Source organism: Poecile atricapillus, chromosome Z, assembly GCF_030490865.1.
Source record: "Poecile atricapillus isolate bPoeAtr1 chromosome Z, bPoeAtr1.hap1, whole genome shotgun sequence".
Lineage (NCBI taxonomy): Eukaryota > Metazoa > Chordata > Aves > Passeriformes > Paridae > Poecile > Poecile atricapillus.
Genome location: NC_081289.1, coordinates 92,231,737 through 92,770,261, shown reverse-complemented (window position 1 = coordinate 92,770,261; position 538,525 = coordinate 92,231,737). Strand labels below are relative to the sequence as shown.

The following is a 538,525-nucleotide window of genomic DNA, read 5'->3' as shown; positions in this document are numbered from 1 at the left end:
TTTGACTCTACATGCTGCCTAAATTGTTGATTATCATAGTATTAGGATGGTCTGTGCTGATGTCCAGCAGCAGTGAGGTACCCTTGACTTAGCAGGGCACGTGGGCAACATTTGCTTGTCTGGTTAGGGAATAACCAGAGGACTGTGTGTGCTTGTTGTGATAGCCTCAGTATTATCACGAGGGAGGCCAGGGCCCAGCTGGATTTAAATTTGGCCAAGGACATCAAGGACAACAAGAAGGATGTCTGTAAATACATCAGTAACAAAAGGAAAAGGATGAATAATATGGGCCACTAAATGAAGGGGGACCCTGGTAACAGAGGACATAGAGAACACAGAGTTACTGAACACTGCCTTTGCATTGACAAGAACAGCCCTCAGGGATCTCTGACCCAGGAGGCTGGGGTAAAGGAATGCTGGAAGGGAGACTTTACCTTGGTCAGGGAGGAAAAGGTGTTAGAGAACACCTAGACATCCACAAATCTGTGCACCCTGATGGAATGCATCTGCAAGTGCTAAGAGACTTGGTGGACACCATAGCTGAGGCTGCTCATGATCGCCTTTGAAAGGTCATGGAGAGGTGCCTGCAGATTGAAAAACAAATGTCACCCCAGTGTTCAAAAGGAAAGAAAGAGAGCCCAGGAAATTACTGGCTGGTTAGCCACACCCTAATCCCTGGACAGGTGAGGAAGTGCCTCATTCTGGAGGCTACCTCTATCCACAGAAGAAGGTGATCAGGGTAATCAGCATGGATTCACTGAAGATAAATAATGCTTGACCAACCTGATTTGCCTTTTACAATTTAATAACTATGTGGATGGATGAGGGGAGAGCAGCAATCTTGTCTACCTCAGCTTCAGTGAGGCTTTTGACGCTGTTTCTCACAGGGAAACTCAGGAAGAGTGGACTGAATGGGAGGACAGGCAGGTGGATTGAGAACTGGCTAAACAGCAGATCTCAGAGTCATCATCAGTGGCACAGACTCTGGTTGGAGGCCTGTCCCCAGTGGTGTCCCCCAGGGTTCAATAGTGGGCCCAGTCTTGTTTAACTTACCCATCAATGACTTGGGTGAAGGGGCAGAGGCCTGCTCAGCAATTTCACTGACAACACAAAGCTGGGAGGAGGGGCCCATACCCCAGAGGGCTCTGCAGCCCTTCAGAAGGACCTCAACAGCCTGGAGAGATGGGAAGAGAGGAACCTTCTGAAATTCAGCAAGGGCAAAAGCAGGGTCCTGCACCTGGGGAGGAGCAGCCCCAGGCACCAGCACAGGCTGGGGGTGACCGGCTGGGAAGCAGCTCTGCAGAGGAGGAGCTGGGATCCTGCTGGACAGCAAGCCCTCCATGAGCCAGCAGTGCCCTGGTGGCCAAGGCCAGTGACATCCTGGGCTGCATTAAGAGGAGCAGTGCCAGCAGGTTAAGGGGAGGTGATCCTGCCCCTCTACTCAGCCCTGGTGAGGCCTCATTGGTAATGCTGTGTCCAGTTCTGGGCTCCTCAGTGCAAAAGAGACATGGAGCTCTGGAGCAGATCCAGTAGAGGGCAACAAAGATTATTGAGGCACTGGGCATCTCTCTAAACACGTACAGGAACAGATTCCCCAGAGAGGATTCACCTTCACTGGATATATTCAAGAACCATCTGGACACAATCATGTGCTGTGTGCTTTAGGATGACCCGGCTGAACAGGGATCTTGAAACAGAAGATACACTATGGTTCCTTCTGACCTTACCCATGCTCTGATTCTGTGATTCTGTGATTATAGGAATAGTTTTGTTCTGCTTTGTGATATCTGTAGTAACTCCAGCAGTGCTGATGGCAGACTGTCTGGTAAGTCCTGGTGTAGCAGCCCTACACAGACTACTTGTCGAAAAAGTTAAACACATATGGACAGAATATTATCCCCAAGTAATATCATAGTACAAAAATAAACTTACTAGTTTTGAAGGGCATTTAATACAACCTATTATTCAGTCTTTATTTGTGGACAGATAAAGGAATTGAGTGACCACAGTTTATCTAATTACTACTTGTATTAAGGCTGTGAAAAGTTAAGTGTCTGGAAGGGAGAGTTTGGATTTAAACTGCTTTTTTTAGGCAAGTAGGTGTCCTAATCTCTGTATTTTAGATGAGAGAGGACAACTCAGTTATTTGCGATTTTAACTGAGGGTATCACAGCTGCTTTGGCAGCAAGTTGCAAGCTCACAGCAATGGTTTGCAGCTTCCCTGGTGCTAAGACACAGCAGTGTGGCTGGGGCTAGTGCTGCCAAGTTTTACCATCCTGCCCTAAATGAAGAACTGTGGTCTCCAACCGTGGCTCTTGTTACTGAGCACCTCTTACCATGAAATCAAGGACTGCTGGCAAAACACTGTCCTGCTTCTGTCCAGCACAGGCTGTATGATGGTGATTGGGTGCAGTGGCTACAGTGAGGCACTGCAGGTGGGTGGCTGCACTCCTGACTACATCGTACTCTGATATAAAAGCTAAGCTTTTGCCCCATAGTGAGGCTGTGATTTTCTTAAGATGGGGATAGCTGACTCCAAAATGGGGCTCACTTTTCTCTTTTCTTTTTCCTTCCTTTTTTTCCTGCCACCCACCTTTCTTCAATTTGATGTTAGACCTTGTCAGTGAATGATTTCAACTCAGTTCCCCAGCAGAAAACACAGGAAAAAAAGAGGGAAGTCAAATAATGTTCTGCCAACGTACTGAGCTGAATCTACTAAAAAATTGAGGTGCAGACCCAGTTGGGGAGACAGAAGATGGTGTTTGTCCACCAGCATCAGAGTCATTAGCCTGGCTCAGCTACTGTATCCCATTAGAAACCCATCAAAAGGATAATGCAGATTGAGACCCTTCTGGATCATTTGCAGGTGTATTGGATGCCTTCAGAACTACCTACTGGCTTTTGGGAGATCTGCTCACTGCTACCAAGAGCAAAATTTGGCCTTGAACTTAAGAGGCTGAGTGCCAAAGCACAGGCCTACACACTGCAAGGGGTCTGCACCAATGCTAATGTTGACTTTCCCACGTGGCCTTCTCGGGACACCACAGTAAGAGTCAAACATGGGGATTATATGTGGATGTCACTGGACTGGTCTGGATGCAGCCATGCACAATACCTGCATTTGGATCTGTTCACATGATTGCACATGTAGATGGGCAGAGCTGTGGGCACTTTGTATAGTGTAAGCTCTGGTTTTTTAGTCATCCATCCATGTGTTTATCATATTGTGGTTTTGCACAATGTTACATGTCTTCATGCAGTTAGTTGGAATTGAAGTCTGTGATGCCTGGGTGTTGCAAACTGCCTGTTTTATTTTCAAAAATGTATTTATGCAACAAAATGTATTTTTAAGCGCAGGAGAATGAAATAGTGTCATGAACTACACTGTAAACTAAATTCCAAGGGATATCTAAAATAACAGCACATACCTTGTTCACTTGCATAATGCAATAAGTCTGTGATCGCAGCATCAGGGCTACTGACATAGAGGATAATCTAACAATGGAATCTGTGTCCATGTTGCATGTTCTTCATGAAGAGTATCAACACTGCCAAGCTGCTTTTAGAAGCTGCTGTGGACTGATACTCAGTCTCTACAGCATTGTTGCCCTCTTAGAAAGCTGTGTAGGGAACGACACACAAGCAGTGTTGTTCTGTTGAGTGTTTGTGTCTTAGATGTTTGTGACCGAATCTTGTTCTGCTGTTTGTGCAAGTGATGTGGGGTGGTAAGATGGGGATCAGAAAGAGCAGGTGCTGTCTAGAGCCCAGGCTGTACTGAGACAGCCTTAAAGGAAACTGAGATTCCTATTGCACTAGGTTTCCTTCTGTTGAGCTCATATTTTACCCTTTCTTGTCATCATGTCTGTGTACATCCCATAAGTGCATTGACTGACCTGACTAGCACATGTGGTGCATGGGCTGATCATTCTGTCTGACAATTAGCTGCAAATGATTGTGATTGACTGATCTCACCCAACCCCAACAGTTCCACTCCTCTCACCATTCCTCATCCTCAAATATTCCTCCTCCCTGGTGTCTGTACGGTGGGGCAGGGGGACTGCTTTGTGCAGGGCTGCTCTTGGCTGGGAGCCTTGCCCATCAAGTGACCTTGTGCTTTGGGGATAACGCACTCAGGGCGGACCACCTCGCATGGGATATGTGGGGTTGTGGGATACTGTGTGTGAGCACTCTGGAGGCTCACATCTCTCATGACGGAAGCACTCTACTTCCCTCTTCTGCTTTTTGTGAGAGGCTTTCAAGTCATGAAATTAGATTAAATTTACTCTTGTGTAGAGGACCTGGCCCACGTCTGTGTGCTGTGTGGCCCTCTACTGATAGCATGGACTGACAAGTAGGACTGAGATGACTGGTCCTCAACAGTCTGCAACTTCTGGGCTCCCTCTGTCATGGAGAGAAGTTCATCTCATGGTGTGGATGACAGGACATTAGGACTCATCCAGCTCCCTGAACTTCCAAAGTGTGAACATGTTTTTAAAAAGTGAACCTACAGGATGTAGAGTTGTCATTTTATTCGCCTGAAATGAGCCAGTTCATCCCTCTGGGTTAAGGTAGAGAAGGACTTCTTACTATGAAACATGGCAGGAAATGGGCCTGCTCTTCTTAATGAGGGTTCTTTGCTAAATGACACCATGAAGAGATGGCTTCTTTGCTGTTCTTGTTCTTAAGGGACAGGATGTATTTCCTCTTATTTCTCTGCTTTCCTATGTGTGCTGAATCTGCACTCAGTGCTGAGGAACAGTGGAGAGAGACCGTCCATCATAAAGTATGGCTATATTCCTAGCCAGAAACTTGGAACTTTGAAATTATGCTTTCTGGTGATGGTCCCTAAGCACTGAGCCATGTTTTGGTGGTTGGGGACACTGTAATAGTTGGTGTCTTCCAGCTGTCTATTTGCTCTGTGCAGAGCCGGCATGAAGGTTGCAGCATGATTCTGCAGAAACAGCCCAAGGGCAGCTTTTCAAGGACACCCTGCCATCTGCAGGCCAAGAAGGGAGAAGGCCTTAAGCACAAGTAAATGATGATACTTTCCAAAGGACAGCATATGAAAAACACATGAGGCTGTGCTTGATCTCTTCAAGGGTATTGGAAAGCTAAGGGCTGCCAGGGACATCAGTGCTCCACCTCTTTCACAGGAGCTTATCTACAGCCGGTGAGGGAGCGGCCTTTCTGAGGACAAGTCGGCATTCTCTGAGCCCCCAGTGAGTTGCATGGTTGCACTGCTTCCAGCTGCACTCCTGCAAACCAGGTTCCAGCCTGTTCCTCCCCACTGCATTGTGGTTGATGCCTTGCAAAGCCCTATTGCCATTGTTCTCCGGCACCTTGACTCTTCCTGGAAGCAGCAGAGAGACATTTACAGTGGCAAAATCCTGCAAAGCTGTGAAGCCCTACAGCCCAGAGTCACCTCTGAGCTTCTTGAAAAGTTTGACAATATCCTCTCAAGGGGAACATATTTGAAGCAGTGGCAATATCTAAAGCTTTAATTCCTAATCTGATGTGGGAAACGATGAGTTTGCCACAAAATTTTCTTGTTACATGAACTAATGGATCTCTGTCTCAAGAAATTAATTTATTTCCGGTTTTCTCACTCAATTGGTTAATGTTAGTTGGTAATGCATACAAAATTCCACTTTGTTATACAAATGCCACTAAATGAGTTGTCTGTGCATTAAAAAATGGACTTAATGTTTCAAAGATATTAGGATTCTTTTGGCTAATCTTTTATTCTTGTGCTCAGCATTCATTGGACAGCATTTATCACTATCTGAAGAAACCAGTACCATTTCAGATTTCAATCTGATCTTTTGTAATTAAAAGAGGTTTATTTCACAGCACTTAAGGTACTGGTAAGGTAGGTGCTATCTTTGAAATTCAGTGGGGTAGTTTCAGTAGGAATGAGAAGAGGTGTTTAGCTTTTTTAAATGAAGCTGTAGGAATCCATTAGTGAGTTCTTTTTGGTTACTACTGTTTGATAGAGTCTGTAAATGTTAAGAAAATAACATAACAGTCAAGGGAAGGTAAAAACATCAAGAAAATACAAAATGTTTAGGAAAAATAGAAGACTAAATGCTTAAAATTAATTAGTTAATTAAACAGATATTATCTTTGCCATTTCAGCTGCCTTTTTTTTTAAATGAACAAATAAAACTCTCTTGATATTCCCCATGCCTAGAATTTGATCTGCTTTCTGAAAGTTGTAATCTTGCTGAGACTACCCTTGTTATCATTGTAGCATGTTCTCAGCTGGTCTACATTATATGTAGCTTTATGGTCTGTTCCACATTGCTCCTGCTGGGATTCCTCTTTCTCTTCTACTATCACATTTAATTCACTTACTATATGTAAATTTCCAGCCTGAAAACAAACCCATGCAGGAGACACTGCCTCACTATCTTCAGTTGTGGTTATAGAAGGCAAGGATCGATACTAAATGGCTTCAAATTGAGTTTGATAACTTTTGTGTATGGAGACGGATATCCTAGTGTCTCTGAGGCTAAAGGTGGACTGAACAATGTCAGTCGCTTTGTGGACACCTTTGTTTTCTGCCTGGTGATTATGATTCAGATCTTAGAAGCTTTGACTTCTTCAGGAGCTTTTTCAGTGAGCAGCTTGAAAGACTGGGTTCCTCTGCACAAGGCTGGGTGCATGGATGTGAAATGCAGGTGCAGAAGTACCCAAGGCATTCAGAGATGTGCAGACAGAAGGTGAAATGAAATGTCTTAATGAAATCTGAAAGCTCTCAGGGGAGGAAATGGTGAGAACCTGATTTTGCACCTATATATGGCAGTACCTCCAAGCAAAGGTGGTGCTCGTGCAAGAGAGAATTTGGTGCCACTTCTGCAGAGTGCTATGAGAAGTGCATGCCCCATGCCTCTGCTTCCACCAGGCTCAGGCTGTCCTGCACTTCACCCCAAGCACATGACTAGCCCCACTGGAAATGAGTCTGAGGTGTGCAGGAGAGGACGTCACTTGGCCACAGATGCATTGTCGGTGCTTGTTTTTGTCCATGTGGGCCATCCATCTCAGGGTTCATCTTGAGACCTGTCTGGGCAGACCTCAATACTGGAAGAAAAAGAAGTGGCAGAATATCCAAGTGCAATGAAAGGCAGTGGAAAAGCCTGGTAAACACAATGGAAGTTTTTGTCCTTTTTTCTAAAGAAGGCAAACGTAATCCTTATCCTTTAATATCCTACTTTGTTTTATACCAGAATTAGAAAATCTTTTCCATTGGTTTTAATTATTTGCAGGCTTTAACTCTGCCTTTGAAAAGCATTTTTGCTATGACAACCCTTGGTCTCATGGTGAGCAGTGCTAGGAGAAACAGCTAACGCAAGGATTTTGTCTTTCCCTGCGTGCAGTGTTTAATCTTTCTAATCTCCTAATGTGAATGTATTTTTTGCCATTTTGTAAATTGATAAGAATAGCACAGTTTCTTCCAAAACAGCAGTTGGCAAACATTGCTTCAGTAAAACTAAATTTCTGCCTAACTGTGAATTCTTCATAGTGACCAATTCATTCTTAGTTAAACCTCTAAAAGGCTAACACTCACTCACTGAGTTTAACGACTTTTTTTTAATAACAGTTTGTAAAAACTAGGTTTTTAAAAAATATTTTATTAAAAAGATTAGTCTTGCATAATAATAAAAATAACATTAATAATAATAGTAGTAGTAGTAATATTGATTCTATGTATTGTGTGATTCAGTGATGTTGCTCTTAAAATTCTGCATGTTTTCTAGATGTTCTGACATTTGTATGTTTATGTGGTAGTTGTAAAGATCCTAACCATTGCTGCTATTATCACCACCATTTTAGGTAAGCGAAAATTGTATTATGAAGCTGTGCCAGTTAGCAGGATTTTTGTGTGTTATGCTAAAACTGCATTCTGCTGATCATTTCTTGGTTTATGCCAGTATTTAGTGCCTTCTGTAGAAGGAATCAATATGTTGTGGTAGATGGGATGTGCCAAATTTCTAATATCTTGTCTGCACAGATGATCACTTACCAGCTTGAAGCCTAAAAAAAAAGTAAAAGGAAAAAATAATATTTAACTCCTCATTTTTCTTTAAAGTGTCTTCTCATTGATTTTAATTTGGAAAAACCCTCAAAAGAGCTGAAAAGAAGCCATCTTCTCCTGCCACACCCCCTGCAGCAGCAGTCTACCAGCTGTGAGTGGTATGAGGGAATGTGTAGCACCCAAATGTTCCTGTTGGTAATGGATCTAATGAATAGCTAGGCCTGCTCAAGTAATTTTGTAGGCATGCTAAAACACCACTTAATTAAAGCAGTCCTCTGATTACCATATGAAACTGTTAGCTCTCATAGCAGTTGTGAGCTGGCTCTTGTAAACAAGTGTCAGCTTGGTCAAGTGGTGGATTCCAGTCTCTGCTCTGCCTCTATGGAAGCCCTACATTGCTGCCAAATGAGACTTGGATGAAAGTCAAGCCCAAGATTTTTTGTCTCTTTCTTTCCAACTGCTCCCATAGCAGACAAGCCCTGTTTATCAAAATTTTGACCTTGCATTTTCAGTTCCTTTTCTACCCTCTGCCTAAAATCTGGCTGTATTGCAAATGCACACGAAGCATATGCATTCATTTTGATCTTCGTAAGATTTTGACAGGCTGAAATTCTATCGTACTGTACTCATATTGTAACAAAGAGGCAAGAGGGAAATGTGAGATACTCACCTCTGGTGGATTTCCCAGCCACCAGGCATGGTTCACTGTACCTAGGCTGGTCTTTAAGATAGTATTTTGAATGGAAAAAAGAAGAGATGGCCATCAGTTTTCCATCTCTGTTGAGACACGAAAGCCATCTTGAAAAGTCTTTTCAAATCAAAATAACAACTTCTGAGAAAAACTGTGTGGTTGGGGAAAATAAGAGTATATTGAATTCATCCTTAGAAGTATTGTTCTGAATTCTTCTCTGTCTCCAAGAGGAAAATTGACAACCTTTGTGACGTAAAACACTTCCAAAAGATAAAGTTTATGCCAAAAATTTCAATGTACTTGTTCGTTTTAGCAATACCCTGGACATTTACAAAAAACAATATTAAAGGAAGCATACAGAATACACTGAAAATCATCCTGTGTAGTAGGTTGCATGCAGGTCTTCCAAAACCGGATGAATTTAAAAACCCCAGCTGAAGATTAAAACCTTCCACAAGTGATAGAATGCTGAGAAGCCTTTTGCAGCACCTCAATTTCTATCAGTTGGAGGGAAGAGGGCTCTCTTCAGAAATGTTAGGTCCTACAATTATCCTTTAAAAACTGCAAACTTCTTCAGACTTGTTTTACCAGACAAGGAGCCATCTGGGACCAGTTACATTGTGGTTCTGTATTGTTTTGGTTGTCTAGTAGCCATTTACACATAAACATGTGCTTCCACTAGTATGAGTGGAGAGCTTTCAGTCCACAGAACTCCTGCCTGTGTGGCCCTAATACTAAACATTCAAAGCATGGTCTTAAATCCTACATTTCTTCTATTTATGGATAGATCAGAGTCTCAGTGATCTCACCATTGCACTAATTGTCTTACCAATTTGTCTTTCTAACTTCCATGTGTTGGCCTAATTTGCCCAAAAAACAGCCAGATTCCTGCAACACAGCAGCTGTTTTTCCCCCATCTTCTTTTCCATTGTGAAGCTAGGTGTATCTGCATTATCTCCAGTTTAGATTTGGGTCAGAAAAGCCATCCACATCCTTTATTCCCACAGAGCATACTGGAAATGCAGTAAGGGTGCAGACCTGATTTAGCCTGCTGCCTGTGGCATGTCAGTCTCTAGTTGCATTTGTTTGCTTTTCACCATAGTTCATCAGTTTTCAAGATGCAAACTAGACGATATTAATGGTGTGCTGGTTTAGATACCACCTTGCAATCACAGTGATTCCTTCAGTGTACATATTGTCAGTCTTGTAATTGCATTTTGTCTGATGTGTATTATATTGCAGGACCAGCTTTCCTTTTTCCTTTTAAATATAGCTTGTTCTATGCTGCTGAAAGGATCCAGGAAAGAATTACCCATCCAAACCCCAGTGGAATTTGGGACCTAGCTTTTTTTAGACCCCCTTGCAAGCCCCAGCTGTAATCAGCTATTTAAGGCAGAGATTTTAGTGTAAGGAGTGCTACATATCTTCTACTCCAAATGCAGTTGCCTGTACAGAGGGCAACTTCTTACACAGATCTCTTGCTCCTGCATTTGGGAGATTATATAAACAGCAGTTTATTAGGGAGAAGTAATATTTTTATGCATTTTAATGCATTAAGCTCTACAAATCTAGAAATCTGGGGGAAAGGAGGAGATTACTAGATCATTTTCTGAAAATGTGAACAATATTGTCAACTAGTCCATTTTCAGTTAACTGTTTGACTCCATTGTCCTCAAATTACCCTATTTCTGTACTTGTACAGCAACATTTGAAAAACAAGCAAAAAGGCTTTGTGGCTGTAAATGGAGAAGGATTTCATAACCTACTTTGAGCCTCAGATCCCCAATGGGGTTTCCAGGTCTGGTAATTTTTTTACTAATCAGCTGGATAAGTTTTGATCCATAGGAATGTCACATTGCCATGTCTGCAGCATATTTTTAAGGAGCAAACTTCATACAGGGTAACTTCAGACTTCACTGGTGAAGACCAATACGGTCAATAAAGGTTTCTGTCAGTTGTGTCAGTTGAGAACTGTTTTTTTTTTGTTGTGATATATTTTTCTTCTTCAAGACATTCCACTATTTTTTAATGGGGATAGACTAAACAAATGTGTGTTATACTGTTGTCTGCCACATTGTCTTCTTGAAAAATGTTCTTTATTTGAGTACAGAAGTGCCCTGAACAAGAAGAAAGTAAAGAGACCAAGAGCGTTTTTTTAAAGTGGTATTTCTGAGTTTTTCCTCTGGCTTAGTTGTCAGATAATTAGGCTTTTGAAAAGAATGGATTCAATTTGTACTAATTGGAGTATGACATTTACTGTTACTGGTCTGTAAATTCCAGAGATATTCCGATCTTTATTGCACTTCACCTCCACTTTTATTCTCTTATGATAATCTTTAAGAAGTCTGTTTCTGCTGCATTAGAGATTGGTTTCAGTGTCTGTACAATGTTTGCTACTATTGTAGTGTGACTTTGTATTTTTGATTTTTAAAATTTGTATTGGTACAGCCTTAACTTACAGAAATAAAGACCATTTAAAATAAATCAAAATAGTCATTGATGTCTGTGATAAGTGCATGCTTTATTCACAGTATTTTGTCTGTAATTAGGTGTAGCAACCAAGTCTCATGTATTTAATAAATTGTTTTCTGTAAAGTTGACTCTTTTCTTTAATTGAGTGAAAACCATTTATGTGGCATTTCAAAGCATCTTGTATAAAAGTAGCATAAACTGTGTCTCATGTTTTTCAGGTATGAGTATCTGCATAGCTGGTGAGTTCCCATGAACCTGTGCTGCATTTCGATTAGCAGAGTGCAAATTGGCTGACCAAGAAATAGTTGCTGTCATACCCTCCTAACTTCTGGGGTTGTGTTCAGGAAAACATTTAAACAATTGCTTAAGTAAGTCCTTCCCTATTCAGGAATGTACTTAAAAGGAAGCTTGACTTAAACCATATGCTTATTTAATCTCAGTATAGTAGGACTGAAAGCCTACATTCTTATAGCCATTTTGGAGAGCCTTTTGGAAGTAATTTTCCTGAACCTTAATTCCAAGGCACAATTAGCACTGAAGTTATTTATATTGCATTCAGAATTTCAGCAGTAAGGTCAGCTCTCCATATTGTTTTGTTTTAAAGTTCATCTAGAATAAAGTATGAATCCAAAAATATGCATGTTTTAGGACAGGCTTGTCAGATACAAAGTTTTTCTGTTCAAGAGGTTTTAAAATGAAAACCCAAAAACTAAAGCTAATAAAGCCCTTATATTGTGAAAGTGAAACATCCCAATTGGAGAAGGTCAGAGTTTCTCGAGTTCTGCCAAAGAAACATGAGAAAAAGGAAAAAACCAAATTCCCCTGAAAAGTGGCTTCTAGGGAACTGCTATGTGTGCTGTTTTTAGGACATCAGTGCAGGATAGTAAGAGATGAATGACACCATGAGGTGTAGAGGAGCATGCTTTTACCAGGTATTCTGGGAATGCTTTTCCATCACCTGGCAAATTCTGCTAAAAAAAATTCCCTTCTTGGTGCTAGCAGCTGGACTGTGCTCAGCACAGAAACATGTAAAAAGTTTCCTGTCAAAGATCTTGCTGATGTTCCAGTGGTAAGTAGAAGGAAGAAAGGAAGGCCTCTGGATGGAGAGACAGAGAAGTGAAGTATGGACAGGTGATAGCCTGGGGCTACCAGGTGCTTTCACTGTTACACATACACAGTAAACCTGTTGGATTAAACTTTATAGCTTGGATTAAACTGTCTTCACAGAGGTTGAAGTTAATGAGCTTCTGTTGGTCTGAAAGTGAGAATGCAGTGGGTGGTTAATGGTTAAGGTGTTCAATGCAGATTCAGGTAAGCAAATTGGCAAAATTGTGGTAACTCAGCTGCTTTCACTTTTCCCTTTGTACACTGATTAACCTGGATTGCCGCTTTAAGAACTGCTATGCTCCCACAGCCAGTGGAATGGCTGGATAACCAGCAGCAGTGTGCACATGCTGGGTGCAGTCTTGCACTATGCAGGCCTTCAGTGCAGCAGGGGATGCAGCACTGAGGAATTTGTCTCAGGCAATGGAGTGCTTCCCCAGGGTGGTCTCACAAAAGTGATAGAAACTTTTGCACTCAGTTGTGGCGAAATATATCCGAACACTATGCTTATGGCGTTGGTGAAGGGTATCATGACTACAGTTGATGCAGAAGTTCTTGAGGGACACTATGACATGTTGCCTCTTTAGATAAACTTAAAAGGTGGCAAGGTGGGGTCTGTAATTTGCTGCTTTGCAGTAAGCACCAAAGAGAAATGTAAAAAGGCAGCTGTTCCTGAAAGGACCCACAACATTTATTGTTATCTCAACCCATATCTGGCTTTGTCCCTCTCTCAATGGAATAGAAGTGGGGGGAATGGGATCTGCTTATTTGGAGTTTAATTCCAAGCTATTTTTAAGCCACCACACCATGCAAAATAGTAAATGAGAAAGGACTGGAGAATAAACATGATTCAAATGTGTACCTAGGGAAAGACAGGCAGGAACATTGAGCACTGAGGAGATAGGATGCCATGGAACCATCAACTGTTGTACAAGATGATGCCATTCATCTGATGTTGGAAGGAGATTTCTATGTGTCTGGACCTTGGTGAGGGATACTCAGAAATGTCCGTGCAGGCTCAGGGTGGCCAGAAGTTCTTTTGTGTAAAGAGTGGCATGACAAAATGATTGAGCAGACAAACATTGCCCGTGCTACAAAACCAGAGAGCTATATCCTCCTCTGCAATGTCATCTGCTGTGGGGATCACCTCTTCACAGCATCAGTCTCATGGCACTGGAGCCCCTCCTGGAGACAGGTCTGTTAACACAGTTTAAAAAGTGGTTATGAAACTATTCAACAAACCAGAAATTGGTCAGACCGCATTGGTGCTACATCAGGCCCCTGATGCTTGCAGGCCAGCAGGAAGTGTGTCCTGGCTCACCCAATGAGAGCTGGGTGGCCTCTAAACAGCATCTAAAATCCTTGTTCTTTTTGGACAACACTGGGGTCTGCCAGGAGCCTGTGGTGTATGTCAGTCTTTGCTGCATGTGCTAGCACAAAAATTAGTAAAAGACTAGTTTCGATTAACTAGTTTAGATTTAACTAGACTAGTTAAAGATGAGTAGAACCTGTGGATTTTAGGAACTTCCAGCTACTGAAGATATCTTTATCTTCTTTATTTAGGGAGATTAGTAGGTTTGCCTCCATAGAGGGAGAATGAATACAGACGCTGGCTTTTTCTGTAGTGCCACTGAGAAGGTGACTGCTGATTTGCATTATGAACAGCAACAGACTCTGCATGAGGAACTGCCTTTGCTCTAGGAGAAGCATGCAGAGATGGAAAGAGGCATCAGAGCTGAGATCTAGCCAGTTTTGATGGCACCTTATTAGCTCATCTGGCAACTCTCTTCTTCTTCCCTCACCAAACACATGCACAGTGCAACTCCTGGCATCAGCATAGAGCAGAGCATTAGGTGTCCAGACATCTACCATGTGCATTTCAACTTAAATGGTCTGGCATAGAGCACCCACCAGCCATCAGATAATAGCACAGTTGTCTGCATAGATGTAGGGTGTGTGCGTGTTTTGGCAAGAAAATATAACTGTTTTAGTCCTGCATCATCTCAGTGACAGAAGTTTGGCAAGAGCACTTGCGCCTGCACAGACGGCAGTGTTGTCTGATTTTGCAGGGTTTCTGCCATGAGTGTGGCATCAGCTGAACCAAAAACAAGAGATAACTTTTCCAAAGGAACCTGCCTTAATGAAGGTAATGAAGCTCAAATGCTGTGTGTTCACATGGTTGGCCTGCATCCCCTGAAGTGTTGTTAGAAAAATAAACCCTCCAGGAGATCTAGGAAGAGGAAAGCAAAAGGCATTTTAGGGGTGAGGGAGCAGGGTTCATATTCAGGTGCAAGATCTCTTCCTTTATCAGTTACTTGTGTACCTACAGTAGCACCGAGTTTGCTCCAAGTCTTGTGGGACTTGATCTAAAACCATTTAGTGCTGATAGGATTATAACACAGAGAACCAGTGATTGCATGGTTCTTCTGGCTACAGGACACATGTTCCTGGCTGGTTAATGCTTTTCCAAATACTGTCTGCCAGGTCCCAGTAAGAACTCCTGTGAACACTCAGTAAGGGTGTAATTTTGTTAGCATGTCCTGGTGTTGCCCCAACACTACCCCAAGTACTCCCCAAGGTTTTCAGACATAATTTCAAATGGGGCATCATCTGGCTCCTGACAGGCAATCTGGGCAAAGAGCTTTGTGGTGTGGTATGCAGACACTGAAGTTGGTGATGAAGGCAGGATGGGAATGCCCTTATCTTTAAACAGGGGCCATGAGCTGGTGTGGTATTTAACCAAGATCCCAGTCTTTCCAGGACTCTTCTACACTGTCCAAGAATGAAAGGGATAAACTGTTTTCTTTGGGACCAGAAAAAGGCAGCTTAGGCAAAAAAAACAGCCAACCAACCAATCAAAAACCAAAAAAAAACCCCACAAAAAACAATAAACAAACCACCAACCAACCAACATGCAAAAAAGCAAACAAAAAACCTCCAAAAAACAAAACCAAAACCAAACCAAACAAAACCAAAGGAAAAAAAAAAAAAAAAAACCCTAACCAAAACCAACAGCAACAAAAAACCACCCCCAAAACCCCTTAAGCAATGGTGCTATTTTTTCTGGATTAATTGAAAGCAGGATAATTTTTATTCCAGCCTTCTGGTGATAGAACACCCTTACAGATGGTAGCTGATACATGCTTGCCATCATAAAACAGTAATTTTATTTCAGTTTTATTTTGTTAGGCTAAGACTCCTTTTCTGCAAACATGAGAGCTGCACACTGCTTGCAGCAGCCATTGCTTTCTGATCTCACTACACATCCAAGCCCTACAGCAATACATGTTGTTTTTTGTTGTTTATGAGGATATGGTTGTTACAAATGAAGAGGGGAGTTTTAAACCAGTCTCTGTCTTTTCCCAGGCCTTTGGCAGTAGAAAGTACTTTTGCTGAGGTAAAAGCACCCCAAAGCCCACTCTCTTTGCAAGTTGCTAATAATGGCTGATTAGGTCTATTACAAAATTAATTATTTCTTTGATAGACACAAATTTAACAGACATAAGACTTTAGCAGATTTACCTACTACACAGGATAAGCAAAGAAACACTACTAGTAGATAATACAGCACGAGAGTGAGGTACCTCTATTACAGCTAGTGAAGAAATAGTATAGATTAGGATTCAGTGCATCTTGCCATCAGGTTTCTGGTGGGGCATACATAGGATCCTTCCTCTCAGTTTCTGGAAGAGTATCCATGGAGATGCATCCAAACTTTGTGGGAGAAGCCCTACACATTTCCAGGGAGTGTGTAGGAGGTTTCTGTTTCTGTGGAAATTTGTGTAGCTTTTATATTGTACAGCACTGTCTTTCAGTCAGTGATATTAAATTTTTATCTCTCTTGTTGTTTATCAGCTCTCCAGACCAAGATGTTTATTTTCAGCTGGGGGGTCTCAGCCCTCTTGGTGCCAGACCAAACCCCTGCCAGGCATTTGTCCCAGCCTGGGTTATCTCATCCATATGCACCAGCTGAGGTGTTGGGGCGGGACATCCAGATACAAAGGTGTGTAGTGGGAAGGAAAGGAAACGCTGATACAGACTTTAATGTTTATGACTGTGCATGTGCTGTGAAGCATTCCTGAATGGCCACCCATGTACCCTGTTCTCACTGTTTCTGTTCAGGACTGAATGGCACTAGTAAGAAGCTGTCACTGTGACCTATCAAGTATCAGAGCTCATCTCAAACCAGACACACCACTTTTGAAAATCTGGAATATGGAAAAAGTGGGAACTAGGACTTAATTTCCTAGCACATGATAAACTTTGCCTTGGGAAGCCAGAAGCAATCTAAGTCTCTCTCTCCTGTTGCAGTAACTTGCCTGAGTGATACTGTGATTCAAGCAACAACCACCATAATTTTCACACCAAGGACTGTCAGAAGTTGATTAAGTGGAATTAATTGCAGTGTGAGAATATCAGTGAGGCTCGATCTGTTATATCTTTCAGGACAACTGATATTGTATGTTTATGTCCTGGGTTGATTATGATGTTAAATTGTATCCCCATTCATCCACCTAACCCAGACACAGGTTTTGTATTCTTAAAATTTCGTCTAAGATTAAAAGTGAGTGGAGAAGAAGCACCGAGTCTGTTATCAGAGACTGTACTTGCTCCCCCCCCGGCATCCCGGAACCAGGTTTTGCCTACAGCACAGACAGACAACATGACATAGATCGCCTTGGCTTTCCAACTAGCCGGAGCAGAGAGGTCTTCCTGGACTGTTTTCTTTCCCTTTTCTGAAAAGAATTGAACCTGCTCTGAACTGAGGACTCCAGGGAGCACCGGGAGCTTGCACCCATGGACTACCGGGAGCCCAGCCTGGGCAGCGGCATTTTCCAGCGCCAGAGGGACTGATAACAGAGCGAACACCCACAGGAAAGAGACCCAATGAAGTTTGTCATCTCTCCTGAACGGCGAGAGGTTTTGTAATTAGATACTGTTCATTCTTGTGCTGAGTAGTGCTTTGCCTGTAAAATAAACAGGTTTTTTTCCACTTCTCTCAGAGAAATCTTTTCCCGAACCTGTTGGGGGGTGGGAGAAAAGGGCCACGTGGGTTTGCTTCCCGGGGGGAGCCCCACTGGAGGTTTTCTCCCAAATTTGCCCTAAACCAAGACAGTTTAGGATCTTGATTTTAGCAGGCTGTTTCCCAAAATACTCTGGGTACTCTCAGAAGTAGTCCTTGGATGAGATACTGTGAGCCAGTCACAACTCATGAGATGGCAAGCAGTTTGCAGGAAAATGTGGAGCTCAATGTAACTGATCCATGGACTGGGCAGAGGGACAAAATTCTATGGAGAATGGGTGGGGGACAAACAGTACCTGAACACTGTGAGAGGGTTGTAGCCAGACCCAAGGGCACAAGAGAGCAAACCTTTGTCAAGAGACTGCTGGTGAAAGCAGCTCATCATTTCCATGACTAGTCTGGCCTCTCTTAGCAGAATTGTCCACCTAATAACTCACCATGCATAGCTCATCAAGTGGCTGCCAGGCTGCACACAGACAGAGGAGGAACATTTGCCATGAGCCAAGGTCTTAAACACAGCTTAGTTTAGAAAAATGCTTGCAGCCTACCTTTCAGATGGAAAGACATCCTGGTTTTGTCCACTGACTAGTTGCAGTGTGCAGAAGAGGAGGCAGGTCCCTGCAGTTCATGAGACTTCTGTCCTCTGATGGACTTGCATAGCAATGTGCATTTATCACAGGTGCCCTCTCTGTAGGTTTTTTTCCAGAAGTCTTTTTTGGAGTCTTCAGGGGGAGACCCTGAGCTCTCAGGGATGTGCACATCACAGACTGAGGACTCCTATTACAGAAGAGCTCAGAGGATTAGACAATGTGCTTGCATTGTTAGCCTGTGTAGGGCTCATCTGTTTCTCTTTCCAGCTTGGTTTTCTTGCAGTGGGTCCTTCAGCTGGGTTTATACAGCTTCTTTACCTTTTATATACTATATTAACAGAAAAGTCTGCAACAGTATAAACTCTTTTTAACATCACATCTTCCCAGTGTGCAGCATTACACCACTGGTGCTGGAGTAACAGTCAGCAGTGGCCAAAAAAATCAAAGAAGGAGAAATTCAGCATCTCCCTCCCATTGACCTTGAATGTACCACCTTTCCCCTTTTCCTGCCACACTGAGATAGCCACTGTGGGGATCACAGTGCATGGACATGCAGAGCAACTTCTCACTGCTAAATTCACTGGGCTGCAAATTTCCATTAATTTCAGCCCTATAAAAAGTAGACTTTAAAGTATAGTAGATATAATAAAATTATAGTGGTATCATAAAAATGCATTACTTTTTCAAAAAGGATAGTAAATGTCTGAACATCTATATTCTCCTTCAATCCTCTGCTTTTAGTTCCTGCCTATAGTACTGAAGCTCTCTCTTTATGAAATGCACCCTGCCTGTCTTCATTTAACTCATGGTATTCATCACGATGCACTTCATCACTGAAGCAACAGAGTCTTGTTTTGTTTTGCCTAACAGGGAGAAGAAAGTGTGAATGAGTGGAAAATGCTACTTGTCCGTCTTGCACAGACACCTGGTGGTGGAAACCTGTACTGGCAGCAGCACAGTGTCATCCAGTAGAGGCATAGAGAGTTTTTCCCTGGTGCCAGGGTCAATTTAAAATGGAAAAACCTTTGTCTTTGCCATCCTCCCATGGTTTCTACAGCAAGGCAAAAGACACTGTGTTACTTCCTCTCTGTTACTGCTCTGTGTGGCAATACATTTTTAGCTTTTCAGCAACACTAGAGTAACTTCATGTTGGTGCTTCTGAGTTTTCAGCACATAATCTCATGAGAAATCATTAGGGAAAATAATCCCTCTTAAATTCTTCATATTTTGTGAAAAACACATAAGTTCCTACTACTCAGCAATGGTGACAGGGTGTCACTAGGACAAGTTTTGTTTTTTTTATCCCCTTTCTTTTTTTGTTTTCTAGCATATTCAACTAAGCTCAATAATTAATAATTAATAATTTAATTCTGATGATGACTTCAAGTACTTGTGTATCAGTGCTGTGAGCCCAAACACCACCAAGGCTATCCCTGTGCACTCAGTGTGTGGAGATACTGGTGCGTGACCAAAGGACTCAGAGATTACATGGACATCACTAAGGTCAGGAAACTTAGCAGAATACTGGGTTTTTTCAGTGCTGGGAGCCAGCCTTTCTGGTGAAATGAAGCAATTGTAAAGTTTAAAAGAGAAGGATTTTCAGCCTTCTTTATGCCCTTGTGTTGTTGGGGATTTTACAAGTTTCTCTCAATAAAACTGTAACCTTTTATAATTTATACCCTGTTTCCTTCATGGTTGAGCCAGTAGCTTTGAAACCCAGGGCAATGCTAAAGGTTTCCTTGTACATAACGCTTGTGCACAACCTTAGTCTCATTCTCCATGTGACAAAATTTCCTGCTGTTACCCTAAGGTATGGTTTCTGCTTCTAGAGATAGCCAGTGTAATCTCGAGCATTTGAGAACTTTTCTCCAAAAATGAGCTCCCAGAAACATCAAAAACATCACCCCAAAAATAAGGACTTTGACTAGGATCCAAAGTATAAAAACCCTGCTCACATTTTTACAACTGAATTTCTCTGTTAGGTTTATCTAAGGTATTGGCAGGAAAAAGCAGCCAAACTGGTAGTCTGATTGCAATACTGACATCTCATGGCTAAAAGAAGTTGCTACTGCTTTTCCCTTTCCTCCTCCTACTCCTTCTTCACCTGAAAAGTATCATTTCCATAAGTACCACATTGCTGTAGAAGTACAGAGTATTACGCCCAAGTGGTAGGTTACACACATTTGCACACAGTCACTCTTCAGTGCAACTGGAACCTTCATTCACTTCAAAAAAAGCCAGGAATTTGGCTCCTTTCTTCTGAATCTGGATTTCTACAGCTGGTGCAAAAGTGGCAAGTGAAATGCATCTCATTTGTTTGAACACCCCTTACACCACAGTGGTTCATTGCAACCTCTTCCCAAAACTCTAAGGCTGCCAAGAAACAGATTTCTGGGGAAGCACAGAAGGTGTTGCAGGGTTCTTCAGAGAGCACAGAGAAGCCCTTAGCATGTTTTCCCCACATGTGATCCATTTCCTTTCCAAAAGTACCTTGACATATCTCTCCTCTTCCTCTTACTTCAGATCCCAGCAGTGAAGGTGAGTCCCCTGGAGGACTTCTACATCACCATGAAGAGAACAGATGGGTCTGACTCCGTAGCCACATCATTCTGCACTATCCAACAAGGATTGGACCAGACCCTCAAGGATGGCAGTGGCTGCTTTCTCCACCACCTTCAGCAACACCTTCAGCTCTTCCATGAGAAAGCTGAATAATAAGCCTAAGATCTTGAGTAAGGCTGGCATTCTGGCTCTCACAATGTCTCCTTCTTCCTTGTTGATGAGGAAGAGGTGTGGAGGACAGGATGCCTGGGAGGTGACAGCCCCATAGCCCTGCTCTCCACTGGCGGAAATACTGCAGCCAATATCTGAACATGCAAACCTTGCAGGAGCAGGCAGGGATGGAGTTTGATGACATTGAATTGCTCAGAGGCTCCCAGAACAGGTAATTTTTTGCCAGAATGGTAGCAGGAAGCCGGAAAACAGGCAGAATACACTGTTCTAGCCAGATATCCTATGAGCACAAGCTCTGCCCATAGTGCCTTCTCTACAAGTATATGTGCATACCAGGGCCAAGTCACCCCTCTACCTGGTGGTCTGGAAGTGGGTCAGAGGCTTGAGGAATGGCTGGCATGAGGAGCCATGGGTGGGGATCTGGTCCCTCAGAGCTGTCATCCCCAGGCTGGTGAAGAAACCTGGAGCACTGTGAAAGTTTTTCCATCTTAGCACCTAAGACAGAGCAACTCTGCCCTCTGTCTGCACTCAGCATCCAGCATCCAAAGAAATCTCTCTGATGATGTAAGTTGAACTACTTTCAAACAAGTGAAAAAAGTGGAATGACAGGACAGGGCAGAGGAAGGTGGAATATGCTGTGGCCTCATTTTGGAGATGAATGTAAGTTTCTTATGAAGAGCAGGGGAGCAGTGGTCTCCTTCGTCACTGCCGGGTCTTGAAGGAAAGAGCTGCAGGAGAGCTTTTTCCTCACTAACGTATATGATGGATTTTCCTCCCTAGGAAGCATAGCTAGGAGAAAGGAGACTGAGTTTTGGGGACCTAGAACCCATGAAGCTTAAGTGCTTATGCTTTCAGAGCCACTGTACAAAAATTACTTTCCTGTGAATCATGTTTTTTAATGGTTCACAACTTTGTACGCTTGTTCGGTGTATTGCAAATACATTATTTTTCAATACCTGATCATTTACACTAGATCTGTAGGCACTGCTATAAACTAGTACTGGTTTACCAATTAATGAACAAACAGATGAAATTGATTAACAAATTAGTAGCAGGCAAAAAATAGCATCTCCAAAGGACAGCATTTTCAGTCAGTCATGGATAAATGATGAGCACTCAAATCAAAAACCAGCAGCTTGGGGCTGATGAGGTTTTGAGACATTTTGGAAAATGCTTTTATATCAGAAGTCAAATGCTCGGTCTGACACCTGAGCTTCTATAGCTATGGCTTGGTCCACTTTCTCTTGAGAGGAAAACTTCATTTCAGCTGGAGGTATGATGAGCTTTTAAGTCACAAAGATAACCTGGAAGACTTAGCACAGAGCGAGGAGCAATATTTGATGATGTGCAACTGGCTTCTGTTCTGATGGAAAGGTATGGCTGGGTTTTTTCATCTACTGTACTGCAGCACTGTGGAAGGATTTGGTGAGGTTTACCATGCCCACTATACAGACTAGATTGCTCTAGTTCTGTATTTCACCTCTCCCCTGCCATGTCAGAATAAGCAGAACAATATGGCAAAATTTTTGATCATCATCTGACTACTAATGAGATGAAAATATTTCAACAGATATACTTGCAACTGGAATCCGTAAGTCAACTGGAATCACTAAGATCATTGCTCCTTCATCTGAGTTTTGAATTATTTTCAGTTCCAAATCCAGTCCTAATGTAAAGAATTAATGACACAATTCCCACCCCTTATGTGAATTATCAACATTATGAGATGCAGGAAAGCTAACACTTGCTGGTAAATAATGCATTATATGTCAGACCAGTAAGAGCCCTAGCTGTGATTCAGTGTTTTGCTTTGTTCTTCAAGAAAATGGTCTTGCTTTCTGAAAAGCTGTCATATTTATAGGGACCTGCAAGGTGTATTTTGTTACTCACTGTAAATATTACTTATGGGGATATTTCTGAAATGAATTTGATTGTCAAAGAGAAGCCTGTAATTTTCACTATACTGTATGCATTAGGAAATCCCACAGGTAGATCTCCTGCCACTTGAAACCAATATTCTAGAAAAGAGTTGACAGAAAAGAAAAACATAGATAAGAGTCAGGGAGGGGGAAGGAGACCCAGCATTGGCTTTCATTGCTGTATCAAAAGCATGCAAGAAATCTACAGTGACATATCTACATGAATCTACAATGGTGTATTTATATGGAATGCACAATGCATACTGAACACACATTGGGAGGCAGTGAATTCCTGTCTGATGGAGATTTATGTCCTCTAAGTGAGGGGAAAAGTCCTGTATGAATTCTATCTGGGTGTGAACACTGAGAGAAGATTAAGCCTCCTCCAGTTTGGCATTATGCTTGTCCTGATCATGCACAAAAATATTCATTAGCACAGAATAGGCATTTTCCTGACACATCTTTCTCAACCTCCCTCTTTGGAACTGATCCTCTGTAGACAGGCACTGAATTCATTGGTTTGGACAAAACCAGTCTTATTATCTTGAGGGCCAGGGCCTGTGTGAAATTGTGGGTCCGCTTGGGTTCCAAGTATTTTTCCACCATTTATCCCAAGGGAAGGAACTCCAATCAGACTGAGAGCATTGCCTTTGCAAGCATGAATCCAGGCACTTTCCTGTGCTATGGAGGTCAGGTTCACATTCCAGGCCTGGACAGAGCAGCACAAAAACTGCTCCTGTGCAGTGAACCTCTGGGGTTTCTGGTTGCCTTCTCAGATAGCCTGAGAAGCACCAGCAGAGAGCAAGACTATTTTGAAGTCCCAAGGCATCCCTTGGAAAGTGAGAACTAGAGCCTCACTCAGCTCATCTAGTACGTAAAGGTGACTTTTGCACTTCCCAGCACAGAGCTGGAGTGTGAGGCTCTTTCAGAGGAGCAGAGGCTAAGAACTGACCACAGCTATCCTTGGATTGAGCTGCTCCCACATGAACAGCACAAACCCATGTTCCAAGACAGCACTTTCATCTCATCTTTTAGCCCCATGGCCCACAAAAGAAACCTTTTTTCCAGTCACCACTCATCTGCTTTACCCCTTTTCTCTAACTCTTACTGTCCAGTGGCAAAAATAAGTTTCTGGGAGGACTGTGCCAATTAATTGCCTTCCACTGGATCAGAGCCTGAGGATGTGGCAAACTAACCACATGCAGGATGCAGCTGGTCTCTGGGTTAGAGCAGGGGAGCCTTCCTTACATCCCCTTGCCTTACCCTGTCCCCTTACAGAGCTCTGGACTGGGATATTTTGGTGTGTGCTTTACACAACAACAATAGGTGCTGTTGTTGCTTACCTGGTCTTCATCCTCAGGCAGCATCCCTCACTTATGTCATCAGGCTTCTGTTCAGGCTGGAATCAGCCAGCATTTCGTCTGACTCAGCTTGTTAGACTCTTAACAATCTATGTCACTCTTCAATAATAATAGAACTGTTTAAATGCTGCAAAATTTTAAATGCTCCCCAATTTCCTCATCAATGAATCTGAGTACTTTAGGGTGATACTGAGCTATCCAATAGTCATGACCTTTCTCAGCTGAACGTACTCTGAGGGTTCCCAAAAGTAACTTTCTGGTCCTAGTCTTGTTTGCATCTGTCAAAAAATGCAATTATGTCTTGTTTAGTACTGAAATAGAGCTTCATTAAAGCACACTTGCTGTGGCATAACCAAGTAGCTGAGGCAAGGGATATTGCAAAGAAAGAGCACTAACGGGAGGGAAGGAAGAAATGGAACTGGAGTAGCAACACAGTGTAACTGCGAGAGATCAATGTGTCAAGAGGAAAAAACGGAGAAAGTCTTAAGAAAATGCTGACAAGACTTAAAAAGGACAAAAAGGTTATAATAAACAGGCCAGCTAGAATCACACATCATACTAGTGTGGAAAGGCTAAAAAGTAATAAAGAAACAAGAATCACCATGCTTCCTGTCTGCTTTAGGGCTCTGTTGCTGTACTGAGTTGTTTTCACCCATGCTTAGGGAAACAATTTGCTGACTTAAGACATGGAGGGTATGACTGAGGTGGGATTTTGGATAAGGAATAATTTATTAGGTTTTAGACTTTCCACTCTCGGTTGAATATCACCAGCTAGCCTTAACATATGTCTGCACTGCCAGAAAGCTGTGGTGAGTGCTGCTAGACTCACACTTCCTTCTTATTTACTGCAGGGATCAGGAATCATAGAGACATCTCTGAAACTCTGCCTCTGAGTTTATCAGTGGAATAAGGTACAAAGGAACATGGGGGATATTTCTATAAATGGAAACATTTCTTTTGTGTTTACTCTAGCAATGCTTAGCTGAAAGGAAGATCACTACTAAAAGCTGAACCAGCAGTTATTTGTGCCTGTAAATGACTTCCTGTGCTTAGGAGCTTGTCTTACGTAAGGATGCTGCTGTGTCAGGTGATGAGCAAACCTATCAAAAGAACGATAGACTATCCAAACTGACAGGTTAAGTAGGCATGTTTGCTGACACAGCAAACTGACCAGCTCAAGGTATGAAATTGAAAGTGATTAGGCCTGAATCTGACAAAACCAATCTGTGTGTGAGTGGGAGACTGGGACATATACACAGGCCCAGCTCAGAGGGAAAAGGTCAGCCTTTGCAAACCTCAAAATCCAGGGAAGCAGGCTATGCTTAGAATGGAGCAGCTTCAAACCAACCCTAATATGTGCAATGTAAGTGCATAATGAAGGTGGCACGTGAGCTTGTGATTTGTACTTTCTAGGTAGATTTTGAACAACTTTCGGACCTTACCTACAAAATCTTCATGAAAGAAGAAGCATCCACTGACACCCAAGTATCCAGATAAGAAACCTTAATGAGAACAGGCTGAGAACTATGTCACCACCTTTCATAATTCAATGCTGGAATGAACCTGGAAGAGTGGAATTGCTGAGGAAAGTAATTTCCTCACCAGTAGTTTAACATATTTTTTCTTAATGTCTCACTGAAATAATCAAGCTTTCTCTATTTAATACATTAAACTTTCTCTCTAAAAAACGTATATTCAGGGAAGGAATGTAAAACTCATTTCCCAAAAACATGTATCATTTGGTTCCTTCTATGAAGAACAAGAACTAGGAAACAGAAGAGTGTTGTTCTTATTGTAAAATGCCTGAGGCGAGCTCTGTACTTCCAATAAATGCAGAAACTGAGCAAGCTATTAACCTAACAGCATGTGAAAACTACTTCACTGACTAGCTGTCAAAGTTACCATTCACTACAGAAAGCTCTGTATTTTAGCCCTCCAAAAGTGTTTCAGAACGCACTGATTACCAGGCTTTCCAGATACAAGGGTGTTACTGGCAGGTGCTATAGAATTTTCCCTGTGTGTTAGCAGAACATAAGTCAGGAACACAGAGCTCTGGATGGGTGCAATTTTCCAGCTGGGTGTCAGACAATCCCTCCCACATTCTCCACCTTCTCCTTCAGAGGTGGCTGTGCATACAGACCACTCAGCAGACCAGCTGCCTTCTATTAACTTTTCCTTTAGGATTCATGTGTCTTTTTGGTTACCTTATGTTCCCCAAAACACAGGAATCAGCTTCAGTTTCAGCAGGACTGTCTGTCCTTCAAAAAGGCCTGCTATTTAAGCTGATTTGTCAGGAGGAATTGTCACTGCTGTAAATTTCACCAACAGGAATCATCCAGTTGCTTTCTCAGCTGTTCTCCTGATTTTGAATGAATTAGCTACCATAATGCTTAAGAGGATACACTATGTGAGATAGTCACTGCCTGCTCCTGTCTGTGACTGCATACCACACTGTTTTAGGCCCATTCTCTACTTCAGCCCTTGTGCTCTGCCCCTACAACACTGCAGATTCTCTGAGAAGCTGTGCACTCTTAAGATGCCGTTGTCTGCATTTCCTTCCATCAGTTCACGTCCCCTGTAAACTGGCTGATAATTGACATATTCCTCTTCTATAAAGAGGATGGGAAAGGCCCAGTCTCTTCATTAATTTCTCCAAGGCTTGGGTTGGAGCACTAACTTCACTGCTATGCAGGAAGACAGTAAGTGACCTCTAGTCTTACAAAGGTGATTTTGTAAGAGCCTAGAGCCATCCAAAGTGTGTACCTCAGACAGGGATCCTTGTCCATGAACAGTGCTACCCAGATTTGTCCACAGGACAGAAAATTACAGCTGGCTTGTGCACTGCTGAAAGCACATGAAAGCAAAAGCAGCCTTTACCAATTCTGACCTCCTGATTGAGCACATCAAAGCAATTAGGAATATTTAGGCAAGCCACACCAGGGTGTGTAATTTCTTTCTATTACTGCATTTCATGGAGTATTTTGTGTTCTGATATAAAGTCCAATAAAACATCAGGTACTATTGATCAGTTTCCTATCAGTGCTTCTAGAAGCTCAGCAGAATGAAAATACTAAGGAAAAAGTGAGAGTAAAAGCACACATGGTAGGCAATCACACATGATTTTACAGGCCAAGCTTCCTAACTTAAACCAGAGCATTTTCCAGAGCATATAGTGGTGGAGAAATGGTGGGTGACTTTAGAAAACAAAGATGTGAGGAGAATTGTCTAGTGGAAGAAAAAGATGACAGAGCTAAGAAACAATTTGTGGTTCAGTTCTTTTAGTGCTTCAGTACATCTCTGACCCCTTTACTTCATCTGTTCTTGAGAGATTACAACTCTGCCATCACTTAGAAAATGTGATCTCATGGCGTGTTAGCCGAATCTATGAGCTACTTACACCCCACCATTCAGCTCTAACAGACTCTACACCAACTTCTGGAGAGTGGAAGGGCCAATGTCTACTGTAGCAAATGAAATAAAATTACTTGAGTCACATGTGTTGAGGTACACAGGTCAGCAGTACATTACAAGGCTTCAGTTTTCATGTCAACAACTTAGTGGTTACTGCCAGAAGCAAGACATCCCGGGCACTTCCTGGTTCACATGTATCCTAACTAATAATGATTTGAATTTGAACATGCGATTCCAAGAGGGGAAAGGGCTTTGCTGAAGTTACTGTATAGGGATGGACTAATGTGTCCAATACTGAATAACAGTAGGAAAGAAAGAGTGGCAAGACAAACTGATGCATCTGACAGTAATTGCTCGAGTCTGTCATTTCTAAGATAGGTGCTTCCATATATGTAACTTGTGTATTTGACAGTTAATCCTATCTACATGTATGATCAAGACCCTCACAACTCCAAGGAATAATGTGAGGCATTATAACTTAAAAGTATCACAACAGCTGTGTTCATTCCCCCTCCTCCCCATTCAAATACATTCATTCTTGAGCTCAGGCCCTGAATTTCCAAAAGCAATACCCAAGGTGAAAACAACACAGCCAACAAGTGTTAACTCCTTCAGAGGAGCAACTGTAACTTTCCAGTGGAGAAGGATGATTATTGTTGCATTGCCTGGATCACCTGCAGACTGTAAAACTGAACTGACATATTCTGTAGCTCAAATTCTTAGCATAGAGCTCCTTTAATGTTAAATTCAACTGAAATATAAAAATCCATGCTTTCTGCTGCATTTGCTTTAACACCTTTGCCTTTATATGTTTCCAGGTTGGACAGATTCATAGCTGCCTCCTGTACACTGAAATTTGCACATCTTTTTCTTCACAGCATCTAAGACATGCAGCTCCCACTGCAGAATAATGAATAGTCAGGACAATTTCATATGGTAATTTCATATGCACTTTTGGTATTTAAAAAGCTACACAGAGCCAACCACTGAAAATAGAAGTGACTTCTTTCTCCACTGCCCACAAAAACCGCCATCATTCCTGTGACTCATCACATCAGAACCCAGAAAAAAAAGCACATGGTATGAATAGTTCTTGTTAAAATTGCACATCTTTAAGCTCTATCAGGCTGGGTCCAGAAGATCCTCCTTCCTGAAAATGTTTCAGTATGCTCCAGTTTCTGCAAAGGCCTGTACTCAGCTGAGGTATACGAAAAGCAGTGGCATTTTCCTCATACCTTCACCCACCTCTTGGCAATTGTTCTATATTCATGATTACTGCAAATATTAACAGTGAAATTTGAAGAGATATTCAGTAGTGCTTTTTGGGTTCAATCCCATGCATACAGAAACAGAATACCCTAGATGCCCCAAAGGAAATGCCAACTACAATCCTGGAAACTTCATGGGACAGCTAAGTTTCTGCAAAGGACAGAGCTGCTTCAATTGGGCATCAGTTTAACAGATACCTTCTGATTTACCATTCTCATGTAAGTTTTTCTGTTCTTTTCTGTTTTCTAGAACTTGTCTCCATAGGCAAAGCAATCAATGTAGCAGCATAACTGTATAAGCAAAGCTATGGAGATATACAATAGTCTATGTAAGTGTATGTAAGGACTATTTTTCACTCTTACGTTACTTTATCCTGGTAGCACAATCACAGTTCCAAAATAATTCACCTTAAGATCAACAGGTCTTCTTTCAGCAAGACGATGGAATTGTTTACCACAGTGATTAAAACACCAAAGCAAAAAGTGAACAAAAATAAGACAGTGAGTCTTGGAAAAGGCATGACTAGAAAAATTTGACCTTTTAAATGGAATTGTCTTTGCAGACAGCACTTTCCAACTGAAATGTCCAGAGAACTTTTGACTTTTTGTCTGTAAAAAGACTATTAGAAAAGTTTGCTTTTTTCCTCACTTTAATACATTTTCATATTTCACAAAACAAGGTAAGAGGCAGGCGCACTGTAACTAAGGACTTGATACCAGAAGATGCTACAATGGCAAACAGTACACTAGAAATGTTCCTGCATAGGAGAGGGTGGGGAGGAAGACTGGCTGATGCATTAGACAAATTCGTGTCTGTTTTGATGGACAGAAATAATTTTCATTATTCATTACAAAAATCATACCTGTACATAATAAACACAAATGCTGACAGATTGTGCATCTCTTGGTGACTCTGGTTTGGACATTTATTTAAAGGAAGCACTGAAACACGGAAGAGCAAACCCCGTGTACTTCAACTCCAAGGAAAGTCTTGCATTTGACTTTGACCTGACAGAGGAACAGAAATATAGGATAAAAATTTTTCAACACTACTTCCCCATCACTAGAGCTCATGTGCCTGTATGGCATTTGCAAAAACCCAGAAAAAAGTAGGTTTTAAGACACATAAAGAAATTAAAAGGTCAGACAGCTCCTGCTATGGATAAATCAGATCTTGAATTTCTGAGACAAACAACATTCCTCATTCTGCCTCAAGTCGAGGTAACACAGGAAGAATAAGATTCCCAAATGCAGAGTCTTGAGTTATGAAGTATCCTGAGGAGTGTGCATGTGCATGCTGGAAAGAGAAAAGCATTTGTTAAAGCGTTACTCCTTACAGCACTGACATGATTTAAGACTTCATGGGTTCTGCAGCATTAATTACTTCTTTCTCCCAGTATGCTCTTTAATTCTGATAGTCAAATTCAAACCCAGCATTTTAGATCAGCCACATCAGAACAGGGCCCATCACGACAATTACGGGACATTCTCTCCTGCTCTTTTTGGCCAACCCCATGGAGGTGGGGCAAATCAACTCCTGATTGCTCTTCTTTGCCTAGACCCCATGTTTCCACTTCCACTCCCTTCCTTAATCAGCCTGCAAGTCTGTGTTGATGACAGTTGCTACATGGAGTGCCACCAGACACACTCCCAAACATGGGATGCCAGGATTCTGCTCATGGGATGTAGATATACTTGTTCACCTGAGGGAGGCAGCTGCTGTATGGCTCTGGAACTCCATTGTGATATCCTATATACCCTTTCCCAGTTCAAAGGCTGGACTCCAGCAAGTAAAGATGTTCTGCATATTCCCTCCATCCACCACTGGGGAAGAGCCCTGCTGGATCTCAAATTTAGCCTGAGCCTGCCATGAGCCCTTGGAATGATCAAGGCTAACTGGCACAGTGAGCAGCACCAGCACGGCCAGCAAGCCAAGGAGAGCTATATGAGCTCAGTCTGAGATACAAACAGGAGAGAGCTCAACAGAGACACAAAGAGATGGCTGTGGGGCTGGGTGGAGCTCTCCATGCCCAAGGACATGTTTCATCATAACAAAAGAGACTTCACTTATGACAAATACAGAAATGTGAGATACCTAATCTCTAAAAGGGGCTTTTCAATATCTCTAGGAGCAGGACTGCTCTCTGAAGGGATGCACATCTAAAACAGAGCCAGACTGAACTCTGACTGTATCAGCTCACCTGCAGTGCAGCCTTCTGCTGTGCTGCAATGTGCTGTTGCTCAGCATGATCACGGAAATCCTTATTCAGAGGTGATCTTGCAAGTGCAATGCTGCAATAAAGAACAAGATGGTATGAAACAGACCACAGCCAAAACGTGTTCTTGCCATTCTAGCCGTGGATACCATGACTTCCTGAGCTCTCCATTTCACTCATGGCTTGACAATTATCAGTTACTGTTTGGAATTATTATTTGTAAAGATAAGAGAAAAAAGGGTGGATGGAGTGACCACAGATGTATCATTTGAGCCATCATAAACAATTCCTGCCAAACTTAACCTGAAGCGTATTGTGGATTTTGCCCATGGGTTAAGTCCCACTGAAGTCAATGAAACCACTGGGGTGCAGTGTTAGACAATGCAAGGAACTTCTAAAGCAGCTTTGTGCTTTCACCACTACTCAGTCATTGAGTGACTGTTCTAAACAACTGTGATAAAGAGAAGCACTAACAAGAGCTCTGCAGAATATTCATGATAATGCAGAATGTTCAATATAAGAACAGGCTTTCGGTGGGGGAAAGCAATTCACTACTTATAATAAAGGAGCTTCCTACTGATTCCTAACTGAAATAATGACCCCTTGATGACAGCTTGGAAGTACCTAAAACTGATTTAGCTTATCTATCTCAGTGCAGCACAAGGTTTAAAATTAAAATTTATTTGTTTTTTCTTGTCTTTTATACCTTAGGATATGTCTACCTTCTTAAACCAAAAAGAAGACATAAAAAGCACCCCAACTCTATATAAGTAACATGGACATCAGGTGAGGGTTGTCATTAGAACTTTATCACAAGACAATTCTCAACTACCTCTGTAACTGTCACTGGAGGCTGCTGCTGAAAACCCTGCTCTTACCAATCACAGAGACAAGATTACAAATGGCAAGGATTCCAAACAGTTTAGTCAACTGAATTTTACCAGCAGTTTCAATGTCAACAACTGATTTGGTAAATCAGTTTTTAAGAAGCACCCATGTTCATGAAAAGATTTGCAGCCAAATCTACGCCGAAATGCATAACAAAATCTAAACAATTCAGAAAAATTTTTGCTTACAGCAAGTATTAAGATAAGTTTCACTGCTGGAGAAGAGTACTGCTCAGTTTATTTAAAACACAGTATTTTCAGTGATTTTGGAGGTACTTAATTTGCATTTAATCTGTACCCTCTAATTTTTCAATAAGATTTCTATAGATAAACTTAAGACTCCACCATAAGCTGACATTTTTCAAAAGAGGTCTTCTGTTCTTGGATACAGGATTTTCACATGCCAAGGTCAGAAAGCAATTAACTCATTCACCCTTGCGCCATCCCTGCCACTGTTGTGCTTCAGGGACATCAAGCTCTTCCGGTCAAGTTTGCACAATTTTTATGGTCTCAATTCTGACAACGCTGTGGTCTGAGACCTCTGGTACAACATCAAAAAACTGTCAGCTTCTCAAAAATCACACATCAGCCCACCATGCCAAAGCAGAGAGTCTGACTGCTGCATTGTAGGTTCCCCTCATGTCCACCTTCAAAACCAGAAAATTCTAATTCTGCTCAATAGAACAAAGATTATATTTCCTTACAGAAAAAAGGGAGTAAACAAGCACTCTCTGAAGCCCTGTCAGACTTAAAACGAAGCATGGAAACACTGTTGGCAGGAGTCAGGAGCTGTACATATTCTGATTTTCTTTCCAACAATTTTGCTCAAATAACAACCATATACAGTTATAAATAATAGCTTCTTACCTCACACAGAAGTCTACATCAGGCAATTTCAAGTATTCTGCATGTTTTTGACATTATGAAGGAATTAAAAGTGCAATCTCTTCGAAAAAAAGACACGGGCAGCACTCAGACTGTAGTCAGAATATCTGGCTCTTGTACAGGTGTTGCGGGTTACACTGTGTCTAGAATGTGGCACTGCACTCACTTCACACTAACCACGAAGTTTAAGGACCTCAATTTCTTCACATAAATTGTGTGATTTTCTAGTTACTGATCTATGACAAAAATCTGATCTTCTTTTCTTGTATGGGAGAAATCCCAGTAACAGCCCTTCAACTCAGATTAAATCATTACACTTTATGGTGTAGAATCATCCCTACAACACAGCATCTTTTACAAGATTATCTGCTCTAACATAAACTGGCCCCGTCTTGCACATAGGGAGTTTCAAGAATAATTCACTCCTGCTGTAATTGTTCTTCTCTAAGCACAGAGAATCCTGAACCCAATGGCCTGCTACTTCCAGTCCCCAGAGCGTTTCAGCTTAATAATGAAATATTTTTTAGTGTCTGCTTTCTGATTTTTCTTCATGGTAGATTTTTATACACCTGAGTAAGCAGATCTGCTTCTCTCATTCTCAAATTTAAATTATATAGGCTAAAATTCATGCTATGTAAACAATTTTAAATACTAGTACGTTCCTAAAGGGCAATGTCCCTCTACCTTGTTATGGATGGTCAGAAAACACTTCTGTTAAGTATTTATATAAAAGTTTACAGATCACTAGCTGTTTGGTTTTTTCCCTTGATGTAATCCGTGATGTCCAAACAGGTCTAAGAACATAAAATACCTGGCTCCAGGGTGATTTGTGGAAGACTGGTTTTGCATAAGTAACTTTCTCTTCTCCTTGTCTAGTTCTGCCAGGATTGCAACCCTATTTTTATTCTGGAAACCTGGTGAGAATGACAGAAAAATATTAGAGATATTTATTTGACTTCTATGGCCCAACTCTAATTCCCTGTGGAATTAGAAGTCCCTGTAGAAAATTATTCTACAATGAATACACTGATTTTCAAAGCTTTGTACCCATTTGAAAAGACTTATTAAATAGGTTTCATTTTTCAGCATGCAATAGCTTCCATAAGCTACCATGCATATTGACACATTTTAAATTTGAGGCTTTTAACTCAAGTTAGATCCTATCCCTTCCCAAGCCAGCTCTGGAGCTACAATCAAGGTTTACAATCAAATAGCTACCTTCCAAGAAAAAGAAGTAAACTTACCAGGTTCTAAATTTAAAATGTAGTCACTGAATGTTCAACTCAACAATAGAATAATATATGCACAGGCCTTAATTTCTCATGTTAGTGAACTCAAACTGTAACACAAGCATTATATGTATAACAGGTAAGAATGAACAAATGACTAAGCTTGCACACGGGTTTATACAAACATCTTTCATCAAATCTATGAAGAAAAGTTTAAATATACTGTGTGCTATACACACTACCCTTATTCTGAGTATAATCAAATGCTGGAATAGAGAAGTAAAATTAAACTAATAAACTGTCTGTACACAATATAAGAATACAGCCTTCATTTGCTTTCATCATTCTTCTAAAGAGGCCTTGAATACTAGAGAAGGGGTCCAGAAGTGCGGTGACTTGAGAGAATTTCAGAAATTCAAAAATGCCCAAAATAGTTGCCATCTATGTCTTTTTCAAAGTTGCCTTCTAAATGCAAACATGACAAAACTCCTGTACCTACACAGGACTCACATAATAAAGGATCACACTGCAGCCATCAAACAAACCAGATGCACAAGTCCCTGCTGCTGCCGGAACAGCACAGCTGAGGGCAACAGCTCCGGAGCTGACTCCTACATGCCTCTCTGCCACCAAGAATACTCCTCATGTCAGAAATACACCTTTTTTGAATCTCTGATTTGCTGCTGTTCTATAAATAACAAGCTATGAAAACATAATAATAATAAAAGAAAGATACATAAAAGTCAAGTTCTCCTTTTTTTTCTCCACACAGAAAGTCCAAGATTCCCACTGGGAATTGCTGTGTGCTGTGCCCCTGCCCTGAGAACCATCCTCATGACAGCACGATCCCACAAGCTATTAGGAAGGCCACACATGGTAACTCTTAGGGAGAATATTAGCATGTCAAGGTAAAATGATTTATTTTCAGTAGCTGCACTCAAAGTTCATCCTCTTTGACAGACCTTGGGCTGAGGCTCAATTACATAATCCAGTATACCTTTCATCTGAGTGGCTTAATGAAGGAGACAATTACCAGGGCGAAACCTTCAACTCTAAATAACAATTTGCATCTATACTGCCTTGCTATCAAACTCACACTTTTGTCTTCTACCATGCCTAAAATGCATACCCATAAACTTCAGTGTCTCAAGAGTTCTGGAAAGGAGCACAGTCTTTTGATTATATTGTACTATGGTTTTATGTAAGATCACCCACAATAATTTCGACATTTGTTAATAAGACTTTCAGCTACATTTAATTAACTGGTATTTTTCTGCCCACTAACCTCTTCCTATGTGGCATTAGCTCCACTTAAACTCTGTTAGATCTTTGAAGAGTATTGATTCAGGCCTTTGATCTTTCTCTGCTCTTTGTGTATTGTACACCATCTCTTTTTGTTTTTGAAGATCTTGCACTTGCAAAGAATCTGAAACCTTAGAACGGAGCTAATGTACAAAGGCTGAAAAATCTTGCCAACAAGCTAGGATCTAATATTTCTGAGCTGCAGCTAGCCCAGACTTTACTTTCTTGTAGATTCTGGAGACAATGTGTGGATAGGACGACTGAATCACCTCTCAGAGGGTCTGATCTAAGGCAACCATGTCTGCATGCTCATTCTACACAGTTTTAATCCAAAAACCTTTATACCTGACATTTTACTCAGCACCCTTCTAATACTACTTGCTTATCCTGAACTGCATAAATTTAAATGAATGCTTGGATTTCAGAAGATATTATAAAGGAAAGAAAAAGGAGACCACTTTTTAATGTAAGTTTGTGATCTAAAAATATAAATATTAAATATGCTTAAATTTATCATGAAGCAGATGGTATGATTCAGAAAAGCCTGAGACATTTTAAATGCTGTTTTTAAACTGTGATCAGAAACTGTAGAAGATTCTGTCTTCTATTTTGAGTCTTGTTACAGTATCTTGTGGAAGAAACTCTAAAGGTATTCAGAAGAAACCCAACTATTTTTTCTTCTCTTATGCCTCTACTGAGAGTTTTGTGGTGTGTTTTTTGTTTTGATTGTTTGTTGGCCAGGTTTTTTTGAAGCAGTACTTTCCACTAGAACTTAGACAGTGCCCATCAGCAACCTGTAGTGCTGAAGAAGTCAGTTGTTTATGAGAATTTGTTATTGGTAAGGAGAAAAAAGCCTGTTTAAGACAATGGCAGAGCACATTCAACATTACATGTTAGTACTCCTCAGCTGAGCAACGTGAAGTTCCTGTAGGTAAACTTCTTAAACATGCAAAGTAAAGCCTGTTCATTTAAAGGCTAACAATGGAAGGGGTGGAACATGAGAAATCCATCTTAGAGAGAAGTTCTCCCATCCTTCCAAAGTAATCAACCATATCTGGCAATACATAAGGAAGACTTTCATTTAGATTCTTCCCTATCAAGGAACCCTAAATGCTTTCATAAAGACCAACTTGAAACCACAACAAAAGCTTCCTGCTTCAATTATAAATAAGATTAATTTTTCATCTGCAGATTTGGCTGTTCTGCTTTCTAGTACTAAAAATGCAGACATGCAAAAATCAAAAGTCGTCCTTAGTACAGACCAGATTCTCATCTATGAAAGTGTATGCAGATTTTCAAACACAGGAACTTCCTAATTGAACTTTAAATTTAGACTTCCCTTCACTGGGCTGAGTTGCACTAATTTTTGAGTTCAAACAGTTCAAATATTGCAGTTTATTAATATTTTTCTCTGCTTTGCTGACGTAAATCCTGACACAAAATGACCCGTTCAAGGCAGTTAAATAGATTAACGGCAGTGTCAGATGTCAAACTGAGCACCTAGAACCCCAGATTACTCTCTAACGCAGCAGATTCAGGACATTTAAAATTTAAACCTTACTGACACCTCTATTTCTGACATCAAGCATTTTATCTGCGCAGGACCAGAAAGATTACTTGCTCCTATTTTCTGCACATGAAAGGCAGAAATCCAAAGAAAGCTGAAACCTTGCTGCTGAAACTGGCAGCTTTAAGAACACACAGCAAGCCTCTCTCTTTAACCTAATCTCAACATCTCACCTACAACCCTATCTAACCATTACCTATGCTATTTAGTTCTTCTAACTAACTCTGCATGGCAAGCAACAGCATTAGCTTTATCTATTTTTAATTTTTTGCTTTTCATTGATTATATTTTCCTTGATCTGCTTCCTTGATCCTTCCGTGAGTTGTTGCTTCATATTCACAGCACATTTAAGTCTTTTTCCAAGATGCACTATTTACCATTTGTCTGTAGTAGTGTAACAGCACTGAACAGTCCTCCATTACTTTGTGTACATGATACACTTTCATACTCAGAAAATGTTTTCAAAGCTGTATGTCAGCTCAAAGCTCTGAACTTTGAAAGGCACTGCATTTTGTCCTGCCTGCTCAATTCAGAAAGGATTTAAAGCACTTTCTTTACTGAAGCGTATGTTTCTATAAATGGCAGCATTCATGAAGTAAGGCAGCACCCTTTTAAAAAGTAGAATCTAAACACCTTATTAAACACAAGCCACTCGTGGAAAAAAAATGGAGTAATTCTGTTTTGGGTTCTCTTTTGCTTATGATGACTGGCATCTCAAAACAGCATCTAATAGTCTGCTGCACGCCAATACTCTCAGTAACAATTTACATCTGGATATGCTTTCATACACTTTGTGTTACAATGAAACAAAAGGTGTAGTGGTTATTCAGTAAATTAGGTTGAATTACTAAAAAATACACTAGTATTTTGTCTGTGCCTCCAGAAAACAGCTACGTACATAGCTAAATATAAGTAATTGACAGCTTTATGGCTGCAAAGTTCTCTATGCTTACACAAAGATCAGACTCAGATGGGGAAGAGCAAAGTACATAGATGATGATGTAATTCAATGCAGGGCAGCACAATCTTCCTTTTCAGACTTGGTGAATGTAAGAGCCAACTCTAGCTGCTTAGACTGAATGCCTCCACATACATTTAGGACAAAAACATAAACAACTTTCAGGATATAAAGAGACTCTAGAACTGTTACAGCCTGAAACTTAGAATTTTGTTCATATTTCAAAAGCTGCTTCTTCCACCATACGAGAGCTCTTATCTTCTGAAAGGTTCAGCCCTGTCTGAAACAGAATCTGTATTTTTCCCACCTTTGAGGACCAAAAGGAGAATTCTGTCCTAAGTTGCATTTCTCTCATGTCAGAGAGCTTCCTCTAGGAGGACTCACAGAGTGATTAATTCAGTTATACACAACATATGCCCTGGCCTTGCTGCACACAAGCAGAGGCATTATACAAGAGCAGCCTGATGAGTGCATGTTGCCCAAGTACTGTGAAGTACTTTGGTAGAAGCAGTGTATTCCTGAGCATCTGGAAGTATTTGCTGTAATTAAGAAGCTGACTTCCACCCCTCAAAGTGTCTCACTGTGGTCAATGAGCTCATATGGTGGGCAATGCACAGCATGCAGGGAAGGCTTCCACTGCTTTAAAATGCCACAGTCAGTCTCGTGCTACCAGTTCTGTCTGATACTAATGGACTGAAATAAGGCTTTTCATTCAATTCTTGTTTTTCTGCACTCATATGCAACTCACCACCAAGAGAGCTTTTCTAAGAGGCCAATTAATAAAAGTCTGGTTCACAAAATCTTAACTTTTATAGTCCAAGTCTGTAATCAATGGAAAACTCAAATTTACACCTAAGAAAATACCTGATACCAATCAAAAGAAAAGCAGTACTTCAGCGCAAAACATTCCCATCACAGTCTACCTGTGTAGAAGGCTAATGTTTAATTCATCCTTAGAGCTCTGCCTGAGTAAGTGGTACCACTCATAACTCTTCCCATGAGCATTTCAGTAAGCTTCTATTCCTTTTGTCCAAGTGAAGAGAACTGATTGCTTGAACAGTAATACATATGCCACAAGGCAAGCTAAAAATGCAGTGTTTGTCACAGTCCTTTTCACTACTGGACTGCATCTAGACGAGATAGAAGCCCCGAAATGTTGTTTATATGAGCCTGTTCCTTTCTAATTTTTAGTACTATTTATAGGCTTATTTGGTAATTAAATTTTATAGTGTTTCTTGTCTGCTTTTTGCAAAAAAATTTCATATGATAACTATATGGTTCCTTTAATTAGTTTGTAAAGGATATCTCAAATATAGAAGATTCCAAGACTCTACGAAATTATAAGACTATGGAGTCAGGAGGGAAGGTATTCCGGCACTAAAATCCCACTTCTCAGTAAATCAACATATTTAAGAAAAAGCAGCTTTTAACTCTCTATGACAACATTCTATTCCTTGCAATGATGCTGATTTGATATTCACAGAAAAAAACCCCAATATTTATCATGTATTATGTACCAAAAACTTTCTCAGAGTCAAAATCTGCAAGATTTTGACAACAGACAGCTCTGCAATCTGCAGTACTCCTCTCTCAACACCTCGCAAAGTAAGCATTCCAGAAACTACCTCCTTTTCGTCAAGTAGCAAGTAAAATCTGTGTTTTGGACCCACACCAGTCATATGACACCACCTGAAGTATCATCCAGCAACACCCAGGTTTGCAGAACTGCTTGAGGTAAGGACACAAATGCACATCTGCAGAAAGCGTCCACTTTCTGGGAAACTGAACCCAGAATTAATTTCTTATAACCAAGTAAGGGGAGAACCATCCCTGAGATGCTTTTTCCCCAGCTCTTCCATATAAGAAATGCCTTTGAGTTCCCCTAAGGTTTCCAGAAAACACCTCTAGAGGGCGATTTAAGATCCTTCTTCAAATTTACTGGGTGACATCCCCAGACCCTCAGCCCCCTCTAAAGCACATGCATTGCCTGGATAGATGGACCATTACTAAGATTTTTATTATTTTAATGCTGCAATTGAGACGCTTCTTGGTATAAAGGAACAGTTCATCACAATTACCACTATGTTTTTAATTGGCTTTTTCTCCTAGGCCTGGTCACTTGCTGCCTGGGACAGATACGACTGTCTGGGTCTTGCTGTTCCCAGCATGGAATGTATTTGACTTCTGGCTGTCCTCTGATGTTGAATGCAATAGCTGCAAGTCATGTTCAATGTCAAGTGTTGTAAGTGTCTGAAATAAGTTCCAGGAAATGATCACTGTACCACAGACATGGTAGGTACTTCCTAATGCTTAGCACAACATTATGCTCAGTAATTCAGAGCTTCCCAGCCATCAATAATCTTTTTCAGCCATTAAATGTGTGTGTACCTTGTCCCAGAAGAACTGCTGCCATTCTGCTGCTTTAAGCCCCACCTCTCTTCCCTTTCTTCATCTTAAAATAAAATTAATAATCTTTCTTCAGTCATAAAAATAAACTTACAATTACACTGACTTCACTGATATTTTGCACAGTCTTTTCCCTTGAATACTTAGATTAAAACCTACCTTGTCCTGAAGGATTTGCTGCCATCCTTCAATGTTTAGCCCTTGTTTTATTCAACTGGAGTTCAAATCTTTTAACCTCCACAAATATCTGCAAAACAGGCACAATATAAGATAAAATAATACTCCTTTAAAAGAAGAGCTTGGAATTCAATCTGTTAGAGACTTTACAAACAGTTCAAAAGCACAAGCTGAACACGGCATGTGTGTTGCTTAAAATGTATTATACAGTTTATATTGTTCTGCCTGAAACTTTTGGCTTGAAATATCAAGGGTTGTGCTCAATCCTTTTTTCAGATTCTAGTAATTTCTGTTAGTAGAAGTAGCAGTAATTTCTTATAATTTCTATTCTAGTAAAAATAATGTATATAATTAGTCATACACCCATTTTCCCAGCTGAACTACCAGACAAAGTATGTCAGACTACACTTAAGAATCACATTAAACCTCTGCAGTCATTAAAAGCTGAAGCCTTGGAAGAACCCAGTTTAGGCTCTAACTCAAGAAAAACGGATTGTCTGACAAGAGGCAATTTAAATCCCAGATACAAAGCCAGCCAAAGTTGTCTGCAGAGGTGACAAAACAAAAGAGGAGGCCTGCTCCTCGGTCATACGTCACCTCGGACCACCATCAACATCTGTTTCCATCAAGGTGCCAGGCTTTAAGTGCGGTGGTGAAGAGCTCTGGCTCAGCCAGGCGGAACTGAGGGATGGGAACGCTGAATCCTGCAGGAAACGTGAAGCATTAGTCGGTCACACTTCCACAGGAGACCGGGTCATTGCTAAGCCCTGAACCTGTGGGTCCCTGAGCAGCACCGCTGCGGTGAATTAATAACTCAATGACAGTATTAATTAAGCGCAGTGACAGCGGTCGGGACGGGTCTCTCCAAGAGCCGTGGATGGTGTGACCCACTCCCGCCGCTGCCCTCCTCCCCCCTGCACGGCTCGAGAATGGGCTCTCCCGCTCGCTTTTTCCCTCCCGCCCACTATGGACGGATGGCCGACCCGGCTCTCCCAGACCCGGCGGCGATGCTCCGCCTCAGCCCGGCCGGCCTGGCTCGAGCCCCTGCAGTCCCGCCCGCCACCCACCTGCCCGAGGGCGCGGGGCTCCGGCTCCTTCTTCCGCGCTCGCCCTTCCCGCAGCGCGGCCACGCCGCCTCCGCCCCCTGCTCGTGACGCTCGCACAGCGCGACGGCGCTCGCGCCTCCCCTCACACCGCCCGCTCCCTTCCCTCTTCCCGCGCCCTCCCCTCACACCGCCCGCTCCCTTCCCTCTTCCCGCTCCCTCCCTTCTCCCCGCGCCCTCCCCTCACACCGCCCGCTCCCTTCCCTCTTCCCGCGCCCTCCCCTCACACCGCCCGCTCCCTTCTCTCTTCCCGTGCTCTCCCCTCGCATTTCCCGGGCCCGGAAGGGTCGGGGTTGTGCGTGTGGAGGCGCAGGCAGGCTGCGCGGAGTGTTGCGTTCAGCAGTAAGGCAGCGTTTGCCTGTGTGCTCCTGCCGTGAGCATCTGCCTGGGGACGGGAGCAAGCACGAGGGTTTCACTCTGGGGCCACTGTGGGGACTCCAGGCAGCATCGCGGTTAAATAGTAAAAAAACGCACAAGTGGAAGGGAAAGGGAAACAGAATCAGGCTGAAAAGACCTCCGAGATCATGGAGTCCAGCCTGTGACCCAACACCACCCTGTTAACCAGACCATGGCATTAAGTGCCGCATCCACTCATTGCTTAAGACCTCCATGGACACAGACTCCACAGCCTTCCCGTGCTGGGCACCTCATTCCAAAGTCTAATCACTTTTTCAGGGAAGAACCTCCCCTGGCACAACTTGTTCTTGTCCTGCCCCTTCTTCTTTTTATTTATTTTTTTTTTCATTTTTTTCCTTTAAATCACTGCTCTGTAGATTGCGTTTGAACACAGCAGCAATATTTGGAATTAATTCCAGAGAGGTTTGTTCATTGAACTACTACATAGTTTGCTTTGGGAACGTCAAATAACAACTGTATAGATGAGGGTATCAGATTAAGTGATCTGGTCTGACTAAGAATAAACCTTCGTCTTAAAGAAGCAGTCTGAGACTTTTTATGCTGTTGTGGTTAAAATACTTATTTGAATCAAGCTGGATTGAGCAGCAGCTGTAGCTTTGATTGTACCTAAATAAAATCAATTATTAAGGACTGCTATAAATAAATGATTTAAATACTGCATACGCATGGGGCCAACACTGACCTCTTTGTAGCCAAAAATCAGTCACAATGTCTACCTCAGTTTTATATGCAGGGTTTTTTTAAGGCACTAAATAATTTTCATGAAATAAAGGCCTTTTTCTTCTTTAACTGTATGTAAGGATAAGAACAGGAAATCAATTTTTTTATTACTTAGTTGAAGATGCCTATGTAGACATGCTTTTACTGCAGGATATTAGAATTTTTAATATTAAGGTTTTGGTGGTGTATGTAACAGGCACTTCTGAGCAAATGACCCCGTACAGCAAGGGTGATAAAGGGATCTGGTAGTCAAACCTTCTGTATGCTGCAGGTTATTTGATTTCATTTGCTTTCTCTTACATAAAATGCTAGAAGTCCATAACCTCCTCACTCTTCAGGCCTAAACTGTTGATTTAGTTACAGTGGAATTGTTTATATTGGTAAGAACACACATAAGGTGTATATGGTGCTAAATGTCACACTAATTCATTAGCTTGGACAACCACACATATGAAGAAATATTGAAGGCAATTAACAACTTCTTAAAATTTGCTGCAGCCACCTTTACTGGATCATGAAGAAATAACTTATATTTTTGAGAGCGTATAGATCTTGTATAGATCTTGTCAACATCTATAATAATGGATTAATTTGTCTTAAAATAGTGTGCCTTAGTATTATACACATGGATTCTATGAGATAGACAGTATTCTAACCAAGTATGCTGTCTGTTCTTCCATTTGTTCTTTGAGTATTTTTCAAAGACTCACAAAGTATTTGACATTTGTTAAACTGAACAAATTTGTGTCTGGAAACTTGTAATGTCCAGATGTAGAATTTAGTTACCTGGATTGTTTTCCTGGTAAAGGCAGTGTGTGTGTGTGTGTGTATGTGAGAGAGAGAGTGTATATTTGTGTAGGGGGGTGTGTTTGCCTGTACCCAAACCAGCAGACAATCTCAGGGAGTTTTCTCTTTGCTTTCAAGCCTTGTTGATTAATACTGTGGGAAGCAAACACTGCTGCCATTCCCACATACTTGTATTATTGTCAACTGTTCTCTTTGCATTAACAGCTGACTGAGCACCTGCCCTCCTATTTCTGTTTTTTATTGTTTTTTGTTTTGTTTCATTTTGTTATTTCTCATTCTGCCTTTAGAAATGCCATATGTGCTAATTTTTTCCCCCTTTTAATTATCCTTTGGATGATTTGCAAACCATTTTATCTAGACACCTTGCTTGCAGTTGTTAACTGCTGAGAAGCAGGGTGAGTGAAGAGCAGCCCAGTGTCCAAACTAATGATGCTACCTGGTACAATTCTTTGTGATGTCATTCCAATCATTAAGTGATTCTAAAAAGCTGCAGTTTTTAAAAGAGGCAGACAGGCATAGCTGTTGTGCTCCTCTTTACACAGTTAACCCTGGTAAGACAAATTAATTAGTGGACATTGGTCCTTGTTTGGGGATCAAGAAAGGAAGATAGAGAAGGAAGAAACAGAAGGGCAAGGAGGAAGAGTCATCAGCAAGGAAACTCAGGTGAAGAAAAGTTGGGACTGATTAATTCTTCATTTCTGTACAACTGTGGTGAATGTTGATCATAGTAGTAACTTTGGGCATCTCCAGAAAAACATGGTCATGCCTCAAATCAAATGATCCCTTGGCTTTGGGAGGAGTTGCATGTCAATATAACATGTTATAACATGTATAAACAGGAAGAAGTGTAACCCTTTAAAGAAATGGTGTCTAATCTCTGATGTGTCAGAATACTCTTTCCTGAAAATCCTTCTTGTTTAGCATAAGCAAATTAAAAAATGTAAAATAAAGCATTTATAGAATGTCATTTGGAAACCCATTACAAAATCTTCAGTTTAAAAGGAGGCTCTTCTTGAACACTGCATCACAAATCTTGCCATGCTTTTCCTTCAGGCAATAAAATCCTGCTTTTTAGGCTGGCTGTTGTCATCATCTTGGAGTAGAAGGAGCCGTGTATCCCATTATATAAACAAAAGCTGTGTTAAATTGCATGTAATTCTGAATTAATATAAACTGCAACATGGAAATGTGGTGGGACAACTCACATAGCTGGAGTGCTGGCTGCTCTGGATGGCTACAAGCTTTTCAGAAGAGATAGGAAAGGGAGGTGGAGAGGTATATAAAGGGAGGCCCTTTATATTAGAGACGCTTTCAATGCCATGGGTATTGAAACGAATGACAATGAAGTTGAATGCCTATGGGTAAGAATTAAGGGGAAGGCCAACACGGCTGACATCCTCCTGGAAGTCTGTTATCCACCCAGCCAGGAAGAAGAGGTGGACAACTTATTCTATAAGTGGCTGGAGAATGTTTAAGATCCCCAGCCCTTGTTCTTCTAGATGAATTTGACCTGCCAGACATCTGCTGAGAACTTAATACAGCAGAAAAGAGGCAGTCCAGGAAGTTCTTAGAGTGTGTGGAGGACAACTTTTTGTCACAGCTGGTGAGCCTGCCAAGGGAGGGAGTATGTTAGACCTGTTGTTTGCAAATAGAGATGAGCTGGTGGGAGATGTGGTGGTTGGAGGCAACTTGGGGCACAGTGATCATGAAATGATAGAATTGTCAATATTTGGTGAAATCAGGAGGAACACCAATAAGACTTTTACACTGGACTTCCAGAGGGCAGATTTTGGCCTATTTGAGGGACTTATTCAGATAGTTCCTTGGGAAGCAGCCCTTAAAAACAAAGGAGGCCAGGAAAGGTGGGCATGCTTCAAAAAAAGATCTTGAGGGCACAGGAAGAGACTGTCCCTGTGTGCCGAAAGATGAGTTGATGAGGCAAACGTCCAGCCTGGATGGGTAGCGAGGTTTTGAAGGAACTTAAGAATAAAAAGAGGATGTATCATCTTTGGAAGGAGGGTCAGATCTCTCAGGAAGTATTTAAAGGTGTTGCTAGGGCATGTAGGAAAAAAATTAGGGAGGCCAAAGCTCAGTTTGAACGTAATTTAGAAACTTATGTGAAGGATAATAAAAATATTTTTACAAATATATTAATGGCAAAAGGAAGGTTAAGACCAACCTTTATTCTCTACTGGATGTGGGAGGGAACCTAGTAACTGCAGATGGGGAGACAGCAGAGGTGCTTAATACCTTCTTTGCCTCAGTCTTTAGTGGGAAGGTGGCTTGTCCTCAGGACAGCTGTCCTCCTGGGTTGGTAGATGGTGTCAGGGAGCAGAACAGTCCCCCTGTTATGTTGCAGTCTGCAACCTCAGGATCTCATCCAGAGAAGCTGCAGGATTCTGGGGGCCAGCATGGAATGCCAACAAGACGGGCTCCCGGTTCATGAAACAATTTATTCAGCATGGGAACAAACTCAGATCCAGAACAGAGAGCTCCAAATAGAGCCCAAGCAGGGGTTTTTGAGGGACAGAACTCTTGAGGGTCTCCACCCTTGAGGGTGGAGTTCAGGGTCAGGGACCGCTAGAAACACAGCAAGGGAGAAACCCCCCAGGGACTCAAACCCAATCAGAACTCCTGGGCCGCCCTTCACAAGGGGTTTGGGGTGGGACAATGCTTGTCTAAAAGTACCTCTTTGTCTGCCTGAGGCATGTCACAACACTGTTATCCCAGAGGAGGCAGTCAGAGAACTGCTGAGACACTTGGATATTCATAAATCTATGGGTGCAGATGAGATCCATCCCAGGGTGATGAGGGAGCTGGCAGATGAGCTTGTGAAGCTGCTTTCCATCATTTACCAACAGTCCTGGCTCACTGGTGAGGTTCCAGATGACTGGAAGCTGGCCAATGTGATGCGTATTCACAAAAAGGGTAGTAAGGGGATCCTGGTAATTATAGTGAGTCTGGCCTCTGTACCCAGTAACGTAATGGAGCAGTTTATACTGAGTGCCATCACACAGCACTTAGAGGATGGCCGGGGTATCAGACCCAGCCAGCATGGGTTTAGGAGGGGTAGGTTGTGTTTGACCAACCTGATCTCCTTTTATGACCAGGTGACCTGCCTGGTAGATGCAGGAAAGGCCATGAATATTGTCTGTTTGGACTTCAGCGAGGCTTTGACACTGCACAGTGCACTCCCACAGCACACTCCTGGAAAAGCCGGCAGCCCACGGCTTGGACAGGAGCAGTCTGTGCTGGGTTAGGAACTGGCTGGATGGCCGGGCCCAGAGAGTGGTGGTGAATGGTGCTGCATCCAGCTGGGGCTGGGCACCAGTGGTGCTCTTCAAGGGTCTGTGCTTGGGCCAGTTCTGTTCAATATTTTTATTGATGACATGGATGAGAGAGTTAAGTCCTTCATTAGTAAATTTGCAGACAACACTAAGCTGGGAGTGTGTGTCAATCTATTGGAAGGTAGGCGGGCTCTGCAGAGAAACCTGGAATGGTTGGATGGCTGAGCAGAGTCCAGTAAGATGAAGTTTAATGAGTCCAAGTGCTGAATCCTGCATTTTGGCCACAATAACCCCCTGCAACACTACAGGCTGGGGATGTTGTGGCTGGACAGTGCCCAGGCAGAAAGGGACCTGGGAGTGCTGGTGACAGCTGACTGAACATGAGCTAGCGGTGTGCCCTGGTAGCCAAGAAGGTCAATAGCACCCTGGTCTTTATCAGGAATAGTGTGGCCAGTAGGAGTAGAGAGGTCATTCTTCCCCTGTACTGGGCACTGGTGAGGCCACACCTGGAGTGCTGTGTCCAGTTCTGGCCCCTCAGTTCAGGAAGGATATTGAGATGCTTGAGCACGTCCAGAGGAGGCAACGAGGCTGGTGAGGGGCCTGGAACACAAACCCTGTGAGGAACAACTGAGGGAGCTGGAGTTGTTTAGCCTGGAGAAAAGGAGACTCAGAGGTCTCTCTACAACTCCCTGAAAGGTGTTTGTAGTCATGTGGGGGTTGGTCTCTTTCTCCAGGGAGCAACTGACAGAATGAGAGGACACAGTCTTAAGCAGTGCCAAGGGAAATATAGGTTGGATATTAGGAAAAAGTTTTTCACAGAATGATTGATAAAGTATTGGAATGGTCTGCCCGGGGAGGTGGTGGAGTCACCACCCCTGGGTATGTTTAAAAAAAGACTGGACATGGCACTCAGTCCCATGGTTTAATTGAGGGTATGGTTAGGGTATAGGTTGGACTTCATGATTTGAAGGCCACCCAAACTAGTGATTCTGTGATTCTATGATTCTGTGATTTCAGAATGACCATGGGCAGTTCTAGTCACTACCGACTGAGGTAGAATAGTGATTTACATGTTGTGTTATTTTCCCCCTAAGTCAAAATAGTATGCGCATGATATCTCCTAAGGTTTGAACCAAGATCTTCCAGACTGCTGTTTTTATTTCCATATGGCAGTGCTACTGATACATATCCATCCTAAACACTCCCTTTCTCTATTTATTGTGTATGTCACAAAAAACCCACACAAACAAATAAAATGCATCTTGAAGAGTCTTTAAACATTTTAGATTGATTGGGATTTCCATATCCAATTGTATAAAGATACTATATCTATAGTTACAGTCTTTCTCCTTGATTGGATTTTCTGATTTTTCATTTAAAAGCCATTTAGCAAAGACTTCTGCTTTGTATCACAAGTGTCCTTTGTTCCCACAATCCTGTTTATGGCACCCTCATAAAGCTTGACTGCTTTGAAGGCTTTTGATGCAGCAAAAGCTTATGTATTAATTTACAAGCCTGCCCTCTCCAATCTCTGCAGTAAAAGACATGAGCTCTAATAGCATATGTAAGGAAGGACCCTTTTTGAAAAGACAGCTGGATGTTTGGGTTTTTTTACATCTTCTAGAATGGTCTTGTTCTATAGTAGTTTCATGTGTGCCTATGTGCAGGCAGACACAAGTTATCCTTGCCACGGTAAAGCACAGTGGGGAAAAGACAAAGCAATTGAGGGGAGAGAGGCTGTTGACAGTAGGAAAAAAAAATTTACTGCCCTTGACCTAGTCAAACCAGCTAAGCCTGCCAGTATATCTGTGGCCTCAAGCCTGCCTTATTGTTTGTACTGTCTGGAGAATCCTAGAATTTAATCTTTAAATAGAATACTTGATGAAAAGCAGGTGGGCTTTACATGTCTGGTCTAGTAAATAAATACAACATGAACTTAGCCTCCTGATAGTCATTTTAAACCCTGTTGCTATTTTATGTCTCATCTGGACAAGAAGATAAAGATGCATTACAAAAAGAATGTTAAGAGACAACTGAGAGCCCTCAGGCCCACACTGAGCATTTAAAAAGCCATCTGCCATCTGCCAAAAAACATTCTGGGTGGTATTACTGGCTAACTGGCACTGCAAATCAGAACAGCAGTGCTAGATAGGTGCTATCCTTAAATCTGTAAACAGGTTTTCCTGCACATCATCTGTGGGTCATTCCTCTCCCTGTTCATCCTGGTAAACAAGCCTAAGAGGTAGCCTAGAGGACTTTTCAGTGATACAGACAGAACTATTTTTTTCAGGAAAAAACATGTGAAACTGGTGACATCTTTCTTGAATTGGTGAGATTCTTGATCCCCAAACTGAACATTTGTCTTCTTGTCCAGTTAATATTACACCTCTGTGTTTCATCATGCATCTGAGCTGAAATGATATAGACATAATAGTTATGATTTTGCTAGGAGAGCATGCCAGTTTCTTCAAGTTAACTTGGGTTAAGATGTGGACATTGGATAACAGTCTCTTATCAGCCTGCCACTGATTTTGGTTTTCACTGTGTATTTTATTCTGCTTGCATGTTTCATGTGCAGAATAGTTTTAGCTTGGTCGATGTTTAACAAAAGGAAAATTATCAATAAAACATCAAGGAAAATAATATGGTGGTAAAATTAAACCATCACAGTGAAGAAGGATATACAACCATGGTTTTAATCAGTCATAATTTCCTAGCAGAATTAAGACATTTATTTCACTGCTGGTATTAGCAAAACAGACACTTTCCTTCCTCAGTTTTTGGCAGTACCTCTTGTGCCTGCTATTGGAGCCAGATAACCACATGCTGACACATTTAGAGGTTCCTACTTGTGTGTAGAAAAAAATTACTACAAGAAGTCAGCATGTATACATACATGCAATACATGGCATGTATTTTTTTTCTTTCCTTTCCTTTTCTGTTTCATTTCTTCCACAACAGAATTGGAGTTCTTTACAACCCCTGGTCATATTGTGTGGCTAGCTCTAATCAAAGTACAAGAATTTGCTCCTATCTCTAATTTCAGATTCAATGTTCCATCTTCTTTTTGAAGGTCCTGTTCTTGAAATCAACTACATAATAGAATCATCTTCCATGTTAAAAAAAAATAGAAATGGGTTTCCCTTATAGCTAAAGAAGAAGCTAAAAGCTCACCTTAGTGTGTAATATGAACTTACAGAGAATACAGCGAAGACCAGACAGTTGTACAGATTTTTAAGATTACACATTTAAGGTAAGTTTAATCTATTTATGTTTTTTGAACTCTTCTAATAGAACATAGAATGGTTTGGGTTGGAAGTGACCTTAAAAATCATCCAGTTTCAAACCCCTCTGTCATAGGCAGGAAACCTTCCATTAGACCAGGTCACTCAGACCGCCATCCAACTTGGTCTTCTCGTTTCTCAGTATCACAGACTGTATTTTCTACCTAAGATATGTATCGACTGTTAAACCTAGATTTCTCTCTGTATAAATCTGTGCAGATTTGGTACTCACCAAAGTCAGAGGACAAGAGACATCTGTCATTAGTCATTAAGACAGTTAGGGTTAGACTGCTTACCCTGTCCACTTTTTGGCTTTTTTTTTAAAGCATTTTTAAAAATTGCATTTAAGTGTTGACTTAGTGTCAACATCTTGACTTTCCAGCATGCTACGCTGTTGGACTTCTGAAATTCAACATAATTTTCGTAGCCAGAATTTAGGAATATCACCATAATAATCAGCAAGTTTGTAAATTTCCTGGGTAACAGCTCTTCCACTAATGTCTTCTGAATTTTTCTAACCAGATTTCAGCTTACTTGTATTCACAGGTGCACAAATATTCCTGCATTTTGTATATACTGATCCAGTTAGTTATATAAAAATGCTTCTAAGTATTCTATGCCAGCTGAAATGAGTATGGATGACATAGGAGAAACAGGCAATACAGATAATTGTAATTAATAAAAAAGAGGCATATATTGCCCAATTACAGGAAACTAGACAAGTGAATCTCTGGAGCTTGGAACTTCATCCTTGTATGCAGGATAATCAGGATAATTGAGAGGTCACCTTACATAACCTCAGAAACCAGACATAATGACTACTGTAGCAGCACTGAATCATTCAGGCCAGAAGGGATGTAGGGAGACCTCTGGTCCAATCTCTTGCTTAAAGGAGGGTCAGATGTGAGATCGCACCAGATCATCTTGAGAATCTCCAAGGGTGGACTGCACAACCTCTCTTTGCAACCTGCTCTGCCTCTTGACTTATCTTCAGGGGGAAAAAATGTTTCTAACATCCATCAGGAATTTCCTGTTTCAGTTGACGTCTTTTGTCTGTTGACCTCCTGCTGTGGTCTGCTGTGGTAAGCCCACTTCCATCTTTTCCACCCCTTCTCTCTGGGATACTGGAGGTTGCAATTAACTGCCCTTGAAGCTATCTGCTCCAGGCTCAAAAAGCCTTACCCTGCACCTGCTGCTTGCAGATGGTCACCAACCATCTCAGTGCTCCCCTCTAAACTTTGTCCAGTTTGACAGCATCTTGTATAAAAGTCCCACAATTGAACACAGGAATTCTGATAAGGTCTAACAATAAGCCAAAGTTTAACAAGTAGAAGGTAATTTGTACTTGCACAGAACTAGGATTCTGTGGAACTAGGATTCTTGGATAACCCAGGTTTCCAAGTCTAAGAAGGTGTTGGTGTCCCTGACAGGCTTCCTTTGGAAAAGGACTGAGCTGGAAACACAGCTGGGTGAGGATGCGTAAGGGAAAAGAGAGGAAGAGCTCTCATTAAGTCATAAACCTCTGAGATACAGACTGTCACAAAACGGAAGGCAACCAATTCCTGAGCAGTGTGGCAGATACACGAACCTGCCTGCTGCTTTATCACAATAGTTTCCACTTAAGATTTGGATAGTCTAAAAGAAAGTTGGGATGCATGTATTTAAGCTGACTAATGTGTATTACTTCCTTTTCCTGACAGATAAATAGGCTGTTGTTTCTGAAGTGTAATGAAGAAGGACTATTTCATAGCCACTTTCTCACTAGGGCCTGGGACTTGCTTTGGACTTTGGATCTCTGCTGGAGTTCAAACATTATGTAAGATTTATATTAAGGATTTATCTTTTCCCCCATATTTTTTTCCCTGTGATACACAGCATTTATTTTTGTAATGACAATCCACAGTGTTGTGCTCTCATGCTTGTCCTGCTGTGTGGCACCTGGCAGTGACACCTGTACAACTTGGTACCTTAGCTTTAGGTATTAGTGCTGCCCATTTGATTTCAATAGTCTTTACTCCCCAGGAAAATTTAAACACAAGTGGAATGTTTACAGAATCCGAATCTTATCTGGTCACATACCGACCTGTAGCTGGAAGGGACTGTGATAGTCTTATAGTCATACATCACTTTCCCCAGTGTCATGTTATTCTATCATGTCTAATTATATTTGAGCAAATTATTTGGAAAAAAAAGTAATTTATCTGCCAGATTTAGCTGCTTTACCTGCTCAGGAAGCATCTTAGACCAGACTATGATTTTTCTCCTATTTATTGGTTATTCTGACGTCATGAACACTTTTTTCACGGTGTTAAATGTGGATAGATCACTGAATTTTTGTAAGGGATCCATGCTGTTAGACAGATTTGCATGGATCACTTCTAGAAGTTCTGATATATCATTCAGCTCATTTCAACACGATGAAACATTCCATGCAAGATCTCTAAACGTGAGATCTCTGCGGCAAAAGTAGGCATATAGCATCAGTGAAAGGATGTTTCTATGCAGGCCTTGCGTGCAAGACATCTCCCAGTGTATCTGCCTGCGGTGCACTCCTACCGTGAGGGAGTCCCGGAGGCCGGGCCTTGTCCCTCCTGAGCCCGGCTGGGATCGGTCCTGCACCGCAACCTGCCCGTTTACAAATTCCCCTTCCAACGTGAGCGTAGTTTGAGGTCGGCGAGCCTGAAAAAATCGAGGAGCTGGACTGCTTTTCTGGCACTTAACCCGCCGTTCGGCAGCGTGCGCCCACACCGCCGCAGTCCGGACTCACTGTCGGGGCCGCTCGGTGGCGGGGTGCCTCCCCGGGCTCGGCCCGGCCCGCCCGGGGCTCCGCCAGCTCCGCTGCTTCCCCCGGTCCACCCGGGGCCCCTCGAGTGCTGATGCTTGCCCCGGGCGCCTCTGGCTGCCGTGGGGGGTATCTCTGTCGCCGCCGCCGGGCCGGGCCGGGCGGGGCGGGGCGGCAGGTGGCGCGGATGTCGCTTTGGAAAGGGGCGGGCGGTGGCGCAGGCGGATGCTGCGCTCGCTCCTCCTCCTCCGTCGTCGCCGCAGCCGCCGCCTCCTGCGCCTCCTCGTATCGCGGCGGTGGCGGGCAGGCTCCGGCCGCGGCCCCGCAGCTTCTCGCCGAGGCGGCGCGGCCTCTGCTCCCTCCCTCCTTGCCTCGGTCGCTGCCCGGCCCCGGCGCGATGTCGGGCGGCGCGGCGAGCGCCCCAAAGCCCCTCCCGTCCTCCGGGCCCAAGTCGCTGCGGGAGATGCCTCATCCCCTGGCCACGTCCAGCAGCGAGGAGATGGGGCCGGCGCTCACCCCCAGCCCCGACCTGCTCCTGCCCCGCAGCATCGCCGACAAGGTATGGCCCGGGGGGAGGGGACGCGGCATTTGAGGGGACCTCTGGTGTTGAAGGAGAGCGGGGAGAAAGACTGTGTGTGTGTGTGTTTCCCTGACACATCCCTTTTCCCGGCTTCGTCTCTCCGTGGGGAGGTGAAGCCCTAGGCGCTGCTGACATCCATTGCAAGAGCCCAGATAGGCTCTGTGGAGGAGAAGGCATCGTGTCCCTTTCTGCGAGGGACACTGGTAGCCGCGCTGTCACAGAAGGGTTGTGAGAAGCAGTATTTTATTTACTGTATCTGCTGTGGCTCATACCGTCTACAGATAGGCGTGAATTTTTCAGGCATTGCTGCAGCTCCTCTCCTGTCTCCTTGTAGCCCTCATGGGGAAGCCTTGGAGTTGGCATTGTGTCCCCTTAACATCAGCTTGTCCTTTCCAGGCTGAACTCCTGCTCACTTCTTCCCAGCAGTAATACAGACAGGGCGCTCTGCAGGCGTATCTGTGTCAGTTTTCCCTTCCCTAGCTCTGGCATATGTTCACAGGACACTAGTGAACTCTGTGAAGTGCCTTCCCCATGGTGATAATTCAGTAGTGGCAGTACTGCACTGCGATCCATTAGCTACGCTTGCAAGGACTTGGTATCTCTGCAGATAAGTCTTCCAGAAATTTTTAAGGTAGGATTTCCTGGGAAGAAGAACTGCAAGGGAGGATGTGGACTCAAAAGCAGTTCTGGCAGAGCTGGTTTGTACATACAAGGTGTTACTGAGCTCCTGGTGGCAAGAAGAACTTCTTCTATGGCTATTGTCCTGGGGAATATGGAGCTGCTTCTGGGTAGGATGGATCCCCTAAGCTCCAAAAGCCTTGAGGTTGTCAGCAGTGTCTGGCCCAATACACTCCCATGCTACAGGAGACTGAGTCAAGGTAGCTTGGCCTCTTCCATATTTCACCATTTGTTGTGTGCAACTGTGATGTAGGGATTCAGCACTTCTTCCTGCCCATGTAAGGAGTCCTGTTCTGAACATTTGCCCACTGTTGCTCTAATGAGAATCAAGGCTTACCTGCTCTTCAGGAGTTTAGGCTTTCATCTAACAAATTAGTCAGTTGATCACCTGCTGAGAAAAGTATATGTAACTAAGTCAGGGGTAGAAATTGTGGATGTTTTTGTCCGATAGATGGTTTAATCATGTAACTAGGTAGTTGTCTGGCAAACCTTTAGCAACAGAAATTGGCATCTGCCTTCACAAATCTTGCAGCTGAGGAGCTGCAGCTGTTAGCACGGTTTGTCCATGCTGCTGTATAGCTGGTGAGAGGCATTGTTCTGAGGAGTATCTCATACCCTATAATGTCTTCACTCAATTGTATTGGAGAACTTCGTTGCTTTTGGAGTGCAAGCAAGCTTCTCTCTGCTTTACTGCTTTGAGATTTTGAGAAGTGTATCAGTATTCCTGACAGCCTGGTAACAGAAATAACTGTAGCTTCGGGCTGTGGTCAGCTAAGTAGAAAAGTTCTTGCCCAGTTTTTCCATAAGCAATAGAAATTAAATCCACCTTCCTGTACCCTTTATGTAGTACCATTCTGTTCTAGGCACTTTGCAGTGTAGAAGTACTCTAAAAGGCAGAGCAAAAGTGGCTGTGGTAAGTGATGTTTAGACTTGAGAGCAGTTCTGTGCTTGACCTGGAAATGGCACTAGGCTATGATCCTTGCAGAATAAAAGGATATCCAGTAGGAAGAGAATGTAATTTTTTTTTCCCTTCTAGCTGAATTAGCAGAAAAGGGAATATGTCTTACCCTCTTGATGGAAGGAGATCAACAGCTCTGCTGTGTATGGGATGTCCCTTCTTCAGCATAATATTTCACACACTGGCAAGAAGAGAAATGTGGTAACCTCTTTCCTACCTCAGAAAAAGAATTCAATAAACAAGTATTCCTAGCTTTAAGGCAATGCTTGCACTGAGTAGTCTACAGAGGGAGTATGGTAAGTGGAGATAAACAGGAAAAACCACTCTTTGGGTGGTTTGTATGTCTCAGTGTCAGAATGATGGAATGGTTTGGGTTGGAAGGGAGCTCAAAGATGGAGCTCAAAAGCTTCATGCTGTGGACAGGGACATCTCTCACTAGACCAGATTGCTCAGAGCTCTGTCTGTTCTGGCCTTGAACACTTCCAGTGTTAATCTTAAAAATCTTATTCTTTGACTGTAGATTATTGATCTTTCAAGATACTGGCTCACTAATCAACTAGTAGTGCTGAGTAACTTCAGTAGCTGAGTAACAGAGGGAGGTCAGCATTCAAGTCTGAGTTAGGCTTAAAGCTCTGCATTTGTTATTTATTGATTCTTGAGTAGGAGCTGTTCTAATCTCCTCTCTGGCCTTTTGGGAGAGTCTGGTGGAGATTGGTTCTGCAGAAATTTTGGTCCAAGTCTCATGCTTCAAAGTGTCTTTGCGTCAGATTCTATAAGGACAGCTGTCCATAGGCAGACTAGGATATCCCTTTGGGAAGAGGGCTAGTGACAATAGCTAGTCCATCACCATGAAGTGGGTAATTTGCTTTTTCTGGGTTCCTTGTGTTTTCTCTGAGCAAATACTTCCTGAAATCTGCTGCAAGCTACAAGTACCTAGAACTGAAATCCTCTGAGTGGAGAAAGTTCAGAAGTAAAAGGGAGGTTTTCTGCTCATAAAGTGCTTCAATTTTTATTTCCACTGATGTATAACATAGAAGTGGCTAAACCTCTGCCATCACTGCTTTGTATTCTTTAAAGCATGCTTTTCTTACCTTTTTTTTTAATCCATTGAGTAAGAACACCACTTTATCCTGGGTCAGAGAAACCTGGGGGACAGGAACACCTGCCTGTGTGTCTCCTTTTGGATTTTAATTCAACTATGGGAATAAAGTAGTACTTCAAATTCTGTGTAACTTTAAAGTCTCATGAACCTTAGGTTGCTTTTCAAGAACAGTGGTTGATGCTACTAGAGCAGTAGGTCATTGGAAAGGGAATGAAAATATTTCATGCTGTTTACTGAGGCCATCTAAGTCTAGTCTCGAGTTTTCTAAATCTTAGGAGAGTGTTGCAGAACTTCTGTTATCTAAAGTAGTGGACAATTGTTTTAGGAACCAGGATACCTTGATTTTTGACAGCATCTTATCTTTTAGATGTAAAGGACATTTTAGGTAAGTACTTGGCTTTCACAGTCATGCTGCAGGAAACATGAAACACTTGTGTTGTAGATTCTTGTTTCTAAAGCATTTGTATATTGGCCGTAGGTTTCTGTAAAGATCTTTCTGTTCCCCTGAAGTCTAATTTTGTAAAAAATTGTCTTGATGCCTGACCACCATGAGTGTTTTTGACTTTATTCTCCCTTCACCCTTGCTAGCTTTCAGATGAGGAGACAACTAAAGCTGAACCTGAGTGCTACCATGTTTGTCATGTTTTGAGTTTTTTTCCTTTTATTTGGTTGAGCTATTTTTAACATCAGGTGAGAGGAGTAACATGCAGAAGAAAGAAATTCCCTAAGTTGCATGGCAGGGTTAGTTGTAGAGTTAGTTGTAAAACTGAGGCATTGCTGGTTTAGCTTTTGGGACCCATACAAGCTAGTTGAGATCTTGTTTTCAGAGCAGATCCACTGCTGAGGAGGGTAAGACAAATGGGGAAGTGTCCAGATTTCTCTCTGCCTTTTCTTTTTAAAATAGAAGGAAGTTCTGCTGGCACATGACTCCTTGACTCCGGTGCACCAGTTTATCACTTTAGATAGCAAATCTGCTTTGTGCACCAGGACGAATGCCTTGACAATGAGGAGAAAAGACAGCATTAATTGGTTACTGAGTTTATAGCGGAGGTGAGAAGAAGATGATATTTTGCTGTGTGAAGACTTGGATTCAGCCCTCCTAAGGCTGTGCAGATTTAGTAGGCTGCTGCTAAGATTTGGAAGTGCTAGGCTGTGCAGAGTTAGAAAGGAAGTGTTCTGTATGGCTTAGTTCCGCTGTCATCTAGCTGTGGTCCCTCTAGACTTGTATCATCTAAGAGTGTCTTCCCAGCATGGTGATGTTGGCTATTCTTGCTATGGTCTGCCTTGAGACAGGCAGCTATCTGAAAAGAGTATTTTACTGTGATTGATTCACATCACTGGTTTCTTGGTGAGGACTCCAAAAGCTTTAATATCCCACCTGTCCTAGGACTCAGACTCCCTTACCCTTTCTCAGACATTTCTGACTTCTCTTATTGTACTTGTGGCCAGCTACTTGTAACTTTCTCAGCTTTTCTTGGAAACTCTGCATACTTTGTGTTTGCCTCTGTTAACTCTATACAGCTGATGGGAGGTTCAAGGTTATTTTACAGGTAGTATAGCAAACAGATACCAGAGCAGAATATCAGGATATCATACCTGTGGAATACCAGGCTTGCAATGATTGCCTGTCTTGAATTTGCTAGTTCATGGAGATGGACTTTAAAACTCCTACTGCAAACTTCTGGTTACTAACTGAAAACTATTGTTTGCATGCTCCTCTGCTTCCAAGTTACCACCCTGATGAATTCACAGACTTCTTATTAGCACCTGATCAAATATAAATACTTGGTGTTTGCTGGAGTGCTGTTACATAGCACTTACTCTGAAAGGAAGCCTGGCACTTCTCCAACTCCAAAAAATACACTGAGATTCTGAAGTTCTACTTCCAGCCTCCTTGGTTGCTATTTTATAATTATTGCTCTTAACTTTATCCTCCCACAGATGAAACCAGTTTGCAGTATAAGCTGAAAACTTAAAATAGATGTGCCTGAGCTTCTACAAACTTCTTTCTTCTCTGACTAGATGAGAACTTAGACCGGCACCATATATTGTTCTTAAAGGAAGCTGTGAGTAAAAATCTCACTTGTGGGAGAAACTGAAGACTGCAGAAAGTCAAACTGATGTTGGTGAACTTGGGAAACAATGCCAGTATGGATGAGTTGATCTCTGTTCCTACCTACGGGATGCAAAAATGACAGTCACGGGGAAGTTGAAGCTAGAAGGCACTTCTGCATATTGTCTTGTCCAACCTGTTGGCTCAGATAGACAAGGCTGCCCAGGATGCTGTGAAGTTGTTTTTTGAACAGCTCTCTGGGCATCCTGTTTCTGCATCCAGTGACCCATAAAATAAAACATCTTTCTCATGTTTAAGTGAAACTTCCAGTATTTAAATTTTCACTAAAAAGAGTCTGTCACTTCCTTCTGTACACCCTTCAATCAAATATTTATCCTCATTGATAAGATTCCCTGAGTATTATTATCTTAAAGCTGTTTGCCTTCTTTGCCTTGAGGCATGTTGTTGGCTCTTGGTCAACTTTTCCATCAGTCTGTAGGTTTTTTTTTCTTTCCCTATGCCAAACTGCTTTTCAATCAATCGGCCTCCAGCACACACTGCTGCATGGGCTTGCTCTTGGCAGGTGCAGGGCTTTGCATCCTCATATTGAATTTTTTGAGGTATCCCACAGCCCATTTCTCTAGCCTGTTGAGGTCTTCCTGAATAACAGCATCTGATCAAGCATTCTGTACAGTTGTGTACACTCAGTACACTTCCTGAGGATGTACCCTGTTCCATCATTTAGGTCCTTAATGAAGGTGTTAAAACAGCAGTGGCCCTAATACATTCTGCTGATGTACACCATTGTGGGATCACAATGCTTTGAACTCGGCAGTTCAGCCAGTTTTCAGTCTGTTTTGCTATCCATTTTGTTCCACATCAGATTGCCTAGGATTGTGTTATGAGAGATTTTTTTGAAAGGCCTCTTTAAAGTTGAAATTAATTGTGTTAAAGCTCCTCTCTTGCCAGTGATATCTTCATAGCAGGTAGGCATTGAGTTGATTAAGCATGAATTCCATTAAGTCCTTGCTGACTTCCCATCACCATGTGCTTTGTGTGTTTAGAAGTGGCTTCTGATATTTGCTTGACCCTTTTCCAGGGATTGAAGTGAAGCTGACTGTTCTGCATTTCCCTGTATCCTTTTTGAAGACAGGAGTGAACCATGCTTCTTAGGCTAGAAAGCTTCTAAGTGCAGGCAGTTGTCTGCCACATGCTTCCTAAGTAGGCCATCAGCTCTCAGAGGCTGGGCTTGGTTGTCATCTTGCTTAAAGAAACTACTGTCTCTTCTGTTGCCTTTTGTGTGTGCATGTCAGACAGTTCTTTTCTAGTCTTCTTATTAAAAGATCTTACTTAAACCTAGCATGGCTTTCAGCATGTCATCAGCGTTCTATCCACAGTCAAGTTGCTGGCTGAATTCAGTTTCCTGTTTTTCATTATAATGGTAACTAGAGTTACTTTCTGTAGCTATTTTATCTCTCAAACTTGTAATACCACAGTAAACTACTGGAAAGGTGTGCTTGTCTTTTTTTTCCTCATAGCCACTCTGAGGTTTGATGGTATAGAAGCAAACTATAAGCACGCTGGTGCTTCACTACAAATTGCCTTCACTTGTAGAAATGGAAAATGGTACTTTCCTGGTATCTAACACCATAGATGCTCTAGTACTCTTGTGAAACTCAGCAGTCTCTGTGAAACAGAACTACAGTGAGTTTATTGAATTGGCAGTTCACTTCTATTTTGAGCAAGATGAAGGATAGCTAGCAAGTTGGAACAAACACTTGCATCAGCATAACTATCTTAGTACCATTACTTTTTCAATCTCTCCTGGTAAAGCTAAACATAGTTTCCACTGTATAACAGTATTATTACTTTGTGGTTCTTACTTCAACTTAATGGAGGGAGGCGTGTATACTTTGAGGTTGAATTCAGTGTTGCACAGCTTTCTTCATCTTTTCAACAAGATTGTTTCATACATAATGAGACAGGGAATTAAAAAAAGATATTCAGAGTGTACATCGGTTCTTCAGACAGTTTTCAGAAGGATGAGTCTTGGCAGTAACTTGTCAGCCATGGTGGAAAAAGTTATGCTTGATGGTCAGAAGGAACCCTCAGGGCTGCCTGTGCTGGAGTGACTTAAGCTTACCCAAGTAGCTGAATGCTTTCTGAGCTCATTCATGGATAGAAAGGCATAAACACTTCGATAACGAAGTTCTCTTATTATAGTTGTATGGGGACCTCCTCCTACTATCAGTTACTCAGGCAGCATGTCCCTGTAATTAAAGTTGGGAGGGGCAGAGAATAAAAGAATGAAGGTTTGCTATTGACGTGCCTATCTGTGAGACCTCAATTCCTGGACTAATGTGCAAACTGTTGTCCTGATGTCTTCTAGCACTGTGGTGTACTCTTGTATCTTAAACAGATGGTCTGGCTGTCACATGAGCCAGTCTGCTCCTGCTCTGAGTTGAGAGACTGGTCTCTGTAAAGTAGGTCAGGAGACAAGGCAGGCAGCTCTTTTGGTGCTGAATTTAGTGCCACTGCAAGAAAATCTACTTGCCACACCTGAAATGCATATTTGAGATTGTAATTTGCATGTACTTTCAGTCTGTGGAAGACTTTTAATAAGTCAGTTAAAAATGGCATTTTATCTTGTGTATTTCTCAGAAATAACTTTGCTGAGGCTTGTTCTCTGCTGACCATGAGCAAGATCTTAAATGCTGAGTTGTACTGACTCTGAGCTGTGACTGAGTTGACTGCCTGAGCCTGGGTGCCAGTGGAGCTGACTTCCAGGTTCTTGTGGCTGGGAAAAACTGCTTGCATCACTAGGATTTAATCATGAAAAAAGATCTGAACTCCACCATGGCATTTATAACACTGCAGTAAAATCTGTGTAAAATTACTCTTAGTGAATTATTGAAAAACAAGGAGGAACCATTTCTTTTGAGTTACCACGGGCAATAACTGACAGCAAGGTAGCTAGTAGCACTATTGCAATTATCAATTGAAGGCAGAAAAAAAAATCTAGCAAGCTGCAATTATTTTAATGAGTTAGCATTTCCAGTGCTAGTCCAGCTTAAATGGCCTTCAAAAAGGGCAAGAAGGGTAGACCCAGAGGGAACTACTGACTACTCAGCCTCACCTCAATTCCTGGAAAGGTGATGCAATAATGAATTCTGGTCGCCATCTTTATTCACAGAGAGGACAAGAAGGTGATCAGGAGTAGTCAGCATGGATTCACTAAAGGTAAATACTTGACCAACCTGATTACCTGCTGTGAAGAAACAGCTACCTGTTGGATGGATGAGGGGAGAACAGTGGATGTTGTCTTCAGCAAGGCTTCCAGCGCTGCCTCTTAAAATGTGCTTATAGGCAAGCTCGGGGGGAGTGGACTGGATGAGTGGACATGGAGGTGGACTGAGAACTGGCTAAACAGCAAATCCCAGAGATCATAATCAGTGGCACAGGCTCTAGTTGGAGGCCTGTCCCCAGTGGTGTCCCCCAGGGTTCAATAGTGGGCCCAGTCTTGTTTAATTTACCCATCAACGACTTGGGTGAAGGGGCAGAGGCCTGCTCAGCAATTTCACTGACAACACAAAGCTGGGAGGAGTGGCCCATACCCCAGAGGGCTCTGCAGCCCTTCAGAAGGACCTCAACAGCCTGGAGAGATGGGCAGAGAGGAACCTTCTGAAATTCAGCAAGGGCAAAAGCAGGGTCCTGCACCTGAGGAGGAGCAGCCCCAGGCACCAGCACAGGCTGGGGGTGACCGGCTGGGAAGCAGCTCTGCAGAGGAGGAGCTGGGATCCTGCTGGACAGCAAGCCCTCCATGAGCCAGCAGTGCCCTGGTGGCCAAGGCCAGTGACATCCTGGGCTGCATTAAGAGGAGCAGTGCCAGCAGGTTAAGGGGAGGTGATCCTGCCCCTCTACTCAGCCCTGGTGAGGCCTCATCTGGAATGCTGTCTAATCCTGCAGTCCTCAGTACAAGAAAGACAGAACTCCTGAAGCAGGTCCAGAAGAGGGCAACAAAGAGGATTAACGGGCTGGAGCATCTCTTAGTCAGGAAAGGCTGATGGATATGGGGCTTTTCAACCTTGAGAAGAGAGCTGAGAGGATCTCATCAATGTTTATGAGTATCTGAAGGGAGGATGTCAAGAGGATGAACCAGCCTCCTCCCAGTGGTGCCAAACAATAGGACAAAGACCAATGAGAAGACTGATGCACAAGTTCCAGCTGAATATGAGGATGAACTTTACTGTGCGAGAGATGGAACATTTAACAGGCTGTTCAGAGAGGTTGTGTAGTCTCACTCATGAGAGATATTCAAGAGCTGTCTGGGTGCAATCCTGTGCAGCATGCTCTAAGTTGAGCAGGGAGGTTGGGTCAGATGACCCAATGTGATCCCTTCCAATGTTATCTATTCTGTGATTTCTGTGTTTTGACAGACAAGTTTATGGGACAGATTCTACTTTATAAATTGGGTGGGTCAAGGCATGGGAAGAGATGTTGCCTTCATCTGTAGGTGATGTTAAAATACTAAAATTGTTGATTCTCCACCAGATATTTCACGGAAATCAAGAGGTATCTATCAGAGTAAGCACTTAGGTGATATTCATCAGTGGAACTAGCTGAAATGGTTCAGAAAATTGAGACAATAATCCAAATTTCATACAATAGGCAGGGAAAGAATTTAGCCAAGAGCTGTGATCAGAGTGGTCCTGAAAGCATAACTCCTGTTAAAGAGCATCATTGTCTTACAGCACATTCAAAGCTTCTACACTGCTGCTTTTGTGAAGCGATACGCAGTAGGTAAGATACTATTTTGGAAGTGACTTAAAGATGGGTTTCTGCTTTGTCATTTTAGGTATCTTGGTTGAAGAGAACTATTACACACGTGTGGGAGCACAGACCTGGCAAAAAAGTGTAGTACTTTGCAGGAAAATGTAGAGAATGGAAAATATAAACTTGCTTCTAGATCATGCCTCAAATTACGGAGAACAGACCCTACTGTGAGAGTAACAACCTTGTTTCCTGTTTTAGAGTGATCAATGACTATAGACCGGTGCACTGGTGATTAGTGATTAGTGATGAGAGGCTTACAGCACTAAAGGACATGCTTTTGTCATGATTATCAACCTGTGCTTTGACTTCACACTGAATTAAGGTTGGGAAAAGCTCCCCTACCTTAAAGTTTCTCTGTATAGTTTGCCTCACTTTTCCAGTAACCTTGACTGATTCTGTGTGTTCCTTGACAAGGAATGCGTTGCAGACAGGTGTTGCTTTGGGGCAGGGGAGGCTCCTCTCCGTGACTGGTGCAGATGGTGTTAGCAGCAGGCACTTTCACCTAACTCTATGGCAAAAGCATTGATTTTCTGGGAATGGTAGGTGACAGGCTACCTGGACGATAGAAACTCCTGATTTTCTGGGTAGAACTGTTGCTTTTGCTTTAGGTTTTTAGGTGCTAGTATAAGGCAAATTGAGTGAAAATTTTGAATACTGACAAGATGAAGTTGTGGGTTTTGGATTTTGCCCAGGAAATCCATGGACATTATTAATCAATGCTGTTTATTGCAAGTGATCATCTTGACCTTTTTGTAATTTGTATGCTGACTTCCAGTTTGCTGACCAGCCTGCTCCTGGATCAGTACATTTCACTTGAAGCCATGTATGTAACTTTTATATTTTGATAAGCCTACAAGATTAATTAAAAGGTGTTTCTCGAGATAGATTAGTCTGTAGGTGTCAAGTTGTCGTGGTTTGACACTGGCCCAATGCCAGGCACCCACAAAAGCTGTTAGCTCATCTTCCCTTTCCACAGCTGGGTAGTGGAGAGAAAGAAAAATTAATGAAGGGTTCCTGAGTTAAGGACTGGGAGGAAACACTTTAAGGGCAAAACAGGCTCAACTTAAGTTGCAAAGTAAATTTATGACTAAGAATCAGAAGAGGAGAGAGAATAAGAAGTAAAATAAGCCCTTAAACCTGTTTTTCCTCCCCAGCTGCTCCTTCCTTCCCACCAACAGTACAGGGAGACAGGGAATTGAGGTTTTGATCAGTTCATCAATGACATTTTCTTCCCCTGCTCAGGGAGAGGAATCCTTCCCCTGTGAGACTGTGGGGTTGCTCCCATGGGAGAGAGTTCTCCGTGAACTTCTTCAGTGTGGCTCCACTCTCACGAGCAGCAGCCATACTGCAGCTGTTGCAAACATGAGACCCTTCCATGGGCATTCAGTTCTCCCAAAGCTGCTGTGGCATGGGTCACTTTTTCCACAGTCCTCCAAGGACAGGCAGCTCCAGCCTGGAACAATGGCCCTCTCTCCACAGATCTTCCGCTGGATCACAGCCTCCTCCAGGCATCCACGTGTTCCAACATGGGCACCTCTCCCGTGGGCTGCAGGTGGATCTCTGCATCCCCTGTGGATCCCCATGAGCTGCAGGGCACAGCTGCTTCTCCATGGTCTCGCCATGGCCTGCAGAGGAATCTCTGCTCCAGTGCCTGGAGCACCTCCTCCCCCTCCTCTGCCCCTGACCTTGGTGTCTCCATGTTGTTTTCCTCACATGTTCTCCTCCTCTTCTCCGACTAGAAAAACTGTGAGCCCTTCGTTTTGATTTTCTCCTTAAATATGTTATCACAGATGCATTACCAACCTCTCTAGTTTTGGCCAGCAGCATGTCTGTCTTCAGAGCCATCAGGGACTGGCTCTGCTGGACACTGTGGAAGCTACAAGCAGTTTCTCACAGAAACCACTTCTGTGGCCCCCCTGCTGCCAGAAACCACACCATGTAAAACCAATATACAAGTCCATCAGTCTCTATAGATAGTTTTCTTCCTGTAAGGAAATACTGTGTGACTGCTTTTCCTCACTTTTTCTCCTCAAGGCAGGGACTGAAGCAGTCATGCTGTGTGGGTTTTGATTTAGGGTTGTTGTTTTTTTTTTTTCTCTTCCAACTGATAAGCACTTTGTTTATTTTATCCCTTTGAGAGCAAATGCCTTTCTGCTGGAAAATGTCTTGTATATCAGCAAATGTGATAGAGGAATATCACTTAAATTGCATCTGCATAAACCAACTCTTAGAGGTTCTCCAAGAGTACGCTCCTCCAGCTTTTCCAAGGCATGAGATGTAAACATCAATCCTCCCCTCTAAGTACCTTTGCCTCTGGCCTCTGTTACTTTGTACAGTGATACCTTGTCAGTCTTACTTGCTCTCACTAAATCTTTGCTGGTCTATGTCAGGAAAGCTAATGCAACTCATCTGAAACAAGAGAGTATGAGGGAACCCAGTAGTGTATGCGTATTTTTTCTTGTTTAAATGAAATATTTACCAGGATACTACAGTGCTTTCCAGCCCTCTTATCTCTTCCCCTCCTATTTCTTCTCTGTTTCTCCTCAATCCTTTGCATCTGTTCACATTAAAAACAGCATATCACTGTTTGCTCTCAAAAGCCAAACTAACAATTTGGTGACACTGGCTACCTAGATAACATATGTAACTAAAGCTGCTTCTAGGGAGTGAACAGAAAACCCCAAACTTCTGCATAGTATGTCTGCAGAGCTTTGAAACAAAACTGTATGTCTCTAGGAGAAGGCAGTTTAGTTTGGACAAGCTTAATAAACTGTTCCATCTGTAATCAGATATAAATCTAGTTTCTTGGATTGGGAATGATTCCTAGTCATGGGCAAGATTCAAGTTTTCCTGCTCATGGTCTGAATTCCTGGCTGCTGCTTTGCTGTTTAGAAGGTCAGCGCTGAGCTTCTGAAAATGAAGCTTTAAACAGAACACAGGGCGTGTTAGCCTTGTTTGTTGACAAGATGCTCTTTAACATGTTGAAATGGTTTGTGGTGTTTTTGTGCACACAACTGCAGAATACATATAACAAACAATATTACTGAACAAAATCTTTGCATACAGATGTAGAACTTAACAGACCTAGAGGTCATAGATTACATTCTTTACTAAATGTTTCTAGGGACATTAGCTTCTGCCATTTGCGGAGGCCTTTGAGCTCTGAAGATAGATTGAAATTGGTGCCTGTTGCCTACTACTGAGAACCGTAGAAAGAGGAAAGGACCTCTAGCTCTTGTAAAGAAGCATCCAAGTCTGCCCAAATCTTAAACTCTCTTGCTTTCCATCAGGTCATAAGCACTTTTGTACTACTTTCTACAGCTTAAACACAACTGAACTAATCATGCTTTACAGTTGCCAGCCTGGCAGTTCGTTTAGGAAGACAGATGCAGCCTTCTGCAAAGACTCAAGTGCTCTAAAAACAGAAGTGAGAGTTAACCTTGTATCTGGAACTTCTTATTTCAAGAGAATAGCTCATCCTGTGGATGCGTTAAAATACCTCTGACATTTACCACAGCAAGGAAGCTATGACAATCCTGTACTTACTCCTTGCACTTTCTTTCCTGTCCAAAGGATTTGGGGGCATACATGTCAGCTTCATGGCAATTAATAAGTTCAAAGTGTGTATTATACCTTTACATTTTACCTAAGTAATGTCTGCTGCAAATAACAACTCATTTTATCTTCCAGATGCCTGTCCTCCAAAGGCATTTGACCTTTCATGCACATAGCAGCACAGTAACGTGGCTTATCACTAGTATTGAAAGTCTTGTCTTAACTGTTTTAAAACATCTATGAGATACTACTGACATTCCTGATTTTCAGAGTTTAACCTGAACCACCGTTTAGGTTTAGAGTGGTATTTGCACAGTTCCACTTGCAGACTAGGGAAAGAAACCAGTTTCTTGCAGGCTGTGAGAAGACAGACTTACAGACAGACTGTATGAACAGATAGTCTGATGTGGTACTTGGCACTTTATTTTGACAGTTGCCTTTGCCCTGGTGCACAGGAATGCTGAAACTAAGCCATATTGTTGTTAAGTCCCTAAAGACTTTAGCAACAGAGGTAGGAGATAGCTTCTAGCTCTTGCTGAAAATACTGATTGCCAGAATGTTTCTGTGCCCACATTCTTGTTCTGTTTAGCTTAACTGTGATGACTTACAGGAAAGCAAACCAAGAAGAAAAATAATCCATCCTATGAAATTTGGCTGTTAACCTCAGAAACGAGGTGAGAATCCTGTTATCTACATGAGAAGGCTTGGAAAATGCTTGTGTCAACCACATGGTGCCTCTATGAAGCTTATTTCACTGTTTCTCTGTCCATCTGAAATGCAAAGAAGCACTATTCAAGTATGGTACCTGTATAAGCAATAGTGCTCCCAGGCCTTGAGTGGTGCCAAACTGCAGGCCAACAGCTATTTGCATAGCTGTTGCATCTTAAATTCTTATTTTTTTCAGGGATGCTGAGGAGTATGTCTCTAGGCAACTCTGACCTACAGAGCAGAAATAGTAGTTCGAATCATGAACACCAGTGCAAAGTCACCAGATTCATGGCATGCCAGCATGTTGTTACTTGAATGCCTATTTAAAATATTCTGAGAGTGAATTGATGTAGTCTTTATCTAGTGGATTTTTGGTTAGATGGGAAAAATATAAGTTGTACTGCCAAAACTTTAGGGATGAAGTATGGCCCTGTTAAACTGGGGGCTTTCTGCCTGACCCTGTAGAGTCCACAGATTTGGTTTGTAATACTTCTGATGGCTAAGAAGTTAAAAGTTGGCTTGGGTCGGCAACCCAGCATTGTTCCTCCTCTACTGACACATTTTAAGGTAAGAGCAAGAGGATTTCCTTCTGATTTGTACTTACTCTGTATTACTCTTAAAATGGCCTCAACGTTATATTGGAAAACTCTCTTTGTTGACACCCAATATAAAAATGATTTTATTTATTACACTCTTTGTTGGCATTTGCAAAAGCGAGACTTCGGATGAGGAGTGGTTTTGCAACTTCATCAACGTTAGAGTCTGATTTTAGATGATTATTTTAATGGAAACCACTGACCTCTTTGGAAAGTATCATCTTGTTCCTTGTGAGCACATCCACATAAACTGTACATCCTTTCCCATTACTGGGGAAGGATATCAGGAGCTGGCACATGTAACCACTTACCTTTTCCAGGAGGGTATGTCTAGACTAGAAGTTGTTTATCACAGTTCTTCAGTTCTTGTCAAACAACAACTTAACGCTGTCTTATTTATGGATTGGTGTAGGAACATGGTTCTTCTTCCTGGAAATTAATAGGAGTTTTGGCATTTAACTGTGGGGACTTTTTTTTTTTTTTTTTAAACCCAGTTGAGCATGACTGCCTTGTTCTTTCCATCTCTTCTGTGTCCACAGCATTCTCTCTTCTCTAGTGCCCACTTTGGTGCCTTAAATTAACTGCTCAAAAGTAAGTACAAGAGGCTGGGACATGTGAAGAAACCTCAGACATGTGAAGAAACAGAAGTGACCTGTAATAAACAAAATCTGATGCTGCTGCCTGATAGAGAATGAACATACATAAAGGGGAAGTAAATGCATTTTCTTCCCTTATTCTGTATCTAGCTGGTTTTGGATAATAGACTTGTGTAGACTGAAATTTCACTAAACAGATGGTTACCGGTTTCTTCTAATAGAATACTGTGCACAGATGAGCTAATCTAGGTGTGCTGGAGGATGCAGAAGTGCTTTTTCTTTCTACGTGAAGCTGACCTGTGCAAAAAATGCCTGCATTCAAAACTTGCTGGGATGAGACAAGGAGTGTTATGAACTGGTCTGTGAAAGCTAAGTTCATGTAAGCTTTTGTAGTGCCCTCGGGAATGTTTGTGTCTAAACCACTTCAGTTTTCCTGCCACTGGCTGCCATTCTCCTCTAACTTACTGTCATGCACTGAAGGTATGGAGATAAGAGTGTTCCAAAACCCAGCTATAATTTTGTGGAATTGTCTGCTTAGCATGACTCTGTCTGTCATTGTGTCTTTGTGAAATGAATAGCAAAAAGCAATGGAACACCTTGAAATCGGAGAAGAAAACAGCACTCTGAATTTTGGAAGTGAAGCAATGGGGTTCTAGGAGCAATATAGGCCTGGCTCTCAAGTCCCTAAATCAGGCAGGGGTATTTAGGCTCTTGCCTCTAAACAGCAACATTTTTAAATGTTTCTTTCTGTTACACAATACTTTTTGAATGGAAACAGTGGGCACATGGCAACACATCGGTTCAAGGTAACCCTTTCCAGAGGTGAGTTTATGTTGCACTGTATTAGGAATGGCAAAGTACGACACAGACTCTCTTAGCTGGGTTGCCCAAGAGAGCAAGTTTTATTACTTCAGATCTTCATTTTTAGACATGTCTGAGAAGGTCCAAGAGGTAAAACTCTCATTGGTCATTAAACTAACACATCACCATCATTGGACAATTGGAACACCACCCCTTGACTATTTCTTGCAAGTAAACAACAAGGATCTAAACAACACCTGCAAAGGTTGTTGTCCTTCTCCAAGGACTGTTTGGATTCCTCTTTATGATTTCCCAGGCCAGAATGAGACTTAGTTTTGCGCAGGCACTGTGCTCCTGGCCTGCTTTCAGCATCCATAAGTTTATGCATGCTTGGAAGACTTGGCTGAGCCATGCCTTCTCATGGATTGCTGCTTTGAGAGCAAAGCTGTCCGGTTAAGCTGTACACTTGCTCAGGCAGGATAGGTGAAAACTAGCATTTAGTTTCTGGAAACTAGTCTTAACTATCTGCCTGTAACTCAGCAGAAGACTACATGGTCTTCACAATAAAGCAATACCTAAGGAAGTTTAGACCCTCAGGGGCTGAGTCCTGGACACTGGCTTACTTCTCCATGGGGGGAGGTTGCCATCCAGCAACTGAATACCAAGCTCCTGAAGTTTCTACTCTATGTTGATCCAAAGTGCTCTGTAAAATGAGTTGTGGAAAATATCTGGGAGAAGATGACAGCAGTTGGAAACTTCCCAACTAATTTTGAATCTCATATGCAGACTTCTAGTTTAAAGAATTCAGTTGAATTTTATGTTTGTGTGAAGTGAACTTCTTGATAGATTTCATGTCTGTTTCTGGGCAGGCTGACTAATCAAGCTGTTTGGAAAGCAAAGTAATGCGAAACAGCCTTACCAGATAGCAGCCTGCATGGTTGTCAAGGTGCATTTCCAACACAGACAGTTCTTACTTGCCTGGCGCTGTAGGATACAAAACATGTGCTGCTAAAATCATCTGACTTCTGTACCCATAAATTCAGGTGTCTTGAGGAATTCTAGGAACTTCATAGGAATGCATGAAGACCCTGCCCTTGTGGTTGTTTTAAAACACACACACACACACACACACATATATGTATGTGTATACAAGAACCAGTAGCTCATGAACCTGAATGTCATACTGCATCTACTATAGGTTGTGATCCAGGCCTTGCTACACCTTCACCTGACCTACTTCAACAGATGGCAAAACTGTGAGACTGTCTTGAGGCAGTGGGTGGCAGAGACAAAGGATCGTTACTCTTCACTTTAGAAAAAGCTTTGAAACTTGAGAAAATATTTATGGATGCTTGTTAAGAAGTGAAGAATGTCTTGACAAAACATGTCCTTCACACCACCTTGCCTGGGTAACCAGAAGCAACTTTCCCTTCTCTCTGCTGTAGGACTGCTCATCTTTATGGCAGACTGGCTACTGTGAGTGACAGGTATTTTAATGAAAGGATTTGTAAGCAGTAGGTACCTGCTGTGACTTGGATTGTGCTGGTCTCTAATAATGCAGAGATGTACGGAAAACAGGGATGGGCAGCTGCTTGGTGCACTAAAGACGAAATTGGTGCATGAGCCCCTGGCACTGAAGTCAGGCACAGCTCACCAGCTTGCTTATATAAAGTGGATAATACTAGCTAGTATTTCAGATGCTTGTGAACAGGGAATTATACCAGAAGGTAGAAACACAGATGGCTACACACCTGCTTTCCCACTAGGCTCTGCAGGACATACTCCTCTTTCTGTGGTAAAAGAAGACTAAAGGATGCAGAGTCTTGTTTCCTGAAGAGGAAAAAAAAAAAAATAAAAAAAAAAATCCCTCTAAGTCCCTTGGAAGAGAGGTGAGGCAATTAACACAAGAGGGAGGTGTTCTGCTGGTATGCTGGTAGAATTACAATCTGAGGCGTCTTGCTGTCATACTTCAAAGTCTGCCTCTTTCTAGCAATGGCATAAGACCTCAGCAAACTGATCCTGCCTACTGTTAAATGAGGGTTCAGCAGCCATATGCCTTATTTCTAGTGCACTTAGCTAGGAGGTTCCACCCATTCAGGAGGAGAAATAGTTAGCTTCTAACTCAGCTTTCATCTACTGAAAAATACCAGGGTATGATGCCAGCTGTCTCTGCCAGGGGAGGATCCTGCAGATGAGGCAGTATAGAACAGTAACAGATCATCTCTCCTTTTCCCACCACCACAGCTAGCAGCTCTCCTGACGTGAACCAGTGCTGGTACAGAAGCTTTACCTGATGTAGGTCTGGAGTGTTTCATCCAGGATAGAACTATCATAGCCTTTCACACCCAAGACATTCCACAGGACCCACAACTGCAAGAACACTCTCAAGTGCAGTGAAACAGATTCAAGCCTTCACAGACTTTTCTCCTGCTTAAAATATGCGAGACATACTCATATGATATTGTTAATTCCAAGAGAATTGGTGAGGAAAGTGCTAACTTCGTGCAACTGGCTGCAAGCTCTGTCTTTAGTTCTTTCTCTAGATTCTCGTATTTTAAGCAAATTCCATCATATTCTTTAAACTCTCTTTTGGAAGAGTTTTCTTAAAAGCTTTTGAGATCTCCTGTGGAATCAGGCTTAAGCTCTTTCTGCAAAGTACTTGTCATACTGGAAGCTTAGAACATGTCTGGTTGCAGTTGTGGCACAACTTGTTGTACATTAATGCTTATTGCACATGGACAGTGATGAGCTGTCTTTTCCTTTGGGCACAGAAGCACATTTGTCTCCAGCTACTGTGGTATCCCAAGGTTTGCTTTGCTTTTTACTCTGCTCAGCCAAATTCTGTTGTCTAGCTGAACTGCAGGTTTTCTGAAGCTGTCTCCTGTTGTTAACCTTATCCTGTCTACTGCTTATTCTGTTTGTGTAATTTCAACAGAACTTCTTATCTACTGAGTAATTGTGCCATTGCTTACTCATGTTGTATGTGTTCCTCCTATCTGAGTCCGAGCCAGATGCCTATGTAGTTTGAGGTATCTACCTTATGTCTGAGCTGTGTCTTGCTCCCCCTGCTTTTTTGCCCTCATGAAAGCATTTGAGTGCCTGCCTTCCCATCTTGCTCACCTGCCAGTTAAATCTATTTGTTGGCAGCCTCTTCTGTACATTAGCTGAGAGAATGTGTCTAACCTCTCTGTTAGTAGACAGTAGTTTAGATCACCCCTTTCCCAAAATGTTTGGGTTAAACGATTATTTTCTCTACTTCATAAGACAGCCCTCAAGGTGAAGAACAATGCTGCCATGGTTCTGCAGTACTGCAACAGACAGATGGCTCTCTGTGAAATCCCAGTACTCCCATGATGGGTTTGTGAGAATGATTGCTAGGAATTTAGCTGCGTTTTTAGCCATTATCAAAGGCTTTGTAAGTAACTTTACCTTGAAGCTCCTGCCTGTGGTTCTGTACCTTTGGCTGAAGGAGCACTGATGAACAGAGGGGGTCTCACCCACACATGATTGCTTTGCTAAGATGGTATGTTTTGATGGTATGATGGTAGCCACTTAGAGTTGTGTGAAGTTAGATCCAAGAAGTAATTGTATAACTAAAACACTTGTTTAAGTTAATGTGGTGCTTAGCTGTAGTGATGTTTCTCTGTTCAACAGCAAGGGAAATCACTCTGGATAAATCTGTCCCTATGCTACTGTTAAAAAGATGCAAACAAAACCAGCTCCTGTCTTCTCTGAAATGAAGAGCCATGGGTCCTTAGGAATTTCTATGTACAACTTGTCACACGCTGTCAGCTCTCTCTGCTACAAAACCAGATCAGAAAACATGTCAACTTGCTGTGATATTTATGCAAGTGCAATAAGTACTGTTACGGAGTAGTTGGTTTGTATTCAAGTGTGAGATTTGAAGGTGTGTGGATGTCCCAAGTTAGCTATAAAGTTGTTTTGCTGTTTTTCTTTTTTCCCCTGCTGCCAAGTCAGTTTCAAGGAATTGCAGACTTCCTAAATTTTTGTGTTTTTCTTCCTAAATGGACACTTGCTGGATCTTTTAGTCTCTGTCTTCTCTAGGCACTGGATGACACTCTTAAGCTTGGAAGAATAGGAATGAAGACCTCTAAGGAAAAAGTAGTGTTTTCATTTGCTCTAGGACTCCAACAGGGAGGTGTGCCTAGACACTTGTGCAGGAGAGTGTGATCTGTGATTGTTCTGTAGTGCAGTGATGGCAATTCAGAGTCTAAATGCTGCCAACTTGTGTGGAAGTTAATGGACTGGATGGGAGGCCCCTGATGAAAGTTATGCTCCTTCCTCTGCTGCAAGAATCTCCAGAGGTGAAAGTTGACTGCATTCGAGACAACTGAACTGTTGTCACTTCGCCTGAAACCTGTCTTAAATGTAGGTCTCTTGATATGCCTAGCTGTTTTGTTTTTAGTCGGGGTTGACTCAGTCTCACCAGGAACTGCTGGTTCAGCAACACTCTGCTTCCTTATGAATAGAAAGCAGGTGGTGCTGTCCTTAGGGGAGGTATGGTGATAACGTGCTTTCTCCTGAGCTTAATGCTTGAACTTTAGGGTGTTGCCCAGGTTTCCTGGCCAAGGTTGATCCTTGGAGGTCCTGAAACAAGTAACCCATATAATGTATCAGAGAAGCTTGTCTGTGATGTCTTTGAAAATAGTATGTTTTACCTTGAATCTGTTAAGCTTCTTAAAAACTTCATTTTTTTCTTCTTCCTCTCCAATACAGGATCTCAGTCTGCCCAATGGCACACCCGTGGACACTTCTAGCCCAGCCTCCTCCTCATCTCTCCTCAACAGACTGCAGCTGGATGATGACTTGGATGTGGAAACTAGAGACCTCTTTGTTACTGTGGATGATCCCAAAAAACACGTGTGCACAATGGAGACATATATCACATACAGGGTTACAACAAAGGTACAAAGCAATATTGTCTTTCCTAGTGCTTCCTTATTTGTGGAATAACTTTGGGTCATGTTCTGGATATTCACATCTTGCACTGTGTTTTCCTATCTTAAGGACAAGAACTCAGTGTCTTTTGGTACCTTGTGAATGTGTTGAAGATGTGACTTCTCCTAGCAGAACTGTTACTTCAGTGTCTGAAATTGTGGAAAAAGCTTTTAACATGTCAACTTAGATTTTATTTTTATTTTTTTTATCTCAGATTCCTAAATAGAACTGTTTGTAAACTTGCAAGGCCAGTTTCTTTCATTAACTTCACAGTTTGTTCATTTAAGTAATTTGACACTCATTTGGTTTGAGTTTCCTTAAGGGGAATGTGCCTTGTTACTGGTTCACTGTTGATCATCTCACTTTTTGTCTCTACCCCTTTCTGAAATGCTTTAAGCCTAATTCTGGAAGTGTTTACTACATTTTACCACTAAAATCATAGTCTTGTTTCTCAGCTGTAAACCAGCTTTCATGGAGTTGCTGGTTCAGATAATTCTACAACTGCTAATAAAATAAAGTAGCCTAAGAATACTGCTGCGAACCAAGAGGTTGGAGATCTTTTCAGCACCACTTGTAGTTCAATCATGAATGTAATCTACATATATATTAATATGAATAATGGTCTGAAAAGTCCATCACATTCACAACTGAAATGTTGATTCTTAACTAATTCATTCTCATTATAATGAGCTCCTAGATGATGTTTGGGCACTTGTAGTTACCTAAGGCAAAAAGTGTTCACGAACTTTACTAGTAATATACTTGATACACTTGTCCAGAAAGATTAACATTCCTCCAGCCCACTTAGATGGCAGTATGTACTGGAGGAAATATTTTTCTTGGAGATAAGGAACCTTTACAGGCCACAGATAATTTTTTTCCAGATGTCTGCTTCAAAGTTTCACTTTCAGACTGCACAGGAGAAAATGGAGTTTCTCTAAAATAGTAACTGTCTTTTGCTGCACATTTAACACAGTTCTGTCATTCATTTTTACTCTAAGAGTCCTAATCTTGTATGAAACACTATTCTTTTTTACTTGGAGCAGCTTAGCCTTCAGCTATTACTTGATCAGAAGGAATAGGAGCTATAAAATAAAATGCAGCTTTCCACAGGGAAATGGCTAAAATTGGCTAATGTTGTTCCTGTCTTGAATTAAGACTCAATTATTCCATCAATATAAAATACTTACATATTGTGGCACCCTAATAATGTTCCTATGCTTGGAAATCCTTATGTTCAGGGATTCCTTTTCATTTTAAAGCAGAGCTCTGAAATATGGCCAAGATCTTTGCCATATTTAGATCAGAAGTATTACCCAATGGTGTCTCTTTTTTTCATTTAAAAAAATAATTTTATACTTCTGATTTTGATGTCAACCTTCCTGTCCGTTAATACTTGCTGTATTTTGGATCTCATTGTAGCACAAAAATCTTCTGTATTATACCATTGCAATGTGATTATGAAACTGTGTAAATTATTCTTCTGAATCACCATGAAATATAAATCTCTTTAGTTTTATTATTCTTGGAAACTTTTGGTTAGTCTCTAGGTTCAGAACCTCTAGGACTATCTACTGTTTTTCAAGACTAACAGTATTAATGGTCCAACTCATTCTTGCCCTGCAAACAAGGTGTCTTTGATGCCAAGCTAATTCCAATTAGCTGTTGTAGCTGCAAGCAGTAATTAAATGAGGCAGAAGAGCTGCACAGGATTAATTCATAGAGTGAGATGAAGAGCCTTCTCAACACCTCCCCTACGGCCTTGCAGGAAAGAAGTTTGAGACCTCTCAGGGGTCTCTCTGGTGCCTCTGAATGAGGGAGGCAGGGATAGCTGTATTTTTTTTCCTTCTCTACTGGAGAATGCTTCTGGAACCTCAGAGGTTTGGATAAACACAGGTCATAGTATGAGTTATTCTGAGGACTGAAAAGCAGCATCACTAGGGCAAGAGGGGAGTTGCTAATGCTGTAATGTGTGGTTGTGGCTGTGGCAAGATTCCAGTCTAGGGAAGAGTGTAGACTGACCGCAGTCTCATTTGTGTTGTACGGGTTTAAAAAAAAAAACCCGAAAGAATAAAACAGGTTTTGGAATATGCCCTGGACTTTTCATCTTCTCATGCCTTTGTCAGCAGGTGGTGGTGACTGAGGAAGGGTCAAAACTTTGGCTTGCAAAGGAAAAGTCAAGAGTTTACTTGATCCTGCTTGTGCACCTGTTATCACAGCTCCCTAGTAAGAGCCAGGTAGCATTCCCTAGCCTGTCTTGTGGATGAACACATTTAAAGAATGTAGTGGTAATCCTCTAGCTAACAAGACAGTGATTCAGTACTGACTTTCTTGATTCTCTCATAAACTCTGTTTATCTTGCAAATGCAGTTACTAGTGCATGTTAGTGAGCACAGGGGACCTAGTGAAACCATAAGTTGGGTAAAACTTGTGCTGAAACTTAATGGGTCTTGATTGTGATGATTGAAGTGTCCTTCAGTGTCCTTCAGATGGATGGATGTGCATTTTACGGAGATTTTACTAAGCAGAATTCTTTTTTAAGAAGAAAGGGGAAAGTAAAGCTTGGCCTTATCTTATGTAGTCATCTCTCCTGAGAAAACATAAATTAGTGTATTTCTAACTTCATTTTCACTGTCCTTTCTAGGATGGCAAGGCCTTCTTCTGTGCCTTTTCCCATGAAAGTCTGAACAGCTGTGTGCCATTCCTCAGAGGCATGCGGTTGCTCTGCAGGTTTGAAGGGAGAGTCTTTCAAACCAGTCAGTACTGAAGTAGAGATCTTGGTTCCACTTTCCTGTCCTCCTCATGCTTCCAGTCCATTCATCAGGTAGATTACTTGAGCACATGAAACTTCTTGATTCCCTGGGAGGAGCAGGTAAAAGTGGTATGAAGTATTTTCCAAATAGGCTAAATGGTTGAGGCAGAAAGAAGTGCTGGAGTGCTAAGAGCACCAGCCTTCTTCCCTTCCCCCTCTCTGTCATTCTCTTCTTTTCCTAATTGAAAATGTTGCCTCAAACTTCAATAATAACATGGAGGGGAATCTGCAGTCAAGTCTAGTGAGTTAGAGAGTAGAACTAGGTACAAAAATTCTTTCATATAGTCATCACAGGCTAGCTTCAGGTTGGGCAGCTAACTCCTTCCAAGGAAGACAAGAATATTATGCAGGTCCAAGACTTGGTGATTGCCTTAAGACTGCCTCTAGTCAAAACTGTTCCAGCAACTGAGGTAAAAGTGTCTGTAACTCTGCCCGCTTTCCAGCAAGTAAAACTGAGCCCAGAGTGTCGCAATGCTGACTTAGTGGAACTGTGCTGGAATTTTCATAAGTTCTGGAAATGTCTTGCCCAGTATTTCTTGGGAGGTTGAGATCTGCCATGAAGTTTCTCAGCTTCTTTCGGAAGAGACACATGTCCTTGCAAGATGAGATTTATGAATATTACTGTGAAAGCAGGAGGAATTTAACTACGCAAAAATGCAAACAAATGTTTCACTTGTTGTCTGTTATGGAAGTTTCCCTGTTCAACCATCCAGGAGTCACTCAGGCAGTCACTCTTTCACCACTTGAGCTGGGACCAAGGACCTTTCCCAGCTATGCCCCCTCACTCACACAGTCACACCAGGTTTCCATCCCCAGGTTTCCTATAGCAGAGTCTCAGTCTCCTGATCCTTAAAATAATTTCATCACAGTAACAAACCAACAGCTCGAGCTGGTCTCTCTCAGGAGGGACCTGAAACAAAGGAACCCCTGGACTTGTATCCCCTCACCAGTCTAGGCACGGGAGGGTCTGGGACCATCGGCTCCTGCCGTGTCTCAGTATCCGCTCCCCTGGCTGGGCCACGGGTCCCCGGGCCCCTGTTGTGCCAAGGGTCGGCTCTCCACGGCTTCTTTGCCTGAGCTCCACCAGCCAGAGCTCAGCCTGCAGCTCCCACTGCAGCTGCACCCCGAGCTGCCTCCGTGACCATGCTCCTCAACACTGTACTTGGACAGTGGCAAGATCCGCCTTCCTCTTATGTGCAAGCTGGGAAAAATAACTTGTACTAAACTGATTGACATTTTGATCTGAGATCCAAATTCTTTCAGCATTAGTGAGGTTTCGTTAAAACCTTGAAGGATCTTTATCTGCTGCCCAAATAGTCTTTGAAAAACTTACTTGCTGTCTGGATTTGATAGCCTGTACAGTAAACACTGAAATGTTGCAGCTGTATTTTCATCTCAGAGGGAAAAAAGTGATATATGGAAAACTTTGCAATTCTGCTTGTCAGATAAAGGCAGCAAGAGCAGTTTGCTAGAGGTAAATGATAGCTAATGTGTGGTTGGTGTACTGGGATTTAATCCTGTTTTCCTACTCCTAGACAGTCCTATGCAGTTTTCCTTAACTATTAATTAGCTTCTCAGTGTTCACAGATGGGAGACTTTACCTGCATTCTCATGCTACAGGATAAGACAGTGTAGTGTGTAGCCATTCTGATTACTCTCATTCACTCACTGTCTGATCTCTTAAAATCCCTTTGTGCAGTGACTGCCAGTTCACAGATGCTCTGCCTTCTACAGAGTTTTTACTGCCTTGCCTCACCATTTTTTTTTTTCTTTTTAATTTCTGGAATAATGCCACTCAGTCTCTTACTTGAAACAAATGAAAATTATTCAAATTAAGTCTCAAGAAGTCACATTTATAGTGTGGCACTCTTAGATGTAAAATAAGCTGGTGTTACTCTGACATGTGTGTAGCTGAGTAAAACACAGATCTACAGTGGGTATCAAGGTCTTGTACCTCATCTGCAAACACAACTGCTCCAATTCATGAGGATTCATTATGTTAGTCCATGGACCAGACTCTATATTGCATACCATGGCTAGCAGGTCAAAGAAGGGAGGAGCTGATCCTGATTTCTTTTTCTGTCTTTCCCTTCCTTTACAAGAAGTCAAACCATGTAATAGGTGATAACACATCAGCTTGCTGCTTACAGTATCCTAGACCTACTGTGCTGTTGATATTGTGTTGAGGCTCCTGACCTCACCCTAGAAAGAGATTTCATATGTTAGAACTTTTACAGGATCCTCAGTGGTGACTGGTGGGAGTTAAATGCAGCAAATGGAACAGTTAGTCATCCAGAGAGCAAGTGAAGAGGGTGGATTGCATTTAAAGGCTGCTGCTGGCGGGGACTAGCAAAGCAACCAGGTGCTGGACTCAATGTCAGTTCAAAGCCAGGGTTGCCAGTGTATTCCCTAGAATGTGCTGGGTTTGATGCCTGGCTGCCTGCATGTAGTGTGCTGGCACTGCAAGCCACTCATTGCAAGATGGACCTAATGCTGCAAGTAGCTTAAATGTAGCTGCCTGTGCTTCTCCATGGGACGTAACTACAAGGGCAGTCTGCCTTCTAATCAGGGCTGCTGCAATGCCAGGCTCTTCAGTGGACACTCCTAGTTGGTACACAGTTTCACAAGTGTTTTAGGCAGTTGCAGTATGAGCTGTGCAAGCAGCCCCATACAGTCAGCCTTCCAGGTTATGGACTGTTCAAAGACTGGATAAAACACTTGCCAGCAGTTTTTCTGTATACTTACTTTTTTTTCCCATCAAACTTGTAATGACCTTACCCTAAAGAAGGAAAGTTTAAAATATTTAATCTACTAATACGTCTAATCGGGCATACACATAAACAGACTTGTTTCTTCATTTTGGAAGTCAACAAAAATAGTCCGTCAAACCTTGCACTGGCTTATGTTCTCATCTTTTGACCTTGGAATGTGATAAGCCCATCAATCACAGAATACAGGACAGTGCTGAAACACTTTTTCACCTGTGGATAGTGCATGTCACAGAATAAACAAGTCAGTAAACACCTTTACTTTTAATTCTCGATGGTTAAAATGGTGTTGTCCTCGCAATGAATATCTCATGCAGTCTTTGTAATCTTGTAACTGCCAAGAGAGTGATATGGTGCGCAGTGCTTCTGCTTTAGACTTCTACCATGATGAGAGCAGAACATGTAATGAACTAAAAATAGATCTTAACACATCAGCTCCAATCAATAATTTTTCATATTGCTGCTTTTCCACTGCTTGAAAGGCCAGATGATCTTTCTCTCATGCTGGCTGCACAATTTTGGGGATTAAGACCCCCCTGCAAGGCTTGTCTGTCTTCACCCTTGCCAGGGATGGCTGTACTCCATTTGCTGCTAAGCTCTGAAGTGGGAGGCGTTGGTGCACACTAAGTATATCTTGTTCTTTTCCAGACCACACGAGCAGAGTTTGATTTGCCAGAGTATTCTGTCCGTCGGCGGTACCAAGACTTCGACTGGTTGAGAAACAAGCTGGAAGAGTCTCAGCCAACGCATCTTATTCCCGTAGGTAGTAAGCATGAATCTGCTTTAAAGGACAGTTGTGCATCTGTCTTCCAAGGGTAATATTTGGATGATATGTGTCTATATTTAAAAAAAAATACTTCATTCTCTTCGAGTATTTATAGTTAAATATGGTACTTCATTGTCTTACAGTGGAGTGGAAAGAGCTTCCCATTCCTGACTAGTTAGGAAGCTTAGAATTTTCTTGAGTGGCACGCCTGAGAGGTGAGCTTTGTCACCTCAGAGGCGAGCCTCCTGCAGTGCAATATGTTTGCTGACTACCGTAGCTGTGACATAAATAGAATACATTTCATTTGTTTGCTCAGTTATTACATCTGTATTTCAGAGCATCTGGGTATGGATGCTAACTCTGAAGCAGGCAGCATAGTGCCTGTGGAATAGCAGGCCACATAACTTTCTCAGTCTTGCCTGAGAAAGTGGCCTGGGAAATCATAAAGAGGAATTAAAACAATCCTCAGAGATAGAAGACAGCCTTGCAGGTGCTGTTTGTCAGTTTCTTGTTTTCTTGCAAAAGAAGGTCGAGGGGTGGTGAACCCCACTGACCAATGATGGTGATGTGTTAGTTTACTAACCAATAAGAATTTTCTTTTCTGTACTTTAACGTATGGATCTATAAAAAAACCTGAGGTAATAAACCGAAAGAAATTCTCCAGTTCGACTCCACAAGAGAGTCTGTGTCGTTCTTCTTGCCATTCCGAATAGAGCGACAGCTGGGGATTATGAAAAGCCATGGAAACTTCAGGTTCTAGTTTCGGTTTTCAAGATGGCCTTTTGAGCTGGTTTTACAGAGTAATTTAAAACTATTTGTACTAACACTTAATAGCACTGACATGTAATGGCACACACTTGGAAGTCTCAGCCTCTGGCTTCGTAGCTATTGCATGCCTTCAGTAGGTAGAAGTTTACCTAATAAGATTAGCTAAACTACTGCACCCCTTGTTGCTGAAACTGGTGATCTGACCACCTTATTTGATGTGAGTAGGTTAGTACTACCTTATATGTTTTTCGTGTGAATAGGTAGAAAATCTGTGAGATGACCACCTTCAGCCCTTTTGAACAAAGCCATTTAAAAAGCCTGCAGGAATTGAATTGCCAGGAAATAGCAACACTACTAGCATACTTTAGCTTGCCTGTCTGGGATGGGTGGTGGAGTGGAAGTTTCTCCTCCCTCCCTCCCTCCCTCCCTCCCTCCCTCCCTCCCTCCCTCCCTCCCTCCCTCCCTCCCTCCCTCCCTCCCTCCCTCCCTCCCTCCCTCCCTCCCTCCCTCCCTCCCTCCCTCCCTCCCTCCCTCCCTCCCTCCCTCCCCCCCTCCCCCCCTCCCCCCCTCCCCCCCTCCCTCCGACCCTCCCTCTGCAAGGAGTAGGCTGTGTGGGAAGTATTGTTAGATTGCTCTGTAGTTGAGCGCTTTTTAAATCCTTAATTATGCTGGGACTTGCCTCAAGTGGAATAATAGCCGAGAGTCTCAGAGATAAGAAGTACTTCACGAAATCATGTGACACCACTAACTGGCAGCAAATATGTTTAGTGAACAGCAGGGAAAAGAAAGACAGTGAGTTTGAGAGTAGAAGGTGGAGGCATGTGTTAAGTGCCCATACTGTTTTCTCACACCCCATTCTCTGAACAGCTGGAACAATCCCAGTTAAGTTTCTGCAGATTCTTGGGTACACTAACAAGCCTGCCTGTTCTACTGTTCTGCCTGAAGCCTGCAAGGCTGTAAATAATAGTCAAGTAGCAGAAGGTGAGTCACAGGCAGGGAATCAAGCTGCTTTGCTCTGACCAGGAATTAGTTGCACACAGAACAACAAACGTAGCGTGAGTAGCTGTAATACTGAACATGGAACAGGCTGCAGAACAAGCCAGTATCTTCGATGCCTTTCTTCTAGAAATTCTGGAGATAAAAGGATGTGCTGCCCTATTTTATCTGTTTATGAACAAGTCAGCAATCCTGTTAATCTTCATGCAGGTTATAATGGGGAGACTGCTGAATGTTTAATGTATTTATTGTCTAGAAATGGATGAGGTATAGAAGCTAATGGCAGTTTCAGATGCACTGACTCAAGTGTATTCTGAAAAGATATTTCAAGATAATCTAAGACTATCTGTATTTGTAATTATAGATGCTGCAATCCCTGAAAGCCTTCCATTACGACAAATTATCAAAAGGGAGTTGTTTTCCTAATCTCAATATGGTGATTCTGCCTAAAATCTTCCTGTAGCAAATGATGTGTCTTCTCAGTGCAGTGTGTCATGACAGCCTACACTTAGGACCCAAAACTAAACTCAGTGTGCCTTCCTTCCTCTTCATTTCTTCAGTTACTGATAGTTACTTCTATTTAAAAAATCTGAAACATTGTAATACTTTCTTTCAAAAAACAGTAAAACTGATCTCAGCTGTCTCTAGACTAGACAGGTAAACCTAACACAGCCAAGGTTCTTGTCCTTGGATGGTCATGTTTGGATACTTGAAGCCATTTCTGGTGGCAGTGAACACTGCTCACATATCTCAGTGGGAAAAGTAAATTGTTAAGATGGAAGACTATAAGATAGATAATTAACAGACAGTTAAAGCAAGATATCAGTTGCTAGCTGTGTGTATTGATTACTTCAGATGGACCTCCAGAGGCCTAAAATGGAAAGAAATGTACCTACTGCTGTAGTTGAAACCAAGTTAAATAGCAGAAGTCTTTGTAATAGAGGTGCATTCTTCAAATGCTCAAACTGGAGCGATTACTCAGTGCCAGTGTGCATGTGTTTGTTTGAACTAGGGTTCTTTAGACTAGTCTTCCTTTCCCTCTTTTTTTTTTCTTTAAACTTTTTTCTTTTCCTTCTGCATATGGTGCTGAGGTAGTGACTTTCTAGGGCCCCAGCTAAAGTTTACAAAGCAAAGGAAAACAGGTAGTATCTTCCTCCCTGAAGACTAATGCACAAGTCATTATACTTCTGAAGTAGTCTAATGATAGTGTACCTTACTCTGGTTTAACTAGAATGACTGACTGATTTGAATGCTAAGCATAATAAGGTAAGTCTTAAATTGTAAGAACCAAATGCAGTGGTTAAAATGTTGCTGTGTTGCTAAGTCATGCTGGCTGTGCTTTTCTGGGAGATAGAGTCTTCATGTACAACCCACATCAGCTTGGGCATGGTGGGAAAGCAATATGTATAGATTTTTTTCTTTAATTATTTTTGACATAGATTTTAGATGACAGACTCTTTGCAGAGGAGAATCCTGATTCATGAATTGTGTGAAAATGGTTGTCATTGCTAGCTTAACTGTAAGAAGATTGTCTGGATGGACTGGTTCACAAGGATGAAATGCAAAGCACAATTTTAAAACTGGTATTAATCTTCAAGTCCCTGCTGTCTGGACAGAAAAAAAAAGCAGATCTAGTGGTAAAGCTGAAACTAACCATGCTTCAGCTTAAAAAGTTATCTTCCATCCAAAGTGGTACTTCAGAGTTGTAATCCAAGTTTAACGGGGGGACTGTATAACTAGCAAGTCTGGAGACATTCTGGCCTTACATGTAGTGGTGAACTGAAGAGATTAACTGATGGACTCAAAATAAGAAGATGTAAAAGTGGATGTATCATCAGGCCTTTGTTACTTACAGAAACATACTCAGGAAAGTCAGCTGTGATAGATAACCAGGTGTGCTCATACTTCAGAAAAGATCCAGACATTTGCTGTGTCAAGTCCCTGGTTTGTTTTTGCTCGGTGTTCTCACTAAGGCTTGTCAGCCTTTTACAGGAGGGCCCTGTTCAAAAGCTCTAAATTGTTCAGAGAGAGTGTGTGGGGAGTGAGTTGAATTGTCAATTTTTCTGAGTTTCCTGAGACTGGGCAGCTTTGCTTCAATGCTGGTGGGTCGTGTGTGGGTGTGTGTGTGCATGCGCTTCTGTTATAAATAGCATGCACCTCTTCTGGCGTCTCTTTAGAGCTGGATCTTGAGCATGGATAGCAGTAGGGAGAACAATCTAAGCTATGCTACATGTTCTTAGTGTGGGTAATGTCTGATTTCCCTGTTGTGACTCTCAGCTGAAGCCACTCAGTAGAATGGCTAGCTTTAAGCCAGACCAGCTGAAGAATAATTCTGAGCACAGCTTGCATCCCATCTGATGCATGGTTCCTGTTAGCAAACGCAATGTTTCAGTTCCTGTTAAGGCTGGAATTTGATTGCTTTGTTTGTTCCAAGTAACAGAAACAAGTTTTTGGTCTTTTGAATCTTGTATTGTTTGCTTATCTCTGATAGCCTCTTCCTGAAAAATTTGTGGTGAAGGGTGTTGTTGATCGCTTTTCCGAAGAGTTTGTGGAGACAAGGAGGAAAGCATTAGACAAGTTCTTGAAGAGAATTACTGATCACCCAGTGCTGTCTTTTAATGAGCACTTCAATGTCTTTCTCACAGCTAAGGTAAGCCAGTAACTTTCAAATGTAATTGTTGACATGTGCAGTCCCTTCTGAAATGAGGGTAAAAAGGCATTAACAAAACTACATGTTCAGATCAGAGCTTTATCTGAAATACCAGAGGGTTGTTGGGCACTCTGACTATTGTGTGTGACATACCCTTGTGTGTGACAACAGTAGGGGTTCCCTGTACTTGAAGGGAAGAGGAATCCTCTCTACAGATGGATAAACTGAATTATCCAGACCTGCTTATTTTGTAGCCTAGAACATACTCATATTATACAAGAGGGAATAAAAATTCAGAAGACCGTAGACTTTAAAATCCTCTTTTGGGTAGGAAGGAAGGGAGAGAGGAAGAGAAAAGCTTTTGTGTCTCCCTTGCACAAAAGCTGGCGAATTTCTTGACTTTTTGTATTGCCTGTGCTTTTTATACTGCTTGCACTTGATACCCTCAAAACTAAGCATGGAGGCCTCATTCTTATTTGTTCTCAGCAAACAGTTTCATGCTTGTCTTTTTCATGACTCATGCAGGAATGGTGCAATTTTCTTTGGCTTTCTTTAGAACTGCATTTCAAATAAGGCTAGGAGGACCTGCAGCTATGCTTGGGTTTTACCAGATAGGTGAGAAGCGCTGTAAAAGCATGCCTTTCCAAAGTCACATTGCTCAAGCTTAAATGTGATGTTTAAGCTCCCTTCAGGTTCATGCTCTGCTTGCTGTTAATAATCCATCTCCAGTGTTCTTTTATTTCCCCTCTGTCGTGAATTAACCACTGAAACAAGACAGAAATGCAGAATTTGTTTAGCACACTAAATGTCATACAGCTTTGTTCCTCTTTTATCTGTCCAAGCATGATGCAGCTTTCTTAGCTGCTTTATTTGTGTTTTCCCACCCCTGTGAAATGAATGTCAAGGGCTTCATCCTCTGCTTTTGGAGGAGTTTGCCTTGAGATTACAGAGCATCCTGGGAGGTGAGGGGAAAGGACAGACACCTGTTCTGCTGACCGTCTCTAATATTTGAACTTGGTCTAATGGAGCAGTGAGGTGTCAGTTCAGTGTGCTAGGACATGTGGAAAACAAAAGTAGAACTGCATTTAAATGCAAACATAATTGAAAATTTTAGTAGCTTTTAAGGTGTCATATTTTCTTAATCAGACTTACATTTGACTTATGTTAAGTACTTGGAAGGAATACCACAGTACATGTTTTGAAGATGACTGCTATTTTTTGGTTTGTTTTTTTTTTAAGAACACTTAAGCTTTTAACCTAGTCTTTAATAATATGTCTGAATTCTTGGTCTCTGCAGGCCTGCTTGGTTTGAACACATCTCTTCCTCAGGCTCTATAGGATAACTAAGCTATAGCTCCTGAGCCTGTTTTGAGATGTTGAATACTGACCTCTGCTGGAAGAAGTAAAATGAAAAATTGCCAGCGTTTTGGCTAGCTGAAACCGTGGTGTACTGTTCTGATGTACTGTTAAGGTGAAATCCCATGAAAATTGTAGGCAAGCAGTCTTGTTAGCATAGTTTATCTGAAAGTTGGTTTATGCAAATGTGTAAAGGAGTGTGAAGGAAGTTTACACTTTCTGTGGAGGCAACATGGATGTGTCTGACCCAGCCTGAGCTACAGTCTCTCTTGCAGAGAAGTTCTGCTGGTCTCCCCGTGCTGCTTTTTTTCTGCATGCAGTCTTCACCTGGCTCCTGTATGACCACAGAGCTGGAGTGAGGAGGCTGCTTACCAAATAGGTGTGCAATATGTAGCTCTGTAGTAGGTTATCAGAGCCAGCTGGTGCACCTGGTTAATACTGGTATTGTAGCTGTGACTTGGAAGTATGTGTAGATGAATGATGTGGAGGTAGGACCAGAGCCATTAACAAGCCTGCTTCCCTGGTGAGAGTACAGGGACGTGGGGAAGTACGGCCACATGCAAACTGGGACTACTTAGTGTTTTCTCATATACTTCTTGCTATTCTCCTGGATAGTTTATCTCCATGAAGCCTTGAAGCTATGCTCAGCTGTTCAGCTTGTTGAAAGCAAGCCTTTGTTCAAGGCTGCATATTGCATGTAATCTTGTTTTCACAAGATTTGATCTTGACTAGAAAGTATCCTTCATTGTATTAATATTTAAACATAAAAGTGAGTATTCCTAAACGTATTCTTCTTTGTTTTGGTTGGGTTTTTGGTCTGTTTGTTTGTTTGTTTTCATTTCCTAGGATCTCAATGCCTACAAAAAGCAGGGAATGGCTTTGCTGTCAAAGATGGGGGAATCTGTCAAATACGTTACAGGAGGCTACAAATTAAGAAGTCGGCCACTGGAGTTTGCAGCTATTGGGGATTATCTAGACACATTCTCTTTAAAGCTTGGTACCATCGACAGAATAGCACAACGAATCATCAAGGAACAGTTGGGTAAGGACGCAAGGTGTTCCATCATAGTACTTCAGTCTGAATGCTCTGTGTCTTATTCTGGTTGATAGCATTATCAATACAATTTGTGTTGATGATTCTGGACTGTAATATGTCACACACAGGGCAAAATCTAATGCAAAATCTAATGTTGCAGATTTAAAAAGGCCCAAAGCCTAGTGCAGTATCTGATATTAGCTCAACTTTTCAAACATTTTTTTGAAGTTGAACTTTTTATACCAGCCTACTGTCTTACTGGCGTAATTTTTTTAAAGACTTTTGGAAGGTGGAAGAACCTGTAGATTCTACCTGGAGGAGTACAGATGGAACTCTGTCTTAGTAGAGTTAAGTTTTATGAATGTTTAAAAAACTGACCTTGGCTACTGCTAAGATGCAGGAGTCTTTGTATTGGAAGTCTGTAGGAATGGTAAGTTAAAAAAGAAGCAACTTGAACCTGTCACCTGTGCAGCCAAAGGGCTCTGTCTATTAAGAAGCTAATGCAACACAAGTCTTGACTCCCTGTGGGGATTAATGTTATTCAAAATCGATGCATAATTTCTCCTATTTTGTGTTTGCACATCTTTATGCATTGCTTTTACTCTGTTCATCTATTTTTCCATCTGCTTCTTGTAGAATACTTGGTGGAACTACGAGAATATGGACCTGTTTATTCGACCTGGGGAGGGCTGGAGGTGGAGCTATCAGAGCCACTGGAAGGAGTGTCTGCCTGTATTGGGAATTGCTGCACAGCTCTTGAAGAACTCAGTGAGGACATGACAGAAGACTTCTTGCCTGTACTTAGGGAATATATATTGTATGCTGAGTCAATGAAGGTAAAGAGAGCCCTGTGGCAGAAAGTACTGTTGTTTTTGTTTAGAATTAGAGAGTTTTAACACTGAGAAATGATCGTAGTGGGAAAAGTGGAGAAGTAAATAATACATTAAGTAGGAGGATATTTTCATACCATAACAAAGCTAGGTATGCTCAATAGGAGGGTACTTCATGGGGAGCATGATCTGTCTGCTCTGCTCTTTAGACAAGCTAGGGTCAGTATTGTAGGGCATACACAATGTGTTGCAGAGTTGTCCCTTCATTGGTGTGGCAGGTGGTACTCTATAGGAGACATCCTGTGGCTGCCTAGAATTTTTCTTTGAATTGAAGCCAGTTGTGCTTCCGCTCATCACTGCAGAGTCACTGCCTGGTCCAGCTGGAACTACAGCATTAGCAGTTTCTGTCACTTGTATGTAGCAGAGTTGGGTGCCTTGTTTTAGAACCATGTGTCCAGTTGCTGCTTCTGTCATCCCCATACCCTAGGCAGGATATGTCTGTTGTTAAGTTCTGTATACCAAGTAACTGCTCAAAGATGGTATTCTGTAACTTGTAATTTTTCTAAGAACTTGATGTTCTACTGTTTACACAGATGTAATAAAAGCAACTTTAATGTGGTTTTTATTCTCTTGAAGTTAAGGAGCATTGGTAATCAATCACATCTAAAGGGAAGGGGGAAAAGAACTACTGAGTAGACTTCACTAAAAATGTTATCGTGGAGTTCAGTTTATCTGTCAGGGCTTTTCACCACGTGCCCATGGTACAGTATGTGTGCCATATATTTCTATATCTCTAGATATATATATAGAGTTTTATATATATATATATATATATATATATATATATCAGTCCTGCTACAGAGTACTAACAGACAAGTTCCTTCTGAAGACTTTCACTTGGAGCAACTGTTACAAGGCTATGATATGCACTCCTTTACAGATCTAATAGCCTGCTGTAAACTTACAGTCTTAACATGGGTAGTCCTTCTCAATCTTAATCTCATGCTATGCTTCTCAAACTGAGAATTTAAACATTTACTTGTAGATGTCCTTTCCCAGCTTCAGGAATTGTACATCTGTGTAGTTAAAGTACTCTCAGATGTCTTTGCACTAATTCTCTGTGTATATTCTTTGCTTTTGTCACCATGGATTTCACCCCAGTATGAATGAGGTGTATTTTCTTTATGGGTCTATTAACAGTAAAGTATTGCTTGAACACAGTGAGCTGTAGGAAGCCTTGTCTCAGGATGTTGGGACTGTAGGAAGTGGAGGTGGATGGAGTGTGCTTACAAATAAACAGAGCGTGAAACTAGTGATTAAATACTTCAACTCAGAACATCTGGTTTTTGATGCTAAAAATGCCTACCAAAAATGGCATCTGAAAGGGCAAGCTGAATTGTGAGAGGTGCTCTTCACAAATATAGTAATGGAAATTTTTTTAAGCTAAAAAGCGAGGGTTTCTTTAGCTGAAGAGGTACTTTAGGCAGATAATCACCACTCACCACAGTCAGAGCAGCCTTACAGACTTGTACCTAGTCTTCCTTTTGGCCTTTTAGAGCCCTTTTAGAATGGCACTGTCTCCAAGCCAACAGTTACGTAACTGTCTACAGTACTTCTTCAGCTAAAGAAACCCTTGCTTTTTAGCTTGAACCTTTTAGACTGTTGACTTGACTTTGTAGTGCTCTAAAAGATTATGCTGTTTTAGTGTCTGGCTTGGGCATCTTTTTAGCTTTACTCAGTCTAAAAATTTAAAAATCAAGAACAAAAACTTTTGTTAGCCAAGACAGTTTGTATTTTCCTTCTCTCTCAGACATCAAAACTGAACTCTCTCAGGTTCTACAAAGTGCCGTTTTCTTCTGCTAGAAAGCATCAGCCTGTTTCTGTTTCTGAAGTGAGCAGCTACTGAGCTGTCCTTGCAGAATCCATAACACCAAGTAAGTAACTAAGGTTAGTAAGGAGTGCACACTTGGAGTGCAGGAGACTTTCTGTTGAAAGAGGCATCCTGTTCACTAGCAGAGGATTCCTCTTCATCAGCTTCTGTGAGGACTACTTGTGAGATGAAGGTCTGTTTTGGTCATTCAGAACACATTTTTTGCACAGGGTACTTGATGGAATGTAACTCCTCAGCTACTAAGAGTTCAATGCAACCTTGATTAGCTTTCTTTGTTGCACACTGTACCTCTGGTGTAGGTAGGGGAACATGATCTATAGAGCAGTCTATAGCTGGCTGAATGTCTCTCAAGTAAGAACTTCCAGATTATCGTCACTGTTCAGAGATGAAGGGGCCTTGATGTCTTCACGAGCATGGTTGTACCTGAGGGGAAGAGCCTGAGGGAGCTGCACATACAGAGTCAAAGCACAGTAGTTCTGGTTGAACAGAATATTAGCTGATTTGAGGGAAGCCTAGCTTCTGGATTTGTTTGAAAGATTTGCAGAACAGGGCAGAAGCTGGTGTTGTGACCTTGAGTTAAAATGTGCTCTGGAAGTGTCTAGAATAGACCCTTGCCAAATTACTCGCTTTGCTCAGCACTTGTTACGCCACAACTGTGTTCAGTTTTTATCCTTGCTGCACACAAAAAGATGTGAATAAGCTAAAGAGGGTCTAGAAGAGGACAAGAGGACCACAAAAATGGTCAAGGGACTGAGAAGCCTGCTATATGAGGAAAGGCTGAGAGAGCTTGGTATGTTCAACCTTGAGGAAGAAGGCTTAGGGAAAGTCCTTTCACCATCTGCCAGTATTTAAGGATTGACTACAAATATAATGAAAGTTCCCTTTTCACAAGGAGACCCATGGGAAAACAGGGAAAATCAGTGCAAGTTAGTCTTGGGGACATTTTCTTTGAACACAAGAGGAGAATTTTCACAAGGAGAATGATCAACCTTTGGAATAATGTCCCCAGGGAAATGGTGGATTCCCCAACACTGGACACATTTAAAATCCAGCTGGACAAGGTGCTGATCCATCTTGTCTAGACCATGCTTTTGTCAAGAAGGGTAGGATGAGATAATTCTTGAGGTCTCTTCCAGCCTGGTATTCTATGGTTTCTATTACATGGCGAGGTGATGTTCATGGTAGCATCAAGGCCCTTGTCAGCAAACACATGGTACCACATTTATTGATGTACTCTGGTGTTGCCCTGGGAGGCATGTGCAGAGGACAGTAACTCCTATACATGATTCAGTGCAAGTATTAGGATGTTATATGACTTCTGTTTGCCCAACATTGCTAGAAAGATTTATCATATGATGTGATCCCCAGGGGTGTTCTTGGACATAACTTTTAACACATGTTTAAAGCAAGCACCACATAGGTAACTGTGTCTTTAAGGGCATGAACTAAAGATCCTCTTGAGATGATTAGTCACAGTAGGAAGCTATTTGGTGTGCAAACAGGATTGAAATCGAAATTTTGAGATAGGAGGCAGATGGCAAATTCCTGAAGCTCTGTATGGACCAAGGTGGAATGTTTCAACTAAATACAAAATTATGAAGGACCTGCTGAAACTAGGCTAAGTCTTTCATGTTCAGACACCACTGATTTAGTTCTGACCTGAAATAACTGAAGTGTGTTGGTTGAGGTTTTTTTCAGTTTTGAGTTTGGCTTTTTTAAACTTTTTTTTTCTCTCCAAGTGAAGCTTTAACTAGTATTACATGGTCTGTGATAATTTTGAGGATACTTGATGCAGAGCTTTTCATAATTTGAGCATTGAGGCATTGATCTAGAACAGAGGAGGTTGCCTGGAGGTGCCAGAGGAAAATAATGGGACAAGTGAAAGGGAAGCAGGATTTTTTAATCACCTGCATGTCAGCGATTACTGGATACTTAAAACTGTATTCACAAGCTTATTGTTAATGGTCCACAGTAGGTGGACTTGAGCCCTTAAGGGGAATTAAGACATCCAGTTTGCCAATAACTGTTAACCATTGGCTACTCCTGATACAGATTCAGCTTCCTGCCCTAACGCCAGGCTTTTAAAGACAAAATGCAATTGCTTGAGGCAGTTATTTGTCACAGAAGAAATTTCAGTTGACTCAGGTTCAAGAGGCAATACAAAATAGAAGTACCTATTAAATCTCTCAGGCTTTTGTTGCATTGGTAACCTCAAGCACTTAAAGGCCATCCCACATAGTTGTGTAGATTCCAAAAAGAAGGGGCAGTGTTTTGGTTTTTCATGCAAACATGACCAGTGACATGTTTCTGCATCCCTTTTGAAACAAAAGGGAGAGTTAAGCTGTTGAAGGTGAGTTCTTCAGGTTTGACCTTGTTTTATTGCCTTATCTAATAGTAGCTTTGTAGATGGGGTGCCATTCCCATTTATTGTGGGTTGAAGTTTATAAGACTGTTGATGGCAAAATCTCTGCTCTAGAGCAACTGTACTGATGACCTTCTTATGGCTTAAGAAGGAGGAGGGGGATGATGATGATGATACAGGATTTTTATGTCCTTAATTGCTCTTAATTAGATCTAGGCTGGCTGTTAGAGCTCTGAAGAGCTATTCTTTTGAAACCATCTTTCTCTAGGCAGCAGTGCACGTGACTAGTCCTATGTTACTAGGCTTGTCTGGACCTGTTAAAATGACTAGTTTCCACTTTGCGTCCTAATGGGACAATTCCTTCTAGGTGGCAGAAGGGAAGACTAAAAGCCAAGTTAGCTGCAAGAGAATTTCAAATTTACAGTGAGTGTTGTCTGACTTCCCTCTGAGCATTTTTAATAATAACTTTTCATCAATAGAGTAATTAAAAAATACTAGTTGTTTCTTTGTGAAACCTGAAGTAATAAGTTGCCCGCTCTTGCTGTCACAAAACTTTATTTTTTAGTAAGTCATTCTCAGACTAATTCCTGTTGTTGTTTTTAAACTGCAAGACTGTAGTGTAACCTTAGTGAAATTCTGTGTGGATATAGTACAAGCTAAGGGGGCATATTTGGCTCTCTAGCTTGAAAACACTCTTGTCAAGAAAATGTTTACTGCTTGAGGAGCTCTCCCAGGCAGTCCAGTGCTTTTCATTATTCAAATTGTCCTTTTTCTATTTTTTTTTAAATAAAAACAATAAAGAACCACCCTCCCCCCCCAAGACTGATCTAAAATAAAGGCTTCCTTTTTTTGCAAGTGAAAAGGGAGCTGTAATACCTTCTGTGGTGGTCTTCCTGTCTCTTAGCCAATGCTGTTGTCTGTCTGCTGCTTGAGGATATCAGAAACTTGACATTATTAGTCCTCGTAAGATTTGATGGTTTTGTTTATATCATTTTCATGGTAGTAATAGGTCAACTGATGAATTAAATTTACTTAGTCAGGGTTATATTGACGGTTTCATGACAGCTTCTATCTGGCATGCCTCAAGCTTGTCCAAATGTTGAATTTTATCTGTCCCTGCCAGCTGATGGGGAGCAAGTGCTGTTCTTTATTAAAAGCTGACTCCATAAATGTTGTAAAATAGGACAAAGTAAATCTGGAAGTCTGACTTTGGACTTATTTGGCACTGAAGATGTAGCACTTCATTTGAGTTCCTTGTGGGCTGGGGGAAGGAACAAGCAAATAATTTCACAGCTCTCTTTTCTCTTGCCCATAGAATGTGTTGAAGAAGAGAGACCAAGTTCAAGCGGAGTATGAAGCAAAACTGGAAGCAGTAGCCTTGAAAAGAGAAGACCGTCCAAAGGTTAGCACTTGAAATTACTCTACAAGAACAGTTTGCACTTACATTACTTCCTCCAAAGAATGGAGAAGCAGAATTTCTTTTTCTTGCTGTTTTTCTGGATCTGGTATAAGCAGTTTCTGGCAGAACAGAAATTTGTTGTTGGCAAGCTTGTGTGAAATAAAGACCTAATTATGAATATATAACTTATCTAGCAACTTCTGTACTACTGATCTCTCACATGGCCATAGCAGGTGAACAGAGTCAGTGTGACTCTGTAACACTTCAAAACCAGCCAGCAGTCAGTTGGACTGTTCAGTGACAGCTAACAAAGCAGTGGTAGAACAGTCCCTGGTGACTCAGCAGTATGCCAGTTAGCTGAGTTAGGGTCCTATCCCTAGCACTGTGGAGCTGTATTGTTGCAGAACACTGGTTTTGGCTGCGGAAAACTCCTTATTTTGCCCTTTCTGCTAGGGAGCTCTACCTGTCTGATGCTGAACAGAGATGGCACATGTCACTGGATGACAGGTTTTTGGCTTGGCACCATGCAGAAGCAAAGCTGTGAACTGATGTACTTTTGCTGCCATCCACTTGCATGAAGCAGAGTGCAAGAGCCTTTTCTTAAATCACTCCAGCTATAACTGATCATAGCAACAGGGTTTGTTCCCTTCCTCTGCTTGGAATTTTTGGTTTCCCCTATATTTGTGTTAATAATTAATGGATGACTTTTCAGTGTTATGACTGCTGTACAATAAGGTTCACGCTACAGTAGGTTCACATAATATTTTGAATCTAAGAAGCTGAAGAGGACAAGAACATAGAAATGCAAAAGTGTTCTTCTGATCTTTTGTCTATAGAGCTACAAACAGTGGTGTACTAGGTGTTTATCAGAAAAGCTCTTTTATTTGGGTCTACTGCCTGCCCCTCTGCTGGCTGGTATGCACTCTGCTTCCTCAATGTAGCTTTATATAAACAGGTTCTAACAGTTGAATCTAGGATGGAGGGAATTAAGTCTAACATATCCAGCAAGCCAGTTTTTAGGCATTTTAGCCACCAGATTTTACCAAGATATTGATACAGTGGAAATAATGAATTTTGCTAATCTTGCACCTGTTAAAAGGCCTTTGGATCTTATATCTCAGTGGGATTGTTGCGTAAAGTGTAGCATTTAAATCTTGAAAATTTTTTGAGTACTTCAGTCTCCTCTCCAGAGTTATCAGCATATTTTTTGGCAACTCCTCGTACCTGTTTGTAACATAAGTAGTTTGTGTCATTTACAAGATGAAGTTGAACAAACTGTGTAGAACTTCTTGCATGTTCACGAAATACTGTCTCTGGGGTTTTCAGAACCTTTCCAGACGGAGGATGTATCAGTACCTGTAAGAGCTGATAGCTCAGAGCTGTGTCTAGCAGCGTATCTTACATTCAGCAAGGTCTCCTGGCTATGACATGCTAGAAACTAAAAGCAGGCAGAGGATCATATTGGGGAATGGCATTTGCCTTCCTTGTGGCATGTTTGCTGATTCGGTAGAAATGATGTAAAAAGATCCTAAATGAAACCTTAAGACAACAAAGGCCTTTGTTTAGATCTTGAGAGGAAAGCCTATCACTACTTGATAATCTCTCCCTGGAGGGCATTCTGGGCCTCCTGTGCACATACACAGCTTGGCATCACAGAGCTCACCAGGCCATTAGATTGCTCTGGCAGTGAGATCAACCTAGAGCTCAGTGGCCTATGAATGCAGAAGGCTTGTAGTGCTGCTGTGACTGTCAGCAGGTACTGCTCACAATGCTGAAGCTTACACCAAAAATCACAGTTGGGTGTTGTTTACCAGTAGCATTGTGGTGTTCATGTGGAATCTGCAGCCTTTCAGTTTCTAAAAAGTGCAGTGGTGAAGTGCCTCTCACCCATTTCTAATCCACACTGGAGTTGATTTTGCAGTAATCTAACCAGCACACTGAAGGATGCGTGTGGTTTCGTTTTGGTGAGATGAAGTTTGCCTCTGATGATCTGTTTTATTCTGTCTACCTCAAGGCTTTGAAGTTTGGTGATCTATGGGAACAGTAAGTGTGTCAGTGCAGAACTTGAAGTGGGGAAAAAAGCCTTTTAATAGATAACTGTTTTCCAAGAACTAGGAAGGTAGAAATATCTTTTGTGGAGATAAGTTGTCTAATTTATGCTGGATTTGTTCTGCTTTAGGACCATTTGTTACTTTGTAATGATGATGTAGGGGAGTTTTGAAGTGGACATGCTATCTGTAATTGGCCACACTAAATTACAGATGTTAGGTGAGCTTAGCTTTTTAAGAGAAAGAATCAGCATGAAGAGGATTAGATATACAAGCAGAACTTCTTATCATATATGTACAATTTCATGCTCAGTTCTTGCCTGTGTATACATCTCTCATCAGTTGAGACTGACTGACTAAAATAGTCCTGGGCCCTTTAGGAGTGTGTTGGAGATTGAACCAGTTGTCACTTTGATTTTGTGGCTGGAGGGGTTATTGAGCTATTAAGTAGCTGAGAACAGATCAGTAAAAAAGTAGTAACTTCCTCCGAAATCCAATCTGCTTTCCTCCTGGTTCTTAGTTGTTAGCTAGTATTTAGTGTCTCCATTGATAAAAACAGATAAAAGCATCAGCTTTGAGGCTTCAACTTAGGCCCAAATTCGATGATAAACATTTATTATCTCTTTGCATTGAGTTTGCACTGATATAAAGTGCTTAAGAGCTGTTAATTAACTTAAAATTTTGTATTAACTACTGAGTTGCAAATTATGTTCTAGGAAGCTGCAGTTTATGAGGTAAGGCATTTCCACTCCCAAATAGGACTGCCGCATATGCAGACATTACTTTCATGATGCCTCTGAAGACTTAGTTTGAGTTAGCTGTTGTTGTTGTTCCTTAATGAGGGCACACATGACCCCTCTACTGATCACTGGATTGTCCTGTAGCTCTAAACTCAGGCCCTCTCAGTCTGACCAGCCAGAGAACTTGCTGTGAGAAAGAACAGATTTTTGTATAGCTTCATTGTGGTTTCACAGCCTGGGGGAAGAAGCAGGAAGCTAGTGAGTGCCTAGAAACTAAGGTAATTTGATTGTGAAATCTTATGTGGTGTTGCTTCCAGACTTCATGAATATCTCTCTTGGTAGCCTAACCTTTCCCATTAAGATAGAATACTTGTGATGCAAGGCATACATGCCTTGAGGGGAGCATCCCCTAAACCTTCCAGTCACTGGCTCCATTGTTCATATCTGCAGCCTACGAGGGAACTTCATCTGGAGTTGTAGCAGAGTGAATTCTTTAGGTCTAAGTATAGTGCTCAGACATGGCAGGGAGGAAAAGTATTTACTGAACCTCCAAGCTGCCTGTAGTGTAAATTCAGTTGTGTGAATTAAGGGGAACTCAAATCCCATGAGTATGAAGAGCTCCTGCATCTCAAACAGGTTGATGTATTGAAGAATAGATGTAAGACCTTCTCTGAGTAATAAAGTGATCAGCCCTAATCCACATCCTGGAGGGGAAACACAGTTGATGTGTTTCTGCCTAAATTGAGTACCTTGGTAAACTGCAAGATAGTAGCCTACCTCTAACTTCATGTAGGTCTCCATGAAAAGCTTCTTATATAGTCTGTTTATCCTCTTCCTTCTCTCACACCCTCAGGGAGTTTACTGAAAGTATCAAGTATGAGAGAAGCCACCATAAAGTTCTTCAAATGTTCTTCATTCTGTATTTTGCCATTGTGCAAGTCACAGCTTCCAAAGCAAAAGTTCACTTCTCACTTTGGTACCAGGATTCAGGAGTTTCCTCTTCTGAACTCACGGGCTTAGTCTGCATGTCCTTACAGAATTCCTCTTCATGTGGACCATGCAGCAATGAGAAGGGAAAAAATGGTGTTCAGCTTTCCTGCTTGAGGAAACACTTGTAAATTATTCCTGTATTTGCCTGGTGGTATACATTGTATTAGTTAAAACATAAGAGAAGAACACGAACTCAGTTGGTCCAAAGTGTATGTACCTTGGGCCAGTGACTACTGTCAAAAAACCATTTAAATCTCTACCTCAGCTTGCAGTCGGCTGTCCTTTAAGATGTCTTTTGTTGCTTTGGCATGCTTTTGTCTGTTGTTGAGCCTAAAAGTCCATGAGATCATCTCATGTGGATGATCACATGTGCTTTGCAGTTAAATTTTGTTCAGGAAGCCTGTAAGATTAAAAGTGGAAGCTAGAAACTAAGGACTTAAGAAATTTTATTCTGAAGCTGTCAATACTGAGGTGTCTTATCCAGCTTTGTTGATAAACCCAAGTGTTTGCTGTTATACACACACTGGTGTAAATTGGGACATTCCTACTGCAGCTGTGGGAAGCAGGAAAGTTTGTTGTGGAGCCAGACTGCTCAGTTTGAGCACTAGAAACTAAGCCTTGGTACCAGCTTACACCAAATGGTTTTCCTGTGCCTGTGTATCAGTCATGGAGGTGGACAAGCACAAGCACTCACCAACTCAAACACCAAAGAAAAAATTAAGCAATCTCATATCCTCTCTAGTTCAGAACCATAGCTTTTTCTTGCAGCCATAACTTGAGTTGATTCAGGATAAGTACTGGCTTGTGAATTTACCCTTTCTTCTGTAGTTTTGCTCAGTAAGGTTTGAGGTAGTTCAGCAATCTAGCACTCATAGTGACAGCTTTTATCTTAATTCCTTTTGCTGCAGGTACCCACAGATGTTGAGAAATGTCAAGACCGAGTAGAATGTTTCAATGCTGACCTGAAAGCAGATATGGAGAGATGGCAGAACAACAAAAGACAAGATTTTAGGCAGCTACTCATGGGGATGGCAGATAAAAACATCCAATACTACGAGAAGGTATGTGTTACTGTTGAAGCACAGGCAGGAATAAGAGTAGTTTATTTTCCTCTGAAGTGGTGATAATTCTTCAGGAAATCTTCACACAGTCTTGAAGACAAGAATATTAGACATCTGAAGCTGCTCTTTGTCAGAGTTGGAAGTTGTGGTCAAGTAAACTCTGACTAGTGGTCTTTTGCAAGTCAGCACTCTAATAGCATTTTATCATGCGTGCTTTTCTGTTTTGCACTTGAGCTGAGCAGTAGCAGTAGTGATGAAAAAAACCTCAGAATTTCACATTCTAGTAATTACCAGAGTAATCTCTTGATTTTGCCTTTTATGAACAAAACTACATGAGTTAATAAATGTCCACACATTCATGTATAGATTACATCTGCTATGTGTAAATTATTCTAGTTCCTGTCCCTTTGTGCGTTGTTCTATCCCTTGTATACCAGTCCTGAAAATACCTAGCCTCTGCCCTTTTTCAGTTGGTGCATTTGTACCTGATGTTTGGTGTTAGATTTTTTTATTTTTAATTAAAAGGACCTTGACATTTCACTGCATATGCTTCCCATATAATTTTCCTTTGTGTGAGAGCAGTGCAGCCCAGTGCAGTGGTTGATGCCATAGGATCACAGAATGGTTTGGAAGGTACTTTGGAGGCCATGTAAGTTTCAACCTCTTCCAGAGGCAGGGATGCCTTCCACTAGAGCAAGGTTGTTCAGAGCCCCATCCAGCATGAACCTAAAACACTTCCAGAGATGGAGCATCCACAGCTTCTCTGGGAAAGCTGTCCCAGTGTTTTCTTATCCTAAAAGTAAAAAATTCCTCCTAATTGTCTAATCTAAACCTGCCCTCTTCCAGTTTAAAGCAATTGTCCCTTGTCCTATCACCACAAGCCCTTGTAAAAAGTCCTCCTCCAGCTGTCTCATAAGCCCCCTTTATGTATATTAAATATTTATGAAATACTAAACGCTACTAAAACTATAAGGTTTATGCATTGCCTAGTAAACTATTCTTCATTTGTCTTCATAATACTACTACTACTACTAGTAGTAGTTCATCTACTTTACAAGTGTCTTCCTCAGCTAGTTTACCTTTCCATGTAATATTAGTAAGCCGTACCTTTTCCCCTTCCGGCGTCTGTCTTGTCATAGTTCATAACTGCTCACACAAAACTTCCTTCACCCTGGTCTAAGGCTGCTGTAGAGGGGGATATTAGAGACTCCACTGAACATCCACCAGTGCCTCTGCAATTGACAGTTAGATCTCTACATTAGTTTTGCTTTTAGCAAGGAAGCTTTTTGAGTAAGAAAGTGTCCAGTCACTTCAGGGTACTCAACTAGAAGTCCTCTATTCATCTGCAGTACAATCAGCAAGGTTAGAAGGAAGATGTCTGTCAGCAATGACTTGTGGATATCAGAGCTGCTGATGAGTTACCCATTTCCAGGATTTAATAATTTGGATTCCACAGTCTGTATTTGCCCAGCTGCACTTCTGGGCTCTATGTGGTTGAAAGGCAGTTACAGCACACAGTACACGGACTGTTGTAAGTGTATGTGTCTGGGAAAATGACTCTAAAGCCTGGAGTGGCTTTTGAGTAACCCAGAACCTACACTCCACTTACAGTTTACTCTCCCAGGTACTACCAGTTCATCATGTAGAGTTGAGTGCCAGAGCCATACTGGAATACAATGTGTCTCAGAATCAACTTCCCTAAATGCATGTTTTCTTTCAAATAAGTTTTTACTCTGCAATAGCTACCATTGTGTCCAAATTAGCCTTTACCCCCAGTCACACCACAAAGATGTAAATTTCTACTCAAAACAGTTTGTCTGCCTAGCTGAAAGCTGTGGTATTCTTCAGTCTAGAAAAATTGTAAGTTAGTGTCTGGAGATCCTGATGATTAATGGCTTGGGCCAGCTGATGACTTTGGAAAACTTGAATTTGTTGAATTTGTTGAGAAGGTGCAGCTATTCCAACACTTCCTTGCTTTTTGACATTTTGTTTTTTTTCCCCCTTCCGTAATAATCTATAAAGACCCACATAACTTTTCTTTAACTTGCACGCTGTTGGTCTGGATGGGTTGGTCAGAAATTACAGGAACCGATATAAAATCAATTTTGTAAATCTTTCTTTCTTTCTTCAGTGCCTTACGGCGTGGGAGTCAATTATACCACTATTGCAAGACAAGCCAGAGACCAAATAAGAACTACCTTCGTGGACAGTCTAGCACTTCTATGCTCACTACCACTAGTCATACTGGAACTATATGGAGACTCTTTTTGTTAAGTTGACTGAAATGACAGCTGCACTTAGTTTTTCAGAGTATCTGTTCCAGCCTATTTGAATTTTTTTTTCTCATTTTTTGTGTTTAAAATGGGTTATGTTTCATCTTTTTGAGTTACCTTGAATGGTTCCTTCTTTATCCTATGGAGTGATTGGGGTTCATAGTGACAGTGCATGGGGATCTTGATAAAATTTACCTCTCTAGTCTGGAAGGAACTGATGAGTGGAACACTAAAAAGATGAAAATAAAACTCTACTGCAAGGTGCCAAATGACATCTTTATTACCATTCTGTTTTGTTTGCCTCAAACCCCCAATAATTATTTCTGTGATACAGTACTCCAGTACTCCCTAACCAATCCTTTTTTTTTTTTTTTTAATGGACAAGGGAAGGCTGGGAAAGAATATTTTGTGGTTTGCTAACACCCGTGTGCTCCCTCTGGAAGAAATGGTCTCTGTAGACTTTTCTGTCCGGGAGTTGGGCTGTTTCTAGGCAGACCATACCGACACCAGCTGCAGATAGCTGGTGATGCAAGCATGAACTGTGGTTTTTGTGAGTGTGGCATGCTGTTGGTTCATACTGAGTATCTTTGTTTACCTTGGTGATTATGAAGTAATGTCAGTTGACTGAAGTGTTCTTGTGACTGACTTGGGGATCAAAACCAGCCTAGCTGTGGGAATGAGTTGGACTGCAGCTTTTTGAAGGTTGTGGGAGTGGGGGAGGAAGCATGAGTTTTTAATTTTTCCAGTTAGCTCTGGAAGGTGTGTGGTGGAGATCTCTTACACCATACTTTATATATGGGTTTTACTAGAGCCACTTCAGGCACCTAAAGATGCTTGCTGTAGTAAAAGTAGAACTCTGCTTTCTCTCCCCATGCTTTCTTTGGAGAAGCCAAAGGGTGTCAAATGATTCCTTCCACCAAGCAGAGCAAGAGTGTGTGAAACTTGCCTTAAATGGGTTGGTGGGGGATAGATGGGTACCCTATTAGGTACACATAGACTTCATACCTGTCTCTGCTGAACCACATGGCAAGTCTTTTAGGACTACTTTTGTTACAGATCTATTTTCTGAGTAGTTTTGGTTGGCCTTTAGAATTGCAGCTGCTTCTGCAAGTCTCTTTTTTGTCCTTGCTCTTGCAGTCCAATCTGAAGTAAATGCCTACTTGGTATTAATGGCCTCAGGAATGCTGATGTGTTTAACCGTCCCTAGTGAGGGGGAAATTTGAGCTCATGAGTGTAATACTGGGATTTAGGGCAATAAATAACTCTGCTTACTGCTAAATTTGAGTGATTACTTGTTCTCTGGCAACATTCTTGCAAAGAATGTGAGCAGTGATTGATTCAGTTCAACTTCTCTGTTCTCCTGTAACAACCTACCAGGCACTAGTCTGATTTGGAATTTATTCCTCCATAATCACCAACTGAACATGCAGCCAGCCTTCTCAGACTGGTGGCTTTATGGAACTCTAAAGATGAGTTATTGCAGCACTGTGGTAGCTGTCAGCCTAATGAGAGGGTGCTCTCTGCATGAAAAAGTATAATACATTTTAAGAAATTTTTCTTTTTGGCTCAGCCTTCATTGACAGCTCTGTGGTACTAAATGAACTGTGTTTCTTGTTTTAAGGTCAGTTTGTCAATACGCACCTTTTGGTGTAAGTGAGAACTCTGGTTTAAGTTACTGCCAGGTTCAGAATCACAAACTCCTCTTGTTCAGGGGAAGTACTTAAGGGGATCATCTTGGAGCAATCTAGAATAAGCACTTGCATACCATCTAACAGTCTGTCCTTCTGTCTTCCCCGTTTTCCACAAAGAAAGATCAACATGCTTTTTGATTTAGTTCACGTAGAGTAAATGGAATTTTTTAATTGACTCTACAACATCACTGGGACTGAAGCAAAATATGTTTTGAACTAATATTTAGTCAGTCTTCCCACCATCTTATTAAAATAAACAGCACAAGATGAGTAGAAAGAATGGTGTTATTTTCCTACAGGTGGTTTCATCTGATGCATTACAACACTAAGGGACTCTTCCTGCTTTGCTTTATGTCAGACTGAAGTGGGTGTTGCTTCTGGGGTATTCAGCAGTTAACATCACAGCTGTTCATGAGAAGCATGATGGACAGTGGAGAGTACCAAGTGAAGTTCAAATCAACATGTAACTATTGAGGCTGGAGCTGCTGAAGATCAGGATAACATACGTGATCTGGACCAAAACATCTTAAGCTCTTACAAGGGAAGTAAAATGTGATATTCAAAGGAGAAGTCTTCTGCAAGAATTGCTGCAGTGTGCATAGGTGGGTTTCAGTTCCTGCAGGCTGTGGAGTGGTCTGTTCTTATGTTGTAAATCACAAGGTGGTTGAGGGAGAGGCTGCGGGTGAGGTGTGGGGAGGATCCTGACTGTGATGTTTGGGGCAGCCATGCCAGTCAGGAAAACTACAAAAGTTGCAGGAAATTCCTGTAAGATGTGCAGAGTGACACTTGTATCACATAACTGGTGTTAGAGGGAGATTGAGTCCTGAACTGAGAGTGAAACTCTTAACATGTTATCCTGTAATCCATATAGAAGTCTTTACTTTGGATGGTCCACACTTCCCTGAGAGAAATAGAAGATACTGGTAAATTGTAACCAGGAGAGGTGCAGGAGCATCATCTTTGAATAACTTGTTGCGTGTTATGTCACTTAAGATGACTCTGTGCATATGCACCAAAATGACACCAAAAGTAGTCAGCAACCTTTTTTATAAGTCTGTTTAACATGTGGTTCTTTCAGCAGTCCTTAAATTAGCCCAGTTTTCCTCATAATGCATAGCCAGGGCAAGGCCCTCTCCGCAGATGCATAATTCACTGCTGCACAGTTACTTCCGTGTAGTTTCTGTGGTGTTTGTTTCTTCTCTTAAGTGGCACCAGCACAAGATCTTGTTTCTGTGTTCAGTAAAGGACCATGCATTGTTCATGTATACCTTATCAGGTTCTAAATCTTGCAATAAACGTAGATATTAAAACATCATGGCTTTTTCAGGTATACATTGAAAAATGAAAAGGTAAGCCCTGAAGACACAAACAGTTTTGGTGTGAGTTGTATTAAAGAATAAAGTATGACTCTTCACTGAAATCTGCTTGGATTTTTGCTGCACTAGAACTTGTGCAAAGGATAAAATAGTGGAATAACTGATAGAAACAAAGTAAGAGTGGCAGAAAACAAAGCAGTTCTCTGGAGGTACTGTGCGGTAGCCTTGAAGCAGTGGCTCTGCATAGCCTGTTCATGACACATACTGCTTCAGGTGTCAGTCCTGCAGATTCAGGGGTACCAAGGAATTCTTTCCCAGATCAGCAGGGACTATTCATTATTTTAACAGGAGCCATGCTTTTGTTAAAACAGGCACAATTTAACTGGATATTCTTATGATTATTGTTGCTGATTGTTGAAAATCCTTGTCCTGATCACCACTGAACAAAATTGTATAGACTAAATTAGCTCATTAGATGTTCTGCCGTCCTAAATTCTGAAGGTAGAACATTTTTTCCTTGGCTGTATTAACCAAATGTGGTTAATATGAGGACTTTTTTTTTTTTTAAGACGGGCAAGTTGCTATTTCTTGTTGTATTTTTTTATTTTTTCCTCTTTTGAAGTAAAACTGGGGATCACAGGAATAAACTTGCCTTCTGGCAGACTGAATGTGGCATTTAAAACTTTCTGAGAGTGCTGTTGAAGCAATTTACAAACTAAAATGGCAGTGCTTAATTCTGTGCTTAGCCCTTGAAAGTCTTGCTGAAGTATCTGACCTGTAGAAACACTTAGTAATTAACTGGACAGGTTTTAAGGTTGCATGCCTAAAGCACAGTAAATTTGCTGAAAATAATGAACTTACCAAAGAGGTATAAGTAGATCACCCTTATGTAAATGGCATGCTAAAACAATAAAGACTAGTCACTGTCGTAGACTACTTTGAAGGTCTTGATATTCTGTGCTTTGAAGTTAAACTATTTCCTTAACCCTGGTGCTGGGATATGTATCCGTACCTTCAAATTAAGCTGTAGCATTGTGGCCAGTGCAACATTCCCACTGCACAAGGAGACAGATTGCTGAGGGCCAGTCTTACAATAAGAGCCAAAGGGCTTTTGTCTACAGTACACAAAAACAAAGAAGCACCATCCTTGTTCTCGCTTTTCTGTGCCTGCATCCCACTTTCCCTCCATAAGGTCTGGAGAGTTTGGCCATGCAGATGAAGGCAAGCTGTCTGTGAGCTTCACACACTGTGTTGAAGGTGTCAGTGATGGGGACCAAAATGGTGCCGGTTCCTTGTCCAGACTCTTCTGCTTTCATTCTATAAACCCACTCACCAGAACTAGAGTCACTCTTCATACCATTAAAATATAAAATGAAAGCTGTGAAAAGACACCTCTGTGTGAATTAGCTAGTAAACGATGTAAAAATGGGAAGGAGGCTTTTGCTTCCTGTACTTAGTCAAATCTGGCATCTATGCTCTTGTTCTGACTCGCAGGCTAGGAAATGTTGTCTTGCCTTCTGGTGCTGGCATGTTTCTATACCCTTTCATATATCTCTTTAAATATACTTTGTGCATTGTTTACTATGGAGCTAGTATTGATGGAGAAAAATGCTTTGAGGTAAAACTGTTTGTAATTCTCTATTAGTGTGTAAATTTTTCTTAAATGCACCATTTGTTTACCTCAATTAATTTAATGGAATGGACCAATAAATGTATAAAAGATTACTCCTTTACTTAGAATAAAGTTTCATTTTTTTGCAGTCTTCACTGGTGAAATTATGTGTGTGCTTATTTTGCTAAGCAGCTTACTATCTTACTGCAGAAATATCTTCCCCTAAAATCTTCTTCCACAGTTGATCTAGCTAGAAATTATCTGACCTGTTTCTGCATTACTTCTGGTACTGGAAGTGAAGGAGCTGAGGAAAGATTGGGCAGGGGGGGCAGGGAAACGACAGGGTGGCAGCAACTTCCTCAGAGCAAGGGACTGTGCAATGATGAAACAACTTCTGCTTGCTATACCTCTGGCTCAAACTGAAGCTGCCTGATTTACCTCCAGATTATTTCAGTTATTTAAGGGCTTTTAACTTCCCATTACTTAGTCCAGGACCTTGGAAGCCGCTTAGTCCTTCTTAGTTCAATTAGCATTTAAGCAGACACATCCATGTGAGACATGCCAGACTTTTAACTCATGTTTGGATTAATGTGACATCATCTCACACTACTTGCTGTGTTGTATGAGATTCCCTTCCAACCCAGATTAAAGCTGAGGTAGCGTGGTAACTATTACGTAGTATCAGTGTCCCTATACCTCCATAAATCCTGTAGGAGCTGTGTGCTGCACTTACCTGTTCATAACCCGTTACAGGAGTAGCACATCGTGGTGGTGTGAGCTGAAACACCAGCATTAGCTCTTAGTCCTTGCATGAGCTCTGTTAAGGACTGTCCAGGGACAGTGGGACAATCTCCCGGAAATCAGGGTCACGAACATCTGTTCAGGGGTGTTTTATTGTAGGGATTACTAAAGTTCTGTTAATCTTACATATTTTTGCTGTGGTATTTCTCTATTTAATGGTCTTCTATGTAACATTAATTGGCTGGGCTGATAGCATCTATAGGAGGTGGAGAGCTGGCGTATCCTGCTGATGGCCCTGTGCACATGGCATGTGGCTTGCAGCCCTGTTTCCTCAGCCAAAGTCACACAACTGCCATAAGATTTCTAAACTAACAGACAAGAAGGAACTAATGGAAAACTGATCCTCTGCTTTACACTTCCACCCTGAATGATGTGTCTAGAAATGCCATTTTCATTTATAGCCTATATTCTTGTCCCTCTTTGGTATTGCTAACCAGCCTAGCAGAATGCTCTAAGGACTGCTGGTGTGCAATAGCCAATGTACATGTGCTGCAGGATGGGGTGCGTGCTGCAGAAATAACAAGGCAAACATCTCTTCCTGGGCAAGCCAAGTGGCCAAGAGGTTGTGGCATGCTGTGAAATGGAAAAACAAATACTATGTGTCCTGTTGTGTTGGTAACCGTAGGGACTAATGATAACAATGAGAAGATGCCTCTGTTACTCAGTCAGAATCTCAAGGGAGCCAGTGGTTGACCGTTGTTTGATGGCCACAAAGCTGTAAAGAACAATAAAACATGCAGATAATAAGAATTAGCTAATTAACTTCTCAAACTGCAGTTTGCCCTTCCCACATCTATGTCCTAGACTTTGCTGGGGTGTCTGGAGCTGGCTGAGTGCTAGTGGGATTCCTCTCAATGATCTACCGGCCTTTCTTGTGTACTTGCAGTGACATTGGCACCATTTGTCATCCTTCACTTTATTAACCCATGTTTGTACTGATAATGGTACTTCTGTTTCGAACCTGTATTAAAAAGCATTTGAGTAGCTAGCAGCGACCCCTGTTAAAGAGAGGGTTGCACATAAGAAAGAAGTCTTTTGTGTCTGGGAGATCTGAGGAGGAAAGCAGAGCCAGGGGAATGGTAAGTAGGAAGTAGCCTTCCCCACACTAGTAGTCCTGAAGACAATGGTTGTCAAGTGCATTCAGAGGCCCAGAAAGCCTTTGGATAAAACGGGGATGATGGTAGAGCTTTCCTCAGTGTTGCTTTTTCTTCCTTCCCAAGTGTTTCCACTGAAGTCAGTATATATAGTGCTTTTAGACTTTGTACTACTATATTTTGTTTAAACTACAGCAGAGCTAGGCAAGAATTTTGCCTGGAATCAGGCTTTAGCCTATCCAGTACATGCCTTATATCTGAATGAAAATTTTGTTATATGGATTAAATACTGACAGTATCACAGTTTACTTCATACAGAAAATCTTTCTAGTAATGTAAGAAGCTGGAGATTCTTGGGGAGGCTGTAGTGGACAAAGTGAGATATAGAGGGAGATCCTTCAAAAATTCTGTAGAAGTAGATAAAGGGGTTGTTCCAGCTTTCTCTCTTCAAATTAAGCTGGTTTTGAGCTTAAAAGTTGTTGCTGACATTGTTCCTCTCAGTCCCTCCCTGATGGTACAGTGGATCAGAAAAATAACCTTTTCCTTCACTGTGGTAATGGTTTATCTTTGAAACACTTGAGAGAGATTCAGATTATTCTTTTCTGTCACAATGGGTAAGTAATATATAATGGAATTTAAAAAAAAAAAAACACACTTTGTGTAGGGTTATTCCTTCATTCTTACTGCTATTTTCACAGTATCAAACACATTTGTTGAATGCTTTATCCTGGGATTATTAGCTTTTAAACTGCCAAATAGTCTTCCTATAGCAATTCATATTACATTAAACAAAAATAAGATTAAAAAAAATACTGGCTAGACATTGCTACTTTCATTCTTTGCATCTCCTTGATATTTGTCAACTAATTTCTACAAGTTTCTTTTTTTTTTTCCCTTTTTTTTTTATTCAGTTGGTGGGGGGAGTTTTTTTCTTTTAAAAATCTTTTCTATCTGAATGATACACTTTAGACCTAGAATCAGGAAGCACAGAGAAAAGACAATGTGTCCTTTTGAGCCAAATCTTTCCTATTTCTTACCTTAAAGGGATGAGACTCAGGCAGCCAACTAGAAAGGACAAAATGAAGCAGAAGCCGCTGTACCAGTCCAGTGTGTTTTGGTAGATCTTGTTGTAGACTGTAGATGTCACTACTCCCGTGGTGACTAAAGACAGCTGCAGCAGGACAAACACCTTACCTGTAAGACAAGAACACAGTTTGTTACTGGAGATTAACGAACCAGCTATGGTACCACCCTGACAAGTCCAGGATCACAATTATGTAGCCATTGCTCCACTAACACCAGATGGCATGAGCTTGTACCTGCTTCTGTTCTAGAATGGAATTCTGTTCTAGACCACAATTAAATTATTTTTCCTTCTTTTAGGCTTCGGATGAAATATTCAACTGGAAAACTGTCTACTTAAACATACATATATAAGTCTACATATAAAAGTAGCTGCTTGTAAGAGCAGCAATAAACTGGTCAGTAAGTGTTTTGTTTTCTTAGAGATAGAAAAATAGTCTAGAGCTGACATCTTCAGGACAGAAGAAATTTTAGTCAGGGTCTGCTTGTGGCCTAGGCCAGAAAAGTGGTTCACAGGGTTGAAATTACACTAATGCCTGAAATAGGGATGTGTGTGTAATTTGTATGATATTTCATGTGGAAGAAAGGCAGAAACTGAATTCTAGTTGAAACCACTCTTTACTGAAGGGTTTCTGTCATTATAAATGGGTGAAAGAGAAGTAATGTGGCCCTGCTGGGACTTGCAGACTGGGGGCAAGGTCAGGACTGTGTGCTGAGCTTGCTGCCCTGGTAGCTTTCTGCAGCCACTCAGCAGCAGCAGCCACCAGCTAAGGAGATGAGACAGCAGAAAGCAAGTGCTGCTCTGCTGCACAGTCCTACTTGAGGCCTGGGCTGATGCTGTCATAATGCACAGCCCATATGGCTCAAGGTGGAGGTTAAAACATTTGATTTATAGTGATTAATTTGGGGTGTGAGCTGTGCTGTTTGTGGCAGGTAGAAGATTTTCTTGTGGTGGATGTTGAGGGAGCACAAGCAGTAGGAATGAGCTGGTGACAGAGCAGTGTCATGTTCATATGGCAGAAAGGAAAAGGATGTGAAGGATGCAGAGGAAACATGCTTGGAGGAGGTCTGAGGAGTTGTGGGCTGGTGGTACTGTTTGAACGAATGACCAGTCCTGTATCTTGTGTCTGTATCTAGCTCATTGGACCAAAAATGGTCTCAATATGTTGCTGTAAAATGCATTTTACTAATTTTTAACATATTTTAATGAAAAATAAAAAAACCCATATTTTAATGATAAAAAAATGTCCAGCTGCTGTTCCAAGAAGGATCTTTTTTTATGCAAAACTTACTCTTTGTAGTTAAATCATGCCTGACAGGAACAAACAGCCAAACACCTGAAGAAATGTTTAGAGAGCATAACTGAAAAAAAAAGATGAAAATAATCCGTCCTTCCAAAACTGGAAGTAAAAGAAGCCAGATATAAATGGTGTGAATATCACAGTGCTTCAACTCAATGTCTTGCAGTACTGTGTTTTTGAGCAGCACCTCAGCTATTTTCCCCACCTTTGAACTATATACTGATTGTAATCTTTTGAAGTATGTGCTGAAAATTCTGTGGATAAATGATGATGCAACCAAGGACAAGAAGATTCGATGTGAGAATCTTGTCCAACAAGTTTCTCTGCTTCTCCCTTCCTGTTTGTGGTATCATCTGTTCTGGTATAATTACACAAAGCACAGATTGCAGCAATAATTTACCTTTCTCTTGGTACTCCAGGCTGAATAAAGGAATTTCAGCAGGTTTTGGTTGGTAAGGTAACCAAAATACTCACCGTAGGATGATCCCTCAACATGCTTGGACAACATGGACCTGATGGTTGGTAAGGGGATGAGGGCAAAGAGCATCACTGCCCGTGCTGTAATGCAATGAATTTTGAGTTATCACCAGTACCTGCTCTTTGTGACCCAACACAACCACTGCTTTTGAAGATTACATGCCTCTGGCTTGTCCAGGCACCTTGCTTCACATTTTCTTATTCCTTGAGTGCTAAAAAGATGTGGTTCCTTACTTCATCCAAGGCAGATTAGCCACCTATTGCTCCCATTAGCAGAGGTGTTTTGCCCAAGCTAGACACAGTCTCTTGTTCTCAGCCAGACATCCCAGTGTAGATGGGATCCTCGCTCTCCTTTGAGAGACTGAGGATGAACATTTAAGTCTTAACATGCAGAGAGAGCCACTTGTGCTACACAGCCTTGACTGGAACAGTACCTTTATAACACTACATCTGTCTTGTATCTTGGTGCTTCTGGCTTGCAGTATTCTAGCCTGTCACTACTGTGAAAATTTATAGGGAGCTGGGATTTCCTTCCTGTCAGCAGAACCAGCTTCAGTGAAGATTTGGTCCACATCTAGTGTACCAAGGTGTCTCTGCAGTGCAGGGAATAAGCATCCTACACACTGCATAGCAGCATGTCTTCAGGATGAAGATGAGCTGACTTATTAAGCAATGTTTGAGTTTTTTAATGTTGTTTTTTTTATCTTTTATTCCCCAGCTTGATTGGCTAAACAAACAAAAGCTCTTAAAATTTTCACTCAGTGTTTGGCTTAGTACACAAATACAATATCCTATCATATTTCCCTTTAGAACAACTTTGCTTAATTTTCAATTTCCCATTCCCTATAGGGACAGACAAAAAAATCACTTCAGGACATTTATCTCCAGGGTCTTTCTCAACTTTAAGAAGCAAAACCTTAAAACCATGCAATAGATGATACTCTGTGAGATACCTCTGCCACAATGAATGCAGTTCTTGGATTTTGCTTTTTTGTCATAGATTACGTCCCAAAAGTAAACTTGCCTGTCCTTTATCATGGGATGCTGCCCCACCTATTGTTATGTGTCCCTTAGTAATTTATGTACAGTGTGAGATTTATAAACTATATTATTGTGATATTTACAGCTCCAATGTTTCATTAAGTTTCCCATCAGCTGTAAGTGCTTTCATATGACAAAAATAAATCACATCTTAAGATGTTACATAATAGGAAGCCTTTGGCATTTTGCTTCTTTTGTAGCCTTGAGCCTTACCTCAGAAGGAGCAAGTGCTTCCTGTGGCTGCAGTGATCTGGACCTACTAGTACAGGGAGTCAGCAACAATTCCCAGTCCCCCAGAGTGTGAAAATTGTTCTGCTAAGATATGGTCCATGACCAGCTGATGAATTACAAGTCACTGGGCCTTAAACTAACCCTTGGCAGGAGCGTATGACTCCTCAGGATATTGTAGAGTGCTGAGTCTTAAGAGTACTAAGGGAGATGTGGGGAAAGGAATAATAAGAATGCTTTCTTCCAAATTGCCCATGTGATGATCTGCCTAACTCCCTCCTTGCAGACTTGTTATGAAGCAAAGCAAAAAGCTCTTCCAGTGATCTTGAAACACCCCTTTCTCAGCGTGTATTTGCTCATGTGAGTGGCTGTTCAACTCACCAATGTAGAACAGGAACGTCCACTGCACGAAGGCCATGATGAGAATGCCAGCGCTGAATGATGCTACTCCAATCATGATCATGGTAATGTCCCTCAGGTATCTGGAGAACACGAGTACCCCTAGGAAACTGGTAATGAAGATCACGTACCCAGCAGCATTGCCATGGCCGATCTCCACAGCATTCCAACTTAATGGTTCCCTGAGCAAGAACAGTGGGAGTACATTCATTGCACCAACCACAGCAAGGTCATAGAGGATTGCTGCCACAAACAGCAGGATGATGATCAGTTTTGAGGGTGATACTGGAGTGGAGATGCTGTCCTCTGAAGGTTGGGAACTGCCTGCAATTGCTGCTTCTGGTAGCTGATCACCCACCTCCCCTGCACTCTTGGCTTTGGCTGGGCAGGAACCTGCTGGCTTGGGGACTGTGAGGACAAAAATGCTGTAGAGGAGACAGAAGCCATAGCAAGCAATGCTGCAGCACACCAGCACGGTGCCTTCTCGATAGCGGTCATTGAAGCCAACAAAGAGGTAGCCAGATGCCATGCTTCCCAAAAAGCCAGCGAGGCCGTACACCAGTTCAATAATGATGAGCCGCAGAGACCTCTTGCTTTCAGAGGACCCCAGGGATCCCAGAGCCATGATGCCTGCCCAAAGTGTGGTGAAGCCTCCTGTCAGCCCATTGAAGGCAGCAGCCCCATACATCACCTCCACAGGCCAGCCCAGCAGAATCAGGAGGAGCAGGAGAGTTTTGGAGCCCAAATAACCAAGAAGAGGGAAGCAGATGGGGATCTTCCTATGTATCCTGTCCCCCAGCTTGGACAAGCCATAGGCTGACACCAGCGGGCTCAGGCCCAGAACTAGGTTGTAGATGATATAAAAATTAGATACAGCCTTCTGCTGAGCATCTTCCAGGACGTGGGAGGGAGCAGTGCTGTTGGTCTGGTTGTAGTAGTTCTTCACTACCAGCAACAGTGCTGTGTCGTAGAAGGCACTGGCCACTTGGGAACCCGCAACCACTGGCTCAATCCATGTCCTCATTGCCATTATTCCCACCACGCTGCCAGTCACCACCTCTTCTTGGAGAGAGCTGCTTTCAGAAGCTCATGAGGAAACAGTACGTGGGGAAACAGCTCTTCAGATGCTCTGCTCTGGAGGCATGTTTGGAAACAAGCAGCGAAAGGAAAAGCAAAAGGTCTGCCAGGCTGCACAGGACCAGAGAGTTGTGCAAGAAATGATCAGGCTGGCAAGATATTCGCAGCTCACCTTGCTATGTGAATGCACACCTGCACATCCCTGCACTGCTCTGAGCTCTGGCCCACATATGGGAGGCTTTTGTACAGCCGGAGAACGCCCTGCACTTGTTGACTGCCGCTGCTCCTCTTCCTGGTGTAGTTTCAACAGAGGTCAGATGACCTGGGGAATTTCTCTCTCACAGAGTAGGAAGTGAAAATGCTCTGATCAAGTAATTGCTGTAATTTGGGGTGGTGGTTTGTTTTTTGTTTGTTGACTTTTTGGGTGTTTTTTTTTCTCCTTTTGGTATCCTTCATGTGTCAGAGAACTCTCAGAGTGGTTGTGGGGACAGGGAATAGCTATGTGCCTTTTTATCAGGTAATTTGTGAATTCCCCTTTACTGCCAGCTCATTTTTTTTTGCTACATAAATATGTCAGTCTTTTTTGCATTTACCCACTTGTGTCTTCCCTGTTCCTACATCATGCCCCTTATGTCATTGTTGTTTCAATAATGAAGTCAAGAAATTACACCAAAAAGAAATTAAAAAGGCAAATGTCTGTATTTGGTAACCTGTCTCCAGTGGCTGCCATTCTGCTTGCTGCATCCTTTGGCTCTACAATGTGGGAATTTGCGAGAGGGTGAGGGAAGTCCCGATTTACCCAAAGGCACCAGTAATGTGTCCCAGTAATCAGGCAGCTCAGCTGCCAGCTGAGGTGGGTGAGAGTCCACCTCTGGAGAAGAGTTTTCCAGCCCTAGCTCCTCAAGGAGATGGCTGTGCATTTCTGCTGGTGCTTACTTCCACAGACCCTCAAGCCTTGCAGCTTGAAGTCAACTTCCAATTTTGCTGCTGCCTGAAGAGCAGGTAAAGCGACCCACTCAAGCAGGGCCCCGTGGGCATGGCAGTGCTGCCAGCCAGAGGCACAAGGAGCCCTTGGACCAGGATATAGTGCAAGCAGGCTGCCAGCTCCAAGGACAATGCTTGCAGTCCCAGCTGCAGGAAGTACTTGGAGGATATTTGGCAGTCTCAAAAATGCTAACTTAAATCATAATGATCTCATTCTGTACTGGTTTAATGAATCATGACAGGCAGAAAAACAATCTGTTCTAGGAAGATTTATGGTCATTATTTTTAAAAATAAATTAATGATGAATTTGAAAAAACAATGTTAAAACCTCCATCTGTTAGACTCTTTGTTGACTCAGGTGACATTTACTCAATGCCACGGCTCAAGAGTTTCTTTTTTTCACTCTCTTTGGTTGTGCAATGATTTTTGGCTTATATTTCGATTACAGGAAGAAAGATACAGGATCTAACAGGGATAGGAGTGGGGAATTGCCCACTAGAATGATTTGCTCTAGAGAATTCCACCCTCATCAGAGGATTTTGTTTTTGTTAAAAAGACTCTTAGCCAGATCTAAATTATGTGTGTTATTCCAACAGTTGCCTTTTTTCTTTTCCCCAGATTAGCTGAGAAAGGTCTCTAGTTTCTTCAGTTTTTCTTTAGAAGTGGGACAGGTTTTTTTTCAGCAAACCCTGAAATATTTCCAGAGGACTGAAATTCTGGACAGCCTTACTGAAAACCCCAAAGCATCAGCCTGTGACCAGTTTAAGCAACAAATGCAACCAAAGGAATTGTCTCATTTTACTTCGCCAAGGGAGCCTTGTGTCTCCTCCCAAGAATTACAGGGAGAGATAAATGACTTGTCCCATTCAACTACAGTTTGGGACATGGGGTCTGGTGCAAAGGTATCAAATTGGAGTGTAGAGGTGAGTTACAGTCACTGTGCTCGAGACACTGCAAATCTGCTCAACTCCTACATGAGGTATGTTTTTCCTCCACACGTTGTTGCATATCCAGACTACTTGGCTTATTGAGCCAACACTGTTCAGGCCTAGATAGATAATGAACTGTGATAAATGTTACTAGTGATCTCATGAATTACATCTATATTTCCAGGATATTCTGTGTGTTCACTCACATTAAATGTACTTTTTAGAGCTAGATCTCATGGAAGGATATATTTCCATGTCAGTAATTGCAAAACTGTAAGTGCTAAAGTATGAGTTTAGCTCAGGCTCCAAAATATTTACTACTGCAAAACAATTTTCACAAATCCCATATTTGATGCCACGTAGTCTTCAAAATTACTATTATCTAGTAATTTTTTAGAGGCCCCTGTTCTTATACTATTAATATTTATAGGGACATTTGCATCTGCTTTAAAATATGTTCATGTAGCATAAGTATAGTTGAGCCTTAAGAGAGTGGCCCTTGACATTTAAGAAAACTGTAACTACAGAATCAGAGATTATATTAACAACAAAAATACAATGATGTAGCCTGCTGGAAAAGGAGCACAGTGTTTTAGGGCATTTCTCTCTAGTGTGGTCTTGTCTGGAGGCCCAATAGAGGCCCACTAGAGGCAGGGTCAGCACATGTTTCACCAACTCTTCAACATTTGTCAACTTGGCCAAACCAGAGGTATTTTGTGTTTCTCTGTGGTGATGTTTTACATTCAAATGCAGTATTGCTGTTTGTTGGTTTTTTTCCCCAAACAATTTATGCCAGTTCCATCACTTTTTCTTTCTGAACAGAGTTGCCATAGGGATTTCAGTATGCTGGGGGATCTGGGCTAGGCAAGTACCAGCATTCTGGAACTTGGTCTTCAGCATTCCTTGTCTGAAAAGGTCCTTTTGACATCCAGGACTGCAGTGTGGGCAAGTAAGCCCTCTTCATCTCTCTCCCCTAAGCCTGCTAATGGGATCTGTGATTTACAATCCCTGTCTGGCAAGGCATTTTGCCTCCAAGATGGTAAATGAGCTCTAACTCCTCCTCCTACTACTTGGTGTGTGCAGATTATCCTCTCCACTGTGGCTTTGTGGCAGTGGTAAAGTGAGGAAACATGACTAGGAACAGTAAAGTGCCTGGGTCTGATCCTGGATGGAGCTGCAGCCCCATTACAGCCCCAGAGGGAGGGAGAGCTGTTTGAAAACACTGGGGAGAAGCAGCTGTTTTAGTGATGGCTGGTTTTCCTTTGGAAAATTCTTCATCATGGCACTCCGTGGTTTGTGGGATTGGGTGCCCCTGTGGCTGTCATCTAATTCTATATAGACCCTGTCCTCACAAGGTGTGTGATTCTGCTTGCAGGATGGGGGAGATGGAGGGAGAATGGGAGCTGTGTGGAAAGGCAGGGGCACAGAGATGCAGCATTCTAGTCCAAGGTAGCTGTCTTGTTGGTTCCAGAGCCACTGACAGTGGAAGCTAATGCCTGGACAATGTGAAAAAAAACCATCTAGCAGCCTTGTTTTGTGGCTCTGAGAAACAACATCAAGGTTGTTTGAGACCTCAGGCTGCCAGTGTCTATGGCACAACAGCTGGTAGGTGTACTATCCCTATAATAAAATACAGGACCATGCCTTTTCACGTGCACCTGGAGGTGCCTCAGACACCAAAATCTCTGGATCAGCAGTCTGGCATTTGGGAGCTGCAGCACCATGAAACATGTTGGGATCACCTATGGAGACATCTGCTCCCCTCTGCTTCTCCTGGGAGGAAAAGGAAGCACAGGCCACAGGCAGTGGGAGCACACAGGCACCTTTTCCCCCATGCCTTGAGGCCTCACCCACTGCTCCACATGAGCAGTCCAGGTAATGATTTTGTGCAGGCTGCAAAAATGCTGAGGGGGGATTTGCTCCATGGAGAGACCTCATGGGGTCCACAGACATGAAGCATGGAGGAGAGGAGCCACCCCCAACAAGGGTAGGGAGGTCTGCCAGTCCTCCTTTGGAAAAGGCTGGCACTCTGCACCACTTCACCACCGCTTTCAGAACAACATGGGGGAGCAGCAAGGCGCTGCGATCACTGTCGCAGTTTTCCACTGTGTGGCAACACTGTCCAGTTTTCCTTCAGGACGGTGACTGGCTGACAAAGCAGCACCAGTTACCTGTGTTCCCTTGCTTTTGCCACCAGTCATCATGGTTTTCTCTATTTTTCTCCATTCAGAATTTTCTGCTTACCTTGCTGTTGGGCGTATCACCTGCTGAAAATAAAACCACACCATTCTTTGACAGATGCTTTTTGCTCAGTTGGCTTTTCTCCCTTTAGCTTGAGGAATCTGGGCAATTAATAGTCCTGACAGCTAATTGTATGCCTTAAGATTAATCCCCTCTATGGAAGCAGGAAAAAAAATGCTTCTTGCAGTACCTGGTGTCTGCCTGATCAGCTGGACCACAGAACAAATCCTTCTGTCGCTCTTAGACAAGCCCCAGATAATCCTCACACTAAACAAATTTTTTCTGTGTGTGTGCGCATCCTCCTTTTCATTTATATTCATGTCTTTTTTTAAAATTGTTGCCAAGGTATACGTGTGTTTGGAACAGAGGCACTGCAAATTTTCAGAGTGTGCAGGCAGCAATGGCCTTGAGAAAATGGATGAAATAAGCTGTCCCACTACTACAGCTTAAGCAATCCTATCTTGCATAATAGTGGATACTCTGAAAAAATGAAATAGCTATAGCAAAAACATGATTATTTAAAAATTTCACTGCTGAATGAACTACAATCATTAATGTTTAAAAACTTGGTTCAAAGCCCCAGACTTCTCTCCCCTTCCTAAGTGCCCTCCAAAACTATTTTGAAATAATTTTGCTGGTCTGCTTCATATTTTTGGTTTTCGTCTAGGTCTGGAAAACTTTTTGGCAATGGTGAATTGGTTCCAAAAACCTACGAAAACATTTAAATAATAATATTAAAAAAAAAAATAAAGAAATTAATAAAAGCTCTCTAGAAACATAAATTTGACTTGAGAATTATACGTTTGGAGAGGATCTGGGTAGTAAATGCCAACATGAATTAGAGGAAGATAACACACAGAGCATATTGGAGAGAGTCGTATGGCAGAATAAAGGAGGAGAAAGACAGTAAATCACCTGTCTTTAGAAGTGAGGGGAAGAAAGAAGAAGAGGCAAGCAAAGGCAAGAAGAGCACTGATTTGTCTGGTTTGATAGGACCTTTGCTAAATAACTCAGCCCTAGCCAGGTACAATTAGAGGGAAGTATATCTCTCCATAAGCCTCAGACTCTTACAAGAGGAAGAAGAGTAGGTGGCAGAGGACATCAGGGCAGTGGAGAGAAAAGGGATGAATCCACTTTTCTTGGCTGAGGGGTGGAGACCATCAAAAGCATCATAAATGCATAAAGATACAGGCTCTGAATTTCTGCTCTGTGCAATGCATAGTGCTTTTTCTGGAGAGGAGGGAAGATACATATTTCTTTAAATCTTCTGGAGACTCCCTTACCTTAATTAATGGTGATCATTAATTTTCACCTGACAGATCTCAAGCTAGCTCCTTGCCTGGCTAAATTTCTGTTTTTCAGGCAGGTAAAGTCTGAAGCCATGGGCCGCAGTAAGCCCTCAGTGATATCCCAGACATTCAGAGCAGGCAGGTGATAATTCACTCCTCACAACCTCTCTATTTACTCTGCTGGGCTGGGTCCTGAGTACAGAAATTAGCTATGGTTTCAGTCATTTAGATTTTTTAATTTTCTGCACTGTTTTAAGCAGAACATCCTTTCAAACACATTCAGTCACTTGTTAAAAAGAAAAAGCAAAAACCAAGAAATAGCATACACAACCCCAAAGCAGCAGATGCTGTGGCACATTCCAATGACATTTCTATGCCTTAGCACCATTTTTTCCATACAGCAGCTCCTCATATGGGGTGTGTTTACTCAACCTTGGCACTCAGAAATGAAAAACATAGGAAACTCAATAGCAAGCTCTCCTTGATTATAGAGCACCATCTGATCCTCTGTGGGCCCCTCACAGGCCCCTCAGCACAGGTGGCAGTGAATGCAGAGCCCACACACAGGTGGTTTTGAGCTACAAGGTTGCATGACAATGCCTATCACTATCTCACTTCAAACAGTCTACAATGCCAGCTGAGGATTTCCAGACAACCTGTCCAACAAGGCACAGCAAATAATAGGGATAATCCTGTTTATAACGTGTGGTAGCCACACCTGGATAATTATCCAGCTTGTTTTGAGTTGGCAGGCTGGAGAGGTCCCTGAGACAGAAGGGAAAGGCACAAGCATCCTCCATGAGGGTGGCAGGGAGGCTATGGGGAAGATGTCCCTGCTCGTTTTGCTTCAGAGCACCAGTGAAAAATGGCATCAATGGTGTCATCGCCAGACAAGAGAGCAGAATTGTGCCTGGGTGGGCAAGCTACAGCCCAGGTGCTGGAGAAGCCTTACCTGGAAAACAGTAAGGGCTGTTGAGGCTCTGCAACCCATGCAGAGGTCTCACCTGCACTCGAAATACAGGGAAGATATGTTGGGAGTTCCTCAGGCCCACAACTCTGTCCCAAAGTGCTCCCAGAGATAGCTCCAGACTCTCAAGAAAGCTAGACAGTGCATACAACTTTGGAGAATGTTAGCTAGCACCCTCCCAGGCAGCTAATGAATGAATGGCCTTGGTAGATCTTGTGTGTTCTTAGGGCTTCAGTACATGTATAAAAGATATTGAAAATTTAATGGACTTAAATACTGAAACTCTTCTCCTTTCTTTGCAGGATTGTGTTGTATCTGCAGGAAATTTTGTAGCTGAAGAGGGGTATTGTAAAGGGCATTAGGGAAGCAAGAATGTCCAGGCAGCTTTCCAGCAATATTTCTGCTGCTTTTTTACAGGCTGCATTTCTTCAGTGTCTAACAGAAGCACAGATAAATTTAAATATACATATATACATAAATGTAAATTTTAAACTGTGTGGCAAGACAGCAGCTGTCTTGCTGTTACTGGTGTTTGCTATTTCCTCAGTGCTTCATTTCAGCACTGTGGAGTATTCAAGGCTTCTCTGAGCTAGAACTTTTCTTTTATGCCCCATTGTGTAGATGCTGAAATGGTCATACTAGCTGAGAGCAGCACTGCTTCTTTCCACTACAACCTCTGCATTTCTGGGCACTTTCTGGGCTTCAAAGCTCCTGCTTAACTGCATGTGGGCAATGAGGAGACACTTTATCCATTTCAACATGGCTTTGTACCTCGGCCACCAGCTTAGAACCAGCACTGCCCTTGCAGGGAAGACTGCCAGCTACACTCACCTCCTGACAGACTGATAACACCAGTCACTGCAGGACCTGAGACACTCCTGTTTGCTGAAGACCAACAGGACACAGCTGAGAGTCACATCATGTGCATGCTCTTCCCTCCAGAGGTCTGTGCTGTTCTTGCTCCACTGTAGATGTGCTTGCTTTGCTGCCGCAGGGCCAGGACCTTGTGTGGGTGATATGGGATCATGCCTCTCACTGCCACATGTGATGTACTTCCACACCACCACTTTCCAAGGGTAAATAGCTGTCACCTTCAGGGATTTTATAGAGGTCACCTCCAAGATGACCGTGGGAACTATTAGCAGCTAGCAAATAACATCTGGCCATGAACTTTAAGGCACCCTCTGCAAGGACATGTAACTGGAGCAGCCTAGGGCAAAGCAGGAATATGCCTGGAGAATAAACTGAGCTCCTGACATTTTAAAACCACACTGATCTAAAATTTCTATACAGGAAGGGAATAAGAGATTAAGCAAGATTGGGAAAATTGAGCCCACCAGGGGACTGAAATGCTGTTTTGATCCTTTAGTGTTTGAGCATCTTTATAATAAATTCCTCGCAATCACCCAGCAAAGCTTAGACAGACTGTATAGACATATCTTTTGATTTATAAACTCTGAGTCCTCATGTCAATAAATGATAAGGCTCATGAACAGCGATATCATTCAGCTATTCCCTGATTCTTTTCTGCTGAAGACTGACCCAGCAAACAGTGGCCAAGAAGGAGAGCTGAGCTGAATCTTGTCCTGTACCAGCACAGTCCAGACCTGGCAGCAGGTGAAACTTATGCTGTAACTTGCAAGAGGTTTTTTTCTGGTTTACGGAGAGCTTGGGTAAATATGCTTTTTGCTGTATACTTTCTACCCCTGCTGAAAACATTATTTGATCATGCTTTCAGCTGGCTTCTGAAATGGCTCCCTCCGTGAAAATTTCCCATCAGCAAGATTTTCCCCTATTTACCTGTTTTCCACTGTTTACACCACTCTGCTCTGACCCACATTGCTAATCCTCACTTTCTTTATACATCAAATCCCACAGCTTGAAATTAACTTTTTCTTTGAAAACTACCCTTTTCTTTGAAAACATATTAGCTCAGTCTGCCTTCTGTTCAGCAGTTGTTTTCCTCAACATGGCATTAAAGAAAAGCAAAAATCATGCCCTTTCAGCACGAGTAATGCAACCAAGACAAGATTTTTGTTTCACATGGCTCTCCCCCAACACACTTTCCAGTTGGTCCCACTAACAAGTCCACATCATTTTGTAGTACAATGGCCCAAGCTCAGTCCATGAGCTTCCCAGCTGAGTTTTCGTGTAGCCCTCAAAGAGCAAGGCCCTTACAGGTATACAGGTATCCAAGTGCTTTTGTATGTTTGGATTTAGTCCATTTAAAGTTTATCTCGTGGTTCTCAGTTTATCCGTCTTCCATGGGATGGATAATGGGATGACTTGGCAATGAAGTGTAAATCCAGTGAAATGCCTGAGGAGAGGGAACCAGCCAGGGAGGGAGGGAGGGAGTCTGGAAGCTGACAGGGCCTCCCAGTGGTGGTCAGTCAGGAGGCTCAGTGTAGGCAAGGTGAAATACATCTGTGCCCGTAGAAACTGCCTTGTCTTGGTGCCCAAAACCAGCCCTGCTTTGGGTGTCAATAGCATCATGTGGAAACCAGAAGGGAACGGCAGAAGGCAAGGAATTGGCAGAGAACAGGAAAGGGTAATACTGTGAAAGTCTGGATCCACCTTGGGCTGGTGCTGTACCCCAAACCCATGCTCGTACAAGCAAACAAGCCTTAGAGAGTGAGCAAGTGCCCTATTTTAGCATCTTCCTTCTTTCACTCCAATTAAATAGGGCTGAATACCTGCCACCTCCACACAGTGTGAGGGTTTCAAAGCTGTCCAGCAAGTCAGCTCCCATTGCGCATCTGGAAACTCCACCTCTCTCCATGGAGATAATGGTTCCCAAACACCTCTTTACTCCTTTCTAATGACTGCAACACTTCTGAACTATGCAACATTGCTGCTTGCAACACTTTGGAAGCTCTGTGTGAGTCCTGTGAAGAGCTGTGCAACCAAGTTTGTGTTGTTTTTGCTAGTATTTTCCTGGTAACTTGTGTTTCAGTTGCAGCTTGAGGACTTGATGCTTATTTTAACATAAGGCCAAGAGTGTTCAGATTTCTCAGATATCGCAAGAGGAAGAAGTACTTGTGGGGATCATTTGTAGATAAGCATCCTGGCTCACTCTGAATCACAGTGATACCCCAATGAGGACAGCATTGCCCTGGTCTGTCTGCTGTGGCTCTGTGTGAAATCCTCCCCATTTTGAGGAGCAGTTTCCAGCCTTCTGTTCCCTCCCTGTGCTCTGTATCCACCTTCTCAGCCAGCAAGAGTCCCCAGAATAAGAGTTCAGTGCAGTAAGGCCCCTTGCCAAGTGTTCTGCATTTCCAGCCATGGTCCTGCACCAAGCTGCCTGCCAAGGCAACACAGAGCCTGCAGTTGTTCCCAGCAGTGGCTTCCCGGCAGGGCTGGCGTGCCCTGGGAGCTCCTGTAGGAAGGGGCATGACCAAGGCACTGGGTATGCATGCTAAGCACATCAGCTTTTTCTGGGACCCAATCCCAGAACTGTCTCCCCATGGGAGGCTTGTGAGATGTGCCATGGATCTTTTCCTGATCCTCTGCTGGCTGCAGGAGGGTTTCCTGCATTAGTGGCAAGGGTGCTGCTGCAGGGAACAGGCCCTGGGACTGGGGCATCACACTCACCACGTCCCTCCCATGGACGGGCTGCTCCTGGGATTGAGCTTGCAGGAGCCATCCTTGGAAATGAAGCTCTCTCCACGGTCAGTGCAATCCCCCCTGCAGATGTCACTGCTGCCACACAAATCCCCACCATGCAGTGCTCCCCATGCCCTTTGCAGTAACAGAGAATGTGGCAAGGGAGCTTTGCACATTTTTCTTCCATCATCAATTTTTCTTGCCACTGCTCCCCCACCCAAGATTGGAACAAGACCTGAATAATTTCCAGCTTTTGGTGGCATACCATTCTCAATTCACTGCAGAGCTGACACATGCCTGGAATAGAGCAGGAGCTCTCACACTGCTTGCCATGTTTAGTGCTTAAACTTCTCCTAAAGACCCCATTGATAAAGCAGTGGGTTATGCTGCCAATTAATCAGTGCTCAGCCAGAGCTAGCAGCAAACCATGAGGTCTAGATGGCATTCTGGGTATTCTTCTGCTGTTGCTAAGGCTGTTTGCTGTTCAGTATTTTGTTTGTTTGTTTTCCCCCTATGCTATTGCTGAAGGGGCAGGATAGCCCTTGGCTCAGTCTTGAGCCATGTGAAACACCAGGATACTTTCAGCCTTTAGCCTGGGAAGCAATGGAGGGCTGGACACAGGTTGCCAGCAGTTTCCTGCACTGTCCCCCCCAGTCAATTCAGCAACTAGAACATAATTAGAAGTCCTTAGTTTTGAAGTTCATGCATGTATTTGTAGTTCTGGCCCTACCTAGCCTTGTTCCTCCACCCTGTTACAGCTTGTGGTACTCTGACTTGGTTTCCTTACACTACAGATCCCTGTTTGTAAGGTTTTTTAGTCTCCTGTGCCCATTCACAACTGAAAGCACTGCACTGAATGCTCTCTCTCCTTTTAAAGCAGTTTCATCAAACCTGTCTCTGCAGAGGAAATCATTTGCCTTTCTGTTGGCTTTCCCACTGTGCTAGGGCCTCTTAAAGCCACCTGAAACTAAACGAAGTGTAGTACCTCTATCTTCATGGGGCTATGCCAGAAATTATTGATAAAATGCTCTTTTATAGTCCTTACTTCATTGTAAAAAAACACTCTAAAGTTTGGTACATGCCATTTCATCTATGCAATGGGGTGACAGGGACTTTAAATGTCCTGAGCGTGTTATGAAACAGATAACAACAGCTGATAACAGTAGAACTGCAAAATTCCTGACCTGCTGCCACCCACTGGTGCCATTGAATTACTTTAGCAATGTCTGAATCCTCCCTTGCAAAAGGAGAATTTTCACTTTTAATTCACATAAAATCCAAAGAAGATGCCTAGGAATTCCTTTCCCTACTGTGTGCCACTAAGCCAAATACACCATCCTTCTTGGCACACAGCAAGGCAAGGCAGAGGAAGACAGAAAGCCTCTCCTGTGTTGAGAAGGCAGCAACACCTTTTTTTTTTTGCAAAGACAGAGGGACTAGAGTAGACGGATGAACTTTCAAGCTTGTTCTCTATCCCATTTCTTGACTTCCATTTACTAACTGGAATGTAAATCCACAACTGATTTTCTTCATAGGCATTTCTGATACTATCCGCACAAGGAGAGGAGGGTTGGAGTTATGGAGACCATGGATGGGAGGCAGCACTTGTCCCTAGCCAACTCCCACCAAAATCACCAGTGTCCTCTGCTGCTTCCCACAGAGGGTTAAATACCTGGCTATTTCCAGCACAGGGAGGGACAGAGGCTGGCATGAACCTGGCTGGATCCCAACAAGTCCCCATGGTCCTTCTGAGGCTCACATGGTGCTCTGGCACCTCCCAGCTCCTGCAGGGAAAAGCTGGCAGCAGCTTCCTTGCATGGGTGAGGGATGGGATCTCCCCTGGTCTGGCTGACCGTGAAGGGGGAGTGAGGGGCAATGGCAAGCAGCTGGTTGCTGGAGCCAGGCATGTGATAAATGGACAACTGGCTGAAAGGGTGTGCTCTGCCATGCAGGACAGTGGGGTTCCTGCAGAGGCGAAGGAAGCAAGGAAAAGAGTGGTCATGAGATTCATCATAAAGCAGATATAGCTTCTGCAAGCTTCCACAAGCATGACAGTGGAAAAGAAATATGCAAGGATGTTCTTGCTCCTGCAGCTGCCACCACCAAGTGGAGAGAGATCTCTCCCACCTCTAGACAGAGACAAGTCAAGAGCCACGGGAAGAGACCAACTGCCATGGGAGGTGGGACACAGGCCACTCTCCTCCAGCCACAGGCAGCTTTCAGGGACACACTTTCCTGCAACATGAAGAAACAGGCAGTTTTATAGAAACACAACACAGGTTTCTATTTTAATGAGAAAATAATTATATACTTGCATTGTAGGCCTCACAGTCACTATAAAACAGAAGCAGGATAACATTTAAGTGGTTAACATACAGAAAGCCAGGTATTGTTGAAACTGGTTGACAAGTCATGACAAAGATGCTGCCTTTTGGTTGCCAAACATGTCAATACTACTCTATTTTCCCTCCGAAATGTCAGTACAGAGCAAGATGAAGCCCAAATTGGCAGCTTTAAAAACAAACTGTTCAGAAAACCTGCACTGTAATCCCAAACCAATTTATAATCACAAATGCTAATGCTTAACTATTTCTCAATACACAGTTTCATTAAAACCAGTCTTTGCCACGGGAAAGGATCTGAGCGTTTCTTTTGTGGAGACAAAGTTAACTCTGCAATAGTGCTCTTTTGTTGCATTTGATATAGTCATATATAGATAGATATGTATTACTGCCATATACTTATAAACACCTAAGCTTGGTAGCATGCAAATGAAATAACAGAGGCAAGGAAACTGCATCTCACTCTTGTTACCACAGCATTGAATGTGCTGCTGACTGTAAATGTCCATAATTTCTGGAAGAGAAAAACTGTGCTGGGTGAAAAGTCTGTCTATCCTGGACTGAAATACTTTTGTTGCAGGGGCTGAAAGCAAATGCTTCTATCACACAGAACAATGCATGAAAAGATGCCTTATGATGGGTGATTATTGTCACTGGCTTCGAGTGAGAAAGCTGGAGGGAGAAACAGGCCTACAGACTAAAGAAAATAAAGATGCAAGCTCCTGGGAAGGCAGTCCAGGGTTGACCCAGCTTTCAGGAACAAATACTGGGGGAAAACTCTGATGAGTGCCATTTATTGCAAGACCACCACACCACAGAGGCCATCTCCCATTCTCAGAAACCTCCTTTTTCCTTGTCTCAAGTTCTCCCCAAAGGCAATGAATCTTCTTGACATGGGTGCGTGGAGCTCACATCTGCAGCTATGTGACATACGGTCTCACTAGTGCTGCACTGGTGCTGGTGCTTTTCCTACAGTTGTATGGTAACAACCCACCTCGAGACATGAATCACACTTGATTACCATGCCTGAGAAACAGGTCCCCTTCATTAGATATGTAATTCCTTCACAAGCATGGAGCCTCCCCATGGCGCCTCTCCTTGAGATAAGCTTGCTGCCCTCATCACAGTGAACTCTCGGTTCAGCATGTTTTCTTCAGTAGCACTTACGGAGAAAATGGAAAGAGCTAAGCCAATGGCTAGGTACAAATGTACTTACTAATTTTCCCTGAAAATAAGCCTCAAAATTGTAAGTGTCCATGGACAGAAATCACATGCTGGAGGAACTGAAGGGTGTGGTGGTGAATAATTTGGTTGCAAGCTCTGTGTTTGTTTAAGAAAAGCACCAGAAGTATGTTCACAGTATCGGTACTCATTTTAAATGAGCTCACTGTTTCAGGATAAAACAGCACAGCAGGTCGTGAAGGAAAGGCTTAGGGAGGACACAGTATCCTGGCTGATGATTTTTTTAAAAGATGTAAAAATAATAACTGATTATAAAAAACAAATATTATTTTTTAGAGAAAAAAATATTTGGTGTCTTTTTTCCCCATCACCTCCCAAATGTTTTGGTTTCTAGTCCAGAAATTATGGCTCCCAGTTGTAAAATATTCCTACTGTATTGCTTGGTGATAAGAAAGAGTAAACCCACAGCCTCTATACTACATACAAATACAAAGCACAAGAATAAATACCACATTTCTTTTCCTAATTGTCAGCTTACAAAACTGGTCAATACTTTGCAATTGTGACTCATGCAAATACCATGTGGGGTCAAATTTTCATATCACAAATACTGCATTAACTCAGTGCCTTATTTTTATATCCCCTTTCGGAAAAAAAAAAAAAATAGCACTCACCCCTATAGCTGGTAAACAGCTGTGGAGAAAATAATCAGTACACACACTGCATACACTTCCTGGTATGCCAGCATCATGCACTCACCCACACACCCACACACCCACCCACACCCACCCACACACCCACACACATACACACTAATCCTTCACTGCTGATCCCAAGCCTAAGCAATAACTAAAGGCTCTATGGTTTGCTTGTAGCGCTGAAAACACTGGCTGAATGGCTAAATTAATATTTTCTTCCCTTGCCTGCTCTTCCTTGCTCATTCCTTCCAACTCATTATGCCCTTTAGCTTTTTTGTTGCCTGGAAACGTGAAGACTTCCACAAAGCACTCTACTTCAAAGGCTTTCAAAGTTGTATAAATATAGTTGAAGACATAACTATCTTTCTTCTTTATTTCATACCTCTTTCTAGGCCAGAGTCTGGCTTAGTTCATTTATTGCCTCATTTAAAAATTAAATGTCCTTTATTTGTATCCCTTCCCACTACCTTTCTACTTCAAATTATCCATCTCCAAAGATTTTACATATATGCCATTCTTTCCCACCCCACCATCAAAAAATAGTTGTCATCCGCTAAATACAGATTTTCTACTTAGAAACTTTGTTGCGTAAATATGCTCTGAGAACCTGGAGTTCAGGTGATATTGCAAGCATATAGGATCCTAAAGCTAAGGTAATCCATTTGGCTTAGCTCTCATCCCCATCTATTCCACTCCTAAATTGTGATGGCTTGTGTTTGCAACACAAGGACTGTTTGACTGAGTTTGCTGGATTGTACATTTGCAGTAACTGCCTCCCTGTTTGTTGGGTTTTTCTTGTTTTAAACAAATAAATTACTAGAAAGGGGAGCAGAACCCACCCCCCCCCGCCCCCCAAAAAAAAACCAAACAAACAACCCAATCCCAAACCCAACCCTTCAGTCTCCTCAAAGAAATAGAACAGAGGGCAGTATCTTTGTGTCCTGTGGCTGGATAAGAGTATGCCGAATTAACGCCGACAGTCTTTGTGCAGTGGCTGTGGGAGGCGAAGGAACTTCAGGAGGTTCTGACAGGAGCTGCTGGGTGGACTGTGGTCCTGGGGGCAGGCAGGGCTGGCAATTCAGTCAGTGAGAAATGCAAGTGTGAGCCCTGGCCGCAGACTCCTCCATGAATGACTTCCTGCCACATGCCTGCAGCCTGTCTGGTCCGTGGGCACAGTCACCCTCTTGTGCCCACCCCCAAGGGCTCCCACCCCCTGCACCCTCTCCATTGCATTATTTCAGAGGGGAGATGGAGGGAAGAAGAAGGGGCTGTTTTCTAGGTGTGTTTTTTCCTGTAGTTTTAGGATTGCCAGGAGCTGGATCATTTCTGTGTCTATGTGCATCGAGTTTGTCATGTATTTAATAAATATTGGACTAAAATGCTGCTGCTTTCATGGTGGGTTTTTGTGTTCGCTTTTTTTTTTTTTTTCTTCCTCTTTCTTCCTTTCTCTTTTTTTTTGGTTCCGGCATGCCTGGTTGCTGTCTTCACACTGCAGCGTGGTTATTCGTCCTCCTCTCGGTTGGCATAAATGCCAGCTTCCCAGCGCAACGCCAGAGCGCTCTTCCTGCGGTTCACCCTGGTTGCCTCGAGGACCTGGTCAGGAGAGAAAAGGAAAGCACAGGCTGTCACTCAGCTGGCCCTGCTCTCAAGGTGTCCCACACTGTGTGCCCAGGCAGGCAGGGACCAGCCGGGTGGGCAGGGACCAGCCAGGCCAGCCCTCCCCACAGGGCTGCAGTGCCACAGCCTGTGCAGAGAAGGAAGACATGCCATGAAGCACTTGATGATGTGAAAGTGGGGGGATGGCACACAGGAGCAAAGCCACACCACAGGAGGACAGAAGTGGTAGGAGTTATCTGACAGTGTCCAGCTCTCTGCAGGGGAGCCCCAGCTGACCTCTAGCAGGCCAGCTGCAATTGCCCCATCCCAGGGTCCTGGCTTCCTCCCCAGGGTCAAGTTTAGTTAAGTTTTAAACTAAAACTGCACACCTTCAGTACCAGGAGCCAGCAACCAGCCTGCAGCTTTGTCCAGAGGCTGCTCTGGAGCTGCACATGAAGCCCAGTAAGCAGACAGCTGCCTATATCAGTACATCACCCTCTCAGGCAGGACCAGGCAGCACCTGCCTCCAGACCCTGCCCCTTCTGGTGGTCGTTGGGTGGCAGCACAACTGTGATCAAAAGTGCTCCTGGAGTGAAAAAATCACTCACATGCAAAAGGAGATTTACACAAGGAAGGCCTACAAAGCCTGGCACAAGATGGGCCCGATACATTTTTATGTATTTCATACACACACATCATGCACACAAGTATATACACACAGTGTGTACATATTCACATACATAAACAATTAACTAAAAATATAAGAAACAGATTTAACATGTGTTTTGAGAAAGTCAAAAGGAAAACGAGACAACACCAAAAGGCATTATTGTGATGTGTCAGAGGTACTCCTCAGCAAATAATGCATGGCTGTGGGTGTTTTCCACACAGCAGTGAGATATAAAGGGGTATGGAGCCTTCTTACACAAGCACATGACAATGTTATTCCCTGACCAACACTGAATAACAGCTCCATTATGAAACTACAGAGCTGGAAATGTCAACTTCCCCCAGTGCATTTTAACCATCCCTCCCAAAGAAGCAAACTTTTGAAGTTTTTTACATCAGTTAAAAAAAATCCCACAACAAATACATGACTCTTCACTGAAGCAATGCTGGCCATGCCTCGTCCCTAATGCTTCCTGCAAGCTGCTCTGTGCACTCCCTGACTGCAGAAGAGCAGATGACCTTTTGAGACAGGATAATGGTATTTAACTCTTCTGTGAAGAAAATCACAAGTAGTAAGGACTGAAGCCTTGACCACAATAAAACTTAAGACTAAAGAAATTCTTCTTCCAGCTTGTGACAAGCTGTGGCTGGAAGAGTACACAGGTGCTAGGCTCCTGTACAGGCAGTATCAGAAAATCTGCTCTGAACTGCCAGCTGAAATTACAGGCCACCGTAACTTTGCTTATGGGAATGAGAATGCACTACTGCAGTTACGCTAATTGTAACCTCTAGACCTTCACTCAGAAGCTGAAGACAGGATGGACTTTTGCCAGCATTAGTATTTCTTTGCCTTCTTAGTTTCTTTTGACTATGACTATGAACAGGCCAAAGAACTGAAGACAAAATCTGGCCAACAGAGATGAATTATAACAAAAACTCCATCTCATGCTCAGCACTGACCATGGCTACAAAGTTAGTCCAGGTCCACTAGAGGGATTTTGTTCTGAAATTTTGCCCAAAATCATGCCCCCTCTTTTTGCAGAACAACCACCAAAAGGAGGGACCAGGGCTAAGTGTTTCTTTTTATCCTAGCAGAAGGCAAATGTGCTGATAAACCTAGCAACTTATTAATAAACAAACAAACAAACAAACAAACAAATAAATAAATAACCGCCCCAAAAAAATCAGTAGGAAAAAACTGGTCTGAGACATCAGCCTGTAAGCTGTGTACTGGAGTTACTCACCCTGCAGAATGCCTGAACCCAGAAAAGAAATGCCTGACACCCCAAATTGAGCAACAGAAGCAAAAGTGGAAGTGGGTATCAGTGCATCATTCAGCATAAATTTCAAATTAAAACTGCCACTGTATTTTTAAATAAGGTGTGTGGAATTTGGCCTGCAAAGATATGTCAGTTGAAAATAAAATGGATTTTACATAGTTTAGAACAGTTTGAAATCTCCAGCTTCTTTACTGGACATCACAGTACTGTGAGGGTCTCTGGTGATGGACCGGAACAGTCAGGACACTTAAACTTTGAAGATTCCTGCTTTGGATCAGTCAGCTTGTATTTGTCTTAAAAGATGGCAATAGGGTTTCTTCCCTTTATCCCTGGTCTGCACATCTACCCCAAGTTTGTCTGATTCTACAAATGCTGCTGGCTCTCCAAGCAAAACTGTATCCAGATTCGTATCAGAGGTACCATGAGGACATTGAATGTAGTCTTCAACCTTGCAGGAAAGCAAGTCTGGGGCTCAGTATTAACACTAAATGGTATAGCATATAAACCTTTTGAATAGTTATTCCAGAATAATTCTTCTAATCTACTGAAAAGAGCATCTGACCTAAAACAACCCTTGTTTTCACAAGGCTGTGACAGTTTTAGACCCGCTAGAGGAAACAGTGGCATAATTATAGCATGCAACTGGAATGACTGAGTGGGGAATTGGGACTCCTCAATGGAACACTGAATTCATGACCCAGGAAGCTGCTTGCCTAAAAATAGCCAACTGACTCCATTTCAAAATATATTTGGCCTGTCTCGGGGCTGTCTCTAGACCCACAATGAGTGCAGCACTCCCAGGCTCTCCACAGCAAGTCAAGAATGCTACCACAATGCCTCCCAAACACCCTCCTTGACGATGCCCTGCAACAGCTGAGTGGGAGCAGGCAGGGCCAGGCTTGCTGCTCAGGGTGTCCTAAGGCAGCCAGGGCCATAACTGCATGCATCCGGAAGATCATGAAGCAGACGCTTCACTTAAGCTTAGGCTTCTTCAGCCTATGAACTATGTCCTAATGAAAAGGCATCAGGGAAAAAAGCAATGTTACATAAAATGTCTTATTTGGCAGAGGTGATTTAAATACCAGCTGTAGAAGAAGAACTTGGAGAGCAGAAGTAGGTTTGAGGGAAAAACAAAAGATATGTAGGGCTGTAAAAACTGCTCTTTATCTCTCTGCAGAAGATTTTTTCTGATCTTGTGGTTGCAGCTTGAGGTCTCGCTAAGAATTGCAGAGGGTTCTTTCCTTGAATATTTAATTTATTTTTGAGGGTTTTAGGGGGGAAAAAATTGAAACAGCTGCCAGCTGGTGTATTCAACAGGTGTATGAATAATTTTTCTATCCATCTTAAAGATGGAGACTAGCCCATACTGAGTTTCCCTCCATCAGATTTAACAAATCCAGCACATAGCTTACAGCTTTAATAACTGCTGTCTTACTGACAACAATAGGAAGCAATATATATTTATATACACGCTTTAGCAGAAATAATATTTATCACAACCACTGAAGTAGTGGTGTTTTTTGAGTAGTCAGAAAACTGACTGCTATATAGTTAAAGACAATTTTTGTTGAGCAGTAGTGGGAAATCTGATGTGGATGTGAAACAGGTTTTCTGAGGTTTAATATTTAACTGATTCTTCCCGTCTGAATCTGGAAGAACTAAAAGTAAAAAAGAAAACAGAAAATGCAAAGGTCTACATGTCTAAAATCTGTGAGTGCTATGTGGTAAAGTTGCTTCAGAAAACATTCCTGGAGCACAGCGTGCATAAAGAGATGGAAGCACAAATGCAGGGAACTGGCTGCCTGTTCCTGCAGATGTGAGCATTCCTGCTCAGGAATGGTAAACTAAATGCTCTAAATAAAACTGGAACTACCGAGAGAACATCTATTTCTCCAGCATGGAGGTATTTTCTTTACTGTTACTATTTAATGCTGTTTACTGAATACCAGACTGCTAGTAAACACAGTGAGGAGCTGGGTATCAGAGATTAAAATGTGTTTCCTTGAAACAAGACAATGGCAGTATTAAATTGCTGCTTCTCACTATTAAAACATGAACTGTGTGCCCTAAGCCATCAAATCTAGTATGTTCATCTTCTCTTCTGTAACACAAAAATTTTCAGCAGTAGCCTTTAATGTTGCATAAAAGTCACCTTACTGCAGTTATCTGCTACAACATGATTGGTATTAAGGAAATTCAAGCTAATGATCTGTACATTTGAATATATGTATAGCTGTAAGGTCAGAAACAGAAGGTTTGGAGGATAAAAATGTCCTATTTAGGGGACAGGGACATAGGTCTCTTTAAAAAGCAGTGGGATGTGCTTTTAGTACAGGCTGCAGGAATTTGGGGGTGATGCAAGACATCACCCTAATGAAGCAGGATGCAGTTGCTGTGGTAGCTGAACTTCAGCAGTTACTGTGCCTTGCTGGGGAGCTGCTTTCTGCTTTCCAGAGGGAGCTGTCAGGATGACTGCATGGAAGCCCTTGCTCCCAATTCAGTGCAAGCACAACTGGGACAGCTACAGTGCTGCCAATGGTGATTAAATCTGAGCCACCTGCCTGCACCAGAGTGCATTTTGGAAGGCTCTGGTGAATCGGAGACACAGCTTAGCTGTGGGGTGAGTGGAGAGCAGGGGCATATAGTGCCTTGAGTCTTCTTGTTCTTTCTGAAACAATCTGCCTGGTTTTAGCTGAAGATTTCCAGTGAGAATCACATGGTTTCCTCAGTCCGAGGTTGGATGCTGGGGAATAATAGCCAGAGAACATCCCTTCACCTGAATGAGGAATTGCTGTGTCCTACAGTCTTTTTTATTTCTAGCCCCCTTACCATTCATACACATTCTTTCACAGCTCCTTACTTTTAGTATCATTACCATTACACAAGGTGGACACAAAACTCTTCCTAGCAGAAGACCATGGTCTGGACCTGTAAAATCTACACCTGACCCTTTGCTTCTAACACAACATCAAACACTCTGATCGCTACTTGCTGTTCACAAATCCTGACTTGGATTATTGTGCAGATACTATGAAGGAGAAAAGGCACAACCTCTATTTAAAACCAGGACTCTGAAAGCACACTGCTCTGACACTGATTTAACTACCTATAAATACACAAAGATCAATCACTGGCTTGTATCAGTGTGATAAAAACCACTCTAAATTATTTAATGAATAGGAAATGGCATAGACTTTTCTTTGCTTTACTCTCCAGGCCAGAAAATGTTCATGTACTTGTCTTGAGATAGCTGATATAGTCAAGTATATTATGGAATAGGAAAAAAATGCTGGTGTGGGACAAATGAATTTCAGTCACTACCACAATCTGCAGAGAAAATTACAGGTATTTGAAATATACATGTTACTGAGCACCTCATTCTTAACAAAGATTGTGAAAGTGTAGTTAGTATCAACTACCTGCTCTTAAAATTACAGCCTTTGGCAAAGTCCAGCTTTGTGGGGATAAGGACTGTGCCAATTACTACTTTGCTAAAATACCAAATGTCACTGTAAATACCCTCTATTGGATAGATCTGGATTTATTCCACCCTGAGACAAACACTGATGCTAAGTTGTGGAACTGTGATCAGTCATCACATCACAACAGACAGGGATAAGGAAAGGTTCACAAAATGGAACAGACTGAGGCCATGCACTTGTATCTGACTCTTCCACATACGAAAGAGCGGTGTGCAGGTTTTTTTACAAAATACTAGAGATTTTGATAGCCTTAAATACATTGTAATCACAGACAAAGGAAAGCCACAGAAATTTCATGCAGCATCTGAAGATGCTTGGATCCCAGGTTTAGCTTTGCCAGCGAAATGGTAAGAGGAATTATGGGGAAGTTCTCATTTCTCACCTCAGGAATGCTCCAGTCCCAGCCAACAGCTCCCATCCCTTTAATTACAACCCCTCCCATGGCAGAAATTGTAACTAGAATCCAAGGGTTAGAAAACCAGCCACACAAATATTTTCTGATGAGAGATATAAGGGAATATCACACACACACACACATTTTTTGTATGAAATGGCACTGACACACATTATGGAAATACCAACTGCAGCAACATGCACTTGGAATCACCATGCAAGAAGAAGCAAAAATAAACAAGCACTTGAAAAGTACCTCGGAAGTAACCTTGCTAGACAGTAATTTACAGGTGTACTGGTAGAAAGGGAAAAGACCAGCATTAGTACATTGAACAAGCATGTTATAACTAGGAAACAAGAAAAAATTACAGAAATTCCAAGAACTGGCACATTCCATAGTATAAAACTTCAAGCAACTTAGTGTCATAAAAAAATAAAAAGGAAGTACTAGCCAGTTTGGTGGCAGTATTTTAATGATGTTGCTTGGCCAGTCTCAGTCTTGTTTACCATCAGTGCTTGACCCATTTCCTTGCTGCTGCTTTTTCTCTTTCACTCATCTGCTGAAACCTGTGCTGCAACACATCCTCTGGAAGAAACTGCTCCCTTTCCTGAGCAGCTAAGTTCTTCCAAGATGCGCTTCACTTGCCCTCTCTTTCTGAAAGGCATAACCCACGGGCCTTGATCCGAGAGGCCACGTTATAGCCACTAAAGCCACTGAAGCCAGACATGAAACAGAAGGTGGTGATGCCTGAAGGAGAGACTAGAGGGTGAATGTCCTACTGAAACCACTCTCCTGTATTTTTTTGTGTCCTTTTTTCAGGGGAAAAGTGGATCTCTATACATCAGTACTGCTGCTGTCCTCAGCATGAGAGGAAGTTCCTGCGGACATGAAATCTTCCAACAAATCTTTCCATCTAGGAGACCATGGCTGCTGTGCCAGGCACCCTGACTGCTCCCAGTACTTGAGGAAGTCTCTGGTTCCCCTCACTCACAAAGAGCAACGCTGAGCCACACTGAGCTCTCAGGATATGATACTCCAAGTAGCAGCTGTCTAGTTGTCAGTTTTGCTCCTTCTCCCACTGTATTTAATGTATTTAAAAATAGTGCATTGATTTGCTATTTTGCTTCTTTAGTTACAGAAATCCTTTTTCCTGAGAACACTGTTCAAATGCTCTCTGCTGACAAATGAAAGCTATTTGTTTTTTAAATAATAGTTGCTTAGTCTGGACTGTAAAAATATTCACTCAAACTGACAGCAGTACAAGTGCAGCATTTCTTATTAAAATTATCTTTCCCTTGTCAATAGCAGAGTTGTTTACCAAAGGAGAGCGGAAAAAGCCAGGGGAAAGAAACAAAACACTCCTGCTGATCTCGGGAAGTTCTCCCTGGGCTCTGCAGGACACAGACCTCTAATAGGATTTTGGGTGGGCAGCAGCAAAAACATCTTGTTTGGCTTCATGCAGTGGGCTTACAGAAGAGGAGAATGACAACAAATCCCAGCACTGTGTGCACTGGGACTCTGCAAATTCACTGAAGCCTTGAAAATTCATGACAGAGAAGGATCTATCCCACGGGTTGTCTGAGTGGCACCAATGCTCTGGCAGGGCATCTTTGCGCGGTCAGGGACTGGGCAGTAGTGGAGAGCTGAGATGGCACCCAGAGCACACTTCAGACACTGCCCAGACCACTGACCAGCACTGACATCACTTCAAACTGTAACAGAGACCAGGCAACTGTGGTCAGTTGCTTTGCAGAGCACATCTGCAGCTCTGCAAACACTTGAGGAACTCTGCTCAGGTAAATGAGCAGGAGCTAAGATTTCAGCCAAAAGCCACCACTTCATGGGCAGGGCAGGTCACCTTCACTCTTCACAGGGGCAGAGGAAGAGCACAGGGTGAGTACAAGCTGAGTGCCACCCCACTAGCAAAGCAGCTGAAGTTTCCAGCCACCAGGGTGATGGTCTCGGTATGGAACTCCAGTGTTGGTTTGCACAGTGGGTGTTTTATACCCAACTTTTTCTAATGTTCCTCTCAGCTTCTGCAAAGGTCATGGGAGTTGCCCTGCAAGCCTCTGAGCATCTTCAGGGAGAGATGTTCTGGGGAGATGCCAGGAAACAGCACTCACCAGAGCAGGTGGGGCCACCCAATTTCACTGGGTGCTTTGTGGAGGGAGAGGAAACCAGAATGGCCCCTTCCTATGATGTAGCCCCAAGACACCTCTGCCAGAATGAGACATGCTCCTGTGCACAAGCTGGCTTTCTGTCTGCTGTAGAAGTCTGATGGACAATGGAACCTTGTTTTTCAGTGGCCTCAGTAGAATAAGGGACCAGAAAGTTTCTGGTGTGCACTGGAAATGAAATCCATCTGCATTTTTAGTTAGTGCAAAAAAGTGCAACAGTCCATAGTCCCTCCATAGTCCATTCCTTCTGATTTTTTGTACCTTTTGCTACTGTGCAATATTCACAAGTAGTGATTAAAAGCTGCCAGTGCAGTATTCATATTACAAACCTTCACTTATATCTATACCCCTAATGAGAGCCTGCCTTTAATGAGCATTACTAGAAAGCAGTTTGTTGGAGAGTCCTTGGCAGCAGGGTCATTGCTCAGACATCTTCGGGAAATGTCTGGAGGACTTTGGCTGCTTCAGCAAACCTTGTGCCCATTTAAGGAGTCTGACATTTAATTTGTATCTGACTATCTTCTGCATATTGCACAGTAATAATGACTCTAAATAAGAAAAAGTTCATGCTCTCTTAGGAAAAAGATTTTCCTGAATTTTCCAGTTACAAAATCTCTGGGTCTTCATATTAGTGTCTTTAATAAAGAACACCTTAATTCAGATAAACTACTACTGCTTATGTGGAAGAAAGACAACAAATCCAACAACAACACGCTGGCTGTTGAAGGGTCCAAGTTAACTTTTGAGACACTCCCAGTCTAGTTCCACAACGTGTGGTTTCTAGGGAAGTTACCAACTTAAAGTGAAGACTGAGCACACTTGGACTGTACTTTGGGGGGGTCTACAAAAACAGGTGTGTTTACCTGTATTCACAGGTGTGAATACATGCTTGATCCACAAATTTCAAAGTGTCACCGAAATAACACATTGGAGGGTCTTGGTGATGTGTGAATTAACAGAATCTACCAATTGGAGGGCAGCTACCCACTGTTCTTATTATTAGTTAGCATAATTAACTAAAATGAAATGTAATATGAGTGTGCAGTTGCACACTCCTCACTCATCTGCCTCCTTCCATTTTGAACACCTGTCCCTTATGATGTGTTAACATCCTTACCCACTTGCAAGGTCATCTGAGCAGATTCTGGTAAAATAATCTTTTCCAGTGTCTGCTGGTTGTTGCAAGTTATGGTCTCTAGCAGAGAGCAAAATGGGAAAAGGAGAACTGCACTTACCGCACTGTCGTCCATCCTTTCTCGTCTCTTGGTTTTGTGTGTTTCATAATCCTCCATGAGGGTCTGCATCAGGTTCTTGGGTCGCTGGGCTCCTGCAGACTCCTCGGGTGGAGGGTCCACCTGTGAGGCAGGGCCTTCTGTGGTGGGGGATGGAGGAGGCTTGATCTTCTCTATCTTCCCTGCAATGACATGAAAAAGAATGACCCTTTCTAAGCTGAAGAATCACAAATTGTTTACCGAAGATGACAGCTGGAGAATCATTTTCAGCAGGTTTTGAACGAGGAAGGAGTTTGGAATGAAGTCTGTGAAACAATCTGTTATATCAGGATGGTCATGGACTTTAAAAAAACTCTCCCTCTTCCTGTAATCCACTACACCAAAACACTACAAAATTTTTTTACAAAATCACAGTTTACAAAATTACCTGCTTGAAATACCCGTTTCCTCCTACAGGATACATTTATGCGATTTGGAAATGTTAGTAAGATTCTGGAAAACCACAAAATTATTTTCTTCTTGCTTAGCCAATGCAACACACAGAGACCATGCATGAGACATCCAAAGAAGGTGTCTTAAACCCAGCTGCCTTCTCTTTTTCCAGTGCTTTTTTTCTGCTTTGTAAGCAAGAAAGGCTTTGGGGATCAATCCCCAGTGCTGGTCTTCCTTGCAGCAGCTTCCTGCAGGTTGCACAGAGTGCTCCTGGTCTCCTGTCCTATAAACTCTTGGTTCAGATAGGGCCTTTGAGATTCCTCCTGGTTGAAGGAAAGCCAGAGAGAACTGATTTTTCTCTCTGGCTGACCCCATTGCACCCAATGTAAGGTCACTGTTTTGAGCACAGTGACCACAAAGGCACACCAGAACAAGACACTGCTACTATAAGCTGCAGGAGAGCTCACAGGTGGACAACCCATGCTTCTTTGGGAAGGGCAGTTTGCCTTTCTCATCACCAGGCACTGACTTGGGGTGAATCACCCACCATGTCCTGCTGGGGAGAATGTGGACGACAGTGGCAGCTCATGGGAATGATATGTGGGGGCTCTCAGCTGTGATAGGAGAAAGAAATGCTGAATCAAAACCACATTTCCACGGGACCATCACCAACTCTTTGAAATAAGACACTTCAATGCATGTAAAAAGAATAATACCATAAAAGGAGAAAAATACCCACTGCAAACCCCTTATGTATAAGTGAAATAACCAGAAGGATCATGCTGATTTTCAGGAAACTTGTTACTGAAACAAATGAAAACCCTAGCTGATCCTTCAAAAAGCAAAAAGCATCATGACAGTTGCAGCCACTAGAGAGCAGCCTTGAAATCTCCAGTAAGAATCAACAGGATTTATTCTTGAAAGAAGTGAGCCAACACTGCTGAAGTATTTTTACAAGAACTCCCCTTGCCAGGCTTTTTAAATTTCTGATCAATGTTGAAAAACCCAGCATGATTAATTTTTCATTACAGGCTTAATTTAACCTGGGCAGTGAGGTGATGTGGCTGGGAATCCACCCTCTTTGTACCACCCTACCAGAGCCTGGAGGGGGAGTTTCTATGGGCCTGGGTTCTTCTCCAGGTTGCATCAGGACTCGCTCAAACAAGCAGAAGTTGTGCTGCCAAAGCAGAAGCTAACAGTGCGTCCTGAGCTGCCCAGCTGCACCCATGTGTGACAGCTTAGACTGCAGGAGAGACTTGAAACTACTGTCACCCTGCCAGTTAGGCCCAGTGGGTAAAAAAGTGTGCTGAAAATGAAGGCCTGATTAAGGGTCAGATATCTTGCTGTATTGCTTCGTTCTTACACTAGCAATTGCCTTGGATGGATGGATGCAATGAAGGAAGAATGAGGCTTTTCAGATCCCTGCCCAACTTGTACCTTCTCCAGGGATACAGACACACCACAGGATGCTCAAATCTATGGACAAAACTAACGGCTGAAAAGAGATCCTTCCACTCCTCTTTGCCTGGAAAACAATGCAAATAGGTTTTGGGGGTTTCCATTAAAGAAAGGGGCTATCTTCAGGCACAACTGTTCACCCTGGATGGGAGGCCCTTCAATTTTTATAATCACAGAAGCAAAAACCATTCATGTTGGAAAAGACCTTCAAAATAATTGACTCCAAGCTTTGTATTGCATGTGTGTATATATATATAAGTATACAATATATGTAACATGTATTATACATACGTGTATTTATATGAACTCACATCTACATATACATCTTTACTTTTTACTTAGAAATGTTGTTGAAATTTTTTAAAGCTATTTGCATAGCAGAGAAAAAATTCAAAATAAGACATTTCAGCAGGACAGGTTGTTTTAGGAAACCAGTCTGTGCTGGAGTCAGGGGATTGCTGAAGTACATCAAAGAAAAGATCCCTCCAGTAATACAGAGCCTCATTACCACACCAGGTGGACTCCTTTGCTCTTCTTGAGCACCAGGTGAGCAATGCAAATATGCAAAATCACAAACAAACAAACAGTAAATAAAGAACCTCTAAAAGATTCTCACTTCACAGACATCTTCCAGTAGGAGGGAGTAAGAAAGCAAAGGGCAAATGAGCTGGGTTAGTATGTTGTTAAGGCACTCCTGGAAATTTTCTGGGGATGACTGATGAGCACTCCAGAGGAATCCTTGGAGAAAATTATTAACTTTCTTTTTTTCATACCAGTGACTGTAAAGGGGTAAGGAAACAGCATCTTCTGTAAACATTTCTGCTCTATCCTTTCTCAAAATTCTAATTTTAAAAGGAAGTTCATGCATATGTATTATATCCAATCCTCATTCTGTACCTGTAAAAAATGTACATAAAAAGGCATTAAAAATTTTGCAATGACCGCAAAACATCTTGCCTCCAAGTTTCTGCTTTTCTTACCACCATACAAAAAGTATCCTCATGCTATGGCTGAACCTGAGAAGCTTCCTAAACATAGGTCTTTATTGGAGAAAAATTGAAGTGGAAAATGGTTTCAAGGCTGAAGCAGTTCCTCTGACAGAGTCTTTGGCTCCACAGCTGCCACTCAGGGTAAGAAAGCAGAGAGAAGAAAGAAAAGGCCAGCACACACACATCCCTCACAGCTGGGATACATGGTGACTACCCTTATAGCAATACTCTGGTAATTTTTGGTCTATCTTGAGGTTCCTCATGCAAGAAAGCCAACTTTTTTTGGAAAAATTCAAAGGTTCTTCATCTTTACCTTTCCAGGATTGCCCCACAGGTCTTCTCCAGTGTATACATTTCACTGAAATTATGCTGTGTCTCAATTCAGTGGTCTGAGATGATTTAAAAGGTTGCCTTGAAGCATCAACAAACAATTTTAAAGGACAACTGTTAGCAGTACATATGTTTATTACTAAGAGACCTTTTGCATTGTTCTGGGTGACTGGCAGACAAATTGAGTGTTACCATCAGTTTTATGAAAGTTGCATGTCATGGTGAGTAAAGCCATCTGAAGTAATTAGCAGTTACTGGGCACATACACCATATGAATTGTGTTAATCTGCCACACTTCAGTTAAATTACAGTGCAGTTCACTGCAGCCTCTTTCTGTGGTTTGTCTTTCTGTTACCTAGCTAAGTGTCCACCTGGTTCAAAGAAGTGAAGGGGAGCAGCAGTAATAAATAATCAGGAAACATCAGGAGTCCTATTAAAGCTACTTTGTCCAGACGTCCACCTAAAATCAGCCTGATTGTTAAGCCATTGCTAATTAAGTTTATTATTATACCTTCTCAAAAGACTGAGTATGCACTTCCACACTTAAGGATTAGAAACAGGTTTTTCAAATTTATACTTGACTCCTTAATCCCTTTCTCCTGAGTTATCCTGATGTTAGTGCCAATTCTTTATTTGAAAAAGGCAATTTGCTGACAGAAATACCTCCGTTTCTTCTTTATTATTATTATTATTATCATCATCAGTAGTAGAATTACTTTTCTTTGTAAAACTAGATATACATACTGCAGTACCAGACATATTCTACAGCATATTCCTTACTGGGCCAACCAGAAGCAGCTTTTCCTTTCTGCTCTGAATGTCACCTCTGTCTACCCGAACAGCTTGATGTTTGTGCCTCTGCTAAATTATATTTATCCTTTTTTCACAAATATTGAAAAGATTCTGTAACTAATAAAAGGGAAGTTTCTGCAATCTTGCAAGGGATTACATGGTATTCCTCCACCCTATTTCTAAGGATGCCTGCAGGCGTTAACAGCAATACAGCTGGCTAAAGGGACAGCAGAGAAGAGATGAACTGATGATTACACACCTTCCAATGCTAAGGGTCCTGAGCTGATGTTCTGCAGATGAGAGCTATGCTGAGCACATCTGCTGTTCAGAAAGCACCAAAAGTAGAAGAACTAAGAACTTTGGCAGTGTTCTTAGAGTTTTGTTTTTTTTTTTATCAATGATATTCTGAAACACTGCCACATATTCATTTTTTCCTAGAAATTATTTCTTTGCCTTGTCACCGGCTGCAAATTGCAGTAGCTTGAGTCATTGGCTAAGAGATCCCTATTCTCTTTCTTGAACATATGGCAGTTGGGCATCTAAAGGAAACTGTCTGGAATGATTCATTATAAACAGAAGTTTATAATTTTCTCTAGAATGTAGTTTATGACAAGCATTTTTACAGACACAAAGTAAATGCCTTGTTGTGTAGAGAAACTACACTGTTTTCCCAGAAGTGTGTACACTGTTTTCCCAGAAGCTCTGTTAAAACAAGCATTAGTGTCAGCAGCCCATCCGACATCACTTCTAAGTAAAATACTATCATTATCTGCCCCATTTTGAGCACTTTCAGCTACAGATGATACTGTTTTTGAACATAGTCGTGAGCACACCTTTACGAAACAAAGTCCTCCTAACTGACGTCTGTGGTGCCCTGTATTCACATCTTGTCAGACATTTCTCAGAACACCTCAGATTAGAGAGGATCCTTAAGAAAAATGCTGTACTGGAGGAGTTATAATAACACCACTTCAAAGAAAAGATTGGTATTTGCTACATTTTTTTCAAGGAATACATGTTAAGACCATCCTCTTTGCAGAAGAAACAAAACTAAGTATTCACTATTTATGTGCTTCATAAAACTCCAAATTCACAATCATATTGAGTAATGGGCTAAATCTACATCTTATTCAAGCTTACAAAGACTTTCAAAAGAAAATGAATACCACTAGCTCATATTTGCACCAGTAGAAATAAAGACAAGTACTTAAAGAAATTTAAGTACTCTTGGTAAAATGAATACTTTTTCATGATGATCACTGTTGTTAAATCTTACAGGCACTTGCAAAGCATATGTATATGCTTAATAAAAATCACTACACAGAAATAAGCCTGGTGTGTGTTTCTGGGGATTTTTAAGATGTATTTTTTTCTGTATTATATTTAGAAGGCATCAGTGCTTGACATTATTTCTTGAGAAGGTGAAGAGGGAGAAAGATATCCTGTAACTGCTGTGAATGTCAGCAGAAGAACCCAGAAACTGATCAGTCAAGAGGACTTCTGCTGAATCTGTGGAACATTTTGTTTGTGATGCCTGTTATAATTCAGTAGTGAGTAATATCAGCTAAAATACATGGCAACTCATAGCTCTAGATAACATTTTACAAGACAAAGCTCATCAAGACCAAGACCTCAAAACAGAAAGCAAAGCACCCAGAAAAAGAAGTCTGATTCATATCCCAAAATCTGCACATCTCCTTCCCAAATGACGTGCAAGAGAACAGGAAGCCTATTAAGGGAGGCCTTGGATGTTTGTCTTTCAAATAGCCACACAGCTGTAGAAACTGCAGCTGTACTTCCTTGAGATGATCCTAAATTTCAGTGGGTGGTCTGAGCACTACAGTGGACATATCATGCTACAGTGTGGCAGTGAGTGAATACAGAACAGCATTTAGTAAAGATTATCAGCATCTCTGCACTGTATTTGTGAAAAAACATAACTTTTTGCAGGTGTGCACATGGCCAGAAAATTAAGCTGCCCCATGCAGTTTCCAAGCAGATGAAGTCACCTGCCCTCCCACCCCCTGCAAAACAATATTTTCATTAAAAAAAATGACATAAAATCTAAACCATACCTGACCCGTCAGTCCCATTTCATTTCGCCTCTGACACGTTGGGCTCTTACCTGGTGCAGTTTTGTAAGACACGGTTCTGGTGGGCATGGGTGGTGCGCTCTTTGTAACAGGGCTTGGTGCCATTTGCAGACCCTGCCGCTGCCTCTTCAGCTCCTCTTCTCGTTCCTGGGCAGCTCTGATCTCCTCTTCTATCATCGACAAAGTCCGCTGTTTCCTTGACCGTAACTTGAAAGGGCCCACGGTCACTTCAGGCTCCTGTGTGGCCAGGATAGAGGCGGTGCTCCGAAGCTCTGCTGCCTCTGAGTACTTGCTGAAATAGCTGACCTCATGCCTGTTTTCCTCCACAAGGAATGGCTGGCTGGCTGAGTACATGGGTGACTGCTGCAAACTCTTCCCTTCCCTGAGTCCTGAGTCTTCCTCTTTTGAAGTCTTTGGTATGGTGTCCCTTTTTTCTTGAACTGGTGAAGACACCTGGGGTGGCTCAAACATTGGGTTCTGATGCTCCTTGGAGACTGAAGCTGGCCTGGTGCTGGCTGGCTGCTCTTTGGCTGAGACCTCTTTCTCTGCTGGGATTTCATCATCCTTCGGGTTTCCTTTATCCACCTGCTCAGCTATGGCTTGTTGGATGGCGTTTTGAACCAGCAGGCCAGCGTGGTACTCCAGCTGGTCATCCATCAGCATGGAGTCTGCCAAGGCAGATGAGGGTGAATCACAGCCTGGGTCACTGAAAGACTTGGAGATGCCTTCAGCCCTGCACTCTGCTGGAGTTTCGGCCTGTGGGGTCTGCGGCAGAGAGAAATCCGCTAGAGAACTTTCCTGCAGGGCGCTCATGGTCTCATTGGAGGCACCGCTGTCACTTATGTTATCCATGCTGAAGTCATTGGAAAGGGTCTCCAAGACAGTGGTATCCTGAGACCTGACAGACAGGTCATCCAAACCAGAGTCAAGCTCCTCTGGAGGTGAAGAGGCGCTGCCTGACTTTGGGAAGTGATCTAGAATTCCCTGTCCATCATCCTTCACCATTGTGAAGACTGCCTTTGCACTCATGAATTCTCCATCCTCTGCCCACAGTTTTGAGGTTGGTCCAGCTCTGGGGCTATCACTGCAAGGTAACTCTCTTGCTGTGTCAGCCGTGGTAGTGTGAGTGCTTTTGTCATCTTCTGAGCTACAGGAGACTTTCTGTGCTTTGACAGCTGTGGCACTGGTACCCTCAAGCTGTCCAGTTTGTCCACACACTGAAACGGGTCTCGTCACAGAGGACACTGGCCTGTCCATATATGGAGAATTGAGGCTTTTGTAGAAGGGTTTGATGGAGAACATTTTGGGTGTTCCTGAACGCCTTGGTGGGGCCTGACCCTGAGATGGACCTGAATGCTCCATCAGCTGGAACTGCTTCCTGGCAGCCGAGAAGTCAATTTGCTCTGTGACAATATCTTCTTTCTTGATATTGACTGGCTCTGGGGATACAAATGAGCAGCTGACCTGTTTGGGGGATGTTGGTGCTGCACCTTGCTGCTGCTGCTGTTGCTGCCTCTCCTTGCGCTCCTTGTACTTCTTGTGAGACTCCAGATGCTCCTCATCCAGTTGATCCTCCAGGGGCTTCTCCTGAGGAGGGTTCCACCATTTGGCAGCAATACTGGGGTTTTTCTTGACCGCCTGGCTTTTTATGAGTTCCCTTCTTTCTTTTTCAAGTTCCATCATTTCTTCCGATGGTCTCACTTTGCGGACTCTGTATTTTTCCTTCTCTTCCTCATCTTCAAAGAGCTTTGAGGGCTTTTTGTCTTCATGGAAGGCTCGCAGTTCAAACTTTGCCTCTTTCTTAAGGGTTGTAAGAGTTGTTTCTCCATCCTTAGAGGATCTTCTAGAACTGTTTGAAGAAGTAGGACTTCCTGGCACCTTCAGACTCTCCCTAGTGTCTTCTTTCAGTCCACCCAAGAAATGGCCATTAGATTCCAGGTTCTCATCTGTTATACTAGCTTCACATGTCTCAACCTCCAAGGATGCCTGCTTGTCTACTACGTTTTCTTCCCTTTCACTGGATACTGACTCTTTATTGACATTAGCAGATGCTCCTGAACCATCCATAATGGAGACTGCACTTGGTTCAGGGGAGGATGTCCCATTAAATGTACTGTCTGCAGCAGAATCGCAACAATTTGCCTCCAGCACTTCATCTAGGTATCTGATCTCTTTAGCAACTTCACTGTCCAGAGATTCATGCCTGTCCCTAAGTCCATTTCTGCTGGAGGCAGGGGAAAAGAAGTGGGTTGGATTGTCTATTGGATGTGGTGAAGCCACTGTGGTGATGCTTTTATGTTCAGAAACTGGAACTTCAATTTCCATTTTCTCTTCCTTTGTAGCAAGCACAGTAGCTGGCTCCAAGAAATTGGCACAGTTTTGGTCTCTGTTTTTTCTTAACCTGATGTCATCCTCAGGGATTCTGGAAGATTTCTAAAATAAAAGAGAGCAAAATTATGAAGTCTTAAAAAATGAACACCTAATTTTTTTGCAGAGGAAACACTATTTGGAAAACAAATCCTAGCACTTCCTGAAGTTGAGATTAAAGCATTCTCTCAGAGTGTGGGAAAGCAAGGCAAGCCATTAACACAAAAAATAGGAAGTTACCTTACCGTATGCTGGAAAAGGTACTAAAACAAAAACAAACTCTCATTTAAGAATCTCACACTCACCATCCTCTCCCTTTGCCATTAGTTCATGCCTGTGTCTTGCTCTGTGACTAGGAATAAGCTTTGAATTTCTAAGTTAACAGTACCTTGGCAGTTTAGATTACTCAAAGATTTGCATATGCAATATACAACACTTATCATCTTGGTACTCTAAAAATGCTTTCCACACCTAAAGGAAATCACATAATGTTTCTACTGATGAAAAGTATTACTGCCTGTGCTTTGCAGAAACAGATGAAATGTGCCCAAAGAGTTGGTGATTCACATCAAGTTAGGACAAATGATGTGGCAATGGCAGGGAATGTTCAGTTCTCAGTGGCTCAATCCTGGTCATCAAACACAGAGTAGAATTACACGGTGCTGGAAAGACATGGGGTCTTTTTCCATCCCACATGGAAACCCACACACAATAACACTTGGGAGACAGGAAGCATCTGCAACTCCCATAGCATGAAGAGCACCACAAGAAGCACGAGAAGGACCACAGCCATGGTATCCTCCCTCCCACTTCTTTGATCTGTAGTGCAGATGTACTGGATTGATGTTTCTCCCTGATGTGTTGCCTCTGGTCACAAGGAGATTATTGAAATACGTACTATATATGCTTATATATCGGCAGATTTTACTGATCAAGCAGCCTAATGAACTTCCTGAGAGTGAAGTCTGAAGGAACTTAATCCTGATTAAGTTGGTAAATACATCAATTAACTTCTCAATAATTCTATACTGTTAAAAGGCAAAAACAATCCAAAACACCAAAGACAAAGCAAACATGGTTCTTCAAAAAAACATTTGCTAACTTTCTAAATCATGAAAACCAGGAGTGATACATTATTCACTTTGACTCATCTTTTAAAACACAAAGGTAGTACCTGAGGTCTCTGTCTTGCTTTCCATATGTGATTCTATGTGTGAGGCACATCAGAAAGCAAATACCATTGATCAAACCCCATGAACTCAGTAGCTAACAACAAGAGCACCTTTGTCTGGTAGTCACTTCTTGCTGTCCCTTATCCAGCATGCTATTAATACACACTGCAGCAGAAGGTGATCAACAGGGAGCACAACAGCACTTACTACTGACCTGAACAATCACATTGTTTCTGGATTTATATAGGCAGTCAAATGCATTTGACACACCTTAAGGGATTACAGCCAGTCACCCAGAAGAGCTCTTTCTAAAAACACTCTGAAGAGCTTTCTGTCTAATTATGCACTCATCCACAGTTGAAGACAAAGCTGGACTCAGCCATTAATATTTTCTTTCTAATTGTGCTTTAACACTAGAAAAAAATCTTTAAAAATAAACAACCTGCTTTTGTCTAAATATTTTACTTGACAAACTTCACTGGTTTTACTTGCTTCACTTCTTCATTTTCTGTTGACTTTAGAAATATTCCAGCTGAAGTTTATAGCAGTTCTTTTCTAAAAGCATATTGTATTTTTCATCATTTAAATACCTAAATGTGGCCAGTTTCTTCTTTAGTCCTGTTAATGATATATTCAGGAAATCAGATGCTCTGCAAACAAATACAGAGTAAGTATAAAAAGTGCTTACTTTTTCAAGTAGGCGCAGATGGAATGAAAGAATCATAGATAAAGGCTTCTTTTAACCTGAAAGGGCAAGAATTGCCCTTGATTTGCTGGCAGAGCTCCAGGTACATAACAAGTACTCAGGTGACAAGATTTAAGACTGCAATACCTTTTTGATATTTGGGGTTACATCTTCCCTTCTTGACTTGCTGGTGCAAAAAGGAGTATGGTGGCACCTAAAGCACTCTGTGCAAAGTGCAGGACTGAAAGCTGTCCCTTTCCACAGAAGGTATGGGTATGCAATTATCCTGCTAATATTTGCTTCTAATCTGACAGATCAAAGCCACTACTTTGGTAGCTAACTACGTTCTCTGTAGCTACAAAAGCATATCTTGAATGGACACAGAAAATCAGTTAATGAAGATGTGTTCTCCTGCCACTGAAACACATCTCCCTGCAGAGCCAAAACAGAACTGAAGGGCCTCTGGCTCCTGTGCTTTTCATACCTGCACACCATGGAGCTGGAAATACACTCGATTGTCCCAGGGACTGCATTCACTAAAGCATGTCTATTTCCACTGATGCCTTGAGAAGGCTGACCTAGAACAGAGGCTAGACAGAGTTAAGAATAAAGTAGGTGTTAATTGAAAGGCCTTAAAGGATTGGGCAGTACAAGAGCATGGCCAGGGCTACACCCAAGATGGATCTAAAAATGGTCACAAAATGGACAACCAGTCATGAGGTCTCGCATTTTTGTAAGTTTTGGTCCATCTGCATATTTGGGTTATTTGTCCAATTATAGCTTCAGATTATGAAATTCCATCCTTCTTCAGTCCACTGTTGTTTATGCTTTTGGGCCATAAACCTGTAACGATTGTCCTTGATCTCAAGCTGGAAAGGAATTGTTTTGTCTACCTACTCTGTGAAGAGAGCTCACTAACACTTAACATGAAGCTCAGAATAACACACCTAGGCAGCTCAGAATCTGAAAAATATGAAAGCTAAAACTTAAGGCATCACCACCACTGCTCTAATGTGTGAAGCACTCCAGTTCACATCATATTTGGATATTCAAGTTCAGTAAGAGAACTACAGGTGCAGTTTTACGCCCAAATCTCTTAGCAAGTAAGAGCCCATCCTCTCACCATAGCTGCAATCCATAAGGCACATGCATGTAACAGTCCAATCAGGGCATGCATTTTTGACAGCATGTAATTCTGGAAGTGCATGTGTCTATGCAATTAGTGTGGGACATATAATTATGCACCAAAACAGACAAATATGCGGTAAAACCTATGAGGAAACACTGCTTCTTATTGGAGGAGCTTTCAGCGCTAGGGATTAGCAATTGAGCATGAAGGACTCCCAGCACAGCAGAGAAGCCAGTGAGGATTGCTTGGAGGAGCAAAAAAACACATTTAAAAGAGTCACTGATTTTTTTTCCTCAAAACATTGTGGCAGAATCTGGGGACAACTTTGTGAGGTCGTGGCAATGAAGATCACTGTGAGGAGCAGAAATCAATCTACGGATCAATTACTTGAAGAAGATACTGAGATAGCTAAGCACAGAAGTAGATGGCAAAAGAAAGCTTTTCAAGACAGTCCAGGCCACAGCACCTGCCCAGGATAACTGGCTGGGTGTGGGAAAACGGCACATGTTGGGGTGAGCCACCATGGGTGGGAGGAGGTTTGGAGGAGGGGGTCAGTGGGATACACACAGGCCCCATGCCTCACCTGTTTCGTGGAATGAGGCAAGCTTTCCAGGGGGCTGCTTTTGCTCCTCCTTGTCAAGCCTGCACCAGCAGCTTTGTGTTTGCCCCCTACAGGGAGAAGGCTTTTCAATGCCTGCACCATATTACAAAGAACTGTGAATGGGAGAAGGGCTGCATTCAAACCTAATTGTAGTCAGCCACACGGTATTCACAATGATGCCCTTAAACTACTCACACAGACCCAGATTTTCCAGAAGTTGCTGTTACATTTACACAGTCTCTGAATGTGCATTCATTTCTAAGTCAAGATGCAACAGGGCAATTAGTGTCACTTCTACAATGCTGCTGCACTTTAGTAAACTACAGTTATTAGCAGCTTAGAAAATTATTAGCATATTTTCTCTTTGGCTGAATTCTTTATCTACAAAAGTGTAAGTGTTTGGGCAATCAGCTCTTTTTGAAGGAAAAAAAAAAGTGGGTGTATTACTAGCAAGGCCCAACAAACATGCTGCCAGTGCCTTCCTTTGTTTGATGCAACAAAAAATGCCTATGGAAACAAGTGGGAGGCAATACTTCTGAGTCAGATCAACATTCTTCTGAAGCATCAGCTGCAGTGGTGGAAAGGGAGAGGAAAGGATTAAATAATTAAGAAGCTTCATAGTTTACGAAAATCTGAAAGTTTCCTCATTGTGGGCTTCTACAATCACTCCAGCCAAGTTTCAAAACAGATTTTGATGCTGTTGGGTCTCCTGGCTTGATTAGCATTGTCAATCTTCCGCTTCTTCAGCTTCCATATTCTTTTGCAGACGTCCTGTACATCATTTGCTCCTCGTTCCCCTGCTTCAGCACTGAACCAGTATTTTGTTCAACCCTCTCCACTCTTCTCTTCAATCTGACTATTGGGCCCACCATACATGAAGCAGTTTTAGTAGTAAAACCTCATCTGCAGAAGGTTTCCTGGCTAATCCATACCTCCTTGCTGATATCAGTCATCTTCTCCCTCTTTACCTACTGTCTTGGCCTGCCTTCCTGATTGCCTTATTTGCAATTATGAAGGAAGCAAATGATGGATTTGTTAGGAGACTGACTCTGGCAAACCTTCAAGAGAGCAGCTGCTTTCATTCACCTCAGCCTTTTGAAGAACAGTCACCACCTGCCTAACAGATGGAGCCAATCCCAAACACTCTAAAGGCACAAAAGTCAACTGAACCTCTGTAGTTCCAGACAGACACCTTGTCCAGAGACTAGCCAGCAGAAGAATTGCTCCATGCTTGCTAGTGAGAATAAGTCTTTGCAGAACTCATTTTCTTTAGAAGGATGGTAGGACCTGAAGTGTTGCAGTTCTTAACGAACCAGTAAAGCTACAGTTGTAAAAGGTGATAGCATCCATCCCTCACAGATCATGTTCCCTGCCAAACAGCAGGTACTCAGACAGGTGCCACCATCCCACCCATCCCAGGTGGGAATAACAGCCCAAACCACTGTGGCAGCTCCTGTCTCACAATGGGTCCTGAACTCCCTCCCTCCCTCACTGGCAGGGCCTCATGGGACAGCTGCCACCCCATCCATATCCAAAAATGTGGTGAACCCCCCTTGACGCTAGAGGAAGAAGAATGTGACAGTGGGAGCCTTTGCACAATGCAGTGTGAAGAAATGGGCCAATCATCTGTGTTTTGGAAACTTCATACCTGGGTGTGCTAAGAAAAAGCAGTAGCAGGAAAAAAAATGTTCAAAAATATCCTAGAAATAGGGGGGTAAAGGGATGAAGATGACGATGTGGAACTCAAGGAAAGAAAGGGTTTCTACTCACACTACCTACAGAAACTATACATTTTGTTTACAAGACCCAAACCAAAACACAAAAAAACCCCCAAATCCAAACCCAAAGTACTTGCTCCCATGCGAAAAGGTCTCCCCTCTTCATACAGTATCTTATATTGACATCTAAAGGTTTTAAAACTACTAAGGGAAGTGTTGTTCAAAAAATTTACAAGTCTTCCCTTAATGGAATAAAATTCAAGTTTCAGGAAAAAAAAAAATCCTCAAATCCTGTTGCCAGATTTTGAATTTAAGACATGTCAGGCACATGCCGACACCACCTTGAATAGTTCCATTCACAGTCCTACTTGCACACAAAAAGCAAAACCTGGCCTGTTCCTCTCACAGTGCATTATACAGTGTCTTCAATACAAACCTGAAGCAATATCTGGTTACTAAAATGTGTTAGTGTTGAGTGTCACAATGACATTCTCTGCAAGCAGCTCTCTACACTCTTCAGTAACTTTTCTGAGGTAGCTAGAAAGTACAATCTTTTCTTTGTGAAATGCTGGTTTGTCTCCTAAACATTTCAGAAATCAAAAGAGTATATTCAAATGCAACAAGAATCAATGCAACTTCATACTACCACCCCCTAAGAAGCAGTGAGGGGCTCATTTGGAATACAGACAGTAATAAGAGATGTGGGGATACAGTGCCAAAGACTGCTTACTCAGGGAGCTTGCTGTGTAACTTTTTTTACTTGGTTTTCCTATTTCCTTTTTTCATGTTTTAGCAAAGAAGTTGTGATTGCATTAATTCAGAAAACATGTGAAAGGCTTTGCAATATTCTTTTCATTCCATCTGAACCACAGGCTTCAGCTTCCCCATGTGACACACTATAAAGCTCTTTCATCAAATCAAACTACAATCTTCTTTTGCTGCTGTAATAAATTAAAGAGGGATAAAAATGGCCTAAGAATTTTGACTACTTTAATGATAAACATATATTGTGTGACAGGATATTTTAATGATGAAGACACACTCACTTGGTACTGTATTTTTCCATATGTGCCTCTGTAGCTCCAGTGTTTTTTGTGCCCTCAATAACAAATAGGTGACTTTTTTCCTGGGTAAGTCAGGATCCAAATTTGTAATAAGCCTTACTATTTCCTACTAATTCCAGAGTACATAAATTAATGAAGTATTCTACTGGTAGGAAACCAGCTGAACTTGTATGCCAGTTATTTTCTCTTGCTTCCTAAAAACACAGATCTGGTCCCTCCATGAAAAATTTGCAACCCTAATAACTACATTTCAACTAGTGCTACAGCAGCAAGAAAAACAAGTGTCTTCCTTCTTTAATGCTTGTGCAGCTGTTGTAAAAAAGCAACAATAAAATGCTGAGTTCTTTTTACAAAATACTTTAATTCCTGCAAAGAACTGCAATTGCACAAATCACCTGTATGGACAAAGTGATTTATACAGAAATTAATATTTAGGACAAAAGACTGCTAACTGCTGAGTGAAAAGAAGCATCACCTCTGATACAGAAAAAACAATGCAGAATTTTAAGGGTATGATGGTTACACAGCTGGTAGTATGGAAAGCAACATACATTCAAGTGGAGACACTACTCTGGTTAGCTTTGCTATGAAAGCTCTGTTCAGTTTTACGTAATCAAGATGCAAATCTGAAATTACAGGAAACTGATTAAACTCTCATTAAGAAAGCACAGCACTGTTTGGTACTGCATACTCCACACTCACACCCCATTTTCAATCAGTTGCACACAGGGAGAAGCAGGAGCTTGAAGAACTCAAGCGATCAGTAAATTGGTGATGATTTCAGGCACCAGAACCTGCAGTCAAAAGGCCATTCTCCTGTTCTCTGCACTGTTGGTGTCTTCTTGTAATGTAGGTCAGCCTGAAAGTGCAACTGAATTAGAGCAGTAAATCCGTGCAAAAGAACACATTTCATCCAGAAAAATGTGTTTTTATCATCACTCTCATCAGTTCAAATCCCACTTCTGGTGCTCCTTTCACTTGTAAAATTATTTCTACCTCAAATTAAAACGCACCAGTAAGTGTATTATTTCTCATGCTGCTTCACTCAGCTCCTCAGGACAGAAAAGACAGCACACCCTGTGTGCAGGCATGGGAAACAATGTCACCAAGGGACAGCACTGGACTCAAGGTCAATACAAACCATGTTAGCATGTTAATCAAATGCACCGCCACAGATGGTTAGTCCTTTTTAACTTCGTTACACATTTTCCCTAAGGCTTATTTTTCTCATGGCTTTTCTCTAAAATCTGCTTTTGCTGAAACAAGATTGAATTACAACAGCTGGGATACTTGATTTGAAGAGGTTGTGGTGCTAAGTCACTTAAATTGGTAAATATGATCTTGTGAAGCAGCCTCCAATGCTAACTAAGGAAGCACAATGGTCTGGTGAAGAAATAAAGAGCATCCCATCCAACTAACATATAAGGAACATGGCACAGTTAGAAAACTGTCCATGCCTGGCAGGCAATTCAATGCATGATAAAATCCTTAAGGAAAGGAAGGAGAATTTCTTCTTCACAACTGAAGGCCACAGATGATTGCACTTAGGGAGTCCACTTGGGTAGGCTCCCCACTCAGCTGGTGCTGGTGAAGCCAAGCTAAGGCCTAGGCTGTTTAGTAGCACTCTCTCACACTCAGCCTCTGGTTTGATGTTAAATTAAGGAGGAGGAATCCTTTCCATTCAGTATTAGTATCAGTACCTAATACTGATGCTGAGTTGAGCAGAACATGGCTTCTGAATGTATGCAAGAAAAATCAGTTTCATGAAATGCTGCAGTTGAAATCTGCCCTACACATATCGATGATGGAACAATTGCACTGATAAAGCATGATCTAATCCCAGCAGGGAGAGGAAAGGACGCTAAACTAAGCCTTGCTCTTAATACTCTCTAACCCATCTAGATAATGTCAGCACAAGGAAAGAGTGACCTTTACGGTTGCTTGCATGAAAAAGAATAGAGACAAGGGGAAAATTCCTTTGTCTTTTCATCAGGGGCACAGGGTTCCTGTTCCATCTAAAGAATGAATCTACAACTCTCCTATGTAAATGAGAGATCTCGATAAAAATACTGGCATGTTAATCGTTTTGGTGAATAAGAAAGGGACCTCCTGAGGAAGGAATCTGGGTTAGGCAGCGGCAGGAGGAAGGCACTAAATGGAGACAAAAGCCTTGCTCTCTGAACAGATATTATGGTAGCTAGGAAAATCTGCTTTAATAGATGTGAAGAACAAAGATAAACCTGCCTTAAACAAACAAATAGGCTTTCCGAGATGTATTAGTACTAAAGTCTGCTGAGGATACAGTCTTTCAGCAGCTGGTACAATTCAGTAAATATTTCATAAATGGCAGCCTAACCTGCATTTTCTGAGAAAAGATACATGATCTCTCTGCTGGAGTTCTTTGACCACTTACAGTCAAGGGCATTAGAGTAGGAATTGAATGCTTTAACTGAAACAACTGCTTACAAACCTTTGCCAATAAAGACTAAGATTTTTCACTTTCAATTCTCTGTTTCACAAATGTTAACTGTTGGAGGTCATACTGCTTTTAACTATTTCCTAAAGCCTAATTAATACTTGCTGCACTTCTGAAAGGCATGGCTGTTCAATACCTATTGGAGTTTGACAGGAATACTGCTACAGAGGCTGTGCTGGACTAAAGAAACAAATTATGCTCAGAAATGTAAGGCCAAACATCTGTTTCTCTGACAGCTGAAGAAATTTAAGAATTATTGTTGATGTTTTGTCTTTATCAGTAGGACTTGTTACAGCTGCTCTCATCCATTAGATTAAGGCTCATCACAGCAAAATCTCCTTAAATGAAGGAATGCCTACATAACTGTGCTTGTGTGCAGTGTGTCTCACCCAGTGGTTGCTTGCTCTGCCAGCAGCACAAAGAACAGGGTAACATTTATTCACTGCAAGCAGTGAGTCTTGGGAAGGTTACAGTCTGAGGGCTCAACCAGCCAGCTGGCTTAAGTACTCTACTCTACTACGTAGAGTACTTCTACTCTGGGAAGAAGATTGCTTTCTTCCCAGTTTTTCAAGGAAACGGAATTATTGTAAAGCTAGAGACCTCTAAAACTCTCTACTGGGGAGAGCATGTAGTGGCTTAAAAAGGTCCCTATTTAGAATTAGCTCTACCCAAAATATATGTTAGGGTGCTACCTTCAGACTCTGGCAAAAGCCCATCACTGGAACATTATAAATAGAAAACTGAAAGGACAAGAAAAAAGAGGATATCTAGCCTAGTACTAGCTCAAAATCACATTCTGTATGTGAAGAGGGGGGAAATATGATGGTGGTCCAAGGATATAACCAAAGTCTCTGCCATTAGCTGTGTTACACACACAAGTGGGAAGATAAGCCACTGCCAACATGAGTGGCACATCACCTTCACTGCCTAAGTCACACTCTACATTGTGTCACCATGCCCAGCATCCATCAGGGAACTATCACACAAAAATGCTTTCACTACCAGTCCCTTTCCACAGAAACAGACCAGGGAGAAAACAGCATTTAGAGATTTTAGCTGAAGATTTTATACAAGAGACAAAACCTTGTAACTCTAGTGGAGTGCAATTCACAGCGTTCTCCCTCTAAGGGCATGCATATAATTTAATTTTCTGGATAGCACATGTAGAAAAACCCCTCTTCAAAGATACACATCAACAAAATGAAACTCACTATCATTAAATGATGAAGCCAATGTAGCCAGGATGTTTGACTTTGACACACCATTTCAATAAATATCGGGCAAATAAGTAATATTTAACAGAAAGTCAGACTACAGAATCTACAAAACAGTTCTGCTAGTGAAAGGCCAAATGTGTACAGTCTGTAAGAGGGAGGATGTTGCTAAATTCTCCACATGCCATTGCTGTCCCTAGGCTATAAATATGACATACCATGTGAGTTTGGGGTTGCAAACAGTTAGCAACTTCATCTGTGCTTTGCTCATATCAAAAACTATGCATTTCAGTCATCTCACTACCTCCTGCAGGAAAATATTTCATTGAAAGTTAGACTTGAATAGGATTTTTTTTAAATTCCATATTTGGGAGAAGGCAGCTGAGAAATCCCTGGGACATCTTTTCAGCACCTACCACTTCCCATCCCTCTTCCCCTACTCCCCCCACCTCTTCCAAGCAAAAACTCATTTCTCCTTCTTTTCCTGCTGAAAAGGCACTGATTGAAATGACCTACAGCACATCTGGACTGCATTAGGGTGTTATTTGATTAAGGCATTCATTGCTTGCTCTTTTGGCACGTGGAGAATCAAGATAATGGTGGAGGAAAATGGTATTAACTGAACTGGCTATTCCTGCTCAAACTGCTCTGCTTTAAAATTCCTTCAGATTGCCCAGTCCTGCAGTTGAGAGCTCCTTTTTACCTAATTACAGAAAATGGAAATAAACAGTGGCTTCATTTAATTCATTTAATGTTGGCAAGATCACTAAAGCAAACTAAACTGTTACATTAAGAGTTGCTGTATTTCTGAGACAATTTGCTATTTGATAGGAAATGCCTGCTTGGAGCTGTTTTAAACAGTCATGAAAAGGCTCAGCATTAAACAGCAAGCAGCACCTCGCATTTCTGTAGAAACACAAGTTTGACACATTCCAGATCAAATTACTTTAGAGAGGGGGGGAAAAACCAGACCTTCTCAGAAGAGTACTGTTTACTAGTATATCACACAAGCAATAGCTTGGTTTTCAGTATCTGAACTGACGGCTTGATGCTTCAGCTATAGAGTCTGTGTACCTAAAAGCCAAAACACAGACTAGCAGGAGAGAGCAAGTAATCTTAGCCTTCCAGATACTTTCCCCCAAAATACACTTCCTCATTTCTCAGGAGCTAAAGAATGTGCTATCCTGGTGCAGACACGAAGGTATCAGCTAAGTGCCACAGCACACAGCAAATGCCATAAAACCCAGGAATGCTGTTGTTACTAAATGTGACTGCTCACAGAACTACGCTTAATTTCCTCCAATGTTAAACAACTAAAAGATGAAGCTGAACAGACACCCTGAAACTGTCTCTATGAACTGAAATTTGCTTTAGTGTCAAGAAGCGTAACACACTCAACTAGTGGGAAACATACCCCTTCAGAGCAACCAAAAACTCAACCAGAAGACTTTGCAAGTGCTGTCTGAAGAATATAGACACTGAATGTCCTGGGTGGTTCTCGCAGTTATCACATGCACAGGATATACAGAAGTTTATTTTCTCTGTAGAATCAATATCCTTTTGTATTACATCTAGTAGAAAGTTGTGAAGTTCACTTGCTTGCAATGAACAAACTATCTACAGTGCAAAGAATTCCACAAATAACACCTGGAAAAATGGTATTTTAAATACTCCTCCCAATATAGAAAGATAAAGACTAAATGTGGTAGATAATGTGCAGTAGGTCAGAAACCTCAGCTTGCTCTTTGTTTCTGTAAACTCTGAAGCAAACCCCAAACATGTTGTTTTCCATAAAGGCCTCAACTTTTTTTGGCACATTAAATCAAATTCTTTCCCCAGTTCATTACAGTACCATGATGTCACGGGCTAAGGGAGACCTGGTTTAAAAAAAAACAAACAAGGAGCCCATACCCTCAGTCCATTCACACAAAAAGTCCCTTCTACAAGCAAAACGCCAGCTCAGACCACTTAGAAAGAGCACGACTTCACTTAACCTGTAAGAGAGCCACCTCCTTAGAGATACTTTCAAAAGCACCATATTGGAAACAGACCTGTTTTCAGCTACCATAAGCAGAAGTTTACTGTTGTAGCTTTTTTATGGTTAGGTTTGCTTGAGCTATTTATTTTTTTTTCATGAGTTTTTTGGGTTTTGGTTTTTTTTGTTGGTTGGTCATTGGTTGGTCTTGTTTTGTTTTGTTTTCCTTTTTCTATTCTTTTTTTCTTTGCATTTTGTTTGGATGTATTGGTTGGGTTTTTTTGGTGGGAAGTGGGAGGCTGGAAGGGGGCTGGCAGGGAGAGCCACAACCCAACAACACAGCATGTGACTGGCTTTGTACTAAGAAATAGCTATTACAAGAAGGGCTGCTGTGAAAGACACAAGCTCCAAGCAGTAATTAGCAGTAATTTCTACTTATCAGGAAACAAAAAAAGGCTTGTCTATATTCTTTCCACAGGAGATGCTAATGTTTACTGAAGTGCTTAGGCCACCTCTGGTTTCAGAAGACTCAGGTCAGGGTAGGAGTGCACAGGTTGTATGGAAAGTACCAGCCATATGGAAAACTGGATACAAGGAGTGTAAAAAAATCCCCAAAACACAAACAAACAAAGAAAACCCCAACAACAACCTACCCATGAAAACAAACAAACAAACAAACAAACAAACAAACAAAACCCCACAGAAATTTAGGAGGGTGATGGAGAAAAGAGGCAGCATGTTTTCTACAGCACCGAACCTGTTCATTACTGTTGCCTGTGGGTTAGTGACATTTGAGTACCCTTGGATTAAGTTTCCTGGAGGCTTGAAAGTTTAAGGTAAAAACATGAGCTGTACTGACCAGACATCCCCTGCAAAGGCCCTCTGGACTGGACTTTGGGTTAAAATGGCTTGGAATTTAGTGTCACACATGATGTGACACTAATGTAGTGAATGACATAGCTCAAGCAAATTTTATTCACCTGTGGAATTACATAATATTGACTTGCTTTCTTACTACTTCTAGGGCATCAGCAAAGGCAAGGCACAGACATTCTTTACCAGCAATGATGAAAGTGACATTTTTGACACGAGAACCCTTGAAGGCAGTGGTAGCTCACTTCATCAGATGCTCACCTTGCCTGAGCCACATTAAAAGAGGCAAGTCAAGACTCTACATTGCTAAAATGGGTAGGTAATAAACTCTTTGTCACCTGTTGAATGAATCTATGAAAAGAGAATGTAAATAAGGTTCTCACAAGGAAAAAAAAAATAAATAAAAAAATAAAAAAAAAAATAAAGGCACTCAACATCCCTGTCCTAAGCTAAGAGTGGCTTTGGTGAGCCTAAAGTGACAGAAAATACTGTGTGCCTTTATATAACACTTCCCATACTGTCTGCACCGTAGAGGGGTAGATATTTTAATACACATTTACAGCTTTCACAATGCTAGCTATTTTATTCCCTTGGATTATCCCAGAATTTTACACTATGAAGAGGGATAAGTGTCCCATGGAGAAATAAAGTACTCTATTTAAATAAAGTGCAAACAGACTTAAAATGCAGTTTCGGTGGCTGATTATTGATTCAATACGAAGTTTAGGTAATCTTGCCTCATCTGTGGTCACTGAAGGAGCAGAAGGTCACAAGATATTTATTCCCTGTACTCTCCCTAACACCCCACATACCTGGGAGGTCACTGGAGGACAGAGCTGTAACTGGAGCACTACCCAGGTGCGCAGGAGATGGAGCTCAAGACCCTTGTTTGATACAGACTCTTGGGAATTGTCCATTGGACATGCAAATGCTCAGTTTTCACTGAACCCTAAAGGATGTAAATTTTTTTTTTTTTTAATTACCTGTTTCTTATACTATTTATGGAAAATACATTGGTATGTTGCAAGAATGAATGGGCTAATGGTAATGATGTGTTTTCAGTATACCAGTGTAGCTTAGTAGCAAAGGCAGCAGACACACCCTGCTAAGCCCTTTTCTGCTATACCTGGCCTCAGATAAACCAAACACCTTTTTTCTCTCAGAGGAATTCAGCCTCACCACTGCCATCAAATGAAAGCAAGTTAGGGCTTTTCTTACTTTTTTGTTTGGTTTTTTTTTTTCCCCTTAAAGCATCAATCCCACCCAAAAGAACCCAAAGTTTATTTTGAATTTTTTTTTTTTTAAAAAAAAGCAGTGTTCTTGGTTGAAATGAACAGAAACTGGAAACAGCTGAATGATCAAGAAATAAAAAATTAACAAATCTAACTCAAAGTGGCCCAAGAATACTTAAAAATGCATCCTTTTAACTTCAGAATGATTCCTTTTAACTTCCTGAAGTCAAAGATTCTTGACATATCTGAATTTTTAACCAACTCTTCTGCATGACTATAAGCAGTATGCCTCTGGGTCCCTAACATCATGCCATACCAAAATAAAGTAAGTCTACAGAGACTGAAATGTTTTTCTCTCATAAAGAGAGTGTATTAGTATCAGAGATCCACTGAAAAATCAGCAAATATTGTCTTCTAGAGACATCAAGGGCAAGATTACAAAAGACAGAGTGCAGGCCCCAGTATCTGAGAAAAAAAAGGACCCTTACAAAGTGTTTTATCTGCTTCAGACCCTAGTCTTCCAAATTTGCAGCACAAATGCACATTGTATCCAAAGATTCTGGGTTTCATATCTAAATCTGTGTGTATGAAATGTTAGTGTAAGCAGGCAACTCCTATTTCTCTTCTGCAGATCCAAGGATCCTCAGGCCAGCAGCACATGTAATATTAGTGCTGACTGGCCACAAGACTGCTCCATCCATGCCAAGAGGCCACCTGCAAAGGCAGATGAGGTGTGTAAAGCAAGAGCTCAACCAGTCAAAGAAAATGAGGTAGGTGGAACCAGTTTCTCTGCCAGGGCCTTCACTTTGGGAGACCTTAACCTGAAACAGCCCTCCTCTGTGAACCTTCACAATACATGATGAGGCACTGCATGTAGGGCACAGCCGATCCTTTGTTTCTGGGAGAGGCCATCCCAGATTTCAGCTGCAATTTTCAACTTAGGGTTTTAGTTCAACACAAATTACTTAAAAATGTGGCAGGAACAGTGATCTGCAGTGTTTTATCTCCTGATCAAATAGCAACAAAGTTACAGCATTCACAATCCCTTTCAGCGATCTCAGGGCACAGATGCTTCCCTATCAGCCCAATCACCTTCCCTCTCTGGAGTTAACTGCATGACCTGAACCAGAGGGTCAGTGCTACAACCTTGTAAACGGCTAATTCTGCTCTTTTCAACATATGGGAAAAGGAAAAAAAGAAAAAGAAAAAAAAAAGGGGGGAGTGGAGGGAAAGGAAAAAAAGAACTGTTCCTCTTTATGGAAAGTATACACAAGCTTAACATAAACCAAACAAATCCTCTTGTGCATCCCTTTCCTGTTCAGGGAGTAAATAACCCTACCTGACTTTCTGAGTCTGTTGGACTAGCACAGCATCGTTCCATGACTGTTAAATACAAGATGTGCAATTGCAGAAGAAAAAACAAAAGAAAAGTACTAGAACTCTTCCATTACGTCCTTCTGCATCGTCTTTTTGTGAGATGTACCTCATTGGAGGAAGTGTTTTTCCTCTCTTCCGTGTGACAGCGAAGCTGCCTGCATGAGAGGAAAGGTCTAACAGGCCCGGAGCCAGCATTTCTGCATATTATTTTTAAACTATAATCTCCACAGACACCTCTATCTGGGACAGTAAAATGAAGAGTGCCCCAGAAGGCAAGCTGCTTGAAGCACAACTGGTGCTTAAGTATACATCTGCTAGGGTTTACTAAACATTTTTAGGATCTCCTTCCCATTTTTAATACCTCCTCTAGAAATCTACCTCTACCAAACCAGTGGAGGATTAAATATGAGTGGTGAACATCAGAGGGCATCCTGTGCAAGGAACCAGAGTAAAACAGCAAAGATACAGGGCATGTGGTAAGGCTTTTAATGCCACCCTGTCACTCACTGGTTGGGTGTTTTTAAGTTAATTGCTCCATTCCCCAGACTTCTCTCCAGGTAAAACATTTCTGACCTCACTGCATGGTTCCAGCAGGATGAAGAGATGCAGGGAGCACATCTCATGAGAGGGGGGCAGTCTTCTGAGCAGGTGCCCGACAAGCTGTGATGCTAGTCCGATCATGCTTGCTCACAAGCTAACTTTCAATTTTTGGCAGAGATAGCTCATAGCAGCGAAGGAAGGCAGTTTGACAGAATTCCTTTTTGCAAGAAATACTTTTTGAAAATAAATAGTTTTCTTGGGTATTTCCTCATGTTTAAGGGGCTATTTGAAAACAAGCAATTACAAAGAATTTAATCTGGTGAGCAATCTTAATTGTTCTTCCTCCTCCTTCCAAGGAAATCACACACTTCAGACCCAAAGGACAGTTTTATTTATTTCATGAGTACAAATTGGCTCTGTCAGTTTAATTTCCCTTGGTGCTATAACCAAGCCTCCTGTTCTTACAAAGAAGAACAGTATGAGACAGCCATTATGAGACAGAAATAAAACCAGTTTCTGTGATAGGCAGTATGGACAACATGCTCACAGCTAAAACCTTTCCAGAGAGTACCCCCCACCTGAAACTTGCATTTCAGACGAAGTCTTGACTGCTGCTGTAGCAGCAGGAGAATAACTGCTCAGCATGAATTACCCAAGGATTGCCACCAAAATAAATTCCAGTGGGAAATTGTCACATTAAACCTTGATGGGGGAACCAGAGGGCTCTTACATTTCACTAGTGCTTTGCATTTTGCAGTGAGGAGGTGCAATGCAGTTGCTTTTTTGCTGCCCACTTTCACAGGGAAAGGGGTCCAGTGCCAAGCTCTGCTGCTGCTGATTGTAAGTGCATCAGTCAGTGTCTTCTTATGACAGAAAAGACTACAGCTTCTTTGGGGAAAAAATGCCTCCAGCGTGTACTTGTGCTTACACGAATGTCTACTTGCACTGGCTGCTGGGTTAGGTAACCTAAGCAGGAAACCTTTAACCCTGGTGGAAACAAAGAGTTTGTGTTCAGCCCAACCCAAAGAATACCTAGATGACCTCTCTTGATGCCATTTGGATTGAAATTCATTTCCAATGCTAAAACTGGTCTTCATTCATATTTCCATGCTGAACAGGTAAAACTTCTTAGATGTTGTGTTCACACTTGACTGCTCTGGAAACTGGGGCTTCGGGGGCATTCTCCATTCAGAAAAAAATGGCACATGGAATGTTTACTACCCTCAGCACAGAAAATATAAAATACCTTGTCAAAACTACCAGGGACAGAAGTATAAATGCCAATCAGCTGAGAATGCTACATGTCATGAAAAGATGAGGGCTGGAAAAGTCAGAAAAGTCATACAGCATCCCACTTACTTCTTTTCCTCAGATATTGACAGTTAATATTTAAGGAGCTGTTCATCTTCTTACCTGCTCTTGCATGCAAACAAGGAATCTGAAAGGAAACATCACTTAGGTTTGCTGCAAGCAATTTAGAGAGGGAAGGACTTCTAATCTCTTCTCCACTTTTTCAGTACCTCTCAAAAGCACTGTCTCACCCACATGCTTTTGTTTTGGTACTAAGATGGGTGAAAATTCCACAACCTGTGACATCACACGTGACTACTGCCAACACCCAGCGTTACCTGTGGCCATCTACTACAGCCACTTCTCAGTAAACTCTTCACCTCCACTCTTCTGAGGTTTAGAAGTCTAAAGCTTACTTAAGCATCTCTCTCTGGAGGGGTATGCAGGTAGATGAGTGCCTCCTTAGGTCTTCAAGGTGAGATAATCCAAGCTGGCCTGACCTACACTCACAGGAGGAGTGCTCCGTGCTCCATGCTCAGGCACTAAAGGGGTAACTGAGCAGTCCTCTATCAGCTGCCTGATAGGAATGTCCTGTGCAGGCTCTTGCCTCTCCCTAAACATAAGGCAATTTGAAGAAGCTTCCCCTGGAATGAGTTTAAATGTTTCAGCACTTCAGATGACCTGTCATCCTACATGCTGAGGCTATTTCTCAAGCAAACACAAAAGACAAGGAAAAATACTCAAAAACAACCACTCCAGTTAAAACAAGCAATTTATTGTGGTAGCAAGGAACCTGTACACAGTGTTTGTTTTGATTTGTTTAGATAAGGTGGCTGGAAACAAAGATCCTCAGGAATTTTGAAAAAGCTGATGGAAAAATGTTTGTTTTAAAACATAACAAAGTGTTTAGGTAACTCCCAGACTCCCATTCTTGCAAGCTGGAGTTATGCTTGTTAATTTCTATTAATTCAGCCAAAATCTGAAGCTTTTTAACTCTGGTGCTATCTTGCAAAGTTACATGTCCTGCACTGGCAAAATAGGGAAGCATAATTTCTTTAGTGGAGTCAAACTTTTTCCCATATAATGTTCTTCCAGAGGCAGAATTGCTGTAGCTTTGAATACATACAGTACTTTAACTAAACACATAGATAAAAAAATAGAGAGATCTCAAAAGTCTCGGAAAAAAAATAAAATACACTTGTTTGCAACAACAGCATCCACTGCTATTTGCCATCTACCTAAATGAGACCAGTAAGAAGCACAGGACAGCTTATCAACATAAATTGATTATGACCAGTCTATTACAAACCAAGATTAACACTACAAAATGTCCAACATCCCCAAACTTAGTAAAGATGTGTGTATTTCAAGTTGCATTTAATGTTTCTTTTGCTGTAATTACTCCATTGTTACTTCTACACTTAATATTGGCAAATATGTATTGGCAAAAACACACCCAATTTGTTCTCTAACTATTCATTTGCTTCATTAGTAGGGTGGCTGTTTTTTCCTTAACAGGGTAGCTCTCTTTATGCCACAACAACAGTAGCAGCAATAAAACTACTTTATGTCAGGGAAAAGACTCTCCAGACTCTTTTTCTCTGATTTCTTCCCTCTCACCCCGAACCCTGAACCTCCTGCCCTTCACCACCATCTAGCACCAGCAGGGTGTTCAGAGGGAATCTTGCATAGCACCACGACAGCGCTGACTGGCCAACTGATGTTAAGGTTCTCCCGTGACAGGCAGCAGCTTCTGAGGCTAAACTTCACTAGAGCTCTGCATTTTCCTTGAAGAACTGCTGAACACTGCTTAGGAGGTGCAGGCAGGCCATTTCTGGTCTAAAAACACAGCTTAAGCTCATTTCATAAAAACCTTCAAAAAATTCATATTCTTGCTTTCCTATGACTCCAGAAAGATGTGGGGAAAAACAAACAAGAGGAAGATGTCTACTGGTCACACCTTAAGTCTTAGGCACAGATCTACACACAGATACATACATACAGAATGACGCCATCCAGCAGGACTCCACACAAACAGAGATAAGAACTGTGATGCTTAATCAAATGAGCAACAACACTTCAGTAAATGTTAAGGCATCTTTAACTACAAAAGAAACACAAGCATGCATTCCCTGATTACAGTGATTTTCTAGCATTTAGAGGCAATTACTTCAATTTTTCTAGTAGTGTCTTACCAATAAGCTTGTTTCAAGGCACTGGCTTATCTTCCAAGTCATTATGAATTTCCTCTAATGCTCCCTGCTATAAAACTAAGCTTCTCTGAATTGATGTCAGTGTGCAAAGAAGTGTAGATACAATTGCAGCACAATATCCTACATAAAACTGAGCTCATTCTTCAAGTAAATAATTGAAGAATTAATAATAATTAATTTCTCTCTAAGCACATGAAATGCAATACAACAACATGAATTTCCCTGAAATTCAGGATCCCTCTGAAATTTCACTGCTTTCTGAGACACAAGATTCAACTATAAAGCTAAACATGAGAGAACAGGAATGAGCTTGCTGACAGTAAATGCACCGAAACAAGCACCATGTCCCACTGTAAGCATACTCCTCCTGATGCAATAATATTTTCTTGTTTAAAAAATGCTGGGTTGGAAACATCTGAACTGTCTTTCACATTTTGGAGGGGGAGGTGAAGAAGAATGCTGAAGGAGATTTGCCATAGTGAGGCAGAAAACCCTCATAAATACAAGACATTCCCAAGGAGAACAACTTGTCCTAAGACAAGGCAGATGCTCAAGTTCACAAAAATGGAGGAAAAGGTAAGGCACTCTGAAAGTCAACACATATGCATACAGGTTTGCACGTACTTAATCCTGAAGTCTCTCTGAGACTGTCAAACTCATGGGCCCTTTAAAGGAAATATCAATTTGAATAAAAGATACTGAAACCTTTTTAAAGAGAGGGCTACAGATCTTTCACTTGTGTGATAACTGATTAATTCACAGAATATGTGGAAGATGATGTCTTAATGAAACTATTTTCATTTTTTAAAAACTATCCTCCTGCAGATTTATTTCTCCTCATTTAAGAACTGATGGTGAAGAGCTCTCTGTAAATTTGTATTATTGTGTGAAGTAGAGAGCTTTTAGGACTGTTGCTGATAGCCTACTGGGCAGTGTTTCTGTATTTGTCATTTTTCTGTCATTAGAGTTTCAACATATGGATTAGGCCCTGTACACAGACAGTGCAAAAGGTTAAGTATAGACAGACCTTAAATCTTACTATACAAATACTGCACTTTTGGATGAAAGTTTACTAATCTCAGACTTATCTGGGGCAATTGTTTATCTCCTTTTTATTCTTTTTTACAGGATTGACTTTCCTTCACACTACGACTTGCCTACAGCTTTTGCCACGACAAAAGGACATTGCAGCGGTTGTAAATATACTGTGAACACACACTGTGAACACACAATGAAGCTCATTACCTATGCTTGCAAGACATAGCAAATGCAGTTGTGGCAGTCTGCACTGCTTGAGGCAGCAGATGAGAAGACACAGTGTCCCCTGGCTGCTGGAGCCTACCTTCCAAGTGCTCTGCCCCATCTGTGTGGGACATGAGCACTGGCTGCACTGCTGTAAGCTCCATCTTCAAACCAGATTAATGAAGAGGCTCATCACTTGCCAACTGTGCGGCGGACCCTGATACAGTGACACGAGGCCTCCGATCATTTCTGTCACTTTAAGAGGAACTTCCTCTTGGCCAGCCTTGAGTATCACAGATGCTCCATGAGGGACATCTGCCAGAGGCCTTTGCTTCATCACTGCTGAGAGAAAAACAGCAGCTGATGCCTCTTGGAGACTGGAGAACTTGGAATCATGATTACCTATGATAACTCGTGTGTCTGAAATTTCTCTTTTCTGAGGTTTTTTTTCCCCAGAATGTTTTCTCTTCCTTCTATTGATCATTGTTTTTTTTCAAGCTTTCTTTTGAGTGCGCCAGCTGTTCCTCTCCTTCCTCTGGCTTCTTTTATCCACTACCTAATTGCATCTTGATAAAAAAGGTCATGCTAAGCACATCAAGGAACATTCCTTCTATGTAGCATCTTGTAATAGCAACATCCTGTGGTTTGAGCCCATTCACTCTGCTTCTGCCCAAGCTGACTTCCACTGAGGTTCTGTGTATGCATCCCACTCAGAATATAATGCTGCAACACAGCTCATCAACTGCCCAGCAGTCCTCCTGCCTGGCTTTTTCCAGAGGTTTACAGATCAGTCTCTCACTCTAGCCAAACATCAGCACTGAAACATTTGTTTTTAATTCCCTCCTCCTATTACAATAATAGCAACAACAAAATCAACCTATAATGATTTCCTGAGCTCAAATCAACTGCTCAGCAAATTAGGGCTCTAACAATGGCAAGAATGCAGGGTTTTGGAAAGTAATTTTAAGTGTTGTTCCAGACTGTGTCCCCTGTCTACAGCTGTCTGCAGGAGCAGTGAGAGGCCCTCTGCTGCAGCATAAACTCAGGAATTGCAGTAATCAAATCTGCATGAGTTTGTCCCTTCCTCCTTCTGGCATATAAATTATCTATATCTATATCTATATCTATATCTATATCTATATCTATATCTATATCTATATCTATATCTATCTATCTATCTCTGCATATCTAAAGGGAACAGACAGAAAGCAGTTCCCACTGTGGTAACTCTGTGGGCCAGAGTAGGACTTTATGCTGAGCTTTACCTCTTGCATCGATGCATATAACAACACATGCTACCTCATGGCAAATTCTAAGTCAAGGAACGGCTGCCCAGCTCCAAGTGTCTTTCCAGCCTATACTACTGTAGGAAAAATTGCACAGAGGCAGCTGAGGAAACATGGGATGGTACTGCAATTTCATATATTAAAGTATGCAGTCTCAAAGGTGCAGGCAAGAAGAAATCCATAAAGCCATTCCATCTTTCTTTTACAGGGATCATGGGCAGAAGAACACGTTGCATATTTCTAGTCCCACCAAACAAATACCTCTAACCACACTGTATGCCCCTAGGTGTTTCACAACATCCCAGGAAATTATCTTAATTTCACAGGGCATATTAAATCAGTATTTTAGAAAATACTTTCTGTAGCTTATAACCTTCCTAGCCCCTTTTACAAAACTGTGGACATTCAGCCATCAAGGCAGACATCAAACTAGGACAACCGAAAACTTGTTAAAAATAACAAGCATTAAGCAGCATGTCAAATATTTGACTCATGGCAAGACTTGCAAGTTAGATGGCAGGGCATTAATGCCTTAGTATGACACTGTACCCAAGATGCTGTAAAGGCTCTGAGATTTTACCCAGGACTTGCTGATGAATGGTTCTGTTGACACCTCCTCTCCCTCCAGTGTAGCTGTCCTTTCATGCAATATATAGCATAAACTGGCCCAATATGTGACACAAAACTGTAACATGGTTCAGGAGGAAAGGCAGAGCAGCTTCAAACTCTGGGAGGAAGAGCTGGATTACCACTCTGTGAACTACTCGTGGAGCATTACCAACTGATAGGTAGCCACCAAAGGGGAAAACCATGCGACTCCTCCTGTTCTAAGACTGTAACTCTAGCATGAAATTCTGGAAAATGCGTCCATTTTGAAACCTCCTCCCTCACAGACAGCCTTTCTTCACACAACCATAGGGAGGGCAAGGGTGGTTGTCAGTAAAAAAGTGTGGAGCTTGTGAGAAATTTCTTATGACAGTTGTCCTCTGTCCACCGAACTAAACACTCACCCTGCAATCAGTCCTTTTTTGGGTTTTGTATTCATCCTTCTCCCTTTCACAGCTGAACAGATACCCTTAGAGAAAGAAGGGTGACAGTGTAACCATGGAGTACCCCAACGACACCATCTGCCCTTCCAGGATCACAGCATTAAGACCATATGTCAGCTTCACTTTTATTTCTAACTGTTGCTTCTTTGAATGACTGGGCAATAAACAGGTCTTTAGCTTGCTGGAAACAGTTAACATCAAGATTTATCTTGCATAATTAATACATGCTGTAAAAGGACTGGAACTATAATTACTTATAGGCTGAATGCCTAAGGTTTAGAGTATAAACTGTTTGGTGTTTGCCTAGCTCTGGTCTGAGCAGGATTCTCTGGTCATACAGCAGATCTGGGACAAACCTTGGCTATTTACTTTCTTGGGAGCAGCCAAAGGCCCTAGGAAGTGACTGGGGGAGCGGCAGCTCTCAGATGAAGCATTCACTGTGGCTTCCCACTAAAAACTCCACCTCGTTGATGCAGGCTCCTTAAAAAACGCTTAAGCACCTGTCTGACTTTATTGCCCCCAATTGGCTTCTCTGGTTTTAATACAGGAGAGCTTAGAAACTCAGGATGCTGGGAAAAATCTCAAGCTGATTTTCACACAACAAAAGCATTTTAACAATCCCTGCGTGCCCCCTACCCGCTCCCTGCCCCGACTGACATGTTCATTTGGTGGTCTCCCTTTCTGACTGACAGCTTAATTAGAACTTGGTGCTCAAAAAAGAACTTCTTCGAGGAGGATAAAAATGTATTTTACGTTTATTTTTACGTACTTTGTAACTCACAAAGTGACAGACGGAGTTTTGTGAGGTGAATATCATTTATCAAAACTGACACATTCAAAATGAGACAGGGACCTAAATTAGTTATTGTAACTAGAGAAAGAAATACAACAGCTAGTTTCAAAGCTGAATTTGTATTCCTTATGAGGACCTAAAGCTGGCAGTACTCATCATGTGGGAACTCTGACCTATAAATAATCTTAGCTTGGAACAAATGAACATTTTTGCATAATGCAGTACAGTTTTCTGGCAGAACAAAAAATAACACCAGGCCAAACCCCCGTCTCGTTTTTAAGGAAAAAAACCCAAGCCAGTAAAGCCAACCTCCAAAAAAGGAAATGTCTAATCTACAAGTGCAAGTATCCAAGCATGTCTCCAACCCTTCTCATTCCGTTTAATAAGAGAGGAAACCAGGCCACCAGAAGTTTACAGACTAATGCAATTACAGTGTGGCTCAATAAGCACTGATTTGTCTGTTCTCTGTGACATGCAAGATAAAGTTATGCTAACAGGTCAGCCTTTCCTTTCACAAAGCTGAATACTCACAAATCAATCACAATGGATGTTTTTCAGGAGGGAAATAGTAATCAGTTGCTTGCAAATATATGAATGACCACTTCTCTTAGCTATTTTTAAGATCCATTAACTAAATAATTGGATTTACCTATAAATAACAAATGTATTTTCATCAGATAGCATTTAACATTTCTTACATCACAGGTGAAAAAAAAAATCCTCTTAGCAGTATTAAAAGGCAAATAAAATTAAACTCATAATCACAGCACCACTTCAGAGTCACCATGAACTTTGAAAATTCTGTGAATACAAGGACACAAGTGTACCACTAAAAAGTCACTCCCTGCAAAAAAAGCCACTTGAAGAAAAACTAAGTTGTTTTGCTGTTTGTAAGTGGGATGAACGTGGGAATCGGCCTCTCTTCTGGAATGGTGAGCAGCAATTTGCACATGGACAACAGCAGAGACCAGCTCCAAATGTAATGAAAGCAGAGCTTATTTGTTTTTAGGGACCACAAACACTACCAGGCCTTTAAAAGAAAAATGCTGGAATCCTGATGCTTAAAGTGAAAGTCCCAGAACTGGTTCCTGACACCTGTTTCTAGGACAGATCTAGATGTTACTGATGAGTATACATTCAGATCTGAATGCTAAAATTCAAGTATTCAGCAAATGGTAAATTTGGGGTTGTCAGTGTCCCACAAAGAGAAAAAATAAAATATACACTAGAAGGCAAATCCAATCACTAACTTAACATCCAGTGCTTAAGAATCTCAGATTCTGAAAAGAAAGGAGTAAAGTACTACTTAATTTTCATCACAGCCTCTATAGGAAAGTTACCAAGACTACTTCAAGAGTTTGCTGATCGCTGAATCTAAAACACCCATGCCACAGTCCAAGCCTGATATTTCTCCTAAGGACTATCATTATTCACATTGTTGACTACAAGAGAAAATACCTAGTTTGCAAAAGGATAATTCAACCTGACTCAGACAGGACCTGAGTGGGACTTCTGTGTTCTATGAGAGCATAGAAAAGCTCTTGTTTTTCTACCCAGAAATGCCCTTCAGAACATGCTGGTATTCTACTCAGTGGAAGCCCTCATGCTTTGCTACACTTTCTAACTCTGTACTCTTTACAGACATGCAGTATTTTGTATTATGTCAGCTGATAATTTCAGGAAACACATGTGGACAGAGCATAGCTGAGTAAGTCAGCTAAGTATAAATTACCCTAAGGAAATAAATGAGTTCTATTAAGGAATTGTGAACATCTCAGCAACTAAGTAACAACATGGCTAATGTGTTTATCAGTGCGTTAGCACCGACATCTCTTCTAAAGAGCTAATGTCTCAAAAGGGATAAAGAAAGATCAAAGACCATAGCATTCTGAGATGATTCGACAACCAGCTATGACAGAAGCACTGCCCAAACCTGCAGCACAATTAAGGGCATGTCTTCAAAGCAGAGCTCACCCAGAGTCACACCTTGTGTTGCATCCCCCATCACTCCTCTGGTTTGCACACAGGCACCTCATTACTGGGTTTGAGAGAAGCATCTTTCTGGCCTAGTAACACAGGCTGCAGTCCACATGGACCCTGGGTTCATCTTGGAATTCCTGCAGGTGGCTGCAAATGGTCCTCATCCAACCCTGAGTCTGCATGTGTCTGATGTCAACACACGTGGCAGTTTTGTAGTGGAAATGGTAATATACATACAGCTCTTAAATATGCTGAAACTGTGAAAAGGACTCTTAACCAAGGCACTTCACCTTGACCATTCCATCAGGAAATCTGATTAATGCTCAGAAGTTCTCAGCACAGCTCAGAAGGGGACCTCAATGTACTAGATAATATCCTAGTTTTAAAACAGCAAAAATAACCTGGTCACAGCCTCCAACAAAGAGGTGGACACATGAAGGTAGGCTGCAATATCAGGTGACAACAAGATGAAAGCAGTATGAATGAAAAGTGGAGGTCATGCACATGCCATCAACCTTAGTCTTCTCAGCCACAGGTGTGCCTTGTCACAAAGGCAAGACTTGAAGGAAAGGAGCAGCAAGGTTTTTTAGATAGTTAGACAGACTATAATTAAAACCATAAGCCAGAACTTCTTCCAACCTCACAGGTTATGCAAGATAAAAAACAAACAAAAAAACCTCCTGATCACTCTGTAATCTTTAGACAAAGCCTATCCCTCAGAGAAGGAAAGAGCGCAAGACATTTGTGATTGAACTTGGGAGTGTTCAGGGAGACCATGAGTGAAATAATGGCCATTTTCTAACAGGAATATCTTAGCAATGATTATAATTAATGAACAGAAAAATTTATTAAGGGCTATGATTAATGCTCCCTTGTAGAACATGTGGAATCAAAACAGGATGTTTTTCTAAAAGATAAGCTGTAATCAAAAAAAAAAAAAAATTTGGTGGAAATCTACTAGTCTATGTCACAATGCTAGTCATAATGGGATCACAGATGATGCTTTAAACCTTATAACCCATGAATATAGTGAGTCATGAAAATCAACAGTACTGTTCCTTCCTCCAGTGAAGTGTCTGGTGATATGATGCCTAGATGTGGGTGGTTTATGATTAATGACATATTTTACTGTGACTTTGCTCAAGAACTTTTTTCCCTAATGATTGCCATGGCTTGGACAAGTTCTTTTTCCAGGAATTATGACTCAAAAATTGACTTCAGCAAAAGCTCAACATTTTTGTTGTTATCCATGTATGCTTTCCCAGCACAAAACGAGTGAAGATATTCTAATGGAAACTGAAGACAAGCTTTAATTATTTAAAATTTATACCAAAATGGCCCAGAATAAATTTATGAGCACATAATCAGAATTTTTAATTTACTGCCAGAAAGCAGCAATGCAGGTACACAGCAGCTCAAATTTAACTTGAGAAGGGGCCCTGAAAGTCTTTCTCACTGAATGAGGCCAGTGAATATGGTGGACAGCTCAAAACACATTAAGCCTCTGCTTACAGGTCAGGCAGTCTGGTGGTATCATCACTCCTTTACCCAGTTTATCTCATTTTTTTTCTTCAGCAATCTCCAGTCTCTTGGTCATATGAAAACCAAAGGGCACTGAGAGCAGACCTGTATTCCACTGGGTCAGTATTAAAAGGCTGAAAACTAAGAAGGGAAAAAGAAGAGAACTGGAAACACTTTTGAAAAGTAGAAGGGCATCACGCAGGAACAGAAACAACAACCTAGAAGTGGTTTAAGTGTAGTGTGCAGCAGTGTGACCAGCAACAACAGAGATGAAATGACCCAGGTTACTATAATAATGTGCACCAACCGGTATTGCTGCCACTTGATGGAATTAAAGCTCTCTAATCGTACAGCCATAAAAATAAGCCATTTGCTCAGATGTCATTATTAAAGTCCCAGGAAGCCAAGAATTTACAGCACAAAAATGTGGCTATGTGCCCCTTTTTATTTTCCTCATGTTTTTAAGTTCTTAGCAGTGAGTCTGACTTTTTTCCCAGTTTTTCTCTGATACCAGAAAAAGCTAGAATATTTTCCTTTCTTTTGAAAATTCTCTTAAAATTCTTTGATATTGTTATATAGTTACCCTTTAAAAATTATTCTATGATCCTTCAGTCATGTGAACTTTGATGAACAAAATGCTCATTTTCCAACACTCAAAACAAAAAAAAATGGCAGTATAGAGAGAACAGATCCACTTCTGTGCAAGCAAGTTTCATCCAGCCATGGTGGGCATTTGTGGCTTATTCTTCTGTTTACCTCATAGGACAGTGAGGTTCTTTGCTAGGACCTGTTATGATGAGAGGAGGACAGGCAGTATGTGATCCAGGTCTATGCAACTGGAGTCATCTGCTGCTGCTTCTTCATTATGTTAAGAGCAAGTCAGCTCCTTGCAGGATGTTTTTGTATTTACTTGCTATCAAGACGAATAACCAGTCTGAAAGCACCACTTCAGCTGTAAGACGAGAGGATTGTTTTTCACTGTGCAGTGCTATTTATCTGCCTGGGAACACAGGTTCTTATAAGGGCTGGGGAGTTATGTTAGATACCATGCTCAAGCTTCTCCTGCCTGAAAAATGTCAGGAAATTGTATCAGCTCTTTAATTTGAAGAGAAGCAGGCATGAGTTGATTCATCTGAATTACTGGAGACATACTGAGAACACTTTTGGTTAAGTATGAAAATGTGCTGGCTTTCAATATCATTGTTAATATGCGGTAGTTGGAATCTGGGAACCACCAGCTAGAAAAGTATTATTTGCATGTAAGAATAACCAGCATTTCTTCCAAATCTTGCCTTTACCACATCACGTGATAAAATATGAACATCTAGAGCTGCTAGAACTAACAGATGCATGTGGAAAAGGAAAGCACCACCCAGCCCAGCCAAATGCACCTCAACAATATTGAAGGATCACATCTACCTTTACTGTTAAGATCTTCCTGTTGTTTTTTCTGATCTAATTCAAAACAATTTAGTACAAACATACAATCTCAACAGTTCAGTAAAAACCAGAATGCCAAGCTCAATAGAACGACTGCAAAACTCTGATGATTTACAGCCTTTATTTGTTTCTTGTAAGGCTTATGTTGTCCTTTAGTTAGACACCTGGAAAGACTGTGACTCTGCTTTAGGGAATTTATGTTCCCACAGTTCCTCCTTACTTCCTAAGGGCTTTGCACAAATTACAGCTTTTTAAATGAGCAGCATTCATTAAAACAAATTACCAGTACTGCTGCACTGCCTGGATGTGCCCCTAATGAGCCTCAGAGCAGTTTTGCCATGTACCAGGAGAGGAGAGGCAGCTCTGCCTTTTCAATAATCATACCTGTGCTAACTCCAAAGTCCCCAGCAATAATGTTTTGGCAAAACTTCTCCACTTTTGGCATCACTATAAACAGTACATTCAAACTACTGTCACATTATCTTGCTACACCCAACCCTGCACTAGTCCAAATCAAGGGGAGTTTTGCTGTGGACTCCAGCAGAAGCAAGCTCTAAGTCCAAATCACATGCAAAGCTGAGCTGGACAGTCTTCCAAGTATGAAATGCTAAATGGTGACTTTGGCTGGGCCCAAGTGAGAAGGAATACTGCAGCCTTCCCCCAGCAAAGTCAACAGTATGCTTTCATCAGCTGTCTAATTAATATGATTTAATAAATATTAATGTACAACAGTGCCTGCATGGGCAAAAGGTAACGTAAAACTTATCACTGGCTTGACTAGATTAACTGACTGCAATAGAGAAATGCAAATAAGTAACAAATCCAAATATTTATATTAAACTGCACTGTTTATTTTAAACACATAGAGGGCAGATTTGCGCATGGGGGCTATGGACACCTTCCACACTGTTGCCACACTTACAGTTTTAAACCATTCCAGCATTACCCAGAGAAAATCCTGTGGAATTGAGACTTTCTGAGCATAGCTCTATATACACTTACCAGCGAGATCCTGGATAGTAGTCTGTGCACATGTGTAATGAATGGCTGGTATGCAGACAACAGGCTATGACTTCATAGCCTGGCACAGGCATAGCAGGCATTACTTCACCCACACTGCAAGAAGTATCACTTTTCTAGGAGAAGCCGTCTCTGGCTGATTTTGAGTAAGCAGTTATGGAAAGAAAGCTCAGAGTATCCCTGAGAGTATCACTTATTTCAGTGAAGTGGCCTTCCTCCTGAGGAATTTAAATTAGAACTGAAATACACAAATTCCTATCTGAGCTGGTATCACAGCCACAATATTGTACTGCAAGGACAGTAAATGTATTTAATCTTTCAACCTTTTTTTGACAGCAAGTGTGCACTTGATTTCATTTGATATGAGTGTTCCCCAGGCATCCCATTTAATTTTTGGCTAAGGCAATACCCTGAGCTGAAGCCCAGAGATTGAACTGCAGCCAATGCTGGCAGCTGGCATTCTGCTGACACCTTAATGCATTTGGATACAAACATCCAAAATTTATTATCATTTCTCTAGTACTTGAACAGCTCTGTACAGCATAGAATTCAATGAAGAGCCCCATGCCTTCAAGGACCCACTGGACACATGGCCAAATTTTCTTTTCATCTATAGCTTCTGGTAATATACCAGGTATCTCAGATATGCTGTAACTTATGACTGTGGAGCTGTCTATATTAAAATAGAAACTGGAAAAAAACCCCACTTTTTGGACTTTCTGAGTATTTTTTTTTTCACTGTTGAATTTTTTCAGTGTCTTGATTAAGACACCAGGGGGAAAAGGAAAGGAGAAACTTCTGCAGAAATTGTGATTAGATAACTGCTCATTGTGAAAGCCATACATAGCAGATTCATAATTATCCAGAAGTGAGCTTTTAGGACATAGTAAAGAATAGCTGAGAAACAAGTCTCTGCTGAAAGAGACCCCAGAGCCAGCTGAGAAACTGCTGGGGGAAAATCTGCACAGATACCAGCCCTTTAGAAGCCCAAGGCCACCCTTTTTACAGCACAAAATCCCACCTCCATCCCAAAGAAGATTACGTAATGACTGATAAGTGATCTACACAATCTGTATAGTTGGATCCTTTAAGATAAAAGGATTAGAAAGGGGATAGTCAAAATGGACTTAGCAACAACAAATACAAACTGTTCTTATATAGAAAACATAGGTATACACAGGTCTTGCTCATTCTGTTTTTAAGTATGCACTTTCTAGAGAGACTGATACCAAAAAATCAATCTTCAAAAATCATAAAAGCTAGCGAGATACAAGTCTTGCTAGATGTGAGAATAAAATGGTGTAAATAACATTTTAATTTTGATTTGCCTCTTTCAAGGAGTGTGAGAGAAAAAGACAGATCAGGAGACATTATTTAGAAACTGTAATTTCCAGTATTTTGTTGCAAATTCTGAACCTATAAACCTATTTTCAAAGTTTACATGTCCTAGCATTTGTGCATTTGTGCATTTGGCGCTTTTGGAAAGAAAACCCATACCAAGTATTTCAAGAGTTGTGATAAAATCAGAAGAGCCAAGGAAATGCAATAGGTATTTTTGAATTGCAAACTAACTCTTTCATATTAAATGCCATCAGAGACTAGTAGACTGGTTTCATGGAAAAGAATACTGCCATGTACTGCGAGAATAGGTGCACAAATAATGACAGCCAAATTAATTTAAGGTTACACTTTTCAGTTGTCAATCTTGACCATTGTTCTACTGCTACATTTAATGGTACTTTCATGAATCCTCAAGACTAAAGGTTTTTAAGAAAATCCAATTTAGAAGACAACTAACAATTATTAACCAACTGGACTGACTTAGAATCAGAAGTTCTGGATTTCATTCTCCTATCTGCTGCTGACTTGCTGCATGACCTTGAATAAAATACTTAATTTATCCAGACTGCAATCCTACCTTAACATGTGTCTCCTAAAATTACTATGAGGTTTAATTAATTAATCCATCTCTATAAACCTTTCAAAAGCTTAAGGATGGAAGGGCCTATGGAAATTAGAATTATTAATAGTATTTTCCTGCATAGAGGTAAAATGGTGCTGTATGTTTGATGTATGAATACAAATGCAGAGATACATAAACATACACAGCATATTTTCACAGAACTTCTGACTTGTTCCCTCAAATTACAGCAATTTAGAAATATGCAGTGAAGGAATGAACAAGACACATCCCTACAGTTTCTTCATTGTCTGTCTCAGTAGCTCTAACAGTGCCTCCCCTTTACAGCACATTTATACAATTACAAATTATGGTTGTTTAACAATATTATGAAAATAAATCATTCTTACCCTCAATCCCTGCTCCATGGACAAGCAGAGAACCTGCCAGGGTGCTGTGTACCTGAACATGTTTGGCCCCTTTTGAAGACAGACAAATAGCAAAAGGCACACAAGTCTCTCAGGTCTTCCTGCTGCTCTGCATCTGAGGGATGCTTAAATGAAGAGAAATCTTTCAGATGAACTCTTCAAGGGCCACTCCAGCAGGCTCTAAGACAGTGTTACAGTCATTCCACTTGCACCCCAAGGAACTGAGTAACTAATTCAATAAGAGGCTTTTTTCCTTGGGAAGAGCTTAGCTCAAACTCAATTAGCATAAATAGGATGATAACCTTTGAACCTCCCACTCCTCCTCTCAAAGCAGAGGACAGTGGACAGCATGCCATGCCTGGGTCACTCCTTCTCCTGCAAATCTCAAATTTGTTTGTGTTCCCACTGCAGGCATTCAACTCTACTTCACAAGTCCAGAAGCAGCTATCAGAGATTTTTGCTATTATCTTTTAGCCTGACTGAAAGGAAATCCCTCTTCCTCCTGTCAGGAGGGATTCCCTCCTGTTCCTGTCTCTGGCGTCTTGACCTCTACTTCACCACTGGCACAATAATAAATAATAAATTCACACAGAAGCTGCTATGATCACTCTCATGTTACAATCACCACATTAAATAAAATTACCACCCTAAATGAGACAGAAAGATATTCTCCAAAATACCCCATTGTGAGGTCTTTGTAACATTGGAAATAAGATATATGGCAGCTTTGTTGGTGGTTAAATTTTTTTTAATGGATTAAATTTTTTTTCAGTTAGAGGACAAGGCCTGTTTTCAAAGACATTAAACTGGTAGAAGAGCAAAGCTCAGTTATTTTCTACTTTTAATGTTATTTCAGTGATGAACCAAAAAGGCACTTATGAACCCTACTCCTGGCCAGAAAACAGTGGGATGCTCTCCACATACAAGTGCCATGTTTGCTTTTCTTTTAAGGCAGTTGTTTGTAAGCACAAACCATCACAGATGCAAGTCCACACAAACAGATCAAGCAACTAGGTTATCCTGGTTCCTTCTTTAGCTTTGATAGAGGAAGAAGTAATTCTAGATTTATATTGACTCAAATCTGACTTAGTGAACCTCAATATTTTATCTCCAGTACCTGTCCTGCAGCAGTGCCACCCAAATCCATTACAGGGATGCAGGAAGAACTGTACAAGAATTGTCTCTATAGCTACTCCTACCAGAGAACTGAGGCTCTGCATAGCATTGCCCCCCCCACAGCTTATGTACAGAAAGCAGTCATAACAGAGTTCTGTGAGTCCTACAGGAGCACAAAAACCAGCCAAAGCACTCTCACACAACTGTTTTGTTAAGAAAATTCTCCGAGAAAATGTACCTCCTCGCAAATATTTTGTCTTTCTTGACAGTGAAGGAACAGACAGACACAAAAAACACCTAGACACTACTAAAGTACTGACTGCACCACGTACTTGGCAAACAACAAACACACCTGAGGTCTGGACTAACACAGATTACAGGAGAATTTAGGTTAAAACACAAGTTAGAGGAAGGGCTGCCTTCTGCTAAAGTAACATTTAGTTCAGTATGGCCAAGGGCAGGACTGTGGATTTTGGTGAGAAATGGTCATTCTACACATCTTTGAACCTTCTGATGGCGAACAAATGATGTGGCAAAGAAACAAGCCTGTCTGCATGCATCTTCATCTTGTACCTTCTTGCTAAAGGCTGTGTGCCTTGCTCATTACCTATACAATGAAGTCTATACCACAGTATTTAACTCTACATACCACAGCATTTAAACTTTAAAGTTAGATGAAAATATAGATACAGAATGGATCAACCTAAGTACAAAGATACAATCCTGCAGACTGGGTAGTGAACTATGTCTGCAGAAACACCTGAAACCTAGCAGATCCTAAGAATACTAATGACAAAATGCTTTGCCTTAATATAGAATATTAAACAAGCTTCCTAAAAAGATCTCTGATCTTTGTTTATAGTGGAAGAACTGAACGCTCCTGAACAGCTCAGAAACTAGCTAGCTGAAAATATTGTGATATATCAGCCTTATTCAGAACAGTTAATTAACTGAGAACAACACACTGAAGCTGCTTTTACATCTTTTGCATTAAGAAGGAAGAATCCATGCAAGTAAACAATTAGAAGAATTCATGAAAAGAAACAATCAAAAATGCATAGTCTGAACTTTTATAACCTTACACCCATACAAGTGTAATTTGTTTATTTTCTGCAAAAGTAAGCTGTCTTTTCCCCCTTTCATTCTAGGCTTTTCCCCCTGTCTTTTTAATTAGAAAAAAAAACAGGACTACTAAAACATCTTCAGCCCACAGCCAATTTTAAATGAGATCACAGAGATGCTGATGCTAATATAAATATCCACATATGATGATCAGAAAGTCAATACAATCGTTGACTTGTTTTCAGGGAGAAACAGTGAACAAACAGACACACTGAAAGGGAAGCCACAGAGATATGACTGTGCCATCCAAGCCGGGTCCATTGCCAGAGTACATGCTAATGAATGCCCACTGTGTCTGAAAGCCCATCTTTCTTCCCTTTCACCAAAAATCATTAACACCAGGGGAGAGCTTTACAGGGCTTGGAAGTCAAAATACTAACCACAGCGTTTTTCTCCAGCGGCTTGCTGTCAGAAGAGTTAGTGTTGAAATCTTCTTGGAAAAGGTAGGCAGGATTTACAGTAGCAATGCAAAAAGCAATCGGTCCTTGGAGGAGAATCCAAAGCATGTACCAATAAATATCACGCCCACATTCTGTGGTTTTTGTTTCTCAAGAAAGGGTCATTCAACTTCCTGTGAGACTCTGACAGCACTAGGATTTACTAGTGCAGTCCTTCTACTCCTCCTTCTTTTATTTCCCAATAAATACAAAGCCTTAGGATAAGGTTAAGATCTTATTCAAGTTGATGAAGCCAGAAAAGACGTTTGTCTTCCAGCTGCCCATGAGTAAGGAAGATGAGACACTGCATCAAAGAGATAAAACCTCCTGCTGTGAAACATGCATGTGTCTAAAATATTAGACTGGAATTTATAAGATCAAATTCATTCCCAGGCTCTGACATCTTAGAAGAAAATCATTTAACCTCAGTGTCTTTTATAAGAAAGGTGTCTATAGCATATTTTGAGTTGTACGCAGAGTGTGCTTATGAGGACACCTGCTAATTTATCTCCTACTTTGAAGACTTCAGAACTAATCTCTCACATAACATCAGTGAAAGAGGTAAGTATCCATATTGTATCTATTTATTTTGGTACCCAAGATTTTCAATTTTCCTTTTCCATTTTACTACCCTTTAAAATGGTTCATTGCATTTTCCTGGTCCCTCAGTGAAACCCACTGAAATGCAACAGCTCAGGCAGTAGAGTGTATTGCAGATAGTTTCAGAAGTGTGAGGAAGACCTCTGCTTCCCTTCCTCTGCTCACCATGTCTGACATTTGACACAGGGGAATTTGAAATTTCCGGAAATGCCTTTGTTTTTGTCCATGCTATATGCATGTACAAACACAGAAGTGGTGAGAGAAAGAAGGCATCACTGCACCCTTTATTCCCTTATAAAAGGAAGGGAACAATTCATACCTGTCCTACAGAACACAGTCTGACTGGCAAAGGACACTGCCACATAGGAGCCAGAGGCTCTCTCAATCTTGGCCATGAGCACTCAAATCACTTTAAATAATCACAAGGTTTGACAACTGCAAAATACATGGTTTGATGATCTGGCATTTGGGAAAAAGTGCTCAGAAGTCTAACCCTGCTGAGTATATATCTGTGATTATTGAATGTCACAAGCACTTTATTGCAAAAAACAAGAACTGCAGAATTGAAGAAGAAAGCCCAAGACTTCAGCCTGGTGAGCTCTGCGGGGAAGAGTGACAGGTATTTCTAGTATGCAGTATTACTATACTGCTGCTCTTCCAATCCTAGAGCAAGAATTCTCCTAACAGTATAAAATCCTCATTTTTCATTCCTTCCTCCAGATTGCAAAGGAGTAAAACAGAAATTCTAAAGCAGCCAGTCTCTAAATCTACTGAATTTAATTATTATTTTTTTGTTCATCTTACCTCTTCTGTTGCACAGCATTTCATAATCCCCATTTTGTATGTGACACAAAAGAGAATATTCAAAGCTATCTTTATCATCAGACTATGCATGTAAGATGTCAGATAGTACACCAAAAACATGCAGTATCAGCAACATGAGAAGACTGTCTTTTCCAATTATGTATCTCAAAGGCTAAGCAAATTTTCATACAAAAATGGAGACGCTTGAAAAAAAGCAACAACGTTTTGTCCAGACCCTGTATGTGAAGCCTGGAGAACTCTAAGCTAGAAAACATCCTGTTGCTTTGTGGAAGAAAGTCAAGTTATTATGCAAGTGGGCTAGTGATTGGATGCTGAGCCCAAAACCTTGGGATTTTTCCTCTTTTTTTTTTTTTTTTTTCTTTTTATTTTATCTTTTTTTCCAGTCAGGCTAATAAAATAAATTGTTTCTTCGTACATAACCCATCTCCATTGTTTTCTGGTAAACCTCTGTGGGTACAACACTGCTATTATTATTCAATATCCATCTTCCTTACAAAAAAGTGCCATCTCTGGGAAAACAAGAATGTTTAGTGACTAGACCATCAGCTAGCAGTAGGTGCTCCAAGGAGTAATAACATAAGGAGTATTTCAATATGAGCATATGCAAGAAGTTGCTCAGTATGAAATAATTTTCTCAATACTTAGAAGAACTTCTGTCATCACAAGAGAAAGATGCTACTTAGAGTATTTTAAAGTAAAAACATGTAGGTGACTATGAGCTGGACTAAAACTGACTAGAAAGATTCATTCAGATAAACACAAGGAACTTGAGGAGCACAATTTTCTGCTTTCTGTTTAAAAGGAAAAACAGTAAGAAAGGATGGAAGAAAAAGGTATTTTGTCCAAATGCTCAGCAGCTATACATGAATGTGACTCCTGACCGAATTTTTCAGAAGGAATGTATGAGATCATGAAGGCTAAGATCTTAACAGCCACTGATTGCAAAATTTCCACTGAATACATCAATCTGTGCACTGTAAACAACTAGTGATGATATTAAAGGATGATCAATGAGGTTTCACATCATACAAAAATTACTTGGCTTGGTGAAGATATGTAACAGCTTCCTAGCATGTTGTCAAACAAATCCTGCCACCAAAACCACAGGGAGAAGACACGCAATCCCCAGTTTATCTGCTAAGGCATGGCTCTTAACACATGGAATTTAAGTGGGTATCTGCCTGTAGAGTGCAAGGAGCTTTAGACTGTACTCATTCTCTGGTATTCACATGGCTCTCCCTAAGCAGGAAATCCCCAATTCTCACTCATATTCTTTTCAAAACAGATACAACTGCTGCTTGACCACCTTTTAACCTCTGAAAGACCAAAAGCCAAACATTTTCACACATGGGAAAGATGACAAAGATCATGAAACTATATCAGAAGAGGAAATTCTCTTAAAACCCTCACTGTAACTTCTGTGGGGGGAAGAGAGAGACATCATCCTGAGACAATCAATGTAAAAGTACAACAGGAACATAAGAGTGGGCTTTATGTACATTGGGTGTCCTGGAAGATACTGAGTGACTGTGTAACAGTTCTTTTTATCTTTTCTAGGGTGTCCTTGTCTAGGTAATATGCCAAGTGTGTCCCTGGGCTTTCTACTAAAGGAATTACACATTATCATGGAACTGCAACCTCTTGTGGTTTAGTAGAAAATATCACAAGCACTTAGATGACAACAGCTGGGATCATGTGTAAGTCACCATGGAAAAACAGGCTTTTCATTAGCCTAACAGCACTTGAAAGGTGCTGGCACTGTGGTTTTGATATGGATGCAAGGACAGCCGGCAGCCACAGTCACACGGCAGTGGCAAGCCAGGCCAAAGGAGCTGCTGTTAGCCCGCTCACCTCTGCCCTCACCATGCTGGGTTTGGTTGTCTGTCGGATGATATGGCTGAAGAGTAATCTCAGTAAAAAGAAAGGGAAGAGTATCTTTTTATCTAAATTCAGATTCCAACTGAACAAACACACACATTATGCAGCATAAATTGACACTGCAGTAGCCGAATCATCCTGCTTACCTAGGGTGGTCAGCTAGCAAGACACCAGCTCAGCATCCCCCCTCCTAATCCTGTGAAATTTGTCCAGCTCACAGTTTGAAGCAGAGTTTGTGTGCAGTTCAAATCCACAAATGTGCTTTCCATCTGCAGTATCTTAGGCCCCACTGCAAAACTGCTTCAGGAACTTTAACAAATGCATGTTACGAAATGGACTGACAGAAGAAAGGAACAAGATTTCCTTTGTCATCTGGTCCCATCACCTGTTGTGGCAGGAAAGCATGACAGTTTATCATCTTCATTAAATTATTCAAATTCTGTCTTAAAAAAAAAGACCAAGAAAGTCTGTCCCCACTGCTGCTATGGCAGTGTTAGTCTGATCAAGGGCTGGGTTCTAGTTTCTAGTCTACATCTAATATCTAGTTCATCTGTGTTTCGTTTTTTTTCCAGTACTGACCATTTGATTTAGTAACCTACTGCCCTTCTTGTTGTTTCCCTCCCTGATGCATATATAAACTTTTGATATATACCAGTCTACAACTTTCTAGACTAAACAAGTAAGGCTCCTTTAATCTCAAATTGTATGACAGGCTTTCATCTCTTGGTTATCCATGCAACCACTGCAGTGTCACGTCATATACCATTCCCTTTTGGAAATACCCTTACTGGCAAGTAATCATAGCCAAAGAGGGAAGAAATCCTCTTTGTATTGCCCCATAAGGAAAGCCAGCCCTCAGGGAAACCCCTGGGTACATAAGGAAGGTATTTATATAGAAGGCTTATGGGCAAAAACAGGTGCATGGCACAAGAGGTACTGGCAGAAGGTGGCAGTGCAGGAGACGCTCATGATAGTACTTCTCTCATCTGACAGGATTATGCCAATTAAAAGATGACAATAGCTGCAAGCAGATGGGCATTTCAAATACAAATGTCTTCTCCAAACCTGGCAGCAGCAGCAGCAACAGCTGTGCTGGAATGGCAATGATTCAGTGCACCAAGAAACACAAAAAGTATGTCGTCCTTCATGGACTGTCTTACACCTGCTCCTCTCAGACGGCCTGACACAATTTCTTACCCTCTAATTGTCTTCCAAGCTCAACCGACAGTGAGCTAATGAGTGAATGATTAAGCACCAGCCCATGCTACTCTATGCCCTGGATACAATTACCAAAGTTACAGTGCCAAGCTAAACACTTGCAGCTCATTTCCTCTGCATGAAATGGCATGAGAAGGGAAAAAAGAAACTGAGGATGTTCACGCAACCACTTTGTTTACACAAGAGAAAGTTTCAGCAACTCAGTGGGGAACTCAGGGAGAAAACCCTTTCTCCCTTTGTACCATGTTCTAACTCTTCATGTTGGAGTAGTCAGCACCACCACAGCCACAAAACTGGTCACCTCTCAGACTGTCAGTTCTATGGCACTGCCCTGACACAAGTAATTTCAGAATGCAACAAATAATTCTCAGAAATATGGATCCAAGCCTCTCTGAATCATGCGCCATGTCCCTCACCCTGCTAGGAGCCTCAGCCCCTGCCACCTCCCAGCCCTACCAACCCCGTCCCTCCTTGCACCTCATTCCCTGCTGTGCCCTGGTCCCTCTGCCAGCCCCTCTTCTGCACTCCTGAGCATGGCTGGGGCACTGCTGGCACTACTTGCAGGCATTCAGAGGCCCTCTGCCCAGCCTTGTGAAGGTTTAATAGGTTACCCCTGCATGGCTACAGGGATCTCAGTGCTATGGAACAGCGCCTACTGGCACAAACTCTTCGCAGCTATGGGCGCAAAAATGGGTATGGAGGAAAATTTCTGTTCTTCCTTGCTCACTCAGGCCTCAGCCTCCCTCCTACAGCTTCTCATAAAGCCTATAACTAGGTCTCACACGCACCACCTCTGCTCTACAATGGAAAGAGGGAAAATGGAAAGAAAAAGTCCCAGCTAGAAAGCCCTCAGCAGCCCCAGCTGCATTAAAATGTTCCTGTTTACCAGCTTGTCTGAGAAAGTACACCAGCCACATGGCATGGTTTTATCATGGTTTTTATGCTAAATTTTCTTTTTTCTGTAGGCGTAATGCCTTATATTTGTGCCAAATAAGGTGTAGCATGACAAAATCATTGGAGAAAAAGCTGCCAGTTGAAACACTAGCAGGAGACTCATCTGATTTTCCTTGGAATAGGTAGATGTTGAATTCTTCTACAAAAAATACAGTTTCTAAATGTAACACAGAAATGCAACTTGGGTAAATCTGGTGATGGGGACCAGCTCCACACAATCCAAAAATTTTAGGAACTTGCAGAGTATTAGCTTCAACCATCTTAGCTTCTTCCCACCTTGTTTTCATCATTCATTTTATTGCCAAACCCTGTCTTTTGCTGCCTAAGTCCCGTCCTTCCAGCAGTGAGCTCTCACAGCTAATGGTCTGTGCCCTGCTCAAGTCTTTGGAAGACACGATGTGACTCCCATGGACATATTCAGGCACTGTATCCTCAGACAAAGATCATTGAACCACTGGTGGATGAAGAACAAAGATCCAGAAATTCACCCCCATGACAGGGATGCATATAGAAATACATCTCAAGAAGAAGAAATACAATGACAACACCATGATCCTGGTAGCTTGGTTTTCACAAAAGTAAAAAGCAGCATTACTTGTCATTTCAATCAGTAAATATTCCATTTACTTTGCTCAAGTATCCCTACCTGTGTCAGGTATTTTATGTAGAGTTTTGATGAATGCTCAGCATTACCTTAGCCTGTCCCTGTCATTCCTTCACTTTTTTATCAATTCACAAAGTCTAGTCCCATTTTAAAATCTCAGCATACCATCATGGGCAGAGCACTCAGCTGCACCAGGGCACACTCTTTTCCTCTTAATTCTCCAAACAAAGCTTCTTTTCTTTTCCCTTTTAGCCCAATCCCTTTAAAAATGGACAAATTTTGCAACAGGATTTGTGCAAATCCCATCATTTTCTGTTAATTAATTACTTATAATAAAGCAACATTTATATATAATCTATGAGAATTACTGCATCACCTCGTGAAATCTTCTTACATTGAAAGCTTTCTACTAAAAAACCTTCTCTGACAGTAAGTATGGACATCTGTGCAGAGTCCCCAGCTCCCATCTGCTGACAGACACTGTGAGACCATGGCACCAACTTCACCCACTTCCAGTATTTCCAACATGCAGCACAAACTGAGTTTTCTTTGTGGCAACTGAGGTCTTCCCTTCCTGGTGTTAACAAGTGTCTGCCCAGACTGGGCAGAGGCAGAGCTTGTGCCAGCTTTCTCTTATGTCAGATATTGCTGCTGCAGGGCACAATTAGGGGAAATAACCTCTGAGAGGGGAAGGGGGAGGTAGAAAGCTGCTTTGGTGCATGTGCAGAAGTCTTTGAGTGCTTACACCACACACACACACACACACACACACATGCCTGTGTTGGTGCACAAGAATATATATTCCTGCTGTGCTGTCAAGTGGGTTTCTGGTGCACTGTTAACAGTAACTTCATGTTGCTTGCACAAAATGTCACTCTGCCCCTGCCAGGATGGATAAAGGCTGCTATTGTGCAAGAATCTAACTTAAGATATGGAATATTTTCAAGAATGAAAGCACTGCAGCCATTGCAACTGCCTGGAAGCCCAGCAGTGGGACTAATTCCCTGACTAATGCCATACTGTGATGCCTTTCTGGAATCACTTGTAACATGCTGCTTTTTTTGCCTACACCTATTAGCTGCCATGCACTAAGACAAAATACCTGCTACTGGTATTGAACTCATAGCCAAATGGTTACTGCACCCTCCATCCATCTGGGTGGGTGGGCTGTACAGATAGGAAGAGTGGCTATGCTTTACACAGCCACAAATGCTCCTTCGGCTCAAGACACTGAGACCAGCTGGGCCTTTCACAGATGTCTGTTATGTCTTGAAATGTCTTAAGAGCACATGTGAAGAGAGATGCTGGAAAATGAGTCTAAAATCCCAGACTCAGTTCACAATACTGCTTCTCTCCATTCAGCAGTTTCGGGCTGAGGTATGATGCTGTTTGCAGACTTGCAGCTGCCATTCACAGTGGCATTCAAACAGCATAACACAAAGAGAATGAAGATGTACTAGGTTGGACCCATTTACACAGAGAGACTGTTCTTACCTATCTTACACAGACAACCACCTACAAGCAGATAAGATCCAAACTTGACAATGCTGTATGTGGAGCTAACCCTTGTGCTTGGAAAACACCTACATTTTACCTCAAGGTCTTTTTTAAGGTGCAAGAATAAACAAATGCTAAAGTATCAATCCATGAAAGTCAAGAGACTTGCAGCTGATCATTTAACTCAGGTCAACTCATTTGAAACCACACACATTTTAAAATCGTGTAGCTGATACGACAATCACTGAGCACAGAAAAAGAATGAGGTAAATATGAGTTTTTTAATGTAGTTTTCAATTGGAAAGTTACAAAGAAGAAAAAAAGTCAATTCACTGATTTCTCTTAATCTTAAATGTAGCATTGCAGTTTTGTGAGTTGCCCCTACGTGCCTTCAATCCAGATCACTTCTGCCCTCCTGCAGAGGGAGAGGGAGCTTCCTGCTCCTACAGCTGTCAAGGAAAGCCAAACACCAACAATTGCTACCTCGAGTAATTTGCAAACAACAGCTAAGGACAGGTGAGAGCCAAAGTTGCGTGGAAACAGATGTCTGACTAACTGCAGCACCTTTGGATGTAGCAAGCCAGAGTGCTGGCTGCGAGTGGCAGCCCGACTCTTAAAGAGTCAAAAGCAACATTTAAAAGGAAACCCTGACACTCTTTGATTAGCATTGTTTAAGAGCGCGTTGTTAAGCCAGAAAGGAAGCGGACATTTGGTTTCTAAGGAGCACCACCAAACAAAATACCATCTAAAGAAGATAAATGTAGCAGCCTAAGCAAGTTTCTCAGCGTGTAACTCCACCTAGGAATTTCTCTTGCGAAATTGGTCTCTCCGGTGCTTCCAGACCCATCCACTGGGATAGACGCAGCTTGGGGGCACGCTTTCACTTCTACACGGCTTATATGAATGGGCTTTGTGGAGGTACATGCAAATCTGTGCTCCTGTAAAGCCTGCACTCCTGGCTCTTACACACAGATGGTGCCAGCGCCAGACCCTGCAAACCCAGACAGGGCAGTGTGACCTCGGAGGCAGAAAGCCCTTCTGACCCCTCACAGCTCCATGGGCACTGCTCCAGAGTGCTGGGTGGAATGCAGGCATAGCCCAGCACGAGGTGTGCAAAGCCCACCCAAAGGCCATCCTGAAGGCACAGCAACACTTCCACACCCTCTTTCCCCACCCACTGCTGTTCCCTGCCTGGAAGTCACCGGGTTTCCTCCACTGCTTCCAGTAAGGTACTCTTCATATGAAGCATGTCTTGTTAGTGGTGCTGCACATGTAGCCTGGGAGAGATCAAACCTTTTTGTTGCTTAACAATGGAAGCAGATCCTCTGAAATGATGTTTAATACCTAAGTTGGGTTACCCATTCCCATGTGAACACTATAGCGAGGAGCAAAGAACCACCTGCACCTTTAGAGACATTACCTGACTGCCACCATAATTCTCTCTCTGAGACCACAAAGCCATTTAGTTAGGAAAACACCTCTAAGACCAATGAGTCCAATCATTAAACCAACACAGCCAAGGGTATCACTAAACCACGTTCTTAAGTGCTGTTTCCCAGCTTTTGAAGTTTCTTCAACAGCTTCTTCCCTATTTTAGAGAACAAGTCCCTTTCTGAGGGACCATCCTGTCACATTTTATGTGTGCTAAAAGCCTCAGACAGAAATCTTACCCAAAGTATTTCTGTTTCCATCTGTATTTATTCTTCAAGAGTTGTGGCTTATTTTTAATGGTACTTTTACTCCTGTGCTTTTTGTATCAAGTGCAGAAAAGGACATTTAAGGTTAGTGCAAGGCTTCTTTGTGTAGTTAATTGAAACACGTTTCTATTATAGTCAGTCAGTAGCATGTACTGGTGAGAAAAAGCAAGAAATTGAAGCACATGAAACAAAGTCACTATTTGAACTTCTCTGGGAGCACTTCTCCATGGCTGTCACTGAACCTAACTAATGTCCTCATTTCTAGTAGGTTAAGCATGGAAATCTTCCTGAGAAGAAAGGCTGCAAGAATGGCTCCTCCAGTGCTTTTTCTTAGGTTAATGTCTTATTCCATGGCTGAACAATTTCAAGGGAATATGATGCTGTGGATGTGGTGGTGACATCCCTCTGGAGGCCCCAGTTAAAGAATGAAAGCAGAGGGAAGAAGCTCAAACCTGAGCAAGTCCCACAGATATTATTTGACTCTTACCACACAGTAAGAGTCAAAAGGGAAGAGACACAGCAATTTCCCTTCAGAGATGAAGGCAGACACTGAGACTGTACAAGTGCACAAGCAGGAAAACAGGGAGCAAGATGACTAATTAAGATACAGCATTTGTAATTTCAGTTTTAACATCAAATTTATTTGGTATGTACTTGCCACTAAGATATTAAAGAACACCAGACAACCAGAGAAGCATTTGCCATTGTGCAATTAAACTTAAAACCAAACAGAAAATGGGGAACATATTCCACTTCATGTTTTTTTTTATCTGAACTGTATCCATTTGTGAATTTTATACGTTTTTCTGACAAATATTTTGGAGTATCCTGGTTCTTTGTGGATGTCTGAGTGTGAAAAGGGCTCAAGAGACTTAAGTGAGCTGATGCAAACTCTGAGCACATACACACTCAAGAGAGACGGTGCACTGCCCAAGTGACTGGAACAAAGAGGACCTGTTCACAGACAGAGCAGGTTCAGCAGACAAAGTCAGTGCCTTTAAGATGGTTCATTCATCGGGGAGAGTGGGGCAGGATGTGTTTTGATCATATCCTTTTCTGTACAGTGGCTAATAAGCTGTACATAAATAATGTCTCCTGTGCAGCTGCTCTGTGGTTAAGGATGGCCTTGGGGCATCATGCTACAAAGGGCAGGGGCTGTATGAAATGCTTTACAAGCACCTCAGCCAGTGTTTAGGAGGGGCAATAACTACTTCAAGTTGTAAGGTATGGACAAATAAGTCCTCCAATTCCTTCTATTTATCACATCGTTGTTAACTCTTTACAACTTACTTATCAGGAAGAAGGACTCCGGCAGCACTTCACACGTTCTCACAATGGAATGATAAAGAGTATTATCACTCCATGTTGAGTATAAGCACGTCTGTTGGTGAGTCAAAAGGAAATCTATTCTATTTTACTCTAAAGGACAGTTACCAAAAAAATGTTCACATAAGGGGAGGACTGGTTATTTGCACTGGATGAAGCTGTGGGACTCCGTCCTGTGTTTACAGACAGCAGCTGTAGGTGCTGGAACACAAGTTACATTCTGAGCGAGCACAGGGATTTGTCTCCAGCAGGAATGCCCGGGTGCATCTGATGTGACAAAGGCCCATTTGAGGGAGAAACCTGAAACGCTGTTCCAGGACTCCCAACCAAGCCTGCTGATAGCCTGTCAGCCCCTCCCCATTCTTGTCATTCTTGATGCCCTCCCTATCACGACTATTAATCCCTCCAATTCCACTGGCTTCTTCTTATTGCTTAGGCAGAGATCTCCCTGCCAGATGTAAGGGATGCTGTCTGCTGTATCTTAGAAGCACTATGAGAACAATTCTTTACAAAAGCACTAATATTAGTCAGTTTTACCTAACCAATGAGTCACAGTTTATCTCACTGAATCTGGGCGCAGAACTTGTGAGTGGACAAAGCAAAGGCACTGCTGATATGTTGAGCATTTTTGCTCAACCCATTTTATATGGGAGAAACAGACAAAGGCAATATGGATTCCTAAGCATCCGTGGCACTCCTGGGGAACATCCACACCGTGTTTTTTTCCATATGAAATGAATACCTGAAGCAAGATTCTAAAAGCCAAGCCTGAAGATCAGTGAGAAAATGCAGGAGTGGATCCAAGTAGCAGTCTTGTCTCCCCTTGCCTACATCCTTTCAGAGGCCAAGTCCTGGGGGATGCTTGTTTGTTAATGTTGATAAAGGTCAGGACAGAGGTCCATCCATGTTAAATAGCAGCACAGATATATGGTTTGCTGTCTAGGTTTGTTGTTCCTCTCTACACCACATCCTCATGCTAAACTAAGCTGAATTTTCCCCACAGCATCCCCAAAGTGAACCTTCCGTGATCCACAGGCATATGACTGACCTGTGTGACTGCCTCTGAGATCAAGAAAAAGTGGGGAAACACTTTTTTAGTGTGATTAGGATATTCTAATAGGTTAATTAAAAAGCACTGGTATGGCTGTCCTTAGACACAATGGCTGTCCTTACTGACATATGTTCTACTGCTCTCTGCTCTCATGTTTTTTTTGCCTTTGGCATCCTCTGTGATTCCTTAAACTCCATTAAAATAATTCAATAGGCATACGTTAGTTATATTAGCCAAAAAGGACATTTTTCATGTGCTTTTAAGAAAAACGCATATGTTGTTTTTTGTTGAAAAAAGTATGTATTCTGTGGTATGAAATAACTAGTATGAAAACAGAAGGAAGCATTCTTGAAAAATTACACAAAGTAATGTTACTAGAAAAACGTTCTTAAAGGAGCAACCTGTGACTTAAAGAGCATAAATACCTGTGACTTTGTTTATATTAAACTTGTTCATGAGCATAGCACAAAATCTATGAAAAAGATTAATCTTCTTGAGACTTCTTACTTTGAAGACATAGAACAGTTAGACTAAAATGGCATTACTCTACAGAAAAACCCATGCATATAACCATAGTTAGGATTTTGAATCAGTTAAAAACCTAAGTAACAAGGTTCACATTTGCTCACAAACTCACAGACGTGCTAGGAAAATATTTTCTCGTTTGTTTTTCTTCTCCTGGGTCACATCAGTATAATACATAGATCAAAGAAAACTTAATCTAATTTTCTCTGCCCCACTTCCACTACTTATCCTGGCAACACTGCCTCAGGAAAAGCAGGTAACTCTAAGTCCAAAAATGACAGGAGAAATCTTCTGCCTGTCCTTGAAGTGCACTGCTGATCTTTTCTGCCTGAGTGTTGAACTGGCTGATTCTTTTCCTCTATCCTTATTTTCCCTCCTGCTCATTTTACAACTTCTGTCTGCCTTAGACCATTCACTTTGATGATGGTGTGTCTGCTTCAAGGATAAGAGCACCTGGAACTGCAAGGGAAGCAGAAGTGAGGGACTGAAGCACAGCAGCATCACCTCCCACTGAATGAGGGGAGACAGGCACAGTCTAAATATTTAAGTCTGAGAAGAACATTCATAAGAATGGATTGATCTGTGTTCCTCAATATTGCTCCCTTTCTTTGAAGGTGTTTTCAACAAGGTACAGAAAATCAAGGAGTCTCTGAAAGTTCCATGATGTTATTTAAGCATCTTCAGTAAGTGATTTTATGATTTCTTCTGGCGGACTTACATTCACATGCTTTACTTGGAGGGAGGTGAAGTATCTTCTAATATACTTTTAAGTCTTGCCTAACAAGGGGCACATCCTCTTCTCCTGACCAGGAGCTCAGCAGCTAGTTGTACTAGCTCATTTGTAGATGCTTGTAAATAACTCCTTCCTGTAGGATGATAAGGAAAGCATTTGCTCCCTGATTTTTCTGTGCAATTATTTTCAAGGGGAAAGTGTTTTTGTAAATCTGTAAATGAATCACAGTCTTCAAATGCAAAAAGAGAAAAAAGGCTGAAATGAAAGGCTGGCTGCGATCTGCCTGCCTTGTCTGAAAGTCTCTCTGGACAAGGCCATCCTCTATGAATTAAAGGCCTGATAATTTTGAGGAGTTAATTAAGCTCACATAGCTTCTTCCAGAGTTACACACACTAGAGTTAAAAAAAAAATTGTGTGTGTGTGTGTATATATATATACACACACATAGACAATGAGAACAAAGCTAAAGATGCTTATGGAAGACATTCCAACGGATTAAAAGGTTGCATCAAGCCATCTAGCCATCAAGCCAATTTTCCCCTTCTTCACTGCTTGAGCCTTCTGACAACAACTGGAAGCACTTTTATAGTTTGTAATATTTCAGTGTCTGATTAGTAGCATTGTTCTTGCCTGTCTGATCTTCACAAGATACGGGAAGATGAGCTAAAACTTATACTCTAAATAAGGAAAACCTGTGTTTAACCTGGTGTTACCCAGCTTCAGCTAACTTCTTTCTGGATGGGGCACTGCCATCAAGTTGGTCTCTTTGCAGACCTGTGCAGTCTATTCCAGTACACATCTTTCTGGAAGAAGCATGCAGAGAGGACCAGTGTAACATCCACAACCTGTAAAAAGCATTGTTCCCACCAGCCCATCAGGCCTCCCTTTAGGTGACTGAATTTGCTTGACAGGGATTACAGATATATAGCTTGATGTCTCTTGCACTGCTTAAGCTATTACCTTACCATGAATCTCAATTGTGGTAGTTCTTATTGTGTCCTCTTAGACTCTGTTAGCACTTTATTTATGTTGTGGTGCTTTTCACACACTGAACAATTCTCCAATGAACTACCACAGTCCAAATCCTCTTCACGTTAAAAGTTCCAGTAAATTTCCAACAATTCCTGCCATAATAGTTCCTCACCTCACCAAAGCCATGAACAACCAAAACTCACGTCTACAAAGACCATTTGAAGCAAAGATACGTGTCTCTGGTGTTTCTGCCTGTCATGTGTGAACCTTTACTGTTGGTAAAAACATGGCATGGTGTTAACACACATTCTCCAGGGATGCAGCTGTGTACCTATGCACCATGCAAACAATACAAAATATAACCTTTAGCCTCAGTTGGCCCTGAGCCCTCCTCACTGACCAGCCCAGAACAATATCCATCACAAAGCAAGTGCTTTGACATGCAAAGGAAATACATATTTGCTCCTACAAAAAAGGACATCTAAATTTTTGTTATGTGGCAGTTATGTGGCAGGGTATGATTCTTTTGTGACCAACAAACAGTGAGCAGCACATCTTAATCAGTTTCTCTTTCCTCTTGTCATTCTTACACGTGACACATTTTGGACATATATCAGGACATGTCAAAGGCACCAGAAGCATCTCCTGTCATCCAAAGTGAAAGACTGAAGGGGTGGACAAGTATACAGAGAGACGGGATCCTTCCATTTTGTCTCATGACCAGTGTGCCTTGAAATGTGTGACAGGGAAAGGGGCTGTGGTCCCAGTGCATGACAGGTTGAAAATTGCTACAGCCATTCCCCACTTGTAGGTGGTGGGGGTGAGGTGTGGTTTCCAAAGCAGGCATCACAAACCACTCTTCCTTAATCCACCTGTGCTTAAGGGTGCAATCTGGATTATTCTCCCCAGAGCACCAGAAACATTCAAGCCCTCCCTATTCAATCCACTTGACCTGCTGTAAACCTCCTCTTTTAGCAGAAAAGGTCACCTGTAGGTCATTCTGTAGACTATACTAGCCTCTCTGTTGATGGCATTTAGTCAACCCTAAATTTGTAAAGAATTAATTCCCTTTCAAAATTTCTCCATTCCCCTGGAAGTAGACACCATGAAAGCACTGCTCTTGGTCTGCCGTGAACAGGTGTTGTATTTGTTGAAAACAAATCAAAGGCAAACGATCCATTAATACTCTTACACAAATCCAACAGTTTTTTCCAATGGACTTTTAAAATCCTTCTGGAAAAAAAATTTTAAAAAATATAAGAAACCAAACCCCAGAGGCAATTAAGCCCTGCCTAAGGAGACAGTTCCATGGCTGCAGTTTTTGAGTGATGTAAGATTACAAAAATATTGAACAATATGATGCACTTTAAAATTCATAGGTGTAGATCCAGCGTAATAACCAAGTCATAAATCCTGCAGGCACACAGGGAGCAACTAAGAAAACATGTTCCACAAGAAGAGTCCAAACTTACCTTGTGCAACAAAGTGCAGGAAGTTTTGTCTTTAAAGTCACCTCAATGAGAAATTATTAATTCTATTTAAAAATATGCTGTATTTTCTAACCAGAAATAAAATCTTCTGCAAGACATATGCTTAAGACTGCCTTAAATTAGAGGAATCTTTGTGTGCACCAGGCCTATTTCATTAATACCCCAAAATCAATTGTGTGTAAGTATCAGTGGCCTGTATTGCCAAGTTGAGGCCTCCAAACCTAAAGTATGCTAATAGAAGCTGTGAATGTTACATGAAAAAGCAGAACATAACCCAGAAGGTGTAAAGGTAATTTTGTGGAATAAAATCAGGTTTATGTTTTAACATATAATATATTATATGTTATATAGCATGTATCTTTTTCATTTTAACGTATGCAACCAAACTATTAATGGAAAACCCAAAGGCAAAACATTTTGTCTTGACCTATTTTTGTTCTCAAATGTGTTTCAAGAACTGTTTCTACCTGTAACTTTCAGTAAATTTAGAGGTCTTAGCCATATGCCATAGCTCTGGGTCTCCTACTTCAAAGAACAATACAGAATGTGCATGACAGGGCTTGTGCTGACACTACCCCAACAGCAATACCCACCTCTAAATGGTGCATAATGCTGTGCTTTAACAAAGCTTTCCCCCAAATTCAGTAAGACAGAGGTAATGAACAGGAGTTATCTTGGAGGTCTGTATCATTGCCTAACATGATAACATTTTGCTGCTGAATTTTGCTCTATAGGCACACCAAAAATCCTCAGGGCATGTCCACTGTTTATGCCAAGTTGCCCTCAGTTCATATGTCCTTGAACCAAGAGCATGGTTTGTTTTTATCTGTTTGAGGGACACTTACAACCAGAGGACAAACTAGTATTTCACTAAAAGAGTACAAAGAAGGTTAAAAATACTTCATGCACACAAGTGCATGAGAAGTTCAAGTCTGCTTTTGTTTCAGCCTGTGGTCAATGACTTTGCAGCGTTTTCCTACTCCAGCTTTACAGTCGTGACTCTCCCAAGAGTCTCCTCATGTTATGCTGAAGGCTCTTCAGGAGTTGAAGGGCAGATACAGATTAGTTATCTCAGGGCCCTCAGGTTTATCAGATGCCAAGCCCATCTTTTCTAAAACTGCCACAAAAAGGCTGTGCATCACCTTTCTTGGGGTCTCCCACTGCATAGGGGGCTCTCTGCAGCTGCAGTGGGAATGAACACTCTCTGCAAGCACCAAGAAACATAGCAAGCTCATATATAGTCTCCTGTAGTATGCAGTTATCTGCCACATTGGTCACTGACTTCCCTAGCGTGGGTCACATTCCACAGCAGATGACACTGGATTAATTACAGCAATACCTAATTACAACAGCATGCCAAGCTGGCCAAAAGCAATCTTTTTCTGCTTCAGTGTCTCTTCCATATCCGTGAGTTTTCTGTGAACACCAACCAAGACATCAACCACAGCAGAGAGATGTTGACAAAAATCCCCCAGCAGCACATGAGGATATCCACCAGTGCAAGTTCCTAAACAAGCTGACACACAAGTCTCTCTTGCTTGATTAGTAAGAACAGGTTTGCAGGTGCGATTGCAGGAAAATGAGGCATGGCGCAGCAATGACTGATTTTCTTCTTCCATCAAGGCAGGAATTCATTTTTTAATCACTGTCTGACACTTTGGTTAAGGAGGCATGGAGAATTTAGATCAGTAAGACCGCTAACAACACAGGGAATAGTCACAGTAATGATAGATATAAACCCCCTTCAATCTTACTATTCTCCAACAAGAATAACAAATAATTCTACAAAAGACACCTAGCTAGCAAAGTTTTTAATTTTGCATTTGCTATTGAATAAGAATTGGGATACATGGAAGAAAATTTGATTTTACTTTCACAAAGACTCAGATGAAATGTCAGTTTTTAAATTCTAAACTTAATTATCTCTCATCTTTCTTCCTCCCTAACCAGGCTCTTGAAGTTGATGAGGTTCAGACAGACCTCTTTTTACTTACTTCAGTATCAAAGTAATTTATAAATACTTGAGATTTCTGACTGGGATGCTGCTATACAAGCAAATCAGATTGTGAATCACAGTACTTCTTAACTTTGCCAAAGTCCAACTAAAAAAGGCACCTGAGATAAGTATTTCTTGATTTATTTAATCTGTAGCTAGTAAAATAACAATGTTCCAGAAAACATGCTGGTTTTAAGTCCTAACTTTATTAAAAACAAACAAACAAACAAACCAAAAAAAAAAGATTGCAAGCTGTGCAGGAAGAGAGCAAACTGGTTTATGTTTTCACAATACAAAACACATTTCTTTGAGCTTCCAAAAAACATAATATAATTTCCTTTGATAGGTTTTATCTTGCACTTTCCCATATATTTAAGCTGATTTTTTCCCTTTTATATAATAAAACATTTTTTTAAGCTTAGAATAGTGTTCTTTCTGGGAATTGGAGCTGAACAATGGACACGAGTGGCATACAGCACCATAAAGGCACATGGTAATAACAACAAAATATGCAGAGAAAGGCAACAGGTGGTATTGTGGTTGCTGTGGAGCAGATGCAGTATCTGCCATTAACTTATGATCAATTAGAGTGAGGGCTTTGCACAGTCTTCTGTCAGTCTCCAGGGCTGTGCAGCAGGGCAGAGACAAAAGAGCCAGAAAGCAGGGAAGCTGGGAAGGTTCCTCCAGCCCTAGACTCAGCTATTTCTTCCCTCTCTTCCTTGTCAAAATCGAGTGGGGAAAAAACCCCATATTATCTTCCCTATAAACCTACTTTCTGAGCACTCAGTCCTGAAGTTCACACTGGCAACTTCACATAAGCAAACGTGTAAGTCCAGGGGACTGGAGCGAGAGGCTCAGGCTTGACACAGGTTGGCCTTTAGTCTGGGAAGATATCCTAGCATTTAAGTTCTCCTATATGGCAAGGATCATAAGCTTTAATTTTAATTTCTTCCTTCATCAATGGCTACAGTACGGTCCTCACTATATTTAGTTGCCTTTATCTTCTCTCATAAATGGCACATCAGTACGGGGAAGGGCCTTTCTCCATCTCAGACATTTTTAGAACAGAACAGTGATATCCTTGTGCCTTACTGATAACCCTCAAATCTATTTTCTTGCAGCACTGTTAATGGAACAGCATCCTATTTGTATGAGGGGAATTTGCAACAAAAGCAGGAGCTACCCTCTGAGATTAATATGTTCTTGCTTTAATTAAAAAGAAATCCCATTAAAATTTGCCAATGTCACAAGTGAATTAAATTAATTTTTAAAAAAATAGAAGATGGGAACAAAACTGGTTTTTATAAGGCAATGGTTGCAGCTTAAATCTGTATACTTTTAACAGCATAAATTAAAACTCAGTACTTTCCTCTGGTCTCAGGAAATCCACTGAAGTGATGGTGTAACCTTGAGTTACCTGCTGTGCCCACTAAATCCACCTCAGGGAGAGGAATGCTGCTTATTCTTACGTACAGTTTTCTCAAAACTGCACACATGTTAATAATGGTCATGAAAGTTGCACTTCAGATGAAGAAACTGTTTAAATATTTACTTCCTTAAAAAAATATCAAACCCCAAACAAAGCAACAAACCCAAAAGCAGGATGAAATTGCTCTACTTAGAAATGAAATCAGATTTAGGGCATTTTTGTTTTAAAGCTTCCAGTAACTGAGGCAAGATCTGTTTGCTTTAATTTTCCTACTTATTAAGGAATACAGCTCTGACCTACTGCTGTAGATGATCTTTGCAAGGGTGTACTGTTTACCTAGGTGAAAGATGGCAGATGATTTGACACAGATTAGGTTCTTGAAGGTTTTGCTGATTGCTCAGTCTTTGCTTCACCTGTGCTGAAGAGTCAAAGAGACTGCAGAGAGGGAGAAGGAAAGGACAGATGGATGGCCAGGCCCTGCTTTGGCTGGTAAATGCAAGAGGCCAGGAAGGAGATCACTGCACAAGCAACAGAGCAGCAGTTTTAGAGGACCATCCAACAGTCCCATCAGGGTGTAAACCTCAGCATTATCTGGGGCAAGGGTGTGAACTATTCCAGGAAGTGAAATGGAGAACACAGATGTGTCCCTGGGGAGGAAGGCTCACTTCCCACTCAGCCCACTCCAGCCCATCCCCAATGGCCATCAGGGATCTGGGAGAAGGCTCCTGGATTCCCAGGGAGCACAGTCCAGCATGAGGTCATGAAGAAGCTGTCTGGGAAAAGGCTGGGAAGAGGCTGTCTCCCAGATCTGAGGGCAAACTCACACTGATGTTGGGCATGTCTGCAGAGTTTCAACCACCTGGCCACTGGCTCCTCGCTCGTTCTTCAGTTGCAGTGCTGATAGTGCCATGATGGCCACAGCCTTGGTGCAGGACAAGATACTAACTTAACTGAGCAATGACTTGACAGCCACATCTTCAATGCAGAACACAGCATAAGCTTAATTAAGCAACAAATTACTAAACCAGATGAAAGCTATGACAGCAGTCCAAACTCTGATGCATTTTGAAGCAGCTGAATAAGCTTCCCCCTAACTTTTGTCATGGGGGAGAGAAGACATAGCAGGGGTGGAGGCTGTGGGAATAACCTCTTCCTTTGCATTAACGGAAGATGCTGTTTGTACCACGGCAAGATGATAGCCTCTGGCTGTGGTTTTTGAATTGTCCCTGGATTTTGCCAGCTCAAACGTCAACCCTAGTTAAGTTTCTACACCCTTCTTGAAACTTGTAACACATCATAACCACAGTTTCATGTCACCCCACTCTGCTCATGTAACCAAATAATTGACAGCTAGCACTTATTTCCTAAGATTGTCAGTTTCTTCCAGTGAGGAAAAAGGCACCATGTGAGCACTCACACTGCCATAACTCAACCATGGTTCCTCCAGCTGTTAGGCTTCCTCACAGACACCCCTCTGACCACCCTGGATGATGGTCTACATTTAGTTATCTATTGTGGCCACTGCCATGCTCAGGTTATGTCTCCCATAGCTCTTTCTGCCAGACTCTCCTGCAGGCAGAGCAGATGACTTCCAGGGTGAACCTTAAAAAGATGAGCACACCAAAAGAAGGTTAAAAACCCCACACCACGCAGTATGTATGTAGGGAGTGATTTCGGAACACAGAAAAAAATGCCAAGTAGGAGAGCATGCCATCTTCAGCTTTTGAATGATTTCTTTCACCTCTTTTTTTTAAAACCTATGCAAACTATTGTTTCTTAACACACCACTGAAAATAAGCAAATGCTGGCAGTAAGCCTTGGTACCAACTCACTTTAGGAAGCAGCAGGCTGCAGACCTCTCACTTGGCTTCTCCCACTCTTATCCATGCACTCTGAAACTTCACACATGTAAGGAAAACTCCCAACCACTTGGAAAAAACAATATAAAATATGAATCACCTGCTCTCACCTCCCTTGGCATTTCTGGTTTTACATTCTTACTGAATTTATTCATGGTCAAAACCAAGTGAAACAGACTTGTGAGTGCCTCCCTTATAGAGCAGAGGATAAAAACCAAAATTCTGGAAAAACAGTGGTTTTTCCACGTGAATGATTGCTGCTGCAGCTGCCTTCATGACAAAATATGTTACATCTTCTTCACTCAGTGTATCCTTAGCAAGGTTGCTGCTCGAATTTGGGTGACAGGGCTGAATGTTGACTGAAGTAATTTCAGGACAACCAGCAGCAAAATTTAACACAAATTAATCTTCATTATAAATTGCTAGGAATCTTTTCTGCGCCATGAGACCCAGAGAGTGCATGAAGTGAGAAGTGGCATGCTTGTAAACTTAGAAAAGTATGACAAAGCAGCAGAAAGGATTCTGGTTGGTTCTCCGAGCAGTGTCTCTGTTAATGGAACACCCCGAGTCCTCCCTTTCTGACCTCGCATAAAAACAGCATTAAGGAGGGAGAGAGCAAAGAACAGGGGGTCTGTTCCTGCTTGCCAGAAGGCACAATCGGAATCCTACGAACAGCCAATGAAACATATTACTATCACTCATTAACAGACTACGAGATGTGCATGATGTTTTTTGTAGAGAATGGATTATGGACCATCTGTTGATCCATTTCACCCTGGGAAGCATATGTGAGCATTTCTGATGGCTGTAAAGCTGGACACTGTGTTCAGGCTGCATTCCCTTGACTGCCTTTCTCCCTGAGGAGACACAGTCCATCTGGGGTATGTGACATTCCCATCCATCCTGTGCAAGCCATTTTTCATTGCTATCACCTATCCCTTGGCTGCCTGAAGTGACAAAAGCTGTTTGTTGAAGAAAGTGTGATCCTGAGTCCCAAGGATTAAAACTGGGCGAAGTTGGACCTGAGGGGTAAGCTTTCAAGGTGCACAGAAGCCTAGGGAAGAAAGACCTCAGCCAAGATGTTACTTCCTCCCTTCTGCAGACAAAGAACCAACAGTAGCAAAGCACATTTAGAGAAAACCTAACAACTCACTGTTGTCTTTCAAAACGGACTTGAACAAGAAAGTTCTTCTTTTCTGCTAATGCCTTTCCCCTAGACCTTCTCTTCCTTTCTGCCAGCCAGTTGTTCATGTCTAGCCCTACACTGTTATTTCAGTGACACTCTAGTTTTAAGCAGTGTGTGTAGGAGAGTTAATTCAGACTCAGAGACCTCAGGCAGCTTGCTAGTCATTCTAATTAGCTATCTAAGCAAAGAGTATATTAGCTTTACACAGCACTGACAGATTTTACTTATATCAACAACAAAAATGCTGCCACATGAAGCTGTAGGGTGTATATGGTAAGAAATTGGTGTATAAATGAGCAGCAGAAGCTAATTACCTCATTAGAATGATTCCAAGTTAATGGTAACCAGGTCAAATTGGGGTTTTATTACATATGGATTCTGAACATGATATTCTTTACCAACTGAACTAGAAAGAACAATTTGAAATTCAAGTGAACACAAACTCAGATCTTATTTCAAGGAGAATTTCCATCTGGAAACATTGTGAAGAACTACTGACAAGTAATGGAGGTATCATGGGCTAGTAAGATTGCAAGCTGGAAAATGTGTACATGACAATGTTGAAATTTCCGAACAGCTGAGGATTAAATCTAATAGGATTTGAAGTTGCAGATAAAAGGTCTTTTAATTTCAAGGCAAGTGAAACTGTATTTGAGTAGAATATTCTACATCACTGCCTTATTCCCCTAATCAAGACAACTGCCAAAGATACGTATTTACAACACCTTACTGATTCAAAGTTGTGTTGTTCACTGCTGTGCCCCAGGGATTTTCAATCACTTGTGCAGTGCTGTCCCATATATTTTCCATTTAATTTCTGTTGTCAGATGTCAACCTTTAAGATTTTTTTTCCCTGCATGTTCAATAGTGTCCCAGTTATGCATCACCGGGGAAATTTCAAAAATTTTCCACTGAGGTGTCTTAATTGACTTAAAAACATAAGGGTCGTATAACACAACATTTTCTCCTGGCTTTAGATTGTTCTATAAACTTGATCAGCCTCATTTTTGATCTAGAGTAGCTGCAGATTGATTAAGAGCAGAGTGGTCCTAATCAGATGTTAGACCTCCATCCTCCCTCACCAGTTTCAGCTTCTTATCTTAAATCAGTCATGCCATCTGTAGGGAAATGGCAATTAAATCAACCTGAAATCAACAGAAAACTGTTCTTGTTGGCCTCCCTGCTCTTGCATACCATTCACTGCCTGTCCAGACTGTTGGGAACTATTCCAGAGTATGACATATCATGGACACAGTTAGTCAGGCAACTTTCTTTATTATAAATCAGGCTTTAAATAATACGTTGAAATGAGTATTAAATCAAGGAAACTATAAATGCTGATAACCAAATATTTGGCATATACAACCTTTTCCAACGACATGAATGTTCTGAAGTCCCAACAAAATGGTGTATTATGCACACATGCTTTCAAATAAAAAATACTCATCCGCATTACTTCAGTTAAAAAGAACCACTGGTATTCAACAGCAGGCAGTAAAATACTGAGTTGTATACACATAGCTGTATGAAGAGAGTTGCATTGACATGGACACCCCTTTACATATCTGCTTCATGATCTGCTTTATCAAGACGATGAACTGACAGAGAAATATATGTGTGGGAAGGAGCCAGAAACCATTCACATTTTGTGATAATCAGCCTCTAACAAGGAAATTACAGGGAACTTACTTTGAGATTAAACAACTCTCCATCTACAGGAATCCCTTCCAAATTGTTCTCGCTAAATCTTCTGACTGAGCCTCAAAATCCCCTTGCTTCAGTACATAGTCTGTTTTAATTGAAGTGTTGTGCTGTGTTTGGCTGGGGCAGAATTAAATTTCTTCACAGTGGCTGGTATGGGGCTGTGCTCTGGATCTGTGCTGAACACAGGGTTGATAACACAGAGATGTTTTTGTTATTGCTGAGCAGGGCAAACAGAGCCAAGGCCTTCTCTGCTGTTTGTACTTCCATGCTGGGGAAGAAGTTGGGGGTTCACAGGAGGTTGGAGGAGACACAGCTGGGACAGGTGATCCCAACTGACCAGGGATATTCCAGATATAAGTAATTTTTTAGTTACTGGTTTAAAACCACTACACCATGTGACATCATGCTCTGTACGTAAATGTAGGGGAAAGAAGGAGGAAGGACGGGAGTATCTGGAGTGAGGGTGTTTGTCTATCCAAGTAGCTGTTATGCATAATGGGGCTCTTCTCTTCCGGAGATGGCTGAACACCTGCCTGACGAGGGAAACAGTAAAGTAATTCCTTGTTTTGTTTTGCTTTGCCTGTGTGTGTGGCTTTTGCTTTCTTTACTGAACAGTTTTGACCTCAACCCATGAGTTTTCCAGATCCTACCCTTTCAATTCTCTCCTCAGCCCCACTGGTGGGGGAATGAGTGAGCAGCTGCCTGGAGCCTGATTGCTGGCTGAGGTTAAACCACAACACACACAAATAAGGTGACTCAAATACAACAGTTTGGAAAAACAACATATTTTTGTGAGATAAAAGTGATGTCCTACAACTTCTATACTAAAAGGAATACCTTGAACTTAATGTGCCGTATCTCTTTAAACTTCTTTTCAACAGATCAGAGCATCTGATAGACAAGAGATATGCTTTAGGAAAACCTAAGAACCAAGTACAAGGTAGTGTTAAGTCATTTGCTATCCACATGACTGTAGAGAGGCATTCGCTGTCCACGTGCCTCATGTGAAAGCTTGCCCTACACAGTTCCACTTAAACTAGACAAAACCTTCAACTCCCATTTTGATTAAATTATCACTACATTTGGTGACAGAATCACAGTCCAAGCTAACAAAATGAAGGGCTTTGGACTCACTCTTCCTGCTTATGCCATCCTTGAGTCTTTCACAGTAAGCCAAAAATAATTGAGAGGGCAGGTGACTACTGTCCCATGAGTCAGTGCAGATGTGGCACACCACATTCTCCCCACCCATGTCAACTCAGGCTGCATGAGTAAAGCTAGCAATTAAGAGTACAAAACAATTATTCTTCCTGACATCATCCCAGCCTCAGACCATAAAAGCTTCCTTTCACCCTGGCTCTGCCTCACTGTTTTCCTCCAACCATTTACCAAGCTTCATCTTGTGACAGTTTCGGGGTAGAGTAATACAAGTCCAGAGCCACCAAAAAGGCTACATGTTTAAAACTATGAATACCTGTTCCACCAGGAGCCAAGGAATACCTAATTCTTCCTGTGTAAAAGTCTAAATAAGCAATAAGCAGTACGCTTGATCCTCCTGTGCTGCAACCCTTTGAAGGCTTCTTTTATCTTCTGGGACTGACTGGTCCTGCAGGCAGGGATACAGCAGACTTTTAAAAGTATAGCCACAAAAGTAAGAGTTAACCTAGGAGGAGGACACCTAGAGTTAAACCAAGACTTGTAGAAACTTCAGCCTGTCAATCACAACATTGAAAATGTTTTAGGTTTGAATTTTACAGGAACTAGTATGTGGAGACAAGGCCATTTTGTTCTTTGCTAGTATTTGTGAGCTCTGTGGAGTATATCGGTAGCAATTCTGTCTATTGAGCAATGAGCTCTATGTGCTGTCTTTATTGTCTGTTTTGTCTACTTTAGATTTTGGGACAGAAACTGTATCTTATAAAAAGTTTATATAATCACTTAAATCCAATTTACAATCTTAATTAGGGATGTAACAATGAACTATTAATAATATTCAGAGCAGCATTAATCTATCCCTGCTCTTTCACTTGAATGGTAGCAGGAACTAGACCATCAGGGAAATAAATTAAAGACAATTTGAGTTTTGAGAGAAATGGCAGAACAAGAGCTTGGGATCTGCATTGCTGCAATAGCTTGTGTCTCCAGGAGATCCCATGCAATCTGGAAAAGGGGACTACTTACAGTCCGATAAAGTAAAATACATGCACAGGACATCACAGGACTCATACCCTGATGCTGAGCAAGTGTTTCAGTAAAAGTTCAACTTCAACACAAACTAAAAGAGCATAATGTCAAACCCTAGTTTAGGCATCCTGCCTGATAAATACAAAAATGGAATATACCCTACCCCACTGCCACCCTTAAAAAGCATTTTCCCATTCCCTCAATGGCAATCAAGCTGGATCAGAAATGAACTTCTTGCAGCAGGTGTCAGATACCAATGATACTTTACTTGGTTATGAAGCTTCCAATGAAAAATCAAAATGCTCAATATATAATTGCTACTGACTAATAAAACCTAGTTGTAGTCATGCTCCTCTGAAAAAAAACCCCATGACTTTGCTCTCTGTGGCTTCACTGTTTTGCCAGTGCAAACTCATCTATCTGCTGGAATAATTATCAAACTGTTTCATAGAGAGTGCCATAAAAGACATTTCATTCGCACTGAACTGTAAAGTTAACCCGGGTAATCTCTGAACTTCCAGAAAGGTCTTTTGTGAAAATTAACTGAAATGACTATGCTTCAAAATAAAAACAAATCAGGAAATAATTTTTAATTCTGCACGAAACTGAAACCTTTAGAGTGACAGTTGTATCTTTAAAAGTTTTCACTAAGATCACACAGTAATATCCTGAGGAAAACTAGAGCAACTTTTTTCCCCTTTCAACAATATCAGTTTACAGCTGAACAACAGAAGGGTGGAGGAGGAAATTCCTTTATTCTCACCTTCCAAAAAAAAGTTCCTTTTCAACAAGCTTAGTACAATGAGTTTGTCATCAATTGTTTGCAGGAAACATCTCACATTTTTTCCTTCTATGCAATGAGTTTAATCACAGAAGGCTGACTTAATTTTATAAAGAAAACAAGGCAAAGAAAAGGCAAAAGCTGTGATCACATAAGCAATCAGAAATCCCATCAATCTCAATAAAAGAACCCACATAATGCTGAATCAAGAAGATTCAAGCAATGTATAAATAAATACAAGACCAGAACACCACAAGGAAGAAGAAAATAACAGCACATGGGCAGCATTCCCACTTTATGCTGGGTACCAGGTTCATAAATACCTTTTCAATTTTGTTTGTTTAAAGGTCCTGTGAGTAAACTGCTTGGTCTGCAGCAACAATACTGCAACTGGCAAGAACAAGAATTTAAGAGCAAAAATTAAACCTTTACTTTTAGTAATGTCTTTAAGAGGTTTCCTAGGTTTTCTCCAGTGAAAAGCTACTTCTGATGCAGCTTCTCCTGGTAATATCCACTGATGGAGTACAAGCCAACTTTCCATGGAAAGCTCTGATCTTTCTTTGAAAGAACCAACACTAATGCAGTAACACACAGCTGTTTGAGAAGGTTATATTCTAGAAGAAAACAGGCATGGATGAATTTTGCTTTTTGGCTGTTTAAATCAACCTTTTGTATAAGCCTGTGTCAGATGGCACCCTGGGGCTTCACTCCCCAAAACCAGAGCACTGCTCCTGGACTATCCTTTGGAAAAGGGAAGAAGCACTCTGGGAAGAGACCAGCAGTAAGAAGTAGCCTTCAAGGTCACCTCCTGGTTCTGGAGGATACATGCATGCCATGTATACCTATCTGATGCTGAAAATGCAGATACAGGAGAGCATCAGCAAAGTGAAAAGGCTTGCCTGGTAACTGCAATCCAGGAAGGGCTTTGTAAATGCAGGCAATATCTTAGGAGCAAAAATATAATTTGGTCAAGCTGCCCAAGGTACAAAGTGAACAGTGGATCAGACTGAAGGACTCTTGTGGTGACAGAGATCAAATCTTTTCCTGTGTCACACCACCAATCTGTATTAGCTCTCCAGCAGCTCAGGCAGTCACTGACCCTCACTGGTGCACAGCTGACAGGAGAACTCGGTTCAGCTGACAAGGTTCCTCTGGCTACTCCCACCACTACTGTCATACACCACACTCCCTTCTGAACACACCTTTTGAACTATCTGAGAAAGAAACTGACAGTATCAGTGGAACTCATACCTCTTCCATGAGGAAAATGACTCAACCTTCCCCTCAACCTCATACAAATCAAACAGTGACCAGAGCTGGGAAGGAGTTAGGATATGTATGCTTTACTCTTATTTAGGCTCTCCAAACCCAGTGCCAACAAACACTTAAAAGCATCCCTCATGAAACACCAAGAGAAGCAAACAAGAAATAAGCTAAAGATGGAGGGAAGACATGTACCCTGCAGAACAAAAACCCAGAAATTCAGCAGTGAGACAGACTTTGCCCTGGCCAAGCTGACTTGCTAGGTCACTCCCCTAAGCAGAGCTGACTGCTCCAGGGCAATGATGTTACCCACCATCTCCTTCCCATCAGAGATTTCAGGAGAACCAGGATCCTGCCCTTTCATTCCCAGGACAGCTATTTTTTGCTATTATCCTTTAAACAGCCAAACCAAAGAAACTCTGACAACACTGTCACAAACTGCGGGAAATACTGAGAGAGACTAATAACATATTTCTCTGTTATTTGTGTTTGTTAGCACAGAGGAAAATCGTAGGGTCTTCTCTTGCCAATCTATGTCCATTTGCATTAACTGAAAGCTTGGGCCTTGGATTTGAAGGATTTAGGTTGGGAGGAGGGGTAGCTTATTTCTGAGATTTTTCAGAGAAGGTTATAAGCTTCAGCATCTGAACAACAAAAGGCCCAGAGAAGTCATTCTTTCAGACTTGTCTGGTCTTTACAATACACTCTGAATCTAAATATTTTTGTTAGTTTTTAACTCTGCAGCCCAGGAAATGTTTTAAAGCTTTAAAGATTAAAAAAAAAAAAAAAAATACAGTTACCAAGCCCAATCCTGTTATCAGTGAAGCTGTATAGTAAAAGTGCAGAAGTAAAAGTGGATTTTACTAATTCCTGAAAGCTGCAGGAGAGAAAAATTTGGTTTTAGTCTCTTGCGACATTTTTCCTATCATCTATGGAAATCTCCATATCAAGCCCACACAATCAAAGTAAATATGAACTAACTAGAAAATTTCAAATATTGTTTAACAGCATGAATTAACTGATATCCAGCAACAGAATATACACAAAAAATCTGTTTCACCAAAGGAATGCAAACTGTATCACCCAGTATCTAGTCCCAAATGTGAAATGCAACAGAGCAGCAGAGGCCTGTTTCCATACTGCCCGGCTACTTAAAATGCCTGAGTTCCTGCCTAACTAGGAGGAACCTGAGAAATTCTGTGAGCATGAGCCTCTACAATGGAGGTCCATTGTTGCTGGAGCCCACTGCTGTGTTCTTAAGGAATGAAACCACCAAGTCACTATAAAATCTTGGCATCATGCCTAGCAAAGTGAAGTTCTCCTGCTGTGAAACTGGGTCCCCTTTTCTTCTTAAAAAAAGTCAGGCACACTGTTTCAAACTCACATTTGCCACAATAAAAACTGCAAGCTCTTCAGCATTTCCTTTCTTCATTTCTTCCCCTCCCTTTTGTCTCCAAAGGAAATTATTCATTAAGTCCAGCAGCTAGAAAGATAATTTAAATGGCATGATGCATTTCCCAGTGCAGCTGCACTCTGACAAATGACTGATGCCAATGGGATATTGGGCAAAGCACCCATGTACATACATGCCTTTTAACTACAAAGTCAGCCCCCATCCATAAAATAACACTGTGCCCTGCTGCTACATTTTTACTGAACTTGCAAGTCCTTGCTACTTAAGAATGCACAGCCAAAGAGCTGGTAAGTACCTACAGAGGTAACTTGGCATATTGGTGTTCAGATGTTTACTGCTGACTCTCCCAGTCTGGACCAGCAGTTGCACCTGTGCCTGGAAGACCCAAACCCTCAAAAAGAAGGTGTGAGCAGTGAACCCTGGCCTGATGTTTCACATTTTCTGCAGAAGTGTCAGCATCTGCAATGAGTGGAACACTGCACAACCAATTCTTCACACAAAACTGAGTGGGGCTCAACTTGAGCCCAACCTTGGTGTTCTCCAGAGGTCGTGTAGCATGAGTACTGTCCATGTGTCCCAGGCTGATACAGAGGAAAAGATGACACAGGTTTCACTGGTAGAAGCACTTTAGTCTTTCATTATCTCAAATCCACTGCATCTGAAGATGAACACTTCTGGCCAATGCAACTTCACCACAACTTTAAATGCCATCTCAATTTACTGAATACTGGCATAAGTAACCTCCTCACAATCTCTTTCACACTCACCACTATTTGTAATAGAAACTGAGCAATTGATGTGACAAAACTTATGTATTCTTTTTTTCTTTTTTGCCTCTGGGTTCCTTACCTGTATCTAACCTGACAACAAACACAATCACATGCTACCATCTGCACCTGGAGGATTCCAGTTTTATTTTCCTTTCTGCAGAAACATGTCCCGAAGGCATGGGAAAGGGAATGCTAAGAAATACCATTACGTGCTCCTCTGCCCCCAAGGACCTACACCCTAGGTAGCTGGTGATCAGTTGGTAATATCCTGTTGGAAAGTCCCTTTTTTGACAGTTCACTCTGCCAAGAACTTAGGGAGTTGGCTTGATTTCGTTTCACAAAGCTTGAATAATAGTCTTGGCACATGCAAGTGAACAGTTCTATCATCCTTCCAGAAAGAAAACAGGTTTCCAGCAGGGCACAGCTTAAAACAAAACCCATCCAGTTCGCCACAGCGAAGTCACATCCCTTGTTCAGGCCAGCAAGATACACTGACTTGCCAGAGTCAACAAGAACAGTAGGCAAGGCATGCCTGACAGCTGAATTTCTGAGTTTTCCACACATCCCACTAGAACAAGAGAATAAAACAATTTTGCTGTTGAACTGTTGCTGCTATACAGATGAAATCCCTGAATAATGGAGAAGCCTGAAGAATGAATGACAGGCAGAATAGCCTAAAAAACATTTTATTCAGAGCAGAAGTTCATTTTATAATGACCTCTGACAAAAAGACAAGAGCAAGGGACTTCCCCACAAAAAACATTAATTCAGTTGCAGTCTCATCTTTCCAGAACACTTAATTCTGAAAGACCGAGCTAGTTTGGCTCAATCACCAAATATTATTTGGAATGCAACTCTACCACTGACCACCAGCACTCAGCCCCAAGAAATAAGAGAAAAGTCTGTGGAATTAATTGCCACTCAAAGCTAAATTCTGGGAAGTCCTGCTTATGTGCTGATCTTATCACAAACTGGTTTCAGGACCGTCTAAATATGCCAGTAGCTGCTGTCAGGTCTTCAGCGACAACTCCAGATATGATTTTTCTCCCCTAAGGGTGATCCTCCTAGAAGTTTCAAAATTACCTGAGCTATCTCTAAGTTAATTAGATGGAAAATGATTTTTCAAGAAGTTTAAGGGCTTAAAATATATCACAAAATGCCAAAAATGTCAACTAATTAAAAGATATTTTTAATTTGAAGTGAGAACTATTTGCTAGGAGTCTATCAATATGCAGTCTGAGCTGCTGTGCCATGCCACTTCTGTTCTCATCAACAAGGTTGATAAGCACATTCTATATATCAAAATGAGCATAAACCTGGGCCTTAACAAATGTATCACTTCGGCAAGCCCAACAGGCAACAGGACACGGGTGTTCAGACCACCCATCAAAAATGCTGTTAAAAAGTGTCATCTTCAGAAAGTGAATGGATGTTTCTTCAATGTTGGTTCCTCTTTTAAAGCACATTTCCAATTTTAAAGAACTCCCCAAAAGTGTGGCTGCTGCTTTCCCTCCTCAGAGCTGCTGTTCACCAGAGATTCAGAGGGGACTCATACGGATTTGAGAATCAGAGAGGAAGAACAAGCTTTCATTAGCAATAATGTAAGAAGAAGCTAATACGTCTGACATTTTTAAATTAAACAAAGCCAGGAATTGAAACAGAAGAGTGTAAGTGAAAGTGCACATTATAACATAGCGATGGGAAGCATTGGGGAGACTGAGAACATCAAAGCAGGACAGGCTCAGGCACCTATCAAATCAAACAACAGCATCTAAAGCCAGCACAGGTTCTTTTGTGCTACTCTTTAGATCTAACTAAATGATCAAAATGGTTAGTTTGATTAAGCCAGCTTCCAGTGACACACTGACCAGTGTGTTCAATACATCCACTGCTTTCACAACAGAAAAATACAGAATTGTCATAAATAGTTTTACCACTGCTGTTCTAAAGGCCCTTTTCCAATCTAAATGAATATATGACTCTATGAAAATACGCAAGCAAATGGAAAGGTCAGACCATAACTTTAGCTCAATTTCTCTTTTTAATGATCACAACCAGCAGCAGGAGCAATGAAGAACTGGATTGGTCTCTGTTCTGCCAAGCTCAGCCAAGCCATGCCAGAATGATGATGCTGGGAACATGCCCTGGTGTGTCCCTCTCTCAGCCACATGCTGTGAACAGTTGAAACTGCATGGTGTTGAGGCCTGAATGTATTTGAACTCTCATGGCTACATCTCTTGCTAATTAATGCACCTGGTCCTTCAGATCTTCCTTGGTATTTTGACCATAGTTGTCCTCTCCTAAGTGCGAGCAAGCTGCGCCAGTAAAACATATCTTGGAAACATAGGGACAGTGGGAACATCAAACTGTGGTGCAAACCACAACGGTTTGTTCACCTTCCATATACTTAGTTTTAAAATCAGGTTAAATGACTCTCTGGGTTTATTGACAGCAGTTCCCACACAAGCATGTGAGTTCTCAAGAGTATTGCCAGCAAAACCCTCTTCTTGCACTCACTCTTGGGGCAGGGTAGCAGCTAATAGGGAACTCTAAAATTGGAAATAAATGACCTATTTCTGAGGAAAGCTGATAGAATAATATTTAAAGGCTTGAGATTGGCTTCACACTGTCTTCTTTACAAGGCTACAGGAGTACTGTGATATACTCCTAATAGAACAGAATTAGAGAGACAAAAGGTCTGCACAAACTAACTCACCAACTTTAAAAAAAATCATCTTTACTTCCTTACTTGTGCAAGTTTTACTAATATATGTACAGCTATTTAGTTAGTTTGCCAGCAGAGTTTGGTACAGGATGCTAATACAGGTGTACATTTCATTTGATTCCTATTTCTGGTCTATCATCTTCCTGAAACCTGCCCTAGAAGAGCAATTAAAAAAAAAAAAAAAGGGAACTTCTTAAAAGTGAAGCTTCCTCAATGATGGGTGGATCTGGTTTACATATTAGCAGATCTGTTAGGGAATTCTTCTCAACTGGCACTACTAAACTTGCTCTACATTTAATGAGACACAGAAATAGGGCACTCCAAGCATGTATACAGATGGAGCTGTATTTATCCCTGGAGTGTTGGAGAAAAAATGGCTGTTAGTAAGGTCAATTCAAATAATGCTGGTGTCGCTGTCCTGGACAACGAGGCATAAGATGTCCACTTGAATTATTTGGTTTAATGGTTAAAAAGTAACATCCCTGCTCTCAAGTATCAGTCCCTGAGAAGAACTATTAGGAAGGAAGCTGCATATGTCCTCAGGTGCATTTGCACAGTATGTCATGTCTCTATAATATAGCAAAAAAAGGCTCCTCTCCCCATAAGAATTAATAAAAGACTATTATAGAAAAAAATAACTAATTTAAAATCTCATACCGGGGATGTTTGATGTGTGGATGATAAAATGTTTTTAAAATGTAAAATGCACAGGGGCGCATGTAGCTTTTAAATGGTTTAATAGGTTGTTAATTCTCAGAGCTAGCTAGCTATTGTTTTTTTCTCCATAACATAGCCCAAAAAACCTCCTCTCCCTAGAAGAACTAATAAAAGACTATTATAGAAATAATACCTAGTTTAAACTCCCACTGTGACAGGCCAAGTGAATAGCCATACCTACTTAGTTACTCAGTGATTGAAGTAATGGTGTTTGTGGTTTTGGTGGTGTTTATTTACCTGCTTAGTTGGGTTTGTTTGCTTGTTTGTTTTGGGGGGGGGTGTGTGTGTCTGTGCGTGTGCGTGTTTAAGTGAGTATAATCCTGATGTGTCACCAGTTAAAAGGTATTTTAAAATCACCATGACAGGGTTTTTTTCCTATTTTGTTAAAGTGGTCAACTTTAGCAGCTAGAAAGGGAATAAATGAGATGCATGTAAGCCACCCTTCCCTGCCAGTGCTACACCCACTACACCCTTAAAAACTTTTCCCGATTCATGCATAAATTATACAAACAGATGTTACATAAAGCAACACAAACAAATTTAGAAATAAGCTGGTAAAACACAGAGAACCCTTCCCTTCTGAAGTACATATGGTGATGTGAATTAAGTAATTAATATACAGAGTTTTCCGCTCTTTTTCTCTTTTAAATCCAAAAACATGGGACAATAGGAAAATTATGATGCCCAAAGCCCTAAAAGAAATCAGTGGAACCAACAGATTCTGGAGAAAAAAAAATATCCAGAGCTTTGGAAGCATTCTTTCACCCTGGATCATGATTCATCTCTTTAGCCAATTAGATAGAGATCGAAAGAAAATTCCAAAATGAACAGGATACACTTTCATGATTCAGTAGCACATACCAAAGTTTTTCCATAGAGCTCGTGCATGTCTTTTAAAGAAATATTCCTAACCTTTCTAATAGATGTAGATATGTTTTGGAGGAAATCTGATTTATTTTAAATACACTACTGTTTCTCTCTGTTATTAATAAGGGACTAAATAAATGATTCTCTGCCAGTATAATACCTAGGGAAAACTCTCACTTTCACACTACATTGCATGTAAGTCTCACATTAAATAATGCAACGCTTGCTACAATACACCATTTTAATAACATTTCTGAGGAATTATTCTGAAGGTACAGTTCTCCTTTCTCCTGGAAATCCAGTATCTTACTGCCATCAAAAAAACAAAAAGTGAACCCTTAACCCTCATTAATTATAAACCTAAATAAAATTATCTATCTTTAAACTTAAGGATGGCATGATTTACAGTTATAATGGATCAAGGAAGGCTATTCACCACCAAAAATAACAACAATTTATGCTGATAACTCAGAATTTTAACACGAAAAGAGGTATCCTCTTCTTGTTGATTCTGTCATATCAGAAAAGCCAAGCACCATGAATGTAATTACTTGGGAAACAAGCCTGCAGTAGCAGCTGAAATTACAATTTCAACATAGGCTGTTAGAACAAAAATTGTGGAAAAGCCCTGAATATTGTGGAATGCAGAGAAGAAAAAATGAGAAACAACAATTCTGTTTTACAGGTGAAAAACTTCAGCACTTGTTTTTCAGGACACAGTGAGATACAGAGGTGGTCTCCTGAAGTTACTGTGTGCGATGCGTACTTTTAAAAGCTTCGTACACATTTCAATACTGAACAACCATGACCCTTAACTGGAGACAGAAAATACTGGAAGGGCCATGACATGTCATCTTAGTCAACATCTAGATTCCTGCAGTCAACTACAATGACTATGGTGACAGGTCACCATTAGGTTTTTAAAAACCCCAAAAATTCCCAATCCGACTCTGTAAAAATCTTTTCCATCTGGTGCAATATGGGGAGAGTTAATGTTATCAGCTACAAGTGGACATTGTCTTTTTCAGATGGCTGAGATGGAAACTATCCCTAATTGACTTACCCCAAGACGAAGACTTCAGTCAAGCAAGGTTTGCTTCCTCACTGAAGACTAACCAGCAGAATCATTCTCCAGGTCCCTCCCCATCAAGCTGCACTGTGAAATACACTCTTAGCAGCAGAAGAATCACAGATAGGACAGTTCATAGAGTATGGACTTCGCTCAACTTCAAATACTAATTTACTGGAGCAGTGCACACCGAAGTCTTACAATTAGTTAAGCAGATAAGACTTAAAATTTTGGAGACGTGGAAGAAAAAGAGCACCACTTTGGCATACGGCTCAAAGAAAACAATGTAAATTATAGATATAAGTGCATCTTCTGGCATTCATTCAGTGCTGCTGCCATATTTCAAAATTAAACTTAATTTTACAGAACTGTACTCTAGTAGTCTAGGTCAGCAGTCAATTAAAGAACATCCCTCTACAGGACTAATGCAATATTTAGGTAAGCCAGCATCATCATCAATTAACAGGCTGACTTTTTTTTCCACCGTAATCTGAATGCCAAGCCTATCCACACCAACTTCAATGGACTTGGTCCTAGTGGGTGAGAGTATTGGAAAAGGCTTTTCCTCAATGAACTATGAGTCGAGAATTTCCTAGGGAACCTTCATTAAGTTTTGGCATTGAAACAAATACAAAAAAAAAATCAGCCTAACAAGCAATGAAACTTGTATCAAAATAATACAGAATTCAGGTTGAACTCTAGGTATCCAAGAAACAGGGTGCACATGAGAACAAAGATCTGCCCCTGCAGCACAGCCTGCTAGGAGAGACAGCTGCCACAGCTTTTCATTTTTTAAAGGGGGGTGGGAGGAAGAAAGAGAGACCATTTTGGCAGCTTGAATAACCCTCTTTATCCCACAACCATAAATGTACTGCACATCAGTTGAAGTCAGAACTGCCTGAGAATCAGTACAGCAGCACATCAACGAGAAAAAAAATCACACTGTGAATAGTAACAATAGGCACAGTTCTAGATGTTGCTTTATGTAGCTCTTCTTGTCTTGCTAAAAACGGAGTATCAATAGCAGTTGCTAAATCAGCAGGTGTTTCCCGTAGCAAAAGTGAATTTTGCAGTTTAGATAAGACAAACCAGACATGAATCAAATTATCTTATGAACAAGGTATACATCAAACTGCTCAGGATTCTGCTGGTTGTACTTTTCACGCTGTAAGTCACACCATCCTGTATTCTTAACCTAGCCAAAATTCTGGCTGAAGCCAACAGGAGTTGGGAATAATTTAAAAGGACTGCACACACCCCTTCCTACAGAAGCTGCACATCCACAGTAAAGAAAAATAACCATCATTTGCCACAAGAGCTATTTTTTACTGGCACTATTACAAGATATCTATAAATATGGCTTAATTTACTTAATAGCTCACCTGGGACTTGTACTCTTTGGCCAGCTATGAAAACTAATATAAAAACAAGGTATCAGTTGTCAAAACCAGTATCTGTATATAACATTTAGAATTTCTGAAAACTTTGGCAGAGCCTACAGCAGGGCAGCAAATGGACTGGCATTCAAATATAAAATGAAGATAAATCGATGAAAAACACTCAATACTGAGTGGTCAAATGCTTGCAATGAATACACTTAAATGAAAACAATTTTAGGTGTAACTTCTGCTGTGTGCAGTGACATAAAAACTGTGATCTAATGACATGAAATAACTTGCATTTCTTGGGGAAAAAAAAAAAAAAAGAGTCACACACTATAACAGATACTGACATATATATACAACTTCTTTGGGTTCCAGAGGCTGCTGAGATCAGAAAACGTAATTGTGAAATTGAAATAAATCCCTGCCAGATAGGCAAAACCTCTGCAAAACACTTACACAGCATGAATACAAATTGACATACCAGAGCTATGAGACAGTGCTAGAATCAGAGAATATCATTACAACGTCGAACTGTTAATCACCACTCATCATAAAACAACATGTTTATTTCGCTGGTAAAATCACAACTGGGGGACTATGCTCTATCTCTTACAACAGCAGGCTGGTACTTGTACCTAACATACGTGTGGGACCTGACAGGCTGTTAAGACAAAAACATAACTTCAGTACGATGGCTGCTCTTTACGGCTAATGATTAATGTTATCAGGAACTCAAACACTGGTATACGCACAATAGCTGCCGGCCTGCTCACCTCAGTAATAATATCAATAACTTTTTCGAAAGAGACACCAGTGTTTCGGAAGTTTACACTGCAGTGGTCCTCAGCAGAGGCCAAATAAAAGAAGAAATAAAATATTTAAAACTCATGAACTCGCTTTGCTGTTGCAGAGGAATCCAAAAACAGAAATACTTGGAACAAAGATACGGGGGATTTTCTGTTCAAAAAGGGGAGCCCAGGAAAATTTGAGATCGCCATGAAAAACACGTGCTGATTAAAAAACAATTACGTCACAGATTTCTCAGGATCCCGCTGACCCCCTCCACACGCCCCTCCATCCCCACAAGCGGGCCGCCCCCAGGGAGGGCAGCGGAGCCCCCCGGCCTGCGGACATCGGGGGGGCTGCGCTCACACACCCGGCTTTCCGAGCTCGCCCCCGCTCTGGCCGGCAGCTCCGCGCCTCCCCCCGCCCGGGCTGTGCACGCCGGGGCTGGCAAGGGCACAAATGCCCCCCTTCGGCATCCCCTCTTTCCTCCTGGCCTCTTCCCTTCCCCTCCGCGCATCTGCATTCTCCTTTCCTCTCCTGCTTTCTCCCGCCCCGCGATTCCATCTTCCCTCCTCGCTTTTCCCGTGCCCCTCCTCGCACCTCTACCGACACCCCCTTACCTCCCCGGCCTCGCCCTGCCTGCTCCCCTCTCCCGCCCGCAACCCGCCGAGGGCCAGCTCGCCGGAGCCGCAGCCACCGCCGCCTCCCTTCCCTCTTCCCTCCGCACTGGGAGCCGCGCTCACACACACAGACACACACACACACACACAGGCAGGCAGGCAGACAGACAGACAGACAGACGGGCAGACAGACGCCGCGCGGACACACGCGCATCCTGGCGCTCGGAAGTACCTTATCCAAAGCGCTCCCGCTCCGCCGGCTCGCAGCGTGCGCTGCCACCTCCGCGCGCAGCCCCGGCACGTCGGGTCCCCCTTCCTCCTCCTCCTCTTCCTCCTCCTCTTCCTCCTCCCCCACTTCCCTCCCCGCCCGCCCCCTTCGCCGACGCCGAAAGAGGGGGGCAAAGCCGCCGCCCGCCTCGTCCCGCCCCGCCGGGTCCCGTCGCGCCCGTCCCGTCCCGCGGGGCGAAGCGCTCGGTGCGGAGGCTCCGCCGCCGCCCCCGCGGCCCCCGCCCTGCCGCGCTCGGGTTACCCTCCGCCTGCCAGCCTCTCCTGTTACGATGCCCGCGGCGGGCCGGAGGGGAGGGAGCCGGGACCGGGGGGGGCGAGGCCCGTCGAGAAGGAAAGGAACGCGGCTCCGCAGCTCGCCTCCGGCGAGTGCACAGAGTGGGAGCTGCACTCCGCCGCCGGCTCCGGGGGTTTTCCAAGCCGCGGGTTTTGGGCTGTTTTCTTTTTGATTGGTTTTCTTTATTGGTGTGGTTTGGCGCCTTTTTTTTTTTTTTTTCCCCTTTTTTTTTTTTTCTTAATAGGTATTACTACTGTCCTGGGCTTCTTCAACGTTGCCTTGAACCCAAATATTCTTGAAAGGATTCCCATTGATCTGCTATCCTTCCTGTGAAGTAGTTTTGACTTTTGTTTCAATACAAACATAATTATCCCCTCAGCTCCTGTGCTGGAGATGAGGAACAACTAACCCTTTCTTTGAGCTGGAGATGGGGAACAATTAACCCTCTCTTAGACCTGCTCATGAGTTTGTAGATCTCCACTGTAATCTCTGTACATCATTACATTTCCTGGCTGAACAGCTGTGGGTTTCTCTCATGGGGACCTTTGTCCACAGACTGTTTGTACCTCTTACCATCCTTGATGCACTCTTGAGCATGACCCTGATCGAATAGATCTAAATTTAGTTGAAGAAATACACAGGATTTTAGATGTGATCAAATCATGGATTCATACAGTGGCACAATGATGTTTTTTCTTGACAATATGTAGTGAGGAACTTTTGAGCACAGGAGGCCTGTGGCCTGTCATAACCCTGAGATTTTACTCATGCCACCTCAGAGCCCACCATTTTTAATGACTATTTGTCCATGTGTATCATTTTACATTCATCTATATTGGATTTCCGATATTGAACATCCAGTCTCATAATGTCCAGGTATAATTCTTCACAATCTTTCCTCTTATTACTGCCAAACAAATGCATTTTGATGAACTTTGCTATTTGGCTCCATTCCCAGGTAAGGCATGAGTACGTTGAACAGCACACATTGCAACACTGGCCATTGCAGAACTCTACCTCCCAGCTACCATCCAGAACCTCCCACCATTGTGAAGACCGATGATTTATTCTTGTACTTTGAATTTTATCTTCTAAGCAATTACTGAGCTATACCAGGGCTTTCCCTCTTGTTGTTTTCTCAGCTTAGTCTCCTTAAAAGCCTTTGTCAAGAACCTTTTAGACAGCCTGAAATGGAAATTAGATCATCCTTATCCACATTTTTGTTGACCTTTTCAGGGACCTCCAAAAGGTTTGTTTAAGGCAGGACTTTACAGCAGCAATGTTGACTTCTCAGATAGATTGCATTAAGTGTCCTTTAGTTCTAACCCGATTAGCATCCCTCTGTTTGGACAGTACAGGCATGAGGTTTGCAAACCTGTAGCTCTCCAGGCTGTATTAAAGTTTAGTGTCACATTTTCCTCCCTCCACTCTTCAGTTGCCAATCTTTTAAATGGGAAGTTACATGCTGCTGTTGATAATTCAGCTGCTGCATTCTCTGTTGAGAACTCAAGGACACAGATGCTCATACAGAGGCATGGTTGCTACCTGAACACTGTGTGATAATGAAAACGGTTTATAATAATATCTGATGATTATAAGGAAACTGAGGAGTACATATGTAAGTGCAGACCTATAAGCAGGTGCTATTAATATAAGAAGCCATACTAATAATGAGCTACACATGGCCACAACCCTCTTTGCAAATATATGTGTCTGAAAGCACACAAGAGCATGGCACAGACAAAACCCCATCAAGGTCTTTGACCCAGGGAAGTGTCTGCCACTCTCCCTACTGGCAGCTGTCTGTTTTCTTTTTTTCAGACTTTGCTGTAATTTTTCTGGACAAAGGATGGGCTTTCTAATGAGCATTTTTTACTTGCCACTAGCATGGGCCACAGGAAGGAGGAAGAGAGATCAGAGCAGGGGTGTTTCAGCTGCACCACCTGGGAATGTCCCCAGGAATGCCTGCAATGCAGTTATCTGCCCAAAGACAGGACTCCTAGCCTTTGTCCTTCTAGGATAAGGTACTAGAACCACAATACATCCTCATTCAGCCTAAATGCAGAGAGCAGGCAGGGAGCTGCATCTGTGCAGCAGAAAGCTGCACCTGTGCATGGACATAGGTTGCTGATCCTGCCCTGCAGGCATGAGAGTCTGTACTCCCATAGATTGGCATGCCACCATCCAAATGGCAATATGGGGATATGGAGGAAAGAGGAGAGGGAGCATGGGGATTGCAGCCTTTTTGTATGTTTCACAGGTCTGACCACCCTTTATTTGGTTTTTAGGAACTTCAGCTGCTAGAAACAGAATAAGGCAGTTATTGGATGAGAGGAAGGGAAATAAATTAGTGAGTTTTGCTTGTGGAAACCTTCAGAACCATGCAGAAAGGTCCCCTCCAGGCCTCAGAATCATAATTAAAATAAGCACTATCGAGTATCATACTTTCTAAAGGCCCCAAGTTTTGGGGACTGGCAGTACTGGACTGTGGCAAAAAAATCTGTGGAAACTAATGATGTTACACTGTCAAAGGGAGTTTTAGAGCTCCTATTCCTGGGTTCACATCCCTCTGTCTTATTGTTCCAACAATTACCTTCTGTCCCTTTCCTGCTTTCTAAACTCATACAAGATTGGACTGATGCGTGTGCCTGCAGTACAGATTTTCTTCCATTAGGTAAAGCAATATCACAGATGAGACTGATGCAGTTTGTTAATGCTCTGTAACTTTTTTACATCATTACCGAGAGGTTCAGGAAGGGGGAAGGAGTAATTAATCTTTTCCAGAGTACAGTCTTCCCTTATTTTTACTGTAACATTAAAATACCTTTGCTTAAATAATGAATTGCAAGATCAGTTGGTGTTGTTCTAAAAACTCTGAAAGGGGGAAGAATATAAAGATAGCTGTATTAACCAAATATTTGTCAAGAAAAATAGTTATTTTTAATGCTCACATGACAGTTCCTCACTTGTCATTCTATTTCAAGCCTGCTTTATATGCTTATGAAATGAAAAGTTAGTATCCCCAGTATCACCTCATTCCTCCTCTAATGACTGCCCAATTTACGTCTCAAGACTGTACTGAACATGTTGGAAAAATTGACAAAAACAGATCCTGAGATTAATGAGGAGTCTTGGAGAACATCAAGGAACTGCAACTGTGTATCTAAACTTCTGCTTGCAGGGGACTGCAAAATTGAGGATGATTTTCTACATCTGCAGCCTGTGGACATGAGGACTAGTGCCACTGAAGTCAGTGGTAATGGCAGATGCTCAGCATCTCTGACAACCGGGCCATGTGCTTATGTGAGACCTTGTTATTATACGAAAAGGCTCTTATTCCTGCTCTTTTTATCTCTGCCATATAAACTGACCTAGTTTACAATCTGCCTCTGTACAGATGTGTGGTCTTCCATGGGCAGAAAGAGGATGGAACCACTGCCAACGAAGAGTGCCTGGAGTTAGAAAGGGGAAGAGACAAAAGGCAGCTCAGGATGGGGAGATAAAGAGAAGGAAATGAAAGAAAAGATGTTTGGAGGAGAGGAGAGAGAAACAGGGAGATGAAAGAGTGAAGCTGTATCAGTATCTGCTGTTCCTGCTTTATTCACGAGACCGAGGAGTTATTCAGAGTTTTAGCTTTGGGACCCTGTCAGTATAGGGGAGCCTGGTTTCAGTGAGGCAGATTTTTTGTATTGTTATGCAGTGAACCTTCAAATGGAGAATGATTCTAAGAGGATATACCTCTTCCTATTAGACATTTTTTGAGGTTGCTATTTACAGCCCAGCAGACTATTCATGTTCTCTATGAACTCTAAAAGATGCTGAGAGCAATGCAGAATAAAGAAAGGAAGGAAAATACTGTGGTAATGATGCTGAGTATGCCAGGCACTTTTACAGCATTTATTAAATGAAATGCAGTCCTGAAAGGTGATGCTTGATATAGTAGCCTCCACACTGAATTCTACTGAATATGAAAAATGAGTTTTGCTTAGGATGCAGATTTTTAAATGTCTTAGACTGGCTGTCAGAAATTTTGTGATTAGTTTTCCTTTTCTTGTGGTTCTGGTTATTTCTCTGACTGCAAAAAGACATGGACATGAGCTGGATGAGGGGATGCACCAGCTGTAATAATGTGTGTGAGATGAAAATGGTACTTCAGTGTATTCTCTGTATTCTCTGCATTTATAAAGCTAATGAATGCAGAAATCCTCCAGCCAGTTAGCAGAAGAGCTGTAGGAAGTTTGGAGGTCATATTCATAAATGCTTTATATTCAGTGCAGGGATGAAATGCTGTGAATTACAGAGGCAGGGAGCTGCTGGTAGAGAACTGACTGGAGATCCCTTTTCTATTCTGTCGTTGCTGTTGACTTCTGATGTGACTGAAGGTGAGCTACTTTCCCTTATTTGTCTACATGAGTTGTTGAGTTTTAGGATGGGGACTGCTGGTTAGTGAGAGTTGGCAAAACGTGATAGGATCTCAGCTGTGGTTAGGCAGTACACATAGAAAAAGTTCATACATAGAATGAACTTAAAAATTCCTTTCTGAAGTTATTCACCTGACATATAGGCTCATTTACACACATTGTTATGTGGTAGAGGAGCTTGGCAAGATCTCTATCAGCCACTCACTACATGAGTAATCTCATTGGCTTAGATGTGACTCCTTGAGTGAGTAATGTTTTAGTACTGGCTCCATAAACTGTCTGAGTCACCATCAGCTTACAAACTACGTGTGCAACCCTGCAAGCACTTACCACACAGTAGTGTGTTTTACTGCAAGCAATTCTGTCACAGTAGTAATACGCAGTAGTAACTGTTTCTATCATCTACACCCACGTGAAGAAGTTAGTCTGTTCTGCAGTTGAAAAATGAGCCAAGTTTCACTGGCATCGTGTTCTTTTTGATTCACAGGAACTGTTAGTTTCCCTTCACAAGAAATCCAAAGTAGTATTCAGTTTCCCTTCAGAAGAAATCCAAAGTAGCATTCAGTACCTGTGGTATTCTAAGGAAAAAAACTATTTTATTGCAGCTTTTGGGAAAGCACTGCATAACCAACTCATGGATCTTCCTCCTTGCAGAAAATGCAGTCATTGCATATCTGGAGCTGTAAAGTTTTGCTTAAAGTTCTTTACAGTCTTGCTGCAGCTAATGTTTCTGCTTTGATTCCTCCTGCCTTATCTTTGTCTCATTGTACCCTCTTCCACAATAGCCCCTGTTTCTTTCCCCTACTGTGAGCTTTGTGGCTCCTTTCAGTCTGCTCCTTTTCCTCAGGGTTGAAAACAAAATCCCATTCAGTAGTATCCCTCTTTTATTCTACAAACCCCGTCTCTTTCACATCTGCTTCATCAATAACACCAACATAAGGCAGTCCTCAAAGATGTCTTGCCATGTCCAGCTTGTCTGATTGAGCCTAATCATCCTCAGGTCAGTAAGTGTATCTCTATGTATTTTTGCAATTACTGTCTCCATAGGAAGAGCCATATAAATATAACACTACTTGTTAGCACAGCATTACATATTCTACATTTATATCAACAGGTGGGCATAATAAACATGGATTGCAGTACTTCAATAATTATGTATAGTTGCATATTTTTCCTGCAACAGAAGAGGCATAGCAAAAAAGATTTAAAGAGTGGCCATTATTTTAGAAATAGGGAACCTCTGTAACTCCTCTATACAATACTTGAATAGCATATTCTCACAAAAAACATTTGTTTGTGAACTAAAGAGCTTGATCCAAAGCCCAATGGAGACTCTTCCAATGCATTCAATAAGTTTTGGATTAAGTCCTTCCTGAGGAACAGATGCAGGCTTTTATTCACTACCAGTGGAACAATAAAAACAACAAGACAAAGAATAAAGTTGTCTGCAGAGAATAAAGCAGTGTTGTTCTGCAACAGCTTAAATGCATTAGGCTCTATAGTTAAAAGAAAGTACTACAGAGCTGGTCAAATTGTTTGTGTAGGCAATTCACAAAATGTACAGTCCAGAAATATTTAAGTATCTACACATAAACAGCCATACATAGGGTATTTCACTGATTATTCATCTTTGTAGTATCTGCAAAAACAGAGTTATAAATATAAGCATAAATTCCAGTAGTTCGAGTGAAGATAACACAGAAATAATTTGTTGCCATTAATGATCAAAACTAAGATACAAGAAGGAGCTGGAAGGTTTTTTTATGCCATAGCTCTTAGAGGGATCCGAAGTGTTTACTGGGACCTGGATTTGAGACAGGGTTTCCTTTAGTAAGTTTATCTCATTCAACATAGTGATTTCTTATCTGGCCCATGATATCCAGATGCAAGCAATAATGGGTGCTGATGTGAAGAGACCTCTCCTGCCCCTGCAGCAAAAACTGGGACCAGGAAACCCCAGGAAAAAGAGTCTGATAAGGGAGATAAGCAACTGTGGGAGACACAGGAGAGCAGACTAAAGTAAAAGTGACAGCATACAAGAGGAACAATTAGCAGAAACTGAGTTTTAGCAGAAACTGAGTGGGGTGGGAACCTGGAGCAGAGAAAAAATATGAAGAGAATGTAATCAGAGGCTTTCAATAGGCCTGTGTAGATCTCTTGAAGAAATCTAGTGATAGAGAAAGAGTGAAAAGTATGTTTTTGAAACACCTGCATTGACTTATATAGAAAGTAGAAACTGGAAAAGAAGCCTGATTAGAATAGATTGTAGTCATAACAGAAAAAGACTTTCGTAATGAATATGTGGAGTGAGACAAGGTGGATTTTAAAACAACTGAGGAACTGTTAATGGAGCAAGGAAGTGTGATGAGCAGAAAAGGACATTAAACAAAACTTTAACCAGGAAAGGAAAAAGAGAATCAAAAGCTGTCAACTAATACTACACTAAGCTACTTCTATAATTATTAAAAATAATAACATTTAAACTTTACCTGCTCCAGGTTTTTTACAGTGTTCCTAGCCTTTTCAGCTCACAAGTAGTGGCCTCCAAAACAGGTCAGTTTTCTTAAATTCTGTACATCTAATTGCTAGGCAAAGCCAGCACAGTAGTTACTTCTGTTCCAAACATGAATTAAATGCAGAAAGGCACATTTTATCATGACATCTTTTCCTGAAGCATTACTGCAGATGTGCTCTGACAGTAATGAAGAAGAGAAATCCCTCTGCCTTTGCTTTTACTGCTACGTGGAACTACTGTCAGCCTGCAGTGACTGAAACCCCTACTGCACAGTACATCAGGACCCTCTTCCTATACTCCTAACATTTTCACCTTTATGTTGCTATAGTTTGTGAATGGTCCTGCAAATTCTTTCAAACTTCTGAGTTTTGCACATTGAAGTGCTAATCTTCAGCAGTTAATCTGCCTTCTCAACACATTTTACCAGGCCCTCACAAGAGAAAGGCTGGATGCTTATTCCTTCTAGTACTATTGAAATGGTGTTAAATGCCTCCAGCTGGAATGTGTCGTCTGCTGCGGTGTGGATGGCAACACGAGAAGTGACTGAGAAAACCAAGACTACCTAAAGGTTCTCAGAAAGTCAGAGACAAGTGGGTAATATTTTAAAGAAATGGTTAATAGTTTCAAAGAAGAAATTTGTCTCATGACTAAAAACATATTTTTTCCCCTTAAATAACAGTACCACAGTTTCCTAAAAATGTATCCTTTTCTTGAATTAGGAAGGGAACAGGCCCAATGACCAAACCTATGGCCGACCGAAAGACTGGCTGTCCCTGCAATAAGCTGAGGTCTTAGCTTCACTGTGTTTTCTGATCATCAGAAGTGCAATCAGGCAAAGTGAAGCTATAATAAGACAATAATACAAGAACCTGATAATAGGTCTGCTGATTAAATATACACAGTATTCAGTATGGAAATACAGCTCTGCACTACAAAACTGATGCACATTTTAATGTCTAACTCACTGTTGGAGCAGGCAGTCTTATTTGTCTTTGGATATGGAGGTAGGGGGACATTTTTTACACAGGTGCACAGCTTGAAAGTGTTGTTACTCAGAGAGTTTCCGTGCAGAGTCACAAAAACTAAATTACAGTGCCAGGGGACAAACATAATGTTTGATCACTTTGAATGATTGACAAATCTCTGGTTTCCCTGACCAGTGTTGCCTGCCTCCATAATGATACCAAGATGCACTCAAGAGCAGGGAGCAGAAGTAACTGGAAATGAACTCTTAGCTGTGTTCTGTGACATGCAGTTCAGTAATTCAGATGAATCCCCCTCTCCATCACCCTGCCCAGCTCTGCTGACTTCAGCATGAGGTAAGCTTTGGACAGGACCAGGGATGGACAGTGCAGCCTGGGAAAGAAGAGAGCAGGCAGCTATTTTGCTCTTTAAAGTTGGCTGGTACCTTTCCTTGGTGTTTTGCTGCATACTGTCTCTGAACTTCAGCAGTAACTGATCATGGTGGGCATAGCAGCGAGATATATCTGAAACTTAAGAGTCAGGAAGAAGGGGATATAAGGCCATGCAGGCTTACACATCGAAAGATGTCCAGGGATTTTTGCTCCCAGGCCTTGCAATCTTCAGATACTTTTACTGTGAAGGAAAAGCATTTCCATTATAAACCGATCCAGAGTGCTGAAAATATCACAACCTCTGCCATTTTGTGTTATCTGGAAAGTCTTCATCCACAACACATTTATGGCAGTAGGACAAAAGGGAGCCTGAGGGGAAGGGGCATATCCTAGATCAGCTTGAATTGTTTGTTTTTAAGCAGCTGTACAGTAAAATTAATTATTTTTTTCCATAAATTTATGGACTCAGATTCTTTGGTGATAAAATATTTTATAGCACCAATGAAAAAGAAAATGAATGTTCTATATTTCTGATAAAATATGACACCAAAATATTAGCACTACAAGACAAATTCAGTCTACTGCTGATCTTTTTCATGGTCCTAGAGGTTTTGTTGAAATTAGAAGTTGCTCACCAAGATAATTTCTCAATCTTCTGTACAGTAGTATTACAGAAAAAAACAGATGTTGTACATGTACATCTTCTTCCTTGTTACCAGTCAGCAGCAACAATGGTGGAAATATAAAGACAACCAGATGCAGTTTATGCTACTTCCACACACATACACTTTCTAAGCAAAAGCTGCAAGAATGGCTCAGTAATGAAGTACAGGGTATTCTGAACCTGCACACTAAAGAGAGCTGCAGGCATAACAGGATGTGTTTTAAATGCAGCAATGAAGAAGCAGCATTTTGCTATTTAGAAATGAAAGAAGAAACATAACAAACCCTCCGAGATTGCTCACAAACTTGGGCTTGTTCAACAATAGGTCCAATTTGGCTAGTTCAGAGCATGTTACATGGAATGGCTCTCAGGGAGGACTACAAATTCCCCCTCTGGTGAGGGAGAGCGTTCCAAGTTTACTAGCACTAATTTACTGATCCATATCCTGTCTTCACTGATTATGGATGTCATTATGTATTTGATATAAGAATTTTCTACACTTTTTTGTTAGTTACACTAATTACCATTGACTTGAACCATGCAGCCAATAGCACAATCAGGACCTAAGTGTAGCTTGTTGCTTCTTTGTTAATAGTTAATTATAGGGAAGGGAACCTTATGATGGCCCAGGCCTCCCCTTGGAGTGAGATGGTTGTTGAAAATAAAAGAGATATGAGTATTTTTCTTTCCTGTTTCTATTAATTGAAAATATTATTGAAATGATGCTGCAACTAGGTCTACATAGATTATTTTTAGAGTTGATCTAGAACTGATAGTTTACTTATGTGAAAATAGCATTGCCTACTTGACATTTTAACAATAGAAAGGACAATCATTTTGGATATCTCTCTCAGCAAACTTGGAAGAGTTTATGACCAACTGCTCCATATGATCTTTTCCTCAAACACCAGAATTGTCCTTTTCACAAATTGTTAGCACTTCATTGAAGAAAATTTTAGCTCTTTATCATTTTCTATGACTAAATTAATCTTTTTTCCATGTGCATAAGGATACTCTCATGGACTTTATTGACTTTCTTGTGCCGGCATTTTGCTGATTCTGCTCACGCTACATTAGTGGCAACACTGAGTCAGCCTCCCATTTGCAAAATTATGTCATTAAACCTCTTCCTTCAGCAGGGGGTCTTTATTAAAAAAATGACAACTCCTTTTCAAAACCAGGGAGGAAACAATGCTAAATCAGATTTTATTCTGTCTGATGTCACACTCCCAAGCATTTGAGGTACTGTGCTATTAAAACAAATTGCATTCCACTGTCATTGAGCATTTTCCCCCCTCTTCCTTAAGTATGACCTTAACTTAAGCTAGAGAATGTTACGGGCTGATTAAACTCCATCTGAGAGCTTTCCCAGTGGCCCCAGAGGTCCTGCTTGTGACAGCAGAGCTGCCACGAAGTGACACTACACTGAGCAGAGCACTGATAGCAACCAGGGTACAATGTCTGGGAATGCCTGCGCAAGTCCACGCTACAGCTCCAGTCAGAATAATTTAAATATCTGATTTAACCACAACATGAAGAGGTTTCATTTTGACTTCGCACTATCAATCCGGACCTTAGTTTTACTGCTTGTGTTATAAATTTTATCCCTAATGAAAAGTAGATAATAATTGACTGGTTTCTCTGAGGATGTGTTGATTTGCTGCTTTATATAGATTTAACCTTACATTTGGTCATTTTTTTTGATACCCAGGAGTGTGAAATTCTGTGTTATGTTGTCCATTCTAAATTGTTAACTACATGCAGTCAGATTTGTATTTGTTATTAGTAGATCTCTTTTGTTTTGGTATTTTAAAAACATCATCTTGTTCCAGAACCATTTGGATTTTATCAGCACTGTAGAAAACAAGAGAATAAAGCCTGCAGGAAATCTGGATTTTGAGAAAATTATTTTTTTAGCTAGTAAAAGAAAGAAGTAAATATTGTAAGAAAAATCAAAATGTGTTTTGTGTTTGCATTTTCCTCGTTCAGAGAAAGAAGTTATGTAGATGCTGGCTTGAGCTTATTATTCACCATGGCATTTAGTATCTTAAAGGTAGCTGATGTGAGCTTCTCACACTACTTTTCACTCACAGACCAGAAAAAGACATAAATTTGCTGCACTTTATTTTTAAATGCTTCTCTAAAGAAATTTAACTAACTGTAATTGAAAAATCTCAAAAAAATCTACTTTTATAGCAGATGTATGAAATATGCTTCATCAGTCTCATATGAACCTATTTAAGAGCCTAGATTGCTGTTTAATTTAATTTTAAAAGTGTGAAAGATTAAAATAAATTTAGGCATTAATGTGGCCTACGTATATTCAACTTTGCCTCTTTATAAATGTCTAGTCTATGGTGTAAAATTCTCGGGGACACCTCTAGTTTTTTAACATGGTTGGTTTTGGCTTCAGACAAAAACTTCTTCATCAATGTCGAATTGTGACTATGAATATCTTGGCCCTGCAGGAATTCACTTGCTCATTCACTGCCTTTCCACTCTTTATCTTACTGACAATTTCATTTGCTGCTGTTAAAAACACATGGCTGCACATGATCACAGTGAGAATGACAAAGAAAAAGGAGTATTCCTGTCACGGCCTTTCCAGCAAAACAGCGTTTCCACGTGCCACCCCACTACACCAGGCTACCAGCTGAGTGCAGTGCTTCTCAGACACTTGCCCTCCTCATGCTGACAAGCTGCTCACAAGAAACTGCCCAGCAGCTGAAAGGAGGTGAGGTAGCAGTATTTGCAGGGGAGCCTGAGAAGAAGAGAATAGAACATGCAAGGGAAGATGTGTGGGAGACAGACTGACGGTGAGAAAGGATAGAGCATTGGTTTGACACCATCTTCCATGAACTGCCAGGATTATTTAACCACACTGTTCAAGCTATTGACTTTTGTTGAAAATTCTCCTAATCCTAGCCATTATGCTGGACTTGTAGATATTTAGAAAGAGGCCCTGCGGAAGCCAAGTGAATACAGTTTACATCACTGACATCTGCTGTGCAAAACTACTTCCAGCTTGACAGCCTCCTTGTAGCTGAAGATGCGATGCACTCCACTGAGTGTCAGGTCCATCAAGAATTTGAGCACAGTGCAGGTCCCTGTGCCTCCCACAAGGACACTATGAGAGGAGACTTACCCCTGCACCCTCCTTGGCTTCAGAACTTCCACAGGAGCATGGTCCCGATGGGTCCCTCAGCAGCATAGCCAATCCTCCCGCACCTACAAAACCAAAGACATTTATTGCCCATGGGAGAATACGCATGGCTGAGAGGTTGCTTTGCTTTGATTGGATCAATTTCTACCCACAACGCTCTGTAACCAGCCTGGTGTTTTGTCAGTGTTGTTAAAGAACGTAGAAAGGCTACAAAAAGCACGACTGACAAATATTTTGCCAGCTGGAGACAACATCTGTGTGCTGCGTAGAGGCAGCTGCCCCTGGGGGAAAATGCAGGGGGTGCTTAATGATGCAGTGTACCCTGGCTCAGGAAGAACAAACGCCATTTCAGAGTGCTCAGTGTCCATCCCTGTCCCTAGGGTGGTTCCCAGTGGCAGAACTGCCCTGGCTCCTGATGGGGTGGTGGGATGGCCCTTGTCACCTCCAGGCAGTCCCTCGATACTAGTTGCTCCATGCTCACCTGTCCTGTTGTGATGAAAGTGTGCCTGTGCTCACACCATTCCCTGTGTGAGCTTGTCCTGTCTCTAGGAGAAGCCAGAGGACTTTTCATCACTTCTGTGCATCCAAAGGTCAGGGTAAATAAGATCATCTAGACCCCCAACTAAGAGTATGTCGCTAGAGAATGCTGTTTTGTCATGTAGGCAGTAGTTACCACTGCTCATTGGATCACATCAGGTCACAAGCACAGCTCACAGGGCATGGTGTAGGCAGCCTGTCTGGGAGAACCTCTTTTATTTCTGCATCAAGCTTAGGCCTTGAAGAACTTAAGAACATATCTCCTGACTCCACCTTCACCTTCAATCTTATATAAGTGTATCTAGTCACACACAGCTGCTTGATTGCTACTGGAATTTCTATAGCAATGGCAGTAATTAAATGATGTTGGGCTACAGTCAGATCAAATATTTCCTAAGTTGTGAAATGAAATTATAGGGGTTACATGATCTCCTCTATAGAGAAGCAGGATGTGTAAGGGTTTGTATATCATCTCCTGTAGCTCTGCTGAGCATAGAATAATGTTCCTTATGCTACCACAGCACAGTGCATGCCTACTAAATTTGAAATAGGTCTCTCATGTAATAATACATCTTGAAATGGCTCTGCAGCCCTTGGTCAATACAAGGATGGTTATTCATGCCCTCTGCTGCTACTTGAGTCTATTATCTTGATTGTATCTCTTCAACCCACTACTGCTCGTGTATGCACCACAGTTGTGGTATGATTACTTATGCAAAAAAGATCTATGCACACAAAAAGATGCCCTTCGTGATTTGTTGTTCCAGTGGACAGTGACACATGCTAACAGTGTTAGCTGGAGCTGGAGCTGAGAGACTTTCACTACAGACCTGCACCCTTCCTTCTAATAATACTGGCTGGTTGCAGCTGCAGTTTTGCAGACTTCTTTTGCTCTGGGAAAAGAATATTAAAAAGTGCTGGTGGAACTTATGTGCCCACAAAAATCCTCAAAATGCTTTTAATGCTTTCCAGCACAGGTTCTCTGGAGCTTACCCTTCCTCTTCCTGCCTGCTGTGCTATGTTGTCCATGTAGTCCACAGAGCCAATGGGCAGCCCCCAGGAAGGTTTGAGAACTGCATCAAAACCAATGTGAGGGGTAATGTAATTGAGACCCTTTTTCTTGTGTTCTCCACACTCTGAAACAGTCCACAAAGTCAGAACTCTAAACCTGTGACTTTACCACAGGATTGGTCCCTTCTTTGCATTCATCTCTATGTTTTATGTGGTTCCCATAGATCATTGCTGCTTTGGAAGTGAAGCTGCAGAAAAAGCAACTAGTTTGTTCTTCCCTGAGCTATTTTTTTCTGAATTTTTTTTTTTTTTCTTCCCAGCTCTCTTTGATAGCTTTATTCATGCTAATCCCAGGCCAAAAGGATCCTCCTCTTTGTATATCTGTATATAAAACGTTTCAGCATAATAGGTCTTTGATTATCTACTGATATCAATAGGCTCTCCTGGTATCCAAAACCAGATGTGAAATAGAGCTGTGTGCCTTTTTATACTGTTTCACTAAAACTCCCCTTCATACCCAAGCTACGGTGCATCTTCTTCTGCTATGTATTTGGAAGTATGAAGCCTTTGCCTGTTATCCATGAATGGATGCCTCCACATTACCTTGTAGCTGTCAGACTGGATCAGAGGATGGGAGCAGCTGGTGCTGAAATATCTAAGTATATGTTATAAGTACTTCCAGGATTTAATGTCAGACTAGATTTAGTCCAATTCCTTGGAGTGAATGTTACCATACTGTTATAAGGAGTACTACTTGATTTGAATATTTACGATTGTGCTAGGGTTTTAAGAGTATTTCATGTGACCCAGCAGCAGAGTTTCTGGTTTGGTTTCCTCCAAACGCACTCTTACATGCAACTCAACAGTACATCTGTAGTGTGAAACTCCACATCTGAATCAACTGCAAATGTGGCAGAGGAGAGAGGGATGAGCTCACTAAAAATCATACTACTGCTCTCTGATGAAATGCTGATGCATGTGCAGCCTAAAAGAACCCACCAAGAAAGCATAGCCTGGTGACTAGAATGCTCAGTGGAGATGTGGGCTACCTAATTTCACACTTGTGCCACAACTAGCATTCTGCACACCCCTTGGAAGGCACTGGTATTAAGTTCTCCACTTGTAAGACATATTCTCCATTGATGTGGCAATACTCGAAAGATGAAGAAGTGAGCATTACAGTGGTAATAAATGCACATAACTAGGAAAAAGTAATGGAAGTCTGAGGCCTAGAAATTAACAGGCATAAGAAAATTATGTATTTCCTACACATCTCACAAAATAAATAAGTATCATGGGTAGACTTCATTCCCCACTGTTTTTGGTGACAGGTCATATCTTCTATAGCATGGACCTCTGACTTGATTTACATGAAGAACATGGCAACTTCATAATCACCCTTGGATTAAAAAAATGAGTATCCAAGCATGTTCACATCCATAGACACGTTTTAAAGGCCTAGATAGTACCGGTTCCTGCTGCCATTAGTACAGTTTAGGTTTTACATTTATAATCATCTGTACAGCAGTGATGAAGTAACTCAACCAGAACAGCTACAGGGCAGCTCCATCAGCACTATTGGGGCTCAGTGGCTATTCATCCATCTCTGAGCATGCCAGCTCCACTTCTGTGCAGCACTGTGCTGACTTCTTGTTTCCTTTTATTTGCTGTTCATTTCAACTCTGAATAGGGTTTGGTAGATGACAGGAGTTTTGCAATAAAGAGAACCAAATAATACTACAGGAATGAAGCTGAGCTAAAAATTTTTCCTTAAGAGACATATCCATGCAGACTTGGGAGAGGAATCAAGATGCAGATAACTAGACAGAATTTGGACTCTCACTAGCATCAGCCAGTAGAGAAAGGAACAGGTGTTGTCAAGACAGGAAGGATGAAATTTGACTAAAAGTCCAGTAAGAGTAGTTCCTGGTGGTGTATTTGGCAGTGAATGTGCAAAATATGTATGAAAAAGAAAGGTATTGATGAGGAATCTGTAAAACTGCTGTACACACCCAGTCATTTGTCTTAACAAACAAGGGGAGATTTTATCTGCCTGTTTCTGAATCACAGTTCTTCATGGTCAGCACTGTGACCAGAAGGAAGCACATCTGATTGGGCAAACTTTGGCCTGGGGGCACCACACTCATCTCAAGGGTCCTTGCTCTATCAGTCTCAGTCTCCCAAACACTTCTGTGTGAGTTTCTGTTCTACTTCCACAGAAGCTAGACAGAGAAGTGAAACTTTAAGGTGCAATTCAGCTACTAAAGTATGCAAGCTCTCTGCAGTGACCCAAAACTCCCTTAGGAAACCTAGGAACTACAGACTTAGGATTTTAGTTTCGATATTTGTTTTAGCAACAGAGAGCTCAGTGTTTTCAGCATACAGACTCCATTGCTGTCTTGTTAAGCTGTCAGGAAACAACTCCAAGCCTATGCCATACAGCCATTAGCACCGATGCAGTCTCTATCCATACAAAATATGCCAGCCTACATCCTCCTGTCAAAGAAATTTGTTCAGTAAAGGATCAGGTTGTTGCATAAAAGAAGCTGAATCAGAGAACAATTTTAGGGCAAATATGTGTCTCTTCTGAGGAAAAGGCAGATAAAACACTTAAGAGTATTCACCAGGAAAATTAAATCAAGCTTTCTTAATTTCTCCCAGGACAGTAATTTTTGTCTGACCAAATCAACTGTCTGCTTGCATGCAGATAGATCAGTTTATTCTCTTTCACTGAGACAGGTTGCTTGTGGGAACACTTCTAGTCCTTTTCAAAGCCAAGGAACATGGTATACATATCCCAGAAGCACAAACTACTACTCCTAGATTGGTCCTTCCTCCTTGCTACAGGGTGCTTGTGTCCTGGATCTATTGGCCTGTCTGCTGTTCACCAGAGTGCCTCCTGCACCGTTCAGACTGGAAGGGAACAGCAGGAGAAGGGAACACGTCAGCTCAAACCACATAAGTGGATCATCATTTAACTCAGTCTTGAACAGGCCAAGGAGGCAATCTTTTAGAGCAACTATTTTTACTTGACTTGGATCACAGGAATTCCTGCTGTATCTCAGTCTGCTTTCTTTCAGCTGCCCAGGACTTGTCATTTAAAATGAAAGATTAAATATGTCCTTGTGTTGATATCATGGCAATGCCCAGCTGAGCCAGCAGACAGATGCCATGTTACACTACAAAATAGAGTTTGTCAGCAGTGATTCTTGTGATTAATAGAAGGTCATTCAGAAAAATAAAATCCTCAAAGAAGGAGAGAGAGAAAAAAAAAACAAGACAGTCTAGGAAAAAATATCCTCTAGCAACAGTGCTGACATGCTTATTTATTAAACCACTAAATGGCTTGGTGGCTTCCTGGTGTTCAGATTGGGAGAGGTCATATAGCAACAGGAAGAAAAAGGCATAACTTAAGTGGTGAAGAAAAATACTCACTTATCTGTTTTTTGCACTTTACTTAATGCTGTCTTGAGGCATTGCATACTTGCTATATTTTGAAACAATGGTAGGGAAAATTTCTCATCCTTTTGACCGTGTTTCAAGGACTCATCTCTAAGAGTTAAGAAAAATGCTATATTCTATTTCATAAAATCTTTAGTCTTAGAAAAGCTATTGCAGAAAATGCTGTAGTTGCCACTTCTTTTTGATGTGTCTCATAGCAATTGTCTGAAGCACACTAACTCACATAATCTGCTTTTCTGCATCTGATTGTTATTTTATTAACTCGAGTGAATGACCAGGTTATAGAACTAATGGCATAATTTTCTTTTGCTGATTTGCTTTTCTCTTCGAAATGGTTCATCTTTTTTTCAGTGATACTGTGATGTATTTTGTACTTAAATGAAAGTAAGACAAAAATCTCCCTACTTGTACTAGTAGGAGGGAAATCTCACTTACTTATGCCCTGAGGAAAAGGAGCCTTGACTGGTGACATCCCTCAGAGTGCTTGTTGGTTTGTGACCATGCCAGAAGCACTGTGCTGCATCTGCACTAAGAATAAATGTCAGTCTCAAGCTCCAAAATTCAGGTGCATGTTTCAGATGCAGATGTCTGGCACCATTTTGGAAAACACCTAAGAAGACTTTCATCAGTGGTTGCAGGCAGAGCAATTAAAGCCATTGTGCAGATCTCCATCACTGAGATGGATTAGCTCTCTTCCGCTCAGGCTTACAGGAGTGATTTGAATTAGTCCAGTCTAGCCGTATTCTTGACATGGTTTTTGCATGTTTCAGTTGTGGGGGAAGTGATGAAGTGTCGTACTATATTAGGAACGGCAAAGCAGTATGACATGACTCTCTCAGCTGCATTGTCCAAGAGAGCAAAGTTTATTATTCTTAATCTTCTTTTATACACATGTTTGAGAAGGTCTGAGAGGTAAAGCTCTCATTGGTCATTAAAGCAACACATCACCATCATTGGTTAAGTGGAACACCATCCCTTTACTGTTTTCCTAAACAACATCTGCAAAGATTGTTGTCTTTTACCAAGAACTGTTTGGATTCTTTCTTATGCTTTCTCAGGCCAGAATGAGAAGCCTGTGTGACTTAGTTTCACACAGGCTCTGTTCCCTGCTTGCTTTTTGTATTTAGCATCCACAATGATGGCTTGGAAGACCAGTTATATCTTCAGCTATTCACTACAAGGTCAGGCAATACCAGTCTCAACACCTGTCCTTTACTTGTTTTAGCAAGGAATTTCTGCCTACCAACATAGTTTCTAGTGACCAACTGTGATGAACTACTGTTGATTCAGATCTTGTATGCATTTTCTCATAGATTTAGCTCTGTGGGAAAAAAATCCTTTAATAGTTAGTTCTAGTACCATAAAATACTGCAAGTGTGCAATGAAGTTTATAATTTCTGCTTTGAAGCAATCAAAATGCCCTCAGAACCATAATCTGCATATATTTTGGAAAGAAACCTTAAGTATATACCATCCCTAAGATTAAAGCTATTCTAAGAGAATAAGATTGCAATGTGGCTTAGAAAATAGCTGCCAGTCGCAGCACTCTTGATCACAATGAAGAACTTTTGATGGAAGCGAGAGAGAACCACTAAAATTTTTGACAGAGAAAATGTCTGCAGAACATAAGCTAAAACTATGACATGAATTTGGAGGCATGAATAAGGGAAAAACCTGTGAATTTTCTTTCTCTTGCTTGTAATAATTTGCCTTGGAGTACATTTTCTTATTTGGAATTACCAGGTAAGAAGCGTGATATTCTATCATTAAAAGAATATATAGCCTCCTAACTTTGTCTAGAGATAGCTCCTGTATGTGACAGAAGTGCAGCCAAATGATGAATTTATTGCCTTGAACAAGGGTTTAAAATTAGCAGAGAACTTCTTGAATGATATAAAGTAAGGAAGCACAAATGCACAAATAATGCAAGTTCTTTTAGTCATGATATCCTAAACCTAACCACAGAAAGAAAGCAGAAGGTAGCAGAAAGATTATCTGCTACTGCTAACCTTTCTCTGTGAGGAGAAAGGAAAGTCATCACTTACAAAAACAGTGCTGAAAGTGCATCTGTAATGCAGGGGAGGAGACAGCTTGTTGTGCTAACTTTGACGCACCTGTATAAAGGATTTCTTGGCCCCAAGAAATGCATGTGTGTAAATAACCATGAAGATGAGCTTCCAACCTTCTCATCACAGCCAACAGAAAGGACTGCAAATTCCCTTAGCTGCTAAGTCAGACACCTTATCTCCTCTCTTCCTCATGCTGATCTTGCCCACACTGATGCTTACAAGGCATATTTTTATGATTATTTTTTATATTTCCTGAAATAGAGCCGCAGTTGCATGTACCAATGATTGGGAATACTCCATGCATATGCAGAAGATGTGGATGCATCTGCAATAGTCAAAAGTAATGTGTGCAGTTAAACCTACTTTTCGCTTTGCTGACATTTAGCAGCAGACAGGACATCCCCCACCAGTATCGAATAGTACTGCTGAAGCAAATGGCTGTGCCTTTGCAGTGCACCTCCTGGGAATGGCAGGAAGGCAATCTCCATTATTCAGCTAACTATGTCTTTAGATGATTTTCCAATTATCTGATTTTTCCTGTGACAAACCAGTTTGACTGAAGAGGATAGAACCTTGTATATGTCAGGTGGCATAACTGCAGAGGGGGTGGGACAAACATACTCTGCTGACATTTAGCTGCAGGTAATAGAGTGCATATGAGAGAAACTACTGCCATTAATTTTCCTTTCACACCTCATGGTCTCCTAGGAGGTGACATTTTGAATTTGGAGCTCTTGCAAAAACATCAGGCTCTCTGAAGGTGACCACAGGTAATTGAACCACATGCATCTGTCTGTGGATTTAGGAATAAACAGATATAACTTATTCTGAGCAGCCCTGTTCCATACTGGTAAAAAATGTCATATTGCCAGATTTCCACAGGTTATCTATGAGTTAAACTAGTAAAACAAGGAAGTTTATAGCATAAAACCAAGTTGAGGGTAGATCTACTATCTTCAAGAGGAGATCTAGAGCCCTGAAGAGAGTTAGTAAATGTGTAATCAAAATAAAATCACTGATGATGTAAGGTTAAAGTAATCTGACTTTAGACAAAAGGACATCAGAGAGAAGATCCAGACATTAAAGGATGAAGATACACGTCTTCACCTAAGCTTAGCTGTGCCGCGTGGTAATCAGTTTCAGTCATTTCAGAGGGTGTACTTACAGAGTAAGTTACTGCTCAATTAGAGAAGATGCATCAGCCCCTGGCCTCTGTGGATAATCTTAGAAAATTATATATAATTAGAAAAAATTATAATGTTTGCTTTCAAAGTACTACTGGTTTTCACTGGTAAACATAATGCTCAGATATGGTATATCATCCTCAGTTATTCACAGATGAACTCCCCAGTTAAAATAGCTAGTGAAATGTTTCATTTCCCAGCCACAACATTCAAAAGAGGCATGACTTGCTGGTCAAAACTCCAGTGATGTTTCTTATTAAAGCCATATGCTTTAGAGACTTCAGTAAAGGATTTCTTGACTCCCTACTAGAGTAAGAGATCAAGTGCTTTAAGAGCAAAAGCCAAACTAAAAAGAAAATAAATTACGATTTTGGTTTCATGACATTGGGCTATGATTTTCACCTAAAAGTTTTAATATTTCAGGACAGAGCATAAGCTAATGTGTCATATGTCAAATTATGTCATATCCACCACCTTCCAGATAATACTTAGGGCAATATGAGAAATATAACAACCAACATTTCACAGAACCACAGAATAAGCTGAGTTCGAAGGGATCCACAAGGGACATCAAATCCAACTCCTGGCCCTGCACAACTCCATTCTTAAGAATCACACCACGTGCTTGAGAACATTGTCCAAATTTCTTGAACTCTGTCAGGCTAGTGCGCTGACCAATTTCCTAGGGAGCCTGTTCCAGTGCCCAGTCACTCTGGTGATGAATCTTATCCTGATATCCAACCTAAACCTCCCCTGACACAACTTCAGACCACTCCCTTGTGTCCTGTCGCTGTCACCACAGAGCAGAGATCAGTGCCTGCCCCTCCTTTTCCCCTCCCAAGGAAGCTGTCACTGCACTGAGGTCTCCCCTCAGTCTCCTCCAGGCTGAACAGACCAAGTGACATCAGCCACTCCTCACACGGCTTCCCCCCAAGGCCCTTCACCATCCTCATGGCCCTCCTTTGGACACTCCTGAACACCTCAATGTCTTTTTTGTGTTGTGGCACCCAGAGCTGTCCCCAGCACTCGAGGTGAGGCTGCCCCAGCTCAGAGCAGAGCAGGACAATCCTCTCCCTTGCCCGGCTGTGATGCTGGGCCTGATGCACCCCAGGGCACCGGGGCCCTCCTGGCTGCCAGGGCACTGCTGGCTCAGGGTCAGCTTCAATCAGGATCCCCAGCTCCCTTTCCTGCACTCATTTCTGCTTTCCAGCCTGTCATTTGTTTGTCTGTCTGTGCATCCAGGGTTGCTCCATCCCAGTGCAGAATCTGGCACTCCCCCTTGTTGAATTTCATTCAGTTGGTGCCTGCCCAGTCCTCTCATTTGTCAAGGTCTCTCTGCAGGTCCTCCCTGACTTTGAGGGAGTCAACTGCTCCTCCCAGTTTTGTATCATCTGTGAACTTGCTTAGTACCTTGGCCAGTCCTGTGTCCAAGTCATTTATGGAGATGAAGAGCACAGGGCTGAAGGTGGAGCCCTGTGGAGCCCCCTCAGTGACAGGTCACCAGGCTGATGTCACCCCATTCACTGTAACCCTTTGTGCCTGATCCCTCAACTCGTTGCTCACCCATCACATGATTTGTTTATCCAGCCATGTGCTTTGTCCAGAAGGATCCTGTAAAAGACAACATCAAAGGCTTTACTGAAATCCAAAAAGATTACATCAGCTGGCTTCCCTCGATCAGCTAGGTGGGTTACCTTGCCATGAAAGGATATCAGGTTTGATAAGCAGGACTCATTGTCCCCTCATGAAGCCATGCTGTCTGTGACCAGTGACTGTGTTGTTCTTCAGGTGTTTTGCAATACTTCCCAGAATAATCTTCTCCACAACTTTACCAGGCACCGAAGTGAGAGTGACGAGCCTGTGGTTTCTGTGTTCCTCCTTCTTGCCCTTCTTGATAATTGGGACACTCATCAGCTTCAGTCAGCTGGGATTTCTCTGCATTCCCAAAACTGCTCAAAAATCAACAAGAGAGTTTTAGAAATTACATCAGCCAGCACTCTGAGGATTCTTGGATGAATGTCATCGGGTTCCATGGATTTGTAGGGATGCAGCTGGAGCAGCAGATCCTGCACAATTTCAGGTTTGACTGGGAGCTGAGCATTCTCACAGTCATGGTCCTTCAGGTATTGAGACCCTCTTGGTCCTTCACCCATGTTGAAGACAGAGGCAAAGAATACATTAACAACTCTGCCTTGTCTATGCCACTGTTGATGAGGTGACCATTCTCATCCAGTAATGGGCCAATGTGACTTCTATACTGCCTTTTGCCATATATTTGATAAAACTCTGTTTATTGTCCCCCACATTTCTGGCCAGCTTCAACTCCAGTTGATCTTTGGCCACACAAATTTTCTCCCTGGCACTGGAGTTGTTTGTCACTACACTGGCAAACAACGTTTCTCTGTTCTTTCTATATCACTTGACCTTCCTTCCATTGAATGTATACATTCATTTCCAAGAAGAAGATCTTGTTCAGGCAAGCTGGCCTTCTGCCTTTTCTGCTTGACTTCCAACATTTGGGAATTGCCCACTCCTATGCCCTTAGGCAGTGATGTTTGAAAAGTGAGCAGCACTGATGGACCTGGGTGCCAGCAAAAGCATTTTCCCAGGGGACTTTACTCACTAGTGCCCTGAGCAGCCTGGAGTTTGTTCTTCTCATGGTCAGAGCTGAGGCTTTGCTGGCACTTCTCCTCCTGACAACAGCTTGATGCTTTGTGATCACTTGTGGCCAAGACAGCTGCTCATCTCCACTTTGCTCACAAAATCCTCTCTGATGATAAGAGATCAGCAGATCCAGGAAGGCATCTTTCTGAGTTGGTTTCCTTAGGATCTGCTCCATACAGTTGTCATCCAGGTTTTTAGGAATCCTTCAGCATAGGTTGTACTAGCTGTGTGATGCTCTCATTTAATTTCTGGCAAGTCAAAGTCCCAGTGCAAGGACTTGGAATTGTCCCTTAGTTCCCCAAAGCATTTGTTGGCATTATTGTCCTGGCTAGAAGGTCTATAGAAGATTCCCACATTGACATCCACATTATTTCTTTTCCCCTTAATTCTTATCCTGAGGCTCTCAGCTGTGCCATTGCCGACTGTGAACTCCATACATTCTAACCCTTCTATTACTTTTAAGTCCTGCTGCAGAGAGATGGGCTAACTGGATATAACTTTCCAAATTGTCCCATGCTTTGAGAACTCATGTAAAGATGTCATCCAGAAACAGAAAATCTGCACATCAGTAAAACCTCTAAGCCTCCAGATAAGCAAACATGCTGGGAGATTAAAAGGGTTCTTCCTCTCTGTACTTCCTAAAGGAGCATAGGCCAGCCATGCATTCCCAAAGGGCTTTGTCCTCTCTCACATCTTCAAAGTCACAACACGTGTTCCTTAAAATGTGCCCTGCTGATGCAATTAAAAAACTCTGACTCTTGTGTCTGTGGTATGCTAAACATGGCTTGACAAGTGTAGAACAAACAGCTATGGCACAATTCAAAGTCAGTAGGAAAAATCTGGTTTTCTCCTGCAGGCTTGTGGAAATTACCAGCTCAGTTCTACATGTTCTCCCTCAGCTGTTTATCTGTCCTGTGACATACATTGTCTAAATTCAAAATTAAAAGTGTTTCTGAGGCAATGAAAGTGTTTAAGCACTTGCATTCCAGAGTACATCAAAACACAGTGAAGGGTGATGCTTCCCTTTCAATAGCTATGCCTGGTTTCAACTTTTTTTGCAGCCACATTACCTTGGTTTACAGCACCCACAATGCCTGCTGGGGCAGAGGTCACATGCAAGGCAGGCCCATGATGTGAGAGGCTTCCCTGCCTAATGAGATAGTCCATCTGCGCAGGCTGCACCAAAGTGGAGGCTGATGCATGAACAGTATGTATAACTGGAGTTACACATATGAAACTATGTGTTTTTGCAGAGTTTAAGCCTTGAGCCTAACTGGGGTATTCTAAAGCTGTCATAAGCAAAACTCACCTACTTTTGAATTGTAGATTTTGTAGTGTACTTGCATCTCTCTTTACCTGTCTTATTTCTTTTTTCCCCTCCCTTCCTCCTTAGCATGAACACTGAATATGTAGATTGAAAAAAGTGTCTTCCTAAGAAAATTAGCTACCATCTTGAGGAAAAAAAAACAGTGTAGAGCCTGTACCAGGGTGGCAATAATCATTTTGTGCAGCTCCCATCCTGACAATAAGCCCATAAGCAGTGGAATAGAGCTTGAAGAAAGCATCAAATTACATCAGGGCTTCCATTACCTTTCATATTACCTGTAACTCCAATACTTATTGCTAGAGTGCTAGAGTTATTATTTACTTTTATAAGATTTTAAAATAACACTTTAAAGAGGCACCCTGCCCTGTCAGCAGAGAATCCAGCTCTGAAAACAAACAAAGAGCAGGAAATTTCAGTGTAAGCCCCCAAATGTCAGGTTGCTTATTTAAACCATTCCTGCTGGAATCTAGCAAGCTACATTTCTTGTGAGATTTTCTGAAATTAGAAGTGTATTAGAAAGCCTTTTTTTTTTTGAAAGAACCACTATACTTCAATATCAAATCTTTTATGGAATATGATATTGTGCAATATAATCAATAAAGAAGAGAAGTGGTGTTTGGTTATTTTGGGTCTCATTTTTTGGTTGTTTTTTATTTTCCTTTCCCTTTAAATTACAATCACATTACTTGATCTTCAGCAGCTCTTAATTTGTGAATAGTTCAGCCTGAGTTTAAAGTAAGTTTGTGACTGCTTCTTCCCTTATTCAGGCTATTCAAATAGTCTCTTCACAATCTGTACCAAGTAGCAGATAAAAATAACTGTCATGCTTAATTTATTTCAACACAGGTAGATTACTTGGATTTTCCACATTTATTTCCTGAGAACAGCATGAGTTTTCTATCTCAGTAAAAGACAGTTTATAAGAACACAAGAAATTCCCTACTGGACTAGAAAAATTGTATTTGACAGCAGCAGGAAGAGGCTTCACATAGGGAGAGCCCCAGTCTCTATCCCCTGTATTTCCTCCAGCATCACGATCTCTAAATTAGGGATGTCACTGGGCACATCTCTGCCTTGTCCCTTTAATATGTTTTCTGAATCTGTTATCTCTTGGTTTGTTTACATGGAGACATTTGTTTGTCTGGGTCTTTTTTGTTTGTTTGTTTTATTGTTTGTTTTTTTGTTTTTTTTTTGTTGCTCTTATTTGTTTGTTTTGTGCATAATACCCTCATCATCTACACGGTGTGTGAACTACCATGTTTAGCATTACTAGTTCAGAAACCTCTATGGAGAACAGACAGTGAACCTAAGAACTGAATTGTTATAAATTATGGCTCGTAAAACAACTTAGTAATTTTAAATGTCTAAAATATGGCTGTGAAAAGATTAAAAGCTCAGGAATTTTTAATTCACAGTCTGAATTTCAGACTACCTTAAAGGAAGCTCTCATAGTATCTGGAGGCAGAGGCAGTCAAAGTAGTCATAACTTTCAGGAATTTTAGCCTCTGGCAATGTTTGTTGCAGAGAAAGGATCAGCAGAATAGGTTCACACAGTAAGGACACACTATTTAATCAGGAATTAGGTTAGCAAAGGAAGACAGATGGCAAGAGCAGACAAGACAGTTTGAGACCTAAGGCCTAATTCAGATTTGACACAGCTAAACTGAATGGCCATTGTAGTCAGTGAGATGTTTACATATTTGTATCACGCTGAATTTGCTTCCCTGTGTTTTGCAGAAGAAGGTGAATAGTTCAAATAGATGTTTGATTTTTTTTTTTTTTTGCTTTTTTTTTAAAGCTGGGATGATCATATGAATATTTTGGTGCTATCCCAAAGCTTATGCTTTAAAACCCAGTAGATTTAATGAGCAGAGATGTTTCCTGCATAATGCAAATGTAGCTGAAAGACAGTGCCTGGCCTAAGGCTTTGTATATACATAATGGAAACAAACAGATGGAGACACAATCAGAGGCTTGCTCTGTGCAGCCTAAATTGAATGGGACTACGAATTCTTCTTCCCTCACTCTGAGGTTGGTATCCTTTTGAATTTCTACAACAGTTGCTGTGGGGTACCCAACTCTTCTTAGCATTATAATGGGCAGTATACTCCTTGTGTAGGTGAATATTTGGAGAAGGAGCACTGGAAGCTAGCAGTTCACAAATTCTGCATTTTCCATCTGTCTAGGTGCCTTTTGGCCTCTTCTTCTCCAGGTAATCTGAGAAACAGTGCTGAGAGACTGATGGGTTAACAGTCTCCCTTTGTCTTCTTTTCAATGAACCAGTACCAATAGCTTCTGGTTTATAATTTTTTATTTTGGCTATAAAATTAGAAGATATATCTTATCCTAGTAAAATGGGATATTATTTTGCATTTGCTGTGATGTAATTACATCTCTGTCTATTATGGTTTAAGGCATATTAATTGGCCCACCTACTTTTGTTCAGGGTACTCCAGTTAAAAATCAGACTTGGGAAATCCTTACTGGAAAATTGTACATTAACTGAGGCAGAGTGTTGCAGAAATTTGGAAAAGCAAAGAAAAAGGAAGACCAAATATTTCTGTTCTTGTGGAGATATTTTTCTACCCTCCTAAAACATTGTCAGAACACTGGTTATACAAGGAAGCAGTAAAAGATGCGGCCATAATAGGAGCAGTCATGCTTCTCCTATGTAATGCCATGGCATTTCCTGTAGCAGTGCAGCGACATAAAAATCTTTCCTTGGCTTCAGCACACCCTGCAAGACAGCCTGGTCTATTACATAACAAGAACTACCTCTGTACCTAACAGCTCTCAATGCCAGTGATGCATACCTCCAAGGCAGCAGAAGCTTTCCTCATGATGGTTGCTAGCGTGTTGTACACAGAACGTTTTGCTGATGGGATACATCAGTCATAATTGTACATACAGGAGGTCTGGAGGCTGTAATCATTCCCACCCTGAAGGGTTTTTAACAGGGCTCCTTGCTGCTGCAAAACAGTTGCCTGCCTCATAGCTCTTCAGTTTACGACTTGTCCCCTGTGCAGATTAAATATGCATACACGGTAACAGTGAAGAAATACACTGAAAACTATTTTTTCTGAGGAAATGGCTACCACATTGGAGGCAGTCACCTCATTTTCTCCTGTCTTTGTTCCTCATTTTCTTCATATAATAAAGATAGTGCTTCTTTGCCTTAATAGGATGCTGTTTTTTTAAAATACACATTAAATGCTAAAATACAGCTTGTCTTTTGTACTTCAGTTGCTAAAGACCACTTCCATTCAATTCTTCACCTACTGCCTGGAAATAATAAAAGATATTCCACAAATACTTGGGATGTTTGGTACTTCAGTAAAATCTAGTGTACCAGATCAGTTGCACAAGGCACACATGCTATTGTGCAAGATTGTATCATTTTTCTATTAGCATAATCATGTAGCCATTAAACTAGCTATGATTCTTATGAGGGAGGCCTAACTTTACATAATGTCAGCTGCCAAGCCATGGCTCATGTGTGTAACCACATTGGATTTATCACTTTATCTGAAAACAAAAATTATAGCCTGATGGAAATACATATTATTTCAAAAATGTGGTAATTTTTATGATAGTAATAGTTTTTGATTAAACAATTTCTGGGAACAGTTCTGATATTTTTATTTACCCTATAACCCCTTGAGTTCACTTCCACCAGCAGCTCCACTTTGTGTAATACATCACCCCATCATTCCTCACCCATTTTGCTAGATGTTAATTTTGTTTAACTCAAGATCTCTATACCTTGCAGCTCAGACTACATTGCTCCTTACCTTACCATGTGTTAATTCACAGTACTGTGCAAATGACAGTTTTGATTCAGATAGAGATCAAAAAGAGGAACTGTAAAAGAAGAACTACTTGAACCGAGCCACACAGCTTTGCTGGTAAGAAGAACTAATCCAACTCAGTGTAAGTTTTCTCTGGATGATTTGTATTTTTAAAAACTTTGGAGTTTGAGCTTGCTAATATCAAAGCTAGGCATGCACAGTGGGCTGTGCAAAATCTTGAAGGTGAGTTAAGGAGTCACATGGGCTAAAGTATATGTAGGCAGAGTTTTAAGATGTAAACAAATACCAAGTAACCTTTTCTGCATAACTCCAGTAGGCTATCCCTCATGGCTCAGTTGGAAGCTATTTTTTTTAATATATCTTTCATAAAAATTTGCTATCCAGACTGAACTCTCACATCTCTTTACTAGGGGAAATGGATGGGATTGATTACAGTGACAGTAATAACACAATTTTATTTTTTTTTTTATAATGAGAAGCTTTACAAGTTATTTGAGACTTTCTGGCAACAGAATAGACTTTTAATATACTTAATTTCATGGAAAACTGGTATTTGTAACATTAATATATTAATTTAAATTTATGGCTTATGGAAAGTAGTACATCCTTTCATGTAAATTTTTTAGGATCCAGGCCTGCAAAGATTTACACACAGAGATTCATTCCAGTATATTCTGATCCCAGGAAATCAGAAACAAGACTCCTTTTGATTGCAGTGAAGTCAGGACTCCAGCTGTTGCTTTCAGAGCAGGCAGTATTGCACAGCCAAAGGTTTACCAGATTTTGTAAAAGGTAGGGTCTGAGGCCAGTTTTTTGACATAAGACAACAGAAATTTTTCACCTTTACCCTGTTCTTACCACATTCTAGCATACTTGTGTTATATTGCCCACAAAAAAAAGGTGAGTCCTGTCTCAGTTACTTGAGATTTGATAAAATTGAAAAACCCAGGGCAAATACTAACAAAAGGATACACTGTTTAAAATTAATGACAAATATTTTTTCATAAACTTAAGCCCGTATTTGTTGTAATAGGGGATGTTCTCCCCCACACACCCTTACACACCACTCATTTCTGCAGGTATAAAACCGTTCATGACTATGAGGTCTGTGGTCAAGCTCAGCCTAGTTCTGAGTCCAGTGTAAAGCCAGTGTAATCTTTGAGACTGACTAAACCCTTCAAGACAGACTGATGAGGGCTGCTACAGCAACCACTTTCCACAGGGAACTTATTTTTAAATCTAAATAGCAAATGAGAGGGAGGTTAATGTCTGGAGGCCTGAATGTGCTCATTTTTCCTGGCTGAATCTGATCTTTGAGGTTTGAGAATTGGTCAAGGTTGAGGTTGGATTGTCTCTGAGGTTAATGTTATTACATTTCAGGTATGGTATTGCATTTCAGCTTTTGTCTACAGGTCTGGTCAATAGTATCTGGTCATCAGGGTCTGATGTAGTCATAATGCTCTGTACAGCACATCTCTGCACAAATTATATAATGGATGCACACCAAACCACAGGTGCTGGCTCACCCATCTTCTGGGAAAGCCTGGACCTATATCCATCTCTAAATCATACGGCTGTCTGTCACCCTTGTGTGAAACCCGTACTTTGCCTAGCTCTGAATTTGCCTAGCTCCTGATCTTTGTGGCCTATGATCCTCTCTGCTCTGAATTACAGGGACAGCAGACTCATGTTTGGACTGTGGTAGTTTTGACTTGGAACACTTGCAGTGGGCTGCAGCAAACCTCAAAAAACTATCAGAACTGAACTTTTCTGTGTGCTCCCAAAGTTGACCTTTGCCTTTTGAGATTTTGTTTTTTGTAGACTAGATGATGTATTGGTTGCTTCCAGGAAATGAAGACACTGACTTGTAACTGGTATGAGGACTTCCTGGTGGACCAGCTAAGTAGGTTGGAACCTAACCCCATGTTCAGCATGAGTGCTGTGAAGAACTGGTATTTTGTCCACCTGCAATTTATTGTGCTGCCTGGTGCTTCCCTGTATCTCATCAGACTGGGAAAACCTGCAAGTATTCCTCTTTTTCTCTTCTCACAGTACTCCCTTGCTCCAGAAACCTGTTTTCTCCTTGATTAACTTCCCTTCAACTCAGATGAGCTGGGAGCTCTGCCACAGCTTGCCTAACTAGATACTTGTCTGTCTTTGCCTAACTCCCACTTCAAGAGTCAGAGTGGGAATATATGCTGAACTACATATAAGATCATTCATTTGAACACCTGCTTGGGAGTACTGATGACACTTTACTTCAATAGAGAGGGAATCCTGTTCCCTGACTGTGCCAGGGGCAATTTTCCAATCTAGTCTCTTCATACACAAGGGACCTGAATTCTGTTGCAGTAGTACTGACACTTAAAAGCACTATGTGATTATATTGACAAAGTATCAGTTTACCTCTATCAAAACACACAGATTTTATTCAAGAGAGGATTTCTTTTTAAGGACAAAATTAACTGAATGGAGCTAGCAACTCTGTCTTAGTGACTCTGTTATAATCAGTGTTAATTATTTGTACTGAAACAGGCAGAAGCCACTAAAACTACTGTACAGCATTGTGGAGATAGTCCCTATAATCACTAATTAATGCTCATATTGTTATCTTAAGATGAATAGTGTCTCCACCTGAAAAATTAGACAGCAGATAGGCTGAGGCAGAGAGCTCAGGTGACTTGAGTAAGGAATGCAGAGACCAGATTTGCAGAGCTTCTGGCTTCAAGGCTTTTACTTGCTTATTGCTTCCCTTCTGAGACCCCTCTGGAGGGATGGGGTGTCTACAAGACATTTTTTCACTAAGATCCTTCTGGCAAAAACATATTATATTCTTGCCTCAATCTTTACTACCTGATTTGAGTTTTGCTTACTTTATGAAGTGGAAGTGGGAAAGGGAAGATTTGTTTTGGGCTCAGACATCACACCTGGATGTAAATCTTACAAACATCAGTATTGTCTAAGCATTTCAAGATGCACATGACACTGGAAGATTTGTATACAGGGGATGATGAGTCCAGGAAAAGCAATCATTCCCCATCTTTGTTCTTGGAAACAAACTTCTGGAGAAAAGTTTCTTCACAAACATCTGTCAAACAGGTGTGCTAGTCTTCATATGCATAACAATGCATGTTAGACCAGAGTCTTCCTTTCTGATGGCAGCATCAAACTGGATCTCTGCTTCAGAGACATCCATGTGGTGCATCAGTGCTCAAATGAATGCTGTGCAAATATGCATGCAGCTGATGGGAAAGAGGCAGCAGTCGGGAGGGAAGGGAAAACCAGAGAGCTAGCCACAGTCAGTAGGAAAAGGAGCATCATCCACTACTGACAACATACAGCTGTGGGTCTCTTTCCCATAGCTAGCTTCATTATTAGACACACTTGACTTGAAATTGTAATGTCAGCCCCGCAGGCTTCATGTAGAAGTGCTGTGCTGGCTGAAGCCAAGGCAATTTTCCCTTTGACTCTGAACAACAAAGTTTCTGGAAAAAAACAGCTCTAAAAGAATAAGATCACATAGAATTCACGAATAACAATTAGAATGACTAATAATAATTTTGGATAGAAAATTTGAAGGTAATGTCATAGCAATAATTTTACTCCATGAGATATTATGGCTTCCACCCCCCACCCCACCCCCCCCCCTACAATTTGTGTTTTTTTAAACAACTGATCAATTCAGAAAATGAAAGTTTCACTTTCAGAATTCACTGAATTCTACCAGGGATCAGCCTGGTAGAATCTCCTTTTAATTTGCTTTCATTTGTTAGTTTTCACTGAATTAAAACAGCATATTTATTCTGCTCCAGTGCTGACAGTGTTCTCAGCCTCCTTAAAACAGAACACCATGTAACAAGTTTCTGCCTCCTTTCATTCTCTGCTCAGCACCATCCCTGCTGCCCATTCTCTGTAGGAGCCATACAAGGTAGGTTTCCATGCCCATTAGCAGTGGAGGATCAAGAAGATAATCCTACAAAGCAGAGGTCTTGGAAGAAAAGGGGGTTAGTTACACAGAAGGCAAGACCTTCATCACTGCAGGTTGAGACAGTTCAGTTAATTTAAAGCACTTAATTGCATTCCAAAGAGCAGTTTGGGTGAGAAAGAATCGCAAGGATTATTTAGTTCCAACTCCCCTGCCATGGGCAGGGGAGACCCCAGCTAGATCTGGTTTCTCAAAGTCCCATCCAACCTAGCCTGGAAAACTGACTGGGGCTGGGCATTCACAACTTCTCTCCAAGCTGTTCCAGTGCCTCACCATCCTCACAGAAAAGAATTTCTTCTGCATATCTAACCTAAATTCCCTTTCTTTCAAATTGAACCTATTTCATAATTATTTCACTCTCCTGCCTGGCACTGTTTAACAATCCTGTTCTCCAAAAAAGGTATTTTCTTTACAGGATGGCTCATATCTTTTGTTTCCAGTTATGTGGGGCTTTGTGAAAAAGTCTCTAATGACATGAGATGGTACAAGCAGATCCATGGAAATAAATTTGGCTACCCATGTTATTAAATTCAAGTACATGGCTAATTCTTTTCTGTTATGACATAAAGCATTTGTGGGGATTCAAAGACTATAGAAGGGTTGCAGTATCTTTTACAGGTCTGTTCTCCGAAAGTAGTTTTTTTATTTCCTACTGCACATTTATTTTCTTACCTATTTGAACAGCATGGCTTTCAGCAGCCTGTATCACAGTAATGTACTAACTTGGCTGCTTACTATTGAAAAAGCTTATTAGCTTTTCTAGAAACTCTTCTGGCCAAACATTTCTTAACGTAATTGTACATAATTGAAAATGACTGAACACGTAAGATGAAAATTAAGGCTGTAATTTGGTCAATGAGTCATGTGTTTTTATAGTGGGCAATACTGGAACACACCAGGAACTCCAGGCAGTGTAACTGCAGGGTCAACCCCACTTTGCTGCTGTAAAGAGATTTGCTTTTTGAAGTTCTGCACACAGCAGAGCCCTTTGTGAAAACATTTTGATTTTGTGCCACTTATTTTCTTTCTAAAAGAAAAAACAGTTGCTTCTCAGGTCTGATGGTGACATGTAGTGCATTTCTTCAGAGTAAGCTGAGAATGCAATCAAAGTCTGTCTTCCCCTCCCTGAATTTCGCTTTCTGGGACTGGTTATTTACATCTTGCAATCTCTCTGGCAGTCAAGATCCCAGCTTTAAAAATATTATTGCACCGGAGAGCATTTCTCGAACTAATTTTGATACATTCCTTTATTTCTAGTACTTTGTGACAAAAGTCTGCTTTGACTTCCCACATAGGCACTCTGAGTTCTCTGGCTGGGTTTGGGGTAAGATTCTGACCCAGAAAGAACATGTGGACCTTTTTCTAAGGGACTTGTTGGCCCTGCTTCTAATATTTGCAGCTGTTAAATTGTGAAAGCTGTCTTTTGACATCAAACTGATTTGAGTTCCTTTTAGACTATGGATTAGAGAGAGACCCTTTTTGGTGCTGGATAAGAGATAATAATTAGTTTTCTTTTATTTTCACTTTCAATTAGAACTTTTTAATACTTTGAACTTTGTTTAGTGCTTTAAGCCCCAGTGTTTTCTCTGTAGGACTTGTAATATGTGAAGAAAATGGAGACAGGCAGGTAACAGCCTCCATTTTAGGTCCTGGATTTGTTCATATTTAGCAAATGTTTGGCACATTATGAAGACAGAGCAATAAATTAATCTCAGTATTTCCAGCTCTGTGAACTCAAAATCCTGAACTTCACTGAACTTAAAATCAGTGAAGAAGCTAAACAGTGTATAATATTTCAGTAGCTTCTCCATTTGTCTTAGTCTCATTTTATTTAAGAGCACTCATTGTATTTAAGAGCACTGAAGAATATTGTCTGTGGTCCCATAAATGCCACAGAAAAGGGCTCAGAAAATAGAGTACCACAGACCTACAGGACTTCTTGTACATGCAGCTGGAGCAAGTATTTTCCAGTATTCATCCTTAGCCAGAAATCTCAGGAGCTACTGTTTCTTTTCTTGTTTTTTTAAATTTTATTTTATTTTATTTTTTTGGTGGATTTTTTTGTTTGTTCTGTTTTAAATTACAGCAAAGACTCATCTCAAATTGTTTGACTACATAAAATGGAGATTCAGAAAAGACCCCAAAAAACACTAGAGTTTCAGCCTACGTTTTAGAAGCAAAAATAGACATTACTTCTCTCCTGTTAAGGTAAGGGCTGTTTTCTTCCCAGGGTGGTATCTATCTTAGTTAACTCTCACCATTTACTAACCCCTTGGTGACCTCCAGCTTCTGTAAAAAAAATGCAGACTGAAACAGCAGCAGTGGAGAATTTCCAGATGTCAGCCCTGTTCTCAGTGTGCAACTCCATGTGGTATTTTACAGATTTATTACTTTACCCCATCTCACCAGTAACTTACCCATAAAAAATATAAAATTGACTATGTTGGTCAACAGAAGGAAGCACCCCCCCTTTGTCTATAAAACCTTATTTCTGAAGCAATAAGGATGCTTCTGTAATTTAGCACAGCATGTTAAGAAGCAACATCTTACAATGCAACAAAAACTGAGCAGAAATTATGTGCTTAAAAATCGTCAGGGCTAAGTAATCTCATTTGCTTTAAAATGAATGATATATCTACCACACTCCAGTGAAATGTAATGATCAAGACTTGATGATAGTAAGCAGTATCCTTCCTTTTAAGCCACAGGATGCTGGCAAACTGCAATTCAAGGATGTTTAGAGGTAACCACTGTACAGTCATTTTAACACAGGGTTATGCTCAAGTGAATAGATAATCTCTCTTACAGCAGGGCTGATTAGCTCTGCAACTGCCCCCTGCCCACAAGAGCTACCATATTTCTTCCATTGCTGGAGCAGAATCATCTATAGCCGGAGAGAATCTGTAACCAGTGATGCATTACATACAGTGGAAATACTCAAAAAGGAAGCTGAAGTGATTTGTCACGTCTGAGAAAGTGACCCATTTTTGCATGTCTCCTTTTTTTCCCTTCACCTATTCTTTTCCCTTTGTGTTTCTACCTACAAGCCACCAAACATGCTACAGTTAGATCCTTTTTCTCCTAATTCAGGGCAAACCAATCATTCCCAGCAAATGCATGTCTGCTGTAATTGGTTTAGTTTGATTGCAATGTGGCCTATTTTTTCCGGTTTGGCAATGAGGTTAATAAGCAGAACCATTCCAAAACTGTATCAGTAAGAAGATGTTTTATGATGCTGCATACCCACAGTGTGCCCCACATTCCTGTAGTCTTGTGACAGATGCCAACAGCCACATCACCACGGCTGCACAAGGCAGGGTAGTGCTAAATATCCTAAATTACAGATGTAAAACATGAAAAACACAGAGGATTTGGACTCACAGAGGATTTTTGGTGCCTGCACTTCCCATGACAATCAAGTGAATGATGTTGTCTCTACATACCTTTGTAGATCTGCAGATGAGAGACTTTTTGTGAGGTCATGCTGAACCGCTCAGAGCAGCAGCAATTGGAAACAATGTTTCCCAGGACCTGAGCCAGCATCTTTATTAGCTCTCAGTGAGTCCAGAGACCTTGCTTCCTTACACCAGGAAGAACTACTGTGTATAAAAGACAGGAGCCAATTCCCTTCTTTCTGTGTCAACCAAGTTCCTACATTTGTATGCCAGTGTCTGTGCACCAACACAACTCCTCCCTGTCTCATATTTGGAGTGACCCAATCTCTCTCAGCCAGCTAATTTTCCCCTTGATTCTTATTTTGGGTTATATTTTAGGAAGTGCCCTCCTCCAAGTCTGATATAGCAAACTATTTCTGTACAAGTATCTCCTTCTTTGTCTCATCTGAGAAGGTGACCCATGTAAACCAGAATCCTGTGACAACAAAGCAGGTAGTTTTTTCTATCATAGGTAAATGTGGAGGATGTTCTGGACTTAGCTGTGCCTAATGCTGTGGTTTTTCAAACTCCTCCAGCGACCAGCCTGTATTTCCCCATGAGCAGTTATAGCAAATTCATATGTGACTGTGCATAGTGGACAATGGACATCTGAGCAGCAAATGAGAACTGCAAATGGAAGTCCTGGAACAGCAAAAACTGTTATTAACTTCTTATCCCTTTTTTATTATTAATTCTTACAGTTACTAGCCTTAAAGCTTTCTTCAGGTAACCTTGAAAATATCACAGTGTGAAGTAAGAATTGTTGCAGAATTGGTATGAATTTTGAGGCATCAAGGGCAGTTTGTGAGGGTCTTGCAGGAAAGTAAGGAGTTCTCTGAAAATGCGCTATTCCATTTCCTCCCTGCCTCCTCCAATTACTGAAACACCTTGAATGTTGAACTTTGAGAGTATGCACCTATTTTCTTTCTGTTACCGGAGCTATTAAGATAAATGAAAAAGAAACTACAGAGACTGTAGCTTTATTCTGTGAAGTCACTGACCTCCACAGAACCACTCCAGAAGAGCTTCAGGGGAGTGCTGTGCTATCAGCTGCTAAGCATTTCATTAAAAATATCCCAACCCCCTTTATTTTTCTTAGAAATTTTTGAAGGGGGAATGCATGGGAACACCTTGTTTCGGAAATCTTAGCAACAGCAGCAATATTAAAATTGTTTCTGGTTTTGGTGTTTATTTGGATGACTCAGTTTTGTACAGCAGGGGAATTATCAGCTGAAAATGTTCCCATGAATATGGTACAAAGTGACCATGGAGTGAAAATAAGAGCATGTCACAGGCCATGGTATGCACTAACAGATGGAATATGTACCTGATGTATCTTAGTATCTGAGCACTAAGTTAGTTGCGCGTGATAAAGCCCTTGCCAATTCATGGTCTTCTCACAGACACTACTGCTAACTCAAGTTCACGATCCCATGTTGACACACATTCTGAATTAGGAAGGTATTTGCAAAACCAAAAGAGATTGAAACAATTATAATCATTTCTCTCAGCTGAATCAATTCTAGTCCTTTGATGACAGAACCATGCTTGTTCTCCCAGCATTCACAGAGTCTTCTTGGACAGCCAAATTGACTTTCTGTCACTGAATGCAAGTAGGGAAAAAAACAACTTGAAGCCCCATCTACTGCAAAACTTTCAGGACTAAATTATACAGCAGAAGTGCAGGGCCATTCTCCCTTCTGTGATGCTAAAAAGTACCATATTGCAAAGGCTTCTGTGTGTGTGTACATACACATTTTATATGTATGGTTTCTGGATGAAAGGTGAAGAGGGTGGGTACTTGTATAGCAATAACCAATTTGTGGTGCATTTCTTAAATGTCAGAGTTTAAGATGAATTTTTAAATTTCTGAAAAGGAGGCATGTGATGCCTACCTATGTTATCCATCCAACCACAGTTCTAACCTCAGGTAAACACAGCATTTCAGGAAAATAAAACTACTTGAGGGTTTTTACTTTTCTTTCCCCCTCCTGCAAGTCAGACTATGGTGAGGTTCTTCCAGTCCTGATATAGAGAGGACTCTGTCTCTGATAAACCTGAAAGAAAATTGCACATTGTTTACTTTATCAGTGCTTAAATAATTCCATGTTCTTTTCTCACAAATTATATACGCTGTATAGAATACTTCCCCCAGTCAGGAAATAAGTTTGCTCAGAACATACTACCTTGCTGGCTAAACCAAATCTTTTTTTCTTCTTCAAATATGAAAATGTGATCCTAGAGCTACAGGGTCCACAATATGCTTGGCAAAGTATCACATGAGAAGGAAAGGAAAAAAGAAGTGCGACAGTAACAGGTACGATGAGTTAATATGTATGAAGGATCTTATAAAAATTACAGCAACAAGGCACAGCAGTGGAGGAAAGGGAAAAAAAAAACAACTGTGGGGTTAGTACTTTAATTCTTTTAGTGAGAGAGGCAGCTCCAGCGCAGTATATTCTTGAGATCACAGCATATCTTGAACAGTGGTAGGTAGAGAGAAACACAGTAAAAAGACACAGAAATAGGCGCAGTGAAAAGGCAGATTTATTTACTAGTAATACTGTACAGAGAGAAAAAAAAAAAAGAGAAGCCACAGTTACAGCATGGCTGTTGCTGGCAGTGTTCTTGGTTTTTTTTATTTTGGTTTGGTTTTTTTTTTTGTTTTTTTTTTTACTCATTTTTTTAATCTGAAGAAAAAAACATAACAGTCAAAAAAGTACACTTCAGGTTACAAAGTACAGCAGCTATCCCCAGCAATTCTAATCCAGTGTTAGCACAGCAGTTCTTCCCCAACAAAATGGGATTTTATTTACATTAGCTCACAAAGAAAGTGGGAGACTAAAGCTTAAAACAAATCTCAACCACAATCTACATTCACCATGAAAGCTGCATTTTACACAACATTTTCTTGAACCCCTATAAAGAGTCATTCTTTGAGTGAATGTAGTTGGGAGGGACAGACAACCTTCAGAAATGTGTTCTTTGCATCTGTCCTGACCTTATCCTTCTTGCTACCTTTGCTGCAGTCAGATTCAGTCGGTTAATGGAAAAGCAAAAATTTTCAGATTGATTATTTCTCTTGTATCTGCCCCTAAGCAGTTCCTTGCAAAATAACAGGAATAACAGGTACAATATTTAAGACCATCATCAGTAAAGCACCTTAATCATAATACTGGGTGATCTTCACACATCCTAAAGGCTATCCCTAACTTGCACAGTGCTAATTATGTGTTACACTTCAAGTATGTGCTTAAGGTTAGTGTAGCTTAAGTGCCATGTTAAACTGGGACTGTATATGGTTGCACAAAACCTTCTTAATTTTGAAGTTTGCCTCTTTTTAACAGGCATATTATTTTGGAGGAATTCTTGTAGATTCAGTAGATTCTTGGCAGCTAATTTTACTGACAATGCCTTTGCATGCTGGATTAGTCTGTGGGGAAGTTCACATTTTCTCCAGGCATTTTTGCCCTGGTAAAAGCAACCTGACACATGGCGGGATGGAGTGCCTTCTGCTGCTGTAAGAACTGCTTTCTGGATGCTGATATTTTATGCACTTGGACACATCTGGCTCATATGAGTTCAAAAGGCATAGTGTGTTCCAAAGGAGTAGTAAGAGAGACAGCAGAGTTACCTAAATAGCAAGATTTTAATGGAACTTGCTGTTTGGGAAACCCACAGGATGCCAGATGAATAGTGAGGGAGAGTGCTCCTTTAATATCAAGTATGTCTGAAGAATCTAGGAAAATACAGGAAAATGTCCTAATAGTGAGAACAATATACAATGTCTTAGGACTGACACCAGCAGGCCCATGGAGTTTTGGAAGTCTGGTCTCTCCTTTTTTCCCCCTCTTTTTTCTAGAAGACCACAAAAAGGGAAGCAGAGGGATGAAGAAGAAGGGATCAGTTGAACCATAGTGTCCAGAACGAGAACAAGCACAGAGGCAGGGGACAGACAGAGTCTGGGTCAGAGGTGTGCAGAGAGAAAAAAATGGAAATAAAAGTTAACACTACCTCTATTCTGTTGTGTTTGTGTGGAGGTATAAGGTTTACCCCTCTGTCCCCTGCATCTCCAGGCAGTGGGATTTTCAGAGTTTCAGGGTGTTTGTCTCCTCAAACACAGTCAGCAAGGAGACCATGCTCTAAAACCCTCTGCAGAAAAGTGCACCAGTTTCACAACACCATTAAAAGTTCTAATTAAAATAATAAGAAGACACAGTTAAAGCAGCATAAGCCTTGCCTGTAGCATATTGCTTAAAGAACAGACCCTATACACATCTGTGCACGTGCTTAAATTTTACTTCTCTGGGTCATCCCATTAAAAAGGACTACTTGGGTGCTTGATTTTATGCTCATGGGCAAATCTTTAGGTCTTACAGACCTGATGAATAGATATGCAAGGTCGAAATTTTGGTACCAGTCACTAATATACCAGTGCAAATTAAAAATGTATAAATATACCAAAACTGGTGAACTTGAGTTATTTAGCTAATTCTAAAAAATTAATTAAGGGTTTTTTATTCAATTCCTGAAGTAGATTAATTCTTAGAACAAACCCCTAAATCCACCTTTGAGAAGTATTTGGGATACAATTGCAGGAAAGCTTTGAAATACAATAGCAGCAAAACCCTGCAAGGAAAGAGAAGCTTTTGCAAACTGAAGGAAGGAGCTGGGAATTCTTCACAAGTTTACCCTTAAGAAAAGCGGCCTATTCTTAATCCACCAAACAGCCTAAGTGGAACCATCACAGGTAAAAAGCTATAGATTTTGCAAGACTCTTTGAACCCACAGGGAAAAAGGCTCAGTTTTATAATTGTTTAATTTTAAATACAAGTGGGACATTTTAAAGAACTTCATGCACCCTTGTCACTATTTACAAGCTAAGTTAATAGAAGATTATATTACAAGTTGGATTTATATTGTCTTTGGACTAGATGACAATCCATTTATATTCTAAACTGAATAAATTTGTCCATTTTATAGAATTTACTCTTTTACATACAAAAATTACAGTCTACATTTTTCTTGGATATTGTCATAGTCTGCAAGTATTAAGCTCAGAACTAAAGTTTACTCTTGCTGCTCAGAAGGGTGAACAAACACAATCTGAGCAAATCTTAAACTTTCCAATAGACAGCGAGAACTGGTTGAAACTTAGTGAGTTTAGAAAAAAATAAAGAATCCATGCCTCAGCATGTGGGACGATCCTCTACTTTGTCTAAAATATTTTGTTCAACTCCTTCCAGTGGCACCATCTCTTACACTTTGAGAACGAATGTTGGATAAAATACGACAAAACATGTATTTCCCCTATTAGCCATACCACTCCGCTGAAAGTAGTTAGCTATTGTCTACTATATTTGCTTTCTAGGTAAATAAATTTGTCTAGCTATAGAAGGCGTAGGTCCACCTTTTTCTGTGAAACATGTTTAATTATTTAGCTGTGTTTATAGCAGTTATATTGGATTCTACTCTTCTAACTTGACTCTTTAAAAAGTGTTGTGGTCCTTCTTCCTGGAAAAAAAGGTGGCTAGGTCTACAAAAGATCCCAGTAATTTGGGCATTGTCATAAACATATGAAAAAGTTGAAAGGCTCAATGTCATGGGAAGGATGATATTCCAAAACTCAATACCCATCTAGGGTTTGTATCTCATTACAAAAATATTTATTTGTTAAAAAAATACACAAATGTAAAATACTACATTTTCTATTATATCCCCGCTTACTTTCCAAGCATGCCATTTGGATGTTTGACTAAATTAAAAGGTAGAACACCTTTTATTTCTCTAGCAACTCTCTATGCTATCTTTCTGCTCAAATTAATCTGTGGTATCTTAATAATTTTAGGTGTGAAAAATCAGTAGTGAACTTAGGTACAATGGCAGGGGACTAATATATATTAGCCATCAGGGAAGTCCCTCTGAATGTTTGCTCATGGATGATAGCAATGGTGACTCAGGACCCAATCCTACCAGATGCTAAGCACCATTTTGTTTTGCATTTTTCTCAGTAGAAGTACAATGCTTAGAGTTAGCTTTTCGGATTACGCCAGCTTGGGCAATAAAATCTGTATAGGTATATAAGGAACATGTAAACTACTGTGTCGATCATTCATGCCCTGATCTTGCAGATGCCTACAATGTTCTCCCTGTGAGCAGTCCTGTTGACTGAAACACGTCTACACACAGCAGAATTAGGCCTACATGTTTTTGTTTTCAGGACTGAAGTCTTGTACTGGACTGGTGGAGGTGCACTTCTTGGAGAAGGGCTTATGCACGCTTCTCTTGCTGGGGATTGAAAGATAATGTTGTGTTTATACAGCTTTGGAATACAGCCTGCACTTTTTGGAAAAAAATAAGGAAATAAAAGATACAAAAAAGAAGAAGGAAACGCAAGAGTGCTAAGGCAAACTGTTAAATGGCACATCATACCTACTTTGTCATTCATTTCGATAACATCACAAAGGCAGACCAGAGGAGTTCTGTAAACATATACCATACAGTACATCAGCCACAAGAAATTAAAAAAAGAAAACAACCCTGTAATTCTTTTCTTTCTGTATTGATATTCTAGTAATTGAAAGAGATTGCCTAGCCACTAATCATAATGTTGTGGTTTTTGATTTGTATTCTTTTCTGTTAAAAAAAAAAAAAAAAAAAGAAAGAATGGAAGTAAAATGCAGTGGTTTGCAAAAGAAATGGTCCCTGAATGCAAACAAGGGACAACATGGAGAGTGGGTTTATAGAAACTTAGAAAATACAAAATATAAAAAAAGTTTCCTAGGTTACCTTTTTCCCAGTCTAGGAAAAAATACACTGAAAAGAGGTTTTTCTTTGTTTTTCTTACAAAAGTTAAGGCGAGCAGTTTGTTGTGGCAAAATGCTGTTACTGAACCAGTTTCTGACTCTACATTTTTGTATCCCCTCATGCTGAAACTGAAAATGTACATGTGATGGCATGAGTTAAACAGACAGGGATTTTGCTTGAAACAATATTAAAAAAACCCATCCCATAATGATCCTTACAAAAATCTCTCTCTGCTTAACCACAGAGCAGGCCGCTTCCCTTGCGCCTGATTGTTCATGGATTTCCACAGGCAGCCTCCTATCCAAGGGTAAGGGGAAAACCAACCCTTTCAAAGCCCAAACCATCCCTGGAAAACCAGTTTACATTCATCAGCCTGGGCTAATGCATCTGAATCCCCCTGTAACTTGGCTGCAGGCTAATGGCTAAAAGGAACAAGGCAATGTCCAGGCATGGCTGTGGCCTCTGTGGAGGAGCATGATTGGAGTAAGTGTGTTTCAGCTAAGGCCCTGTGACTTCAGACCCATTAGCTCCTATTTCACATTTTTTCTGACCTCAGATGGGGAACTGCCTTTGACCTGTAAAGACCAACCCTACAGAGGTAAACCTTTAGCTTTCCTGTACCTACCCGGGGCCTGTTAACCATGGAGTTAATGTGAACACATGAAAATGACGGGCCTTCCTAGGCACTCAATGTTAGCTACAAGTACTGAGCAGTAGGTATTTGAGAGGTTTAAGGTTTAAGGCTTGTGCTCTACTTCTAACCACTAAAGGGCCATTTCTGGTCTGTGGTGTGCCACCATCTCCCCACCATGCTGTGCCTCTGATGGTGCAGTGTTCTCAGACACGTTCTGGTCCCAGCGTCAGCAAGCATCTCCCAAAGCTGGCTGCTAAGGGAGTCATCCCCAAAATGCTGAGTTGGTGCTGAACCAGAAGTTCATCTGACAGGGGAGCACATGGCTCAAGAGATGCAGGGACAGAAGGGGTTAGGTTATTATGATAGCCCAAATTTCCCAAGCAGGAAGTTTTGGACAAAAATGTCCATATGGGAACTGAAGTGGCAGAGGGAAAAAGATAAGGCTGTGAAGACACCATGAGGCCAGGGTGACTATGAAGGTGGCATCACACCCAGAGAGGAAAAGGTGGTGAGCAACAAGATGACTGGCCAGGCCAGGAGGAGCTGGCTGGGAGATTTTTTTCTGAGTATTAGTGGTGAGGTGAGCAGGCCCCAGAGTGACAGAACTATTTCAAAATGTGCCGGGCTCCCACATCATTGACAGGTAGATGCCAGACAGAAAGGGCTTCACCCTTGGTGTTGCAGGGCTTCTAAACATGCCTGGGGACAGCCTCACCTGCCATATTGGGCTTGAAACTTAGGGTCTTGTTTTAAGAAATGTTTAGATTCGTAAATGCTTAGAGTTTCTGGGAAAAGAGAGAAAAGGAAAAAAAAACCCCACCCAACCATCACCACCACCAACCAAAAAAAAACCCCCAAAACCCACACAACTCAGCCAAAACCACACACAGGCTGCTAGTTTCTAAAAAACAGCCACCAGACCTTTTGTTGCAATATGAGGCTCTGTGGCTCTTCCTCTCTGTGATAAAACTTAACCACCTAAGCCTGAGTCAAAGAATGATGTGCAGAGCTTCTCTGGGTGAATTTGGTCCTTCTCCCAACCAAAAGCCTCCAAGGGAGGCAAAGGGAACATGTGGAAGTCTATTCATTTCTGCCACTGCAGCTGATATGGAGGTCAGCAAAATTTCTGCAGGTGTCAAAGAGGTGAGACTGTCTTTTACTACTCTTGCTTTTTTTACTACTTGTTTGGGCTTTTTTTGTCTGACAGTCACTTAGGCAGTGGTGAGAATTTTCATTGACCAGTTCCACAGTGACAGCTGAGTGACATAACGTGGGAATTATCTTTTGCTTTTTTTTTTCATGTGTAGGTTTTCAGTGTGCCTCATATTGCCACCACTGAACAAGTGTCTTTTTTTACTGGCACAGAAAGAAAAGAGTACAGAGCAAGAACTGTGTTTAATCAGATGCTCTGGACTAACAATTAATGCAGTAAAAGCACCATCCAAGAAAGAACAGAAATATCATAGGAACCACCTCAGTCTGAAAAGAGGCTTTTGTAGTTTTCTTTTTTTTTTTTTTTTTTTTTTTACTGTTTTTTTCAGTTGCTGTTACTGATTTTTAAAATCTGATAGTTTCAGAGACACTTCAAAATAAGCTTCAGTACTTGTTCACACTATCAGAAAATATAAAACCTGATTTCTAATCTCACTCATGTACTTATAATTCCAGAGTAGCTCCACTACAGTGAGTGAAGTTAAACTTAAGCCAAACCAACATGATACAAGAATCAGGTTCATAATAACTCACCATGAAGAAGCTATCTGCTTTCTCATTTAGAAGAATCAAGGAACAAGAAAAAAAGAAAGACATTGATTTTGGATGCCTTCACATTTTTATATTTTCGTCTTTAAATGTTTTTAAGAGGCCTGATTTTCAGAGGTCAGATGAAGAAAAATGCACTGGAAATCAGGCGTCTTTTAGTGCCCCACATTAGAAAATGAAGCATCCAAAACCACCAGCAGTTCTGAAAATATTAGTCTTGTGGCTAGAGGATCTCCCAGAAGAGCTGCTCTGACAAAACTCCAGTGGACTTCCACAGGAGTTTTACCTGGACAAGCAGGGCAGCATCAGACCCAATTGCCTGTCATTATGTAGGTGCACTGAAGGTACATTCTGTGAGAAATTATGCTTCTGTAAGAACTAGAAAAGATAACTCTGGCCCTGCCCCCATTACCAGTACTAAAAATTTAACCACTGAATCCAGTAGGAGTAGGGTCAGACTGTCAGAAAAGTTCATTTATATTCTAGGGAAATAGAAATCAGTATCCCTCTTCTACCGGAGTTCAGCAGGAAAACTTCATGTATAAACATTGGCAGAGTTACTCAAAGTAACTCTCATATGTGACTCCATTTCTGTTGGTGTGACAGCTGCATCTTTTTCATGTCAATTTCAGCTTTAATTTGGGGAGATGAAGTGCATATACAATACTGTAATCTGGAAGATTTATATAAGGCAAAATGATCATTCATACATTTTCTAGAAAGAATAATTAAGGTCCACTTCTGGTATCACCAATAAGCAGAAATGGCTAATGGGTTTTTCTGACACTGCAAACTAAACTGGAAAGTTACTAAAAACCAAAATTAAGCAATTCCTTTGGGAAAGGCTTGTCTGAGTTTTAGCAAATTAGAACAGTAAAGTGATCTGAGCCCCCTAAAAAATAAAAAATATTATCTATAAATTAATGCTTAATGTGATTTTTCTTAAAAAGGAGAACTAACAACTTTTAAGGCTCTCATATCTGGTAGCTGTGAAACTCAGACTCCCACAAAATCCTAGGAATCTGATCAAGCTTGCCAGATACTTAAAGAAAAAACGTAAAAAGTGTTTTTGTTATATATATAAAATATATATATATAAATGAAATAAATATGAAAACATATGTTCCATTTCTCATTTATCTCTCACTCTGTAGTATTAAGGAAAAAAAACAAAACAAAACACCATCACCAACAACAGAAAGAAAAAAAGAATCCAAAAACCCCCAACCCCTCCCCAACACCAAATAGTATGCCTGATGGGAAAATAACCATGTGTTCCTCTTCCTGAAGAACTAGAAAGAAAAGCAACCCAACTGCAAGGCAATGGAGGCATTCACTTCCAGTTCACAGTATTGCAGTTAGAAGTACAGTGAGGTCTAGGTAAGTGATGGAGCAGGAGCTGCCTGGAGCAGGGAAGGAGGAGGTGTTCACATGACAATACAGCATTGACAGCGCTTTTTCTTTTGTGTACCTGGGGCAGTTTCCAAGGGCAGGCTCTCTTCCTTACCCTCAGGAGAGGAGGGCTCTGTCGTGTCTGACAGGGGCCTGCCAGAGACTAGTTCAGCAGCGTTCCCATCCATGGTGGAAACATCAGTCACTGTCTTCTCCCGCAGTGACTTCTCGTCATCTTCATCAATTAGCACAAGCTCTGCCTTGATGGTCTCATCGTAGCCCAACACTTTTTTTGTCTCCTCTTCGTCTTCGATGTTCTGGTAGCCCATAAATATCATTGTCACCGGCTGATCTGCACTGGCCTCTGGGGTTTCACCACCACAGGGTTTGTCTTGTGGCTGAGGGTTCACAGCACATCCTTTGCTGGATTTGTGTACCATTTCCAGCTTTGCCTCTTTGAAGAGCATTTGCTCCTTCATATGGCTAAGGTTTCCATCGGCTACCACATTTTTGTCTGACACAGTCATTGTTTCATACCCTCCTTTTACACTTGATTGTCCAGCTTTTTGCATAAGTTCATCTACGTCCTTTGAGCTTAATTTATGTACTCCATTTTCTACCACTGTGCCACCAGAGTGAACCTCATAGACTACCTTGGAACCATCATCATAGACTTTGAATCCTCTTTGATGGGCCTCATCTAGGCCAACAGGTGAAGCAGAGACAATCTTGGTCTCTCCTGTCTGTTTGTCTTTCTCCACATTAATTTCCATGGTGCACAAAGCTTGAATGAAAACAAGAGAGGAAGTGCATGTTACAACAAAAAAAGCCAGTGAATGGTTAATTGCCAAACAGACAAAGAAAACTACGGTGCCCCTTTTTCCTATCTCCTGCTTCTAAACAGCTAAGCATTCTACGTTAGAGGTGGAATGCAGTGCTGTGGACGCTATTACACTATGGCTTTTTATGTAGGTGGAGGTTGGGCATATCTGCGGCAAACAGGACCTGCTCTTCCAGCTCACACCATGTGGAGCCGTCTCTGGTTAAATGGGAGCACCAAGAGGTTAGGTGTAATTTAGACACGGGGAGGTGATAGCATGCAGGTTGCCCTCTAACTTTCCATTCTGAACTTGCCTCAAAATTCAGAGAGAACCCTCTACTCTCTTTTCTGTCATCAAACTGCCAGTTAGTTGGTAATGAGTTTTGTTTGCTGCAACACCTGGACCATTTAATTATCAATTCTTGTCCTTCCTTAACTATTCCATCCGTAGGACTCAAAATATTTTAGAGGGGTGAAGAAATATTGTTATCTCTGTTCTACACGTGGGAAAACAAAAATCACATGGGAATAGGACAAGTTTTCCCACAGGTATGTGGCAGGGCAGCTCTCTCAGCTTCCACACCAAGATGTCAACGGTGACCTCTGCTTCCAGGTTAAGAAAATGTACAACATAGCCAAAAAGTAATCTCTTGTTTTTGTGAATTAAGCATTAAGCATCACTGTGAAAGTTGAAGAAAAAGGTAGTAATAAGTAACTGATTTTCAAAGAGTTATGAAACAACAGGTAAAAACATGTGTGAGGGCTGGTGCTTTAGAATAGCAAAGGTTTTCTAGCAGTTAAGGATATAGTAATGAGATGAAAAGTGTAGACCACACAGTAGGAATAGACGAGCAGTCTACTCTGCTCCAACACCCATTCTGAGATACGATGACATATCACTAGACAGCTTTTGAAAGAAAAAAATGTGCAAAGGTATTTCAGACTTTCCAAAGTGTTCATTTGTTTAAGCAATCCTTGTATGCATATGAAGACATTTTGGCTCCTGGACAGACATCCACAGACACTTAATTACAAATTACCACAGGCAGTGACATGTGTTTGTGAAACTTTCAGTGATCACTTTCAGCAACGAAGCTCAATGGTATAATCATGATTTATCTTACCTGGGGATACCGCAAACTGGAATGTTTTTTTTTTTTTCCTGATTTACTTTCAAGTGAGTATAGAATATCCTTGCCCCAATAATCAAGGTAGCTTGGTATGTTTGTATTTTAAAAAAATAATTAATATAAAAAAATTACTGTTACTCTAACATATTTCCTCAATCTTTTTAATCACACACTGTAGAAGTACTTTTACTGTAACCTTAAAGCAAGGTATTTCATCATCAATAGGAAATTTATCATGACATGCCTCATTACACTGCCTATAGTGCTAGATAGAGAATTAATGTGTTGGTGAGCAGATGCATGCTATTCTCTGTGACATGGTCTCCTTTGTCCCCTAGGAGTGTAGTCTGGTGGGAAAAATGGTTGGGTCTGGCCATCTATGTGCTGCGTACATCTGCTCAGACCTCGGCCAGCCCCAGAAGGACTGGTTAGGTCAAGTACAACACCACACAAACACCTCCATGGAGCCAGGGGACAGAGATCATGGTGGGTGAAGGAGCCTTGCTGCCTCTGAGAGTGATGTATTGCTGTAGGCTAGAGTGGGCTGCAGAAGCACCATTCTCACCTTGACCATTGTAACCTAGTGGAATATCCCTAAGGATTGTGTTTTACCACTGCCTCAGGAGGTCTGTGGCCTAGTTTTGTCCATAGCTGTCATGACCCTGGGCACAGGATGCCCATTTCCACAATAAAGTAGGATTTACAGTTTTTTTATCTCCCTCCTGCGCTGTTTTTTCATGCCTGGCCATCCCACAGCAGCCTGGGCAGCCAGAAGGGAGCTGCAAGGCTGAGAGCTGAGCTCTGCTCTGAGGTGCGCAGCTGGACACTGCAAGGCACCTGGCATGGTTGGAAACAGGAAATTAAGTCTGGAAATGAAGAACAAACTGTTGCCCCAGGGCTGGTAGCAATTAACCTATGAAGCAATTGCTCTGAGAAACTCTGGCAGACAGCACCATATTGGAGGTCAGAGAGCAGATAGCCTGGATCACTTGCTCAGGACTGTCCCAGCCCAGGAACTGGTATGCAAGTGTCCTTTATGTCTTATCCAAGTGCCTCTGCTCAGAAGCCTTTAATCCAATTTATAGTGAAAATTGAACAAAAAGAGGCAACTCTAACACTCTAGAACTTTCTAGGTGCAGTTTCTTGAGGAGGAAGAATAATTTTGTTTATTGGCTTGGTGCCTAGGACTTGGGTGAGTGGGCTCTGAACATCACTTGACCTCATCAGAGCTGCTCAGGCAAATTTATTGTTCAGTAACTTTCAACATTACAGAGGCAAAAATAGAGGCTGGCTTGCCTATGGTGAAAATCCTAAAACTGTCAGGTTTCTGAGTGGCCAGCTGAACTGAAGCTAAGCTGAACCATGAGATAGCAACAGGGCATTCAGAAAATCATCTCTGATGAGCAGAAGTTTCTGATTTGTCCTGAGCATCACAGCTCAAAAGAGAGGGCACCACCAGCCCATCAACTGGCTGCCTGTTACCTTCGCTAGAGCTCCTGTGCTTCACTTTTTCTTTGAAAATTAAAAATATTATCTGGTGTATGGTTTTTCATTACAGACTGGTGATTTTCATGTGAAATAGTTGAATGCCATGTAATTGTAGAGCAGAAGAGGATGCAATCTGCCACACCCTCCCTATTTTTATGAAAAAATTTAGTTCAATATCGTGCATTAAAAGAAGGCTTGTACAGTGGGAATAAATTCAGAAGCAAATAGCAAAAATCTGATAGTTAAATCATGTGGACCTGGCCACATTTGAGTTTGTGACCTTGAGGAGCATGAACCTGGCAAGGAGCAAACACAAACTCCTGAACTTTACAAGAGTGAACTTTCAACTGTTTAAGGAGTTGGTGAATGAGATCCCCTGGGAAACTGTCCTTAAGGATTGACGGGCTGACCAGAGCTGACAAGGCTTTGAGATCACTTTTCTTAGCATGCAAGAGCTCTCTATCCCAATGTGTAGGAAATAAACAAGGCAGGCTAGAAACCAACATGGCTGAGCTAAAGTCAACCCCTGTAGTGGTTTAGATTCAGATTTTGATTACTCCTCAAACAAAGGAGTAAGAAAGCAACACCTACCATCAGAAGCAATGACCCAATGAGAGTACAGGAATATGTACTGGAGTACAGGAATATGGTTTAATGTCAGGGGTCAGGAAAAGCCAATGCAAAGCTGGAACAGGACTTGGCAAGGGGCACGAAGAGTAACAAGAAGGAATTCCTAAGTACACAGGTTAGGAAAAAAAGACTGAGAAGAATCTATCTCCCTGTATCTCCCTGCAAAGAAGAAGGGTGAACTGGTGATGACTGAAATAGAGGAGGCTGAGGTACTCAATGAATCCTTTTGCCTCAGTCTTCACTGGAGTCAGGCTTCCCAATTCTCTGAAGTACCTGATCCTCTGGGTGGGTGTGAGGGAAGTGAAAACCCTCCCTCTGCAAGTGAAGAACATGTTTGGGATCACTTGATGAAGCTGAATAGCCACAAGTCCATGGGACTGGATGACATGAATCCCAGGGTCCTGAGAGAACTGGCTGATATTCAAGGCCAGGCTGGATGAAGCTCTGAGCAACATGGAAGGTATCCCTGCCCCTAGCAGATGGATTGAGGGAACAAGAAGATCTTAAAGTTCCCTTCCAACCCACACTAGTCAATGATTCTTTAATTCTATGTTGTTGCCAAGCTACTCTCTATCATATTTGAAAAGTCTTGGCAGTCAAGTGAAGTCCCCTCTGACTGGAAAAAGGGAAATGCTGCCCACATTTTTTAATAGAGGAGAAAGGAAGAACTACAGGGGAAACTACAGACCAGTGAGCTTCACCTTTGTGCCTAAGAAGATCGTGGTCATCCTAGATGGTGCACTAAGACACATAAAAGATAAGGAGGTTATCTGAGTCAGCCATCATGGCTTCACTAATCACACTTGACTAATTTGGGGGTCTTCTGTGATAGAATAATGCCAATGGTCACCAAGACAAGACCAACAGTCATCTATTCACACTTCTGTAAGGCCTTTGATATGGTCCCCCATCCTTGTCTCCAAATCGGAGAGACAGAGATTCAGCAGATGGACTATTTGGTAATAAGGAATTGATTGGCTGGCTGGAGTTGGAAAACTGTGGTCAATGGCTCTGTATCCAGGTGAAGGCCAGTGATGAGTGGTTTTCCTCAGGGTTCTCTCTTGGTACTGGTGCTCTTCAGTATCTTTATAAATGGCATGGACAGTGAGATCCAGGGCACCCTGAGCAAATCTGCAGATGGCACAAAGCTGAGCGGTGCAGTCAACACAAAAGAAGGAAGGGATGCCATCCAGGGGACCTGGACAAACCTGAGAAGTGGGCCCATGAGAATCTTATGAAGTTCAGCAAGTGCAAGTGCAAGGAGCTGCACCTGGATAGGGGCAATTCCAAATGTGAGGACAGAATGGGACAAGAACTCATTGAGAGCAGCCTGAGGAGAAGGACTTGGGGTTCTCATGGCTGAAAAGTTGTATATGAGGCAACAGCGTGCACTTGCAGCCCAGAGAGCCAATTGTGTCCTGGGCTGCATCAGAAGAAGTGTGGCCAGCAGCTTGGGGGAAGCGATTATCCCGCTCTACTTTGCTGTTACTCTCTCTGCCTGGAGTACTGCATCCAGGTCTGGGATCATCAGCACAAGAAAGATACGAACATTTTTGGCTCAGATTCAGAGAAGAGCCATGAAGATGATCAGAGGGATGGAGCACCTCTCTCATGAAGACAGACTGAGATGGCTGGGATTGTCCAGCCTGGAGAACAGAAGACTTTGTGGAGACCTTATTGCACTCTTCCAGTACTATTAGGAGGGAGAGGGACTTTATAAGGGCAGATAAAGATAGGACAAAGGGCAATGGTTTTAAACTTTTAAAACCATTGAAATAGGACAGATTCAAATACTCAGACAGTGGTGAGGCATGGAACAGGTTTCCCAGAGAAGCTGTGGATGCCCCATCCCTGCAAGTTTTCAAGGCCAGTCTTAATGCTGCCCTAAGCAACCTGATCTAGTGAAAGGCATGGCAGGGCAACTGGAACTAGATAATATTCAAGGTCCTTTCAACCCAAACCTAAAATTCTATGGTTCTATATTTAAGAAGAGTTGCAAGATACATATTTTAATCTATGGTATAGAGTATTGTTATTTAACAATGTCTTATCTACTACGGAGACATTGGGCAACAAATTCTAATTTCAACTCTGGCTAATTTGCTTAAGCTTTTGACTCTGTCAACATTTTATTTTCATGTCTTCTACTGTGATTTTGCTGCATAAAATATTGGCATAACATGTAATTTATGACCATCTCAGGGAACACATAAAGCTACTTGGGCTAACTAAATGCATAAATGTATGTGAATTTCTTAGAAAGCTGTTCACCAGTAAAAGGCACTGCCATGAGAGAAGTGAATGACAGAACCTTGCTTATCTGTCTGTGTGCATAATGTTTGCTCCCAGTCAGAAAACCTAGCACCCCAGCTTGTCAAAGTAGTTGGAAAATGAGCTAACATTGATGCTAAAATGTCTTTATTTAACCAAGGCATATTTACTGCAAAATGTAATCTACAAATAGAATACAAAACTACCTGACAGTAGAGTTGGAACTGAAAGCAGTACTTGAAGATGTCAGCCAGTATTCACAAGTTTTCTGCACAAGCTTTAATTACAGTGAAACATGTTGCAGTGCTTCAGGACAAGATCCCAATGTGCCAACAGAAGGATCTAGATTCTGCCTGTTTTATTGATTCAGAGGCTTTTCTTTAAAAAAAAAAATAATCTACTTACATTTTGACCCTGTTTTAAGATGGACGGTTAAACAGACCACCGTTAACACCTATGGCACACACTGGATACATTTATCAAGGACTACATTAACAAGGCTTCTGAGTCATCCAAAAAATGAAAGAAATTATTACTTTCTTGTCATTGACAAAATGGCACAAAACACACAGGAAAGCTTGCTTTAAAGACATATCAGGGTAAGCACTGGTGGAAGGAAAGATTTTTGGAATGGCTTGCAACCAAACTTACGGGAAAAAATTACACATTTCATAGCTGTGTACCATGCCTTAGCTGCAGACATTGCTTTGCTATGCTGGTTAATCCATTTCTCAAGTAAGCCACCTTTTATCCCATTCCTTGGGACACCTCTTAGGTAGCCACCAGCAATTTGGTCTTGAGATAGGAGTACATTGTTTAGAAAACAAGGATTTTGAAAACAATAAAAATGTATAGTCTTCTTGTTACATGTAACACACACACACAATCTGAAAAATAAGTGTTAGAAAATTCTCTGTATGACTCCCAGCACAAACAAGCCCACCTTTTCCCAAGAAGAAAGAATGGCATACAAAGAAGTGTAAATGACATAAATATTTGAAGAATGTATGTGATCTTGTGAGTGCCTGTCTGGTGCTGCATGGGTACAAGAGAGGACACAAAACCTTGGCCTAAATACTATGTATTTGTACCAGCACAGATGGAAAGAACGGAATGTTTCCATGTTTAAAAAAAAAAAAAGAAAAAAAAAAAGAAGGCTGTTTCCTATGGTACTGTATGTAGTTCAGCTAACTTGTTTTGAGAGTACTCACTGCAGTTCAAAAAGCCTTGACTTATTTACAAAAATACACATCAAGCAGTATTTCCTGGCATTTAAATGATATAGGGACACATGACTCATTAAAGCAATATAAAAAAGAGTTCATGGCTACTGGACTGGTATTATAATACTTTGTTCCTTGAGACTTACCAGCTACTCTGCTTGATCCGTCCCACCCAGGAACTGGCTGTGCTGTTCGTGAATAGAGGGTTGGGAGTTCAGGGATCTGGGAGTAAATGTAATTTACTGCATCTGGTGTCAGAGAACAGGAAACAGTTAGATTCGTGCTTCGAGCCCCAGTGGCTTCATTGCTTAGACAGCATAGTGCTGTCAGCCCTGACAATAGTCACTGGAGCTTTGTACTAGATAATTGGATCAAAGCAAACAAAGTGCAAAGTCACTGTCCTGTGATTGGTGCTCAATAGACTAGCTGAGGCAGGAGGGAATGGGTCCAGATGACTCAAACCTTATGTCAGATGAACACATAAAATTATTTGTCAGGATGTTCTGGATTTATCAAGTCTGTCAGCTTTAAAATGGGGAGTGGGGTGCGAAAGGCAAGGAACAAACCCAATGTGATACCCAGAATACATGACATTTCAAATAGAGATATAAAAGCCTAAAAATGCTAGGCTTTTTAGACCGAATAGGATAAGAAACCAGCTTTTTTGTACCAGTTGTTTGCAATATTACTGAATCAGAATTTGGCTTTTTGTTCTTAAAGCTGAAATTTAGCTAATAATGAAATCTCATATAGATACCGATAGGGTACCGTTTTGGTCTTCAGTAAGTATTATTCTACTGCCAGCGCTGCAATGTCATCATTCATTAATAAGTCCTGAATTAGTAGAAAGCTACCATAAACGATTGACCTGTTTTACATTTGAGATTATGGCTGCTTATCATAAGCCAAATGTGTACTTTAGAAGAGATATTAATAAATTGAAAAGTATTTCCTTGGAGACATTTTGCCGCTGAATGCAAGCAGAACAATTATTGTTCTGCTTGCATTCAGTGGCTGAGCTAAGAGAAGAGCTCAGAGAAGAGATGTGCAAATAACTGACTTAAGGTTCAGGCACAAGACCAAACAAAATAAAAATAAAAAAAAAAAAAAAAAAATTTAAAAAACCCCACATTCTTTCCTATCAACTGGAAATGTTTTCACTCTGTATGGAAATGATTAAATTTATATTCAAGTAGAAAATCCTATTTGGTGTGAAACAGACCATTCTTTTTCCTCCAAGGGTATTTTGCCAGTTCAATATATAATTTGTCAAGCCATGGTACTGCGCAGTCCATGTATAGGAGGCAAAAATCTCCCTTTCCTTGAAGCCTCTCATTGCTATAAACAGGTAAGAGAGGTTGACCAGTGCAGACCATAAAAGGGAACTGGTGAATGAGAGAGAAAATGAAACGTTCTGTTGTAACCTGCTTGACTGCATCTGGTTAAGGGAGATACTTTCATCACATTCCCTATGGGTTAACACCCATTCCAGAAAAAATACCTATACCTGGTAGCATCCTCAGGAAGGACATGATATGCCATCTCTAATCACAAATCTTTTTTGGCAAGAAAACTTGGCCTGATATTAATTAAAAGGTTTTACTCCCATAAACATCCAGTCAGTGGTGGCCATGAGCACTACTGGATGCAGAAATATAAGACCCCAGGATGAAACTCTGTCCCTCTGCAGACCACTGTAGGTAACTCAGGTAAGGAGTCCTCTCTCCTACCTTCCAGTGTCAGAAAAGTAAGGCACAGATGCACAGTTAAAATTAATTTAACCCCCCCCCACAAATTTACTATATAAATGAGTTCAGGTTGTAGCAGATAAATTGGAAAAAATCTTCAAGCCTGTCCAGGGAAATGTTATTCTATTTCATATTTCAGGGGACAAATGGCAGACTTGGCAAGTGGACTTTTATAATTTCAATGCATACTATATCCTCAAAGTTTTGTATCTTTAGTAGTAGAACCTAGGAAAAACAATTGTTTAAGACACACAGCTGACTGAGCAATGGCAAGCAACAGCTGCTTTCTTTTGCAGAGTTACTTGTCTCTAATGAGAAATTGGTACAATGCTCAGTGCTGTTGCTGTGGAAATATCACCAGCAAATGAGTAGGCCATTATTGAGAACTGAAGTAATTTCTCAGAACAAAGAAGTGCGGACTGTATTTCTGGTCCAGGGAAAGAAGGCTCTTTGTGTCCTGGAAATTGCACAAATTTAGTAATTATTCATCCCACAGAGTGTCCTTTTAGGACAGTAGTTTCAGTACACACTCATCCAGTGACTGACAGATGTGTCACATGTGTTACATGTCATAATCAATGCAGACTTGAACTGCTTACCTAATCATCCTTCTTTCGCCGTTTGTGAGGGTCAGTAGGCATAGCTAGGGTACGGTTCTCATGTGAAGACACTACAGGAGGTAAAATTCTTGGCAAATATTTATTTTTCCTCCAGTGCCTATAGGGGCAACTGAGCATCGCTGACATCTAGTTGTACAGCTTAATGGTGAAACTCTCACTTTGATGTGGTACATGTCTGTGGACCTTAGTAAGACATGGGTTTTGGGTTTTTTTTTCCTTGCCTTCTGCTTTAGGAGACAGAACTCAGCTAAGCATTAGATGCTGTTAGTATTAAAACAGTTTAGAAACTTCTCTGTATGTTAATTATAATAAAATATTTTAAAAATTGGCTTCAAAGCTCCAATCTGTCATTGTCATGAGAAGAGAATTCTGGGAGGGCAGTGCAATTCTCGCGTAGCTGCTTCTGAAACTACTGGCAGTGCCACATGTCTGTGTTTGACTACAATTTGGGGTTGGTTGATTCTGCCAGTTCCTGTCTGGTGTTGCTGCCTCCCCCACCCAGCCTCCAAACAAAGAAAATATGATAATTTCCATTTATCTCATTGGCAACAAGGTCTGTTTCATTTAGCACCTTTAAATGGATATAAAAAATGGATTTTACAAGGAATGAATGAGACGCAAATTAGCGTTTTGTTCACATGAGAAGACAGAACACAACATTTGAACAGACTTCACTCAGTATCTTCATTCAATTTTTAGTAAGTTATTAATATCTAAGGCTGCCATAAAACAAGTTCTGTGTCTTTTTGTACTACTTGCAACAAAATGAATTTTAGGAGTATGGCAGTCTTCCAGGTTAACAGAAAGACAAGTGCTTGGCAAAACATATGGGGCAAAGTAGTCCTTCAAGGGTGCTTGCACAAAGCTAAACCTTCAGAACTGCTCCAAATAGCTCTCACACAACGGCTTGTGGTCAAATGCCAGATGCATTAATTTTCCAAGGGATGGATTCTCTTTAAAAACTGATGCCACTAAAATTAGTGGTGAGTCTTCTGCAAATACTGATTCCCAGGGCAGGGCTGTTCCACCTACAAAGCTCTCTGGGGCTGCATGGGACTGCATCAGGACAATGATTCTGCACCTCCCACCATGTTTGTAAGAACATCAGTGGAGGCTTTTGCTGGAAGCTGAATACTCTGGCTTTGCTTTACTGAATCATGCTTTAAACAAATTTGGGATCCACAGCTGACACTTTTACATTCATAAGCAACATGGTGGATGAGTGCATCTACCAGAGCAGATGCAGTAAGAAATGCTCCCCTTTCTGAAGGAAAGAAGCCTAAGGTCAGCCATCTCAAGTGCATGTATACCAATGTATGCAATATGGGCAACAAGCAGGAGGAACTAGAGCTTTGTGCCCAGTGTGAGGGATGCCAAAAGAATCACAGAAACTTGGTAGGAAAACTCACATGATGAGGAGTCCACAATGGATAGCTACAAATATTTTCAGAAAGATAAGAAAGGAAGAAGAGGGTGTGGAATTGCACTTTATGTGACAGAGATATTTGTATGTATAGAGGAGAGCTGGGAAGACCATGCCAGTTCTATTTAACTAATATCATAAGATCTTGATTAGAGGGGTTATCACTAAGGGGGATGTTATGCACTGACCTCCCTGTCAGGATGATGAAGCAAACAAAACCTTACTGTGGCTGGTCAGTGAAGCCTTGGGCCAATGGAACCCAGTCCTCATGGGTGGCTTCAATTACCCACACATTTGTTGGAAAGAAAAAAAACCCAAACCGTGCACATGCCATCCATCAGGTTCTTGGAATGTCTTAAGGACTCCTCATTCCTATAGAATCTGGACGTGCTGACTAGGAGCAGCACATTGCTAGATGCACTGCTTTCAAACCAAGAAGATACTATTTGACTTACACTGGTAGCCTAAGTACCAATGACACCTTGGATAAAGTGAGCAAGCGTTGTGGAGTTTAATGTCCTGCTTAGAACACTGATGACCAGTAGTAGAATGTAGACCTTAAATTTTAGAAGACATAACTTTAATATGCCAAGACCCTAGCTGTGAGAGATTCCACTGGAAGCTCCTTGAAATTCAAAGGAGTTTGTGAGTGCTGGGAGTTACTTGTAAGTGCCTGCTGAAAGCACAAGAATGGTCTATTCCTTCCTTCCTAAAGGAAAGGAAGAAATCTAAACAAAAGACTTCCCTGGCTTAACAATGAACTGTTAGGTGTAATTAGAAGCAGAAGAAGCAAGATTGTGGAAAAGCAGCCAGTTAACCACCTAGCACTACAAGCACCTTGCTAGGGGGATGCAGAGATGCAGTCAGGGAGGCTAAGGATCAGCTAGGACTAAGGTTGGCAAAAATGTCAAGAAGAAAGGGTTCTTCAGTATTTGTGAGCAGTAAGCAGAAGGAAAGATGTAAGACCAGTTCTTAAGGAGTGCAGAGAAGCTAGTCACTTACAATGGTGACAAGGCAGATTTATGAATACTTTTTTGTCCATAAATACATAAATCCACATCCTAGAGTGTTGAGAAAATGCCTGACATTTTTGTAAGGAAACTGTCTATAATATTTGAAAGACACAGAGATAAGAGGATGTCCCTGATGACTAGAAGAGGCAAAAATGTCACACCACAGGAATGGACCAAAAGAGGATCCAGGAAACTGGAGGCGCTATGGTCTTACTTTGTCCCTATGGCAAGTGACCGAATGAGTCCTCCTAGAAACCACCGCAAAACAAATGAAGCAGATAATTGGGAAAAGCCATAATGGATTTACCACAGACAAATCATGACAGACTAAACTAATCACCTTCTACAACATAATAACATCTTCTATTGACACGGGGAGAGCAGTGGATGATATTTATTTAGACTTCAGCAAAGCTTTTGACACACACTGTTCTCCTGGTGGAGACTGATTGAGTGGTGCATGAGATGGGTAGGAAATTGACTCACATGTCACACTCCAAGGGTGGTAATAAATGGTTTTTACTCAGGTAGCCAGAATTGCTGCAACTGTGGCAGCTCTAGATGGAGACTGAATTTAAAAGTTATCAAAAGCCTACAACTGAAAGTCAATCGCTGATGCATTTTTACAGGACATGTGGAAAGAACTCTTCAAAGAGCTGTACTTGACTCCTCTGAGGGTATGCTGGTCTGTTTTGCTCTTGGGCTGCACAGCTGGTCAAGACCAGAGGAGAAGAAACAAGAAGAGTATCTAAACAATGTTCTGGGTACTAAATAATTCAGGTCAGGTTTCCTAGACCAGTTCTTGGCCAAATATATACTAATACATACAAAAGTAAAACAGAGGTTTGTGCAAAATATTCAGTAATTGTGGTTTCTGTATGTTGGCTGAAGTAGTAGCATATAGTTTGCATTCAAATGGCCAAATATTGCAGAGGATACATTTACCTCTAGGGCAAATTCAGCAGACAAGGAAGTTACATCAGATCTTCAAGTGCCTTTTATTTTATATACACATTGAGACATAAACGTTTACACATGGAGCAAGAATTCTTTCCATTTGTTCATGATGTGCATGCAGCATAGCACTGCAGCATGCTGGCTTTGACTACAGACCTGAGCACCAACAAATGATGTAATGCCTAGCATCATCTTAGACCTTGTTTAATGGAGAGCTTGTCAGCTGCAAGCCACCACAGAGCTGGCAGTCACAACTGAAGGTGACAGGGCCACAGTCCCAGCCTCAGCATTTCTGCTCTACTTTCTCTTACACAGTGATTTATGAAGGCAGTGTGTTTGTACCCTGGAAAATGTGGAATTTGTGTTAATTGTGCCTGGATGATTTCAAGCTCAGAAATTCCCACTGCCAAACACAGCTTTTTTTTTATTAAGGCTGTAAGGGACACAGAGCATCACTTGATCAGTCACTGGTGATCACCACCACTTCTCCCCTTCCCTTAATAGCCTTTGCTTGGACCTCTTTGGGCTCTGAACATCCTCCAGTTGTGCTTCCTGCACACTCAAAATCTCTGTTACCACCATATAGACAGCACAAGATTATACACAGGAACACAATGGTGAGATAAATAAATTTTTGTACTGTAGCTGCATTTACAAAAAGGGAACACAGAAAAAACAAACGTGAGATGTATGGACTTGGGAGTCTTTCATGATTGTGGCAGCAACTGAAGAAATTGCACAGGTCATTTTTAGTTCGTGTCTGTGTTTTACACAGCCTTCCTCCTTCCTGGATTATCCAGTGGCTCCTACTTTTTTCCTCTGCAGCATGTGTTGTCAGACAGATGGCTGATCTACAGCAACAAAGCAAATTCCATGTGGTTTTGAGGAGGGGAAAAATCTATGGCACCAAAGTGCTCACAGCTATGTACATGTTTTCTTCCTGCTCTGATGAGCTAGCCTCTCAGACCACTGCCAGAGAGAATAGAGATGACTGGCTCAGCTTGTACCTTCTGAAGATGCAGGGCTGCATTGTGCCTGCAGTGGGAGGCCTGCAGCCTCAGCCACCTGACCAGAAGACAGGACTACTCAGGGGTGACATAGCCCACCTCAGCCCACAAGGACCAGCTGCCAAGAGGAAGAGACAAGATATATAAAGCCAATCGTTACATCACTTACATGTAACCCCCTGCTCTATTTGCTTGCACAAGTTGCTCTCTTCTCTTTGGTGTATTTTTTCAGTTCTTTGTTACCTTTCAGAAATTACAAGCTGTTCTTAATTCTGGCTCAGTCTGTCAGGAAGGGATCCACTGAATGCAGGCAAAATCTGGAGAACATGAGGGCTCCATTTGAACCTAAGGAGATACTACATTGCTACATACCCTCAGGACACTACCACTTCATTATTGTAAGCTGGGTCTTCCTTTGGTTCCTTTGCTATCACAAGACATACAAAGAGGCAAACTGGACCTTGCAGGAATCACTGAAGCTCCTGAGCACTTTGGCTGCTAATTCCTGCAGGCGTTGCTCCTGTTTCAGAAACTGGTTTACTAATGACCATGGTGTTACTCTGCATAGGTACAAAATATTTGCAATTACCACTTTGTGGTAGTCAAATTCAAATTCTTTGGAGGGAAGGAAGACTAAGTTCTTACCATAGAACATACTGTCTGGGAATTTTTTTTTAATTTTTTTTTTTTAACAATAGCATTTAACAAAAAACTTGGATTATTTTGGTAGCAGGAGTGAAAATTTCTGAACTAGGTCTTTGACTTAAAAAGAAAGCCCTCCTTAGTAAGTAATATTAATCACCTGAAAAAGACAGCTCTAAGTCAACTCAAATACTACATAGTAACTTCCATTGTGTCCCAGGATTTTAATGTTGGGATCATCCTACATATTCCTCATCTACATTCACAATACAGTTGACAGCAGCTGGAGGAGGTAGTCTTAACCTCATTATTTTGTCAATTCAAAGACATATACTGAGAATGAGTATCTGGTGCACATATTTATCTGCTGATGGCTTAGCATAACATCCTTCCAGGGTCCTAAGGGTCCTGGGGTGGCACTATAAGGCACTATAAGGGTCTCTCTAGCTTCCTAGAAGGAACCATGCATATTATTTGTTCACTCAGAGACCTAAATTTATAGCTCACACTTTGAATAGATCACACTTTGTATGACGCTGAGTTAATAAGCTAGGGATCACTAAATCTTCATCCAACCAAGTGAGGGTTTCCTTCTGAAAGAATCATCCTATGGAGAATATTGTTCATCAGTGAAATAATCTGTTTTTAACACTTGTTCCTCTATATTAGGAATAGTCCTCATAGAATTTAGCTGTTTATGAACAGATCATGAGCACATACAACAGAGAAGATTGACCACAGAGAGGTGAGAAGGAGTCTGCAGTGCAGAGCTGTCACATGGTGAAAGGGGTCAATAACACAGAAATTGTATGATGTCTGCTTTAAGTTATTCATACTGTTCTTGCCCTTTGTGTGAGCGTAAGAAGAGGTGGAACTCTGCCAAAGCAATACTGTTTAACCACAATAGTGACATTTGTGCTTGCATTATAGAAATACCAAAAAAAAAGGTAATGGCTCTAGCAATAAAGCAGAACCACACAATGAAGGAAAGAAACCCACTCTTTAAACATTTGGAACAAAGCTACAGTAACGATTCTTGTTAAACCCAAAGCTATACAGTAATAAAAAGGCACTTACCACCATCCTGGTGGGAGAAACTCTGTGAAGGGAAAAAAATAGGATATTTGGTTAAACCTTTAATATTTTGGGTTTAATTTGCTTTACATCTTGATTTTTATGCTAGGCTTGCTTTTATGGTTCTGTGCAATTTTTAATTGGTTACTGTGATTGTTGCTTCTTGGATTTAGGTGCCATCATAGACTGGGGAGGGTGGCACATGGTACAACCAGATGAAGATCTCTGCCTTTTTTGCAGGCTGTAATGTTTTAAAGTGGCATTTATGGCAAGTGCTACTATCTCTGGATGCCATGAGAGCAGGGAAGTTTGAAATAATCTCAGGATCCTGCTGAGATCTTTAAGGGAGGCTGAAAGCTCACATGGTTTCCCTGAAGATAGGAAGATAGCCTCTGAAATCCCTCTTCAAAAAAAGCTGGGATGGAAGGGAAAATCCAGATAACCCAACCAGAATACACCCAATGCCACCGTGTCTTTTCTAGTCTTGCTCACACTAGTTTAAGCTATGTGCTCTGCAGCTATCCTCAATCTCTCCTTAAGTGCATGAATTATACTTGCTGCTTCCCAATGGTGCTAGGAGTACACTTTGGTTTCAATCTGTGCCCAAGTGTCTTTTTTTTTTTTTTTAATACCTTTTGCAGGTTGTCAAAGGATTTCTCAGTCTCCTTTAGTTTCTCCAAAATTATTTGTTCTTTGGCAGATATTTGTGATTCTTCACTTTCTAATTTCTGTATTTCTTGTTCCAGTCTGTGGAAGACATACAGACATGCACATACACACAAAAACAAAATGTAAAAATTAGTTCAGTGAGAGAGAGTTTCTTAGGTATTAACTGGCATTTCAAATGTCATCAGAAATAACTTTATCTCTTATTTCACAACTGATTTCCTAGCACATGAAGGGCATGTGAATTATTTGTAAAACAGACAGATCTATAGGAAAAACAGTGATTATCTTATCCACTTCTTCAAAAGCATATACAGATTAACTAAAAATATACTTTGGTATCCCTTCACTCCAATTCCCATAACATCTCTGATGTTTACTTTCATTTTAGAAACTACAGTGCAGGATATAACTGTGAATATGCAGTAGTATTTAGAGGAATAAGTGTCTTCTAATGTTTCTGTGCTCCAGACAATGAAACTGGAAATATTCATTGTAAACTGGCAGTCAGCCAGTTGTGGTAGGAGTGTCTCTTGAACCTATACTTTGCCCATTCCCCTTTGGGATAGCTATCTGTGCTTTCTCCTTTTCACACTGGGGTCCCCAGAGGCTTTGAGTAATAAAATATGCAGACAGTTTAAAAAATAAACTTACTCTGCTAGGCAGTAAATACTCAGCACTCTCATTTCTTCTGTCAAGACCTGGCGGCTGAGACCTCACACCTTCAGATGAGTTGATTATTATTTGAGATACACTTTTATAGAGCCTAGATTCTCCATTACTTTAACTCAAACCTCCTTTTATTGACATGATTTACGCAGATGCAGGAATATTCCCTCTTTCCCCCCACTCTCCTCCTCTTATATGTTCCACTGTCTTTGTTTTCTCCCTTCTGAAAAAAAAATAAAAAATATATATATGTATATGTATATGTATATGTATATGTATATGTATATGTATATGTATATGTCTGTATATATGTAAAATAAGCTAAGATGAACACATTTGGGCAGGAATAGTTACCTAAAACTTCCTTTGTCTACCAAAAGATCTGTAGCTGCTCATAGCTTGTTAAATCATATTTCCTTGAATGTGACATATCAGCATCACCCAGCACTTTCCTTACCCATGGCTGCTTGCTCCTGCCTTTCTGTCACCACTTTTCAAATGAAGGATCAGGACACTGATCCATGCTAAAGGACATTTTTTTTCATTTCCAGCCTTGCTCAGCTCAGGACTCCACTAATGCTTGTTCAATCACAAGACAAAGAGCATCGAGAAGATGATGTAGGGAGGAGAGAAGGAGGAATTTCTTCTTTGACAGACCTGACAGGTTAAGTTTCTTATTAAATTCATGTGTTTAAATATAGATTCAGGGGTCTAAATTTAGGCACCCACCTGGGAAATTTTTCCCCACTTTTTAGTTGTATGATGATGAAAGTTTTGTGGCACTTACTGATGATGCTTTTCATTAGGGGGAGGGAAAAGTATTAGGGGCTCAAGTTGTTGCAGATGGAAGAAGGCAGATTTTGCTTTCCTGAAGTATGTGAATACTTAATAGTCTCAGATTCATGGTGCTTTGTTGAACTGCGATTAAAGGTAACACCTTCAATCACTAAGTTAAAATGGCTTAATTGCATTAATTTTAAAATTAACTGCTGGAAAGTACTGTGTCAATCAGTTTAATCTTTCCCCCAAAATAATATAAAACAAAAATAATAATAAAAGATGTAACCAATTATTTTATTCTGCTGCAGTTTAATATGGGATGATTTTAATTCAGGGGAAAAAATATCAAACTATCCTCTTCTATATTGACTTTTTTATCTTGATTTTTAAAAATAGCTAGTGAAGTGAAAAATTAATTTGTCACTCAGGTCAGGCATTTGCCACACTCTTGCTAAATTAAAGAACTTAGAAGTCCACAGCTAGGTGCCTTCTTTTCATTCCCTAGCCCTTGGAATAATCTATAGATTCACATACATTTGTACCTTGCTGATAAAGACATTTTAAATACTCTGCTGTGATGCCTGGTGAAAATAAATTGTGGAGGTGGGTAAGGCAGGGTTTACTGGTGTATTTCACTTCTTGCCCAGTGAGTCACCAAGCAGCATTTTCAGGATGCATATTCTGTAAACTAGTACATTTTGCTTGCTGTGTGACATGGGAAGAGACTGAAAAAATGGGAGGTGTAGAGGTCAGCAACAATAAAATACATGGAGAGGGAAGAAGCCCTTTTTCTTTCAAATGAACTGGACATTAATTAGTAGTTTATGACAATGAAAACTCTGAGTATATGAGGCAACTCATTTGATGCATAGTTATAAGCAGGTATGCTCCTTGTAATTTGGGGTCATTGTAAGTCACCATTTTTCTGTACACCAGCTCATACTGGAGAAGGTTTATTGTTAATTGTTTGGTCATGCAGAGAAAGTTTACTTTTAACACATGCACATGTGCACTTGTACTGGCACAGATAGAAACTGAGTCGATTTATATTTTCTTGCTTTCTGACTGATTGCTCTTTTGGTTTTACACCTCCTAGTTCCCTTCCTCAGTTTCTGCTTCCTTTGTGCCAGCCTACCCTCATATTAAAAGGAGTTGGGCAGATGAGACATTATGTCACTCTATTTTGACAAGACATCTAGTTGTTCTCATTTGTGTTCTTGTAGTTGGTTTTTTGGTTATGTTTTTTTTTTTTTCCTAAACCCCTTCTTTACTTTCTTTTAGAAGTGATACTGACAACAACTTGTCAAAGAGAAAAAGGATGGACACAGAGCTACCAGGATTTAGAAACATGGAAGAAGCTGTTAGGAACAGAGATCTTCTGTGTAACACTGAAGAACGCATAAAACTCATCCTGTGGAGGCTAATTACCTTTTCCTCACTGAAATCAGTACAGGTAGACTGAGAGTCTCCCAGGCTCCATGTAGAATGCAGAAAAATTCCAGGAAAAATACAGATCGTTCATCAGAAGGTACCTGTTACATAGCCCAGGGGTTGTACACCGGGCACCGGTATCCACAGAAAGTTGCTTTCTACATTGTTTCTAAATTTATAGCTCTATAATTACTCATGTCTACGCCTAAGGGTTGAGGCACCTCTGCTTTGGTAACAGAAATACTCAGGGTCAGAGTTTCTATGTGAACTGTTGTATATATTCCCGAGTAAACCACTTGGCTACCAACACACCTTACTGGAACATTTGGACCTAGAATCCACACCACTTTTTTGGGCTGTCTTTTTACATATGGTCCAGCAATGCAAAAATTTAAATCATGCAAACTGAAGGTTGCTTTGCATGGTTTATTTTTTTATTGAGTTTCATATAATCAGAATTGCTCAGTGGTAAGGAGAAGCACCTGAATTTTTGATACCAACACACAAAAGAGTCATGTAAATTTGGTCTGAAAAATAAATGCACTAGTATCACATCTGTTTTGAGCAACACATTGTATAATGGCTTAAATAGTAATAAATCCATTCAGAGTGCACATGTACACATGCATATATATACAAAGACCTTACATTCTTCCTGTGTAAACCTGTTAAGTACCAAATAATGTCCTTTTCTTCTAGCCCATTTTAAAAAGGATATGCCTTAATTGTCATTTGACACCTGGCAAGGAAACCCTGTAATTCCCTTGTTCCTTAGCAGACTTCTTAGCAGGTTTTGGGCTGGCCTTTGAAAGATGGCCACAACAATAAAGCCAGTTACATAAACAACTACAATATCTGAAGCACTGTAGGAAAGAAAATTAAGAAAGAAAATGCAGATTCAGATGAGACAGAAGACAAAACAGACAGTTTCTGTTCCATTGGCCCAGGCAGATACCTCATGATTGAGATTTGCTAAACTGTTTCTAGAAGAAAAGAAAAATAGGTCAGAGGGTCTGGGGTTGCTGTGGCATGGGCAAGGGTTTTGTTTCTGTGATTGTACTAGAATCGTATTTTCCCAAATACCCCAGAAACAGAAGGGAACTTTTGTCCCTCAAAGCCAAACCTGCCTTGCTGTTTGTCTGTCCTGCAGCTTTCTCCAATGCATGGCTGCCATATGCATCCAAGAGAGTAAGAGGATTTCTGGGGGGGTGCTGTTTGCATAAGCTAGGAAGCTAAGTGACTTTCCTTCTCATGTTAACAGTGCTACCCTGCTCTGAAGAGGAAGGAACCACAAACAGCTCAAGAGATGCTGTCCTTTGGACAGCATTTTGCTGTCATTTGGGGGACCCTGATTTCTTTGTTAATAAGACTACAAGCTTCTAGGATAGTGAGGGCTGGAAATGACTTTGGTCAGTCTCTAGCCCAACCTCCTCCTCAAAACAGGGTCACCTATGATCAGGCCAGGATGACCATGGCTTCTTCTAGTTGGGTCTTGAAACTTTTGAATGATGGGGGGAAAATATATTTTAAGGCTACTTACAGGCCTTCCCTTTTAGACTCTGTAGCTATCAAGCCCTACAAAATTCAGACCAGGACCTTACAGTACTGCAGGGAAGAAGATGTACCAGATTGATAGAGGAAACCTGGTCTGTGTGTTTGGTGGGATTTTGACCTAACTGGGCACTATATGAGTCTGGACAAAGCAGCCAGTGAAGCTTCTGAGAAGACCAGAGGCAGAAACAAAACATGAATTCTCCTGAAGTGATGCAGGAATATGGACCACAGGAGCTATCAGGTAGGACAGAATACTGCAATCTAGGTGACAAAAAGGGGAGTTAAGCAGGGAGATCTCTAAGAGGTGAAGAGGTAGAAGACAAGGTTTGGAACTGTGGTATGTGTACATGTGCATTTACATTTAGCACTCAGCACCCAGCAAACACTGTGCTTGGATACAGGACTTTGTGCTCCAGTCTGAAGGTGTTGAAGGCACTTTCTCAGGTGAAGGATTTCCTCTGTTTATTCTGTTTCCCATGTTAAGATGCTGAAACCCACAAACCTGGCCTGTCGTTTTCCTCTTTGCTTAAAAGTAGAGGCTGTTCTGTCCTGAGATGCCTTTCCTCAACCCCAGGAGAGACCCTGAGCGTGGTCCTGAGGGGCATTCACAGAGTGAATGCAGATGCTGATGCAGAGTCACACTGGTTTAAAACAGGAACACACAAATCCTAAGTCAGCAGAACTACGCCTAAAGAAAACAGCCTTCTCTATCCAGCTAATTAATTCTAGCAGAAACAGACTTCTAGAGGTATCTACATTTGGCTTAGCAGTGTTTTGTTTTTCAGAGTAGGAGGGTAACAGCATTATAAACAGGGAGAACAGCTGCAGGTTTATGGACCAGTTTTTTTAGTCTGTGCTAACTATGCATTCTGGGTTGTACCTGAGAAATACTCATGAAATTTCCACAGTAAAAACAGAAATGTAACAAAAATTATGTCTTCAGCACACACACTGGCATGTCAGTGGAAAAAAGAACACACTGGCATGTCAGTGGAAAAAAGAACATTCATCAGGACTAATACAGAAAGTATAAAAGTATTCAGAACTTAAGAGAAAAACAGGAAAGACCTAATCACAGTAAACACTTGAAGGGAAAAGGTGACGGATGCATATGTAGAGTGGGGGATGGTTCACCTTTAACTGATTATTTTGCTATTGCTTGACTGATACCATAAATCAAATTGATACAGAAGCCACAAATAACACAGTAATTAGTATCAGGTCTCTCAAAGCTGAACATCCTGAGGTGTTATAGCTAGTATTAAAATGGCAGACTTACAAGCAAAAACACTGCAACAAACCCCTGATATATACTGTACAGAGAATTAAGCACCAACTTTAGGGATAACTGTGCTTGCCTGAAGGGATGAAGCTGATCTCCCCACAAACTCTGTGCCTGTCTCAAGGATTTTGCCCCCAGGTAGCTTTTGACTGCACAGCAAAACCAGAAACTGAAACTTTACATGTAAAGTTCAATCTTCTGGAAATACAGTTCCTTCTTTAAAAGCACACTGTCAAAAATGTTCCACACCAAGGGCCTCTCATTCCCATTTCTTTCTGGGGCAGCATGGTAGCTGTTAGCTCACCTAGGTTCAGAACAACCTTGGAAAATGAACCTGCAAGGGTAAAGGGTGCCCCTGAAAGACATGTAAGTCTTTTAAACCAGCATAACTGGACCCCAGTCCAGCACTTCAGCCTTTGACAAACTTCCTATTACCTGTACCAACTGCCAAGCACCAGCAACCTGTCTGTAAGCCAACATGCCTATGGAACAGGAGCCGAAATCTACATGCACAGCTGTGAACAGTACCCTTTGTCTGCTGTAGGGGAGGGGGAAATCACTGAATAATCCTCGTGGTTTAGTTTCCACATTGTCTTAGTTTTCTTAGCAAACAGCAGCAATTGCTGCTGAAGCCAGTGGTACTGTTTGTGGATATCACTCTCTATCAATAAACAGCCAGTACTGATGGCAAAAAACCTGCTTGATTTCTGTTGCAGGCTGAAATGGGATTTCAGAGCTGAGTAATTCAATGCTTCTTAGTTTAGTCTTTTTTTAAGTGCTCATTCTTTTTTTGAACAGCTCACTTTCAAAGAGTAAAGCTGGGAGGGCACATCTTATGATTTCAAACAGGCTGTTGTTTAGAGAGTGCAATTGAAATTCAACAGCAGCAAACTTAATTAACATCTTTGAAAATGCAAAACCTCCGTGACTTGAAAAACTGGGAATCCCTCATTGCAACCAGTGCTTGGATATGAGATTCAGGCATGATGATGAATGAGTTGCTCTGGTAGTCCATACCAATCTTGCTGAACACATGAGAAGGGAAACAATTCCCTCCACCTGGAAAAAGTTGCATCCCAGTACTAGCTGAGGAACTTGAGAAGTAAAACTCCACAATTCACTTTGCTGTCTGAAGTAAATGTGTGTACACACATACATAGAGAGAGCAGTACAATGATATTCTGCATCTGCCTGGTGTAGGATGAGGTTAATCCATGCTGGACAAACAAAGGCAACCAAGTCAAGCATTGGCCATGGGACTTCTGGAGCAAAGCATGATGAGGTGGAAAACACAACAACGATTAGTTTGATTTAACTACTGCAATGTTGCCTGCTCTGGATGTCCAAGACCTAATGTAATGCAAATTCTTCAACCTGGAATTGAAGAAGTTATGCAGTTTAGTCCCTTGCCCTGCCAAATCAACAAAGTTTGCATATTAACTTTTGCCTATTGGATTTGTCTGATACAGCATTACATCTCCCAGACATGAGAACTTTCAGCACTCTCATGTGACTCCTCTAACTGAAACCACTTTTTCATGAGCTGCTTTTTCTCTTCTTAAGATGTTACCTCAGCCTAGTATGATTTCCTCGTATCACCATAACACAAAACTTTTTGCCCTCATGGCACTTACAGCCCCCGCTTGTTTTTGGACTTTTACCAGTGTAAACCTTTCTAGGCCAGATTCTTCCAGTATTCTTCAAATGGGACATGTCTCCAGCCTGGGTGAGACTGCAACCTTAAAAAATTCCCACTGACTCGGGAGATGGCACATCACTGACTGGAAATCAGTGAATCACTATGCCTTGGATGCTTGCCCTTAGAGCAGAGGAGTACATGGCTTGGCCCTCCTTTGGGAATCAAGGGGGGAAAAATTTTAAAAAATATCTGTTCTGAACCCAGTCCAGTGGCCAGTGATCAAGGAGGTGAAAGAACAGAGTCTACTTTTTTTTTTTTTCTGTGTGCTTGTAACAGTGTTTGGATCAGAAAGCTTCTGTCTGTGCTCCTGACCAGGTTCCAGACAGAACCTGGCAGATCTGACCAAGCCCTTTCTCAGTCAAGTAAACACCCTGATAGCTTAACATGCCCTGGTATCATCTGGCTTTTGAATCATCCAGCCTCTGGACCATTTGTGTTTAAAAGAAATGGCACAAATGTTCTAGTTTCTTGGCCTAGTCAGGTAAGATGAAAATGGTTACTTAGGCTCTTCCTGATGAAGCTGTCTTCTCTGTCATCTCCACCATTACTCTCATCTTGTTCTTCCCTTCCAGACCCAGGCCTCCTGCCTCTGGAGCTTCACAGGCCAGTGTCCAAAATATTCAGGCAAACTAAGTAAGAACCACAACTGATATAAAATGCTTGGCCTGCACAGAACCAGACATGCACATCTTCATGTCTGGACAGTCACATCAGAAAATAGCACAGAAAACAGGACTTACACTGTAAGTACAGAGGTGCATCATCTGTGGTTCATTGTCTGGTACTCACTGGGATGGCCCAAGAAAGGCAAGGAAGTTAAAATAGCCATTTGAGAGAGGATAAGTACTGTATTTTGCAATTGAAAGGTGAAGGTACAATGACTCAGGAAAGACACTGAATCCTGCAGAAACCTGCTTGCCTTCCCATAGCTTTAAGTAAAATTGGCAGGATAAGCACCAGGACAGATGTCCTGGGATGTCTGAGGACACACAAGAGTGCAAGGGACAAACATACCAGTGTGGCTTTTGGTCATATAATCCTCTTGTGTTGCAAGACAGGGTCTGGGTGAGGGAGAGTACAAGCACAATTTTCCCCAGCACAAAGTCCCTGTACACAACAGCATGCACCCACAGACTTGAAAAGGTGTGGCCAGCCCTATGAAAAACAGCTTGTTGGCTTGTAGCAGCTATGCACATGAAATTCATTTAGGTTTAGCAACAGATGCCAGCAGTTCAGCTGTACAGTGGATTGTGTTATTTATATCTTGGAAGGGATCCAAGAAATAGAGGGAGAGCAATTGGGGGATGACGGCTGAATGCTCATTCTTCCATCGTGCAGCAGTGCTGGCTGCCGCAGAAACCCAAGGTTAGCGCAGATGTACAACCAAAATGAGTGCATGACCTTATGCAGTACCCACACTGCAAGTTGCCAAAGAAGGAGGATGTTTTTCTGCAATTCCTGTACATACTGATATACTGGAGATGCACGCTGAGTTACCTAGAAGCATTTACAGGAAAGGCAGGAGGCCTGGAAAATCTCCATCACCTTTTTAAGTGAAGGGAAATTAAACAAAAAAACAAGCCTAAAAGTATTTTCTCTGAAGATATTTCAGCCTCCCATCTACAAACTAGGAATATGCCTTTTGTCTCTAGTTTACAGTGGCAGATGAGAAATGAGCTGCTAAAGGGTGCTCAGGACAGAACACAAGCAAGGCAAAGATGCCCTGCAGAAAAAGAACTGGAGGTGCTGGTCAATAGCTGTCTGAATATGACCCAGCAGTGTGTCCAGACAGCCCAGATTGCTAATGGCATCCTGGCAAGAACAGCACGACCAACAGGCCCAGGGCAGTGACTGTCCCCTGTCCTTGGCACTGGTGAGGCCACATCTCGAGTCCTGCATTGAGTTTTGAGCCTCTCACTCCACTAAAGGCGTTGAGCTGCTGGAGCATGTCCAGAGAAGAGCAACAAAGCTGGAGAAGAGTCTAGATGGAGGCTCAGGGGAGATCTCACTGCTCTATACAACTACCTGAAAAGATGATTGTAGACGTGGTGCTTAGGGACATTCTTCTGAAGGGCTTTAGCAGAAATACCATAAACTTCTGCTAGCTCAGAGTGCAGACAGTGCTGCATTGAAAAGCAAAACACATGGGAGACTGGGTTTAAGAGAAACATTTTTACCAGGGGCTGGAGAGGGTATGTTGCCTTCTGTCTGGAATTCAGGTCTCTGCAGCTTTTTCCTCAACTATCTATTTTGTCTGCCTGTGAGACCTAGGGAGGTGCTCTGTGTGCTCTCACCTGCTCTTTGCAGGGAGCTGATGAAGGTCATGCACAGCAATTCTTACAGAGTCGTGCTTCTTAGCCAGCCACGGGCTGCTGCCGTGAAGGGCAGGGGCAAAGGGGACTGTACAACAGTTGTTCCTGGCAGAAGTCAAAAGCACACCTAGAGTGAAAAACAAACTTTTTCCTGGTACAGGCTTTTTTCCTTTTTGCTTTCCTTCCCTTTCTCCCCCTTCCCCTCTTTCTGTTTTTCCTTATATTCCTGCACAGGTTATCTCCACTCAGACTTCTGATGAGTCTTTTTTCTTCTGTTTAGACAGAGCACTGGCTCCATCCAAAGTCAGTGGCAACATGTTCTCTATTGCTGGCAACGAGGACTAGCAGAATTCCCATATGGGCTATTTGGAATCCCGCCTTGCTCCCACCATCTTTAATGTTTAGCAGTACAGAAATACATGCAAGTGAGCCTTTCATATGGCAATGAAAAGATGCTGCAGTTATTAACTAGAAAAGCAGTGTTGACAAAAACAGCAATCATGGGCCATAGCTATCTATTCTAATCCTTGCTGTAGCCTCCAGCAAATAATTTTGCCCCCATTCCCCCATCTTGATCCAATACATTTTGCCAATTCTATAAAGCCCAATTGTACATCAGTCTATGCTTATCCCTAGTAGATGTCTTAGCTGGTATTATTAATTATATTCACTGTACATGTGTAATTTCCATGATTTTGGTTTGACTTGATTCTTGGTATTTGCTGCTAAGAACTGCATAGAGTTTGTAATAGGCTTCTGCTGCAAACAAGAGATTATCTATTTGCTTCCTTTTGTGGTGGTTTAAAAGGGCTGTTTCAAAGAAAATGGTGCTTACAAACTTGTTGGTGCAAAAAGCATTGCCCAGCATCCACATTCTGACCTGAGGTACACCATGTGATTGACTGAATTTAACCTGAGAATAGTACTAAAAATGAAAATGAATCTGAGAAAATTCAGGCTGAAAACATGAAAACCCAATCAAAGTTTTATAATGGTGGGATTATTCTGCTGTCCTGTGGCTATTAAAGCACAACTACCATAAAGAGCTGCAACTGACAGAGTTCCCTCTGCCTTCCTTTGATGTTTTTGAAAATATTCTTCTTTGCCTTCTGTGTTGTGCTTTAGTCATGGCTGCCTGAACCTGTAAATCCCTCAGTAGTCCTTGACAAAGGAACTAGATGGTATGTGCAGCTGATAGTATGCATCAGGCACAGAACTTCATTAGGTCCCTTTAAAAATTCCCCATATTACATGACCCTGAGAAACACACAGATCCATTTCCCTGCACTGCTTGCCAGTAGGGACAGAAAAAGAGCAGCAGGACAGGAAGGGGAACACCCAGTAGGAGCCATAACTTGTTTTGTTTGTTTCTTGATACAAACAGTTTATTGGATCTGAGCTTTGCAAATCTGTCCTCTGCAGTCATTCACTTACAGGAACTCACAGTTCATTTTTCCAGGGTGAAGGCTGATGCAAGGCAAGGAACATGCCCCATGGGAACAGATAGACTTTACACTGGGAGCAAGGAGAGATGCACCAAGCTGCTGCCACTCTGAGCATGATGACTGCAGTGTCCTGATCCTGCTTCATCCGTCTGATCTTACCTTCATGTTTTTATGGTGTGCTTGTTTATTAGTTTGTGCTGGGAAGCAAACATTCCCATGCCCCAGAAAGCCATTGAAACAAGTGGCTTCACTGGGGAGAGGTTTTGCCCTGGTGGGGTAGCTCCAAGGTTATCCAAAGTGCTCCTGCTGAGGCAAATCAAGCCAATCAGGAAGCCCCCAGAAACTTGGGCTGTGTTCGGTTTGTTGTTTCCACCCTTAGACATTTCCTGCTATTGTTCTTGTCATTTTCTTTGAGTGTTCACTGGGCTGGTGGGTGGTGCTGCTACTACCGGCAGGGGAAGCCTCCGGTCCTCTTGGGCACATGGAGGGCTCTGTGCCATTCCTTTCACAGACCCCCAGCACTAATTTCTGGCATACAAGTTCAGGGAAGGTGGATCTGTGGTGGTAACTGCATCTCAGTGTGCAAAGCACAATTCCTTTTCCCACTGGCTGTTCTCCGCTGGACAAGAATGAAATCATACCATAAAATGATGAATGAATTCCAGCTCAAGACATCACTTAGCACCCCTGGAGAAGGGGTAGGTGAGTAGGTGGAAGCACAAAGTCTATAGAATCCTGGGATCTATGTGGAGAGCTGTGGAAGCACTGTCTGTATGCTAAACATTAATGGCTCTAGTTTTACCTCTGCCATCCAGAGCCTGGCTTTCATTTTCCAAGGGTATGGGATTTCATCTACTGTGGTCTAAACCCACCACTCCACTAGAGCACTAGAGGAGCTGAGACTATCCAGGCCTTCCAGACACAATGCCTGTGTCTTGTTTTTGAACTCTCTGAATTTCATGTAATCATTTTTATTTTCATTTCATCAGATGCCTCTCACAAGTGAGCACGCAGCACCTGCAGCATGAAGGACAAAAGACATGGATGCTGCACTCCTTTGAGTGCTGTTTCAATCTTAACTGGAAATCACAGCTTACCAGTTCCTAGACACCTCCAGCTGCTCAGGTAATCATAACCACATTTTTGTATTTCATACACAGTATAAGACAACTTTCTGAGCTGTGAAGAAATTGTAAGACTGAGTCTTGGATTTTGTCCTTGGACAGCATCTATGATTCTGCAGAGAGATCCCTGGAAGTATGATGTTATTGCTGAACTGTAGTGGTGAATAGAGCCAGCTACAGAGCTGTGTGAATGAAGAAATGAGTGGGAAAAATGGCTTTGATATTACTTGAGGCTCCCTTTTCCAGCCCTTTGCTCCACATTACCTAACATCAGCCAGACCTGAGTCATCGCTATCTGAACCTTCACAGTGCTGGAGCTCAAATGAAAAAAAAAAAAAAAAGGAGAGCATGTTTAATAATGTGTCAATGCCTTTCTGGTCCCCCTTACTGGCTCATGAAAATTTGGAATGAAGTACAGTTTTAACAGTGGGATGCTGAAAAGTTTACCTTGACTTCATGCTGCATGTTTGTGGTAGGAGTCAGCTGATGACTTCCTGCCTGTGTGGGTCTCAGAGGGGTGAAATTCTTGACCCCAGACTTCCCAAGAGCTGCAGAGCTTCAGAGTGTGGATAACACAGACATCTGGGCTGATTTGGTTCAGGGGCACAAAAAGCAGCCACCATACGGAGTATCTACAGATGCAGAGTATTTCTAGAATGGGATGAGTTTTAAAAGGGTTACAAATCTTTCTTTTTAAGAGAACTTCTAAAACCATGCCAGGGTCCATGTTTTGATGACTGACTTCAAGCTGATCATAGCAGAGAGCTGGCACAAGACTGCCTTTCTAAGGGTAAATATCAAAGAGGAGAACCTCAGAGCACTTAGCAGTGTGGTAACCCCCTACTTTGTAATAAATTACTTTGCAGTCGGTTCACTATCCTTTCTGCAGAAAGCTGAAGAAAGCCAAGTGTAGCTTGATGGGCTTCTGTCTGTGATCCCAGGGCTAGCTGGTCATGAGAAGCTAGTTCACCTCCTGTGGTTTCAGTGCATCCCAGGACTATGACGAACCTCCCTCACACAGATCTCCTTAACTGTGCAAATCATCTCTATGCCTGGAATGATGGTATTGAGGGATGGGCTAGCAAGGGGAGATAGTCCTTGTCACATCTGGAAATTTCTGCTATGTAACTTGAGAAAAGAGGCTAAAGTTTTGCAGGGATTTCCTAAAGTCTAAGTGTGTTAATTTTGTCTGGATTTGAGTCTCACATTCTTCCTAATGCTCAGGGATCCTGGACTGGAGAAAACCTCTGCTGAGTTTTGACAAAACCATGACCATTCTTGGTCTTACTTGTACAACTGAACCCCTTGTCTCTTTGTTGTGCCTACTATGTTTTTGATGTTGGTGTTTGAACAAGGCACTCAAATAAAGTAAGTTCTTGTAGGAATGAGTAATAATAAATTGAGACCATTGCAAAAATCTCCTTGGGTTTACAGCACTGACAGATCATTTAATTTGCTTTGTCTGAAACATGAGATCAAGGGCAAAGACTTCACAGGTGTCCATAGTATAGGGAAGGCTGGGGCCCATTTCCCAGCTTACTTCATTTAGGCAAGACTGCACACTGTCAGGACATGTGAAATTAAGAAATTACTGGCCAGTTGTAGGTTGCAAGGAATGTCTGCCATCTGCCATCCGAGATACAAAAAAACAGCTTAAAAGTGGTAAAGATGCTCTTGAAAATGGGATGTAGGTACTTTTGAAAGCTTATCTCCTGTGATATCCATGCTAATTGGTGTATAGTTGTGAACACATTTCCAGCTTTATTGTTTGAAGGGTCTTCATCTATAAACGTTTATATAGTTGAAGCCATCAGGCAGTAGATTAAAGAGCAGTACTCAAAGCCTTGCATTTAAACAAGAGAGATAAAGAGGTATCAAACTGCAGGTGTATATGTAGTTCCCGTGCTTTGAACAGATGAGTACTTGGGTGTAAGCACATGCTGAAGTGTATCCCTAACTCAGAACTTAAAGGCTAATCACATTAATGTGACAGTTCAGAATTAGGAAAATTGTCTCAGTGCTTTGGAATGGACAGACTGAAAGTAAAATCAAACTAAAAAGACCTTATTTGAAATATGGCATAAAAACTGAGAACAACAATATTCTGGGTGCCAGAATGCCATTGACTGCACTATTACTACCACCAGACAAGGGCAGTTGGAAGTGCAGGCTGTCAGGATGACTGGCCAAAGGGCTGGCTGGTTAGTCACTAAGTGCCAGATGGACACCACCAACTGTCTAAACGATTTCTCCCTCATTTGTAATTGGCTTCAGTTGTGGCTGAGCTCCCTGGCTCTGCCTGCAGTTCTCAGGTCTGCTGTTGGCAGCCGCCTTTGTATACACCCTGCAGGCAGCATGCAAACTCCTGTCAGCATGACAGTCTCTGAAGGAGCTGTGGGTTTTCTGGTCATGCCCTCTAAGAAATTTTGCCTCATTCGTGGTGTGGAACATCCATGTCAACATTTCATTCCACTCTCTGTTACTTTTATCTTTTACCTGCTTCTCATTTTCATGACAGCTGTTGCAATCAGTCACAAAGAGATATTTTCTGATATTGGTACAGGGCTGCTGATATTTTCCACTTTATGCTATTTTAGGACTGGTAAGGTAGGACCATGTAAAGATGCTACTTTGTGGCCAAAACAGCTGTGCCTTTAAGCATTTCTGGCTTCTCCCCTGTGATCCAAATCCACACCGAGTGGTCTTGTGGCCTTCTGGCTACAGAAATGTTCTGGTTTCTGCTCATAATCCCACTGTGTGCCTCCTGCTATGTGTTTGGGACTTAGAGCATCACGATCAAGAAGTCCTCTTATAAGTCCTCCTGCATTTATGTGCTTCTGCCTTCTTCACTGATAAATTGTCTTTGGGAAGTACTAAAGTCTTGAGGCCAAGAAGTCCTCAAAAAAACTGCTGGGGAACAAGCATATGACTTTATGCTGATTTAAAAAAATTCTGCATAGATTTGTAGAAGACAGAAACCCCAATTTAGAAGGTGAAGCTGGAGCTGCCTGATTCAGGCTAGTTTTGGATGGCTTGACATTTGAACCTAAAAGTGACAGGAGAAAGTACTTTCCCTCATGTAGGTGATTGATCCAAAGAGCTCAGTGATGTTGCAGAGGATGGCTCCTGCCTGACCCTGCAGCACAAGCCCAGGTCTCACTATCATGTCTATGACTGTCTCAGGTGGGTGCCATTGAGACAGAAAGTAGAAACTGTTTTCAAAGGTACCAGGCAGACTGCCTCACCACTGTCTTCTTGGTGTTACAGTCTGCTGAGAAAGAAAGCAGAGGGGTCCTACTGCTTTTGAACAGGTCAGTACAATTGCAAACAGCAAAATGTCCAACATGACATAGAAAAAACATCCAGAACAAAGGAAAAGAATGTTTTTTTGCCAGCAGCACACCAGCAGAAGACAGGAAGAGCTATCTTGCACATAGCCGTGCACATGATGTAGGTAATCATGGATAGGCAATTTCTAGCCAGCCTCTCAGCCAAGAACCAGCAGATGAATATGGTCACTAAATATCCCAGTGAAAGTGTCTGAAATTGTGCTTTACCCTGCATTTGTAGAGGGCTGCTGGTGGGCTCTAGTCCATTATCATGTCTCATCTAAAGCATGGTACAAAGATGCATTCCGCTAATCTTGAGCCCTTCTTTTCTTGCTGTTTCCACCTCCCCCCCTCGAAATCATTATTGTAGTAAATACCTGCTCGACAGTAGTGCTCTGAAAAACTGTGGCCAAGGAGACCAAGAGGATACTGCAGATAAATGCAGCTTTTTCTTACAGGTTGCTAAATATCCAATGCCTTTTACACAGCTGTTTATCTTTTCTCATTTCCCCTTAGACCTCCCTCATGCTCTTTCTTCCCACAACAAGATTTTGTGGAGCCATACATCACAGTGCTTCTATATGCTTCTAAATGCTTCTATAGCAGAGTTTTTTCCCTTAATATGTATAATGCAACAAAACTTCAGACAGATATGCTAAATATACATCCATGGGCCTGGGGAGCATTGCAGAAAGGCACCAAATGCTAAACTTAATGCACGTGCTCCTGCATGACCTTCTACTATTACGGTATATTATTATTATGAAAGTCACATACTAGCTTTCTTTTCTGTTTCCCATTCCTGCTGCATGCTGTGTGGCTTGTTTTGATAATTGGAAATTGCTCCACAAACTGACAGCCATGGCCCAGGAGACAGAAAAAGGTCTACATCAGCAGTAAAGAATTAAGAAGAGGGATCCACATCCAGAAAACAAAAGAAAAAAAAAAGGGGGGGGGAAATAATAATTAAAAAGTTCCTAACACTGCATGCATAAACAGAATGTACAAGGGGAAACTGCTGGAGGAAAAGCTTCTCTGCAGTGTATGAGGCCATCTAGTGAGCTCAGGCATTGTAACAGCTCAGCTTTTTCCATGGAATTTGGTCGTGCTTGTCCCCAGCATGACTCTTCACATGCTAGCTGCTAGCCAGGTATGCACAAAGACACTTCAACAGTATTCTTCATTGCAAGGTGAAAGGAGAAAAACCTCTGCAGGAGAGAAGAGAGTGACAACAGAAAGGACATAGTGGATGTCAGGGAGCTTGGCATGCTGGGTTTTCATGGGAAGTCAGAAATGCAGTTACACTGGCAGTGGAAGGACAATGTGGTGTGCAACTTTACACTGAATCCTGTCCTCAGCTGCACAGTTGGGAATGACAAAGGGAACTGCTCAGCCAGAGGTCGTAACAGCAACTGGGGTGATGAGAAAACCTTGTCAGGAGCCATGAGATATAGGCTGCTCAGTGTTATGGGGTGTCTCCACAGAAAAACTGCTGAGAGGCAAGGAAATGGGAAAGTGACGCACTAAAATAATGTCAAGTTCTCAGAGCACTGATGTTTGTATTTCATATAATACTGGACTGGTAGTCCTGGAAGGGAAACAGCTGCAGTGCAAAGCATTATACCTACCAAGTCCTGTCCTGGTGCTTTGCCTCCAAGCAGACCAGACTGGTTGCCTGGGGATGAACACATGACCAGCTGCACTGCCCATTCACTCTTCTGCATCTCACAGGAGGCTGCCAGGTTATTAGAGCAACAATAGATATTTGGGATTTTTGATAGCTTCTTGTGGCTGCTCAAAGAGCCCTTGACCATACCTGAACCTACTCACTCCAAAACCCAGAACCATTGTCACACTGTCCTGGTACAAACTGTGATCGCTCAATCCCAGGTGCAATGCTGGAGAATGTGAGCACAGGATGGTATTTCAACGTTTCAGGTGCCAGCATGTGATTTCTGCCTCTGCAGTGATGTTTTCCACTTTTAGTATAGTCTCAAGTGTTTATAGCAAGTTTGTGCTGTTGCATTAGAAGTACCACAGAAAACTGGAAGGAAAAGATTGGAAGATCCTCAACTAGTAAACATTAGTTTAATCTCAGGAAATACTGGGAACCAAGTGAGCACCTGGTCTACCAGTTTTTCTGTCTTTAGCTCACAGAATACATTATCATCTCTTGAAAAACTGTTTGACCTGCTTGGACCTTCCTCAACAGAGAACACTTCATGTTCACCAGTCTGTCTCTGGAAGAGACATAAATCTGGAGCTTGGTAATAGTAATACCGACAAACTCTTCCACATTCTCCTGAATTGTCACTGAAGCCTTGATCTGCAAATTTTAGGGCACCAAATCAGTTTTAAGTGTGATAGTATTAGTCCCAGAGCAAATAAGCATGCACAGCTGGAAACCTTTGCTATTTCAGTAAGTTTGTATGTCTACATAGGCTACAGACAGGAGAAACAAAATATAATTAGCATTATAGCAGTGCTATGCAATAAATATAGTAGCACCATTGCTAGTAACAGATCCCAAGCTTTGTAATAGCTTTGCAAGGACTTTAGGGCTTGTCATGGTCCCTCTGTACAGGCCCCCTTTGTCTTCTGCACATGTCTGTATAAATGTGTAGTGTAGCTAAGATCTACTAGCTATGATCTACTATCACAGCAGTACCACAGTTTGTTCTGTGGAAGGAAATGCTTATGAACCCAGAGTAGTCATTCAACACAGAGGAAGATTGGCTTGATGCCACAGCTGAAGCCTGGAAAGAGAGATACAGGGTACTGTGAGGAGGAGGATGGGGTGGCATGATGAGACAGGCAATGAGCAAGTTCACAATGGTCAGATAAAGACCTAGAGCTGGGTAAAACAGCTCTAGGAGCAGCAAGGAGAGTAAAGAACAAGTATCAAAAGAAGCACGGCTAGCAGGTCAAGGGAGGTGACTCTGCCCTGCCACACCTGAGCACTGCATCCAGCTCTGTGGGCCACAGTTTCAGAGGGATGTGTACCTACTGGAGCAAGTCTAGTGGAGGGCCATGGAAATCATCAGTGGGATGGAACATCAGCCCTGTGAGGAAAAACTGAGAGTTCAGCCTGTAAAAAAGAAGGCTCACGGTAGACCTTGCATTCTAGTTCCGAAAGTAGGTTTGTAAGAAAGATAAGGATGGACTTTTTAAAGTAGGGCTCATATCCATAGTACAGTGGGCAAAACTGTAAGAGGGTAGATATAAAGAATAATTTTTTTTATGGTGTGGGTAGACAGAAACTGGAATAGATTTCCATGAAAATCTGTGGATGCCTCATCATTCTAAGTGTTCAAAGCCAGGTTGGATGGAGCTCTGAGCAATCTGACCTAAGTTGAAGATGACACTGCTTATTGCAGTGGGGTTTGGACTGGATGACTTTTAAAGGTCCCTTTCAACCCAAATTATTTTGTGCTTCCAAAATTCTATCTATATGTAACACATATATAGCAGATTTGATGTGGAATTACAGACCCATGAAAAAAAAAGAAAAATAATTGCTTCAAGTTGACTCCAAATTGAGGAGAAATAAACCACCAATGTCTGCATCACATTCCTCCTGGAAAAGGGAAGAAACCCTCACAATCAGCCCAATATTTACCTTGATGAAGAGTCTGAGAAGCTGATGACTTGAGATATATTTTAACTTTGTCTGGGATGGATCTGGAGAGGTTGTGGAAAAGTAACTCTAAGAACAGAAAAAGGGGCAGGTGCTAGGAGGCATAACAGTTGTATTACTCTGCAGACTTTCTATGTAATACTGTTCCTTTTTCTTCTATAATATTTTGACTGATATTACAAACAAGTCAGAAACTAGGTTGGTAACATTTTGTTCACCTTAACAACGAAGTATTGGCTTTGCATAAAATGTCTGCTTATTTTTCATCCTGACAATTAATTGAGTGCAACTTCATCATATTGTAGATGGGAGATGGATGCCTAGCTATTTCCCAGCTCAGTGCTTTGTGCACTTTTCTGTGGTCTTTTTTATCGTTGTTGTTGTTGTTGTTGTTGTTGTTTTTGGTTTGGTTTTCCTTTTCTTTGATCTGATGGACTTTGGGTAGCATATCTGGAAGAATCTATTTTCAAGGGCTAATTTCTCCACAGCTAATTTAAGAACAGAAATAATTTTCTAGACCACAGATTTTAAAAGAGTTCCCAAATGCTGTAGCAATATAGCAGCATTTGTGAGTTTAATGTTACTGAATGTGGCAGCACACATTATTTCAGCCTACAGGAGAAAGACCAGACCACCCTGAAATGACACTTGTGGATCAACACTGGGTTGCTGGGTCTAGGTCTAAATCAGAAGACTAGGGAATAGATGCAGGCAAGTGCCAGTGGGTAGGGGAGGAGGAAACTAGTGGATATTGCATAAAAAATAGAAAGCTTTTCAGGAGGGAAGCAAAATACAGCTTTTTAGCTATAGTTCACTTAAAAACAATTGTTTTTTTAAATAGATTCTATTATTTTAAAATCATGGTTCCCTGCACTTTCACTTCCAAAATGACAGTAATTTCTTAGAAAACCAGGTATTTTGAAACTGGAAAGTTATGTGTTAAAATATAATATCTCAGAGTTAGAAAAAAGTCCGTATTTTTCTGTCCATTGAATTCAGCAGATGATTTTGTTGTACTGTTTTCCATATTATGGAAAACAATGGCCTGGCTTGAATTAAAGTTCTCATTTCCTGCTCCTTACAGTGTACTCAGACTAGGAAGCATGCTATACAGATGTGAGACTTTCAGGTATGCCAACTCACACAAAAAAGGCTATGTCACTCTTTAAAATAACATCAGACTGATATTTAAAAAAAATTAAGGCAGCATGTGAAGGTGCCAAAAATTTCATATTGAGGTTTTCCTCACTCAAAGATTCACTGTTATTCTTGTAATTATGGGAGCACTTGTTACATGAGAGCAATTTTCTAGTACTGCATGTTGTATTCAGACATTTCTAGTATGGGATTCTAGCATACAAAAGAATGCATCTTTTGTAACAATTCCAGTCTTTGGATTATTTCAGTTGAAGATGGATATATTTTGTCTCAAGATTAAAGATTGTAAGGTATGATATAATAGTAGTAATGTTTGAATGTAAATAAAATCCAGATTCTTTTTCTCGAAATTATTTTCTTCTTCTTTCACTTTTTAATTTTTTTTTCACTCAGAAGGTTTTACTGCTTAAAATCTTACAGGCAATCTGGCAGTTCCTTAAGCAAAAAAAAAAAACAACAAAACTTTTCTGCTTCTTTAGGAGTCTGAATACCCACAATTCCTGAATATAACAGTCTGGGGTACTGTTATCATATACATATCATTATGTATATTATATATGTATATTATCATATACATATGACACTAACCCCCAATAAATGGACACACATGGACATAAAAATCTGGTGGCAGATTTTAGGAATACAGACCTCTCTGGCATTGCTACTGTTATTTAAAGAAAATTATCTTTATTCTAGATAAAGATGTCTTCTTAATACTTTCCTTGCTAGTATTTTTTTTAAGATAAACAAATACAAGCCACCTTGCTATCATACCAGTAATAAAGGATGCATAAAATATGGTCTTTGGGGCCATATATTTGCACTACTAAGAAATTAAACTTTAACATGAATCCATCCAAATTTTCTCCTGCAGTCCACACATACATCGGCTTTTGCCTGGAAAAGAAGACATTTTCCATTGAAATATGGCAAAAAGAGAAAGTCTATGGTTTCACTTTCCATTGGTTATATGCCTTGAACTCCCTCCCCTGAAACACCTCTTTGTGGATACTTTGGAAACATGAAAGAATAAATTACTTGATCAACTAATGCAATCTTCTGTAATCTTAGTGAGATGCCAGCTGTCCTTGTGTTTCACCAAATTAAAGAGAAGACACGAAGCCCTCACTTTCTGGTGCAGGTGATTATGTGTGACGAGGTCAGTAGAGCTTTCTTTGCTATCCAGCTATCAGATCATCCTTATGACTTCTGCAAGTTACAAATGTAAAACATTTCCACTGAGTGTGGCATCAGGACAACCTCACCTGGAATGACTTCTCACATGATGCTACGGAAAAGAGAATGAAAATAGCAAATTTTGCATCTATTGTACCTTCACCTCTCACCTACAACTCCTTGGTTTATAAACAGCTAGACAGATCATGCATTGGTATCCTATGGCAAGAAGGAAGCTCCCATCAAAGCTAATCACACAGTCTAGAATATGACAATGACCCTTCCAGCTGTAAATGTTACACTAGTGAAGAAGCTGTTCCAGATGCTGAGTTAGCCTATGAGCTAGCAATCTGTGCTTTCTGTGTGTTAACCCTCCCGAGGCCACAGTCATCTAGGAGACAGCCCCAGGCTGTGAGGGACAAGAGCACTGAATATGATGCACAGCAGGCAGAAAGCTTGTCTTAAGACATTAAGGTGAAAGTTAACAGTAATGTGAAACCCTAGGCTGCTGCAGGGCTGATGCGCTGTGGGGTCATGGTGATTCCCCAGAGGATGGAAGGAAATGTTTATTAATGAGAATTTTAAAGGGATACATTGAATACAACTAATTTCTAGAGGTCTGCCAGAAAGAGCTCTGAAAACACTTCAGTGCAATGTTTGTTGATATTCTGGTCCCTGATTTCCACCAGACTTTTATCTTGAATATAGTTAACACTATTTTTAAAGGAGGACATGATTCTGGATAGCTTAAGGAAGTACCTTAACACAGTCAATTTTAGTTGTGGATTACTCATGCTGCCTTGGCTCATTAAAAACATTTTTAATTAAGGAGTGCATTTAAAATATGTTCAAACCTAGCAGAAACCTGTGCTGACGTTGCTGCTTGACCTGGGGTCCTGTGCAGAGACCACGCCGGTGTGGTCTCTGCCAGCTGTCAGGCAGTGAGGTGCATCAGCAGGGCACTGCACTCTCAGGGTGACAGCAGAAGTGTTTTTTGGTGAGTCTGGATGCTCAGCACATCACTGCAGCCTTTCCCACGCCACACTGACCAGTAGCTGACCTGTGTGTCCTACATCCAAAAATAGATGCAATATACAGTCTGTTTTCAGTTCTGGCTGAGGAAGAGAGGGATGTAAAAGTACTTTTCTGCAGTAAAATTGAGCCTTCCCAGGGATAATTCCTAGTGGCTGTAAACAGCTGTCCACTCTCTGGGGTGGGATCTTGACATTATTTCATGAAAACTTGGTCATATAAGCCCCTGTATTTTAGTTAACTATTTCTATTTTGGACACTTCAGTATCCCATATTAAAAAAAGTAAACTAAAAAAAAAATGTAAAAAACACGTAATTAGACCTTATGATTAAATTTCTATTGGGATGCAGTCAGGCTGATGTTGGTCCTTTCCACATGTCCTCAGAAGGGGCTGTGGTGAGAAACCTGGTATTCCATACAAGAAATGCTCTAGGATTTTGTTATTCTCAACTCAAAATGAACAAGGGTGGAGGGTGATGTGTTTAGATAGAAAACCACTATGCAGAAATAAACAAAGACATGTAAGAGGGAGTCAGGCAGTGGTAGTCATAGGAAAGGTGACCTGATACCCTTTAGGACAAGACTCTCTAGAGTAGGCCCACACCATCCCACCACAGTAAATGCCCAATGCCATTCTTGGCTCACCTGTTGGCTTGCAGACTGCGAGATGCAATCTTGTAAAGCAGCACCTCCTCTTTTCCTGCCTGGACACTACACATTCTCACACTGCTTCTCCTCACCCTTAACATGACACATGGCAGGAGAGCTATTCTGTGTTCTGCTTTTGAGACATGACAGAACAGGAAGCAGCAGTCTGCTGAAGACCAATCCAATGAAGATGACTTCTCTGGAGGGACAAAGCCTTGCCATGCTACAGTGGCTGCTGAGTGATCCTCACTGGAGACCACAGCGCTCTCACAACACAAAGTCAGGAATGCCAAACATGTTTGGGAATTGGAAGGCAGCCTAGTGAGAGGATGAATAAGGGCAGGAAGGAACAGGAGCAGAGAAGGCATTTTCACGTCTCCATGCTGCAATTGATGATTGATGGGATCAATCACAGCTACGCTATTGCTAAAAGGAGAGGGAACAGACCAGCTAAGAAGCACCATGGTCCCTGGCCTTGGTGACCAGTAACAGCAAGGAATCCCCTCCTGGCTCCCGTTGTTGTTGCCTTGTGGGTCTCCTTCCAGGAGGTGGCTGTCCTGTCTGTACCAATGCATGGCTGCAGGGCAGGACCACCTGGTGCTGCATGTGTAGAGAATTGGTACCAACAGCACAGCACTGCTGTTGTGGCAGCACACAGCAGGCTGAAGGAAGAGAACCACAGGTTTCCTGCGACAAGATTAGTGATATCTTATTGGTTAGGAAAGTAGCTTTATAAATTCCCTGTTGCCTTGGATGTTTAACATGCTGTATCAATAGCAGAGATTGTAAGATGCTTTTGGCAATTCTTAGCAGAAATCTGGAAGATATGAAATCAAGAGATATAACAAACCACTGAAGGGAGCTACAATATTATGACCCATTTGTATTGAGCAACTGCTGTGACAGAAAATATATGTATTTGATTCTCCTTGTAGATGCAATGTGGTAAATAACTGTCAAACAATTATGAAGCATTTATATGCAGTATTGAGCAGTTGTTTTGTTTCACCCTGGGAATGGTTTTTATTTCTCTGACCATAGATAATTTTTCTGTCTTTGTTTAGAAGCCTATACCATTTTCACATTTGTGGGGGTTAAAGGACCCTGGAAAATTATGGCATATGGTTGATAATTTCCCTGAGAAGTTTTACTCCTTTGGAAAACACTGACTTAATTAAATGTAAAGAATTTACAGGAATTTATCTATTTCATGATAATCTGACAGGAAATTATCTCAATATTTTGTTTCTATGAAGCAGAAACATTTGCTTTTTACATTACCATTTAACAGATAAAAAGAGATAAAACTGTTCCAGTGTCAGTGTTGAGAATGTTTTAGTCTTATCAAAATAAATGTTTCCAGGAGGTCACACAAATAATATTAATTCCTTTCTTTCACAATATTTTTGATAAACTTATTTTTTTTCTCTTTGAGGCAGTGTTGAAATTTCAAAATCTCAGAATTGTGTCTGTGACAGAAATTTTTAGTTATGAGCCATTCAAGTAATCACTTTATGCTACAGCTTCTTTTATAGCTTCAGCTTCTCATAATCTTGTTCTCTAGGGTGCGCAGAGTCTAAAATTTATGCCTTCTGTTCCTCTTCACAGATGTCTATTTCGACTCTAATGACAAAGCATGAAAAGCCAGAGTCTATTTCAGACTAGTGAAACAATGTAAAGTTATTTGGAGAGGAAAACTAAAACTCTGAATTCAAACCAGAAGATGTATTTATGCCTTCAAATAAGAACTCTAGAACAAGTGACTCCAGCACAAAAATATTTTGCCAGCTAGTGAGAAGAGGGGGAGTGGAAAGAAAACTCTGTCATGATTTCAAACAGTTGAAAGTACAGTACCAGGAGCTGGCTGGCTGCTTTGCACTGTTAGTCTGTCCAGTTGTGTACCTGACATTAGCTGTTTCAGATATTTCATGGAAACAGACCAAAAATTCAGTGTTGCCTTGCATATAGGAAAGCTTCTTCCTTACCTAAAAATGCAAGTAGCTGGCTTTATTATACACTGCAAGAGCAAGCAGCCTGTCCCAAGCACTAATTTAGTCTGTTAATCCCTGGGGGCTCTACATGGTGTTTTCCAAAATACACCACTGTATGCGTTTACAAGTGCAACAAGATGACTGTTCATAATGCAAAAAATATGGGGTTCCCCCATACTCACATTTGTAATTTCCTGGTTTGTGTTTCACAATCTGTTATTTGCTCTAGTGAAAAGCAGTTTCTGATCTCACATCTCTGTTTCATTTCCATATATACTGAGTATTACTCTTCTCCAAGAGAATTACAGAAACAGAAAATAGTGCAGCCCTCCCTCTTACATCAAGTATCTCAACAAACTGGCTAAGCTTCATCCTGAAACTGTCCAGCAACAGAGATCCTCTGTAGCAATTGACAATCTACTCCAGTCCTTCAACATGCTCACTCTTGAAAAAGGTCGGCAGGAGAAATACTTGATTATTTTGTTAAAGGTCTGGCCTTCTGGAATTTTAATACCATTTCTTTTGTGTTTGAAATTTATTTCTCTAATCTTGATGGCTATTTTCATACTAGTTGAAGACATTTTCATGTCCCTGTTCAACTTTTCCCAAAATAGTTTTCTTCTGCAAGTTGTGAATCTTTGTCATCAGAAAGAGGGAGATAAGTCTCTGACTGGCTGAAAACAAGTGCTGAATTCCAGTGGCCCAGGGGAAGGTGTCCAGGCAGGTCCCTGACTGCAGACTGTGTTGGCTAAACTAACATTGCTCCTGCTGACTGTCTCTGACCTCTTCTCACAGACCTGAAATGATGGACCCTTCATGGCCTCTCCAGTGCTTCATTGTCCTGATTGCTGGAAGGTTTTCCCTAATGAATTTCCATTGCCAATACTTAATTTCAGTAGTTGTTGACCCTTCTACTGTGAACACAAAGAACCTGTTATTCTTTCCACTGCAGTGGCTGATGAAGTATTTGAAGACCTACTCTCTTCATTAGACTGAGCACGCTTTCCTTGTAGACTGTGTACCCCAATCACTTCCAATCCACCTTCTCCTCCTGATTTTCTGGTAGTCTGAACTGTACTTCCAGTGCAATTGTACTTTCAACTGCACATTAATCCAAGTGAGGCCTTACTAACCATCAGCAGAGTATTCTTTTATCTTTCATTACCTACATACCCAAACATCTTTCCAGCCCCAAATCCTTGACTCATGTCCAGTTTCTTATTCATCCTAGTTCCCACATGTTTTTGAGAGAACTGGGCTGACAGCCACAGTTGGCTGTCTTCACAGTTGGCTATGCCTGCTCAAAGATAAAATTTGCAATTTCCTTCTATTGCATTTTTAAGATCATCTCTGATTTTCAATTACCATGCTGTTCTTCACCATGTGCCCCCATGTTTGATGTTGTCTTCAAGTCTAATTAATAGAGCATACTCATAAACCTTCTCATCACCTACAGTATTTTGAGAATATTAAATTTTCTAAGAACCAGGGGAGAATTCATCAAAATTTTCCCTTCAATTTTGATGGAAGTTTCTTATCAGTATTGTCTCTGTCTTAGATGAGTTTTGTCCAAATTATATTTCTACCTGTGGGATTATAAAAGTATCAAAGACTCCTCACTGTTAAGGTAAATGGCATCCTCAGCTGACATGGTCTGCTAGGTGGCTGTTAAGGAAGCTGGGTACCTTGGCAGGTCTTATTTTATAAATTCAAGTTCTTTATAAATCACTGTGTATTCTCCTAGACAACCACATGTGCTCCTCTGCACAATGAAATTAGGCTGGTATCCTGTAACTCCTCTTTTCTCTGCTCCTTTGGTAAAATTAAGCATGACATGTGCTTTTCCTAAGAACATCTCCTTTCAAGATGTCAAAGGAACAAGACTCTGAGATGGTTTCAGACAGATGTCCAGTTTGGGGATGGATCTCACCATGCTCAGATGATCTGAAACCAGTCTGATTTGCCTCAGTATTCTTCAAATTCTTTTCCCTGATTCTGCTCCAGATATGTACCCGGTGCAGCTGCATTTCTTGCTCAGTTGCAGCACACCTTTCTAGCAAAGACTGAAGAACAAAACAAGACTCCTAGTGTCATCTACCATGGGTCCGCTCTGTGGAACAGGAGATCAGCATTTTCCTTTGCTTTCTCTCTACCAGTAACACTACAACAGAATAATGTCCTATTATGGTACAGATCACATTATACCTCTCCCTTTTTAGCTTTCATCTTCACCCACTTTTTTAACTCTTTCACATTATACTTAGCAATCTGAACTAATTTCCATTTTCTGTGACCTTTTATCTTTGTCTAATGCCAAGGAAAAGCCAGTGATTTAGTACACCAGAGTGTGGTCCTATGCCTCGTATCTTTCCCCTGGCCTGTTTGTGCTTTTATGGGCATTCACCCTAACCATCAAAACTTTCAGTTATGAAATCTTGAGTTTATTGAAATCTGCCTGCCCCAAATCCATTATTTTACATTTACTTTTCCATTTGTATGTCAAAGACTTAGTAATTTCGTGTTCATCCTAGTTCCTAACCTTGATATTTTGTGGGGTCTCACCACAAAGTGACTGTGGTGGACTAACCACTCTGCAGAAATCCCTCATTTTGAACAGTTAGCTGGAAGAGGTATTCATACTCTAAAGATTTGCACTCCTGTTTAGGGTGAGGTTAATGTGATTAATACTGCTTTTTAAATAAGTATAGTTTTTTAATGACTTGCTCTTCTTTGTGTTTCTTCTGTTGAGCTTGTCAGGGGATGCTACTAGTTAAATGAATCTGAGATTGAATCTTGGAATTTTTCTAGTATCATTAGGGTAACCTAAATGCTTTTGGTTAGGAAAAAATTAATATGCAAAAGCTATTCTTCTCTCAATCAAATCACAGCTTCTTTTTAGAGAAGCAAACAGTGAAGCTACAAGAATGCTAATCAATGTGGGACACAAAGAACAAAGATTTTCCCCTCTCTTCTGCAAGTCTACCCTCTCACTTAATTAAAAAATAGTCTTCCTAGGAGGATAATGAGGAAAAAGAGGGAAGTGGGGGGCAGTAGTGAGAATCAGAGGAGAACCTGTGCTGAAACAGAAGGTATAATTTTCACATTTCCTGACTCCTTCTGCATTTAAATAATCACACCATCATGCTTTGCCTATTTTTACTGGATTAATAGGACTGACCTGTGCTGTCCAACCCTCTCCAGCTGTGGTCACACAGGCTGAGCTTGTGGACCATCAATGCTTGAGGACCATCAAGGTCCCTGTTCAGTGAGCATGGATGGCACAGCTGACAGAGATCCATGATACCACTGAGTAAAACTCCTGTGTGTGGGTTTGCAAATCCTCCTACTTGAAAACCCTGGGATGAAAGGAGGCAAAGAAACTAGGCCTAAAGCCTGGAAAAGTTTCTGGTACTCCCCTGCTCCCTCTGCTGGAGTGGCAAAAGCATTCCTGTCTGCTGCCTAGAGAGAAGCAGGTAGTGAAGACCACACCACTGATGGATGCAGAGGAAAAGGAGGGTTTCATCATGGAGCCATGTCACATTGCTGTTCAGAGTTAAAAGGGAATTTGGTGACAAAAGAGGAGAGCTAGAACCCAAATGTTGCCTACAGACCTACCTGCCTGCCTGCCTTGAAGACTGTCTGTAAGGCAGGTCGCTTTACTGAGACATGGCAGGAGAGGAATCTGCAGAAAATTGCTGTATCCTGTAAACCCTCTGCCATGCTGAAGAAGTTACCAAACTCTTAAAAACCTACAAAAAGTTGTCATTTCCCAGAAACCCTTTGCCATATTGAAGAAGTTACCAAACTTTTAAAAATAAAAGAATTAAATAAAATTAGAGGCTTAGCAGGAGGGGAAAAAGATGGATATGAATAGCATTTAAGAGAGAGAAAGCTGTGGGAGCTGTTAAACTCCAGCAACTTTAATAGCTATGACAACTTTAAATCTTTACAAGTCATCCTACCAACAAAGTCCACCTAAATGCAGCAGAAAAAGAATGCCTCTCTGTTGGTTCCCCTTCCTCTCATTTGTCCTAGCTGATGGGGGAGAAGAGGCACAATATTTTATCACCAAATGAATAACTGGTGCATGGTCCTTAGGCTAATATTTCTCACAAAAAATGTACACTATATGAAATAAGAAGTTCAGCTAACCACTAGAGAGTAGCTACTTTATTTAAAAAATAAAAAAAAAATTAAAAAATTAACAGAACAGCAATGAGAGTTGCTAGACTACTTTTGGTGATTTTGAAGGCAATGCTTTATCACTTCACCTTGATTCTCCTTGGGAAGCTAACTTCTCTGCCTGCCAAGATTTCCCGGTTCTTTATTAACATTTTCATCCAGCAAAAACTGGACTCTTGTTCTCCATGAAAAGCTGGAGAAACAGATTTTTCAAACCCCTCATTATGCAAACCCTCTCCAGATACTCTCACAATTACATGACTCAGCATCCCTGGGGCAAACAGACAAATTAACACATTCTGTACACTCTGGGCTATTTCCCAGATAGCATTCCTCCCATGGTAGACACAAAACACTACTATTTGTTTTGAAGACACTTTCCAATGAAGTAAAGAAAATCCTTCAAAGAATTACATAAGACTGGGCCATTTTCAAAATACACGTGGTTCAGATGAAAAAAATGATTCCTTCATAAAGATTCAGCACTACAAATTGTTCTCAGTACATAGAACACCATGAACTTTTCACCAGTAAAATCATAAAATCATAAGAAAATTAGGTAAAACCAAGATGTTCCATGTCCTGTTTTAGTGTCTAGTTACTATCCAGAAAAGCTTCCATTACAAAAAGAAAAAAAAAATCAGATTAATCCAACATAGATGTGTATTATGGTTAACTTGTCCCAAATATCTAGGGGCAAAATCAGTGTATTACAGGCCACTACACCTTCTGAGAATCTCTCCATGTATTTTTTGTGCCAAATAAAAACAGTCATATATAATTTTTGAATTAAAAATTTCAGATATCCATAATATATGTTGCTTCCATAATGATTGTTTTTTGTTATTCCTATTTGGAAAAAGGAATTTGAAAGCCCACTTGCAACCCATTTTCAGCTTTGTTCATGCACATTACTTTCAGATATCTATATCTATAACAAAGCAACAAGCAGTACAGTCAGAGATTACTAAACACAATCTACTTCTTCCCTAACCAAAAACAAGATATCAGTATTTCTTTCCCTCATTGCAGTGAATCCTTTTCCGCTCAGCAGCAGGTAAAGCAAAGACTAATGAGGAAGGAATCACCTTTCAGAAATGCTGGGTCATTGCATCAGGTTTTTCAAATGTCTTCTCTTTTGGGAGATGAGGTAGATCAGCGGGGGCTGCTAAGATGGAAAAATATCAATGTATTACTCATCTTATTCAAGATACCAGTATGATGCAGTCTGTACTGATGTAGTAAGTGGCAAGACAAGCCACCTAATGAAGCTGGGAAATGATTAAATACCAGCACTCTTAAGAGGAAAAAAGACATTTTCAGAATAGGTAATTCTGCAGCTTTGCCCTACAGATATTTTTTATGACAAAACGAAAAGGAAATAAGGAAAGAATATTAGACACCCTACTTTACTTGAGTCATCGTGTTTCACAGCCGTTGTTTATCTGGTAATCTTCTAAAGAAAAACTGTATTATGTTGTTTGAAACTGAGGCAAGACAAGAACAGCTTCACTGAAGCAAACTCAACAGCACTCCTGTGCCACATAAAGCCAACCTGCTGCCCAAGGGAGGTCTGGTGGTGTTTGGTGGAGAGCCTGACAAAGCACAGCTCCACCCAGGAACCACCTGTAAGAGTCATCCTGTACATTAAATGTCTTCATTTGTAAACACCCCGTTTAAGCAGGAGTTCCCATTTCCCAAGAACCACAGTGCATTCTTCTGCCTCCATTCACACTCAAGAGGGAGTAACTGTGGATGTTCCATTCTCCTTTCTTCTTTGAAATGCCTGAAGAGTGGAATGAATGCCTACAAAACAAAGTGCAATAGCGGCCTTTCAAAAAGTAATGTGCAGCAACTTATACTGTGGGCAAGAGATTAGTTTAGTCCTGGGATCCACAGCAGCCTTGGACACTAAGCCAGGACGTCAGGATGTGGCTCTCATGTGTTCTGCTAATTGTTTGCAGGTAGCAAAGCGTTTGTTAGCTATTACATTCCCATTCTGTAGAGAGGAAAAAAGTTGAGGCATGGATGAACAGTTTACAGGGTGGACATTTGGTCTAATTTGGTAATATTTTCAGTTCATGCACTGTATATTTTAAATAACAGCATTTAACAAATCAGTGTAACAGAGTCTCTCCGCTACACCTGAGGTTTTGTGTTGCCTTAGGTGGTATAATTTTGACTATACCAGTCCCTGATAATTGAAGGTCTCTGGGTAGAAACAATGTATTACAAACATTCAGGAGAAAAATAGCTGGTAAGAAGAAAACAAGTTTTTGAAACTTGTTTGTGCGAAGCAGACTTCAATTTCTAAAACCTGTTTTCAATTAATTCTTTCAGGGAATCTACAACATTTTCAGCAACTGTTGTCCAGACCAAGCTGGGCTCTTTACCTGACCTTTGATGCAACACATGCATGAAAGAATCTCCCTAATAGCCCTAGCAAGGCTAGGAAAATGGCATGATTTTTCTGTGACATGGCTTCGATATGATTAATGATTCACATTTGTAAAGCTGTTTTTAACTAGCAAAGAACAGAGAATGACATGGGGGTTTTGTATGCAGGGTGTTTCCTGCTGAAATTCCTTATCTAAAAGATGATAAAAGGAGAATTGATCACTGCTGCCTGCCTGGAAGGCTACAAAACATTGCCCACAGCCTTAAAACGGGGCTTTCAGTGACCATATGTGTGACATAACAAGTTACATCTGATGTGGTAGTTACTTCCAGCCTTTGGCAGGCAGAAAATTTTAGGTTGTGCCTAAGTGAAAGCACAGTTATTTCACAAGAAGAAAATAGAACTGAGGATCATCATGTTCTTGGCATGGTGACACCCTGCAGTTCTCCACACCTCTCCCCAAAAGGTGATACCAATGGGATAAGGGCTCAAAGGCATAAGACATTTCCCTCACATGTTTTGGGGCATAAACAGGGTACACATGTAAATCCTGCAGTATCTTCACTGTTTTCTCCTGCTGCAACATTTCCTAAAGTCAGAATGAAGCTATTTGCCTTTTATTTATTTTCTCAGCTGAAAATCCTATGGCATCAAAATTGGATTGCCAGTTTAACAAAAATGAACCACTTCTCCACATCAGAAGTGATGTCTTATTGCTGGGCATAACTTCTGACAGTGAGCTGGGCTGTCCTTGCAGGACCAAATCAATGCCTAGCCCCATACAACCCCTCTGGAACGATGTCTGGAGGGTGAACAGGCTACTCTGGTTTCCTCACCTGGATGCTGCAAGCAAGATGAGATTTACATGCCCTGTTCTACTGACGACACATTGCTGCTCTGCAGCAGCCAATGCCTAGAATACATTTCTAAATTTAGGAACCTTCTGCCTTTCTGGGCTTATGCCAGGCGTGTCAAGTCACAAGGCTCAGAGGTCATCAGACAAGTCAGAAAATCCTTAGCCTTTTGCAGTAATTTAAAAGGTTTTCTTATTGCCCTTATATTCTTTTGGAACTAAGAGCTTTGTCTTCAACTGAAAGTCTCAACAAACCTTACCTGGGTTACTAAGACTGCTGCTTTATCTAACGGACCTACAGAAAAACACCTTACTGCAAACCAGACTGCCAGCCCACCTCCTGATTGCAATGTGGATTCTTGAGAGGATCACTTGTGTGAAATTCACTGTCCTGATTAATGAGTATCCTTGCAGATAAAGAGCAGAAATGAGGCAAAAGATGGACTCATACCAGGAAAGAGTACTGACAGTTTTCTAAGTATGTTTTTAAAAATGCACAAGATTGAGACTGAATGGAAAACTACTATAAGCTTAGGGCTCCAATACTTAATTGTAAGTTATTTTCTCTGCCATCTCATTTGACATGAGTGCTCCCCTACCATATGCTTATCTCTTACTACTAATCCATGTTTACTGAGAATATCTGTCTATTCATACTTAGTGCAGTTAAGATTCTGTAGGCAAATTCAAGTTTCCCAAATGGGTTTCCTACAAACAAATAGTTGTTTAAATAACCCAGCAATAACTCCACGATTTAGGACATTTTTTCCCTGAGCTACAATCAAAGATGTCAGGGTCTGAGCTGGAATTGCTTTCTCTCTCTGGTATCTGTTTGCAGACAACAAACATTTCTTCTGGTGTTAAAGACCTATGTTACAATTTGAGTCCACCAGTTGATTATAGACTTATCTATATGACAGATCATTCAAGCTTGGAAAACAGGCTCTAGTCCATGCTTCTGGTCCCTACTTCCTCTTGTAGTCATTGTTTGCCTTGATGACATGCATATAAAGACTTTGCAGTAAAGGGTATATATACTACTGTGCACAGCACTGGGTGGGGTGATGCAACCTCCCTGGAGATCCAGTAGCAATCCTGGATTCCTGACTCACTGCATACAGAGTGACAACAGGAGAAAAAGAAGAAATAAAACAAGCCCAGTGGTTAATGGGCAAAGATAAGCAAACCACCATCATGTTAAAGAGATTAATCAATTGTTTGGTGTCCTTGGGTGACTTTATGATGCTTGTATCCCCAGTTGTCTGTTCTGTTTATGCTGGATGTTAAGTTCTGCACTTTTCAGACTGGTTCAGAGAGCAAAGGGGGAAAAGAAGCAGTTTGTTTTTAGAAATGACACTCGCTCCTCTGCATTCTTCTCCAGACTGTGGTGTCTGCAGCACGGACAGACAGCGGGACAGAGCTCTCCTTTGCTTTAGTCAGTTTTTAGCTAGCTGAGGCAGAAAAAAACCCAGACTGTGGGTTTTTTTCCCCATTTTTCTTTGAATCTGTTCAAACCTGCTCTGCACTGAAAACCCAGACAAACCCCAGGAGCTCAAACCTGGGGCCCACCGGAGCCTGGGCCTTAGCACTTTTTAGTCCTGGAGGGACTGGTAAGAGACTGAGTGAGCTGAGCTACATCACATGAAAAGAACTTTCTGAATTTGCCACCTCTTCAGAACAGTGAGAGGTTCTATTGTTTAATATTATTAATTTTTTTTATGCTTGCAGATACTTTGCTTGTTAAATAAACAGGTTTTTTCCACTTTTCTCCAAGGAAATATTTTCCTGAACCATTTGGGGGAGGGGTCCCATTTGGAGGTTTTCTCTCAAATTTGTCCCAGGACATTTGGGAACTGGATTTTTAGAGCTGAATTTAAAAACTCCTTTAGGAATTATCAACAAAAGTTATTTAATTTATGCTGGTGGGTCACACCGTGGGCCTGAGGCATCTCAAGCTGTCTTCAGAAGCACCATATCTCAGCTGCCAGTGCAAAAAATGGGAAAAATGAGAAGAATTTTGAAGAACAAAAATTCACTCGGTATTCTAAGGGACACCGATGAAGTTCTCTTCATGCAATGAGAAGCAATTCCTGTAAAAAAGAGCCCAGCTCACATCATACTACATGTGTGAGAAAGATAATTGTACAAATGAACACTGGAGTATGAGATGTGGAAGAATTGCTGTAGTACCTTGCTTCAAATAATGCAAGAAGCCTTTGGCAGAGGCAAGAGTTTAACCCAGGGATAATTCTGCACTTCATCCTGTCATGGCTGATTTCTTTCCTTGGGGCAATTCCCAGAGACACACACTGTACCACCAACACTGTCTAGATGAATGCAGGATTCAAAGCCTGGGTCCCCGTGACTCTCTCCACTAGCACTGACTGCAAACTTTCCCATTAATGTGCTGGTTTTGCCTAGAGGGTAGGGTATTACTAAAAACATTTTATTTCAGTATGTATTCTAGTAGAGAGGTCAGTACATGGCTACAATAACCTCTGCCTATAGAACTCGCACCATTTAAGTGTCCATACTTTCTGCCAGTAAAAACATAAAAATATCAATCCACAAAGGGAAGATTTGCTTTTGTAGCTTTATTAGTAAAAATGTTCTAGTATAGAGTAGGCATAATTTAACAAACTTTCACATGGAGGCCTAAATGCATTTTCCTGGGAATAGGACAGCATGAACATGGTATTGCTCTGCCAGGTCTTCCAGACCATTTACAATCAAAAAAATGTTTTTACAGCTTTTTGAAGTTTCCAGTGATCCAGTTATTCAGAATCAGCTTCATCTGTTTAAGATTGTCTTTTCCTTGGCAGGTACTTTGTTTTTGAATTTACTTGCCTTCTTAGGACTCTGGCATCGTATTTAGGTGAATTTGTCCTGAGGTAGACTGACAGCTTTGGAGAAGGGAGAACAGATCCCCACTCAAGCCCCAGAGGACCCATGTTACTGGCACCTAAAGCATATCAGACCCTTGTCCACAGATTCTTTTACATGGGTAGAACCCAGGTGGACCAATTTCAATATATACCTCTCTTCCACTGTCTCATAGCTGACATATGACTCCTTGCATATCAGGTAGTCTTCCCTGGCTGAAGGATTTCTAAAAAGAAGCATAGACATTGTCCAAGTGACTCCAATGGCTGGCAAACTGGAATTTACCTTTTACTCCAAATATTCTTTCTAAGACATTAATGATGTTCTAAAGTCATAATCATGACTTTACTACTGTTTCTTGACTTCGCTGACCAAACTTTGCAATACACAATGTGCTTTTTTCAGGAGTCCTAACTGCAGCTGTGGATATTGATTACATGGAAATGCCTAGTAAAGCTCTAAGTAAATCTCCTAGTAAATCTGCTTTATCTGACCTTAAACTAATTTTTTATGTTGGTGGTTTTGCGAAATGTTTGAGTTTTTCTTCTTTCCTCCCTCTCTTCCCCTCCTCTGTTGCTTGGAAGCACTCTTAACATCTTTGTTAAGTCCTTTTTCCCTTGTGGCCACAATAGGTCACAGCAGATGCCATGCAAGTATTACTTTGAAATGGTTTTAATCCACGTGCATTTGTTGTATAAAGTCTCTCACTGCCTCCATTTATTAGACCCTATCTCTCCCCCATAGGTTTTGCTGCCCCTGTGCACATGTCATACCCAAGTCAGCTCTCTACTTTGAGTTCCTGTAGCAATTTGGCGCTGAGGCCTGATTCCTCAGTATAGAGCCATATACCATTTCAGCCTACAAGACTGAATTTGCATTGCTATATATTTTTACGTGGCAATGAGCATATTTCACCTTTGTAACATGCTGGTCCAAGTGCTCTGAATGTCCCTCATTTTTACTTTTATCACATCAGTCATGCATTGTATTCTTGGATGTCTACATTTTTTTTCTGAATGCACTGAACTTCTCTGTTACAGCTTGTTTGCATTTTTAAAGTGAGAGCATGATACATGTGCAAGCAGATTACTATCTGTTACTAAACATGCCTCCTTGGGTTTTTTTCCATAAATGCAAATTGTCAATGAAATTCATTACATATATCTCTTATCAATCAGGATTCCTTACTTCACATCCAGTCTTTCTTTGCCTTTCAGTGGACCATCAGCGGGGATTGTAGTTTTTGCCTTAGGATTCACATACTGCAGGAGTTAAAGTACCTTGCAGGGAAGGTGACATGCTTTTTAGACTGCAGATTTTTTAAAATCGAGGCTCAGACTGTCAATGCCCACGGGGTGGCTCCAGACACTGCACCTTGCCCCACTTCCACCTATTAGCGCTAGCCCAGCCCTGCAGAAGTACGTGTCAGTGCTGGAGATCAGCAAGAGTGACAGGACAGAGCCTAGGGTCATAAACAGATGATGCACCAGACACATAAGTAATCGGTATTGGTGAATATTTGCATCACGGTAGTGCCCAGAGGCCCAGTAGAGGGTGCCTGAGCAGGCAGAAATATCAAGGCTTAAATTCCACACATTGCTCTTGAGGCACTTGGCTAAGGCGCTTGAAATCAAGAGAGAGAGGGGCTTACACAGACCACAGAGGTGATGCTGTTCTCTCACTGATTGCATGGCGGGGAAAATGAGATGATGACTCAATGTAGGTGACTTATTCAAGATCCTGGAACTCAACAGGATGAACCTGGCCCTTTGGAGAAAGGAATATTGAGGGCCAGAACTACAACTGTGTCTTCCCTGGCTCCGGGACCACATGTGTGTGAGCATGTGTGCATGTACACTGCATGTCCTGACCTCAGAATTCTATCTACACACACACACAAACACACACACACACACACACACACACACACACATGTGTACCCTGCGTGTTCTGGACTCTTTAGGTCCAGCACATAAAGAGTGGTTTGGCATGGAAGAGAGAGCTCTCCTGATTTAATTTTAAGAGAGACTAATGATCCTGTAAAGCAATAAAACAAATTCATGCTGTTGCCTAACTCTCTGCCTTATCTTTCTAAATACACTCCTAGTTTGTCATGTCTTTCAAGTTTGTGCACATGTAGGTTATATTCACACAAACTTGTCTTCCCATTATAGAATTTGCACACCTTTATTTTTTTCCATCTACCAAGTGCTATATGAAGCAACTGTATGTAAGGAGCTGCTTCATCTGTACCAAGCCATATTATGGCTGGCATACACGGAAAGCAAGACAACAGGCCAACCCCAACAAAAGCAAGCATAACAAGGAAAGGAAAGGACTCTAGTCAGTTTTGTTTTACTCCAGGCAACTATCCCATTTGGACCATGTTTAATATTTAATTCAGACGCAATGAAGTTCAACAGTTTCCTGCTCCACATGCTGAATCAGTTTACTGATTCAGGAAACTCCTGTCAGTTCTACTAGGCTTAAAAGAGGCGAGGGCATCTTAGATGGCTTTGGATCTGTGTCTGTGGTGATTCAATACATAAGATAATAAATGTGTAAGGAAGAGATTTCCTCACCTGGCTAACACCATCACATTAAGAGATGTGCACTTTTTAACTCTGAAGTGTTAAAGCCAAGAAGGCTCAGGAGTTTTTAATTTCATAATATTTCACTGTGTCTCATCTAATATGGCAACAGAAACTCAGCCTTGCACAAAATGTCCATCTTATTGAAAGGCTACTGTTAGTAAAATTGCATTTTTCTTCCTGAACCTGACCTAGAGGTTTTGCCCCTTTCATAAGAGTGTGAAACATGTGGGCTAGTGTTAATTCATATAGAAACTGATGGCACTTTATGAGTGTTATCTTTTCTAAAAGATGCATCCTTGTGTGGTGGTTTTCAGCCCAGCTGGAGATGAAGCACCACAAGAAGAAATTGACTCTAGCCTACCTGAAGCCGGACACCTTAACAACCTGCTTCTGTTCCCAAGGAACATGCCTCTAAATCAACAGCACACTGACATGGGTGAAGTGTCAGAAGCACTAGAGGTGGAAAATCCTTTGCTATGTACAGGCAGAGGTTTGGGATTTCTTTTATATCTGGCTTTCAAATTAGGCAAATGGGTGTCTTTATCAAGGTCCCTATATGGTAAACATACTTAAGGAGAGCAGACATAGGTGATGTGAAGGGAGTCTGTGCTTCACTGAAGAGCCTATCCTTTTCTTCATTCTGTAATATGCATAGAAATCATTGAGTTAGTACAAGCTAGCAATGCTTAAGAGTTGTGGAAGATCCAGAGATTGCTACTATTAAACCCAGAACACCAGCATTTAAGCAACCATTAAGACACTGGTATGCCATTCTGCTATTTTAAGTATGAGTTGAGTTTCAGAGCTGAAGTAGTAAGCTGTGTTATTATTTTTAGTGTCAGCTTGTTGTTTCTTTTTTTAAGTGTTACATCTGAATATATTATACTAAGTGAAAAAAACTTCAAATCCATTGCCACCCAGCAACCACCATCTCATTGCTTTTCATACATCATCATGAAAGTTCTGAGAAATTCTCTAATCACACTGCAGAACAGGTTCATTTGAAAAACTGAAATTTCCTGGTTTTTAGGCTTTTTGCCTGGTTTTGTTTTGCTGTCTTTCTTAGAAATGTATCATGTATGAAGATAAACCCCATCAAGAGTGCAATAGAAGGTTAAGGTTGTGCTGTTTTGGAAACCACAGTTTGAAGGATTGCTAAAATTGGAATATGCAGACCTGCAGCATATGAGAACTAGTGTTGATCAATCTTAGTGGAGAACTAGACCGAAGGTTTGGGAATGAACAGCTACTCCTCTGCAGAGAGCTTGATACACCCTCACAAGGTGAGCAAAATTTGAAGACACTGCATGGTCATGAGAATACATTCTTGCCTTGCAAGTTCACTCTTAGAGAGCTCACCCAACAGAACTGATTAGATGGGAAGCATATAGAAGTAAACTGAAGGCTTGCCTACAGCTGCATCTGGCATTCTAGGTAAAAGCCAAAAATGCTGAATAAACAATGCTCCTGATAATTTTCTCCATCTGCCATCAATGTGAAGTTGCAAAACAAGGACACACTGTTCCCTGCACTAGCATAACTTCAGGAACTACTCATATCACTCTGGAGGTTAAGACTGAAGGGAAATGGCTGCGACCTGGCTAAGGAGAGGTTTATGGCATCTCTGGTCTCACCTTACATTGTCTGCTACAGGGGAGGTCTGAGCAGCTGGTTTTGACATCAGATGATCCTTCTCTTGAAGGAGTTCCGTTGCATGTCTTAGGTTCTCTCTGTCTTTCGCACGCAAAGATTATAAGTGACTGTGCAAGATAGACTAAATTATATTCAGAGTTCCCAGTCTGAAACACACCAGGTTTTTATCATGGAAAGAAGATGCAGAAAACAAACATTAACATCAGAAAGAAATGAAACAATGGGTGCCTGAAGGAGAGAAAATGGTAAAGGTGCAACAACTGCAACAACCTCAGCTGAACCATGAGTCTGTACTTGCTAGACTTGTCAATGAGAAGAAATTTTAGTGTAGAACCCACCTAGCATCACAGATCTGTGAGGTACTCATAGTCTATTAATAAGATGCATTAAGGAGATTTTATTTTTATTTTCCGCCTATCAAATCAACTTGGGGAGGGTTTTCTTCTCATGGCCTAGCCCAGCCTCTCTGACAAAACTCAAATCTAAGCATTTACCTGTAAGGTTCAATTGCAGTAATGGGAGAAGATGAAATTTCTGCCAAATTTGAAGAAATTCTACCATATTTTGCATCTGCTTCCACTTAGATGTGGACTTATATCTAATACTGGTAAGCAGAGATCAAGCACAGTAGAATAGCAGAGTGCATAACCAAGGTACCTTTTGCTTGGGAGAGGTGGTGAGCTTATCTTCAGCTAACATTCAGCATCTATTTTGCATCATGTAAGCTTACAGTCAGCGTCTATTTCGACCTCTCAGGTTAAGTGTTTTTCTTGGAAGTTGTGTATCTCCTGCACTTCCTTTCATTAGGCATCTTTCAGTTCAGCACTCTGCGTTGGGAGCTGCTGGGAGGGAGGGATTTTTGCATGCATTTACTCCCTGCCCACACAGCAAGACAGCAACAACCATCAAGGATGTGCTTGCCCCATGAAAGAGCTCATGCCCTACAGGCCAACACGCAGACCCTCTCATCATTAACATTGGAGCTCTCCCTCCATGCTGGATCACCATGGAAAAATTTTCTCCTAGAGGTGACACAGCAGTGGCTTAGCACCAGCATGCAGAAAAGTGAAGCATTTCACAGCCCCAAAAGGCTTTTGCAAACATTAGGACCTTGGAAGTGCTGACAGCTGACCAGTCCTGAGCAAAGAACAAGGGATCTGCTTACTCCTTGGCCTCCGTCCTGCACTGCTTCACATGCAAGAGCTGTCACAGATCCAAAGTGCCACAAGTGGCTCTTACATATACATTTTGGGGATCCTGAATCCACTGGTTTGAGCTGTCTGCATGATCCACATGTCCAAAATGGCTAAAATAGTAATTTGTCACTCCTTGGAGTTGCTGCGCACCTCCTCATCCAAGGTGAACAAATGCACAGTTGATTACTGGAGGGATATGCCACTTTGCTGAACATTTATTTCACTGGTTTTCTTTATTCCAGGAACCACAGGAAGTCCAGTCCTGGTACTTTATGCTAGTGATAATAATCAAGCAGGGAGATATAGAGCATTTCTTGTTTCCATGCCACCCAAAATCTTCAGAGCAACAAAAATCCTTCATCTTTTGTAGTAAACACAGGCCACCAGCTATGAACTATAATTTAATCTAACAAAATAATTTTCGGAGCATTTGAAATGTGGTGAAGGAATAGCAGGCAGGTGGGCTGCTCTGTTCTATGAATACTATGTGTATAATATCCAGATCTCAAATGCCAGCTTTCCATTCACTGCTGCAAAACACCCAGGCCATCATGCGGCAAAAAAAACAAACCATGAGAGGCATGCAACACGTTGCAGCACTTGTTTCACCTACAACACACTATCACAAATATGGCTGTGGAAGTTGACCGGGAATCTCTATCAATGTGATCCCAAATAATATGTTTCAGGTCTTTCAGATTTGGAGAATAAGTTTAAGGGAAGTGAAATGCTTTTCATTCATTTTTCACTCCTTTACTGTAATTTACTCCGAATCTAAGGTAGCTGCAAAAAACAGGAGATCACTTTTGTACTTTTTATCAATGGGAAAGAAATTCAGAAATGTCAGCTTTCCTCTATCACTGACCCAGGATCTTTATCAGAACATAAAAAAACTAAATAACTTTAATTTTATGGCTAAGAGCAGTTTTTTTTGTGAAGAGATATCAAGATCTGACATCACTCTGACATTGATACAATGCTGCCACCAGTCTTCCAGCCAGGTTTCAGACATTTAACAATGTTATTCCACTACTGATAGACATCCAGTACACTATGACTCAATGAATGTTGAACATGGGATTCAGTCTTCTTGTTAAGTCCATTGGACCAACCACTTTTTTAGAAGAAATGCAAGAGATGAAAGATTTTTACATGGGGCATCTTGTCTTATTCTGAAGATTGAAGTCCAGCAAGCAGGAGTGCTGGAAATTCAGGACTAAAATTATTCAGCTCTTTTGACTGCTTGATTTTCACTTTCCATTCTTGGTTACAAGGGTTGTAAACGTATTAAACAAATTCCAATTGTCAAATCACTGTTCTGCCTGCAATCCACAGTTATACCATTCATATGCCTGCATCATGTCCTCATCTTGCACTCCCTGTTTTTTAACTTATATGTACATAATGTACTTCTATGCCCTCCTGATGTTAACTAGCAACATTATAATAGCATTAAATTATTTGCATTGCATTAATTGCTCTGCTTTATTCCTTTTTTTTTGATGCTGATATTTTTTTCCATCACTCGACATGAAGTCCACAAAAGTGCTGAGTAATGTAGGCATTCTTCTTTAAAATGCTTTTGCAGATGAGAAAGCTCATTAAATCATTATGCTTACTCATGTCTAAGTAGAGTCATGCACATATCCTTGCAAGCTACAAACTGAAGTATATGATTTCCTGTATCATGATAAAGTAACACAGAAATCTAATATATAAGAAGCAGTCTGTACTCTTATGCATTTTTACTGCCTTCCTTGAAATGAAACACTTCCCACACAAAGGAAAACTGGTTACACTAGCTTAAGAATAAACATTAGAAACATGTTTACATCTTGATAAAATGCATTATTTTAGTGAGAAAGTCACTTAAAACTGAACTAGAGTGAGCAATACTCAACCAAAAAATTTGTCTGATGTGAAAGGCCTTAAAGTCCACCTACAAACTTAGTGCTACCCTTACTGTTTCTCCAAAAGGTATTGGTCTTTTCTGGACAGCACACATCCTCATGAGCCCACCAGCTACATGGTGGGCTCATACCCACCTACATGAAGCCACGTCCTCATTTAGGAATGCTAGTCTGGTCTCAAACACTCTCAGTTTTCTGTTCTAAATGCCACAGTTCACTGAGCTTGTCAGACCTACTGGTTACTGCTGGCTTGCAAATAACTATGGGTACTTGTACCACAGCTGTTCATGTAATAAAAGCAGGGGTATGAGAATGGAACCTTTTTGAATGCTTCAGTGTGTGTAGGAGAAATAGTGCTCTCAGTCATGATGATGGGATGCTCTGCTGCAGGAGGAAAGGGATGACTTCCCATTCCCTCATCTTTAAGCAGGGTCATGGGTACTGGCTGCCAGCAGGTGCCGGACATTGCTCCTCACAAAAAAGCTTCACCCTGGTCCAAGAGGAAATGGAAATTATATATTTTAATAATATATAGTGTTTTTTTATATATATTTTCCAGTATGTGTGTCCCAAGACTTTTTCACAGACATATTGATATTGCAGCTGCTCTGTGCTTGCACATATGATGCAGTGTGACACTAATGAATATGCAAGATCTATGGAACAGTGGTTTTACAGTTCTGTGGAATCAGCCTTAGGGCTGGTCTTGAAGAAATTTTCTATCCTCCTCGTGAAACAGCTTAGTCTATCCTCTCTCATCTCTGTTGAGGGGGTTTGGGCTTTTTCACAGGGTTTTCTTGAATAGTCCATAGTGGACTTCCAAAAGGCCATTTCTCCCCTGCAAACGTGAACAGATGAACAATCCCCCTGTAATACTCCCCCTTGATTCTCTCCTGGGAATTTGAAGGGAAAATATAATGCACAGGCAGCAAGAAAAATACTTTCAGGATGAGTCCATTCTATTTCACTCTTCAGGATAATGTGCTTGATATCTTTTCTCTTCTTCCCCCTTCTACAGCCCTTTACCTTCTTAGCCTATTTTGATGGGCTCTGGATATGTGCCATGTTGTCATGGATGTAAATTGTAATTAGACTACTGACTCAACCTCTGTCGTCTAATCTCTACAGTTCAGATGTAATATTTTCTCATTTAAATTAAAATGCTTTTTTACTGTCTTTGGAATTCCTTTAGAAAGACAACAGGGAAGTTAAGTGTGTTAGTGAGGCTGTCACACAAATGTCACCTCAACTCAGGAGAAAGCAGCTAGCCTGCCGTTTGACAGATAAGTGCTCACAGAAGAAGACAGCTCTGTTACTTTCAAATATTCAAATATTTGATTTCATGGCTGCAGTAAAGGAAGCAAAAAAGCAAGCCATAGGAGCAAAAGTTTTACACAGTCCTGCATCCTACACTTTGAACTAATTAAACAATGAAGTTTCACTGCCTTAAGTGGTGGTACTCATATAGCTGAAATTAGCCACTCTAAAGTATTCTGCTGGATGGGTTCAAGGCTCTTAGCATCTTGCAATATTCAGCACTAGATGAAATATGTATTACAGTACATATTTCAGAAGCACAGTCCATGTATTCTTTCCATATACAGTATTAATTTGTGAAGTAAAACATCAGATATCATATGAAATATAAAAAAAAAAATTCTTGCCTTATGTTACCACAAACATAAAAGAACAATAAATATTCTCAGATCCATTTCAATTAACATTAATCACAGGACAAAGACCAGTAGCATGAGGTAACTCTTACATTCATGATCTGTATCTTCCACATAGTAATCATTTAGCATTGTCCAAGCTTAGGATAGGTCTGCTTGTCTATATCCCCAAAGAAACAGTTTCATTGACTTCTCCACAAGAAATTCCACAAGAAACCTGCCATAAGGCAAATTAAGTTCACCAGATGCTAAGTTAATACCTCAACCCTTGGATTACTGGTCCTATTCCCTTTTCTCTTTTGTAGCCTCAGCTGATGTATTTCTAAAAGTTGAGTTCCAAAGTTTTAAAAACTTTTGCCAGCTGAAAAAATTCTAAATTTACATAACCTAAACAGTAGAGGCAGCTCTGGAATTTGCCCTGTGAGGATTAAAAGCACTTTCCTTATGAGGTTTAGAGACCTTTGTTTGTAACAAAACAAGGAAAAACACAAAATGAGGACAAATGTCAACTCAGACTGCAATGGGAAACTGATAAAAGGAAATCACTCTAACACCCAAACCTTACTTCTGAAAGCAATAGGTATTTGATCTGCTGGTGGCATCTGCTGTTGCATATCAAAAAGTCATTTGGACCAGTGAAGTGAGTGCAAAAGGATGCTCTCCCTCTTTGAACTCATTTTGGCTGTAGGAGGTATAAAGGAATGGAGAATCTCTTGTGTGTTGATCAAGTCATACACATGCATCTGAAGGGAGAACTTGGCCCTCTCTTTAGCTACCTCATTAAAGAAGTCCATAAAAGTCCATTAAACACAAAGATAACACAATGACCCTATCTTGAAAAACATGGATATCTAGGAGACAAATGTTGGGCTTATTTGGCCCTATGTGTGACTGCCAGTCTTGCCTGGGCAGCTGCCATCAGCTGCTGCCAGAGATGGGGACCTGAGCAAGGAAAGCCTCCAGCCTCCATTGGAGTGACTGTTCTTAGGCAAAGCTAAAGGAAGCTGTCCCTACCTGTGTATGTTTTCTTCCAGCTTTTTCACCTTCCGCTCATCCTCTTCTGACTGCTTCCTTCTGGCTTCTTCCTCTTCGGCAGAGCCAGCAGGAATTCCCTGTAGCAGCCATTTTTCCCGAAGAGCTTTTGACTGTAATGTAAAAAAATTCCGTATCTTAGCTACAGACTGAACAAAAACTATATGAAGAAGGAGAAGAAGCCATCTTTGCTTCTGAATATTAGCTTGTCCCCACTGAATTCCTGCTTACTGCTTCAGACTGTTGATAACAGCCAAACAATATCAGCTGTTTATTCAGATGTCAGGTCTTTCACATTGAGGAGTGTCAGTTTTACAGTATACAGTTTATTTACCATCAATGCCTTATATTATGCCTTAATAATGAAGTTATTTTTAGTTACTAAGAAAACCAACAGTTTAAAATTAACAAATTAGCAAGTCCTGCAATAACTGAAATTTTTGAACCAAAGTATGGATTTCTTGTGAATAATAAGGCATGTGCTGGAAGGACTAAAGTCATAAACTTTCTAAAGCTTCAAAAAGAAAAGATCAGTGTGCTCTAAATGTAATGTTTTTCATGGAGTATAAAATCCTATTAAATCACTCAAATATGTTTTTTATTTGTACAACAGATGTGTTTCAGGCAGACAGACAGACACATGTGTACATAAAGATGAGCACACACATCTTCTCTTGGGCAGACACAAATTAGAACAAATGAACACAAGTCATCCAGAAATCGTGGAAGGGTTGCTAGGACACAATAACTCTGTTGCAAAAAGCATCAATATCTTTTACCCAATAGAATTATTCCTGGGAGTTTTGTTGTGCTTTCTGCACTGAAAATGTGTCTACAACATCACCTGGTTCCTGTTTAATGCAGCCACAGCTTATCCACGGTACTTCACCAGCAGAGGTGGACTGGTTGAAAGCCATGCTTTACACAGCATACATGCCTATGTTCCTTGTCTGATCCAAATCTGACAGAGAAATGCAGCAGATAGGATGAGGAAGACCAGGAGCCCAAAGCTAAAAAGGACACTGCCCCTTGGCAAGAAGGAAATTGACCTGATGGAAAAAACAATCAGCCAGGGGACCAACTAAACCTTCCCTTGCTTTGATCAGTAAAGGGGAGCCTTGGTTTTGAATTTGCAAAGTGATTGGCAGTGCTAGTTCTAGGAACCAGCTTCTCTTCTGCAAAGAGGAGTTAATCAGGAAATCATCAATTCAAGGAAATTTGATTTCAGACGCAGCCCAAACATGCTGTATATATCTTTTCAATTCCATGCTTGTTGCTGAATAGAACCTGACTTGTGCAAACTACGTGTAAAAGGAAAACTTACCACCAACAGCAAGCTTCAAACCTTACCCAAAATAGAAACATTTTTGACATGACAGACAAGGTCTTCTTGCTAGTTTTTGAGTGTGTGCATATATATATATAGACATAGTATCTATGCACAAACTATTTTTATCACTCTGTGACCTATTTGATGTCAGGCAATTAGATTTTAGTAAGGCAGCAGACACAAAGCAACACAAAACACACAGGCAAATTACTCAAGCTTTCACTGGTTTTAACTGTGCTGTGCATAAGAGGATGTTTAGGTGGATTTAAAGTGATTTCTGTGTGAATTAGGACTTCTGCATAACAGAAAAGGTCTCATGCTCTTGTCCCATGCAGTCACATTCAATACTTGGACCTGCTTATGCTGAGGACATACTTTACCTCGCTGAACTCAGCTTTGCTCATGGCCTCTGAGTTGCTAGTTGCCAAAACAGTACAAGTGGCTATCTTCAGCCACAGTTTCTGCAGTTTGCTACTCACTACCATCTATTAGTGCTTCCTGCTACATTTCATAAGCTGTTAGCGAAATTTTTTTGTTCAGCCAAGTTGATTACCGACCAGAGTGTTCCTCACCTCATTCAGACTCATCATGCTATAGAAATGTCTCCTCAGAAGAGGACTTTCAAATCATCCACATGTATGAAGGAACAAAGTGAGACAAACATGGATTTACAGGTCTTGAGGGGCTAAACATTTAACAACCTGTGCTGTGGACTTTAAAGTCTCAATGGCACCGCTCAGTGGGCACCTGCTGGGTTAGATCCAGTGCAAAGCCTAGTGGAGGCTGACTGTTCTTTAGCAAACTGCTGCCTTTTCTTTCAAATGTGGACAAGTTGCACGGGGAACTGTGTTGCTGCACGTATCTTACTCAGGTGTAGCCTTGAATCTGAAATTCTGAATGACACTCAGTTGGAAAAAAACCCCTGAGTTTCTAAAGACCAGACTTTAAAGATGAAGACAGCCTTCTCTGCTCTAAACCTGGTTTGGATATAGCTCCAGCAAAAATAAATAAATAAATAAAGCCTTAGACAAAGTGCTGCTTGGACAGCACTGGCACAGAAGACATCAACTTAACAGTCACTCCTCTCCTACTCCAAGAGGACAGTTAAAATAAAGACTTTTCTCAATGTATTTTTACAGAGTCTCCATGCTGATGCTCACACGGGGAGAAGCCAGTCCCTTCAGTACAACTGCTGTACACTAAAAGTAAGGTATTTTGTACAGCCTTTGTTTTGGTCTTTGTTTATATGAAACACTTAAGCTACAAAATCACATGGTTTCTTTCTCCCTAAAGCCTTTTTTTTTTTTTTTTTTTTTTTACATATTAATAGCATGAATTTGAAACTGGAAAGAATCAATAGGCTTTTTAAAAGACATATTTAGAGACAAAAATGTTATGATCTACTAAAAATCCTCCCTCTTGGGTGAAATGTCAGCATATTTTATCTGAAACAGGAAAACTGGAAGCTTTGATGTTTCTGACTCTCCTTTTTAAGATGAAAATTAAGGCATTTGTTAAATACTATACTGAGGAATTCAGACAAGAAGACCAAGAAATGGAAAGACTTACAAATGCATATTTTAAACTGCAGAGAGTCTATTTGCCAAGCTGCTGAGGTTGTGTGTATTTATGCACTCTCTGCAGATAAAATAGGCTAACAGGCAGGCATACACCAGGGGATGTTGGTTGCACATCTTGCTGTGCAGGAAGCATTTTCTCCCTGGCCAGATAACTGGTGTAGGGGGTTGGAAAAATCTCTCACCTGCTTTGAGCATGCATTTCCCAAGGAGGCATTTTCATCACAAATACATAGGGAAGGCCTTGGTAGATATGATGAAACCAAGGGTGGGTAGTGAGGCAGTGGCAGAGCTGTGCTGGGTGCTCAGGCACAGCTCCTAGATGTGAGACAGTCTAGTGAGGCAGCCCACATCAAAGCAACACAGACAGATGCAAACCAGAGACAGATGCAGACTGGAAACAAAAGAGTTTGCTGCCATCTGTCCTCCATAGCTATGAAATTTGGGTTATGCTTCTTAAAAAAATCTTGCAAAATCTCATCCCAGGAAGACTAGTAAGCATTTCTCAAATCTGCTAAAAAAAGGTTTGCACGAGGATGGAGCCCCAAAATACGTACCTGTATGAGTTACCCCTGGTCAACAATACTGTGCATTTGCTTAACAGACTGTGATTAAAATAGCCACAAGCTAGTATTTCAGCATTGCTTTTCCTTCATTGTAACCCTCCTCTGCATTTCAAAGCTTCTTTATGCACCACATGTTGTATGATTAGATATCACCCAAATGATAAAGAAGCTCCACTCTGAGAGCGGCCATATACACTACTGTAAAAATACAGGTATTTGTACTGCTCACTGCCATACTGGAATATGTGAATATTGTAAATACAGCAAATATGCTGTACTTTCAGAAGGAACCCCTTCACTGACAAAGAGCTATGCTGTCTACTGTCTAGTATAAGTATTCCTTCATTTACTGCAAGAGAAAAATTTCTTCAGGGCTAAATCCTTCAGCAGAAATTAGATCATTTCATTAAAAACACTTTCTCTTACTGAAGTGGAAAGGGCACTGGGCTTGAGATCCTCTAGGCTGCCACTGCTCTCAGGTGATTTCATTTGTCTGCACAGAACTGAGCATTGAGATTGTAGAAATACCTTGCAGCTTCATTTGTTTAGTTTGTTCAAGCATAGGAAAACCAACTGACTTCTGCATCATGCAAAAAACAAACAAAACAGGTCACAGTTATGTGAACAGACAATAGTGAGGCCATAAATAAGTGAACAACTGTTGGACAGGACAGACAGAAATTGTGCCAAATGTCCGAATGCAGCAGACATAGTGATGGCCATAAAAGTGATGCACTACAATCTTACGTGCTATTTATTCCAGTTGCATGCTTTAGGACAGTGAAGCCTGAGGGCTTTAATTTTTTTACATTTAGTACTAGCAAGGAAATAAGGCACAGCTTCTTCAAATGCACGCAGTAAAATTAATGTTGAATATGCAAAGAAAACCTTCACTGTTAGTGCTGCATTTTGCTTTAATGTTGCATCAAAAGTTTAAGTATCAGAGGACATTTTATTACAGCAAGTAAACCCTTTAGCATCCTTTTAATAAATCATTATGCCTATTCCCTGCCACCTCTGCACTCCCTGCTTTGTGAAAGTTGATTAGTTCTAACCATCAGTCTTGCCGATTTTGAAACAATTTCCATAAACTTTATTCATAAAAATAATACATTTGCAGTTCCACATACAGTGTGACAGTGTCTTAACCTGAGATCCAGATGCATCTGCCAGACTTGTCATGACTTTTTATGACAAGAGAAAAGTTCCTGTTCATGCTGTGCAGATACCTTTTGAGGTAGGCCCTCAAACAATCTTTGTGTGGTTTTTGTATTTCCAAATGTTTAGAGGGCAACCAATAATATCTCTCCTTGAAAGTAGTGCTTGCTGAAGTGGAGCACTCCTCTCCTGACTTCAAGGAAGATGATAGTACTGAGAAGAAACAAAGGTTAAAAGTTGACCCAAGACAGCCTCCTTCAGTAAAATGTGCCTGCTCTTGTGAAACATTTCTGGATGTGGACTGTTCCAGGTAATTATGGTCTTCTGTGCCCTAGAAAACAGCCACTAATGATCCCTGGTGTAATTCCACTGAAATTGAAGTCACTTTTACTGAAATCTTAGCCAAACTGAAGTTTTGCCTAAAGTCTTTGCATTTGAGGCTTGATGACCATGAGGCATTAATATTTTAGAGCTGAAGTTATTTAGTAATATGAAATTATTTTCTCCCTCTATCCAAGCAGTATTTGTGCCATGGAAAAACATGAACACAAGAGGTTGGTTCCCCAAGTCCTCAAATCTACATTTAACCATTTTAACCAGCCCGTGTCTACTAAGAGAATGCAATGAACATTTTTTACCTGTCACATCTGTGAGTCAGATGTTACCTCCAAACATTCCCATTAGGACACTGGCGTAACTGGCTGCATTTCTGATTTGTTTTCTGCATTTAAAAAAGTTACCTTGGTACAAAAAGGGTGAAGATTTTAGGCAGATCTGGAGCTCTGGAGGCAGCAGTGAGTCTGAATTTGCTGTTTGGCAGCTACCTGAGGCCCCCCAGATACCCAGTAGATCAGCTACAAGGGGGAAAGCCTCCCAGAGAAGCAAAGCCTGTTCTGTTTGTGCATGCTCCCAAGCATCTGCCTGGGTTGATAAAACTGACTTTGTAAGGGACAAAAGTGCAATAATGACCGCTGTCAAAAATGCTCTGGGATTCCTCCCTTGTTCTGTCTACTTTTTCCTCTCCAAACACTGCACTTCTCACTGTTGTATTCTTGTGCTGCTTCCCGAGCCATCCACCTGGCTCTAACCCAGCTAGTACAGGCTACCCTGCGTGTCTGGGTCAGGCCTGCTGATGCACAGCACTGTTGCCAGCATTAGTAAAGAGGTCACTGGGACATGAGGTACTGAGATTCTAGAAAGACTTGTTCCTTTGCCAGCAGGCCTTCCCTTGTCTTTCAAAAAAATGGAAAAAAAAGATTATTTGCATGGCTGTAGTGTAAGCAGGCATGTTAATGTTATATGCCCTTCATCCTTTGTGCATAAGCATGCAAATGCAGAGAGGGGCTATAAACACAAACTGTATGACAGCTAAGTCCATCTGGAAATAAGCAACCTCCTGGAATGTACTCCTGAGTGATGCTGTAGTATTTAATTTTCCATTAGGCAAATGAAACAATCTGCCTCTGCTCAGACTGTTCAGAGTTTTCCTGTGTGGGTTTTCAGTGTGAGAGAATCTGCTTGCAGAACAAAGGAGAGGTGTGGTCCTCAGCAAACACAAGAGATTCTTCTCTGCTCTGCAGCAAGATGGATGTAGCCTTGTATGGTATGACTGTTTCTGGAATGGACAAGCAGCCATTTCCAGCTTGCTGGTATGATCTAGTTCTATATAGCAGCAAAACTTTTTGTTGCCTTTCCAGTTATCTAAGACACTTGTTTTAGCCCAAGGAGCGCGTCTGCATGATAGATGGATATGATTCAAGCATTGCCCAGACTAGGGAATTAAGGTAAGCTGATTGTAGTTTTCACTTGAAGCACATTGTCATAGCTTTCATATGTGTGATTCAACAACAAAAAAAGTATCCTAGCTGGTGAAGCTTAGCCAGCTCAAGAGCAAACAGAATGTTTATAAAGAAGATTAAACATTATCCTGTAGAGTTGGCAGTTTGTTTTTTGTTATTTTTTGTTTGGAAATGGATGAAACATTTCTTAGAAATATCTTAAGGAAGTGATGTCTCAAAATTTTTTTAAGGAGGTTACATTTAGTCCAAGAGTTGCAAAAGCTGTCCAACAGTCAGTTAATGTGTATTCATCCCATAGAACATTAAAACACATGAACTTAACTTTTCCCATCATTTTTAGACCGGTCCACTGTAATTGACAGCCTTTTGTGACCAGGTATTGGTGACTGATGGCATCACCTCTTCCTACTTTTCTTCTCAGCCACACAGGTAATTTGCCTGAGTTTCTCCTTTTCATAAAATCTTTACCGCAGTGGACCACTGAGGCCAGGATCCGCAAGGCAGTTGGCTCAGCAAAGGGACTGCTGCTCTGCCTGTCCCCAAAAAGCATATCTCCTATTTCTCTACAGCTCTTGGAATAATAGAATTTTGCTACAGCACCAGTGAGCCACCAGGTGAGTATAAGGGGGGTACATGTGAGGAGATGAGAAAATAAATAATAAAAGAAGCAAGTAAATAAGGAAACAAAAATAAACAATGGACACTATCATAAGCCCCACCTGGAATCATGGCAGCCAAAAGACTGCAGAGATTATCTTTCCCCCTTGTTTATTTGCTGTCGCAGGTCTATTTGACTGCCCATCAGCTCTACTGAGTATTTTCATAGCCACTGCCTTTTCTCAAAGCACATATTCAGCACAGCAACACAGCAGACAGGAACGTGTAACACAGTGCCACATGACTGCAGGTGTAGGAAGACTGAAATAGCTGGAATGACTTGTGCTCCCTTTGGGAAGGGCTGCATCTCAGCTGGGTGCCCCCATGACAAGGTCAGTCTTCAGTGTGAGCCACATGCAACAGGAGCTTCAGATGCAAGAAGGCATATCTGTGGCAAATGACCTGAGGGATGGGTATGATGACAGCTACAGATGGCTTCCTCATGAAGGTCTTATACTTTGTTTGAAAACCTCACGGAGAGAACACCTGTGCAGACAGAGGCCCAATTAGGAATGATTTTTTGGGGGAAAAAAGCAACAATTTGTTTATGTCCTCAGTGAAAGCTTCCTATTCATTAGCAAAATCACCAGTGCAAACATTCTGAGTACATTGCTTTTAAATTGTTCAGGTCCCATTTACTTAATTTTTCAAATCAAGTAGACAGTTGTTTCTAGTCAAAAATGCAAAAGACAAACTAAAGCCCAAGCTCTTTTAGCTTCAAGGAAACCTACCACAGCAAGAGATACTGTCAAGACTCTACAAGAGCAGACACAACGTTTGTATCTCTCTCATTCAGATCATTCATCAGCTACAGAGCACTGGCCTGTACAGATTAATTTCACTGACAGGGATCACAGGTATGGCCCAATACAGGGTAAGTATTTTTAACATTCATTAGAGACTTGAGATAACATTGAGATTAAACACAATGAGCAATAAAATGACAATTAAGTCAAACACAGCTTCTTTTCTAAACATATTTTCTAAACATCCAGTCTACCAGAAAGTTCTGCTTGAAGTAACAGGAGAAGATACCTCTACTGGAGAGTTGTATTTTTTCTTGACGAGTTAGGGTTTATTTTTCTGTGTCTCTCTTTAGGAAGTGTATTTAAAATTTTGGACTTTTTCATTGCAGGATGATAATGAAATCTCTGCTCAATTGTTTAACATTTCACTTGTGGCAAGGTTAAGAACTATAATGAAAATAAACTATAAACAAGTGCCAGTAGCTGTCATGGAGGTGAGGGGAGGGATGAGAGGCCAGGCTGCCCCAGCAGGTAGATACCATCAGGGGCTTAGATTGCAAAAGGGGATGCTACAATGAGGTCTGACATGGCCCAACCTGGAGCAAGTCTCCTGGGGCCAGGCCATGGGATTCTGTCCTGGTCAAGAATACAGATGAATTGGGATGAAGATATGCACGGGATAAACTTGCTTTTGTTGGCACATAAATTACTTTTTAGCTCCATAGAACATCTCTGATTCCCAGGGAATTTTGGAGCTGGAATAAAAAACAGTTGCAAGCTAGCTGAAGTTTCTGGCCTTCATGTGGTTGGACTGAAGACTGAATAAGACTCCCTCTTAAAGATACACACATGGAAAGAATAACCCCAGTTTTACCTCCAGAAATAAAAATTCTGCCAGAAATTTAGGTATGCTTTATTAGATTTTCCCTGTGGCTACTCACCCATGTTTACAAAGAAAGTAAAATGTAGCTGTGATAGAAGTAAAAATTAATAAAAAGATAAATATTTTTGGAATAGTTAACAATCTGAGATTTCAAAAATTGTCAAGCCTCTCTCTCAAAACAAATAGGCTTTGCAAGTTTTCATTACTACAGAGGCACAGTTGTTTTTCACTATTATCTCCTGAAAGAATAATTTCCTCTCTATATTCAGTCTCCCCTTGGCTTTAGATTATCACTCCTTCCCACAGACACACATCAGTCAAAAGAAAGGCAAAAAGAAAAGCTATATTTCAGAGATTCCTTTCTTTTCTAGTCTTAATATTCATTATTTTAAAAAGCTTGATTCAAGTGACATGAATTAGTTTTTGAACATCATTAGTTTTTCAGGCCATCAGGAGAGGCTGGAGTTGCAGAGAGCTGTAAGCTTCCTTGAGATACATCGACATAGGCTGGCTAAAAAAAAGCCTGCTGGAGTAGCCATGAGATGCTTAAAGAACCTTGTTACTGCTTGAAACCTGACTGATTTTGATGTGTTTCAAGAAAGTCCTGTCTGTATGGTATGTTTATTTACATGATCATCCCAGGATAACTCTGCCCCAGTTCAAAGCACAACTCACACATAATATTTTTCCTGAATAAAAGCACAACTCATAGAGGGATCATACCAGAATAATTACAGCTGTATTTCAATGGCATGCAAACAGACAAGGAACATGAGCTAAAGCACTAAAGCTCTCATCTCTCTGTGGCAAACAATTTGTGTAATTGGCCTGGATAAACTACTCTATTTTTTTTAAAATTCTATTTTATTTTATTTTCTTATTACTAAAAGATTGTAACTGAGGATAGTTACTTTGTTTTATGATCTGGAAGAGAGCCTTTCAATTCTCAGTTTAAATCCTGGTGGGAAACAAGCTTCTCAGGCTAAGGTGGGCATCAGCCCAAAGGTGCTAATACACAGAATGGGACAAAGAGGGGTCCCCTGTGCTCTCAAAATGGAAATTTCTCTCTGAATTAGTTCTTAAGCTCTCTATGTCCCAAAACTGCTGATGAGGCTCTCTACAGACAGTTAAAAATGAATTTAGGTTCACAAGCCCTGCTCCTCATGGGGAACTTCAATGACCCCAATACCTTTTTCAGAGACAACAGCAGGGCATAACCAATCCAGGAGGTTCCAGGAATGCTGTGATGATAACTTCCTTCTTCAAGTGATGGAGGAGCGAAGAAGAAGATGTACAATGCTGGATCTTGTGCTCACCAACAAGGAGGGGCTGGTGGGGAATGTGAAGCTCAAGGGCAGCCTGGACTGCAAGGACCACAAAATGAAGTTTGAGATCCTCAGGGCGGAAAGGAAAGTGCACAGAAAGCTCATTACCATAAACTTCAGGACAGCAGACTTTGGCCTCCTCAGGGATCTGCTTGGTCAAGTCCCATAGCATAAAACCCTGGAGGGAAGAGGTGCCCAGAAAAGCTGATTGGTATTCAAGAATCACTTTCTACAAGTTCAGGAGTGATTATCGCTACAAAGAGGAAGCCAGGCAAAAATGCCAGGAGGCCTGTGTAGATGGACAGGGATCTCCTGGACAAACTCAGACACAAAAAGAGAGCCTGTGGAGGGTGAAAGCAAGGACAAGTGGTGAAAGCAATTCCTCCAAGTGAGGAATACAAAGGGATTGTTCTACAGCCAGAGATCAGGTCAGGAAAGCTAAAGCCCTGATGGGCTTAAATATGGCCAGAGACATCAAAGGCAGCAAAAAAGGCTTCTAGAGGTATGTTGGTGATAAAATGAAGACTAGGGAAAATGTTCAGTCTCCCCAGAAGGAAAAAGGAGACCTGGATACTTGGGATGTGGAGAAGGCTGAGGTACTTAATGACTTTTTTGCCTCAGCCTTCACCAGCAAGTGCTCCAAACACCCTGCCTGAGATGCAGAAGGCAAAGGCAGGGACTGCGAGAATGTAAAGTCACTCACTGTAGTAGAACATCAAGTTCAAGACCATCTAAGGAAACTGAAGATGGACAAGTCCACGGGACCTGATAAGAGAACTGGTAGAAGAGGGGGCAAAGCCATTATTCACTTTATTTGAGAAATTATGGCAGACTGGTAGTTTCTAGTGACTGGAAAAGTGGCAATGTAACCCCTGCTTTTAAAAAGGAAAAAAGGAAGACCTATGCCATGATACGCCAGTCAGTCCCACCCACCTCAGTGCCTGCCAAGATCATGGAGCAGGATCCTCCTGGAAAATATGCTAAGCTGCATCAAAAACAAGGAGATGATTTGTGACAGTTAACAGCTTCACTAAGGGCAAATCGTGCCTGACAGATTTGGTGGCCTTCTATGACAGAGACATAAATCATTGGTGGATAAGGGAAGAGCAACAAATGTCATCTTCCTGGGCTTGTGCAAGGCATTTAACACTGTTCTACATGACATCCTTATCTCTGAACTAGGTTTTGGACAATAGTGCACTGACTATGTAGGAAATGGTATGACACCATCAAATATTTTTTGTGTGCTTGGCTGAGTTGCCAGTTGGTTTAAGGATTAATTTACTTGAAAATCATAAAGGGATTCACTATAAAGAAATAACAAGCTTCCTTCATTTGCAAAAGTTATTTCCTTTTTTTTCACAATGTTGTACATATATTGAGAGATAGACAGACATATCTACTTATATTTTCTGACAGCAATTATTTTAAGAATAGATTAAATTTGGGACAGTGATATAACTGGAATATACAATTAAAAATTATTTATAGATGATACAGTTTTAGCTAAAACTATACCCTAACAAAATCTCTATAACAATGTAAAAAGGCTTTCCTTTTCTTAAGAGTAAAGATGTAATTATGTTACAGATTGTGCTCATGAACTGCAGTCTTTAAGAAGCAGATATTAAAATAAATAAGTCCCTAATATTTATACCACTCCAGGACTAATATAACTGTGGAAAATGGATTTATTGTAATTGTAATAGTTAAAGTAACAGCAAAGAAGTAATTTTTCATTCAATTAGGAGTTTTTGTTCCGTTTATTTTATTACCATTGGCCACCAAACAGAGCTACAGTAAACAATTATAGAAATTCTATTCGACTAACTACAGAGGCAGATTTCGGAAGAAATACTGCTGCCCTGTAGTTTATTTGAAATAGTAAACATCTCTTCAAACAGGCCTGCCCACTGCTGCCTAGCTGAACCAAGCTCTTAAAAGAAGTTGTTGCTAGTAGGTTGTATTCTCCAGTTAAACTAATCAATAAAAATAAATTTCAGTCTTTCTCCAGAAACCAAAGAATGTTCATGGATACTGCACAAAGTATGTTTGGCATAAGGTGAATTTTGACCACTTCTCTGTTTTCAAATGATAGAAGTGGTAACACCTCCATTTCCCATGGACGAGGAAGCCCCATTTATAGGCATATGGCCAAGAAACTGCTGGGACATGAAGTTTAAACTCTATCTATGGTTAATCAACAACAAGAAAATTACAACTCCATCTGTTGTTAAACAACAAAGCTGACCTTGTGTTATATGGAAGAAGAAGAAGTATTTTCATATAAAGGACTGGAGTAGATGTGATGTTAGGGGAGCTGCTGTAAATTCCCTGTTATTAGAGCAAAAGAGCATGTTTAATCTCAAAAAAAATGGGACTTCAAAGCATCTTTATACCTGTTCCAACACCTAGGGCCTTTCCAGTGAAGGCATCTGACTGCAATGTAGACAAATACACTTCCTGCCTTCAACAGAGAGCCCCAATGGTCCCAAGATACTAGTCAGTCTGTGGCCACATTTGTCCTTACTTCGCTTTGATTCACAGAAGAGAAGATATGGTTTCACTGTCAGTAAAAGGGAGTTCAGCTTTTAGAGCCTATAGTACTCTGGACTCTCTCCTACTCCAGATTTGCACAATTGAAGGGTTTCACTTGATTAACTCTGAATCTCACCTAGACCATTAATAGCCGAGCTACACTTTTATTCTGATGTCCTCAGCATTGACCTCATTCTCAGGAGCCTTTGTAAAATGTGTTGCCAATGCCTTGTTCACATTCAGCGCTTTTACTTTTACTAGGTCTAGTGTTTGCTGGGTTGCTCTGCTTAAAGCAGTGGGACAGCACCTGCTGCCACCTTATTTTCAGCCAGATATGTTACAAGGGAAAAATGAATGAACTGGTAGTAAAGTAATTTTGTCAGGGGTCTAATTGGCATCAGCAATTTGAAAACTGTAGGCAATCAGCATAAACATTTGCAATAAATTATTTCTATTAGATATTTTTCCAATGTGAATAAAATTTTCTGAAATTAACAGAAACCCTGTAGCTTCCAGAACCTTTATTAGGTAACCAAACATGCTATTTTACACAGTGCATTTTAAAAGGAAAATTACTCTGACATTGCACAAAAATGAAGCAAACCCATTGAATACTGGCATGAATGTCTTTGTGTGAATTCAAGCTGTTATGCTTGTGGGATCAACCCAGATACTGCAGACCCAGATTAACCCAGATTTCATTTTCAAAGGTTTCTTCACAGCAGATTTTAATAAACGCTGATATGAAATCCTTACACTCTATATGGACATCAACAGCGTCACAGCATTTTGAATAAATACAGAGGCTTCCTAGGAAAGCCTGGTCTTTTAACCTGGATGTATGCCTTGCACAGAATTAGATGAAGTCCACATAATTCAGGAAATTAATCATGTTTGACTTAGCACTCTTAGGGAAAACAGATGCACTTATTTTGGTCTGGTGTGTCGGACTGGGGAGCCATATCAGGCTGAGTGACTATATTCATACCAGGCTTGGAGCCCCTGACTTGGAGAGACTCAGGACAAGCAAGGTGAGATGAGGGAGAGCACTGGGGAGGTGGCAGGGGGATACACAATTTTGTAAATGAGCAAAAACTGGCAGGTGAAATAAAATGTTGGTCAGCACTTCACTAAGCAACCAGAACATTGAATGATATATGAAACAAAAATGCAGCTTTCTTCATCTGTCTCCAAAGAGAAACCAAAACACCCTGAGCCAGTGCCTCAATCTCCATTTTTAAACATTTTTATTATTTTAATTTTAGGAAGGTTCTAGCAGCAATGAGGATGAACTATGCAATCCCAGTTAGACCTCTGCTATGACCTCATTCAGGTCTCCCAGCAAACAGTTGCTTGGTGGTACAGGCAGTTCATAAAGCAGCAGTCACCCTGACCACTCCTGTAAAAACAGCAAAATTTTCCTCTGGTGACAAGTGATGACACTGAATGGAGAGGTAGGGAAGATTTTATCATATCCTGATGCTCATCCTCGCACACAGCATTACAGACCTTAAGTCTGGCTGTGATTTTAGCTGAGAAAGCTGCCATTTTAAATGTCTCTGCCATTAAATTTCTGTGCCCTGATCTCCCATTAGCTTTCTGTATGCTCCATCCTGTGGGTTAAAAAATAAAGGGACACAGCTATTTTTCACATGTGTCTCTGAAAAAAATCCATGCAGCAAAACTGAACCTCTGCTAGTGGCAATCAACATAGCAGGGCTGAGGTCAATGCTGGTCTACATCAGCTGAGGGGCTGATCCCACTGCACCACCTTGAGGGTTTTTACTTTCCTATGGATGAGAATAAAATACGTTTTAGCAACAGCTATATCAAAGTAAAACAGATGAAGCAGAAAATTGATAGAACTGTCTATCCAAAAGGCTCTGCTTAAAGAATTTCACAAAGAATCATAATGCAGTTGGCTTGGAAACAGTTAACATGTTAAAACAAGTCATCTGCTTGGTAGCAAAAAGGAAAAAAACAAGCATCATGAAGATACTGGAACAGTACCTTACTGCTCTGCTGCAGTACCCTGTAGTTATCAGAAGAAATTCTCCCCTGCCTGTACTCAATGGAAACCTGAACAAAACAGCAATTCCTGTTGCCCCACAGAAATGTAATCCCATCTTTGAATGGAAACACCAATATTAGATATCCACAGACTGGTGGTAAACTTGATTTGGGAACTTGTGTAGGCTGATATAAATTATTTGGGCTTAACTGCATTGTGTTTACCAGGAAAGGAAGAATAATTTTCAGAATGTGACTGCAGGGTCTTGGAGAGGCAGGAGAAGGATCTTGCCTGTAGCATAACTTGCAGTATGGTCTTACAAGTGCATGTCTGGGAGAGATATTCTGCACATCATTGCCCGATGCAGATGCGCTGTTCAAACACACACACACACACACACACACATACACACACACTTATTCCACAAGCAACCTAAATACTTTAATTTTAAAAACACAGCTCAGCTCACTTACTGTGAGGATAAACTCTCAAGTTCTAATCATCCTTCTCAGATATTTTAATCACTGAAATTCCTCAGGCTCCCCTACTGAACTAATACAACAAAATCTGACCCACTGACACTGGTTACAGAAAGATCACATGTATGTTTCTGTTCTTATCTTTGCTATGCACAAATATGCTACTGACAGGAGGGATAAGCAATAGAAACAGCAAGGATGGCTTTCAAATGATACTATCTGCAGCTGTCATGGAGACCAACAGGGACCGGGATTGCTTGGCACCCTGTTAAATAGCAAGGCGCCTCTCCATGTAGACACACACATAATGTAACAACACCTTCCCTGCATGTACATACATGCCCATTTTATAATGCCATGCATGCCTAATAACTTCATCCTACAATGAAATCTTACATACACAGATGCATGTGTCTGCAACACACACACAGAAAACCTAATGACAGGCACCAGAGAAATCCAGCGCAGCTCTGCAGGCAGAAAGTGCTGGCTGAAGCCATGCAGTGCACACCCAAGCCACAACAATTTGTGTCTTATCATTATGTATAATAAATAACAGCATTTAATAATAGCAGCACTGCTGTCCTGTCTGCACACACACCCTCCTGACTCCATGCTCCTAAACCGTTTAAACAACATGGTCCTGTGCATGAAATACATGGAATGAAAAGCAGGCAGGACATGATCACTGCAAGAGACAGGCTCCGGCAGTGAAAGCTGCTTCATGTCAGAGTGGGCTTTTCCCAGCTTTCAGACGTGTGATCTGCATGTCTAATAATCAACAGATTTAGTCAATCCATCATTTCTGGCATCAGTCCCTTACCTTGAAATGCTGCAGCTGAAGTATCTGGTCCTCAAGCTGTTGTCTCTTGCCTTCTATTTCTGTCTGCCTTTTCCTTTTCTCCTTGGAAAATAATTTTGAGAGAAAGAGAGAGAGAGAGAGAGAGAGAGAGAGGGAGAGAGGGGGGAAGAGAGAGAGAGATCTCGTCAGAGAAACGGAAGCTTTAAGGGTAGCAGATTCGTAACAGCATGTAAGCAGTCAAACACATCTGTACAGATGTCACCAGACCCATTTCACCTGCTCCTCTGCCTGCTGGTATGCAAACAGCAGTGTTCTGGGAAGATGAAGCCCCAGACTGGCTAGCTACTTGCCAGTAGGAGCAATTCTCCTTGCTTGCTCCCAGCAGCCAGAGCAGCAACAGAGTGCACAGTCCCAGAGGAGGGGAGAAAACAGGCATAACAGCTGAGAGAGAAGTTAAAGGGACAAAGATGAGATTTTGCATTTGAGATGCTGGGGCCAAAACCGTGGATAGTGTGGTGCAATTGTCTGACACCAAGGTGTCATAAAAGCAGGGGCTGGCATTATGGAGGAAGAGAGCAGTCTGCAGACCTCATTCTTCCCCAGCAGGGTTGGTGGTAAGGCTTTCCCTGGGCTCAATGGAGAGAAGATGTTTCAGCCAGATTGCATAGGATTTGCATAAAAAGTAAATGGGATTGGTTACCTCCAGCTGGCTGTGTTTAGCATTCACGTCACCAGCACATGCCAGCAGCTGGCCCTTATCAGGTCCCTGAAGCTGGAGTGACCAAGTGGTGCCAAGGACAGCACAGTCCTTTCCACATCTGAGTTGTTACAGTCCCATTCAATGCCCCTTGCCTGTGCCCAGGCTGCTCCCTTCAGCAGGCAGCAGACTCTCTCAAGTGTTTCAAGAAAATGGCCTGCTTTCCCCCTGCAACACCTTCCTCTTAAGAAGGTAAACAGTTTGCCTTTGCCAGTCTTCTGCACCTTCTGGGGAGCATTTCTCCTCATCCATCCAACCCCATCATGGACCAGGTTTCCTCTCCTGAAGGTCTTTTCTCGTTTTAGATTTTGTAGCCAAGACAGAAATACTGAGTAATAAATGAAGGCAGTCAGCCTCTTTTTTATGGGAACAATGATTTTTATTTCTTATCTGCAAAACCATTTTATTTGTTATTTAAATTTTTCAGTAGATGTAAGGTTGGGTTTGAAGATATACAGGGATTCCTTAAATCCACAAAATAGTTTTTCTTACTTATTTCTAGGTGCCCTACTGATGCTCTGGAAATTCCCTGCTTTCCAGTGATTCCAAACCTTCATGCCTCATCCTCAAAGAGTATATGATAAGATTCTGCCTATGCAGAAATAAATCATCCTTATGTTGCACATCAAACAAGGCATTCTGAGTGAAAACATTACATTTACAAAGAAGATCAGGAAACATGGAAAAAAAATTAGTTAACGTCAAGCTCACTAAAAAAAAAACCAAAACACAGAGGTAGAAAACTTCATGGAGCACTTCTGCTGAAGAGTTAGGTATCAGAATGATGACAGAAAGGCTAGAGTAATGGATCCAGAAGAAACAAAGTAGCTAAATGTTGCCTATGACAAGCAGTTCTGTAATGTTTTGCACACTCTTAGATGATGACTATTCATGTATATCTACATTTACACACAGTCCCCATTGTCTGAAATATGTAAGACTACTGCTGAACAATAAATCCTCAAAGAACAGAATCCTAGAAATCATGGAAATCATCCAACCTCTGGGTTAGAGGGGACCTTAAAGACCATCTCATTCCAACCAACATGCCTAGGGCAGGGTCACTTTGCACCAGACCAGGTTGCTCAGAGCCCCATCCAGCCTGACCTAGAACACTCCCAGGGATGCAACATCCAGAACTTCAAGACAACCTCTCATAGTAAAAAATTTCTTCCTACCATCTAATCTAAAGCTACTCTTTTTAGGTTTGAAGCCATTCCCCCTTGTCCTGTCTCTACATGCTCTTGTCAAAAGTCCCTCTCTGTGTTTCTTGTAGCGTCCCTTCATGTGCTGGTAGGCTGAAATTAGGTCACCGTGAAGCCTCCTCTTTTCTGGGCTGAGCAATCCCAATTCCCTCAGCCTTTTCTCCTAGGAGAGGTGCTCCATCCCTCTAATAATCCTGTTGGCCCTCCTCTTGCTCCAACAGGCCTGCTGAAGTTATTTTAGAGGAGGAATGCCAGCATTTTCAGTAACTAAAATGTCACAAACAGTGCCCATCTTTACACCTCACTGGTCTCCACACACAAAAGATAGTTTGCATTTATGCATATACAGGCATACAGGATTTGTATGAAGCTTCAAAAAATCCTTCTCATATGGAACTGTAATCTATGGGTCATCACTCCTATCCTCCCTATCCTCCAATCTGCATTAGCCCTTTACATTTTTTTAAAATGATCAGGGTATTAGATGGTTCAGGGGTTAAAACCCTAATATTATTCAGGGATATATCTTGCCTTTTTTTTTCATTCTGTAATATTAACAGCATACATGGAGTCTGAAAAACAGAATTTGTTTTTTGTTCAAATAGTGAGCCACAGACCATAATAAAGTAGTTCAAAAAGCTGTTCCAGTAAATGACCCAATATTCTTGGAATAAAGATAATTCTGCCCTTTTGTGTCAAGTTGACCACATTGAAAAAATATTGGATTTCATATATGTAGATATTAACACCCCACACCTGACAGTCCATAGGCAAGCATAAGGTACATACATCTTCACTGTTAAGTGACCTAGATTGGTATGTGCATCTATATATATATGCACACACATATGTTTATATATAAATGTGTATACACACACACACACACATATGCACACACATGTCCGTATGTAAGTATTCTACCACCCACAAAAGCCTTGTCACTAACGCATCTGATGGAAACCACCACAATACGTCCTTTGGCTGGTTGTGTCATGCTGAAAATGAATGTGACAAGAAAGCCTTATAAAAGATAGATGAAAACTCCTTTTCTTTTTGAGAAAGGGAAAGCACTTAGAGTATTTTCCCTGTAGGCAGCAACACAGCAGGCACTAAAATACTTGAACTACTTACTAACTAGTGGATTTCTGTGGAGTTAAATTGGAATATTGCTCACATTTCCATTTCACTGGCATTCAGACACCCTGAGTGTGTATGCCTTTATCCTTTGATTTTGTACAAGCTATGGCTGAGGAATATGATAACAAAAGTATAGGTTTTTTTCTTTTCCTAAAGATTGTGTGAATCAGCTATCATGACATTCCACCTCCAGGTCACTATATCACACTCCATTTAAGTTTATCCCAGTAAGTGAAGGTTGGGACTATATGTGTACCTGGTTTATGTAAGCAGGTTCTAGAAAAGTAGAAGACTGGACTGGATGACAAAAATCCTACCAAAACCATGATGCCTGGATTTTGGACATCATGACATTCTCTACTTGAACAGTCTTCTGAATTGGTACTTTACTGAAAACATGAGATTTGAAGCACATGCTTAACTTGGGCATTTGTTAAGGCATTTTTCTATGAATCAGCCAATAAATGTTCCTCATTACTTTGTTCATCTACTTACAGATAACTTTTTTCCAAGTATTCCTGCTAACAAAATTTTCTAATGGTCCTGGCACCAAGAAAATAAAGTATTTGCTTTAAACAAAAAATTTACTCCAGAAACTGGATTCAAGAGAGGTGGAAAAGACTGGAACTAGTCTTACTGTGATTTTGGCATGTTTAAAGAAAAACCTTTTTGTCTTTCTGAGGTATATCTATCAGTGCTGCTTTTGTAAGAATACAGATAGTCATCACAGACAGTTACCCTTCCAAAACGGTAGAGGAGGATCATTTGGAAGGTAGTCTCAGAGCACTCTTGATATTTGAGATATTAATAAGCAAAACAGGATTCAACCTTTGCATCTCTCCCTTCACTAAATTACAAGGAAAATGGGAAAGTTAAAGTTCTTTTTTTTCTTTTTTTCCCACTCAGACTTCAGGATGGGTGAAGAACATAAGTCAAACAGCAAGGTGACTCACATAATGGAAAAATGAGATTTGTATTTAGGCGTTCATGCATGGATGTGCAACATCTAAGCCACAAATTTATTTCCAATAAACTAGATTTTGGAAAGGATGAAATTCTTAACACTAAAGTTGGTCAGTGCCATCTTCCTATTGCTAAAAACCAGATATCTCAGATACCAGAATTCTTGCACTTGGAAGAACAAGAGGCACTGGGAGGGTCAAATAGAGATCTGCAAAATCATACAAATAGCCAGTAGACATCTACTGCTCACTCTGTGTTCTGCACCACAGGAAAAAAGGGCCATCAAGTGAAACTGGATGGGGCAGGTTTGAAGCCAGTGCAATGGTCTGCTGTGGAAATCCATGCCTCAGGATACTGTGGGTTCTAGAATGTGATGGATGTCTCAGAGGACAGCCAAAGAGAAGGAATACTGTGAAGTTACTACAGAAACTGAAATACATCTGGTTAAGGAAGCCCCAGAACCACGTATGATTTTAAGGTCTTCTGCTAAGTTTTTGTATGCTTTTGTCTTTCTTTCACTGTTAATCTTAACAACTACTGCCTTTTTTGTCTCAATAGTGTGCTATGTTGATCAAAAATACCTACAGCTAAGTATCACACTTGTCAAACTATTTCAGACAAAACAACTCCAACAACCACAGACCACTGCCACCAATTACAAAAAACTTAAACCCAAAGCAAGTATAAGATCTTGAGTAAAACAAGTTATACAAAAACTAATCCCTATGATACTCCAGTCACAGAATATTTCATTTTTCCTTTACAAAATCTTTTTTGTTCTTGTTTAGAAATTTGCCTACAGTGTGGGAAGTGATACAGAGGTTACTCAGCCCACCAAGACATAACTGTCTGTGGAGAAATTGCACCTCTACCGATCCTTGGGGCAGTAAAAAGCTGATAAAGCCCTTTGATCTACTTGCACTGGTAGAAGCATCTGATTTCTTTGCTTTAAAGCCAGCTCAGACCTGTGGAGAAAGCATACCATGAAGCAGCACAGAAGATAAGCACTATTTGATTGACTTCACTGTGAAAATACATGCCTAAAACTGAGGTCAGGCTAAGGCTTATGGTACAAGTATCCAAAAGAGCATGCTGGGATAAAGGAAAACATCCCCAACTCAGCAGAAAATCCAACAGGGGTCATGTGAACCCTGAAGAGAAGGGTGACACGTTGCTGGAGGAGCTACCATCAGTAGCTTTAGGAGTTTTCCATTAAAATTGTCCTGCATGCCAAGCAAGTATCCAGCTTCACAGAGAGGTTGACAATACAAATGTGACAATGTTTGCCTGTTGTGACAATGCAAATAAATGCACCCCAAAATTGCACAAGTGGAGAAAAGCTATAGTCTGCTTCAAAGCAATTAAAACAGTTTAAAAACATTGTCTTCAAAGAATTACATTAATTCCTTCAGCAAGTGATTATTTTCTCTACTCTGCCCAGTTGGTAGATAGTAGTCCCCCTGTATTTAAAACTCACATATTTTTAGGGCAGGAAGTGAGAAAAAAAAAAAAATATATATATATAGCCAAACAAAAGAGCTTCTGATCTCTCATTTTTCTGTTGCCAGTTTAGAGATACACAGAATTTTGGGGGGAACACTCTGGGTCCTGTAAAAATTTCACCCTGCAGTTCTCATAATCCCAAGAAAACACCCCTCAGGGAAACTGAAACTTTCACCAGGCTGATGGTTTAAATCACCATTTTCACTGTGGTGATGACATGTCTCTCATAACTGAAATCAAATCTGTATATTTGTTTTCTCTTTTGTTGTTCCACAAGTGTTTCACAGGAAAGAAAATATTAAGAGAGATGGAAGCCTACTTTTCTCCCTTTTTTTCTTTTTCTCTTATTTTCCTTCCCCCACACCCCTCTTTTTTCATTCATGCCAGGTCACCTCTTTATTTTCTTCTTGTGTCTGAAAGCAGGAAACTCTTCTGAGACCAACCACCCCCACCAGTTGCAGTGATACAGTTCAGTGTTGGCAGCAGTTTGCAGACTCCAGTTCTGAATGTTATCTGCTCTTATGAATATCTGGCAGCACAAATTACAGCACCACAAGAGGCAGGATGCAGAACCGAAGCAGACACACTGTTATTTCAGAATAATAAACACACATTGAAGGATGGTGGCAAGATGTCTGCTCCTTTTGGATCATCAATACACACTTTTGTTACTTGATGCCAATAGTCCTGCATAACTGTGCTTGGTGAAAATCCTGCTGTTGCGGGGAGCCATGCAGGCTCTGTAATTACAAGCTGGGGGCTTGTCTAGTCTCCTGTTTTGAGCACAGGGAAAAATATATGTTGTTTCCGATTATGGGAAATAACTCTTCCTGCACCTTCTCTCCTACCGTGCTCCAAGCAGAACCAAGCCTATGCTTGTCTTGAGATCCATTTTTTCTCTGCAATTACACCATCAACAAGACATAAATGTTAGCTACTAGCTTTATTCCCTTAGGCATTTTCCGGCAAGACACTCTCTGCCCCAGTTCCCTGAAATCCCACGGCCACCTCACTGAGCTTTGTTTCACTTGAAACATGGGCCAGGGACAACTTCCGTGCACATGTATACTGGAATAAGGCTTCTGAACTTCAGAGAACTGCACTCTCTGCTTCTATTCAGCATTTAAGAGACTACACCCTTCTTCACACACAGCTCTCCTGTGCAGAAGGCTCATCTCCAAAAACACAGAATCATTATTTCTAGTGTCCTAGGTGCCTAAAATCTTGGTAGCCCACCTTACTTGACCTCCTCCATACCTAATTTAAGCAACTTGTATGTTGGAAAGTTCTAGATGGGATGCAGGAATAGCAAGAGTACAGCCTGCTGCCACAGTGATACTCATTATCTTCCATATACTCATGTACTTTATGATAAAGTTGTGTCCATTTCCATTACTCCAAGCAAGAAGCAGGTGGGTTATTGAGGAATGAACAACAGGAGTTCCCAATTGCACAGGTGCAGCAGATAAACGCCTGATGGGAGCAAGTGAAACCCACCTAAAAGGTAAGGGCTGGATTTAGCTCCCTTCCTCATGCCTACTCTTTCCACAGTTGTGTACACAGCAGGAAACAAAGCTGAGATTGGACAAAAGGTGAACAATTCATGATCAGGTATGCCTTCCACCTCCTCTCTTGTGAAACTGGTATAAAATGGGAGATTGCTGTCACAAGGGCCAATTCCCATTACCCAGACAGCTTGCCACACACAGCATGCAAGAAATGACCTGGCATGTATGTTTTGGAAACAGAATAAACTTAATAAACTTAATTCTCAGAGTCAGAACCGGGTAAAGGAATCACTAGAAGAGCCTGGAAGTTAGGGAAATGCTTTGTTTTTCATACATTGAACAGGCCCCTGCTAAAGGTAAGGCAGAATTACTTGCAATGAGGTGAAGAAATAACATGCTGTCAGTCAGAAATACACTGGCTTTCACTGCAACTTTGCATCTCTTTTTCCTAGTAGTCAGGGTCAGAGAAGTTACTTGCTTATGCACAAGGCAAGGGTGGCTTGGGAGAGCAAAAGAGATACAGATCCTGGCAACCAAGCTACATGCTCTCCCAGTAAAGTAACAAATATTTTTGGTCTGCAGCCCACTTTATTGATGATTTTTGTCACCTGCATGCAGAGGAATAGTTCTTGCAAAATTAATTTGGTCCATTTAATCTGAAAGTTATGCTGCTCTTGCACAATGTCAAAGGATGGGGTTCTCCTGTGCTGACCTGCCAAAGCAAATAGAATAGCTCTGCTTCCACATGTACATTGACCCCAAGACAGTGTTTGAGCAGGAGACCTGAAATAGTCAACCAGTCTGTCTGGGATATCAGATGAGGACTTCATTCACATGGAGAGCTGTAAGACTAACTGTGGCTCAGGGCTTCTGAATTACAAACATTTTCTGACTGCCACAAATGCACTGCCAATGCCATAGCTGAGGCTATCCAAATCAAAACTGTCCAGGAGAAGAAGGGATCATCTTTGGTGAAGACAGCAATTCCCACAATTCTCTAAAGGGCTGCAGCAAAAATTTCAGCTGCCCTGTGTGCTTGTAATTATAGCTCTCTGGTCACTGGAGGCAACCACCACGATGCACACAGACAATGACTGCTTAATTAAAATCACCAAGCATCTCAAACAACAAATAAAAGGATGGCACTGCTCCCAGAACAACAGCCCTTACCGAAAACCAATGAACACGGGAAGGAATTTCCTTTTTAAAAATTCCCTCATTAGCAATTTTGAAAAGGGACGTAATGGAAAAATGTCTCATTGAATGGTGAAGTAAAATTATTTGAGGAGAAAACATGGTTCTTCTAGTGTCCCATGGGGAAATCCCCATTTTGATGGAGCAGTAATACCCATTTTCATGCAACCCAGATTTTATATGCAAATCTTCCTTTCACTGAATGCTGCTGGGTCAGTCCAAGCAGCTTCAGGTCTAACACAATCCATGGGCATTTTTTGATTGGGCCACCACAATAATGAGTTTTTGAAGTATGAGAAGTTTTAGTGAACTTCCCTGATTTCCTCCCATTTCTGAAGTGAACATGGGCTGATACCCACAGATACTGCTTCCCTTCAGTTGCTGACAGAAAAAAAAAAAAAAAGACTCGGTTTCCTATGCATTTACAATTTGATAGTGGGTGTCAGGCTCTTTAATGGCTGCTGAGAGGTGACCACGGTCATTGGGGTCTGAGGATCTTTTCTGTGAGATGCAACAGTGAAGCAAACAGTTACCTTATAAATGTCAGAATCCTACCCTCTATTAATTCCACATCAGCATGTCTTCCAGAACTTTGAAGTTTTACACTAACCCCGAAAATGGATGAGCTCAGGGTCACCTGAGTACAGAAGAAACCTTCCCTGCAACACCAATTATTTCTGGAAAGTGCTCAAAAAACTGTATAGAGCCTGTTGGTATAAATCATGAAGTGATTTATCCATTATTCTGGAAAATCTTTAATAGCAGTTATAAATGACAGGCAACTACACTTCATTACCTAGTGCCTACTACAGCTAACTTCCAAGATGATAGGCTTGCTAGCACTGACCTTCTTCTACTGTGGCCTGAGATAGATGAAAAATTCTGCTTTCATCTAGCAAATTGCCTTTCTTCCTAAAAATAAGGTGAATTTTCTAGACTGTGTCACATAGAAGAAATTCTGAAACTTCTCTTTTTTTCTAGACAACCAGCAAAATCCTCAAAGCTACTTTTTAATCAAGTATTTTTTCTCTGTATTTTTCTTAAAAGTATATTTTGGATAAGGAATGTTAAGCAGGCTTTACATTCTCATTCACAAAAGTAAACAATAAGGAGTTCCTTTAGCCTAAGTAGACTATTTGTAGAAAATCAGCTCATTAATTTTCCCTACTCTCATGTTGCTCACTGTCCTTGGTTTAAATCCATGCCATTCAATGTCTACCCTTTCACTGTCTGCTGCTGAAAAGAAAGCCAGGATTTGGTCTGTGGGCAAAATTTAATCACATTTCCACAGCTTCAAATAAAAATCTCTTGTTTACCCTCATGCCCCATGTACTCCTTATATACCTCTCTATTGTACCAATGAGGCTGTTGTAAATCCTCACTATAAAGGTGGAAACCCCTCTGATCACAGCTAAATGTGCAAAGAAACACCTATACAAGATTTATCTAGAAATGAAAAATAAATCACAAAGATTTTAAGGCATCCAAATTGAAGCTGTGATTGCTTATGCTGGTTTGCCCCTAAGCAAATGTCTGGTGAGGATCTCCATGCATTATTTTTCACTTGGTGAGAACTTAGACAAGAATTACCAAGACTGGGATTTCAGCTGAATTTGTTTTCCATCTTTATACATTTTAATTGTGCGTATGACAGACATGTTCACCTCAAGAAACTTAAAACTTCCCCAAGACATAGCATATGAAGTGGCAAGAGAAAATTGGATTTTCTGCAGTGGAAAGGGAACAAACTGGTCTGGCTGGCCAGCAAAGAGCAGTGGCCAGGATCCACAGGGACAAGCAGTGCTAATTCTGGTACTTGAATCATATCCAGCCTTTTGCTTGTTATTTTCAAAGCACTGGTAGAAAAGACCCAAATGAAGAAATTAATACATAGAGCTGGGCTTTGTGTTTTAATCCTTACATTCTGGCTGGATTAGCAAATTGTTTCAGAGTCTCAGTGCCTCGCATCAAAATGTACTTTCTGAGGCTTCCTCCCTTTGCCTGTGCGTGTGGCAGCTTGCCTGCTGGCCCAGAGGCTTTCGGCACTGACCTATGTGGCATCCCACCCGATCTCTTCATGTTGCGGGCTATACTTGGCAGTTGTACTGTGCAGGGATCGTCTGTTGCTGAAAAGTACTTTTCATTTGTGAGATAAAATTATTAAACCCCTTTCTTTAAGCTTTTGTCCGATTTAGGTCATTAGCTGAGGATACTTACATTGATGCTCAGGGATCTGCTAACATATGTGGCAGTTGCTGGTGTCCTAACTACTTTGAGTCTTAACTTATATGTTCAGGAAGAATGTAATTCTACATTCATGTCTGGTTTTACAGAGAAAGGAAAGAGGGAGAGAACCTTCGTTACGAGCACAGTGTGATGCAACTCAAAGTGTGAGACTTGCCACCTTCTATCTGCCAGTGCCCTTCCAAACTGATAACGTTAATGAGACAACACACCAGTTCACAAACCACCATTCTGGTTGTTTTCCTTTCCTCCTGAAGCACCTGTAGAGGGTTGGGTTACTCTTGGTTTTTGACCAACTCTGGAGATCTTATGCATTTGCAACTTGTGAAGCCCCACAGAGGTCTGAGAGGGCATGAGTGCCCCTCTTCAGTTAGGGGGTAACAGGGGGTAACCCTGCTGAGTCACAGGGACTGGTGGATATAGCTGGAAATGGACATGGTGGAAATGGCTGGACATGCCATTTCTGCCTCCTCTCCAGTTAATCAGGGGAGTCACATTACCCCAACAGAGAACACAGAGAGACCACTGACCATAAATGAAGAACTTGATCATGACTGGGATAGTAGATACATCCATGCTCTTGGTAAAAAAGCATGCTATGATCCAGGTATGCTAAAAATCCTACCCAGCCTCAGCCTTGGCATCTTGCCTTTGTAACACATAAAAGAACTGGCTTCATCTCCAGCCAGTTTACTTCTGGAAAGCTTATTTAATCTGACAGGTGTAAGATCACATGTCTCAACACTGAACCTTAGCAGTATGTGAGAGGAATTACTGCTATGTCATTCCTTTAAGTCAGGCATCCCAATGCTTTCTGTGTGAATAGGAACAGCTGGAACATTACACTACTTATTGCCTAAAAAATTCATCTATTGGCCTTTCCCTTCACCATCAAAGGCAAAGACCACCCTGATCCTGGCAATACAAAGATACCTCCAATGCAGCTTTTCATCACCATCTGGTCACATCAAGTAAGGAAGAACTGGTAAGCAAACAAAACCTGTGACATGTGCCTGATTGCTCTCCAGGAATGGATTAGCTGCAGATCCTCAGGGTAGGGTGATCATGGTTGCAGAACACAGGCAGGATGCAGAGGAGTGCACAGAGTCAGTCTGCTGCACTGATGGGGAGACCCTGGGCAGAGCAACAGTAAAACCCAGTCTGGATGTCACCACCCTGATGTCTGACTCCAGAACCCAAATCCATGTAAAGATTGCAAATTTTTGCTGTGCCATCAAAGGTTTGTCCCCTTCAGAAAACTTCCTGCATTTTCCTGTGTTTTGCATCCCTGCTGTGAATTGTGTCTGGAAATTCACAGCTCCAAGGTCATCTCAATGACCCATATGCCCTGCTGTGCGGTTTGTGGAGGTCTGTCTGTCCAGGTGCTCAGGGTTTGTGGAGATCTGAAACAGCAAAACCTGTATAGTTTAGAGGAATTTCATACTTAGCTGACATACACACCTGACAGGTTTATGAAACTGTAAACCATTTGAATAGCTTATTAAACAGCAGTGAGTGTTCCAAAAAACAACCTAAAACCAAACAATGCGGGTAACAGAAGAAGCTTGGGCGATGTGGGTTTATTCCTGCCTCTTCCTGCCTGCTTCCTCCAGTCAGAGTAATGTGGCCTCTTCTACTGAATGCCAACAAGATGTCATACAGGTCCTGTTTAACTACTCTTGTGCAACTCTTCTGTCTTTGGGTGTTCTGCAGACCTCTGAACGAAGGAGGCCTTACTACTCTACAACACTGGATTTTGAAACCATTCCTTCTCCTTCCATGGAGCATTTCTGTTAATTTTGCTTTTCTGCTAACTTGAAAACGTATTGCTATAGCAATTCCTTCTATGACAATAGAGAAGGGAGGGGATGCAACTGCAGACACATCCCTTCTCAAAAGTCATATTCCTTCTTCCTCCTACCGTTAATCCATCAAGACATACTAGAACACATACTTTTGCACACATGAAGGTCCTTAAGGAAGGTCAGATCCTTCTCTGAGGCTGCCTCAGAAGGCTCAGCACTCTTCCTTAAAGCTTTGTCTTTTTAAGATGGGTAGCTTAGTCACCATCAGGGATTCAGACAACATAAAGTCAGTGAATAGTCATCATCTGCTGCAGTCTTGAACACATTGCTCTGATCATCCCTGCAGGTATCCCTGTTGAAGGATCTTATTTAATTCAGGTGTATGTCAAATGTGTGTTTCTCTTCACTCAGTGACTGGATTAAGGTGAAAAATGCAGCAAGTTGCAATATTTTATATGGTTTGTAAACTCTGATATCCTGCAGGAGCTTGTAGAAAAAACAAAGGTCTCAATTTCTAAGTCTGTACTGTTGAAACCATGATAGAAACCATGACAGCTTGCAGCAGAGCAGCAGGTTCCAAGGAGTGTACACCACCACCTTGGCCTGTAGATTCTCTTCTCCCTGGAAGACATCCACAAGCGAGATCTCTGACCTTTTATATGGAAAGATGTTAAGAAACGTGATAAAAAGGCAAAAGATGCTTAAATACATTGGCCAAAAGTTATGGATACTAACTATGAAGCAGGGAGCACAGTGCCTGTGGAATAGCAGGCCACATAACCTTCTCAGTCTCACCTGAGAAAGTGGCCTGGGAAATCATAAGGAGGAATTAAAACAATCCTCAGAGATAGAAGACAGCCTTGCAGGTGCTGTTTGTCAGTTTCTTGTTTTCTTGCAAGAGAAGGTCGAGGGGTGGTGAACCCCACTGACCAATGATGGTGATGCGTTAGTTTACTAACCAGTAAGAGTTTTACTTTTCTGTACTTTCACATATCGGTCTATAAAAGAAGATCTGAAGTAATAAACCTTATAGGAACTCTCCTGTTCAACTCAGAAGAGAGTCTGTGTCGTTCTTCTTGCTGTTCCCAATAGAGCGACAAAAAGTGAAGCAATGCACCACTTAAATTGAAGCAGCTGCCTCTCGTGCCACAGTGTAAGGTTACTTTGTGAGAATTCAACACAGTATTTGCTCCATGTTTGCACTAAACAACCGTTTAGTTGTTTATCAACAACCGTTCTCTATACTCTCCATGGTAATAAATCTGGAAGTAAAAAGCTGTCTTGTTCTTTAAATTATGAATAATGGGTTTTGCCCTTGCTGACCAGACTGCTCCATGGCTTCTGAGGTGATGCTGCCTTTGCCTTAGCAGAACTCACTCTGCCAACTTATGAGCAGAAAGATGAAACTTCTGGACGTGTTACTGGTCAGAGATACTGTATTGCATTGATACAGTGATTATAGTGTCTCTTTTTTTTACCTACAAGAAAAGGAAAAAATGGGAGAAGTAAAGGGACAACAGCTTCCCACCTAGCTTGTGAACGAATCTTCCAGTTCCCAACAAACTTCCTATTTTTATTTGTTTCAAACCAAGCTAAAATTATCTTTTAAGCATTTATTAACTTTTTAAGGAAAACTGCTGGCCCTTCACTCAACTACTTGCATCTTCCATACAAATCTCTTTTCATCTTGATGGTCATGCTGCTACGTGAAAAGCTGGACCACTGTAGAGCCCAAATGGGATACAATTACAGGCTTGCGTATGATGCCGCACAGAACTGAATCACTTCTCTTTGCAGGAGCCTGTAGAAGATCATGTAAAGCCAACACCTAAGGTCCACTAAGAAAAGTCATACCCAAGACTTTTTCAGAGATGGCAGGAGAGTCTAGGAGGAGTTCTGAGAATTTATTTCCTGGTACAGAAGAGGGGTTGAAAAATCCCTCTCCTCTGTGCATTAGCATTTATATGATATGTAATCAGTTACCCCTCACGATGAAGGAATTAATGGGAAGTCTTCATGGCCTGAATGTTAGTGGACCCATCATCCTGCAGAGACAGTAACTGCTGAGTTCTATACAAAATCCATTTCCCACAGCTCAAGTCAGCACCACATTTGGCTACAAGTCCCCACACAGGAAGGAACCAAATGGTTCAAATGAAGAAAGAGCTTAGAAGCCTCAGTGAAGTCTGGTCAGAAAGATATTTTAGTTTTTTCCTCACAGTTTGGCAAACCAGAATTGGGCTCCAGAAACCATACAGAATATTACAGTATTCACTTTTTAAAAGATCATTTAACAAGAGAATCATCTCCATCCTTGACCACTCCTGATGATCACTGCTGTTTGTTTGGTGATCTCTCTAAATGTCTCAGTTCATGGCAGAGACAACGCAACCCACTATATTTTGACTGGGCTTCCAACTAGTCTGCCACCAGAGACAGGAGCTCTTTGTGGCAAACACAGTCCCTCTGTTGTGTAATTACACAAAATGTAATAGAAAGAGGTACTAATTCCTACCTGGGATTGTTGTGTTATGACAAAAAAAATCTCACAGCCAGATGTAAGCACTGTTCGCAGGAATTCTGTGTAAACTGTATGGATTCCCAAATCCTGAGTCTGGACATATCAAAACCTTTCATTTTGTGAGTTTGTGTGTCTCAGATCCTCTGATAGATACCTTGCATAGATGTAGTGTCGTGTTCCTCCAGGAAGGAACAATCAGAACTTACCTCAACTTTTGCCTCCTGTCAAATTTCACTATGTGAGTACAAGCACAGTGGAAGCTCAAGGAAGAGCACACAGTGTTTGTCATTTAGCCCTAAATGCATTCAACATAGATGAACACACTAATTCAGGATGCTTTCTAACTGTCAGGCAAAAAGTTTCTTGAGGCAATGGCTCATAAAAGCAGGGACAAATTCTTTTCCACAAAGGGTTACTTAGGATTTATAACTTATTCCTATTATTCAAGTTCAGGGTTTTTTGTTTTATTTTGTTTTTTTGGAGTTTCTTTTATGTTTGTTTTTTTTTTTCTTTTTTCTGTTGAAGGACATGAGTTTGATACAGTACCAAGCTCTCAGTATAACTGCTAAAGAAAACTTTGAGAATATTATCACTGGGATTTTCAAATGGCTTCACCTATTAACTTTAATATGAACAGAATGATGTCACTACATGCATATCCACAGTGTATGTTCTTGCAGTGCATCAGAATAAACTACATCACTGATCTGGCAAGCATCTGTCTCCTGTACCACTGAAATCATCTGCAATCCACTTTTGACTAGGGTTAGCTTGCCTGCAAAATCACTGCTCTGCACAACCCCTAGAAATAAAAGATTTTCCCCATCAGAGCAACTAAAATGTTGAAGATGACAAGCTGCAAGACTGGATATGTACCTCAAAGAAAAGAGGGCACAACACTAAGGTCTTACAGCGAGGTGAGTTTTGCTTGACATTGCATGCACAGTGCCACAACAATCAGATCACAGCAAGCCGGCTAGTAGTGACACCACTGAAGCTCCTGTCCCTGAAATGGGGGGTATTTCCTAGGTATCCCTCCAGTCAAGCAAGGATGAACTGACAGAAGTGCTCCAGCCTGCAAACAGATCACAGTGAATTCACTGCCAAGCAGGTTGCTTGGCAAAGTGAAAGATGTAGCCTGAAGGGGAAGTGCTACTGATCAGTATGAGTCACTCTACCTGTGCTCTCCACAGTCCCCTGAAAAATCAAATGTATAAAACTGCCTGTTGCCAAGCAGGGATGTGAAGAGGGAGATCTGTGTCCCTTTTTTGCTAGCAGATAGCATACAACAGCTTACAAAATGGACACCTGAAGGTCAGGATGCCATCCAGAGGGACCTGGATAAGCTCAAGAAGTGAGCCCATAGGAATCTCAAGAGGTTTAACAAGACCAGGCATTAGGGGCTGCATCTGGGCCAGGACACTCCCAGTATCAACACAAGCTGGGGGATGAACAGATGGAGAGCAGCCCAGTGAGAAGGGCTTGTGGGTGCTGGGGGTGAGAGGCTGGACATGGCTCAGCCATGAGCACGCACAACCCAGAAAGTCAAATGTGTCCTGGGCTGCATCCAAAGCAGAGTGGGCAGCAGGGGAGCGGGGGATTTTGCTTCACCTGAAACCCTGCATCCAGCTCTGGGGTCCCAGCACAAGAAGGACATTAACCTGCTAGACTGACTCCAGAGGAGGCCACCAAGATGTTTAGAGGGTTGGAGCACCTCTCCTAGGAGAAAAGGCTGAGGGAATTGGGATTGCTCAGCCCAGAAAAGAGGAGGCTTCACGGTGACCTAATTGCAGCCTACAAGCACATGCAGGGACCCTACAAGAAACACAGAGAGGGACTTTTGACAAGAGCATGTAGAGACAGGACAAGGGGGAATGGTTTCAAACCTAAAAAGAGTAGCTTTAGATTAGATGTTAGAAAGAAATTATTTACTATGAGAGGTTGTCTTGAAGTTCTGGATGTTGCATCCCTGGGAGTGTTCTAGGTCAGGCTGGATGAGGCTCTGAGCAACCTGGTCTGGTGCAAAGTGACCCTGCCCTAGGCATGTTGGTTGGAACAAGATGGTCTTTAAGGTCCCTTCCAACGCAAGCCATTCTATGACTTTATGATTCTATGACTCGCATGAGCATGAGTAGGGGTAGATGTGCTGGTAACCATCTGTGCTGGTAATATTAAAAAACCCTTTCATAATTCTAATGTCTGAAGTGGCAAACTGCTAGATTCCACTAGGGGATAAAGTGTTTCGTCTGCAGATGGCCACATTTTCTGTGTGTGGGTTTGGTGGGAAAAACACTCAACCTCTTGCCATCCTCCAAACAATCCAAAGTCAAACTATCTTCAATGTAGCTTTTGCTAATGAAAACAAAACCTAAATCATCATATTCCCCAGATTAATGTGCTATGTAGGCAAAAATGCAACTTGTAATTTAGGCTAGTACTAAATACCACCTGAAGAAAGAGTCTGAAGAGAAAAATAGCTTTGAGTCTACTTCTGCCAGATGTCACAGAATGCATCATATTATCAAGGACCTCCTTCTGGAGATACACAAAATCTGTATCGTGATTCGCGACTTAAATAAGCCTGCTCACCCTTATGGTAAGCAAAAGCATTCAAAACCACCATTGTTGAAGCACTTTTGTGGAAAAAAGGGAGAAAACACCAAATGTCAGAATAAAAGGTATATGTCATAGAAGGAAGATTTTCAACCAAAACCAGCATTTTTCAACCAGGTGCCTCCAGGCTCCAGGTCTGCTCTGTTCTGTACTTTGGTAAGCATGAAAAAAAATCAGGACCTTTCCTTGTGTATTTCTTTCTGCCAAAGCAATTTTACACAGCCACATAGGCTCCCCTACAGGACCTCTTCCTCCAGAACTTGTTAGACATGGCTGTCATGGCCCTTACTTATAAAGAAAAGGTACTTATTCATCATAACTCTGCAAAGCATGTAGTAAGTCAGTCATTTGTTTCTAACAACTATGGAAAAGAGTAACAGGCAGCTGGAGCACAATAGAAACTTGTTTGCCACCCACAGAATATATAGTTTTCTCCCCATAATCTCCTCCTTTTCTTCAGGAACTTCTACTTTAATGGCAGATAACCAAGAGAGAACCCAAAGGAATTATTTTTCATAAATCACACCTTTGCTCCAGTCTTTCAGGCATGAATCACAGGAGATTTTTCTGGTATAACAGCTGGATCCCGTGTCCCTTCCCTGGAGCAGGAGTATACCCCATAGCAAAACTGGTCATTTAGTTGTAGATAATATCTTACCAGGCTTCTTCACATTGAAGACAAAGAAATAAGAGGTTGAGGATTCTCTGCTTTTTTTCACAAGTTATTCTTGTATTGGGAAGTTGCAAACAGTGAGAAGGCCTGCTGAGGACCATGCTGAAATCTTTTCATCATACAGCAGCATGGCTGAAGAGAAATATCCTGAAATATGAGCACTGCAGAGAATTTGAGCTATGAAGGGGAATCACTGGCTACATTTGATCTCCTAAAATAGGTAACTTAAAAGAAATTCTGATCCCTGAAGTCATGATTTCTTTTCTGGTCTGCCTTGGGAGCTGCACGGTGATGTGCTGTTCCTTAATTACAAGATTGGATGTTAACAAATATAATACATCCATTAAAAAAACTAGCATAATTTCTTCTGAATCCTTCCCCACATTATTGTTTTTAAAAACCAATGTAATTAAATTGGTTGGAGCAAATGATGATCCATAGAGTCTGTTTCCTGCTGTTGGTTTATCACTTCTACTATTTTTAGGAGTCTTCTGAGAACTGAAATATGTTTTGATAAAGACCCATCTTCTAGGCAGGGATACAAATAGTGAATCAGCCTGTTCATATTAATGTCACAAGAATGACCACATCCAAGCCAGTACAAGGCAAAGGTCTCTACAATGCATGTTTTCTGTTTGTTACTAACAATTTAATCTGTTTGTGTGAGACAATCAAGGGATCAGGCTAGACTCTCAGGCCATGCATATCACACTTCCTGCTGCTATGGTTTATGCCTCAAATATGTACTTTATTGGAAGATGCCTGTTTGTTTTCCTGTAACTAGCTGTGGTCAGAGCTGATTATTCTACAGATCATGTGGCTCACATTCCTCCTGGAAATCATTCTGTGAGCTGCAATTTTCAGCAGCAATTTAAAATAAAAATTGCCATTGGCCAAAAAAAAACCCGGGTCCTGTTCTGCTTATCTTAATAGGTGTCTATTTTATGTTATTTTTTTGTGTTTGAGGGTCTTCAAGTTTTGAGAATGGTAAGACGGGGAACATAAAAGCACTTTCAAGGACAAAAGATTCAATATAGACAAAAAATACTGTCAAATACTCTTGGCTTGCAAACATCTGCTTTATGGCTCACATCTCAAAATAATATTTTTCCTCAGCCTATACCTCCTCCTAGCCTTCAGGCAACCCTTCCCTTAATAAAGCTTGCTAAATGAAAAAATTACCATGGGCAAAGATATATAGCCCTTGTAGAGCAGCATGCAAAAACAGCAAAAGAAGAACTGATCAAAACATGGCAGATTTCACAGTACCTGTCAATTTTCCCAATGGTGCTCACACACACACACACACACACACACACATATATATATACACGCAATATATATATACACTCAGGGCAATAGTTCCTGTGTAGCCTGAAATTTACCATTTCCTTCTCCTTCTTTCTCCTTTTACCTGAATAAGGTCTTGCCCTTAGTTTTTCTTGTAGGCTTGTTTTGTCCCCAGCAGTATGAACAGGTCTAATAAACTTTGCCTCATTTCCTACTGTAGTGTGGATGCATATGTGTTTATGAACCAATATGCTGATGTCAGAAAGTACTTTTGCTAAATTGCAGAACTACTGTCCACCTATACCACATTGTAGTATCAGCTCTTTTTTCCCTTTTTCATATGAGCAGAATTAATCCCTGATAATCTGCTTAAATGCTGAGAAGAATGACTAACAGTCTGCAATACAAGATAGCTGTGCTGATTTTTGGGTACCCACCTTTGCTCAGAGACCTCTGAACAGAACTAAACACAGCCAAAGACTGCATCTCTGTTTTGCAAATGACCCTGTACTCACAGTACGTAAAATAATAATAAAACATGGACCTCTAAAACTCAAGGCTTTTACTTTTTCTATCATGTATTTTCATCATGGCCCTACTTTAGCTGAAAATGCAATTGTGTTAGTGTCCCTTGAGGACACTGAACAGTGTTATGGCATTCTTTGTGGGCCACTGTATGGCACTAGTATCCAAAATACCATTGCCAGCCCACCATTTGTTTTGCCCAAAACAAGACATTGAGTTTTAAAGATCAAAACATTTGAAACAGCAGCTCCTTGGCAGCCTGCAACTTTATGTCTATGTCGCCAAAACTGCACAGATCACAGGAAAGGTGACATAAACCACTGTATGTCACTTCATTGGTTGCCACAGCTGCACAGCAGGAATTTGAGCTGCACAAAATCTTTGTGATCAAAATGCTGTACTTGAGAAGTTATTTAAGAAATTTATTAATTCTACTTAGATGTTGGATACATGCAACTGAGTTGGATGTTGGATACTTTGGATTGCACTGAGTTAGGGGAGCAGGGAATAAATGAAAGCAGCATGTCACTTTCTTTTGATCCATACATTAGAAATGGTTTGCCTGCTTCTGCTATATTAGTGTTTGGATCAAATCTGTAGAGTTTTTTTGTGAGAAAAGATGACATTTGAATGGGGTGAAATTATGCTGGATTAAAGTAAGACAAGCAGCCTGCTGCTGCCCATGGTCTCAGTGATGTTGATTGAGGTACTCACAGCAAACCTTCTCACTTGGATTTGAAGAATGAGGTGCTATACTTTCATTTCAGTATTTTGCCTTAGGAAAGGTGCTTGTTGTCCGACACAGCTTTGTCCTCAGTTTAGAGATAAAATGAGAAATGTGGATTTTTAAATTTGTTCTTTACCCTGCAACACTGCAGACGCTACAACTGGAACACTTCTTTTCAAGCACCAGCAAATAGAAACAATTTTAAATATGGTGCCTGCAAAGCAGCCATGACTGAGTGGCAAACTTGTTTTAGGATGTCAACAGATCAGGGCCTCTGCCAAGTGCTTAAAGCTCTGTGAGAAATTCATTATTGCCAATGAAACAGGAGCCAGGGCAGCAACATGCCATCCTTTTGTACTCGCTCAACAGGAATCATTCTTCATATCACAAACAGGGAAAGTTGTCTAAGATTTAATATTATCAAAATAGATGCGAAGCCGAGAAAATGCTACATTTCAAACAGATAACCTGTCTTTCAGCAACTGCTTTGCCTATAAAGAGCCAAACATAGAGGCAGAAGGAGAAGGCAGGAATGGTGAAAGAGAAGATGGTAAATAGCAGTTAAAGACAAAAGGGCTCTGTTGTGGAGTGCAAATGAAGCACAGCTGGTTTACAGCTGCACTGTATTCCCCTAGAAGGTAAGGCACTGGGGAAATGCTGTAATGCTTTCGTTTCTATCAGGATAGTACAACAGACTGGACGGACTCAATGGCCCTTTTCTCTGATGCCTGTAAAAATGATCATAAAAAATCCATTAGTTCCCTGCAGCCTTGTGCGTCCTGAGACAGGTTGTCATGTGTAAGATGGTAGGCAGACTCTGCTGCTCTGCTTTCAAGGGATTTACAGGCAGAAGTCAGAGTTATGCCCCAAAATCTGATTTTGAGGACAGACTGGAAGCATTTCAGGCAGGGAACTAAAAGCAAAGGTGAGAGTATTAAAGCCTGCTGCAAAGCAAGCTGGAACTATTGACATGCCACCCTTTAATGTCAGTGGGCTTGAGCCCACTCTGCCTGTCATTTTCTTAAGCTCACAGTTTCAAACCTGGTTCTATACAATTTTTCATCTCTTCATTTCCTTCCTTCCCTTTCCCACCTGATGAATTATTGCATGAGCCTCCTGAAGATTGCACACCAATTACATCATTACACCTCTCTCCCACTTTTCTTGGCCCACACATTCATGTCAATAACTCTGTCATTTCCTTCTTCCTGTGATTATAATTGAAATTTATAGGGATAAGATTGGATGATTATGGGTTCAAAAGCTTTTAACAAACAGTACCCTGCTCTTTGTCTGCCCCACTTGAGGAAGCTCTTGTGCAATTGTGTCAGTCCCTCTTGTCTCCCTGAGATAGGTGTCTGGTTGCTGCACGAAATGGGGCCATGGTCTATAAATTACAGGGTCATGAAATCCGAAAGCAAACTCCCTGTGTTTGCGTCTGTTGTCTGAGATGACAAATGAAAAATAGTAACAGTGAACAGTAACTATACCTTAGACACAAAAGTCAATGCTTCTGCAGTGGAGGCAGCAGAGTATTTTAAACTCTGCATCTGATTGAAGGCGCGAGGTTCCTCCTTTGAGATATTAAGACCTTAGTACTATTCCTGATGTGATACAGTAGTCTCCTTCTAACTAGGATCACATAAGACAAATTCTACCAACTATAAAAAGCTTCTGAAAGTGACTATGAAACCCAAAAATGTAATTAATTCCCACCAGGAGTATATCATGAGCCACTCTGAGTGTAGATGTCAACAGCTTCTTTGTTGAATTTCTCCCAGAAGACTCAAAGCTGGGAAAAATCAAAAGCACCAAATTCCTCCTTCTGAAGTTGTGCAAGAGTCTTTGAAGTTTTCCTATTAGCACCCTCCTTTTTCAAACTGTTTATTCCAAGGAACACTCATTCCCCACATTAAGGTCAACTAAGGGTTTCCTTAAGGCAGCTGAGCTATTGCCATCTCTGCTGGGAGGGCCGAGACACAGATGTAACACTGGGACCACTGTCATAGGCATGTGCTGTAGATGTGGCACCAACCCAAAATCTAACTTAGAATGTTGTAATGCTGAGGGAAGCTTATGTTTGACTCCAAAGACAAACAATTGCTTTCAGGTTGTTTCCAAAAACAGGATATCCATCTCTATGGCGCACTAAGCTCAGCAGGGAAATAACTAGCGTATCTTCCAACAGGAAGAAGTTACACCTGTGCTAGTAGGTTACATACTTAAAGATGAATTTGAAGGCTGCTCTGTGCCTTTCACACACTGCTATAGCTATTTTGTGCAGCACAATATGTGACAACAGAACTTTGCAGGTAAGCCTTGCGCTTTTCACCACAGCCAGGATTGAACACTTCCCTGAAAATATATATTTTAAACTATATTAATTGATTCTGGAATAATAAAACCCCAGACCTTTCTTTTTTGTTGCTTCACAAACAAAAACGTATAAAGAGATTTCTTTAACTTAATTTCTCTGTGGCTAGGAATTAACAGACACCGAGCTGCAGGTTTCTGCATGAGGGGATGCAAGATTAACTAGTGTTATTACATAGTGTGATGATTCTGGAGCGACTCCAGCATCAGGTTACAAATATGGTGAGAGGACTGGAGCATATCTCTCATGCAGAAATGCAGAGGGAACAAGTCCTCTTCTGCCTGGAGAAGAGACAACAGAGAAAGGACCTCACCAACATCTAAAAATATCTGAGGGCAAGATGACAAGAGGATGGAGCCAGGCTCTGCCTAGTGATGCTGAGCAATAGGGCGGGAGACAACAGGCAGAAAGCAGAAGTTCCACCTGAACGTGCAGAAGAACTCTTTTAGAGGTGACTGAGCACTGGAACCAGCTGCCCAGAGAGGTGGTTGATGGTTGACTCTCCTTCACTGGGAATACTCAAGTATTAACTGGACACAGTCCTGTGCAATTTGCTCTAGTGGATACTGCATAAGCAAGGAGGCTGGGCTAGATGACCTCCAATGGTCCCTTCCATTCTGATTCATTCTGTGATCAGGGACAGCCATGTGGAATCAGAAAGGCTTGAACTGGGCTGTAAGTTAACAGATCAACAGTTTTTCCACAGATATCCTGCAAAGAAGATGTCTAACATTTATCTGTGCATGAAACACATTTCCCTACACATAATGGTAACTTCAAAGCTCTTTCTGCTATTCAGCCTAAGTCACAGATCTTAAAAGTAACAACAAACAACTGCAGCTACTGCAAAGACAGGGTATTTTTTTCATCTTCTGTATTAAGCTTCCTGCACTGGTTGAGCTTTGCAAATAATTTCCAGCAATCAGTCAAAAGACAAGTCTGTGGAACACTACCTTCTGCTTTCCAGATGTTTCTAGTCAAATGAACACTTTAATTTGTCAGCCTCCTATTCTCTTGTTAAGTTTTGTTATTTGGGGGAGTCCACCTTACGTTGGGTAAAAGCAGTCATGAAGAGGGACGGTGGATCCACAAATCCTTTGGAAATAATTTGAACCCCATTTTATACAAAGACGTACTGATAGCATCCCCAAAGAAAAGGGGGGATTCTTTCCTGTTTTATAGGAATTCTAATTATAGGACTCTTTCCTATTTTATGTTCTTTTCTATATTTAGTTATCTTATAGTTATGATCAAGTATATAATCTCCCTTTACTCTTTTCAATTTGTTAAATAGGAACAAATGTTATCTGTCAAGGAGTTTAATTTTTAAAAGTGAAATTTGTGAGAAGGTTTTATAAAAATTTATGCAGTAAATAAATACAGAACATTCCAGATACATTTTGCCTGGAACCTCAGTTCTCGCCTTCCAAAGCAATGATCACCTAAAATCCGTGTGAATGTAAGCACAGGCACGTGTCAGCTTTCCAAAGGACTTCACTGTTGCAGCGGCTTGCAATTGCCTTCTTTGCTCTGTAGCTGTGTATCAGCTCTGAGGTGTCTTTTTCTCTGGAAAGTAAGCCACCTTGGCTTAATATGGGCTTTTCTTTCCATCAGCTGTGGAGGGTCTAGAAAAATATTGTCCAGAACGTGGCTACTGTCACCTCTTCAAGGCTTCAGCTGGGCCTGGAGCACCTACACATATGTCTCCGCTCCTACACACTTCACTGCATTTGTGAACATGATATAAAAGGAGTACATGAGGTATTCTTGAAATTGCTGATCTTAATGCAGTCTTTGTGTCTCTTTGTGGGTCTGCTGAACCTACTAGTAAACAGTTTTCTCCACTTTGGTTCAGCTACAAAGATCTTAACCTGCTCTAAGTTTTCCTAGTTACCATTTAGAAAAATATTTAACTCTTCTACAGTTCAATATGAGCAGAGAGAATATGATCTTCAATCACTAACTAAGCAATATTGGAGTCTCCTTTACCGCACAGATATGTACCACTGTTCAAGGCATGGCTTTCCAGTGTACAAAAGGGGCTTGCTGTTTCCCTCTCCTCACTGTCCCTTCTGAGTGCTTGCATAGTGTATTCAACAAACCAAAGAGATTAACAGAAAATAACAGCTGGCCAGCCAAGAGGTACCTGCTCCTAGTGTCTTGCAGTAGCCTTCTGACACAAACTGGAGATCACTGTCTGACACCATGTGTGTCAGCAGCTCCAGCAGTAGAGGGACATGGGCATACAGTGCACAGCTTCTGGCTAGCCAAAATGCAGATGAGATCCCTCTAAATACATTTTCAGACATCAATCCCTTGGATACAATAAAATGGCAAGTCTGCTATTTCTTAATGAATACTCTGGACTTAAAATAATTGAGCTTTCCTCTATTAGTATTCCAGTCTTATCTTATTAAAAATGAAGCAAATTTTATCTTGATTATGGTGTGGGATTCATAAAAGGCTGGATTCTCTTTCCTGCCTGCATGCTTTTTTAGCAACTGCAAGTTCCTGTCCATGAGGAAAGCAAAACTGCACTGGAAAGGGACAGTTTTAGACCCGCAATGTCACTGGCATATGAAACATTATTTGTTATAGGGTTTCTAGGCCATTTTGCCCCATCATTGTTCATGGCAGGCCAGAGTCATGCTGAGTGACATCCTCACCAGATCTGAAGGACTCTTGGAGTTATGAGACAGTTATATGTAGCTACACACTACTTTTAAGGTCTGTTTTAGAGACCGTGTCCCTCTTAGGGGACACCTGCTACAGCAGGCCTGCAAAACAAAATGGCCTGTGGGTCATGTGCAGCCCACAAATCCAATTCTCCATTTCATCATATGGTTCTTGCACAGTAGGGCAATTACCTATGTGTCCATTTTATAAGATGGACTGACAATTAAGAGCTATTAATGAACACACAGTATGACTTAAGTTGGGGCCACTGTAGGAACTAAAAATTGACATTTTAATTTTTAAGCTTTCTAAGATTTTAAGCTTATTCCATAAGGCATATTTTTGTTTCACATCTAATGAACACTGCTCAAATATTAATCAGAAATAAAGAGATTATTCAAATACTAAAATATTTCATCAGATTAAAAATAATGATGACCTTTTACTTTTTAGATGAAGTGTTTCTTCTTTGTTTTTGAAAGGACACTGAAGAGTTTTTGAAATCTTGAGGAGTGAGAGGAATTCTTGTCCTCTTACCATGTCTAGTCACCAGACCACACATTTTAGTTCAAGAACGCATGTAAATTACACAGCCCTTTCCTGCAGCTGCACAGAATAATAAAAGGATCTGCAAAGAATAATTAATTAATTTTTCCACAGATTCTCAGAAAGCATTGATTTTTTCCCCCAACCAATTAGAAATTTTTGTCTTCCATACATTCTTCTCTACAGAAACATCTTCTTTCTCAGCTTTCCAACAGATCACTTGGCTGTTCGTGCATTGCTAATATTTTCTTATGGTGACTTCTAAAACCCAGTCAGCCAGCTACGAATGGCAGTAACTTAACTGGTTCAATACAAAAAGAAACAACCCTGAGCAGTCAAATTTGCTGAACTGCATGTTGCAACCTCTTGCGTCATGACTGCCTGCACTTGTGATAGTCCCTCAGGCTTTCCAAGACCTCTGTGCCTGGCACAGATACCTTGGCAAAGCTCTGGTACTTGCAGAAAAGTGCTATGATGGGGATGACAAAAACCACTATTATTTGCTAACAGGTGGCTAGAAGAGGTTGCTGATGGCAGAAATCCTCAGTCAGTCTGCTGTGGTGCCATGGTTTGACACTGGCCAAATGCCAGGCAGTAATGAAAACTGTTCACTCACTCTCCTCTTCTATAGCTGAGCAGAGGAGGGAAAAAAACAACAAAGGGATCATGAACTGAGATAAGGACTGGAAGAAAACTTACAAACATTTTAAGGGCAAAACAGGCTCAAATTTGAAGGTATAAAGTAAATTTATTATTAACAGAGTCAGAGGAGAATATTGAGAAGAAAAATAAGCCTTTTCCCCCAGCCCCTCCTTCCTTCCCACCCACCGCACAGGAAGACATGGCATGGTGGGTGGGGGGGGTGGGATGTTGGTCAGTTCATTACCTGAGATCTTTTCAGTTCATTCAGGGAGAGGAGGCTTTTCTTTACTATGCTATGAATACCTCCCATAGGCAAAACGGTTTTCCCAGAACTGCTGTGTTGTGGGTCACTCATTCAGTGGGGTGTAGATTTTTAAGAATAAGATGTTCTAATTTGGAACCAAGTGCCACTTTTCTCTGTTTCTGGAAGCAGGGGCCCTCTCTCTCTCTTCAGGTCTCCCACTGGGTGACATCTTTTTTTGGGCTCCACTCACTCTGGCATGGGTACCTTTCCCATTGGCTGGAAGAGGATTTCTGCACTCCCTGTAGACTTCACATTTTACAGGATTACAGGGGGACAGTTTGTTTCACTATCGTCCGCATCCGGGCTTGCAGAGGAATTTTGACTCTGACGTTTGGAGCACCTCCTCCCCCTCTCTTTTCACTGACCTTTGTGCTACCATGCTGTCTTTCTCCATATGTTCTCAATTCCTCCTCTTTCTCCGACTAAAAGAAAAATTGCTGCTTGTAGGTACCACTGTCAACAAGTTTCACCACTTCAAAGATTTTCGCAGTGCCAAGAGGCCAGTCTCATCCAGGCTCTGTGCTGGAGAATTGCTCACCATGCTTCTGCCACCAGACATGTGGCCTCCCCATCACTGTGTGGGTGGCTGCAGCTGCCACAGCGCTGGCGCTGTTTAACACCTCTCTTCATGTGGGGCGCCAAGAATGAGAAGCTGCTGCCACCAGCCTTGCTCTTCTGCCTGCAGTGCAGTTGGCTACAGGTGGCCAAGCAGGCAAGGTTCACCTCAGACTACACCAAAATGGTAATGGCAGTGGTGTATTGCCGCATGCTGCACTGAGATGCCCCAGTGCTGGCAGCGTGCCACCCCTGGAGAAACTGACTGTGTGCTGGTTTTGCTTTCCTTCTTAAATATGTCATCACAGAGGCATTACCAGCCTCTCTAATTGGGCCAGTGGCATGTCCATCTTCAGAGCCATCAGAGACTGGTTTTGCTGGACACTGTGGAAGCTTCCAGCAGCTTCTCACATAAGCCACTTCTGTGGCCTTCCCCCACTACTAAAACCTAGGCTGTGCTCAAATCGCACAAGTGGTCAGCCTCTTGCATTTGGCACAATGAGGATTTTTACTGAAGGAGCAGCCTGTCTTGTTTCTGTACCAGCAGCCAATCAAAGGAAGTGCTCTTAGATTTTTAGCAGGTCCTTTGAGTATTCTCAGGGTAGATGAGCAGTCAGTCACCTCAATGTCACTTCATAAAAGTGGTCTAGCCTTTAAGCAACAGGGCCTTACATTCTGCACAGGAGCTTAAGTGCTGTTGTCCACCATTTTCAATAGGAACAAAGAGCCGTGAGGTCTTTGTGGGGCTGGATATGAATGCATACACACAAGGGTGAGCTGGTCTTACTGCCCAGCAGTCCCTAAATGTTGTGAAGCTCACCTCCCAACACAGTGTACCAACCATCTAGATGTCACTGACTTAGAGCTACCCAGCTCAGGCAGGGAGGGGAACACTGAGGAACACTTTAAATGCTAGATAACACCTCCCTAACATAACCCTTTTGACTTGAGTGATATGTTGCCCAACAAAGGAGTCTTAGCTTTTTTGACCATTAACACTTCAGGTAAAACTCATTCCTGAGCACTTCTGCTGTACCAGCTCCCTCCTTTTAATCTTGGGTAAACCAAAATACCGCAATTTCTGCCTGTCTCTGTGCCCTGTTACTGTCAAATACTGCAGATTGTGGATGGTACCATAGGACAGCTATGAAACACGTCCGGGTTGGATGTTGTCTCGGTCTTTACGTTTCACCATTCTGCATTACAGCAGTAGCCAGAGGACTCTCAAAACCAGAAAACATACTTGCCCAGTTACCTAAAATTTCTTACAGACAGCTCATCGAACTTTTTCTAGAGCCACCCTAAATGCAATGAAACAAGGCTTGAAAACCCAAAGAGCATTTAGACCAAAATTTGTTCTCATTTTAGAAAGATGTGATTTTTTTATGGGACACATGAAAACACAACGGTTATTCCTACTACCTTCATCTTCCTTCCCAAAAAAGCAGATGTCACATGGTATTGTCACAGACGCAAATTTGGAAAACCTTCCTGTGCCAGTTATCTCAATATTCAAACAACATTTTCGTGACAGCTTCTCATGGAGAGCAATCACATGTGTTACACCAGGAAAAAGTAAATTCTTCCTGCATCACATTTGAAAAGTATTCAGTACTCTGGGTTAGCTCTGTGGATACACAAAGCTATCTGATTTTTTGTAGGCAGACATTAATTCTTCAGTTCTTCTGTATCATTTACATGTTCCTGCATGTGTGAAGAGTGTAATATGCAATGTGGCATCACAACAGCTATTTTCCAATTCATAGTGTGAGCAAGATCATACTTTGTTATGCTAAATAAATACTTTGAGAGAGAAAAGTTCATTTAACCTGTTATGAGATGATAAATTGGAGCAGGATGCAAAGGGCAGATATATTAGCTTAACAGTTTTTATATTTTTATAATCTAATATTTTTGTAATTTGCTAATTTTTATAATTTTTATAATTTTTATAATCAAACCTATTGTCACCGTTTAGTTGACATGCAAGAGAAACAAATTTTTTATTTTGTATCTTGAAATTCTGAATTACTATAAAGCAATAGTTAAGCTTAGGAGTAATAGGTACTCTCATGTGCACTGCAGTAATATCAAGAAGCCCCAGATGAGGGGCTTTACTCATAAAAAACACAGAAAACAAGCAATCTTTACACATACATAACCTACATCATTGCTGCAATTCTTGTATTTTATCCTACAAAAGTTGTTTTTTAAGGTGTGGTCACTATGAAAGCAGTCTTTAGTTAATTGTAGCTGCAGGCTCTCCATCTTAACTTTGCATGTGCTTTCAGTTTAGGTCTCAAAGAGTAAGCTTCTGATACTTAACTAAACTTCTTGCTAAAAGCAGATTATATCCTCTGCAGATCTACTAGTAAAAGTCTTAAATGTCTCTGTGGCCTATGCACAGGAGGAATATCAAAACAATTATGGCTAGCCTTGTTTTGCCAACTCTTGTGATTTTGTAATAAGTTTCACAATATTTGTCTTAAAACCTTGGCTGTACAGTTATACGACTACATGGGAATCTTAGCTTTCATATTTAAAAAGGAATTAAGGAATCCTTATGAATGCAGTGAAGAGATGGAAGTACGATTGAACTGTGAAAAACAACTTAAAAGTATATAAAATATTGCAGTGGGTTTTTTTATTATCTGTATGTTACAAGCCATATCTCCACTTCATTATGGAATCAACATATAACCATATTCTTCCAGGCAAACCAGTAAGAAAGAACATCTCTCTTTTAGTGCACTGCGATCCTTTTTGTTCCCCTATGTAGTGGCAAAGTTACGACTACACAGCTTCAGCTGGGCACCTCGGTGTGCATCACAGTGTCACAGGCAGATCACTTCCATGAGATGACACTTTATTTTCTAAATATCTTTGCCATCAGCTTAAGCTGATGTCAGTAACACATTGTCATCAGGAAACAAGGATGATAAGCTTAAAGCAATAGAGTTGCCAAGGAAGTGACTGAATGCAAATTAAATCTTAACTCTTGCTCAGATACACATGATTTTCTTTTTCAAATGTCCACAGCATTTTTACAAGTCTTTTGCATCATTTTACAATCTAAAGATGGAAAAAACAGTAGCTCCTACAAAGTTTCCCCTCCCCACTCTTTTCCCTATAACTTATAATAGTAAGCTTGCCAAGAATTTCCCTCTGGAATAATTTCCTTTAAACTGTGATACGAGAAAGATGTATCTGGTAATTGCTATGGATGGTTCTTGTATCTTGTAATTGATTCTCAGAAACAGAATAGTCTGATGAGACTGAATTACAGGGGGTAAAAAGTTTAATGGCAAGTAAATACATAACCAATGTATATTATTTACCCTCTTCCAAAGGAAAACTGAGAGACAGAGTTTCAAACTCTGTAAGAGAAAGAAGAAAATTAAGTTTTGAGTTAAAGAAAGATTTAGAAAAAGAGCTGCATTTCAGTCTTGGCATTTGCATAGAGAGACATCAAAGAGGACAAGAAAATGAGAGGCTGGGATAGGGTGTAAGGATTGGTACATTTATAACTTTCCTTTAGGTTTCTAAAACATTTTCTTATAGTGTGGAAACAGATGGGATCCACCCACCAGGAGTTTATGTAGACATGTTCACTACATTTAGAGACATATTATGAAAATATAACCCATCCCATACAGAAATGTAAGGGAATGGGGGCACAAGAGAGTCTGTATTTTCAAGGGTGCCTCTTTAATTGAAACCCTTTCCTACTGTATGCTGAATGCTGAATTCTTCAGCAAATCTGGTCAAGAGTTTGCATTCTAAAGAGAAACTTCAGGTTGATCATGGGTGAATAAAAGTAACATGACAAACAGTAAGGATATTAAAAAATGTGCAAGGACAGCCATACAGAGGATGGAACAGGAGCTATATAATCTCTTCTGCTCTCTTATCAAGAGGAAGAAAAAAAACCTTAAAGAAAGTACAGTGCTAAACAATGGATTTTTCCATGGCAAAGTATATTTTGGCCACTGTACATTGCTACTGGATATTTTTTGGTGCTGTATCAGGCAGGGTCCTGATTGACATCCAAATATGACAAGGCTTGAACTACCAAGCAATACTTGATAGGTGTATTTATACAAAAGATGACTTTACTTGTCTCCATTATGGCCAGTTGCCATGCTGGGGCACACCACTGGACTGCTACAGTGCTTAGATCAAAGACATGACAATGTCAGAAGTAAAGAAGAAAAGCAGAAAAAATATGATTAAGTCAGTCTGATAATGAAACAAACAGAAGTCGAGTGTCATTTGCAAACAGTTAAATTTCTGATGCTTGGTGATATATCAAGTAAAGGACAAAGACTAAATCTGTATGGATTCATTGAAAAGGGAGAAGATTTAGAAATACTTTTCTAAACAAACCGTTAAGCATGTCTTGGCCTGCATAGAGTATTCAGTGGGAGTGGCAGTAATACTTTTCCATCTATAAGAAATTCTCTGTAATAAGAAGAGATATAGAAAAAGAATCTTCTTTCCTGATGCAACTTTTGCCAAGTCAAAGTCTGCCATAATGATCTTTTCTGCTGTCCTGTATTGAACAATTGGCATTCAGAAAAGATACACATACTAATAAAATATGATTCTTTTAACACTGCTCATCCTGAGTGCATCCTTGTTGAGCAGCTAGCTGGCTGACCATCCTGATAACTGTTGATGCTTGAAAACGCTCTCTTCCTGCCATGAGTATTGCTAGGAAACTAGTGCCAACACTTCCACCTTTTTGGTTTTCCTCTCTGAATCTTAACAGCCTTAAAAACCTCAAAATTTCCCACCACCTGTCCAAGATCACAGCTTGAAAGTCAGAAGCAAAAATGATCCATTCCACTGCTAAGATTTTTGAAAATATAGGCCACAGTTATGTCATTTGTAAATTACTTGGACAGAACAGTTCTATACAGCCAAAAATATTTCTGCCTATGCTTCTCCTTCCTAAAATAATTCTTTAAGCACAGCCTAAGTGATTTTTTTTTTTTTTCTTTTTAAAGGTACGTGCCATGGGGCAGTACCTTTGAATATGTCTGTGAGCTAAAATAGAAAGGGAGAGAAATCAAGCTAGATCCGTAAGTGCTGTTGCTGCAGAGATAGAACGGCAAGTTTCCTAGGTCATGCTACACTGTGAGGGGATGTTCTTGCTTTGTTTCCTAAAAATAAAGAAATATGTTATTCAGAGAATCATAGAAATGGTTTGGGTTGGAAGGGACCTTAGAGATGATTTAGCTTCAACCCCTCTGCCAAGTGGAAGGTGTCTTTCTCTACACCAGGTTGCTCAAAGTGCCATCCAACTTGGCCTTGAATTCTTTAGGAATGGTGTATCCACTGCTTCCTGGGGAAGCCTGTGTGGGTGTGTCACCACCCTCACAGCAAAGAACTTATTCCTTATATCTAATCCAAATCTACCCTGTTTCAGTTTAAAGCTATACTTCTTGCCCTACCACTACATGCCTTGGTAAAAACTCTCTCCCCACCTCTCTTCTCCCTTTAGGCACTGGAAGGTGTTATAAAGTCTCCCTGGATCCTTCTCTTCTCCAGGCTGAACACAACTAATTCTCTCAACCTGTCATCATGGAGAGGTGGTTCAGTCTCCCAGTCCTCTTCATGGCCTCCCCTGGACTCGATCCAATAATTTCAAATCTTTTTTATGTTGGATGCCTATGTTTAGAGTGCTGTGTCCAGGACTGGACACTGCACTCCAGATATGTCTCATCAGAGAGGAGCAGAGAGGCAGAACTCCTCCCTCACCTTGCTGGCCTTACTGCTTTGGATGCAGCCCAGGACACATTTGGCTTCCTGGGCTCTGAGTGCACACTGACACATCATGGGGTAGGTGATGTCCAGCCTCTGACCCACCAGCACCCCCAAGCCCTTCTACCAGAGACTGCTCTCAATCCATCCTCTGCCCAGCCTGTACTTTTGCTTGGGAGTGCTCCAACACATGTGTAGGTCATAGCTGATGCTGTAATGCATATTTCTATGTGAGGATTTATCAGCTTCCTAACTCCACCCCATATTGCAAAGGTACTAACAAAACCTGCCCCTATGCCCAGCAAATTAGACTAGACAGACAATTATAGTGATCATGAACATCAACAAGAGGGAGAAAAGCCACATCAGCAGGTTGGATTGCAGTTTCCTCCTTGTACCAGGTGTGTCTGTACTGGAGTCACCAGGCAGATGTTTAATGCAAATTCTGGTCCTCAGACACCTCTGAAACATCTCTGAAAGTGTGTAATTGGTGTGGCTGCTCGCATGCATGACGGCAGTAAGGAAGGAAACTGATGGGTTAATTGATTACACATGTGTAGTCACAGAATATACATGACATGGCTGAGAAGAAGCAGTGCAGCACATGTAGGAAGATTCAGTCCATTGATGCCAGCTACTCAAAAGGCATGAAAGCTCTACAGAAGAGCCTGAAGGCCTTGCTGGCACAGCCTATGGCGGTGGCACAGATCTTGGCACTATAGGATCAGAGCATCCTGCAGATAAGATAGATAAGACAAGACCCCTGTGCCCACACAGGATCTTTCAGCACCCTAAAGAGAAGCAGGTCAGTGGACTGTGTGTTTCAGTGTAGGGTGGGAACATCTGACCACAGCAGATAACATGGATGTGGGCAGTGGGGTTCAGTGTGAAGCCTGCTACTGCATGAGTGAAAAGAGGGTTCAGCTTCCTGAATGTCTTGAGTAAATTATTTCACCTTTTTGTGCTCATTTCTCATCTTCCCTGCTCTATGCTCTATTGGAGGCTGACACTGGGCACATGTTTGCTGTTTTGCTGGCACAATGGTGTGGAATGGATGTACACTTGAGGTGTAGACCTCAGCTGGCACTGCTCTAATGCTCTAATGAACGATAGAGATTTATATTCTCCACTGCCAATAAAGAAAGAAACTCAAACTATTCAGGAGGTGTTTAATGGGGTTTTTTTTGCCTCCATGGTAGCATCAAGCTTCATCAGCTGCTGGAGACAAAATAGTAAAGGTCTGGAAAGCACTTATGCCTGAAGTTCCATCTTCAAAACACCATTTAGACTTGATGTAGATGGTTTTCACACTGCTTCTGTGCCAAAGTAAGTATCACAACCCACATTTTGTAGGGAAGGATGCGGCCACAAGTTCAGGTGGCATGAAAAAACCTGTAACTCTGTGACAAACTGAAACTATTAGAGGGGTGTTTGATGGGTTTTTGCATAACCAATGCTGCTGCCTCCAATAGTATGCCTTTTATTCCTTACTAGTGAGTAGAGCTAGTTTCTCTCCTTCCTTTTATCAGTGTTTTCAAGGAGAAACTGAAACAAATAAATATTGATTTAAAATTATGAAGACCAAGGATGCAATCAATATAAAAAGGGTGAGTGCAAGTTTTTCCTATCCCTGACTGTGTACTGTTGCTCAATTTGCCACTTGTGAAACTTATCAGAATAAAGATTTTCTTCAGATTTCTAGCAGATGCAAAAGTCAGATGCAGTAAAGTTTCACAATGTCTTCCAGATCAATACAACAGTATTCTGGATATATGAAGCATTACATAACAATATACCTTCTGAAAAATGCAGGCTTTGAAAAGTCAGGCAGAGTAAAGAGCTACTGGATACTTCTGACAATATTGCTCTTACTGGTATGTCAGGGAAAAAATGGATAAATAACTAGTCCTTTTCAGAACTGCAGAAGAAAAAAGATAAAGTAACAACTCAAGTTTCTGATGGTGGTTGGTTGGAAAAAGATGCCTGAATAAGGACACTAAGGAGAATAATAAAAGACTCTTTTGCCTCCTTTCTGAAACAAAAGTTTAGACTTCATGCTGAGTTTACTGAGGAGGGCTCTTTGGCACGTATTTTTGAGTCAGATGGGGAGCTAATGAATGCCATACACCACAGTACAGTGCAGAGGCAGCTGTGCTCATCCTAACTGCTCTCTGCTTCTCTCAGCTTTGAGGGAAGCAGAGAACAGTTAGGATGAGCACATCTTGGAGCAAGTTACCAGCTTGTTTCCATTACCTTTGATATCTTTTGCACATCCATCCTGGTAACCTGGTTTGTTACAACTAGGACATGTTTTGGATACCTAGCAGACCTAGAAGCCAGATGTGCTTCTTTGTACAGATGGAGGTACTTCAGTGTATGACTTAGATACGCTCTAAATGATCGTAATTACTATTTTAATGTCTTTTAGCCAAGGAAAATATTTCCAACATTTTGTAGATTAGATACTCTATATTAACTTTTGAAAGACAATAAAATTTGAAAGCTGAATGCCACTTACACAATGACTTTTTGGAAAACTATGCTTTTCACAGTAAAAAGAGTTCAATTCTTGAACCAGCCAAAAACACTGTTGCTATTTCTCAGGTACCCCAAAAGCGTTTTGTTTAGTTAAAGTGATAGGAACTGGTCTGGAAAGATTGAGTGGAATTTTTAAGTCACACACTTTGTGTGATACTTGCAATACTGCAAAACCCAGGACATAATTTCTGCTACAACACAGCAAGAGCCTGTCACCAGCTTTGCCACCTTTACACTTCCAAGTACTGAATATCTTCAATTCTGGATTGCAGCTGGAAACATATAATGCTTCAGCAATAGATCCACAAGCAAACCAACTGTTTATCGTTAATGGTTTAAGTGACGCTTTAGTAAGATTTAAAAAAAAACTGCTAAAAAAGGACAAACAGCTTGAAATGGTGTTGGGTGTTAGGAATTCTTTTTTTTTTTTTTTTCTCTCTTAGAGAATTTTTCCCCATGCGTGTTGCTAGGAGACAATAAGGACGGGATACTTAAGAGAGACAAAGGAAGTTGTCACAGCTCAGGGGAAGGGTGCAGCTGGCTACTCCTTCTTTACCTGGGGTTTCATGGAGCGCAGAGATACCTCGAGATTTGGCCTGGGTAGACAGATCTGGGTGCATCCCCCATGTCTCTTGTGCTCTCGGCATTCGGCGGGGAGAGGGGCTGTGGTTACTGTGGGGAGAATACATCACCACTGTGGGGTTCTGTCTTCTGCTGCTTCTCTTCTACCGTGAGTGGAGCTCTGCTCGTAAGAGCAGCCGTCGCACTGGAACCTTATGAACACCCTACCTCACTAAAAAAAGGGACTTTTCACCATCTGCTCGGGTGCCTCAGGGGAAAAACCCCAGGATCCCGAGCCCGCCTTTCCATGGCCTGCTCGGACCTGGAGCCCGGTTGCTGCTGCCTCGTCCCTGCCGCTCCTTTGCCACTGCTCTGAGTTTTCGCCACAATGTCGCCCGCATCCCCTGCCTGCCGAGGTGTCCAGCGGTTCCCGCTACAGCTGCGGAGTTTGATACATCTCGTCAACCACCCCGGGATTTTTGCTCATTCCTGCGGGCCCAGCACGCTGCTCCCGAGAGTCCTGCAGGGGCTTGGTGCCCCAGGCTTTGTGAAGCGAAGCCTCGCTCCCATCCCCTCCCGTCCGGGCCCAGCCGCCATTACCGCGTGCTGCCCCCGCCCGCGCCACAGCGCCCCCTGCCGGCCCGGAGGAGTCCCCGCCCCGCCCCTTCCGGCGGGAGCAGCAGCGCCCCCTGGCGGCCGTGCCCGGAACTGCAGTGAGGGGAGAGCGCCCGGGGCGTGGAGCGGTGCCGGGGCCGCTCTGCTCGGGAATAATGCCAGAGCTGCTGCTGCTTGTTTGCTCTGTCAGACACACCGGTGAGGAACTCTGCCTGAGAGACCCTTCATTCATTCCATCATTATAATAATTCACAGGGAAGGGGTTTGCATTTTCCATTCCAAGGGAGACTCCTGCCTTCCTCAGCACACTCCTGTCTTTCAGACCAAGACAAATGGAGAGCAATATTAACTGCACATCAGCAGTGAAGGCTCTCTCTGATTAGTTTCTTAAATACGACATAAGCTGTCTTAAAATACAGGAATAGAGAAAAAGAAATCTGTAAGTATGTTACAATTTGAGAACCTGTTGCTTTACCTTAATGCATGCTTGAAAGGCGTTCTGCCCATACAGATCAAGACGTAGCCTCAAAGAAATCTGCCTGAAGTTGAGCTTTCTTAGAGGCTTTTGACAATTTATTTGTCCTACTGATTACTCACTATTTATTTTCCTGCCCCCAAATAGGCTTTAAAGTTTCAGTGCAAAGTTTTGCATTGTTTTTTAAAGGCAACTCAAAGCCAATTTGGGTTGGATAAAAAGAATAACAATGAAATTCAGTCAGAGTATTGAAGCTTTAATTCTGTTTGCACAAGATGAAGGGTAGGGTTCTCATTCCCTTTGATTTTAGGCTAGAGCCTTCACAGTTTCACACCTTGCAGGATTAACAAAGAAACCACAAACATGGTTTCTCTGAAACTGAAAATATCTCTTCTTTTTACAGTTTATCTCTACCCCTTTCTCTACCCCTTGCCTGAGCAGAAAAACGAGATGGTACTATCATTACTATATATTTTTTTTCTTTATTCCAAACACCTGCTCCTATTTGTAATACTTATACCAAGAGAAAAAACTGTTGAAAAAGATTGTACTGAAAAAGTAGCTCCCTGCAAAGCACAGTTCAAGCATGGGGAGCTTATTCCAGCAAAGGCATATCTGCACTCTTGCATAAAATGGTAAACATAAAAAAACGTAAAAAGGGAAGAAATCAAGAGCAGTGAGTAGGTATTACGAGAACCAAGCTGCCAAAACTGGCTTTCTCCTGTGGGTGAGCAAGAACACAGAGTTTAAAATCTAGTATTTTTTTTTTTTTCATAAAAATTTGAACTTTGGATAGTTGAGTTTAGGCACTTTCTAACTGTGCCTCTGTACTGTTTATACAACCATTTGACAAATGGCAAAGCATGCAGCTCTTAAGGTTAGACAAACAGTGAATCTCACTTTCTGTTTTCATCCTCATCCTTATACTTCCTCCTGGAAAGTCTGATTTATGTGTCTGATTTGGCACAGATCTGGCATTTTTTGTGATGATAGAGTGAGAAATGGTGTGAATATTTATGGAGATATTATGGGTCTGTTCCTGCTCACCACTGAAACTAGCAGCAAATTTCCTATAAACTTGATTGGAAGCAGAATAGGATCCTGCTGCAGAAGAGAATAGGGACTGGTGGTTCTCCTACAGGAAGAAAGGTAATTTTATGTTCTCAAACATGATCAGATTACCCAACATTTCTGAATTCCAGTGTCTGATTACTCACAAACTTCACCCATTCAAAATGCAAAGTAAACCAATCAAGCTTCAGATTTCTGCCACTGCAGTTGGGTTAAACTATTCTTCTGGGTCTGCAAGCATCCAGATGTCAAGCTACCAAATCCCAGGGAGGGATTGTGCTTGGCATTACAAAGAAGCTGACTGGCTGAAGAAGAACCCTTTATATGCAGACTAATTATCACTGATTGACTGAGAAACATCTGAGAACAGGCAAAAATACTGGGGATCTGCCCTAGAAGGAATACAGAAGGTTCTTCTACCCTTACACAGGATCAGCTAAACATTGGTATTTCCTTCACCAGGGCAGACAACTCTGTCTTGCTTCAGCAGTAATGTTCTTCCACTTTTGTTCATTCCTGACTCTCTTAGACTCTTGTCCATTGTGCCCATGGATTTCTTGTAGACTAACACCCAGCATGGGTCTGACCAAAACACCATTCCACGTGCCTAACAAACAGCATTCTAGAATATATACCAAGCTTTTATGTGTGTGTGTATACATAGATACACACCTTCTGTGTATACACACACACATAAAAGCGGCCCCTCCTTCTCAGAAGTGGAATAATCTTTGAACACCCCTTGCTTTCAGAGTTATGAATTATTATATTCTATTAAAATCCCAGGGGAAAAAAAAAGGTGAAGAGTTGCCTATGTTGTAATCTTTATTGATTCTGGAACAACTCCTCAGGAACACTCTGGAACTGAATTACTGGCAAATTTACAGAGAAGGTCTGTGACACATTAGTCTCGCTAAAACCTTGGATCAGCATCATAAGCAATGTCACACAAGATAAGGAAAAGAATACTCAAAAACGAATTATATTATTTTTCCTCAAGAAACCAGGAAGTTGGTAATCTGATAATGTAAAGCTAAACCATGGAAAGTGTGAACAGGTCTCTATTTCACAGATGAGTTTCAGACATCCTATATAGTCTATATACTATTGTCTATATTGTATTTTAGTCTAAATCTTGTACATTTTGAAACTTCAGCAATAACAACTGTACATTTAACACAGAGAACCAGTACTTCTCATTGTTTTACTGGTTCAGGGACACAGTTCTTAAAAGTGTTACATTTAGGCTTTTCTTGATTTTATTTTTTTAAAAAGCTAGATTTTTTCCTGTCTGGTTTGAAGTTACTTCCTTAACCAGAACAATTTGCTAAGATCTTGGTGATGCTGGGATGAGTTTATGTACATTCCTAATGGAGCAGGTATCCCTACCACAATGAGCAGTCTTAAAGATACAGCTTTCAATGCTGAATCAGACTGCTGCTGGAGCCTGTTTCTCTGACATGCAGCAAGTGCTTCCATGTGCTTTTATTTATTAAGAACAAACACATGACTAGCAAGTGAGCTTTACTTTCTATGTCAATGTAGTTAATGATTCAAAAGAGATAAGGGATTAACTCTCAAATACTATCTGCACAGAGCTGCCTGAACTGGCCAACACATTCAAGACAGCTATTTTGTACCAATGCCAGCATGTGAGACAATCCAGTCCCCTGTGCTGCAGTTATCGTAAATTTAGTGACACCTTGGATGCCAAATGCTTGCTTTATGCTCCGAATGGGAATTGGATGACTAGGAATCCTTAAAAAAACTGTCATTGTCAGCAGGAGCTTTTCCAAGGGCCTGATAGAAAGAGGAGCTTTTCCACGAGAGGTTAACTAGGAGAAGTTGTGTACTGGTTGTATACTCTTTCCCTCTGGGAAGAGCCAGTCATTCCGCAGTGGCACCCATCTGGTTAATTAATGGCCAGGCGCTCGCACTCGCTCCGAGCTATGTGAGCCCTGCGCTCGCTCCTGCTGCTGCTGTGCCGTAACGAGACTGCAGCTGGGTGACTGCAGCCAGCGCTACGGGCTGCTCAGCGCTCCCTCCTCCAGCAATAAATTACACGGCAACCTGGCTTCTAATTTCTGTCCGCAATGTTCAGCCTCTTAAAAGGGTCTCCTCAGCCATTACTTGCCCAGGTTACTTCCCTCTACTGCAGTGCTGCTCGCAACTCTGTATGGCAAAGGAACATGGCTGAAGCAGAGGAGATGACAATGACATAGCCTCAAAAAACTGGAAAGCACCTTTTACTTAGTCCTCTGGTGGTAAAATGAGGGTTTTCTTTCAAGGTTGGTAATTTTTTGGAAATACCTGAACACATCTCTGCTATCCCAAATCTCCAGCTGATTGCCAGTGACTGCTATTATTTGGAACTGCAGAGGGGCTGAGCCCCACCCTGCTGCTGTCTGTGGATACTGACAAATTACGCTGGCAGCTCAAATTAAAACAGTCTGAGCACTGCCTACATCAGCAACCTGAGCTGTGTGCTGTCTAGAAGGGGCAGCAGCTCATAGATGAGGGCAGGTCTGTCTCCTTCCAAAAAGAGCTCTCCAAAATGCATTGGTTGCTGGCCTTTTTTTGTGTACAGAGTATTTGTTTTTACTCATGAAGAGGAAGAAAGCTTTACAAGTCTCTGGCATCTAACCTCACTGGAAATCAGCTAAGTAACAAAAAGCATCTGTGTGTCAAGAACTACACAGGTCCGGTGTGCAATTGCCAAAAGGCCATACCCATTTCACTGCCACCCGATTTGCTGGGTGATGTTAACCCTTGCAACCACATGGCTTTCCCTGATCAGAATTTGCAACAGAAAATGCTTTTCTGCTCTAGGAAATTAGGACCAGAGGCAGGGGTAGCATCTCTTTGGTTCCAAGTCCTGCTTCTGGAAGGCATCCTCAGTCCAACCAGTGCCTCAGCACACACAGGCTCAGCACATGTTCCTGTGCCATTTGAGAGAGGGCAAGGTAATAAATAATAATTTACTAGAGGTGCATAGTCCAATACCTTATCAAATACACTTGGCAGATGAACCATCTTGCTGGTGACTGTGCCTTGCAAGAAGGATACACTTCATTCTGTGCAAGAATAAAACAGTACTTGTAAAGCAGATCAGGAGTTAGATACATACAAGGAGTGATTCCTGAAAAGAGCAGGACTGCCCAAGGAGAGGCTGAGTATCACTGCGGCACCCCTTTCAGGCCTATCCTACCTTCAACCTAACTACCCAGCTATCCATTACCTTAAGCATGGCGTGTAAATCCCATAGTGTGACCTCAGATGAACAGCTACCCCACTAATACCACAGAATGGGAAATCTGTCCTTAAAGTTACACTCCAGGCTAGAGCTGTTGAATGGTTTCCAAAAATGTAGATCTTTCACAACTTTTTTTATTTAACAAGAGACTTCAAAACAATAACAAAACCAACAAAACAATCACAGAACCTTTCCACCCATTTTCAGCTTCTTTTTCAAAATATAATTTGAAAGGCACAAAGTAAAATCCAGTATCTCAGCCTTCTTGTCTGTGCTCAAAAGATGTTGGTGATGTGTTAAGGGCTAGGAATGTGCTGTGGAAACAATTCTAAATTTAAACAGTTGACTTTGGGTAAGTCTGGAAACTGTCTAGAAATTTCTCAAGAGCAAATAGGTTTCTGTTTCTCTAGTTTTTTACCTAGTTTTCACAGATACTTTGACAGAACTTTTTTTCATCATATTTCTGCTTCTCTTGCTGTCATCTAAACATTCCTAAAGTAAAAATACAGATAAAATTTGAGAAGGTCATTTTAGTTTTCAGATATTTTAGGCATTTTTGTTTGACTTTTGGCTTAGTATGGGCAAAGGCTGTAATGTTTTAGACACTGTGCATAACCACTCAGTGCTTTATATGTGCCAGAAGTAATGGCAAGGTACAACTCTGCTTGCATGTATTTCTCTGTGTAAGGTCTGCTATGAAGATGACTCACAGTATTGCTGCAGTTCAGGGTAGGGCAGCAGATCTGTGTGCAGGGTCACTTCTCTTCATCCTTTACCACAATGAAAACGTAATTTCTCTCCTTTGGCTGATTTGCAGTGAGGTTCACAGCAATCACAGAGATTTGTGTCATGCTCACAGTAAAGATCTAAATTAATTTAGATTTAGTTTGTGCTAACCCCATAGTTTACTCTGCCAGGTCTTCCTCACCTGAGTACTCTGGAATTATGGTAAGGTTTCACTATCCCTTGAGTTTATAGCTCAGAATGTAAAAGAAGCAGAGCTACAGCTACAGAAGGATTTTTTCTGTTTCAGGTATTGGATGTTGGGACCACTGAGAAAAGAGATGGCAGAGGAATGGTTGTGATTAATCAGAGCCATAAATATAATAAGTAAGCTATGATAAATATGACATGATAAATATGATAGGAGCAAATAAGATAATGAGGGGGGAATGGGAAAATTCTATTAAACTATATAGCAATATTCAAATGAGTTTGAATTCAAGTAAGTATCGCAATGAGGGCTTTCTTCAGTGTCAAACCTTCCAGATTTGGCTACTCCAGGAATCTGAATTGTTTGAGTTACACAGGATGGCTGCACTTCATCAGGATATCTAGCCCATGCTTCACAGTGCTTAAAGCAGATCTAGGAGGCAAACAGATAAAACACAATTCTGCCAGCCTCTAATAATTTGCAATTCAAAACCTGCTTCTAATGAGAAAGTCCTTTACGGATTCCATTTCCATGAGCATGCCTGGTTTGTTCTCAAGCCTGAGTGCACTCTTCAGCATCCACTGTGTCCTGGAGAACTGGGCTCTACAGCTTAACAACTCATTACAGTGAGAACATTTTTTTGTGTTTGTTTTGCCCACAGTTGTTACCTTCCTTAGATACCTACTAATCCTTTTGCCAAAACATGCAAGTAGTATTTACTTATCCTTTCACTCCAAAACACATTCCTTCTGCAGATTCTTCTCGCTCACCTATTTTCCAAGCAGGAAAGTCACAGCTGGCTTGTTTTTTCCATATCTTGCTGCATTTTTATTTTTCCCTTCAGTCTTTAGGTCTGAAGATAACTGGATTAAGATGGATTTGATCCCATGCTTAGCTTAAAGGACAAAAGCATTACTTCCTAATTGAAGGCATTGGAAACTAGTGTATTAAGCTATCACAGCAATAGTAAACTGTTCATCAAATCCATTTGCCACATCTTTCTAGGTGATTCTCAAAACCTAATTTCTCGCATTCTAATTTTCATGACAGTGTTCCCTGGAAGGACTCAGGAAAATTATGGAGCAGTGTTGTAGTAAAATGATCCTGGATATGATGTACTAGTAATGGGTTTTCATTTTGTGGAGTAATAGCTATTTGTGGGGGGAGGATGAGAAGAGGAAGAAGGGATACTCTCTTTTGCCAACAAATTTTCTGAAATCTATGGACACTACATGATGACAACCATAGTTGCTGGTAAGCTAAGCATCCTGTATTTCTGAGTTGGACACTCAACAACAACTGCAGTTGTTGAGTGTCCAGCCCAGAAATACAGAATGCTTAGCTTACCCGCAACTGTGATACTGAAACTATCCTGGTACCGTCTTTCCAAAAGATTTTATTACTATTTTAATTGTATTAATACTCGCAAACTCCTATTGAGAACTTGTTCCTTGTCAAAGGCAGCGCTGCTCAGACTGCAGAGCCCTCTTCTGTGGTGCTAGCCCCATAGTACCTTAAATCTGAATGCACAAACCCATACTGGCCTCTCTTAATGCCAGCTGTACACAGGTGTGAAGTACTTCTTTAAATGGAAGATCCAGTTTCCAAATAATCCAACTTGCTCTCCTTATGTAGTATATCCAACTCCTCCACCACTCGTTATGTTACCTGCACACCAGCAATTTCGATTTACATCAAATTACAACTGGGGAACACCTTCAAATCTTGAAAAGCTGCTTTCTGTAAGTTCTCCCCCGCCTTTGCTCTCATGGAACAGCAGTCTCCCCCACAAATTGGAACTTTTTGAGACCTGTCAAAAAGCCAGTTCTTAATCCAAGGCAGACCACGCTGACACAGGAGGGGGCTATTTTTAAACACCACTGTCCTGCCATAGTAGGTAAATCCCCTGATGACATCTAAGTAACGTTAGATTCAGCTCAACAAATTTACCATTTTATAGAAAAGGCAAGAATGGTCTTGCTTGGCAGGAGGTATCTTTGGTGTGGCTAATTGAATGTCAGTAATACTCTAATTGAGTTACTGATTCTCTGAGCTCGGCACTTGTGAGGGACCGTCACTGCTGTTGTTTTTATCTGCTAAGGAATCAGTATGGTAGCTTCCCACTTGAATCTGTATGCTGGACATCTCTTGATCCTGGAAACCTCCTCCAACTCCTGTGCTGGTTGTTGGTTTAGCTGACAATTTTTCCTCAGTGCTGCTCCTCAGTGATTGCATTTAACTCACCTGATGTAAGGATAACACGTTTACCACGTTGTACGTGCATTTGTATCCCAGATGCACCAATCAATACTCAACACCCCACTTCACAGCTTTATGATTACAAGATAAGGGACAGAAAATACTTAGGTTTTGTAAATACTTGTCTATGTTTAGATCACTGTCTTCTGGGGTTCTCTACAGTCACAGAGGTGAGGCCCTGTAACAAATCTTGGGGCCACACACGTTAGTTATCCAAAATAAAATAAATTACGTCAGCTCACCTGTCCCCAGGCCACTGAGTCTGGGACTATTTACATTCCCAACTTCTCAGCAACTTGCAGACAGCATATTTTTTAAAGCCACAAAAATGCTTCCTACTTCACCCAAAATTTTACACACCAATCCCCTTCAGGAAACAAGCAGATGAAAACAGTGAAGTGCTCTATACAGGAACAAGGTCAGAGAGAAGATGGCTTCAGGCCTCCTCTTTTAACCTCTTGTGTGCCTACTGAAGGCATCTTCCTACACGATTAAGAGCGGTCACCACTCAGCTCCATTGCTGGTCAGGCAGCAGATGGGTGCTGTGGTGATTCAGGCTCAGGCCTAGTTAAGCATAGTGTGTCATGGCAGAAACATTACCAGTATCTGTCTGTAGCACACATGACATCCAAGTTGGAAGATGTGATGTGACCTCTGCTCAAGCAGGGATCAGAAAACCAATCACTCCTAGTCATCACAGAACCTCTCTAGGACACAGCGTTTATGTTTTCCTCCCAAGCAGGGAGAACTGGGTTCCACTTTTTAGTAGTTGTCTCACATCTTCCTATTTCTCAAACCAGATTTGCACAGTGCCCCGAGTCTTTCAGTGTGTGAATTTTAGGGACTTCGGAAAGATCCGAAATCACAGCTTAAGCATTTCAATGACATTAAAACATACACATTTGAAGCTTCTCTGGTTTTAGAATCACAAATTCTATTTTAAAGATATGTTTAGCTATTTCTTGTCCTGGTAAACCATGGCATCCAAGTACAGCTCAATTGCATGCATCTCTAACACCTCTCTAAGACAAGGGCAGAGTCTATTATTCACAGTTTACAGATAGAACATGAATGCACAGAGAGGCTATGTATTTGCTGCAGACAAAACAAGTGGCTAACCCACATTCACTGAGGTTTAGAATAATGTCCTAACAGTAGACTCCCTCTTTTCCTCTTCCTATGACACTTGCCTCTGTGCCAGAGAAGCATATATTAAAACCATGGTAAGTCAAGGTAAAAAAGTATAAATTCAAACTCTTCAAAACCAGTCAGCTTTCTGGTGTTAACATTCATATTTCTCTTTTTGGATTTGTTTCTTTACGTATTCAGTGATGCACACTTAAAATTTACTCTGGAAATTTTCCAGCAAACTCATTTACCATGGTGATTATAATAGCAAATGTACGGAGAACAGTGTGTAGAGGACCCAGTGGTGACTGGATTTCTTTCTGTAAGTCTAGCATTCAACCAGTGTGATCACAGAATGCTGGAGTAAGCTTCTTTCATCTCAGACAGATACTGCAGTGCGTTCAAACAGATAAAACACCAAGCTGAACTGAAATGCCATTTCTTTCTTCTTCTGAGAAAGGCCATACAGAATTTGAGAATTGACCTTATTTTAGCCAATCAGTGGCAGGAGGGAAATGCCTAACTTGTGGCATGTCACTCATTTTGATGGAGCAAAGCTTACACTACAAAATAACTTCTCTGCATTCTGACAAACATTTACAGCAGCCCAAGCATAGGAGAATTGTCAACTAACAAGACTATATGGAAGACCTGTTGCTCTGCAGAATGCTAAGCAAACAAGTTGTTCATGGATCCACACTAACACTTAAAATAAGGCTGATTATTTTTTGTGCTGAAGAAAATTCTTTCAATCTAATTAACTGCATACATTACTTACTATGCTTTATGAATTACCAGAAATAGAAACCAAAAAAGGAAATATGTATAGCAAGTGGAGGCCCAGACTCTCAAGCCCTTCTATTATGCCAGCATAAACCCTCTGTAAAATCTGCATACACCAGGTGATAATATTAAATCCATAATGGCCTCATTGGTGTGAGATGCAGAGCACTAAGAACCAGAGCATTTGATCTGCTTTGGTCAGAGGTTTCAGGACATCATGTGGAAATGAGTGTCTTCTGGTGTTCTGCTATGCAGCAGTTGAAAGAAGAAACAATAATTGAAACCTTTTTTTTGTTGTTTTTTAATGTGGAGACAGAAGTGTTTCAGAGCTATGCACTGCAGCACAGCACAGAGCAGCTCTGCAGTAGTTCTGCCATAACAGGGTCCCAAATCACCAGCAGTGGTGAGGTTTGCCTCTGGAGGAACATTCCTGGTGTTTCCACTTGAGATATGGCAATGCCTATGTTGATAAAAAACTGAGAACCAGCTTAAAAATATGCATCTACTTTCCACTGCCTGAAAATTAAATGGTTATAGCTTTCCCCTTCCCACATCAAATGATACCATTTTCTCTTTTACAGTTAATATTTCAGAAAGAAAAATCCCTAATCTATTTCTTTTAAATCTGGTTATTTTAAATTTCAGCAGAGTAGTGGACTTAAGAAAAATATCTTGGAACAATAGCAGCAGCAGAAGCAGCAGCAGCCATTCCTGTTACACTACAAAAGAAATCTGTAACCTGTGCCAGCTACAGAAAAATGTAGCATCTGTTGATCACTGGGGGAACTGGGGAAGATAACTTAAATCCATGTGGGCTCTGCCATCTTCTGTTTCCCTTCAGACCTCCAGGTGTGTGGTTCCCGGTACGGACTGTGCCATCCGTCTGGGACTGGCACAGCTGCATCAACATCTCAGCCATGGGGAAGAAGAAGAGCTGGGTGTCACTTGAACAAGGGCAGGCTGTATGGGGCTGTCTGATTGGCAGTGCCCACAGAAACACAGGCCTTTTGACACGGTGCCTGTGACATGCTAGAAGATGAGCTGGCAGTTTCTGCATGCCAGGATGACGGTGGATCTTAAACACCCAGGCCCCTTCCTCACCAGGTGTCACTACCCACATTCCTCCAAGGTCTGCACCAGATGAGCTTGTGGCTCAATCCAAATACTCCGCTAAATGAGAAAAACAAAAGTTATAACTGAAATGGGGCTCAATCCTGCCAGGATTTTACCCCTGGTGTAATGCAGCTCAGCAGGAAATTTTTTCTGAAATTGCGTTCTCAGCTATGGATCTGAGATGACAGTGTAACTAGTAAATCAAACAATTACACAATTTTGATAATGCAGTGTCTGCGTTCGATTGTCTTAAAATTAGCACTATCACAGTTATTTTCTGCACTAAAAGCCATCCTGCAGCAGATAATTTTGCTTGACTTCTTCATCAGCTAAGGAAAACCTTCAAGTGTGAAAAAATATATATTCAGCAGAGTACCGGTTTTCTCCTGCAATCTCCTCTCCTCTCCATTTATTCCTTCTTTTCTTCCCTATCATCAATCTTTTAAGCATGCCACTGTGCATTCATATTTTTCTTTCTGCACGTGTCAGCTCAATGCTCTTCCTCAGAGTCCTCTTTCTCCGCTAAATCCCGCAAAGCAGACTTTAACAGCTCATTTCCCAAACAGGGAATTCCACACACAACTTTGCACAATCCAGTCTGTCCGGGCGCTTCCCAGCCACTGTGCTGGAATCCCCCCTTCCCTCCAACAACCCACGGCTAAGGACAAAAGAGCAAGTAAAAGGAAACTGACTTACTGCTATGGCTTGGAGCCTTTCCTTGTGCAACTCTGCTTCCGCCATCCTGGAGAGAAGGACACGGGAGGAGAGAGAGGGAGACCGGTGGGTGGGAGGGTGAAACAAAAAGGCAAACAAAACCAAAACGGAGCGCACACTGCAGTCACCGGGGGAAACTGGAGTAATTGCAAAGAGAGCCGAGCTCCAGTGTAGCAGTCAGCCACTTTTGGAGGCACTGCAGGCTGGCTCACGGTACGATCATTTTAGTCACTGGACCAGTGCCTGCCTGGCTGCCTGTCTCCCAGCTGTATTGCTAACTGCATTTCAGTGCTGCTTCTGTGTGCTGGTGCTGTCACACAAACCATGTAGGCACTCTCCAAGCAGCTGAGCAGAGGGATAGCTCGCATGGCTATAATTTTTTGCGTTGACGTCTCAGCTCATTTGCTCCTCCTATGGGGTGCTGGGTCACGACAGGAGCTCGGCATCAGCAGCGTGCACAGTAATACAAACCTGCCTGACTGCAGCAGAGGAGGCAGACAGCTGTGCCACAGCATGTCCTTAGCGAGCAGCACAGCGCGCAGGGAAGGACGGTGGCACATGGCGCAGGGAGGGGAGCTGCGGCAGACAGGCAGGCGGCGGCTGCAGCTCCAGCTCCAGCTGAAGCAGGTTTGGATAAGGGAAACGACAGGGCTGCCAGGAGGAGGGAGAGCGTGGACTCTGGGGGAACGGCACTTGTGAGTGCGGTGGTAACATGGCACGCTGCAAAAGGCTGCTGCTGCAGGGCAGCTCTTGACAGAAGTGAGGAAGAGCATCTGGATGGGGAGGGAGAAGTAAGGTATCCACACATCCTGCATACGTTGCATGTATTGACATCAGACATTCAAAGCGGTAAAAGCTGTGTGTGCAAACGGTCTCACTGAGGAATCCAGTATTATAAATAGAGGAGAAGGAGGCAGGTGAGGAAGTGAGGGGACGCCTGAGCCGATGCCACAAGGGTACCCATGATTTCAAGCTTGGCTTTGGTTTTGCATGCAAACTCCTCACACTTTTATTTTTACTTCTGTGATTGTCTGCTTCCTTTTCTCAAAGAGAGCAACGAAGCCCACCCCCTCCCTCCCCCCCCCCCCCCCCCCAGTCCTGTCCCATGGCGTGCCACTGACTGCACGGGTGAGGGCAGGGCTGCCCCAGTGGAGGGGTATCTCTGAGCCAGGACAGTCACCACACCAGATGGTGAATGGAGGCTGACCATGACATCATGGGCTGTCCTGCCATGAGCATTATATACTGCAAAATGCACTTCTGCACGTCTCTTACTTCTGCCTTGCAGAAGTGCATTTTTCAGCATATAACTTTGATGTGATAACCTCTTGCTGCTAAAACAAGAAATTCCGTTATCTTGAAGGAAAGCAATCTGAAAGTCACCCTGTTTCCCATGTGCCTTGCCCTTTCAAAGGCCACCTAGCCTGGCATTTTAGTTTTCCATATCCCAGTCTCCTTGATCAGACATTCTCCACCTCCATCCCAGTTCCAGTTCCATGACATGCTATTTGCTGCAGGCTGTTTTTCAAGGAAGCTGCTTTGTCAGGTGTTTTCACCTCCTGGTCCCATTTTACTTACTGGTGCACAGTCTCCTTGTCTCAAGACAGCATGTCAAAGTTACTTCTTGCTTAGCATTATCTCCATGAAAGAGGTCCTCTGTCATCCGAAAACTCACAGAACATTATACAATTCCAGTAGTCACTGTGGACAAAAGGCAAAGTTTAATTGCTGTGAGCCGGTATGAGCAAGTGGGCGATGTGGGGATCACAGCTAAGGGAACTGCAACAATTGAGATACAACTGGGATACTCTTTCAGTCTTCCAGCTTTAAGTAATTAATTGAATGGAAGCTGCCCTCTAGCCTGTTTGGTCTCCTTCTCTTGTTCTTGTTATTCTTCAAAATATCTCCTTTTTATTTTCCATTACCATGTAAAGGTCTATGCATTGATACTTGTATTACTACAGCTGGTTTTGAAATATCCCATCACACAGGATCCAGACATCTCCACTCCCACATGTGCTCTGAGAACATATATGGGCAACTGCTACTAAGGCTTGACAGCTATGCAATTAAATCCCTTCAATATCCTTCTCATGTTTTGCTGTAAAGCCTTGCCCAGGGGAAGAATTCTGCTACAGGCTATATCCAGCAAAGACAAGGGATATGCCCCAGCGCTTGGTGGAGCCGTAATGGGCAGTCTGTGCATGCCAGAACCTGTAGTCACATTACATGTTGCCAAAGTTGTGTGCAATATGCATCACTTCAGGCCATCCCCTCTTCCCTTCTGTATGACATCCACTCAGAAACACACTTAAGCATATATTTAAGTGCATTCCAGACAGTCATATGTTAAAATGGATGTATCTCAGTTATGGTACAGAACTCGATGCTGTATTTCCCACCCTCCCCTCCCCATTTATCCTCTCTCCAATTTAACTGCAATGCCTTATTGCTAGCAGGAGATAAGCAGGGGACATCCCTAGTGAGTTCTGCAGCATTCCTGGTCCCAGTGAAACATGCTGCAGGTCTGTGCACCCCTCCAACCTAGTTTGCCAGGGAAACATAGATCATCTCTCTTGGCTCTTTGTGACTGTACAGGAATGATAGAGGTTGCATCTGCAACTGCAGCAGAGCAGTTTCTTGCTCTTGACTTGCAGTGAGGAAAGGCTGGAAATCATGCATTAGTAATAGCCACTAGTTTCTACATGAGTTCTACATTTCTCTACATATAGCTTTCTCTCACATAGCTTGAAGCCTGTGATGCAATGAGGTTGAAATCCCTTATCAAGGCATTTCACAGAGCACACCCAGGTGAAATGACCTCTGTGAGGTGACACTAGACCATGATGGAGTCTGCAGTGGACAGCCCCTATAAGACACTTAGTTAGTGGAAGCATTTTAAATTAAACAAAACAAAGCATCTTACCATTTTTTTAACATATTTTTCATCTTTATTCTTTAAGATTTTGTTTCCAGAATGTTTTGCTAGGTTGGGCAGAGACTTGAATTTAAAAACTAAGCAATTTTGTTACATTCTAAAGAATTTGTTTTTTGCTTACTTTTAGGGCAGGAGACCAGGGTGTTATTTCCAAATTTTGAAGACACTAGTAAAACAAGAGAGAATGGAGTGTGTGGGGAGGAGCAAGGAGATTCTAGAAGAGGAGTGTCATGAGGTTAGTTTACCTTTAAGGAAGTTAAAGTTGCTGGGGGCTCTTGAGAGTCTTTTCTCCTGACCAATTATCGGTCATTGCTGAGAATTGACAGCAGTTTTAGCCATTGAAAAATAGAATCAACTTGTGAACCCCACCTTAAAGTGTACACCCAGAAGTCTGTTGTGGTCCTTTGTTTTTTCCTGACTGTGAAGGGTGGTGGAGCTCCGGCTGGCTTTCGGTTCCCTGCCCAAGCCATGTGGCCGGGCAGGGGCCGGGCCGGGGCCGGGCCGGGCCCGCTGCGTCTCTCGTCTCCCGGCCAGGAGATGAGGCTTGCCCCGGGCCAGGTCGGGCTGGGCCGGGCTCGGCCCGATCTCTGGTTCAGCTGGAGGTTTTGCTGTAACTACATTCACTAGAAAACTGCCGAGTGAAAGAGGAAAGGAACTCTGAGCCTGCAGCAAGCAAAGACAGAGACCACGCTCTCTAAAAGCAGCTATGAAGAACTTTCTATCGCAGACAGCTTCAGCTCTTGTTCAGCAGAGATCACCGAACCATCTACAAAAGCTTGGGCAAGATTTTAACTTTTTCTTCTCCAGATGAGACTTGCGGATTAATCTTTTCATCCAGAGAGAGAAAAGGAAAGTGATCAACATGAAAAAGACTTTATAAACTACTAGTAGCAAGAAAGAAAAGAGACTTCAAGAAAGGTAGAGAATTAAGAAGATGCTTTAATTAAGCTGAAATATCTTTCTGTTAAAACTATGGAGATAGACAATGAAGTCCTGAAAAAAACCCTTTAATTCATAATAGAGTATGGAGAAGAATAAGGTGTTCAAAGTGTAAATTTGAGTAAAAAGTGAAGTAATTGTGGTATAGTGAAGTGCTGAGAGATTTGAAGCCTTGAGAGGCAATAAGAAAACTGTTTCTTAGTGAAGCTCACAGAAGCAAATGAAGAATACTTTTTTGCCTTTGACTAACTTATCCTTAAAAATGCTATCTTCAAACTCATGACCCATAACACATTTCAGAGTGATGTGGAATGGGAGGGGTGGGCTTTAATAACAGTAGCTTTGAGCAGCTGATATCAGAGAAACGAGAAACTATAACAAAAATAGTTTTCTTGTGACAAACTCCATAAATTAACAGAAAAGAACTTCTGTTTCTCTACAGAAACTGAAGAAAAGACTATAAAAAGAATTAGAACTGTTTAAACCATCAAAATTATAAAGTTTTTGTCTCTGTTGTCATATGAACGAAAGAATAGTGAGCAGTGAGAAATGAAAAGGTTTTTCTAAAAGTTTATTCTGGTGTTCTTATTCTTGCAGTTTGTCAATAAACTTTTCTTTATTCCTTTTAAGTTTTATGCCTGATTTGCTCTTATTTTAATCCATATCTCACAGCAAGACATAAATAATTCTTTTTTCCCCTTTTTGTTAATTACTGGTTCAAAACCACGACAAGGAGGTAAGAGCAGGTTTAATATACTTTGTTCAGTAGCTGAAAAAGTATAAAAAAAGTAGAAAAAAAGAAAAAATATCCCTTTTATTTCTTCAAATGTATATGTTCAAAAGCTGTTCTTTTCACAGCAATTTTTAAAAAAGCAAGAGCTGCTAAATCGTAATAATGTGTGAATTGCATCCCATTTCCATGCAAAACAGATTTTTATTTTTATTTCTTTGGAAAAGAGTGTAGGAAACAATCTGTAGACCCTGTTCAGTGCTGGAGAAGATCCTGAAAGCACTCTGAGCTATGTGTAGCCTGAACTTTAAATAAGACAGCTTGGTGAAAATCAGGTTCTTGTCCTTGCCATGAAACTGGACTGGATTGGGAAAAGTTATATTTTAAATCAGTTGTGTTTGGTTTTGGTCAATCCAGCCAGGTTATTTGAAGATTCCTATTACACTGCATACTATAAGAACTCTCCTGCATGATGCCAGGAATCTCGTCCTTAGGAAGCCTTTGGCTTCCCATCCTCCTGACTCTTGATAGACTGATTCAGTCTAAGAAACCAGAGTTTGTCCTGAAAACTGCATAAGGAAGGCACATCCATACACATTACAGTCAGGATTAGCACCTCAGCCATTGCAAATGCATCAATGTATTTTTGAGGTGACACGTTATTGGTTGGATCCTGGCAGTGGCTGACAGGAAAACACTGGGCACGGAGGGAAAACAGGCTTCATATTTGCATTTCAGATTGTTTAAGGGGAGATACTTCTGGCTCTTAAAATTACAACATGCCAACATGTTGTGTTGTGCTGTACTAACACTACTCTGGCATCCTCAGTATTGTCAAGCATCCATGCCTACAGCATGCTTGAACCATATTATTTTCTTCTAAGTCAAAATTCTGAGGTTTGATTAATCTTTCTTTACCTTCCTTTCCAGAGTCTGGCTATATTAAAATAGTTCAGGAATTAATAGGTCATCTAAATTTTAAGATACCTGAGCTCATCACCCATGCTCATTTTTGGACTTCCTCAAACACCATGCCTCACACTACTCACCCCTAAAAGTTTCTGACAGTGTCACCATCCAAAACTTGCAGGAGAGACTACTCCGTCTGCAGTTTTAATTGCAGCTCTCTGTCTCACTGCACAAAAGCTCTTCCTGTCCTTCTCTCGCCTATACACAGACAACTTGCTGGGGGTATGAAGTTGCCTATAACACCAGGGTTCTGCTTGGGCATCTTGGAACTCACAGTTGTGAGTTGCAGAGACCCTCATCCCAGTGACACATCACTCCAGGACAGTTGTCTTAATCCTGCCTGGACTCATTAACCCAGTAAGTGGTGGCTGTATGATGGGGACAGTTGTCCAAGCCCTTTACACCCACTCAGTGTGGCTGATGGGGAGATAGGCTGTCACTCCTGACTTGCAATGGTGAAAGTGAGAAGCTGAACACTCAAATGCATGTCCTCACCCTTCAGTGGAGCAGCAGATGCTATCACCAGTACACTTTCTTCATTCCCTCTTTCCCCTTGCCTGGGTTTTCATGGGCACAACCCCAAGGCAGTGTGGGCTGGTGGGAAAACCAGTCTGTGCAAGAGGACAAGCAAAGGCTTGGAAATATCCCCTCAATCCCTTACAGCACTTTGCACCTAGAAAATGCAGATGGTGAAACTATAAGTTATATGTCTGAAGTTGAACAAGAAAGCAGTGGCAGAGTTCAACTTACACCTCTGAGTCTGCTTTTCTAAGTGCACAAGATCATTCTTTCTTTATAGAAAAGAAATTTTTAATCAAACTTGGAGTAACTAAAGTTCTTTCTTCCCCCCTTTTCCTTTTTTTTTTTTTTCTTTAATTTCTGTTTCCCACTTGCTATCAAGACATGGAGTTGAAACACACACAGCAGAAGATAGCACTGTTTAAGAAATAAAAAGCTAGAGTACAGGGCTTTGTTTTAAACCTTCCCAAGACAGAGGACTTATCAATAGGTAAGCCATAAATTATTAATAAATACAGTCTATGAAGTTTTTCCATGTTCACTTGGTTTCATTCTGCAGCCATGGGAATGTTGCACTGAGAAGCCCTCTGACTAGAGGGTCTCCATGTAGTCATGACAGTGTCATGACACCTCCTTTCAACAGACCACCAGATGCTGGGAGTGGTAGGGGCCCTCGAGAGACTCCACAGACCAGAAATCTGGCCAAATTATGTTTGCTGTCCACAAACAGTTCCTTGTAGGTGATTTGGCTGGAATGATGGATTAGAAGCAATTGTTTTCCTGAGACCTGTTGTTCTGCCAGCCCCACTACCATGCTCAAACAGCCTCACGCCAGCCTGAGGTTTATTCAACACCTTGCAGTAACTTGGCAGCGACTAATGTCCTTGACAGTAAGTTAAGAAGTGAGCCACAGAGCATCCCATGCCAAAGCCTTCAGATGAGCAGCCCTGAAGATGGTGTTTGCTGTGACTCTCCTTGAAGCAGGGAAAAAGAAGAAATTATGCATGCACTTCTCTTTTCTCCTTTTTTTCCTTGACAGGTAGCTGGGTTATTTGAAGATTCCCAGGTGGAGGAAGCAGTCTGTCTCCTCTTGGGATTTCAGTGCTGGCTGCTAGCACTGCAGCTTGCTTACCCAGCTGCAGGATCTGGGAAACTACAGACCTGTCAGCCTGACCTCAGTGCCTGGCAAGGTTATGGAGCAGATCATCTTGAGTGTGATCACACAGCACTCACAGAAGAGCCGGGAGATCAGACCCAGCCAGCATGGGTTTAGGAGGGGCAGGTCGTGCCTGACCAACCTGATGTCCTTTTGTGACCAGCTGACCCACCTGGATGCAGGGAAGGCTGTGGATGTTGTCTATCTGGATTTCAGCAAAGCCTTTGACAGTATCTCCCACAGCACACTCCTGGAAAAGCTGGCAGCCCATGGCTTGGACAGGAGCACTCTTTGTTGGGTTGGGAACTGGCTGGATGGCCCAGCCCAGGGAGTGGTGGTGAATGGTGCTGCATCCAGCTGGGGGCCAGTCACCAGTGGTGTTCCTCAGGGGCCTGTGCTGGGCCCTGTTTAACATCTTCATTGATGATCCAGATGAGGGGATTGAGCCCACCATCAGCAAATTTGCTTCCAAGCTGGGAGCGTGTGTCAATATGTTGGAGGATAGGAGAGCTCTGCAGAGGAACCTGAATAGGCTGGATAGATGGGCTGAGTTCAGCAATACAAAGTTTAACAAGACCATGTACTAAGTCCCACACTTTGATCACAACAACCCCCTGCAATGTTACAGGCTGGGGAGAGAGTAGCTGGACAGTGCCCAGGCAGAAAGGGACCTGGGGGTGCTGGTTGAAAGAAATTGGCCAGGAGACAAGACTCCTGCTTGATGCCTTTATTAGGATTCAGCCCTTGGGGTGGGGGCCCTGAGGAGTTGCTTGCACCACAGCCGTTCCCACACTGGCAGCTCCAAGGAGGGGGCACAATTCAGCTTTGCAGCACACTCTGCAGAGCTGGGGCTTCCATCCTCATGAGAGTAGCCAAGAGGCCTGTTGTTCTGGCTCCTTGTCTAGGCTGGTCAGTCCTTTCCAGTCCTCTTTAGGTCATGGTGATGCAGGAAGATGGTTTCTAAGCAGGCTTAGGTGATGCAGGGAGATGATCTTTCATCATAGCTTGCTAGAATATGTTTCTTTGTCCTTTTATTCTTTTGTTAGCTCATTGCTTTGGTGTCTTGCGTGCCTTAGCTTGCATATTACTTGGTTGCACAGCTTCCTGGGAGTTGCTTGGTTCCAGTGTGGCACAGCATCCATGGGAGCTGCTTTGTTCCTTGGTATAGCTCCTTAAGGGGTTGGTTTTTAACAGTGTGGCAGGGAAATCAGGGAAAGGCATAGAGGAATGTCTCGTAAGAACTCTTAAAACACTTCAAAAACTGGTAAGTAATTAACATTACGAATAACCATCGGAGTAAACAAGGGGTACAAGGTTTACAAATAGGATAAGAACATGAACTGTACATAACTAAACACAGTATTTTAACCAGGGTGGATTTCTGGAGAGATTTTATTCATGACACTGGTGACAGCCAGCTGGACATGAGCCAGCAGTGTGCTCACATGGCCAGGTAGGCCAATGGCTCCTGGCCTGGATCAGGAATAGTGTGGCCAGCAGGAGCAGAGAGGTGGTTCTTCCCTGTACTCAGCACTGGTGAGGCCACACCTGAGTGCTGTGTGCTGTGCTGAGCCCCCAGTTCAGGAGGGATGTTGAGGTGCTGGAGCATGTCCAGAGAAGGGCAGCGAGGCTGGTGAAGAGTCTGGGACACAAGTGCTATGAGGAGCAGCTGAGGGAGCTGGGGGTGTTTAGCCTGAAGAAAAGAAGGCTCAGGGAGACCTTATCGCTCTCTACAACTCCCTGAAAAGAAGGCTGTAGCCAGGTGGGGATCAGCCTCTTCTCCCAGGAAACCAGTGACAGGATGCGAGAACAGTCTCTTAAGCTGTGCCAGACCAGGTTTAGGCTGGGCATTAGGAACAAGTTCTTCACAGAAAGAGTGATTGGGCATTGGAATGGTCTGCCCAGGGAGGTGAAGGAGCCCCTTTTCTGAAGGTGTTAAAGAAAAGACTGGACATGGCACTCACTGCCATGGTCTGCTTGACAGGGTGGTGTTAGGTAATAGGTGTTAGGTAATAAATTTAATGACCTCAAACATCTTTTCCAACCTAGCTGGTTCTGTGATTCTGTCACTAGCCCAGCTCCTGGGGAGCAGAGTGGGATTGGATGACATGCAGAGGAGAAATGCAAGACAACTTTTCCCAAATTCCTTTAGTCTCTGAAATTGCACAAAAAGAAAATCCTGACTTGTCCTTACCTTTCACTTTCTATTCTCAGTGCCTCCCTTGACATTCAACATCCACCTAAGGCAGAAAGAAATGATGACAGAAAGCAATACTGCCAGTCTTACAGTGCAGGACAGAGACATATCTGTGAATAGGACAACTCTCTTCACTGAAAAAGGAACTTCAGTTGAATTTCAATTCTATCAGCAAAATTATGCCACCAAAATAGGTCACCACTCCTTAGTTGTGCATCTCTCTGTAGTTGCTAATGAGCTGAGAATTGTGTGTACCAGGACTTGTGCTATCCACCCCATTCAAAACATTTTGTGGCGTTGAGTTTCATTGTTCCTGACAACTGTAATGCTGATACAGAGGAGGCTTTTGACCCTCCCGTCCCTTAAAACTGGCATGCTATTCATTCTGCCAAGAAAAAGAGGAAAAAATGTACATTTTTTCACTTTAGATTTTAAAACTAAAGCTTGGTTCCTGTAGGTTCTGGCATTTCTCTCTTTTCTTTTCAAACAACTCAGACTGCAGCAGGAAAACTACTTTTAGTGGTCTTTATTTCTATTCTTGTGCCTTCTGATCATTCTCCATATATAGTACATAGCTGAAATGATATTTCCTTGAAAAATGCAAAAAATATTTACTGCTGAGGTTTGGGTTAGTACACTGGATTTTGCTTTAGAAGTGAGATTGTAAAGAAAATAAATAAGTAGTCTGCAGCCCAAAAGACAAAAACTGTAGAAAGGTGAAAATAAATGAGTGTTCCAGAATGTAACTGGGGCCAGAAACTGAAAATTTGTTTTTTTACTACTGCTGTGATCACACTGTGATCTTCAGTTTGGTTTTTTTTTTTTCCCTCACATATGACCAGAAGATAACTTAATATCTACTTTTTAAACATCCTTTTGTTACCAGATCCCTGACATGATTCTCAGTTTTGTCTCCTATCCTTAAGCTCCTTAAAGAAGGGCTATGGGATTGGCATTGGATTTGCAATGCCAAAAAAGTTTTGAGGAGTCCATTCCAGTCTTCAAGGGCAGCTTTTGTTAATGACAGGCTTTCAGCTAAGGTTAAATAGCTAGGAAAATTATGACATCATTACCTTCCACCTCAGTGGAGAGGCTGCTCAGAGAGGTCTCTACAGCTTGTCTGCATCAAGGCTGTAATTTAACAATGGGCATTTAAACCAGTCCACCTCAATTTCAGCACATTATAGGAATACAAGAACTAGAATTTTGATTTTATCTCTGTGATAAAGAGGAGTTAAATGCATTGATTCAAATAAGGGGCCTTAACAGTACTTGAAAGAGTGAGTCAGATCGAAGTCAAGTCTGTTTATCACAGTCCATCTTTCTGAAATCCTCCTGAGACCTGTCATGTATCCGTTGAGTCTGCTAATCAGTGGTGGCAGCCCTAAAAAAATCCCAAATCAACCAAAAAACTAAATGAAATTATGTATTTTTAGACAGCATGCCATTTCTGGTCCTCTGACCTAACAAAAACTGGAAACCTTCCACACAGAAAACATCTGGCCTTTCAGCCTCCTCTTCAGAGTGTCAGAGTCACAAAGAAGAGACAAAAATAGCTGTCTACTTTCTGGACACATGCTGAAAGTTTGTGAAATTTTGGATGTGAATTTTGGATCAGTCTACACTACATTCAAATTTGTACATCTGACTTCTTTTGTTATCTAGGGAATTCATTAAGCTTTTCACAGCCCGAGGCAGCCAACAAAGTGCCAAGACTTTGCCTTGAACACAGGTATGTATTATGTGAAGATCCTGCATTGCATATGTGGAAGTGGTTTCTTCCAAGCATCATTACTTTTCTGTGGTCACACTTCCAGTGTTACAATCACAGGCACACAAGCACACTGTCATGTCCCTTTCATGGGAAGGATATCCCCACTGGTTCTTGCTCAGGGTCATGGCAAGAAGCAGTTATTCCCTCCAGTGCTTTCCCATGACTATTACTACAGACAGCAGATGCTGAAAAAGGCTTAATTTAGAATTCCTTAGGAAGATGCAAATTCCACTGACTTCCTCTTTGTGTCACTCTAATGGTGTTATTTTATGCTTTAATGCTGTAAGGTACAAAATGGGGACCTGTTCTATGTTATATTGTGTACCACATACAAGCCTCACTCAAGATGACATTACTATTAAACTGGTGTTATCTCTGGTGTGCATCTAATTAGTAAATAATCTTTATATTTTGCATCTCTAATTCACAAAGACTTTGTTTGGTAAGTAGCATTCAGAAGAGATAGTGTTCATTAAACCTAGTAGTCAGAAGTTCCTTGGATGAAATTTAATGCTGATTTACAAAGCAGTCTTAATGATTGACATTGTCTTCCACAGATTTTAGTGAAAAATTATTCTTAATCCTCTAGACTGCTTTGAAATTCCCTGTCAACGTGTCTACATTTTAAGCTTCTGCATGCATTCCAATTTTGAAATCTGGAAGAGAATACAAGATGTAATTGTTTCGAAACTAAGCAGTCACCCACCCTTTTAAATAAAGATATTTGGGAAGAGGCTGAGTACTTTAACTTTGAAAACCTACAGTTATGTCTTCATTTAGTACTTAAGTAGGCTTTTAATCTTTCTCCAACTTTCTCTGGTTTATGTCTCCTGTACAGGAGAACAGTGTGTGGAGCAAGGCTGCAGGTATCCTCAACTTCACTATAAATTCAAACCTCTCTCAAAAGGTCTGAAGTGTTCTTATTTAGTTAGGTTAGTTACTGCTAGGTGTGTCAGGAATAAAAACAAAAAGGCTGGAACTGTTTTACATAGGGCACATACCCTGAGAGAGCCTATTGTAGCTCTGTGCTCTATGTATTTTGTTCATCATGCATTAAAATAGTAGTAAGCATGTAGCAGAGCCATCTACACAAATGGAGAAGAAGATAGCATGTCAGGTTGTTAATTTAATAATACAAGACTACTTCCTCTTGAATTATTCTTGTGCAGGGCTAGAACCTTGCAGATTTCCCCTAGGAGGTTTCAATCAATTAGTGAGGTGAAAAAATTCCTCAGCTGAGGCTTGCTTCTGTCATAGACCACTCTTCATATCACAAGTCTGAGACTCTTTTGAAAGGATGGTGGAGGAACTTTGCTCTCCTTATAAAATTGTAATGAGACAAACAGATATGACTAATGAAAAAATGCATCTCCTCTTCATGATGTTTCCCAGTAAGACTGTCTACTCTTTGCTCACAGAAAAGAAAAACCATCTCCCTTTTTCTACATTTTTCCTTTATTTCTTTAGATCACAAATTTATTTGGTCTTCTAACTTTATGGGCATTACAACACTTGCAGCTTGGGCACCCAACAAAATTATGGAGACAGGCTGCATAAGATCTTTTCAGACTAAATATTTTTATCCACATTTTAGACTGTTCCTATAGTGGAAAAATATACTTTTTAAAGAATGATAAGTATATTTTAAAAAATATACTTTCTAAATACTGATAAAATACTTCCAGTTGAGACTTGTAAAAAGACAAAGGTGTTTCTTGATTCTAGTGCTCAGATGGTCACTAGAATCAAGAAAGTGGTCATGGTGTGGTTTTATAGCTGTTCCAGTGTACTTCAAGTATGCATAAACCTTCGCATGTATGTCCATAGCAGATGTTAATTTTGTATCTTGTGTCTGATGACAATGAAGTGAAAAGAGCCCTGGACATGTCTGTTTCAAGCAACATCTTCAGTATATCTTTTACTGGACACGTTATTAATTGCAAAACCACAGTTCAACTATACTAAAAGCACATATCTCCATGTTGATGTGAGAGTCCCATTTAAGGATGATGGCACTTTTCAGAAAACAGGGACCACATGGAAGATGGGACATTTGAAGTTGTGTTTTGAGTGCTCACATTTCAAATCTTTCTAGGAATTTCACCATTTATTTTCCAAATCCCCTCGCCATCCCCCTCTCCCACAATATGTCTGAGTAAGTAACACTAGCAAAACAAACTCCAACACAAACAAGTTACATGAATTTATTTAGTAGAGTAGATCAATAAGCAGACATTCTGTAGATGTCATTAGGGGTCAAGCCCTGACAACTTTCAAATCATCCTTCTATGAAGGTGTTTCTTTGCCTGTCTTCTTGTCTTCTCATCTTCTTGTTCTTTTAATGTGAACTTGGCAGTACTGGAACTGCTTGCTATGTGGCTGATGAGGAAGGATGATTAGTTAAATTTCATAATACATAAAAACTTACAAATTATATGATGTATTATTATTTTTGGTAGAAAAAATTATTTGAAATCCTTCTTATTAGTGCCTTCAAAATAATAAAGCTTTGCCTAGGAGTTCACAATCACGGCTTGATAAGCAACTCTGGATTTGATTTTCCTTTCAAAATACACTGGTTTTAAACCACATTAAATTTGTTATCAATCTAAGATTCTAGCCCTCTGCTGATAGATTGATAGTTCTGACTCTTGGCAGTATTGCAGTAAGGAGTTCCACAAATCAGCTCCCCCAAAAATGCATCTTTTTTAATAGCCTTTTTTTTCTTGTTTTCACTACACTTGTTATCCACCTATCAGAGTTTTGATTTAGCATTCTAGGTTGCCTGTCTCATCTCACGATGAAAGTGTACCATCTGTGAAATTTTGTAGTGAGAGTCATTCCTGCAATCGATCTGAGCACAGCTTTCCCAAAGAGCACAGAAAACCCACTACTGCAGAAACAAAGGGTAGCTTACAGTCTTCTGGAATGAGGCAGATAGGAAAAAGATGCAAACCAAAAGGAACTTTCTTGATACTTTGAAGAGAAACAAAGAGTGCACTGAGAAAAATGAGTTAATAATGTAAAAATGTCAGGAAAAACAGAGGTTGCCTTTAGAGCAGAGATCTGGTGTGCATTTTCAAATTAAAATGATGATTCAGGGGAAGCAGCACTAATATTTCAGTCTGTTGCTTTTGTATTAAAAGTTCCACTGTAAGTATTAGCTTGAGTTTTGTTTGCCTTGAATGAACTGTAATTTCAGATTCTATGATGCCAGAGAGTCAAATGCAGCATTGCTGCAAGTAGGAAACTGGAAAAACGTGTCAGAAGTGCCCACATTACATAGAACTGTAAGTAAAAGTTGGTTCAAAAGTCCTTAAAAGGTGGTTGGTTTTTTTAAAAAAAAAAGATGTCAAAAGTTAGTTTTGGAGATTAGCAGATGCAGGTTAAATTTTTATATGAATGTCCCTATCAGTATATGGAACTCAACATACATCATAGGCCATTCTTTAATCTGTTTCTGAAAAGCCTAACTCTGGGCAACTTAAGATACATGGATACTGTGGTTATTGCAGTTTTAATGTTTAATTAAGTCATGATATTTTGGCTCTAGATAAAGTACTGTATGATAACAAATACTGGCTCCTAATGTCTCAGTATCTTTTGCCCTCAAAGCAGATTACAGTTCTATTTCAGAGACTTTCAACAGATTACTTTGAAATGGTAGCCCCCCTGAAATCATACAACCCTATCTCTGTGGGTCCTCTTTTGAATGATTTGCCCCAGACAGCCTGGATTTACTCTGCTACTGAGTCTATGCAGTAGAAGTTGTTACCATTTGTAGGTTTTTGAAATGTGAATGGCTTTCTTGGATGTGGAGAGAACTTAAGGAGATGGGATAGCCTTCTGACAGGAGATTGGGGTGCAGGAAGTCCAAGGTCTGTTCCTGGCTGTTTTGCCCCCTCTGTTACCCCCACATTGGGCTGCTTTTCTCCACAACTCCAAACACTTGCAAAGGCCAATGAGGTTTCTGCCAATATGCAGCCTGGCCAAGCCACGATGGGAATGCTAATGGGAACTACAGGAGAGGCTCAAAGTACTCCTGAATTTCCACAAGTGTCTGTTTCCCATGGCTTATAACTCAACCAGAGGATATTTTAAGTCAAAGCAAAGCATATTTGGTTTTCAGTGGTTAGCATTCCCCATTTCATTACTTTAGCCTAATCTGCTGATATTTCAGAGCTGCTAAAATAAGACGTAGACACACTGAGAATAGAAAAAGCCAAGTGTTTCTGCTGCCCTGATAGAGAGTTCTGCTACTGTTGCAATTGCAGAGTAGGAATGAAGTGAGACCAAGTTTTAACTCATGGCTCTCAGCTTCACCAGCAGAACAGATGTCTTCCAAGAGCAGCAGATCCCATGCCTTACCACTGAAGAATGTGTGTGAAGTGGTAGGCCACCAATCTTCTCAGGGGACAGCTGTAATCAAAGTCGGTGTAAAACACAAAGGTATCTCGATGTATTCAAAATCTTTCAGTTTTTCCAGTAAGGACATGCACACAGGCAGAGTTAAATTTTTTCACTTCCCACCCTTTACCCTAAGTGCCCATTTTTATGCTGCCTGTCAGGACAGGAGCTAGAAGGGCAGTAGGTTAAGGCTGACAGGACAAATGCGGCTCTCTGAGTAGGGAAACTGTTGCTGTGATCTGTTCCCAACAGCCTGACACTTGGAGGGGCTGTCATGAGCTTGTGCTGGAGTTAAAAGGCCTTATAAGGCAAAGCCTGAACAAACTGTTAAGCAGTCTGAAGTGTTCCTCAGTGCTGAAAAACCTCCAGGGAATGCACAACATATCCCTGGCAAAGATTACAGCATATTTTACAGCAAGCTCATAGAGTAACAAAGCAGATATTGTATCTTTGAATTTCAGGCTCTGCAGGCTAGTCTCAGCAAGAAAATTAAGATCAGGTCCCCTTCTTGGACTCATTTCACTGCAGGGAGAAAAAGCTAAGTGTCATTCATTAAAATCTTTCTTTAGGATTTCATAAAGTAACACATCAAGTCCTCTTCTGGAAATACACTCTCCATGGCAGAATACTGTCTCTGAGCTCACAGCTGGACAAACCAATCTATTTGATCAGTGACAGTAGTCAGTATCAATGACAAAATAAGCAGACCTTAGATCTGAAATCTCAACAGTAAACCAATCCTGGTTTGGCAGCCTCCAGCTCACCTATGGTCAGTTAGGTATGAGGAATTCCAACCCTTCCTCTTTTGCCACCATGGTTCAGATGGAGCCGAGGCACAGCTGCCTTGCACCCTTTTCACTGACCTGCAGGAAAAACATTGCATGCTTACGTGCAACAGAGCTGTGATCAATGACACAGAGTGTAGTTGGAGGCCTGTCACTAGTGATGTCTTTGAGAGCCTGGTATTGTTTAACTTACCCATCAACGACTTGGGTGAAGGGGCAGAGGCCTGCTCAGCAATTTCACTGACAACAAAGCTGGGAGGAGGGGCCCATACCCCAGAGGGCTCTGCAGCCCTTCAGAAGGACCTCAACAGCCTGGAGAGATGGGCAGAGAGGAACCTTCTGAAATTCAGCAAGGGCAAAAGCAGGGTCCTGCTCCTGGGGAGGAGCAGCCCCAGGCACCAGCACAGGCTGGGGGTGACCGGCTGGGAAGCAGCTCTGCAGAGGAGGAGCTGGGATCCTGCTGGACAGCAAGCCCTCCATGAGCCAGCAGTGCCCTGGTGGCCAAGGCCAGTGACATCCTGGGCTGCATTAAGAGGAGCAGTGCCAGCAGGTTAAGGGGAGGTGATCCTGCCCCTCTACTCATCCCTGGTGAGGCCTCACCTGGAGTGCTGTGGTCTCTTCTGCGGTCCCAAGTAAAAGAAAGACATGGAGCTTCTGGGGGGAAGTCCAGAAGGGGGCTACAAAAATAATCAGAATTATACAATGGTTTGGGTTGGAAGGGATCCTAAAGATCACCCAGTTCCAACATCTCTCCCATGGCCAAAGACACCTTCCACTCCACCACAGAATCACAGAATCATAGAATACATAGTGCTGGAAGGGACATTTAAAGGTCATTTATTCCAACCCCTTGCAATGACCAGGGACATCCCCAAAGAGATCAGAGTGCTCACAACCCTGTCCAGCCTGATCCTGAATGCTTCCAGGGATGGAGCATCTATCACGTCTCTGGCCAATATGTACGAGTGTTTCAGCACCCTCTTTGTGAAAAATTGTGTTCTTATATCTGATCTAAACCTATCCTCTTCCAGTTTAAAGCCTTGTTTTATCACTACACACCATTGCAAAAAGTGAATCTCCAGCTTTCTTGTAGGTTCTTTTCAGGTACTAAAAAGCCATAGTATGGTCAAGTAAGGTCACCCCACAGACTTCTTTTCTAGTTATTTTAAAAGAACAGCCTTGAGTGAATAAGGTGACTAGAGCATCTGTCTTATGAGGAAAAACGGAGGGAGATGGGCCAGTTTAGCCTCGAGAAGTCTGGGAGATGGTCTAATCAATGTCTATGAGTATCTGGAAGGAGGATGCCAAGAGGATGGATCCAGGCTCTTCTTGGTGGTGCCAAGCAATAGGACAAAAGGAAGAAATTGATGCACAGGAAGTTCCACCTGAATATGAAGAAAATTTTCTTTACTGTGCAGGTGACTAACACTGGAAAAGGCTGCTCAGATTTTGTGGAATCTTCCTCACTGGAGATACTCAGGAAGTGTCTGAACGCAATCTTGTGCCATGTGCTCTAGAATGACCCTGCTTGAGCAGGGAGGTTAGACCAGAAGAAGCACTCCAACCTGACCTGTTTTGTGATTCTATGGTACTTCATGGCACTCACTCACAAAACAGTCAACTGCACTTGAAAGGTATGGCCCGTCTTTTTCCCCATAAACTGGATCAAACTGCTGTGGCTCTGACAGCTGATGCCCATTCACACGCAGTTTCTTTAATATCTTCTCTATTGGTTCTGTTGTTTGCATTCTCTTACTCAAGCAATTTTACTGTTCAAGCCCTTTTCTTGTTATTTTCTGATGTTTTAAAATAAATCCTTTCCAGTTCCTTTTTCTGTTTCTACTCAGCTGCCTGTTTACATTATTCAAGTGCTGACCTAAAACTTGCGTGGGCATCTAGGGGAAAAAGCATGCTTATTCACTTCTTCAAAGTCAATGTGGTTGTTCAAAGCAATGTAAACAATTATAAAAAAACCAGAAAGTTGTGGATGCCAGTATGAAATGACTTTCAGAAACAAAGACAATTGAATTGAGATTTGTTTTCTTCCTCCTAGAAGGAATCTTCATGGAGGTGGTTTTGATACAGGACGAAGAAGAACAGATTGGACATCTGTTGGATATCCACTGACTCCTCATACACTATCTAATAGATTGTCATGATTTAGGATTGGTACTTCTCAATTTAGTTGTCCCTGGAGACTCCAAACCAAACTGCCTCACACTCCCTTCCACTTTCCCCTCCCTCTTCCCACTTTAGTGGGATGGAATTGAGAATTGGAGGCACAAAAAAAAAAATCATAGGCTGAGATAAGATTGCTGGAAACAGCAATGAGATAAAGAAACAAACCATAATAGCAGCAATATTAATAGCAAAATGTGTGAGGCAAAGAAACTATTTACATGTAAGGCCTGTGAAAAATACTGACTGGGCTCTTCCCCACCCTTCCTTTTCTCCTGAAATGTTCCTCCTCAGAAAAGAGAAAGAGTTCCTTTCCCCTGCACCTGGAAATGATGTGAGGTGATATTGAATAACATTAGGGTCTGGCCTTGTTCCCCTCCCAACTACTGTAAAAAATTAACCCTGGTTGAAACTAGGACATACATATCCATGTGAGAAGAACTTGCCAACACATAGATATGTGCCATTTGCAGTTCGTACTTTGTTCACGGATGCCAAAAATAGGATTAGAAGTATGTTGAACATGTCTATAATCCACCTCTGTCATAAGACAAATTCAGACACATTGCAGCCTAGTCAGTTGCAGTGATGCACACACTGTCATGGGTGCAAAAGAGGTATTCATACATCTTTGTTACATCATACCAGCCATCTTCATCAGAAGATAGATTTATCCTGCCTAAGTTTTGGCAGGGCACTGGATAGCAAGACATAAGCACACCTGTAAATCAGTTCCCAAAGATAAAATGGAAATCAACAGCTAGATAAAATAATTGAGATCGAATGAAGAGCTGATAGGAAGTTAGTCATCTGCAGATGACAATTGGCAGTAACTGAAGAGGGTTACAAAGTGCCATTTTTCCTGTAACCGTAATAAACCCAAAACATTTTAAGTATTCAAACTTCAGCAAGTTAGTTTTTACCATTAACCCACCATTCTGTGCACTGCTTTCTAAAAATGGACAGCTAATTAAACTGGGAGGCATTTTCATGGAGACAGATCATTAAATGAATATTTCAGAAAATCACATTTGAAATCCATCATCACAAGAGCATTTTCATTGAAAACACATAATCTCTAGGAAATGCCTTCTCCATAAGCTACCAAATAGCAACAGCTGGTGACCAGAAGGAGCCAAACTGAAGTAGAAGTATTTTAAAAGATTGGTGGTAGAGGCAAGTAAATAGGAAAAAACCAACCTATAGAGAAAAGGAGTGTTAGCAAATACCATACAGGAAAAAATGCACGCAGATCAGAACCAAGTCTGGGGATATAAAATCAGTGCTAAGCTAAGGGTCAGAAGAATAAAAGTAGAGAAATTAACACAAAAATTTCACTGAATTAGATATAACAGATGGGCCAAGACCTGTTATTAAGTTTGGTTGAGGTCACAGACTTAAAGTATGACTCAGTTGGATGTGTAGCATACATGACTGCTTGCCTCTAGCTGCAGAAGCCCAGAAGATAAGGGGCTAACATATATGCCCCAAACACTGATAGCTGGATAGCTTGGAGCTAAACAAAGGACTGATAGTAAGAACATGCTGTGAGAAAGAGCAGGATATGGCTGGAGAAGGGAACCAGACAGAGGTAGGGCAGTATTTTTCTGGGTCAAACACCCTTGTTCTGGCTTCTAGAGATCAGCACAACTCAGCACAGATGCAGGAATGAGGTCAAGAAGCAGGCAAAGACTGTCAACTAAATGTCAGCCCAACAGAGGTGGGATCAAGATCATCAAAGACTCCTGAAACCCTCTGACCCATTTTCACAAAGATATAGAAGAACAAACTGTGCATGACAAATAATTTGCAATTAAAGTGAGAAAATGAGAAACTGAGAAACTCCCCACCCCAGGGTGGGGAAAGTTATCTATAAAATGTACCTCCAAGAACCCCAGATGGTGCCTTCAGGACCCTAAAACACCTCATCAGCTGGAGCCTCCCTCCCTCCCTCCCCACATGTTTATACTGAAAGATAAGGGACTAACTTACTAACATACCAATTTTCATGCCAAGTGTATAATTTACTAATACAACTATGCAACTTTTTGTGGACCCTCTGATTTTTTTTTTTTTTTCTTTTTGACCACGAGCATCTCTGTGCTTGCCTGCCTTTCAGAGTGGAACGCACCACTAGCTAATGGCATTGCAAAGCTTATACCAGTCTTCTGAAGCAGTCCTCTTGTGGCGTAAAATAAATCTTGGGTTGCCATAAACTGCTGATGCTGGAAACTTCTTTACGTTCTCCTCTATATTTTATCAATACACCTCATATTTTTGTTAATCTTCAGAATTATTTTCTAAATTAATAGTGAGAAAAAAAGAACTCTAATGATTTTCAGATCTTGGAGAAATAGAAGGCATTTTCTGAAATCAGTAAGTAATACATGGATGCTGGGGTTTGGCTTTGCTTAATCCCCTAATATTCACACATACAGAGTGCCAAGGAGGTAAGGTAGACAGTTCAGTGTTGCACATGTGACTCAGAACAGATCTTAGATAATGCTGCCCTTGACTTATGTCAAGACAGTGTATTCAGGAATGATCCAGGAGCTCAAATACCAACACCTGGCATTTACATCCTTTGAAAAAAAATGCCTGTGTAGCCAAGTATAACTTTGTAATTTCTGATGCCTACTTTTGGCCACAGAAGATGATCCCAAAATCTGATGGCTTTTTCCTACAAATAGCTGTGAAGGAAAGAGGAACAGAGTTTGTAGAACTCAATATTTTATATTTACACTGTCAAGCAATGAAATACAGCAATGATAAAAGCATTTTTACAGTGTGCCTCTGTGTGAAACCTCTACCAACTGAAAACTCTAATGTTAAAAAGATATCAAAAAAAGCTTTGGTGTCTGACTAGAAACTTTTTGTTAAGTCTACTTAGGTCCTACAAAAACTGAAAATAAGGTTGGTGGTGTTCAGATCTCTTGATGAGCAGCTTGAAGCCTGAGCCTATTTAAACGGGGTTTGCACTGGCCTGGTCTGTGAAAATGAGTTGTACGTTCATTTCTGAGGTTACCTTGGGTCAGAGATTACTGATGGACGTGTATCTGGTGAAGGGAACTCTGATCTTTCCACCTGGGATTAAATTCTGTAGAGGTACAAAACCACTTTATTTTCTAGGATAAACCTGTGGATGTATGCTATCCTCTTTGTTCAGTAGGAACAGAGGAACCTGACTGCAAGCAAAATGTTAGTGAAAATAAAATTACTGGGCTGACTAACTACAATACTATTAGAGGGAGAAGCTGTATGGAGGGATGAATTGCTGCTTGTCTGCTTTATGATTCATTCATCTTATTATGCCAATTGAAACAATTTGCTGCAGTGTCTTTTGTACACAACCAGGAAACACAGAGGCTCTCAGAGCTTCATCAGTTCTCTCATTTTTGTATGACTTGGTACCATTTGAATCAACCTGCATGTAATTAGACTCCAAATTTTCCTCCTTTGCACATAGAGGCACTTTTCTTAAGAAAAGCAGGCAAATCCATATTAGGTCAAATTTGCCCAGTCCATGTAAACCAGCATGTGATGCTGGAAGCCATATAGGAAACAGGCATGCATGCTTTTGAGATCAAGGGAATCAGTGAAGTTGTACTGACTTAATGTGGGCAAAGATCCCAGAAGAGAGGAATGTTTATGACTATGAACCTATGTATGTGGCTGGTAGAAACCTGAAGGTTTGAATTAATTCCCTCTTGTCGTCTCCCACAGCAGTGATCCAGCCCTGAGTATGCCAGTGAGCCTCTCATCAGGAAATTTTACAGAAAGCCTTAGGCACGTGCATCCTTGTAACTGGCTTTTCCTGTAATGGCTAGATCTTTCCATGTGTCCTTGTTCTTGGCAGATAAGAGTAGTCCTCTTTTAAGTGCTTCTTGGCTGACACATCTCAACGGACAGATAAAAAATAGAGAGATTTCCTCCTCCTCTTTTTGCTCCTCCCATCCACAATTGTCACTTATCTCCCCAGCTGAACCAGTTATAGTGCCTCAGAAGTGTCCCCATGAAGAAAGGGAAGCAGACAGACACCAATTGAATTTCCTACAGGCGGTATACAGAGGTTGTTTTGTTCCTGCAACAGAGACATTACTCCCTTGTGCCACTGGTGACTCAACTGAAGACTGAGCCCAATGAGATAAAAATTATGTAATATTCGTAAAAATCCAGCAAGGATTGCAGATACAGCCTGAAAATACCAAATTGCAACTTAACCTGTAGTGTTTCAGGAGGCCATGAAGGGAGAGAAAAATAAGGAAAGAGGAGGAGAGAACAATGTAAAGGAGGCAAGACTAGCACCAAGGAGGGAAGGGAAGAGTAAGTGATCATCTCTAAACTCCACTGCCTTTGTACATATAGCTGATGTCATTTTTTTACCTTGTAAAAAGAAAAAGATGTCATTATTTGGACTTTAGTAGCAGCCTGGCCATAGATAAAGATTTCCATTATGCCCAGCAGGCAGTGCACACATGCTGAATGAAGTGCAGCCTAAGGATATCCTTTGCAGGAGCCAAAGACTCCTCAGCAGAAAGGAGAAGCATGTCTGTGCCAGATTAAATACATCTAATTTGGTAACAGGGTCTTTGCAATGCAAACCGGATTGTTGGGTAGCCATCCAATTCAGTTTCCAGAGTGCAATTTGCACAGAGGTTCTGGTGCTGTCCAGGGCAGCTAACACAAAGCTACTGTGAGCTTGGTCCCATTTTCCAGCTACAGCCCAGGTAACACTTTGGTAAAGGAGGGAATGAAGAGCAACAAAAGGGACTCAGCAGCCAACCAAGGGCAGCATTCAAACAAGCTGTCGGTAAGTTTGATGTGAACTGTAATGGATAAAACATGTCAGCAGAGGATCAGAGTCCTAAAACATTGTTAGGTCTTAACAAGCCTGCATCAAGACTGTTTTGTTAGTATACTTGTTTACTTATATATTTAACATACTTGATTAATATTCATCAAACCTCTAATGGTGAAATTTCTAGAGCTAGTGTCTGTGCTGGCAAACTGTGTTAGCAGAGTTTGCACGAGTATAACTGCATGAAGTAAGAACAGCTGAAGTACACAAGGGCTTTTTCTGGAGCAGCAGTTTTGCAGAGCAACTGTATCTGTTACCAACAGAGCACTGCTTTAATATTTTCTGTTGTAAGACCACCCACCCCTGCTTCCTTTAAAGTGTGTACTTTATTCCATTTTAATGATAGTTTCAAAATTTTCACAAGCTAAGTTACGTCCATCCAGCTCTGCCATTGCCTCAATATTGTTTGTTAGGGCAGGAGGAAGGAATGTAAAAAGAAAGGGAAGGGAAGTGATAGTTTTACCTCAATCTTCAAAGAATAAATCAGAAAACCTTCGTTTTTCTAAAGTACTTCAGATTCCTAACTGAAGGATTTAATTTGCATGTAAAATTGTATAAATTATATTTTGAATGCAGATGTTGAAAACATAAGAAACTTGTGTAAATGTGTACATATCATCTAAAGTGAAAGGTGTGGTGTGAAAAATACATTGCTTTGGCTCTCAGCATATTCATACATATTTAATCCCATAGATAAGGGAACAAGCTTTTGCCCTTTCCTTTTATATGCCTAAACTAAGTGTCCAGCCTTCAGTTATGTCAGGGTCCCTGTTGCTTGATATCAACACCTCATCTCATGTTCTTTTGGTTGAAAAATAGCCTTCACAAGAAAAGCCAATCCCACAGCTCAACAGTGTAATTGCATCAGGTGGTTGTCATGGGCATTTATTTCACCCAATTACTCAATTACCTTCCTACAGCCTTTGACAAGACAAAGGTGAAATATCTTTTTGACATATAGTGAGGAAACATTATGAAGGTATGTTAATACTCAGAGAAGTCATCTCATGTCCTCCCTGTGCACAGCATCCAGCAGTTTCAGAAATGTGTCAAACAGCAAATGGAAGTATAAAATTTTCCTATTTTTTAAAATAAAACATTGTCACAAAAATGTTCTACAGTCAGGACTGACTAAAGGCAATTGGAGATAATAATAATTTAAATGACTAAAGGCAATTGGAGATAATTTAAATGAAATAATTTAAAGAATTTAAATGGCTGCAGTGAAAAGTGAACAGAAGTTCAGTTCCTCGAAACAGTTAATGCTGTTTTGGTCACTAGCCAAGTGACTGAAACATTAGCAGTACTAATCCAGCTCAAGACAGGCTTATTTTTTTTTTTTTTTTTCCAGCTCATGTCATGTAATATACTATTATGTATCTCCCTGCCTTCTAGGTCAATCCAATGGAACCTCTGTATTGATGAGTCATCTGCAGATGACATAGAACATTAGCATTCCTACAGAGCATTGAAAATCACTGCATCTACTGAGACCAAGTGTTCCACACTCAGATAAGCAGAACTTTCCCTTTATGCACAGATCTTTCTCAGATGTAAACATGACTCTGTAAGTAACCTGGTAAAGGTTTATTGATTTCTCTGGGTACATTTTGCTATTTTGCGTTATCTCATATTGTTTTCACTAGTTCAGGCTTTTTTAAATTGATTCACTACCATTTAGTGTGGAGTTCCAGAAGAGGAACACCACCACTATTTCCTGCTGATGTTATGGTGGAGAATAACCACTTGGTTTGCTGTTACTTGTCCTTTTGGAGGTGTTGGTGCATGGATTCTTCAGCCATACTTTTGATTAGCATTCTTCCCCATCATTTATAGAAAGATATATGCTTCAGATGATGACATTTGATGGTACATTCTGGCCATCTGATACAACAGATTTCTCTTCTAGTTTTTAAGATTGAAAAAGACTTCTTTTTCTGGCACAAAAGGTTTCTCTCATCCATGATGACAGAGGGTGATACACCCTGCTACAACATATGGGTACATCATTGTTTCACTTCTGAGCGAGATTTAGCAGAGGTGCTCCTTTGCAGAGGATGTTTTGAGCTCCCATTCAGAGTCCTGTCGATTAAAACATCTTCATCAAAGCATCAAAAGAAAGTTCAGTTACATAATTCCTTGCTGAACACAACATCTCCTTAGGGGTAACTAAGACTAACTGTTAGTAAGAGACTCAAGTTTTAAACATTTGCAATCCCTTTAAATATCTCAGGAAACATAAGTGAGCAATGATCCCATTAGCCAAGTCCTTGTGCTCCTTTCCTAATTTCTATCAGTATCTGATCAAAATTGGGTATCTGGTGCATTTCAGGGCTACTTACCTGTGGTGTACCCTCAAGACTTTTTTTTTTTTTTTTGCTACAGTACCTCATGACTTGATTTTCCTTCCATTAATAAGTACTGAAAAAATTTTTAGGAATGCTTACATACCATGATGTCTAAAAATGCAATTCTCTAAAAAGGACAAAAAAGGTGTGAATTACTAGAGACGCTTATTTTTCCTGAATTCAAGTGCTTCCTATCTTCTACGCAAGATGTCTTTGTGATCTTTACATCTGTTTATTGTGCCATCAATACACTGACACTGGAATTCTGAAGTTGAATGCATATTTGAGGGATTTTTCATCAGACTGCTTTTGCTAATGTCTGTGTGCTTAATTGCTTTAGTTCATCAGTCTCTCTGAAACAGTTGTTAGTAATGAGGGAAGGAAGCAATATTTACTATAAGCAGTCTGGCATCCATCTTTTCCAAAGGAAATAAAGTTATGTTGTAATCCTCTTCTTTCTTCTTCTTTCTTCTCCTTCCTCTTTTTCCCCTTCTCATTCTTCTCCCTCAGAGAAAACAGTATTTTAGGGTATACAGAATTGAAACAAGTAACTTGAGGCAAACACAGTATTTTTGAAATGATGATCTGTGGTGTCTCAAGTCAGCCACACAAAATCTCTTGTCTTCACTATAGACCCTTTATCTCAGTATACCAGTGCTTATTTCCAACAAATATGCTTTTATTCTTCCATGAAATAAATGCTTGCATTGTGAAATCAAGACAGTCAATTTTAACTATAAATTTGTCGATTTACAAGAACACTTTATATTCATTGCACTTCAGACACATATTGTTGGCAAAAATTATTGTTATTCATAGAATCCAGTTATTTAAAAGGTTAAATTCTGTTTTCTTGACCTATTTTTAGTAAAATAACATTCACTCCTATCTGCAGCTTTGCATATAACAACAGTCACAAGGCACAGTACCTAATAAATAATTAAATATTATGTGTCCTATAGCAGTACAGTTTTAAAAGCAGTACAACTGTTACTTTCCACTCCTATTCTTTGTTCCCCACAATGATCTTGCTGTATAAAAAGATTTTGTTGATGAAGGAAAAGACAAGTCAGATAATATAGACAAGCTTAAAAGTTTCAGCCCCTAGGGAGTCACACAATGCAAGAGCAACTATGGTGTGACAGACTGAAGAGCTGTTGCCTACTGGGCCATAACAGATCCTGAAGGAGGAAGATGATTTAAAAGAGTTATCATATGTACGATGCTTCCTCTCAGTCTCCAGTCATTTGTGGCTCAGAGATTTCTGGACCTGGACATAACCCTCCTTGGACTTTGCTGCTGTGGGATTGTACACTCGCCCTTTGAACCTCAGTAGTCATTTAGCATCCACAGCATCCTTCAGCTAAAAGTGACTCTTCAAATCATTCATGCTTCACCGTGCTTTTCCCAGTTCATCTCTTTCCAGGCTAACAAATCTCAGTCTACAATCATCCCTTGCAAGAAAGGATGACTCCATCAGTGATCTTTCTCTGCCTTCTTTCTAATCTTCTCCAATTAGTGGTAACATTTCTCTAATTCATTATCACAGGTTATCTACATATATCTTTAAAGTGCCATGGGATCTTTGCCTTTCATTTTGAGCAGCTTCTTCAAAGTGCTGAGTTTTCCTATCACACTGTAGCTAAAGTATGTAAGCAAATTAATTCAGGCTCTGAGGCAGCAAAGCTTTCCTTTTGCTTTATGCTTACCTCACAAGGGGTAGTTAATCTCATTAGAGACAGGTGCATGTCAAGCCCAGGAGGGTGTGTTTGGTGAAGGGCAGCATTCATCCATTCATTCATTCATGGCTGTGTGATGCAGTTGTTACAGAGGATGTGGAGCTACACTACTACTCTAAAGGACACTGCTTGGAAGTAATACACCGTGTGCCCCTGCTCCCTGCCTTGTCTCTGTCCCTTTCCTACGTTCTATATGAAATTAGATTGCTGTATTCTCATTGAGAATCCCATCATAGCACAATGTTCCTCATGATGAGATTTAAGAGTCATTTGAAAAACTGGTTTACATGAAATCCTGAGTAAGGAGAGCAGTAATTGTCCTGTGACACGATGAAGCTCTTTTCTGTACTCAAGAAAAGCACCTTCTGGGCTGTATGGAGAAAAATATTACAGTTATAATATCTCCCACATGGCTCAGTCTCACTGTAAAGTACTGTCATAAAGGGACGGTTGCTGAGAAAGACATTGTTTAGGACCATCTTGTTTTACTTGCAGCAAACAAGTATTATTGGCTGAATTGCTTTAGATTTAACAGTCTAAACAGCTTTGCCTTCAGCAAAGGGAAACTCAGCTTCTTCATTTTACAACTTTTACTCCCAATTTATGTAATATCAATAGAGAACCAGAAGCCTCCTGTATTACCTTAAGGTGCTTTACTTTTAAACATTTGTAGGGATGTAAAAAACCCAGAAGTTTTGCAATCTCTGCAAGCTGCATTTTTTTTCCCCTTAAGATAATAATGCTAATGGGATTGCATTTGATCCTGGAAAACAACAATTCTTAATTTTTGTCATCACTTCTTCACCACCTAACACAGGGCTTGACATAGGGCACTGTTGGGTCTAACTTGCTGGCCTAAATATGGGCAAAGAAAGGATGTGTGAAGTGTGTGGATTATTGAACTGTTGCATAAACAAATATAAATGGAATGTGATGTCTAAAAGGGATAAAAGTATCCCTGAACTGTAAACTTTCTTTACAGTTTTTCTTGTAAAGAAAAACCATGGTGCAAGTCCATCTTGGTGATGTTTCATCATAGGATCTACACAGAACAGGAAACAGTATCTCCACAGCATCTTCCATGTCTGTCTACAGGCAGTGCTTGGAGTGATACTGCATTGTAAATCTATGAAGATTATAGGCAGCAACACGTATCAGACTTCTTTTCTGAGCAGCTCAGTCAGAGTTTTGGACTCTGCTGCTCTGAGACATGACTCACAACAGGACAAATGACTAAGCAAATAAAAAATTAGGTTTTAAAATAGTTCTTGACAGATTCTTATTCCAGAGAAAAAGCCTCACCTTTCAAGAAAGCTATTTTTGGAAGTAGGAATAGCTGTGTTGTGGTGTCATGCATGGCCAGAGTAAGGCTTTGGCAAAATTAATATTTTTAATTTTAGCTTTTCTTTGTATCCTCTGAAAATGCACTTCTTTAGTGAAGACATTAAAAAAGTTTTATCCTGGTCTTCAAGTAGGAGCAGCACTCAGAGCTGCTGATCAGGGCATAAAAAGCTTTAATAATGTATAACTATCAGTCCGTGAAAAATCAGCTAGCATTACTGCATTGTGCTGCATTATATCTCCATACTGAAATGTCCCATTAGCCACTGAGTCCAGATGCTGTTTTGATCTGCTGACTGTATTTGATCTCCCTTATTAGTATCAGCCTGGGTGTGCCCTAAAAATTATTCTGTCTTTGCTTTATGTCTAGCACAAATTTACAGGGAAGGATGATGTAATTTGTGAAGGACAAATTACCCCAGGACAGAGCTCTATGGTACTTTCAACTCAGGTTATGTATTTTTTATGGCACCTTTCTGGTATAAATGATCTAAATTTGTATTTACTGAGTCTGTGTTTGCTAGCTGAGTTTTGTGCCCTCATTGCAAATATCACAGACTGTGATAAAAGCGTGTGAAAGCTTAGCGAAAAATAAGGAAGTTAAAATAGAACCAAAACAATGCCTGAACACAGGATCAGTCCGTGAAAGTGCCATGAATCCTCATGGATCTTCATATCATGTATTCTTGGTAGTAAAGGCTGACCACTTCTTGTTCCATTTGAATAGCATTTATCATGTGTTAAAAACTTTCAGAAATTATAAGCACTTTGTCAAAAGGGGGGTTTTCATATACAACAGGAACACAAAAGCTTTTGTTAGCTAGGAATTCAATTTACTTCTGTTTTCATTACTATTCCTCACCAAGAATACTTAAAATAATTATTTAAACTGCATAAAGTTCAAACTTTCTTCAAGGGCAAGCTGAAGAACACCATGTAGTCATATAAATGTGTTCAATTGTTTCACAATCTTTATCAAATTTTCAAGGAAACTCTGCAGCCATGCCATAAGAGAAACTTCTGGCAAGAATAAGTAAATGGGAGGCCAAACTGCTGGAAGTCATACAGGAACGTGTGCTAACCAATGTATTCATAAAAACCTGGGAAAGGAGATAAGCTATAGGATGCTGACATTAAAAGTAACAGCTAGAAAAGCCAAGTGTGAAGAGCTGCAGAAATATCCGAGTGGTTGAGTGAGGAAGTGACATGGAATTCAGTGTAGGGAAATTTTACATAAAGTGTTCCACAAGGAAAAATATCTGAGCTTTCCACATAAAATAATGGACAATGAGTGGATGATGACGTCTTCAGAGAGAGGTCTTAGAGCTCTGACTGATACTGCCAAGAAAATGTCATCTTAGCCTGAAATAGTGGCCAAAATAAAAGGCAAGGTGAAAGGAATGGAGAAAAAAGAAAGAGGTTGTCATAGTGCCACAGAATAACAGTATTTTCCTCCTCCTTTGAATACTGTGTGTAATTTCAGTACTGTAATTTCAGGGCAGATATAAAGGAGTTGGGCAAGTCAAGGATGTCAAAAGATCAGGCATAGTTTCTCTCCTGGGAACTCCTTAGTAGGTGGGGATACCTCGACCTGCAAAAGAAAGAAATTTAGGGGTTACTGTAGAGATCTGCATACGAAATTGAGAGCACCTGATAGGGATTGATTGAGTTCACTATCATCCAGTTCTACAACAAAGGGGCTTCAAATTCAAAGATTGGGAACAAGGTTGAAAAGAATGTGAAATGATTATTCAGGCAAGGTCTGTGAAACTCCTTGCAGTTTGCCAAACTACCATAGTGCAGTTTTACATGGCCCAAGGGCCACTAGGGTTAACTAACACACAGAAACACATGCAAATGTAGGAATCTCCCTGAAGTGGAAATACCTGGGAGCTGACAGTGTTAAAGAGAAATGTCATATATTCTTGGCCTGTACATGTTGTTTCCCAGGTGTACACTTTAAAATGATTGTTGGAAGCAGGATAAGGAACAAGTTAGACCTTTGGTATGGCACAGTGTGAATGGCCTTAAGTATGTCACTCTCTGAATAATGCTTCTAAATATGCCAGCTATGGCAAAGAGGAAGGAGGCACTTTTCTGAGTGCTCCTGACTTCAGAAATAGTACTGAGGTATGGGGAGGGAGAATTGTCTCACTAGGGTAGTGTCTTGTAATGTAATCTTGGTGATGACGACACAAAAGGTTTTTTTTCTTGTTTGAGTTTAAAAAAACAACTTGTAATCTGCAGTAATTTCTCCCTTTACTTATTTTAATGACTTCCTTGCCTGAGAGCTTTCTAAAACAATACAGTACAAGGCAGAAAAATAGGTTGAAAAATCACAGAGTGTGCAGTGCCTCTAACTTAACCACATCATCATCTTGGATATTAATCTGTATGTTTATCCTGTACAATTGAACTTCACTTCCTGCAAGGAATATTTGTTTTTTTGTTGGGGAGAGGGGGAGGGGGGAAGCTCTGAAGGAGAAGAGAATTGCTACAAAGAATTGTGGTCAAACAAGTGTTGCCACAAACAGTTGTGTTTGTGAAAAAATGTCATAAGCAGTGTCGTTTACACTGATAAAATGTAGGCTTTGGAAAATTGAGAGATCTCTAAGACAAGCTTTTCCCTCTGCAGCAGCACTGTCAAACACCACCACCCATATTTGCTTTCACAGACATAAAATCAGTCTAAACCCCAGCTGCTGCTGCCACATGCTGTACTGTCTTTTCACATAGAATCACAGAATGGTTTGGGTTCTAACAGACCTTAAAGATCATCTCATTGAACCCCCCTGCCTTGGGCAGCAACACCTCCCACTAGTGCAAGTTGCTCAAAGCCCCACTCAGACTGGCCTTGAACATTTCCAGGGAAGGGGCATCCACAGCTTCACTGGGAATTTATTGAACACGAGGTTTTCTCTCCCAGTATTTTTCATCAATCTGTCTAAGTGGGCATTTGCCCATTTCAAAGAGTTGATGCATCAGTGAGTTAATTTGCAAAGAAAAAATACTGCTCTCCAGTTGCATCACTGCCATCACATGCAAGGGATAGGGACAATGCCAGGGAGATGGCCTGTCTGGTCAGTCATTGGTTTGTGCCTTGCTCACCCCAGTGAATGCTGGCTGAAGTGAGAGGACTGTTTCCTATACAGAAACTATCAGTGTTCAGTAAAGGTAAAATGATAAAGCAAAGACTGTAAAGGCTTAGTAGCTTCAGTAGCTGAGTCTGAACTTTGCCTGGCAGAAGGTATTTCAAGTGTCTCTGTTGCCCTTTGGGAACACCTTTCCTATTCTCAAAGACTATTTTTACAAAAGTCTGGCAAAGTTGTCTTTCCTTTAATCCTTCTTCTGGAAACCTATTCTGTAGCAGTGAAGGAACTTGTGAAAATAATCCTTACAGGACTATTATTTTTTTAATGATTGTGTTTTTTTCTCTTCCTATGTACAGATTTACATATTATAAAACACTGCAAAATCAGTCTTTTGCACTTCTCAGTGTCTTAACCAAGAAATAAATATCTCACCTGCTCTGACCTCCAAAATCCAAACTATCCTGGGAAAGGTGACTTTTGACTATAAATTGTAACCACATGTTGTATTAAAGAGCATGTCAAAATTGATCTCTTTGCAATTCTCATTTGTGCTAGCATCTGGAATAATTTAAATTATAAATGGAAACCTGACCTCTGTGGTTAGCCAAATCAAAAGGCCTGAGAGGCTTCATGTTTAAAGAGCCATTTGATTCCTAAACAGATCAGGAAGTCGAAGAAACCAAAATCTGACCAAATCCTTCAAAGGAAAATAAGTAGGACATAAAGAATATATACGAATAAGAGAATAAGTAGGAGAACAAAATAAAAGGGGGAGGTGGGAGGAGGGGAAAGTGTAGGACAAACCTATTTACTGATCTCTAGGCCACAAACCCAGACTTAAAAAAAGACAAAAGTAATGTATACATTCTGCTAACATTGAGCAATGAACTTACCCGGTAACCATTTCAATGACATAATGTAACTCATACAAAGTTTCCTACGAAGGATTTACTTGAAAATTAAACATATGTTTGATATCTTTGACAAGAAGAGATGGGATTCTTCATGATGTTTAATTTTCAGGGATATATTTCACCAGTGTCATACTGAGGGGAACATACTCCCTGAATGCAAATTCCTCATTGGACAAGCCTCTTCTATCAGTACTGCAGGTATTGAACTCCTGCTGGTGCTGCCAGCTCAAGATCCCCAGCACTGTACCAGGTGGAGGAGAGTTCAAACAGGGCCAGGCAAGAACTGCATGTGGGTTGGAAACTTTCCAGTAGCTTTTCTCAGTTACATGAGTAAGAATTGTTAAATATATGCAGTCAGCACTGCGTGGAGCAATTCTGCTGAAAAATGCAATATCCTTTCCCTTGATTTAGGCAGGAGATTAATTAAGAACACATATGCATTTACCCTCCTGCCAGAACTCAAGCTGATCTAACTAGGCTGGCAATAAATTTTAACCAATTCCCGAGGCATCAGTCTGAATTAGCACAGCATGTTAAGAGGGATGAAGTTAGTTCTTTCTTTGACTAGGATGTCTTGGATCAGGTAAAGACCTTTACCTTTAAACAAAAGCAAAGTTTACCAGATTATGTGGGTGCAGGAGGATAATGTAGCCGGAAATGCAGGCTTCTGAACTGGACTGGGAACTGCAAATGTCAGCTCAGTATACCAAGAAAGCAGTCAGCCTTAGGAAACTCAAGTTACATTATGATGCTGAGTGAAGATTGGCTGTCTAGTGTAAGTCCTTGATATTTATTCTGAAACTGTTTTCCTTAAACATGTAGTGAGACAGGTCCTTGCTTTTCCAGCAAGTAAGCATTTGCTCCATTCTCAAATCCTCTGAATGACAGAAAAGGTCAAAATTGCCACATAATCACTTCTCAGCCTTTTGAAATTAATAGCCTCATAGCTCATTACCAAATCTGTAATTTTTCTTTTTCTTATGAGTGGAAAACATTGAGTGGCTATAAAGAAGGTCTATTACCAAGCTATTCTATTTTGAAAGATACTCAAGTGTTCTGGAAGTAAATCACAAATTGGTGTTCTTTGATGTAAGAATAAAATCATATAATCATGTCTTTCTAAGTACTGGATACAGAAGAACTGTTTTCAATGTTATAGAAGAGGCCTGCAAAGAACAAGTTAATGACCTCTGTATAATTTTTTTTACTGTATTTCATGAAAAAAAAAATTCACATGGAGATATTATCTAAACATCTAATTCCTATAGTATTTTTAATTATACATTTCATTTGTTTTACAAGAGATCTTATGGAAAATTGATAGCATGGAGAAGGAAGCATGGGTTTCTAGTAAAGAATAAGGGAACATGAATTCTGTTCCTGGCTCTGCTATAATTTTCCAAATGACCCTGAGCTATATTCTTAACAATCGTGCACTTTTAGTTGAACACACTAGCATGTCTTTTCCCCTCATACTGTCTTTGTTTGTCTCTCTCAGTAGCAAGCTGCTTGAAGCATGCCAATTCTCACCACACACTATGCAGGTCCTATGACAACGGATATCTGATTTTAATGATTACCAGATTCATTCGATGAATAACATCCAAAGTAAAGATGGAAGCATCACACAGGGAAAGAAACCAGCAAGCAATGCAGGAAAATGTTATAAAGGGAACTAAAAATGTCGCTCTTTTGGGCTTTGTGGGTGGAGGGGAAGGTAAACTGACTTGTGATGTGAAGGTTGAGGGTGAAATAAGTCTGTTGAAATGCATGCAAGACATAAAACACTATATGGGCAACACAAGAAGAGTCCATATTTTTTTTTTCCCTTTTCTGCTTTTACCTATTGCATTGGAAGATGCCCCTGGGAACGCACTCCTCTCCTCCTACTACCAAACACAAGGAGGCCAGAAAAAATGAAATTAAATGCAGGCAGCTTCTCATAAATTTGAAGTTTGTTAGGCTTATGAAGTTGCAAGAGAAACCCATGCAAGTGTATCTCCCAGTTTCCAACCATTGTAGGTTTAGGCACAAAATCACTAACATTTTCATGGGAATAACGCTAAGCTGTAAAATTTGTTGGGAAATCACTCAGGGGTAATGTTCATTTCATTACTTTATAATCAAATTCCTTTCTAAGAGCAAATTTAGTACAATTTTTCTTTAATCACCACCCCTTCCTTCCCCCTGCCTCTGCATATGAGTACTGCTATGAAAAATCAGAGAGAAAAAAAATGAGATAGCTTATACCTAAATGCTACAGCCAAGTCTAGAAAGCTTTGTTACCAAAATGGAAAATACTTCTCTAAGTTAAATAATTTAAAAACTGTCTTTCTGTCAGTTTAATCTGCTTTTCTCTTCTGGAATGTTTAGTTTAAGTTACCATGTGAGGGCTGCAGTGGTGGGTGCCCTTCTTGCCTGCAACATTTCCTTTCCCAAGGGCTTCCTCATTCCCAAAGCTGTAGTAGGAAAGAGCATCTGTCTGATACTATTTGAATATAAATGCAACACCATATCTAGGGTGACGTTATATGTACATATAGTCGGTGGTACCTACTATTACTACCACTACTAATGAAAACAAATTAAATATTAAAAATGGCTTGAAAAATCCTTGAGCCTTTACCATATGATTTCTCAGTGTATCTAAGCCTCAAACCCTTCCCTATGTCTTGAACACATCTATATGCCACCTCCTTATAAATCAGACCAACAAAAATAAACAGGGCACAGCTTTCATTTGCTGCAGGAGGGGCGTGAAAGGAAAGAGGCAAAAGGTGAAGAATTGCAACAAAGCACAACTCCTTCCACTTTCTGCTATGAAGTGCCAGAGAACTGTCTTCACTTTTCCCTTTCCTTCTTTTGTCCCAAATCACTCGTCTCCCTGCCTCACAGATACTGGTTTCTGGATAAGAAGAGATTTTCTTCCTCTGGAGGAAAATTCATTGACTTAATTTAATATTTGCATCATTCTCAAGATTTTATCATGATACTATTTTCATGGAAAAATAACACACCAGCAATCTTTTTTTTACCTGGGCGTTATTAGTTAGGTCCTTCTGGGTAGACAATGATCTCAAGAAGAGGAAGAAATAGGAGTGCTGCTGTCATTTCAATTATTATTTTACAGAAAATTTTCAGTGTGAGGTCAGAAATACCCACTGTTTTTCCCTAATGTTTGTGGTGACTTGCTTGCCTACATGCTAAAGCTGAGGATAGCATGTTGCTGTAGCCAAACACCATGGACTGTGAGGCAATAAAAGAACTGAATACCTTTTCCTGTGTATGATGAGCTGTCACATATAACAATGCCACCTCAGCTCTGAAAAACCTGGAATATTCTTTTGTGCCTCACTGATTGCCTGCCTTTATAAAGCAAGGGTTATTGCTGTGCTGCATCCAAATTAAAACATTTTTGTTGCCTAATTGAGCCAGAATAAATGTACTAATGTACTAAAAGAAATGCAAATATCCTTCCTATGTTCTCCTTGTCCCAGCCCGTGATTCTGCACTGAACCTGGGGATATTTTATGAAGGTTAAACAAAATATTTGGAGCAAAGTCTGCTTTTTATAAACCCTGTCTCTGTCTAACCTTTCTCCTCTCAATAACATGAAGAAAAAATATACAGTACTGAATGTCTGGCGGCAGTTCCAGCCACTGTGAGACAGTTACTCTGCTGCTAAATCACGTTAGCTGGAAGTTTGCAAGAGTGAGATACTCTCAAATGTTTTACCTCTGTTTCCACACAGCCATGTTTGGTGTGAGATTTTTGCTTAAATTTCCCTTTGTTCACACCTTTCCCCACTATTTATGATGTCTATCCATTTTTACAATGATGCTTTTAAAAGGTGTTGGTGAACAATCTTTCTGTACTTGCTGTTGTTTTTTAGTGGAAAATTTCTGAAACAGTTCCAAAGTTGTCTTTGGTTTGCTTGCCACTGAAAGCCTCAAGCTGCCTTTGCTCTCTACTCCATTTTGTTTTGTTAAATTTAGTTCTGTTTCTTGATTAGGTGCAAGTGACCGAACGAGTTTTTCCTGGACTATGTGTACTTAGAAACATGAGCTTGTTGCAAGTTGAAACAAGCTACTGGATGTTTATTATCCCCTTTGTGGGCAAAAAATTAATAAATCAAAGAAATAGGTAGAAACAATTCTAAAGACAATATAAACTGTGAAGTCCTTCAGAGGACTGATATAGTAATGAACAAATATATATGTATTTTGAAGGTATATGAAAACTGTGACTGCAGGATAGTTTTAAAATAGATAGATAAGCACTGATTAAGAAAATCAGCGCTTCAATTCTGTCATAGACCCAGAAAAGCACTCAAGTAGTAGCTCAACTTTGAGCTAATGCTGGAACAGGGCACTGATAATGGGTTTATTTTAGTTTTAAGGAGGACAGCTGTATTTATATCTTTTTCATCCTAATATTGGGCAAAAGTCCTTTGAGCACTGGGATAGATGTTTTTGTTAACCCCCTAAATAAATCTAAACATTAAACTAAATAACAATATATTAATTTGGCCAAAACCTTTTTCTCCTTTAGCTTAATAATCTGATGAGCCATTCTTTCCTGCTTTCCATTGTCCCATGCGTGCTGTGACAAAACCTGTGTTTTTGAACTACTCAATAAAAGCAAAATGCTTTTATGAAGTCTCCATTTAAATTTGTAATGCTTTAGCTATTAATTTCCTAGCCTAGTCAAGTGCCTGTTTTTGATAACAGCTGGCATTGCAGTACATCCCAGTACAAAAAGGTAGGCTCTGGCTCTGTCTGCAGCCAGAACCACTGCCTAAAAAGGGAAGCAAGGATCCACCCCTCCTCAGCCCATGCAAGAAGGTTTGCACATGAAGACTGCTGATAGTTCCTCAAACCAAGGGGCTGCTTATGCTTTTCTGTTCTTTGCTCTGCTGTATGCTGTCGCCCAGTGGAAGTCAGTGGTCCTGCTCAGCTTCCAGGCTCTTATTACTCCATCAGACTCGTTATGGTCTTGTTATGTTATGGTCCAAAGATCTTCTCAGGGCTGCCCATTGCCTCCTCCTCTTCCTCGCAGTCCAGGAAATGTTCCTCTATGGCCAGAGACTGTGCTGTGATACTGAGAGGTCTGGGCCAGCTCCCATTTATTGTTGGACTGGATGATTTGAAGGGTCTTGTCCTGCCTAAATAAATTCATGGTTCTGTGATCAGTACTGCCAACATCCTCAAACATTCTTGACTGTCGCTTTGTCCTGAGATAGACATTTCTCATCTATTTTTAAATTAGAAGCACTTGGGTCAGTGATTAAAGAAGTATGTTCCACACGTTTATATTTTGATCAAACATTTCCTTTGTGACTAGCAGATAACCTTCAGGTTTTCTACAGATGCATGTTTCCAGAGCAACTTAAGTAAAGAAAAAAAAAAAATAGCTAAACTAAATAGTGTAACATCAAGAATTGGGCTATCAGTTTGCTTTCTACTGGGCAAAGAAGAAAAAGCCCTCTAGAGTTAAATTTTCTAAGACAAGAGTCTCTAAATTGATTGAGCAGCAGTAGATAACTAGATTACATAAATTCTGGAAAAAATGCAGTGTGCAAGTGCTTAAAGGACTTATGGGAAAACCATTTTTGCTGTCCATATTCACCATCCACAGATATTAAGCAAATATATTGTTGCTTGCTAATGCTGAAAGCACCCAGTTTACTCCAGCTAAAGAACTGGCCCCAAAGCACCATTCACTCACTCCATTATAAGAGAGGTTTATTTGTATTCATCAGGATCAAGAAGACCTGGACCTGGGTGATCCCAGACCCACTGACAGGTGCTCCAGCAGCCCCTTCACCTCTCTGCCTACAGAAGACTATGGAAGAAGATAGTGTACCTCCCAGTCTCAATTTTTGCTATTTTAACCATGTCATCAGCTCCTGGGGGAACTACTTGAAGTGTCATCATGTGATCCCCAGAAATACATCATTACCATGGTTTGGTGGCCAGTAAAGGTACAAGAACTCCCAACAGGAAGCCCTTAGAGTAAGGCTGTTGTCATATTCCTCCAGACATTATTGGTGACCTCAGTAATCCAAGCAAAATTAAGCAGTGGCAGATCAAAGTCCTGCTGCTGTCTCCACTCTCTGAGCTCACAATACAGATGCAGAGCTACTCTCAAATAAAAGCCAGATGTTGAACTGGCTCCGTTTCCTGATTATCTGAGATGTCACTGTGAGAGCAGACTCGTCCCGGTCCTGAAATTGAACCAACTTTTCCAGTGGGACATCAAGGCAAATAAAATAAAAGGCACAAAGCAGTGCTGGTGGTGATGAGGACAGATTATCTCTTAGAAAGTAATCCTTTCACAAAGAAGGGGTAAAATTACTGCAGGGAAAGTAGCTGTTTGTTCCTGTGCTGCATTACATCATCCTCTTTTAAACCAAGCAATCTGCAGAGCAGACACAAGCAATGCTTCTCATGGGTAATAACACTTAACACTGACAGGGTAAAATACACTGCTCCTGGTTGGAGGCAAATGGGGAAAAGACAGCCTTGATCCTAATCCTGGCAATGCTGAATTGCCTGTATATTTTTCTGAGAATAAAAATCTTTAAAAGAGTTGATAAAACTTATAAAAAAAGAAATCAAACCACTAATAAAAAACTATGAGGTTTTTTTTAAACTTTCTTTTGAATGTATGTTTTTGAAAACCCAGTTTTATTTAAATTTTCAATGGTTAAATTTTTCTTAAGCTTTTTCTCTGCAGTTTTTATCCAGAAAGACTGGACTTACTTTTATCTCTTGAAGTTTGAACATTCAAGCAAAAGAACCTATCCAGCTTTTAATTCTGGAAATTTTGTTGGAAATTTTAGCAAAAGTGTCTTCTATTCCTGCCCAATTTAATGTGTGAATATTGTGGAAGTCAGCTATCCTGAGTTATAGCTCTGTGTCTCTTGAAAAACCATTAAAAAAATGGTGATAAAATATGATTAAGTCCATTTTGTCAGCTAGTCTTCTGATTCCCCAGCACTACTTTATGTAGACAAAACTCCTCCAGCCCATATGAAGTCAGTCATTTTAAGCTGTAGAAAAGATGTGTTGCCAGATCAAATACTTGATTTTAACTGTCCTGCTAACACTCCCTCCTTGCATTGATTTGGTGAAAACTCAGCTTGAGACATCCACAACAGTTTTTGTCCAATAAAGAATTACTATCAAAATTCAAAATTTTGAGATTTGTCTTATATTTTCCAAATATGCAAACATTGCTTTGTATATATGTCATTAAATGTGGGCAGCCAATTTAAATTTACTAACCCCTGTCTTGACTTCCCCCAGGAAATGGTTTTATGTGGTTAAGATCCAGCCCTTGGATTTCAGCATTAATTTGTTTGGTTGCTTTGGAGTCAGCAGAATGAATGGATGTGCTCCTTATGTGAGAAAATGTACCTTTCACAGTTTGTTTATGCTTTGCCCCTGGCTCTCCTTTATGAGATCCTCCTGTGAAGCCTGAATTAGAATTTCTAGCTTCACACTCATTTCTCTGGAAACTGACTGAGCAATAGAGGAGACTTCAGAAGGGGTGGCAAAGCCTTGTACACACCCTCTCCTATTTCAGGATTAATAACAAAGAAAATTGTTCTGTCAAAAAAATGCTTGTTTATAAATATTCCTTCTTTCCAGCTTGTAAGTACCATGCATGAAAATAATTTTAAAATTGCTTATTTTCAATTTTAATTCCCTTTAATTCTGTGAGCTTGTTAAAAATTACTGCAGATCTATTGATCTTCAATTCTTTACGATTTAAATTCTTTCAGAGATCTGGAACAAACCCAAATAGCTCCAAATAGCAATGGTAAATATTAAATGCTATCATAGCAGAAATCATGTGCCATTGATTTTCATTGTGCTGATGGCTTCTCATGGAGCTAAAATTTGCCCACACTGTGCCATAAAGACAGTCAGATACAAATATTATGAAAACACTGTGTCCTTTCCTGGAGGGGAGAATACCATGACAGTAGAAAAGACAGAACACCCTCATGCCTTTTTTATATCCTACTTTTCTTAAAAAGTCTACTTTTTTTTCCATTTCACTGTGTCACTATGCTCTCTGCTCCCACCTGTCTCCTAACAAGAGAGGTTTGCCCATGCCCAGGTGAAGGTGACATCTCTTAGGGACCCAACCTGCGCCCTAGAAATTTCAGACTGGAAGAACTTTCCCTGCAATGACAAAGGCCAAATACTCCCTCCCATTCCCCATTTGCTCACAAACCCTCCATTGTCCAAAGGACAAGTTAATTCCTTCAAGCTTTGGAGTTGTGATTTAACCTACCTGCACATACACCAAGAGCATGGTGGAGTGTGGACATGTCTTATTGCTGAAGAAAGTTATTTCCTCATTTTCTTCAAATGAGGAATATATTTTTAAAAAACAACAACAAAAAAGGCTAATTTTTATAATCTATTTCTTTACCTGTACACTTTTTCAAAGCAATTCATACATATTAGAATATAAAAGAATCACTATAGTATTACAGTTTCTCATTCAGAATTATTTTAGCAGAAGGAACATCTGATACTGATAATAATAAAATCTTGCTATACAGCCACATAATATGCCAAGGGTTGAACATACTGTTGATTCAAAGCAGTAGTAAAAACATTTAAGTTACTCCCAAAAACTTCTGAATTGGCAGAGAATGACACAGATAATTGCAATTTTACCATGCTTATGAGCTTTTGCATTACTAATAACAAAAATGCATATTTTCAGTGCTGGAATGACAGCTGGGTTAATGAAGTGTTGTGAAAAATACTGAGAGTGGTATCACTGTACAGAACCACTTAAAAGTGAAGTGTGCTATCAGTACAGAACTGGCACAGTGATTCTGTCTCGGAAGTGCTTTTCCCCCAGAATAAAAAGACAAACAAGGGTCCCATTTTAGTTTAGTTTATTTAAGTCTAATACTATTTAATATAATTTTTATCTTTTTTTCAATTTGTTCTTCCTTTTTTAAAATTTTTTCCCCCATATTTAATAGTACTTGTGAGAGAAAGAATGATAAATAAGAATCCTGACCTCCAAAGGCCCTGTGGCATTTCCAGAACCAATATCGGCTAGAACAACCCAGCAACTCCCACACTGCTCCCAAGTCCATCCTGCCCGGATGATCAGCATTGGTATTTATAATGCCCCCAGCACTGCAACGCAATAGGAGAGGAGGAAACTCTTGACCTGCAGATACCTTCAGCCTCTGCTAAGGATTGTGATGTCTGAAGCAGCAGCAGGAGTCACTTTGAGCTTCACTTGCAGCATCACTTTTTCCATGGCCTACTTCCTGATCCTTCAGAAAAAAAAAAAATAAATGAAATAAATGAAAAGGAACTGAGAAATTCAAGGGGTAGCTCACCAAAGCTGATGACCTCCAAAGGCCCTGTGGCACACAGTGGGAATTCCTACTTATGTCATTGCACAAAAATGAGAACATACCTGAATGCAGTACAGAATTCTCAGGGAGAATGTTTCTTCAGTATCTGTATGTTTTTCTGAAACCAGACAAATCCAAATGCTTCAAAACCAGATCACAATCTTCCGCTTCAGGCTTATAGAGGTATTGTGAAGCTAAAAATGTCATCAGGGAACCTCACACAATATCTAGCCCCACTTCTTTCTTTCCCTGTGCTTGGTTCTCTGTGAAGATATGTGTACTATCAAGCATTTGGACTTGTTTGATATCAGAGAATAAGTCAGAAATGAGCTAGCATTGTAGTCTTTGAAAAGTTCCTCGTTTCAAAGCAGCAGCATTAATTAAGAATAAGAAAGCCTCACAGTAGGTCTGGTAGCTTAAATCCAAAGCAGCTTCCCATATCAAGAAATATACAGATATTGAAGAAGGGAAGCATTTAACTTGAGAAATCTGTACTGCATTCAGGTATGCTCTTGATTTTTTGCATTGACATAAGTAGGGATTCCCACTGTGTGGATGCTCGGGCTTGTGACTTTAATCTGCAGCACACACATATGATGATTTAATGGGCCTCCTGTTTAGTTTATAGCCCATCCACTCACCCAGAAGCAGAGAGTAATGATCACAACCCGGGACAGTTGCAAAGCAGATGTGGAAGCCTTTTCAGCCCTAAGGCTCTAACCTCTTCTGTTAGTCACCACTACCATGTGGCGAGGCTGTTACCATTCCTGACTCTAAAGCACAATTCACAAGCTCCTTGCACATGGTTTATGCAAACCTCTACAAGGCTGTGCTGCATTGTTCTGCAGGCAAGAAGATGCATCAGCCTTTACCTCCCCTCTTTTCTTGCTGTGCCTGAGAGAAATTACTTGTCAATGTTCATTTACGAAATGGCAATTGAATTCTTCTTCTGGTAATTAAAGAAATGACAGATGTTGACATGTACAGCTTAAATGAAAACAAAATGCTGGCCAAACCAGAGTCATGTGGAGGGACCACTGTTACCTCCTGATGCAAACTACAGACTCCAGATGAATCCCAGATGCTCGCTGGAGTATGCACAAAGAGGACTGTGTTTATTGTCACTGCATGGTTATCTCAGCGGTATGTCCAATACAAAATGATGAAATTTGCTTTTAAGCTATTCATCAGATGAAGAAACAAACCAAAAAGCTTAATAGTCTAGAAGGTGTCTTGACTGACAAATGATAATTTTAATAGGAATTGCATTGTAAACTCTATGAGTTTAGAATAATTATTTTTGAAGAGGACCTTTGTTTATTTTATTTACTTTCTGTTATTGTTGTTGTTTCTGTTCACACTCCATCAGTCTTTCCAACTAGACTCTAGCACCCCATTACAAGAAGAATATCAAAACTGTGAGGAGGAATCTAGGCTATTATTTCTGAGGCACTTTAACTATGGGAAATGGTCAGTTTGAGGAGAATTCACTTCTATTTCAGTAAAAAATAGTTGATTCTCTAAGTTTGCATAGAAAACAAATGTGTTTTAATATAAGATATTATTAAAGCTGACAACTGATTTTTTTCCTAAAAAAAATATTGTTTTTATGGAATTACAATATACAGAACCTGGGCACATTCTTCTGAACAAGTCAAATTAATTGTTGGAGCTGTAGTAAGTTATCTGGAAAACAGAAATTTTGATAATACAGGTCAACAAAACTTAGGCAATGCAGGGTCAGGCCTCCGCCTGGTTATGACTGGAAGAGATCTGCTGATTTACACTAGCAGGGAATGTGTTCTGTAAATTTCTCAGTTATTTTTACTAAACAGAGAAAACAGTCAAAATATTTTTTGTTATTATTATTATTTTATTTTTTTTTTATTCACAGTCTACATAGATCTCCACCCCTATCTTGAGAGTCTGCTGGCAATACTTAGGCTGGAACACAAACTTAGGCTCCAGGAATATGTTTTGGAGAGCAAAGCATATATAGTGGAAAGGCTGACATACTCCAAATTATTCACAGCAAATGCAGTGGAATAAGGGAAAGGGGAAGCATGCAAAGAACAAAATGCACTATTATAAGAAACTCTGCAAGAAACTGCATTTCAGTTAATACTGGGTAATCCCAAGAAAAAGAGATTCGGCTTATTATTTTCTTGCCCACTGATACCTTAAAGCTAAATGTCACTCCAATGTTTGGGGTTTTTGCTTAGATACCCTTTAGCAGAACTATCATCTTAAAGTTTATTTTCCATGACCAGGATGCCTGGAATTTGATTCTTTCTTCCTGTTGTGTGATTTACAGTCAAGCTGCGGATTTTAACCCAGTTCATCTTCCAAGATTTCTGGAACAAACCTTGACCAATCAAAAGACTGGGATGTTTTCTAGCTATATTTTAGCTTATTTTAAATTCAACTCCAAGGTGCTCGTTCACCAGGTAGAAAACTACAAAACTGTAGCAGTGTCCATTTAGAGCTTGACTCAATTTTTTAAATAAAAAAATTATGAAGAACTAAGTGTGCAAATATTTGTTGGTAGAAAGAATTGAATAATACTCAGAATCAAGGATTAAACCAGAAAAAAGATTAAAAACTCCACCCTTCCATCCATTGGCTGGTTCAAGTCATTAAGACTGTATTAAAAGGAATGGAAAAAATGTAAAGATTTGTAGATTTACTTACTTCATCCTCTAGCATTCACACTTAGCCTGAGGAAGATAGTAAGGACTACAATTCTGTTAGAATTTGAAACCAGTATTTAGAAAAGAATCATTCTGTATTTTGCATCTTGTATTTTGTGATATTTTATGTGTATCTTGGGATATTTTAGTTAATTTCTACAGAGATCATGAATTAAATATTTGGTTTGAGGAATACCTTTTGCATGTGCTAGTATTCCCAAGGGGGAAAGTGCTATTTATGTTTCTACATTCTTTCACTTCTTTGAAAGGAGTGAACTAAATATGGCAAGGGGGAAGCATGTTCCAGGCATTGTGGGCCTTAGCAAATCCACAGCTTCCAAATCATTGCAAACCCTTGGGAATGCAACAGCCTGAGTTAAAGTCAGCCTTACATGGATGATTTTGAAAGCAGATTGTGGGTCAACAGCCAACTACAGATGCAGGGAAAAGAAAATCTCCAGGAGTTTATAGGACAACTGAGTCTTAGCTGGAGAAAAACAACATGATAGTGTTCTTTCTTGCTGTGAGGATGGGACTAGGCCTGCCCTTTGACTGTGCTGGCAAAGTCACCGCTTGCTGACCCCCTCTTCATGCCCCTGCTGTGTCCAGCTGGAGGCAGGGTTGTGGTTCTTCCATCACTGGCAGGTAACCAGCCTCCAAGATGTGATGCAAACAAGCAAACTTGGACAATGCTGCCACGGCAGTGGGAGTCAGAAGAAAATGGATTAGCAATTCCAAGGAGAGGTTACTCCCATTAGTCATGGAAACTATTTTCCATAGCATTCAGGGACATTAATAATACTGTTAATTACACCAATTAACAGCCTTCCATGGTAATATGAATTATAATTAGTATGAACATTTTGCTAATTAAAACTTGAATTAACCCCAGTATCAGCTAATTAAATTAGAACTACAATCCGTTTACTTTAGAAAAAAATACGTAAAGCTCTTTCTGCCCATCTGACCTTGCATCCCTTCCTCCCCAACTTGTCCCTGCCACTAAGTCTGTCAGTAACTGTGACTCTGCCATTTCATAGAAGTCCTGGGCAAGTATTTCTTGTGTTTAGGAGCTGTGCTCAGATGACTAGGCTGCTCAGCTGTACAAGCTGCTCCTTGTTAGGAATACATGGCATGGCAGGAGGTGATTTTTCAGGTAAAGAGGGATATCTCCAGACAGAACAAGGTGAGCAGACAAAAAGTGCGTCCTGTTGGCAGAGATACATTAACAATGCTGGTTTTGTGTTGGGCTACTTGTCGTTTTTGTAAATTGGAATAGAGGTGCTAGCCAAAGGTGAGTATTTACAGCCAAGATCAAACTTCATGCTATTGGTGAACTTCATAGCATTATCTGGTACTGAGAGTTCCTTTTGTACATCAAGCCAATGGGCACAGTTTCTTTTCTCTCAACACTTTACCATCTTTGTGTTTTTCTTCCATTCATTGCTATCCTCTAGGAGCAGTTTTCAGGAGCATCAAGGGAAAATCATTCACCTGTATTCCCAGGGTGAATCCCACTACAAGATTCTCCCTCACTACCAATTTCATCATACTTGAATTAAGAAAGGAGTGAAAAACACATTTTTAAAATGTATGAATGGGGACAAAAGTGTTACTTTCATTTTCTCTTTTCTCAACATTTTAGAAATAACCATAGAATAATAAACACTCTTTCTAAAAATTGCAGAATATTTGAATATGCTTGTTCAGAAGCAAAAGGTAGAAGAGCATTTTGAGATTTGCATAGTTAATATTAAATTTAATAATCATAAACAGTCAGCTTTCACAGCTGTTGGCTCAGAAAATTAATAGGTGTCAGTATTAAAACAATCAAATTGTCCCTTTTTATTTACTTGAGGTCAGTAAAAGAGTACAACTCCAGTCCCTAAAATATTACAGCTATAATGCATTTCAGAAGAATATTAGAATTAGAGAAGTCTCATATTTTTCAAAGATAGATACTTTTTATTTACTCATCCAAAAGAAAGCAATTTCTCCCATTTTTTAAAAGAAAAACCAACTGATGTTCTATCTTCTTGTGATCAGTCCTGTTCCACTGAGCTATAGCTCTTGAAATAAAGTGCACAGTGAGTAAAAGTATGAGGAAAAAGAACATGTTGTTCTAGGAGCTCTGAAGTGAGGAAGATTTTAATCTTAGAAGCCATTTAGATGCACGGAGATGGTTACCATAACACTGAGACAGTGTCAGGTGTAATAAGTATTTCTCCTAGGTGATCAGGAAAACACGAATCTCTTTTCCATCATGCCAAGAAAGCACAATTAAATCACAGACATGCCTGGGCAGATCCCACTGTGTACTGTCATGGGTCTGTAAGCACAAACAACTGCCTGAGCACAAAGTTTTCCATTGAACCCAAGGCCTTGGGGAAGTGCAAGGACATGGGTGTGTTGCAATGTATCACTGGGTGAACTCCTTGATGTTGAGGGCATGCTGTCCTTGAGGGACAGAAAACTTCTGTATTATTCCCTCTGTGAGGTTAACCCAAGTTCTGATCATACTAATGTTACCATCAGTTTATTCAAGGAGATTTTTCATGGGATGCATTGAAGTAAAAGTCCCATCTCACACTGGGTGTACATGAGGAAAAACTGGCCTGAAGGTGTGGTCCTCTAGGCTGTCTCTCCCTTACTGACTTTGGGAAGAAATATTTAGAGATCATTATCAGCATTTGTCAGGGAAATTAATCTGATTTCATATTTTACCAACACATCATGTCTTGAAAAAAAACAAAAGAAAACAGCCTTGAAAGGATTTTTTTGTGCAGTTTCCTTTGTTTTCTGAGTTGGATAAACAGTTCAATGTGTTTTCATGGGGATATTAATATCTTCCTGGTCTTCCTTTGCCCATTTATACTAAAAGCAGTGGAATTTAGAGCTCTCACACAAAATGGAAACTGTCTCTGGATGGGAACTAGCAGATCTGAGCATGACTTCCTTGTCATTTTGAGCACACCTCACAATATTCATCCTGATGACAGACACAGGTTTTCAAGCAATTATGGCTGTTCCTACCCATTACCAATCTAACGGCCATTAATGTTAAGAACTCTTACTGATTTCAGTGATCACAGCACCCCAAAGCTTCTCATTTAAACACATACTCCCTCAAGTGGTTTTAATTCTGAGTTAAGATTCCTTATAGTAGGTCACTTAACTTTGCACAGCATAAAATTTGAGTCATGATGGTGAAAATGTGCATATAAGTTAAGAAATCGGATATATTCATCCATTATAATTATGCTATTCACCAGCTATGTAAAGCTGGTGGAACCTTCCCCTAAATGATAAAAGGGAATTAGAAGTAAGTATGACTCAAACAATGAACTGTTTCAAAGCAAAGCTGAATTCCTTGAGGTTAAGCAGCAGTAAAACTGGCAATAGGTACACAGTTGAAAGGTTTAGATACACTTATTGTTTTGGCTGGTGTCCAATTATAAAAACCAGTGTCCTTGAAACTTGGCAATTAGTGATGGTAGAAGTAATTCCACAAAGAGATGATGGGATTTAGACAAATAGTGGGGAAGCTGGAGGAGTAGGGAAAGGTTTTGAGCTAAACAACTGCAGACAGACTTCCTTCAGTATACAGGTATTTATTTTTTTTTGCAAGGATGAAGTAGAAAGGAAAGGACACTTTCACTTTGATTGACTTCTAAGAGCATATACAAAAGTCGTAAAGCTATTATAAATGTTTGTGATGGTGAAACACCCTGGTGCCTCTGTTTGAGACAGCCATAATTGTCCCTCAAAGAAAAAAGTCCTTTCACAAAATCTCATGTAGTGACCAGACTAAATAGTTATAGCACAAGTCATGTCACTGTTTTAAGTTGCAGAATAGGTGTTGAGAGCCATCCTTAGTTCAGTACAACCTGTCCCCTGGTGGGCAGGGAAGGCTGGGAAGCAGGGGTAGGGTGGCCATCAGAGGAACAAATAACCTGCAGGGAAAAGATTTCAGGATTCTTACAGTTTTCCAGCCCAGGTAGCCTGTCAACACAGTATTGAAACACACAAGCACTTTGTTAGCCACTCCAGCAGCACCACTCCTGGGTACAAAATTATAAGATATGCCATTAAAAGGAAAAATGAGGACCTGCTTCGCTCACAGACATCAGTTTGGCCGGTCAGACACACCTAAGCTGGCCTCTATAGAGCAAAAAACTGTACTACTGCAAAGACAGATCTCTGCAGGCATTGGCATAAGGGTGAATTCCATCACCAGAGTCAGCGTTTTCTGTTCAACTTGTGCATCTCTTTTCCATAGGTTCAGTAGAATTACAAACTGTGGAAAAGACCTTGGAGGACTAGGTCATCTGTCCTTTGTTAAGATACAGCCTCACAGAACTGGCTGAATTTAGGCTGTTGGGTAGGTGAGATTGTAGGACTGGCTGGATCAACTTGTTCTAAAGCTGTCAAGACACATTTCTGTTCAAGCAATAGAAGGAACCAGACAGAAACTTAATAGAACTCAGAAGCAAGTAAAGGAAAAATACAGACCTTTTCAGGTATTTCCATATTTCTTTTCCCATCATGGCCTCCTATGAAAGCTTTACTTCCCTAAGTATCAGCTTTTCGTTCAGTTGTATCTTATTATACTAATATAATAAGTTTTTCTTCCTGCCCTATGAAAATTGTTATTATCATCATCATTATCATAGTTATTTTTCTTCCTGTGAAATGCATAAGACACACCAAAGGGAAGGACCTTGGGCAGCGTGTGCTTTCACAGAAACCAACATAGTCTGCAGCTGCTGGTCTGCTGGGACTCAGGGTCCTCCACAGGACAGGACTGTATCTTCCTTACCTATAAACATGGGTATATCTGGATAACAGTATATAGCTGAAAATATCCAGACAGCTAATTTTACAGGGCGAAAGAGAAGCCACATGGATATTGAGGGCAGAGCTAGTATTGGAAATTGAAACAGTTTGGTGAAGAAAAGAGGAACACTACATTTGCTCAGTTTTTGAAGTATGTGCACCTAATGTGGACTTGTCTCCTCTTTGATGTAATCTTCCATCTTTCCTACATCTCACCTACTCTGTTTTTAAACCCCATGAGAGTTCATAACATAGGAGTGCAGGGGAGCCTGGACTACATCAGACTGAGGGTCCATCTACTCTACTATCATTCAGTGGGGACCTAAGTAAGAGAGAAAATAAATACAGGAGCAAAGGTGATTTACCACAGCAGCCTCCCCAGCAGCAGCTACTTTCAGCTTAGGTCACATGCAAACTCTCTGCTTGTGATAAACTCTCTGCTTCCATGAACCATGAACAGCTTCCAGTCTGCTCTTGAAACCCCACCAGATTTCAAAAGGCATGTTTTTCAACTTTCTGTGTGCATCTCACAGCTTCATGTTTTGAGAAAAGCCTCACAGATACTCTGCTGAGGCTTCTTTCGAAGCATAGGTGTGTGCCAACATGTGACCTGTCTCCTTTGATCCAGTCTGTCTGGGAAACATCCATTCATTAGTTATAGCCTGAAACCATGCCTTCCAAAGATAAGGAAATACCACATTGTCACAAAGCATCAAAGGGGAGATACTTTGACACTGCTAAATCAATTCTGCCTGGGCCAGCAGTGTGTCATGTCATCTACTCCAGATGATGTGTGCCCTGGAGAGAAAAGATGGGAAGAACCAATTCCTCAGACTGTGACAGAAAGGGTGTAAAAATCCCCAGTGGTATCCTGGCCTTTGGACTTTGGGGACGTAAAAACAGGCGAATGAAAAACTGCCCATTAGGGAATCTGGACTCATCAGGCTTAGTGGCAAAAAGGTGGACTCTACACAGGGAATTTTCTCCTGTTGAATAACACTTTCAGGAAGAAAAAAACAAAGCTGGATGCTGTGGATGGTTGTTGTAGTTGTTGACACACTCAGACTCTTTTTGTAGAGAATCAGATTTTTTTCCCTGGGAGGCTACTGTTTGTCATAGCTGAGGAAGGAGGTATGTACAATACAACACATACTATTACAGCTTCTGGGAGCAGGGAGAGGCTAGCTATGTGCTCAAGAAAGGTCTTAAACCTAAAAAGGCACAAAAAATGGGGGAAAATACATAATTGTGACCCTCTTCAAAGACATAGCTGCTGTTTGCCATGTGCTTCCAGAAAGGAAAGAGAGTGAACTTGCAGGAAGGAAGAGGAAGCAGGTCTCCAGTTACTTACATGGAAATTATTTTAGCTTCTTTTGTTTCTGGCAGTAGCTTGTCACATGTCAGGTTTGAATTCCTTCAATCATGTGCTTCTCATGGTCCTAGACCAAACTACACCAGACTTCCAGATAAATTTAGGCTATGGACTTCCAGTGTTGTCAGTGTAATGGCTTTCACTGGCACTGACTTAAATTTAAAATATCACACTAGTGATTTATACACAATTCTATATGTCTGTATAAGTTGAAGAAGTCCTTATGTTAAATAGAATTTTGTATAAAGTGTCTCCACTTGAACTATTATGAAGCTGGGCCCATTTTATGACTTCAAATACTTTCCACATTATCACGTATTTCAGACTGCAAACCCACAGGAAATTAGTAGTTATTTTTAATGGTTGTAGTTTCCCCTCCCTTTTTTTTTTTTTTAATGCACCATAGGGGGAGGTATGGAGGGGGGAAAGATAAAATATATAAATTTCCCAGCCTTGAATTATATGTAGAAAACTTTTACATTGTTCAGAAGCATAGAATATAAAAAAGCTGAAAAGTTTTTTCAGTACAGTTAAAACTATTACTGTGAATTCAGCATTAAATGTTAAAATATTTGGCTAAAATATTGACATCTGGAAAGAAATGTCTTTTTTGTTATTAATCCCTTTTAGAGAGATCATTGCATTATGTATCTTTCTAAAGATTTAATATAGTTCAAAAATGAATCAACACATGATGTAGAAATTACTTAGGTTCAAGATCTTATGCTGCATGGAAATTTGGACTACATGATCGTAAAAGCTCTTTCTGGAATTCAACATTTATAAATAGCTACCTCCTTCTAATGATTTCTTAGGAGTGAAATTTGGCTTATTGAATATGTGTGTCAGCATCAGAGTAGATGGCCAATTCAGGCAGACACATACACTATCTGGCACTGATTGAATATTGGCTCAATTATTAAGCTCAAAAAGGCCTTAAAATAATGTTTTTGGCTGCTTGAGGTTCTGTATAAGTTAAATGCTAATTACATAAATCTGTACTACTAGGCATTAAATCTGCCATACTGTGAGGTGTATTCTATAGTAATAGTTGTAAAATCATATATTATGGTCATCATATAATATAGTATAGTATAGCATAGGATAGCATAGTATAGTATAGTAATAGTACAGTACAGTACAGTATAGTATAGTGTAGTATAGTGTCTGTAGAAAAGCATGACTAGAAAAATGCTGAGTATACACATATATTTTCTATTAAGGACATTAAAGCAGTCTTCTCTTAAAAGCCCAGCAGTTTATCATAGTTAATGTCTAAAGTATTCTGGGATTACACTCCACTTTGCAGGGGAAGAAAGCTTTAGTTGACTTTGCTTGTTTTGCTTTCTCTTTTCCAGGCAGTGGAGAAAGGATGAAACTGATTTGTTTAAACGCTGTAGAGGTAACCAAAGCATGATTAAATTTCAGAGCCATTTGTCATCTCTGCTCATGCAAAAATGCAAACAAGACTCACTGCAAATTAATTCTATTTATGCTTTTTCACAGAGAAAAAACATTCTCAGTAAGAGCAAAGACTAAAACAATACTTTTGGTCTTTTAGAAAATGGCTAATTCTCCCCAGGAAAATTCTTAAATATGGTCATTTTGAAAGAAAAGAACATTTTAGAAGGAGATGTAAAAATTTTTGTGGCTTTGCAAGTGAAGAAAACCTTTCAATATTTTTTCATATGTGTATTTTCCTGAAAGCGAAAGCCAAGTTTCTGTAGGACTGATGTCACCTACATCTCTCATGACTCATACTTCTGCAAATGCAGAGGTTAGTACAATTTTCCTGTTGATATGTGGCTGCCTTCAGATTGAAGTCCTTGCTCGAAGGTGCCTTCTTAGTAACGACCTATAACTGTTCTTAGCACCTATGGTTGAAACACACCTAAACTTGGAAGAGCTTGGACACCTGGAGCAGGAGATTATAAAGCTGGATCTAAAGTTTGCAGTGCACCATGGAGTGAAACTATTAGAGGCATAAGGTGGAGCCTTGGAAAAATTAGTTTTCGTTAGCAGAAGAAAAGGTTTGGCTTCCAGAAATTGCACAGAGATGGAAATTCACTGGCATGTAGGATTGCCTTAGCCGTAACACCTCAACCACATTTTTCCTGTCTTTCTTTTCAGTTTCAGAGTTGGAGAAATTTTGCTCTCTGTGTGGATACTCAAGAAAGATTTAAAGTTAATCCCATAGGTCATTTGTAGCAGGCTCCCTGTACAAAGAGACAGGAGCAAAGATGAACCAGGCTAAAAACTTAAGTTTGTGCCTCCTCTTCCTTTTCATGCAAAATGGAAAAATAATAGCTTATTGCTGACAGTAATTTCACCTCTGAAATGTACTTGGATTTTATGTAATTTTAGGAGTGGGATTGTTGGTTAAAATTAATTACCTTGCTGATTGGAGAGGAGGAATTTCTCAAGAGCTCTGGAGTCATGGGTCCCCTCTGTGCACTGTGATGGAGCCAAGCCTGAGTTTTTTCCACTGAAGCTAGGATGTGTTTGGTCTGATGGGAAGCACCTGTGTCTTGCAGGCTGCTAGACACAGTGGAGGTGCTGGGCCAGGGAGTAGTGGGAGTTAGGGAGGAGGGCTGCTTCTCTTGGGAAGTATTTCACTGAACGAGAATGAGCTGCTCAGCCTGCAGACATTTCCCTGAGTTAGGGCTTCACTGATTACATTAGGATGGAGGTTCCAGCAGAGATCTCATGTCCTGGCTCTCTTTAGGTGCAAATTTCCTGGGACACACTAAGGATATGGTGATTTCAATTCAATCTCTTTTCAGACTGTGATTTTTCTTACTGTTCGTGTCCAGGAGACTGCATTCCTTGTCCCTAATCAGTTATAAAGCCTGTGACCCAAGATAGATGAGAAGACAACGTAGCTTCAAACTCTTCTGTTACATACCTGCATTTTGCTATAGGTTGTAGTGAACGTTTTTAGTGGCTTTGGCTGTTGGGAAGGTATTTTTGAAATACATACTAAGCATGTCACATGTTCTCAAATAAAACCTTCAGGCCTATTCTATAAACCTGAAAATTACTCTGGAAAGCAACTGTGACCTGCTAAACAGAAATAGCAGCTCTTGGCTCTTCCTTGAAAAAGAACTCATTGAGAAACAAGACAGAATGCCAGTGTCTCTGTGTGCAGGCACTCCAAGACTCCCCTGGTTTCTCTTCACCACCAGGTTCTGAGATAAGTGCTTGTGTAAACACAGAACTACTTTCCCGTATTTCTGGCTTTTTATATAACGCAGCAGCATGATCTATGCATGCAGACCAGCAACACACCATAAAGTTAAAGGAGCACCTTGCTGTACACATGTATTAGACCTCTTGCTTGCAAGAGAGTTTCTCACATTGAGACATTTCAAATGTACCGAGGCTGAGGATGCTCTACAATTAGGCCTGATCCTCACCCTCATTTTCAAGTACCTTTGATAAGATCCCATGCAGATACACCATCAAATCATGATGGTAATTAATCATCTAATGGTATATTTACAAATAGACATTTGTAGTGGCTATGGGGAAGAAAAAGTGAATATGTTGCCTAGGTGAAACAAAGATTAGTGTACTGCCAGGTTTTCTAACTATTTATCCCAAAATGTGTTTAATCTTAAAGAAAATAATCTCCATTGTAAATCAATACATACCTCATTAGAACGAAATGAGCAGTTGCACTAATGACTTACATTTAATTAAGTGGGTGAAGGAGATTAACAGTGTGCTGAAGAAATATTGGAATACCTAATGTCATTAATCTCCCTTTTTAGAGATTTGGAAAACAACTTTTGGGATGAAATCTGAGGTATTAAAATGCAAGCTCTCAGCAGCACACAGTGAAAAAAAAAAAAAAAATATTTATGCCAAAGTGGATGAAGCCCACATCAGAAAATCTCTTTTTTCATGTAAACATTAACATTTTACAAATGTATGGGCTTTTTGCCCTCTATGTATCAAACACCATAACTCCATGCACTGTAACATGTGTAGACAAAATTTGCACAATTACAATTTGGTGAGTATGTATTCCCGTTAAAAAGACTGCTTACTCAAAGGAGACTTCTTACTTGTACTGCTGCTTACTTGGAGAGCTCCAAAAGAAATACATCCTAACACAGGCTCATAGTTTATGTTTTGTAACAGTATCAAATGGATGAAAAAAATCCACTGTTTTGATTTGACTGTGGTTCTCGATGTTTTCAAATAAAAAAAACAACCCAGGGTCTCCCTGTGTTTGCTAATCATGCTCAGACTGTGCTTTTCCCAGTTTACCAGGCCAGACTGAGTCAGGCATTGATTACACTAAGTAATTTGTAAATAACGCTGTAGTTGAAAGACAATCAGAACGTGAAGCAACCTTCACAAAAATGACTCTAATGCCTCAATCTAAAATTGGGGAAAAAGTTGAAAACTAAATTTTTTGATCTCTGACTAACTCAAGCAGAACCTGAAAGAGGCTTCTCAGCTTCTATTGTGTCATGGAAATTGTATCACTAATAATGTAAATATAAGAAGATCTTTAAGTAAAACTTCTTTCTTACTTATCAGTCATAAATGTTCTTGGAACATTATTTTCACTTTTTCTGCAATTTTCCACTTCCAAAATATCAATAATTGTATTTCTCCCACTCTCCATTCAACAGAAATTACACCCAAAGATCCTCTAAAATTCTGCCTTCCACAGTGGGATCAATGCTCAAAACATTTTATCAGTACAGCCATAGTGGTAAAGACTGGGATTGTGTACTGATGTAATTTGGGTAGCAAACCCCAACCAGTAAGACAGGATTCTAGTGACACAGGGCACTTCTAAGACCCAGAGAACTTAGTGATCCCTCCATACTTACATATGGAGATTGACAGCATGCTACTTTTCTTTTTGGGGCTAAGCTCAAACTTACTTTATGCCACAGACAAAACACAAGGCCAATGCTAATGAAGTGGTCTCTTCCCTGAAGAGTTCTTCCATCTAGCTGTAAGTCACTTTTTAGTCAAGAAATTGTAGCAACTACTCACTTATAAGACATCAGATGCACTTTGGCATACAGCAGGCATATAGCTTCAAACAGAAGATTAGAAGATATTTAGGTCTATACAGTGCAGAAGTGTTAAAATCAGACGAAAATTCAGGAGGAACCAAAAGTTTGCATAGTTTAACCCACATTTTCAGACAAACGTCTAACTAACAGCTTTGCCATTACTGAAAAGATGTGCTTAATTCAGTGCATGCTGCTGTTAAGGTTTTAATGGCATTACATAGTTACAAAGTCTAGGCTAAATTTTCAGCAAGCTAAGTCAAGCAACCTACAAGCTTTAATTTCTGTGTATTAATGAGCAAAATTACCAGAAATATTGACAGAGCCTTCAGTGAGTTTCTGAGTCATGGTTATGTGGTACTTTGACACCTCCTTGCAGAACTGGCCTGCATAACAAGACTAAACTGGAGAAAAGTGGGAAAAGTCTCCTGCACCCTCCTACACACAAGAAGGCCCACACTGCTGCAAATGGAAAGGGTGTAAGCAGAAATGTATTGCAGGGTACCAATTTGGGCAGCAATGTTCAGCCACTGTAAAGCTGCTCCAGATCTCTGTGTTCTATTCTGTGCATTAGAAAAGGTGCAAAGAGGGGATACACATGCCTTTTCACACACACACATATATATATATGCTCCTTCTCCTCCAGAAATATTAGGTAGTACATGTCCTTCTGCAATATTTAATTCTGAGGAAAAATGATCAGTTAAAAGATAACTTGTCAGTGATGGACCATCTCCCATGTGAGACTGGGAAACAGGAGATGTCATGCTTTTGGAAGATTTAGGTATGGACTACCATTGCTAGACTAACAAAGAGTACAGACCCTGAATCTTCAGCAAAGTTATCTAGTCCAATACAACTTAGAGAATTTTTTCCACAACAACAGTGTATGTGCTTTAAGCACACTTCCAGGCTCTGAAAAATACTGGATGAATAGTAACCATATGAAAATGAAAATAAGTGTCATGAGCAGCCAAAAAGGGAGGAAGGAAAAAGTGTGCAAGGCGTTGATTCACTGGGTGTTCTGGCACTGTCGATGTATAACAAAACCAGCTTTGGCTGTCTCATCAATATCCTACTGCAAATTTAAAGCTTGTTTTTCTGTATTTACTGAAGGATACTCCTCTCACTCTACCACATGCTAGGCATTTGTACACAGTAAACTTTTTTCTGAGGTAGTTCTCATTCATCAGCAACAAACCTCTGTGTGAATACTTATTCCCTCTAGAAAGCAGGGCTGAAATTATAGCTGTTTTCTTTTTTTTCCAAGACACACACTCAAAAATATGCTGGAAATTCAAAGCTGTGTCAGATGACTTTTAAGGTTTTTCCAGCTCTTTCCATTTCCATGCAATAATACATTAAATAATTTTTTTTCCAAGATAAGATCAAATGTGGTTTGAAGCTAAAATCCTGTGTTTAAATTAACCCTGACCTCCTTCTCTTCTTGTCTTCAAATTGTCTGCTGAATTCTTCTGACTGTTGTACATTTAAAGGTCCATTTGTCATCAGTATAAACAGGCATAGCTATGAATTTGTACTGCTTTCGTCTTCTCTCTTAAAGGAGACAAGATAATATGCTGATGCTGACAAGAATGGGTGTGCAACATAGGACAAGCGGAGGGGGAAAGCTTGTTATCTGTATAAGACAATTAAGAAAAAATATCTTCAACAGATTGAAAGCCCTTATGTCATCTGAAGGTGCCAAGGCTCTGTATCATCTTTCCTAACATTTCTTTTAAGATTAGACTATTTTCCTTTTCCATACATCTTAAAAAGCTTCTTTATTATTTATAAGGGTTTTTCCTTGTTATGTTTTTCTTCTCAAACCCCGCTAAGCAGGAACTGTCTAAGCAGTTTTTGTGGAAAAAAAAATCCTAGAAATCTCAGATATATTTGTCATCAATCTCATGACAGCTTATTGAAGAAAGTGGCATTTACAATATTCAACAATCTTCTTTTGCCCTATATGCTCTTTTTACACTGGAAGTAAATAGAGAGCAGCATCAAAAGGTACAAAGTAAACAGTTAAAAAGTACAACTAAAACCCTTTATTCTGCACTGCTTAACTCTTGCCCTCATGCTCTCAACAAGTTGCCACTTAAATGAAGAAGATAGCTGATACTTAATGCAATGAGAGGTAAATACTTAAAATAAAAACTTTCAGTTTTTAAGATAAGTTTTAAGTTTTTAAGAGAAAATCTTCATGTTATCAAGATTTCTGTTAAAGTGTTGTGTGTGTTCATGACAGCAGAAGTGGCAAATTTTTCTACATAATGTAGAAATGTTTTGTTTGATTTAAATAAGCTGTTCAAATCTTTCAGGTGAAAAATGAAAATGGAGAATTTTATTGAGATAAAACCAGCTGGTTTTAGACCTTTAGTGCATAAAATTTGAGGCCAAAAGTAATAATTTTGCATGACACATTTCTTACTTGCAGGATAGCTCTTTGAGGCTCTAGAGCCTGACTAATAAACTAAATTAAATTCAGGAGCAATTGAGAGAAAAATAGCTGACCCTCATTTCTGCTACTACAGATAATTCAGTGACTGCTGTGAAAATAATGCCACCTGATAGGTGTGATAGTTGTGCTTGGCATAGTGTTGTTAAATCACATTTACCATTCAGAAAAGCAAATGTTCTTGAAGCAGCCTCTCTGCCCCTTGTTATTATCTATATGCAAGCCATTTATAAAAGAATCAGAAATATAACATTTCACAAAAGAATCAGAAATATACTTGAAAATGCAGAATAACACAGTACTAAAAGCTAATAGATAAAACCCTTATGTGGCAGAACTGGTCAAAACAGCACTGATGCTGAAATTTGTTATTAAAATGAATTTGTCATATTAAAGGAAAGAGTGTAAGTCACTTTCATGCTGTCTTATATCTACTTAAAACTTAAGAAGCCACTTCAAAGACCAACAGATCTCCAAAGGAAAATATCCCAACCCCATCTCTCTGCATGGAAAATGTGAAACTGTTGAGAGGAGAAAACCGCAAAAGTTTATCCCAGTCTTCAGAAAGATTCTATCTGTAACTTACCCTGGCTACAAAAATATACCCCTTGGGAACTACAGTGGGAAAATCACACATTCCATTTCTGTTCTCTGTCTCTGATGGGAGGAGGTCTGAGCCTTCATCTTGGTCAGGAAGAAAAAATGGTTTCATCAAACTAAGGTAGACTCAACATTCTCTTCATGTTCTGCCACAGCTCAACAGCAAGACATCTCCTACACAAACTAAGGCTAACCTCTGTTCTCAAAGTGCATGCAAAGGTTTGAGCTTTTAATTTTTAATTATTTTTTTTTTCATGAAGGACAGCACTTTATCAACATAAGAATATATTCTTCACCACTTGCATTTATTTTACCATCAAAGCTATGCCTGTTTACTTCCTGTATCCAAAGTCAAAGTTATTTCTTACAGATAATTTTATTCAAAGTGATATTTACATTATTTAATGGAGAAGGAAAAAGAAAAAAGATGAAAGACAAAAGGGAGAAAAGGGACTAAAGAGAGAGGATCAAAGCTGGGCAAATCTCCCTTGGAACACCATTTAAGTAACACGAAATAAAATTGCTCTTTTGGCCTCCTTTACAATAAAAGCATTTAAATCTTGACATTTTCTCTTGGGACAAGAAATCTACTTTCTGACTAGATGGTTCTAGTTCTAGATGGGAGAGCTTGAAGGAGGACAGTAAGCCCGGCTGTAGAACAAGACTCTTTGTCAAAAGCAGATAAGGATAAGGACGACACCCTTCAGAATACTCAAAATTTGTGGAAAGGTGGACACAGTGAACACATCCTGATGAGAAGAACAAAAAGATTATGCAGAAGCAAAATGGAGACCTTGTGGCAGCTTGAAGGCAAAGTGCTTCAGAGCTGTATCATGTCTCAAAGAGAAAAGTACACCTATCAACTCTTTCAAGCCTATGGCTGCATTCATTGTCAAGTGCAGAGGTCTCCCCTGGGAGCATGATACACACATCCAACTCCTGCCTCACTCACCCTGGCCCAGGAGCAAAGCACAAGTCCGAGTTCTGGAAAGACATTAGCATATGCTATTTCTCTTACAACATAGCCATTTGTGTCTGCCTGAGCACAGCTTTTTGTTCTCTTTCTCTTCTTGATGGTACTTGGGAAGCTCAAAAGTCCTTTTGCAGAAGAATTTGAGTCCTTTGAGATACATTGCTATCATGTCTTCTGCATGGCAAGACAGAAAGCCCATGAAGTGAAGTAGAATGGAAGTAGCAATCATCCAGAAAAGGGAGGACTGAGTGAAAACAGAGAAACCATAATTTATGAAGTTCATTCGTCCCAAAATACTTTCCATATGCTTATACTTAAGTAGAGATTTACAGCATTGTGTGTTGTCCATTGTTTAAGTACTGACCCTGAAAACAAGTAATATAATCTCTTTGAAATGACTTCTGCCCTTTACTGGCCTATTTCTGTTCTTCCCCAGCCACTTTCAAGCCACTGAATTTCTCCCTCCCACTTGGCTTCCCACTCCAGATGCCTGGTGATGGGGCAGTAGGGAAGGATAGCACAGCTGCATTAGCTGCAGGGCCACATGTCCTGGGAAAAGGCCAGACAGTGATGCTGGGGGGCTGCAGCCCTGCTCCAGGGTGCTGTGTGTTGGTACACACAGGGCTGACACAGGAGTGAGGCATAGCTGGAACAATGAACCAAGAAGCAAACATTACTGTATGCCATCTCTCAAAGCATTAAAAGCTGCACCAAGCTTGCTTGGCATGTGGGGTTTTGACATGGAAAATCTCCTTACTTGTGGGGGAAAAGAAATTCGTACATCAGCATGCAAAGCCCCTCAGAGAACTACTGTGCAGCAAGTAGCTGACATTGTTAATCCCACCAGAACATGTGTAGTATATTAAATTTTTGATGTTGATGTTGATGTTTGGTGTGAAGACTAGCACTGATGGGTGAAAATAGAATGTTCTACACCAGTGATGAAAAAAGTGGATGGGAACACCAGGGTAACCTATTCCTCACACACAAAGTTAGCTCCTGCCAAGATCTGGGCCTAGCTCTTGGCATGGAAAGGAAGTGCTGGGACATGTTCAGCAATTTTAAAGATTAAGAGAAAACTTGGTAGAGGAGGTGATGAAATGTGAACAGAAATGAGAATGGTTGGCAGTAGATGAGTAGGACCCTCATGACAGATACCCGTGTGGGTGAAGTGAGTGGTTCATGCTGCATATGCCTGCTTCCCACAGGTAAATGGCAATGCAGAAGCCAGGTGGATCCACCAAGAGAGGAAAGAAGGAAAAGTGCTTGTAGAAACGGCATTTTTCACAAATACAGAAGCCTGGCTGCAAATTCAATCCAACACTGAAAGAAAGTTTTCTTGCCTTGGCTCTGCTAGTCCAATGCCTTTGCCCAGTGCCCTCTCACTTTGGATCACAGTTTCATCAGAGTTTCACCTTCATGAATTTAAGCAGGTTTAATCAGTCTCTGACAACACCATAGCAGCTTTCAGGATCCTGGAACCTTGCAAAAATCAGCTCTCCAGAATACTGGCAAGTAGTAGATGCACTAAATCTTCCCCTGATTACAATCACAGCAACCAAGACATATAGTCTGTCTCCCAGAGGCCAAAAAGGAGACAAAGCAGTTATAAGATCTCCCTGGGCTTCATGGCACTTTCTAAAAAGGCTTCAGAACAACAAGAAATACCTGAAGTGTAGGCTGGGTTCAAGAACAGTGCTGTGCTTCATCATCCTGCTGTTGGCCATAACTCTGTGGACAAACAACAGGAGTATAAGAAGTAAGGGATAAGACCCTTGAGGGCTTGACTTCTAAAACAGAAGCTACCAAGAGCATGGCTCTCCACAAGCCTGGATATTTCTGTTGTGAATGTAAGAAACACTTACTGCTTCAGCTTTGCTAAACTCGTGGTCACAGTGACACCCAGTGGAAATGACTTCCACAGCCGGACTGTATATGCTGTGCTACAGGCAGGCTTTCCTCTCTTCCATGTGCTGCGCTGCCCCACCACATTTCAAGAGGCTTTCACAGTTGCCAGCAGCAAAAGGAGGCCTCTCATCCCTCAAAATGTTTCTCTGTAAGTTCATAAGTTGCAAATGCTGCACATCTCCTCCTATCTGTGTCAGAAAAAGCTTTGAGAGGTGGAGTTGCCAGGCTACTTTTATTTGGATTCTTCACTCAACCTTCTCTCTGAAGGCTGTGAGGACTGAACTCCAAGGGATGCCTCAGTGCTGCTCCAGGGAGCAGCATGTTGCAAGGATTTGTGTCTTGCCCATCTTTAGACCTGTAAGCACTGTTATGTGTGTGCTCTGCATCAGCTTCCTGTGACATATCACCTGCTGCCTCCCCTAGTTAGGAAAGAGAGACTAAAGGCCAGAACTTTCCAGCCTATGACTGGGAAGACAGAAGGTGATGTGGAACAAAGGAAATCAGGGCATCCAGGAGAGGTTTCTCACTCATCTCCTTCATCCTTCAGGAATAAACTGTGAGGGCTGGGAGGGGCAGCCACTGCCACTGTAGCTGGAGGGAGAATCAATCCACCTGTGGACTCTGCCCCCAGCCTTGGACTGTCTTTAATTCTCTTGCTCCTTCCTTTTGTCTTTGGGCACTACAAAAGGACTTTTTGAGCAAGATGCTCCATTTCTTTTTGGGGTCCAAAATCATTCAATGGGTTTTTCATCCCTATGAACTTGCTTTTCCTGCTCACCTCCTTTTATGACTACAATACTGGAGCTTCAGCAGCAATGGAACTTGACACCAGTCCCTGTGCAGTCCCACCTCATGAGGTGTAGTGGGAACATCCTGTCACGGTAGAGGTGATATTCAATATCCAGCACTGAATTCACTGGGGCCCAGTGTGTGTAGAGTACCATGAGCTTGGCTGCCATTTGAAGCAGGGAATAAAGTCTTCCAGTAGCCTGTTCTGCCCAGCAGAGGCACTGCTAAGGCACTGTGTCTGGCAATGCAGTCAAGCGGTGTCCTTCTCAATGAATCTGATGCTAGAATGTCATTAATGCTCTAAACTGCAACTAATAGACTGTAATGGTTTCTTCCAGGTCCTGTAGTGTTTGCAATTTAATATTTTAATTTGTGGATTATCCCTGAGGTATAGCCTTCTAACTAGTGCAACTGTCATCTAAGAGTAAAACACAATCCAGGACATTTTTATAGTAATGAACAGATAAAAAAGTTTGAACAAGATTTGAACAGAAATCAGGCCCACTGTTAATGAGTCCCACTATCAGGGTGGTCATGCATGGTATTTAAGCATCCATACATTTACTTGTAAAGCCACTACATCCCTGGACCAAAAATAAACTTTACTAAAATATTCATGCAAGTCAGAGCTTCTCAAAGCAATGCTAAATACAGCTTTCCATATATATAAAGTATATGGAAATATATACTTTTCCAAATTTCCAAAGTATAAAGCCTTCAAGAGATTTCTCAATGAACTACAGTATTAGGAATTATGTTGATTAACAATAAGTAATGTCTATAGCCAATTTAGAGAAAATTATTATTTAATGCTGATAATAACAGTCATTAGGTCAGTGATTAACATTACTTTGTTACAGTCCACATGTTCAACATTCTTGTTGCAATAATCCCCTGGAGAGAAACAGCAAGGCTGTTTCTCCATCTGATTAAACACTGAAAAATCTGTAAAATTGCCTTTCTCTGGCCAGCTACAGAGAGAGTCTGAGTAACTCCAGCCAGTAACTCCAGTTCTAGACTAGCAGAAGTTGATGTGATGGACTGTCTCAGCTCCTCTCTGACACTGACACCTGCTGCGTCCAGAGAGACACCTTCAGTGATCTGCCCATGTCCCCTGCTCAGCTTCTTCCAAGATATTCTGGCAGAAAGGCAGTCCCTTACTTTGTCCTGTCCACATGGGGAGCATGGAGGGGAAAAAAAGGGTGCAGAGATCTTTTGGTCTGGCATGCTGCACATCAGTTGACCATACTGTACTTTCAGTAAATACCTCTTTTTATACAGAGCTCTATAATTGTTATTATTTTTTTCAATTTCTGAATGACTACCAACATAACTGATGGAAAGTTACACAGAAAGGTTAAAGATTTTAGATGTAAATAATTGCAGAACACAGCAAATAAGACAACCCTTCCAAAGGTATTCAAACCTTGACCTCACAGCTTCTCAGAGCTCATGAAAGGACCCCAGAGCCATGGCACAAACATGGTCAGACAAAGCCTCCGGTGGTCTGTGTATCCTTCTGCTGAGCCATGATGAATTCTGTTCTTACTTTCTTTTTCTTTGCCCTCTTTCAAAATGTTTAAAAAAATCAATTTTCAAGTTACAATGCCACACATAACAAACACATAGTTTATCTTTCAAAAGGATACCTTGTCACTTGAGAGATGACAGCCAGAAAGCCCATAGATGAAAGCTGTGATATAGGAACACATATACATACATACACACATTTAAACATATATTGTTTACATATACATCATTTATGTACAAAAAAGTACACACACACACACACACACACACACACATATATATATATATTTGCATATTTCTGTTAATTTAAATAATAACTGATACCTTATAATCTGTAATTGATTTACAGGAATTTCCCATAGTAGCTCTATTTGTCTGTTTGGATAATGATTTGTTCTACAGGCATATCAAGCAATCTTTAGCTGTTTCCCACACATTTAAAGGCTGACTTGAATGGATGACATACCTCTTGGGGTTTTGTGCTTCAAATAGTGCTGGGCTATTCTTTGGAAAGGTTGGAGGGGTAAGATAGCTGGCTGCCCAAGGATTTTATGATGCTTTGACTGTTTGGTGTGGACAGTAATTACATCATCAATGAAACCTTCTGAGTGCAACCACAGAAGCTTAGAAGCAAGGACAATCCTTTGTGTCATTTCCAAATAAAATTGATTCCTGTCTCTCTGATTGAACTGCTTTCCAGCTGAACACTAAGGACGAGGTTATATTGCAGTCTCAATGTTTAGGCACAGACTTCCTAGCAGGGTGGTCTCTTTGAAGTCACCAAGTTATTGCTTGCAAAAAGGCTTAGCAGCAGCATACAGTCCAGACAGGAAGGGGCTGGCAGCACTGGGAAGTACAGTGAGATGGATGGATGGATGGATGGATGGATGGATGGATGGATGGATGGATGGATGGATGGATGGATGGAAGCTGAATGTCCAGCTGCCTTACCAGTCCTTGACTCTCATCACCTGTGGCTACCAGGGAAAGAACTGAAGGTCAAAGGCTGCCCTTTGTCCCCTCATCCTGCTTCACATCAGGAAGCAGGGCCATGGTTTCCAGAAATTCAGACCAGTGCAGCTTGGGATGAAGTATGCAGAAAAGATTTTTTCAACCAGATGTACAACTGAGGAAAGGCACTTTATATCCCTTCTCTGGCAGGAAAGGGGAAACAAAGGCTCAAGCATTGTTTCATGAGCATCAGTATGGCATCTCTGCAAACTGCTCCATGTGCCTTATTTGGGGCAAGAAGGAGAGCCTCAAAGGACTTCACAAGTAATCTGGGACCTTCATAATTTGAGTCCGAACATCTGGAGGACAGGAGGTTAGACAATTCACATGTCTAAAGGCAGAGACCAAAGGAAAAGGAGGTGGTTGCAGTTCTCAGAGGCACACACATTCATGATTTCTGACATGGTTCATTGGTAGACTGCCATGCTGTGCCTCAGTTTCCCTAGGCAGAAAATGTATTTAAAGTCTGAAATCAGACACCCCACACCCTTGAAGTCCTGTGTGGACTGTCCTTGCTTCTTTCTTTCTCACCACTTTACAATGATGCTACATTGCTGAGAATTGGAGTCTTTACCCAGCCACACATATTTAGAATACAACTCCAGCTGTGGCAGGGGTTGGGAAAACAATCACCTGTTTTAGCACGAGGAAGACTGAGAGGCACAAGCACATCCCTCTTCCTACATAATTTTTCTGTGGATTTAGTGCTCTAAAACCTCCCTGAGCTGGCAGTCACCTATCAGCAGAGAAAAGGCTGCATGCAGTGGTTGACAGCAAAGACCAAAGATCAGTGGCTTCAGTGAGGCCAAGGGAATGACTTTTTCTCTGCAAGACAGTTGACAGTGTCAAATGCCTGCTTTGCTTAAAGATGTTTTCTTTGGTGATAGTCTGAAGGCTAAACATACAGATTTTCCTGAAGGAGGCTGTGGCTCACTGCACACACTGTTGTGCTCAGGAGACAAATATATGAATTCTGATGGAGAGGGGCAACACAGAAGCATAGCATTTATGCTTTGGGAGGGTTCACAAAAGGATCTAGGAGGTTAGAGGTCTATTCCCCTGCCGCTTGGCAGACTTAGCTAAATAAATGGAAAGATTCCTGACTTGAGTGCTGATGTCTAACATGATCTTAAAAGCCTTCATTATGTTGGCACTCTTCTGCTCTGCATTTAAATCTATGTCCACCTAATGACAGACAAGTCATGGACATGGGCAGAGGGAAAATGTAATGGCAAAATCTTGGAGTGGAAAATCTGGCCTTTTTCATACATTTTAGGAGGCTGTATTCTGAGATGGAGCCAAGGATTTATAGAAACAGTCATTGTGTGCTTTTTCCACTGACATTATCAGGCATTTAAGGAGATAGTTTCTAGAAGTTACCTAGAACCAAAACATTTTAGATTGAAATTGATTTTAACAGTATTGAATACATCAATGAGAGGCATTAATAAAAGAGAAATAGTGTGCCTGTGACGGGTTTAGGATTACAAAAACTAGTTCTTTACTGCTTTCCACAGAATTTTCCAGACTCCTCTGGCTCTATGAAGCAGCTCCTCTGCACTGAGCACAGCAGAACTACACTTAAAGACCCTGCAGCCCCATACTGGTACAAAGTAAATTCTGACTGTAATTTCAGTAATACAAAGTACATTCCATGTGTGAGTAACCACTCACATACAGTACATCTCAGTGAAACTCTGTAGTATTCCCAGATTATAATTCTCAGGTGCAGTTTTCCTTAGCACTTCTCTACCCCCATGTCTTGGTTCTAGAAGACAGGTGTCTGCTAGGGAGAGCAGGAGCCTCCCTTGCGATGAAAGAATGTAGACTTTCTCCCTCCGAATTATTATAATTTTGAAATCAAGGGGCTTTCAGGCAGAGATCTGGGGATAGGAATAACAGTTCTTTACTAGTATAACCGGGTAAACAAACAAACAATAACTACAGCAATAACAAGAAAACAGAACCAGGGACCCCGGGACAGCTTTCTCGGCTGAGACGGGATGGAGGAGAGGCTTTGTTTTCACAAACCCCTCGGGCAGTCAGTCCCGGTGCTCCTGCAGGGCTCCGAGGAAACAGTCAGCTGGAACAGCAGGGATGAGCTGAGATCCTGGGCTGGTGGATGAGGTGTATCAGCAGCTCCACGGCGATGCCTGGCAGGACAGCGGATGCGAGGCCACCAACCAAGAGGGGAGAAGGAGAAGAAGCAGCTCCGCGACCCAGCGCACGAACGTCCTTCTTCCCCGAAGCCGAGGAAAAAAGCCAGCTAAAAACTGTCCCCACCCTCCTTTTTCTGCCCCCTTCCCCGCCACCCTGGGCCCGGCTACTCTTTGTCCTTTGTGAGCACCCTTAAGTACAGGTAGTTATGTTTCCCAGCACATAATGGGTAAAAATTCCCACCTAACCCTCAACACCCCACAATTGGTACAGCTCAGGAGGGACTCCCTCCTATATCCTGCAGCATGGCACAAGTCATATTGACATACAGCTCCTCCTTTCACTTTTCCATCTGAAAAACATTTGTGGCTGCATGACCATCATCTGAAGACCTTTCTCAGCTACATATGTACCGAGCAAGTTACATACTTATGGCACGTACAATACCTGTGATGTGTGTGTCCTTGACTTAAAATGCATAGCTGTTCCAGCTGCTGCAGTTCCTGGGCTCCTAATGCTGCCTCTTTGCATAACACCAGAATAGAATATGTGATTTCAAAACCCAAATGAAACACAAAGTCTCTGACTGTGATCAGCAAAGCATGTATGCACAGGATTGGATTTAAAAGTGAGCATGTGCTTAAGAGTTTTATTGAACAAAGATGAACTCTGACAGTGCAATTTACTGTAATCTCTGAAATTCAGTGTCTGCCTAGAAATTAGTGAGGATAAAACTTAAGAAGCACTTTACATTCAGAGGAAGTTTTGTTTGTAGCAAACAATGCAGGTTGTATTTTCCCTGCCTCCTCTTCTTTCTAAATGATAGAATAGTGTAAAATCTTCTGGGGAAAAAAAAAAAAGAAAAACAAGGAAAAAAAAAAAAAGTTTTACTCCAATCATAAAGAATATCTCCCAGAGAAACAGTGGACATTTGACAACTCAGTTCATTTCCAGGCACTGTTTTGGGGCCCTGCTTAATAAATTGTGCACATTGTTGTGTGAATAGACTCATTGAAGTGACTTGGATGGCATCCTACAGTGAAGAGAGATGTCCAGAAGATTGTAGGTTTAGTGAACCACTGAGGTCCTGAAGCAATTTTCAAGGGAAGTAACCTAAAGAAAACAGGAAAACTGACACACCAATGCACCAAATGAATGTGGAAATAAACCAACAGTAATACTGTATTATTGCAGACCTTAAGCAGAGATACTATATCTTACTCTTAGCTTAGTAAAACCTACAGCTCTTACCTACATTTTATGAGAAAGAACTGTGTGTGTTAACACAGTCTGGAAAATTCTAATCTGAGGAACAGTGGCTGCTGCAATTTATTCAAAAGATGGGGAACGCAACTACTGCCCTCAACAGGGATCTGAAGGCATCTGTGCATCTTGCTGGAGGAGAAATAAGGTGATTTTGTTCCATTTAAGTTTTATTTTAAGTCAGAGTAATGAGCAGCTTGGTGCCAGTGACTGAATGGGACTGGTTCTATTTGTTGTGTTTTCACGAAGCAGTGGGAGGGGGTGGGTTCTGTCCCTTAGGCCTGCACATACACAGATTGCTTATTATTGACATATATATTGACATATTTTGGCACTTGTTATGAAGGAGAAGAGTGGAAAGGAGATCAGAACTGGACCTGCTTCAAATATTTCTTATCCTCTCTAAGAAAAGTGGAAATAATTTGCTCTTTGTCTTGCAATGGATATGGATGCAGTGGGATACACAAAGCCTCAGGCAAGGCATTTCATGGTGAGAAAAAGTAAATAAAAATAAATGCTGAAAAACATGTCCCTGGTTACCAACAAAGGCCCCTTCCATGTTGGAAAGTTTGCTCAATCATGAGGTTTCAAGATAACACGTAAATCTTTGGCACCCCCAAGAGTTGTTTTTGCCAAGGCCACAGCAGAGCTGGGCTTTTCATTTGGAGTTGCTGAGCTTCAGCTGGTGCAGGAACCACCAGGGACTGTCCTCTGTCTTTGGGCTGGTGGTGCCCAAGGTCCCGTGCTGGACACACAGGGGTTTTGCTCCTGTAGGTGCTGACATGAGAGACTAATGGCACAGCACCATTTCCTTCCCAGCATCACCTTGTGATGTGGACTGCTGGACTGCTCAGAGTGACATCAGTAGTCCTCTTGACTTCAGGGAGGCAACCATGGGATAAATACCCTACAGCACACTATCAGGAGGTGCAAAACAAAGCATTCTTCTTGTTTGATCTCAGCAAGCATGGGAAAGTGCTGAGCACTGGTGAAATGCTTGCAAGAAAGTAAAGGTTTTCACCCAAATGGCTTTTAATCAGAGAGATATATTCTAATTGAAGCAGCTGACGCAGAAATAAAAGGGAATTGTTTTTAAAATAAAATATAATTTCAACATTTTATGAAAATACCAACAAAAGTTTTCTAAATTCTTCTTTTTATCAAACACAGATTACACTGTGCAGATGAGCTCAGGCAGCTACAGAGAGACAAATGAGAGCAAACATCCTGGTATTTGCTCTCTCACATATGACTAAATGCAGATTTCTGTGTCATAGTCAGGCATAGCAAGTTTTCTCTCTCCAACAATGGGACCAAGGGAGACAGAAGAACAGAATGAAGAAAGATGAAGAGAAATTTGCACACAAATGTTGCTCTCATTGAATCCTGAAATATCATTCTTACTCAGTGTATCTGTCAGTGCAAGTGGCAGAGTTCAAAAATAAGTGCTGTTGACACAATGGGACCAGCAGTACTACAAAAAAAATGAGTGGTGGTCTCCAGCCAGAAAAGTAAATGGCTGTTAAGGACATCTGCAAAAAACAACTTTAAGAACTAGGGTCATATATATGTCAGGATAGCAAGACATGGAGATAATAGGCTTACAAAAATGTAATTTGCCTTCTGAGGTATTCATGCTGCTGTTACCACTGGCAGAGAGCAAGACTGGCATACGTTTTTTACCAGAATATTTTCCAGCAATGTCCCACATTCTTTGCTATTTGGATTTTATATCAGGGAAGAATGAAAACATTTATTTTGTCTTTTTAAAATAGATTTCAACTTTAAAAGTAAAAAAACAGGAGGTTTTTTGTGCTTCAAAATGAGTGCTTTAAATAATTTTTTTATGTCTGAATAAGTTTAATCTTTTTGCTTCCTTTTATTTCACTTCCTTTCAATTCTTGCTTCTTTACTTCTTTCCAAAGAAAAAGGGGACCAGAAGAATGAGAATGAGAAGGGACTTTTGGAGCAAATTGCTCTTCCTGTGATCTCTTATTTTGTTTCTTCAAAGTGCACAATGATAGAGAAGTAGAAATTAACTTAGTTTTGAAAATCAAAGCTAAAAATTAGGAAAATGTATTTTACATTTTTTAAAAGCTAAAATGCAATGCAAATGTAGATGAAAATTAAATTAAAAGACTTTTTTTCTGGAATATCTGGTAGACAAATTTAAAGCCATTTTAAAAAAGGAACTTTTGTTGCAATACATTTTCTTGAGAAATGTGTTTGATTTTCAGTGTGCCAGAAGGAAAGGGGCAAGTTTTCCCTACCAGAACTGCCAGAAAAAGATTAGTGACAAGACTCTTATTTTGCTTATGTCCATCCACTGATTTAGAAAAGACTGGAGGAAAAGGACAAACCAATTTGCCTTCCTTGTTTCATAGCTTTTTCTGCAAGCCATGCTATGGGGAGTCAGGCCACTTACACAGTCGACATCTGTCTGGGGGCAGCCTTGGAGCTGGAATGCCACTGCCTATTGCCTCATATTAAGTCCAAACATCTCCTACCCCTGCTCTGTCTTGCACTACCCCTGTGCTCTTCAGACTTTTAAACTGCAGCCAAACTTGCTTCCTCTTTTACACCATCTTAATCTCCATTACTGGCTTCTGACAGTAAGAATATCTGTAGCAAAAAAATGCAGTGGAGTAGGTTAGAATTTTCTATATTGGTGCTTAAACTCTGCTTATAATGTTGCAGTCATTTCTCTTTCCCAGGCCAATTCCATGCATTATCTATCACTGAATCATTAAAAAACTTCCCTTATTTTGAATTCTCTTTCATAGCTTTCAGAACTTCTAAGAGCTATTGTTAAGCTGCTGCAGTCACTCATTAACCTCTTGATGATCCACTTCTCTTCTGCATAAGTAGATTTACTTCCCCAAGTCTTTTCACTGATGTGTCTTTCAAATCTCTCTTCTTTAAGCTCTTCTCTGATCTGTAGCCCATTTTCTGACATCCTACCACAACTGGCTGTAAGAACTACACATAACATTTCAATGGGGAATGGCCAGTATGTGTATAAAGGATATACAGTCTCTCCCCTCTTGATTCTTCAGGGTACTGCCCAAACTGGTCAAAATCAGACAAGCCCCTCAATATTGCAACTACTACAAGACCTCAATATTGCCCACACTTAACTGACCACATCTTAAACTGCATCACACTGCTAATAAAGTTTCTGCAGTATAAGTAACTCATGTTCCTTACATGCACATGTATAGTTTAAGAACTTCTGTAACAGTGTGAGCCACAGAAAGTCTCATATTTGGCCAGAGGTGACTATCTCATCTTCTATGGACAGTCTCTTCCTTAGGACAAATTTCTGTTAACTGCTTAGCAGTAGAAGAAAAAAGATCCTTTTATATATTCCTCTTCCTTCTAGTTGTTGTTATTTTGTCATACGGTTCCCTGTCATATTTTTTTTCTGAAAGTTTAGAGCAGTTAGCCCCCACCTGCAGAGTTAGTTCAAGTGTTTGAAAGTGTGTGGTCAGAGCTATTCATTAGCTGAGGTTAGACACACAGATTAAACAGATTTTTTTTATACTGGAAATGCCTTTGATGCTGATCTGTTCACCTCTGCAACACTGTCATACATTTTCATTTAGCAGAGTCTGCATCACGCCTGGTAAGTCTGGCTAAGGTAAGGACATTTCGGTCTAAGACATTTCAACTAACACAAAATCTTCCAGAAAAAATATATTTGTCTTTTCAATCTACTTCTGTACAACATACTCCATATAACTCAACTCCAACATGATGGCCATCACTTCTATTTCACCTACACCCTGTGTTTAAGAACCTGCTCAGAGTCACCACTTCAGCACCTCCTGTGCAAATGTGCAAGCAGATTAATCCTCCTGATTTCATTTCTAGCTAAGCTGTACTTTCACAATTAGTTATGATCCCTTGTTTCCCTGAGAATTAAATAACATGATCTTGTTTTCATAGTTTTTAGCCACTTTCCAAGGAAAGTAACTATAAACATAGACGTTAATACATTCCATTAAATAAATGTCTTTGATGGACATTTCTCATGGCCAGTGTGGTTGGGAAGGTGGTACCCTGACTATCCAATCCCTGGTCGTTCTCGAGAATCTATAAATCCTGGAATGACAGAATAAATTGCTCATCTCATCCAGAAGCAGGTAAAGCCATAGGACATTTTTGACCCTAGCAGATCATCAGGAGGAAATGCTGATTATTTCTGCTACCAAATACTGGAATCCAGTCTCTCTCTCTCTTCTCAAATACCAAAAAGAATCAAGTAATAATGAAAGGGGACATCAAAGGCCTGCAAGAGAGGGGTGATTCTGCCTCAAAGGCCATTTCCTCCAAGCTATTTCGGAACATAAAGGCTTATTCTGTCAGATTTGGTCTCCTAGGTGCGCTGATGCTTCCACAACACATGGTGCTGGGAGAGCTGGAGTCAATGGGGGAAAGAAAAACTGTGCTACATGGATTTGTTGTTGATCTGTGCATGGCATGTCTTCCCACATAGCATCATACACTGTATATTACATTGCACAAGGCCTCTTTTACGGCCTATTTATTTCATTTTACACCCGACTCAATTTACTCCGTGATTTTGCTTCCTAGGTGACTCCAGAGCTCTACTTGTTCTCCAATGTACCCTATAGGATGGCTATTTTAGATTCCTTCTTTTTCTCTTCCCAACAGGTTCAGAGCAAGACTGTGGCACAGTGTGTGGAGTACTACTACACCTGGAAAAAAGAACATAAACTTGCCAAAAGTCTTGCTCAGGTGAGTGGGAAGAAAATCAAGACAAGCCCGGAGGGTGGAGAAACTGGGAGAAGGGGACAAAACCTTCTGCTGGCAAGCCTGTGAGGCACTGCTCTGCCAGGATCACATTGTCCTGGACACTGGAAAGGCGCAGCACATGCTGCCCAGGCCTTGATCATCAAACATCAAAACATCAAAACATCAGTAATCCTGGCTGCGCTCGTGGAGATTCTGCAGATGTTCAGGGACCTTTTGGAGCATCCCAGTGTACTCCCCAAAAAGGAGCTGCCCGTGCTGTGGCTCTGCTAAAACTTTCCTTCCTGACAAACCAGAATTTGCTTCACAGACACAGAGAGAGAGAGAGAGAGAGAGATTAGTTTGGGCAGTAGAAACTGGGTAACCGTGTGTCTTTAGGAATTTGGCTGAATTTAAAAGTCATTCCCTAGACAGGGAGGAAAACTAGGGGTAAATAGATGCTAGGCAGAGAGGTACAATTAAGAAATGGAGAACTATAGATACTCACATATTGATCCCACCCCTTCAGGCAGTAGAAAGGAGGCGTTTTTTCCTCCAAGTGCTGTGTTTGCATTCCGCTGCAGCCTGCCCCCAAATCCAGCTGTTTTCCCAGCTCTTTAGGCTTGGGAGGAATTTGCTTAGGCCAGTAGATTTGGTCGCTGGATGCTCTGATTTCCAGCTTTCTGAGAGGAAGGAAAAGTTGATAAGGATTCTTTGCTTTCCAGACGGTGAGCAAACCAAAGAGGAACCAAAGCCCTCCCAGAAAGGAGAACGGGGAGACAGGGAAGAGAAGCCGCAAGAGGGCCCGCAACGCGGACTGTCCCTGCTGCCAAGCGCCCCAGACACCCCATTCGGCGGGAGGCCCCTTTCCGTGCTGCCAGTGCAAACGGTGCGCAAGTTCTACCTCCTTCTGCTCAAGGCCTGAGCCTTTGGACTAAAACAGGCTGACCGTGTTCAAAGGCACCACAGGGGAAGCTGAGGGCACGTGCAGGATGGCCTCTCACCGCCGTGCAAAGCCTTACAAGCCACTTTCAACCCAAAGAGCTCAGTTAAACCCCAGCATTCCCAGGGAAACCTTGCCGTGCCCCACCAAGACACAATTCATACACAAGTAGGAATAGGTAGAGCAAAGCTTGCTTGGATGGTGCTGATCAAATCAAAAATAAGATGAAGCGAGAGGAGGAAGACATTTGAAGGAACTGCAACAAGAAAGATCAGATTTATGCTTCTGATCAATTTACAAAGGTGCCACCGCCAGAAAAGCCAGAAATTCAGGGAGAAATGGAAATCTTGGAGCTTGCTTTAATGGTGTGTACTGAATTAACAATGGCTGGTTTGTTTCCTGTCTTCCAGGGTGTTTGAAACTGTGAAAGAAAGGAACGCACATCGGAGAAGACTTCGCCCACGGAAAGAAGCAGGGCCTCTGCCCAAGAAGAAAAGAACAAACTAAGCCTGCCACTTGTCCGGGGCTAACAGGAATTATCTGTCAGATGGTCTAGATAGGAATCAGATTGGTTTTCACGTTTTTAGGATTGTTCATTCTTCTGTTTAGTTGACTAGGTAGACATTTCTCAATTTGTTAGTTAAGATTCATTAGCATTCTTAAAGGTTTATTAGGATTATTAGATTATTATGATGATTAGATTATTGGATTATTAGATTATTAGATTATTAGGTTATTAGCTTCTTAGATTATTATTGTTAGATTATTAGATTTGATTATTAGCGACATTTCTCAATTTGTTAGTTGAGTCATTAGCATTCTTCAAGATTTATTAGGATTATTAGATTATTATGATGATTAGATTATTTGATTATTAGATTATTAGGTTATTAGGTTATTATGTTGTTATTGTTAGATTATTAGATTCGATTATTAGCTTATTAGTTTATTATTGTTAGATTCTTATCAGTCAGTGTAAGAGGTTTGGTGTTGTTCGTTAGGCTCCATCTTTTGTTCTCTTGTTTTCATTAAGACAAAAGCTGTCTTTCTCATTAAAGCAAAGTTTGTTCCATTTTGTCTTTTTGTCTGTCTGAAATCACTCAAGCAATGTCTGTCACATTTGTTTGGCGTTGCAAACACGGTATTGGCCCTGAGAAGGATCTGGGCACGTGCATCCTCCCGCAGGCCCAGCCCCTTCCACAGCTGGCAGGACTTCCAACGGTGTGTCCCCATTGTGCCAGTGAAAAAATGGTGGGCTTTCATCCTTGGATTCCTAAAACTCTCAGCTTGGGGTGAAAAGGGAGGCTTTGTTTAATTCAATGAATTGGATCTATGCGAGTGGGCTTGTCTCATTATACTTGGAGGGATAAAAGCTGGGGCTTTTAGTACTTTTGGTGGCCAAGCAACACAGCTCTGTTCCATTTTGCTGGACAGATGGACTTGGCCACCTTCAAGGCCTTTTCCAACCTCTGCCATTCTATAAAATTAACATCCACATGCGCTACCATCCAAGAAACCAGCAGCTCACTTTCAGTTTCTCTTTCAAAGACCAGCCTCCCGCTCTGGGCCTCCACCAACCTCCTTAGATCAAGCAAAGCGGGAGTGAACATTATCCTCTCACTTCTCACAGCCTTGGCATTTGCACCAAAGGAGCAGGAAACTCGCTCCTTTATCTAGCCCAGCAAATGGCATGGCCTGGCAAGGTCTTGGTAGCAGGGGCTGGGGAGAGTGGAGAGGAGACGAGGGAGGGGGGAATTAGCAGGCTGGTTCTGGGATGCTGACAGAAGCTTGCTCTTGTCTGACGGAGCCGCTGCAGGTGGGATTTGGAGCCTCCAAAGCAGCTGCTTTGCACTGGGCCTTGTTACAGCTGCCCCCGGGGTTTGCTGGTGTGTGTGTGTGTGTGCAACAAGCAGGCTGGGAAGGAAGCAAGATTTGCTTTTGCCTAACATGAGTCAGGAAAGCAGTAAAACAGGCTCTGTTTTGCCCTGTCTGGGACCTAAGTAATAAAACAAGTGGGAAGGCCATTAGTGTGAATCTCTTTTTCTATCACACATTGAGCTGTGTCTGTGTGAATCATTTAGTGTCCAACAGCAACAATCCCTTTTAAAATCTGTTATTTGTAGATTTGTGTACTTCTAGTTTCTAGCTAATAGGCATTCCTGGCTGTCATGATCTTGTTTCCTCAGCTACATGCAGAGATTAGTGTGCATGTAGATTAACTGAATGCTTGCCGTCTGGCATTTCCTGCTTTCCCAGATACTGTAACAGATTTCAGCTGTCAGCTTAATATTAGGTTATTTCAAGAGGAGCCCTAGTGCAGGTACTGTTATTGGTGACATGGCAGCATTCTGTGAAGTATTGCTAGAATAAGCAAATTCGTTGGTTTTAAAGTCAGGAGGAAACCTAACAGCCAACAAGATTGTTCCTCCAGGCCAGAGGCTGTAAGTTTTCTTCAATGTTTTCCTGTATGCCTGTTTTCCACTGCTTCAACTCTTCCACTTTTCATGGAATTTAAAGAAATGTATTTTTCCTAGAGACATTTCCTGGAGACCAGACCTGTGACCCAGGGAGGTCCAGGGAACCCAAAGCCACCATCTCCCCACAGCTGGTTCTCAGCTCTGCAAACATAAAACTCAAAAGGCACAAGGTGAGCAAATCCAGGTCCTGCAGGGATAGGAACAGGAAGGGTGAGTGTGGAACCTGTTATAAATGCAAAGGCAAATTCAGGATAAAAATAAAAAGAGAAATTTATTAGTAAACAACAAAGAACAAACAACGAGAAAAAACCACAATAAAACGGTCAGCGCAGCGCTGGGTGGACTGGGTCTACACCAGAGGTATAGGATTCCCAAATCCAGGTTCGAGGGTTCTCAGGCCTGGGGTTTTATAGAGATTTTATGTCCTCAGGCTAGAATTCCAAGTAGGTTCCATTCACCAAGTGTCCTTGATTGTCTGGTGAATGGATTTCCTGGCATGGAAAAATAGAGCTAACAAGTGTCCGGACAGGATCTCCTCATATGTAAAGAGATTCTGTATGTATTTCAATTTGTGTCATCTAGGCAGAGTGGTGTGATCCGGGCTGGTGCCGATGGATATCTCGGCGGAGCCTTCCCCTTTGTTTCTTTTGATTGCTTCTCCAACACCGGTTTGACAGGTGGGGTGTTCAGGTCTGGCGACGACTACCTTCTCGGGGCTTGTCTTTTTGTCGACCTGATTGTTTCCCAACAGAGATCTGCAGGGACATTGGTCAGGTCCGGAGATGGATATCTCCTCCGAGCCAGTTCTTTTGTCCTCCTGATGGCCCTCGTCCTGTCTATTTTCTGAGCTGATGTTCGTTATCTGGGTGTTGGTTGCAATCTGTTACCTCTCGGAGGGAACTCCCAACCAGACCCGGAGAAGGATTTTTTTACATTTTGGATTTTATATCATTACAACACATACATATCTTATTTATACTTTTTACGAATTTTTATTTACAGATTAATTTATTACAAACCCATGGCAGAAATGCACCCCAGGAAATCCGAATCAATATCCCCTAGGTGAGCAATGGTGCCTTGAGCAGTGGTATGCAACCACACCACAAGAAGAGCACTCACGCCCTCACCCACCGGATCAAAGCATTTGGAAGCACATGGAATGCCCAATATGCTCAGCTGCACAGTCATTTTAAAGGAGGACAAAGCCCACAGGCCAGCTGAAGAAGCTCCAGCAGCCTGGGACCCCGGGCCCGTCAAGGCCACCGGCTTCTGTCCCGCGGCAGCACCACCCGAGCCAGTGGTAAACAGCTCAGGACCTTGGTCTGCCACAGCCACAGGAGGCGACGGGGGAGGGCCGGCTCCAGCCGCAGGCTCCGGCGCTGCCCAGGAACCCGAGGCGGGGGGGGGGAGGTTGGAGTCAGCTAGGCACAGCCCGCTCCCGGCGCGGGGTGGAACCGGGGTGCCGGTAAAGGCACAGTCTGCGAAGCCGCAGCACCATCCTGCTCTGCCGCCAGGGAACAACCCGGGCTCACAGGAGGGAAAACTGGCAGCATAGGGCCGGCAGAACCCGCCCCCACGCCCCACGAATCCGGCGCGGGGGGGGGCGGTGCTCGGAACCACCCCTAACAGTGGTTCCTAAGGGGCGAAAGGTCCAAGAAGCCGTTCCGGCCGCTCCTGCACTAGAACAGCGTGTGCAGCCGCCGGCGTGGAGCCCGGGCCTGGCCTGTCCCCCACCGCGGGATACGGCATGGTCCAGCCGCAGCAGGGACATGGGACCGACCCTGAGGCATCCCGTAGGGCCGGCGCCGCCCCCCGTTCAAGCACCCCTCCATCGGTCTGTGCTGAGAGGGCACACGGAGGAGGCAACCCCGCCCCGGGCTTCCACCGCCAGGGCACCGGCCGAGGCGGGGTTACACCCCCCGGGTCCGTGGCGCCCCTGACAGCCTGCCAGCAGGGATCCAACCCCGCCCCGGACCTACACCGCCAGGGCGCCAGCCGAGGCGGGGTCACGGCCACCGGTCCCGAGGGGGGCCCCGTTCAACCCGCTGGGGGCCCTGGCGATTCCGCGGGAGCCGACCTCGGGACCCGTCCTCAGAACACCACCGCACCTTCGCCAGATCCCCAGCAGCTGGAGCACCTGGGGCTCATAGCCAACCAGCAGAGCCTCGATCAGGGAATCACCTAAAGCGTCCCAAGCCAACTGTGAAAAAATCGCTTCAACCACAGGGAAAACCCCCTCAATTCTGCCATACTCACACAATCGCTGAAAGTCAGCATACGACACATCAGTCCCTCTCTGATCAGACACCGCATGCCATATCTCCATAACCAGGCCCTCTGTAAGACAAAGCCCAAAACCATCCATAGCCACAGGCTAGACAGTACCCTGTAACACACGTGCAAGACACGGCGAGGTCACCAGATGTTACCGCTGAAGATGAATAGATCACACCGACATAGGTCGAGGTGCGGTGAAAAGAAAAGCAGAGTTTATTTTTCCTCACAGGATTTATAGGCATCTTACCACGGCCAGGGATTGGATGGTCAGGATAACACTTTCTCACTGCACTGGCCATGAGAGATGCCCATCACAAGACGTGTAACAGAAAGAATGTACACATATCTATGTTTACAGTTACTGTCCTGAGAAAGTCCTGAGAAAACCATGTCAGCAAGCTCAGAAGCTGAGTTTTCAGGGCGACAAATATCCACCGATGGGTATTGTAAAAAAATGTTCCAGGTTTCTTGGATTAATCTTCAGTTTGGCCTCTTTAAGCCCAAATTTATTGGATTTAATCCTCAAATTGGTAAAGTTTTGGGGATCCCCACATTTATCTTGTTTTCCCAGTGGATTGTGCCAGGGAAACATTTGTCTCCCTTCCCCGGAGGGGTCCAACCCCTCCCCTGAGACTCAGTCCCAGTCACCCCAGAGGCTGTCTTGCAACCTCCCTTCCTGCTCTCCTGAAAAATACTTACAATCTTTTTTCTTCTTTGAGTCTTCATGCACAAGAATTACAGAGCTCAATTCTGTGATTTATGGAGCATTTTCCCTCTCCTTTGCTTTACCTGTCTCCTTATCCACTGAAAGAAATTGGCCAGGAGACAAGACTCCTGTTTGATGCCTTTATTAGGATTCAGCTCTTGGGGTGGGGGCCCTGAGGAGTTGCTTGCACCACAGCCATTCCCACACTGGCAGCTCCAAGGAGGAGGCACAATTCAGTTTTGCAGCACACACTGCAGAACTGGGGCTTCCATCCTCATGAGAGTAGCCAAGTGGCCTGTTGTTCTGGCTCGTTGTCTAGGCTGGTCAGTCCTTTCCAGTCCTCTTAGGTCACAGTGATGCAGGAAGATGGTTTCTAAGCAGGCTTAGGTGATGCAGGAAGATGATCTTTCATCATAGCTTGCTAGAATATATTTCCTTGTCCTTTTATTCATCTGTTAGCTCGTTGTTTTGGTGTCCTGTATGCCTTAGTTTGCATATTATTCGGTTGCACAGCTTCCTGGGAGTTTCTTTGTTCTAGTGTGGCACAGCGTCCATGGGAGTTGCTCCATCTGTGGTATACCTTTCTAATGGGTTGCTTTCCTTAGTTTGATTTAGCCCGCATGGGAGCAGCTTTGTTACATAGTAGCAGGAAAGTAAGGGAAAGGGATAGAACAATGTCTCATAAAAACCTTTAAAACACTTGAGAAACTGGTAAGTAATTAACATTACCAATAACCATTGGAGTAAACAAGGAGTACAAGGTTTACAAATGGGATAAGAACATGAACTGTACACAACTAAACACACTATTTTAACCAAGGTGTATTTCTTGGAGAGATTTTATTCATGACATCCACGGGGTTTTTACCTGCAGTCGCTGATTCATGCCAGAAGGAGCAAGGTCTACTGAACTCAGCAGGGCGCACCTTTTCTCTGCTCAGGATCTCTCAGTGGTCTCAGAGTTGAGGTGCTCCTCTCAGATGAGTCCCCAGTTGTGAAAAATGACATTCACTGTTCTGGTAAATTTTAAAAGGTTTAGTAAAATAAAGACAATAGGAGACAAAGACAATAAAGCAAAGGGTTAGAATGGCTGGGTGCTTGGCACTCTGCCAAGAGCACACTTGGTGTTTTGGAAACACTCTTTATATACCATTTCTATTGCATCAACTTGATGCATATTCATAGGCTTTATGCATATTCAAACTTTTCCATTAACTAGTTTACATCTTCTACAATTTATTTGGCATGGCCACTCCTTAGATCTGCCTTTTTAGAGAGTGTGCGTTTCTTGGCTTGTGGTTTTAATTCCTTTCTTATCATCTTCTAATTTGGGCTTTGGCTTCTTCTTTCCACAGGCGGTGAGTGTTGATAGCAGCCAGCTCCCTATCATCTGTTCACTGGAAGTTATCCTAGCTGTTATAAATGAAATCAGCCAAATTTTATTAATAAGGATCTTATTGAAAAATTTGTAAAATCAAATTTTGGATCAGCCACAATCAAGGTCAGCGCTGAGCCCGGGCTCGGCGCTGGGTGAACTCTGAATCAGCCTCTGTCGCACTGATTCCCCCAAGTTCACAAACTGTTTTTTGGAGAGCTGAGTTTTATACAGTTTTTTCAGCCGGAGGCTATGCAGCTTCAGTTTCTTTCTCTTTCTTGTGTTGTTACATATTCGTATTTCTGCTGCTGGTCTGTTGGTGAGTTTTTCCAAGAAGGGGAGAGAGTTTGAGTAGTTTTTAGGGAATTGGACATTGAGATGTATGGTCCTGAGGATTTTGACTAGACCAGTATCAGCTGTTAATTGCTGGGTTGTTAGGAGGCTTGTCATCGTTATCTTAATTGCTGGGTTGTTCTCTTGCAAATTCCTGGGTTTCCAGCAGCTGCTTTTGCAATCTCAAATTGTTTGTGTTTTATACATAAAACATGCTTTTATACTTGGTTTTATATGTGTACAATAAAACACAAATTATACCAACATATATTACGCTAACCAGCAGGCACTTCAGACATACTATATCAACTATTACCCCTTATCCCTAAAGTTTTGCTAATAGCAGGAGAGAAAAAACTACATTCACACAGCAAAGCCATTCTAACATTATACATATAACATTCATCTTAATACTTGTGGCAAGCAAATATTATAATACATATTTATAACACTGGGATGAAGGGGCCCCTCAGCTGATCTCTGCACACTGGAGGATGGGCGGACACTGAGCCTCTGAGCAAAGACTTTTCCACCACACACCCCACACCTCTCCTCCTCCCCAGCCTTTGAAGACCTGGGTGAAGCCTGGCAGCTGATAGCCCTGCAGCTGCGGTCTCCACTCTGAAGGTGTTGAGCTTGATTCCTGTGTGAGTGTATTCTTCTCTCCCTAGACCTGAGTTTACTGTATCTTATCTCCATCTGTGACCAGTTCAGGCCCTCAGTCAGAAGCCCTGTTCAGGCTGTGGTGGTCTTTTCTGCAGCTTTTCTAATACAGTTTTGCTGTAATAGGCAAAACGCTTTCATGATAATGTTTAAGTCGTAAACTATAATATTTCAGTCTCTTACACACGTGTCCTGTGTTAATGCTTGTGAGCATCTGTTCTGAAACAGACTGAGAAAAAGAAAACAAAATCCTGTTAACCGTTATAATATGTACAGTAATATGTGCCCTTTAAAATGGTTTGGGGGCTGCAAGTGCCATAGCATTTCAGGCAAATAACATGCTCATCATTAGAGGGGAAGAAAGGAGGAAGGGGAAGCAGAAGGGGAAGGAAGAGGAATAGAGAAGTCTTGTTGTTGAGGGTTGGGGATCCTTTCCTTTGTTCCTTCTCACCTATGGAATTTTTTTCCCATTAGTTGCAGGGAAACGTGATTGCTGGTACTTGTTGGGTGCTTGAGAAACACAGGGAGTTTGGCTGGGCCCAGTTGGGAAGGGGGGCAGGGGAGGCTGAGGGTGACAGCAGCTGGGGGATGGCTGGTTTCTTCAGCTTCAGAGCAAGACACTCTCTCAAAGCTGTTGCAGCTTAGAGGAGAAAATTTGCCATAGCCCAGATGGAGCTGCTTCTTTGGCTTCTTCTTTTTCTTCTGTGGGCCCCCTGCACCCCCCGTGCACCCCAGGATGTGCAGCAGTGCCAGCCACCACCTCGGAGCTGCTGATACACCTCAGCCACCAGCTGAGATGATCTCTGCTCATCCCTGCTGTTCCAGGAATGAGTGTTCCTCAGAGCCCTGCAGGAGCACCGGCACTGCCCACCCAAGGGGGTTTGTGAAGCAAAGCCTCTCCTCCATCCTTTCCCGTCTCGCCAAGGCTGTCACAGGCTCTCTTGTTGTTAATGCTGAATTATTGTTGTTTGTGTGCCTCGTGTGACCTTCATATCCCCAGGTCTCTGCATGAGAGCCCCTTGATTTCAAAATTATAGTAATTCAGAGGGATGGGGTTTTCATTCCAAGGGAGGCTCCTGCCCTCCCTAGCAAAACACTTGTCTTCCAAACTGAGACACTAGTGAAATAACAAGCTTATTTTAATCATGGTGATGTGACTGAAGTGAATTTCCTTGTGGTTTTCTTCTTGTTTGTGCACAACTACACAGAAAGAAAAGACAGCAGAAGTATGTGCTAGCTATTTATTGCCAACAATAAAGGTAACTCTGGGCTGGGAGCATGAGGACTCCATGTTATGACTGTGTATTACAACTACTTACCTATTTGTTTTTACAATTTACAGAGCCTATTGGCTTTGGCCATGGTATCACCTGTTACCAAGCAAATGCCCCCAGCTGTGCAAGCACACCTAATGCCTGCTTATTATCTGAGTGTACATGACTGGTTTGCAACTTTTTTTTAGAACTCTCTTCTCAAATGTTTCCTTACTCATAGGTTATGAAAATTCCAGAATTCTAATTCCAGAAGAAATGGAGAAAACATTGTCCTTAGTATCTAGTAAATGTTAAATCAGCACTTGCAGAGAGAATATGCTATGACTGCAAGGCAGTTGGGATGAGATATGAAGCCAAAATCTGACCATAGAGAAAAAAACAAGTTTCAGTAAAAGGGAAGAGAAAAAGGAACAGAAAAGGCAAAGGAATCAATAGAAAGGAAGAGGGCAAAGGTAATTGTCCTTCTTTCAGCTTGGAGAGACTACACTTTCTTCTTAGTACTGCTGGAGTGGTATGGTTTTGGATTTAGTATCAGAATAATGTTGGTAACATATGTGTGTTTTGACTTTTGCTAAGTAGCGCCTGCCTTAATCAAGGACTTTTCAGTTTCTCATGGTCTGCTAACAGGGAGCTGCACAAAAGGTTGGAAAGGAACATAGCTGGGTCAGCTGATGTGGACTGGCCAAGAAGGTGCTCTATACTGCCAATGCCCCAGTATATAAACCAGGGGGAGTTATGAGAAGAGAGATGGTTGTGGTTTGGGGATGGGCATTGATCAGCAGATGGTGAACAATTGTATTGCACATCACTTGCTTCTCTTGGTGTTTGTTACTTTCTTTCACACTCCTTACTATTTCTATTATTGATGTTGCTGCTATTATTATTATTATTATTATTATTATTATTATTATTATTATTATTATTATTATTATTATTATTATTATTACTACTACTGCTGCTGCTGTTATGTTTTGTTTCAACCCTTACACTGTTCTTATCTCAAGCCATGTGGTTTATTTTTTCTTTCTATCCGTCCTTCTCACCAGATGGGGGAATCTGGGGAGGAGCAAGTGAGCAGCTGCATGATACTTGGTTGCTAACTGGAGATAAACCATGACAGTCTCTTTTGGCATCTGGTGTGGGGTTTGAAGGGTTAAGATAATCACAGATTTGACCATAGTGTGTTAAAACAAATTTGTAATAAGTACTTCTTTTATTAGTTTAATAGCCTCTGGTCATCATTATATTCCATTTGCTCTCAGTGATTCCCTGTGTGTACTCAGACACTCTCTATGTAATACCATTCTTGCTGTAGGTGTTCCAGGTTCTCATGTTTATTCTTTGTAGAGCTTGGACTAAGGTTGTAATTCTAGTGCTTTTTGCAGCACTGGTTTATTATATGAAGTGCCAGATGCCTCCTCAGCAAGACTGTTGACAGCACAAAGCTGGGAGGAGTGGTCGGGTCGATACCCATCAGAAAGATCAGAATGTTTTGTGTAGTCAGCATTGCCATCCCCTCCTACTTTGGGAGCCATCTAGAGGGAATTAGCCATAATTTCACCTTTCACTAATGCAACAAGGAAAGAACCTGCAAGCTGGAGGAGATGGCTATGAACTTCTAACCCAATAATCAAAGGATCCCTGCATGGTTTAGGCTGGCAGGGATCCCTGGAAGCTTCTAACCCAGACTTTAGCTCCAAGCACCTGGGATCACCTATGGCATCTGGAAAGGCTGCTCAAGGCTCAGTCCAACTGGGGCTTCCAAATTTCTAGAGGTGGAATGTGCACAAGCTCTCTGAGGGGCTTCTTCTGCTGCATGATTGCCTTTGGGGTTCAATGCTTCTCCTTAGGCCCAGCCTGAAGCTCCCTTGCTCCTACTCTGCTCCAGTTTGCAATGCTTCTTGTCAAGCTTAGAGGAGCGAGTCCCAGGAGGCAGCTATGCTGCAGCTCAGTCAGCAGCCAGACCTGCCCATGGGCTGCCTTCCCCCGACACTGCTGAGCCAGTCAAACCATGACAAAGTCAAATTGGTTCTTTGACGCTGGGCCTCCTAAAGCCCAGCAATGCCCACCCCTGATCAAAGAAAGCGAGAAAGCCTAGCACACACCTGAACTCCAGGGTGCTTTGCACTTGATCCCTGTTCTGCTGCTCCACCTTTCTTGCCTGGGCCGAGGAGTCCTGACTGGCAAGAGTCTCTCCTGTTGGGGCCTGCAGGGAAGGAGCAGGGGAAAAGCACAAACAAGCAATAAAAGCAGGGATGTTGGCTCCTGAGAGCTGGCAGAAGCAGCAAGCGGAGACACAGGTCACCTGGGGGCAAAAGCTGTTGTGTCTTGGTGTTGATGGGAGTAACGACATAACTCTTGAGTTGCTATGCAAGTGTCTGAATAGAAGCAGGGAACATTTCCCTGCTCGGTTCTGGTCAACTGGCTTCCCCTCAGGATTTCAAGTATTGGGGAGAAGCCAACAGGAACTGCCTTTCAGTCTTTCAGAAACAGACCTTGTCTGTCAAGGATTCTTCTCAGCAAACTTGGCTCATGTCAAAGTTAAGGGCGCAGTCAAAGCAGTGACTGTAGCTACTTGGACAGCACGTGCAGAGGGGCAGGTCCCTGCAGGACACAGTAGGTCCTGTGTACCCCTGCCAGGCTGTGAACTGCACCTTGGACTGCTCTCTCTCCTGACAGATTGAACCTGCACACACACTGGGCACAAAGGAGCTCACTTCCACACCAGTAGCACTAAAGGACATCATGCTACTGCTCATCTGATAAGGGAAGTTCACAGAACCTGTCAGAATGTCAGGAAAATGATGCCTCCATGTGAAAGTTCAGACCCCACTTCCCATGTGTCAGTGGCAGGGCTGAAGAGACAGGTCATGGCAGGACTCCAGCCCTCAGCATCTTCAGCCACTAAGGGCAAATGCTGCCTGATCAGAAGCTTGCAGCACTGCACTGCGCCAAAGCTTTGCACTGGACCAACCAAAGCTACCCCTTACTGGTTCAGGATGCTCAGGCTCTGGACAGACAAAACATGTGGAATTGTTGTCCTTTGCCTCCAGTCACAGTGACACTGGTGATTGGGTTCTTTTTCCCCAGGACTGAGATTGATGAGAGAGACTGTTCTCTTTTGTTAGGGCTTAGTTGTTTATTCTAATATTGTTTATTTAATCTTGGGGATTTAATGTTGTTTTCTCCTCTCAGTAGATCAAAATGTGGTGCAAACTCATCACTGATGATTGTTTTTCGATCCTTGAAGAAGGACCACCCAATGGTATCTTTGTAAAGGTTTTTGTTTGCTAATGCTTGTGACAGAAAATGCAAATTGTGGAGCATCTTTTGGATGAAGTGGAATATTGAAGAAACAATGTTTTAGATCAATGATCACAAGTGGCCAATCTCTCGGGATCATTGAGAGATTGGGCAGTCCGAGCTGAAGTGATCCCATCTCGTCCATGACCTCGTTGATTTTTCTGAAGACACAAAGCCTCCGTGAGTTGGAGGTTTACTTGTGGATGATAAACACTGGAGAGTTCCAGGGACTATTTGTCAGGTTGATGTGATCTTTCCACAATTGTTCCTTCACCAATTTCTTGAGTGCACTGAAGTTCTTCTGTGTCAGGGGCTACTGGTCCACCCAGACAAGATTGTCTGTCTTCTAAGTCAATCTCAAGGTGGTGAGTGCTGCAGTGACCCCCACCAAAAATCCACTTCTATTTTTGTGCCCCATTCTGGCGGGATGTCTCTTCCCCAAACTGTGATGGGTTTGTGCACAACAAAGGGATGAAGGATTGCTGTCCTTCCCTCTGGCCCTGAAACAACAATTGCACATTTACTCTGCATACATAATGTGCTTCCTCTGATTCCTGAAAGGGAGTTCAGAGGTATCACCAAGCTCCATTCTCTGGGCCAAAAGATATGAGAGATGACTGTGTCATCCCCATCGGTGTCCAACATGCCCGTAATTGTGATTGTTTTGTCACCACATGTCAAATTGCAGGTGAGCTGGGGTCGATCATGACCTATTTGCTTTTTCCAGGAGACATGGACATCCATGTCTTCATTGCTGGGTGAAGTCTGTTGGCTGACCACTGGCGTAGCTTGCTGTACCATGTTCAATGGCAAAGCAATGGCCTTGGCTATTGGAGTATTCTTTGGAACGATCAATGGAGGATGCAAGGGTTGGGCTAAGACTGTCAGCTCTTCATTATGATTCACTGAGATGACCGATGGATAGACAATGAGCCCTAAAGTACTGTTTCTGTCCTTGCCTAGAATTAAAAATTCTTGCCTCTTGCATGATGTTCCAGTGACCCCTGTGGGAATCACTGCATGACTTTCATTCATGAAGTATATTAATTTGGAAGCTGCCAATTTGCATTGTGCCCCTGGCAGTAACAGTTCTGCATTGCTTGGGAAGTTGCTGATGGTCCTGGGGATGAAGTCTGATTGAGGTTCCCCACAGACTGTGTTTCCTGAAGGGTTTTGGACTGTTGAATCACTGCCATCACCTGTGTCGTGGCGCACTGGCATCCTGTGCTCTTCTTTCCGTTTCCCAGAAGGGGTAGGAGCTTTCCATCCACATCTGTTTTGGAGTGTCATTGATTTGCGTAATGTCTTCCTCTTCTGCAACTTGGGCAAAGGCCTGACACTTTCACATTTCCTGAAGACTTTGGGCAATTCTTTCTTATGCGCCCATGCCTCCCACATTTGAAGCATGGCCTCCTGGACAATTCTGTTGCCATGACTTCTGAGCAACTTGCCTGTTACCTCTGTCTCTCTTTTCTTTGCCTCCTTTGGGCTCTGTTGTCTGTGGATATAACTTTCTATAGTCTCCCAGCCTTCTCTGGGCTGAATTCTCTGTGAATACAGCTTTCTATAGTTCCCCAGCCTCCTCTGGGCTGAATTCTCTGTAGATACAGTTGTCCTCTAATTCCCTAGCCTTTTCTGGGCTGAATTCTCCCGGGATCCTCCCTCGTGGGGAGTTCCACTTATCTCAGTTCTCATTATTTGAAGTAAACTCTCGAGCTCGTTAGAATCTTATTTCTCGTGTTTATTGAAGGATCCTTACAAAAGTTAACAGGTCTCTCCAGGCTGGTTACAAGGTTAATCTTTGCAATCTGGTACATTTCTTTCTTCTGAGGGTACAAACAAGGCCTTGTGGCACACTTCATGTTTGATACACAAAATGGCCCCGAGCTACGTAGTTCTTTAATCTTTATACCTATTTTTATCCAATTAACAATAGACACGTATATTATTTTTCTTAATGACCCAATGACCCATCACCTCTGTGATGCACTGCGGCATTTTTTTATTCAATCACTGACTATTACCCAAAAACCTCTAGGAGAAGAACATGAAGAAGAAAGAAGGAGGACAAGAGACAACACCCTAAATCCTCCATCTTGTCTCTTGTTCTCTAAACTACTTTTTCACCCAGTGATTTAAGAAACTTTCTAATTTACACACCTACCTTTCTTATCTAACTTTAGCATTTGTTTTCATGTATCACTGTGAAAACATGATCATGAATTTCATATTATATGAAATTCAGTGTTTTCTTGAATCCCATAACTAAACATTAAAAACAAGGGCACACAGTTTGTATTTCAGACTCCAACATTGCCTAGTTGGGAAGTCATGTTGAACACTGCAGGAGTTCTTGCGAATCTCTCATCATGCACTTCAAGGAGTTTTTTGAATTTTTCTCCCAAGATATCTGCCTGAATTGCTGCAATGTGTGGAGGCGTGCCTACCTTGCTGTAAGCTTCTGTTATCTGAGGCAAGGTTGGCTCTGGGCCAGGCAAGGCGCTGATGATGCACTTGCACTGTGTGTTAGCATTTGCAAAAGCAAGGCTTCAGATGAAGGGTGGTTTTGCAGCTTCATCACTACATTGTCTCTCCACTGCTTGCGTGAGGGGATTAATGAATGAAGTCTAAGGCTTAGAATTGTCTTGTTTCTCTTCTGTATAAATACCATCTGGAGTTCCAGCTGTCTGGATTTGCAGAATTGTCTTTCATGCTGCTTCTTTGATGTCTGCAATCACTTGTCAAGGCAGTTCTACAGCCTCATCTTAAGGTTTGTCATGAGGATTGTCTCCTGCTAGATGAGCCGATGCGAGGGCTGCATTTGGGCCTGCAGCATATGTATTTTTCAATTGCATGAGAGCTCTGCACCACTTCACATCTCATAGTACGTATTGTGAGTCTGTCAAGATTGTGGAGGCAATGTATCTACAGTCATAAGGTACTAAGTCATAGTTGTCGAATGCACCTCTTAACAGTTGCTTGAAATGCGGAGAACCTAATCCATTCTCTTTTATGGCTTGCATCAAGTCTTTGATGACATCATGAGTCAGAGGCTCCCGTCTGGGATTTGGGGATTTGCTTCTTGCCTGCCATATGTCACTGGCAGTGCCATGACTTCTGTTTCACCCATGTCAAAACTCCCTTCTTTGAGTGCTTTTCTTCTGATGTTTGCTCAATTCGTTGAACTGGGTTCAAATCTTCAAGTCTTGCAACATGCCTTGGAAGATGAGGCACCAAAGCTCTACTTGCACCTTCTCCTGGCCTGAAGGCTGTATTATCCATCCCGTTGATCTCTCCCTCACCTCTGTAGGGCAGGGAAGTCATAATTTGTGGTCTTGTATTAAAGGATGTTGAAGGTGCAATATAAGAATTCACCGTGGCAGTGCTTCAATAGGAGGCTGAATGTCTTGTTTACCATAAGGTGGCATTGGCTTAGGCATATATGGATTATTTACAGAGGTCAAATTGCCATCTGAAGTCACAAGGAAGTCCCTTACACAGTCCTTTAAGTGGAGGAAGAGGTCCCAAAGGAACTCTCTTGGGTATGTGACCAGCGGGATTGGACAAGAGAAGGAGTTGATTGGTTGTCTCATGGATGAAGGACCAAATCAGGCACTTGGAGTACTACTTGGAGTAGCTGTGCCAGCACCTGGTGGTGCTGTTTGGCATCCCCCAGAAGTTTGGTGTAGCTTGAGAGAACAGGGGTGTGTACTCATAGAAACACCTTGACCAGCTGAGATTTTTAGAATGTCTTCAGCATTTGCATTTTTTGAATGTCAAGCTCAAATTATCTGATTGTGAGCCTTCTCCCTCCTGTTGTTTGATTTTTGTCTCTTGACTGATCTGTTGGGGTGGCTCCAGGGATGCTAGACCCCATGTTTACATGTCCCGTATCCCCCGGTCCACGTCTGCTGTGGGATTTGTGGGTTGAAGGAATTGTATGTTGGCAAGGCTGTGGTTAAAGGCTTTCCGACTCTGTGTAGTGTCCAGCGAAGCTGTGTGTGATAGAAAAGCTGTTGCTTCTTCAAGCTGCTGTTGTTGAGCTGCAGCTGTGTTGCTGAGCAGTCTCGACTCTGCGGGCCCTGGGCAACACTGACTCGGCTATAGCGCAGCTACTGCTGGCCGGTACTGGAGGCCAGCGAGGAGTTTGTGCTGCTGCTCAGTTTGGCAGGCTGTGGCGCTGGCTGTCAGCTCAGTCGCGGCTGCTTCTCGTTTCGAGGGCAGCTGCCACGGCAGCAATGCTAGCGCAGCCGGCGCAGGCCGCGCCTCCGCCGCTCCACCCGTCTGCCCGCCCGCGCTGGGCTGGGCACGGAGGGGAGGAACCAGGCCTGACGTGCTGGGCGGTTCCGCCGCCCTCAGTGGGCGGTGCAGAGGCTGCAGGGGCCAGAAGGAACGCCTCGGCCAAGGGCTGGCCAGGAGGCGGTGGCACAGGCGGGCCGAAGGGCTCTGGCTGTGTCCCCGTCCCTGCTGCCGTCACTTTGACTGGCGGCTGTGGCTCGAAGGAAACCTCGAGCAGGCGGGGCGTGGGAGCCGCTGTCCCCATCAGGGTCTTGTGCTGCTCCGGAGCGGGCTGGCCCGCCTGTCCCCTCGCCCACTCCTCCCCACAAGGGCCAGAAAAGAGCGCAGCTACTGGCCCGCAGGCCAGGGGGCTTTCCCCTCCCTCTTCGGCCTCCGGCGGCATCCTGGATGCATGTGCAGCGCCGACATGGCTCAGATATGTTTGCAAAGTTTCTGAACCCTTGGAATCCCGTTTTGGTGGCTTGGGAGATGAATGGACAGCATGAGATGCAGTCTACGTTTTGGAATCGCCCCCAAGTCTCTCCGTGGCTGTTGCACTGGATTTTCCTCAGGCTGAGGCATCCCTTTCACCAAGGGGGGTTTTTGGAGGCTTGTGATGATTCTGCGGTCTGTAAGAGTCCCACAGCTGGCTGGGAAGAGCCCGCTTGCTCTCTATTCGAGCCATTATGCCCTGCAGTTCCACCTTCGGCTCCCTTCTCCACCGGGTTTATAGGGGATTAAGTGTCTCATCTGGCTTTTGCCACTGTGATTTCATCCTTTGAAAGGATTTCCAGCGCTTGGGGTGTTGTTTTCTGAGTTGGGGGTGTCCCGATTTTCACGGAATGAGAGACGGCAGACCCAGCCTCTTCTGGCTTTATCATCAGGGTCTCCCGTCCTGAGTTTGGGTACATAGTCTCCCCTGCCTGGGTTTCAGAGTCCCACTTAGTGGAAATGACTTCATAAACTACTCGAGAAGCCGGCAGGAGCTTTGCAGCTGCCTGGTCCTTAAGATCTTCCCTTCCGCGGGCCTTTTCATGTATTCTCATGTTTATCTTGTCCCACAGGCTTGAGGAAAAGATTTTCTCTAGATCCATGTTAGGAAATTCTGCCTGTATCCATGATAATAGGCTCTTAAGGTCATCCACAGATACAGGGATAGGGTGCTCCCTGATCATGTTTTCCAAGAGAGTCAAAACTTCCCTCTCAGGCTTAGAAATTGTGTTTCCCACTTTCCGGTTCCCTTTTGAAGGCTTACCTGACCTCAGGGTCAGCTTCAATTGCGACTCCTCTGTCTGTGGTCTATCCTGCAGCCCACAGGCATCTGACTCTGGCTTTTCGTGCTCTTGCCAGCTCATAGAGATGGCCAAATTCTTCTTTCTCCGCAGGGAATTCTCCAGCTTTTAGCTGCTTTTTTCAAAAGGGCTCTCAGTCCTGAGCACCATGAATTGGGCGCCAAAGTGTTGTGGTGACACTGGTGGTTGGGTTCTCTTCCCCAGGACTGAGACTGATGAGAGAGAGAGACTGTTTTTTCATGTTCAGGCTTAGTTACATATTCTTACCTGTATTACATATATATGGAGTACAAGGAGCTACATACACTAAGATAGAAAGATAGTGCAAAATGGAGAGTGAAGAATCTCTCCAAGGTTTTTTATGTGTCTGTTTGTCCAATAATCAAATGCCAGGTAAGTTATTTTTCTTAGTGACCCAATGACCTGACATCTGTGTGCTGCACTGAGGAATTCTTTATCCAATTACTCATTATTATCCAAAAACCCTTAGAAGAAGAAGATGAAGAAGGAAGGAGGAGAAAGGGACAACCCCCTTGTTACCTCTGTCTCTCTTTTCTTTGCCTCCTTTGGGCTCTGTTCTCTGTGGATATAACTTTCTATAGTCTCCCAGCCTCCTCTGGGCTGAATTCTCTGTAGATACAGCTTTCTATAGTTTCCCAGCCTTTTCTGGGCTGAATTCTTCTGGGATCCTCCCTCGTGGGGAGTTCCACTTATCTCAATTCTCATTATTTGAAGTAAACTCTCGAGCTCGTTAGAATCTTATTTCTCGTGTTTATTGAAGGATCCTTTCAAAATTTAACAGGTTTCTTCAGGCTGGTTACAAGGTTAATCTTTGCAATTTGGTACATTTCTTTCTTCTGAGGGTACAAACAAGGCCTTGTGGCACACTTCATGTCTGATACACAAAATGGCCCTGAACTACGTAGTTCTTTGTTATAAATGCAAAGGCAATTTTGGGATAAAATCAAAGAGAAATTTATTAATAAACAACATAGAAAAAAAAACAGAGAGAAAAACCACAATAAAAATGATCAGCGCAGCGCTGGGTGGACAGGACCTACACCCGAGGTGTAGGTTTCCCAAGTCCACGTCTGAGCGCTCTCAGGCTTGGGGTTTTATAGGATTTTTAAGTCCTCAGGCTAAAATTCCAAGCAGGCTCTATTCACCAAGTGTTCTTGATTGTTTGGTGAATAGATTTCCTGGCTTGGAAGAATAGACCTAACTTGTGTCCAGACAGAGTCTCCTCATATGTAAAGAGACTCTGTATGTATTTTAATTTTGGGTTATCAAGGCAGAAGTGGTGTGATCTGGGGTTGGTGCCGATGGAAATCTCGGCGGAGTCTCCCCCTTTGTTTCCAGTGATTGTATCTCCAACACTGGTCTGACAGGTGGGTGATTCAGGACTAGCAGCGGATACTTTTTCTGAGGCTTGTCTTTGTCGACTTTGATTGTTTCACAACTGAGATCTGCAGAGACGTTGGTCAGGTCCGGAGTTGGGTTCCTCCCCCGAGCTAGTCCTTTTGTTGTCTTTGATGGCTCCCATCCTGCCTATTTTCCGAGTTAATGTTTCTTATCTGGGTGTTGGCTACAATCCTTTTTCTTTCCGAGAAGAGCTCCCAGCCAGGTTTGGGAGGAAGATTTCTTTCTTTTTACATACACATCTTTGGTTTTTATTATTTTAACATATATATCTTATTTATATATCTTTACGAATTTTTATTTACACTTAATTTATTACATTCTTTAATCTTTATACCTATTTTTACCCAATTAACAATAGACACGTATATTATTTTTCTTAATGACCCAATGACCCATCACCTCTGTGATGCACTGCGGCATTTTCTATCCAATTACTAACTATTACCCAAAAACCTCTAGGAAAAGAACATGAAGAAGAAAGAAGAAGGACAAGGGACAACACCCTAAATCCTCCATCTTGTCTCTTGTTCTTTAAACTACTTTTTCACCCAGTGATTTAAGAAACTTTCTAATCTACACACCTACCTTTCTTATCTAACTTTAGCATTTGTTTTCATGTATCACTATGAAAACATGATCATGAATTTCATATTATATGAAATTCAGTGTTCTCTTGAATCCCAGAACTAAATATTAAAAACAAGGGCACACAGTCTGTATTTCAGACTCCAACACCCCTAAATCCTCCATCCTGTCTCTTATTCACTAATATAGCATAAACTCTAATTTTCTCACCCGGTGACTTAAGAAAACTCTATCTAACTTGCACACTCACACTATTAGTTTCTCTACTTAACTTTAAAAGCTGTCTTCATGGTTTTAGACTAAACTCAGTGTTCTCTTGGGTGTCAGAGCCAGGCACCACAGAAATGGGCCTATTTTCTGTTCCTCTGACCCAAACAGCCTTCCCCTTTAGCCTCTGAAGACACAGAGTGAGCCACAGGAGGTTCTGCTGCTGGTGTGCTGCTCTGCAGACAGACAGGGGCATGAGGGACAAGGAGTAAGTTGTCATTTAGAACCTTATTTCTCTTGAGCTCTATCCCCAGCTGTCTGAAGGAAAAATAATAAATTTGGAAAGAAATTGAAATCCAAGTCTTTAAAACAAACTTCAAATATGGTGATAACACCCATTAGATGGTACTATGTATGGTTCTGAAGGAGATCTTCCAGCCTGGCTGCAATCAGCAACCCATCTTCTGTCAAAGATCTCGATTTCATCTGATTAAAGCCTCTGAAATGGAAAATTTCAAAACAGACCACGTACTTTACTCCTACTGATGTAGGACATGGAAGTTTTACAGAGGCTTCTGGCTTCCCAGGTAAAGCCAAGGCAAGCGCTGCTGCTGCTGCTGCTCTGGCAGAGAGCCCTGGCTGGGCAGGGCAGGCACCCACTGTGCCACGGGCTGTTTCTCCTACCAGAGCTGGGCGGTGCTTTAGAGCCAGTAATGACAACCGGTGGGAGAACGAAGGGGGCTCTTCTGGCACGGGCAGTTCTGGATGCCGTAGGGTGACCTTCAGAGCAGAGCTTGGGCCCCCACAAAGCAAAGCAGAGGTGTAGGGTTCTGGGGTGGCATCATCGTGTCCAGGGAGGCTACAGTTTACCAGTGACCAGCATGGGACTCCACCAGACAATCTCCTGCTCTGTAACAGTTTCCTGATCTCTGGAAACTGTTGCCACTGGAGGTGAATAGATCACATGGACACAGCTGGAGGTGTGGTGAAAGGAAGAGAGAGTTTATTTCTTCTCCCAGGATTTAGAGGTTTCTGACCACGGCCAGGGATTAGGACCATGGTCAGGATAACACTTTCCCAACCGCACTGGCCGTGAGAGATGTCCATCACAAGACATGTATCAGAAAGAATGTACACATCTCTATGTTTACAGTTACTGTCCTGGGAAAGTCTTTAGAAAAGCATGTGAGCAAGCTCGGAAGCTGAGTTTTCACGGTGACAGAAAACCATTTCTTCAACACAGGAACAAACTCAGCTTAGATCCAGAGACAGAGAACTGCAAACAGAGACAAGGTGGTGGGTTTATGGGACAGAACCAGGGTGGAATTTTAGGGTTGGGGTCTAATAGGAACATAGCAAGGGAGAAACCCCAGGGGCTCAAACCCAATCTGAACTCCCTGGGCTGCCACTCCATGAGGCAACCCCATGATGGTCCAGGGTGGGGCAATTCTTCCTGGGCTCATCCCCCTGGGCAGAGGGATGGAATCCACTCTTCCCGGGCTTTAAAGAACCACACCTCTCACTTGTTCAATGCTCATCGTAAACTAAATCTTTGCCTCGCTGGGCAGGGGGCAGCTGACACAGAGGGAAACGGTTGAAGAAGGCTTCCTTTCAAGCCCTCTGGCTGTTGGCAGAGAAGGGACACAAGTGACAGGATGAGCAGCAGGGCCCGATGCCGCTCCGTGCCTGCAGGGAGGGGCGGCTGCCGCTGGGGGCGCCATGGGAAGGGGGCGCCCCCGCGCGGGGCGGGCGGGGCGGGGCAGCCGCCAGGGGGCGCCCGGGGCGGGGCGGGGCCCCTCCGTGAGGGGGGAGAGCCTCGGGCGGCTGCGGAGCAGGGCCAAGCCACAGACGGGCCCGTCCGTCCGTCTGTCCGTCCGTCCGCAACAGCACCAGAGCAACGCACAGCGCCAGGGCAACTCACAGCTTAAGCGCAGCCTGACGAGCAAGGGAATCTTGCCATGGAGGGCAGGCTTCAGGGCGTCTGATTGCCAGGCCTGCGCTGAGCTGGCAGGGCACAAAGCCTCCTCAAGCACCACTGCCTCCTCTGCAGGCTTCTGGCTCTTCCTTTGCTGACAGGGTCCAGTCAGCCAGGCTGGAGGCAGGCTCGACTGCTGTTACACACAGCTGCTGTCCCAAATGAAAAAGACAAAATCCAAAGCAGAGGGAAGGGTTGCTTCCCAAGCTGAGTTCCTCACAGGAGGAGGCAGCGTTCCTCTGGTTCCCAGAAAGATGCAGAAATTTGACACGAGTACACTAAGTGTCCCTTACTTTTGTGGCCAGAACCTTGCCATTGCAGTCCAATGTAGCTCACAATCAATATTCACCCATTCATCCAGAGTCCTCAATGTGTTGGGACTTTCCCCCTGAGAGCAGCCTGGGAATGCTGCTTGCTGTCCCAGGGCTTCTTCCTTCCAGGAAACTCCAAAGATTCACTTAGGTAACTCCTTTCTGTGTACTGTCATCATTACATTAACGCAAGCTCTTTCCAAGGCTGCAGATTGAACCCTTCAGCATGTGTGGAATTTTCCATTTCTCCATTTCCCACAATGCATGAATTCACAGACCCAATAGAGCGGCTGCTATTGTGATGTCAGCGGCGGGCTGCCACGTCACAGCGCTGTCAAGGGGAAGTTGCCCTGGTGCACGCAAGGCCTCAGCGTCCAGAGCAGCTCTTGGCGTGCTCGTTGCAGGAGGGCCCTGTATTGAGGTGTTCTCAGGCAGCAGTCTGTGCCCTGAAAAGGGAGTCTTTTTTCTTTGCCTGCTCTTGTAGGAGTCTGTGGACTCGTGCAGGCATCCTTTTCTTTTCCCTGCAGTTGTAGGGCGTGCAGACACGTACACGTGTCTCTTTTTGTTTTTTCCTTTCTTCTTGTACAGTCCGCGGGTTGCTGCGGGTATCCTTTTTTTTTTCTCTTCCTTGCACAGTCCGTGCAAGTGAGGGTTTTCTCTGTTTTTGTGTTTCGGCCTGCGGACTTGAGCAGCCCTGCTGAAGTGATGGAGCAAGTCCGTAGAGCAGTCGGCAGGGCTTTTTCATCTGTGTCATGCCGCAAACTATTTAATGGTCTGAGACGTAAGTAGAAGTTGTTCCCTTGGGGCTGCATATTGGAACAAAAGTGCCATAAAGATGCCATAAGGATACATACAAGGGATGTGCTTGTCTAACTGGACCCCCTCAGTGTGCTACGATAGTGATTGGCTTTGCTCTGAAGGGCAAATGCTGAGCACTTTGTGTGTGCTCCTGAACCCTGGAGCTGGGCCTGTGCTGTGTCCAAAGAGAAGTGCAAGTGCTAAGAGGCGCTTGGGGGAAGCTTTTCTGAGGAATTGTTTCCAGAAAGCACAAAAAGGGAAATACTGCATGCAGTTTAGGAAAAAAACAACAACAAAAAAAAAAATCTAGGATAGGGAGGAAACAAAAGCTGCTTGAGTTGTATGGTGGACAGTGAGCTACAATGGAGGCACTGACTACTAAGGGACAGAGGGTTTTCCAACAGCACTTGGCTCATTTTCCTTTGCCTCCGGCAGGTCGCCTGAAACGTGGAAGGAGTCAAGTCCATGGTTTGGTGAGTGGGAAGGGCACCCTTGACATTCCTGGTGTCAGAGAATAGTGGAGCAAGCTTTGGGCTTGGTCTGTTGCAGCAGAATGCCAGCCTGGCAGGCCAAATGAAAGTCCATGTCAGTGTCTGCATGGCAGAGACAAGGTCTGTCTCTGAAAGACTGGAAGGCAGTCCCTATTGGCTTCTCCCCAGTACTTGAAATCCTGAGGGGAAGCCGGTTGACCAGAACTGAGCAGGGAAATGTTCCCTGCTTCTATTCAGACACTTTCACAGCAACTCAAGAGTTATGTCGTTACTCCCATCAACACCAAGACACAACAGCTTTTGCCCCCAGGTGACCTGTGTCTCCGCTTGCTGCTTCTGCCAGCTCTCAGGAGCCAACATCCCTGCTTTTATTGCTTGTTTGTGCTTTTCCCCTGCTCCTTCCCTGCAGGCCCCAACAGGAGAGACTCTTGCCAGTCAGGACTCCTCGGCCCAGGCAAGAAAGGTGGAGCAGCAGAACAGGGATCAAGTGCAAAGCACCCTGGAGTTCAGGTGTGTGCTAGGCTTTCTCGCTTTCTTTGATCAGGGGTGGGCATTGCTGGGCTTTAGGAGGCCCAGCGTCAAAGAACCAATTTGACTTTGTCATGGTTTGACTGGCTCAGCAGTGTCGGGGGAAGGCAGCCCATGGGCAGGTCTGGCTGCTGACTGAGCTGCAGCATAGCTGCCTCCTGGGACTCGCTCCTCCAAGCTTGACAAGAAGCATTGCAAACTGGAGCAGAGTAGGAGCAAGGGAGCTTCAGGCTGGGCCTAAGGAGAAGCATTGAACCCCAAAGGCAATCATGCAGCAGAAGAAGCCCCTCAGAGAGCTTGTGCACATTCCACCTCTAGAAATTTGGAAGCCCCAGTTGGACTGAGCCTTGAGCAGCCTTTCCAGATGGCATAGCTGATCCCAGGGGCTTGGAGCTAAATTCTGGGCAAGAAGCTTCCAGGGATCCCTGCCAGCCTAAACCATGCAGGGATCCTTTGATTACTGAGTTGGAAATTCATGCCCACCTCCTCCATCAGAGCCTGAGGGTCGTGGTGAAAATCTGGAGACTTTTCTGAGCTAGCTCTTGTGAAGTATGGAGCAGGACCTAGAGGTGCTTTTGGAGCAGCAGCAGTAGAAGAGAAAGGTCTTGCGACTTCCTGAGAGTCCCTGGGGATTCTAGCTGAGCACTGATTCTTGCTCACTTGTCCACCCACCCACTAGAACTTGTTAAGGCCCATTTGGCTGGTCCCTCTTCCTTTTTAAAGAGTGACAAAACTTAGTGAGCGCTGTTGGCTTAGTTAGCCAAAAACAAATGTCGCAATTGTTCTTGCTCACAGAATTCCAGTAATTTATATGGCAGGATACCTTTCCCTCCTCCAGGACAGTTCTTGTTCAGATCAAATCCCAGCTCTGGTTTCTTTCTCATGCTGCTAGAGGGTGGTTCACCTATGGCCCAGTGCATAGCTTTACTCTATACCTTGGAGAGTCTCTGGAAAATGAAGTATCTCTATGTACACTATGAATGGCATTAAACATTGATGAGTCAGCCAGGAGAACACTGTGTTCTGTCCCCCTGCAGAATGACCTGGAAGTGCAGATCAGCTCAGGCTCTTTCCTTGTTGCACTAGTGAAAGCAAGAGTAATTGTGGCTGGACTCATCTGGACTTAGCAAGCCTGACTTAGCGAAGGGACTTTTGCAAGTGCAGTAGCCAGTGTATCAGAGAGGAGCGTAAGGCCTAGCAGGCAGGAAGCTGTTAAGCTGAGAGATCCTGAGCTTTCTGGAAGTGTTTCTGTGGTTTCTGGAAGCTTGTTGACTTCCTCAGACTCTTTCCTCAGACTCTTTCACCTGCAGGAATGACAAAGAGCATTGCTGCTCTAGCGAGGCCATTCCAGCATTCTCTTGAGGTGGATCTAGAGGGCTGTTGCAAGTCCCTGAGGATGCCCTATGTGGGACATCGTGTGTAGTCGTGGTTTTGCAAGGAGGCTGTGTTGCTATGAAGGGCTTGTTTGTGTGTGCCCCTGTTGTAGATGGAAGGAGTTGGCTGCATTTGGGAGAAACCGCCACTCCTCACTCGAGAGGGCGGCTGAAGTGGCAGCAGAGCCAGAGGAGGAATCACAGGTGCAGAGAGATCTGCGGAAAGAAGAGGTTCCTCAGGCAGTGCCAAAAGTACGCTCATCTTATTCCTAGGCAGCACCCGTGGGAGAGGGAGCTTCCCTTAGCAAGACTGCCCAAAATGTTGCTTCTGGCAGCAAGCTAAGCCCGAGACTGTGTTGTTGTTCTTCTTGAAAAATGGTGCCCCCCTCTGCTTCCAGGTTTGCTGCCCTCAGCGGCCAGCTCACAGGCATCTGGAGAAGCTGCTCCAGGAGTTCTCTCGCCAAGGGCACATCCTGTCCCAGGTGTGCAGCGAGAAGGCAGCGCTGGCACGAGAGAACGCTGCCCTGCAAGCCCAACTGGCAGCCACGGAGCGAGAGCTACGGGGCCTTTCGGAGCAGCTGGGAGAGGCCAGGTAAAGGCAGGGAGGAGACCCTGGGTAGGACATTATGGAAGACATTTCTGAGCTAGTGCTTGTGATGTATGGTGCAGGACCTAGAGGTGCTTTTGAGCAGCAGCAGCAGAAGGGAAATGTCTTGAAACTTCCTGAGTGTCTCTGAGGATTCTAGCTGAGCACTGATTCTTGCTCACTTGTCCACCCACCCACTGGAACTTGTCAAGGCCCATTTGGCTGGTCCCTCTTCCTTTTTAAAGAGTGACAAAACTTAGTGAGCACTGCTGGCTTAGTTAGCCAAAAAAAAAAATAGTCACAATTGTTCTTGCTCATAAAATTCCAGTAATTTAAATGGCAGGATACCTTTCCCTCCTCCAAGATAGTTCTTGTTCAGATCTAATCCTAGCTCCGGTTCCTTTCTCATGCTGCTAGAAGCTGGTGTGTTCACCTATGGTGCAGTGCATAGCTTTGGTCTCTTTACCTTAGAGAGTCTCTGGAAAATGAAGTATCTCTACGTACACTATGAATGGCATTAAACATTGACGAGTCAGCCAGGAGAACACTGTGTTCTGTTCCCCTGCAGAGTGACTTGGAAATGCAGATGAGCTCAGGGCTGTGAGCAGAGGCTGGGCTTTTGCTCTTTGGCAGAGACTTTGTGGGCACAGCCACCCTTGTGGGATATGTGAGGGAAAGGCAATTTGAGCTTTGGCTGCTGAGATCAAACTCAGCTGGCCTTTCTGAGCATGGCTAAGTCATGGGGAAAGGCTGGCCAACCACCTGGAGGGGCCTGCTATGCTATTTGAAGTGGTAGAAACAGTCTTGGATCTGAGTTTCCACGCCAGCCATTCTCCATCCTCAGGTGTCGGGATCTTAATGCACATCGTACTGGAAAAAGTGTCCGTGTGTGCCAGGAACAATTTCTCTTCATTTCCACAACTTGTAGGTCAGAGAAGCAGAGCTTGCAATGCAGCCTGTTGGAGGCTCAGCAGCAGGTATCGGAGCTGGAGATCACCAGGAACCATCTGGAAGGCCAAGTTCGCACAGCCATGCAGGCCAAGGAGGTGATACTTGGTGAGAGCCTCGTGCGCTTTGTGTCTGGTGATGGCCCTGCCTCGTGCAGTTGCTCCAAAGGCAGCTCTGTCCGCAGGGCTTCCGAGGAGTGAAGGAGCTGGGAACAGGTCCCTCCTTGGCTAAAACGGAAAGGGCTTAAGGTCAGAGGAGTCTTTGAGTGTTGTTTGTGCTTGCAGAGGATGTGAGGGGCCTTCGTCAGGAGCTGCAAGCTCTAAGATCTCTCAGCAAGCAGCAATTGGAAGAAATGGCTCAGCAGCTCCGCTCTGCAGAAGAGCAGTTCAGCCAGGGTCTGAGACTATGGCAATCTGCTCAGGAAGAGGAAAAGAGGAAGCTCCTGCAAGAACAGGTAGGAAACAATATGCACCCGAATTTTTCAGGCAAGCTTGGTGGGCTGGCATAGGAGAATAGAAGCCTGAGTATGTGGCACGGTGGCAAGCCTCTGCTGTAGGCCAGCTGTTGCTGGGCCAGGCAGCAGAGGGCTTCAAGGGCTCAGAGTTGAGGGGCTGAGAATGGCCAGAGGGAGCTGCTGGGACACTGAATGCAGCCACGGTTTCAGGGTGTGAATAAGCCAAGGTCCCCTGGAGGCTGGGTGCTGACCACACAAAGCATGGCAGCAGAGAAGGGGCAGGATGTTTCCAATGCCCTCCTGCCATGCAGCAGTCTGCTGACCTTGCTGCCAACTGTAGTCCCAGCAACTGGGTTCCTTGCTTTCTGTCCTTGCACGGTGGACAGAGGTCTTCCCTTTGGCCTTGAAGCATTCACAGCAGGCCCCATGTTGCTGGTATTTCAGCTGGTGGCCTGTCTTGTGACTAAGGCATGGGGGTGCTGGCCTCATCGTCATCCTGCAGTCCATCTGCAGCTTTTCCTTGATCAAAGGACAGGGGGACATTGAGAACACAGCCTCTGAGAAGAGGCAAAAATCCTGAGAAGGGAGGGGCTTGATCAAACAGGCAGCCGTCAAAGTGGTGAAGGAAGGTGGCGTCTCCTTTCCTTCCACTTGCTGACCCTCCTCCTAAGTTTCTCGTTAGGACAGGAGTTGTGGAGGGCACAAAGCCACTACTGTGAACTCTTTAGTAGGAGGGTTGTGGGTATGATGAAACTTCCCTTGTTTTCCTTGGGGAGAAGGGCTGGGCCTTCATCTGGAAGTGTCTCTTCCTCTCATCAGGAAAGGCAGCTGGAACAACAACGTTTGGAGGCTTGGGAGCAGCTGGAGCAAAGGGAAAACCGGGTGGCAGAGGTACAGAGGGAGCAGGAGAAAAGGTTGCTTGAGTTGAAGGAGGAAGTTGCCATCATGCAAGCTGAACAAGAAAAGATAAAAACTAGAGCCAGCCAAGAGGCAACACGTGTGCAAAGAGAGTTTCTGTGTTGTTTTGGGCTCCTCTGGGCTCCTTCTGGGCACCGCTTTCCTGGACACTGTCTGGGTGGGATTGTCCCTTAGCTGTCCCTAGTTCAACAAGAGAAAAAGAACAAAATGCTTTTGGGAAAGTGTGAGCACATCAACCTTGCTTGCCACACAAGTGTTGTGTGGGAAGTTTAATGCCATCTTCTCTTTGTTCCTGTGCAGCTCCAGCACCAGGAGGCTACTCTCTTACGAAGGGTGCACCAGCTGCAGCGGAAGCTTAACCATAGGCAGCGGGAGGTAGAGGTGCTGAGGCAGGAGCTGGAGGAACAGCAGGAAGATTGGCAGGTGAGCCTGACCAGGCAGGTAGCAGAGGGAAGGGCAGTAATGGGGACGTGAAGTTTGCATGTCAGGGAAGGGGAGGCAAGGACTACTGCAGGCACTGGAAGCACAGAGCATGACAGGCTCCAGCGCTGAGCAGCAGGAAGAAGAGTTAGGATGGAGGGGTTGGAGCTGGGTAGAGAAGCTGAAGGAAGTGCTTCTGAATGGAAGGTCTTTTGAGACTGGGAAAGGAGAAACCTGAGCATGGTTGGATGCCACCTGCCACTTGATGGCAGGTGCTAGTAAGAATTTTCTTGACAAAATATCCAGGATAAGCTGCAGGCAGTGGTGCAGGAAGCTGAGTGGAAGATGAAGGCAATGGAAGAGAGACACAAGAAGGAAATGAAAAGGATGCAGCAGATGCTGCAGTACAGGCTGGCAGAGCAAGAGCAGGTGAGTGAAAGAGCAGTAGGCACTGCAGTCATGCAACAAGTGGTCTCTGCCCTTCTCACCTTTCCCCTGCAGAGCAGCAGGAGGATGGAGGCAATGCCTCTGGCTGCCATGTGCTGTGGTCTCCATTGCAGCTGCTCAGAAGGACACTTCCTGGGCTGCTGAATCTCAGCTGCTGCCCTGGGCAGCAGGGCTAGTGCTTTGGCTGTGGGCCAGCAATGCTCAGAATGTATTTCTGCTGGCCTCCTAGTGCTCGCTTTCTTTTTGGGGCTTTGTTCAGGTCAACATGGTGACCCACACAGATTCTGAACAAGTTGTCCCTGTCCATGGTGAATGCAGTCCTCAGGACAGGGTGAAATTGAAACTTGTTCTTTCCCTTCCACAGTCTCTACTAGGGCTGGCTGTGACAAGCTGTAGTCTCTGCCTGCTTGGTGGAGTTGGACTTGAGCTGGAAGAGTTGACAGCTCAGCTTGCAGCCTAACACAAGTGTTGTTCCTAAGGGCTTGCCTTTGATATGCGCTCTCTGGGGCATCTCTGCCAGCCACCTTTGTGACACCAACCAATTTCTTGTTCCAGATGGACGTGGGCGCTGCAGCAGCATCTTCCAAAGGAGCCTTCCCTCCACAGCCTGAAAACCTGAGCAGGAGCAGTTCGTCCCACCCAAGGCAGGAGTCAGAGCAGCTGAGAGAGAAGCATTGCCTGAAGCTGCTGAGTACGTCCTGTACATCCTTTGTCCGAACAAGCTGTGTCTTATAGTGTGTGTGCCTGCTGTACTACCGCATATTCCTTCTCATTCTGGTGTCAGACAGACATTCTGGATTCCCTACAGAAGCCACTGTGGCACTCAGAGGCAGCCAGGGAGCCCTTTGGGCCATTCTTTTTGCCTTAGAGGGCAGCTGGGAGTGGGTGGCAACTGATGGTTGCGACCTAGCAAATGACCCAGGGAACATGTGTGTGCACTAGTCTGGCTAAATGGATCCTAACTGTTGGCGTCCTAGATTGCCTTTCGACTCCTGTCTTGTCACCAGTCATTGGAGACCAAACACTTCAGAGAAATTGCTTGGCTGTGTGGCTGCTTTCATACTGGTGTTGCTTTGATGACAGTTAGGACTTTTCCTCTTCCTTCTGCACTTGGTTTTGATAAGAATTCTATATTTTGGTTAGCCCAACCTCCTTGAACAGGGTATCAGGTGACAGCAGAAATAGGAGAAGAAGAGGTCTTTTCAGTAGGCCCCAGAAGTTAAAATACCATATTCTTACAAGGATCCTTAGGAGTCAGAGAGGAAGAGGGGCTTTCCAAGTGCACTAAAAGAAGAAAAACAGGAGACTTCTTTTACAATCCCTCTTTGATATTTTACTTGTATGCTTAGGAAGATGCATCAAAGAGACAATGCATCTATGTGGCACAGTGAGATAAAAGTGCCCTGCAGGCAGTTCTCAGGAGGAAGCCTGCAGCCCCTCTGCTGCACGTTCCCCTGGTACCGGCCACTTTGTCACAGCTAATGCCCGGCCTGTAAATATTCCTGGAGAGCCAAGCCCTGCCCTCAATCCCTGCTCAGATCATGCTCTAGGAAAGCACACCATGGCCTTGGTGACTCTGCAGTACAACCAAGTTGCTTCTTGCACGTAACAGCTGCCAGGGCAGGGCTGTCAGAGAATAGCAGGTTGGGTACTGAACAGAGCCCAGTTTACTCAGAGTCTGCCGTCAACTGTTGGGACAAAAGGGGCATTGATCCAGTCCTGTGTGGGTCTGGACTCAGTGGCAGTCATGGTCTGTCTTGAGTGGGGCACCAGCTTGTAATGAGACTCAGTCTGACTCTGGCTTCTTCACAGTGGTTGTCTGTGGCCATTGGTGAGCTTTGCCAAGCTTTTCGTCCTACCTGCCCTGCTACTGATGGCTGGCATGACTGCAGAGGCTGGAGCCTTCCTGAGCTGTGAGGATTTAGCTGCCTCCCCATTGGCACAGCTTTGCCTGGACTTGTGAAAGAATCAGCGTCTCACTTGGGCAGCAGTCTGTGCCACGGCAGCGCCTGAGGAGCGGCGCTGTCCTTGTTACCCATCTCGACTGTACCCATTTGGGAAGATGGGGCACGTGGGTGGTGCTGAAGAGGCCGAGTCCAGTGCTAGAGACTGCTGCAGCCCAGGCTGAGGACAAGTACCTTAATTTCTTCACTGCCCATGGGGAATGGGCAAAGTCATCTTCAGAACTTAGCCTGCTCAGCAATGAAGAGCATCCTAATTCTTCCAGCCATTGTTCTTGGTTATAGCATGAGCTGCTGTTCTTGAGAAGTGGCAAGGCGTTCTTTAGGCAAAATGCTGAGAGGTAGACAAGGTCCCCTACGCTCCTGGAATTCACTTTGCAATATTCTTTCTGCTCTGCAAAAAGCAGCTGTTGATAAAAATTCATCCCAGATCCCAGAGTGCATTTAGTCTTTGGAAGTAGGAAATCTTTTGCTGAATCTCACAAGAGACTGTGTATTCCCAAGGAAATGAAGGGTCCTGATTTTTCAGCTCCCCTTCTTGTTTGTAAATGACAACTACTTGCCTTGGTGCCTGTTGTTTTCTGATGTCGGTCTGCTCTGATGATTTCTCCTTGGGCTTAGTTTCCTCTCAAGGTAACCCTTCAAAGGAGCGTGGAGAATCAGACTCTGTGCAGGCCACGTGTGCCACAGAGCTGCCTGCCTTGCTGGGGCTGCTGCTGCTGTTGTTCTTGTTGCCAACTGACCATAAATTGCTCAGAGTCCCGGAGAGTGGAGCTGAGTTTCAGATCTCCTGCAAGTCAGTATCTCTCCTTTGAAGTTTGCTCTTGTGTTTTGTTTCTTTCAGGGAGTGTTGTGAGCGTGGGAGATCCAGGGAAGAAATACACTGGATGGAAACTTATTGGTAGTGGGTGAGTGCAGCCAAGCTTACTTCTGCATGGGCCAGGTATTTTGCTGGTGCAGTATCAAGTGGGAAGTCAGGCCAGCTGCAAGCATCTTCTGACCCCGGCTTTAGATTGTCCCTTTCTCACTACTGATCACAAGGCATCATCAAAGGTAACTGGATGCTGACAATTTCTTGCCTGCCTCAAGGAGGAGGACCTGGAAGCCGCCCTGTCCCTCAAGCGTGTGGCACCACTTGGCTTCTTTTCCTAGGAGACATGGTTTTGTATGATTCAAAGTCATAGGGCCACACTGATGAAGGAAAACTGAGAGAGCAGTTTCCCACCTGATAGCTGTCAGATAACTGCTGTCGGTGGCATTTCTTTCCAGTCTTTGGCTGAAAACAATATTCAGTGCTCAGGACAGTAAGGAAGGCTGCGTGGTGCTGCCTGAGTTTGGCAGACAGAATGAAAAGAGAGTGGTGAGAAGGCCCAGCAGGTCTCTCTGTTCCGTTGCCTGGAAAGGCACACACACAGGCACAAAAAGGAAATAGGGAAGAAAACCCCCGCATCCATAATCTAGTGTGTACATTTGGGATTTGTAGCAGCCCTTTTCCTTCCTGTTGGATGGAGCTTTTCACTTGAACATGGTGCATGCAGAGGGCTGCTGGGCTGCTGGGCTACTGGCACAAGAGTAGGCAAACCATGGTGTTTTACAGACACTCCAGGCAGCAGAGAGCTCCTGCCTGGGCTGCCTTTCACTTCTCAGCACTGAACAGCTTCTCTGTTCTTGCCACTCTTCTGTTTCTAGGGGTTTTGGAACCGTTTATAAGGCCTTTGACGCTGCCACAGGACAAGCGGTAAGTGCCAACAGCCCTCGCAGATTTTGCTGCTCTGGAGTGCTTTCCCTTGCAATGTGACCTGTGGCCAGAGCTTTGGGCCAGCTGTCCTTGCTGCAAAGGCTGTCCCGCAGAGGCAGCCTACCTAGAGGCAGCCTGCAGAATGCATTTTGGACAGACTTTGTCTTGCACCCTGAAGGGATGCAGGGATGGCGGTGGTGTGTTTCAGAGAAGGACACGCTAGCCCAAACTTACTGGATAAATACGCATAGAGTAATTGATGGCAACAGCCATCGTTCCGGCCCAATTCCTCTTAAGCCCAGGTTCAGACACAGATGGGATCTCCCATTATCTTCCATCATGTGATTTGGTTTGTAAATATAATACAAGATCTAAGGAAGGAGAGATTTTGTCTGGAGTGCGGTTTTGCATTTCAGTCCTAGGGAACCTGGCTCACACACACGCGCACACGCGCACACACACACACGCACACATGGGTCAATGAGAAGAAGTTGATGACAAGCCTTAAATAATACAACCTTGTGCTGGTTCTGTGTTGGTGACATTCCATTACAGGGATGCTATTTGTCCGGAACAGACATGGTGGTGTCTTGGAGAGCCACACTGCTCTTTGGGGTTAAAAGTTCAGAGTCCTGACTTCTCATTTCTGCCTCTCAACAAATACAGCTCCATCTTCCTGGTAGCTCCTTATCCACCTGCAGTGCTGTGCTCAGGAGCTGTGCTTGGAGGGAGGTCTATGAGGAATCCAAAAGCCCTAAACCACGCCTATAACACGGAGGGTGTCTGCCACAGAAAGGAGTATTATTTTTTAAACCCACTAAGTAATGACAAGTCTAAACCACGTTCAAGAATGTTCTTCAGAGATGCAAAATCCAAACTATAAAAGTTAGGGAAGTTTTGAGAAAACTCAACTTTACTTTGAGTTGCCTTGGAGTTCTTTTTTGGACAGCATTTTCTCCATAATGTAGCTGTGCATTTACATTGGGGCACAATCAAGAATGGCAGCAGTTTCTGGAACAGTGGTCAGTCCCTAGAAATGCTAGCATATTTCCAGCCCTTTCAATTTCTTTTCACAGAAGCAGAATTGCTTTGGGCTTACAAAACGTGTGTAAATGATAATAGTGGTGATAAACCAAGTCTATTTGAGAAGCCTGTGGGTGCAGAGAGTGTTGTTAGCGCCTTGTGGTTGATGCTTTAGAGTCCCTTTTTCCCGAGGTGACAAGGCATCCTGGCCCATGAGCACAAGGAGAAAGAGGCTCTTGTAATGTCTGTTCCTAATGGCTTTCAACATCATTGCAGGTGGCTGTAAAGGAACTTGATCTCCAGCACCAGGGCTGCGAGGAGGTGTTGAAAGAAATCCTGGTCATGAGGGAATACAAGAACCCAAATATTGTCACCTACCTTGAAAGGTAAGTACTTCTGGGATTTTTCTGGGAATGCTCCTTGCCGTACTCACGAGGCAAAGGTTTAAAAGATCTTTACTTGCTGGCAGAAAATTGGTCTTTCCATTAACATCAAGCCACTCCTGGGCCAGGCATGGGAGGAGATTGCGTTTTGTCCCCAGGAACGGTTCCTGGCATAAAGAACTTGAAGATTGTTCTCAGAAACCTGGCTCTCTTCCTAAGCCAGCAGCCTGCACATTCACTCACTGCATGTCCTTATGAGGTTTTGGGGCTTGATTTTTCCTGAGTGTCGCAGGAGAAGTGCTGAGAAAGCATGAGAGAAATGATTTCCCTTGCGCTGGGCCCACCATTTTCCATTGCCTTGCATTCCAAAAGACTAGGCTAGGAGACACATGGTTTGCCAGGTTTGGAATTGTTTTTCCTCTTTGTGACTGTCCTTTATGCACCGTTTTCCAAAGGGTGTTTTGCAGTGCTGCACACTCACCTGCCCTGGGTAAAAGCTGTGAAATCTGTTCCCTTGTTGCTGGAGTTAATGGTGCAATTTGTATATGAAGATAATGAAGCAGCTACTGGCATGTGTCCACTTCCAGATTTATCTGGGCCATCACAAATGTGTCTTTTTCCCCTGCTTGCCGCCTAAGCTGTCTCCTTTTCCACAGATGTGCCTTCCTCATTCAGACACAGATTGCAAGCACTGGATTGCCTAGGTGGAGATTGTCTTGATTTTATTCCATCTTCATTTACCAGTGACCTGGAAACAAAACTCAGCTGAAATCTTTCCTTCCATACAGCAGTTTAGCTGTGCACATTCATCTCCACGCTGTTGCTTTCATCTTCCAGCTACCTTGTTGATGAGATTCTCCTGCTGGTCTTGGAGTATATGGACGGAGGCTCTTTAGCTAAGGTGATCCACATGGAAACGATGGCTGTAGGACACATAGCAACGGTCTGCCGGGAGGTAAGGGATCCTGCTTGTGCTTGGCATGGCTTGGCATGGCTTGTCCTTGGAAGGCGTTGCTAAGTGAGTGGTTCCGTGTTCAGAGCTTTCTTTCTGCATTGCTCTTACGCTTCAGAGAAGCGAGAGCATCTGGACTGAAGTGCCTGCCAGTGGCCCTGCCTGTACTGCACTCTTCTTTACACTTACCTACTGTTGTTGAACTCTCTCTTTTGCAGTTTTATTTTCTGTTCTGTGCTTTGCCCCCCCAAGCCTTTGCCCAGAACCTTTCTGCATTGCCTTCTTTGCCTGTAAGTGCAAAGGTGCTGATGTCTGAGTTTTAGACCTATGGCAAAGCCAAAGAGAGACTCGTCTCTCACAGGTCTGGGCTTCAAAAGATGGCATGGCCCCCACCATGTGCTTGCTGCTGAAAAATGACAAAAGAGCTCCTTCTGAGTCTGCTGTCAAGGCAGCCTTGTAACCCCTTGTCCTCCAGTCTCCCGGCTGACAGTGATCCCCTTGGTACCCAAGGCAGGGACTTCTCCTCTTTTGGCAAACCGTTGTTTGTCCTCCGGATGGGGAAAGCGCAGCAGCTGCAGCAGCACTCACTGCCACTGGCTTTGCAGGGGACAGTCTCGAGCAACGACTGATGTTTCCCCCTCAGCAACTAATATGTCTTCCCTTGGAAAGATCGTGCTCTCCTAGAGTTGAAGCAGCAAGCTCTTCCTCTTGCCACCACTCACTGCTCCTTTGAGATCTTTGGATCTTCAGGAGCAGTTTCCTTTTGCATGTGATGAAATCAGATCAGGCTAACTTTTGGCTTCCCGTTTCTTTTTTCTCTCCCAGTGCCTGCAAGGCCTGGCCTTCCTTCATGCCAATGACGTGATCCACAGAGACATCAAAAGTGACAATATCCTTCTGGGCCTGGATGGCTCTGTCAAGTTGGGTGGGTATTCTTGGTCGGGTGCAGCGCTGCGGGGAGGTGGTGTGGGGCTGCTTTTGAGTGGCTGCCAGCTGCTGCTGAGAGTGCACGCAGCACTCCTGCAAGCTCAGGGCACTGCTGCAAGGTGCTAAGAGGTCTAGAGAGCAATAAGGTGTCAAGGTTGGCTTGTGTGTGCCCACTCCAGAGGGAGAGAAGTTCAGTCTAAAGCTTCAGGTGAATGAGGAAAAGCCACGGTGTGAATGGTTTGGGTTTGCTAAGTGGACAATTCCCCATATCCATGGCGGCAGCCCTGAGGCTGCACAAGAGCACAGCTCCTTTTCCACCTTGATTCAGCATTGCATTCTGGGACTTAGACTGAGGAACAGTTTCCCTTGGTTTCCTCTTTGAAGCAGTGTTTGTTTTTCTCCTCAGCTGATTTTGGCCTCTGTGCTGTGCTCAGCCCTGAGCAGAGTAAACCGAGGGGTATGGTCGGGACCACTTGCTGGATGGCACCCGAGGTTGTCAGGAGAGAGCCATACGGCCCCAAAGTGGACATCTGGTCCCTTGGGATTGTGGGAATAGAAATGGCCAAAGGAGAGGCTCCGTATATTTGGGAAACCAGTGCTAAGGTAAGGTGCAAATAAGCCCAGATGCCAGTGGCCTTCTGCTCTGTCTCCATTAGACAGAATCCCATTCCCATGCCTTGGACAGGTTCCAAGAAGGCCCACTTCTAAGATGTCCCTGGGGCCCACATAAACTTTCAAGGCAAGAGCTGTTGGATGTTGGAATAGCCGAGGCTGCCCTGGGGCCTTTTTCTTTTCGGAGAGAAGGCTCATCTCTAACCATTTGCTAGGCAAGAAGTTGCCACTGCAGACTGGGGCTTAAAATATGGGGTCTAGGTGGGTACTTAAGGATATGAAAGAATCAGGTAGAGTCTGTTTCCTTCTTCCTCAGGCTAAGTATCTGATAAGCACACAAGGAGTACCAGATCTGGACAAGCTAAGCCTACATCCTGGCTTGTGTGAATTTCTGGAATGCTGCCTGCAGATGGATGTGGACAAGAGAGGCTCTGCCAAGGAACTTCTGGAGGTACAATGCAGAGTGGCTGCAGGCCAAAGAGTGTTCCCTGTCAGGGTTTGCTCCTGGGCCGAACTCCAGGCCATCAGATGGGCCCCCCCATCTTAATCTCCAGTCTGGTTGCTTTGCACATGAAAACCAAGTAGGATCCAAGACTGCTTCAGGTTAGAAGGGACTGCTGAAGGTCATCTAGTCCAAGGCCCCTGCCACTGGCAAGGATATCTTCAAGTAGATCACGTTGCTCAGAGTCCCAGCCAAGCTGAAGCTGACCTTGAATGTTGCCAGGGTTGGGGCACCTGCCAGCTCTCTGGGCAACTGTGCCAGTGTTTCAGCACTCTCCTGCTAAAGAGTTTCTTCTTTAAAGCCAATCTGAATCGACTCTCTTAGTTTAAAACCCTTGTCTCCCCCTTGTCTCTTGCAATTGGCCCTGCTAATAGATGTGTCCTCATCTTGTTTAGAAGCCCCTTCAAACATTGAAAGGCCTCCTTGCAGACTGCCCTTCTCCAGGCTAAACAAGCCCAATTGTCACAGCCGTTGCTCAGAGGAGAACTCTCAACTTCTCGTCATTTCTGAGGCCCTCTTTTGCTCTCGGGTGCTGTTTTCAGGTTTACCTGCTAGCCAAGGAACTGAAGGATCGCAGTGCTGGGGACAGAGGTCCGCAGTGGGGTTTGGAGATCACAATTACAGCAGTCCCTGCCAAGCGCTTCTAGGCTGATCTGTGGGAAGGCAGGGGCTGTGGGGGCTGAGGGTGAGCCTCACAGGGGACCCAGCTTGTCCCTCCTGGCCCACTCTTAGGGGTTTCTGCCAGCCAGCCAAACAGGGACAGCTGAGCAGCATTTGTGCCAGCCCCATGTGCTGCCTGGCCCGGTCAAGTAGATGAGAACCGCTGCGGCTTTGCTGCCAGGTTTTGTGGCAGATGGGGAGCTGCTGAGCGGGCCACTTCCTCGGCTGTCCCTGCTATGGAGGAAGATGCCAGCCAGCACAGGAGGGGCAGGGCATGCCAAGGTAGACACTGCTCTCCCTGCAAGCCAGAGTTGAGTCCATCTGTGCTCAGCCACTTGTATCTGTGTGTTTCTGGACACTAGAGGAAACCAGCTTGACCCTGTTATAAATGAAAATGCTAGACCTGCCAGTACATCAGGCAATATAGCCAATTTATTAATTGGTTTGATAAAAGCTGAGCAAGTTTTTACAGTGCGCTGGGTGCGTTGAGGGCCTCTACCCTAAGCAACGCACAAATTCAGGTCTCCAAAGCTAGTCTCTTATGCCTTTCTAGGCACTTTACTTCCTCAAATCCTCAGTTCTTTTCTACTTGTTTTTCCCTCCTAATCAGTAGTTGTGGTTCTTGAACATCTGTTGGGGAGGTGTTCCGAGATGGTCTGCTCCTGTCTCCATAGTCTCTCATCTTTCTCTTAAAATATTGTTTTCTATTAGCTGTTTGTTTAACTAAGCATGTATTTTGTTAGTCAGCATCTATTTTGCAAGCTTTCCTTCAATCATTTTCCAACTTAAAACTAACTTGTCTAAAAATAGCTTCATAGGCTCTTTCTTTAGTTATTACAAAACTCAAAATGTTCCAAAGCATGTTTCAAAATGCTTTTCTAGAGCTTTTTAGCTCCTGTTGGTCTTACTTCCCTTTTTTAAGTGATTACAAGTTTTTCTTAAAACTAGTTTATACAAAGGGTACAAGGTAGTTTAAAGTTTAATATTTTGTTGTTAGAACAAGCTGTTCTCTAAAAGCTCATTGTTATATAATGATTTTGTTCCACTTTACTTCCATGCTTTGTTTTAGCTAATTTTCAAACCTTTTCTTAGTAATAATCCCATGGTCTCTGTCTGTGTTGCTCGCAGACACACAGACATGGGTGAGTGTCACCATTAGATTGACACAAATCTCCACTTAACTTCTCACAACCCTGTTAGAAGCTCAGTTGGGAAAACAATGGTTCCTCTTTCCTTTGTCTTTTTTCATTTGGTTTCTTTTGTCTCTTTTTCCCTTTGGGCAGCATCCATTTCTCAAATTAGCCGAGCCTCTCTCCAGCCTCTTCTGACAACCCCATCGCTGTCATCCCGGCAGCAAAGTAATGCAGGAAGCAGAGGGGATGACGAGGACCACTTGAGCGCTTGGAGAACAGAGCCTCTGAGACCAGGCAGAAATCCTGAGGAGCCAGGGGCCAGGAAACAGGCAGCCATCAGAACAGGAAAGGAAGGTGGCATCTCCTTTTCTCCCATCTGCTGATCCTCCTTCTAAATTTCTGGTAAGGACACAGGTGCTGGAGCGCACAAAGTCACTATTAATGTGCCCTTTTCAGCTGGGGGGGTGTTGTGTGGGGCATGAAGCTTCCACTCTTTCTTTGGGGAGCTTGTCTGGGACTTCATCTGCAAGTGTCTTCCTCCCCCCACCAGGCAAGAGAGATGGAATGTCAGCATGTGGAGGTGCAGGAGCAGCTGCTGCTGCAAGGAGAAAACTTCCTGGCAGAAGTAGAGAGGGAGCAGGAGAGATGAAGCAAGAAGCTGGCACCTTGCAAGCTGAACAAGAAGACATATGAAGCAGGGCCAGTCAAGAGGAAAAGGGTATGAAAAGAGAGTTTGTGTGTTGTTTTGGACTCCTCTGGGCTCCTTCTGGGCGCTGCTTCTCTGGACACTGTCTGTCTGTCTGTCTGTCTGTCTGTCTGTCTGGGATTGTCTCTTAGCTGGCCCTTAGTCAACAGTGCTGGAGGGACAGGGCCTCTCAGGTGAGAGAGGCTGCCAGGCTGCAGATGTGTGGAAGGCACGAATGCTGTTGCTGGCCTGAAAAGAAAGGGAAGGCCAGAGCTGTCTCTCAGAAGCAGGGAGGTCTCCCAGGAATCCACCCGGCAGAGCCAGGCTGGAGCTGTGGGAGAGGGCTGGCTGTCAGGCTGCTCAGGAGGTGCCTGAAGCTGCTGAGTACGTCCTGTGCATTCTTTGTCAGATTGAGCAGCGTATTCTAGTGTATGTGCTTCAGCATGAGCTGCAATAGCACATGTTCCTCCTCACTTTAGTGTCAGACAGACATTCTGGACCCCCTACTGAAGCCATTGTGGTGCTTGGAGGCAGCCAGGGAGCACTTTGGGGTGTTCCTTTTGCCTTTGAGGGCAGCTGGGAGTGGGTGGGCTTTGCCTGAGCTTCCCTGTGCAGTAAAGACAAAAGTGGGGATTGTTTCCTGAGCAGCACAAGGTTGTGACTTAGCAAACGGCCCAGTGAACGTGTGTGTGCTAGTCAGACTAAATTGATCAGAGCTGTGGGCTTCCTAGAATCCCCTTAAACTCATGACTTGTCACCAGTCATTGGAGACCAAATTCTTCAGAGAAATTACTTGGCTCTGTGGCTGCTTTCCTATGGGTGTTGTTTGTATCACTGGCATTACTTCCCCTCTTCTTTCTACAGATCACATGGCCCCTGCCACATAAATCTCCGCTCCGAGTGCTTTTCAAATGAAAACATAGGAAACTTGCAGCAAAGCAATTGAGGAAGCTGAGGACATGACCAGGAGCACTTCAGGATTACTTTCTCCAATGCCAGCCAGCAGCAGACTCGCAATAAAAATCCTAGAAACCCCCAAGCCACTTGCAAGATTCCTTTCCTTGTCTCCCATGGAATATGGCTCTACATTCACTTCTGAATTCTTAAGTGACCCTCCTGTGGGCGTTCTGGTATGGTTTGGAATTGGGAACAGTCTCCTTCCTTTATCAACTCCAACCTACCCTGCCTTTGGAATATGGCCATTGGCCAGGTTTTGCCCAGCCGTGGACTTGTGGATGAGGCAGAAAGTGCAATTGCATTTCCAGCCAGAAAGCAATGAAGAGCAGGGCAGCCAAAACCTCCCAAACATTCCCCCCTTTTTGTTTTTAAATATAAAAGCAGTATCTGTCATCCTGTCTCCTGGGCCGTTTGGTGACAGCGTGACAAACAGGGCACTTGGACCTTCCACCTAACTCTACAGGCCTAGTCCCTTTCAGCCAGTGATACCTCTTGTTGTATCCCTGGTGATGTGACAGTCATATCCAGGAGCTGTCAAATGGCATCTCCAGTGATCCAAAGTCTCAGAGTAGCGTGCTGCAGGCTTGGTAACTTCAAAGTTACAACTTTACAGCTTAACTCCAAGAACAAGAAACAGTTTAACCTTAGAATCCTGGGAAACCTCAAGAAAGGAAAAAAACCACTTGTCTAAGTCACTTTTTGACTCATCGACTAAACACTCAAGTCCTCACCTTAGAAAGTCTTTGTGGTCGTAAACAGATAAAAGTCCTCAAATAAACTTGTCATCTCTAAAGGTCCCAGATCACCATATATCAACTGCACGAGTCGTCACGGCTCCACAACCTCTGCTGGAGCTTGGTCAGGGAGATGTTGTCTCCTGGGCAGCATGTAGGTGCCGGGCAGACACCCCTGGCTACTCACCACCGTGTTCTGGTGTCCGGTGAAACACAGGGAATGCAATGGGGTCCCATGGACCTTCCCACTTATTCGTATTAATGTCTTTTATCATTCCTTTAGGTGTGGGGGACAGGGCATCACCAGATAAATGCAGGGACCGGAAATGACTCAACATTACTGGGTTCTGGGATCGTTCCGCAACTGTTAAGCGATTTAGGGTGTAAACAGCTTTTTCTACTCTACTCTGTGGTGTTTTGCCACACGTTCCCCCGTTTTGTTTATCTAAGATGTGTTTTAATGTGCCCTGTGCTTGTTCTACGATAGCCTGTCCAGTTAATAAATGGGGAATACCCGTTTGGTGTGACACACCCCATAGCTGTAGAAATCGCCTAGTTTTTTGGGAGGTATAAGCAGGTTGGTTTTCTCTTTGGATGTCACGGGGGATGCCCAAAGCAGCAAAGGCTAATCGCCAATGTGTGATGGCATCCCGACCTTTTTCTCCTGAGTGTACTGACGCCCAGATTGCCGATGAAATGGTATCAATTGACACACGCTCGTATTGCAGTCCGAATTCAGCAATATGTATGATATCAGTCTGCCAGATTTGGAAAGCTTTGAAGCCACGGGGATTAACTCCCCTTTGTGGTGGAGCAGTGTGGCTCTGGCAGTCAGGGCAGGTATTAACTATGTTACGAGCTTCTGTGTTCTGCAGCATAAATTGCCTCCGTAGAGCTGCAACACCATGATGGAAGAAGGCAACGAGTGTGAGGCTTTTGCTTGGGCAAGTGTGTCTGGTTGTGGTGCTGTGCCGACGGGGCTAGCTAAGTGATCTGCTGGTGCGTTGCCCTCTGTAATAAAACCTGGAAGATTGGTGTGGCTTCTGATGTGACGGATGCAGGAAGGACGATTTCTTGCTTGAATGCTACGCCACAGGGTTTTGACTAGGCCAAATCATTATGCATTGTCAATTTCCTTTAACAGAGCTGGATCTAATCTCTCTGTAATGGCTGCAACATAGGCAGAGTCAGTGACTGTGTTTAAAGGAGCATGGGGAAAACGCTGAAAAGCCACGGTTACGGCATGTAGCTCAGCTAACTGAGGTGACCCCTTTTCATGACCTAATGTTGGCCACTCACTTTCTTCCTTCCACAAGGAACAATTGCTTTTCCTGTTTTTCCCAAATCATCAGCAAACACAGTGAGCAGAGTAATACCTTTTAAGGGAGTTCTACTCTTCAGAAGTTTCAGGGATACTGCAGTGGTCTTAATTGCAGTGACGTATGACTCGGTAGATGGTAAGAGATTTGCCCTGAGAAATTTTGTAAGGCACTTGGCAAAGCGGTGCTCTTGGCCTAACACCATTCAAATTCTTCTTGTGTTAGAGTTAAAATGATTTTTGAAGGATCTTTTGCAGTCACTTGTAAGCACCTTTGATGACATCTCATGATTAGCTGGGCAATTGATTCAAAGATGCTAGGGGCTGTCTTTTTCACTTGATGGGGTAAGAATATCCATTCAAAGCATGTAAAGGGGTCAGACAACTGAGTACCCCATTGTCCAGTAATTGCAGCGGGGTGGAATTCAGCAGTGAATATAAACACAGTGATACACACTTCTGGGCAAAGCTGGTGGACCTGTCTGCTTGTGAGGGTCTGCTCTCCTCTTTCAAGAATGGCTTTTTGCTTCCTGAGGGAAGTTAGATCAGGATCACCCTTTACGAGGCAAAATAAGGGTGCTAATTGTGGCGTAGTGGTCCCTAGATAGGTTCTGAGCCACTTGATGGTACCTAAGAGGTTTTGAGCATCACTGAAATTCTTAATTTTTGTTGAGAATTGAATTGTTTGGGGCTGTACAGTCTGATGCATAATTTTGAGCCCAAGGTACTTCCAAGGTGGTTGCTGCTGTAGCTTTTCTGGTGCCTCTTGCAGCCCAAATGATTTTAATGCTTATATCAGGCTTGGCCAAATTAGTGAAAGATCTTCTTAGCTGGGGTGGCTATTAAAATGTCATCCATATCATGATATAATGATAACAGTAAGGCAATTGTTGCCTTACTGATGAGAATGCCCGAGCAACATGCCATTGGCAAACGGTAGGGCTATTTTTCATGCCTTGAGGAAGAACTTTCCATTGATTGTGCTCCAAAGGGGCAGTGTTCTTAAAAGAAGACGCTGTGCAGGCAGACTTTGAGGTATCATTTGGCTGTAGTGGAATAGGAAAGAAACAATCTTTTAGATCCACAATCAGAATGTCCCAGTGGACAGGAAGCATTGTGGGAGATGGCATAGCAGGTTGTAAAGCTCCCATGTTTCTGTGACTGAATTGATTTTTTTCAGGTCCTGGAGCAAGCTCCATTTCCCTGACTTCTTCTTGATGACGAACACCGGGGTGTTCCAAGGGCTTGTGGAGGGTTCTAGGTGCCCTTGAACCAGATGCTCCTGTATCAAAGTCTTAAGGGCATGTAGTTTTTCCTTCTCTAGGGGCCACTTTTGTACCCACAGAGGCTGAGTGGAAACCACTTTAGGACTAGTGTGGGATATTTCACCCCCTTTCAAACAGTGGCCCCATCAAAAATCCGTCCCCACCCGGACACCCCGGGCAGATAAAACATCCCTCCCCAACAGGTTAGGTGGTGCTGCAGTGAAGTAAGGTCAGATGGTGGCTGTCTGACCCTCTGGACTTTTCAGCAACACAGGCTTACTGCTCCAATAGCTCTGCGTGGTCCCACCAAGGCCAGCAACAGCGGATCCCGCAGCTGTGGTGGGCCATGATGAAGGCCAAGTTTGGGCAGAGATGATGCTGACATCTGCCCATCTGTCAATCATTCCACTAACCTGGGAGTTAGTCTGGGAGACACACAGGTGACAAGACACACTGGGTTCATGCACAGCAGCCACCTTTGCCTGAGTTCAGCTCTCTTTATATAGATCAGAAGGACTGCATGGGCAATCCCCACTGGCTGAACCGGTTGCCACCCGGTCAGCCAGGCAAGAGCTGCTCTCATCCCCAGTGCTCTAGGCCTGCTCTCCAACAGCTCCCACTGGTCAAGTGACATGATCGAGGCACTTACATAAGCACGCACCTTCCAGTTACAGAACGGGGATTCATTATAATTGTGAGGCCTTCAGGCCAGCTGTTGACCACCACAGTACAGGAGAGCCTCATTTGTCTGCCCTTTGAGATGGCTACTCACTGCAGCCTTTTGAATCTGGAAACTTCCTCTGGAGACTGAGTTCTCTGCCCTGTGTTTTGTCCCAGAGACTAAGGCCTGTCATCTGCTGTCCCAGGTGGCTTTGAAAGTGGCCCAGTTCCTCAGGCTGGTGTGACCCTACTGCAAACAACAGCGGACAGTGGCAGGTGGTTGTTTCCAAAATCATGTCCTTCCGGGGCAGTGTGCTGTGTACATCCTTTGTCCAGCCAGCCACCAGACCTGGGGATCAGATGCAGGCACTGCTGCTGCTGTCACTGAAGTCAGTGAGAATTTGGTGGTTGGCTTCCATCCCAGCAGAACTGGTCACTTACAAAGCCAAGGGCTGATGATGTCCTGCAGATCTCTGGGCTGCATGGGTGTGAGGGAGCTGTCCCTTGCTGTTATTCTCCATCAGGAAAACCTGTGCCAGCCAGGTGTGCATCAGCACAGCAAAGAGGGAGTGGGTGAGTCTCTTCCATCTGTGTCTGCTGAGAGTTTTGACTTTTGAGATGAAGTGGCACAAAGTCCATTGCTTTAAGTCCCTCTCTGTATCTCTGTGTTAGATAATGCTGCTACCTCTGCCCGTAGCACAGCAGCAGGGGAAAAAGCCTCTCAGCTCAGCAGGTGCAATAAGCTGCTATCAGTGCACAGAAAAACTGCATTTTGTCTTTGTGAGGGAGATGAGCACTGTTTTAGCAGTGAGAAAATAGGGAATGATGCTCCTGAACTTTCCTTCTTTCCTTCTGTCAATTACAGGCAGATCTCTGCGGCTCATAGGTGTGCCCATTACTGGCAGCAAAGGGGGGAATCTCCAGTGCCACACCCAGGTTGGGCCATGAGATGCCAGGACCAGGAGCATAACCCGGGGTAGGCTCACCTGCAAATTGTGTCTAGACTTGCAGGTAGGTGCAACAGCCCAAGTCAATCAGTTTGGGCCTGTCTGGTGGCCAGGTTGAGGAGGATTTGTTGGGTTTGATGTCCCTGTGCAGCATGTCACAGCTCCTGTGGTGCCATTGTTATAAACGGGCTCAGAGTTTTTGGGTGGAAAAACAAAGTCAAGCCCTTTATTAACCAAACTACAGAAAAACATCAACAGAGGCATGAGACACTGATTAGGGCACCTCCAACAATTATCAGTATTTTCTTCCACCGTTTATGGGTATCATTCATTCCTAGATACTGTTTCCAAGGCAGCTCACCTACAGAAAAAGTGAATTTAGGGCCTCTTCTCCATATACACTCCTCACCAATGGCATCAGATCGCAAACTCCAGACTTCCTCTTCTGGTCTTTTATCTGGTGTGGATTCTCCTTTTCCTAATACCCATAAGAAATTCTGTGGACTCAAAGGCATTCCTGTCCATGGCCAGATTTCAGCCATTTGGGTGTCACCACAAATCCAAGTTAGTAATGTTAAACTCACAACCTATTCTCTCTGCCACATCCAAGAATAGGTTTTCCCCCCTATAGTACCTGTATCCCAGGTCCCTGCTTTATTATCCCTTTCCCCTCTCTATCTTTGATCCAGTCTGGCTTATAAACCCCTTTGACAGCACCACTTTCTATAGGCTTTTTCTCTGAACAAATCCAGTTCTCCTTCATAGAGCATTCCCCCAACAATTTTCATTTAATGTTCCCTATCTTTTCAGACAGCCAGTAAATTTTCCCATCCCCATTACAATAGTCAGTTCTAAAAAGTTGATACAATTGAGGTTTGCGTTAGTATGTACTCTGAGGATGGCAGTCCATGAGTCTCCTGCATATATGGGGTAGTAGCACCTATCACAAGGAGCCGCTTCTTCTCTCTGGACCATTACTTGTAAGAGGAGAAATATCAGCAGGAGTCTGGTACAGGTCACTTTCCCACGCATGCCTCACTTTCTCACCTGTGGCTCTTTTTGTGGCAAAAAGTGTATCCTGATCCGGTCCTGCCTCCCTTCTTTTTGCACTCCTTGCCGGCTACTACTTTACTTCTTTCCTGCAGGAGCTTGTGTTTTTCCCTTTTGTATCAATTTGCTTGTTTCTTTTAGGGCCTGATTGCTAGATGTGTGGGAGAATGCTGTATCTGCTTCTTAGGATCTTGGCATCTGCAACAAGAAATAGCAGAAGTTAACAATGAACCTTCAACCTTGTACATTCTCATACATTAGACAATTTCTCTAAATAGATTATATACAGTTAAAACTTAATACATTTTAATACATTCAACAAGGGTTGAATATTTCAATAGAGTTAAATAATTAGTATGGCTCATAGTTGCAACTTTTAAAACAGACTCTTATTATTTCCTGTTGCCAGGAGGTTGATTTGGAAATTTCTTCTTTCAAATGAGCTTGGTGTCTGACACTTTTGTTGTTGTCCATTCTGTGGGAGCAGAAGCTGGTTCCTTAGGAGCACGGACTGGTCCTTTGACTCTGGTGACATGCATCCATCCCTTTTTGTGTGTTTGGGTCACCGTTTCAGTGATCAGTAAAACTTGGAAGGGACCTTCCCATCTTGGAGTTAATGCTTGTTCTCTCCATGTTTTAATCAGGACCCAATCTCCAGGTTTAAATTTATATATTTTAAAATCAGTGGGGGTGGTTTGAGGGAGTTATCCTTTCTCCCTTAATTCTTCCAAGGCGTTAGCCACTGTCTGTATGTATTTCTTTATACTCCTCATATGTTCCAATGTTTCCCAGAGTGGTCAGGAAATGTAGACCAAACATCATCTCATATGGGGAAACCCCCTAATCTGCTCTAGGTTTTGTCCTTCCCCTCATTAAAGCAAGAGGAAGACACTTAAGCGAATTAGTTTTTGTCTCTTCTGTTAATTTCATGAGGGCTATTTTTAGTGTTTGACTTATTCCCTCAAAGTTCCCATTCGGAACTTTGTGGCCTCCAGGGGGTATGGAGTCGCCAAGCCATATTCAGGGCAGTTGCTATTTGATGGAGGATTTTTGACATAAAATGTGGACCTCTATCTGAATCTGTAGTATTTATTAGTCTATACCTTGATATAATTTGTTCCAAAAGGAATTTACTAAAGACTTCCGCTGTTGCCTTGGTAGTTGGGTATGCTTCAACCCAATGAGTTAAATGATCAATTATAACCGATATTTGAATCTTTGTACCTGGGGAAGTTCAGTATAATGTAGATGTATATTTTGGAAGGGTCTTCTAGCCAATTCTCTTCTCCCTTGAGGAAATTTCCCCATGACCTTTTTGTTTACCCGTTAGCAGATTGTGCATTCTCGAGTTACAGCTCTAATGACTTCAAATACTCCAATACAGGCATAAGTCCATACAAAGGGATCATATAATGCTTGGGTCCCCCAATGGGTTGAAGCATGGAGGCTCTCTAACACCTTCTGAGCCAGTGTTTTCTTTAGTACTTGCCTCCCATCCAGCATCCTCCATTCCCCTTTTTCATTTTTAATAGCACCACGCTTTTATAATTCTTCTTGCTCTTTTTCACTGAATATCGGAACTCCCTCATCTTCTTTGTTTCTATCATCCTTACCCCCCACTTCTACCAGCTGTAGTATTTTGCTGGTGTTCTCTAAAGCGACTGCCTTTGCTACTTGGTCAGCTAAGTTATTTCCTTTTGTTCTCACTGAATCTCCTTTCTGATGTCCTTTCACGTGGACTACTGCTATCTCCTCCGGCCCCATCAAAGCTTCCAGGACAGCTTTAATTAAACCCTCATGAATTAACGTTTCCCCTTTGGAACTTACAAAGCCTCTTTCAGTCCAATTTTTCCCAGAGGTGTGTACCACCCCCTCAGCATATTTAGAGTCTGTAGAGATAGGTCCACTCTTCTGATTAAGCCATTTCAATCCTTTTAACAGTGCGGAGCTCTCGCAGCACTGTGCAGACCAACTATCAGGGAGCTTTCCTTTCTCTCTAACAGTCATGTTACATCTGTCAATGATGGCGTATCCCGACATTCTTTTTCCATTTACTACTTTGGATGAACCATCCACAAAAAGAATTTCCCCTTTGGTTAACGGAGGCTCCAGAAGGTCTTCCCTGACCTTGGTCTGTAAATCAATGATCTCAAGGCACCAGTGCTCTAACTCCTCTTCTGTTGGTCTTCCACACAGGAACTGTGATAGATTCTGAATTTTTGTAATTGCTAATTCCAGGTTTTCACTATTATTCCAAATTAATCCATAATTTAAGAGTCTATTATCTGATATCCAGTGACTAGCCCTTTTGCTTAGAATGGCTTTCAAATCATGTGGGGTATACACTTGGATTTTGCTCTCAAACATTAGTTTATAACTCTCTTTTATGAGGGCTGCTGTTGTGGCTATGGCTTGGAGACAATTTGGCCACCCTCTAACCACAGGATCCAATGATTTTGACACATAAGCCACAGGCTTCATAAGCCCACACCACTCCTGTACCAGGACACCATAGGCTATTCCCTCTTCAGTATTAACAAATGGTTCAAATCATTGACTTAGATCGGGCAAGCTTCATACCGGGGCGCTAGCCAATTTTGCTTTCAATTTCATTAATTTCTTTTCATCCCAAGTGACGTCCTCATTCCAAGTGATCATCCCCTAACAATTTATCATATAAGAATTAACTAACTTAGTATGATCTTCTATCCACAATTTGCAAGATCCAATTAACCCAAATAATTTCCACATATCCATTTTGGTCTTTGATGCCGATAATGATAATATCCCTTGGACTTGGTTCGGATCCAGCTTTTTGTATCCTTTTCCAGTTAAATGCCCTAAATATTTCACTTCAGGTTCTACAAATAGTAGTTCCTTTTTTGACACTCTCAAACCTTTCTCCCCCAAGAAATTTAGTAAACTCACTGTCATATTATGGACCTCTTCTTTTGATTTCCCTGAAACCAAGAGATCATCTACATACTGTAGGACTTGTTTCTTTACTGAGCCTAGACCATTTCATTAGTTCCTCTAAGACTTGACCAAATCAATTGGGAGATTCCGTAAATCCCTGGGGTTGCTGAGTCCATTGCAACTGTTGTTTCCGGCCTGCTTCCTCGTCTGCCCATTCAAATGCAAACCACTTCCTGCTTTCCTTCTCTAAGGGGCAGGACCAAAAGGCATCCTTCAGATCAATGACGCTGAACCATGACTGTTCTGATGGTACTTTATTTAATAAATTATATGCATTAGCCACCACCGGGTACCTGGTGACAGTTTGTTCATTAACCTCTCTCAAATCTTGGCTTGGTCTGTTGCAGCAGAATGCCAGCCTGGCAGGCCAAATGAAAGTCCATGTCAGTGTCTGCATGGCAGAGACAAGGTCTGTCTCTGAAAGACTGAAAGGCAGTTCCTATTGGCTTCTCCCCAATACTTGAAATCCTGAGGGGAAGCCAGTTGACCAGAACTGAGCAGGGAAATGTTCCCTGCTTCTATTCAGACACTTTCACAGCAACTCAAGAGTTATGTCGTTACTCCCATCAACACCAAGACACAACAGCTTTTGCCCCCAGGTGACCTGTGTCTCCGCTTGCTGCTTCTGCCAGCTCTCAGGAGCCAACATCCCTGCTTTTATTGCTTGTTTGTGCTTTTCCCCTGCTCCTTCCCTGCAGGCCCCAACAGGAGAGTCTCTTGCCAGTCAGGACTCCTCGGCCCAGGCAAGAAAGGTGGAACAGCAGCAGAACAGGGATCAAGTGCAAAGCGCCCTGGAGTTCAGGTGTGTGCTAGGCTTTCTCGCTTTCTTTGATCAGGGGTGGGCATTGCTGGGCTTTAGGAGGCCCAGTGTCAAAGAACCAATTTGACTTTGTCATCGTTTGACTGGCTCAGCAGTGTCGGGGGAAGGCAGCCCATGGGCAGGTCTGGCTGCTGACTGAGCTGCAGCATAGCTGCCTCCTGGGACTCGCTCCTCCAAGCTTGACAAGAAGCATTGCAAACTGGAGCAGAGTAGGAGCAAGGGAGCTTCAGGCTGGGCCTAAGGAGAAGCATTGAACCCCAAAGGCAATCATGCAGCAGAAGAAGCCTCTCAGAGAGCTTGTGCACATTCCACCTCTAGAAATTTGGAAGCCCCAGCTAGATCGAGCCTTGAGCAGCCTTTCCAGATGGCATAGCTGATCCCAGGGGCTTGGAGCTAAATTCTGGGCAAGAAGCTTCCAGGGATCCCTGCCAACCTAAACCATGCAGGGATCCTTTGATTACTGGGTTGGAAATTCATACCCACCTCCTCCCTCAGAGCCTGAGGGTCGTGGTGAAAATCTGGAGACTTTTCCGAGCTAGCTCTTGTGAAGTATGGAGCAGGACCTAGAGGTGCTTTTGGAGCAGCAGCAGTAGAAGAGAAAGGTCTTGCGACTTCCTGAGAGTCCCTGGGGATTCTAGCTGAGCACTGATTCTTGCTCACTTGTCCACCCACCCACTGGAGCTTGTCAAGGCCCATTTGCCTGGTCCCTCTTCCTTTTTAAAGAGTGCCAAAACTTAGTGAGCACTGCTGGCTTAGTTAGCCAAAAACAAATAGTCGCAATTGTTCTTGCTCACAGAATAGCAGATGATCAGGAGGAAGTGTTGGTTATTTCTGCTACCAAATGCTGGATTCCAGTCTCTCTCTCTTCTCAAATACTAAAAAGAATCAAGCAATAATGAAACGGGACATCAAAGGCCTGCAAGAGAGGGGTGATTCTGCCTCAAAGGCCATTTCCTCCAAGCTATTTCGGAACATAAAGGCTTATTCTGTCAGATTTGGTCTCCTAGGTGCGCTGATGCTTCCACAACACATGGTGCTGGGAGAGCTGGAGTCAATGGGGGAAAGAAAAACTGTGCTACATGGATTTGTTGTTGATCTGTGCATGGCATGTCTTCCCACATAGCATCATACACTGTATATTACATTGCACAAGGCCTCTTTTACGGCCTATTTATTTCATTTTAAACCTTACTCAATTTACTCCAGGATTTTGCTTCCTAGGTGACTCCAGAGCTCTACTTGTTCTCCAATGCACCCTACAGGATGGCCATTTTAGATTCCTTCTTTTTCTCTTCCCAACAGGTTCAGAGCAAGACTGTGGCACAGTGTGTGGAGTACTACTACACCTGGAAAAAAGAACATAAACTTGCCAAAAGTCTTGCTCAGGTGAGTGGGAAGAAAATCAAGACAAGCCCGGAGGGTGGAGAAACTGGGAGAAGGGGACAAAACCTTCTGCTGGCAAGCCTGTGAGGCACTGCTCTGCCAGGATCACATTGTCCTGGACACTGGAAAGGCGCAGCACATGCTGCCCAGGCCTTGATCATCAAACATCAAAACATCAAAACATCAGTAATCCTGGCTGCGCTCGTGGAGATTCTGCAGATGTTCAGGGAACTTTTGGAGCATCCCAGTGTACTCCCCAAAAAGGAGCTGCCCGTGCTGTGGCTCTGCTAAAACTTTCCTTCCTGACAAGCCAGAATTTGCTTCACAGACACAGAGAGAGAGAGAGAGAGAGAGAGAGAGAGATTAGTTTGGGCAGTAGAAACTGGGTAACCGTGTATCTTTAGGAATTTGGCTGAATTTAAAAGTCATTCCCTAGACAGGGAGGAAAACTAGGGGTAAATAGATGCTAGGCAGAGAGGTACAATTAAGAAATGGAGAACTATAGATACCCACATATTGATCCCACCCCTTCAGGCAGTAGAAAGGAGGTGTTTTTTCCTCCAAGTGCTGTGTTTGCATTCCGCTGCAGCCTGCCCCCAAATCCAGCTGTTTTCCCAGCTCTTTAGGCTTGGGAGGAATTTGCTTAGGCCAATAGATTTGGGCGCTGGATGCTCTGATTTCCAGCTTTCTGAGAGGAAGGAAAAGTTGATAAGGATTCTTTGCTTTCCAGACGGTGAGCGAACCAAAGAGGAGCCAAAGCCCTCCCAGAAAGGAGAACGGGGAGACAGGGAAGAGAAGCCGCAAGAGGGCCCGCAACGCGGACTGTCCCTGCTGCCAAGCGCCCCAGACACCCCATTCGGCGGGAGGCCCCTTTCCGTGCGGCCAGTGCAAACGGTGCGCAAGTTCTACCTCCTTCTGCTCAAGGCCTGAGCCTTTGGACTAAAACAGGCTGACCGTGTTCAAAGGCACCACAGGGGAAGCTGAGGACACGTGCAGGATGGCCTCTCACCGCCGTGCAAAGCCTTACAAGCCACTTTCAACCCAAAGAGCTCAGTTAAACCCCAGCATTCCCAGGGAAACCTTGCCGTGCCCCACCAAGACACAATTTGTACACAAGTAGGAATAGGTAGAGCAAAGCTTGCTTGGATGGTGCTGATCAAATCAAAAATAAGATGGAGCGAGAGGAGGAAGACATTTGAAGGAACTGCAACAAGAAAGATCAGATTTATGCTTCTGATCAATTTACAAAGGTGCCACCGCCAGAAAAGCCAGAAATTCAGGGAGAAATGGAAATCTTGGAGCTTGCTTTAATGGTGTGTACTGAATTAACAATGGCTGGTTTGTTTCCTGTCTTCCAGGGTGTTTGAAACTGTGAAAGAAAGGAACGCACATAGGAGAAGACTTCGCCCACGGAAAGAAGCAGGGCCTCTGCCCAAGAAGAAAAGAACAAATTAAGCCTGCCACTTGTCCGGGGCTAACAGGAATTATCTGTCAGATGGTCTAGATAGGAATCAGATTGGTTTTCACGTTTTTAGGATTGTTCATTCTTCTGTTTAGTTGACTAGGTAGACATTTCTCCATTTGTTAGTTAAGATTCATTAGCATTCTTAAAGATTTATTAGGATTATTAGATTATTATGATGATTAAATTATTGGATTATTAGATTATTAGGTTATTAGATTCTTAGATTATTATTGTTAGATTTTTAGATTCGATTATTAGTGACATTTCTCCATTTGTTAGTTAAGATTCATTAGCATTCTTCAAGATTTATTAGGATTATTAGATTATAATGATGATTAGATTACTGGATTATTAGGTTATTAGGTTATTAGGTTATTATGTTGTTATTGTTAGATTATTAGATTCGATTATTAGTTTATTAGATTATTATTGTTAGATTCTTATCAGTCAGTGTAAGAGGTTTGGTGTTGTTCCTTAAGCTCCATCTTTTGTTCTCTTGTTTTCATTAAGACAAAAGCTGTCTTTCTCATTAAAGCAAAGTTTGTTCCATTTTGTCTTTTTGTCTGTCTGAAATCACTCAAGCAATGTCTGTCACATTTGTTTGGCGTTGCAAACACGGTATTGGCCCTGAGAAGGATCTGGGCACGTGCATCCTCCCGCAGGCCCAGCCCCTTCCACAGCTGGCAGGACTTCCAACGGTGTGTCCCCATTGTGCCAGTGAAAAAATGGTGGGCTTTCATCCTTGGATTCCTAAAACTCTCAGCTTGGGGTGAAAAGGGAGGCTTTGTTTAATTCAATGAATTGGATCTATGCGAGTGGGCTTGTCTCATTATACTTGGAGGGATAAAAGCTGGGGCTTTTAGTACTTTTGGTGGCCAAGCAACACAGCTCTGTTCCATTTTGCTGGACAGATGGACTTGGCCACCTTCAAGGCCTTTTCCAACCTCTGCCATTCTATAAAATTAACATCCACATGCGCTACCATCCAAGAAACCAGCAGCTCACTTTCAGTTTCTCTTTCAAAGACCAGCCTCCCGCTCTGGGCCTCCACCAACCTCCTTAGATCAAGCAAAGCGGGAGTGAACATTATCCTCTCACTTCTCACAGCCTTGGCATTTGCACCAAAGGAGCAGGAAACTCGCTCCTTTATCTAGCCCAGCAAATGGCATGGCCTGGCAAGGTCTTGGTAGCAGGGGCTGGGGAGAGTGGAGAGGAGACGAGGGAGGGGGGAATTAGCAGGCTGGTTCTGGGATGCTGACAGAAGCTTGCTCTTGTCTGACGGAGCCGCTGCAGGTGGGATTTGGAGCCTCCAAAGCAGCTGCTTTGCACTGGGCCTTGTTACAGCTGCCCCCGGGGTTTGCCGCTGTGTGTGTGCAACAAGCAGGCTGGGAAGGAAGCAAGATTTGCTTTCGCCTAACGTGAGGCAGGAAAGCAGTAAAACAGGCTCTGTTTTGCCCTATCTGGGACCTAAGTAGTAAAACAAGTGGGAAGGCCATTAGTGTGAATCTCTTTTTCTATCACACGTTAAGCTGTGTCTGTGTGAATCATTTAGTGTCCAACAGCGACAATCCCTTTTATAATCTGACCTGTTATTTGTAGATTTGTGTACTTCTAGTTTCTAGCCAGTAGGCATTCCTGGCTGTCATGATCTTGTTTCCTCAGCTACATGCAGAGATTAGTGTGCATGTAGATTAAGTGAATGCTTGCCGTCTGGCATTTCCTGCTTTCCCAGATACTGTAACAGATTTCAGCTGTCAGCTTAATATTAGGTTATTTCAAGAGGAGCCCTAGTGCAGGTACTGTTGTTGGTGACATGGCAGGATTCTGAAGTATTGCTAGCATAAGTAAATTCGTTGGTTTTAAAGTCAGGAGGAAACCTAACAGTCAACAAGATTGTTCCTCCACGCCAGAGGCTGTAAGATTTCTTCAGTGTTTTCCTGTATGCCTGTTTTCCACTGCTTCAACTCTTCCACTTGTCATGGAATTTAAAGAAATGTATTTTTCCTAGAGACATTTCCTGGAGACCAGACTGAAAAAATGAAGGTTCAAAAGCTTCTGTTACTCCTCAACTCCCAGTTTTCCTTCTCCCTAAGAAAGATGGTCGGGCCATAGGTTTTTCAGCAGCCCAGCCATAAAGTCTTTGGCATTCCTCACCTTCGTCAGCACAGTGGTAGATATGTATTTCCTATGTGATGAGAATGATGGAAACCAGAGCGTAAGCATGCAGGAAGGTTTTCTCCATCCTCACACTTGGCAAGTGTGAAACAACAGGATGGGAACACGGGAAGACCTAATCAATAGAATATCCTGCAGGCAGGTCAGAGGTTAAAAAACAAACAAGAAGGGAGCCTGAAATATCAATTGTTGCCAAGAAAGTTTGAATAGTAAAACACATGAATATGCATCAGCCTCAGGAATGATACAGTATAAAGATAACACTGTTTCAAATCTACAGCATGCTCTCTGGCTAACAGGCCAGAGACACCTTAGTGCTGGATATTTTTGTCCCTTTTCTTATCCCTCATCAAACTTACTAAAAATTCTGAAGTGTGAACTTCGTTTTTCACAATCTCAAGTATTATTCTGCCACCCAACACTACTTTGGAGGTAGAATTGTTTGAAAAACAAAGTTCACTCTTTAAAATTTTGAAGTTTAATAAGGGATAAAAAGGGACAATATCAAGCGCTGGGGTGTTTTTGGCAATTGGCCAAAGAACACACCATTACCTGAAAACAGTGTGCTCTATATACTATTACATTGATGGGGATACATGCATATTCATAAGTTTTTACATTATTCAAACATTCTTGTGAGTTTTTGATGTTTCAGGAACTCTTCTGTTTGCTTTTAACCTCTACATCCTGTAGATTAAGTATATATATATATTTTATTTCTTCTTGTGCTTCCATCCTGTTGCTTTGCACTCCCTGATAACGAGGAGTCAATATATTCTTCTCTGGTACTCTGTTTTTTGTCACTGTTATCTTATTACTTGGAGAGGCCTGTCTGCAGATGTGAGAAACAACATAATTGTTTTACACCATTCTCCAGGTTCATTACATAACTGCATTTTAACATTTCATAGTCTCCATTTTAATATTTTGCTAAGGCCTATGTTATAATACCTATTTATCACACTACTATTTATATAAAATTTATATAAATAAACATAAATAAACATAAACATAAATTAAATAGAAATAAACTGATAGATTATATTATACTAACAAGCAGTTAAATTAAAGGAATATTAATATATAGCAATTATAAATTGTACTATATCAAAATACTTGTGGTTATTAACAACATGCAAAAGCTAATACATAAATGCGAGAGCCAATATTATATTGTCATTTACAACAGAATTTACATGGATATATTAGGACCCAAGAAGGTTATAGAAAATTGTTCTTTGAAGTAAACTGTTATGTAACGCAAAGGAAATGAAATGGAGCTGCAGAGCATTTAACATACAATATTCATCCTAATACTTGCGAAAGCCAATATCACAATATGGATTTATAACACTCTGTCATCAAAGTCCCTCCACAGACTTAGCAGTTAGTTATATTAAGTTCCTTACTTATCCTTTCCCCTAATTTTGCAAACAAGTTCTTTCTTAATTTCGAGATATCTATTTCTCTCTTTAACTGCTGTTTAAGCTTTGTATACAGGTCCTGATGTGAGGTTAATACAGGGCTGGATTGCTAAGCTGGCTTTGTCTTTTTTCTTGACAGTTTTTCCTTTACCAAATCCTGGACTTTTCCCTTAATGGCAAATGTGAAACAAATCCATTTTTCTCTTTTTGGACATTCGTTTGCCAATGTGTTACCACTTGTTCTTAGATTTTCTGTAATCTAATATTTTTTCCCATTTTTGCATACAAGTATTTAATTTTGGTGGGACATAACAGTGACTGTTGACATGGGTCTGAGGAATAAAACAGGAACTCTGGTGGTTTTTCATGTAAAGCTTTCAGAAGCATTTGTAACATGGCTTTGCCGGTGTCTTGAAAGGGAAAAGGCAAAGTATAAGTGACAGAAGAAGGAATAACAGAGGTTCGGTATGGCTTATACCCTCACCTCACCTCCCCTCCCTATGGGGCTGCAGCCCATAGCAGGTATTTAGGATCTTTTTGGTGGCAATACAGCGGCCAACCCGGTCTTGCCCTCTATTTCCTCGTTACTTCTTTTCTTTTACAATTTCCAAGCAAAATGTTTTTAACACCTCTTAACCGTAGTTTCTCACCATTCCTCAGCTATTTCCCATTCAACAGGCACTAGTAATTCCCATCCACAAAGCAAAGTTATTATTTCAATTGTTCTCAATAGATTTGGCATACAATACTTCATGCAATGAGAGCTTTAACTTTGTGAACTACAATATTAATTTTTCCACAATTTAACTCAGCTAGTATATTTAGTATTGGCATGATTCAGACAGGGTGTATGGTATGGCACTTAAGGAAGTTGTAATTCCATCCCCTTCTTTATATAAGTCACAGGTTAAAGGCAGAACATGAGGATCTCTTGACTGAAACAGTCCAGTCTTCCTGTTTGAAGTAGAAGTATTCCTCCCCAAGGTGGGTATTGAAGGAGTCTCGGAACTTGTCTAGGTGGCACTTGAAACTACTGACATAAACTAAGCCTCACTTCCCAGATAGGCATGATTTTTTGTACATTCCTTGGATCATTTGGATTGGCCTAGCTCATTACCACCAAGTCCCCGCTTAAGACTCAGTTTGGTATCATCTGGCTTAGATGTTACAATCCCCTCCTCAGGTTCCTTCACTGCTCCTTTGATTTTACTGGTGTGGCATGGATTTGGCCTCTTTCTTTGGTGCAGACTGCTGTCTCAGTTATCAGTAGTACTTGAAAGGACTTCTTAATAGCACAGGACAGTGAAAACATCACATCAGGATTTTTTATTGTCAATGTCTAAAACTTTTATGTTTTTTAAGAAAAGCTTAACAGTAAACGTAGAGGCAAATTTTTCTTTTTGTGAGCTATAATTAGTTAAACAAGAAAGGCCAGGCTAGTGTTGACATGAGATGAATCACATTTATTACCTTTTTACCCTCTAGGTAATATCTAACTGTTTAGCTTCACAGACTTCTTCTTCTAACTGTTATAAATTGGTGTGACAAAATAAAAGGGACAATTTAAATAATAATTAATGAAAGCCAATTTTATTAATCCAGCAAGCAGTAAAGCAAGCAAAAGCCAGCTGGGGCAGCCGGAGGACACTTCCTCTTAGTGACCCACACACAGCACGCGTCTTGGCTGAGGAGGTTCCCTTTTTTATACAGTCTCTGCTTCTGTGTCTTCCTGGATCACATCAGCGCCTGCGCCTCCTGTTGCTAGGGGGTCTTCTTCTGCCTCCCGGTGGTCGCGGGTAGGCAATTCTCCTTAATGAGGAGATGTTCTACTTCCCCTTTCTACAGCCGCATAGCATCTTGCAGCTTCAGCTTTGCAGTTTCAGCTTCTTGCCTACACAGCTGAATATGTGGTCATTGTGGTTAGGCGTTTCTGCAATATTAGCTCTTAAAACAACCTTAATAATTATATTTTAGTAATCCTATTAAATTTGATTAAGAAACAATAAAAATTTATTACATAACAGTTTCTGAAAACAAGAAAACCTCTTCCTCTTAACAACGAGGAAAAAAGGAAATAAAGGAGGAGAGGAAAAAGAAATATTGCTTTAAGACATTAAAATTAAACTACTTGCTGAAGTTTGGAGAACTAGCGAGAGATTAAGGCTACTTTTGCCTTGGTCTTGTCCCCCACTGCTCTTTTTACTCACAGCAGTTCTTTCAGGCTGTCCCTCACTCCTCCCCCGCTGCTGCCGTGGCCCTGGGCAGGGCGAGCTCTGTTTTAGCAGCTCACTCTGCAGGCGAGGGGGACTCATAGACAGCCACCTGTGTGGGGACCCTGGGGGCGAAGCCTGTGCCACTCCTACCCCTGCTGCGCTGTCCCCACACACACAGGACTGGCATGTCCAACACACCCAGCCCCAGCACAGCCCACGGGCAGTGCCCGGAGCCCACAGTGCTGGGCTTCAGCGCTCCGGTCTGGCGGCTCTGTCACCGGGCCAGCGGTAAACTGCGCGAACCGCACCCAGCACTGCTGCCGGGCCAGCGAGCGTGTCCAGCAACCCTGCGCCTTTCCAGACCCGGCACAGTAAAGGCAGGTCGGACCCCTTGAAAACCGCGCCCCACGCCACCTCCACCAGGTGGGTGAAAACCAGAAGCCTCCGAGCCGGGCCCCTCTGGCAGCCACGCACACGGACCAGCCCTTGCAACAGCCTTCGAGATCCTGCCGCTTGCAAAAAAGCGGTCAAACAACACCCCCCAAACGTGGCAACCCCCAACCCGGCATCCCTAGGTGTTCCTGATATTTTCTTTCCTTGGCACAACCCCCACTTTTAATTGTATTTGCAAGTCCCTTCCCAACAAGTTGATGTCTTAGCTCCAGGAACTAGTAAAACATCTCCTGTTCTTATTCTGGCTTTTCTTCAAATTTCTATAGCTCCAGTGACAGGAATCTCAAACTCTTCTCCCCCTGCTACTTCTACTGTGTTACCACCTACACCACATCTTTCTGTAATTTTTGCTACATAAGTTCTTCCTGCTTCAGAATCAACCACAAATTCTAATACCTCTTCTTGAGGGCTTACCCTCAAAGTTATCAAAGGCTTCAGATGGCACTCACCTCCCCCCAAAAAAACCAAACAGAGCTTACTTCCTCCCCACTCTCTCCCTGGATGCATCTCCTGGAATCCTTCCAAACCCTTCTCTAAACTTCACTGTTCTCCCCAAAATCCAAGACTTTAAGCAGAGACACAGCCCACCGCTGCAGAAACTCGCAGCACAATCACACAGGGAATTCTTCTGAGACCCAGGAAAACAAGTACTGCAGCCACAGAGTGCCCCTGGATTGGAGCTCATGCCACACACTGGCGCTGCTTTGCATCCCATACGTACATCTGGCCAAGAAAGAGCTCTCTGAGACAGTTCCACATTAGTCTCCACTCCTGAAACCAGAGAACCAAATGTGCCCGAGGCTCTAGAAGACCCTGGCATGGAAAACTCGGCTCCCAGAGGAACTCCTCCAACTCCTTCACTATTTGAAGTAGGCACTGGGAACAACCCACTCCACAGCATGTTCCTGGCCTGTTTCACAGCTTCAGGAGGTTTCCAGGAGCTACTGAGAGCCCCTCTGATCCCCTGTTCCTGGAGCAGGGACTGGAACATGGGGAACCCAGACCAGCATCTGGGGCTCAACCAGCCCCCCTGAAGCCACCGGAAAAACCAGAGCAGGGCTCTGTGGGCTGGGAAGAGCCCTAAATTAGTTTAAACAATCTATGGGCACCAAGATCTAGATGGCCTCCACCCTTGCCCCACTTGAGAGGGGAGAGCTGAACTTATTCCCAGGGTACCCCTCAAGCCCTGACCTCATTGCCCAGCTGCTCCGGAAGACCTACGGAGTCCAACCCAACAGAAGCCCCACTCCACTCCTGAGGCTGATCCAGCACTCCAAGTGCCACAGCAGGCCACAGCTCCTCAGGGAGTAGCTGCAGGGGCACTATCCCCCAGGAAAATCTTTTCACTGCTGCCACTGCAGCCCCAGTGGGGCAAAACCCTAAAAAACCCTCAAATGCTTCTGCTTCTCCTCCCCAAGGCACTGGCCAAGCCATACATTAGCTCACAGCATAAAGGAGCAACTGTCCCCCAGAGGCTCCAGTTGCCCAGGGGAAAGGAAAGTGCTGGGAGGAGGGAATCACTTCTAAAAATAACCTTGACTCTGCTCTGGGACCAGAGCTGCCACCCTGGGGCAGTCTCACTGAAAACCAATTTGGGGCAGCACTTTTGTGCCTCTTGGACCACAAGCCCCAGCCCTGGTTTGTCATTGCGAGACTCCAAGACAGAAGCCCGTAGGGAGGAAGGGAATCAACACCAAGTGTCCCCACTGTGACCCAGCCCCATCAAGACCCTCTGGTGGCATTGTCCCTGTCCCCACTCTCACCCCTCCACAGCACAGAAAATCTTTCTTCTTTAACAACACAATACAATCTACCTCCCTCCAGAAAACAAACTCAAACTTTAAATCAACAACCACATACATTTATTTACCCATACTCTCTCACATCTGTGTCACTCACCCTCACTCATTCTTAGTCACAACAAGACAACAATAAGGTACCTTTTACTTTCAAGTCACTTGTTAATATCCACCCATGGCCAGGTTTCTTGGATTAATCTTCAATTTGGCCACTTTAAGCCCAAATTTATTGGATTTAATCCTCAATTTGGTAACATTTTGGGGATCCCCACATTTATCTTGTTTTCCCAGTGGATTGTGCCAGGGAAACATTTGTCTCCCTTCCCCGGAGGGGTCTAACCCCTCCCCTGAGACTCAGTCCCAGTCACCCCAGAGGCTGTCTTGCAACCTCCCTTCCTGCTCTCCTGAAAAATACTTAAAATCTTTTTTCTTCTTTGGGTCTTCATGCACAAAAATTATGGAGCTCAATTCTGTGATTTATGGAGCATTTTCCCTCTCCTTTGCTTTACCTGTCTCCTTGTCCACTGAAAGAAATTGGCCAGGAGACAAGACTCCTGTTTGATGCCTTTATTAGGATTCAGCCCTTGGGGTGGGGGGCCCGAGGAATTGCTTGCACCACGGTCATTCCCACACTGGCAGCTCCAAGGAGGAGGCACAATTCAGCTTTGCAGCACACACTGCAGAGCTGGGGCTTCCATCCTCATGAGAGTAGCCAGGAGGCCTGTTGTTCTGGCTCGTTGTCTAGGCTGGTCAGTCCTTTTCCAGTCCTCTTTAGGTCATGGTTGTCAGGAAAATTAATCCACAAACACCAGAGGTTTATGTCCAAAAAGGAGACAGAGGAATCTTTTTTCTTTATTCGAATAAAGGGAGAGGCCATGGGGCATTCCCCTGGGGTCTCTCAAATTTTTGGAGGGCACAGCCTCCTTTTATCCTAATTCCTGGCCGCTTGTCCCTTCTCTCTTTCCCCATAGGCTGAGGTACTTGAGAGGTACAGGCTTCCCGGAACACCTGATACCTGGGATACCTTCTCCCCCTCCCAATGCATAATCCCTTCTTAATTCTTAACTTTTGTGGAATTCATGGTGCTCTTTCCGTGCCTTTTTGATCTTTTAGTGGAATCCATCCCATTGTTTCTGTTGTCTCTCACTGATAGCTGCATCTTATCAGCAGACCCACAGCTTGTTTGTAAAGACAAACCTGTCATTCCTCTCATGGTGATGCAGGAAGATGGTTTCTAAGCAGGCTTAGGTGATGCAGGGAGATGATCTTTCATCATAGCTTGCTAGAATATATTTCCTTGTCCTTTTATTCATCTGTTAGCTCGTTGTTTTGGTGTCCTGCACGCCTTAGTTTGCATATTATTCGGTTGCACAGCTTCCTGGGAGTTTCTTTGTTCTAGTGTGGCACAGCGTCCATGGGAGTTGCTCCATCTGTGGCATACCTTTCTAATGGGTTGCTTTCCTTAGTTTGATTTAGCCCCCATGGGAGCAGCTTTGTTACATAGTAGCAGGAAAGTAAGGGAAAGGGATAGAACAATGTCTCATAAAAACCTTTAAAACACTTGAGAAACTGGTAAGTAATTAACATTACTAATAACCATTGGAGTAAACAAGGAGTACAAGGTTTACAAATGGGATAAGAACATGAACTGTACACAACTAAACACACTATTTTAACCAAGGTGGATTTCTTGGAGAGATTTTATTCATGACATCCACAGAGTTTTTACCTGCAGCCGCTGATTCATGCCAGAAGGAGCGAGGTCTACTGAACTCAGCAGGGCGCACCTTTTCTCTGCTCAGGATCTCTCAGTGGTCTCAGAGTTGAGGTGCTCCTCCCAGATGAGTCCCCAGTTGTGAAAAATGACATTCACTGTTCTGGTAAATTTTAAAAGGTTTAGTAAAATAAAGACAATAGGAGACAAAGACAATAAAGCAAAGGGTTAGAATGGCTGGGTGCTTGGCACTCTGCCAAGAGCACACTTGGTGTTTTGGAAACACTCTTTATACACCATTTCTATTGCATCAACTTGATGCATATTCATAGGCTTTATGCATATTCAAACTTTTCCATTAACTAGTTTACATCTTCTACAATTTATTTGGCATGGCCACTCCTTAGATCTGCCTTTTTAGAGCGTGTGCATTTCTTGGCTTGTGGTTTTAATTCCTTTCTTATCATCTTCTAATTTGGGCTTTGGCTTCTTCTTTCCACAGGCGGTGAGTGTTGATAGCAGCCAGCTCCCTATCATCTGTTCACTGGAAGTTATCCTAGCTGTTATAAGTGAAATCAGCCAAATTTTATTAATAAGGATCTTATTGAAAAATTTGTAAAATCGAATTTTGGATCAGCCACAATCAAGGTCAGCGCTGAGCCCGGGCTCGGCGCTGGGTGAACTCTGAATCAGCCTCTGTCGCACTGATTCCCCCAAGTTCACAAACTGTTTTTTGGAGAGCTGAGTTTTATACAGTTTTTTCAGCCGGAGGCTATGCAGCTTCAGTTTCTTTCTCTTTCTTGTGTTGTTACATATTCGTATTTCTGCTGCTGGTCTGTTGGTGAGTTTTTCCAAGAAGGGGAGAGAGTTTGAGTAGTTTTTAGGGAATTGGACATTGAGATGTATGGTCCTGAGGATTTTGACTAGACCAAGATCAGCTGTTAATTGCTGGGTTGTTAGTAGGCTTATCATCGTTATCTTAATTGCTGGGTTGTTCTCTTGCAAATTCCTGGGTTTCCAGCAGCTGCTTTTGAAATCTCAAATTGTTTGTGTTTTATACATAAAACATGCTTTTATACTTGGTTTTATATGTGTACAATAAAACACAAATTATACCAACATATATTACGCTAACCAGCAGGCACTTCAGACATACTATATCAACTATTACCCCTTATCCCTAAAGTTTTGCTAATAGCAGGAGAGAAAAAACTACATTCACACAGCAAAGCCATTCTAACATTATACATATAACATTTGTCTTAATACTTGTGGCAAGCAAATATTATAATACGTATTTATAACACTGGGGTGAAGGGGCCCCTCAGCTGATCTCTGCACACTGGAGGATGGGCGGTCACTGAGCCTCTGACCAAAGACTTTTCCACCACACACCCCACACCTCTCCTCCTCCCCAGCCTTTGAAGATCTGGGTGAAGCCTGGCAGCTGATAGCCCTGCAGCTGCGGTCTCCACTCTGAAGGTGTTGAGCTTGATTCCTGTGTGAGTGTATTCTTCTCTCCCTAGACCTGAGTTTACTGTATCTTATCTCCATCTGTGACCAGTTCAGGCCCTCAGTCAGAAGCCCTGTTCAGGCTGTGGTGGTCTTTTCTGCAGCTTTTCTAATACAGTTTTGCTGTAATAGGCAAAACGCTTTCATGATAATGTTTAAGTCGTAAACTATAATATTTCAGTCTCTTACACACGTGTCCTGTGTTAATGCTTGTGAGCATCTGTTCTGAAACAGACTGAGAAAAAGAAAACAAAATCCTGTTAACCATTATAATATGTACAGTAATATGTGCCCTTTAAAATGGTTTGGGGGCTGCAAGTGCCATAGCATTTCAGGCAAATAACATGCTCATCATTAGAGGGGAAGAAAGGAGGAAGGGGAAGCAGAAGGGGAAGGAAGAGGAATAGAGAAGTCTTGTTGTTGAGGGTTGGGGATCCTTTCTTTTGTTCCTTCTCACCTATGGAATTTTTTTCCCATTAGTTGCAGGGAAACGTGATTGCTGGTACTTGTTGGGTGCTTGAGAAACACAGGGAGTTTGGCTGGGCCCAGTTGGGAAGGGGGGCAGGGGAGGCTGAGGGTGACAGCAGCTGGGAGATGGCTGGTTTCTTCAGCTTCAGAGCAAGACACTCTCTCAAAGCTGTTGCAGCTTAGAGGAGAAAATTTGCCATAGCCCAGATGGAGCTGCTTCTTTGGCTTCTTCTTTTTCTTCTGTGGGCCCCCTGCACCCCCCATGCACCCCAGGATGTGCAGCAGTGCCAGCCACCACCGCGGAGCTGCTGATACACCTCAGCCACCAGCTGAGATGATCTCTGCTCATCCCTGCTGTTCCAGGAATGAGTGTTCCTCAGAGCCCTGCAGGAGCACCGGCACTGCCCACCCAAGGGGGTTTGTGAAGCAAAGCCTCTCCTCCATCCTTTCCCGTCTCGCCAAGAAGGCTGTCACAGGCTCTCTTGTTGTTAATGCTGAATTATTGTTGTTTGTGTGCCTCGTGTGACCTTCATATCCCCAGGTCTCTGCATGAGAGCCCCTTGATTTCAAAATTATAGTAATTCAGAGGGATGGGGTTTTCATTCCAAGGGAGGCTCCTGCCCTCCCTAGCAAAACACTTGTCTTCCAAACTGAGACACTAGTGAAATAACAAGCTTATTTTAATCATGGTGATGTTACTGAAGTGAATTTCCTTGTGGTTTTCTTCTTGTTTGTGCACAACTACACAGAAAGAAAAGACAGCAGAAGTATGTGCTAGCTATTTATTGCCAACAATAAAGGTAACTCTGGGCTGGGAGCATGAGGACTCCATGTTATGACTGTGTATTACAACTACTTACCTATTTGTTTTTACAATTTACAGAGCTTATTGGCTTTGGCCATTGTAATAGATAAACTTATGTATAAAAATTCATAAAGGTCAAAATAAATATATTTGTAATAATATAAAATAAAGCAGTGTGGCAAAAAGTCCTTCCCTAGATCTAGTTGCAAATTCCCATTCAGGAGAAAACAATGCTAGCCTGCGCCCATCAACTGAAAAGAATAAGCAGGACACGAGCCATCAGGCTAACAAAGGAACGAGCTCGGAGGAGATATCCATCGCCGGACCTGAACACGCCCTGCAGACCACTGTTGGGGAAGCAATCAGGCTGACAAAGGAACGAGCTCAGAGGAGATATTCATCGCCAGACCTGAACACCCCACCTGGCAGACCGCTGTTGGGGAAGCAATCAGACTGGACAAAGGGAAAAGCCCAGCCGAGATATCCATCGGCTCCAACCCGGATCCCACCACTCCATCCTGATGGCCCGAACCAAAATTGAAATCAGGGAACATTAAAAACCTCTTTACATATGAGGAGACTCTGCCCGGACATCTACTAACTCTATTCTCCAATGCCAGGAAATCCATTCATCCAACAATCAAGGACCTTTGGTGAATGGTGCCTGCTTGGAATTTAGCCTCAGGACACAAAATCCCTATAAAAACCCAGACCAGAGAACCCTCAAGCGTGGATTTGGGAACACCTATACCTTTGGTATAGACCCTGTCCACCCAGCGCTGCGCTGCCCATTTTATTGTGGTTTTTCTCGTTGTTTGTTCTTTATTGTTTTATAATAAATTTCTCTTTTTTTAACCTGAATTTGCCTTTGCATTTATAACAGATTGGTGCTGTGACTCGGATGGGAGAAACTGCGGGAGAATCTCGCTGTCCAGGACGGGTATCCCCGCTGATTTTGGCGGCCTGGGGAGCCGAGAGCCTCCGCAGTTCGTTCCGACATCCGAACCAAATTTAGGCTAAGGCAAAACCACAATAAAAAGAGAGACGGATCCAGAGAGCTCGGGAAGGCACGGAGCCTTCGAGAAAGCCGCGGCTTGGTAGCTCGTAAAAAGTCGATAGTGCACGAAGACACCCTCGCAGGAAATAGCTGTAAGTACTGTGAGGTTGAGTGGGTGATTGGGCGAGTGTGTGTGAGACATGATCTGATCACGGAGCGAGTGCGGACTTCAAGGCCGCGGTTCCATCCTCCCGTGAGGGAATTGGCCGGCCACAAAGGAAGCGATTCGGTGTGGAAAAGTTCTCTCTCTACATGCTTGTAAAAACCTGGGACGAAAGGGAGTCCCGGAGGACTGATCACAAGGGGCTGAAAGGGGAAGGGGACGTCCTATCGAGCTCGGGAATTGGTAAACCCTTTCAGTCAATGGACCTAGGCAAAGGTCCAAAGGAGAATCGAAGTGCTGAATACAAAAGACCCCGGTGCAGCTAACCGAGAGGTGAGTATTAGCAAACTTTGATTTCTCTGGCAAAGGCGGAACAAACACAACGCAGGAAAGGTAAGATATTTTTTATTGATTTTTATAATATGGGACAAAGAAAAAGTAAAATGCAGAAGAAGGGTAATGAAAAGGGTCCCTCCGAGAAAGCGAAGGGATTGCTGGACATCCCACCGGAAAGTCCCTTGGGATGGATGTTAAAATATTGGGAAACTTGTCCCAAGAGAAAAAAGAAATCTAAGGCAAAAATGATCCAGTATTGTGCCGAGGTCTGGGGAGGGCAAGAACTGAGAAACCATCTCACTTGGCCTGTGCTGGGCACATTTGAAAGGTGGACGTGTAACGAGTTGCTCTCTTATGTGGAGAGCAAGGTTTCCTCGGACCCCGAGGAGAAGGAATATGCCAAGCTCTGGTTAACTGCCAGAGTAGGGTTATTCCCAGTGAAACAAAAATGTGGATCAAGGGCCGAAACCTAGGAACCCCTTGATCATTTACCACCTCCATACCACGGACCGGCAGAACCCTCTGTGGTGGATCAGGTGGTGCCGTCAGCACCCGCGGGCTCCCCAGAGCAACCTGCTGAGATATTCACATCTCGAGCGGGGGAGTTGGCATCGGCAGTCGTGCCGGCAACACTCCCTTTGCCCCCGCCTGTGGAAACCCCAGCCGCCACAACCTCTCCAGAGTCCATGTTAGTGCAAGGATGGGGATCACCCTATCCACAATTGCCCGTCCGGCCGCCACAGCCGGGACCCTCACACTTAACTGAAAAGGTCCCCCCCGGTAACTGGGTGGCGGCGAAGTTCCCGCAAACAATAAAGGAAAAAAAACCCACAAACCCCAGTTCCCCTCCTGCGAGTAGAACTCGTTTGAAAGCCAAAATGGTGGGTGAAGAGTGGGGAGAGAATGAGAATGGACACCGAATGTTCCCTCTCAGGGAAGTACCAACCGCCCCTGGAGTAATTGGGTTTGTGAATGTTCCCCTTAATTCAGGGGATGTGCGAGCATTTAAAAAAGAGATGGGGCGGTTGCTGGATGATCCGTTTGGTGTGGCTGAAAGGTTGGATGACTTCTTAGGAAGCAGTATTTATACGTATGATGATCTTATGGCAATCCTGAGATCGCTGTTTAATCAGGAGGAGAGAGAGATAATTAAACAAGCCGGTATCAGGGACTGGGACCAACGCAACCCACAGGGGACACCGGGCGACCAAAAGTGGCCCAGTGTAAGCCCGAGTTGGAACGCCCAGACGGAAGAAGGCAGGCGGAGCATGATAGATTTAAGAAATATAATTGTGCAGGGAATCAGAGAGGCGGTTTCCCGAGGTCAAAACATTAGTAAAGTGTTCGGGGAATGCCAAAGGAAGGAGGAATCACCCACAGAATGGGTGGAGAGGCTACAGCGGAGTCTTCAGATATACTGTGGGACTGACCCGAACTCTCCCGTGGGAGAGGTCCTACTCAAGACACAATTCGTAGCAAAGTCTTGGGAGGACATTAGGAGGAAACTGGAGAAAATCGACGGATGGCAGGATAAAAGCCTCCAAGAGCTTCTGAGGGAAGCTCAAAAGATATACATGAGAAGGGAGGATGAAAAACAAAGGCTACAGGCTAAGGTGTTAGTAGCCGCAGTCAAAGAGGTTCAAAAGCAGGAGCAAACGCATGGGAAGTTTAAAACTTCACCCAGAATACAGAAAGGCTCTCACAAGGCAGCCCCTATCCCATGGAGAGAGCTTCCCGAGTGTTACTATTGTAAAAAGGTAGGACACATTCAGCGGGACTGTAGGAAAAGAATAAAAGATGAAAAAATCTTTCAAGAGGATTAGGGATGTCTTGGACTCTTTAATTTGGGAACCAGAACATCCAAAGAGCCCTTGATAAAACTGAGAGTGGGTCCCCAACGGCAGGAGGTAAGCTTCCTGGTAGATACCGGGGCAGAGAGGAGTACTCTGCAAAAACTACCAGAGGGGTGTGTGGCAAGCAGGGAAAAGGTTTTTGTAATTGGAGCCAAGGGAGATCCTTTTAAAGTGTCTGTAATAAAAGATGTGGAAAAAGAATCGAAAAATAAAATTTGTCTAGGAAATTTGTTACTTGTAGAAGAGGCGGATTATAATTTATTAGGAAGAGACATGATTGTTGCATTAGGTATCAATATTATTGTTAAAAATTCTGAATTGGTGGTGAAGATATTCAAATTGACTCCAAAGGATGAAGAGGAAATTAATCCTAGAGTGTGGCACTCAAAAGGGGAAGTGGGAAAACTAAATATTAAGCCTATTAAAATTGAAATAGAGGACCCCAATGACCCGATAAGGGTCAAACAATATCCCATCCCGATGGAAGGGAGGAGGGGATTGAAGCAGGTAATTGATGATCTTCTCAAAAGGGGTACCCTCGAACCCTGCATGTCTCAACATAACACCCCCATCCTGGCTGTAAAGAAAATGGATGGGAGTTTCCGACTGGTTCAGGATCTTAGAGCGGTAAACGCTAGAACCCGAACCAGGTTCCCGGTGGTGGCAAACCCTTATACTTTACTAAACAGACTCTCACCTGAGGATGTATGGTACAGTGTAATTGACTTAAAGGATGCCTTTTGGACTTGTCCTTTGGATGAGAGGAGTAGGAATTACTTCGCCTTTCAGTGGGAGGACCCTGACACAAACCGAAAACAACAGCTAAGGTGGACGGTCCTTCCTCAAGGATTTGTGGAATCTCCGAATCTGTTTGGACAGGCTTTGGAGCAATTGCTAACCCAATTCGTTCCTGAGGATGAGACAAAACTGTTACAATATGTAGATGACCTGTTGATTGCCGGGACAACTGAAGAAAAGGTGAAAAGG

The 538,525-nt window shown here is 41.9% G+C and overlaps 5 protein-coding genes across 7 annotated transcripts; 2 read left to right on the top strand and 3 right to left on the bottom strand.

Moving 5' to 3' along the window:
• Positions 1-29,242: 29,242 nt before the first annotated feature.
• INIP (INTS3 and NABP interacting protein) lies at positions 29,243-41,471 on the bottom strand. The gene is made up of 6 exons (XM_058827618.1): positions 41,302-41,471; positions 40,832-40,938; positions 40,217-40,304; positions 33,407-33,509; positions 30,809-30,899; positions 29,243-29,904 (listed from the first exon to the last, which is right to left on the bottom strand). The coding sequence occupies exons 3-6, from the start codon at positions 40,239-40,241 to the stop codon at positions 29,809-29,811; spliced, it is 315 nt and encodes a 104-aa protein (XP_058683601.1). The 5' UTR covers positions 40,242-40,304; positions 40,832-40,938; positions 41,302-41,471; the 3' UTR covers positions 29,243-29,808.
• Positions 41,472-52,900: 11,429 nt separating this feature from the next.
• SNX30 (sorting nexin family member 30) lies at positions 52,901-105,561 on the top strand. The gene is made up of 9 exons (XM_058827344.1): positions 52,901-53,193; positions 73,832-74,020; positions 80,282-80,392; positions 84,655-84,813; positions 87,016-87,211; positions 87,842-88,041; positions 93,604-93,690; positions 98,374-98,526; positions 100,658-105,561. The coding sequence occupies exons 1-9, from the start codon at positions 53,032-53,034 to the stop codon at positions 100,715-100,717; spliced, it is 1,317 nt and encodes a 438-aa protein (XP_058683327.1). The 5' UTR covers positions 52,901-53,031; the 3' UTR covers positions 100,718-105,561.
• A 512-nt stretch (positions 105,562-106,073) lies between these two features.
• SLC46A2 (solute carrier family 46 member 2) lies at positions 106,074-113,120 on the bottom strand. Its single transcript, XM_058826475.1, has 4 exons — positions 111,825-113,120; positions 110,172-110,255; positions 108,351-108,507; positions 106,074-106,934 (listed from the first exon to the last, which is right to left on the bottom strand). Exons 1-4 carry the CDS (start codon positions 112,870-112,872, stop codon positions 106,877-106,879), a joined length of 1,347 nt encoding a protein of 448 aa, XP_058682458.1. The 5' UTR covers positions 112,873-113,120; the 3' UTR covers positions 106,074-106,876.
• A 15,435-nt stretch (positions 113,121-128,555) lies between these two features.
• PALM2AKAP2 (PALM2 and AKAP2 fusion) lies at positions 128,556-393,729 on the bottom strand. Of its 3 annotated transcripts, XM_058864758.1 has the most exons (12): positions 393,400-393,729; positions 344,467-344,547; positions 328,557-328,687; positions 282,899-283,013; positions 282,270-282,291; positions 273,929-274,030; positions 266,300-267,004; positions 232,127-232,209; positions 144,112-146,512; positions 137,989-138,167; positions 134,832-134,870; positions 128,556-128,748 (listed from the first exon to the last, which is right to left on the bottom strand). In XM_058864758.1, the coding sequence occupies exons 1-12, from the start codon at positions 393,442-393,444 to the stop codon at positions 128,656-128,658; spliced, it is 3,996 nt and encodes a 1,331-aa protein (XP_058720741.1). In that variant the 5' UTR covers positions 393,445-393,729; the 3' UTR covers positions 128,556-128,655. The 3 variants fall into 3 exon arrangements, with proteins under 3 accessions (XP_058720741.1, XP_058720742.1, XP_058720743.1); XM_058864759.1 differs by lacking the exon at positions 134,832-134,870 and having other exon boundaries at positions 393,400-393,722; XM_058864760.1 differs by lacking the exons at positions 232,127-232,209; positions 266,300-267,004; positions 273,929-274,030; ... (3 more) ...; positions 344,467-344,547; positions 393,400-393,729 and adding an exon at positions 219,697-219,799.
• Positions 393,730-518,179: 124,450 nt separating this feature from the next.
• Positions 518,180-521,635, top strand: LOC131572619 (zinc finger protein 541-like). Its single transcript, XM_058825868.1, has 5 exons — positions 518,180-518,207; positions 518,657-518,760; positions 520,081-520,164; positions 520,892-521,055; positions 521,520-521,635. Exons 1-5 carry the CDS (start codon positions 518,180-518,182, stop codon positions 521,614-521,616), a joined length of 477 nt encoding a protein of 158 aa, XP_058681851.1. The 3' UTR covers positions 521,617-521,635.
• Positions 521,636-538,525: the final 16,890 nt, after the last annotated feature.

What these genes read in the sequence shown, in the direction of transcription:
- INIP (XM_058827618.1), bottom strand. Translation starts at nt 40,241, where the DNA reads ATGGCAGCAAATCCTTCAGGACAAG. An exon ending in ACAAATCACCCTGGAGCCAG is followed by an intron (nt 30,900 to 33,406) that starts GTATTTTATGTT and finishes TCTTTATTGCAG; the next exon opens with CATTGCACTTGCAAGATCAC. An exon ending in AGCAGAAGGCTGCACTGCAG is followed by an intron (nt 29,905 to 30,808) that starts GTGAGCTGATAC and finishes TTCTCTTTCCAG; the next exon opens with CATGCACATGCACACTCCTC.
- LOC131572619 (XM_058825868.1), top strand. Translation starts at nt 518,180, where the DNA reads ATGACGCTGAACCATGACTGTTCTGATG. An exon ending in CAAAGCGCCCTGGAGTTCAG is followed by an intron (nt 518,761 to 520,080) that starts GTGTGTGCTAGG and finishes TCTTCCCAACAG; the next exon opens with GTTCAGAGCAAGACTGTGGC. An exon ending in TTGCCAAAAGTCTTGCTCAG is followed by an intron (nt 520,165 to 520,891) that starts GTGAGTGGGAAG and finishes TTTGCTTTCCAG; the next exon opens with ACGGTGAGCGAACCAAAGAG.
- SNX30 (XM_058827344.1), top strand. Translation starts at nt 53,032, where the DNA reads ATGTCGGGCGGCGCGGCGAGCGCCCCAAAGCCCCTCCCGTCCTCCGGG. An exon ending in CATACAGGGTTACAACAAAG is followed by an intron (nt 74,021 to 80,281) that starts GTACAAAGCAAT and finishes GTTCTTTTCCAG; the next exon opens with ACCACACGAGCAGAGTTTGA. An exon ending in ACATCCAATACTACGAGAAG is followed by an intron (nt 98,527 to 100,657) that starts GTATGTGTTACT and finishes TTCTTTCTTCAG; the next exon opens with TGCCTTACGGCGTGGGAGTC.
- PALM2AKAP2 (XM_058864758.1), bottom strand. Translation starts at nt 393,444, where the DNA reads ATGGCGGAAGCAGAGTTGCACAAGGAAAGGCTCCAAGCCATAGCA. An exon ending in CGGATCAAGCAGAGTAGCTG is followed by an intron (nt 267,005 to 273,928) that starts GTAAGTCTCAAG and finishes TTTTCATTCAAG; the next exon opens with CTTTGTGCACCATGGAAATT. An exon ending in GTCTTACAAAACTGCACCAG is followed by an intron (nt 138,168 to 144,111) that starts GTAAGAGCCCAA and finishes ATGTCATTGCAG; the next exon opens with GGAAGATAGAGAAGATCAAG.
- SLC46A2 (XM_058826475.1), bottom strand. Translation starts at nt 112,872, where the DNA reads ATGGCAATGAGGACATGGATTGAGCCAGTGGTTGCGGGTTCCCAAGTG. An exon ending in TGTTGAGGGATCATCCTACG is followed by an intron (nt 108,508 to 110,171) that starts GTGAGTATTTTG and finishes CTTGTCTTACAG; the next exon opens with GTAAGGTGTTTGTCCTGCTG. An exon ending in CTGAGTCTCATCCCTTTAAG is followed by an intron (nt 106,935 to 108,350) that starts GTAAGAAATAGG and finishes TGTTCTTTACAG; the next exon opens with CTTTGTGGCCATCAAACAAC.